This window comes from Mus caroli, unplaced genomic scaffold (assembly GCF_978045245.1).
Source record: "Mus caroli unplaced genomic scaffold, Mus_caroli_1 scaffold_18, whole genome shotgun sequence".
NCBI classification, from domain to species: Eukaryota; Metazoa; Chordata; class Mammalia; order Rodentia; family Muridae; genus Mus; species Mus caroli.
This window is the reverse complement of record NW_028227273.1, coordinates 88,242,718-88,819,433: the sequence shown is the minus strand read 5'-3', so window position 1 is coordinate 88,819,433 and position 576,716 is coordinate 88,242,718. Positions and strand designations below refer to the sequence as shown.

The 576,716-nt window shown below is 46.5% G+C and overlaps 3 protein-coding genes, 1 long non-coding RNA gene and 1 pseudogene across 9 annotated transcripts in view; 3 read left to right on the top strand and 2 right to left on the bottom strand.

The window, feature by feature from the left end:
• Arid1b (AT-rich interaction domain 1B) overlaps window positions 1-151,197 on the top strand; it is a 354,101-nt gene extending 202,904 nt beyond the window's left edge. Inside the window, exons 5-21 of one of the 3 annotated variants that reach the window (XM_029471378.2) lie at window positions 10,272-10,316; window positions 49,287-49,530; window positions 69,070-69,159; window positions 83,893-84,072; window positions 96,266-96,593; window positions 111,706-111,851; window positions 117,946-118,055; window positions 119,131-119,289; window positions 123,754-123,963; window positions 126,441-126,645; window positions 132,637-132,775; window positions 132,996-133,168; window positions 137,816-137,966; window positions 140,373-140,469; window positions 141,901-142,684; window positions 144,551-144,681; window positions 146,707-151,197. In XM_029471378.2, coding sequence (XP_029327238.2) covers window positions 10,272-10,316; window positions 49,287-49,530; window positions 69,070-69,159; window positions 83,893-84,072; window positions 96,266-96,593; window positions 111,706-111,851; window positions 117,946-118,055; window positions 119,131-119,289; window positions 123,754-123,963; window positions 126,441-126,645; window positions 132,637-132,775; window positions 132,996-133,168; window positions 137,816-137,966; window positions 140,373-140,469; window positions 141,901-142,684; window positions 144,551-144,681; window positions 146,707-148,431 — 4,917 coding nt within the window. In that variant the 3' untranslated portion in view covers window positions 148,432-151,197. The remainder of the gene's footprint in view (window positions 1-10,271; window positions 10,317-49,286; window positions 49,531-69,069; window positions 69,160-83,892; window positions 84,073-96,265; window positions 96,594-111,705; window positions 111,852-117,945; window positions 118,056-119,130; window positions 119,290-123,753; window positions 123,964-126,440; window positions 126,646-132,636; window positions 132,776-132,995; window positions 133,169-137,815; window positions 137,967-140,372; window positions 140,470-141,900; window positions 142,685-144,550; window positions 144,682-146,706) is intronic. The other 2 variants (XM_085832859.1, XM_021186013.3) reach the window with 2 other exon arrangements.
• Window positions 151,198-223,121: 71,924 nt separating this feature from the next.
• On the bottom strand, window positions 223,122-252,198 carry Tmem242 (transmembrane protein 242). 3 transcript variants are annotated; one of them, XM_021149728.3, is made up of 4 exons: window positions 252,058-252,198; window positions 251,463-251,563; window positions 245,424-245,561; window positions 223,122-223,729 (listed from the first exon to the last, which is right to left on the bottom strand). In XM_021149728.3, the coding sequence occupies exons 1-4, from the start codon at window positions 252,140-252,142 to the stop codon at window positions 223,631-223,633; spliced, it is 423 nt and encodes a 140-aa protein (XP_021005387.1). In that variant the 5' UTR covers window positions 252,143-252,198; the 3' UTR covers window positions 223,122-223,630. The 3 variants fall into 3 exon arrangements, 2 of the variants coding, with proteins under 2 accessions (XP_021005387.1, XP_085688665.1); XR_015045809.1 differs by lacking the exons at window positions 245,424-245,561; window positions 251,463-251,563; window positions 252,058-252,198 and adding an exon at window positions 225,621-227,616; XM_085832539.1 differs by lacking the exons at window positions 245,424-245,561; window positions 251,463-251,563; window positions 252,058-252,198 and adding an exon at window positions 229,546-230,743.
• A 79-nt stretch (window positions 252,199-252,277) lies between these two features.
• Window positions 252,278-257,335, top strand: LOC115029742 (uncharacterized). The gene is made up of 3 exons (XR_003835300.1): window positions 252,278-252,385; window positions 254,732-254,870; window positions 256,932-257,335. It is a non-coding gene; the product is annotated as an uncharacterized LOC115029742 (long non-coding RNA).
• Window positions 257,336-292,355: 35,020 nt separating this feature from the next.
• LOC110283897 (condensin-2 complex subunit H2-like) lies at window positions 292,356-294,520 on the bottom strand (annotated as a pseudogene).
• Window positions 294,521-303,627: 9,107 nt separating this feature from the next.
• On the top strand, window positions 303,628-566,119 carry Zdhhc14 (zDHHC palmitoyltransferase 14). 2 transcript variants are annotated; one of them, XM_021186298.3, is made up of 9 exons: window positions 303,628-305,071; window positions 458,767-458,927; window positions 496,542-496,700; window positions 523,703-523,840; window positions 526,297-526,345; window positions 536,195-536,297; window positions 537,765-537,874; window positions 542,515-542,617; window positions 565,044-566,119. In XM_021186298.3, exons 1-9 carry the CDS (start codon window positions 304,827-304,829, stop codon window positions 565,398-565,400), a joined length of 1,425 nt encoding a protein of 474 aa, XP_021041957.1. In that variant the 5' UTR covers window positions 303,628-304,826; the 3' UTR covers window positions 565,401-566,119. The 2 variants fall into 2 exon arrangements, with proteins under 2 accessions (XP_021041957.1, XP_021041955.1); XM_021186296.2 differs by having other exon boundaries at window positions 564,999-566,119.
• Window positions 566,120-576,716: the final 10,597 nt, after the last annotated feature.

Genomic DNA, 576,716 nt, shown 5'->3' with positions numbered 1-576,716 from the left:
TGTTTTGCCTGCCTGCATGTCTGTGCACAGCGGCTGTTCCTGGTACCCATGGAGGCCAGAAGAGGGCATCATCAGATCTCTTGAAACCGGGATTACATATGACCTGGGAGGTGAACCTACAAGCAGCCAGTGTTTGTTAACCACTGAGCCATCTTTCTAGCCTCTACTATGCTATTAAATGCTAAGAGGATTTGGGGGGTAAAGACATTTCTGGAGAATAAGACTAATCTGTCTAGAAGACCTAAGGCCACTGTCTGCTCTCTGTTGCTCACCTTCTATGGTATAGCAGAGTAACCTTAGACCGTTCAAGTAACCTGAATGACACATACAAAGAAGTTAGTCAATGTACATATACCAGACTTAGAGGACTATTCAGCCAGAGCCTCTAGTTGATAAATTATTTCCATTGTGATCTGTAGCCTGAATGGTTTTTAAAGTCAATGCAGTTGGTACTATGAAGTTCAATTTTGAACTTTTCCCCCATTTTTAAATAGTGGCTTTGTATTACTAATAGTTGAGTGCCTCCCCCTCTTAAGTAAATATGGCATCAAGCTCGCATTGCATATGAAATGTCTGTCTGTGCAGGCCTGTCAGTGAACTTGAGAGTACATGTTTAGAAGGTCACACCCCTGACCTGGCCTCCTCAGTACTTACTCCTTTGTGGAGTTTGGGGTTTTTGCCCTCCCTACCCAAAAATCAGTGATGTCTGACTATAGTGTGCCAGGACTTAAGGTAGCTTTCATCAAAACAGTGATGCCTGGTAAGATGTGACACAAATGAACATTAGCGCCAAGTGACCATTTCCTTCTTATGTTTGGTTATATATTGTCTATTTCAGAAATCTGACACAACACAAAGGCTATAAAAATTTGTTTAAATGCAATTGAGTCTACTTAATGTAAAGTGTTGACAGGGCTCCAGGGAGCAGACTCTCTGGTATCCGTGGTAGAAAACCTTTCTCCTGGAGATTGCTTTCTAAATAGAAAGCCACTTGCAGGCACAAGCTTGGTACTCTTGAGTTCTGCATTGCACCTCCCTGATGTACAATAGGGGACTGCCTTTCAAACAGTGTAAATACAGCATTCTTTGAGAGCCTTTCTGTTTTAAGATTTGAACTATAAAACTTGCGCTGTAAACTGTCCGAGTGTGACCTGGTAGACGTAGTATAGATTTGTGCTTTAGACCTGAAGGTAATATAATGTTCTCATGTCTAACCTTGAGCATACTGCTTAGTATGTTAGCTATAGGAGTGTGTGTGTGTGTGTGTGTGTGTGTGTGTGAGTGTGCATGTGTGTGTGTGTTTCCTCATGGTTGACTTACTGTTTTCATGTTAAAATTGCAATCCATGTTTAGCTTTGCTGACTTATGGAGAGGTTTGGAACAGATTAGATTTCTAGTATGCAAGAAGCTCTGAGTTCAGTTCTGGGCACTGGGAAAAAATATTTTGTTAGACAAAAGATTCTTTTCTAGTTGCAGAAAATAACCTATAGGTATTTCTGTCTGAACTGAACCATTTAAAAGCCCCAAAGTGCCCACACCCCCCAAATAAATGTAGAGCAGTTTCTAATTCATAGAAAAATTTGTATAAACTATTAGTCGATTTTTGTTTGTTTGAGAAAGGGTCTCCTTGTGTAGCCTACCCTAACCTGGCCCACGCCTTTTCTCCATATCCAGGTGGCTGCACGCTAGTCCCAGAGTTTTAGGAGTGTCCCTGTCATTTAACGTCAGCCTATACCCTTGATGTGAAGAGCACACACATCAAGAGCCTCTAAGAGCGCAGACACAGATGAAGATATGAGAGTGCCCTGACAGGGGGAGCTGCATGCCTCCTTCTCTGGGCTGGTCCTGTTCCACAGCTGGCCACATGCTGAGCCCCAGGAACCTTCACACTCACCTGAGGTGAATAAATGCCTGATGGCAATTCTATAGAGACAAGATGTTCACGTCTCTTTGTTACAGAATATTAATATTAAATACTTTTGAAGTCTAAAGTGTGGACATAAATAGCAAAGCATTTTTACACAGTTATTACTTTATTTTGGAGGTTTCCTCCTCTCTTGCGTCATCTTTTTTTTTATAATAGATGTGCTTCAGTGAGGAGCAGGCTGGAATGAGGACATACTCTGAGGCAGTCGCCTGGAAAACGTCCCCTCTTGACCTCTGATGCCCTGCAGTGGACTCAGTCTCCTTCACATGTACTTGGGCTTTGCTTTGGGTGCCCGCAGCAAATGAGGCCACATTAAACAGTCTGTGTCAAAGAAGGAAGTGGGTAATATGACTAGTGTGGAGCCCAGGGGGTGGAGCAGGGAACTGTAAAGAGAAGAAAACAAACTATATATATCTCCATCCATCTTTCTCTGGAGAATTCTATCTTAGCTTTGTAGTTATTGGCTTGCCTAATTAAACCGATTCTTCAAAGAAACTCCCCTAAATCAAGAATCCCCTGCCCCGTAAAGGGTAAAGCTTACACAGTTAAATGTAAGTATACCTAATCTTTCCTTTCTCTGCATTGTCTTTCTATACTAATTCTATAACCAAGGCTGTGCTACGTAGTTTAATTTAAACTTCAAAGGGCCTAGAAGATGTTCTGTGATCTGTGGTTGTAACCACTCCCCTGTGTTTAAACCTTATCGATTTTGGTATAATTATTTTATGGTTGGAGGTTTTTTTCCTTTACTGTTCCTCTTACGTCTATGCAGGTTGCAGGACTCGGAGAGGGTGGCAGCTAAGACAGCGATTGTCACTCAGCCACAGCAGCACTTGGAGCAGGCTGAGCGGCACATTGTTAATGTAAAAATGTATCTGTTTTTAAAACATCTCCTGGTCCTCCTGGGATCAGGCCATCTGTCCTTTTGGCCTGGCCCTCATGCTTGGCTTTCATATGGCTGTCTGAGGTCACATGGCTTGTGCTCATAAGTGCCATCTCCTCATGATTTTATAACAGCTTTCAACTTTTGTGCTAGGTACGTAGCACTGGGGGGAACAATTTTAATATATCCACATTTTCATCATATTTTGGTACTTTAGTTAACATATATTTATATATAACATGAAGTTTATAATATAATTATATGTTTTCAAAATATAAAATTGTTTTTATGAAATGTGATTAGAATTTATTTACTGCCTTATGTTTAAAATCCTAACTCCAAACCCTTACCCCTAACATACATAATGTGCATTTGTATGTACATATGTGCACACACATATACAAGGTCAAGTTACAGAATACTGACTAAATTAGCTTTGTACTTGAACCAGTTTGGGCATACACTACATGATAAATATTTAGCAAAACATAGATAGCATTTCCACTCTGTTGCTCATCAGCTGCAGTTGGCTTGGCTTCTTTAGAGTAAGATTTGTGGATAAGTATGAAAAGTTTCCGTCTGATTGGCAGTCACACAGGACACACAGCAGCAGTGTGGATATGATGAACTTGTAAACATGTGGGTTTTTCTTTAAGGTGCAGAATTCATGTGTCTGGGTCCACAAACATATTGTTCACATAACTAGGAAGGTTGCTCTGGGTCAGAGAGAGCCTTTATAGAGGAGGTGTGTTGCACAGCTGGCCAGCTGTGGCCTGTGGTGTGAGCTGAACTGCCTCCCACTTCCCACACTGTAGGCAACCAGCCAAAGTGCAAAGCCCAGGGTCATATTAACAGCTAAGTATGGAAAGGTTGTGGCCTCTGTGTGGCCTTAATAAAGTATCAGCTCTAATCTGACTTGAGTCGCACAGCTCCATCACGGAGAAGAGACAATATCTGCTGTTTCTGTGGTTCATTGCCATCATTTTTCAAGACTTAACACTCTTAAAGAAATTTAAAATCTACTCTCAACTAGAGAGACAAATGCATTAGATATGGACATGCTATCAGTAAATGCAGCCAGACTGGGGTGTGCCTTAGTTTATGCTAGTGTGTAAACCAGGAGTATTTATCACCAGCCAAATCTGCATGACTCTAACCTACATACTTATATTGAATACATTTTCAACCTTGTTCCATATGTGCCTGCATTTTAAGGAGCCACACCAAACTTATGTACACGTGTTTGTATTATAGTCAGTGCATTCATTCACACACATATATTTGCTTGGCACTCCTTCCAGTAACAGTGAGCAAGGTCAGCAAGGCCCTGGCTCTTTTAGAAAGAGATATTTACACAAGTAAATGGAAGGCTTCAGGTAGTAAAAGGAGGAGAGAGTTTGCTAAGAAGTAAGCGACTCATGGGGCAAGCAGTTAGGTGTTCTTTCAGCAGTGTGGAAGAGGCTCTCGTGTGAGGAGCACAGTCTCGGGGGACTGGGAGGAAGCCAAGGCACTAAGCACTGAGATGAAGTCCCACACTCCAGTTTATCCAGGTTCAGCTAGGGGGTTCCTGTTCCTGCTGGGGATTGTCTTCCTTCTTTAACCTGCTAACAGTGAGCAAGACAGGAGCCTTGCTTCTCAGGGCTGACAGGCTATTAGCTCTGTGTGGCAACAGGACTCACACTCCCGCTTAAGTCTGTCCAGACTCACTCACAAGGTGTCACTTGAGTTTCAGGAGAATGATACAGGTCTGCATGGCCTCCTGGTTCTCCATCATACACACAGTGCACTGTTACTGCTCCTGCTCTGGCTTGTTGACCCAGGTACATCCCAAGCCTGGACAGATTGGAAAGGTTGAGAAACCGACTCTCTTTGGTGGAGAAGCCCATCATATTACCTTTGTGCAGTGATGGCATATTCTGCACACTCAGCATGCTGGGTGGGTTCTAGTCTGGCTCTACTTTCCTCTTCCTGCTTCAGGGATCAGAGGGAAAGTATGTTTACTCATGTAGAGAACTAATTGCACAGGAGTGTGAGTGCAGTGCTGACTGCCTCCTTCGATGTCACAGCCAGAAGAGACGGCCGGCATCCTAGGGCTCACTGGCACAAGCATGTTAACTTGTGAACAGGGAAATTCTTACTTTGCCAGTTTGTGGAACATGTTATTCAGTGTCAGCTATAATCAGTGTTTTTTGGCAGCATATAAATATTTATTGTTATCATTATTTGTCCTTTTCCCATTTAAACATATTCAGGGCATAGTAGTTCTGTGTAGCAGCACACAGCATGTGGGCAATTGTGTTTTTCTGTTGCCAGATAACGGAGCCACTAAGCAGTTGTTCTAGAATCATCCTTGAACTGCATGTGAGCTGCACATGTACGCGGAGAGAGAAGAGATTAAAAGTGGAAGAGGAATGCTAGCAAAGATCCCTGTTTCTAATGTGCTTACATTTTTAGTGGCTTATAAAATAAAAGCTAGAAAAGCTCCGAAGCCGATGCAGTAAGAACCAGTTCCATTACTTTTAGCAATGGCTGAAAGGAAAGCATGGCGGCCTGCTCTGAGCTGCTGGTTTTTGCTTGGGGGAGGGGTAAAGAGGGGTGGAAAAGAGACTGAATTGGCCTGCACTGTCTAAAATCATAAGGTGGAGTTGAGAGAGCCGCTTATTGGTTGGGTTTGTTTTGCCTTAATGTAGATAAAAGTGCAGTGGATGGAGTAAGACTTCCCTTCTGGGCCCAGCCAAGTAAGACATAGCAAATACTGTAGGTAGAATCATATTTTTGTTCCTTGGACATGGGTATACACCAAATTTGTCTTTTTATAAAAGTACAAAATTCCTTGTGAGAATACTAAGAACGTGTCTAAGAACTCCCCCAGGCCTGTTTCTCCCATCACATCCTAGAATTGGAGACAAAAATTATATCACTTTAATATTTAATTATGCTAAAGATACAGTATCTCTAATCCTTGGAGAAAATAATGGATTATTCTTCATTATGGTTATTCAAATGGAAAATTAGGCCTGGCTTACTTCTTACCCTGTTATTCTGAAATAAATGCAGGTGCATCAAATATTTAAATGTAAAACAGTAAACATGAACCTATTAAGAGAAAACAGGTGAAAAATTCTAATCCTGGAGGAGGAAAGATTTCTTTTTCTAGTTCTAGCTCTAGGCGATGTAGAGGAGACCTACGATGTCAGGCCTCTGACTTTCAGCTTCTGAATTACTTAGCCCTGCTTCTGAAATGGACTGCAGCGCCTGCACTTCTCCATGTCAGAGCTTTTGAAAACTGAGTTCTTCAGTACTGCCTAGTGTAAACATTCTTTGTATACCTACATCCAACTTAATATACTTTTCTAATTTGACATGATGTTAACTAACGATACAGTTTGCAATCAGTATATAAGGGCTGTGTCACAGATTATTTCCTTAAAACAGATTTCTCTTAGATAGACTTGCGGTGGGCACGGACATGCCTGAGAGTACTCACACCACAGGGACAGCTTCTGGGTGTCTCTGTTCTGTTGTCATTAGGTGGTGGTTGTTCTTTACTTACTGTAAGTGTTCAGGCGTCTGCTGCTGCACTCTGCATCATGACCAACATCAAAGATACCTGCATACAATCATCACATTATTAATGATAGTCAGTGCTGTTTGTGTTACTGTTTTATGTTAACCAGTTACTTTTAATTAGCCAGGATCCTTTGTAGTAAATAAGTAAACCTACATTGTAAGACAATGAACAAGCAGTAAGTTGCTCTGCCTGCAGGCAAGCAATGATTGATGCCTTTCCCATTTCTTGGGCATGTTCTTCAGTGCATTACAGAAGATGAGCCACCCCTGCTTGTATGTGCTACTTTTGTCCTTGATTTTTTAGTGAATAGCATATTTACACAAATAGGTTTTCTTGATCTGTTTTTAGTATTGATTTTTTTTTAACAATTTATTAATGTGTGAGTGGCGAGAGCACCTGTACCAGGGCTTACATTTGCAGGTCAGGAGGCCACCCACAGGAATAGTTCTGTCCTTCCACCACGTCGGGTTGGTTCTGGGGATCAAGTGCAGTCCTGGAGCATGGCTGCCAATTATTAGTATGCTGTGTTCTCTGGGTGCTTTATGTGGGAAACTGGGAAGGAGTTTAAAGTGAGGAAGGGAACTTCTAATCAATTCTGCTTCTCAGTTTGTGTGTTCACACTCTTTCTGGGCGGACAACTGCCTGGACTTGTGTGATTTGGTGGTTTAGGACAGTTCAGAGGGTCAAGGGTTTGGCTCCTGCTATCGCTGACCTTGGTGCTGTGTGTGCTCTGAAGTTCTCTTCAGATGGGATCTTTGTAGGCACACATGCCAGCCAGCATTGTCCATCAACTCCTTAGACATCAGTGTGGCCGGGCCTCAGCCTCGGCTTTGGTATTTATTCATTTGCTCAGTCATTCAGTCTTTTATTGGTTCGTTTGTTTAAATGTGCATGCAGTTTTGCCTACATTTATGTCTGTGTATAATGTGTGTGCCTAGTGGCTTCCGAGGGTGTCAGGTTCTCCTGAAGCTGGACTTGGGGAGTCGTGAGCCTTTAGGTGTATGCTGGGACGCGTGCAAGAGCAGCTTGGGCTGACCTCCAGCCTGTTTTGTTCTCTTAAGCTTCTGTCCTCACACTTGTGTCCTGGAGGAGCCCTTGAGAGTTTTCTGCCTTCTGCAGGTCAGCTGCACTGCACCCTAACTGCACTTTGTGTACGCCTGCAGCAGTTTTTTGGTTTTCTGTTTTTGTTTTGTTTGTTTGTTTTTCGAGACAGGGTTTCTCTGTGTAGCCCTGGCTGTCCTGGAACTCACTCTGTAGACCAGGCTGGCCTCAAACTCAGAAATCCGCCTGCCTCTGCCTCCCGAGTGCTGGCATTAAAGGCGTGCGCCACCACGCCCAGCACCTGCAGCGTTCTTTTGGTGATTAGTTCACCAGTCTAAACTCTCCACAGAAGAAATCGGAACAAATGCGTAAGGATGCTTACGTACATTCACTTGGGTGTTTACGGGGAAGCTCCCCTCCTTGTTTGGAGACCTTAAGCAGAGCCGTGTATGGATCAGGTATGCAGAATGTCTTTCTTGATGAATGTTGGAAGGTGCTTCTTTTCAGGAGTTTGTAATGCAGATTACAGCAGACATGAAGAGTCAACACTTTAATACCAATGCACACCTTACGGTTCCTGGCAAGTCTTTCTACTGATAACTCTATTTTTTCCCGTCACGCATTTTTTTCCCCTTTAACTTAAAGTTAGTGTTGCTTCATAGCCAAATTAAATACATTGGCAAATAGCTAAAAATTAATCATGTATCAGATCAATACAAGCATACTTCAGTTTTATATAGATAGTTTCTGGCTGATGAGACACAAAATGGTTATCAACTTTTCTCTGAACATTTATTTTAGAGTTTATGACAGGAGTAACAGAGGAGATGGGCTCCCGGTAAGTCTACTGGTCTGAAGGGATCCTTGAGACTTGACATACTCCACTGCTCCACTAGAGGGGTTCCTTCCAGCAGAGACAGATGCTCTGAGAGCAGCAGGAAATCCTGCCTAGGACATTGCTAGTCCCTTGAGAGGAAATTGAAACTAACCTCCTAGATTTTAGGTAGGATTTTTTTTCTTCTATAGGTGCTAACATTAAAGCCTCATAGAACAGAGAATGTTAGACAGTAAACCAGGGTGTGTATGTTTTAAACCCATAGTATTTGAAGGAAACGGGTTTGTGAAGTTGCTTAGGTGAAATGAGTTTTTAAAAGCCTGGTAAGGGGTTTTGAAATACCCTTTAGCTTGGCTAGGGAGAGAAGCAGGACTGGAGGCTGAAGCGAGCGGCCTTGCGCACAGTCACATGGGGGCTCTAAATTCCACAGAAAGCAAAGCGCTGCTCTCACCTCCCGTTGTCAAATATAGTAAAGCCTTATCTTTAAATAGATATTCTATTTGCTACTGATTTTTTTTTCTACTTGACTTTTAAAATCTGTTAAAATATGCAGAACTCACTCTGGATACTAGTCTCGGCTTTACTGTGCTCAGCAGTAATTGTATGTATGTGGAAATACCCACATCAGGGTTTAGTGTCCTTGAGGGACAGAGGCCGGGCAAGATAGGATCTGTGTGTGCAGCTCACAAGCAGACGTCCTAGAATGCCCACAGTAGTTACCTCGGCAGGGCTTCCCCCAAAGGCTTTTAGCTAAGTCTTCAGTGCTCATTTGGAATTGGAATCTTAAAAATATTTGAGGTCAGCAGCTTGGTGTTGTAGAAGGCAGGGCTCAGGAAATTCAAAGATGAAGCTCTAGTGCATGTGTGGGAGGGGAAACCTAAGCTAAAATCTATGCTATGGCTTGTTTCTAAATCTAACAGTTAGCGTTGAAAATTGGAGTGTAAACAGAAATGGTGTTAGTGGATCTTCCCATGATTTTCCACTCTAGTTGAGCCAACATCTCAGTCTTTAGCCCAAAATCATATTTGATATCAGCAACATATGGTTTCCATCACAAAGTAGCTGCTCATCTTGTCAGCCCAGCACCCGGTCTGCCATCTTTCTGGCGGGGCGGGGCGGGGCGGGGCGGGGTGGGGTGGGGTGGGGTGAGATTGGCCAGGCTCTGTGATCTTCCTCAGTGGTTCCTCTTTAACCCTTTCATTTTCATGCTGCAGTCAGTCTGCTGCGATAGTCTTCCTTGGCACTGTTGTCATTAGCAGTACACATTGGCATGGCCTGTGTACACTTGTGTTCCAGGCCAGTAACAGGTTCATCCTGATTCCACCCCCACAGCCCCACCTCCCAGATGCTGAGCACCCAGACTTTCTCTTCCTTTCCTTGTTCTTTTCCTTCATATTGGCTCTTTTTAGTAGCCAAACTTAAGAGTTTTATACACCAGACTGAATAATTACACTTTTTAAAAAAACAGTAATTATCAATACACATCTCATTCCATGCCACTTTTAAATTCATGTTAATGAGCTCTGTCGTCTCCTGCACAAGACTGACAGCCAGTTTTGAAGTTCTGCCATCTTTTTACAACTTGCTGCCTAGACTCTGCCTGCCTCTCCCAGAGCACTGTTCTCAAGACCTCTTGCTCTGTAGCATTCCAGAGCCTGGCTCTGCCCACTCTGCTGTGAGCAAGGATAAGAAGCTCCCAGCAGCAGCAGGGTGGCCAGCATGGTGGTTGGTTTTCTGAGTACAACTTTCCCCCTTGCTATCCTGTCTCTCAGTAACAAGTTAAAGAGCCTGTGCAGCATCTTGGCATGTGAGCAGGATGGCCCTGCTGAGGATTGGCACCCACACACATTGAGGGGGGTGGGTCCTCTCAGTGCAGAGCACTAGCCCCGAGAGAACTCAGCAAACCCCTCTTGACCTCCTCCCAGGAGCTGGCTCACCTGGCTCACCTGGCTCAGGGCTGTCCTCAGAGGGGGTCTTGATCGTACCTAAATCATTTCTTTCATTACCACTGCAGGTTGACGTCTTGGCCTCAGAGGATGAATCGGCCTTTGGACTCAAGGTGTGTGGCCTGGTGTGGTTTATCACGCAGGACTTTGCTGCTCTAATCAGACACCAGTGGTTAGCAAAAACACCTGTTTAAATTATCATTTAGGCTGTGATTAAGATTAAACTTTGGGTATAAGAAACTACAGAACCCAGAGTTTTGTGTAGTGGTGATTGGCTTCAACCTTTGCCCTGGAGCAAGGTTTCCTGACATCCTGCCTCGTTGCCAAAACCCATTTTGGGAACTGACTAGATGCAACCACTGACTGCTAGCTACCACACTGCATGGCTGATGGCTCCTGCTTTGCAGACTTATTGATTCCTCGTTCTCACTTGGTCTCTCCACTACTGAACTAAAACCCGGCTTCTTCCCGGGAGCCCACGCCTGGCAAAGGCCTGTGAACAGGCGCAGTCCATGCTAGATGCCTGCTGTTAGCGATGCATTGGGAGGGCAGAGTGCACAGGCGCAGAGCAAAGGGAAGTCTTTCTAGATGGCTGGACCCTGAGCTGGGTTCTGAAGGTCTGGATTATACAGAGACCTCACAGGAGAAAGGAAGGAAGGACTGCTACTTTGGGTCAGGAGGGCTGTGGAAAGCCTTTTCATCTCATATATGTACATGAGGAGCCACACTGGAGCAGCCTGAGTTCGTTGCCAGGGGTCTGAGGTGTAGAGTAGGTGCCATTGAGGTGGGTGGGAACCTGCAAGCATGTGCTGGGCTATGCTTACCTGACTCTTTCCTGCTCTGCACCTTCACAATCACATTCAAAGCTGGTGTATTTGTGTGACCTGCCAGTCGGTGTACTTACGGGCTTATGGTTATGCTAATAAGGTGAGGTGACTACCCCATCACACTATTCAGGGCGATAAACTCACTAAGATTGTGCATCACAATGAAAAAGAAAATACAAATTTATACCTAATACATATATATGCTATAAGTTTATGTGTTAAAAGCTTAATGTGTTTTTATATTTCATGTTATAAATTACTAAATATTATAATTCTGAGCACAATTAATTCAGTATTTATAATATTTAACACAAGACCGTCGTCTTCTGAATCTTTGGTTTTGTATTTAATTCCCAGCACGCATGCAGAATATTCACTGCATAGTTAATAAACTTGTGATCTTATCTCTAGAACCCACTGTATTTTTAACTGCAGTAAAAGGATGGGGGATTAGTGAGCCAGCATCTCTGGTACACCACCCACTGGCTGGTCGCTTGCAGTCTGGAGTGTGTGGAACTAGTCCAGTCACATTACGTTTATAGCCCTAAATTTCATTTATAAGAACCTTTTCCTAATAAACTGTCCAGATCTGCAGAGTGTTTTAGACGCTTTGTATTTTTGCAGATCTATAGGACTTGTAAAAGTTTTAAAAGACTTTTGTTTTTTAAAAAAAAAAAATGTTTTCTGGAGTTCCGCTTGAAACTGTGCCTCACTGTTTAGGAAATGTAGATACTCAGCGTCAGTCACAATCGACAGGCCTTCCTGTTATAATGGCTGAGAAGAGTGAAGACGACTGCCTCACTTGTAGGTAGCTCGTTTGTACTGTCTCTGCGAGGACATAGCCCCCTCCGAGTCCACAGCAGTGTCTGACCCACATACATCTGGTTTTTCTTTTCTTTTTCTTTCTTTGTTACTTTATTTCATTTTTTTTAAGTATTCACCACTTATTGTATTATTCCCTTAGTGTAGGCCAAACTAAAACCTGTAAGCTTCATATTAGTTCAGATGACTTACAGTCAGTGTCACTGGACAAGGTCTCAACTGTGTGGACACCCAGAGATAAGAAATGTTTGCGTCTGAATATGATGACTAATACCTGGGAAAACCATATAAAACTAACCCGATTGTTAGGACTGACTGGAAATTCATATCTTCAGGTCTTCTTGTGGCACACAGCTTACTTGTGCTTACGTGTTACCATCACATGAATGCTGCTATATTGCTTACCAAGGCTCATCTCAAAGAGAACTCAAAGGCTCGAGACACTTTGGGGGTGGGGAGTGTCACAGAGTTCCAAACTTTTAAGTAATTTCAGATTTCTTAAGGTTTTCATTTTTATTTGTATAATTAAGATGGTTAATTAATTTTTAATTGTGGGTATTTTTGCAAACAAGCTTCACAGTGAATAGAAATGCCTTACTAATAAGTCATGGGCCACACCTGTCTTCACTAGTGGAGGGAAACTGTGATGTGACCTAGGGACAGCTTTGATCAAACTGACTTAATCATAGTAACCAACGTATAGTTGTACAGGATCCCAGTCCCAGGGCAGCCGACGCGGCTGGCTACTGTTTCACATGGCTACTGTGTCTTCTGTGTCATCGACGAATAAAGTAAAGTGGCCAGTAATACTGAATTGATGGGTCAGCTGACCACATATCCACAGACACAGACACACCACACACCTCTCTCTAAATAACCAATAAATAAATTAGTATCAATGCATACTAATACAAGAGTAAGCTTATTGTGCAGATGGTGAAATGAACAGGAAACAGGAAGCAGTGTGATTGAGGCTGTCATGGTACCTCACATGGTGTTTGGCTACTTTACTCCATCTCGTTATAGCTATGGCTTTCCTCTGACTTGCCCTCCTTGGGGGAGAGGTTTGCACAGTCTTCTGTGAAGCTTGGAGTGTGTTTCAGGATGCATCCTACATGATGTACACCTGCCTGCGCTCTCTGGATTTCCCACCCCCCCGCTCTTCCAGGACCGACCTTCTGTAGTCTCCAGTGTTAATACTGCTGCCCATGCAGGATACTGTTTTCTGATCTCCCTGCATCACATAAGCCTTTCCTGGAAAGTGAACAAGACTCGAGGAGTCTGTGCTATCATTAATTTCTTCTCGGTTCTCTATCGTTCCTAGTACTTGATGTGTGCGTGCACACACAAACACTGTTCCTCCTTACCACTTTGCTTTTTATATTATTTTGGCAGTAATTTTTAGTACTTGTTTGGGGCACCTAAAATTGATTGCTATGAAATACAAAAGGCCAAGTAAGTTAAAGTAATAGGGTTTTCGAGTAAATCCTGAGTGTGATTAGTTCCATGTGTGGCTCTTTATGCACATCTGGTTGAATAGATGTGAGAAAAGACGATGGCCTCTAAGGTCAAAGTGGCTATCTTACATCCACTTAAGAGACCCAAAGCATGCCATCCCCTCTGTCTCCTTCTGAGCCCCCTCCTTCCTAAATTCTTCTAGACTCTGTGTTCCTTCCCTGTACCTCAGTCACGTCTGAGGCCCAGCCCCCTCCTCCTGTCCTCTCTTCCATGCGCTACTGTGGTATTTGCTTCCTGTGGGTCTGCACCGTTACCGCCTTCAGCACTCATCTGGAATTTCTTCCTTTCACTGTCGTTTGTGCAGAAGAGCCGGCATGATGAGGGAGGCCTGGCCCAGTTAGGTCGTGTGGCCTTTTGTTCCCAGCAAGAGTGTTCACTTAGAGACTTCATTTTCTCTGTTCATTGGCTCGCATGGGTAACAGTAAATGTGTGTTAATGATTGCTCAAGAGGTCCGATTGTGTAATGGTTGTGATTTTCAGTCTCAGGACTGAAAGCCTTGTCAGGGTTGGCCTAGCGCTGATTCATTCCTGTCTCACTGCCTGCCCGTTCTGTGGGTCAGTATGGAGTGTGGTGGTTTTCACTTGCGCCTCAGAGCCACTAAAGCGAAGACTGCCCACTGGGTGTTTGCTGGGTGAGGATAGTAGACCTGAGCGCTGGCTGCTTGTGGTTTGTCTTCATTTAAATAAATACATGTGTTAGTCAAGTTCTGCAGTATTATTCATTGACCTCGCAGGGCTGCGTTCTCCTGCCCTCCATTCACAGAGCTATCTGTGTCTCTGCATCTTTTGTGTTTCTGTGGGGATGCAGGGAACAACCTCAATGGAATCTGCTCCCCGAATTCTGCAAAACAGAATGGGGTTCCACCTTTATCTAAAAGTTACAAAGAACAAAGAGATTAATCTGTAAAATGTCACCAAACAGAAGTGAACTTTAGCTTGTTTTTCAAAATAAGGTATGTTTAATTGTGAAAATCTGTGTAGGCTAGCGATTATATTTGTCCACAATTTAAGTCATATTTGGGTTTATCTCAGCCTGGTCATTATAAACTATTCTGAAATAATCTATATTTCACATCCTTCATATACAAGCAGATGTTATGACAGAATACATAAATGTCACAGGTGAGGATAAAACAGCAATGACACCAGCAACCAATGAGAATAGGGTGAAGTTATTGTGCCAATTCACATCAAAGGCATCTGGCTAGAACTCACGAGACGTCCTTTGCTTTCCAGTCTTTCTGGGTTTTAAGCATCTTAGAAGGACTTGTCTGCACTCAGTGTACAAGTTGGACATTAGATCTATGAATTAATCACATATGTAGCCATGCAAATTCAAATTAATACAATTTAACTAAAATTAAATATCCCTTGAGTTTGGCCAGCAACACTTCAGTAGCTCGCCTGCTAATGGTGGCCATAGAGAGCACAGCCATGCTCAGTGAGTGCTATGAGCCAACTTACTCCCAAAGTAAAGGACACAGTTCACTTCTGTGACACTTTGCCATAATGTATTTCACAGAAGTAGCTAATGGCTGGCCGTGAGGAGGTAAGTAGAGGATAACAGACTCCACAGTCGGCGCGTGATGCAGGCAAGTAGAGTGGATGTTGCATCAGCCATGAAACACAAGCATGTCCATGCCAGCTGGACAAACATTGTGTCTCATGGGCCACCCTCACAGTGTTGCTGGTTTAGAGTAAAATTCTGGGTATTGTTGCATCTAATTGCAAAGTGTACCAGCTTGTTAAAGACAGATGTCCATTCACCTTTCTTTGAAGTTACTTTAGTACCGATTCTTCCACACCCTTGCTGTCCTCCCAAGATGAGCTTTGTAATGAGTTTCCTGAATAACTCTGTGTATGTGACGGTAGCTCCGACAGAGGAGCGTTTAAAGTAACAGTGCCCTTGAAATCAAGCCATAAGCTCTTTTACATGTCTTACACGTTCACAGGACTCAGTAGGAGGGGATGGCTTTGGTGTTTTTAATTTAACTGAAATGCTGACATCTGTTAGAAATTCTTACGGATACAGAGGACCAAGTTTCCTCCCTGTTGCTTGGCCATTGAGCTTAATTTAAAGTGATAAATGTATGAGTCCTTTCTTCTGCCATCTGCTGGTGGCTGAGACACTCACAGCTTGAGTCTCGGCTAAAGCTGCATTCCTGGTTTGGAGGGTGGTTTGTTTACACTCCCCTGCAGGGTTTGATGCAGTGCTGCTCACTGGGCTTCATCTCTTGTTAGGGGCTATCTCACTTTTCAACTCTGCCTTTATAGGAAGGCATGAATGTAAAATGTAGAAAAAACACAAATTCTGAAAGCCAACTTATTTGAAATTCAGAGGGTAAGAGACATACTTGTTAGAAAATGTTAGAAAGTGGACCAAGGGCAACTTATCCCCACTTGAACATTGCCAATACATCAGCTGAGAAAACAACTAAAAAAAATACCATAGGGCTAGAGAGATGGCTCAGCAGTTAAGCTCACTGACTGCTCTTCCAAAGGTCCTGAGTTCAAATCCCAGCAACCACATGGTGGCTCACAACCATTTGTAATGAAATCTGAATTCCTATTCTGGAGTGTCTGAAGATAACTACAGTGTACTCACATATAATAAATAAATAAACCTTCAGAAAATAAATAAATAAATACCATTAAAAAAAAAAAACTAAGTCTCAGCTAAGTGACATAAGATGTTTTGATTTTAATTTTTGAAACAAGGTCTCACAAGGTAGCCCTGGCTATGTAGACCAAGCTAGCCTTGACCTTTCCCTGGCTGTGTAGACCAGGCTGGCCTTGATTGCAGGCCTTCTTTCTGCCTCTGCCTCCCAAGTGCTGGGATGACACTGTCTGGTAAGTCTTGAGGGACACCATGAGGGAATGTCTGAAAGACCTTAGACCTAATTTCGGGATTTGTATTACGTACGGAGTAAAGAGTTTTGCCTGCTAACTCACAATAAAGACTACTTGTCTAGGAGTTCAGCTCTCTCTGTCTGTCTCTGTCTATTTCTCCTCACCCCAAAGACATCTTATTCAATAAAGTCAGGCAAGGCATTTTAAGAGAGAACAGTATAGGAATTTCATTTTCTGCCACCCCTGTCTACTTTCCAAATTTCTTAAAAGCTGCCTTGACTGATTCTAGAGTCTTGCTCAGTTATTTTTTCCCTCTCAGAGAAGAGTAACCGAAAATATTATTCTGAATTTTTCCACCATGAAGGCCGAGAGGTCAAGCCTCTGACCTGTGCCCTCTCTAGTAACAAAGGCAGGCAAGAACCCACATCCCTAATCCCAAGTTCTTAGCTCTTGGTTCTCCAAATTGAGAATCTTTACATTAAACTGCACCTTAGAATTGTCAGTTGTCCGGTGTTGGTAATTTGGCATGCTACACCTAGTGTATTAAGCCTCCCTCCCATCTACGGTTTCGAGCCAGCAAACAGTGGAATGATTCTTAAATTGTTCATCCCAGATGTGTGTGCAGTTTTGAAGTACTGGGGCGTCACCAGTTGTGTGCAGGGTTGGAATGGCAGGAAACTACCCAGTAGATGGCTCGGGTTAGTAAAGGTGTATGCTGTTTCTAGACTATCTATCCACAACATGCAAGAAGTCAGAGCTAGCTTGACCAAGTGGTTCTTGTGTGTTGTAAATTCCCTTTCTCAGAGGATTTTCTTTCCCGGTCCGGTAGGTGGCAGGCATTTGATATACCTATCCTGAGTCTCCTGGGTACCATGATGCAAGTGCGCCTTTGACCAATGATGCTGACACACAGAGTAAGCAGAGGCCGCCATGGCACAGAGCAGTTCATGCCTAGGAATTCTATGTGCTTTCAGGCACTGAGGCTCTCAAAGGAGGTCTTTTCATGGGGGGCGGGGGGGGGGGGGCAGTGGTGGAGGTAGGCCTATCCCTCATGTAGTTAGAGGCAGCAAACAGTGGACCGACTCTGGCTTTCCCTGGGGACATGATCTTGGCAGTATGTTTTGAGGGCTTGATTTTCTAGTAACAATAAAAACATGTATCTTCTGTCACACTTATTCGTTGGTCTTATACAATTGGGGGTGGGTTTCAGTGGAGAGGTGTCTAATAGCATTGCTATAACCATGTCAGTTATATCACCAGGCTGCTTACTGTGTTGCTAGGCAGAAGAAAGGGACGATCCTGGAGAAGATGGGAGCCAATATTGTGCATCTTTGAGCTTCTCTCCAGTACCAAGCTGAAACCAGCTGTTTTCTATGGTGAAGGCCGTTCTCCTCCCTTCCCCGTGACTGCAGTTTGGCTTCTTCCCAAGCTGTGTCAGTTTTTCAAGTCAGTTGAGAATGTCAAAGTGGCTGGTGTTGAAAGAGCCAATATGTTGGAAAATCCTTGAAGCCAAGTTGAACAGTAACATGAATTAAAGACTATATTAGTGGACGGTTTTAAAGTCAAATTTGAGCAGGGTTAGGAATGACTTATTGAATTAATAATGTGCCTCTGATCAATCCTTATAAAAATTATTCCCAAATATGAAAAAATTAGCATTTTAAGTATTGCATCCTATGGGGGTCCACTTCGAACATAGGCCAGTAAAGTTCTTGAAGCAATAATACAGAGAAAGCATTTTATAATGAACATAAAAGTATTTGAGAAAGTGAGAAAAGGTCTGGGGACTATCTCTTTACCTGAGTCTGCTTTAATGCTTTTTAGCAGTTGGCTTTTCCGTCTTGTGCGATTACTGTGGTGTGTTCATGCTGGACTGTGTCACAGACTGGTGTTTGGAAACTGGCAACTCTGAAACAGAAGTGACGAGTGAGCCCTGCTCACCTTGTTGTCATCTGTGTGCATTTCACTGAGATCTGGTACATCTCGGCCACCATTGTTAGAATTGTTATGAAAGCCAGGGTATATCTCCTTGTGGGCCAAGACACAACATTACACTCCGTACCCGCCATGTACTGCCAGCTCAGGTGTGGTCTTCCTGTGTGCTGTTCACTTTGCTGTTGGCTGTGTGAGAGTTTAGATCTGGACTGTGAATGAGGAACGTGTTGAAGGGCAGAGACATCCTGACATGGCTGGGCTTGGCATCCTTGTGGCTCAGTTCATTAAACTGTATGGAAACTCTGTCTTGTCCCTGAAGCTACGTTCTGCTGTTTAAATCAATGGCCTGAGTGCTCCCTAGCAAGAGTGCTCCCTAGCAAGTCATGTCCTTTCTTTAAAAGCTCAAGTTCCCCCACCTCTCCTGCAAGGGAATGTCCATTCCAGAATTGCTTCTGCTGCTTGTCATGGGGAAGGGGAGAGAAATGAAATAGTGAACACATACACATTATTAAATGAGAATTAAATATAGCTTTGCCTGAGTAGTCTGTACGAGACATGGTATATTTTGGCAAGTGTTCTGAAGACAGTGAAACTTCTCAGAGCTTGTATGGATGGGTTGTATGACTGTGTTTACTGTGCCTTCGTTTGTTCCTTTCCACCAAGCATCCTCGTGGCTTCCCTCTCCCAAGTTCAACCCCTAACAGAGGTAGAGCTTCTTTACTCGTCTGAGTGTGTGAGCAGTGGCTAATGGTGAGAATCTTAGGGAGTTATTTCCTATGCCCCTGCAAGAATAACAGCAGTCGTCAGACTTAAGGCATATCTACCCATCATAAATCAGCCGTCTGGGAAGAAACTGAGGAATCCTGATACTCAGAGGCCTGTGGTTCTGACAACAATAACCTTTATAGAAATTAGGCTCAGCCGGAACCCAAAACACCTGCTGACATCACTCTCTCGACGTAGGTTTTGCTTTCTGATCAGCTATGGAAACGTTTCCCGTATGCAGTGTAACGCACACGCATTTTCTTGTGTACAGAGGATGCATTGGAGAACTTGACCTCCCCAAAGGGTAAGCGCTGAAAGGAAGGAAATGGAGAGCTGCCAGGCTTGTTGGCTGGAGTCACGGACAAGAGCAAGGCCTGTCTGAACTGCCACTCAGTTTTTATTCTGAGCATTTGCAGGGCTGGTGATTAGAGTGGCTTTCGCCCAATTATGCTGTGATTATTCTGCTGCACTGTAATTGACTGGGGAGATATGCTAATACCTGTCATTTGGGATGATAAAAGATGAGCGGAGGACGCAATGCATTATTTAGCTGGCTGTGTGATAGATGAGGGATGCGCAGAGTGCTTTAATTGCTGAGAAGAGAGGTTAAGCTGAACGAACGGATGAATTAGAAATGAGTTTTTTTATGGCTTGTGGAAAAGTGAAATAAAGGAAATTGTGCCTTAAACTAAGGCAGCAACTAGAAATGAACACAGGCGCTGGGGTCTTCCAGCATCTTGCTTTATCAATTCAAACGCAAATAAAAGTGTAGTTTAGAGCTCAGTAAATAATCAGCAGAGTGAGGGTAGACAAGCCATTCTGTTAAGCAGAGACAATTGTAGAATCATCTTTACCTTAGATGGTGACATTGGTGATTTGTGAACCCTTAAATCTACAGTTTCAGCTCCTGCTAAGGGAATATGCAGGGTTTCTGGATTCAAATCTTTCGACGCGAATGTATAAGGCTCAAAGCACATACATTCTATATGCCTATTTCTGAATTGATGCAGGCCAGGAGACACGAAGAATGAATGTCTATAATGCCAAGAGAACGTAATAATATAATTAGTGAGAGTGTACAGACAGAGTCGGGGCACTCGGTGGTGTGTCTCATGAGCCAGTTAGGTATTGGCATTTTCTGGAAACACAGGAAAGAGCGTAATTTCCTTTTTCATGCTGTTTCCCATTGTCACATCCACGGTAGTCTTCTGCCCACATTTCTCAACAGTATTTAAACGTATTATCTTGGTGCCTTCATGGTTATTCATACAATGTTGGTGTTTGCTTTGTTATAGTCATGTTCAGTTAATAGAAAATGATGTGGCAGACGCAGCCTGAGCAGCAGTTTGCAGAAGAGGGTGGTTCACAATGAAGACAGGCCTTGCACACGCTGGCTTCCAGGCAAATCGTGTAACACACCAAACAACAGTGTATGAAAATGTCCCCACCCCACACGAAACTGCAGTTTGAACTTGTGGATGAGTCAGAGGGAATATGGGACGGGAGGGTGGGGGCACACTCTGGTTTTCTGTGAAATGAAGGTGGTGAAGGTTTGTCCATGGTTGAATTCTCTCCAGCCAGCCAAGCATCACTGTGTGCCGACTCAGCAGCACTGAGCGAGAGCTCGCTTTAAACCCAGCTCCGAGGTGTGCATGGGCTTCTGTATGGGAACATCCGAAAGACAGTGCTGCATTCTGCAGACAGATTGAAGGTTTCTGGGTGGTTACCTGCCTCCCATGTAGTTGGCACCCCTCTCCCTCCCCCTCCCTCCCTCCCTTCCTTCCCCTCTCCCTCCCCCTCCCTCCCTCCCTCCCTCCCTTGTTATTGTCACTTGCTTGTTTGTTTTGTTTTTCACATTTGATCAGGAACAACGTAAAACTTCAACCTGGATACTTTCTATCTGTCGATTCTACAGTGGACTCTTGTAGCTCCAGAACAGAGCATTGTGAGCATAGAAGACATAAAGGAAATCAACATTTGCATAGCCTCAGGGAATTTAGGATTAAATGAACAGAGCTGCAGTGAACAGCAATTTATACCAAAAAATGAAAACTTGACTTGTACCTAATGAAAGTGCCACATTTCAGAAAGCAAGCATCACAGCTGCCCTGGGAATCGGGACGAGTGTTCCAAATTGACTGTTCTTCCCAGTCAGTAACCTGCTTCCTGTTGTACTCAAAAGAAATCCAAGCTGCTCAGGTGGCCTCCCCTCCTTCCTCTCCCCACTCAGGAACTATCAAAGGCTGCAACCTTGTGCCTGGATCTTTCCCAGTTTTTCTCTTTAAATTTGGACTTTTTTGAGTTCTCTCCCAAACAATTTACTTTGTTTTATGGTGGGGGAAAAATAAAAAAAACCTCATGTTCTCTGGCTTTTGTTGTTTTGTTTTATTTTGTTTTGTTTTTGTTTTTCGAGACAGGGTTTCTCTGTGTAGCCCTGGCTGTCCTGGAACTCACTCTGTAGACCAGGCTGGCCTCGAACTCAGAAATCTGCCTGTCTCTGCCTCCCAAGTGCTGGGATTAAAGGTGTACACCACCACCGCTTGCTTGTTGGCTTGTTGGTTGTTAGATGTAGCATGTCTCACTATAAATTTGGTTTATGGTTAAAGAACTGTATGTCAGAAACTGCACATTGTTGCCATTCCTTGTGTCAGACTAAGTTCTGTCCTTTCAGAAATGCTGGGCCACGATACAGGTGTGTAACCAGAAGCATCCTAAGCCCAGTGTTGTCCTTCTCTTCAGCATCACTGACGAGCTGATCAGTTAGAGGTGATTGCTGTTCAGTTGGGCTTGTTTTTAGCAGTTCTAGGCTAAGAGAAATAGTTGATTCTTAATATGTGGATATATTACTCTGTACAATCTCATGTTAATATTTGAAGCTAGCTAGCGTCAGTGACCATGAGGAGTTAAGCAGCCCATTTTGGCCGTGTCACAAACTGGGAACTGGGTCTCATGGAGATGATGCTAACCAGGGAGCGCGGCTCAGCTGAGGCTGCTGCCTCTCCTGAGTAAGTGGTCCCTGCTGAATGGAGAACGGGCTGGAGTAGAGTGGACCACGGAAAGAGGAAGAAGCACCCGGCCTGTGCCTCCCTGCAGGAGACCCCAGGTGTGGTGCTGTGTGGCCAGGTGCCTAAAGCAATTCTAACAAGGCATTGCTGCTTTGTGGCAGCATCAGACACATTAGCACAGTACCTGCATCCTCTGCTCAGGGTCTCGAAAAGAAGCTCTAATAGGACTTGAGGTTGGCAGAATTCACCTGCGCATGGCTGTCATTCTGAAGCTCTCAATTTCTTGTGGGAGGTCAGGTACAGTTCGTACTCAGTTCTTGGAGGAGATCTGCAGGTCTCTGCCACTTGGCAGCATTTCCTGGTCCACAAGATTTGCTTCATGTCCCACCCATATCGTATAAAGCTTTCCCTTGATCAACCAGGCCCACCCTGGACAATATGCTATTGTTAATTAAGAATAAACTGATTAGTGCCTTAGTTACATAAGTTCTACCCAGCTCTGTCCATGTAAGCCTCTGGAAGGGAAGTTTTTACACAGACCTCTGTGTAGTGCTTCTGCTGGCCCATGGTGCTCCGAGGTTCTGCTCTCAGTGCTGCCATCCACAGGCACTGATGACTTCGGTCTCTTCTTACAGTGCCTATGTTTGCTGAGCTCTGGACTCTGCATTTCTGGCCAGGGGTAAAAAAAAAAAAAGTCTGCTTAGCCCTAGAGCAATGGCTCACACCCTGTGGGTCTTGACCCCTTTGGGGGATGCACATCAGATATTTACATTACAATTCATAACAGTAATAAAACTACAGCTGTGAAGTAGCAATGATAGAATGTTATGACATAGCACTGAGGATCTGTAGTAAAGGGTCGCAACATCAGGAAGGTTGAGAACCACTGCCAGGGAGACTTGAGATGCTGTGGAGGAAAAAAAAAAACTATTTATTTATTTATTATATGTAAGTACACTGTAGCTGTCTTCAGACACACCAGAAGAGGGTGTCAGATCTCATTATTGTGAGCCACCATGTGGTTGCTGGGAATTGAACTCAGGACCTCTGAAAAAGCAGTCAGTGCTCCTAACCCCTGAGCCATCCATCTCACCAGCCCAAGAAAACCTTCTTCCTTTCTTTCCTCTCTCTCTCTCTTCCCCTCTCCCCTTCTCTCCCCCCACCCCTTTAAATCATTATTTTGATTTTTGGTTTTGATTACTCATTTTGGGGGTGTAAAAAGAGAAACTTAATAAAATTTACTTTTTAAAACATTCTATGTGATTAGTAATATAATCTATAAGTTTTGTGACTAGACCCCCACATATAGTACTATATATACATTTTATATGTATATAATTTGAACTATGTTTTTGTGTTCTTAAAGCCCAAGGTTACTGTTCCTCATAAGATTCTGGGCTGAGATGTGACAAATTTACTTCAGCTAGCGTTTGGTTCCTTCCACAGTACCCTCCAGGAAAACTGTATATTTTAAATAGGATTTCTATGTACTTGATTTTAGTCCTTCTGAAGAATCCACAGAGCCGAAGGGGTAACTAGGAAGACTGGAGACTGGTCTAATGATATTTTTTAATTACTCATATTTGGAAGAATGTATCAAAATGTAAATGTAGTAGTTACTACACGTGACTCTCAAATCAAAAGAAAAGCTTAGAGCCAGGGATGGTGGCACACGCCTTTAATCCCAGCACTCGGGAGGCAGGGACAGGCGGATTTCTGAGTTCGAGGCCAGCCTGGTCTACAGAGTGAGTTTCAGGACAGCCAGGGCTACACAAAGAAACCCTGTCTCGAAAAAAACAAAGAAAAGAAAGGAAAAGCTTAGGGGGTTGGCTGCAGACAGGGCCCAGACACAAATGGCCGACTCATACTGGACTCGCATGGATGGGCTTTGACTTCTAAATGAACTTCTAATGTCAGCATATACTGTTTTTCTTTTATTCCCCCACCCCCGCCCCAGAACTTTTTGAGCTTTGATGGTACATTTTATAGATCTAACCCTCTCTGTGAGTCTGCAGTTATAAGATGAGGACTGTGGTCTGGCCAGCTGGCTGCTAGTTCCCCTGAAGACCGAGTCCCTGCTTCCCAAACTCACCATCCTCACCCTGGGCTCTCGCCTGCTCAGTCACACATCTGCTCAGTTCAGATGGCTTACCTCTGCAGCAGCGTGGTCATCAGACACTCCCTCAGCCAACCGTGCTCGGCTTTCTACTGCCTGTGCCTTCTAAGGTGACCCTAGGTGATGCTCAGAAAGAGCAAGCACCATGCTCAAGGGGCACAGCCTGTTGCTGGGGTGCCATGCTTTCACTGCTGGGAACACTAGGGCAAGGTGTGGCTTGAGCTGATTGCAGTGCAGTTCCAACAGTGGCACCAGGCCAGCTGTTACAGAGTCCCTGTGATTCTGAACGTGCTAGGAGAATACACAGTGTGGCCCAGGCAGGGAGGCATTGAAGGGCTCTGACCTTTGACCTTTGAGGCCAAAGTCTCACCAGCAGGAGGAATGAAGATAGAAACTCTATGGCAGACCAAGAGGATGGGCGTGTGGCTTTGGTGTTTCAGTAAGATGCTGACCAAAGGTGCCTCGGTGATGAAATGAGTCTCAAAAGTCTAGCCGTTTTTTCCTCTGTCTGTCCTGTGTGCTGTGTACAGGACACAGGCGACTGTGCAGGTGATCAGCCTTTTAGGAACAAAGGAGAAACCTGGCAGCTGTATTTAGCTTTGGATGAAGAATCAACTAAGCTGGGTCATTGCTTTTTTTCCTACAGGGCTGATGTAGAAACACATTTGTGCACCTAGTGAATTCATCTATAAATCTCTGTGGGCTGTAGAGAGTATGAGGTTTCTTAAGGATGGAGTTAACTTCTTAATGGGAACAGGTTAAAGAATGGTTTTGTCTGTTGCAGACATTTTCTGGGACTAGCTGATGCGATATTTAATTTCCGTCAGTGAAACAGGCCCTTTGAACAGGGATGGGCTTTGGATGACCAGCAAGACTCCTAGTGTCCCTTTATTCCTTAACCTCCCAGTTCTGCTGCAGGCTTGAGCAGCAGCCGGAAGCCCCTGCTGGAGACAGATGGCTACAGCAGTACGGGGTGGTGTGCCCATGGCTGCAGTGGTAGAGGTCTTATGCCCAGGGGCTGTTGAAGACCAGCAATCCTGCTTCTGTCCTCATGGCTCCAGGCTCACAGAACATGTTCTAGTTCAAATGAGATAGCCTTGGCTTGAGGGAGAGAGGCTGCCACCGTTCACTTGGGTATGGTGCTTAATCAACATCTGCACCACTGATCACACCAGAGTCCGTCCTTTCCAAGAGAGTTAGTTCTGTGGGCAGCGCATCAAGAGGAAGTGTATTCCTGGCAGGGCACTTGAGCTCCTAATTACCAGATTCCTGGCTTAATTGCAATTACCTGGACACCCATACAGGGTGAACTTTTGGGAAAGAATATAATTAGTGAAGCAAGAACTTTGCTGCCAGCTCCCTGTCTAGATACCAACACTAAACAGCCTGATATGTCTGTCTGTGCCTGTGCAGACTGCCTGTCAGCACTAGAGCCCTTCCTTAAAATAAAGCCTGGGAGCACATCACAAACAACGATACTACTGCAGGGTGCTTAGGTTTTGTGTACAGGGGTGTGTGTGTGTGTGTGTTAGGAATTAGTAATTATCTAGAAGAAAAATAATTGCCAAATAGTGTATTTTCTGGGCACAAACATTCAATGTCCTTGGATGAGTAACTGTAAAATCCCAAGGTCTGCATGCAGAAGAAAATGGCTACAGTGCTCAGCTTTCCCCATTCGATACTTTAAAGATAAAATCAACCCCCCAAAACCTTTAACCTAATTTACAAATGCAGATTTAGATTTTTCTTAAAATAATTTTGAAGTCTGGGAGCTGAAGAGATGGGTCACTGGTTAAAGAGCACTCACTATTTTTCCAGAAGACCCAGGTTCACTCCCCATACTCAATCATCTGTAATCCCAGTTTCCAGGGATCCAGTGTCCTCCTCTGACCTCAGTGTGTACTGCATACCTGTGGCGTAGGCACATACGTGTAGTCACATCAAGTCTGTTTAAGACAAGGTTTTTAGCTGTATAGTTCTAACTGTCCTGGAGCATGGTGAATAGACAAGGCTGGCCTCGAACTCAGACATCTGCCTTCCTTGGTCGTCCAGAGCTGGGATTGAAGGTTTACACTGCTGCCACCACCACCCCAGCCTAAAACTTTAAGAGGCTTTTTTTTAGGTCCATGAGGAGCAAATGTGAAATATCCCTGTTCCCTGACCGTCACGTTCGCGAGGCCCAGCATGCAGTTTCAGTGCAGCCTCAGCACGTGGAGGGCCTGAGCGTCTGCTTGTGGTTTGTCTTACATGGCTTTGATTTGGTCCTTGGTCCCCTGCCACTTTCCTTGCTTTTTAGCTCCTCTGAGCTCTGTCCTTCCTTTCCATCTCAGTAAATTCCTTGTCCACCCCAAGGTTAATTTTGTCAGTCTATGGTTAGTTAACTCACAAATGATCTTTGATAGCTTCTTCCCTGTGGAGTTTCTGGTCCTTTCCTTGCACCCTTCTTAAGACATTGGGGTGGCGGTCTCTGCGCCCACTTTCACCCCATATGCATAGGCTCTGTGTGGACTGGCTGCCTGTGAAACTACTCACACCATTCCCTCAAGTGGGACATCTTGTCATTCCTTCCTGTCCTTTGATAGTAATAAGAACATCTAGTTGAGTGACTTTCCTGCATTTAATTGGTTTTTTATTTAAACTATAGTAAGTTAGAAAGGATGCTGTCTAGAGCCTGGGTCCACCTGAATGCATCTTTGTCAGCTGTTGGATAGTTGCCGCTCACAGCTGTAGAATTGCACATGGCATCAATAGCATGCAATACTGCACAGCCCAGTGAAGATGGCCTGCCTCGCTCAGAGAGCACCTCTAAGGGCCTTGCTGCTACGGTTGTATTACGGTTGCTTCCCTCTTTGTCAGATCTGCAAGGTAACTGTGGCAGGTGATAATCTCACACCTTGCAGGCAAAAGACATCTGAGGCGAGTGGATCCTGGTGCTCACGGGTGGTGAGAGGAGGCCTAGTTCTTTTTTTTTTTTTTTAATTATTTGACAGAACATTTTATCTATTTATTTATTTATTTATTTATTTATTATATGTAAGTACACTGTAGCTGTCTTCAGACACTCCAGAAGAGGGCGCCAGATCTCGTTACGGATGGTTGTGAGCCACCATGTGGTTGCTGGGATTTGAACTCTGGACCTTCGGAAGAGCAGTCGGGTGCTCTTACCCACTGAGCCATCTCACCAGCCCGGCCTAGTTCTTAATGACTTTGCCCATCAGAACATTACCAGATTTGGGGCAAATTGACTTTCAGAGAAATACTGAGTAGAATTTTAACGTGATTCCAAGTACCACATAGCACATACTTCCACTAAAAATTATTTTTTGTCAGGCCAAAGAGGTGGCTTTCAGTTCAGAACCCTAGCACTCGCTTCTCTTGCAGAGGCCCGGCCTCAGTTCCTAGTATGCACGTGCTCTCCACAGCCACTTGTGACGCCAGGACTAGGGATCTGCACCCTTCTTACTTTGTGACCTCTAGGCACACAAGTGACACATCAGACATACATGCCAGCCAGATACCCATGCACATAGAATAAGTTTAGAAGATTGTCTTTTTCTCTGAAATACAGATTTAATGGGATCCAGTATCTTACTGGATTATCCCAATCTATATACAGTTTATACTCAGGGTCAGTCCTTAAATGGTGGGCAGATGGGCTCTAGCTCAGCCCTGCAGGACTTACCACAGCTTTTGGGTTTATGAGGTCTAATTAAGGGTAACTTAGGGGTGTGTCTCTGTCTGCTGCAGTCTTCCTGTCCCGTGGTATAGTGGGGAAGTGCTGGTTATGGAAGGGACAGCATGGTAAGTTTTGGCAGCAGCTAGTATGCAGGCTTGTCAGAGGAAAAGTGAAATAATAAATGCTGAAGAGAGCTCAGGTGAGCTGCCACGTGGGGAGATCTGCAGTATTCAGCAAAGCCCCAGTGCCAAATCTGGATCCCCACAAACAAAGATTTCACACCTGAGGCCTTGCTGTCAGCTGCTGTGAGCCACTTGGTTTCCGCCTCTAACTGCCGTTCTCCTGGGTTTACTTGGGAACTTGTGTGTTTGTAGAATGAGAAATGACTGTGCCAGGCATCTGTTAACCAAACGGTGTAGTGTAGAGTATGCTTTAAAGATCTGAATGAGCCTGGGATGTGTCCAGATGGACGGCTCTGACCCTGTGCTTTGAGGAATATTTGGAGTATCTCACATGCTGGCTTTTTTCCTCCCTTAAAAGTATTCTTAGACTCTAACAAGTGCCGAGACAGGTCAGCTCTGGTTCAGGTTGAACGAGCTGCCAGTCATCCTCTTTATGCCCTTGTGAAATATGTGGTGCTGGGGAAAGGGAGGGAGGGAATTAGCATTTACTGAACAAGTAAATACTGGACCCTGTGCCAAGTACTTGCCACACACTGTGTGCGTGAGTGCGTGAGTGCAGGCGTGATTGTGCGCGCACCAGAGGTTGGTGACTTATTCTTTTATGACAGGGTTTCTCCCTGAAGCTGAAACTCATCAATTTAGCGAGGCTTGCTGGCCGGTCAGTTCCAGGGGCCATCCTGCCTCTGCACTCCCTTCCCCAGCACTGGGTTCCAGACAGATGCTGCTAGGGTTTTCATGGGTGCTAGAGGCAGAATTGACTTAGCAGACAAGTATCTGAATTGCCAGAGTCAGACCTGAAGCTCCTGTGATGGTACTTTGTTATAAGCCAATCTTCCTGGGTTTGTTTATGATGGTTGTTTACAGATTTACTGCTCGTTTGTACTCCTGATAATCTAGTTCTTGTTACAACTTCCAAATGGCTTGAGTGTTACCTGGGAGGATTTCACTTCTGCGTTGTTTGCCACAGGGTAGCATTACTTTAGCAAATGGCCATAAGCCAGGAGCTGGCTCTCTACGCGGCTCACAAAGTGATTACCAGTAGACTGTGCTGGGGGAGCCCGCTCTGGTGATTAAGTACCTTCAGGTTCTCAAATTGAGTTAACCTCTGGGACAGCCAAGCACCTTTGCTTCATCAGTGGAGTGCCACAAAGCAGGCTCAAAGGTGTTACCATTACCACTGCTGTCCCCAGAACCTTGGGCTTCTTTCTAGGCTAATCAGCCTTTATTGGAATGAAGCAGTTCCCCTTGATAGGCCAGTGAGTTCATTTGTCTGATGGGGAAGCTGGCTTGTCTCCTTAAAGCACCTACACACACGGTAATAATTATTCACCATGGTTGTTTTAGTAATAACAGATGCCCTAAAAGAGACCACTCTCTTTTTTTAAATTTTGTATTGAAAATCAGTTTTTCAGGAGTTGAAAATCACCAAGTATTTTTAATATTGAGAATTCAAAGCTATTTTTCTCAGAAAACTTGTTGAGATCTATCTATTGTGATTTTTTTTAAGTTTATTCATTGTATTTGTATCTTGGGTATTTTATCTGCATTCATATCTGTGCACCAAGTGTGTGCCATGCCATCAGAGGCCGGAAGGAAAGGTGTCAGGTCTCTTGGAGCTGGAGTTTCATGTGAGCTGCCATGTGGGTGCTGGGAATTGAACCTGGGTCCTCTGGAAGAGCAGCCCTGGCTTTTAACCCTCTAGCCCACTGAGCCATGGCTCCAGCTCCCAGATGGACAGCTCCATTTGTAACTTCAAAGAACAAAAGGTAATTTTCAGAGGCTACACTGTTTTGTGTCGATACATAAATGGTTTTCTTGACATTTCTTCTAGTTGTGAATAGATTGTTTGTCACGGTGAACATTGAAGACTTTTGTCTTCCGTTTCATACTTTCAAGCCTTCTCTTTCCCCTGTAGCCTGGGCTAGTGCCTATAAAGTGGGAAATTCACCACGCTCGCTTCTGAAGAGAAAGTAAACTTGACCTGGTTTCTTTGGTTGTTTTTGGTTTTAAAGCTAGAAGTATTCTGGCCCTGAATATTATTGATTCTGTACTTAAGACAGTATCATCCTCTGTGTGTGTTACTGTTAAAGACTTTCATTTTAAATTTTTAAAAGTTCTTTAACAATGTATCAAGCTCAGTTGTGTAACCCTTGATTTAACAAGCATGTTGGTGTTTGAACCAGAACAGGTAAACGAGCCCTGCTGAGAAGTCGTTAGTGGGTTGGAATACTTGTGGCCATGGGGTCAGGGGTCAAGTCATTCTGTGCCCTTAAGGACATCTGTTGGAGTTGGAGTCATTGCTGTTTTGAAAGCAAGGCTTGTGATTTTCAAGTCAATGCTCAGGAGCAGTGTGTTTTAATGCTAGAGTGTAGGGCTGGCAGTCCGTAGGGGGAGGAAGCCACCTGCTTAGTTGTGCTGCCCTTGCCTCCAAGGCTCTGGCAATAGAGCCCAGGCTGGCCTCCCTCCTACAGAGTCATTTCTTTAAATGTAAGTATTATGCAGGCATAACAAATGCAGGCTCTGTACAAATTGTAGTATTTAGCTTGGTACATTGTCTCAAAATGCACACAGTTGTGCAGTCTGTTCAGTCCACCAGCAGCAGCTCAGTGCCTGCCTGACCCATTCTCTGGCGTCCCAGCCAGCCACGCTGGTCCTACCGTGGGAACAGTCGGATTCTGCTCATCAGCATGTTAACAGTTTTTGTGGAAAAAGGCCACAAAACTTGCGGAACTTGTATCAGCATTCATTCAAATGAAATTTTAATGACTCAATAGTTTTTGCATTGAAAACCAATTCTTAATAGTTTAAAAAGAATGCAGAAAGGAGAAATAACATTTTCTTTAATTTTTTGCCTTTCTGTTCTTTTTTAGCATTTATTTATTTACTTATTTATTTAGTTTATATGAGTGCTTTATCTGCATGTACTCCTGCATGCAAGAAGAGGGCATCAGATGGCTGTGAGCCACCATGTGGTTGCTGGGAATTGAACTCAGGACCTCTGGAAGAGCAGCCAGTGCACTTAACCACTGAGCCTTCTTTTTAGCCCTCTATTCGTTTTGTTGTTGTTGTTGTTTTTAATTAGTTTTCATTTTACTTATTTGTGTGATGGAGGCATGTGTGTGACGCTCCAGCGAGCAGTCTCGTAGGGATGAGTAAATCAGTTCTCCTTGTCTCCCATGTAAGTTCCGGGGAGCAGATTGAGATACCACCAAGCCGGCTCACTAGTCCCACTATTCAGAGGACTAGGTACAACCTCTGGATTTTTATTTGTCTCTTGATTATTAAAAATAAGCTAGGATGCCTATTAGTTTTAGCATAACATCTGTTAAATTCCCTAAGGACTCCATGAAGGAAACCTTAGTGAGATGACCTTCTCAACAAAGCCCTGTCTTACTTGGATGCTGTGTTCTTACTAGTTTGCATACTTGAGTCAGGGCTGGCTTTGTTTTTCACACCCGCAGTGCTTTAGTCTCTTTGCTAGGAAGCCAGAGGTGTTGTCTCTCTTGTCTACATCACTGGAGGATGGAGGGTCTCATTACAGTGGAGTCTTGGCTTTTCCAGTGGAGCAGAGCTGAGATCGTCTTTTCCAGTGAGACGAAGACAATGCACTTGGATTATTAGACACAATTTCCATTCCAGGAAGACAGTGGGCTCCTGGATAATGCCAGGATCATTTTTTGTTTGCTTTTGTTTTTATTTTTGTTTTTTTCATGTTCCCCTACCCCCTTTGGTTGTAGAGCTAGACTAAAAGCAACAAAGAGGGAAACAGCCATGAGAGAGTGACCACAAGACCCTGACACCTGGTTCTGCAATAGGCAAGCCAGACTCATCTGACCCTCTACTGGTCTCCCGAATGGTGGAGCATGTTGGTTGTCCCAATTTATCAAGATGACTAGCATATGTGACCCTAAAAATGGTTTGAATACTTGGTATGATGGCTCTCTCCCTCCTCCCACTTCAAAAAATGGAGGGAGGCTATGTGGCTAAAATATGTGTATGAGTATGTGTGTACACACATACATATGTACATGCATACATGAACAGGAGCTGCCGTTTGCTCTATTCTTGGTAGTTTCTAATAGGATTCAGGGACTTTGTCAGTACAAACCAGTTATCAAGGACGAGATGGAAGACAGATAGTTAAGTAATTGTGGTGAAGACTAACTGGTTACAGAGGAGGAAGAAGAGGGGCAGGGGGGAGGGGGGAACTACGTTCAGACCACAAGCCCAGAGCACCAAACCGACAGGCATCATTCTCATCTGGCCCACATACTGGGCAAGTCTAAGAATCTCTAGGCACTTAGCAAGGTCACCATGTTGGGGCCTCTGGTGACAAATTCATGGGGGACAAACTAGGCTTAGAATTGACCTGAGGTTTTCAGATTCTACCTGAAGCAGAGTCACCCTCAACCCCCAGTTCAAAAGAAGGGGTCACAGTTTTCTTTTACAGAGACCTGGTTGCCCCAGGGTTGTGTCTGCCCAGAGGACCTCCTTGTCCAAGGCTCATCATGGCGCCTTCCTGCTTGGCTGTGCATCTGTGTTTAGCTCAGTAGCTTTAAACTGTTCTTAATAATACTTGCTTTTTGAGGCATCTGCCCAAAGCTTTGCCTGCTTTTATTCTTGCTTTTCCCCACACCCATTTTGTCATCAATCTCTTTAGTTCAGCCATCTAGAAAGCATATGTGTGCCACACTGCCCTCACAGTGTGTGCCACAGTGCCTGTGCTGTTGCTGTTTTCTTTTGCCCCTTCCTCAGACCCCATTTGTTCATATTTCTGTGCCCTGTCCTATGTAGTTGTAAGTATTTGTGATCATCTTTGCCATAGGCGTAGCTCTTGGGCATTTAAGTGCAATTTCTGCTGTAGCTCATGTTTGAGATCTGAAACAGTTGTAGATACTTTAGAACTCAGCTCCGAAATAAACAAAACTGTTGATCACATTACATTGCAGCAGGGATCCATTGCATGCTGAGAGCTGTGCTAGATCATGGTAAATGTCACCCTTAGTGTCTCAAAAGGCAGTCTGTCTCCACCACTTGGTTCTCTTGTGTGTCATGTGTCCTTCCTGGGGGTGGTTAGCATACAGAATGGAGGTAGGGGGAAACCTGATGATCAATTCTAGCAAAAACTCTTAGGCATTCAGAATAAACTCATCTAACATTTGCTATCTGATTTCCCTCCCTGTGACTATGACCTCTTTGTTGTGTTTGAGGCATGCTGTCCAGATAAGGTAGGCTGGCTGTACCTGTGAGTTAGCTGTCCTCGGTTGAATCTGTTTATGGTCTCTTGATTTACATGGCTGTGTGTGACCTCTGGGCGACCTACATCCAGGGAGATGGGAGAATGTTTACAAGTCCAAAGAGTTGGAGAACCAGAGAATACATTAAAACACACTCAAAGGAAAAATCAGAATATAGATCTATTTGCAGTCACCAGAGGAGCCGTAAGCCTGTTCTCTGATGCTGGTACAGTACACCATAACTGCTGGGTACATTTGCATGTTGGCTCTTCTGTTTGTCACTTACAAAATTGTTTTGAAACATGCTGTCACTATAGCCAAGGCTGACTTGGAACTCACTCTGAAACCCTAACTGGCCCCAAACACATGGCAGCCCTCTTGCTTTCACCTCCCAGTAATGGGATTACAGGCATGAACCACCATGTTTATCTCAAAGTTTTATGGTTGCTTCCTAAATGAAACAAGATCTTGAGATAGTTGAGTGCTATTTTAGAGCTGGAATTATAAGTCTTCGGGAATACTGCTAGCATTGCATGTTTGCATACAAGTACATGCACACATACATGAACGATCACATACACACCCTTTGCCGTGTTTGATGATGTGCTAGTGGGCTAATGGATATACCTGTCAAACAGAAACCCAGTGTAAGCTGGGTCACGGAACGTGCACATGAATTTATAAATACCTACTTCTCCTTTTAAACACGCTGTGTGGGAGGTAAAGTTTCCGGGCTTGCATCAGTCATGATCGCCCTGCGCGGGTCTTAGCAGCCACTCATGTGCCACTTCCAAGGGGTAAAATGTAATGCTTTTTTTCTCACGTTTATCTGAAATAACATTGGCTAAGTAAATACTCAGTGACATGCTCCAGAAGACTTGTGTGGTCTCGAGTTGTCCACCTTAGACGTTAAAGGCCGGCTAGATAGCCTTAATCACGAATTTCACAAAACAGTTGCAACCCGCTGCAGGGTCACAGCACTGACTTCTCGCAGGGAGTCTGTAAGTTACTTGTTAATGTTCTCTAGCAAAACAGCTTCCCTGCCCCTGGAAAGGCAGGCCTGCAGACCTGGCTGGGTTTCTTCTCACTCCTGAGACATGAACACCCCTTTCATCACTTGGTCATGTTTCCTCTACTAGGAGTGTTGATTTCCAAGAGTGATCCTGTCTGAATGCTAGAGCAAGCATGGAGAGCTTCCGCTGAGAAGAATTCAACCTCAGCTTGATACTGTCCCTGAGCGGTAGGAAATGAGAGGCTGCAGCCTGTGGGAAGGGACTGCACACGAACTCACCTTTCTGTGACAACCTGCATTCAGAGACCCAGCCTCCTTAGTGAGCAGCTCTGAGGCTCAGCACCAACCCAACACACTCCTGCCTCATAGCCTGTGAGACAGACTCCTGTCTCTTGCAAGTACCCATTGTTCTCTTCCGATGGATGATATAATTTATGACTACAATTTTAAAAGATGCACAAATTATGAAATTGTCAGTTTACACATCATCTTGATATAGAACAGCAGGTTGGTCCTTTGACATCTTATATGTATATACGTAATTATAGGCCAAGATACATTTTACTTACTAAAGGAAATGTGGCATAAATTAGAAATTCAACAGTGGGGCTTCCAGTCACTTATTTCATTTTCTGAGTTTGTTGGGTTTTTTTGCTCTTAAGGTTTTTTCTCTCTCTTTTTTTAAAGGTAGTGTATGGTGCCATGAACCTAGTCTTTCATCGTTAACGAAGTTCCTAGAAGGAATTTCCGTGTCCCCTCTTTTCTGTTCCTAGTTAAATAAAGCTAACAGTAAATGTCCCTTCACCATTGCTGCACTGACCACACAACCATGCTCTCCTCAGCCATGCTCTCCTCAGCCATGCTCTCCTCAGCGCTTCAGCCTGCTCCTGTTGTGAGGAAGCCCAGTGACTTGCTGGCCACTGCTAGGACCATCGATCAGGCCAGAGCAGGGCCACACAGGCATGGGGCTGCCACACAGGCTCTGCGGGTCACTTGAGGGCTTCTGTTGGTAGCTTTTGGTGCTTGCCTGTTTTCTTACTTTTCACATCTCTCCCTTGGCTAGATTAAAATTGTTTTATTTATGAATATGTATGTTTCTGAAGAGGAGCCCTTACACTTAAATGAACCTGTAAGGAGCCCGTAGAAAAGCCAGTGCCCGCAGTGCTGATAATGAGAAGGGACAAGGCGGCCCTGCTGGGTTTATTTATGACCTTCTGCCTTTGTTAGCTCTTGTGAGAAATTCCTTTCTAACCATAACAATATTGCCGGAGATTGGCACTGTACAGAGAAATCCTACAGAGCCCCGAGGCCCACAAACTGGCAGCCTTTCAGCTCATAACCGATTGCCGTGCTGCCCGTGGACTGGCGGTCCCCTTGGCTCCTCTTTTCTTCAGTTCTTACGTAGTTCTCCTCAGTCTTTCCATGCTTGGTTTTTAAGAAGAACCCTTTTTTCTCAGAGGCAGACGGAGTGCTACTTTGCACTGTGGAAGAATTCTGAAGAGGGCAGGCCTTAGGAGGACAGGGAGGGGCAAGTCTAGTCTGCGATAGATAGAAGAAAGTCACATAGCACCCCACTGCTCCTGGAGCCGCAGAGTGGTGGACAAGCTGTTCTTGGGTAAACAGTGCACTGGTTATTAGATTAACTCCATGCCAGCCCTTAAAGATGGTTTATCTCCACTAGTTTTGGTCTCCCACTTTCAAGCAAGCCTGGGATTTTAAAAGCATTCACAAAGAATTGCCTTTACAGTTGTGACTATCTTTGGTTGTAAACAAGCATGTGTAACATTAAGCACAGAACTCTGCAGATGAGCGAGATGACAAGCTGCTCCTCGCGGTTTGCTCAGGGAGCAGGGAAGCCAATGCTGACCTCGCCACTCTCTGGTCAGCCTTTGACATAAAGCTTCCAAAAATGACAGAAGAACAGGCTAGTGGCTTCTGCTTGCAGTAGAGATGGACAGATGTGTGTCTCCACGTTCCAGGGGCCAGCTTTTCAGAAGATTGTGTGCCATGGGACCTCACCTTGAGCTGACTTCCACAAGAGCACTGTTGACATTTATGGAACGTCAGCCTGAACTCTTAAGCATTTGTAAAGGGGTGTGTGCACATACAAATGTCTCTGTGAATGTAGGTTTGTATTCTCATATATTTTGTGCTTTCTGAGTTAAACTATTCTCTACGTTTATTTTCTATGGTTCATCGATTTTTTTTCTCCAGTGAAATGATAATTGTTTTTAACGCAAGATACTCTAATAATCCATGTTTTAAGGAACTTACTAGGTTGAGATCTCAGTGATTCCTGGTCCACATTGTACTGTCCAGTTTTGCTATTTTCTGTTTTTAACTTTATCTCCACACTGTAATATGGAGCAATCAAAATGATGGCCAATATTTATCAAACGAATCTCTGCTAACACACAGTTCTCTTGGTGTCTTTGAAACAGGCCAGTTTTGTAGATAGATGAGGAAACTTAAGTGGTACACACTGGGGGGGGGGGGGTGGCACAGCCAAGATTGGAACCCAGGCATCCTAACCCAGGCTTACCTCTTCCAAGTGGCACATCTCTGCTGGGCACTGTAGGCATTAACAGATGTGCCAGAGAACCCTGGTTTCCACATTTCTTTCCATGCTCTGCTACAGGTATACAAAACTGTCTGATAAACATTTTACAGCCACAAATGGGAGCTGTGCTGGTCCCACCTCACAGCGGAGCTGTTAGCATTTGTGCTCATGCCTGATCTTCACATTGGCACAAGTGCCCTGTCCTCCTTCACCTGTGCTCATCTTACACTCAGTGAATAGCCTTTACGTTCGGTTTCAGTGTTACAAAAGGATACATGAAACCAGCACTTGTGTGCTTAATATTCTGTATTTATAGGTTAGCTAATCTTTACTAAGACAGAAGTATTATTCCTCCCACTGTTTGAAGGGTGAAACTGAGGCTGGTTAGCTTAAGAACCCTTTCCAACAATAGCTGAGGATATGTCTGAGCCCTGCTGAGTGCTGTCTGCCCTTGCTGCAGGCTCCTACCTGGAGAGCTCGCTGCCACGCTGGTGTCCCTGAGAATCCACATTACAGAGGACATGAAATGAGCCCTTCTCCTGATGCCAGATATCACAGTGTGTGCTGCGCTGTTTGTAGCTGCGGACGTTAACTCTTCCAGCATCACTGTGAGGTCATTACATGTAGGGATGAGGTCATCGTGCATGGTGGCCTGTGAGCCCTCATCCTGTGCGTGATGTGTCTGAGCCATCTCTTTATCCTTCCAGAGCCCAAGGTTGTTTTCTTTTTTGTTTGTTTTTATTTTGTTTTGTTTTGCTTTGTTTTATGACCACCTCCAGGTACCAGAAAAGGTGACTAGTGTTCTAAAGAAAACTGGGCATCTCCCAAAAACTTGGCAGAAGCTGATATTGATAGTGAGGCCAGAGAAGGGGATTCTGGAAAGGCATCCTTGCCCCTGCCAGGCATTGATAATATATGATTCACGTGGCTACAGAGAGGCTAGGCAACCAGAGGGTTAGTGGCCCCGTGCCTTCCTATATGTATGTTTTGCTGTCTCTTGCACACACCTTGGAGAGTCCCTGAATTCTGTTCCAGTGTGTGGGGGCATGCGCCAAGCAGCTGCTGAGGTGGCTGAGACATGGCTGTGCAGGGCCAGGAGGAGGTGCACACGCAGCAAGCTCACCCTGAGGCCTCTGAGCGCATTATTTTCCTTGTCACGATCACGGCTATGATTTCTAGTACTGAAAGTTTCGATCTGCAACCTTGGCTGGGTTTATGGTCACCTCCTCTCAAGCGGCTTTCTGAAGTAACACAAAGTGGTCATATGCTCTTAGAAAAAAATATTATGCAAAAGTGCACTTGAATGCTAACACTTGAGACGTTAAGTGACCAGCTGGCCTTATAGAGAAATAGAAAACAAGTTGTTTTGGAAATCTCTCATCTAAGTGAGCCTGTGAAGCATAACAAAGAAATAAGGAAAAAGCAGGTTTTCGTTGGGCTGTTAGAAGACTACTGCGTGCATTCAATCTCATTAAAGAAAAAAGTCTCCATAAATCATTTCCAGCTGTACGTAACTAAGCTAATTGCCTTAAACTACCTCTGAGTCCATTTTGTTGTTGTTGTTGTTGTTGAATGTATATGGTTTCAGGGCTGGCCATTTTGTAGGACTGTGTAACAGTAGAAAATAGAAAGAGGCCATCAATTTGAGAGTTGGGGGAACAAACATAGGAGAGTTGGAGGGAGAAAGGGAAAGGAGAGAAATGATATAGTTATATTTTAATTAAACTATTTTTAAAACAAGTACAAATTAAACAGGTGGAAGTAGTTTTTTAATAAATATAGTTAGTAAGCAGGGGCCACTTCACTTTTAGTGCTGCCACTGTTAAGGATGTTTGCTGCCCACCACCATGCCAGTGAGTGGCTGCTCCCTGTCACTTCTCCGGTGTGAGTGACAGAGGCTAGTGTTGCTTTGTCGTCTCTCCATATTGTGGCATTTGTATTCATATTTTCCTAGCTTAAGATCATTTAGCCTCAGTGCTTCATGATATTCCTGAATATGTATGTATCTTTTATAATGTTGGAGATTCAGGCTGTTTGCAGTATGTGTGTGCTCGTGTGGAAGTAGTCCCCTCTGCTTCTAGACATCTCTGTGTACAGAAGTGGAATGGTAAATTTGGGAGTGGAAGGTTGAGTTACATAATTGATGTGCTTTTAGCATTAGCAAGTGCTGACAAATGATTGCCCAGAGTAGTTCTACCGATTTATCTTCCGACCCTGTGTATGCAGCACAGTAAAGGAGGTCTCCCTCCCTCTGTTCCTTTATAACCATGACATCTGCATTTGCTGCATTGGTGTCATTTAGTGTTGATAAGTGTCACCCTGATTACCTTATAAACACAGTGCTGTTCAACTAAGTTCTCACCTTATTAAGGTGATCTGCTACCACCTTGCATATCCGGTACCTCGTGAAAAGAATGGAAAAAGGACAGCTCTTCCCCATACACTCACTCTAGAGGAAGAGCCTGGGAAGACGGCTCAGTTGGGGACATTCTTGCTACACAGCTGTGAGGACCTGAGGACAAATCTCCAATACCATGCAAAAGTCAATGACAGTGTCTGTAACCTCAGGACTGAAGGACACAGGAGGAGCCCTGGAGCTTGCTGCCAGCTCATCTACCTGAATCAGTGTACTCTCATAGCACTGAAGTCAACCTCTGGCCTCCATATGTGTATACACACACACACAGCACTGTGGTAATAATTACTGCAGGAAAAAAAGTCCATGGACAAACATGAAAACTAACAGACAAGGCTGAAAAAAAAGTCCATGGACAAACATGAAAACTAACAGACAAGGCTTGAAAGAGGAAGACCCTCATGCAGCTCCAGACATGTCCTCCAAGGGCCGAGTCCTTTGTGCTGTCAGCAAAAGCCACAGCAGTGTGGTGTCCTAGGAGCGAGAGCTTCACCCCTCCCTTGTGTGTGCAGAGTGTTGGCCACACCACTTACTCAGGTGCATTGTTCATGCTGAGATAAGATGTGAGGGATATGTGTCCCTTCTGTTCGATTCTTGCCCCAAATCAGAAACTCTGGGCTCATGATAAGGAAACAGCAAACAGTAGCAAATAAAAGAGCATTCCACAAAATACCCAACACGAGGTGGAGATCACAGACAGACTCAGAAACTGTCCAGGTACCACGGTACATTGCAAAAGGACACTTTATACATTCTACTCTAAGAGAAGACAGGAATGAGGGAGCCGAGTCTATAGCTCTGTTGAGGGCTTGGCAGCCCTTGCCCCACTGTTAGAGCAGTGGCTTGGACAAAGGTGTGGAGCTAGCAGAGACCTGGTCAGGGTGTGCAGCAAGCCCCCAGCACTGGCCTGGCGGGGCATGCGTGGGCCAAATTACTTTCAAAACAAACTTTTAAAATCCAGGGAAGACTATAAAGCAGGCCGTGTGGCCCAAGTTCATACAAAAATACCTAGACAACCAAGTTTCAGGGCTTTTCTGCTAACAAACTTGTCTTTATTCCACACGGACTCACTACAGTTTGTGACTCTTGTGTTTTTCAGTCATTGCTTTCTTAAGTTGCTAATTTATTTGCAGTTTCTATGGATCTTGCTGTTTTAAAGAATTTCCCTGTTACACTGTTGAAGAAATACGTGTCTCCCGAGGGCTCGTGCCTTTTTGTTTTTAAGTGTTATTTTCAGAGTTTCTGCATGCTTAGCATTGAACTTCTAAGATAAACAGTGACGCTTTGCACCATGAGACATGCAAAAGGTGGTATTGATGGCTTTTCTGTCCTAAAAATTTATAGTATGTTTTCAGTGATAAAAACAGGAATCAGGAGACAGAGTCTAAATCATATATATTTACAGACCTTGTTAGTTTGTCAATTTCCTCTCAGAACACATGGGTCATTAATATTTATAGGTCCATTCCTGGTGGTGATATTTACAGAACACCATACCATAGTCCAGAGCCATCCTCTGCTCCATGGTTGTAGCCAGGTGACCCGGGTAGCCCATGGTTTTAGAGTAGAATATAAAATGTTAAAGGTGTGTGCTGTTCATAGCCAGCATTAGGACAGCATTAGAATACAGCCTGATATTTTGAGACTTCAGACTCATTTGTACGATGATTCTTAGAGCTCTTAACACTCAGGAACTTACCACAGGCCAGAGAGTGCATCCCTCTTTACCTTAGAGCCATAGACATTAGTGAAGTCACCACAGTCTGGAGAGTGTATAACTGTAACTTAGAGCCGTGTACACTCATGAAATCACTGCTGTCCAGGAGCACAGAGCTGTTTAACTAAGTTCTCGCCTCTTCAACCTTACTCTCTTACTGTTTGCCTTAATTTGCGTAATTCTGTAGTAAAACGTATCTGTCTGGGGAAAATGCAGATCTGTTCCCCAGTAGTACCTGGAATTTTAATCTTTAGTTTTTAAAATTTCACACTTGGAACCCCATTTCATCCTCCACCACTCAGTGGTTAAAAAACACTGGCTGCTCTTTCAGAGGTCCTGAGTTCAATCCCAGCAACCACATGGTGGCTCACAACCATGGGATCTGATGTCCTCTTCTGGTGCGCATGAAGACAGCAGCAGTGTACTCATTTTAGATAAATTAACCAGTTGCAGGACTTGTCTTGGTTCCCTGGTTCTGACATCCTAAATTAGAACACAGTTGACACAGTGGAGCCTCAGTCCTTCTCCAGCTGCCTCCCTGACAGCTTCAGCCTTACCCTCTTTGTCCAGCCCCTACCCCTCAGTGAACTTACATCCTAGGCTGCACCCTCCACAATCATGCACTCTACTTTCTGCTCCTAACTCTTCCTACCCCTTGGTGCCCAGCTTTCTACCCTTGAAGAGGCCTACCTTCCCTCCAGAGCTTGCCGCCTCTCACAGTGCTTCCCAAGAAGTGTCCCTTGGGGAAATCAGCCCATTGTGTTTGCTACTGCACATTCTGCCTTACTCCTGCTCAGCCTCAGCCCCACCCCCTTACTCTCCAACAACCTTACCTCCACACTATCTTATCCCCCCACAACCCTAGCCCATACCACCATACCCCACACACACAGCCTTACCCCCTCCACCATAGAACTTGATGCTTTTTCACCATAAGTTATCAGTTTGTCTCGCCATTGAAGGTTGGTGACAGGAACTTCAAGAATGTAAATGCACACAGGACCTGCCCACTATCTAAAAAGATGTGTGTGTGCACACTTCCTTCTGCAAATCTCACTCCTACTCCTGCTGCACCAGCTGCAGCCATCTGTATAGCACGTGCACCCCGGTCTAGCCATTGCCATTTTATTACACAGCTTTGTTTCCTATCCTATACTTTATGTATTTTTCTCACAGTAGTTAAGGGATGGCAGTCAGTCACTGGTGCACGTGAGCCATAGTTTTTCAGTGCTGGCGTAGGCCTTGATTGAAGGACAAGAAGGGTTTTGTCCGCCGTGTTAGGTGAGGAATATTTGGAGGGTAAAACAATGAGCTCATCAGACAATACACCGTGGTTTATTCAGTGAGCAAATAACTGTGATGTCCCAGTGCCAACTCATGGCCGCAGAGTTGAGTCATTTCTAACACTTAAAATTATTTACGAGGCTATTCCCAGGCACTTTAACAAAGGCTAGGGTTACTTCCAGATGCAGGTTAATTCCAAAGTTCATACGACCAAAGTTATAAACTCTTTTACCAAGTTAACTTTTAATTCAAGACTTTGCGTGCTGTGGTAAAAAGGCCTATATGTTGCCAACACATCTGGAGATGGTTATTGGTCACAGAAGAGCAGAAAATCACTCAGGAGGAGTTCAAAACTCAGGAGTATTTTTGTCACACATGCCCCCCACACACAAGGAGCATGCAGTGAGAAACACCCGCTTTTCACGTGGCATGTTTCATGCCCATGCTACCCGCCCCTCCGAATTTGCAATGGCTATATACTTCGTGTTAAAAATGTTCACCTGGGACCAGGAAAATGGCTTAGTGAAGTGCTTGCTGGGTAAACATAAGGACCATTGCGTTTGCTGACCCTGAATTCAGGGTCCATATTCCCAAATAAAAAGCAAAGCACCGTGGAGACAGGAGGACCTGTGGGCCTTGCTGGGTAGCTGGACCATTGGTGAGCTTCAGGGTGAGTAAGACATACTGTCTCAATAAATCAACAGAAATGGAGGAAGACACACAAGCTGACCGTAGGCCTCTGTGTGCGGTTGCATCTGCACATACACTGCACGCAAACAGGTATGCACACGTCTTCTCTCTCTCTCTCTCTCTCTCTCTCTCTCTCTCTCTCTCTCACACACACACACACACACACACACACACACACACACACAGTTTTCACTTCAAAACCTTTAAGACTAGCTGTTACTTTATGTGCTGATTCTTACGTGTTATTTATTATTTCTTTTACAGTTTTATACATTATATACTTTGATCATAATCTCCCTTATTAACTTGCCTTATCCCGCTCCCAGCAAATCCCCCTTTCTTCCCAGAGCAAGATGCCCCTCCTACTTTTATGTCTCTTATTTTGAGGAAATATAAGTGTTACAACATTTTTAACGTTATGCTTAAGACTGAATTCTGCCTGTGTAAAGTGTCAGCTTAGCTCATTATCCCAGAGATGTCCCCTTAAAACGAGAATTGCCCACAATGCAATCATTGCTTGAGTAGAGCTGCAAATGAGTCGGGGGCAAGTTGTTCCCAGAGGGGCTCTTGGCTATCTGCATGGCGTGGAGTCTGACCCACATTTTTCTGTGTAGTTCCCTTGGCTTTGGGGTATGTCCCTGTCATCCACTGGAGTCTGTGACTTTTCTCATCCATGATGAGTATTTTCTCCGGCCAACCTCACTCAGCTGAGTGTTGTAGATATTGTCCTGTAGGATAAAGAGGTAAAGTTTTGAATGTGAAAGCTGAAAGGAGGGTGGTTTTCAGACCTCAGGTCTGAGGATTTGCTCTGTCTTTCTGACATCCTTCATGTTTCATATTAAGACCGGAACTCTGAGCTTTTAAAAACTCAATTGCCATCTAGACAAATGAGCAGGGGGGGAGCCTGGGTAGGCTGCTTGCGATACGGGTTTGTGCTGAGAACCTGGGAAGTCGTGGGAATCTAAGTCACTGAGCATTCTTAGCTTGTGTGCCAATTATTAGCTCAACTTAAATATCAACTTCAAGGTACATTTGTATCAAATGCTTGAAGTTACAATACCAAAATAAGCTGGGAAGGTTTGAAGTGACTTTACTGTACTTTTCACGTAGGCTAGGAAGCTAATGAGGAGGCTGGGTCTTTGACCCCCTGAGGTGGTGCTTCGTAGTCAGGCTGGGAATTCATTCATAAAGTGTAACAGCTGGCTCAGTAGTTTGAGGAGAGCTTTTGTGGTAAATATTTAGAACTGTTTGCATGTGCTGGGTTATGTTGTGCAGTGTTTGCCACGTCACTGTTTATCCGTTCATTTCCATTTGCTCTTGAGCATTGGAATCTACCCTGTCTCTGTCCCGTGCTTAGCATAAGAGTCGGTGTTCTTAAAGTTAGGGGCTAGGTGAAGGAATGCGTGTGTTATCTGCGTGTATGCATGGGTCTGCGTCTGTGTGTGTGTGTGTGTGTGTGTTGAATTGTTTGAGTGTGTTTCTCAGTGTGTGGTGTGAGTTGTCTGAGTGTGTAGGGTGTGTGTTTCTCTGTGTATTTCTCTGTTTCTGTGTGTGTATGTGTGTGTATGGGGTGCATGTGTTTGTTTCTCTGTTTGTGTGTGAGTGTGTGTGTGTGTTGAATTGTTTGAGTGTGTGCGTGTGTGTGTTTCCGTTGGGGGTTGGGGGAGGATGGAAGGAAGGTCTTCGTGCAGCGGAAGATCACTGAGAGCTTTGAGGAGTTGTGATCTGGTGTTTTAACCCATGCCTTAAGCCCCTGGGAAGTCACAGTGAGAAATCATTAGCTGTGTCCTATTAAAACCCTGAAATGAGGCCTGTGCCTGTTGCATTGATTGAAATATCTTCTCTGCTCCTAACTCTGTTTATCCCGTGTCCTCATGTGGCATGCTTAAGCAAGGGATGCCCAAATGTGTGCCGTGTGGGGCAGCTCACCATCAGGGCTGATCTTTCCTCCAGCAGCTAATTGTATTGAGAGCTGTGGCTGGGAGTATTTGGAAGTTCATTTGCTTTTTGAAAACCCACTTATTTAATTAAGCAAGGGAGTACAATATGCTAGCCTATTCCCAGTTCTCTAAATCAGTATCATGTCCCAGTGTTGACTGAACTTATCCTGGGCTAACATGTGCTAAATTGAACGCCATACCAACAGAGCCAAAGAAATTCTGATGTAGTGACTCATAAATATTAAAGTGAGTATTTTCAGGGAGGTTCCTGCAATGCATAGACTTGAGAAAGCTTCTACTTAGTGTTTGTGTGTAACTCTTTAAAGTGACTCCTGTACACTGTCTTCGTACAGTTTGCCATGTGCTCTCCTTCTCTGACTCTTACTGTAACCACAGAAGAAATCTGCCTTATTGTTGAGTTGTAATAATTTATAGAAAAGTCAGATAAGGTTCCTGTTGCTGTTTGTAGTATTTCATCCATTGACCATAGAGTTAGACTGAGATTTGTCCTCGGGACAGTGAGGGGTGTGAGGTTGCAGTGGTAAAGTGTGCAGAGACCTTGCCTTGAAATGACTTTAAAAATTAAAAAGAGAATATTGCAGGTTTTCATGGTGTTTGATACAGGGACATTTTAAAAACTAAATGGACCCTTGTTGATAACAGTGAGCTCACATCAGTTGTGTTGGGTTGAAAAATATTCAGAATTCTGGGTGGCATTAAACAGAGAAAACCCAGTGCGATCGCAGAAACTCAGCTTATCAGGTTATGAAGGCAAAGCAGGAACGTTGCCCTTCTGTCCACTGGGAAAGAGAGGCCATAAGGGGTGCTGTGAGGCAAGGCCTACAGCCTCCACAGAGCCCTCGCTGCCAGCCCTCCAGCAAGATGAATAGAAGCAGTGTAGCTTGAAGGTGCCTTCCTGGGAGGAGGTGCAGGACAGCTTTGCCTGTGCATGCAGGCCTCTCAGATCTGACCAAAGAGGGGAGCTGGTGCCCTGCTGACTAACTGTCCTCTGGGGGAGTGTTACCGAGGCTGAATGCGTAAAGCACTGCTGAAGTTCCTTTATTAGTATGCTTTAAGATAGCTCTACATACAGAGACCACAAGGATCTGCAGGGCAGGAGCGTTTCTGTGTCATTTACATATAAAAGTTCCAAGAGGGTATAGCAGTAATATAAAAATTCTATCTTTTTATTGCTCTTCTGTTGCACCAAGGTCAGCACTGAGCTTCTGATGACATGTGAGCACCAGGGCACCGCCATGTTTATATTTCCCTCTTGATGCTTCCTCTGGCAGCCTGTTGAATAACAGAAGTGGTTTTGATGCCTCTGCAGCGTGCGAGAACGGGGCTCCCTAACACCCCCTCTTGTCGCTTTCTTCAGCAAGGAGGTGGAGTTTTAAGGGAGGATGGGGAAGAAATTTGTAGGTCATGCAGAGAATTACAGAAATTTATGAGTAACATTCCAGTTTTTATGAAGGAAGATTTGCATAAAATTATTTAACTACAATTGAAAGCTGCATTTACATTGTATCTGTTTAACTCTGTTTGGTCTGCAGTAGAAAATGTCTATCTAGCGATTTGCCAAATTATCTTCTCTGTAAAGGTGTGGGCTAAGTGTTTCCTCTCAAGGAGCCTTAACGTGGATGGAGCGTGCCTCACTGGCTGGTATTGGCAAAGCACCAGCTCAAAGGTTCATGATCCAGGGCTTGCTTGTGAACTCGGGGGTCACGGCTCTGTCACAGGCACCGCACCTTATGTGTCATCTCGTCCCAGAAGAGTTTTTCTTTTGTAGCTTTTGCTTTTTTAAGAGAAAACTTGTGCAGTTGTTTAGCTGTTATTTTGATCTGGTTTCTTTTTCTTATCAAAGCTAGTTAGTGAGACAAACTGCACCCTCACTTTGGACAATTAGCCAGTCACATCAAATTGTAAAGTTGAGCTCGGTCCAGTGGAATGAGATACCATCAGTACCCCACTAGTGGTTTAAGAAAACAACAAAAGCCATTTTGGCAAGTGACCTTGCTAGCCCTCTAGCTTTTAGGCTGTCCTTTTGGCAAAAACCTGTTTTGCAAAGCTACTTTAATTTCCTGTGTTTTTGTTCAGTGCTGAGATTATCCATTCACAGCGAAATCTCCATGTCATGTCAGTCTTTCAGGAGGTTTTGGTACTGCTGCTGGTAAGGTGTGCAGGAACTAATGCAGGCAGTAAGGTCCTCTTGTGGGTCACCTGAGACCTGTCTAGCACCAGCACCTAAGTCTTTGCATCAGGAGTCAGACAGTAAACATCCTCAGCCACGTGGTCTGGCCCAGTTGCTCAGTCCCTGCCTCAGCTGTCACAGGAGGAACCAGGGGATGCTGTGTCTTGCTATAGGGAAATACAGGGAGGCCACCATTTGAATTCCATGTTTCTAGTCTGTTAACAAATACTGATTTGGGTGGTTGCTGGCTTTGTATTTTGTTTTGTTTCAAGCACTTAACCATGTGAGCTTATGGGCTGAGTATAGTTAGAACTTACCTGCCACCCAGAGGTCATTGGTTGCAGTCATTTTGCAAGTTCTTGAGTTGGTCACATGGACTAGGAAGGACATACCTGGGAGGCAACCACAGCAAAGGTTAGCCCAAGATGCCTGCTCCTGTCCCGCAGATCCACGCCCGCTCAGTACAGCGAGAAGTGAGCTGGAGGACATGTCAGCCTACGTTTTGTTCCTAGAACTGCACTGATTGTGTGGGTGGCTCGTTTCTGAGTTGTGTGTAGCATATTACTGGATTAATAACCGTCCTTTATTCCTACCTGGCTTTGTAAAAGCAAAATCTAATTTATAAGATCTGAGGGGGCCCATCACTGTGTCAGTGTGTAATCAAGTTTAAATAGAAAGTTCTAGCTACTGTGTGTGTGTGTGTGTGTGTGTGTGTGTGTGTGTGCGCGCGCGCGCAAAGTCAGGTATGCCACTTGCCTACAGCAAAAATGTTTGTTTTATCTCTGAATTCTGAAAATTCTGATTCAATTTACCTCATCTATTTGAGAGTTGATAATAACATTCCCAGAGGTTAGATATTTTCAGTCATCGTGTTATTTTTCATAAGCAGAAATTTGACTTTAAAGATTACTCTTTATTTACTTAAACCAAAGGCATTCTTGTCTTGAAATGTTTTATATAAATGTCCTGGTTTTATGGGTCTGATGAGCTATATTTTATATTTTTATCTTTGATAACATTCTCCTAGAAAGAAAGCTCCTGCTACAACTCACTGTCCAGGGACTAGGGTCTAGTCCACAACTCACTGTCCGGGGCCTAGGGTCTAGTCCACAACTCACTGTCCAGGGACTAGGGTCTAGTCCACAACTCACTGTCCAGGGACTAGGGTCTAGTCCACAACTCACTGTCCGGGGACTAGGGTCTAGTCCACAACTCACTGTCCGGGGCCTAGGGTCTAGTCTACAACTCACTGTCCGGGGACTAGGGTCTATTCTTGCATTTGTCAGCTGTTTACTTTCTGGGCTTTCTCCTGAGCCCCAAGTATCCTCCTGACTCTGTCTTGAAAGCTCTGACTTGAGCTATGCATGGCAGAGCTGCTTGGAGTGCATGCATTCAGAGCAGCATGTCCTGGGGTTTTACATGTTGGTTTAGGCTCTTCCTCTGCCTTTGCCTTCCAGCCTTACTGAGCTGACCACCTAGGAGAACTGTCACACCAGCAGCCTGTCTCTCATTTCTGGGCATCCAGGCCTGTAAGCACAGCCACAAACTCCTTATCCATGACAGTGTCCTCTCCCATCTTGCCTGCCTTCTCTTCAGTTGTCTTGTTCTCTCCTGAGGAGCATGGCCTTAAGCAGTTACTACTCCAGACCTCTGTTCTGTGGGTTTTCAAGTAGAGCTCCTAGTAACTTCCTCTGAGGGTGTTGTAGTCAAATTAGATGGTATTAACAGTGCAGAATTGCTGCATAAGGGCATATCATGTAACATTAGAACTCATTCTGACCTTATAATGTCAATAGGATTGTATTTTCATAATATATTAAAATGCAAATGCACTGTTTTATTATATTGCTTAAAGATGAGAAAATTTTTCATCACAAAATTCAGTTATAATTTTGACCATTATTATATTACAAGATCCCAGCTTGAATTTCCTTATGACAGTTTCCCCAAGCCTATAGTTGCTCAGTTCATTGAAGTCTTCTTATAGGACCACTTCTTATTCCATCCCAGTGATAACTTGTTAAGCAGAGTGCTGCCTGATACAGCACTTACACAGGCATATAGCTGGGTGCTGATGGAGGAAGGGGAACCTTCAAGTCACTTGTGAGTGCAAGGTGCAGCTTGCCTCATATTTAATTGATACCAAGGCCGCCTTTGTGAGTTTGCTGGAGTGTAGTGAGAAGTGGCCACTCTGAGTAGACTCCACTAGTGTGTAAGAATCTTGGTCTTACCCATTCGCACAGTCTCTAAAGGAGTGACACTGTGGCTTTCAAACCATGCTTCCCGTGCTTGCTGCCCACGGTCATGTGTATGAACACCCGCTTTCTCTTTCTTTCTCAGGACCTGTCTGGCTCCATCGATGACCTCCCCACGGGAACAGAAGCCACTCTGAGCTCAGCAGTCAGTGCATCCGGGTCTACAAGCAGCCAGGGAGATCAGAGCAACCCAGCTCAGTCTCCTTTCTCCCCACATGCATCACCTCACCTCTCCAGCATCCCTGGAGGGCCGTCACCTTCTCCTGTCGGCTCTCCTGTGGGAAGCAACCAATCGAGGTCTGGTCCGATCTCCCCTGCGAGTATTCCAGGTACTGCCATCTCTCCTGGTCCCACCCACCCTCATTACCCTCAACCCCATGTGAAGACAGGTCTGGCTTAGCAGCAGCTCTCAAACTCTGCCTTCCTAGGCACTCTGTTTTACTCCTTAAAACCGTGGGCATGTTTACATATTGGGATATAACAGAGTTCCCTGCCAAACATACAAGAGTCCCAGTTTATAAAGAGTCAACCAATGAACGATGGATAAATGCCCAGCTACTTTAGATGAGACAGCCCAGGACTGTCTAACTACTTTTAAAAGTTCAGTTTGCCAGAAACCAACCCCTTCAGTGTCTCCTGTCTTCTAATCCCCCTGTGGTAAGGATCCTTCATCAGTGCGTGTCCTGGAAATGAGGTTGCTGATGAGAATCAACCATGTGTATAACATGGGGATTATTTTCTGACATGTTTTAGAGTTGATGCTCATCTATGATCACAGTCACACACCGATTGTGCCCAACTGCAGTCCAAAGTGCTGTGCTGATACAAGCTCAAACTTTGTTTCTGACAGTTTGTGTTCTTGCTAACTCTTGTGTTCACTAGACATCTGTATCTCTAATGAGTGTGTGTGTATGTGTGTGTGTGTGTGTGTGTGTGTGTGTGTCTTGTCTGTGTATATGCATGTGTGTCTGCGTCTGTTTTCTGGGATTCTTAGTAACCACAAGCATCTTTCTGGTATCGTATCAAGTGTTCAAACCCTCTAGCTCTCCATTGTTACACAGCAAACTAGCTTTCCATTATCACAGAGCTATAGTAATGTTTGCTGATGGGCTACAGGCAGTTGTCAGAAAGCACATTGCGCTTACTTAGTAAGATGAGAACTTAACTGCTAGTAAACTTCTTATTTATCATCTTCTCCCCCAAAATCACAGGAGATAATTATACCTACTTTATGTTTTATTCCTTTTCTGTTTTTATAAAATACACAGTGTGTAGTATTTATAAATAATACTAGCCATCCATGGAAGAGTGTGTACAAGTAGGCAGTGTGCTGTGTGTGCAGCATAATTAGGAAGTGAGCCCCCATGGGCCCATCGCCTGCTCTCAGAATGGGAGTGAGGGGTAAATGGCGTCTCCCTTGCCTGTTCTTTCCCAGTATCATCTCTCTGCTGCCTTCAGCTATTCTCTCTATGTTCTACCATTTTTTAAAAGAATTTTATTATATTTTTAGCATTTATGTTACTAGTTTTATTTACTATGCTTCTATAGAAATGTATCATACTGTAATATTTTATCCAAGCTGACTTACTGTCAGTGAGCTCAGATATACTAGCTCGCAAAACCAAGAAAGGCCCAGGCAAACCCAACAATGCGGTCTCCTCAGCCCCACTCCATGGGATGTAGTCTATCTTGCATATTGGTTGGTTGGATGGTTGGTTTGGTTTTAATTAAAGGCCATGTTTTTATGACTCTATGTTAATTTTTTAGGAGATAGAGCTGAAGTTCCCATGTGTTTCAGCTAAGGCGTTTTGACGTTACTTTCTTTCCAGAGTATTTGTTTGACCCCACGGTGGTTGCAGCAAACCTGCACGGACCTGTCTTTGAAACTGATTTCAGCACTAGGGTTGCTCCAGTCTCCACATTCCCCAAGGCCAATTTGACATTCAGATCCTTTTTCTAATGCGCTGTAGATGGTTGCCAGAGAGCACTACCCCAGTGGAGGGGGTAACACACAGAGCACTGTGTTCTGCAGAGAACTAACTTGTGGTTTCATTCTGAAGTAGATCTAAGCCTTAATATCCTCATGCAGTTTCTGAGGTGTGAGACATTGATTTTTTTTAAAAAACTCTTGGTATAAGCATTGACAATATATTTACCATTCCAAATAGGGATTTTGTTGTGCTGTGTGTTTGAGGCAGTCTTTCTCTGTACTGGAGACTAGCCTGACTCCTGAGTGATTCTCCTGCCTCATCCTTCCAAGTGCAGGGATTGTAATTGGATAGCGTAATGCCCAGCTCTAAATGGAGATTTGAAACTTCCATTTTCATTGATTGGTCTGGGTTGGGCTGTAGAGTAACATGCCATTGGATATGCTTGCTTGGAACACATGACTGGGTGTACCCCACACAGTAGGCTTGTCTCCCCTATGTTAGCTATCAAGGAAATGCCCCAATAGAAATGCCCACAGTCTAATCTGATGGAGGTAAATTCTCAGTGTCGGTGCCTTCTTAGAAGATATGTCAAGTGGACAACAAGATCAACCATCACTATTTCTAATTTTGATTTCTGTGCATTCAGGTCAGGGGTGGGACAAGAACTGATAGAACCTGCCTCAGCAGGTGAAGGGTCTTCTCTCCGTCTTGAGTCCTATTTATGTTCTATTTATTTCTTTATGTATTTATTTTTCTTTTTTCCTTTTTTTAAATTAAATTTATTGATTGACTTGCTTTACAACCCAGTATCAGACCTCCCTCTCTTCCCGGTATCCCCTCACGTAAGTCCTCCCCCCATTTCGATTAGAAGGAGCAGCCTCCTCTCTGGGTCTCAACTCCCCCTGTTTCCCCTATCTCACCCTCCAACCCCACCCCCTAGTTCTCCTTTTTTATAACTAGGAAAGACATGGGTCAGCAGCCAGAGTGAAGAGCAACATTGAGAATGAGACAGGACTGTCCCAAAGACCGACCAACACTTCACTGTTTTCTCTGAACATAGCCATTTAGCCTGACAGGTGGCCCTGCTGCACTCAGAGATCATAGGCACCTGGAGTTTGTTTGATGTGCACACAGGCTAGCAGCTCAAGAGCCTAGATATTGTTCCCATTTGCCAGGATAAAGACAGCATTCCTCAACTGAGTAGTGTGGGCTACATACTGAAATGGGCTGCTGCTGCACAGGACCATGGTTGGGACAGTGCTCACAGCCTTGTAATCTGGCAGGGGTGGTCCTTTCTCACTTGGACAGAAGAGCTAGGAAACTCTGAGCATCTTTGCCTAGTCTGAGAGTGACCCAGTGCATGAACTTCAGTGACCCCTCGTCTTACACACACCCCCTCCCCAGCTAAGTCTAAGGGCATTCATCTTGGAGAGGGATGGGCGCACACGGGGGCGGGGGGGGGGTGCTATCTCAGGGATTGAACCCAGGGCCTTACAAATACTAGACAGGCACCCTACCACAGAGCTATGTAACCAACCATCAAACATACTTTGGTATTTTTCTTTGGTTTGGATTTTGGTTTTGGTTTTAGGGAAACAGGCCCAAGGCTTGGCACATTAGGCAAGGGCTCTGCCAATGAACCAAGTCCTCACCTGGATATAAGGTTTTATGTCATGGCCGTTACATTTTCATGACGGTATTCCCATGAAGTTTATTTTAAAAGCATGGCCTCTTACCTGCCCAGTGTGACCTGTCACCAACCCTCTGTGGTGGCACATGTTTACAACCCTAGTACCCGCTGAGGCAGAGGAATCACAGTACTGAATCCAGCTGGGCTGCATGGTAATACTTGTCTCTAAAAAGCACTCAGTTCCTTAAGTTTTACCAGTTACACTGATTCTGCATATAGATTGAAAATGATCACAGGAGTTGGTTTTTGCTATTTTTACTTTTAATTGAATGCTAATATATCTCTTGTCAGAGACTGATTTAGCCAGATCCCCACCCCCACCCTCATTTCTCATCTTTAGTTTTGTTGGCTGTACACTGCAGGCTGGCACGACACGCTTCCCTGCACTTGATTCTGAATCTATCCCTCCATGTACCCGTGTCCTGTCAAGGTTGCATCATTTCCCAGACCATGACTCTAAGCCACTGCTTCAGGGACGTGGTGTGTGCCGCCTCTGGCTCGCTTTCTCTGCTGCTTGCCCTTGGCCTCAGTAGCAGCTTGTTGGCCCTGACCTTGCCTATGGACTGTCTCTGCAGTGTTGCCTTCCCAGCAGCTCACTGAGCTGCACTCGGCGGCTGTGCAGCCCGTAGCTGGGCTACGGCAGTATCAAAGCTACGCTCCTTCTTCCTGGTGCTGTTGTCCAGAATCTGCTGCAAAGGAGTAACCATTTTCTCCATCCCTGCCCTGATAATGAAGTTGTTAACTACTTAGTGACCTTCTAATGTAGATCGGCACTGCAGTAAAGTGTCCCGAATGCTGATTCAGATTCTTGATGCTCTTGTGCTGCCTGCTGTGGTTGTGTTGGGAGGCCAAGTGAGTGTCCGAGGCTCAGCTCCAGAGTCCTGATGGCCCCGGCACACCTGTCACTCCTAGTGCCTTCACTTCATGTGCTCTTGAAAAGTGGGTGGAGGTTTCCTGTTAGGGACATGAATTGCCTCTTTGCTTAGCACTAACCATGCCCCAGCATCGCAGGTGCCTGTGTGAAACAGCAAAAGTTGGAACAGAATCCAGGAGTGCAGGCTGCTCTGTGTGGCGATCTTCCCCCGGTGCCATTACCAAGTCGGCTTTCTACTTACCTTCTCCCTGTTTCTTATCTTCCATTAAAGGCCAGAGCAGAGAGTGTCCACCCTCCTTGTGGATAGGTTGCCTGGGTATCATTTTGGTTAAGTTGTGGAAGTGTTTGCTGTCGAAGTCCTCTTATAGCCAATTTGGTGATGTTTTTACTGTGACAGTTTCATAAGTTATAGTCTAAGAGCTCCTTGTAGGCGTTTAAGGAGAATGGCTTTTGGATATACAAATATGTGCCATATCTGATCCCCTGGCTCTGCCAAGCTGAGTCCGCACCAGTCCATGCACTGCAGACCCCTGAGAGGCCTGTGTGTTGGCTTCACTGGCCTTGCCTCCTGAGCCTTGCCTCACAGATTACTAACAAAACTCAACTTCCGTTGACCACCAAGGGTTCTGTCAGCTTTTCCTTCCCATGCTGTATGCACAGCCAAGGTTGAAGATGGAGAACGTAGCTGTGCAGGGCAGGTGGCAGGTGGGGGCGGGTCCTGTCCCGATGGACACTTCTGTCCCTTTGATTGCTCGTGCTGCTTCTTTGTCTCTGTTAGTGACATATAAGGGCATGAACTTCAGGGTCCTGCTTATGGCTATTTTTGGTTCTTTGTCACTGGCCTGCTGTGTGTGAAGTTAAGTCGCTCTAATCTGTCTGTAGATGACCACTGATAGGTTAGAACAAATAACATAAACGTAAATATTCACGTGAGTGCCTCACCAAAGGGACATGGCTTCCTGGCCGTTCCTGTGTGGTACTGGTTTTTATTATTGGAAAATTAATCCAAGGTAGATCTTCCTACCCGTGAGAGCAGAAAGAACAGAGTTGTAAGGCCCCTGGTTTTGTTTTCTTTGTGTTGTTTGTTTTTAGGTTGTTATAAGCATTGCTATGTGCTTACCTGATGGAGGTGGCTCACCCATTTTCCCCTCGAACTGCTGGCCAGATGAGAATGAGGGCTTTGTTAGGTAGGTCAGGATCCAATGAGCTTGAAAGAAGAGCCTAGTGAGGAGGATCCTGTGATCACTCCTTGAGAGCTGTCCTCTGCCTCTTTCTCTGTGCATTCCTTTCTCTGCAGTAAGCCCTGCTTCCCTCTGCTGTGCTCCTGCTCTCTCTCTCGCGCTCTCTCTCTCTCTCTCTCTCTCTCACACACACACACACACACACACACACACACACGCACACACCCACACACAGTTCCCGCACACCTGTCCTCTGTCCAGGAGGTGACTGACATACCACTGCCTGACAAAGGCCTCTAGTTTATGTGCTTTGCAAAAGTTTGCCAGGATAGAACTTCCAAAGGAAGCTTGGCCAGTGCTGGCCTGTGCTAGGTAAACTCCAGTTCTCTAGAGTTCAGCTCATTCCAGAGTTTGTCGTCCCAGCTCCTGGAGAATGAGTTGCTCATCTAACGTGCCCTCAGACAACAAATGCACATGCTGTGACAGTTAAACAGCCCCAGCCCCTCCTTAGCACGATATGAAATGGCATCCAGGTGGGCTTCCAGACTGCAGATAAAAACAAGAAAACATTCTGGTCAAAAGACAAGTTTTCTTAATTTGACATTCACACAGCAGATTCAGAAAGGATGCTAACCAGGGGAAGAGAAAGATGGATGGCAGTGAGAAGCTGGTCGTGGGCCAGAGCGAGCAGGAAGGGCGTTAGTGAGAGGAAACGATAAAGGTTCCTGATGTCGTTTGTCAAGATTACTGCCTGTAACATGAACCACAGAGGGTGCAAACATGCCTCTCTTTTGTTTAATCTGTTCTGCCTAGATTTTTAAATCTTTCAAGCCTCAGCCCAAGCCCATCCCAGTAAATATATTTTCCGTGGTTTAATTTACCCTTAATAAGACTCAGGGTATATTACAGGTTTGTTTCTGTGTGTAAACATTTCCTGGCCGGTTTTCTCTGAGCATTGCCAGCAGTAGGCCACGCATGCTGCTGCAGGGACAACACCACTGACCTCCCTGCTGAGCTCACGTCTCAGCATCTATCACGTGGTCCGTTTTGGCTTCTCTGGAGGTAGAAATTCCGTGACAGCTTGTTCCAAGGGGAATGCATGCTGCTTATTGGCAAACTGAGCAAGCAAAGAAAAAAAAAAAAAAGAAACACACAGTGTCATTGATATATCCATGTTTCTAATCTGTGGTTACACAGAAAACATCAATTCAGCATTTCTACAAACTCAGAGAACTTAGCCAGTGTTTCCCCTTACGATGTAAAATATTTGTGTGTTAAACAAAGCAATAATTTCCTATCCTTTCCAAATGATGCTTAGCAGAAGTGAGGGAGACAGGCAGGGCTTCTGGTTTTGAGAGACGGTGTGCAGCTCGAAGAGCTTGGTGAGGGAAAGGGCACTGTTCAGCCTCTCCTTAGCAGCCTGTAACACTTCACGCCAAGGTCCACCCCAGGATGAAAGAGCTCACGAGACCCGGTCTGTCTGGCATTCACCTAGTTGGGAGATGAATGTGGTGTCTTATCTTCCAAAGGAACAAGTCTTCTGTTCTTCTACCACATTTGAATTTAAGCTTTGTTTCTTCCTCTTCCTCCACATTCAGCGACCAGGAAGGCACAGGAGCTTCTGCTCCTTTGCACCTGACCTTTCCCTCTCGGATCCCTCCCAAGCCTCGTGCTTCACCACCCTCCTCCCCCATGTCTGCTCTGTGCCTGTGTCTGTGTGTTCTTCCTCCCTGCAATTATCTGCTGTAGTGAGAGCCACACACCTTGTTCATTTCTGGAGCTCTTGGACTGTCACCACTGCAGCCATGCGCGCAGCAGTGTACTGCCTCTGTGGAAAGGGGGTTGACATTGACCTGCTGTACTGAGGACTGGAAACGTGAGGGGTACAGTGCTTTTATGAGCTAATGGAAGCACAGAAGAGGAGAGTGTCAGAATCCATTTGGCTACATTTCGGGAAATGGTGGCTAAATGAATAGTGCCTAGAGCTGGTGTGTTCTTAGCTCTTCCGTGTGAGTGTTCTAAAGGGGCAGGGCATTGATCCCGACCGAAGGAGCGAGCATTCCTCCTACTTCCTGTCTCCTGCTCTGCTGAAGCTGAGGACTCTGATGTGTTGATTGATTATAGCCGTTAAGCCTATACTAATCAGTTTCATCAGTTCCTCTCATTCACACACGTGCACCTTTGATTTCTCTTCCACAACGGGATGATGTGGGTTGTCAGTGACTAATGAAGAGCAGAATTGATTTCGGCACGAGACAAACGGAATGCCGACACCAATCCTGAAAGGCATTAATCTTTAATAATTCACATCTGCATGTTTATAAATGGTATACCCGGGGATTGTTAGTGTTGACATTCTCTCTTCCAAACAGAAAGTGACACCAGGATTTGTACTTGCAAACTGCTTTAAATGCACATTGCAGAATGCCAGGGTGTGACCTTGTGAAGGCTGCCAGTACAGTGCTGCATGGGGGCTTCTGTTGCCCTTCAGGTGCTGCTGCTTCCGGTGTGGCCTGTGACAGCCCGGCAGCCCGGCTGCCCACGACCTCCCTGCCTTCCTTTATCACCACTTGCCTCATTCATTCCACAAAGCAGACTGTGGACATGTTTCTAGGACCCTAGGGAAGTGCACTGGGCCTGCACGCAGAGAGTATGGGAAAAACATGAAGTTCATAAATAAGTGTGCGCTTGGTCTGGGGAACATTTTGACAGTTAACCATTCGGACTGGAGTTCAGATCCCCAGACCCAGGTACGGGGATCTTCAGAGCAAGCTAGCTATAGACTTTGATTGGAAGGCCCTACCTCAATCAATAAAGCAGGCACATTATAATTATTTTGTTACCTTATTATTGTTGATCCTTTACTATGTCTAATAAATAGGAAATTTTACCAGAGACATTTCTGTATGTAAAAATATGTAGTTAATATATAAGGTTCCGTGTCCTCTTCAGTCTCAAACACGTACTAGAGTTTTTAGAGTGTATCCCCCAAAGGATAGGGGGCTGTTGTCTGGGACATTTGAGATTATGGCATGAGGTGTTAAGTGTTGTGGGAGACCACTAGAAGGTGAGTGGGTAGGAGTGCCATGGGTCAGTTGAGGCTCTAAGGGATCGTTCTGGCTAAGGGCAGCGTCAGAACCACGACAGGATCTTAAGGAAGGGTGGTCGCAGTGGGCACACAGGGTTGTGTGGAGGAGGAGGGGGGATGAAGAAATTAGAGAGCAGTGTCTGTGATTAGAAGAGGAAGGGGCGCAGCGGAGGTGGAAGGGAAGCCTTTGGGCTGACCCTGTTTCTGTGGCCCTCCAGAGTAATCCTGCCTAGCCATTCAGAGGGTTTGTTTTGGTTGATTTGTTTATTTTAGCCAAGTTAGGTGTGAAAGTCTGGATACCAGGGCTGCATTTCACTGCAGATGTAAGAGAGGGTTTGAAGCTAGAGGTGTCTAGGCTTCTGAGCATTGCAGGGGCAGCGTGGATTGCTGGCCCCACCTTCACTCAGGAGGTAGTGGCTCTGGCTACCCAGAGCCTCCGGTCAGCCACAGTGGGCTGTCCTCACTGCCCCGCATGAGGTCCATGGCTTGTGTCTAGCTGACTGTTAGTTATTCATCACGACAAGCATGGGGCAGAGAGCCACTCCAGGCGGCCACTGACAAGCATGGGACAGAGAGCCACTCCAGGCGGCCTTTGTATTTGCCAGGCTTGGATTTGTTTTCCTGACCTTTCTGAGCTAGGTTATGAACTCTGTTGGTAGTGCTGCCACAGTGAGAAAAATACAAGAGGAGTTAGAATCTCGGGCCTGAGGTCACTGGTGCTGAGTCCCCATCTTCACGGCCATCACCGTGAATCCATTACACACACACACACACACACACGATTATGACAATTAAGTTCTTTTGATTTTTTTTTTTTAAACACAAAACTGTCATTTGTAGAGAGCTGCACCTCAGTCTTCAGCGTATTGCTCTGTCTTGTCCCCTCCTCTCCTTTGTTTTTTCCCTTAGAGACGGTCATGGAACAGATCTTCATTTCTGTAGTGTTATGACTCTGGGCAAGCCCTTTGCCCACACAGCTGAATTAAACTACCCTGTGCTTACTCTATTATTATCCATCCTCTCCCTCACGATCCAACTGAGGTGAGGCCTTTTCTTGTTAAGTGCAGCCAGCTTCCCTTTACATCAGGGGTGGAGAACCGTGCCTGGCCAGGAGAGGGCGCCCAGTAGATGTTGACCGAGTGTAAGCGTGCCAATTCTGAAAGGGGACAAAGAGAAAGAAAAAGAAAGAAAAGGAAAGAAAAGGAAAAAGAAAAGGGAGTGTAAGAAAAGAGAACTCTGAGGTTATTCCAGAGCTAGCTTTCATTCTGAGCTGGGGCTTGGTGGGTTGTCTCTCACTGGCCGTTCCCTCCCCTCCTTAGACTCAAAGCGGATAGATCAGTCTGTTATCCTTGTGCTTAAGAACAGCACCTAAAGCCATAGTTCTCAACTTGTAGATATAAGCCAAGTCTTTGAGTCTGAAGGCCTCTGCCTGATTCTGAGCCTTCACAGAGATGCATTAGCATGGATGGTAAAACAGTAGCTGGTGACTAATCCCTATCTCCACAGCGGGTAGTTAATACGCTCTAGATATTTGGGAAAGTGTGCTTGATAACTACGTAGCTAACATCTAAAGTAAGCCTGGTGCATATGTGAAGCTGTGGCTCCTGTCCTCTGTGCCCTATTGGTCTCTGTCACGCAACCTCCAGTTGTCCCTCATATCAGAGGCTCCAGGTAACCTGCACACAGCTCAGAGTTCTGAAGAGCTGTGTGCACAAGAGACACCCCACTGTGCTAGGTGGAACTGGACTGAGCCAGCTCAGCACCTGAAGAACCACCACACACACACACACACACACACACACACACACACACTGAACTGAGCCAGCTCGGCCCCCACTAAATCCCCCTCACTGGACTGTACTGGTTCAGGGTTTAGCTGCACACTGCCCTAGGTTTCACTGTGCATCCTTCTCTTCAAAAAGCCATTGACTGAAGCACTGCATGTGTATATGTGACACTGAATGGAGACCTCCCTCAGACATTATTACATTTAAATGTGAGCAGTGGTAGTAGGTAGACCCCACAGGTCTTGGAGATTTCGGCCTTGCTGTTGAGTTTCCCAAAGCAGTGCAGTGCTTTAGCTTTTACTTTTCAAAGAGGTTTTGGAGCTGGGAATGTAGGTTGGTGTCTTCCTGGAAGGAGTAAGCCCTGGGTTAAGTTTCTGGCACCACACAAGCAAAGTACGAGAACACATGCTTGAAGACCCAGCCCTTGGGATTAAGCCTCAGCTCCATGGGAAGGTGAAGGCCAGCCTGGACCACATGAGACCCTGCACAAAAGGAAAGAAATAGCGTAGTCACCTCAGCATCCCATAACCATGAAGTTTGTATCCATAGCACCCATGTCATAGCCCAAATTTGGTGGCACACATCTGTGATTCCTGCTGAGGAGGCAGAGACCAGCGGAGCCCCGGAGCTGGCTGACCAGCCAACTTAGCCCCATCAGTGTGCTTGACTTCAGTGAAAGACCCTGTCTACAATAATAAGTGGGAAAAGGCCAAGTCAGCCTGTAGTCTGCACATGCACACACATACACATGCACACATACCACAAAATTGGCCTGTTAATCAGTCAATATAGTTTAAAGTCAAACATACAGAAGTTTTAAGTTTTACCACAAGAATAAACAGTGTAGTTTCAAATACAATAAATTTTTAAAACTTTCAGAAACCAGGTTAATTTCACATATAAATTGATTAATCATATATTTAACAGACATTAATTCTATATTTAATAGAATAGAAACTAGTTTTTAATAATTATAATATGTGTATGCAGAGGACCTGTGTAGCACATATGTGGGGGTCAGAGGATAACATATGAAGTCCCTTCTTGCTGAACCCACTCAGGCCACCAGGCTCACATGGCAAGTGCCATCTTTTCCACCCAGATACCAGTGTTTAAATGTTGGTTTCTGAGCTGAAAATCTAGTGCTCTTAAACAGTACAGCTTTTCCTGCCACCTGTCGGATGCATCCAGGAGTAGTGTCACCATGCCTAATGACTGGGCGGGCGTTGTGCTAAAGCATGGCCTCTTGTGCCTGCAGGGCCCCTACACCTCCGTTTACAGTGTATGGGCTTTAAGCCGCAGAGGGCAAGCACAGCCCTCCCACAGGGCATCTTCACAGCTGCTCCTGTTTACCAGGAGCAAGTAGCATTGTCAACCTCTTGGAACCCAGACTGAGGGTGTGACAAGGAAGAGGGGAGTGAGCACAACTCTGATTGAAAAAAGAGGGGACCTGGCCCTACAGCCCTGAAGCCCTACAGCCCTGCCTTTGTCCTGCAGGAGCCCTGCTTTTGCCCTGCATGGGGAAGAGAGGAGCAGGCAGCACTCAACTAATGTTTCCCCTGGGGGTCCAGGTAGACAAATTGGCAACCCCATTCACAGCTTTTTTTTCCCCTTGTCCCCTTTGTATCATAAGAACTGCTAATCGGATCCATGCTGCTGCCTCGTGGTTAGTTATTAGCAGAATAAAGGCAGATTTCTTCAAAAGAACGGGTGGGGGAAATGACTATACGAAATTGCAAGGTTGTTCGAATCTTAAATGCACAGCAGTCGATTTTCCCCCTTATTCTGAATTACGCGATGAATACAAGTCTTTCATCTGTCACTATACCCATTTCTTCACAAGGCAGCCAAATATTAAGCTTCTCAAACAAAAAGAAAGGAATCTTAGGAAGAGGAAAAATATTGAAGAGGAATAAGAATGGGTAAGAGAAGGGGGAAATTAGGTTTTGTTTCATTAATTTGTCCTGGTGAGAGAAATACAAACTGCCTGCTCTGTGTGCCCCCCGCCCCGCCCCATCCTACAGAAAGCAGGGACGTGAGCAGAGTTAGCGCGTGCTACACTTCTGTGTGTCATGGCTGGGGTTGTGTGTGAGTCAGATTCGGAACCTACTACCTCTTAAGTAGACATCAGAATGCTGTCATCCTGGGAGAGAGAACCGCGTTATTTCGTGGTCCCCACCGCTGCCACCAATGCACTTTTTCTCATGCAGACTTTTGAGTCATACCACAGGCCTGAAAGCTGTCGCAAAGGATGTGTTCTGATAGAATGGCACCACAGGCACCACAGGCACCACAGGCTCTGTGGTGGACCTTACCCAGTTGCTCAACACCCAGACTGACTCCCCAAGATAGGCATGGCCCCTGTTGTGCCCTCCTGTCTCACCCACCCACCTCCTGTTGAAGCCATCACACTGGGTGTGAGCTGAGGAAGCCAATAGCCCTGCCTCCATGGTTGCCTTGTCTTCAGTGGCTACCTTTTGCTTTCAGGACACAGTTTTTATTCTTTCACCACTTATCAAGAGGAAGGCACACAGGGACTGAGCAGAGCTGGCATGCAAGTACTCTGCCATTGTGAGCCACAGTGCTTCACCCAGTGCTTCCCACAGTATGGTCAGAGGGCTGACTGAAACCTGGCCTCAGGAGGCACAGAGGCTCTGTCTGCCCTGCAGCCCAGGCTCTGAGGGCAGACTGGAGGCAACTGCTGCTAAGGCCACCTGCCTGAGTTGGTCATTGGGGCCTGCACTGTAGAAGCAGAGAGTTCTACAAATTGTCCTTTGACTTCCATACATGAGTCATGGGGTGGGGGTGGGGGTGTTCACGCACACACTCTCACGCATACACACACACTCACATTCTCACACATACACAAATACACAGTCACTCACACATACAAACACATACATATTCACACACTCACACATACTCACTTATACATGATCACTGACACTCTGACACATACATATGCTCACACACACACACACACACACACGCTCACATTCGTTCACACATATACACACATTCATTCTCATACATTTACACTCACACTCTGACACGTAAAGGGTCTGGAGGGTTGTCTTCCAGAGGCGCTGTACCCAGTTCTTGAGCTTATCTACTGTAGTAACAGAGGGAGGCAGGAGCCCTAGAAGGTTTTACCAGCAGCGGCGTTACCGAGGCAGCCTGCTCACTGTTTCTCTTCCATCCGTCCAACAGCACTGTCAGTATAATCTATGATATCATAGCTCATCCATATAGTTTTTTATTTTCTATTTTGTTTGATCTAAGAGCCAGGAACATAATTTAGCTCTTAGCCCTGCACTTGTTATAATTGGTTGAGGAGGGTAGTGAGTCTGCCCCAGGCCTGGCTTGTAGAGGCCTAAAGCCAAGTTATTGTGTGATTTCTCCTGGAAAAAAAGGAGCAAGTGTGGATTAACGAGAGAGGCCACCACCAACAGAGCAAAGAAATGTGTCCACCCAGTGTAGTTTAGTGAGCTAGGGAGCGTATTCAGGTTACTTGGGAGCACGTCACTGACCCTCTAGGCAGCCACCCCCCTGAAGAGCTCACGCCAGCACGGGCTCAGGAAGGCTGAATCCCTGGAGCCTTGTCTACAGCTTGCCAGCAACCCCATGGGACAGTGCCCCCCCACACACACACATACAACATACATGCACCCTGAAATCCTTTCTGCTTCTATAACCATGGGAAGGGAGGGGCCTTGTAAATCTGAGGAGCTCTGGAGTCTGGGAGGCACATCAGCTTCCCGAGACTTGTTTATGCAAGCCTTGGTGTTGAACATGGGAGTTTGTATCAAGTTGTCTGTCACTGCTGCCCCCCTAAGCACCACCTCATGCTCCCTGGCCTGCATGTTTTCTTACAGAATTGTCTACAAGGGGCCAGTGCCTGTGAGACGGTTCTCAGGCATTCCAGTGTTGTAAATAAAATTCTATTTTTACCATTTCATGTATCATCAGTGGCTGCTTTTAAACTACTCACAATCACTGAGTTAAGTAGTTATGGCAGAGAACATATGGTCTAAAAGCCTAAAATATTTACTATCTGCCAGTTTATTAAAAAGAAAAAAAGAAGTTGTCTAATTCTGATTAGAATAACAAGATAAAATTGCATGATTACTGTTAACTCATAAAAAATCTAATTAGCTATTAGTCCAAGTTTGCTTTCTGGAATAAGCAGTCATTTATTCGTTTGTCAATAAATATATATCGAATGCTTACTGAATATGTCTGGTTCTAGAGATGGAGCAAAAAGTGAAGCACACAGGTCCCTGTTCAGAAGGCAATTGAAATTATGAATGTCAGTCCGAGTGTCCTTCCATGGGAAGTGTGCAGTTGTGGAGCGTCAGGGCCAGCCACCCCATAGCTCGCTGTTACACATGCTGAGCTCTGTCTTAGTTGATTTTCTTACTGCTGGAACAAAACAGTTCACAAAAGCAATGCGCTGGCGCCCACAGTCTGGGTGTGCTCCGTCCTGGCTGGGAAGACACAGTGGCAGGAGCAGCTGCTCACGGCCACAGCCAGGAAGCAGAAGGGGGAATGCTTGGCTCTCCAGCCCTGGAGCCCAGTCCCCTGAATAGTGCCACCCACTTAGGGTGGGTCTTCCCACTTCCTGGGTGTGGTTATACTGGCGATTATCTCCCAAGGCATTGTTATTTAGGACACAAATGAAGCAAGGATGACCACTTCTGTTAATACCAATAATGTATCAAAAATAGCAGCCATACAAGCTAGACAAGAAAAGTCATAAAAACTAGTATGAAAAAATATAGCTGTCCCCCAGTGCAAGTTATGGTAAGATGGTGTCCCATCCCCTAAGACTGAAGCATACAGGCACTGTGAGTAGGAGAGAGGGGCTGTGTGCACATTTTTAACTTTCACTCTTTAAACTACAGAATCATACCCCCAAAGACTCAAGAAGTGCTGCCAAAATGCTACACAGAGCACCTAAAATGGAATAGCAACACTAATAAATTTTTTATATATAATGTGAAATAGCTTAATTGATTTTAGATACAAATTTGGATTTGTTACTGTTGGAGAAGTTATAAGTAAGAAGCCTTAAGTGTGCTCTCGCTTGGGACTGGAATTGGAGATCCTTATATAAACTTGTCTTTAGGCATGTAAATACCAGCATACAGGTCCATGTAATCCATGGGTTAGGATCTGCCTCTGTCCACTGGGAGGACTGGAGACATCAGTATACCAGCAACAGTGAGCCACCCTGACACCCACAGCTAAATCTCAGAGCACTCCAGGAACGAGAACCAGGACTTCTAAGTGATGGATCTCAGGACTGATGTCAAACAGACATGAGATGATCCTACAACCTCTGGTCATTCTAAAAATAAGGACGTACGCAATAAAAAGAGTAGAACCCAGGATGCAGCGGGAAGGAAGGAGTTTCCACTGGCCAGAACCGATGTGGCTTGAACTGACAATGGTGACCTTGGTGTCTTTTTACCCCTGCAAAGCAAGCATCTAGGAATTTTCTACTGTTCCATGACAGATTGCCCCAGACTTAGCAAATAAATATAGGCATGGTGTTTTGGCCAGAAGTCCAGCCTTGGCTTAATTTTGGGGCTCACAAGACTGGGTGTTCTGTCTGTGTTCTCATCTAGAAGCCCAAGTAGGGGAGAATGTATCCAGTTTCTTTCACATCATAGCAGAAATCACTTTGTTTTGGTTGTGGAAACGGTAGCTTTCCATGACTATGAAAACTCCAACATGAAATAATAGGAGAAAGAATTGGTGCTGGACCTGAAGTTGGGAAGTTTAGATCATGTTAAGGTGCCAGCTGCTTTGGACCTAAGTCAGGTATTAGCATTCTAATGGGGGCATTGTCTGTAGTGAGGAAGGAAGCAGAGACTGGATTCCCCAAAGTTCACTGGTCTATCGATGACTCAGTGAGAGACTGACTGCCTCAGGGTGTAGGTGGAGAGCAGTCAAGGAAGACGCCTGTGTCTACCTGTCTTACACACACATGCCAACTTTACAAATCATTTAATAAGGAGTGAAGCCCTCGAGCTCTGAAGCATTCCTTCACTTCCTTAAGTCAGTTCACACCATCAGCTGAGTCTGCCCTTCGAAGCCAGGCATGCAGAGACATCTCCCTTTTGATCCTGTCCAAGTCCACTGCAGAATGTAACATAACACAGATCCATTCCCTTTTGCCACATAAGGCAACTCTGCAGGGGGAGCCATCAGTCACCTTGCTTGCAGCGTTCCTTAGAGGCAAGGTGTGGGGACCATACAAGGATGTAGCTTTCCTCAAATTGAAATCCATTAACACACATGGACGTCAAAGGGGGAGATGGAAAGTCACCATTAGCAGCCACCCTTATGGTGAACCTCACAGGCAGGACTTTCTAATAGATGCTGACATTAGCAGGTGAAAGTTGCAGGAGACATGGGGCTTGGATCAACCTCAAGTGAAATGAGTACCCCAAAAGTGAGCACCAGCCAGATCATGTAATCAGCATGAACACCAGAAATGGAATGTGGGGGTGCTCCAGCGCCATGATAGGATGAACACAGAAGGATGTGCTAGTTCCCACGCGTGTCCTCTTTTTCAGCAATAAAATGCGCTACCCAGATCAGACTGGGCAACATTGTACAAAGTAACGCATTAGTACTCTTCCAGAGAGTCAAGATTATAGGGCATCAGGAAAGACTGGGGGTCTTAAGAAGGCTGTAGGACACGAAGGGGACAAAAGCTAAAAGCAATGTGGGATGAGCCTACAGACAGGACATGTACTGAGAAACCATGCGTATGCTGCAGTTATGTAACAAGCCTCTGTGCGACCCAGTGGTTTTGTAGCCTCTCTCGAGTGTTTCATAAGCAAAGTAGAAACGGTGGCTGCTCCCTGCCACGCCACTCTAGATTGGTACACCCTGTACACAGAAATATTTACACGGATGTTAACAAGTGACTGGTATAAGTGGTGGGGGTCCTTCTTATTCACCACCGGGCTGCTTATGTCATTACAGACACAGATGAAGGTAAACCATGGGGCTTAACAAAGGAGACACCCTCTTGGTTTGAATTATGGCTAACATTGAATTATGGAGGTTAGAGTTCCCCCTACGGTTAACTCCTTTATGTTATGTGGCCATGTCCTCCTTTGAAATGATTACCAAACTCTGAAAGGTATGATTTAAAATCAGCATATATAAACCCCCACAGAATTTAAGGTATTTACCTAATTAATTTCATCCAAAGATTCTGGTTTTCTGACTGTGGACTGTGGATGCAGTGAGTTTGCCTATGTTACGTGTCACACGCATGTTTTCTGGCTCATCTGCCCTAACGGTAGTTATGCCTGCGTGCTCACGGGATGTTATGCCTTAGTTACGGAACTGGCAGAGAGAGAGAGAGCATGAATGGAAGTGGGGGGTCAGGGTACCTTGCACTTATTTTTCTTCAGCCTTAAACAGCTGTCTGTCTTGGTAACAGGGTGAACATGGTGTGAGCACTCCTTTCTTGCTTGGCAGGTACATCACACTTTGCCTTGCACCAGTCAGCCCACAGCAGTGCTTGGCCTTGCCAATGCTTTGTGCAGGGTGGGACGGGTCTCTTGTAGCCTGTTCATTCTTGCTCGGTGCATTAGCTCGGTCTGCCTGCACAGTGGAGGCCATGCTGCCCTGTGTTGACAGAGAAGTGCTGTTTGTTTCCTCTGTGTGAGCGTGTGAGTCCAGCCTGCTGGGAAGAAGCAAGCAAGCGTTATGATGTAAGCACTTGCTGTCTTGGGCCAGCTCGATACTTTAAGAGTCAGGGTTTGGCTGCAGAGTGCTTTAAATTTCTAAATGGAGATTGGGGCCGTGGGGTGTTTCGTTTCATAGGAAACATGTAACCCACAGAGGCTTCAAGGCAGTTTTCGTAGATCTGTAGCCATGTCAGTGACCAGTGTTTGCCCTTGAAGTTGTTTTAGACCAGAATGTTAAATGTTTGTACTGTACAGTTAATTCTTTGGCATTCATATTAGGCTACTACAGATGCGCAAGACGGAGCCCGCTGGCGTGTGCTGTGCTTTGTAAGGCCTCTGCTAGTTGTGAGCACATGCAGGGGCTCTTCATTGCTCAGTGTCCCGAGTGTGGCAGATGCACACTCAGAAATACATACCAAGTTTTGTATTATCTCTAAAGCTGGGGTGCCTAACCCCCAGCCATGCCTTCCCAGCTGTCGCCTGCCAACCGAGGTGGAGTCATCTGCATGCCTTTTGCTGTGCTGTGCAGCTCCCATGACCATGTGACTCCCAGGCGGAGGGATGTAAGGAAGCTGTGTGTATTTGAGGTGTCTCTCTTATATTCGTTGTAACCAAGGGAGAAGGTAGAGCGTAAAGTAGCAATGCCCTCACGCTGTGCTGTGCTGGCTGCTGCAAGGGCTTGGGCCTGGAGGGTGGTGTTAAAGCCAATACTTTTTCATTCCTCCATGTGTTTAGCCTTAGAAATGTGTCTGAAGCTCTGGGCCCAGAAGTGAGTTAATATTGCCAGGTACCTTGTATGATTCTTCGTTTCAGAAATGTGCCTCAAGCCTCCGCATGATTCATGTCTCTCTTATCGATAAAATAAGTGTCTATTCCCTTATTTTGTATTCTTAGATTATGAGTTATTATATATTCTTCATGCTAAGGGAAGCATTCAAGGAATGAAAATATATGATTATCATCTCAAGAAACTTACATTGTATGTGAAAAATTGAGTAAACATTAAACAACTGGGAATTAAATAGATGCTATCGCTGTACCAGCAACAAAACTCAGGACTTGTAACATAACTCCCTCTCTTCAGTGCTAACGTGCCTTATGCTTTGTGCTGCTTGCTGGAGGCCTTCCTTCTGAGTTTAGGCTGAACTCTGCTTATTCGAAATTGGTGTTGCTGTATTGATTAGATATGAATGAATGAATGAATGAATGAATGAACGAACGAACGGGCGGGCGAGTGCCAGCCTTTTTCATTTCTGTCCAGTAGGTATGAGTTCAGAGTCAAGAGGCTAAGCTCTGCTGGCCAGTCTAGGTTCGTGGCTGTGGTGAGGGATGTACGGGCTGCAGCCATTGGTCGCTAGCTCCGTGAGCCTGATAGCCCAATCAGCAGCAGGTTTGCCTTTTTGTTTTTGTTTTTGTTTTGTTCTAAAAGCAGGTCTTTTGGTAAATATCTTTATTTTATCTTCATTTTACAGGGAAGAAGGAAACATACTTTTTAGTTCTCTGTACCTTCTGTGATCATAAAAGTGAAACGTAAGCACTTGGTTCTTGTGGTTACAATATTAATGCAGAGCATATACCCTCCCTTTCCCCTGTGTTCTACAGGTAGCCAGATGCCTCCGCAGCCACCTGGAAGCCAGTCAGAATCCAGTTCCCATCCTGCCTTGAGCCAGTCACCAATGCCACAGGAAAGAGGTGAGTCTCAGGACACACACATCCCTCCCACTATAAAAAGGTTACCTGAGGTTACTCACCCACGTGGCTCTTTATAGTTTTTAAAGGCAGTGTGTCCTACCAAAGAAATACAAGCTTACATGTAACAGCAATTACGAAGAGGACCCTTTCTTGTAGGTTGGGTGGCATTCCTGTGGTACTTACCAGCAAATTTTGAGCACATAACAAAATCTTGTATAAAGTCGTTAGGTCTTCAGACTGGAGTCACCCTGAGAGGCCACATAGTTTGATCCCTGAGGGAGGCCACAGAGTTCATGCTGATTCCTCACTCCTGGCTCCATGGTGTCCCGGTCAGAAAAGGAGCATGCGTTTGTCTGACGCTTTCAAGCAGATGTCTTCCCACACATTCAAGCTCTCCGTGGCTTTACTTGGTACTGACTGTCACTCCATGGTGTTGGCAGTGCCTGGTGTCCCCTAGGCTCATCCCTCGGTCCTTTTGTCCTGGGTGGGGTAGTACACTTGATGCTGGGGCAGGTGTAGGGAACAGTGGTTTTAACCCAGATCTGGACTAGAGAGGAGCTGCACAGCTGGAGCAGGGGTCATTCTAACCTAGTTAGTATGGACCGGCATGCTGTGCTGTGGCTCTCTTGGTTCTGTGCCCGGCCTCTCCAGCTTATGGGTCAGATGCATCCATTTTTCCATGCTGGCAGGCTTGGAGGCAGACGCGTTTGGGTGCTGGGGTTCCCGAGTGTTCCTAGGAGGTTTCCTGGGATGGTTGTGAAACTTAGAGTATGAGAGTCATGTGCACATTGTGAGTCCCATTTCTGCCTAGATTGCTATGGCAAGGTTAGGGTGGCACCCTTGAGTCAGCACTGCTGGCAAACTCCCAGCTTTTGCCAGCGCTGAGGGTGCGAAGGGGCTGTGGCTTCTTGGTCCTGGCTTGTGTCTTGGGTCTGTAGTTAGGCCAGTGAGGCATATGTAAGAGAAAACTTTCAGGCACTCAGTCCAGGCTGAGTGCTAGCAACTCACAGACGGACATCTCTTGTTTGGAGGCCCTAAAATGCTAAGTACAGCATATTGACAGGAGCCCTCACAGCCCCCAAATAGCATTCCTCAACCCTTAAAACTGGTAAAATTAGAAACACGAGTATGAAAGCCTGGTATACCTGTGAAAACCTAGGTAAATTAGTTTGCAAGGCAGAATCTGCCCCCACCCCCACCCCCTGCATAGACATTCCTGTGTCTGTCACTCTTTCTGTTCCCTTTAGTGTGATGGGTATGTGGTGATACCACACTGGCTATGTGGTGATCTCGGTGGCTAGAACAACCATTTCCTTCAAATAGCAAATTAATAATTAATACTGTAAGTTGCTAGATCTAAACGATTTTTATGAACATATTTCCTAACCCTCCTCTGAATGACTTCTGAAAACGTGACTGGACATCTTCCAAAAAAGCAAACCTTCCATTTTTTTAAAAGTAACTATTAAGTTAAATAACGGGCTGACATTTATGAGTCAATTTTCCTTTAAAACTGGGTAAAGGGGATATAAAAATGTAAGTTTAAAAGAAAGTAAGTTTATGATGTTAAAATGTAAGAAGTGTTTGCTCCTGGTAATTGTTGATATAATGCTAATTAAGAAGCCCTTGTCTTGTCACCTGTTTTTGAGTACCAGACTGTACACAAGTGGGGGGGGGGGAATGTGTGTGTGGGGGGGGGCCTTTAGAAAATGCCTGATTGTTCCCTCCTGTATACTGGAGTGAGTCACCACCACTGTGCCCTTACAGTGGAGGCACCACCACTGTGCCCTTACAGTAACAGCTGCCCTCTGGTTTGGTAAGAGCAGAGCAGAGCGCAGCTTCCCAGCGGCTCCGGGTGAAAGAACTGGGTGCTTGCCTTCCTTCCCCATTTGTTGTAATGAGTTGAAGGTGAAATAAGATGTCACAGTCCTCTTCCTTTTATGTATACTCAAGGCATACACGCTCATATCAAAGACTATACAACACTTGCATATAGGCCCACAAAAGGGTATTGTGTCTCCTCCTCTATGGAGGACAGTATTTGGAGCCCTTCCTCAAGTCCCCAATGACACAAGAGGAATGGTACCAGTGTCCTGAAGCCAACTTCCTTCAGGCTCAAGATGCCCAATTCTTTTTAACTTTTGTACTGACATACTGAATGACTTCTGCTTGGTCCTGTGTTCTTCATTATCTTCATAAGCAACATGCCCTATTCAGGAGAGAGCCACAAACATCAGAACAACTCTGGTGTCTCCAGGATTGTATGGTGCCCGGATACCCTGAGGGGTGAGTTTCTGAGCTCTGCAGCCTTCACTCCCCTCTCACACCTGGTGGCTCTGTTGAAGAGCATCATCATCAGGAAGCCCTTTCCCCACGTTATGCTTATATGCAGCTAACCATGACTCAGTGTGGCTTTATGTCTGTCTGCTACAGAAGGAAGGTAGCTCAATCTACACACAGATGTGGCAACATAGGTTATAAAAAGGAGAGAGATTCTTTAATATTGTTTGAACTTGTCATTCTTGTCTATACCAAGGTTCTCAACATGTGGGTCTTGACCTTGGGGGTCAAACGACCCTTTCACAGGGATCAAATATCAGTTATTTACATTACGATTAATAACAGTTACAAAATTACAATTATGAAGTAACAATGAAAATCATTTTATGGTGGGGGTCATCACAGCATGAGGAACTGTGTTACAGGGTTGCAGCATTGGGAAGGTTGAGAATCAATGTGGTCTGGTGTTCTCTCTACAGTTGCACCGATTTCCCAACATACAGCTCTGTCTGATCCTTCACCACTAGAAGTTTTTCTCGCTCAGTCATTTTTCTTGGAAAAGAAGGTCAAATCTTGAGTTTGATAGTCTGTAGTAATATGTACTTGTCAGGTGTTGTCGATGTGACAGAGATCTGATAGAGTAATGTGACAGATGGGAAGTGAGTGTGGGTTTGGGGTTTCGCATGGCTCCACTGGCTGGGGCCTGAGGTAAGGCAGAACATCACAGAGAAGATGCCACAATGGAGCAGTCACTCACCTGACAGCGGAGAAGCAACGGCAAGGTCAGGGCAAGAGATTCATTCACACACAGGCTTCAGGAACGTGCTTCCGCCAAGCAAGTCCTACTCCTGCCTAGCTTCCATCACCTCCTAACACCAGCATCTAACTGTGGATCTGTCAATAATAAGTTAACTCCGAGCCCTCCTGATCCAGTTGTTTAATCTGTGATTGAATGCACCACCTTTGGCGCCAAGACCTCAACACAATTGGTTTTCCTTGCGGGAGATGTGCCATACATAAACTGTAACATAACACATTTGCTACTGGTTCTTGTTTTAAGTCAGATCTCTCTGTAGAACTCATGTGACCGTGGGCAGCATCGCAGTCGTCTCAGCAGAAAGCAAAAAGGATGAGAAAAGTGTTGCAGAGGACTCTTGCTTTCTAAAGAACAATTTTAGAAGGCTGGTTCATGTGTGGCTTGTTATTCAGGCGGCTTGGACAGAAACTGGAATAGTCCTCTGGTTAGATAAATAAGTACTACCACTGGAGTGATGACATTTTTAACCCCTAAAACACGTTAAGCCTGATGAAACCAGCAAACCCTTCTGCTCTGTTGATTAGCAGTTAGGCGGAATCATTGAAGGAAGCCTTATTTATTTGGACAGATGTAGAGAGGTCAGAATTAATTTTTTGCAAGCCTTTTAATTGAATTCCCTTTTAATTTTCGCAGTGGTATCTAGTTAAATATTCATGTTGGTGCTGGTGGCTTTCTGAAGGACTACACTAGAACCGGATTCATAAAACCAACAAGGCTTGTTTAACCCTTTTCATCTAGTGTGCCAGCAGGGACTTCCTGCACGTAATCCCACAGTATTTGAATAATTAGAAGGTAGTAATGAGGATTTAATTAGTCCTTGAGATAGGTTAGAGCAGAACCCCTAAGAACTTTCCCTCTTGGACACGGATCGCAGGCAGAATTGATGGTGCCGCTGGCTGTGATGTGCTGGAAAATGTATTCTGTGGCTTGAGGCAGTCCTTTGGCACCGATGTGTGAGCATCAGATCAACATGGGAGGCGTCCTGGGTGAAGTCTTCCAGAAGCGTTGAACAGCGGCCCCAGCCTTCACTCTCTGTGCCGACCTACATAGAGATCTTGTTCTCTTCTCCACATTGAGGAAAGGATGCCATCGCAGCATGAGGGTCAACCATCCCCTAAGTGAGGACCACTCTTGCTGCAACAGAGACCAAGAGCAGCTGAGTCGGATCTGTCCAACCAAGAGCAAAGCAGTGACAAAGTCTGTGTTCCCGTAACTTCCAAGTTACGCAAAAGCGTTGGCCAGACATCATGGGGTGTATGGCCATTGTCAACAAAATCACACACACAAAAGGAACTTGTCCCTGGAACCTCACCTTCACAGTGGTGTTTCTCAGTAACTGTATTTTATAAATAAAAGAGTCTGGGACCCAGGAAAGCATGTAACAGAACAGGTGTGTGACCTGCGACGCTTTCACACTAACCTTGTCTTAGAGACTCTGTGTACACTGGTTCTGTGAGCTGCTGAGATCCTGCCTGGCTCTCTCATTCATTTTAGGTCCAGATCACTGATCCATTTTAGCTTCAGAGTCAGTGCTTGCCAAGTATGAGGTAAATGGAGAGGCCCTGCACAGTGGGCCCTCCCCCCGGTAGGTTGAGTAACGTTGGAGCATCCTAGGCTATAGCTCCACTGGAGTTCAGGACTGCGGCCGTCTCCACCTCAGAGTCCAGGGCTTCAGCCTCCATATGCAGAGTCCCCTTTTAGCTGCAGATACTGAGGAGGCAGAGGATCCGGGTTTAGTTACAGTCTTTACATTTAATGACTTTATGACCTTGGGTATTTGGTGAAATCTTTCCTTACACATAAAATGAAGCTCGTAATGTCCTTTGGACACCCTGCACATAGAGAAGACCTTGTATCTCAATGAATATGAAGAGCATCATGATCAGGTATGATCAGGAACATTCAGGATCCTGTGGCCACAGCAATACACTCACCCCCTGGCCCTCAACTCCGAAGGCAACTCTTGCGGTAGACATTTGCATAGATAGAGAAAGGCTGGCTGCTTTGCACCCATCTACCATCAGGCAATCAGCTTGAGCCTTCGCTGGCTCTGATTTACCCAGTGATAGATGATGTCCGTTGGGAATGTAAGTCAGCAGCTGAGGGAGTGCAGTGGGCAGGGACAGCCTGGAGGCTGCTGTGAGGCCCATGTGTGGAGCTCTGCAGTAGCAGGGAATGGAGCCATTCTGCTGGTTAACCTAATGGCACAGCTGGCGCAGCACAGGGGCCGGGTGAAAGCCTTGAACGGGTCATTAGCTTCCATCTTCCTTGGAGCAGTTCATGTTGTGAAGAGAAGCAAAGCAGGCAAATAAACACTGATATATTAAAATGTAACGAGGATGTTTCTTACCATCTACTTTCCTCTCCAGATGGGAATGTGACACCTGTTTGTTGAGAGAAATGGCCCTGTCTGCTTTTCTAGTTGAGACACTATGCTGCAGGCGTGTGACCCTCACGTCACACATGTGATGTGACATCTTCTATTGAAGTGGCTTGCAGGAACAAGGCAGTGATCCTGAGTCTTTTTAGCAGATGACAGCATGAAAATAGCTTGTCCGAGTACAAAGGAAGAGCATGCTTTGGTTTCGGTGGCTTTGGGATCCGTCTGTGCCTGGCGAGTGCCTCTGGAGCTCTTGGCAGCTGCTGCCTTTGGCGAATATGAGCGTGGCTCAGGCCGAGCTTGCCTCGCAGCTCCCTTCCTGTAGAACACGCCGTGATTTAGGGTTGGCTTTCATACCTGACCCCTTTTCTCCAACAAGGTTTGCAGAATTTGTCCCACGAATAGGACAGAGACAGTCAAGGGCCAAGACCCTGGTTAAAATTCCTTCCAGTTCAACTTTGGAAAATCCCTGCCTTTCCCTTCATTATTCTTTTCACTTTCCAAGTCTTTTTAGGACTGGAGAGAGATTCCTAGTGTACAGTTCTTTCAATTAGCCCATCACTGACTGCCTGACACAGCCAGGGTGGACTGGGAGCCACCTGAGTGTTTCCCACTGATGTGTGTGCGCGCGCGCGCACACACACACACACATACATACACTTGAGCTCATGCCTGATGGCCTCAGTTTACCTCTTACAGTAGCATAATTTCATTCTACCTCTGACATTTTGCAGACCCTTCAGAGGTCAGCTGTGTCCTTGTCTAGGGGGGATTCTTCCGCCTTCCTCCTGCCCATGGCCCATGCTCATGTGCCATGCTTATAATGGCTGCACGACCTAGGTGCTTTAACCTGCTTTAGTTCACTAAGGTTTGATGTTTTCTTACATTGCTCTTTCACAAATTCAAGAATCTTATTTATCATTTCCTTAAGCTGAGGGAAAAAATGTCCAGTAAACAGATATAGGACCAGAGAAAACACGGCTGTCCTTGGTCTTCTCCTCCAGACATCCTAACGGTGTTAACCCATTACCATTACGGTAAAGGTTGTCACGCTACTGATGCTTGTGGTCCTGAGGTTAGCACAGGTGCAGTCTGTGTTCCTTACCTACTCAGGCTCTTGGCGGGACTTCCTCAGTCTCAGCCTCCCCTCCACCTTTCACCCCTTCTGAACACTTGAGTCACAGGCCACCAGAGCTGGTGAGAGCTGGGGCCTCTGGCCTGACACTGGCAGGCTTAGCTGGTCTAACCCACAGACTGTGGCCCGCCAGTTGTTTCTAGAACCAGCCATTTGGAAGGGGGTTGTTTTTCTGTATAGTGATGTGAATAAGGCAACCCACCCCTAAGCTCTGGCTGACTGTGGAAGGGAGCTCAGCCACATGCAGCATAGGCAAGGGCTCGGACTCCAGGCTAGTTGTGCTTGCCTGGGGGAAGTAACAGTTGCCGGGACTCACACTCGCTAGTCAGTAGTTTGTAGCGGAACCTGGCGAATGTGGAGGTAAATGGTGGGCTATATAGAAATACCTGAATGAGAGCAGCTGTCTCTTACCGAACCTCTAGCGTGTGCATGCATCAGCTCCACCTCTCATGTCAGAATGGCAGCAGACTAACTGCTCTCTGGTAACTCCACATTCTGGCCTGGGATTTCTGACCAGAACCCACAGTCAGGCGCAGTGGAGATGGGCAGGGGCACTTGGCAGATATTTAAATGGAGTAAATAGCCCTGTTTCCTGCCCTGTTTGCTCCAGCCCTACACCAGATAACTGCCTGAACAGATACGGAAAGGTTTAAAATCTCAGGTGCTCGCAGTCATGTCAGCATGCAGGGTGCTGTGCATGCTGCTGGGAAGTGTGGGAAGCTCAGAGGTTGCAGCAAGACCAAGTGTGGTGGCAGGAAGAGCATGCGGGTGGGAGTCCATGACAGTGACAGCACCCAGCAGAGGCCACCACAGAGCAGAGTGTGTCTGTCTCACTGGCCTCCCCTGGTGGGCTTCCCTTCCCATCTGCCCGCAGCTTGCACACAATAGTGATGAAGCCTTTGGGGGCCATAGAGGGCACATGACTAAGTAAAATGTGCACATGCTCCCAAGCATGCATCAGTGAGGGTGTGCAGTGTCTCCCATAGTGTGTGCTGTGTGTTTTAACCCCATGAGTAGCACAGGAACTCTGCAAGCTGCTGTCCTCAGGATGCTTGAAACTTGAGTGGGCTATGGATGAGGCTGTCGCCACAGAAATGGTGCTCAGAGCGTGGCTAGTATTGTACCCCTGGGGGACAGCACCTTACTAGAACATGAGACCTGGTCCCCAGGACTTCGCCAGGTGACAAGATGCACAGATATTTGTGAGTCTCACAAGCTTCCAGCGCCTGAGTGATGGGTGCTGGGGGCTACTGGGGTAGCTAGCAGAGAGTAGGGTCTTAGGTGCAAAGTTGTGTATGCCAGGCTTTCAGGCCTGGTCACTTCTGTCTGTAGAGCAATCAACAGTGAACTAGCAAATAGTCTGTGAACTAACACTGGTGACTGGTCCCCAAAGTTAAGTTCCAGAAGCAATCAGAGTGTACCTGAAGATGCTGGCCGTTTACACAACCAAGTTTCTCTTATTCACAGAAGAAAGCAAGGGTTGTGAAGCTATGGGTTAGAAGCCAGATGGGAAGAAGGCCCTGTGTTTTCCCCTGGTCTCTTGTTGGCATTCAGCAGCTAGGAGAGTTCAACTAACCAAATAAAAGCTCACTGGTGACATCAGTGGCCAGTGGAGGATGCTGAATGCAGGATGTCCCAGCTTTGCCCTTCAGGCCCAGCGAGTGTCAGCAGGACTATGAGGAGAGGCTGCCTCTGCAGGTCCCATAGCAGCTGTCCCGCTCTCCCACTGTGTCATGTTACTTGTCCCATCCTGAGTTGTCTGTGCGTGTCTCTTCCACCAGAGAGACAGTTCCTTCAGTGTGGATACTATATGACCCACTTATCTTCCTAGCACCCCGGACGTTGCCCAGAACCCAGCACTTAATAAAGTCATCATTAGCTGAGATATCCTACTTTTAATTAGATTACATAAAATTAAAGAGGCAGGGGAGATAGGTGGCCAGTGGTTCAGGTGCCTGCTGTGCAAGCATGAGGACCTAAGTTTGGATCCCCAGAACCCCCATATTACCTGGTGAGTGTGGCAGCCTGTCTGTTCTTCCAACCTTTGAATTCAGAAACAGGGAATCCCAGAGAATGCTGGTCAGTGAGGGTAGCCATATTGGCAACCCCCAAGTTTGACTGAGTGGCTTGTATCGATGAATAAGGTGGGAAAGCAATCAGGCTCAGGCCTCCGCACATCCCGTGCCAATATGTACATAGCTCATGCTTGGACACGTGTACATTAAAGTGGCCTTGACAGTTCATCAATTTTCCCTGTGAGGTTTTATTTTCTATTCAATCACATGTCTGAAAGCAGAAGGGTCTCATCTTTTCCTTTTTAAAAAGGTCTTTTTCTCTATAGTTGGTGAAGGCTAGAGTGGTGTGCAGGGAGATTCCTGCACCATTGTCAGGAACGAAGCGGCCAGCTTGCTGTTTAAGTTTGGCACTCGCAGGAGTTAGTTGGCTCACTATAAGGCAATGCCGGTGCCTTGTTCAGCATCCGCAGGGCTCTTCCATACAGAGCCGTACTTTCACATACCATTTGCCTACTTGGCTCAGAAGGATCCAGTAACCCAGGGAAGGAAGGGTCCCCCAGTGCCCCTCTCCTTATGGCAGTTCATGGAGGCAGATCAGGTGTGCATCTCTCCTGGCCTGCTCAGAGAAAATCAATGCTGCTCAGATTTCTCCTTCCTAAAGCGTATGATGTTCATGTCAGAAATCCATCTATCTTCCTTTGCAATGTGAGAAAGCAGGTATTTGTGAGACATAGATGTGGTACAGGACCAGGAGGGGAGGCAGTGCATCTGTCTGTGTGTGCATTTGCATGTGTATAAATGACAGAAAGTTTATCTTCATGCAGTTTATAAGAAATGTTTTATATAATACAAGTAATTCCCTAATCGAGTACTTTGTCCCATGCTTGAACTTTCTCCTGCTAGGTATTTGGTTGAGACATGTGAATTCCCTAATCTAGTACTTTGTCCCATGCTTGAACTTTCTCCTGCTAGGTACTCGGTTGAGACATGTGAGTCTTTCCCACATACAGTGACTCAGTGTGGAGGCAATTCATCGCCTATTCTTTACGCTTCCCTTGCTAGAAAGTTTGGCTTCCAGCTAGTGACACTTCACACCTTGTGCAAGCGCAGCTGCAGTCTCCCAGCTGCCAGGTTCTCTCTTCTCCAGCTGTACAAGCAGCCTTCCATAATAACTTGCTAAAAGCGGAATACAGGCAAATAAATATTAACACCATAAGTAGCCAGGAACAGTTTTATTGAATTTTGATTTTTTTTTTTTTACTTTTGGGGGGGGGCATGAAAAAAAACGCCCATTCTCTTCAATTTTAAAGTGATAACAAAAACAAAGTCTAAGTCCAAAGAAATATTCATGGAAACTATGGACATACTGAATCCACCACCAGCCCACCCTCACCCTACAGGAGAAAAGATGTCTGACTAGAATAATGGCTAACCAGAAGCTGGGTAGTGGTGGCGCATGCCTTTAATCCCAGCACCCAGGAGGCAGAGGCAGGCAGATCTCTAAGTTTGAGGACTGCCTGGGCTACACAGAAAAACCCTGTCTCAAAAAATTGAGGTGGGGGTCATGCTGGTCCACTGTCAAGCTTCAGCCTGTTAAGGTGAGGAGAGGCCAGAGGTTAAGAATCTGATTGCCGTCTACACAGCTGACCTGGCCACCAGAACTAACCCTGAAGCATGCTGCTCTGGCCCAGACCTCCTTCCAGCTAACCCTGACCACTTAGGGACAGGCAAGTTGCCATCAGCAGTCTTTGTTGGGAGCTTACGCTGCTAGGGTGTTTATGATGGTATATTTTTCACTCACAGCACTCCTGTGAGGCAAATAAAACTGTCCCCACTTCACAAATGAGGAAACAAAAATAAACATGTATGTGTTGTTTCTATAGTTAGACAGAGTAGAAACTCCTTTTTCAAGCAGCTTCTGTCTCACTTTTCACCAATGTTTTTACAAGATTATTTTGTTTAAAAATAACTGTTTAAAAATTGGAAGTCTTAGGAACTAGGGCTGGGCGTGATGGTGCATGCCTTTAATCCCAGCACTCAGGCAGATTTCTGAGTTCGAGGCCAGCCTGGTCTACAAAGTGAGTTCCAGAACAGCCAGGGCTATACAGAGAAACCCTGTCTCGAAAAACCAAAAAAAAAAAAAAAAAAAAAAAGGAACTAGGAGTGTAGCTCAATGGTAGTAGATGTCGATCATATCTTAGGTTCTGGGTCCCCATTCCCCACACTGCCAAAAAGAAACAACATTCAATAGGATTCCTGCTGGTGTGTAACAGTGAGTCTAAGATAGACATGGCTGTACAGGCCTCCAGCTGACATATAACTTCAACGCCACTCCCCTTCAGATCTTCCCTTGTGATGCACATCGCAGAAACTGTGCAAAATTCTGTCATTTTGCTGGTGTGGCAGTATCTGGCCAACAAACCAAGAGTCTAACTTTCTGCAGACTGCAGCGAAGGCTGTAAGCCCTTGTCTGTTGGGAGATCACTGCTGTCTGTAGGAGGGATACTGGTCAGGAGACAGTAATAGATGTGTATACAGAAGGATGGTAGACCCAAACTCAAAGGAGCCTTTGAACAGGGCTCATACTCATAAGAAAACAAGGTAGAAAATACAACACACACACACACACACACACACACACACACACACACGCCTCAGAGAGAACACACTCCGCCATAGGCCGGAGACCCTTGGCAAGCAGAATAAGTGGGTTGCTTTCCAGGATGTACCCTACCCAAACCCCTTGGGATGTGTGCACCTAAGTGCCCAGGTGACGCAGAGTCCACATACAAAATAAAGCAGATACGGCAATAAACACTAGCTGGAAACTGTATCTGACTGCATGGACCGTCCAGGAGTCCACAGGCTTCGGTGTTTGTGAGCCAGGAACTCTAAAGTTTCACAGCACCTTCCCATGCAGGCTCTGCTGAGCCTTACAGGAGTCTTCATTTTACAAGACGACAACTGCGGCCTGGGAGAGATTACATAAAGTCACAAGTTACAGTGAACGTGTACTGTATTCATTAAACACCTGACTCTCCAACTAGATTCTGAGTTGCTAACAGCACAGCCCTGGAACAAGACCTTCTGCCCCACCCCACCCCCAGCCCCCACCCAGTACAGCCAGTTGGTGATTGCTGAGACAAGTCAGGGAAGTGTTGGGGACACAGGGAAAGGAAAAGGGGTGAGTCCTACAGAAACAAAGAAGCAAGATTTTGAGAAGTTCTGCTGGGCTTCACTGTGGCTTGGCGATAGAGTGCTTGTCACATTCTGCATGAGGCCATAGAAAGAAAAGGAACTCCTTAGAATTTGAACATTTTAAAGGGCTACAGAGAAATTGGCTTTCTGATCTGAATGTCTGCATGAGAGGTAGAAGCCGCACCCCCGTAGAGCTTTGTCTCTAAGTTAACAGGGTTTTAGTTCCTGTCCCCAGGATTTTTGTTTTGCCCTCAGCCTCCTTTTTGTTTGTTTGTTTGTTTGTTTGTTTTTTGAGACAGGGTTTCTCTGTGTAGCCCTGGCTGTCCTGGAACTCGCTTTGTAGACCAGGCTGGCCTCAAACTCAGAAATCCGCCTGCCTCTGCCTCCAGAGTGCTGGGATTAAAAGTGTGTGTCACCATGCCCGGCTTCAGCCTCCTTTTAAATAAAGCCTTTGTACACATTTTGTTTTCTATACAATGCAAATGGTCATTTGGATTCGTTTGAGTAGAATTGTCAACTGACATCTTTATCTTTAAGGATTGAGTAAATGCCCAGAAATGAAGTGACTTGCTGAGGCAAAACTTCTCAGAGCCTCTGCGATCAACTTACAGCAGCAGGGACTGCGGGGGGGGGGGGGGGGGGGGAGCAGTGCCACCTTCACAGTTGAGGGACAGTCGAATGCTAAAGGGGCTGTCATTGTTGCGCTGACCAGCCAAGAGGGAAGCCATTGCACACAGTCCTCATGGTACTGAGTGCCATTTTTATTAACCAGGACTCTGAAACCCCGGAGAATCCTCCTGTAGAGCTTGGATACTGTGTGACACTGTGTAAGTGTCCCTGAGTTCACTTCAGTGTCCATAGGCACAAGCCGTGTTGAAAGACCTCATCTGTCCTCAGTAAACCATGGTGTCTGTTACCTGGTGGCTTGCTCTCCAGGGTTACACTGCCTTCACACAGCTCTGCCTTTCCACGCAGGTGCAGAGGTGCCACTGAGGCTCTGTGCAGGCGCACCTGCTCCTGCCCAGCCAGCGCCTCCACTGAGAAACACGAGGATTCTCACCCACACACCTGCTATTGAGACTTGTCTATGGCTCCCTTTCTTGGTGCCACTTTGAACACATCTGTTGACCTAGGTGACTCAAGTGGATATTTCTAACTTTGCATTTTTGAATAACTTAAATGTGTGTTTTCTTGGCACGTTTTAAAAACTTTTTATTTATCAAGTCTCTGCTGTGTTATGCTCCACAGAGTCCGGAGTGTCTATGCAGATATTCAAAATGCGGTTTGGGTTGGGTGTGGTGCTGCCTCTGCCCATCCCTGCATGTGGAAACACACGAGGTGCAGGCTGTGTGCCATCCACTTCTGTAAGACGATTAGACTGAAGCACTGAGTGAGGTGTGGTCTTTGCTTTTTGTGAGCTTCTTACTGAGTAAGAGAAGGGATATGCACGCTAAAAATGAGAAGTGGCTCCAAGATGCCTTCATCTGAGCATGAAGGATGCTGGGATGCCAGAGCACACATAGAAGCCAGGTAGATGTGGCAGCTGGATTCCTGAGGCAGGCTGGCAAGCCGAGCAAGCTGGAACTGCCAGGATCTGGGTCAGCAAGACATTCTGCCTCAGTAGATAAAAAGGAAGACAGATACCCAGCGTCAGCTTCAGCCCTTCACATGCATGTGCAGACAGGTACACCACACACGTGAACATGCATACACGTGAACATGCATACACATCTACAAACACCACCAACAATAACGCACCCTGATAGGCTATGAGAAGAACTGTGAAGGCTTCCGAGGAAGATGTAGCAAAGCTGATTCTACCCAAGGTGGGGCAGCAGGAAAAACAATAAAAGCACTGAGCATGTGGAGAGACATCTAAGGAGTAGGGACAGGAGAGCGTCAGGCTTGGTTGAAGGTCAGTGTTTGATACCATCTTCTGGGAAGGACAGGGAGGCCAGTGGAGGAGGAAGAGACACTGTGGTAAAGGGTCGGTGTGAGAGGCCACCAGCGGTCCATGTGTTGTAGGCCCTGGTGCAGTGGAAAGCTGCCAGGGACTTTTATGCAAGTGGAGGCTTTGCTCTGATACCTCCTCTTCGGTCCTGAAAGTTAACTCTTGCAGCTTTGTAGCAAAGAATAAATCAGAGGAAGGGGCCTGTGGGTCCTTAAACCATAGCTGGGAGTGGGCTCTGCAGAGACAGGACAGAAGAGAGGAGCCCTTCAAGGAGTACGGCAGCCATTGAGGCAGGCCAATGACTCGAGTGTGTGACAGAGATGACGAAGGGAACGTCTGACAGAAGCTTCCCGGCCTGTAATGGCATCCATCAGACAAAGGGTGGGAAATACGACTGGCAGAGCAGATTCAGAGGATCAGAGCACAGTCGGCACGGGATCACTCAGGGGCACTGTGAGTTTGCTCCTCACAGGGCCTCAAGCTGCTTAGCAATCCAGGTGAACAGCTGTCCGAGGAGGGCAAGGAGAGCTGAGGGTGCAAGGGAAGAGGGCTGCGTGCCATAGACCTATAGTCCACAGAGAAGGCGCAAGTCCAGCCCAAGCCAGCATGAGTGCAGGCTACCCCACTGTAACTGTTGGATCTGCAGGGAATCTACAAAGGTGATCTCATGCAAACTGTCTCTCCTCCCCATTCCTGTGGAGTGCTTTTGATCAAGGCCACTGACTACTGGTGTTCCAGAAACTCAAGTGAGAGTTCAGGTTTTCAGCCGCAGTTTCCTTATGGCGCCCGCCTACCCTCCTAGGCTCCACCCTTCGATTGAGTTGTCTTGGTATGTTTCTTTATGGGGATCCAGTGGCGTCATGCTTCTTGCCATCTACCCCATACAACCCCAGGGACACTGTGTACACAGAAGTGATAAGACGCCTGCTTTTGTGTGTTCCTTTGTTTCCCGTGTAGGTTTTATGACAGGCACACAGAGAAACCCTCAGATGTCTCAGTACGGACCTCAGCAGACAGGACCATCCATGTCGCCTCACCCATCTCCTGGGGGCCAGATGCATCCTGGGATCAGTAACTTTCAGCAGAGTAACTCAAGTGGCACGTACGGCCCACAGATGAGCCAGTATGCACCCCAAGGTAACAAAGCAAGATGCATGGTGGGAGGGAGCTGGTGGGCTTTTCATAGTGTGCCTGCAGTACACTTTTGTTTGCTATGGCGGATGAGGAGGGTAATGTGAACTTCATGGTGGTTAGTGGTAAGTGCTTGCTCACATGTGAGTGACATTCATTTAGGAGTAGACTGGGTACTGTGATGTAGCTCCAAATGCTGGTAGAGAAAGGCACAGCCATGTACATCCCCAGAACATCTCTAGTTTAAACTTCAGCCCAGTTTTACAGCCCACACACACACACACACACACACACAGGTAGCCCCACTAGGACCACAAGCTTCCTGCTCAGCAAGTGTGTCCAGTCCAGGATCTGGTCTCCCTTAGGTGCTACAGCAGATGTACAGTAGCTCCCACTCCCCTGACCCCTTGCATCCTCACAGAACACACACTGCCAGGACCGCAGGCCTAAGGCAGGAAGTGAGGAGGGAGTGGGAAAATATGCAGAGCCATACCCACGCATGCTGTTTCCATGGTGCCCTTCTGGAAGTGTACATGGGGAGCCCTGCTGTCAGGGCTTTAAAAGTGATAGATATATTTTGAAGTCACTTTGGTAGTGAGACATCTAAATTAATCCTGCCTGCATTATATTATGTGTACTGAAATTAATGGATCATTTGGGAAGACTGATATAACCTGGCACAGTTGCTGAAGTCCTCATATCTGAGAATGCCAGAACATTCAGAGTTAAGACAAACATCCAATTGCTTTGACCTGCAGCCAGAGCTTGACCTACACACAGAAAGCCTGTGTTTTGGTGGGGTCCATGTCTATATAGTAAACAAGCTGAGTCCTAGAGGCTGGCCAGCCAGCCCTTGGGGACTCCTGCGGATCAGCAAGTGTCCTGGAGACCCTGGCTTTCTCAGTAGTTAGTCCTTGTCCATCTGTAAGCAGTGTGTTTGGAAGCAGTCTCTGAGGTGTTCTCAGCGCTATCGGTGTGGCAGTTTCTTTACCTTTTGCTGCTTTATTGTGCTTGCTTTTCCACTGTTTCTGTCGCTAGGAGAACTCCTAGGATACCCAGTAACCCTTTCCAAATGTTCATTCCCTTCCTGCTTTGTTCATTCGCATGTTGGCAACATGGACGGAGACTTAGGGTTTGGCATGACTGAATTTGTAGCATGTCATGAAGTCTTCCGTGCTAATACTGCAAGCCTAGGAGTGGCTAGCAGCAGTTTGTAGCTAAGCTTAGTGGGCTCCAAGCCAGGCCACTGTGGGATCCCAGGTGCCTACCAGGCCTGAGTGGGCTCTTCACAACAACCAAAGCAGGGCTTCTTAGCTATTGTGGAAAGACTCTTGGACAAGTATTTGTAAATTGTGTAGGTACAGAATTGTGAGTCTTTCCTGAGACGTAACTGGACAAGGCTGAGCCCTGCTGTCAGAACCAGGGCTACCATTTGTGCTTGGTGCAGGACCTGCAGGCTTCACCTGAGAGCTTGGTGCTGTGATGAGTCTTTGGATCCTCTGAGTTCTGTGTGCGTAAGCCACCAGCTCTGTTATAGGAGCTGAGGTCAGGGAAGGACACTGCAGAGGGATGGATAGTATTAGTATTATTACTTTGTATTTAGTAAATCCTGTAGATTCTCCAAATGATTGCATTAGACAATCCTTCCTTTAAGAGCACAGGGTCAGGCAAATGCTCATACAAACTGCTCTGCGTCTTAGAAGTCCTGAGCTCCTCGTGCTGTGTCCTCTTCTCCCCAGGAGGACATTGTTTATGTAAATTGCTTCCTGGGCAGGGCCTTTTCTGTAACATCAATGGGGTGTATCTTCAAGAAGGCACACCGTTGTGGGTTTACTGGAACAAGCAGACAGCAGGGACCTTCTGAAGCAAGGCTGGTATTCCCACACCCACTGTGTGCTCCTGTGTAAGGAAGGGCCTTTGCCCAGCTTCTCCAGCTCAGGCCCACTGACCTTGTCTTCCTGTGGGGCATCAACACCACCATTCCTCCCAGAGCAGTGGCACTAGGGAGCTTAAATGTTCAGGCTCGGCCCATGTTCTTATCCCAGGGGCCTATCTTGTCTCGGCAAGCACTTAAGGATATGAAATGACACAGGCCATCTTGAAGCAGGGAATGCCCTGCCTGTGTGTTCCTCCTTGGAATGCCTGTTGAGCAGAGACCCCAGCACCACCACCATGAGGGATTTCTCCCCTCTTCTTCCTCACAAGGACTTACATTATCAGTGAAGCAGTTGGCAGTGTCTTCTTTTCAAAGGTTATAATAAGAAAGGCATGGATCTGAAAGACAGGTCCTCAGTCTCATCCCTCAGTCTGTCAACACAAGTGACTTTCACTTGGGGTTGATTTAAGGCATCTGGGGAAGACATTTTACAGCTTCTTTGGTGATGCCCATTTCAGTGTCAGATGAAGCACTTACCGAACCGATTATCCCAGGACACTGGGGCCAGATGTGGTGCCTCATGCTTACAATCGCAGCACTCAGGAGGCAGAGGCAGAGGCAGCAGAATCTTACTGTAATTTGAGGCCAGCCTAAGCTACATATCAAGATTCTGTCTGGGAAAAAGAAGAACAAAGCAGCACTTACTGTACACACATTTGAGTATGGGGCTATATGCTGAGCCAGGGGAGCAGACAGCTTTTCCCTGCTTCTCTAAGGGAAAGAGCAAGCACAGCCCAGGTACACGCTTCCCCTGATACAGTGACACACTGTTCTGACTGAGCCAAACCAGATGGGACAGGTTGACCCATGTGCTCTCTGTACCCACAGACAGAACCAGGCTTCAAGCCCAAGGTGAGGGATTGCAGAGGCTACTCTGGCCAGAAGCTCCCATCTCCTCCAGGGCTGCAGTTTGGTTCCCTCCCCCTGTGCACTGGGACAGCAAGTGTCAGGAGATGAGAGACTGATGCTTGCCTCCAAGAATAGCATCTTGGAGCTTTAGGAATGGAGAAGTATCAGAAATAGTCAGGAACCTGCCAAGCATGGTGATTCACAGCTGCAATCCCAGTGCTTGGTAGCTGAGGCAGGAGGATTGCTGCAAGTTTCTCAGCCCCAGACTACAAAGTGAATCTCCAACTCAAAAAAAAAAATCAATTAAAATTTAAAATGCACTATGGGATATTAGCCTAGAAACTTAGGATACCCAAGATATAAGATACAATTTGCTAAACGCATGAAACTCAAGAAGAATGAAGACCAAAGTGTGGACACTGTGCCCCTTCTTAGAATTGGGAACAAAACACCCATGGAAGGAGTTACAGAGACAAAGTTTGGAGCTGTGACCAAAGGATAGACCATCTAGAGACTGCCATATCCGGGGATCCATCCCATAATCAGCTTCCAAACGCTGACACCATTGTACACACTAGCAAGATTTTGCTGAAAGGACCCAGATATGGCTCTCTCTTTTGAGACTATGCCGGTGCCTAGCAAACAACAGAAGTGGATGCTCACAGTCAGCTATTGGATGGATCTCGGGGCCCCCAATGGTGGAGCTAGAGAAAGTACCCAAGGAGCTAAAGGGATCTGCAACCCTATAGGTGGAACAACATTATGAACTAACCAGTACCCTGGAGCTCTTGACTCTAGCTGCATATGTATCAAAAGATGGCCCAGTCGGCCATCACTGGAAAGAGAGGCCCATTGGACTTGCAAACTTTATATGCCCCAGTACAGGGGAATGCCAGGGCCAAAAAGTGGGAGTGGGTGGGTAGGAGAGTTGGGGGGGAGGGTATGGGGGACTTTTGGGATAGCATTGGAAATGTAAATGAGGAAAATACCTAATAAAAATATTTTTTAAAAAAAGTAAATAAAATAAAATGCACTATGAAGAAGAAATATGAAGGAGAATAGGAGGATCACTCCTGTGAGGTACAGGAGAAACTGTGTGTTAGAAATATATTGTAGTTGCTATAAAATTGAATTATTAAGTATACAAATAAGATGAAACAAAGCTAAATGTGTAAAAGTGTTTAATTACAGCATATTTTATGAAATAGCACTTTGCTCCCTTCAAGCAAATACATGTAATAACTACCCTTGCAAAGTATTTACAAGGAGAGAAGGCCTCAGGGACTCACTTCTGCAAATAGAAGGGAATTATGTAATTAACATTAATTATTAATGATGAATTTGGGCAAAAGAGGGCAGAAATCCATTTGATCTTCATAGCCTTTTACTTTGCTTGTCTTCCCTAGAAAAGCATCCTGCATTGACCATCCTCAAATGTTGTTTGTTTTCTTGTTTTTCAAAACAAGGTTCCTCTGTGTAGCCCTGACTGTCCTAGAACTCACTCTGTAGACCAGGCTGTCCCAAAACTCACAGAGATCAGCCTGCCTCTGCCTCCTGAGTATAGGCATTAAACTCGTGAGCCACCACTGTATAGCTCTCAAATATTTTTTAACAGCTGTCCCTTACTGGCAGGACCAAGGGTTTAGTCTCGGTTTGCCAGGACCAAGGGTCTAGCCTTGGTTTACTAGAATAAGCGGCTTTAGGCGAGTAACAGTAATTCTGCATCTGGATTCGCAGCAGTTGCCACTCGGGTAAGTACATCTGGACAGCACAGGCTGGCGCTGCTCCTGTAGTTTTATGCTTTTGTCAGTCGGTCTAAGGAGTTTAATCTCTAGTTACTTTGGAAGAGCTATCTTCAGAAAGGTTTAAGGCTTTCTTTAAGGTAACAAGACCCCCCTCTAAGTCTTGGATTTTCCTTCTTTTCTCCCAAATCCAGCCAAAGCAAATTCCAGATGATATTCAGCTAGAGTGTGCGCTGCTCTAAGACTCTGAATTGCATGGTAATTTTACAACTATTTCAGTTCCAGGGACGTGAGGTGTAAATGTCAGAAACTGTCAGGCGGATAGCCATTTGAGAGTCCCACATGGGCGCCCAGTGTCACCGTGACCCAGAGCTTCCAGCTCCATTCTTAAAAGTCCCATCTCTGGCTGAAGACTCGGTGCATTCTGCCCTCCCAGAGAAGGGGTGCACCTTGTCCTGCCAGTAGCCTGGTTAGTCTTCCAGAGGCCCTTCCTTCATACCCCGTCTTCATTTCCTCTTGAAACAGCTGGTAATATGCTTGCTATGCTAATCTTTGATTTTCATCCCTCAGTCTACCCATGTTGTTCTCAATTAAAGGAATGTCCGACCCTCAGTCTTACTAGTACTAAGGAGAAAGCTGAAGAGATCATTGCATTGCCAAAATGGTTAGATAACCGAGCCATATTTGGATGCCCAAATTTAGCTTGCATGTTATAGAACTTAAGCATGAATGTTTCTTAGACTTGATCATCATCGTGATTTGATAAAATTCTATAAACTGGGAATTTGTAGTGCAGATTAACTTAAAATGAAAACTATATAAGGCAACTCTACATTTGACTTCCATGAGGCTCCTGGAAGGAAAGCCAGCAGTGCTGAACTCCACTCCACAGGTTTCTAAGAATGTTCCCCCAGTCTCCTTTCAGGAGGATGTCGTAAGCGTCCAATGGTGTAGGTCGCGTTGCCTCTTGCCTGCCTTCAGCAGGTTCCTCCTGCTGCATCCCCTCTTCCTTGTGCCTGGTGTGGCCCCTCTGGACACAAGGACACAAAGCTCCTGCAGCATGTGGTACGTGAGAGCCTGACTCTCAGAATCCTTGTTTCTTGTTCAGGAAAATGGCGCTTTATACAAGGCAGGCTGTAGTGTGCAGTAGTAGTCTTTACATACACACATACATACATGTCACAGCCTACTGTTATGTCACCCCTCATGAGTACAGTTGGGTCTGTACATCGGGTAGGCACGTAATGCTGTGCCGTTGACTGTTCACTGATTCAGAACTCATAGCCGAGATTTTTGTCTGCTTCACGAACTCACAGTGCCTTGTAGCAGTCACTACTACAAACATTGCCCCCAGCAGCTGCCCTCGAGCGGTGACCGACCATTCATCACCCCATCCATAGTTGAAGCAGAACGCAGATTTCTGAAAGACACGGGCAGACCCAGTCTGCCCACCTGCCTGCCTGCCATCAGACTGGCACCTGGTTGCTGCCAGATGTCCTGGGCTTGGCATTAGCTGTCAGCATTCGTGTTTCCCTGACAGTCCAGCAGAAAGAATGACTCCTCCCCTGTGCTGCTCACCGCTCTGTAGATGTCTCTGTTTCTTCTTCCTGGATCCCATCACCAGGCACATGCTCTGTGTTACTTCATTGGCCCACCGAGGCTCTCTGTTCACTGTTGGATGCCCAGCAGCTGGCTCAGGGCCTGGCATTTAAGAGCCTCCAAAGAACAAGTTTTTGAATGACTGTTGCAAAGGCGAGGAATCCAGCACAGGCGTGGCTCCCTGCCTTGTGGGGGTGGAGAGACGGGGGTGAGGGGACTCCGCAGTGCCTAAGAGGCGAGTTGCATGCTGTGTCCAGTCAGTGAAACTAAGGCTAACTCTTTGCCGTTTCTTTCTTTCTGTATTGAGCTTGCATTATTACTTTGTAATTAGATTGGGGTCTTTGTTTGTTTTTGTTTTGAGAATTGTCAATAACACATGCCGGGAGGGCGGATCTTTTTAAAGTTGAAAGTGATATTGTAGTAACAAGCAAAGTTCAGAATGAGTATAAATTTTATAGTTTAAACAAGTTTTAAATGTATATTGACCTGCTAGGATACCAGTGTAAAGCACACTCCAGCATTGACTCAGTAAGATCAGGTGACTTTAATTTTCCACCTCCATTTGATGTCCTCTTTATTACTTGATCTATGGCCCAAAGATGATTGTGCGTAAATCCCAGTAGAAAGAGGAGTTTCCTGGTTTTGTTTTGGTTTTGGTTTTTTTTTTTTTTTTTTTGGTATCTATTTTTATTGTTGTTGTTATAAATACAGAAAGGTTTTTACCAGAAAAACACTTAAGAAAAATACTTAGTTATCTGTCATGAGCAAAGTGAAAATTAAAGCCATGTAAATTTTGTCCCATGCCTGTTAGAATGGCCAGGACTTTTGAACAGTTGATAATATAAAGCCCTGGCTGTCATTAGTAACTGCCATGCAGTACCTAAGGGCTGTGTGCTCCTGGCGGCTTCCTGTGGAGGTAAAATCCCACTTATGAAGCTTGCTCTTACCTAGGATCTTCCAAAAGAAGCAAAACAAAAATACATCCACACAGAGCTCAGTTCATAACTGCCAAAAAACTGCTAGCAACAGTTCCAGTGGACCTATGATCACAGCCATGAGCTGCTTAACACTGTGGTGAATCTGGGGTACGCTGCTGACTGACTACAGAAGGGAGCTTCCGGTCATGATAGCAAACCCTGCGTCCTGATTGCTCTGGTGGCTGTGGGACTGTATTTGCTTGTTACATGTAAGGTTTATTTCAGTATACAGGCTTCCTGTAAGACTGCTACTGAAATGGGGACAAGGAGCAAGGCAAATGCTTAGCCCTGGTCATAAATAGATGCATGTGAGTGGGCCTGCTGCCCACAGAGGACAGAAGGCAGAGCTACAGGCTGGGACTGTTCGGAGCTGATCCCGGGTCCTCTGCAGGAACAGTGCGCCTCCCTAACCATGAAGACATCTCTCCAGCCTGCGGAGAGATTGTTTATAGCATGTCACTCTCATGAGGGCTGTATAACCCAAGGTCTGGGTTTTGAAGCCTTTTGTCCTCCTCAGTATAGAATAAAACACACCCTTAGCCTGTGTAGCCCAGGCACAAGATCTCATGTGAGAGGAGAAGCAGTAGCTGTGAGAACAGGAACTGGAAGTATCGATTGTGACTACCAAACCCCAGCATGCTTGAGTCGGATACAGAATGATCTGTAGCCCTCCTGAAGTCATGGTGGTGACTTCAGTAGAGTAGCCACTGCTCGCTCTGTCTGGTGCTTGAATGTAACTCCTGCTGGGCTGAAATCTGAATTCATTCGTGACTGATTTTCCAAAGCTGGCGTGCCAAGATGAACCCACTTGAAAACGGTGGGCTCTCGGTCTTGGCTGCAGGAGCCGTCCAGCTGAGGTGGGTTGGCCCGGCATCTGCTGCCTTCATTGTGCCTAATGCTGCATCCATCTGTTTTCTGTCAGAGCCAGTGCCAACAAATTACTAATCTATTAGAGAAACATGGAAAGAAGACTGTGCTTCTCGCTCCTGCCGGTTCCTTTCATATTTTGCTTGGCTTACACATTTGGATTCTGTTTGCTAGAAGAGGAAGATGAGCTATAGACTGTGTAGGATAGGGTGTGGAAGGTGGCACTGGGGTCCCAAGGCCCACAGCAGCAGGCTCTGTGCTGCAACCTTACCTGGTCCCCGTTAGCATCACACCTCCCTAGTGACAGTGCCGCTGTGTGGACAAGTTAAATAACATGTGAAGGTCGTGCTGCCAGGCAGCATCAGAAGCAGAGCCATCAACCCCTGCTTATGCCTGAGCTTTACCTGGGAAACCATCTGGAGTCTTCAGAAAGTGTGCTTATCCCAGCCCACGGGGTCAGAGAGGAGTGGCTTTAAAACTTCACGTTAAAGAAAGAGGACTTCTAGTTCTCCCAAACAGAGGCACGCAATTCTGAGACAGCCCAACTGGCCGAAGGAGATAGATAGACTGAGGACACAGGGGCAGCATCAACACAGACCTAACACATGAGAGTCATGTGGCTGGCCCCACGCTTGCCTCATAGGCCAGAGTGCTTCCTGCCCAAGCTGGAGCCGCACGGCAAGTCAGCCCACAGTCCATAAAGGAAGGAGAGTATGGAGCAGGGCACAGGGCAGTCAGGAAGCTGGGCTTCCCCTCTGGGCTCATGGACATCCAGCCTACAGCAGCTTTTTGGTCCCCACCCCACAACGAGTGAGATCCAGAGTGGGAGAGCTCAGGCAGTGTGTCTGTCTCCCACAGGAAGCAGAGTTCAGCAACAGAACATCCTCCTCTAGTCAAATGGCATTGAGAGTATAGTACAGTTTGCAGTGTCCATGTCTAGATGCTTGTTTTTAAAGTAAGATTCAGTGTCATTTTCAAAATGAAAGACGTTCACTGGAGAAAAGGATTTCTGCCCACAAGTCATTTATAAAAGGTCGGGAAGATATGAAGTAGCCTCTAAGTAACATGTGGGTGCGTGGATCCGTTAGTTAAGTGCTGGCACTAGAAATGAGTTTACGTTTGTTTGGTAAAAATAAAGCTGAAAGGAAACTGAGACATGATGCTGCAGGGGAGGGGAGGAGGGGAGGGAGGGGAGAGGACAGGGCGTCCTGCTCACAGGGAGTGGTTACTGAGCCAGCTTTCCTGAGCATCCATCCAGGAAGGTGCTGCTTCTACAGAGCTAGTTGTCTGCTCCCAGAGGATAGAGACTCAGAAGCTACTTCAGAACTTTCTGGAAGGAGTTTGCATCTGTGGACATTTTTGCAGGTTTTAAGCCTTTTTAAAAGCAGTATTGCTTGATTATCTCTGTGCACTCTAGCTTTGCAAAGGTGCTGCGTTCTGGTGTGAGGGCCCACTGTCAGCCTGCCTCATATTGCAACCTTTATCCTCCTGTCTCCAGGCCCTCAGATTTTCATCTTTATCGAGGTCTTGGAGTCTGCCCTGCTTCTTTAGAATCCTCTCATGTAAACCTTCAGCCTTCATAATGACATTCTACTTAAAGGCAGTACAGTGTGGAGCCAGTGTAACGGGTTACGGACATGTCCCAGAACTGCTCTTTTCCAGGGGTCAGCAAATTATTTCCCTCCTTGTTTTGGCCCTGTTGTAAATATACACTTAGCAGAACTGTGTGTCTCCATGTGGCTACCTTGGAGCTATAGGCTGTATTGGCAGAGCTGAATAGTTGGGCTTGAAGTATTTACTGTCTGGCTCTTGGCAGACACACTGTGCCAGCCTGTGGTCTGCATGACCAGAGACCTCCACCTCATCCATAAAGAAGAAAGCTCACCCGCCATGTACCCAGTGAGCTGAAAGTGTCTTACTGCCTCAGGCCTAGAGGTCATTCTGCTCTGCACGGATTTAAGAAAACCTGTTTGAATGGTGCCATGGTGTGCTTCCACAACTATACTGTTTCTTAAGCATTGAAGAGGCCACATACAGTCCAGGGGGCCTGCACTCCAGGCCGCACTCACAGCCTACCTGGGTCACACCCTGGCTCCCCCAGTTACTTGGAACAGGTAATTTGGCCTCCCCAGGTCTTGAATCCCTCACCTCCAGAGTTAAAGCCTTCTGGCTCAGATACTTTCCCTTGCCCCTCCAGCTCCATGGTGCTCCTCAGTGGCTGCCGAGACCATTTTCCTGCTGCTTGTCACTGTCCTGACTTGCCTGTGCCTGCTTCCCTTTGCCTCTGCCTCATTTGCCAGGAACCCCTCCATCACATTTTGTGTTTGGGAGACTTTATGCCTAAGTGACAACCCCCAAGAGAATGATGTCAGAGGAAGAAACCTGGAGGCAGGTTTCCCAAGAGTCCCCAGTCAATAAGAACAGGATTCACCCCGTCCCCAGAGCCTGTCCTTCATCAGCACCTGAGGTCCCTGCTCCACTGCCTCCTGTGCAGAAAAAGCCCGCGGTGCCTCCGTCCTGGGCAGACTGAGCCTCTGCACATCGTGTGGTTTTGCTTTTGTGTTTTTCCCTTCGTCCTTTGCTGCCACACACCCCAGTGTGCACGGACCTGCATGGAACTTGGGAGCGTCCCAGCTGCGGACATCTAACTTTATCTCCCTGTATCTGGGAGCTGTTTCTGGCATTTTTATGTATTTGTTGTCATTAGATGATGGAAGAATGTTCTAAAATATAGTCAGAACAGTTGAGAAATTCTGTCCATAGTCCACAGACACTTTTTGTTTATTTATTTGTTTGTTTTATTTTACATTTGTATTATTTCAAAACTTTATTACTGGAAGACAGCATGCTTCCTTGGTTAAATACGTGGATTCTGTTTGCATGAGCCTCAATCCTAACCTCCAAACTCAGGTTTTCTTCATTTATAAGCAGTGATTGGGGTTAGGGGGCTGGAGAGATGGCTCAGCGGTTAAGAGCACTGACTGTTCTTCCAGAGGTCCTGAGTTCAATTCCCAGCAACCCCATGGTGGCTCACAACCATCTGTAATGCCCTCTTCTGGTGTGTCTGAAGACAGCTACAGTGTGTACATACACATAAAATTAATTAAATAATTCTTTAAAAGAAAAAGAACAAAGTCATGTGTTTGGTCATTGGGGAACGGGGGTAACTCATGGGGCAGAGGACACTTTAACCACTTGTCTAGTGCACGTTTTGGCTCAGCAGCTAACATGTGCTGTTATTATTGAAGTGGTACCATGCCTTCCCCTAATGTACATGGATGTAATTTATATAGGAGCAGTCTAGAAGAGAGGGGAGGTCTAGCTGCTCTGACAAATGGAGGCCCTGCAGCTGCCTTCCAGAGCCAGGGGTGGGAGGGGTGACAAGGGCTTGTGGCCTTCAGCTGGATTCCCACTTCTCTCCTCACAGCACCGTGCCCTGTGCTCAGCGTTGGGCCTGTACTTAGAGTTATAAGACATAGCACCACGTGTGTAAACCACGTGTGTAAACCAGCCACTCAGTCTGGAGTTGAAAAGGGTTGGACTCAACATCAGAGGAGAGCCATGTTGGACCAGTGAAGATGCATGTGACACCTTCCTGTGAGGTCAGGGAGGGTCAGTTATATGGCCCCAAGGGGCTCAGTGCATTGGCCCCACGGTCAGGTGGAGGTGGGGTATGGCAGGGTAGTCTCAGTGGCCTGTGGAACATACTTCTGGGTGAAGTGTAAGAGTGTATGGTGTCCAGGTCATTTGTGACATTTTGGGCTGGGAACCCTCTCTTTTCTGCAGCACAGGTATCTCCCAAGGCCTTGTGGCTGTTAGAGATGCTCTACTACTTGCTTATGTTCATAGCGCCTTACTTTTTTATTCCAAGACAAAGTCCTACTATGGTAGCTAAGCTGTTCTTGAACTCTCCCAGTGGTCCAAGCAGGGTTAAACATGTGATCCTCCTGCCTCAGCTGCCCATGTAGCTGGGATGACTACAATTGGCCAAGCTCCCAATCCAGCTTGCTGCAGTGTGTTCGAAGCCTAGCCTTTGTATCCCAGTGTTGTGGAGCCTGGGGGACTATCTGTCTTGAGGTGCCTTGGGAATGCAGCCACATCTGCAGGAGAGGGGAGCACAGCTAGGGAGCACCTGGGACGGGCATATGGATGTGTAGAATATATTTGCAGGGAATGTTTTCATGAACATTTAAATAAAAGGTTTTAACTTATCTTTGCTTTTTGTTTAGGCAACTACTCCAGAACCCCAACATATAGCGGGGTACCCAGTGCAAGCTACAGCGGCCCAGGGCCCGGTATGGGCATCAATGCCAACAACCAGATGCATGGACAAGGGCCAGCCCAGCCATGTGGTGCTATGCCCCTGGGACGAATGCCTTCAGCTGGGATGCAGAACAGACCATTTCCTGGAACCATGAGCAGCGTCACCCCCAGTTCTCCTGGCATGTCTCAACAGGGAGGGCCAGGAATGGGCCCACCAATGCCCACTGTGAACCGGAAGGCCCAGGAAGCTGCCGCAGCTGTGATGCAGGCTGCTGCAAACTCAGCACAAAGCAGGTATGCCTCTAACGTGAACGACACTAGCCCATCCTTTCCTCTAGTGTTCAAGGCATCAGTGCTTGGCTTTACATGTGAGTGAGACCAGAGCAGTATGTGTCCTTGTGGGAGACGACTTGAAGTGCCTATGACTGTAGGCAGAAGAACAACCATGCCTTGCATAAAAGGAGATTTCTGCTCAATTCTACTTCAGACAATTTGAGTTTTAAGCCAAAAACACTCCAATTTAACTATTTAACATCTAAAATATTGCGAAGGAAACAACATGCAATCACACACTCAGACAGAATTGCAACTCAGGCGTGAACATTCATTCGCACAGGCACTCACACACACACACACACACACACACACACAGTTATACCATATGATTCTCTGTACAATAGAAACTTTGCTCTGTTGTGGTGATGCGTGTTGTGGGGCTGTAAGAGCTTGAGGCCAGCCGCCAGCCTAGACTGCATAGAAAGTTCTGGACCCATCAGAGCTACACAGTGAGACCCTGCCCCCCACACACACACACACAAATCGAAATTCCATGTGTATACTTGTGTCCTGTGTGTTGGTCTAAATGAGTACACATGGAATTTTGTGTTTTATTGTCTGAACATTTTCTGTCCCAAGCAAAATGTGGTTGTTACAGCAAAAACAATGATATGGTAGAAAGTTGAAGCTGGCTGAGCAAAGCTTTGCCTTCTGTCCTTGATTCCAACCCTAATTCTTTTTTATTATTATTAGACATTTCCTTTATGTATATTTCAAATGCTATCCCGAAAGTTCCCTATACACTGCCCCCCCTGTTCCCCTACCCACCCACTCCTGCTTCTTGGCCCTGGCATTTCCCTGTACTGGGGCATATAAAGTTTGCAAGACCAAGGGGCCTCTCTTCCCAGTGATGGCCGACTAGGCCATCTTCTGCTACATATGCAGCTAGAGACACGAGCTCTGGGGGTACGGGTTAGTTCATATTGTTGTTCCACCTACAGGGTTGCAGACCCCTTCAGCTCCTTGTGTGCTTTCTCTAGCTCCTCCATTGGGGGCCCTGTGTTCCATCCTATAAATGACTGTGAGCAAAAAAAAACTTGTGTGTTTGCCAGGCACTGGCATAGCCTCACAGGAGACAGCTATAACAGGGTCCCTTCAGCAAAATCTTGCTGGCATATGCCTGGGTTTGGTGACTGATTGTGGGATGGATCCCCGGGTAGGGTAGTCTCTGGATAGTCCATCCTTTCGTCTTAGCTCCAAACTTTGTCTCTGTAACTCCTTTCATGGGTATTTTGTTCCCTATTCTAAGGAGGAATGAAGTATCCACCCATTGGTCTTCCCTCCTCTTGATTTTCTTGTGTTTTGCAAATTGTATCTTGTCAACCCTAATTCTTAATAATTCTTAAGTCCTTGAACTGCCACAGAATGGCATAATTTAAAAATATAAGACACAAAGATGAGCATGTTTTAGAAGGAGCAGAAGCAGGTCTGTCCTTTAAAAGGCACATTTGACACTCTGGATCACAGTGGTACTTTCAGAAGTCAAGAAAATTCTGGCTTGTCAGAGACATAAAAGCTAACTGTGCAAGCGTGTATGTGTGTACCTCTGTGTTAGTCTATGAACATACATGTATTCAAATGTGGGGAGATATCTGTGAACATTTGTAAGTTTAGATGTTTCTGAAATGCGTGAGTTCAACTGTGTCTATTGGGGTGTCTTATGTGGTTGCATGTGTTTAGATATGTTTAAGTGTCTGGTGTGGATGACTGTGAACATGTGTGAGTTTAGATGTGTTTATGTATCTGTGAGTATTTGTGAATTTGCATGTGTTTAGGTGTATATCTATGGATGTCTGTGAACATGGGTGTGTTTACATGTCTGTGAATCTGTGGATGTCTGTGAACATGGGTGTGTTTACATGTCTGTGAATCTGTGGATGTCTGTGAACATGGGTGTGTTTACATGTCTGTGAATCTGTGGATGTCTGTGAACATGGGTGTGTTTACATGTCTGTGAATCTGTGGATGTCTGTGAACATGCATGTTTAGGTGTCTGTGTATCTGTGGATGTCTGAACATGCATGTTTAGGTGTCTGTGAATCTGTGGATGTCTGTGAACATGGGTGTGTTTACATGTCTGTGAATCTGTGGATGTCTGTGAACATGCATGTTTAGGTGTCTGTGTATCTGTGGATGTCTGAACATGAATGTTTAGGTGTCTGTGAATCTGTGGATGTCTGTGAACATGGGTGTGTTTACATGTCTGTGAATCTGTGGATGTCTGTGAACATGCATGCTTAGGTGTCTGTGTATCTGTGGATGTCTGAACATGAATGTTTAGGTGTCTGTGAATCTGTGGATGTCTGTGAACATGGGTGTGTTTACATGTCTGTGAATCTGTGGATGTCTGTGAACATGCATGTTTAGGTGTCTGTGTATCTGTGGATGTCTGAACATGAATGTTTAGGTGTCTGTGAATCTGTGGATGTCTGTGAACATGCGTGTGTGTAGAGTTCCCTCTGAAGCTGATGTTCCAGGAATGCAGAGCCCCCAGTCTCATTCTCTGTTCTGAACACTGGCATGTTTCCTTGGAGGAATTAAATGGAGATCCGTCATTCCTTCCCTGTTCTGTCTTAGCCCTTTACATTCACTTCAGATCTCCTGACCCTGAGAGTCCAGCCCACAGCCAGCCCTGCCTGGCCACAGGGAATGTTTGAATAGACAGTCTGCTGGAGGCTGGCACAGCTGCTCCCATGTGAATGGCTGAAATGAACTGCCCATTGTTGCAATTCATAACACCAAGTTACTTCCCTTCTGTTAAGTAGGAAGTATGTGATTGCATCTGACAAGGCCTCTGATGGCACGGAGTGGGTCATGACCTGAGCCAGCAAGGCTGGGCCCCAACCTGATGAAAGTCTTGCCATGCTTCCTGAGTCCGTTTATAATAGAAATGCACGGGTTAATACATAGCCATACATTTGTTCTCTGTTTAATCAGCAGACCAATCCACAGCTTAACCTCACACCCTCCCCCGTTCAGGTGCGGCTGCTTGTATTGATTTCATTTACCTCCAGTTAAAACTATACTGAATTGATAGGTTGAGAATAAACATGAGAATCTTACTTTTCTCTCTCTTTGACCCTTTCCTCCACCTCTGTTGAGTTTTGCAGAGCCGCACCCCAGGTAGCCATATGGTCCAGTGCAGTGTCCTTTATCCCTGTCTGGAACCTTCTCAACTGTGTGTGGAGTAGTCCATGGTCAGGGACTCAGACCTGTGCTTCCGAACAAATCCACAGAACCTGTTCTTGTGTTTACTTTAGGTCACTTTAGGGCACTGCTTACCCCAGCCACAATGAGGCTGGCACACACCCCATGTTTTCTTCCCAGTACCTCAACTGTTGCAACTGCCAGGCTCCTGTGGTAATGAGCCTGACCAGGACTGGGCGGTAGCAGCATGCCCAGGGCTTGCTGTTGGGAGACCTGGGCATTTATGTTGAAGCTGTCATTGGAAGAGCTCTCAGCAGACCCACGTCACAGGGTCATCTTCCTATCTGTTGTATATCCATCCCATGGCAGTGGGATGGAAGCCTGTATACCTCCATCCAAGTCCTGACTGTGTCTGTCCTTCACCTGCCTGTGCTCCTTCTTGCCTGAGAAGAAAAGTGAAACTGTTAACTGCACAGAAGCCGTGAAGTCCCCTCTCTGCTCGAAGCCCATCTGGTGTCGATGTTCTGTGGAGGAACCTGCACTGTGCTGCCACCCTCAAAGCCCCTGCCCAGGAGCCCAGACACTGGAACAGTTGGGCTTGCTGCCTGGGCTGCCCAGGGCAGAGGAGAGACCTCACTGTTTTCCGAGCCTGCCTTGGAGCCAATGAGGCCTGGAATGTTTGGCTAGGGGAATCCAACAAAATACTCAAGAGTTTTCTGCCTACACAGTGGCGTTTTAGTCTTGGTGTCAGTGCAGTATTACAGACAGCAACAGTGCTGCTGTACTCTGCTGTGAAACTGTATAGTTAATAAACTGCATGTGTTACTAGGTGGGTTACTAAACAATAATATTAACAATATTGTTTGTATATATGTTCATTGGATCCTCCCACACCAACTTCCCCGTTCTTGGTAGTAAGGGACAGTGGACCATTCCCCAGCCCTGTGAACAGTAAACCCAGCTCTGCCCTCGGCCCTTGCTAGCCTGACGCCAAGCTTTCTCACAGTCTTCTTCCCCATCACATTGCAGACAGCAAGAGCAGAGGGTCATTTTGTCCTGGAGAGTCGTTAATTCTGTAAACATGGTCCTCCATGCGAAGCAACAAAGAATCCTCTGAGCGTGATCCTCCAAGTAAAAGAGCTATGAAGTGAGACAGACAGACGCATTCCTGGGAACCTGGCTTTTCCTCTCTTGCACTTTAACATGGTTCCTTCAGGGTCAGTTCATGAGTCTAGAGGAGCAGAAAAACACGTGCCATCAGCTGCTGAGCCACAGGCTCTGTCCTTTCCCAACTCAGGAGTGCTGTTTAGACCCACAAAGCTGGTTTGCTGCGCCTTGCCAAGCCACATTAAGCAGCTGTGTAAAATGAATTTAAATGACATGCATCAGAGTAAAATCTCTTCCACTGGGGCAGAAAATCAATGTTAGCTAACCAGCCTGAGAAGATCGACTGTGCTCCAGCCAGCAGCTTCCGGGAGCACTGCCTAGAAGACTGCACCTCCTCCTTAATTAGAATTGAGAGGAGGAGCAAAGCTGGGGCAACTGTGACTGTCTGCACCTGGCAAAGCCCCCGCGCATGAGCGGTGCCCTGCCTATCAACCTGCTGCCTGGGAAGTTACCGTTCATGTTTACAGTATCCTTTCTGAAAAAGAAACCCAAGTATAGTTCCTATTTCAGGCGCCCTCTGTCCCACTTTGCAGCAGACTGGCCTCCTGTGCCTGCTGGAAGAGTGCAGGCTGGGCTGTGGGAACCCAGTGTTTACACGGCTCTGTTCCTGTGGCCGAGAGCCCTGCTCAGTGCACCATAGCTGTCCCAAGCTGGAGCTCAGCGCCTCTTACTCTCTCTGCTTGTTTGGTCATCCACCCCCATGGATGGATGTCAGGTGAAACCAGTTTAGAGCATGCATTTCTTTTGAGGGGAGGGAGTGAACACTTAGCCTTTGGGGCGCCACCGTTTGCTATAATGTTCTCTTCATCACTCCCAAAGAGCCTGGAGCCTGAGAAAGAATTACAAAAAGACAAATTATTGATGAAGGTTGGAAGTGTGTGTCTAATTCAGCTAAGTAGCTAACAAAGAAGAAGGATCGTGTATAGCTGTTATGATGTGGACATTCACAAGTTGATTGTAAAATACAGAAGAAAATAGCAGTTTAGCTGTTTGAAAAGGGTTTCATTAATATCATTTTTTAGGGTGATTTGTAGGTGTATAATCCACCGGAATAAGCTACAAATATATAGGCTGTTTCTGTTGTTGATCTTTTGGATGAAGGAGAGGACCTGTAATAGAAAGTGGTATGGATCTGTTATGTTGAGCACATGATGGTACCCAAACATTCAAAGCTAATGACGTACAAGGAGTGGTTGTACTCAGAAAGGCTCTCACTGTGCATTGTTTTAAAGCATCAATAGTTAATGTGAAGGCATTCTCAGGAGTGCATCATCTGAGTAGAGTCTGCCAGAAGCTTGGGAAGACCTTGGCCCTGCTTCCTGAGGAGGCTTTGCTGTGAATCCTAGACACCTCCATAGCTTATAGGATGTTTTCAGTGACCAAGTCTATTATCTGTAACCTTGACAGCACGCGCAGTCATGTGAGAGAGCTTTCCTCAGCCCTACAATGTGCCCTGCCTCATTCCTTCATTCTAGGAAAAACCTGTGATTCTAAACAGTTAGCCTCTTTGCCAAATTTAGTAGTTGATACATGGAGCTGGGTCCTTAAGAATTACCTAGATGTATCTTTCTTAGAAGGTCTTCCAAGGAATAACCATGACTTTACAAAAGACTGACAAATTCCTGGGTCTTTTGAAACCAGGATGGTTGGAAGGAACTCCATTCCTCAATGACAGTCCCCCAACCCCCAGCACAGTATAAACGTTGCCAGCTTCTTAAGATGATGTCCCAGGTCTGCTGTTGTCTGAGAGATCGTCAGTCTGTTCTCATTGCATTGGCTCCCAAAAGAGCAGAGCTTCAATTACAGGCTCAGAATCTGGAGCAAGAAGGTTTTTGGACACTGTTTAGTCTCTGCCCTTTATTTTATGCTGGAAGGTGCTGATATTACTGGGGTCACTAGAGGTCATTGAATTACTGGCAAGGCATAGCAGATGCAAGGGCTGTCTATCTTGTCCCATGCGGTGCTGTCCCTAAACTTGGTGAAGGGGTGGACTCTTGCTTTGCATACGCCTTAGTCTATAAAAGCTATTCTGCTACTAGAAAATGAGCAAGACCATTCTCTCTGCAGAGGACTGAGCTCCAGTGGCTTGTGCTAAAGAGGATCTGGGCTGTGCACCGGCCTGGGGCCTGGGGCCTGGAGCATGGGCAGCATGGGACCTTGTTGCAGGGCAGGAGTAGGCCCTTACTGGCACAGATGGGTTGGATTCCAGTCTATTTCACCCTGTGGTTGCCCATGCTGGGGCCACTTCTGCCATCATTAAAACGGAGGGAGAAGCTGCTGAGGGGTGCAGGCCACATGCTGGACTTTGTCTGCTGTCCCTGGAGGAGTCACCATGGTCTCAACAAGCATCAGGGGGAGGAGACTCAGACTTAGTTTTTAAAAATAAATGAATGCTAGAATCAGTTTGTTAGAAGTCTCACTCTGCTTGACTAGAAGGCAGTCCCGCTGAGAATCCAGAACGTGAGCAGATAGACCTACAAGCAGGGAGCTGTGACCATGAGCTGACACCTCTGTCATCCTTCTCACCTCTCAGAAGAATAGATGACCTTTGAAATTACATGGTGGTCACTACACTATGGCCAACAACACAAGCATTTAAAGTGTGGAAGGAGCTGAGCTTTGCAAGACTAGGCGACCAGCAGCCTTCCTCTGTGGAGGACGAGCTGGACCTGATCCAGACAGAGAGATGTTAGTCTGTCTTTGCGGCAGAGACCCTTGGGCCTGTACTGGTGTGTACCACACATCTGCTCTCCGAGCAGCTCTTCTTGTTAAGACACACCATTCCTGTATAATTCATAGCCTGTGCTGCTCTTTGCCGGCAAGGTACTTTCTCAGTGTTTTGCTCTGAGGCTAGCCTGATGCCATTCTGCTGATGGACATGAAGCTGCTGATGTGGAAACACATTAATGGAAAGAGTGCATTAAAATGTCAGAGACCAGCTCCCCTCTCCTGCCAACCCCCCAAAAAAAATCCACAGCCCAAGCCCCTGGTTATAGTAAGGTCCCCGTGCTGGAGACAGTGAGTGATTTGAATTAACTAAAATTTAGCCCTTTGGATTTTGGAAAATTAGGTTTCAAAGTAATAGCTATGATTTGAAAAGTCGTGTTATGGAAAGACAAAGTGAACAGATTTCAAGGGCTGAAGTAGAGTCTTTATTTCAGAAATGAGATAGGAGCCTTTGTGTTGTCATCTAAACACTGAGCTTTCCTTCTTTGTCCGTTTTTTTCTATTCCAACCTTAGAATTTGAATGAATATTATGTCATTTTAAGATTATGATTTCAATTAACTCTTTCAGAGTTACAAAATAATTATGGAAGCTATAAAATATAAATCTTCAGATAAAAATATAGTAAAACATAAATTCTAAAAAGACTGCGTTTTCCTTAAAAGGTGAGACCCAGTGAATCAAATCAAAGGCATATCTAACCTTTAATGGACTTCACATCCATAATCTAATGGGTGATTGTCACCCCAGGCAGGCGGACGTGGGGGTGGGGATATGGTTTTGACAGATGTCCTAAGTGGTTCTGTGTACAAAGCCGGTTCAGCTGAGTGGGGGTACCCAGGACCCCCTGACCCCCCAAAGCACTCATGACGAGCAAGGGAGGGAAAGGGGAGAGAGCTGGGCAGGACTGCCTTCCCCATGCTGGGCATCAAGCCAGAGGCTACTGGAGGAGCTGCCCTGGGCAGGATTGGGAGGAGCAAGGTTTCATGAAAACCTGACTGTTACTCAGGCCAGAGCTCCTTTCCACAGATACACCCCCTCACTCTGCCTCTTGGTGTCTCAGACATCGAGGTCCTCCTCGTACTCTCAGTGGACAAAGGACCTGCCCCTTTTGTTGGCCTCTCCCAGCCTTAGTCAATCCTACTCCAACTATCCTTCCACGGAGGGCTCGGCCCTTGCTTGCTGGTGCTAAACAAGCTGGGCCATCCCTCTGGAGTCAGCATCTCCTCAGAGTTGGCACTGCGGCCAAAGCCTGCACTGTCAGCCTGCCAGGCTCTGGGGCAACACTGGGGGTCCTGAGCTGTTCTCACTGGAGACTGGAGGGGAGTCCCAGGAGTGTGCAGAGGGTGTGCTGGGGCTTGGTGTCCTGCAGTTTGGAAGGACCACAGGGAGCAACAGACTCTCGACTGCTCATGTATTATGTACATAGCTTACTATATTAAGGCCCTTAGGGTGTGACACACTGTGAGCCTCCCTTCCTCTGGTTCTTCATACCAGACCTGAACTTCAGTCACCCACCAACCAAGCAAGCCGACAGCTATAAAGCTGTAAGGCCCACACTGGATTACCTTTGGTGAGGCACCTGCAGGCAAGGGCCTAATTGAGTCTTGGGTTCTGTTCTCACTGGGCAGTGTCTTGCTTTTACTAAGTTAAATGACTTTCTGGCCTAGCCTTCTTAAGAAATTTTGAAGTCTATTCTGAAACTCAAAGATGGTAAACTGGGCGTGGTGGCTCATCCCACATAACACTTGGGAAGCTGAGGCTAGAGGATTGCCACAAGTTCAGGAGCAGCCTGGACTGTAGAGGGAAACCCTGTCTTAAAAATAAAAAATCAGAAATGACTCTATGGGTGTTCTCTAGAGAAGTGCAATGCTTGTTTGTGAGTTTGTGAAATCCTGCCAAGACAGAATATAGGATGGGGAACTCAAGGCCCAAATTAATTTTGTAACTTGAGTGACAGGGCTACTAAGGTACTAGAGGTCTCAGTAAATGCCTGCAAGATATATATATTCTTAATTATCTCACTGCTAAACGCTCACTTTGATTACTCCTCGGTGCCTGTTAATTAGCCCCTCGGTGTCTGCCAAGATCACGCATCCTCTGTGTCGGAGGCATCCATAGACCTCCAGAACCCCTTAGCCTCACTCCTCTGTTAAGATGCTTCCCGATTCTGCTCTTCATACTTATTCCTGGAAGCAGGTACTCAGGCAGCATAGGAACACAGCGTGAATATTCCTGAGAGCATAGGGACATACAATGTGGATATTCCTAACACTGCAGAGGAGCAGTCCTCCTTGTGTGTCAATTGAGAATTTTCTTAATGCTATTAGAGCCTCAAGATATCATGCTAGGTTAGCATTGTTAAATACAATGCCGTTAAGAAGGTGTTTTTCCTTTATAGCTAGGCATGTTCTCCAACAAGCTCATGACTTAATATCCCATTTTTCCTAATCCAAGTTCTGCCATGTGGCTGGTTACCTCTGCTCAGGTACCCTGCATCTCCTTCATGTCCAGGACAGATCTTCCTACCCTTGGATCTATCCAGATTCCTTTCTCCCTATCACATGGCCCACCTTCTAGTCTACCCTTTCTATAGGAAATAGGTTTTATAATTGACAAGTGATGGATCTGTACAATAGACAAGATATTCTCTCTACAGAAAGGGGCATTTTAGGTGGGCACATTGGTGACCTTGTCTTAAAGTAGAGGCCTGTGTGATTGTGTCTTTTTTGAGCAGGTAGACTTTCACTCAGTACAGAACCCATAGGGTCCTGGAGTCACCAGCAGCAGGGAAAGTATAGGCTGCGAGAGCCACTGCTGCCCTCTGTGGCTTCATCTGGGCCAAGCTTGCAAGGCAGTGAACGCACTGAGAAACTCCAGGAAAGGACTGGAATGGGAGTCTCTGGAGTAAGTGTGTTCAAAATACCTTAGTTCAGTTCTGTACGTTACTAATAAATGGTGCGTAAAACAGAAGAGGAGGCTCAACAAATCACTCACCTTTGATGGTGAAGAAATTATCCTTAGTCATCAGTAAAATCCAAACTGCCAGACACTGTGCTTACATTGTCTTTGTACTCTGATGTCAAAGCTTTTGAGCTTCATTTCTTTTCATTGGTCTGGGAGCCAGGAAGGATAAGTGAACACAGGTAAAATGAAGAGTTGGATCTGCAAGCCACACGGCAGTGCTGCTGTGGGGTGGTGTGATATCCAGGTGAAGTCGTTGCAGAGGGGAAGATGCTCCTGACATTTGTGGTGGTGTGAGCTTCGTGACACCTTAGTGATGTGCAGAGTCTGAAACGAAGAGCCTCACCAAGCCTCTGAGAGGAAGGGTTCTGTGGACATTTGTCATCCAGGAGGAGGGGCTTCCCAGATCACAGACACTCACTCAAGGCCAAGAAAATTTGCACCTGGAGAGTTAGGCCTCTGTACTGCAGAGATTTAGGCCTCTGTACTGCAGAGAACATTCTGCAGTGTGTGCTGGCAAGGTCGCCACTGTTCCTCTGTTGAAAAAATACTGTTCTCCCATCCTTCAAAGAAAAGTGAAATTCCTTGTTCACAAGTCTTCTTCACTCTGTATCCTCTGAACTACCTCACCTTCTATCTTACTCTCATTTCATCTCGTCTCGCCTAGAGCTGGACAGTGGCCTGCTAAGGCCAACAGAGACACAAAGCAGACCCGAGTGCCCGTGGCTTAAGAACTGTGGATCCCTGTAACAAAAACAAAAACAAAACCAGGGCCTCAGGCTGTTTAAACAGAGTGCAACTGCTCCACACCCTTTGTGCTAGAAGGCACTCTCAGTTACACAGAAATCCCTCCTGTTCTGTCAGACTTTACTCTGCCAGCAGCAGGATGGTGTCTTTAAAACACCAAGTTCAGCATCCTTCCTGCTGCTGAAAAGTGCCCTGGGTATCTATCTATCTATCTATCTATCTATCTATCTATCTATCTATCTCTGTGTGTGTGTGTTGATGAGGACACAGCCACCAAGAGCCAGCTGTGACTAGACTGCTTACACCAGATGCTTCAGCCAGGCTTCTGCGGGTCTTTGCTCCTCCGTGGTTCATTTTCTTTTGGTTCAGATCTAAGGGCTGTGTGGCACTGTCCCCTCCTCGAGGAGTGCTATTCCTTGTTACTGCAAGGTCAGATAGTGTATGGACCTCTCTTGTCTGTGATAAGCAAGCTTGTAGTGGCACGTTGGCTGTTGACTTCTTGTTGGTTGTTTTGGCCACTGCTGTGTTCCTGAGGCCTATTGTCACTAGTTCCGTGTACAGCCCCAACCCTGGGCAGATAACCATGAGTGTAATATCTGGCTGAACAGAAAGGATTTCTGCTTAATTTTTCTTAATCTAGAGTGTCTTCTCACACAGAGTGTGGAACCGTTGTGTTTTGTTTAAACAGACTGTGGTCCTGTGTCTTTACAAGGAACCACGGTTCTTAAAACAAGAAAATGTCTTGAGAAGGGGCTGAGAGATGGTTCAATGGTTAGGACCACTGGATTTTTTTTTTTTTTTGCAAAGAACTAGGGTTCAGTTCCAAGCACCCCCAAAATGTCCTACAACCTTATATAACTCCCAGTTCCAGGGCATCTGATGCCCTCTTTGGACCTCCTCAGGCCCCGGGTACACTGTGGAGCATATACAGACATGCAAGCAAAACACTCATTCATACATACAAAGTAAAAATAAATTTTAAAAAAATGTTAGCGTCTTAAGTGGAAAGTCCCAGAAAAGATCTGATGGTGCAGGCTCACCTTCACAGGTTGTCTTACTAAAGGGTGGCTGTGTTCAGAAAGGCCCTGTGGGAACCAGGAGCTGCAGAGCAGTGCCTTCTAGCCTTATTTAAATTGGGCTCCATCATAAATGGAAATGGCAGGTTACTTCTTCTCCTAGTCCCAGTCCACAGCCTGTTTAACTAAAGCTCTGGTGAGTCTCTGGGGCAGCCCCAGAAGAACCAAACCCCAGCCCAGGTGAGCCCAGGTCACTGTGTCAGCACACCGAGGCATAGCAGGTCATCGCTGTGTACTGTGTCCCAACAGCCTCCCACATTGTGGCATTTAACTGCCACAGCTATCTGCCGAATCTGCAAAACCAGGGCAGCTTCTTCATCGTCTACATCTGTCACACAAGAGTCCTTTCCTTCCTAGACACAAGGGATCCAGAAAGCTGTTAGAGCCATGTTTAACACCAACCATCTCTCCCATGGTGGTGTCTTCAGAACCCAGAGAACTTTTTGTCTTGTTACTTTCTCAGTTAATATCAGCGGCTGTCACCAGTGTCCGTAGTGTTGGGAGCCCTTAGAAAGGAAGTGCCCAGGACTGAGAGCTACAGAGCAGCTAGGAATCCTGCCACTTCCTGTTGTTGTGTGGCCTTGGGCAAGTTACTTAACCTCTGATCCACATCTGCTTAATTTGCATGTGAGCATAATTGTCCTCAGGAGTTTGAAAAACTAAGTGCACATCAGACATCTCAGTCAGTACTGGCTGTGACTAACACACATGCCAGTCATGGCACACACCACATTCAGATAGAAACACTGCCACTCTCGGGACCCAGGTGGTTGGCTCCCAGAGCCCCAGAGGCCATGGGCAGTATGGCTAGTGTCAGAGTCAGGACCCCAGCTCTATAACCACACTGGAAACTCCAGCTGAGGAAACCATGGTAACTTACAACTCACATCCAGCAGGCTGACTTTTAATTTTTTGAGGGGTTTTCTGTCATTTTAAGTCTCTTTATTTTTTAAGTAATGAGCACGTTTGTCTTCTGGTGATTGTGGGCACTGCTAATGCAGAGGAAATCAAAGATTAGGGTCAGGTGACAGTGCACATTGTTACCTGCCTAGTGAGTACCATATTCTCATTTTCCTTCCTGCCTTCACATGAGCAGGTGTGTTAAGGAGCCATGATTTTCATACACACTGTACTATGTTCCTAAGAACACAGTGTCCTAATGAACAGTGTTCCTAAGAACAGCACTGAGACCCAAGCAATATGGGAACATGCTCTGGATTCTTTTTAGGGTTCTCACAAGCACCCAACAACCTACTAAGTAATGGTAGCTCTACCCAAGCCAACTCCAGGAGGCACTCTGATGCTGGTCAGCAACCTGTGGACATTTGCAGTGGCTCCCAGAGCCATGTATGCACATGCTGTCCTGTTGGGAACATCTTCCCAAGTACTGCGTGAGAATAGGTTCAGACATTCCCTGAGTGGTTTGTACTATTTATAAGAAGAAAAAACAAATGCTTAAACCTTTGACACTTTGATTTTTAAAAAAATAGTTCTTAAATTTATTATATAAGCCAGAAAGTTGAATCCACTAGAAATTGATGCCCAAAGAATAATCTTAATGGTTTTGAGCAATATTTTTTTTTAAGATTTATTTATTATATGTAAGTACACTGTAGCTGTCTTCAGACACGCCAGAAGAGGGCGCCAGGTCTCGTTGCGGATGGTTGTGAGCCACCATGTGGTTGCTGGGATTTGAACTCTGGACCTTTGGAGGAGCAGTCGGGTGCTCTTACCCACTGAGCCATCTCACCAGCCCCAAGCAATAATTTATTTGACTCATTTAAGTCTTGTGATACTGTTGACTGCTCAGTGTTAAGAGCCACCAGGGTAGCATAGGCAGTCTGGAGCAGGTAGAGGACGACTGAGCCTGACCCTCTTCTCAGCAGCACTGGGGCAGGCCTTTCAGAGGTACAGCGTTTCCCCAAGGCAAGCTTAGCTTGTACTGGGAGGGTCCCATGAAGGGTCTGCACACGCTAGACAGTCCTCCTGTTGCTGTGAGCTCTCCGTGGGCAGACCAGAGCTCCATGCGCTTAGCACAGCCCCTCCCCCCTCTCACTGCTAGCCTGACAAGAAACTGAGTCCCTAAGAGGTGGCGTCTCGGGAAGTGAGGACTCTTTTAGATCCTCCTTGCCCATGACTCCACTCCTGGAAGTCTGTCGTCTTCCCCACCATTCCTTAAACCACTGGTTTTTATAGGACCCAATATAAAAACTTAAAGAACAGGGCTGAGGTGGAAACAGGACTTTCTCTCGTATCTGTGCTATCAGGAAATATGGGACAAAGGTTTGTCGTAATAGCATTCAACACTGCTCTGTGGCTCTTTTCATTTCTGACTTCTGGTTTTGATGCGGGGATGTTAGCAGTGTGAGTAGTCTGATCTTGTTAACAATTAGAGCTGGAGGGCTCAGTGGTTAAGAACACATTTGCTCTTGCAGAGGACCCGAGTTCAGCTGCCAACACCCATCTCAGGTAGCTCACAGACTCCACAGAGGTCCCACGTCTCAAGTCCAAGTCCCCATGGGCACATGAATATTCATTCTCTCTCTCTCTCTCTCTCTCTCTCTCTCTCTCTCTCTCTCTCTCTCTGACACACACAAACACACACACAAATAATATAAATCTTGGTGCAGCATATTGGTGTGTTTGCATAGTCCCATTGATCAAATCTGTGGGCCTCCACATACTAGGCTAGAACCTTACCTCAGATCTACATCTACTTAAATGCATGTTTTTTAATGAGATCTCTTCCTAGTCATTTTCACATAATATTCTCTCCCTCCCTCCCTCCCTCCTCCCTCCCTCCCTCCCCCCCCCCCCCCCGACACATACAAACGCACACACAAATAATATAAATCTTGGTGCAGCATGAGGCTCTAGCTCAGCCTTAGAATATTGGGCTAGGAAGTGTACAGGTCAGGGATGGAATGGCCCAGATTTGTTCCCTGGTGCCAAAAGGGATAAAGAGGGTGGGGGGAAGCATTTTTTAAAAATTAGAAATTGATTTGGCTTACTTTTGTTATTCCTGCTTTTATTTCCAGTCCGTTACTCCGGCTTGTGTTTATCTTGACATGACTAAGACTTTAACCTGTGCACCTTGTGAGTGGCATTTTGAATATTTACCCACCAGCAGAGTTAAGCCTTTCTGAAGAATACCAGCCCTGCCCCTGCATCCTGCAATGCATGCCAGAGTACCGTGTTGTCGCCGTGGTATTCAGTGTGTGTGCCTGTGCTCTCTCCCTGCAGGCAAGGCAGTTTTCCTGGCATGAACCAGAGTGGCCTTGTGGCCTCCAGCTCTCCCTACAGCCAGTCCATGAACAACAACTCCAGCCTGATGAGCACCCAGGCCCAGCCCTACAGCATGACGCCCACAATGGTGAACAGCTCCACAGGTAACCAGAGCCTCTGCTTCTGAGGGCCATCCTGCCTTCCTCAGCCTCCCCTCAGGTACATGGTGAATGTGCCCCAGTGGCTAGAAAAGGCAGAGCTCCCAGTCCACGTGGGTAAGGCCACTGTTGTGCTTCAGAGACCTTGCTTGTCTGAGGTGAGAGCACACCTGATGTAAATAGCTTTTCACTGCTTAGATGCTGCAGCCACGCTTCAAATGTCTCTGGATGCAAACTACACATTCTACATTCTCATTGTCATTAAGAGAGTTGAAGGCTCCCCAAACAGGAAGTGTCCCTTGGCAGTGGCAGCACAGAGATCGAGGATCTGTGCTGAATAGGAAGGGCTTGCAGGGCCAAGCAGAGAGAAAATTCCCTCTCCCGTCCAGGACGGCCACTTTCCAGGTGTGTGGCATCTGGCAGCTCCTGAGTTCTGTCTACATCTCGTCTCTAAGGAGAGCTGTCCTGGCTATGAATAATCCTCTGTCCCCTTCATAATTTTCATTCTTGCCTTCTTACAGTCAGGCCTGCTTAGTACACTGCAGAGTACCATCCAGTGGGAGCACTGTCTAAGGCCACTTCTCCAACCCAGAGCTTCCCAGAGACGAGTTCCCTCAGAAGTGGGAACCTGGGATTCCGCTGACCGGTAGCACCCCTACAGTAGGTTTCGTCCATTATTTCACACAGGCTTGGTGTAAGCATGGCAAGTCCTCTTAAGCTTTGGGACATGTCAGGGACACATTGTGAGCCCTAGCTCCCTACAGACATCATTCTCCATTCACACAGCTGTGGCCCATGCTCTCTGTGTCTGTAGCCTGGAGAGGCCCACCCTGCTCCCAGAGCTCTCTGTCCACAGCCCAGAGGGGCCAGGCATGAGCCTCAGAGCCAAACAGTGGCCTTCCTGATCAGTGCTCTGTTAAAGCGTGGGTCTGCAGTACCTAAGTATCGCTTCCTAGTATTGAGCAGGCGGTGCTGGTGCCGCAGGGAACTGAAGTATGCAGATTCCGCAGGCTGCTCACTTGGAGCCACCGCCTCCCTGAAGTGCTGCCCAGGCATTAGAGGGTCTGGGTCAGGATGGCCTATGTTCTGTCTAGCTTCCTGAGATAAAATTACTTCTGAAACTGGAATAAATTTTTATCTACTGTTATCGATACTCATTTTTCCTTTTTTCTTTAAACCCCAGAGCTCCCAAAATATTAATAACAAACAGATGGCACACAGCCCTGACTAAGTAGATGTATGGATTTTTAAGCAAGAATCAGTTTTATGGGAACTCACAGAAAGGGCTTCATTTTATTATTCAGATAATTCAGCGTTCATTGCTTCATGCAGAGGAAAGCTTTTCAGTGAGAGGCCATTTATCCTTACAGCTTTCTGTATAACATAGTAATATATTTTTCATGGTATTGTACATTTCAAAATATTGAGTTTTTAATAATTTAAACATTTATCAAATTTTGTTCTCCACATTTATGTGATTTTATTTCCACATTATTAAGTTGGATGCTCCCCGACAGAAAGTATTCACTCAGCATACCTGATTGACCATCTAGTGTTTCTTCTGTCTGTTGACAGGTCTGTGTGAGTCTGTTGTGAGTGTTATTCTCAGAGGAACAAGAATAGCAGGATTGCAACAGTGCTGCTCCCCCGGAGCTCTGTGCTACCCTACACAGTGAGAGTGGCTCCTGGTACCATCCTCCTCCATGGCCTGAGACCATGGAGCAGCAAGTCCCACAGGGAGCAGCAAGGCATTCATTCCTCCATCAGGGTACCCTACAGAGGAAGGCGGCAGCAGAGATGCAGGCACACCAGCAGCAGCGCTTTCTGAGATTCCATTAGCAACCTCTATATATCCCTAGCATCCCAGCATTCCTTTCACTGGGCCAAACAGTAGTGTTGTACAAGGTGAACAGCACCCACCAGAAGAAATCCTCCTGTGTAGTAGTGACATTGTCACCGGCTTCAGCGAGCGAGTAACTACTTAAACAGGATCAGTGTGTGTGTGTGTAAGGGTGGCAGCTGTTTCTTCCTGAAAGCGCCAGTGGATGTGGGGTGGGAAGCAGCAGGGACTTGACCTCTGATGGAGCAGTTGGCTTCCATGGGTTTTGATGGTCTCTTCACATGTGGGATTGAAGTTTGTTCTTAGCAAGTTGGATTTAAAAACTAGAGTCAATACAGCAAGTGTACAGTTAATAAGTAATAAACCAGTCAGTTCCACCATCCGCCAGGCCTGGCCTGAGATAGGACCATTTCTGTGTGTTACGTCTATAGCACTCCTTCTGGGTGCTTATCTGCACACAGGGCATCTCTTTCGAGCGCACGTGTGCATTCCAAAGCCTATCACTTGGAGCTCTAGTTCCCCTCTCTAGAAGTCACTCTGTAGAGACCAGTTTTCCTCTGTACTTCCCTGTGGGATAGAAGAATACCCCACTGGCAGATTTAGCCAGATTCTAATCCCAAAAGTGAAGTGCGCCATCACTTTCCTATCTGGACACTGAGCGCCAGCTCTGTTGTATTACTTTAGAACTACCCAAACCCTGCCTGCTTCAGGGGTCTGGAGTGCCCGTTACAGCTGCAGCTCCTGTCTGAATGCTGCATTAGTAACAACTCCTCGGGGGACTTTCACAGGTGTGCAGCCACAGCTAGGGGATATGTCTTCTCAGTAGTCCCTTATCAGTCACCCTCCATCTTCAAGAAACAAAACAGGCAGGCAAACCTGAGACAAGGAAGGAAGCAGGCAACTCGGGGCCAGGTGAGGGTCTTGATAAGTCATGACGGAAAGGTTTTTTAAGTTCAGAGACATCCATGCTGAAATCTTACCAGAGTACATCAGGATGCCTTGCTTGGTCTCATCCTGGCTGGAGGAGGTCTTACCCCGCTCCCGGAGGAGGCCAGGCTCCAGGGCCAGCTCAGAGACTGCCACCTGTGCACATTATGGAGTTGTGTGCTCCTCCTCGTGTTCACGGGCACTCCCACAGAAGGCTGTGGTGAGAGGAAGGATCTTCTTGTCAGGGTGTGAGGAAGAATGTTTCCCTGAAGATCTTCATGCAGCTCTTGTATGTGCTGTGTTCACCACTCAGTATGTATGGTTACATATCTGCCACTTACCAAATCTGCATGTAGGTGATGCTTGCCATGCTGGATCAAGAGGATCACAGTGAGTTGAGGCTAGCCTGGACAACATAGTTTGCTCTAAGATAGCCTAGGCTGCAGAGAGAGCCAGCTTGTTTCAAAAAATAGTAATGACCAATTCATGAACAATGTAGGCCTTTCTTGTGTTTCGGAAAGACAAAATATCTCTACAATATGGGATGCTACCAAGAAAGGATCAGAACATCGTGTGTCTCCCTGCCTTCCGGGAATGGTTGCAACTTTGTAACGAACAGAGAGAGACTGAGAGGAAGCTTCACAAGTCCTGTGTTCCCTGTGTCCTCGGGAATACCTCTAGTCTCGCTACCTTAGGACCTTGACCCCTAGTGCTTTAAGAAGTCATTTTAGCTCTTAAATTCCAATGGTGGAACAAGAGTCTGTGCTTAGAGTGTGTTTACATCTTATCTCACTCAGGACAGCCCTTGCTGTCTCTGGTCATGCCTGTCTGAACTTCACACCCTGGATCTCTGGGAATTGTAGAAATAGCAGTTCCTTGATATAAAGCACCCTGACCGTGATGTGGTCTCTCTCCTGAAGAAAGAGAAAGAAAACACCGTGTCCCTGAGAGGCCGCTGCCCTGGAGGGTGACAGATATATGGCTCTATACAGTGATTCTTTTGAAATTTTGGTTAAATCAAAGCTAAACATTTCAAGAAAAAGAAAAGCCACAGTAGGAAAGACAGGACGTTGTGCTTCGTGTCAGGCCATTCCCATCTCCCATGATAGGGCTGTGCACGTGAATCTACATAACTAGGATGCCTAGGTTAACGTACATAATAGAGAATGGAGAAACTTAGGAAATTTCAAATGTCATATATGCTTATATTCATCTGAGTCTGATTATGGAATCAGTGTGAATTACTGCTGATTATTGTAATACAATTGGCTTAGCTCTTTCTGCTTAAAATTACTTTTGTGTACATTAATGTGTGAAATGCATAAAACATATTACTATTCCTACTGCCAAAATAATATCCAGATATAGCTTACAAATACTGGCAGAACAGTCCACTGTCACCTCTGGAGCAGCAGGATTTGATAGAAGCCACGTGCTATGACTGTCCCTCTCTCCAAACTGTGCTGCCTGTCATTGCTCTGAGCAACTGCAGAAGAGCAAGAATTCGCAGCCGTTCATGCCCAGGCCCTTCTTGCCCTGTGCTGCTTTCTTTCTTCCTCTTCTCCATCTGGGCTAATTCCTTCCTCGTTGGGGCCTGCAGGAGAGCCGCATATCAGCCACTTCTCTGAGCAAGGCTGTCTCCACTGTAACATCGCCCAGCTGCCCTTTTTTTTTTTTTTTTTTTTTTTTTTTTGAGGTTTCACACATTCACAGAAATAACACATTTTTAGCTGATCCCAATAGATTTTTCTCTGCAGCTGCATCACTTGAAAAAGCTTTTTGTTCCAGTTCTTAAAGTCTAAGTATTAAAAGTAATTTGGAAAAAAAAAAAGGAAAAACATCTCAATTATGTTCTGTGTGTGTCGCGATGCCTTTAAGGACTGACTGAGCTGCAAATGGGCTCTGCAAACCCAGCTAGTGTGCCTGTGGCAACTCAGGCTTTCAGAGCACGGTACTGAGTGTGCCGATGCAAACTTCAGGGCACGTGGCAGGCAGGGTAGGCTTTTTTGGCAGGACCTATGGTCTCAACCTGCAGTGATGCTAACGATATTAACAAATTAGCACCATGGAGCTTGCCAGCTAACTCACCAGAGCCTGCTCATTCTCTCCCTGCTGTAATTAAAACTAATTATTTTCTAAAACATAGTAATACATGAATATATGCAGTAATCGTTTCTGTAGTGGGCGATCTGCAGGGCCTGTTTCAGGCTGGTTTTCGTTTCCTTCTTTCTGGTACATTGTGCTCCTTGCATCCTGCCTGGCTGAGCCCACACTTGCCGTGGCAGCATCTGGAGCAGGTCCTGTTTATGATGCCTCAGGGTTCTGTCATCTTGACAGGGAATGAGTGCAGATAGCTGCCTCAGTTTCCTCTTGTCCTTTACAGTTGTATTTAGCATGTCCTCCAGCTCAGGGGTGTGCAGATGGCTCTCTAGTGGGTTCTCCGGAAATTCAGCTCTGTTCCCTCAATAACTACACTGATTGCCCTCTGTGGTCTGATTCTAACCTTACAAAGAAACCAAACCTTCTCCCAAGTATGTCTGTTGGTATCTACAATGAGTACATATGCGTCAACTGATGTCTAAAACTTTGACAGGGTTTAGAGAAAGCTGGCTGCATTGCTCAGCCAAAGATAGGAAGTATAGGTTGCATCAGGAACTGCTATGGGCACTTCACTCCTATGGAGGGTTGGTGACTGCAGGCTCTGTGCCAGCTGAAGGGACAGCAACCCACTGTAAAGTCATAGGAACTTCCCCTAAGTCCTCTGTGTGGCTCTTGTCCTTTACTGTAGACTAGACCATATGAAGTAGCTAAGATTTTTCGAACAGTGATTACTTGAACTGAGGAAATACAAGGCCAGGCCATCTCGAGCCCAGGTGAGCACTGAGCTGCTTGCCAGCCAGGCCCCATGAGTGATTTATATGACTGCCCATTTCCACTGCTGCCTACCAGCTTAAGCTGCAATAAAGAAAAACTCTTATAAATTTGCCTCCATGTTTGGGACTCTTGCGTATATTGAGTCTGCCTCTTTCTCCCATGGAAAGCAGTTCATACATCATTGTGCTTCAGGGTCCTGTGACTCTTCTGGCCGGCTGGCTGGCTGGCTGGCTGGCTGACCGGCTGGTTGGCCGGCTGGCTGGCTGGATGGATGGATGGATGGCCAGCCGGCTGGCTGGTTGGCTGGCTGGCCGGCTGGCTGGTTGGTTGGTTGGTTTTGCCCCGTTTTTCCTTCAGGAGAAGCTTGGGTGCTGTGGTGCTTTACTTAGTAGCTCATGTAAGCAGGGGTGTCATGGTACATCCCAAGAATAATGCTGACTTTCTCCTATTTTCCATTAGCATCTATGGGTCTTGCAGATATGATGTCTCCCAGTGAGTCCAAATTGTCTGTGCCTCTTAAAGCAGATGGTAAAGAAGAAGGCGTGTCCCAGCCTGAGAGCAAGTCAAAGGTATTTCCTCCCTGCACACTATGGCCCTCCCTCCCTCCCTGCACACTATGGCCCTCCCTCCCTCCCTGCACACTATGGTCCTCCCTCCCAGCACACCATGGTCCTCCCACTCTCCCTGCACACCATGGTCCTTTCTCATGCCACAGGCTCCCAGGCTGCTTGCTCTTCTCAGCCTGGTACTGCGACACTGCCCCATGTCCTTCCTCTCTGCGTGCCTCCATGTGTCACATGTTTGCAGTCTTTTCTCTCCTACTGCACATCCCCCAAGGGCTGGATATGAAAGTTACTGTTTCTTATGGCATTATCACCATGGGGGAGTTGGAGGGGACAAAACCTACCTGAGAGATGCTCTTGAGAGAAGCAAGGGATCTCCGTTGCCTGGCGTGGACACCTGGAGTCATTTCTCTGCTTTTAGTTTAGAGCTTCCTGTTTGGGCCACCTCAGCAGCAGCATCCATATTAGTTTGCTTCCCTACCTTGTTTCATAAATAAGGCTCCTTATCTTTTCTCACGCTTTCCTGCATAATGGGTAATCCATGCTTAGCATTCCATTTAAGCTTAAGCAAGCATGATGGCTTTGGGTCCTTTCCAGCATCCCTCACAGAGACCAGCCATACTAAGAATGTTATGGTGCTTTGCTTTGTTTGGGGTGTGGGGGGAGCATCATGTTCCTATATACAACTGTGTTAGAGAGATACATACACATACACATCATGTTCCTATATACAGCTGTGATAGAGAGATACACACACTTACACATCATGTTCCTATATACAGCTGTGATAGAGAGATACACACACTTACACATCATGTTTTTATATACAGCTGTGCTAGAGAGATACACACATACACATCATGTTTCTATATACAGCTGTGATAGAGATACACACACATACACATCATGTTTCTATATACAGCTGTGTTAGAGAGATACACACACATACACATCATGTTCCTATATACAGCTGTGATAGAGAGATACACACACATACACAATTAGTCTGTTAAACTGGATGTGCCTTTGCTTTACATGAAGTTTGATGTAACTTTGTCTTCCCCTTGTTCCTCTCCCACAGGACAGCTATGGCTCTCAGGGCATTTCCCAGCCTCCAACCCCAGGCAACCTGCCTGTCCCTTCCCCAATGTCTCCCAGCTCTGCCAGCATCTCCTCCTTTCATGGAGATGAGAGTGACAGCATTAGCAGCCCAGGCTGGCCCAAGACACCATCAAGCCCTGTAAGTGATCCTGGCTGTCTTTTTTTTTTGTTATTTTGGGGCTTGGGGGGATAGTTAATAATGTTTTATTGCTCGATGGCTTGCATTGTTGATCCATGAAAAGGCTTGCTTTTTTTTATTTCATTAGTAACAGCACAAAAATGTGTGCCATAGATCTTTCTGGCACTATCAGCAGCTGCTCTGAAGTGAAGGCCTGCCTCCACAAGGAGGTGTGCTGACACTCTGGGGGTCCAGACTCCTCCAGGAGTGCGGACTGTGTGCCATCAAAGGCGTCTCTAAAACCAGCTGCCTCCTTTTACAAGGGAACTAACTAATAGCGGTCATGAGAAAAAATGTCGCATTTAGCTGCGGGTTTAACTTTGTCATGGGCTGTTATATCTAAAACATATTCCGAAGCTTCGTATCTGAAATAAATGAATAAATATTGCAATCTGGCACAGCATACCATAGCGGCAGCCCTGCCTCTATGTCTGAAATTGACAAAGGTATGGAGATGCTAGTTCACGTGGAGTAGACTTAAGAATGTATGTGTGCATCTGAGCCATTGGAGAAACGTGTTTGCATGCCGGGAAATGCTTTTCTGATCACCAAGCTGGGCTTTACTCCTTCTAAAATATTATTCTGTGCCAATAAAAATAAGTAGTGTGTTACAGTAACCTTTTTACTATATACACTCATACAGGGAATCAAAAGATCTTTAAAAGTTGTTTAAAAACCTAACATGCAGTTAGTGGACAAGAAGCATGACAATGTATTAAAGAGCCCAGCTCAGGACAAGTGGGAGGGAGAAGCCCCTGGCTGTGCAGGGTCCACCAATCCAGTCCAAAGCCACAAGGAGCTACTGTGCTGAAGAGCTGGTGGCTGGAGCAAAGGTTAAAGAAGCTCGCCTGTAACCACCCCCTTCCTTTTCAGAGCAGAGACGGGAGGGCGCTGTGGAGCCCCCTTCCAGCAGATGGGGTTCAATTCTGAGATACTCAGGATGAGATGTGAACTCGGGAAAGAGAGCGCACAGACCCTTGTTTTTTGCTGTTGTGCTGTGTGCTCTGAGTCTCCGAAGGCAGGCAATACTGTGTATTTTTTCCTCCTTTCTCTCTCCCTTCCTTTCTTGCTCTTTATAACAGGAAAAAGTATATGCATTAGTAATTCTAAATGAATGGGAAGAATTTAAATACATTTGTAAAACTATTAGCATATTGGCTCAGTGATAGAAAAGGATAATCTTTAAAACTTAAGATAATAATTACAAATAATCACTGAACTTGAAGACCACTTGTGAAGGAATTACAGGTGACCGAGGTCTGCGGTGTTCTAACTTCCCACTCAGTCTGCCTTATCCAGTGAGGCTTGTGCAAAATTCTGATCAAAATTCTACTTTTTAGCTGGATGCAGCACCACAAGCCAGTAGTCCCAGAGGAAAGATGCAGAAGCAGGAAGGCTCCAGCCTGGGCTACATAGCAAGACCCTATCTCAAAAATGTTTTCTTTTTTCAATCTTATTTAAATGTAATAGAAAAGCAAACTAAAGTATTGCCCGTTTTCTGATGATTACACTTGAAACATAATATTTTTCTTTTTTAAAAAATATTGCCACATGTATTATTTCTTTATATACCATAAATTGTTTTGTGTTTAAAAATGTGCAGCAACTCCTGGCTCTAGTACTAAATAAGGGCAGGAGAAGCCATGTTTGTTGTGTGGAAAATGCTAGACTCCTGCTGTGTGCTCTGCTGTGCACTCCTTGCCTGAAGGAGCTAGTTATTCAGGATGGGACTGAAGAGGGCAGAGTGCAGGGCCTCGTGTTATTGTTGCCTCAGACCACGACAGGCATCTGCGAGTCAGGAGGCTCTAGCTGCTCCTTAGAGATACCACTTCATTCTGTGTTTGAATTTGTTCTTAATACTGTCCCCAGTAAAGCTTTCCAAAAGCAAGCGTGAACTGGGCAGAGCTGCCGTGGTTGCTTTGACAGTGGGCTGTGGACCAACACTGCTTTGTTAGGAAACATTGTAAAATATAAATAAACATTTGTCCATACAAATATACATAGAACCAAGCATATGGTAAAGACTGCAGAAATGTAAATCTGCCTCAGAGACTTGAGGAAATGTGCATTTTAGCTTAATTAAACTGTATGTAAGGAAAACATTTGTGGCACTATAAGAATATCTTGCTGTGGATTTTCAAAGCACACGTCCCTTTTTTTCCCCTCCCCAGTGGTTTCAGAACCTGGGAGTGCTCACCGCACAGAAGTAGTTCCAAGTGCCTCTTGGCCACCTGCAAGAGTTACTGGGTCCTCCTGAAGGCCTTTCCTCATAGACACTGTCCTCAGGTGGGGACTGGAGAGATGGCTCAGAGTCGTTAGGGCACTAGCTACTCTTTCGAAGGACCTGGGTTTAGTCCCCAACAGCCAGTGGTGGCTCACAGCCATTGTAACTTCAGTTCCAGAGGATCCAGCCCTCTTCTGGCCTGTATGGCACTGTACACATATAGGGTCAGGACCACAGTCGCCGCCGTCATCACTGTGTGCGCCATGACCAAGTGATACATATACACATGAAATAAAAATAGATCTAAAAGAAAAAACTTCTTTAGAGGGTCCCAACCGCTGGTGTGTAGGAAAGAGGAAGAGATGAGTTTCACAGCAGCAGGAAGCACACATGCTCTCTGTCGGACTCCGCCTCTCTGTTCTTCTTTCTTTAGGACAGTGGGTGGCTCACCAGCAAGCCTTAGGACAGGGAGACAGCCACTGTTGCTCTCTCAGCTGTAGTCTCTCTGTGGTCACCTTCTTCATGTCACACCTTGCTCTTTTGTCCTGTACAGAGAGATTTGAGTTCGTTGTTAATTCTTACCTGAGCACCGTTAGACTTTTCACACATTTTTTACTACATTCAAGCATTTACAGAACACATCTAAGACCATTAGTGTGAAGGACACAGTGCTGAGTGAGTGGAGTCAGAATCAACAAGCTTAACACATGGATGGGAGAGTCGTCAGCAGCAGCCCACTGTAGAACAAAGCTTTACACACTCTGAACAGAATCCTGCAAAGGAGCAGTTCAGCCATGCTCAGGTAGAACTGAGCTCAGGTGTAGATGAGCCAGCAGGCCTCCTGCAAGGTGATCACATGGTCACCTACTTCTGCTCTGTGCTGTGCTCTGTGCTGTGCTCTGTGCAGTGCTCTGTGCAGTGCTCTGTGCAGTGCTCTGTGCAGTGCTCTGTGCAGTGCTCTGTGCAGTGCTCTGTGCAGTGCTCTGTGCTGTGCTCTGTGCAGTGCTCTGTGCAGTGCTCTGTGCAGTGCTCTGTGCAGTGCTCTGTGCAGTGCTCTGTGCTGTGCTCTGTGCAGTGCTCTGTGCAGTGCTCTGTGCAGTGCTCTGTGCAGTGCTCTGTGCAGTGCTCTGTGCAGTGCTGGGGAAGATGTGAAGACTGGCAAGAATGTTATCTTGGAGCTGGAGAGATGGCTTAGATGCTGTACTTGCCAAAGATCCAGTTTCTGTTCCCAGTAGCCACAGCCCCTGTCATGTGGCTCACAACTGCCTGTACCTCCAGTTCCAGGGGATCCATACCCCTCTTTTGGACTCAGTGGACATAAACTCCTTAAGTATAGTAAATTCTTATCTAAAGTAATTTTAAATGACTTGAAGTTTTAAGTTCAACTCTGAAGTTACCCCCTAAAGATCACTTACTGATGGTTTTAACTAGGTCACCTCCCCTCCCCTGCCCTTCAGGGCTGGGGACTGGATTTAGACCTTGTTGTATAGGGACACTGGGCTCTGTCACCCACCCTTTGCCTGCCTTATTTTCTTCCAATTTGAGACAAGGACTCAATAAACTATCCAGTCTAACCTCAAACTTGTAATCCTCCTGCCTCAGCCTTCCAAGTAGCTGGGAGAACAGACTTGCACCACTGGCCCAGGTCACCCATGTTTATATATGTTATGTAGCCATGTTTTTTGCCTCAATAATCAGGAATTAACACTATAGGCAGAATGGCTTTAGAGTGGCCATAGACAGGAAGCTGTCATTTGAGGAGCTGGAGGTGGCTTCCAGAGTAGTAGGCAACCATACTGGGGTACTTGTCTCGTCACGCTGAGAAGCTCAGAGACACTATGTAGGGAGAGCTGGCTGTCTCCTGCCACAATGTCAGCTACCCAGGTGCTTACGAGCACATGAGACTTCACTGGGATCTTGTCTCTCGGGATTCAGTGCATCCATCAACGTGCTTAGTTTAGTTTAGTTGTTTGAGGTGTTAAATTAAGAGTCTGGGCCCTTTTACTTAAAGTCACAGTGTGTTACTTGAGAGAATATGTAGTTTGTTCCTGAACTCGTAGCCATTATTGCTGGCAGCCGTGTGACAGCAACAGTTTCTAATGCATTTTCTTGTGCTTGTCAACTCACTGTTCTTCTCTTGCCTTTCTCCCGTCCACCCCATCCCTGCCCCCATGCCCGCCACCACATACTCCTGACACCAGAAGTCCAGCTCTTCCTCCACTACTGGGGAGAAGATCACGAAGGTCTATGAGCTGGGGAATGAGCCGGAGAGGAAGCTGTGGGTCGACCGTTACCTAACGTTCATGGAAGAGAGGGGCTCCCCGGTATCCAGTCTGCCGGCAGTGGGCAAGAAGCCCCTGGACCTGTTCCGACTCTATGTCTGTGTCAAGGAGATTGGAGGTTTGGCGCAGGTGAGCCTGTCGGGAAGAGTGCTGCAGGCAGGCCTTTGGGTGCACTGCTTGGTTCAGGATGTTGTGTTTGGCTCTGACTTTTCTAAGTCTGTAGGCCGGTCCCCCTCCTAGGACTCTGTAGTGCTCTGAGAGAGCTACAGTTCCTGACTCTGCTACCCACTCCTGTGGCCTCAATTCCCTCATTCGTCCTAGACCAGCAGACCTTTTTCCCAGGCAGCTCTAGGATTCTCTGGTTGCAAATGACTAAATTCGTCATAGATCAGATACAAATAAAATCACAAATCAGATACAATCACTATTTTTCTATATCCAGAGCAACTTATAAATTCAAACTGCATATAATGGGACTTGCCTATAATTCCATTGTTGGGAGGAAGAGACAGAAAGATCAGGAATTCAAAGGCAGCTGCAGCTAAGTGAGACTCTGCCTCAAAAGAAAGCAGAAAGGGAAATCCAGCTGTAAGAATAAAGCCATGCCTGCAGCTCCTGGATAGCTACAGTAACCCCCAGTGCTGACTGGGTGAGCAGGCCACACACCCAGGAATAGAGTTCAAGGTGAGGCTCACCTTGTGTCTGTGCAAAAACCCACCATTGCTTGTTGTCTGTCAGAATGTCCCCTAAACCCCTGTATCCTTGACACTCCACTTTGTTCACCCCATTATTTTTGCTGAGGGGTCTGGTTGAAGTAGGGTTATACCTCGTCTCACCATGGCCTTTATCTAGGTGTACTCACAAGGCACAGGTCACTAACCTTGAGAACTGATGAGGAAACTTGTGTATAACTAAGTAAATTACAATAGTGTCACTACCGGGTGAGTGGCGGATAAGCTCCTGCCATGACTAGGGGTCTCCTGTGGACTCTGTAAAGACTACAGGTCCCCACCCTAGATTAATGCTGTGGAGCTGGCTGGGTCCCCAGAAGCCTAATAGGCAGATGGAATGAGACAACAAACACCTCACCAAAGTAACCTGTCACCCTGTGTCTCTGGGGCTCTGGGGTGCAGGGCTGACCTTCACTAGTGTCTGGACCCTTTAGGTGCCTTCCCCCCACAGGACTGAGGCATATAACTAGATCCTAGAACTCGGGTCTAGCTCTTCGGAATCCCACATCACATGTGCTGGGTAGAGCACCTCTCCCCTATCTCCCTATGCCTCTGCCCCTCCCACTCTGCTTAGCTCTCCTAGGCTGGACTCTAATGCAAATCTCCAAGACTAAAAGCACTAGAATCCAGTCATCAGGTGGTGTGTATGACTCTGGTCTGGCTCCCTGAGCCATGCCAGTGTATTTAAGCAGATTACGGCTGCACACAAGCAACTCTGCAGCTTAACCAGTGCATACCCAGGGGACACCACCAATGTTGTCCCCCACCAACAAGGTCATATCCTAGCACTCTGGTTGGCCATCTCTGAAGCAGCTGTGGCCTGCTGTTTGCACCCACTTTCATTAAGTGCTGAAAGATGTATTTCCCAGAGCAGTCCAGCGGTGTGTTTATTGTTGTGACTATTTAGTACTACGTAAATGGATGTAAAGAGCCTTGTGCCAAAGTTTAGATCTATAAATTCATTAATTCATGACCATTGCAAGCTACTCGACATAGTACCTGCCCAAAGACACAAGCTTCCTTCTCCCCTGAGTTATTTGTGTGTTCATTCATGACTTTAAGTTCTTCCTTCCCATTCCAAGTTGGAATGAGAAAGTTGAAGCAATGCTCCACATCTATGTACCTCTGCCCCTCCACGCACACGCGTGCACACACACACACACACACACCCCTTCTCTTGGAAGGCTGAGGGAAACCCTGTAGGACACACACAAACCTGTGTTCCAGCCACTCAGCTGCTGGCCCACACTCCAGCCAGGGAGAAGTAAGCACTTGTGTGCTCAGCCCACAAGGAGCCTCAGTGAAGCCCGTGGGAGACTGTATCCAGAGGTTCACACTCTGGCTGCTGGGAGGAAACATCACATTTCATGTAAGAATAGTGCCGTTATCATAGTTACGGCACACTTTCCTCTTAAAGATTAGGGGGGAGAGAGAGAGAGACAGAGAGAGAGAGACAGAGAGAGAGAGAGAGGGACAGAGGGAGGGAGAGAGAGAGAGAGAGGGACAGAGAGAGACAGAGAGAGAGAGAGAGAGCAAGAGAGAGGGAGGGAGGGAGAGAGAGGGAGGGAGAGAGAGAGTGAGTTGGGTTCTTCATTCATGGGGGCTCAGAAATCTGGAAGCTCTTAGTCAAGTCTATAGGAGCCGTAGCAGGCAGAGACCCCAGCAAGTGGGCTTTTGTGTAGCCATCAGCAGGTTCCTTAATGGTTTTATGGCTGTAAACGCTGTCTGTGTGCTGCTGAGTGGGCGTGATGAGCATTAGTTAAAAGAAGCAAATGAAAAAAGTAAGCCAAGACATTAAGTGCTTGTTTGTCTCAAGGCTTTAAACAAGCCACTTTGCCATGAACCAACCATCCTGCCCATTTTTTTTTTTGCTAGGTTAATAAAAACAAGAAGTGGCGTGAGCTGGCGACCAACCTGAATGTTGGCACTTCCAGCAGCGCAGCCAGCTCCCTGAAAAAGCAGTATATTCAGTACCTGTTCGCCTTTGAGTGCAAAACTGAGCGTGGGGAGGAGCCCCCACCTGAAGTCTTCAGCACTGGGGATGCGAAGAAGCAGCCAAAGCTCCAGCCGCCATCTCCTGGTAAGAGCACCACTACAGCTGGGCCCAGCAGAGTGGACCTGGGACCAGGCTGAGCCAGAGCTCCAGAGCCAGGAGAGGACCCACCCCCAGCAGAGCTCAGGCCCTCAGAGAAGGACAGAGTGCTACAGGGTGTGGTGCTGCGCTGCCTGTCAGACCGTGCCTCCCATCAACTCATCAGAGTAGACTTAGAGTCCTGAGCCACATACCTTTGTCTGTAACACAAGGATTTAAAAATAGCCATCTCTCTGGATAGAGTAAACACCTTCATGAACCCATTCTGGTATTTTACAGTCTGGGTGGCACCACCTTCAGGCCCAGTGACTGGCTTGCACCACCTCTTCTGTCTGGGCCACTCCAGTTTGTACTTTGAAAAATAAAATAAAATCTGGACTCAGGTTCTGCTGTCACCTGAAGGGAATCCCCGCCAATGCTGTGGCAAAGGCTGTCAGGTGCATCATGGGGACCAGGTGTATAGGCAGCTCCTTCCTGCCCCTCCACCCACACAGTGGATAAGGTTACCCTATCAGCTCTCTTCTGCCATTCCCACCCTACCCCCCACCCCTGCCTTAGACTTTCAAGTGTGAAATTACCATATGCTGTAAACTGGCAAATCCAGTGTTAGAGACAGGGAAATCAGCCCCCTGCCCTGTTCTGCATGGTAGCCTCACTCAGGTAACCCCCCCCCCCCCATTTCTGGTTGCTGGTCACTGGTCATCACAGATCCCACTTAAGGCTAGTTCCCTGCAGCATTGGTGGCACCCTGCCGTTGCTGTATAAGGTGGGGCCTGTGAGCACTCATCAGTCACAGGTCTTGTTCTGAGGCTAACTGAAAGCCCATGTTTGTTGAGCAAGTGCAGTATGCTAGGAGTCTCCTGTTTACTGCACTATTCCAACGTAGCCCATATCCTATCGCACCTCCAGCAACACTTTAAAAAAATGAAGTTTAAAACCAGCGCTGGCATAAATACCTGTTGCTCACTGTGCCCGATACGATCGTCTGATTCTTCCCTTCTCGTGGAGCTCCACACAAGACAGGGGTCCCTCAGTGTTTTCCCGCCCTTTTCAGGTCCCTGTTTGAGCGCCAATCTGTAGTAGTAGGCCGGCCCACAGCCTACAAGAACCGGGTATTCCTGGAAGGCAGGGTGGGGCTGAAAGAGAGAGAGACTAGAGAAAAGAATGAAGCCAAGACAAGTTTTACTAAGAGAATGTGCTTATAAAAGGGGGGGGGCATCCCATCCCCCCCCCCCCCCCCCCCCCCCCCCCCCCCCCCCCCCCCGCCAATCCATTCTTGGTGCCTGAAGGCACCAGCCTGTAGGCAATGTGCAGAATAGGATGTGTCTCCGGAATGTCTCAAGGGTCTCTCAGCAGGTAGCAGAGTCTCAGAGGGGGGCAGCGGTAGTTGACTTAACAATATAGCTATCAAAGTCGGAAGGCTACACCCCAGGTGATCGCATATTCAGTGGCAGCAAAGTCTGAATCAGCCTGCTTCAAGGCTGGGGGCGGCTACATTTACTTCTCAGTCCCTATGGTTCCCATGAGCCCTGGTGCAGGTGTAGTTTAGATGTCCCCAAGACAGTGATGGTAGATAAGCTCTTAGGACCCCAAAGCTACCCCATGGTACTACACGAGCCCTGTTTGGGGCTTTTTGGTCATATGTTGGACACAAACTCACTCGATGCCTTAGCCTAGAAGGAAATGCCTTTGAAGCAGGCCCAGTGTTTACATCAGAATCCAGAGAAAGAACTCTGTTCACTTGTAATTGATTCTCTGGTGCCAGTCAGCATCGAAAAGCAGCCAGCCATGCACTGCCCTGCCCATCCTTAGACAGAGGTCCAGTTCTATGAAGGAAACCCTCCTCGGCAGCCTCACCCTTAATGATCCCAAACATTGACCACTCAGGACATACCTGAGCACGGGACAGGCTGATATTTAAAACCACACATTGCATTCAGTTCACAGACTTAAAGAATTGGTCTGTGAACAGCCCTGAACTGTTCTTCCAAAATAACACCCCAGTGGGGTACAGGGTCCAAAGCAGTGATGTCTGCAAAGATCTAAAGACACGTTTATTTGTCAGGAAAGAACCTGTGTCCCTGAATGGCTTGCACTTGTGTGTGGAGACTAGCTCTCCCAGCATGCCTGAGGCTCAGAACAGGAAGCCCTGCTGGGGGACAGGTCCTGCAGAAAGCGGAGGCCTGCAGGCCTCCGAGCAGCCAGCACTTTCCTTTCCCCAGTTTAGGACAGCTACCCTTATAGTGCAACATTATCATTTCAACTGCACAGAGGAGCTGGACTTGATCCACCCATCTTGGTCCAGATGTAGCTATGGTCCTGCTGTGACCTGGGGACAGTAGGAGCAAAGCTTCCTGATGCTGCCTGGGCAGCCAGTGTCCACTCCAGAGACACCATGTGGTGTACGCTGAGCCACACAGCCCATCCACGGGGCAGCAAGCAGCAGCAGCCTGCAGCCCATAGCCAGGCTTATGCATCAGAGTCTCCCTGGCTCCTTGCCCTTTGCAATTGTTGAAAAGAGCTATTCCTGTGCCAAGATGTTTTCTTGGTCTCTTTTAACATACAACTTGTAAAGCTAACTTTCAGTTAAACTTTTTTCTTTTTTTTTTTTGTTTGTTTGTTTGTTTGTTTTTCGAGACAGGGTTTCTCTGTGTAGCCCTGGCTGTCCTGGAACTCACTTTGTAGACCAGGCTGGCCTCGAACTCAGAAATCCGCCTGCCTCTGCCTCCCGAGTGCTGGGATTAAAGGGGTGCGCCACCACGCCCGGCTCAGTTAAACTTTTCTTAACAAGGCAAACTAAACCAAAAGATTTCCAATGAATGTATTCCTATATCTTGTGTCTTTGTTCTGAGAGAGTTTTTTGTTTTTTTGGGTTTTTGTTTGTTTTGTATCTCCAGCCAGTCTGGGTTTGCTGTGACTTTATGAATCTAAAGTTGAGGAGTTCAGTCAGGCCTTGGAGGTTTGTCTCGCTTCATCTCTACCACTACGCCATAGAGACGGGCACTCTGCAGACAGCTGCATCTCATGACCTCTGCCAGGGTGTTAACACGCAGTCTGCGTCCCTAGGTTCCATGCGACTCTAACCCTCAACCTCCCCAAGTTAATGGAGAAGTCTAGTCAACAGCACTTGTCCCCAGCAGACTTGGGGAAATGGCACCGAGGAGTGGGGCAGGCACAGACAAGGGAACTCCATTCAGCTTGTAAGTTTGTAACCTAAAACCCATCCATCTTTGCTGGCAGGTGGCTGACTGCATTTTTATTATTAGCTGACAAGTGATGTCACAAAAACCTGTCGTGCTTCCAACTAGGGAATCCTCAGAGGAAGATAAATGAGAACGGGCTGCGGTATAAGCAAAGCTGCCCTCCGGTTGACCTGGGTCACATGGGCTGTTCTTCCCCCCCCCCCCCCACATACACACACACACACACACACACACACTTGCTCGCGCGCCCCTCCCTTTGGCACTAGGGCACCAAGTTCATGCTGTGTAAATTATCTTCCCAGCCAGGAGCCCTGGCTGTTCCTGTCTGAAGTGTGTGAATGTGCTTAACCTCCAGTAACCTTTCTATTGTTTACTTTAGAGTATACATTCATAGCTTCTGGCAAAAGGTAGGGATCTCCTAGAGAGTAAGTCAGCCTCCTCTGCTAATGGAGTGGCAAGAAGGTGGATTCAGGCTTTTTTTTTTTTCCTAAAAGGAAAGGAAAAACACTAACAAGAAAGGAGTTTTCCTTTTTTTTTTTTTTTTATTATCTATAACTGTGAATTCTATTATAAGTGAGGGTCATTCTAAAACCACAGCAGCCTGCTAGCCATATTTCCAAGGAAAGTCAACCTGACACAGAAACGGGTTCTTTCTCCTCCTCTGCAGTCGGGGTTGATGGGGTTGATGGATTAGAGTGCTACAGAAGGCAGCCCCTTCCTCCCTCACTGTGGTTTTCCTTCTTCGTGCACATTTCCAGAGTTCTAAGTGTCTGTTAGCTGCCTGAAACCATCCCTAAGTCTCCCTGAGCTCCATGAACACAGTGGGCCACCACTCAGGCCACAGGGCCCCTGTCTGACAGACAACACTTGTACATAGCTGGTGCTTTCTAAGGACAAGTTGTCAAGTCCAAAGAAAAAAGCCCCAGTTCCCTGCACTCCAAAAGGCATCCATATATCCAGAAATGAGCTCAAGCTAGACTGTATGATGTCTGGCGGTTATATAAAAGCCAGCCTTCTGCAAGAACTTATGAAACTAGTCCCCATCTAACAGAAAGAACCATTTCCCTTAGCTGTAAGCAGAAGGACAAATGGCTACCTTTGTTACATATCAAAGCACAGACAGGCCTCTGGCTTCCTCAATATCCCAACTACCTGTTCTACATTTCAAAGTCCACACTAGCATGCTGCTAGCGTGCTGTCTTCCCAGGTTCCCTCTGCCTACACAGTTGTTCTTTCTATAATGGCAAGGTTTTCTCTGCCCTGGCTAGTCTCACCTTGCTCGCTCTAGTCTCTATCTCTTGCTGTTCTCCTTTCTCACAGATAGCCCTGGCCACGTCCGCTCTGCTGGCCATGCTCAGTCTCCTTTCTCTCCCTGCTCTCCAGATGCCTCTGGCTGCACTCTTATATCTACAATAAAAACTTGAACCATATCACAGAGTTCCTGTGGATAGTTTCTTTATTGTGCCCCTCAAATACATAGGTGACAACCACCTTTCCCATTTCTGATCCCTTCATTAAGTAATGTTTTGGAATGTGCTTAACCAACGTATTCTCTGATGTAAAAAAGACGTAGGGGTGAGGAGGGACCGACCACACACACACACACACACACACACACACACACACACACAGGAAAGCAAGAGATGTTTCCTAAGCTAGCAGTCTGCAGAGTTCACAGTCCCAGATAGTTGTGCAGGTGCCAGCACACGGGGCTGTGTGGGCTGTGTCAGTTTGCTGCTCTAAGTTCACCTGTTGAAAAGAGCCCAGATCGTCGGACACAGATTCATCCAGCATGCTCCTGTCTAATCAATACGTGGAACGAACATCTATCTGTTGAGTATCTAACATGCTAAAGACTGTGATAGATGATAAAGCAGGAGCTCTTGAAATACTTTGGTTTTCCTATAAAGCAAGGTTAATTAATTCCGTGTGAGCTTTGAAAGGGGCTCCTGTCTGAGTGCTATTATTCTGAAGTAATCATGGTTGAACCTGAGTCCCGGAATTCTGACAACAGCACCAGAGACCTGCAAGTCAGTGGGATGTGGATGTGTAATAACAAATCCAAGTCACAGCTCAAATGACAGTGTTTTTAATGATCAAGCATAGATGTCCAGTTGTTGAAGAGATATTAAAATACTGTAAGGTGCCCTGTTAACGGTTGTAAGCACTTTTCAGCTGCAGACATTCCCACCACTGAAGAACCCGAGTTCTGAAGCCCTGAATTACAGCCCACCAACCTGAAACACCAGAATTTTTATTCTGTTTCTTCTGTATTTACATTTAGAGTATATCCAACTACAGTGAGTTAAACAATTTTCTGCCTGAAGCCTTCTTTTTCTTACTCCGTTCCCTGGGATAAATGCCCCAGGAAGCAGTTACCCAGTCATGTGTGTAACCATGTGTTATGGCTCACAGATGAAGAATGTTTCTAAATCAGTTATTCAGAAAATCCCTTCCCTGGGTGGTGAGGACAGAACCCAATGTACAGTGCTTGCCCCGTTCGGGTGAAGCATGGGCATCAGTAACTGGTATAGCATCCCTGTGCTGGTGCATGCTCTCAGCCCTCCCTCTACCCCCTCTCCCATGCTCCCACTCTCTCGGTCTCTCACTCTGTCATTTTCTGAACAAAAACAGTGTATATGTAACTGAATTTACTAAATTATTGCTATGATTCCAGTAATATCTTACTTTTAACCTTTTCATATACATGGTTACCAAAAATTAGCTTACTCAATAACTCTAGCTTTTCTCCTTATTCTCCCTTGACGACTGCTAGCTAACTCAGGATCCTTACAAGGCCCACAGACTCCACAGTCAACTGGGAGCAATTCGATGGCAGAGGTTCCAGGTGACCTGAAGCCACCAACCCCAGCCTCTACCCCTCATGGACAGATGACTCCCATGCAAAGCGGAAGGTATGTTCTGAGGACTCTTGAGATAAAAAGCCTAGTTTTGTTTTGGTTTGGGGGCAAACTTAATAGAAAAAGTTCTTCCCTGGTTATTTTTAAGTGCTCAGTACTGCTCCTTTCAGCGTGTAGTTTACTTTGGGTGGTTTTGCATCCACCAGTCGCAAGTGAGCTCTGTGGGTCTATAGTGTCACAGTATCACTCAGCTCTCACGCTCTGTGTCTCTCAGAAGCAGTACAGTCAGTGTGCATGACCCGTTCTCAGACGTGAGTGACTCAGCGTACCCAAAACGGAACTCCATGACTCCAAATGCCCCGTACCAGCAGGGCATGGGCATGCCAGACATGATGGGCAGGATGCCCTATGAGCCCAACAAGGACCCTTTCAGTGGAATGAGAAAAGGTACGTGGAGGGCCATTGTCCAGGAGACTTCCTTTTCCCCAGCTGCCTAGCAGCCTGTTCACCTCTTCAGTTGGGACAGCTCTAAGCCCCTGCCATGTAGTGACACAGCCTCCTTCCTTGCTTAAGCTAGAGCCTCAGGAGAACTTGGCCACTCTGAGTCTCACTTGCCTCTTTCGGAAATGGTGAAAGCAGCAGATTAAGTCCACATACAGGAAGCCAGTAGAATGATGGACAGTTGTGGTCTGGGAAGCATCCACTGGCTGCCATGATCAACATGGTGTGAATAGAAACAGGGCACAGTGCTGAGAACAAAGTAGTGTTCTTACATTCATGATTCTAAAAGTTAACAGACAGAGGAGGGCAGAAAAGCAAAGACCATGGCGGGTAGGAGAGAGCAAGCAGACAGGAAAGCGTGGAAATAGCAGCGGCTTTGAGTGAATGCACTGGAGGAAGGCAAAAGCCCTGCAGGTTGGTGTATCCGTAGCAATGGGATCTACCTGCCGCTGTCTTCCCAATGCGGGGGCATGAGAGTATCAGGGACAACAGAAACCCAAGGCTGAGTCTCAAACCTGGCCAGCCCCAGGGAGTGTACAACCAACATGGCACACACCAGCATCATGGTGTGTATACGAATAGGTAGCACACACCAGCATCAGGTAGGAACCTGGCAGATTGTATTTTGACATTTACCCAAATGCAGGTAGGTCCTGTCAAATTAAGCCATCATAGGAGCATTTTTTCATATACAGGAAAGATTGTGAAGATGTCTTGTGGCAGTGGTTATTCTGGGATCCCGTAGAGAGTGGTAGCTGTGTCATACTTAGATGTTGAAATACATAAATTTTTTTGAGACTGGGTCTCACTATGTACCCCCGGCTGACCTGAAACTCCATGTCGACCGGGTTGGCCTCAAACTCACAGAGGCCTCTGTCTCCCCAAGTTCTTAGTTAAAGGCATGCACCACCACACCAGCTGTGAATTTTATGATCCCCAGGAGTGGAGAGACACATAAAGCCTAAGCTTGGTTTTGATGAGTATTATGGGCTATAAAAAGGGAAGAATCTCAGAATCTTTAGCATTGGGGTGTATACTAGTATGCGAATGAGATGTATAATATTTTAGATATATTTCAGGTAACAGTTACATAAAGCAAGATGGTCTGTAATTTTTTTCTCAAGAGAGAGTCTCAAAGCTACTTCTAAGTAAAGGTTTTCAGAATGCAGGAGGGTCCAGAAGCCTCCTGGGTGTTAGGAGCAGCTAGCTTTCTGTGGTGGTGAGTGATTTGGGGCCTGTCTCCTACTTGTCTTAGTCAGGGTTTTACTGCTGAGAAAAGACACCATGATCACAGCAAATCTTATAAAAGACAACATTGCATCGGGGCTGGTTTACACTTTCAGAGGTTGAGTCCATTATCATTATTATTATCATGGCAGGAAACATCACAACATGCAGGCAGACATGGGGCTGGAGAAGGAGCTGAGGGTTCTACATCTTGATCCACTGTGTGCCAGGCCATCTGTAACTTTTTCACAGGAGACCTCATAGCCTGCCCCCACAGTAGCATGCTTCCTTCAACAAGACCACACTTCCTGATAGTGGCACTCCCTATGGGCCACGCATTCAAACCCATGAGTCTGTGAGGTCCGCACCACACTACCTTTGGACTCTAAAAATATAACAACATGGAAAAATAATGATTTAATTAATTTCTTTGGGGTGGGACTCTGACTCTCTAGCGTTCTGTTTCTGTGTCCTGCTGTACCAGAGCCACAGGAGCCTCTCGTTCCCTCAGACCTGCAGTCTCTCCTAGGAATGAATTTGAGAGGCTGTGGGGCTTTCTGCACAACCATGAATTGAAATCTCCAGCACCCACATAAAAGCTGGTTTGTGGATATTCCCACAGCTCCAGTGCTATGGTAGCCTAGACAGGAGAATTTTTAGTTTGCTAGATAGCCAGCCTAGCCAAGTATGTGAGCCCCACATTCAATAAGAAAAGCCTCATCTCAAAGTTAAGATGGAGAAGATTCTGACACCGTGTGCACCTGCGCATGCACACACAGCACAAAATGAATTTGGGCAGGCAGGGGACCAAGGAGAGGCTGTGTTGTAAGATGGCAGGTAGAGAGATAATGAGTGGAAGATAAATAGCACAGTCTTTGTATATTTCTGCCCACCTGCTGCCTCATAGCGCTGAGACATTTATGTCCACAGAAAACATTTTCTTACAGCTCTAATTAGTTGTAAATAAAGTTGTTCATTCTTCAAGTTGTTCATTGGTCTGTGAATTTAGACCAATATCCATGGAAACCACTGTTGCCAGGGTAGCACCAGCAGGTGGTCCTGTTGTCACCATCACTGGCCTGTGACTCAGTGGTGCAGCGAGTCAGCCTAGTCTGAGATCCCTTAACCCATGGAGCCGGCCTTGCCTGCTGCTTACTACCTGCCTCACACAGGGCACGTGGTCTTGGACTAGGCTGACTCTATCTGAGGCTCTGACCATGCTACCCAGTGTGTCTGAGGCTCTGTTACTCTCCATGTACATTGCTGTGTGTAAATCTTTTACTAACTCCTGGTACTGTAACACTAGCTGGACTGTCCCTCCCATTTAGCTCTTACACATCTGTGGTGTGTGACTGTTTCCATGAGATGGATTCCTAGGTTTAGTGAGTCAGAGAATGGGAATGAAGTGCCTCTATCATCTTGTCATGTATAGCAGAGCTCCACTATGTCACATGGCTGTGTCATCAGGAGGCCTCTGGGGTGGCTGATGTCAGCAGAGTCTTTACTGAGGACCCAGCTGGAGTCTGGGACCTTTCTGTGGGGTTTCTTGGGTACCCTTGCCACGGAAGGTGAAATCCAAGATAAACCCTGTTGCAAGCTCAGGCAAGTGTTTGCTGGAGTCCATTTTCCTGAGCCGGTTGGTCAACACTGGCCATGTGGCCTATCCCAGCGTCATTATGGGAGGGGACAGCGTGGGCTGTGAATACAAGCAGATGTGTTTCTGTGTGTGCCAGGGGATGGCTGCCCGCAGCAGGTGCGGGCAGCAGTTAAATGCACTGGCAGGAGTATGGGGTGTGTCCCCTGCTTACTAAGCTGACTCTCACAGCCGCCTCAACACCTGCCAATCAGATCGTAACTTAATGTTTTTCTAATTTTCCATAAGGCCTACCACGTGTTGAGTGACCATTTAGTTTCCTTTTCCTGCAAACATGATTTTCATGATTTTGATAAAGTATATACTTTCTGTTAATTTTTTTAAAGGATCTCTGTGGATTAGAGAATTAAACTACTTAACTTTAATTATGCCACTTGACTTCTGTCTATCTCTGTCTTTCCATCTGCAAAATGGAAAGTAATCTCAAAACTGGTTCTACCACAAGTTGACGCGAGATTAGACACAGGGCAAAGGTGGCAAAGTGTGATAGTCCCACACTGGCCTCAACCCTTGTATCCGGTCCACAGTTGGACAGCATTGACTCAGAAGGCTTCAGTGACTTTCCTGCCTCACACAAAAGTAGCTATCATAGAATGAAGACAAGCAGCAGCCATGGAACAAGTATCTGGACTTAATAAATTTTTCTCCAGGCTCTGAGCTGGTGCTCATTTGCATATGCATCCCTTTTGGTGGTCTGCTTTTGGATAGAAATGTCACGGGTCACCCCATCTTCAGCTGTTATTTTAACTATAATCACATATGTATGTGCCTCCAATGGCCAGAAGGGGGCCTCAGAGCCCCTGGAGCTGGAGTTGCAGGCAGCAGTGAAGCACTGAGTGGATGAAAATGCTGCCCTGCAAGTGCCCTTAGTCACTGAGCCATCTCCTCACACCCTGGGCTGTTGCAAATGCACATTTATGTCAAGGTTTTCTGGGTTTCTTTGTAAGGGTGGAGACTAAATTCATATCTCCTGTCTTGTTTACAAACTCTTCCTATGCGGGTGTCACCTCATTCTACAAACAGTAGTTAACACAGACATTAGCTTTCCATGAGTTTGCGAGTTGCTGCATGAGAGGTGACCACACAGCACACCTGTGACAGCAGAGACGTAGGCTCTCTGTGGGCTCAGCAGGCACTGCAGGGCGGTCTGGGCCTCAGGACTTAGCTTCTGAGTTGCAGGTTCATTTAGGTTCATTCAGGTGGTTGGCAGAATGCATTCCCTCATCTCTCGTGGTTATAGGGCCGAGGTGGCCGTCACATTGTTGGCTGTTCTCTGTCCACCCTTCGTAATGTACCTCTTTCCATAACAAAGCTAGTAGGAGAGTGTCAGATAGGCTCCATCTTTAGCCTTCTGCCCAGATTTGAAGGGTTGCTTGGATTTTCCCCTTGGGTGAATGAGTGTACAGTCGTCAAAACCATCACCACATCTGTGACTCTCGTCTGCCGCATAACACACCGTAATCACGGAGATACAGCCCAGCCTGTGTCTAGGTCCTGCCAGATCAGAGGCTCTTGCAGTGCAAACAGTGAGGATGCAGGTGTCTTTGACTGCATCTCAGGATTCTGCTCCCTTGGGCAGATTCTATATCCTTTCATTAGGATTGTGGTGTGCCGTGTGAGATTGGGACCACTGAAGTGTCCCACTGAAGGATATGTGCCCTTTGGCTTTTGGGAAATGCTCAGTCCTGTGCTTTTTATTTCACATATCACAGTGCCTGGAAGTAGTGAGCCCTTTATGACACAAGGGCAGATGCCCAACAGCGGCATGCAGGACATGTACAACCAGAGCCCCTCAGGTGCCATGTCCAATCTGGGCATGGGACAACGGCAGCAGTTTCCCTACGGAACCAGTTATGACCGAAGGTGAGTGGTTGGGTTTTTGTTTTCTTATTTTATGAAGATGGGATAATTTATCGAAAGCTGCTTTGCTCAGATACACGTTTCTGAGCCTTGGTGGCCAAGCTTCCAGTAACAGCACAGTGGGTAACCGTCTTTGTAGCCACCACTGGCGACCAGGCAGTGTCAGTGGCTACTTACACTGGGTGGCCTCAGCCAAACCATGAAGTCCGTGGTCTCAGATGGTCCATGGCTGTTACTTCTAAGCAGGTGTCCAGCGGCATACCTGGGGTCGGATGTCCCGACTGTGGCAGGCCAGTCTTCCCTCAGAACCCAGGAGCCACAACGCACTGTGCCAATTCAGCCAGCATCGGATTCCTAGGCTCTTCGGTGCCAGACCTTCCTCCTCCTCTACGCTCCTTGAGGACGATAGCTAGGATGTCACCCTTGGCTGACAACTCTGAGAAAGCTCACCATTCAGATGCACAGGAGCCTTTCGAAGGGAGCCATTTTGATATCCACATGGCAGGATATCAAATGTCACATGTCAGGCCACAGGATCACTCCTAAACTGTATTTTAGTCAGAAGACAGTTAGATGTCACAAGAAGGCCATCAGAAGCCTCATCTTCACAGGTGACAGGGCTTCCTCTGAGAAGAGATTCCTCACCCATGCCTCTGACTGACACCAAAGGCTCTCTTGTGGTGGTGGATTCTCACTTCTCTAATGAGAGAGATGCTGAGGGCAGGCTTCCAATGTGGTGTTTGTGATTTTTAAAGAAAAAGCATGAAGCATATGAGAAGAAAGCCCTTGTCCTCTCTCTGGTGAAGGGAAAGACTAACTGTGGAGCCCCTCCCTCCATGGTCGTGGTATGCTTGGTGTCTTCCCAGAGCAGCGTAGCCACACCCAGGCCCTCTCACCAGGTAGAGCCAAGGGAGGAGTAGTGAGTGGGGATAACTTGATGTGAGGGGTGGGTGTGAGAGATCATGTCAGGTATCTTCTGGGAGCCAGTGCAGCGTCACTGGTTACCAGGGTGACAGGGTGAGTCTCAGTAGTCAGTGGCTTGGCTATTCCTCATGCCCTGATCACAGTGATGGATATCTGTTGGCATGCCCTGCTTTCAGTGAACCAGCACAGGTGCCTGATGTGTGGGATGAGGGTTAAGTTCAGCCATTGTGGATCCCTAGTGCAAAGGTTAGGGCTTCAGTTGGGTTGGCTTGGGTTGAGTTGGGTTTTAGGATCCAGTAAGAGCTACTGTTTTGTTTTTGTTGTTTTGTTTTCCAATGACCAGGACAGACACCCCTGGGAATCTCCAGTGAGCTTGATGTCCTGCTGTGGGCCAGGTTTTGGCTCACCCATAGCAGAGCATTGTGCTGCATTAGCGGTCTTCTGAGAAGCGCTACTGCCTACCTTACGTTTCATCCTTGTCGGTTAGGTTTCTTTTCTTTAAACTGCCTTCTAGAGTCTTCTGTCTATTTGGATATGGCAATCTATTTTTTTCCTATTTTCATTTCTTGATCACATTAATAATCTATCCAACCCAGTTACTCTCCCCTTTCACCGGATTCAGTATTTCTAACCTAAACCAGTTTATTTTCAAAGTTTAAGATCTATCACCCTTAAGCATGTTAATTTTGTGGCATTTACATTTCACAAATGTGGGAGCAGTTGAAAATGACCATTTATCTGTTTCTGTGCAAGGACTTGATGTTCACATCAGTCAATGTTACTGTTCTCTTCCATACTTTCTGTAATCAGGAACTTAGACATTTTGACCAACCCTCTGCTGAAGGATAACTTTATTTATTTATTTATTTATTTAGTTTTATGTACATTGGTATATGTGAGGGTGTCAGATCTTGGAGTTACAGATGTTGTGAGCTGCCATGTAGGTATTGGGAATTGAACCTGGGTCCTCTGGAAGAGCAGTGCTTTTAACCACTGAGCCATCTCTCCATCTCCCAAGTCGTATACCTTTAAACGCTGTGTCCTCAGTGAGGAAGCAGAAGATGGAAGCATCATCCATGTTCTGATACTTCAGGAAATGCTGCTTCTGAGCCTCTGTCTCTTCTTGCTTCTTGCTCCCATGACAACACCGTGTGGCTCTTGCTGGTGGAAGCTTCAGGGCGTGGGACTTCCACCTCAAAGGAAGCAGCCAAAGCCTGGACAAGCACACACAAGGCTCTGCCTGTCCAACCGGTATCCCTCTGACTCCGGTTAGCAACAGCCTGAACTGGAGTTTGGCTCGCCTCCTGAGATGGGTGTTACCATCTCTGTAAGAAGCTGGGGCACAGCTGTGGCCTCCTGTGCTGTTGAAAGCAGTGTGTGGAGAGAGGCAGAGCCTTGAGTAGAGCTTCTAGAAATGGGCTGTCTGTGTCTGTGTCTGCCTCAAGTTCTGAGGAAACTAAGTTGTCTTTGAATACTTTGCTCTAGGCATGAGGCTTACGGGCAACAGTACCCAGGCCAAGGCCCTCCCACAGGACAGCCGCCGTATGGAGGACACCAGCCTGGCCTGTACCCACAGCAGCCGGTAAGTTGGCCAGGGGGCCTGTATCCCTTTCATTTGCTGGAGACTGAAACCCAAAGTTCTTCTTGTGAAGATTTGGGGAGAGCTCACAAAAGTCACACTCCTTACTGAATCATCTGGGTAGGTCTAGCTAGAAAATACTCCTGGGATTTTGAAGTCAGAAAGTTAAAAACCGCTCTTGACAGGCAGTATCCTGGAATCTGTGCAGCATGCTAGACGCATGTCTGTGCTACCCTCCCTCCTGTGCCCACGGGTTTTACATCCATGAGCCAACCACAGGTCAAAAGGCAAGTGCACAGGGCATGTTCAGTCCCTCACTGCTGTTCAGTCAGCAAGGAGGGCACAGCTCTTGGGTAGCTTTCACTGATATTGTATCTGAAATGACTGAATGGCAAAGAGAGTGTATCTGCTGTAGCAAGCCCCAGCCTTTTTCACTAAGGGACTTGAATGTTCATGGATGTGGCCCACAGGGGTCCTGAAGGTAGATAGTCTCTGCAGATGCCCAAGGACAACTGTGTGCTATTTAGTAAATGGACCGTAGGAAAGAAGTATGCCATACTTCAAATAAAACAATAAAAGAAAGACTGTTGTAGACCAAGACTGAAACTGGCTCTTTAATACTACATATTTTGGTGGGTAGTACTCTAGTTGCTGCATAGCCGACTTCCCCTTAAAGAACTTTCACTAATTTTTTCTTTAAAATGATAAATTAATGGCATATTTTGTAATGGCTAGTTCATGCTGTCATCCTTCACGCTGAGTCTTGTAAAACCTAACCTTGCAGAAGTCACAGTGCATCGGTACAGTTGGTGAGGTAACTCGCCATGAACAGTTTGAAGTAAACTGAAATAACACAGTGCACCCCTTGGCATCTCCCGCCCACCTGTGGGCAGCGGTAAGAGAGGCTCTTGGAGGAGAGCTGAGCAGGAGTGTGTGGAGGCACCAGTAAGGGCTTTGTGGAGAACTGGGCACAAGTCGAGATATGGGCAGCAGGTGCTATCGTCCAGGAGCTGTGTCAGCATAGAGGCTCTGCCAGCTATTGAGATCTAGGGTCCCTTTAGCCCAGAACCTCCCAGAATGGCCCAGTTTGCTTCATGAGTCAGAGCAGCCTGGCTCCTAGGGCGCTCTCAGTCCCATCTGTCCATGTGTGCTGATGTGGTGGACAGCCGTGCTGTACTGTCCCCATGTTTCCCAAGGAGAGGGGTCACAGGAAATTTCTTACACATGAAAACAAGCCTAGGCACCCCTCCTAAGAGTGTGGGGCAATACTGAAATACAAGCCTAAATTGATAGTGCTTGTCAGTACATAGAAGCGTCCCATATCCATTTTGAAATGAACATTCTACCCAGTAATAACTGTTTTGCATAATTTCAGTGTGTGTGATTATACCTCTCAGAGAGCATGAGTACGATTTGTCTTTATATGGATTTCAGAATTACAAACGTCATATGGATGGCATGTACGGGCCTCCAGCCAAGCGGCACGAGGGAGACATGTACAACATGCAGTATGGCAGCCAGCAGCAGGAGATGTATAACCAGTATGGAGGCTCCTACTCTGGCCCGGACAGAAGGCCCATCCAGGGACAATATCCCTACCCCTACAACAGAGAAAGGATGCAGGGCCCAGGCCAGATGCAGCCACACGGAATCCCACCTCAGATGATGGGGGGCCCCATGCAGTCATCTTCCAGCGAGGGGCCTCAGCAGAACATGTGGGCTACACGCAACGATATGCCTTATCCCTATCAGAGCAGGCAAGGCCCGGGCGGCCCTGCACAGGCACCCCCTTACCCAGGCATGAACCGCACAGATGATATGATGGTACCTGATCAGAGGATCAATCATGAGAGCCAGTGGCCTTCTCACGTCAGCCAGCGCCAGCCTTACATGTCATCTTCGGCCTCCATGCAGCCCATCACGCGCCCACCTCAGTCATCCTACCAGACACCACCGTCACTGCCAAACCACATCTCCAGGGCACCCAGCCCCGCCTCCTTCCAGCGCTCCCTGGAGAGTCGCATGTCTCCAAGCAAGTCTCCCTTCCTGCCCACCATGAAGATGCAGAAGGTCATGCCCACAGTCCCCACATCCCAGGTCACCGGCCCACCCCCACAGCCACCGCCAATCAGAAGGGAGATTACCTTTCCTCCTGGCTCCGTAGAAGCATCACAGCCAGTCCTGAAACAAAGGCGAAAGATTACCTCAAAAGATATCGGTAAGAATTTGAAAGGACTGCTCTGGAAATGGATTGTGTTTTGCAATCCGGAACTTTTAATTTAGACATAATTCCCATTTATCTCAATTGGATGAGAATCTCAATAATACAAATTATTAGGCTATCTATATATGGGAGCATTGGTTAGAAGCCACTCATCTGAATAATAGGCCAGAGAATAGACTGAATCTAAATGATAGTCTGAGGTGCAAAGGACAGACTAGCACTCCAGGGACGAGGCCCGGAGCTCCTCAGTGGCACATGCTATGTGCTGGCTTGAACTTCAGGCATAACCAAGCTACTTGACTGCTACAGTGGATGCTTAAGAGATCCACTGGAGGCCAAGGAAACTGAAGGCCATCCACTCTAGTGACAATATAAGATGAATTCCCATGGGGAAAGTAGAAACCTGGCTATGCTTTTTAGAGAGATAGATATGATATATGGATGGTCTCTGCTATGATATATTCAACTGATGTAATCTGCATCACACTGGCAGATACAGGCCAAGGATTTAACCTCAGCTGAATGCTAATATTGCTCGCTTACCCTCTGCGAGGCGATGGGAATACTAATTAATGGTCTGGAATGCCCGGTAGTTAACACAGCTTTTTCTGCATTCATTTTGAAGTTCTTTTAACACAGCAGAGGAAATAATAGCTCTTCGTTGTGTAGGAAAATTTTTTTTCAAAAATTTTGGAATCAGTTGGCTTAAAACCATTTGCAGTGATTAGAAAATGAAAACTATTTAATTAATGATATTAAAGATGTTTATAGTTGTTATACATTAAGATGATACATAATAAGAAAAATATGGTATCTTTTATATATGGGAGCTGTAGAGATGATGGCATATAGATACTGAGCTCTATTTTATAAGCAATGAAAATGAAATAGCTATTTATGTTTTTGTGTTTAAATAGATATACATATCTACTTTTTGAAAGCATATATTTATGTGGTATTTTGCCTGCATGTATATCTGCATTTATCTGCATGCAGTGCCCGAGGAAGCCAGAAATGGGGGTTAAAGCCTCAGGAACTGGGTTGCAGATGATTGTTAGCTACCATTTGGGTGCTGGGACCCTAACCCTGGTCCTGTCCAAGAACCAGTGTGCTTAACCACTGAACCATCTCTCCAGCCCTCTATCTGGTTTTGAACCTTCTTTTGTTTAGTCCAGTTTCTATCCGTGCTTGCCTTCAACCTAGGGAAATTTTCTTTTCAAAGTCTGATTCCTTGTATGACAAAAGTCATGTTTTCCTCTTAAAAGACGTGTAAAACAAAATCACAGTAAAGACGCCCTTGGACACACAGCCCTCCTCACTGCACCATAAGTGGCTGTGGTAAGTAGGTAGATCTGCCACAGGTCACATCGCAAGCCCCTGCAGTTCTGAAAATCTCCCACTACAGACTCAGGATATGAGGAGTCCCCAGTGTACCCCCATCCTCAGCAAAGCTGATGTCATTTAGTCATACTTTTCTAAGGGCAGGAGTAGGAAGAGTGGCAGAGAGCACAGACTTTCAGTCTCCCACTCCTGGGCAGAGCCACAGTAGGGGTAGAGGTGAGAGAACAGAGACCTTCCTCTGACCTTACACTGTTTGGGGGCTCTGTTGGGGTTGGCCCAGTTATGCAAGCCTGGTGCACCCTTACCAAGTGGTAAAAGAAACACCTAAGACGACAAAGGCCATGTGTGCTGCCTGGGTACTTGGGGCTCCTGTCCTACCTACCACCAAGCAGGAAGGATCTTAAAGAACAAAGTAGCGTGTTGAGTTACCATCTCCTGCTAAAGTCAGATGACTGCTGCCGTCAGCACTCTGCTTTCTCCTCCAGAGCCGAAGCTCATAATAGCCATTCTCCTTTTCAGTTACTCCCGAGGCGTGGCGTGTGATGATGTCCCTTAAATCGGGTCTGTTGGCTGAGAGCACGTGGGCTCTGGACACCATCAATATTCTCCTCTATGATGACAGCACCGTCGCCACCTTCAATCTTTCCCAGGTGAGGCAGCTGCACACAGCTGGCAACAAGTTGGCGCGTTATAAAATGAAGTAATGCATAATGCTGTGCTGGTGCCTGCGTTCATGTGCAGTGACCATCCAAGACTTGGAATCTTTGTAGCTAATATAAAGCAGCATTAGTTAATATGTAGTCGCCTGTGTACTCAGTCTGGGATAATAATTCATTTCCATCTTCAGGGTACGTGTGTGTGTGTGAGTGTGAGTGTGTGTGTGCGCGCGCACGTGCACATGCATATGTCAAAGAGAGAGATAGGAACAAAGAAATTGTTTCAGTAGGAATAATTAAACCCTAACCTGAAGTTGGAACTGATATCAGTTACAGAAAGTACTTCTCAGTACAACTTAATATCTTTCTTTTTATGTTACTGAATTTTCATTATTTGTTTGAGGCAGAGTCTCATGTAGTACAGCCTTGACCAACCGTGTGACGTTGAGACCCTGCTCCCGGGTGCTGAGGTTGTAGATGAGGACTGCCACATCCCATGCTGTGTCTTTTCCTCCAATGGAAAGGAACACATTTAAGAAAATTGATCTCAATGGGCCCTAGGTCCCCAGCAGCAGCCATGCCTGCCTCCAGGTCACCTCCCCACAGCTGCCTTTCTCCTCTGGGTTGTCTTGAAGTCCTCACTTGAAACCCTGCTTCATCTGGGAAACATCCTACAACACCCTCACCCAGCCCCCAGTTCAGAGCTGGCCTTAAAGTAGCTTGTAGCAGTTTGACTAACAGCAGGAAGCCTGAGAAAATTGCCAGTCAGTGAGGCTATGGGCTTTAAACTGATGGTTAGGATAAAAATGAGAGAGACTTGTTCTGCCTGTGGGCTGTAAACAGCTCACCACCTGAAGACACTGGGCTCTCTAGTTCTCTGCCCTGCTGTTGAAATAAGACCAGAACTTTCCACCACCCCCTTTCTTTCTACTTCGTCTTCAGTGTAGGCCAGCAGCAATTCTCAGCTGGTGGAGTGTATTAATGTGTCACAAACATCACATGCCCTGATGGTGGTGTTTTGTGTTTAAGATGTGTACTTAAAATAATGTGTTCTTGTCTAGAGCCTCCATCCTCAGGTAGACGAATTCTGCCTGCTTGTACATTTTCATGCCCACAAGTCCTTGATTAACTCGCCCCTTTCCCCAGGGAAACCTGTGACAGGGAGGGAGAACCACCCAGACTTCCCCTAGGGAGAACGCCTTCAGAATCACAAAAGTGACTGCTTGGGACAGCTTATGTCCCCTCGCCTGAGACAGGTGTGCCAAGCCCTGAGAACAGAGAGGAGATGTGACACTGTGGTTGGTTTCCACAGCATCTGTCACACAGAGCCCTCATTGCACGTCCCTACAGCCCGAGTAAGGCAGGCAGGAGAGCTCGGCTTCCCACAGGCAGACTCTGTCAGTGGCTCTTGTCTTTCATTTAGCATTGTGAATAACTGAAATGTAAAATTGCATTTTATAAAGCAGTCTCGTTCATTTATCAGGGACTAAATTGATTTGTTTATAATTTTCACTCTTTATGAAGCTGCTACATTACTGAGATTATAAGTCAGGGCAACCTATGGCACCTGAGATAAAAATAACCATAAAAACCCTAAGAATAATAGCCATAAAAAGCCCAGCAGGCGACTCCCAGATAAATAGTAGAGGAGCAAATAGATTCACTTTGGGTGCAAGCGTCTATAAAAGCCTCGCTCCTGCTCCTCACAATGCACTCCCTAAATCATGCAAGCCACAGAGAGCAGTGGGACTCTCCACACTTTGGAGCCATGGCCAAGGAAGGCTGGTGCAGGTGCTGGCAGTGCCAATTGTCAGAAAAGCAGAGACACGCTCATGCACACTTGGTCCATCATCAGGATGATAGCTCTCAGAAGTGTGGTGTGCCCTCTAGGGTCTGGCCAGAAGGACATTAAACAGTATGGAAGTCTTGACCCAAAGCTGCCCTAGGCTCAGGCTCTTGCCCACACTGTCAAAGCTGAGGTCCTGACCCTGTATCTGCTCTCTTTCCCCTCTTCTCTAGCTGTCTGGATTCCTGGAACTATTAGTAGAGTACTTTCGAAAATGCCTAATTGACATTTTCGGAATTCTTATGGAATATGAAGTGGGTGACCCCAGCCAAAAGGCGCTTGATCACCGTGCAGGGAAGAAAGATGACAGCCAGTCCCTGGAAGATGATTCTGGGAAAGAAGAAGATGATACTGAGTGTCTTGTGGAAGAGGAGGAGGAGGAAGAGGAGGAAGAGGAAGACAGTGAAAAGATCGAGTCAGAGGGGAAGAGCAGCGCTGCCCTAGCTGCTCCAGATGCCTCCGTGGACCCCAAGGAGACGCCAAAGCAGGCCAGTAAGTTTGACAAGCTGCCCATAAAGATTGTCAAAAAGAACAAGCTGTTTGTGGTGGACCGGTCTGACAAGCTGGGCCGAGTGCAGGAGTTCAGCAGCGGGCTCCTCCACTGGCAGCTGGGTGGTGGCGACACTACGGAGCACATCCAGACTCACTTCGAGAGCAAGATGGAAATCCCTCCTCGCAGGCGTCCACCTCCGCCTCTAAGCTCCACGGGTAAGAAGAAAGAGCTGGAAGGTAAAGGTGATTCTGAAGAGCAGCCAGAGAAAAGTATCATAGCCACCATCGATGACGTCTTGTCTGCCCGGCCAGGGGCTCTGCCTGAAGACACCAACCCAGGACCCCAGAGCGACAGCGGCAAGTTTCCCTTTGGAATCCAGCAGGCCAAAAGCCACCGGAACATCAGGCTCCTGGAAGACGAGCCCAGGAGCCGAGATGAGACGCCGCTGTGCACCATCGCGCACTGGCAGGACTCACTGGCGAAGCGCTGCATCTGTGTGTCAAACATCGTGCGGAGCTTGTCTTTCGTGCCTGGCAACGACGCAGAGATGTCCAAACACCCGGGCTTGGTGCTGATCCTAGGAAAGCTGATTCTGCTGCATCACGAGCATCCGGAGAGAAAGCGGGCGCCACAGACCTACGAGAAGGAGGAGGACGAGGACAAGGGGGTGGCCTGCAGCAAAGATGAGTGGTGGTGGGACTGCCTCGAGGTCTTGCGGGATAACACCCTGGTCACATTGGCGAACATTTCCGGGCAGCTAGACTTGTCTGCTTACACAGAGAGCATCTGCTTGCCGATCCTGGACGGCTTGCTACACTGGATGGTGTGCCCGTCCGCAGAGGCTCAGGACCCCTTTCCCACTGTGGGGCCCAACTCAGTCCTGTCGCCGCAGAGACTTGTGCTGGAGACCCTGTGTAAACTCAGTATCCAGGACAACAACGTGGACCTGATCTTGGCCACGCCTCCGTTTAGTCGTCAGGAGAAATTTTATGCTACATTAGTTAGGTACGTTGGGGATCGCAAAAATCCAGTCTGTCGAGAAATGTCCATGGCGCTTTTATCGAACCTTGCCCAGGGGGACACACTGGCGGCGAGGGCAATAGCTGTGCAGAAAGGAAGCATTGGGAACTTGATAAGCTTCCTAGAGGACGGGGTGACGATGGCGCAGTACCAGCAGAGCCAGCATAACCTTATGCACATGCAGCCCCCACCTCTGGAACCCCCTAGTGTAGACATGATGTGCCGGGCGGCCAAAGCTCTGCTGGCCATGGCCAGAGTGGACGAGAACCGCTCGGAGTTCCTTTTGCACGAGGGTCGGTTGCTGGACATCTCGATATCAGCTGTCCTGAACTCTCTGGTTGCATCTGTCATCTGTGATGTACTGTTTCAGATTGGGCAGTTATGACATCCGTGAAGGCACACATGTGTGAGTGAACATTAGAGGGTCACATATAACTGGCTGTTTTCTGTTCTCGTTTATCCAGTGTAAGAAGAAGGAAAAGAAAAATCTTTGCTCCTCTGCCCCGTTTACTATTTACCAATTGGGAATTAAAGAAATCATTAATTTGAACAGTTATAAAATTAATATTTGCTGTCTGTGTGTATAAGTACATCCTCTGGCGGTTTTCTGTTTCTTTTTTTTTTTTTTAACCAAAGTTGCCGTCTAGTGTATTCAAAGGTCACAATTTTTGTTTGTTTGTTTGTTTGTTTTTTCATAATTTTTTTCATGTTGTATTGCAGTCTTTGGGAAGTGAATTGACTTTATAAAGAAAAAAACGTTTTGGCAAAAAATGCTAAGATAGAAAAATTTCACCACACTGAGTCAAAAAAGTGAAAGGAAAAATTGATTCTTAAATTGATTTCCTATGAATTTTATTCTTCACAGAATGAAAAAAGCTAACCTGCATCCCGTCACCCAAAGCTCTGTGCAGTAGAAACTTCTAGAGATACAGTGTAGGGGCTGAAGGAGGTATGGCAGCAGTCGTCAGGTTCAATGATACTGCTTTCTCCACAGGAAAGTGGTTATGTTAGGCTCGAGCAAAAAACAGCGCTCTCAGATAGGTGCAAAAATCCACTCCTAACAGCCAACGGCAGGATCGCTTCCTCACCTCCACCGCCCGCCATGTCTGCTGTGGCTCAGCCTCCACGGGACAAAGCTTCAAGATTTCTTTCATCATTTTTTTAAATATTTTTTTTACTGCCTATGGGCTGTGATGTATATAGAAGTTGTACATTAAACATACCCTCATTTTTTTTCTTCTTTTCTTTTTTTCTTTTTTTCTTTTTCTTTTTTTTTTTTTTTAGTACAAAGTTTTTAGTTTCTTTTTCATGATGTGGTAACTACGAAGTGATGGTAGATTTAAATAATTTTTTATTTTTATTTTATATATTTTTTCATTAGGACCATATCTCCAAAAAACAAGAAAAAGAAACAAAAAATACAAAAAATAAAAACAAACAAAAAAAGAGGGTAATGTACAAGTTTCTGTATGTATAAAGTCATGCTCTGCTGGGAGAGCGGCTGGTCCCAATTTGCTTCATGAATCAAAGTGTGGAAATGGTTGCATACAGATTGATTTAGAAAATGGACACCAGTACATACAAAAAAAGAAAAAAGAAAGAAAACCAACTGAATGGAAGAAACACAACTTCAAAGATTTTTCTGTGACAAGAATCCACATTTGTATTTCAAGATAATGTAGTTTAAGAAAAGAAAAAAAAGAAAAAAAAAAGAAAAAAACTTGATGTAAATTCCTCCTTTTCCTCTGGCTTAATGAATATCATTTATTCAGTATAAAATCTTTATATGTCCCACATGTTAAGAATAAATGTACATTAAATCTTGTTACGCACTGTGATGGGTGTTCTTGAATGCTGTTCTAGTTTGCCTAGCATGGTTGCCATAGTTACCAAGTTATTTACAGGAAATAGGGAAGATGTAACAACTGCTTCCTGGTAATGATGCCCAAAGGCCAGAAGGGACTTTCAGGGTTTCCTACTTGAGAGTGGGAGCAACAATTTGATTTTCTCAGATTGTTTAGCTAATTAGGTCTTCTCTGAAGCGATTAACTCTGGTGACATTGAGAAGAGGTGCTTCCCTCATGGATGGGTGGTGGCTGCCAACCCACTGGGACATGGGGTTAGCCCAGCAAGCTAACTGGCCTGAAACCACGACTTCTGCCTCTCACTACTGATTTAACCCAAGTCTGCACCTGTCATGTTTCTTCTGTGTGCCTCCAAGTTACTCTGCGTTAGTTTACTCCAGCGTGTATAATATTTCTATTGTGCAATGTTAAAGAGAACATGTCATATTGTATGCGGTGTACATAGTGCCAAGTGATGATTCTATTTCAGAGCATACCTTCCTCCCTGCCCAGTCCCTGGCTCTCTAATACCCCACCCTGATGGAAAGTGTTTCTTCCTGGGTGATTGACTGTTACTGTGTAACGCTCACTCTCTTTGAAACTTACATAACCATGCTGCTTCCCATGCCCCTTCCTGCCCTACCTCTCTCAGCGCTCTTCAGTTGGCACTTCCACACCTGTCACTGTGGCCCACCTTGCTCACGCTGACATTTGGAAGACTTAGACAGGAACACACAGTTACAACCCGATGCGATGTTACTCTGGTGTCACGAGAAAGAAATTGGTTTTTCCTGCAAACAGTCCCATCACCAAGCAGCCCCCACATCAGGTCAGCAAAAAGATCTGTGTGGAATCAAAACTCCTTTTATAATTCTGCTAGATGGGAATACATTTGCTTACAAAGGACAGATTTTTGTGTCCCGTGATGAAAATACGGAGAGTGCAAGAGAGTTCAATGGAATCCTAATCTCTCTCTTGCAGACAAAGAATAAAAGGTATAGACAGGCTCAGTGCCCTGTCAGAAGAGTAGTCTCAAAGACAAGTGGCTGTATAGCAGCCAGGCCCAGAGCAGCCTCGCAGCACACACTAACACCAAGCGAGTGTCTGAGCTCCCTCCATTCACCCAGATCCGACTCCTGGAAGCCCACGAAAGAGTCCCGCTCTGCTTCACATTTCCTGACGATACCGAGTTGCTGCTCTGTCCTAAAGATATTAGTTGTTTTCCAGGGCTTTCAGAAATTTACAGGATGCCCATATTCTAAATGTGTACCAAAAAGAGAGAGAAATAAAGGTGCGAAGAAAGTTTACTATTTTGGAATGGTGCGATAAAGTGGAATCTGTTGGTTTTTAATGTAGCATAAGAGATACTATTGGCTGGCACTGGCTAAAAAAAATAGCTGTTGGAGTTGGATGCACAATCAACTTTTACTTAGCTAGTCAAAGGGTAGTTGTGGTGTTTTCCAAGTTAAAACAGTTGTTTTTGACAGGGGCTGTGGGTGGTCTTATACAACGCCAGCTCCTAACTGCAGCTTCTGAGAACTGGATATCGTTTGCCCTGAGAGCTGCCCGTCTCCAACTATGTGCTGCTGGTGCCCTGTGTGCTCAGCCCACAAGGATGTGGAGACTGAGATAGACAACCCCTTGCTTCTTGCTGGGTTGTGCTGAGTTCTTTGCAGTCCAGTCAAGTGCCCAGAGCTACCAGCCTATGTCCCTCATGCACCCAAGAGAAATGATCTTGACTACCATGATCAAAACAGCTGTATAGAGCTCTAGTAAATATTTCTGATGACTCTGTAATCTCCTACGACAGGACACTATTCATTAACTTGACAGAGACATGTGGGTATGTGCTCCGTGCCTGGCCTCCTAGGGTCCTCATGAGTGGGAAGTGGTCCTGGTTTAGTTTAACAGACAAGTCAATCAGTTCTCAGTACTTAGGAAGAGTGAGGCAATGTCTGTTAGAATCCCAATGTGGTGCTTGCCCTCATCCAAAGACAGTCCGGGGGCCCTGTCTGCCTGAACTATGTCTCACTCCCTCTTGGGCTTCCCACTAGGATGTGAAAAGATAGCCAATGGCTCCCAGGTTCCCAGTGCCCCCCAAACCAATAACCAGGTCTGGGACTACAGAACCCGCAAAATCATGCCCAGGCTGATTTAAAGCCAGTACTCTCTTTATACCCCTGCTTCCTCCAGCCCCCATTTCACGCCCCACCCAAATCACAAAGTCCTCTGAAGTCTCAGAACTCCAAATTAACTTTGAGATTTATGATGTGAATGCTGAGGAGAAATTGGGAGTTGGTGGGAGATCACCAAATTGTCAAAACCATGAAACTCATCTGTCTTCCCAAATCTGACCTCAGGGACTTGGGGGGTTCACTCTGGCTTCTCCCACAGTATTTTCTAGGAAACCAAAGGCCTCAGGAATAGAGAAACAGGTTGCCGGATATCCTGGAAGTCTAAGCCATACTGAGCCAGTTTGTCTTGAGTGTTTTCTTTGTGAGCCTAGAACTGTCCCCTGACCCTTTTCTTTTAAACATGGTTCAGGACTTTAAGAAAAAGCACTGTATTTTTTATGTAAGCCAAGATGCCCTCCCTAGCAGAGATAGCGTTGAACTGTCTCTAATTCTGAGAGACTTAAATTGTTTAACTTCATTGTCTTTGTCCACCCTGTTGAACTGCTAAGGATTCTATTGAATGTGTTCTTTGCGGCTTTGGAGGAGTTGCTGGGTGTGTAAGTCCTGAATCCCTTTGCCTGGCTGTGTATCGTTCTTCAGTGTAAGTACGCCCACACTCTGTATTCCTTTGCATGCTCCCTGCCCCCCCCCCCCCCACACACACACGTCCTGCATAGTTTTAAAATAAGGCCTGAGAGACTGTTCTTGCTGTTTCTATTTCCTGTCACAGCTGGTGACTTTTAACAGTTGAGGCGAATGGGCCTGGGTTCCTGTCAGGGGTGGTCCATGAAACTTCTCAGTGGAATAGAATTTAGGACAGAAGACCCCACCTTCCTCCCAGGCCTGGGGAGAATCAGACTGTGGGATAAACCGCAAGGCTGCACAATCCCACTGCCCCACCTTGCTTTGAAGATAAAGTGCCACCTAACATCTCCCGAAGGCCAAATGTGCCAGGTGATCAGTCACAACCTTTGGCTTGATGTTCCTACCATGGGATATACAGAGCAGGGTCCCTAAAGTCACCGGACTCCTTCCCACTTGGCCAAGTGGTTCTGGGTCTCTGCACTAGTGGAAGTTTCTGAACACTCGAGTCTGTGTTCCTAGAAAACAAAGATGAAGAGTGACACTTGGGCATTTCTCTTCTGCCAGAATTTGGCATTCAGATGGCCGAGCATCATGTGCTCTGACTAAACTTTCCCAGAGTAAAGGCACTGACTATGGACACTCCCCCTAGAAGTGACCCCATCAAATGGTCATCCTCTGCTTTCTGGGAAGTGATAACCCTTAGTCTGTTTCAGCGCCTGGAGGGTGGGCTTTCCTAACTCTTAGCTGTTCACGTGATTGTCTCAGTATAGAACACATCCTATCCTGTCTACCCTCCCAAAAGAACAAAGGCCAACACCCTCCACACCTGAAGCTGAGCCACACTGTGTGCCTAGGTTGACTAAACTTGACACAAAATTCAGAAGGGTCCATAAGCTCTGAAAACAGAAGCCATGGTGTATGGTGCCCATGGCTCAGAGGAGAGGGGTCTCATTACTGCTCCAGCACAGAGACAATCTCACATGATGCATGAGGGTTTTTCTTTGCCATGCTGAGGAAGGAGCCTGAGGCCTCAGGCTTGGCTAGCCACCACTGTCAGTTAAAATAATATTAAACCTACCTAAAATCAGGAAGGTTGGCACAAATTATGGGTCCTTTCCAGAGTCTGTCTCTCTGTGTCTCTGTCTCTGTCTCTCTCTCTCTCTCGCCTTCATCTTCATACTCCTTAAACTTCAAGGATGTGTTTAATGTTGAAATGGAAACAATTGTCAGCTCACTGTGGAGCCTTCTGACCTCGATTATGCTCAAAGTCATTCACGAGGAATGCTGGGTAAGTCTGTTTTAACAGGTAGTCTGTCTAGGACCACAGCTCCTAGATACAGCAGACGTGTTCATTTCCCACATAAACCTTCACAGATCCCTTATTGATCAGTATTTCAATTTCTTCAAAAATTATTATCACATAGATAATATATGGAGAAACTAGACTCTTGCATGAATCTGACCCTAAATGCCTTTCTGAAGGTTGAGATACACGATGCCATCCATACACAATGTCCTGATTTTAACACTAGACACTAAGATCGAAACTCCCTTCTGGGGACTCCTAGCGCAATGGCCTGAAAAGTGACTACCAGCCTCTTCTTGGGTGGTGCCTGGTTTTGAGATATTTCTCCAAACTGTTTAGCTCTCCAGCCCTTTATTGTACCTTAAAAGAAGACACCCAAAAGACAAGTGACATCCAGGGCAGGGTTGGGGTATTAGCACCAGTCACCTAAGCTTGGCTCACGGTTTCAATAATGCCAGTCCATCACAGGAGGTGCATTTTATGTGTTTCATATAAATATGCTGCTCAGGGTTTTTCGAATCACAGTGCTATGATCAGCATTTTCTGTTTTCACCACATGCTGTGAGCATGTGGACAGCGCTTCCTGGGCTGCATGATCTTAAAGGAGCAGGCTTCTGGTGGCAGAGAGCCCCAGTGATTTCCGAAGAGGAGCTTGCACTGAAAGCCACCTTCAGCCAACTTCTTCCATGCAATCCCCTCTCCTCACATTGAATGTTCAATGGCTGGCATGATGGTGGCAGGATTGGAATGGAACTGGGGTGGGGAGTCAGCTTTGGTTAAAAAGTGGAAGTTTATATTGGCAAGCCTGTTTTCAAAAATTAGATTTGATATATAAGTCTTGACAGAAGCTAACATCTCCTACTCATCCATAGAATCTGTCTTTAATGGTTGTTGCTTAATAGTTAAACATATCTGTTTCTGCAATCAGGCATCTATGTGGGGAATTGAGGCTATATCTTGCAGAGCCTTACCTTTAACCATCTTGTCTGGCTTGCCTCATGCAGCCAGAAGTAAGGGCTGTGTTCTTTCTAGTTTCTCACAAGCAGTCAGACTTCAGCGCCCTTCTTGGAAAACTCCCCAGGCTTGAGACCAGAGTCACAACTCTGGGCCACACACCAATTTGCCACATCTACCAACTTGAGTCTTCTTGGCCTTCAGGAAGAGCTCCAACCCACCACTGAAGGGCTCACTGGTGAACAAGGACTCCTAAGAGCCCAAAGAGCAGGACCAACTCCAGCTTCCAGGAGGCCAGGGTTCTCCGGATCCTGCATGATCCAATCTTCCTAAGATCCTTGGTGCTATTCCCCACAGCGGAACAGTGGCCAAAGCCTGAGCCAAGGACAGACATGTCACAAGTCACAAACGGCCATGCTTTCTCCTTGAGAAAACAAATACACTGACCATACACTGACCATCGTGTATGTTCTAAGGAGAACTATAGAGGACTGAGCACCTGTGCCATCCTGCCTGACAGCGCTGCACACTGGCGCAGCATGCAGTGACGTAATGCAGACCTGGAACCCAGCCCCACTTGGAGGTACAACCTGGGAAGGTAGTCTTCATGACCAGAGAACTAGGGTTGGCCCTGGGCATCCTGAGGTCTAAAACGGAATGCACAGAGCTCGTCTTCAGGCTTGAGGCAATCTGGAGGAGGAGAAGGGCCAGCATTGGAACCACAGTTGAGTCTGCAGTTGAGAAGATGTTGCTGGGAAAATTGGGGCACGCTCGGCAACCATCAAGGAGTGTGCGGGACTCCATCTAGGTTTCTGAGGGCTGAGGCATAACAGCCCCAGAGGTGTCAGAAAGCAGAAGAGGGCACAAGGGCACAAAACACAAAGAAGAGATAAGGATGAGGCGTGGCCTAGAAGCAGAGGTCTCTCTAAGGGGCCATCACACCAAGGACCTGCTTGTCATGTTCACCTTCTGGTTTTTTTTGGGTTTTTTTTGTTTGTTTGTTTGTTTTGGGTTCTTTTGGAGGGCTCTTAGATAATTGTATGGCTTTCTAGGATACCCAAAACACGGCTCGCTGCTTCTGTAGACCTAAACGAGAGGAGCAATTAATTAATGTTTTACTGCTCAAAATGATTCTTTCCAACTCTCAATGTCTCCTTTTATGGATGACATTTCCCTATTTGGATGGGACTAACTATAGTGGATTTTCTCCTACATCCTGAAAAAAAAAATGACTTCATAGGAAAATATTGTCTGAATTCTCCATTCAAGCCCCTTATTTTACATTTCAGAGTCTTTTAAAGTGTCCGATTGTTTATTTGTTTTCTCTTAATTTGATGGATGTGAGGAGGGATTTTAACACAAAATCAAGTTAACGTATTTCTTTGACATAAGAAAGCCTGCAGGGAAACCTCACAGCTTTGGAGGTCCTAGTGGCCGCAAGCAAGGTTGGAGTCACTGCCCCATGGACCCTCTGCTGTGCAGGCAGTGCTCGGGATGTGCTTCCTGAAACCATGCCTCAGATGGGAAAGGGGGTGCGTGGGGCGGGCAGAAATACAAACAGAGGTTCACAGAGGCCACGAAGGAGCAGAGCAATGCCCTTCAAAATGGAACCTGAATGGCTTCTGGGCCCTCTGCCACTGGGCAGCTGGCATATCCTAGGTCCCTTCATTGGCCCCTGTGTGCTCTGTAGCATCCAGATTGGCATGGAGAGATTCTTCCTTCACAGAGAGACAAGAAGTGAGGGTTCTGGTTAGGATCTCCCATTTGTGACCGGGGACAAGGGCGGGCTTTATTATAAAATGCTTCTTCCATGCCATTTTAAGAAGCACTTTAGAATAATTATGTCTTCCCCGTCAAGTTCACATGTAGAGAGACCCGTGTGCACCTTGCCAGTAGCATAAACTTTGCATCTAGATCAGCAAGATCCAGGGCTGAGAGCAGGGACCTGTCAGGGAGGCACAGGCGTGCATCACCAAGCTCTTACACACGCAGAGGCAGTGGACACACCCCGTGACCAGGTCATTTACCTCACTGTCTCCAAAGCCTGCCTGGCTACCTGATGCCAGCAGCAACTGATCTCTAGACTATGACACTCGCTGGGGCTTCTTCAGGCAAGGCCTCTTCCAGTGGTCGCCATGATAACTGGGCAGTAAATACCACGTGCCTCTCCAAAATATTCTCTCCCTTCTCAAAATCCTGAGACACCCGCTCCCCACCTAGGTCACAGTGTTCACTTGGCGAGGAGTGAGGTCTCATTAGGCCAAGAGCACGCTGAGTGCTCAGTCTAAACATGCTCTGGACTTGGGAGAGACAGGACAAGAGTTAGCACTGCCCTGCAGGAAATAGTTGCTTACCCTATATAGAATATAGAAGCCGGGCGTGGTGGCGCACACCTTTAATCCCAGCACTTGGGAGGCAGAGGCAGGCAGCAGGCGGATTTCTGAGTTCAAGGCCAGCCTGGTCTACAAAGTGAGTTCCAGGACAGCCAGGGCTACACAGAGAAACCCTGTCTCGAAAACCCAAAAAAAAAAAAAAAAAAAAAAAAAAAAAAAAAAAAAAAAAAAAGAATATAGAAATACTCCATTTGAGGAGAAACCAAGTCACGGAGTCCTGAAGAATCCAAAGCTGTCTTGCAACTGAGAAAGACAAACTCGTAAAGAAACATGGGACACACCAGTGCTGGGGTGTAATGGGCGCGGGGGGGGGGATAGGGACAGCGTTATTTTCCACAAAATGAAGGGGTACATTCAAGCAGTTGAGGCACAGTAATAGGTCTGCTCTATGACAGCTCTGCCACCTTCAAATCCTGCACGTCAAATCGTCCTTCTGGAGCGCCTGTGTCCTCCAGCCGAGCCATCCTGGCAGGACAAGAAAATGAAAACCATGACTCCTCCACGTTCCCGCTTCTGGGAGAGAAGATTGATTAAAGCAAAGAGAACTTTCTGGAATTGCCTGGAGAAGAGAAGACAAACTGGGGCTGGAAAGGAAGGAGGGGGAGGGCACAGATGGATGGTTGTGAGTGGGTGAGGGACATTGGGGCCACTGCTGCGTGCCATGCCCCTTAGAGCAGGCACACGGAGTCCGGACAGCAGTGTCAAGGCAGGTAAGGAACAAAAGGCCCCTTTGCCACCAGGACTCTTGGAAGCCCGGCACTGTTCCGCAAGGCAGACACAGGCAGCCCCTTGGGTAGCACCTACTGACAGGTGGCTCTGGGGCTACCCTGAGGACCCCTGGGGCTAATGGCCACTTAAGGTTGAAGTGTCTGGTCTAGCATTAGGTCCTGTCACCCTGTGGCCTTTGGAGTTCTTGCTGTAGCAGGTTGTGCTTTTTGTGCCTAGGTAGAAAACACCCCCACCACTGGGGCAACTGCTGTGGGGGAGATTGACTGAGGGGTCTCATGGCTTGCAGCTGCTGTGAGGGGAAGATTGACTGAGGGGTCTATATGGCTTGCTTGGAGGTATCCTGTGGGATACAGGCTCAGGGCGTGGCTGTAGTCTTCAGAGCTAAAGGTTATGGCCTGGGTCAGCTGGGCCTCGGGCAACCTCAGAGCAGGGCACCACCTTCCTCTGAAGAACACGAGTGATGACCTCACAGGTATGAAGTCAGCAATGAAAACGGTCGCCTAAAGGAGAGAGAGTAAGCAGGAGCTCAGAGCTAACATCCTGAGCTCTGGGGACATATGGCATTTGTCAATTAAATGCAGAGTAACCTTCAAACGCCATTAGAAACCTGCCCCCACGCTGTCCTGGCCATTTGTGCCAACTGATGGTTTCTGTGTCCCACAGGCCCTGCAAATGTGCTGTTCCTGGGACTAATTAGCCTTCCAGAGGGCAGACAAGAGCCCTCTGCTGGGACTTTCTAAGCAACAAAGTCATCAGACGGCTTCCAATAGATACCGCCAGAAATAGGCACCAGTCCAAGAAAGCTGTGGCAGCCTCTCTCCAGGAACAGCCAGGGCTGTTTCCTCTGCTCTCATTTCATTCATGGCTGGGCAGAGGCCACTGGCGTCTCCCTGAAGGCTTCCTCCCTGGACAAGGCCTGCCACTTCCTCCACACACACCATGGCCTGGGCTAATACTGTTAGCCTTCTGCTGAGGTCGGCAAGGGCAAGGTGTGCTTGGCCTTGACTGTGCCCGTTCTCGTCCAAGGAGACCCTCCTAGTTACTACGCCCCATCCAGGACAAGGGTTCTTGGTCTCCCCATTTGCCTGGTATATTAATCAGTTTTCCGTTACTATAACAAAATACTTGAGATAATCAAATTAAAAAGAAGAAAGGTTTACTTGGGCGCATTACTTTGGAAGTCTCAAGCTACGGTCAGTTTCCATGTTGCTGTTCTGTTCTGACAGGGAAGCTCAATGGAGGAAGCTGTTCTCTTCATAGTGAGCTTCAAAGAGATAGAAGGAGCAGGGTCCCACAATACCCTTCGAGGGCACGCCCCAGTGACCTAGCCTCCTCCAACTAGGCCACACCTCCTAAAGGCTTCAACACTTCCCAGTGGCACCCTGGCCTATGGACGCTCTAGACCCAAAGTACAGCAGCTAGGTGTCCCTTGACTTTGGTGTCCACGGGTTAGAGCATTTGACCTTGGTGGCACCGTGAACCAGGTGGCCACTCTCCCCTCACATCTTGCTCATGGTCCCAGTTACTTCTCTATCCCTAAGGATGAGGAACCTGGGTTCAGGGCAGGAAGATGACCTTCTGTGGCTCCAAGAGACAGTGCCTTTCAACTGTATAAAGGCTGGGTGGCTTAACGATCTAGACAATACTTCTTTAAAAAATAGTTATTGCTTTAAATAATTTATTTTTCTCTATTATGTACCTTGGTGTGTTGACTCTATGTATCTGTGTGAGAGTGTCAGATTTCCCAGAACTGGAGTTACAAAGGGTTGTGCGTTGTCATGTGGATGCTAGGAATTGGACCTGGATCCCTGGAAGAACAACCAGTATTCGTAACCACACGTCCGCCTCTCCAGCCGCCAGGAATATATTCCTGAGAAAAATAAAACTGCCTGGAACAAGGAGGCCTTCAGATGGGCCAAGGAAATCTGTCCTGACTCAGATCCACGGAGCCCACATTCAAGGACTTGAACTGAGTACGCGTTGGCCGTTGCAGGTGCCCATTGGCCTAGAACATACTGTCTCCCAGCAAACAGATTGGCAGGCTGAACCCCTGGCCGCTGCCTTTTCCTTAATGGGTGAGTTGATATGTCTGATGCCAGGGGTATAGCTCAGTGAGAGAGTGTGTGTGGCCCTCACTAAAAGGAAAAACAGGTCTGTCCTTGACCTTCTGAAAAGAAGGGGGACCTAGAAACAGGAATGGGAGTGTAAAAGCCACCACCTGCTCATCTGGCATCTAGCAAGGTCCCTGGAATAAAGTTTAATTTTATAAGCAAACTTTAAAATGTATGATGTCGTGAGTCTCTTCGTGTCATTAATTTTTCTGGGATCTGAGCCTTAGTGGTTGTCTGGGGTTCCATTTATCTCCCCGAACGTCGGACTTTTATGTGTCCCCCACATTCTCACCATCGTAAAATATGCCATCATGAACATCCGGGAAGATGAATCTCCGTGACGACGTGGAATTAATTCATTAAGATAAATTCCTGGGAGTAGAAAATGTATCAAATGGAACGAGTGCCTTTTCAGCCTCTTCGGACATGTGGCCAAGGTATATACTCTTGGGGATGCCGTGTCATTGAAAATCTCAAGGAAACGAGTCTTCCCTCTTGAGCCAGTGACCCCTGGGATTCTGCCCCAAAGTGAATGGGTAGAAAGTAGTTTGTTTTCATTTTGTTTGTCAGCAAGCTTGAGATGAGAGAGAGAGAGAGAGAGAGAGAGAGAGAGAGAGAGAGAGAAACAGAGAGAAGCTTTGTTTTTTTGGGGGGAAACTTTCTGCTTGTATTCATATTGATTTTTCCACCAATATATAAATGTTTTATAAAAATTGACCCTGTTTGAGTTTTACATTCCTTTGAAAAGACCAGCTGGCACATACACCTCCACAAAACCTCTCACACACATACACATCACACACACATACCACACATACACGCCTCCACAAAACCCCTCACATACACATACTATACACACACACACCACACATACATATCACATACACACAACACATACACACACATACCACACACACACACACATGTTTTGTGTTTTAAATTCAGACTCTGATAAAGAATGAAATGCTGGACCAAGTGACCCCTGAACCTCAGAGGTCATTTCGAGTGGCTCAGACCCACTGGGTCCTGCCATGGGTGTGCAAGAAGAGCTGGCACTTCACCCTCACCCACAGAAAGCCCCACCTCCTTCTGTTGGCACAGAAAGGATGAATTGGAATTGTGAATGCCATCCCTGGGTGAGTGGCATACCTGAATGATCAAGACAGTAGCATCAACGCAGAGGAAAAGCTGCAGCTGGAGCATCTGCAGGCTGGGAGGGGCAAGAACCGAGTGCTAGAGCCTGCCTTGTCCTCTTGACAGGCTGGTGCTGATGATATAGCAGGAGCGACTTCCTCATCCCTATATCGGAATATTTGATAGGAATGCCTTAGGTGCTCAACAAAGTATAACCATTGTATCTTAGTAATTGTAATTTACAAGCCAGGTGCAATAGGAACCCCAAATTTCACGAATCACGTGTCTTTCCTTGTGTGCATGTGTATGTGTATAGAGTGTGCATGCATACACATGTGTGTACCTGTGTGTGCTCACTTGTGTATCCACATGTGAATAGCAGAGATCATTGTCAAGCGTCTTCTTCCTCAGTTGCTCTCCCCCTTATGTTTTGAGACAGGGTCTCCTACTAAACTGGGAGCTCACCATTTCAGCTAAACTGTCTGGCTGATGAGTTCCCGGCATCCCCCAGTCTCAGCTCTCTCAAGAGCTGGCATTACAGAGCAGCTCCAGCAGCTGGCGTTCACCTGCGTGCTGAGGGTCCAAACTTAGACTCATGCTTACACATGGAGTACTGTGCTATCATGTTTGCAGATGGAGTACTGTGCCATCATGTTTGCACATGGAGTACTGCGCCATCATGCTTGTAAGTACTATGCCACCAAGTCACCCCCATGACCCCGTGGAATGCTCATTTTGTGCGCTGAACTGTCGCATCCTGTGTTCACACTGAAGAGGCCATCTCAGCGTGTATTGCACAGAATAATATATAACCAAGCAGCACACACTGTTTTGCCTGTACCTGTATGTTCTCTTTAGAAAATTAAGATGTGAAATAGTACCTAAATCTCTAATTTCCATTTCAGAAAGTTAGAGTAAGATGAGTCCTTCAGCCCATGAAAGTCCGTAAGGAAGCTGTAACACGGGGCACAGTTCAGCGTGGACACGCAGTTCATCCAGGCCTCACATACCTGGCTCAGGACTTCCTGCTCAGTCCTCTGCATGCCCCACTCCACCCCCAGTTGCCACATGATTTGAGCATGTCAACTCAACTTTTCTGAGAACAGGTATCCTCCTGTGAAATCGAGACCATCACCCCGCTTCAGTGCCAGTCAGGAAAACACCATCTATCAAGATGCTCAAGTGGGAGGGACAGGGGGCGTGACTTTGATGCTCATAGCTGTCTGGCAGCATCTTCCTGGGCAGGCTGTCTGTAGCTCCCTGAGGTGAGGATAAATGGCCTGGCATACTGACATAACACTGGAGTGCAATTTAAGGCCAGGATGTGTGTGTGTGTGTGTGTGTGTGTGTGTGTGTGTGTGTGTGTGTTACAGCTTATGGTTTGAGAGTGAGCCATCAGTAGCTGCTGCTAAAGTGTCTGGGATTTCCTCTCCCTCTCCTCACTTCTGTAACCACTCAGGCTGACCCTTCTTAAGCATGTCACAAATGTAACCGCAGCAGCAGGCCCCAGGAGCTCTGTCTTCCGAGGCCTCTGGCAACATCAGGATGTAGTGGTCAGGCGCCCCATCCTGGCTGCCGAGCTTATCTCCACACAACCCCCCCCCACACACACACACGAGTCCAGGGAGACCCGGGATCCAGCTACCTACTGGGGAGAGGATTTTGGCTCACGTCATCTACATGATGTGCACACAGCTGCACACTCTTGTGCACAGCTCCTCTCCCCAGCACTGTGGATGACCTCAGAACAGGCCTCGCCCTGGGCCACCGTGGGTCTGGGTGCTCTGCTAAGCACACTATACCGGTTACTCTTTATTATAGTCAGTTCAGCAGGATCTGGAACTGCCAAGAAGACAAAACCCTGAAGGTCCTTGTCTGAATAAAAAGCATGGAGTACTGGCATCCCTTTCTCTCTGCTTCCTGATTGTGGACATGTGTCAGCTGTCTCAGACTCCTGTCCTGGTGCCTTCCTTGACATGATGGCCTATACGTTCAAACTAGTAGTCAAAAAACAAACCTTCTTCCCTTAGCTTTCTATTGTCAAAGCATGAACAGAGCCACTGGTACAACCATGGCACAGGCTATCCATACAATCTGGGCCACACCTTGAATCCCAGCACTCGGGAGGCAGATCTGAGTTCGAGAGCAGCCTGGTCTACAGCGCAAGATACAGGACAACCAAGGCTACATAGAAAAACCCTATCTTGAAAAACCTAAATAAATAAATAAGCAAAGAGATCCCCATCTCAAACAAGGTACACACTGAGGACTGATACCCAAAGTCTCCCCATACATGTCTTCACATAAGCTCTCTCTGTCTCTCTCTGTCTCTCTCTGTCTCTCTGTCTCTGTCTCTCTCTCTCTCTCTCTCTCTCTCTCTCTCTCTCTCTCTCTCACGCATACACACAGCCCAAGCTAAGCCACACAACAGCAGTTCTCGGGTCCAAAGGACCCCTATTTCTTTCTTTGCCATTCACTGAGACCTAGAAATCCTGGCATCAGCTCCCACCCTCAATGTCACCCCTATCTATGTCTTCAGCCTGGGAAAGGTATGATCTTCCTGTGGAACTGCATTCTGGGAAAGTTAGGTACAACCTCCAGCCCCCATAGCTCAAAAGAAAACTTTCCCTTTCAAATGAACAGGGTGGCCACTGCCAGTATTTGTGGTTGGTCCCTGGGCTGTAAGTCTCCTTCAGAGCTGTGGCAGGCAGCCATACATAATGAGCCGTCAACATGAACCTGGATTTAACGCACCTCTTCATTAATATAACAAATGAAGTGTACCCAGATTTGAAAGTATATTCCTGAGGGCCTAATTAAAACCCTGAACAAAATGCATGTATATGTATATTTTAAATGGAGACGTTCAGTAGGTAGAATTAGCTACCCAAATTAATTCAAATTGAAAAGTGTATCATGAGTGCATTGTTATTATTAACACGGCCAGGGCTCCTCAGAGATCTCCCTGGTAATATGTTCCTGGTTTAGAGGATGCTTGATGTATGACAGGCAAGCTTCACTTCAGAGGTTTCACCCTCTGACCATGGCATAGCTTGGGCTGTCTGAAAGGTGCTCTCTGGGTTAGAAGGGATGGATTCCCAGGGGCCTTGCAGTCAGCTAGGGTATTCTCCCTGACTGGGGGTTCTACCTCAGTGTCTAAACAAAGGACTTGCTGAGATCAGAAGGGCTAGACCTTGGTCAAGTGGAGAGGTTCCCCCAACCAATCAGACCTGGAGGTATGGCTTCTAGCATCAGGAGGATCGGGTCCCTGTGTACCTCCAGAACGAGCGGAACAGATGGGAAAGGCACGAGATGACAGGAAGCAGACGGACAGTGGTCTTTACAGACAGCCCTTCCTTCTTCCAGGATGGGTTAAAAGGTACAGAGTCAGCATTGCACTTACCTCTGAGAGACTGTGAGGACGCTGCTCTATGTATGTAGGTGGAACACAATGAAGTGACCCCTGGCCATAGACATGACTTGGACTCACAGTAAAGAGATGTGTGGGTGGGCTTCTGGGCATGATTTCGGTCAAAGGTGAAGATGCCCATCTTAGGGGGTTACGGCTATGAACAGACACCATGACCAAGGCAACTCTTATAAGGACAACATTTAATTGGGGCTCACTTACAGGTTAAGAGATTTAGTCCATTATCATCAAGGCAGAAGCATGGCAGCATCCAGGCATGCATGGTGCAGGCTGAGCAGAGAGCTCTACATCTTCATCTAAAGCCTGCTAGCGAATACTGGCTTCCAGGCAGCTAGGATGAGGGTCTTAAAGCCCACACCCACAGTGACACGCCTACTGCAACAAGGCCACACCTTCTAATAGTTCCACTCCCTGGGCCGAGCATACACAAACCGTCACAACCCAAAAGCCTACCTCTGTTACCATCTCCACAGCCATGGAGGGCAAGGCTTGCATATAGGCACTGAGGCAAGGCATTTTGGTATGGTCTTCCGGTCATACCTTGGCATCTACACAGAATGGGAAATGGACCCAGGGAGCAAGAGAGGTAAAGCGAGGAACCAGAGGACTTCTCTGGTCGATGCTGGTCTCCATTGAAGGGCCTGGGCACAGTGCTTTATAGAGAGAATGCTCTTATGAAAAGGTGGACTCTGCCAATCAGAGATGGGATATTTGCATTTACTTATAGGGCAGCCCTCTAGCCTCTCTGGTCTTCACCCATGAGTGGAGATACAATAGTGTCTATGCTGTGGGCATCAATATAACGAGGAGTGAAATCTTTACAGAAAGTATCATTCTTCCTGGGCATATATCCAGAAGATGTTCCAACTGGTAATAAGAACACATGCTCCACTATGTTCATAGCAACCTTATTTATAATAGCCAGAAGCTGGAAAGAACCCAGATGTCCCTCAACAGAGGAATGGATACAGAAAATGTGGTACATTTACACAATGGAGTACTACTCAGCTATTAAAAAGAATGAATTTATGAAATTCCTAGGCAAATGGATGGACCTGGAGGGCATCATCCTGAGTGAGGTAACCCAATCACAAAAGAACTCACACAATATGTACACACTGATAAGTGGATATTAGCCCAGAAACTTAGAATACCCAAGATATAAGATACAATTTGCTAAACGCATGAAACTCAAGAAGAACGAAGACCAAAGTGTGGACACTTTGCCCCTTCTCTTAGAATTGAAAACAAAACACCCATGGAAGGAGTTACAGAGACAAAGTTTGGCGCTGAGATGAAAGGATGGACCCTCTAGAGACTGCCATATCCGGGGACCCATCCCATAATCAGCCTCCAAACACTGACACCATTGCATACACTAGCAAGATTTTGCTGAAAGGACCCAGATATAGCTGTCTCTTGTGAGACTATGCCGGAGCCTAGCAAACACAGAAGTGGGTGCCCACAGTCAGCTATTGGATGGATCACAGGGCCCCCAATGGAGGAGCTAGAGAAAGTAACCAAGGAGCTAAAGGGATCTGCAACCCTATAGGTGGAACAATAATATGAACTAATCAGTACCCCCAGAGCTCGTGTCTCTAGCTGCATATGTAGCAGAAGATGGCCTAGTGGGCCATCAGTGGAAAGAGAGGCCTATTGGTCATGCAAACTTTATCTGCCTCAGTACAGGGGAACGCCTGGGCCAAGAAGTGGGAGTGGGTGGGTGGGGGAGTGGGTGGGGGAGCGGGTGGGGGACTTTTGGGATAGCATTGGAAATGTAAATGAAATAAATACCTAAAAAAAAAAGAAAGAAAGAAAGTATCATTCCTTGGAGTAGGATGCACTGTGTAATTATTACACCCCCTGCCTTCCTTATTTATTTATTTATTTATTTATTTATTTATTATGTATTTTTGCTAAATCATTGGGGACTGGTGGGGACATTAAGAACTCTGGAGTGAATGACACTTATCCAGTGCTTTGTGAGTTCCTAGTCACTCTCCTGGGTCTGATCCCCTTTTGAACAGATGACAAGGTAGCCACATGGTGTTTCTGTCATTCTTACTGTCACCAGGGAAACTGAGGCTTGGCTGGTGTACAATGTGCTCAACTTCTGGTAGCCCCTGAAGGCTGCAATGCAGGTTCCAAGATGGACGTCTTCGTCAGTCCCCACTGTTCCCCACTGAGGTTGTGGGAGGGATGCCCTTGAGAGAACCCAGAGGAAAGTGCATAGAAAAACTCCACAGAACTGGGCATGACCTTTGAAACTTGGCCAACACAAAAGGCAGAATGCCAGATAGAGTCAGCCTGACCAAGCGCCTTCAAGTGTGGTAGACCAGAAATAAGTGTGGTCAACAAGCAGCCTTATTTCCAAGCAGTTACAACCAGTTTCCATGGTGACGAGAAGACCCAAGGTCCAGGGTCAAATCTTTGCAATTCCTGGCAATTGTTTAGAAAGCTGGTATCTGCTACCAAAATCTCTCTCTATAATTGGAAACTATTTACAAACACATAGTAAAGAAATGGGCTGAGGTCTCAAATTGCTACAATGTGACCTTTCACACTTGAGAACGCTGCCCTGTCCATTCCCAGATCACAGATCTAGGTGTCCCCCTGCCAGGCTGATTTCAGGTAGCGGCTTGGCTGAGCGGCCGGCAACATTCACAGCATTAGGACAATAGTGTTTTTCACGTAAATGTCCTCTGCAAATAGACCACATCTATTCTTTCTGCCTGGCCTACATCTCACAGTTTAGGCAGCTGCGGTGACATCCCACTCTGATGGTCTTTGGTGAGCCATTTCCAGAGGCAATGTCAGAGTCGGGGCCAGCAAAGGATGGTAATGGAGGGATTGGACAGCCTGCCTACATGAGGAGATTTTTGGAAAAAAAAATCCAGGGAGGAGGAAGTGGATTAGCCCTCTTTGGTGAGAAAGCCAATGGCCTAGTCTCAATCTTCAAAAGCTAAGAACTGGGCTGTTCACCCTATGACAGACATTCACACAAAGGGCAATTGATGTATGTTCAAGTGTGTGCCCAGTACATCCTGCCCTTGCCTGAGAAATGGATGCTGTGAGCTCAGGGCTCCCCTGAGACATAAGTGATGGATACAGAATATCCCTGGGCTCTAAGAACTCTCCAGTAGAGTTAAGGATTAGTTGGAAAATTGTTGGGAGCCTAAGAAGAGGTGGTAGCCTCTAGACCTTGAAACACTAGAGTGGGGCTCTATAGCAGAGGTCTCCCAAACCCTGGCTGGCACCAGCGTGGGGGTGAGCTAACTGGCCATCTGCCACCATCTTCCTCTAGTCTTCTTTGACCCCATGTGGTTCTGAGAGACACCTCAAGGAGTCACTGATCATGTGGCACCTGATGCACCAAGCTGGTGTGTTACATGACCCTGTGGATGGCTGAAAACTTTAGTGGGAGGGAATCTTACACACACACACACACACACACACACACACACACACCTTCCTTGCCAACATTCCTATGACACAGTGCACGCTATAAATTAGTCACAGTAAGAGTGTTGAACAAGAATAAAATAGAACATTTCCCTGACTGGAGGTAGAGTTCCTTCAGAGTTAAGACGAGCATTGGTATTTTTGGACCACAGTTGACGGGACAGGTAACATCCCCAGAAACTGAAACTCCAAATAAGCCAGGACTTGTACATAAGTAGAGGGGATACTCAGAAGGAAGGCAAAGAACAGGTGACCTCTTGGGGACCTTCAGGTTACCTAGGAAGTCCCCGAGAAGGCTATAAGAGGCATCCAGTCTGCCATCTGAGGAACACAGATATTCTAGCCAATCCAGTCCAGCCTAATCCGTACTCCAGACCCCTGCCTCAGACCATCACTCTTCCTAAACTTGGGTGGGGTTGGAATCCCACCTAAGCCCAGGGAAGGCTGGACAGAGAGTCAGATACCTGGCCTGGGTACAGCAGGACTGGCTGAGGTTCTGTCAGGAACATGTATCTGAGGAGGGCGGCAAGTAGGTGGCCGAGGGGGTAGTCCAGTGTTGGAAATGTCTGAGATCCTGTGTTGCTGGGGCACCGTTCCCTGAGGCCCCTTGTCCTAAGGTCAGGAGGCAGATAGAGGTGATAAGCCCTAGTTCCGAGTACTCCTGAAAGTTAGGACTTCCTCTGTTTTTTTCCATGTCCCCAGTTGGTCATACCTATTGAGCAGCGACCCCACCCCCCAAGGCTCTAATTTAAAATCCCAGGAGAACAGCCTTCCTGGAATCCCAGACCCAGCACAAGGATATGTGCCAAGCTTACCTCCTGATGTCACCTATAAGATCCACTCTCTCTACAGTCCTCAGCCCTTACATGGGTCTGCCCAGGTCAGCAAATGAGGAGGACCTAACCTAGAGCACCTTGTATTGCCTATGAACCTGTGTGTGTGTGTGTGTGTGTGTGTGTGTGTGTGTGTGTGTGTGTGTGTGTAGCTCTCCTAGTCACAAGCAGGACACCCTTTTCAAACCTCCCTGAACATAGATATTTAATAAATTTCTGAGCTCATTTGGCACTTTTGTACAAAAGAAGAAACTTCTTGTCCAGTCCCATCTGGTGGTATGGTCAGCACACCGTAGCTCTGGATTGTGTCCCTGCATAAGGAAGGCTTTAGACCTGTCTGCTGGCTAAGCCAAATTGAGAGGGTCCACGGCAGCCCGTGGTTTAATTGGAAATGGGTGTTAGAGATGAGAAATCCGGTTTCATGCAGTGAAATGTCAGGGAGTGAGCGTCTCAAGCCCACCCCTAGCCCTTTGGTATTTTACTATCTGTCTCCTTGGCAATGAGGACTCCCAAGCTTCAAAGAAGGAACTTTAAAGGTTCAAAAGAGCGCCATGGTTTCAAACAGCACTTTTAACACTGTGATGGTTTAAATGCAGACACATGAATTATGTATCTCTTAAATTACAAGGGACTTTGCTTCTTAGGGAAACATCTTTGAAGAAATGACTTGGGACTTTTGTCTTTCATGAGTAGTGTTTTGTTGATGGTGTTTTAGGAAGTCACTCTATAAAATAGGGTCATTGTGGTCTCTCAGGCACTGAGATTGTGAACACTCATCGAGATATATGACACCTGCTTAGCAAAGAGACTGGCCCACCTGCCCTTCCACAATGTACAGTGATGGTCAAGGTGATGGTGAAAATGGCAATGATGGAGCCAGTGATGATGCTGGTGGTGAAGTCATGGTGAGGCAGATAGTGATGTCATGATAAGGCAGGTGATGAATATCATAGTTAGGCAAATAGTGATGTCAGGATAAGGCAGGTGGTGATGTCATTGAGAGGTAGGTGGTGATGTCATAGTGAGGCAGGTGGTGATGTCATAGTGAGGCAGGTGGTGATGTAATGATTAGGCAGGTGATGATGTCATATTAAGGCAGGTGATGATGTCATAATGAGGCTGGTGGTGATGTCATGGTGAGGCTGGTGGTGGTATCATGATAAGGCAGCTAGTGATGTCATAGTGAAGTAGGTAGTGATGTCATAGTGAGGCAGGGGGTGATATCATAGTAAGGCAGGTGGTGATGTCATGGTGAGGCTGGTGGTGATGGTGGTCACTCCACAAACTCTTTCAGCACCTGAGTCCCAGTGTCATCAGTACAACTACCACTGTGTCTATGGTCTGCAACCATGTCATACCCTGTTGACCACCCCACAAGGACAGATGTCCTGACCTGCTCCTGGGTCAGCTCTATAGGGAAGGAACATAGCCTCGCTCCTCCAGCTCTGGCAGCTGGTAGTCATTCTGGGCATAAGGCCGCCCAAAGCCTGAGGACATGTATCCTGTGGCTGCTGAGACCCTTCTGTTGGTGCACCTATGCATGGGTGCCTTTCTCGCTTGCTCAGGCACTGCATGCTGTGTGGGGTCAAGGTTGGGGGTTCTACTGCTGCCTGGGTCTGAGGACAGACTTAGCCTTGAGCACATACAACAGGCAGGAGAAAGGGAAGAGCGAGGCAGTTCACCTACATTGCTTCCTTTAACAATGAACTTGGGAATATTTACCTAGAAGAGAGGGTTTGGAGGCAACAGATTGTACAATCATGGTCACTTCTGAAGAGGCTGAAACACAGGTGAGCAGGCCCTATGGGTGGGTCATCTCCAGTCACACAGCTTCCCAACTCCCACCTCTCCCCTGGAGCCTTTTGCTGAGACCAAAAATCTCTTGCTGGTGTGAGCCTGTAGCTGTAATTCCCCGAATCCTCTGAGCTCAGTCATTTATTCATCTGACCCTGTGCCCTAATTCCAGTGGGGATTGCAAGGCAGGGTCTAGAGGGCACCAACAGGCTTCCTCCATGCTCTGCAAAGCTCTGAACAAGCAGAAGAGAGAGGGGTGACCCCACTTTCTCCGGATCTCCAGTGTGCTTTATACAGCATGTTGCCAAATGTCTACCAAATAGACAAATGTCCAATGACAGGCAATGAGCACATGATATCTTCTCAAGGAAAGCTGTCCTTGCATTTCCCAATGCAGGGACAGCCCCACCCCACCCCATCCTGTTCTAAGAATCATAGTTTTGCTCTAGACCATGGTGGCTAGGCTCATATGCCTCACATTTCAGCATAGCCAGAGAGGGGCCCTCCCTTCCTTGGAACCGCTTTGCAAGGTTAAGCAATCTTTATTCTCTGAGTCTTGAAAGCTCCGTCCCTGTCCAGTCCATTTCCATTCCAACCTTAGATTCGCTGTAGAATGGAGATGGGTCCCCAGAAGAAAGGCTCATGAAAAGTGCATATTCTTGCTTTTCTGCTTGACTCATTACAGGGTTGGGGGCTGCTGGGGTAGGGACCCAGCTGGCAAAACCCACCAGGCGCTGCCACCATCCTAATCTCTCTCTATTAGGGAAATAGATGGCGAGCGGGGAATCACTGTGGCTATAAATCAGCTTTGTGTTTGGGATAATCTAATACATTTTTCAAGTGTTGTTCTAGCCATTTGGCATGCACGGAGTCACTCAGCACCAAGTTTGCAATCAATCTGCCTTGCTCAGTCCCCACCCGGCCTCGCCACCTCCTTCGAGCCTTCCTAATATTTTATACATAAAGCAGTTTAGATTCGTGGGGGCATTCCAGCTAGTAAACGCTCTGAAGATTCAGCTTTATGGACTAGTAGCCCAACCTTGTAGGCGTCCCAGCTTCTTAAGATTAAAAGGACTTTTATTTGCTGTGTTACCCTAGGAGGGGAGTCAGGGCTTGCTTGGCTACTCCATTCTGTTATTATTAGGTGTGTTCTTCTCCAGGAAGACAGGAGACACAGGAGCATGAAGAGGAGGCTCAAGAGTAGGGCCCTCAGGGGGAAAAATGAGTCTCTATTTTCCTTTTCATCCCTGCCTCTCCTAGCAATGGGTTCTGGGCCCACTGAGGCTCCCCAAGGCCCTTGGGAGGATCAGAAGCAGCCAGAGTTTAACATCCATGTGTTCATCTCTGTAGGATACTTTCTAGTCCCTGCACCCCAGAAGGAGACATCAAATGAGTGAAAACCTCAACTGGGGAGGGGCCTGGCCCCACCAAAGGAAATGGAAACCCGTTTCCTTCACTTTAAAGCATAGCTAGCCCTTGTAATAAACGCACACAGCAAATGTGCTGAGCTAACACCTCCATGCTCATCAGTATGCGGGCCTGTTTATTGCCTCATAAACTTGGAAGCAAGTGATATTGTCTCTTAAATCAATGGCTGCGTGGACAGCCTTGGTGCTCAGGAGAACAGTACATGCAGGCCTCTCTCGGGCTGAGATTGATGGCTGGCGCCGACTGGAAGGTGCTTAGTCACCGCCGGGGGAGTCAGAAGTTCCAGGTAGTGGCAGCCTTGGAAAAAGGCAAGGCCAGGATGACAGGCCTGGACATTGCCACCTATAGCCACACTGTCATGAACAGGTGTCATAGGATAGGAAGGCTGAAGTCCTCATCACTGGGTGGGGATCAGGAGGGGTTTGTCTGAGGGCCCTGCTGGGTGGCTCCACCCAGTGTTCTTAGAACCTGGCAACAGGCATGCTATGGGAGTGATGGAGGAGGGGGAGAGAGAGAAGAGAGTAGGAAGCCTGGCTGGGGGGGGGGCGTTGTCTCCAGTGTGAGCTGGGGACGTGGGGGCGGGGTAGAGACTGCAATGCAGAAAACCCCATAGTGCACTGTGCTAATGACATCTGCCTTTCAGAATCCTGTCCTGTTTAGGAAGTGGTGATCTTTAAGGCCATTAGAAGAGGGCCAAGGCAAGAGACCTTGCTAGGATGAACTGAGCTGTCCTCTTTGGTGCATCAAATGGTGGCCTCCAAAAGGTTACACCCCAACCCCAAAGTCTGTGATGTAACCTTATTGGAGAAGAGAGTCTTTTAAGATGTAATTAAGTTAAGAATTTTGGAGGCTGGGGCAGGGGTGGGCTGGCTCAATCCTCTGACAAATCTCTTCATAAGAGAGACAGAAGGCTGGTAACAGCTGATACAGTACTTGTCAGGCAAGACTGGCAACCCTAGGACCCACATGGTGGAAAGGACCAAACCAACTCCTGCAGGTTGACTTCACACACACACACACACACACACACACACAGAGAGAGAGAGAAAGAGAGACATATACACACAGAGACACAAACACACACACACACACAGAGAGACAGAGAGAAAGAGGAGAGACACACACACAGACACAAACACATACATACACACACACTCAGAGAGAGAGAGAGAGGAGAGACACACAGAGACACAAACACATACACACAGACTCACAGACACACACACACATAGACACAGACACACACATACACAGAAATATATACACAGATACACACAGACTCACACATGCATAGACACATATACAAACACACACACACAAATGAACACCCACATAAATGCACAGACATTCACACAGACATACATACATAGATACATACTGACATACACAGACACACACACACACACACATAGACACACACACACACACATAGACACACACACAGAGACACACACTGGGGTGGGATGGGAGGCAGTGTAAATGTAATAAAAACATTTTAAGAAGCACAGAAGAGATGCAAGATAGACAGGGGACAAAAACACAGTTCCCAGGAAAATGGAGGCCCAAATCACAGCTAGGTGGCCAGGCTACACCCACTGGTTTGGGTAGTTCTAACCAGAGCCAGTTGTCTCAAGAACATGAGCACTGCTGCTGGAAGACTCCAGGTGAGCTCAAATTTGGCCTTCTGTGGCTCTGCTGCCAGAGACCACAACCCTGGTGACAGCAAACAATATAAGCTTCCCTCGTGTGGAGGCCAGAAGCCTAAAACCTAGTGGCTGCTTAGCTTGTGGTGGCCCTGGGTCAGACTGAGGGGTGCCAGGGGAACGATCTGGTGTTTTCTCTAGAGTCATATATTGCCTTTGTAAGACTGAATGGTTTGAAGTTAATGCCTGTCTTACAAAAGTCACATGCTCACACCGTTCACGGCCACGGCGGACCCCTAAGAGACTGTGATGAACATGACATATTAAGCACTAATCAAAAGTACTTTGGCCCAGTTGTGTGAGTTGGGTAAAAGTTGGATGCTTTTGACCTCTAGAAGCGGCAACTTCAAATGGCTTAACATTAACATTGCTGCCGAGGTCCTGGCTATTCAGATGTGTATTGCCAAAACCGTTCCCGCCACATACCCCCATATGTTAGAGCCCAGCTATAATTAACGAAGGACTTGATGAGCCATGAACCAGAACAGAAACTGGGGGCTGGATGGTGAGGATCAAAAGAGTAGCTGGCCAGCTGTCAGCTGGAGGCAGTCTGGTGCTCACAGCTCGGCCATGATGCTCGCCTGTTGAACAAACACAAATTGAGCACCAACTTTAAACAAGGCCACTCTGTGACCAGGATGGAGAGAGGCAAAAACAAGATTATTCCATAATCACATTTGAGCGCAGATTAAAAAAAAACAAAAAAAAAAACCAAGCATGCTGTCCAAACCACAAAAATGACCACAGTCCCTCCCTCCTGTGTAACATAAGTAACAGCCAATTCTTCATGGTGTACAGACATGGTCTCACTCTGTTCCTATGTCCCAAACAAAAGTTAGTGATATCCAGATTGATTTCAATGTCCTGATGTCCAATGCAGAGTGACAACCCCCAAATCTTTCCCAAATTCTGTACGTTCTCAGCTAGCCCTTAACTGAGACATCCCATTCTGGAGTTTTAACTGAGAACTTGGCAGACTCTAGAGTTACCCGGGAAAGAGAGTCTTAATGGGGAATTATCTAGATCAAGATGGCCTGTAAGCATGTTTATTGGATATTATTTTGTCAATTGATATAGGAAGACATGGCTCACTGAGGTGGCACCATCCCCTAGGCTAGGCCTTGAACTACAAGAGTATAGTGGTTTGAAAGAAAATGGCACCTGTAGGCTCATACGGAGTGGAGCTATTGGGCGATGTGACCTTGCCCACATAAGTGTGGCTTCATTGGAGGAAGTGGATTACTTGGGGTGCACTTTGAGGTCTCAGAAGCTCATGCTAGGCCTATTGGCTCAGTCAATTTCTGCTGCCTGCCAATCCAGAAGTAGAACTCTGAGCTCTCTCTCCAGCATCATGTCTGCCTGTGTGCCACCATGATGATAATGGATTAAACCTCTGATCTGTAAGCCAGTCCCAGTTAAATGTTTTCCTTTAAAAGAGTTGCCATGGATGTGGTGTCTTTTCACAGCAATGAACTCTAAGACAATAAGTAAAGAAAGCTAGAAAACAAGCAAGCAGGCAAGCAGACAAGCAGACAGGCAGACAGGCAGGCAGACAGGCAGGCAGCAGGCAGGCAGGCAGGCAGGCAGGCAGGGAAGCAGACTAGCAGGCAGGCAAACAGGCAAGCAGGCAATCAGACAAGCAGACAAGCAGGGAAGCAGGCAGGCAAACAGGCAAACAGGCAAACAGGCAGGCAGGCAGACAAGCAGACAGGCAGGCAGACAAACAGGCAGACAGGCAGGCAGGCAGGCAGACAGACAGACATACAGACAGACAGACAGACAGACAGACAGACAGGCAAACAGGCAGGCAGGGAAGCAGGCTAGCAGGCAGGCAAACAGGCAAGCAGGCAAGCAGACAAGCAGAGAGGCAGGCAGGCAGGCAGGCAGGCAGGCAGGCAGGGAAGCAGGCAAGCAGACAAGCAGACAAACAGGCAAGCAGACAAGCAGACAAGCAAACAGGCAGGCAGGGAAGCAGGTAGGCAGGCAGGCAAACATACAACATGGGTTCATTTGTTTCTCCTCTTGACTGTGGGTTTGGCATGAGCAACTGTCTCTAGCTCCTGCCTCTGAGACTGCCCTGCTATGATGACCTGTAATTAGGAAATGGTAACCCAAGCCATCTTTCCCTCCTTTATGCTGCTGTCTGTCAGGGTATTTGTAAAACCATCAGAAACAAAATTAGAACAGTCTTCTGTGCTGTATCTTCTCCACTGTGACAAAAGTGCCAAGAAGACGGGGAGAAATTCAAGTTAAGCTCTGAGGGAGACTCTGAGAGAGACGCTAGGAAGACTCAAAGGAAAAAGTGGGCTGGGACTGAAGAAGTGGTAACTAACCACATGGAAGACTTTGAATACTTTAAGAGTAAGCTAAAAAAAAAAAAGAGTAAGCTTATAGCATGTAAATTATTAAATATTAGTAAATAATTAGTCACAGAGTTGCCATTCCAAGAGCAGGGGCGAGAAACAGGAACATGGGTTTATATTTTATTAAGGATATAGCTTGTTTCCAGCCTCTCTTTCCCTCTGCCTTTTGTTCGCCATGAGTTGAGTCTCGCCATGAGCAGTGACCACATGTTCCCCAAACGTGATGCCCTATATCACTGCCCATGGGACTAAAAGCATTTGGAGACCACTAGCCACAGCTTGGAACCTCCGAGAGTCTGAACTAGAGTAAATCTCTCCCCCTTTAAGTAGTGTATTGTGAGTATCTCACCACAGCCATGAAATGCTGACATACCCCATGGCTATTACCACCCTGACCACCTGTACTGCCACAGTGGACATAGGTAACAGTGATGGCTATCAGGGAGTATGCTAGTCACTGTTCTCTTTGTTAGGACAAAGTACATGACAACCACAACTTAGGGGCATTGTACCTCCCAGTTGAGGCTACAGTCCATCATGGAGGAGAAGCAGTGACCACAGATACCTTCAGAAGGTTGACTAGGGTAAATGCAGATCCTGCCAAGTTGATAGACAATATTAATGAGCACTTGGCGTGATTTGGCCATGGAAGGTGGGGTCCCCAGGAGTGAAGTGAGTGCCACAACAAAGAGCTGCCATCAGACGCAACTGTCCTTCCTATCATATGGGGACAGGAGGAAGCCAACCTTGCTGGTACCCAGGACTCAGGTTCCCAGCCTCCAGGACTATGAGAATTTAACTTCTGTGGTTTGCAAGCCATGGTAGTACTGACTTCTAGAGCATTAAAAGCTCAAAGACAAGAGATTAGTTAATGGGCTCAACTCACAAACCAGTTACACAGAGCAGGACCCCAGGCCCTGGTCCTCAGTCAGCCAGAGACCTTCTCCTGTGTTGAGGCTCCTAAGGTCCATGGTGAATGTCTTTCTCAACAGACCTCCACCTTAATTTTTTTTCTTTGAGACAGGGTCTCTCACTGCACCTAGAACTTGCCCAGTAGGCTGGTTAGCCAGCCAGCATCAGGGTTGTACTGGCCGCTTCTACTCCCCCAGTACCAAAATTACAAAGGCACACCCCATGCCAGGTCCTATCTAAAGTATATAGCTAGAGCAAACTCCTATCTGAATAATTAGAGAGCAATTTAGCCACTGAACTATCTTCCCAGCCTCAGTTGGCCATTCTCTCCAGTGGTCTTGCACAGGTTTGCTCTGGTACCTGGCCTGTGGATTCCACCATTTCACCTGTGTGAGGCGATCTTGTTTCCTTTCTACCCGAGTTCTTGAGTCTATCTCCCCTGTCCCTGCCAATGCCAAATGCAGCAACGTGTAAATTCTTTCCTGAGCCAAGAATAGAAACGAAGATTTATGACTCTCCATCTATTACTGTAACCAGCAGGCTCACTTACTGCCCCTATCCTTTATTTCATGACATTTTCCTTTATAAATGGCACCTTTTAAAGATGCTACATAAAGAGGCCCAATTCGGAGTTTTAAATTCAAATTATTTAGGTCTTTTGAAAACACATTAGGCATCTGAACTATGGGTGGAAAATACCCTTTTACACGCTTGGGTAAGTCCAAAACAGCTTAAAGGATTTTCTTCAAGTTTTCAAAATACATATAAAGATATATAATTCACTTCTGGGCTGAGGAAAAATATGATAAATTCTTACACAAAAGTAGAGCCTTGAAAAAGAAAAATAGCTTTTGCAGCTGTGAAAATCAAGGGCCTTGTAGCAAAAGCGACCAGCCTACAAGCCAGGCTTCCAGAGCTCACGAGGCTGATGACAAGTCCGTCTCCAGGGAACAGTATGGTGGGGGCGTGTGGTGTGCCTGGATTCTGGGATTGTTAAACGTCCAACCAAAGTCAAAGATTAGAAGCTGTAAGCAAGTTTGCCGTGAAGTATCTAACAACACTGATGCTGTTGGGTTTGAAATGGAGATCTTTTTAGCCAAGGAGAGAAGCTGGTAGCTTAGCCCAGTGCTAAGAAAAAACAGTGACAGTTCCCAAACCAGGGAGACCCCTCTTTCCCTCCTGGGACACTGCACTGTGGTAGGGAAGCAGATTCTCAAATTCCTTAACAGGCACCTGTCACTTGTGGCCACTCCCTCACAAAGCTCTTGGGTGTGAGGTAACAATTCCCACCACAGCTGAGGAAGGAGACTGGAATCTGCAGGCCAGCCTGGGGCTTCTAGCTGCTTCTAGAAGCCCAGGGAGTCTCCAGAACCCTCTTCTCATGCTGTACAGATTAGACCACAAAGAAACCTATCAGCTAAGTTCAAGAGATGGAGGCTGGAGAAGGGTCAGGGAAGGGATCCAATTATTTGCCCCCTACCCGCTCAGTGTCTCGTTTCTTAAATGTTCCATAGAACACTATCTCATTTATTTTACACACACACACACACACATATATATACATGTGTATACACTATAAACACATATATGTGTATACACACGCGCACACACACATATACATATATATACACACATATATACATGTGTATACACATAAACACACATATATACATGTGTATATACACACACATATATACATGTGTATAGACACACACACACACATGGAATCCCACACCAGTTCATCCTGCCTGGTCAACTGTCTGGAGGAGGAAAGGCACTTTCTTACAGATTTAGGGAGCTACATCTGCCTCCCCAAGTGGCCTCCAGTCATCTTCTGGTGAGCATCAGAAGGTACCCTGTCCCCCAAGGTCCCGCTCAGCCCTGTCATCCCTGAGTGGCTGCTGTCCCTGTCATACTTGATACAATGGCAGGGGCCCAATTAGACCTTTGAACTGTCCATGAGCCTTCAGAGCTTCAGAGGCTGGCCCTAGGTGCCAGCACCTGCCTGCCCACTCCTACCCTGCAAGGCTGAGCTCCCTCAAGGCACACATAGCCTCTTGCAAGCCCATCAGCACTGTGGAAACCACTCGACTCCATATCCTGAGAGCTCTCCCCAAGGAGTTCCAACAGGGTTTTGGACACTTAACCCACAGGAGAACCAGGGACACCTGATGCCCTGGTCCCACAGGCCCAGTGGTTGCTCTGAGGCTGCAGAGCCCAGATGCACCGATGCGCTTGCAGCTGCATCAGATATACATTGATTTTTGTTACAACCATGAGGCACATCCAATTAAAAATAATCACCCGCATGTTCCAAGTCGACTTTTTTCTTGCCAAATGCAATGAGTGCCACTCATTCTGAACAATGCTGTTTGTTGAACATGGCCTCATTTTCACAGCTGACCAGAGAAGCTCATGTGTATCTCTCTGCTGGGCCATCTGGAGGGCTCTCCAGGCAGCCTCCACCCACACAGGTCTCCATTCACACTAGGGCGGCTCCTGGTCTGGGGCTAGGGATCCATCGAGGTTTCTTACTAAAATCAGTGAGGCCAGCCAGAAGCAATAGAAGGGGTGGTGGAGAAATTATCTGCCCCTGCTTATAATTCCTGCCTGGGAAGTATTTATAGACCTGGGAGGAGGGGCTGGAGAGAGTCTCTGCAGTTACACATGTTTGTTGCCCTTGTGTAGGACTCAGTTTGGTTCCCAGCACTTACATAGTGGCACACAGCCATCACAACTCAGTTCCATTAATCCAATTTCTTTTCATTTCTGTGGATATGGGGCACACACATGGTACATATACATACACATAGGTAAAACACTCAGTGCACAGAAAATAAAATAAACATATTGTACTGGCTATTTTTGTGTCAACTTGACACAGCTGGAGTTATCACAGAGAAAGGAGCTTCAGTTGAGGAAATGGCTCCATGAGATCCAACTGTAAGGCATTTTCTCAATTAGTGATCAGGAAAGGCCCCTTGTGGGTGGTGCCATCTCTGGGCTGGTAGTCTTGGTTCTATAAGAGAGCAGGCTGAGCAAGCCAGGGGAAGCAAGCCAGTAAAGAACATCCCTCCATGGCCTCTGTATCAGCTCCTGCTCCCTGACCTGTCTGAGTTCCAGTCCTGACTTCCTTTGGTGATGAACAGCAGCATGGAAGTGTAAGCCGAATAAACCCTTTCCTCCCCAACTTGCTTCTTGGTCATGATGTTTGTGCAGGAATAGAAACCCTGACTAAGACAAATTGGTACCAGCAGAGTGGGGTATTCCTGTGACAACCTGACCATGTTTTGGGGAGGACTGTGGAAGGACTTTGGAACTTGGGGCTTGAAGATCCATTTGTTGTTAAGAGCTCTGTCAGATGTTGTGTAGGAGCTTGGAAGATAATGCTGAGAACAGTGCAGAAGATGGAGGCCTGGTTTGTGAAATTTCAGAGGGAAAATTAAAGACTCTCTTCAGGGCCATTGCTGTTTTTATTGTGAAGATTTTGTAGTTCTGGTTAGCTGGGGCTGAAGAATCAGCTGTGATTAACAAGATACAGAACTACTAAAGCAAAAACTTTGCATTACTGGGACTATTGATGCTGGTTAGCTGGAGCTAAGAAATTAGCGGTGATTAAGAAGAGATCAGCATCGTTGAGGTGACATCTTCTGGGAAGCGTTTTCTGAAAGCACAAAGAGGCTGTGTTCCAGAGATAGGCAAGGTTGTACTCCTTCTGCAGTGGGACTTGGTAATGTGTAAGGGTCACCCAGGTGGTACTGGTTTTGAAGGCATGAAGGGGTCACACAGCAGCTCAGGCTCGGCACTGTGAGAGGCCATGGAAGGCCATTGGTGAAGGTGCAGCCCCAGTTGTAATTGAAGGCCCAGGACTGAAGGGGTCATGCAGTGTTTTGGAGATGCCAGTACCACGAGATGACCACCAAGAGCAGCAGCAGCAGTGGAGTGCAGCCATCTGGAGCCCAGAGGACGACGTGTGTGCTACAGAGGGCATGGCTGGAGAAGTGACCCAAGCCCTTGGAGGAGCCCAGAAGATCGTGAGTTGGATCCCAGACATTGGACGGTTGGAGATTGATTTTTGCTTTGATTGTGACTGTGCCCTGATATTTTCCCTCTTGAAGGAAGAAACTGTTTTAGTGGAGCCCACAGTTAAGAGACTTTATATTGTAAAAAGACTTTGGATTTTAAAAGAGATGGATATTTTAAAGAGATGGAAATTTTAAGAATATATAAAGACTGTGGGACTTTTAAAGTTATTTAGATCTTGGGGATGAATAAGAATGTAAGGGTTGAGGCTTACTAGTGATGTGTTTGTGTGTCAAGTTGACAAGGGGTCAATTGTACTGGCTATTTTTGTGTCAACTTGACACAGCTGGAGTTATCACAGAGAAAGGAGCTTCAGTTGAGGAAATGCCTCCATGAGATCCAACTGTAAGGCATTTTCTCAATTAGTGATCAGGGGGAAAGGCCCCTTGTGGGTGGGGCCATCTCTGGGCTGGTAGTCTTGGTTCTATAAGAGAGTAGGCTGAGCAAGCCAGGGGAGGCAAGCCAGTAAAGAACATCCCTCCATGGCCTCTGTATCAGCTCCTGCTCCCTGACCTGTTCGAGTTCCAGTCCTGACTTCCTTTGGTGATGAACAGCAGCATGGAAGTGTAAGCCGAATAAACCCTTTCCTCCCCAACTTGCTTCTTGGTCATGATGTTTGTGCAGGAATAGAAGCCCTGACTAAGACACATATTTAAAATAAAAACCCAAGAGGTGGCTAGCTCCTTGGTATTATAAGGCAAACCATATGCCCATAAAAACTATATATAAAGGATTACATAGGATATATATATACATATATATATATATGTGTGTGTGTGTGTGTGTATCCTATGTGTGTATACATATATATGTACATACACACACAGGGTAGAAATATGACACACACCTGCCCAAATAAAGCCATTTTTATGCTTATTGATCAGAATGGGAAGACAGATGTTGATATCAGACAACGGGTTCAAATCCTGGCTTTGCCACTTCTTACCTGTGCAACCTTAGGCAAGTTACCTCACCTGTCTGGACACCACTTTGGTCATCTCTAAAATTAGCGCTACCATACAGATGGAATGACATCACCACATAAAACCTTTGGAAGAGAATATGGTGGGAGCCATGGCCCATGAACCAAAGCGTGATTCTTCACAATTCTGTGTAACTTACAACATTCATCTTAATTATCTACTTGCCCAAGCCTGCATATAGTATATCTCAGGAGTTTATATTTAATTGGTTTTCCTTGTACATCGTACCCAGAAAATCATTCACTGCCAACTCTCACCCCAGCCTCTGCCCTCTGACACGTTCTTCTCATTAAAAAACAAACCATTACCTTTACTTATGATGGGGGGGGGGGCAAACATGCATGTGAAGGTCAAAGGAGGGCAGCTTGTCAGGGCTGATTTTCTTCTAACATGGGCACCAGAGGCTACTGTGGTACCAAAGACTAAACTAAGGCCACCAGGCTTTGAAGCACATACCTTCATCTGCTGAGCTGTCTCCCTGGTCCCATCTCAGCTTTTAAACGCAGACTCCTGTGAATCTGTGTGCAGCAAGTGCCTCTTTGGATAGACAGATGTGAGCTGTGTATCTAAGGAGCAGAAGTGCCACCCCTTCACCATCCTCACTGATGTGTTGGCTCCTTTTGTGGGTCGCCATATTGTCCAAGTTGATCAAGGCAGTGATTAGGGAGTGGATTGAACTCACATCATTACATTTGGTCGCAAGCACCTTTACCCAGTGAGCCATCTCACTGGCCCAAAAGTAGAAGTCTGAATCTTGATCAAGTGCAATGTGTCACTTTGATTTTTCCTATGGGCCACACTTCTAGTGCTGCTATCGAGAAAGCATCCCTTAATCCAAAGTTGAATTTTTTTTCTGCTGTGTTTTCTTGCAGACTTTTAACAGCTTTAGAATCCACACCAATGCCCATGACCTGCTTTTAGTTAAATTTCGTATATAGCTTAAGGTTTAGGTGAGATTCAACTGGGTGGCAGCGTCTTCTCATATGAATGTCCAGTTATCCCAGAACTGTTTACTGGAGAGATTACCCTTTGCCCATTGAACTGTTCTGCACCATGGCTGAAAATCAGCTGACCATCCTATTCAGTGGGCCCCTCAATCTTCATTTTATAACTGGGCATCAAAATAAATTATTTACCTTGGGGTGGCAGAGCTAGTGGCTCAGTGGCGTCTGATCCCCTGCAGAGAGAGAGGCAGGGAGAGACATTGATTTTTTGATCCAGCCTGTACCCCCTGAGATTCCTCACCATGACCCACAGTCTGGCCATCCTCTCTTGCTTTCCACAAGTGTAGCCTTGCTGACTTTTGGGTCCCACTGTCTCAGGTGCTGGGTGAGGATTGGTGAGTCCTGTGTGGTAAGTGGAACTTTGCAGTAGACGAGTGTAGAGGGGTACAGAAGGCCCCATACTATGTTTCAGAAACAATAACCAGATCTCCAGAGCCTGATGTGCTTCGACATCCTGCTCAGGCTGGTCTGCAGAGCCTCCCACCCCTCCCCCCAGCTTCCCTTACCTCTTTTGAACGCTATTCAAGCTGGGAAGCATAGTGAGTATTGAAATCCTTCTGCTTCATCAAATGACAAGACCAGGAAGTTGATTGTCCCTAACTCACATGGGTGCCCTCCTTGTCCCCTGCAGCTACCTGGGGAGGTGATGCCTTGTATCTTCCCACAAGGAGACCAGCCATAACCTGCTCTGCTAGCAAAGCACCTGATGTGATAGTGTTCTTAATGAGATGGCTAAACATCTACAGTGAAATCGAAGTTTATTTAACTTTAACTGACCTCTCATGATCACCCCACCCCCAAGTTCTAGCACACTGATGGGGAAAATGACTTGGGGGGTCACCAAGGCTAGGTTAGTCTAGCTTTGGGGTCCCCCTTCTTCCTCACTTGGAACAACTCATATCTGTTATGCCCATTGTTTAAGCTACACCCCCTGTAGATAATCAAATTAGTATTGGGCTAGAAAAATCTTGACAAGAGTTTTGGTCTTGGCCAGACAAAAACCTAGAGGGCCTTGCACAACATTGTCCCCTCTCGGAGAGGAAACCCTGGCTTCAGGATAGTCAGTGGGCTGAAATGTGTATGATTGGTCCCTGGGACATTTTCAACCTCTGTATTCGACCCAAGTGTTCCACTAAAAACTATTCATTTGTTTGCTGTTTATTGAGCTGTGGGTAGCACTGAGTTCCACTAGGGCTCTCCCTGCAAAGATATTTAGAAGGGAGAGTTTCAGTGGGAATGTTGCTGCTTTCCTCCCTCTGCAAGACATGTAATGCCTCCTATCACGGTAAAGACAGACTCCTCAAAGAGAACTCACCTGCCTCGCTCATTCCAACCAGGATTTGCCAAACTTATGGTAAGAGCTCTTTTTTAAAATTAGCACCTAATAACCAGGGAACTTGGCTGGAAAACAACCTCTAGAAAGTCCCATAAGAAGTTTCCATAAAAGCAAGGTGTACACTCCAGGCTACCAACCAGAGTCTTAGCCTGGGTGAGACAGGAGGTGGGATTAACAGAGTCCCTTCCCCCTTCTCCCCACAATCCATCCCATAGTCAACTGACCTGGGAGGCTTGAGATATTTTCTACCCACCCTGGAGAAAGAAGGAGCCAAACCCTGGCCAGGACTCTGTGACGATCCAGTTGAGCACCCCAAATTCACATGGCTCCACATCTCCAAAATAGCCAAGGCATACTCTGACCTACACAGCAGTTCCTAGCATGTAGAGGCTTCCCCCGCCCCTTCTTTCTTTCCTGCTCTGCCAGTTTACCAAAGAGATTCTTCATCTCCAAATGTCAGGACAGAATTACAAACATTTTCCCAGCCCACTCCCTTCTGTACCACACCCTCATCCTTCTCCAAACGCCTGCCTGGGATTAGGAATCAATTTAGAACGCTTCCAATCTGTCTTTCAAGAGAGATCAGCCATGGGGGCTGGGGGGGGGGGGGAGGGGAGAAATTGGAATGGCACAGGAAAGCTGCTGGCTTCCCATGGCACAGAAGAGCTTCTATGCTTGCTAATGCAAAATCTGAGTATATGCTGACTGTCCCTAAGAAATAAGCTCTCCCCACAGCCAGGAAGCATATGGAAAGCTCAGAGTCAGCAGATAAGCCCACCTCCCCTCTGTCACCCCCACCTCCCCGAACCAGGCTTCGCTTGTCATTCGCAGCCTGCGCATTTATTCTAATTCTTTATGCCTTGTTATTCTGTCAATTTCTTAATCTATTTATGCTGACTTTATTTTTAGTGTGCCTATTGTGACAGCAAATCCTGAAATTGCCTTGGTTGTTTTCTGAGAATGGCCGTTACTAAACCATCATGCAGACCCCCGAATAAAATAATGTAAGCCCCAGGCAGTTTGTGGGAGACCGCAGCAGCTGTCTGCTATTGGAGCTGAATATCAATTCTGCCCTTGGAGGGCTTGCCTGGGAGAGGCCCGAGGAAAGCAGCGCATGTCCTGTGGAGATGAGGCTCCTGGGGTCTTGTAGAAAAGTATTCCTGCCTCCATTCTCATGGAGACGTTTTGTTTTTTTTTTTTTTTTCCCCAATGCTAATACCTCCTCCCCTCAAGTTTTGTTGCCTTAGCTTTTTTAAAAAATGCAGATTATTAAAAAAAAAACCAATTAATGTTTAGAAGGTCACAGTGGTCTTACTGTATTCACAACACAGGCAGTTGGGGGCGAGGTTCGGGGCGTGGTCCGGGGCGTGGTCTTGACAGTTATATGGAGGTTACTAAGCATTTGAGCTCCTGATTTGCGCTCCCATGCAGCCATTGCCAACACAAACAGATCACTTTCAAATCGCTTTCCACATGCCAAGAACCTCCTAGGAAAGGGTGGCATGAGGAGAGGAGGTGCAAGGTGGATATATTTCCAAGGAAAGTTTCCACACCTGAGGCGACTCCAGCAGCTGCCTCCACAGTGGACCTTGGCCAGGTGTACAGTTTGTGATCACAGATACCAAAATCTTGACTGATCTAGATGTGGTGGTGTATGCCTATAATTCAGGACTTGAGAGGCTGAGGGCTGGGATCTTAAGTTGAAGGCTAGCCCGGGCTACATAATGAGGTTAGCCTGGGCTACTACTTAACAAAACTCTGTCTCAACAAAGTATTTTCTTTCTTTGGTATGTCTCACACTAGTTACAGCTCATCTGGCTGCTGACCCCCTTTCCCCTTTCCCTGCCAATCTCATAATTTTGGCTCTATGGGATACATTTTGCCTGACCTAAGCCAATCACTGTCATCCCATGGTTGACCCAAGACTAGGCGTATGTGACCTACTTGTGACAAATGAGACTTGAGGAGGTCTGTGAAGGGGGCTTCTAAGAAAGTGTTATCCTTTCCTATAGAGAGGGAGAGCAGTGACTCAAGGCCACAACTCTGTACATTGTAACACCTTTCTGCTACAAACACATCTGTGAGACAAGGTAACCCTGGAGGCCAACTATAAGGCGGCAGGTGTGGGACAGAGTGTGAGCCATGAGGAGGGGAGAGTGGATGTCCGAAAGGCTGGCACCTTGCCAGTCAGCTAGCACCCATGCTGGTCCTGGACTGCAGCCTCCAGGCTCACCTGTCCTCGTTCATATGTGACTGTGACCGCAAGCTTTCCTGGCGGATTAAAGGAAACCTTAAAAGTCTTGTTTTCCAGTGTCTCTACCTCTGGATGCTGTCACCCAGACCCTGCCATCTTCCTCAGAAACTGCCAAACTGTGCTTAAACACTAAAGGGAAATAGAGGCACCCCCCCTTCCTCCTGGTGCTGTTTTAAGCAGGGTAGGTCTTCACTAGCTGATGGTGAATTCAGTGATCAGCTTCCCAGAGGGAGGGAGGGAGAATTCGGGGGATGGCAGACTAGGAAGGACATGCCTGTGATGAGGGCCAGACCCTTTGTGGAGAAGGGTATGGCTAGCATGGATGTGAGGAGTGCCCAGGGGTAAATGGATATGGGCATCCATTAACAGCATCTGTTTTAGGGCTATAAAGTCATAAATAAATCCTGTACCTTTAGCTACCTCACCTGTACTGGCTATTTTTGTGTCAACTTGACACAGCTGGAGTTATCACAGAGAAAGGAGCTTCAGTTGAGGAAATGCCTCCATGAGATCCAACTGTAAGGCATTTTCTCAATTAGTGATCAAGGGGGAAAGGCCCCTTGTGGGTGGGACCATCCCTGGGCTGGTAGTCTTGGGTTCTATAAGAGAGTAGGCTGAGGAAGCCAGAAGAGGCAAGCCAGTAAAGAACATCCCTCCATGGCCTCTGTATCAGCTCCTACTCCCTGACCTGTCTGAGTTCCAGTCCTGACTTCCTTTGGTGATGAACAGCAGCATGGAAGTGTAAGCCGAATAAACCCTTTCCTCCCCAAATTGCTTCTTGGTCATGATGTTTGTGCAGGAATAGAAACCCTGACTAAGACAAATTGGTACCAGCAGAGTGGGGTATTCCTGTGACAACCTGGCCATGTTTTGGGGAGGACTGTGGAAGGACTTTGGAACTTTGGGCTTGAATATCCATTCATTGTTAAGAGCTCTGTCAGATGTTTTGTAGGAGCTTGGAAGATAATGTTGAGAATAGTGCAGAAGATGGAGGTCTGGTTTGTGAAATTTCAGAGGGAAAATTAAAGACTCTTTTCAGGGCCATTGCTGTTTTGATTGTGAAGATTTTGTAGTTCTGGTTAGCTGGGGCTGAAGAATCAGCTGTGATTAACAAGATACCAGAACTACTAAAGCAAAAACTTTGCATTACTGGGACTATTGATGCTGGTTAGCTGGAGCTAAGAAATTAGTGGTGATTAAGAAGAGACCAGCATTGTTGAGGTGACATCTTCTGGGAAGTGTTTTCTGAAAGCACAAAGAGGCTGTGTTCCAGAGATAGGCAAGGTTTTACTCCTTCTGCAGCGGGACTTGGTAATGTGTAAGGGTCACCCAGGTGGTACTGGTTTTGAAGGCATGAAGGGGTCATGCAGAGGAGCTGAGGCTCGGCACTGTGAGAGGCCATGGAAGGCCATTGGTGAAGGTGCAGCCTCAGTTGTAATTGAAGGCCCAGGACTGAAGGGGTCATGCAGTGTTTTGGAGATGCCAGTACCACGAGATGACCACCAAGAGCAGCAGCAGCAGTGGAGTACAGGCATCTGGAGCCCAGAGGACGACGTGTGTGCTACAGAGGGCATGGCTGGAGAAGTGACCCAAGCCCTTGGAGGAGCCCAGAAGATCGTGAGTTGGATCCCAGACATTGGACGGTTGGAGAATGATTTTTGCTTTGATTGTGACTGTGCCCTGATATTTTCCCTCTTGAAGGAAGAAACTGTTTTAGTGGAGCCCACAGTTAAGAGACTTTTAATTGTAAAAAGACTTTGGATTTTAAAAGAGATGGATATTTTAAAGAGGTTGAAATTTTAAGAATATGTAAAGACTGTGGGACTTTTAAAGTTATTTAGATCTTGGGGATGAATAAGAATGTAAGGGTTGAGGCTTACTAGTGATGTGTTTGTGTGTCAAGTTGACAAGGGGTCAATTGTACTGGCTATTTTTGTATCAACTTGACACAGCTGGAGTTATCACAGAGAAAGGAGCTTCAGTTGAGGAAATGCCTCCATGAGATCCAACTGTAAGGCATTTTCTCAATTAGTGATCAAGGGGGAAAGGCCCCTTGTGGGTGGGACCATCCCTGGGCTGGTAGTCTTGGTTCTATAAGAGAGTAGGCTGAGCAAGCCAGGGGAGGCAAGCCAGTAAAGAAAATCCCTCCATGGCCTCTGTATCAGCTCCTGCTCCCTGACCTGTCTGAGTTCCAGTCCTGACTTCCTTTGGTGATGAACAGCAGCATGGAAGTGTAAGCCGAATAAACCCTTTCCTCCCCAACTTGCTTCTTGGTCATGATGTTTGTGCAGGAATAGAAACCCTGACTAAGACATCACCCTAACTATCTCCTCTCTCGTCAGCCCTAAGGAGCCCCTAATCCATTTCTTGTAGATTCAAGTTCACACAAACTGAATCATATATTATGTGGGTTTTTGTCACTGTTCCCCCCACACACTTAGTACACACACACACACACACATATATATACATATATCCATCTGTCTAACATCTATATGTCTATCATTCCTGTGGTAAATATAGCACCATTTCCTTTAAAAGTTAACAACAACAACAAAAAAATCCTCCATGAAGACATAGAGTTGCTTCTCCTTATTTCTGTTGAGCTTTATAATGTCACCTTGATCATGAAAATGTGATTCGTTTTCTGTGCCCTCTTCGGATTGTTGATTCATGGACAACGAACTCGTGATCAGTGGCCTTGTAACTCATGGATGACTGAGGGGTTCTAAAGGCTTTACTTAACTCTTACCATGGACATACCTGTATGGACCAAAGTCACCTCAGCTGGGTGACCAGTTGTCCTGGCTTGCCCAAGCCTAAGGGGTCACCCAGGAGGTAGGACTACTGTCTTAGTTAGGGTTTTACTGCTATGAACAGACACCATGACGGGTCAAGTCTTATAAAAAAAAAAAAAAACAATATTTAATTGGGGCTGGCTTACAGGTTCAGAGGTTCAGTCCATTATCATCAAGGTGAGAGAATGGCAGTATCCAGGCAGGCATGGCACAGGCAGAGCTGAGAGTTCTATGTCTTCATCCAAAGGCTGCTAGTGGAAGACTGACTTCCAGGCAACTAGGATTAGAGTCTTAAGCCCACACCCACAGTGACACACCTATTCCAACCAGGTCACACCTATTCCACAAGGCCACGCCTCCAGATGGTGCCACTCCCTGGTCAGAGAATATACAAACCATCACATTCTACTTCTTGGCCTTCATAGACTTGTTCAAAAACATGTGTCTATGGGGGCCATATTTAAACATACCAAAATACAAAATGCACTTAGTCCAACTTTCAAAGTCCTCATAGTCTATAGCAGTCTCAGCAATGTTAAAAGTCCAAAGTTCAAGGTCTCTTCTGAGATTCATCCAACTAATTAACTGTAATCCCCAAAGAAAGGCAGGAAACCAGCTGGGCAAACTCCAAACTCTGCATCTCCATGGCTGATGTCAAAGCAGTCTTCAGATCTCCACTCCTTTCTCATCTTTGTTGATGCAACAAACTGCTTTCTCCTGGTCTAGTTCCACTCCCTATTAGCAGCTTTCCTCAACATGTATCCCATGGCTCTGGCATCTTTAATATCTTTGAGTCTCCAAGGCAATTTCAATGTTACAGCTTCTTGTTTCAGTGTCTGGGATTCCACTTGACCTTTTGGGCTCCTCCTAAGGGCTGACATCACTTCTCCAGCTCTGCCCTCTGTAGCACTCTAAGCTCAGGTTAATCCACTCCACTAAGGCTGCTGTTCTTGGTGATCATCCCATGGTTCTGACATCTCCAATACACTGGGGTGTTCCACTCCAACTAGGCTTCACCAATAGCCTCTCATAGGCTCTCTTCAGGGTGCCAAGCCTCAAATCCTTTGCATGACCCCTTCAGTCCTAGGCCATCAACTACAGGCTATACCTTCTCCAATGGCCTTCCATGACCTCTCACAGTGCCAAGCCTCAGCTGTTCTTCATGACACCTTCATGCCTTCAAAACCAATACCACCTGGGTGATTCTTACACTTTACCAAGTCCAGCTGCAGCATGAGATACAACCTTGGCTATCTCTGGAAAACAGCTTCTTTGTGCTCCCAGGAAATACTTCCCAGAATATTTCACCTCAGTAATGCTGGTCTCTTCACAATCACTGCTAACCAGCATCAAATGTCCCAGTAGTTCCTTCCGTTCTTAACTCTAGAGCCAGAGCCACATGGCTGAAGCTGCAGAGTTCTGCTGCTTGCAGGAATTAGAATACGACCCTCTTGTACTATTACATTGTCAATGGCTTTCTGTTTTCCAAATCCTTCACTGCCTAAGCTTGGCTATCTGGGTCTTGCTCTGTATATTGGCCTTGAACACAGAGATCAGCATGCCTGTCTCCTGGGATTAAAGATGTGTACCACCATGCCTGGATCTAAATTTAGCTGGGTAGGATCTTGCCCCAAGGTCCCACTCCCTTAATCTGTTATCTCCTAGAACACAGGATTTTGCTCCATTTCACTTCCTGGTACCCCTTTAATATGTGAACCATATATTTTATATTTTTCCTTTCTAAGCTTGCTATGCTTGTTCAAACTCCTCTTCATAAGGCTTAACCAGAGAACAAAGTCTCTACTGGGCTTTTTTGAAACTTCCTTTGCCAATGAAATTAATCTGAGTCTCTTTACCTTAGCCTCAAGCAGACTTTTCAGACAAGGGCAAAAAGTAGCCACATTCTTCACCAAAATACCACAAAAACAGTCTTTATGCCACATACTGAAATACTTCTCCTTTGAAATCTCTTGGGCCAGGTCAACACAGTTCAAATTACTCCCAGCAACAAAGTCTTCCATATTCCTACTAGGATGACCATTAAGCCCCATTTAAAGCATTCTACTGCGTTCCAAATCAAAAGTCCCAAAATCCACATTCTTTCAAATAAAAGCATGGTCAGGCCTAGCACAGCAATACCCCACTCCTGGTACCAACTTCTTAGTCAGGGTTTTACTGCTGTGAACAGACACCATGACCAAAGCAAGTCAAAACAACATTTAATTGGGACTGGCTTACAGGTTCAGAGGTTCAGTCCATTATCATCAAGGTGGGAGCATGGCAGTATCCAGGCAGGCATGGCACAGGCAGAGCTGAGAGTTCTATGTCTTCATCCAAAGGCTGCTAGTGGAAGACTGACTTCCAGGCAACTAGGGTGAGGATCTTATACCCACACCCACAGTGATCTTATACACACACCTACTCCAACCAGGCCACACCTCCAGATGGTGCCACTTCCTGGTCCGAGAATATACAAACCATCACAACTACCATCTCTAATGTCAGACAGTGCAGGCGAGCTGTGGTGTTTGCTTGCCCTCCTTTCTTTCTAGATTTCCAATGCAAGGGTTCTAATTCGTCTGCAGAATGAAGGGGACCTCTGTATTACAGAGACTCCGAGGATTTCAGTGCACATTTTGCGTCTAACTCTTCTCAGGTTAGGCATCCATGCCTTAAGGATCTTCTTCAGCCCTTGCAGGGTAGCAGAAGCCAGCGACTGATGACCATTCTCCTTTCTTCTGTGCTCCAGTCTCTTTTCTAGGTGGGCATGGCTTACGAGATCTAGACTATGAGTAGCAAGTATTCTGCTTCTAAGCCTGGTCTGAGCACACCTTCCCCCATCTCCCACGCTAGGGAGTGTTTCCCTTCCTGTGCTGGGGGAGGCTGGAGGAGACTGGAGGAGACTGGAGGAGGCTGGAGGAGGCTGGAGGAGGCTGGAGGAGGCTGGAGGAGGCTGGAGGAGGCTGGAGGAGGCTGGAGGGACCCTGGAAGGTGAGCTAGCAGAGTCCCTCTAGGAGAATCTAATTGCTGTCTCCTCCAGCACTGCCCTGGCTTGGCCCTTGGGCTATCAAGTCTCTCTCTCACTAGCTCCCGTCTGTCTCTGTACTTCCCTTCTGACCTTGTTACCATTGCTAATCTACACCCGGCTAATTGCTCCTCCCTCAGAATCCTTGCCCTTATGAAAGGTGGACAGTTACCTCACACCAGTTACAGTGTCCTGCCTACTGCTGTGACTCTAGCAGCCACTTGGCCCCTTGACCCCTGTTTGTCCTCAAATGACACTGGACGTTTTGGCTAAAGTCAGCATCTACCAGGGAGACCCATGGAAATGCCTTGCCCCTCACTTCTATGTTGCTTCCTCCAGGCAGGGAGTCCCAAAACCTCATCATCACATCACAGTGCCTGCCACCCCCAGAAGCATCTACAGCCCTCGTTCTGTGCCCCAACCCCACATCTACAGCCCTCGTTCTATGCCCCAACCCCACATCTACAGCCCTCGTTCTATGCCCCAACCCCACATCTACAGCCCTCGTTCTATGCCCCAACCCCACATCTACAGCCCTCGTTCTATGCCCCAACCCCATATCTACAGCCCTCGTTCTATGCCCCAACCCCATTTCTCCTCCAACGTTCCGACTCCATGTGGTTGCTGGAACTAACAAGACTACAGCTCACACTGTCTCAGGCTTCCTGAGTCCTTTCCCTGCTTGGGCTCCAGGGTCTGTCAGTGTGTCCTGCCCTGCCCTCCTCTACCAGGCCTGCCAACCCTCACCAGGTCCAACTCCTCACCCACAAGTCAGTGCCTAGCCCCTGGACTAGTGTTGTTAGAACCAGAGCCCCGTGTGGCTCTCCCGGTCGATGTCCTCTGTTTCCCGGCAGCTCACTTTGGTGAGCTCTGTCCCCTTCTAGTCCTTCAGCTTTTGGCACCCTGTTGCCATCCCTCTCTTAACTGAGACCATCTTTCTGTCCTTGGGGAAAATAGGGCCAGAGGGCATGACCTTTTAGCATGTGTTAAGAGACAGCCTTGACAGCCTTGGCTATGTCTTCAGCTCTAGCATGGACAAGGCTCTGGAATGAATCGAGAGAGAGAGAGAGAGGGGGAGAGAGAGAGAGAGAGAGAGAGAGAGAGAGAGAGAGAGAGAGAGAGAGAGAGAGAGAGAGAGAGAGAAAGGAGGGACAGATGGGGGGGAGAGAGTGAGCCACATCTCCAAGTGCAGTCACAGTCTGTCATACTGAGAGGAGACAGGGTTCACCACAAAGTCCATGCTGGCCTCAGACTAGTGACCTTCCTCCTGTCTCAGTCTCCCAGTTGCTGGGATTACATTATGCTCCACCCCACCCCGACACGGTGGCCTTTTTTGCATTTAAGCAGTTAGCATGTAGCCCTCCCGCTTCACTGTGACGTCCATGAGATCAGGGATCCTTCTTTGCCGCTTGCTCACCTGTCTCTCCAGACCTGACCCTGCTGTGGACTGAGTGAGTAGGTCCAGCCCTCCCCAGTCCCTCTGAGGACCCCACTTTCTCTGATGCACCCACAGGCCACCTCCCTATCACCTCAGCCAGGGAAGGGCAGCCTGGCTGCCTAGGGTGGAAGAGAGCCTGAACCTGCCCCCCAAACCTCCGAGGTCGTGGAGGGAACACAGCTTTGTGGCTTGCCTGTCACTGCTTTGTCATTTGTCAGCTCTCAGGCTCCTTCCAGAGACAGAGAGATGGAAATGTCCCTCCTGCCATCGACTCTAACCCACCCTTCTCTGCGATGGCTATTTATATCCCATGATAATCTCATGAATTTTTCTGAAAAGTTATCTTTTGTGTTTATCAGCCAAAATGCCAAGAACAGGTAAACACCATTAGAGAAAGCTGTGAGGGTCTGAGCCAGCTGCTGCCTAATTGGATGGAGATGAAGATTCTGGTTGGAAACCTCAGGCTTTCTATGGCACCATGATTTTTCTGGAAAGAAAGTATTCCTTCCATGGCCAGAGGACTGAGAGGTTAGGTGCGGCCCTGGAGAACCTAGGGTCAATCCAGTGCTCTGAAGAAAAAAAAATGACATTGTCACCATTATCACTCACACTAACATCATGAGAGTTTGTGATCATTACCGTCACCACCACCACCACAGTCACCATCGTCGCACCATTATGATGTCCATTGCCTCCGTCATCATCACCACCATCACTAGTTATCACCGTCATCACTACCATTACCATCAACACCCCTATTATTATCACCAATACTAGTATCACGCCATCATCATGATAACCATTACCACCATTACTACCACCACCACCATCATCACCACCGCCTTCATCATCACCACCACTCCCATGGCCAGCATCATGCTTCCATAACCAGAATTGATATCACTACTGCCATCATGGCTATCACCAAATCTACCAGGTTTTCTCGCCTTCCAACTCTGAGCAATGTCGCATTTATCCCTAGCTTGCTTTGAACTCACTATGTAGCTGAGGATGACTGAAACCTTCTGACTGTGTGAATTACACCAGCGCAGCACCATTCCTGGTTTTATGTGGTACTGGGGCTTGAACCCAGGGCTTTGTGCATGCTAGGCAAGTCCTCTACCAACTAAGCTATAAGCACAGCCCCTATATCTGGCTTTTTACTGTGTTTTACCCACAAGATCCCCCAGAGCTAACATACCACATCCAAACATATCTTTCATCAAAGATGTAACAAACCAATTCATGCGATGGTGGAAGTCCCACCCCTCTGTGCACATGCGCTTCCCTAACTTGCCTTGGCTGGTCATGAACTGCTCATGGCTGAGAGTGGCTTTTCCAGGCTGGGGTAGGGTGAGAAGCTCAGCTGCTCCCCGCTAGGTGCTGGGACAGCTGGAATGGACTCCCCAGCCAGTTGACCTTGTCTGTGTCACCTCAAGCATCTACGAAGGTTGCCTGTGACAATCTTACTTACTTACTTAAATATTTACTTACATGTGCACAACATGTAAGGCAGAAAAGAGCAGTGAGCTTGAGGGAGGGCATTTGTCCTGAAGTATGCCCCCCCAACCTCCCATTCCTATCTTATCAGAAAGAAACCATTTCTCATAAGGCCTCCCCCATCCAGCTTTCTCTTCCATCTCTTTGGCTAGAATGGATCGCATGATCTTCCATGCCAAGTACTAGCTGGAAGAAACAGCTAAGACGGATGGTAATTCATCCCCTTGTGCCAGCCAGATTGCCATAAAGATGAGGTGACAGTAGACAGGAAAGGTGGGCTGGAGGTTAGCGGGCAGCTGCCAGGATCTCAACTGGTGTTTAATTTAGTCATAATTTATCTATATTGAGCCAACCATTTGAGTTCTCTGAGTTCCCTGCTCAGTGTCTGAAAAGTAGAATGAGCAAACATCTCAAGAATTGTTTTCTTGAGAAACAAAGTCATGAACTACACAGGAAGTGTCATATCTTGTTGGTATCCAGTAGCGTGCCAGCATGGGGGTGGATGGGCTCATGAACCCCTCTCCCTAGCCGAGGAGCCATTGACAACTGACTTCTGACTCAGAGAATTTTCCTTAAGGCTGTGACTCCCGGTAGGTTGGACACACTCCAATAGGTGGCTCCCCACACAACAGAAATCGAACTCAGTGGATTAAAAAGAAAAGAATGAGAAAGAGAATACAGAATTGGGAGGGGCAAGAGTGAGGGTAGATCTGAGAGAAGAAGTGGAAAACCAGGGGTGGCTACCATCAAAATATATTGTATGCATGTCTGAAATTCTCCAACAATAAAAATCATTATATTTAAACATTAAAACAGACTAAAGTGAGAACAGGAAAAAAGTAGTGTAAAGTGGAAACAACTGCCCAAACTGGTAGATCCTTCCCTCTACTCTAAAAACAGAACACACCCAGGCTAGCTGCGGATGCTCATATATGTGTGGATGCAGAGTACAGAACACATGTGGTGCACATGCTCGTGTGTGTGTGTGTGTGTGTGTCGCTGTGGAGGGCAGGAGTCACCAGCATGTGTCTGCCTCACTCTTTCACTGCCTTATTTTTGAGTCAGGGTTTTTCACTGAACCTGGAACTCACCTACAGCTAGCCTGGCTGGCCAGAAAGCCCTAGGCATCTTCTTGTCTTTGCCTGTCTAAAAGTGGGGATTGCGGGCACCACTGCCCCCCGTATCATTTTATGTGGGTGCTGGGTATCTGAACTCAGTCCTCATTCTTGTGTGGCTGAGCCACCTTCCCAGTTGAAGGATGCTCGTCTGTGCCGGGATAGGCCATGTCTCCCAGGAGCACTTGCCCTTCACCCTCTACTTCGGATGACACTGGCAAGGACAGCCCTGCAGTCCAGTCTCAATAAACTCTCGCTCCATGACAAGACACGCACAAGCATTGCCAAAGTCAACATGCCTGGCTTCAGCGTTCACGCCACGACACCTGCTGCTCTGACAGGGCTCTGCGTTCGCTGTTCTGTACATATTGGTTTTGGACAGTGACTGCTACAATTCTGTCTTCTGATTTCTTATGGGGGCAGATTTAGCATCTGGCAACATGGCCTCTGACTGTGAGGGGTCTCGAGACAAGCATTAGAGTTGGCCACATGCTGGAGCCGGCTTTGGGAGAAGAGAAGGGCATCTGCTTGGGCAGGCGCTGCTCCCACAGACAGGTGGCAGTTCCGCACACCCGCTGTTCTGTCTGATGGCACCTCAAGCCTGCAAACATCTTCAGAGAAAGAGAGAGCCCTGCGATCTGCTGTTCTCTCTACAGTGATCCATCAGCTCCAGGTCCAGCCTTGGTCCAGCAGCCACAAAGCAGGTCTTAATCAGGGACCAGGAATATCTCAGAAGCCGAGGGTACCTCAGATCTCTCTGCTGTTGTCTGTGCCCTTCATGGGGCCTATGGGCGCATGAGCGGCAAATTGCAGAGCCTTCCCTGAGCCCAGAATCCCACACTATCTGCCTCTGCCTCGCACTCTCGCCCCCAACCTCTCTCGGAGTCAGCTTCTTAGGCATGTGATGACATAGGGAAGCCTGTACTTAGCCTCTACTCTGCTGCTGCCCTGGTCAGGTTTTGAACTAGGGGGGGGTCTTGGAGAGGCTCCGGGATCAGGATCAGAGCCAATGTCACCTCCGTACTCCATCTCTGCCAAATAAGGCCTGCAATAGGGTTCCAGTTTAAGGACAAATTGTTCTTCACCAAAGAGGCCCACACTGGCCCCAAACAACCTGACCTGAACATGGCCCGAGGCAGCTCAAATCTTCAAAGCCAGCGGCTTCCATTCCCACCACGTCAAGAGATGTGGACAAAGTTCTGGTCAACGGGGCCTCTCTGTCGGTGTTCTCGTTCTGGGCAGCAGAATGCATCTTGCCTAGCTTAGGCAGAAAGGGAAATGCTGTGTTAGGTGGTACACAGACTCATGGAGCATGCCTGGGAAACAGGTGAAGGGTAGCCTTCCAGGATCAGTGCCAGAGAGCACATGGGACACTAGGCTTCCAACTCCCCAGCAGTCACGGCTGCATCTCTAAGTCCGTGTGTGGTGAGCTCGCATTTTGGTAAGAACAAAGCCAAAAAAAAAAAAAAAGTGGAGAGAAAAAAGAGAGGAGAAAGATTTACTACTACCCAGTGCAGAGGGGGAGAGTGCAGGAGCATTTCCAAAGCACTGCCCTCTGCTATGAAGGACACCAGTGTTTTAATTGAGGAAGTACTCATAGCCCTAGAGGAGCACTTTAAAGGAAAGTGGTCCTGACCATGCGCAGTAAGGGAACCCACTACTAAGCATGCTGTGTTTAAGAAGCCTTTCTGGACTCTGTGGGGGGGGGGGGCTGGGGGCCGTGGTGATACTCCCTTTTAATCCCAGCGTTTGCTAGCCAGAAGCAGAAGGGTCCCTGAGAATCCAAGGCCAGCCTGGTCTGTATAGCGAGTTCCAGGCCACCATGAGACTCTATCTTAAAGGGAAGAGGGGGCCAGGGGGAGGAGGGGAGAGAGGAAGGAGGGAGGGAGGGAGAGACAGACAGAGACAGAGAAAGAGACAGAACGAGGAGAGAGACAGGATCATGGGGGAGGGAGGGAGACAGAGAATATGGATACGAATATGAGAGACAGGAAGTTTGGAGGGGGTGGGTGGTGAAAAGCCTGGATCTGGGAGGAGTCAGAGCAAGAAGTGGGATGAAGATGATAAAAATATGTTGTATACATGTAAGAAATTTTCAAAGAATTTGCAATTTTTAAAAATTTCACACTTGGGACCTGCTTAGTTCAAGGTCATGGAGCACGTGTTTGAAAGGTTCAAGGGGAAACGGGGAATCTTTTGGGCATGCTCGGATACAACATAATAATGGTATCAAGAACAACCCTGTGCATGCTCAGCTCTCATTATAACATTTTTGTTGAAAAAAAAAGGGGCATTTTGAAGTTGCATTAACATAGGCGTTGGCCTTTGCAGGCGCTTGCCTCAGTGGGCCACACGTTAATTAGGATGCTACGCAAGAAAGAGTACACAAGATGTTCCACAAGATCTACACTGGATGAGGACCTGGCACCTCCCATTCTGTGGCCCCGGTCCCTTTCATCAGCGGAACCCAGGTTTGATTGTCTCCACCCTTCGCCAGCAAAAGGAACCCCTGGGCACCACCTGAGCCGAGGCTTGCACGGTGGTGACTGGGGAGTGGCATCTGAACCCAACCTGTGAAGGGTGTGGGTCCTGCTTTCGTGGTGAGCAAGTTAAGACTCCTAAGGTAGGGATGTCAAAGCCCCCCAGGATGGCAGGGCTCTTTAAGACCAGGTGACAGGTTTCTGGGCAGCGAAGTCTGTGCGTGGGGTTCCGTCTGTATGGTACAGGTCCTGCTCAGCAGGCTTTTGTAGCTCCCACTGGCCTCTGCTTTGAGCCATGATAAAGCATTAGTGGAGTCATTTCTCCAGAAGGCTATTAGGCCACTACTGCCCATGGGAAATAATAATAATAAAAGTGATCATTGTGATCATTTGCAGCATGCCAAGACAAGACAAACACAGCAAACCCTTAATGTTTAAATATTCACAGTAATCCTGCGAGGCAGGTTTAGTCCTGATGGACAAGAGCTTTGGTTTCAGAAAGGCTACACCAGTCCCACAGCCAGGAGGAAAAAGACAGGACTAAGAGGAGGAAGAGAAGGAAGAGCCAGGATTGTATAGGCATCCTGGCTGCAGAACAGGCAGCCTTCTCTAGTATGTAATGTACACGGTCGCTTTGTGATGCACTCTTGCGACCTACAGCAGTCTCCCAGATAGAAAGTAAACATCACATCACTGATGAGACCATGTGATACAACTAGGTTTACAAGGAAGCAATGACCCTCTGAGTGGTCGAGCAGTGCCCTATGTGCCCTGAAGAGAAGAAGCCATTTTCTGAGATCCAGGCTCCTTACACTGTGCAAGAAGGAGCTCCTCTGGTCTGAAAACCACGCAATGGAAGACAGAAGCCCTCTGAGAGCCAATAAGGCCAAAACAGCAACCAAGGCTCTGTGAACATTGGTCAGATCCCTAGGCAGGCCATGTGTGGTGTTTGAGATTTGTTCTAGCTCAACTCCAACTGCAGGTGATTTGCTCCTGGAGGAGGCTTGGAGCAGGAAGCACTGCTGCTGCTGCTGCTGCTGCTGCTGCTGCTGCTGCTGCTGCTGCTGCTGCTGCTGCTGGGTTCATTGGTCTGGTCACTCAACTTCTTGCTGTAGAAAAAGAATATGCAATAGCATCTAAGCAGAACAAACATCAAACATTCAAAATAGATCAGAGAGACTCAGGAGAGCAAGAAGAAGAGGACCCAGAGGAAGAGATAAATTCAGAATGCAGCTAGGGGGGCTGTTGAGGGACCCAGAGGGTGCCAATGTGTTCACATGGGGGTGGGGACCCCTGGCCCCCCTGGCTCCATCCCTAGCCTGGCAATGGTGCCTTTCCAGGCCAGAAGTCTTGTTCTCTGTTCTCCCAGGCCCCTCCCTCCTGCCCTCATTTCCCTTGCCCTTATTTTTAGCTGTCTCCTTTCTGAAGCTGTGGGACCACAGAGAGGCCCCACTCCTGTCCTCCCTTGTCCTCACCTTGCCTCCTGTACACATGGCTGAACTCAGCCTTCCCTGGCTGGCTGTCTCCCACCTCTGGCCGTCAGGTTGCCGTGGAGAGACCCCAGCGCCTGGAAGCAGCTGGAGTCAGGGTTTTCTCCTTCAGAGCTCAGGGACCGCTCCGACCTCCCTAATTACCCCTGGCTCATTTCTAATCAGCTTTTCCATTATCTCGCACCGGAGCCCTCCCAGAATCACATTAATTGCCTATAACTACAGTTGGCTGGTTCATTTAAAAAAAAAAAAAAAAAAAAACAGAAGATCCAAATGGTTTAACCCTATTTTTATTTTAAGACTTTGGGAGTTTTGTAAATTTCAGAGATGTTAAAGACAAAGTGTCTGGATGCGTACTCACCCAGGTCCATATAGACAGGCACCATATGCCAGCAGTACAGACCTTTTGGGGGGAAAGTGGGAAAAGAAGGCATATGATGTGAGAGTCTGGTATGGATGCAGCATAGACATCATTCCTCCTACGACTGAGACCACTGTCAGTCACAACGGTCACCACCACGCCATTACTACTAATACCAACACACTCTTACACCCATCACCACTATCACCACAAACAATAATACTACATCATTATCAACATCACCTCCACTATCGTCATCACTATCACTGAACAATAATATCGCCGGCATCAATAATACCGTCATCACTGTCCCCATGACTGCCCACACGATCCTCGTCCTAACAAGGCCATCACCGCAGGCAACACCATCACCACCAACACCAGGAACACTGTAAACACCACCATACCATCGACACGCAAGCAACCCTACCCACCCCAGCTGATAGCATCAACACCTCACCACCTTCCTGTCCCGCCACCCACACCAACAGCAGATTAGCCACTTTTACAGCTGCTGGGACTAATGCGGAACATAAATCACTTGAAGGAAGAAAAGCTCACAGTTTTGGAGTGGCCAGTCTTGGCTGCTTAGCCCTGTGTTCACGGGCGGCACGCTGCTGTCTTCCTGATCACTTTGTGGCAGGCAGGAAGTACAGAGAGGAAGACAAGACAGGGCCAGAGAGTAAATATTTTCAAGAGCCTGCCCTAAGTAATCCGGTTGTTCCAGCTAAGGCCCACCCATAAAGTCTCCAGAACCTCCCCCAGGGAACTCTACTAGCTGGGAGCCTCCACTTTAACACATGAGCATGTGTAGAACATTTGCTGTTAAAACTGTACCAAGCACCATCCACCCAGCAACAGTACCATTCCTGCCAGCAGTGCCGCCATATCTAGACTACCACTGCCAACACCGTCACGATGCAAACCTCATCATCAACACTTTCCCTCCTACCACTGTCAGCACCACTGTCAGCACCACCACTAATACCTTCACCTTCTTCACCAATGCCATGCCCACCACCATCACCGGTTTACCACCACTGGTCCCTGGTCCTGCTGCCTTCCTTCACCTCCTGTTTACATGACCATCATCTCTCATCCATCCCAGCTTTATTTCTGCAGTTTACTTCTTTTTTTTTCTTCAGCCACTCCTTTTTTCCCCTCTCTTCATATTACTTTAATATGAAATGGTGGGACTCAGGGTTACTTTGCTCAGTGACAAAATATCCCTGGGGATAAAAGCCATACACCAAGAGGACTCTCCAGAGTGAGCTCAGAGTTAGAAAGTATACATCTATGCACACACACATGTACATGCACACACATGCACACACACATGTAAATGCACACACATGCACACATACATGCATGCACACACATACACAGTACATGCATACACACCCACACACACATGCACACACATACACAGTACATGCATACACACCCACACACACATGCACACACATACACAGTACATGCATACACACCCACACACACATGCATAGACATGTACATGCATGCACACACACACACATGCATGCACAACCACCCACACATGCATGCATGTGAGCACACAAACACACACCCACACACACATGCACACACACGCACACACATGCACACCTACGTGCATGCACACTCACATGCACACGTACATGCACACTCACACACACATGCATGCACACTCACACACACGCACACACACACACACATACACACCATTGTTTGCTAAGATAGAAACACGACGTGAAATGTTTCCAAACCTGCCACTACAAGGCTGCTCCGGTATGTGTCTATCCACACAGAAACACACGTTCCCTCAGTTCACTGTGAGGAGTACGTGCTGAGGCCTGGTTCATACCAGAGGTGAGAGATTCTTAGACTTTGCTGTGCAAAAGTGTTAGTGGGGTCTTTGAAGAGAGGTTACTGGTCTGACCCCAGGGCTGCAAGGAATAACTCACATCTCTGCTGGTCCATGGTATGGCTCTGGATGGTCCTTGGGAGTGAGCGCAGCATCTGAGCTCACCCACACATTCATGCAGATACCCTCAGAGCCGCTCACACAGAATGTGTCAAACCCTTTCCATGGAAAAACCTCTGCCAAAGCAGTGGGGGACATGGCCAGATACCGAGGACACATGTGCAATGTCAGCTACGTGGAAGATGAGTGGAGCCCAGGGTTTAAGGCCATCTTGTCTTGGGGAAGAAAGGGGGGTACCCAGTAGATGGCGCTGTTTGGGAAGATGGTGCACCCTTGCTGGAGGAAGTTACATCACTGGGGGTAATGGACCATGAGAGTTTTAGGCCTCATCGGTCATTCAGGGCCCCCTGTCTCTCTCCTTCATGGCTGAAGTCCTCCTCCTGCCTGCCGCACGCTGACACGCTGCCCTCACAAAGATGGGCTCTTACTCCTCTGGATCCACAAACCTAAAATATCCCCACCCCAGTCCCCGACGGTGCTTTTGGTCATGGTGTTGTACCTTAACAATAGAAAAGTCACCAATACCAAAGTTTGTACCAGAGCTTGGCCATGTTGTTGAAAGGAGGGGTGTGGGGAACTTTAGATATTTGAGTTAGAAAAGCAGTTGAATTCTGTAGGCAGAGTTTAATGGGCTGTTTTGGTAGGAGCCTGAAAGCCAGAAGTGCAGGAAGCAATGTTGGTTGTAGAGGCCTGACTTGAGAGGGTTCAGAGGAGAGGGATATTAGCAACTAGGTTAGATGCCATTCTTGAGCTATTTGGAAGAAGAAATACACACACCACCACCACCACCACCACTATCACCACCAGCAACAGCAACCTCAAAAACCTGGCTGCCCTTGCCCAGAGAACTTGCCTGAGTAACAGGCTAATTCTTTGCTAGAGGAAGTTCACAATAGCATCCTGTTGAGTCTGCGACATGATTGTTGTACTGAAATAGGAGCAAGTGAGGCAGACTTTTTCAAATGTACAGTTTGGAGAGAAGCTTTATGCTGCAGCCAAGGAGGAGGGGAGGGGGCTGTGCAGAGGGGAGGGGCTGTGATTGTTAAAGGGATTAGCACCATTAAGGAGAGACCTGCTTGTTACTGGGACAATAAGAAAGGTATCCAGAGAACAAGACCCCACCCTGCCAAATCTCCAACTTGGGAAGTAGAGCTTAAGAGAGGTTTTCTGCTTCTGGAACACAGCTGAAGGCAAAAAAGGAAAGAAAAGGGAAGGGGAGGGGAGGAGAGGGGAAGGGAGGGGAAGGGAGGGGAAGGGAGGGGAAGGGAGGGGAAGGGAGGGGAAGGGAGGGGAAGGGAGGGGAAGGGAGGGGAAGGGAGGGGAAGGGAGGGGAAGGGAGGGGAAGGGAGGGGAAGGGAGGGGAAGGGAGGGGAAGGGAGGGGAAGGGAGGGGAAGGGAGGGGAAGGGAGGGGAAGGGAGGGTAAGGGAGGGGAAGGGAGGGGAAGGGAGGGGAAGGGAGGGGAAGGGAGGGGAAGGGAGGGGAAGGGAGGGGAAGGGAGGGGAAGGGAGGGGAAGGGAGGGGAAGGGAGGGGAAGGGAGGGGAAGGGAGGGGAAGGGAGGGGAAGGGAGGGGAAGGGAAGGGAAGGGAAGGGAAGGGAAGGGAAGGGAAGGGAAGGGAAGGGAAGGGAAGGGAAGGGAAGGGAAGGGAAGGGAAGGGAAGGGAAGGGAAGGGAAGGGAAGAAAGAGAGAGAGAGAGAAAGAAAGAAAGAAAGAAAGAAAGAAAGAAAGAAAGAAAGAAAGAAAGAAAGAAAGAAAAGCAAGCAAGCTGTTTCTAATGTGATTCAAGGTGGGCCAGGGTCCATCTCAGGCTGGTAGCCAAACTTGACAGTGTTGTCCATGTGATGAAGGATTCAGGAGTAAAGGGATCATGGGTTCTTCCTCCAAAGTTTTCAGAGAGATGCCGAGGCCAGCCAGAGGATGGTGTGAAGACCCTTTGAGAGAGCAACAGACCCTGAGAGGCCAGTGAACGGCTCTATGAATGTAAAGGTTGGGCTGTAGTGGAGCCCCCCCACCCCATGATGTTGGAGATGCCACAGCCATTGGACATCTGCCACAGAGAGCTGCATATATGGGATGGAACCAGGCCAAGAGAGATGTATGCCATGGATAGCAAAAACATGGGGGTGGAGACTTTGAAGCCATTTGAAGCCCCAAATACTGTCACACTGCCACTCAGTGACATCCCTCCCTCCCACCGGGATGGGCTTCTATCCCCCTGGAAACACAAGTCTATAAAAGCTCCTTTTCTATAAGTTGTTTGGGGCCGTGATATTTTATCATAGCACCAGAAAGATAGTGGGGTCTCTCTAGTCCAGGCTGTCTCCAAACTCAAGATTCTGGGGCAGCAGAATTACAGGCATCAACCTTTTCTGACTCCCGACCCCACCCCCCGACCCCACCCCCCCGACCCCACCCCACCCGCAAGATCTCAGGTACACAAGGCTGAGGATGCCCTTGAACTCCTGCCTCCTCTCCAGTATCTACCTCCTGAGTATTGCTGTTCCAAGCTGTGTCACCCACCGCACCCAGTTTTGTGCTGTGGCTAGAGACTGAGCCCTAAGGCCTAGTGTGTGATTGCCAGTCACTCTAACTGGGCCTCATGCTAACCCTTTGAACATTTCTTGGAACAGACTCATCCTGAGCCTCGCAAATGGTTGAGAGATGTGTACTCAAGACCAAGGCTCTCAGATTCTGCAGTAGAGAGACCCTCCCTGGTAGTATCTGAGCATCTCAGATGCAAAAAACACTAGAGTTTTAAGGCATCTTGATTTTGCAGGGGGTTATACGTGATTCAATCTGGCAGCAAACCCAAGACCTAGTGGCTGGCACATGCAGCCTGCTCACAGGGTGAGGGAATCCGAGTTATATTGCCTGCCTTCCTCAGAACCTGCTCTGCTGGTCCTGTAGCTTGGGGAAAGGTACCTGAAGTCAGAGCCCAGGTGCCTTCGAGTGGGCGAGCCGCTCTCTTCCCAGGGTGTTGAGAGCTGGAGAGATAATGTGTGTGAAAGTGCCCGAGGCAGACGGCAGATGTTATTACTTGTAATTTACTAACGAAGAAACTGAGGCATTGAGGTCTTGCATGAACCCAGACTGGACTCCTACCTGGGAAAGAAGACGGTTGCAAATGAAAACACCCAAGGCTCCTTTGAGCTCTCAAAGTTGCCGTTTGGGGTAAGGGAGGTTTGCTGGTGCTGCGCTGCGTAGAGCACCTGGGAAGAAAAGACTCCTGGGATGAGGTCCATCTTCCTCCAGTGCCTTAGGAACTGGCCTGAATCCATGCACAATAAAGAGGATGAAACAGGAAGCCAACCCCAGTGACAGTCACCCCGACACCCACACACTGCCTTGCAACCTTTTGCCTGCCTTCATCACCAACTCTTTATGTCCTGGGCCAAGGGACAAGGCCTGGGGGTTCTGGGTCAAGGCCATTGTTACCTGGCGGTACCGAGTTAGCTCAAGGTTCAGGGTCTCTTGGGCCCTAAGGGAGTGTCTAGGAATACCTGGAATAATATTTCTCAATTCGAGACTGTCAACATTTGGAGTGGCCAATTCTCTTTTTGGGGGGCTAGGGGAGTGGGTTCTGTTCTACCCACCAGCAGCCATGGCATTTCCCCAGTCGTGACAACTAAAATGTCTCCAGCCAGGCATCACTGAATGTTGTCTGGGGGAGGCAGTCACCCTCCCACCCCTCCACGGCTCTCTGCCAGCGTGAGGAAAAAGAGGTGTGGAGTTCTCTGTGTGTCAATACAGAGTTCTTTTACATCTTTTCAGATTTAAATTCATACCAGAAAAAGACACCCAGGAGCTGCAGAGGACCAGGCAGGGATAGGAATTGGATTTTTCTCTTTAAAAAAAAAAAAAAGAAAGAAGAAGAAGAAGAAGAAAAGCCCTGCTCTAGGGACAAGCCCTCAGATGACTCAGGGTGACAGGTTCGCAGGGACAGTCCCTGGCCTGCCAGCCAGCCTACTCCCTACTCCCTTTCCTTTCAGAGTGGACAGCTCTTTAAAAAAAAAAAAATTCTTTCTCATTAGTGTGTGTGTGTGTGGTTGTGTGGTTATGTTTCTGCATATGTACCCATATGCCATGTCTCAAGTGAGCAGGTCAGAGTCTGTTCCAGGGGTTCCACATGGATTCCAGGGATCGAACCGAGGACCAGGCTTGGCGGCAAGCACCTTTGCCATATAAGCTACCCCAACAGCTCTATTGGGGACTCTCAAGTGTCCCTTCAGTGCCCTTTGATGGAAAAGCAAATTACAGTGTCAAGGTAAGAGGAAGAGCAGACAGCCACACATGCAAGTGACAGGAGAATGTGGGACACGCATAGCAAAATGTCAGTGTTATTACTGATGGAGTAAAGACGGGGTTTCAGGTGACTGTTAGTTTGGCTTGACATCCCTCCCCACCCCCATTTATTTTGGCTGGAACATGAAGTTGTTTATACCAAGGTGATAGCCATTCACAGAGATCCCGAGGGGAATCACCACTCTGGTGGCCCTACAGATTTGTTACTGACTATGGGAGAGGCTTCTCCTCCATACTGCGGGAGCATGAGATAAGAGGGAACCCAAACTCAGCAGGGTGACGGAGTGTCACCAGAGAGGCTTGTCCTGGGAGGACACAGCCCGCCCTTCTCTCCAGGTCATGGATTCCGGCAGTACCTACACCCACGCTTGGAGTGGCCTGTGCGGAGGGTCTGGGGTGTGGTCAAGAACTGCTCAGCAGTGTGACCACCGGGCCCATAGACGATCAGAGTTAAATGTGTCTTGGGCGACTCTAGAATGCTCTACTGAACTTAATTTTCAGGGTTCACGGAAAGAGCAGAGCACAGCCAGAGCCCCTGGCGTCTGGGCTGGGACAGGGCTGGGACAGCATCCCTTGTCTTAACGCGGTGGTGTCCTGGCCCGAAGCCCCACTTACTATTTCACAGCAGCAGCCGCCGGCCCGCAGCTCGTCCGCCCTCTGCTGGCAGAAAGCCTGAATGACACTTGGCATTTGCAGCTATATCAGGAAGTCCGCGCTGTGCCCTTGAAAACACAGGGAGAAACGTGGGCACAATGATAAAGGGGGACACAACTGAGAGGGAAGGCGTAGCTTACTCGGAATGTCCTCGTGGGGCGTCCGAGGAGCGCGACAGGATGACTGCCTGTCCCAAGGCCCCAGTGGGTCTGTGAGTGACCTGCTCAACAAGCCCAGGCGGTGTGCCAAGCACCCTGCATTGGTGTACAGGAGCAGGGATGCTCTTTTGGGGCAGTTTCGCTGAAGTGCTACAAACTGAGAGGCTTAGAGATCGTGTTATTTTCAGAAATGAATTATTTTCTGTTTCTAGTGGATGCAAATCCAAAGTCAAGGTGTTCATAGAGCACTCTGAAGGCTCCAGGGAGGTTCACTAGAAGACCCTTCACCACAGTCGTCCTATGTCAGTCTCCATGCGGCATTGTCCCTGGGCAGATCTATGCTTCTCTGTTTGTTAGTACAGTAGTTGTTGCACATAATCAAATATAACTTCACCCGAATTTGATTATAGCTAAAATGCCCCTGTTTCTAAAATAGGTTATAAGAAGGAGGGGTGGGACTTTACAACGACTTTCAAAGTCTCACCTCAAACATAGCAGATATGCCCAGCATGCACCCGGGTATGGTGATTGTGGTCTGACCAACACTGAGGGTCTCCGTGACCAGGAAGCCTGAGTGGCCCATGGGCAGGCAATGCTTGAGGTGGGGACCCAGCAAGGAGAATACTTCCCTGTGGTAGGGGGTTGGAACAGGGACTGCTTAAGGATTTTATTTAGATCTCTAGGCAATTGTAGGCAAAGATATTGCTTAAATTCACAAAATTAATAAAGATGGTTATTTTTTTCTAGCTTCCTAGTTCCGTTTCTGTTGCTGTGAAAAAAATATCACCACCCAAAGCGGCATAGTTCAGGAAGGGTTTATTTGGCGTTCGGTGACGGGTTAAAGACTACCATCGAGGGAGGTTAAGGGCAGCTGGTCAGAACCCATCCCTAGTCTAGAGCAGAGATACACAATGGACCCTTACCTCTTTGTGCTCTTTCTTCTTAAGCAGCCCAAGAGGCCCAGTCCATGAGTCTGTCAGGTCTCAGGCCGTGTGTATGTCCAGATGCTGCTAGCTCCCACGCCCTCCCCACTTTTGCCTTGCATTCCAGCTTCCTGGACTACCAGGATGGCCCTCACCAGCCAAGAAGCAGCTGCAGAAGAGACTACATCATCCCTCATCAACAAAAGACTGGGATACCAGGTCTCAGGCTGTGCAAATATTCAGAAATGAGCTCAAACTGGATATGTGGACTGCCTGAGACCCAACAGAGCTGTTCACAATGGGCTGGGTCTTTCTTCGTCAATAAGGAACCTAGACCTTCCTCCACAGACATGCCCACAGCTATGGCTTTGGCTATTGTTTTGAGAATCCATTTTCAAGGCTGTTATTAAGAGAGAGCCATTTCTCATGTGGTGACACATCTCTGCTAATCTCAGCAACGGAGATGCTGAGGTAGGGAGATCTGTTTAAACTGTGACCCACAGTTAGAACTTGGTGCCTCTTTAGGTAGCTGGTCTTCTATTCCTGTGGTTTAAAAGGAAGAAAATTAAATCCACCCAGAGGAGCCCAGGTAAGCTTGGTTTGAAGGGTGGCCCAAGATGAGAGAGGTAGGTGTCTTAGTTAGGGTTTCCATTGCTGTAAAGAGACATCATGACCAAGGCAAGTCTTATAAAGGACAACGTTTAATTGGGGCTGGCTTACTGGTTCAGAGGTTCTGGCCATTATCATCATGGCAGGAGGCATGGCAGCATCCAGGCAGGCATGGTGCTGGAGGAGCTGAGAGCTCTATGTCTTATTCTAAAGGCAACAGGAGAAAACTGCTTCCAGGCAGCGGGGAAGAGGTTCTCAAAGCCCACGCCCATAGTGACAACTTCCTCCAACAAGGACACACCTCCCACCAGCACCACTCCTTGGGCCAAGCATATTCAAACCACCACAATAGATAACTAAGGTCATGGCAGAGGAATGAATGAGCCATGGAGCTCCAGAGAGGGCAGAGGTAGTAACACAGGCCACCTGGCCAGGATCAGGGACAAACTGGATTCAGAGGAGTTGAGGCAGAGGCACCAAAACCTTGTCATTGGAGAAGCTGCAGAGAGAGTGCGGCCGTTAGAAGCTTGTATCGCTCTTGAAGAGGACCAGAGTCCAGTCCACTTGTAACACCAGTTCTAGTGGATCGGACATCCTCTAAGGGCGCTACACTCACGTACACAAATCCACACTCAAACACATGCATATGCACATAATTAAAAATAAAAAAATTAAAAAGAAACTTTATGAACAACTCTTAGGACTGAGCTTGCCTTCTAGATTGTGGTCAGGAAAGCAAGCAGGGCTTCATGGTGGCCTACAGGAGTCGTACCTGATTGGAGGTTGGCCTGTGTGTGCCCCCAAGCACAGGTGAGTATGTGCAGTTTCTTCATGGGAAATAGTGAAATATCTAACCTCATAGGATAATACTTCAAAATAAAATAATAACAGCCCAAGACAAAGACAAAGATGGTTTTTCATATGCTAATTTCCCTAGTTCAGGTGAAATTAATCCTTTGTCTAATCTAGGATTTTAAACAGCGCTTGCTTAAGGAAGAGGTGTGCCCTTGCAGAGGGCTCTGCTTACTGCCTCTGTTTACCGGCTGCTTGGAGAAGTTAGGTGCCTGGGCTTGCAGCAAGCCGAGATCTTTTATAGAAACGAAAACTTAAAAATATGTTGGTGCACAAGATGTTTTGTGTTGAATTTATCTTCAATGCCAAGTCAGGATTTCAGATACCTCCCGAAATAAGAAAGCGGCGACGGGAGGATTTTAGCAGCCGTTATTTTTATTTATAATTTATACCCTGTCGGCTTCTAAAAAGACCAGAGGCAGCTTCCAATAAAAGACGTGTGCACAGTGAAGTTGCTAAAATGGGCCGAGAAAATGGAAAAACTGGCACAGGAGGAGGAGGAAGCGGAGAAAGGGGTAAAGTCTGTGTGAGTCAAGATTCTGTTTAGTTCTGAGCTTTCTGGTGGCTGAAGCACAGAGGGAAGAAAGAAGTCTTGCTGGTCTTTCCTCATCCGAGGAAGGCAAAGGCGGGGCACTCCCTGCCTTGGGTGTCAGGAGCAGGAAAGGGCCTGGGCTTTAAGTCCAGCCCCTTCTCACCAAGGTCACCACTTCTGTGGCTTCTTCGTGACCAAATCTTTAAGGCCAGGGTCCCAGAAATCCACAGGGCCTGAGGTGGGGCAGGGAGGGTGGCTAGGGATACAGGGCACTTTCAGTATGGACTGCTGTCAATAAAGATATGCAGAGGAGGGACAACAGAACAGATGTGGAGCCAGAGCTGAAGGCGAGGAATTGGGGCCTCTGAGAATACTATTTCATTATTATTATTTAACATATTAGCATCTATCTATTATTACATGGTCGGCGGCACTGGCATGGCACCCATACGGAGCTTAGAGACAACTCTCTGGGGTGAGTTCTCACCTATACATGAGTCCTGAGGGTTGAACTCAGGTCAGCACATTTGTATGGCTTTTGTGTCTGCTTTCACCCAGGGCACCCCTCACGCTCCCACCCCCACCCTGAGCCTCAAGATCTTAACTCCGCCCTCTGATCTATGATGCTGTACCAGGCCAGGAATGCAGCGGAGTATATTGTAGTGGCATATTGGTCTCCTGTAGTACAGCAGGAGTCTGTTAGCTGGCCCTGTAAGAGCAGTTAGACAGGCATGCGGTACCTGGTCTTCCGTTCCTGTCTTGCCCTTGGCCGGGAAATACAGAACTTTCCAGTTTGTTTCCCCTCTCACCCACAGTCTTCACAGATGGAGAATGGGCCACTCTGAAGATCAGACGTGGCCTTGAATCTGAGCCACAACGCTTTTTGGGCGTGTGACAGGGATTCTGTTGTTATGTCTGATTTGACTCTCAGCTGTGTCACTCTGGAAGGATGTTCTTTGACTTTTCTAGGCACAGTGTTCCCTGTCCTCACGGTGCTGATGATGACGCCTATGACGATGACAATGATGATAGAGATGATGGTGGTTGTCTTAGTCAGGGTTTCTATTCCTGCACAAACATCATGACCAAGAAGCAAGTTGGGGAGGAAAGGGTTTATTCAGCTTACACTTCCATACTGCTGTTCATCACCAAAGGAAGTCAGGACTGGAACTCAAGCAGGTCAGAAAGCAGGAGCTGATGCAGAGGCCATGGAGGGATGTTCTTTACTGGCTGGCTTCCCCTGGCTTGCTCAGCCTGCTCTCTTAAAGAACCCAAGACTACCAGCCCAGAGATGGCACCACCCACAGGGGCCTTTCCCCTTTGATCACCAATTGAGAAAATGCCTTACAGCTGAATCTCATGGAGGCATTTCCTCAACTGAAGCTGCTTTCTCTGTGATAACTCCAGCTGTGTCAAGTTGACACAAAACCAGCCAGTACAGTGGTGGTGATGATGATGATGACGTTCGCATTGTGAGGCTGTATGTGACAAAGCTTTAATAATAGTTCCTGAATATAGCACCCACCACTAGGGCCAGCCACTGTGCGCCCCCCTCCTATCCCTTGAGTCCTATCTAAGTCCCTCCAGTGGGACTCAGAATCGCTGTGTCTCCCTGAGCTTGGCAACAGAAGTCTCTAGAAGGTCCTCTTGCTCATGAGTGCTTGGAACCCAGCGCCTACAGAGCTTTTCTTGACGTGCCTGGAGCTCTCTGGAGATTGCAAGAGAGGAGCCCTAGTAGATTCTGCGCTCTCAGTCAGAGAGCTGTTCCCCATCTCCACCTGGGGAGACCAAGTAGGGGTCCCGCCCAGCTACAGCATGGCCTCATGTTCCCTTTTGCTCTCCTCTACCAGAAGGAAGGGGGCTCCAGAGGGCTCCAGGGGGTGCAGTACACAGCCCACGCCCTCCTGCTCGCAGCCTTAGAATCACTCCCGCCGGGCTCTGCGCCCCCTCCTGGCTGCTGGGGGTGGTGCCTCGCTCTAGTTCTTTCCACTCTTTCTGGTGTCTTTCCCTTTTCCCTCGCGAGAAACTCCAAGTTTTTAACAGGATGGCTGGCTGTCTAGTTGTGCCATGTCCCTAACTAGTCCAACCATAACAATTGTGCCTCTGAGGAAGGAAGGAAGGAAGGAAGGAAGGAAGGAAGGAAGGAAGGAAGGAAGGAAGGAAGGAAAATACCAACGTCATTTGTCCCAAACTCAGAAAATTTGGTTTCTATTTGCATTGTTTATAAACCAAATCTAAATCTAGTCTTAATCACCAACCCAAAGCCTTTTGTAAACTGGTCCTTTCGGATGGGTTTCCCTCTGCCCGGCCCAAATATTGGTCAGCTAAGAAGGCTGTGCCTGTCCCTTGTCGGCCGGTGCACAGCATGCCCCGCTATTGGTGTGTGTTGCGGGAGGATGCTGCCAGATCCTTTTGCTCTGTCCCACTCCCTTTAACAAAAAGAGAGTAAGACCCACAGGTGCAGGCCACAGCCTATACCCGGAGGCTCCAGCCAGTCAGCCCCACCCTCTCTGGTCACTCTGGCAGGACTCTGCGCCCCCTGCTGGCACTCTGCAGGGCAGATGGTGCCCTTCAGCTGGCTCCCTTGGCCCTAGTGGCTGGGATGAAAGCGACGTTTTGCTATGCAGTCCAGAAGTCCAAGTCTGGAAGTTACCAAGAATGGCGATGGCTTGCTTAGAGGGCACAGTGACACTAGGCTGATTTTTTTTTTTTCAGGCCGGTGAACACAGAGGCTGTGGAGGGGTAGAATTCAAGGGACTGAGGCTGTGGTGACTTAAATTGTTGGTTTAGGAAGGTAACTGCCCGTAGCGAGATAACTTGCGACAAGAATGCATTCCTGGGACGCATGGCAAAACAGAAGAGTGGTCCTTGGCTGGGGCCATTGCATCTGCAGCACCAGTCTCCCACGTTCTGGGCAGAACAAGTGAGCCACCCAGGGTCCCCAAGCACAAGGCTCCAAAGTAGACTGTTGAGTGCAATCAGCCACTGCCCTCGGGGGACTGGCAGGTGCCTATAACATCATACCGAGAGATAACCTGCCAAGAGGTAACAAAAGCAAACTTAGGGGACCCATGAGATACGCATTTGCTCAGACCCTACCCCAGGTAGGCTGCAATTTTGTAATTCTGTAATGGCTGTGGTTGGCTCAGTCAGGACAACAGCTAAGTCTACACTTTCCCTTCCCTCACTTGAGTAAACTGTTGGGTCCTGGTCACCCCAACATGGAGGAATCCCAGCCTTCCTCGTGTCTCTGTAGATGCTCCATGGTCTCTTAAAATGTGTATGTGTGTCTGTGTGTGTGTGTGTGTGTGTGTGTGTGTGTGTGAGAGAGAGAGAGAGAGAGAGAGAGAGAGAGAGAGAGAGAGACAGAGAGAGGAGAGAGAGAGAGAGAGAGAGAGAGGAGAGAGAGAGAGAGAGGAGAGAGAGAGAGAGAGAGGAGAGAGAGAGAGAGAGAGGAGAGAGAGAGAGAGAGAGAGAGAGAGAGAGAGAGAGAGGAGAGAGAGAGAGACAGAGAGAGGAGAGAGAGATGGGGTGACAGACATGTAAGGGACAGGGAACTGGCTGGTGACAGTGCTACCTAACTCACCTCTGCTTCTGTGTGCTAACAGTGCAGGCAGGGGTTAGGAGAGACACAAGGTGTGTGTTGCATTATACACACAGTCTGCTTTACACACCGACCCACTAGCACAGTGACACAGGAGATCTTATACCTATTTCAGAGACACAGACGGTGGGCCTTTGATGGTTAAATTGTTAACCTAGAATCACCTGCGGGCTTCGGAGCGGGGTTGTCTGCATGAGGTTAGCCTGTGGTAGGTTATCCTGATGGCTGTAATTGATGTGGGAAGTCCCACCCTAAATGTGGGTGGTACCTCCTGGGAGCAGCCCAAATAAAAGGACTCCTGAGAAGCACTGACAAATTCATCTGCTGCTGCTGCCCATTCATTCACTGATAGTAGCACCAGCTTTTCAGGTTTGCAATGTGAATTGAAGACCATCAGCTCTCCAAGACTCCTTAGGCCCCCTGCATTACAGTAGGACTCCTGCGGTACCCAGCCTCAAACACTTATCAGCTCCTGAGTTTTCAGCTTCCCCCATAAGAGAGCCATCCTTGGACTACCCTGGCAGTACCACGTAAGCCAATCTAGTAAGTTCTCTTTTGCTATATACTTAATTCTATCAGTTCCGGGTCAACTTGGCTGTGCCTTCAGAGGGAGGGGGCTGTAGCCTTGGGAGGAGAGGTACTAGAGATGAGGGGGATCCAGTGTGTCTCCTCACCAGAGCTGCATGAGTCTGAGGACTCACCTCCATTTGGGATGAAGGAGACTTAGCCACAGAGAATATTCTTGGTGTGTTGCGGCATAGACCAGTCTATCGATAGCTGTTAGGAAATAGATGGGGTTTGGAAATGAGCTATGTGGTCTGTGAAGTTTTCAGATGTTTTCTGAGGTGGGCACTACCTAAGGCTTCCTAAGGAGTTCAGCTGCTGGAAGCAGATTGGACTCCCTGGGCAGGTCTGGGGCTGAATGTCACCACACACTATCAAGTTGCTGGGATCCCAGACCCGGGCATCCACTTGGTTCAGCTACTGAGCCACTGACATTTAACTCTGAGAGGATGATTTAGAAGTTTGGAGCCAACGGGAATAAAGCATTTGCACAGGTCATGATGGCCCAGGGCCTAGAAGACACTTGCCCTGTCCTGTGTTTGAGAATGAGCAGAGAAGCTAGCTGTAATTTGAGCGCTTATTGCCCGAGCACAGAGGGAGGGGACATTAACCTGGCGATTGAACCTCTTCTGATCACTCCCTCCGCCTCTGGGCAGACACAGCTCTGGAAAACAGCTGACCTGGGAGTTTGTCATGGCAGGTAATTCATGTGTGATAGCACGCAGCTTGGGACGATTTAGGGACTTGAGAAAAAGTAAGATGCAGGGTGGCGGCTTACATGGGGGGTGGGGTGGGGGGGGTAGCAAGATGGATGGAATTAGTGGTCTTTCTAGGGCACTGGAGGTTCAAGAGAAGCGAGTGGCTGGCTGGTTTGCCTAATTTATTCCAAGAACAGCTCTGTGACCAGGGCACAGTAGGTGTCAGCAATCCCAGGGTGAAGCCAAAACAGACTCCCCCACCCTGGAGACAAGGGAGGCGCCTGAGGCCTAGCATTCTGCCAATGCTACAAACGGGCAGAGTGAGGCTGCAGAAGTGAAGGGTGAGGCCCCTATGCCAGGGGACATGGCTCTGGGCAAGGTTGCCTCTCATCTGATGGTGACATCAGGTCATTTGGAAGAACACTGGCCAGATAGTCACCTGTCTTATTTCTTCCTGTTCCTTCTAAGTTGGTAAACACCTCAACAGCTTTAAGTTTGAAGCTTGTGTGGTCAGCTGGGAGCTAAAAAAAAAAATCCCACTCCTAGGCCCAGAAAACGAATGCTAAAATACTCATGCAATTTGTTTCCTGGAGATTTTTTTTTTCCTGGCTGAATTTGATCAGTATGGCAGAGAAGGCAGTTTTCTCGTTTACCTGGACCTGGCTATACCCTAAGTACAGACACAAAGATGCTTTTCTCAGTGAAGAATCCCTCTCCCCCAGTACCTCCCTCTGCCCTCTCTTCTCCCTTCTCCTTTTCCCACCTCCCTCTAACCTGTGTTTATCAGGTGCCTAGAGCAGACCTAGCCCTGATTCTGAAGGAAGGGTCTGAGCATGATGAGGTTAACTCACCAGGAGTGGGGGTGCTTCTCTGGGGCCTCCCTGGTCTTGGGCTTTTAAACCCAGCCCTCACTTCCCACCCCTGTGGTAATATTCAGAATACTGAAAAGTTTGCCTAGCCTCATCCTGCCCAGGATATGCATACCACTGCTTTCTGGGTTAGTTTTATTGTTTCTGTAACAAAACCCAGACAGAAACATCTTACAGAAGGGAGGGTTTATTTTGGCTCATGGTTTTAGAGCTCAGTCATCATGGTAGGGATGACAGAGTAACTCACATTGTGACAACCAGGAAGCAGGGAGCTAGGAAGTGCCAAGGCAGCTATACCCACAAAGACCAGAACACTGTGCGGTCACGCCCCACCCCAGGCCCTGCCTCTCACATCTGCAGTATGCTACTGTTGTGAATCCATTAGATTATGCCAGAGCCTTCATGATCTACAGCTACCCTGGTGTATATACACAGAGGCAAGCCTTACCATATCCTACCGGCTTCTCTGTCCAATCAACTTGTCAATCAAGATTAGCCATTGCGATCCCAAACTCATACATTACATTTTGATGGCTCTTGCGGGGTGGGGGTGGGGTGGCCTCGTGTGTGGGGAACATTTGGAAAATATGTGTTGTCAGTGAGGTGCTGGGCAGAGCCACACGTGCCATCAATGTGTTTCGAGTCTCCCTCCAGTTCTGGACAAACATAGGTGGTCACAGTGTGACTCATCCAGGCAAGTCTCCTCCCTGTCCCCCGCCCCACCCCCCCATAATGGTTATGCTGCCTAGAACCACGAGTCAGGAGATGTGAGAATGTGTTCTTTCCACAGATCTCTCACTACAATCATTCATAATAAGAAGTCCACAGGAAGGGCGTGACAGGAAGGGGCGCGGCAATGCTTACAAAGAAGCTGGGGCTCCTGTGAGGGCTTCGCTCCCAACAACAGACCCTCTTTCAGCCACTGTGGAATCTGCAAACCTGGACAAACTACCTCAGCCGCAGTGTCAAGGGCAGCAGGAAGGGTCTCTTTTGTAGCTTTTCAGGTGAGCAGGTGTTATAAACACACCAAGTTTGCTCAGCTTGCCTGAGTTGGCTTCTGTGAGCATCTCTCAAGCGTGGCCTTTACCCTTATGTCTGTGAGCATATTTAGACAGTCACCTGCTTGTAGAAAAATCACATTTATTCATCTTTCTTTCTTACACTGGTGTCACATAGCTCATATGGAGGTCAAAGGACAACATATCGGGATCTGTTCTCTCTTTCCACCATGTGGGTCCCAGGGATTGAACTCAGATCCTAAGGCTTGGGAGCAAGTGGCTTTACCCACTGAGCCATCTTGTTAGCCCTCACTTGCATTTTTTTTTAAAACATTAGTTCTTTTTAGAATGTGACCGTGGTTCATCAGATGACAAAGAGGCAAAGGGCTTGATCCAGCTCACGTAAAAAGACTACGTTAAGGCTCTGAATCACCGCTCATCCCGGAACTATGTTTCTTAGTGATGCACCCTGATTTTCTCCCAGGCTGAGCTCTCTGCCATCCGATGCCCTCTCCTCTGGCTTCGCTGTTACCGACTCTTGCACTGTGGTGAGGGGGGCTTGCCTTCCTTCCTCCTGAGTACTCACAGACCTCAACTCCCAACAATCCTAAGGCCAGCAAGAGACCCCAGAGGCTGCTGTACAGTAGTAGAGCAAATTAGTGAAACAACAAATTAGGCAGACTTTTGGCTGGAAGGAGAAACACCTAAACTGAGCTTGATAAAATATTAAAATACACATTATACTGTCTCTCAGGAAATTTAGTATTTGAAGAATTTTCTCTCTTACTTGTACACCACTCACCACTTCAAAGAAATGCACAAAAATAAGAATATAAACAACATTCTTTCCGATTAAAACCTAGGAGAGATTAAATTTTTGCCCCAAGTGAAATAGCTACATTCAGTGGATTTTAATTATTTTTGTCTCCATCTACCCTCCTTAATTTCTTTGCTTTCCTCTTAGGTTGTAAGGATTAATTTGCAAGTTTAGTCCACACTAATCATGAGGGTAAACGCCCACTAGACAGACTTGGTGTGCCAGGCTCCTGTTGGCAGTGTCGTGAGCCTTGGAGCTGGGATGAGGACGGTGACAGAAGTCACCACAATCCACCTTGACTCTGCTGGGCTTAGGGGCAGATGTACTAAGCCCCGCCCCTACGTTCCCTAAAAGGTCTGGGAAAGCCAACTGTCCAACAGGCAGTGGGAACTTATATGAGTAGGGGTTGTTTTCTCAGAAACTCTCTGCCCACCGTGGTTTTTCACTGTGGCTTTCTCCCAACAGCTGGGGGCTTACAGTTCTAAGAATAAAGCTTACCACGCAGCCAGCGGAAGCCACATCTTACCGACAGCCTCCTTAATGTTGGCTTAGATGGGAAATGGAACTGGCTGCCTTGTCTCCATTTAAAGCATTTCTAGTGCTCAGTCGCCATGAAAAGGATCGCTTATGGGGAGATAATGTCTGCTCTATTCCTTTTTAAGTCTGTGAAAAATGTCATCCTGGCTAATAGGGTGATTAAAACCCTTTCTGCTCCAGGAGATAAATGTGATTATGTTTGTCATACTCTACCCAAGATAAAGACAGCAAAGAAGACGTGAAATTCCACAGCACTTCCTCGCTTCCGTATCCGGGGACATTCAGGACGCATACACAGATGGCTCCTCTCATAAAGCATAACATTATCTCTTAAACATTTTTCCTTCCCATTAACCAATTTAACAATATGCCTCTGGTATGAAAGAAATAGATAAACGGCTAAATGCTCTGGCATCTGAGTCCCGTGGAAAAACACTTTAGTGATATCACTCGCTTGCTCTTTTAGGGTCTCCTCTCCCTTCCTTCCTTTTTGCCTTTAAAAGACAAAAGCCTTCTAGGAAAGCTGTCCCTATCAACAAGGTGATACAGGTTAGGTTACTCCCATGGGGCGGGGAAGTGTCGGGACAGGGCTAATTGAACCCTAGGCATGCCAAAGAAGCAAGTTTCCTTCATCCTTTTGAACGCGTGTACCTTCAACTCCTGTGAAGCTCATCGCATCCTGAGCCTCCCTCACCCTCCCTCAGCACATGGCAGCCATCAGTCCAGCCTATGTGGCCCCTGTGGCAGACACTGCCACACTTACAAGGTAGGACTCTAGCAGAGAGAGTCTGGGTTAACGATGCTCTTTTTATTCCTTCATCGGATACAGGAATTCTTTCTCCTATCCGGTGGAGGTCGTTCCAAATCTGTAGGGCAGAGAGTGCATGAGGTAGGGAGCGCCCACTCTGCACCCATTCAACCTGCCTCTTACCTTTTCTTCTCTGTATTCAAAGGCCGAGATTTTTTTTTTCTCCCCAGAGAACTGGTTAAAAATAAAAGATGGGTAAAGACCCCCGCCCCCCATACACTTCACTCTTGCTGATAAAGCTGAGTCTTTTCTTGGATTGTTAGCAGGTTACATGTGAATCTCAGACACCAATTACACCTGTTTAATTAACAATACAGCAGTTTTAACAGGGCAATGTGGTCTAGAGAAAAATGTTACATTATGCACTTGACATTTCATTTGGAGAGTTCCTTTAGAACTAAAAGGTTTCACTGTAACAGGTTTTGAATGCGCTTTATGGAACACGATTGCTGACTAATTAGGGCCTAGGTGATTCTAAAGGAGCTGTACACCTGACATCCAACCAGAGGGGCTTTTTTTCCCATTTACTTTTTCTTTTCTTTTTTATTTTAATTAATCAATTTGTTTACATCTCAAATGCTGCTCCCCCTCCCCTTCCCTCTCCCCCACCTCCCCTCCCCTTCTCCTCTGAGAAGGTGGGACGCCCCTCCCCCCACACCGACCTTGCACATCAAGTCATTGTCAGATTAGGTGCATCAGAGGTTTTCTTCTTTATGCACTGACAGAGTGGGGCTTTTTCCTTGTTTGTTTTTGCTTTTCAAGGCAGGATTTCTCTGTGTAGCCCTGGCTGTCCTGGAACTCACTCTGTAGACTGAACTGGCTTGAAACTCAGAGGTCTGTCTGCCTCCCAAGTGCTAAGATTAAAGGTGTGCACCACCATCACCCAGATTTTCCTTCTTCAGCTATGTGCAGAGTCACTTCCCATCAGAGGACAATGGAGCACACAAGAGGTTGGGTTCATAAGAATTAACTTCATTAAGAAATGGTACTGGGTTGGAGAGATGGCTCAGTGGTTAGGAGCAGGCTGCTCTTCAAGAAGTCCTGAGTTCAATTTCCAATAACCACATGGTGACTTACAACCATCTGTATTGGGATCTGATTCCTTTTTCTGGTGTATATGAAGACAGAGCACACAGAAATAGAAAATAAATAAATTTTAAAAAGAAGAAATGGTATCAAGCTGGTGGTGGTGGCAGCACACACCTTTAAGCCCAGAACTCAGGAGGCAGAGGCAGTTGGATCTCTGCAAGTTCAAGGACAGCCTGGTCTATAGATTGAGTTCCACAACAGCAGGGGCTGCACAGTAAAACCTCTGTCTTGAAAAGCAAAGCAAAATAAATAAATGCATACATATATACATACATTCATGCATGCATGCATACATACATATATACATACTGAGACCCAGCACTAGGGTGACTCTGGTTAAAAATATTTAGATAGGTAGGTGGCCCCATCTCTCAACTGGGGGCCATGTTTATCTACTGGAGGTGGTCTCTTCAGGTTCCATCTCCCCACTGTTGGGCATTTTGGCTAAGGTCATCCCCATTGGGTCCTGGGAGCCTTTCACATTCCTGGTGTCTGGGACTTTCTAGTGGTTCCCCACCCACACTGCTGTATATTTCTATTCATTCTCTTGGTCCTCTGGGCTTCTCTCCTGTCTTCCCCCATACCTGACCCTGGACTTCCCTCTTCCCCCCCCCCCTCTCCTACCCAGGTCTCTCCCTCTGTCTCATGTGATTATTTTGTTCTTCCTTCTAGGTAGGATTGAAGCATCCACACTTGGGCCTTCCTTCTTGTTGAGCTTCATATGGTCTGTGAGTTGTATCATGGGCATTCTGAACTTTTTGGCTAATATCCACTTATCAGTGAGTACATACCATGTATGTCCTTTTGGGTCTGGGTTACCTCACTCAGAATTGTTCCTGTCTAAAAGAAATACAGGGACAAAAAAATGGAGCAGAGATTGAAGGAAAGGCCATCCAGAGATGGCCCCAACTTAGGATTCATCCCCTGCGCAGACACCAAACCCCAACACGGTGATTGCTGATGCCAACATGTTCTTGCAGACAGAAGCCTGACATGGCTGTCCTCTTAGAGGCTCTACAAGCACCTGAGACAGATGCAGATACTTACAGCCAACCATTGGACTGAGGTCGGGAATCTCAATGAAGGAGTTAGGGGAAGTACTAAGGAGCTGAAGGGGATGGCAACCCCATAGGAAGACAACAATATCAACTAACTGGACCCCTCAGAGCTCCCAGGAACTAAGCCACCAACTAAAGAGCATACATAGGCTGGTCCTTGGTTCCTGCTACATATGTAGGAGAGGATTGCCTTGTCCGGCCTCAGTGGGAGGGGAGGCCCTTGGTCCTGTGAAGGCTTGATGCCCCAGCAAAGGAGGATGCTAGAGGGGTGAGGTGGGAGTGGGTGGGCAGGGGAGCACCCTCTTAGAGGAGAAGGGGAAAGGGGCTTGTGGAAGAGGGTCCAAGAAGGGTGATAATTGAAATGTAAATAAATAATTGATAAAAATATATTTAGATATGTGGCAATTACATTGTATTTACTTTCACTGTGGAGACAAAACTACAAACTCAGATAGGGTACAGGGACTTGGAACCAATCTTTCCCCACAGAGCACATTTTATAGCTAGGATGTCACTGTTGCTATTTCAGCCCACATCTTCTCTTCTGAGTTGGCCCCGACTGTTTCTGGCTTTTTATCCTGTGTGTAGAATTTGCAAGTCCTTTGAGGGAGGCCCTCAGCACATGTGTGCTAGCTTCGAGTCAGACTGTCTAGGACAAGTGGCACCCCTTTCAAGGACTGGGTTCACTTCCTTGGAGGCTGGCCAATAGAAACTACCTTTCAAATTCTTAGTCATATGCAGATAAGATAGGTCTTAAAAATTCATGCAATTAGATAAACTGAGGTATATATGCTGTTAGGAGTCTGCTTATATTTTTTGTTCCTTAAATTTTTTTTTGAGAATTTCACATGTGGGTACTGCATTTCCACTATTTACACACCTTCCTCTCCACACTCCAGCTACCCCAGTGTCTACCCTTACCCACTTTCAAATTCATGAGCTCTTCTCTACTACTGTTACACGCAGAGACATACACCCCCTCCCCCCGACCCCCGCTGGCTTCTCAAAAAAAGATTTTTAGTTTTTAATTGTATATTCTTTTGTGGCTGTAGATACACGTGAGGGCAGGTGTGCACATATTCCAGGCAAGACTTCAGATTCCCCTGGAGTCTCAGGCACAGATGGTGGTGAGGCACCCAAAAGAGGGACGGGGCTGGAAAACGAACTGAGGTCCTCGCGAGAGCAGTGTGAGCTCTTAGCCATGGGGATCTCTCCAGCTCCCCCCCCCCCTTTTTTTGTGACTATGAAACATGGTTTATTGTTCTAAACAAAAACATTTCCTCCCGATCCCTTCTCGAGGAGAACTTCTAGATAATTCAATTGTTGTCTTAACTTTAGAAAAACATTCCGACCGTGTGCCACAGCCACAGCCACGGTGATGCTGTGGCCTGTGGGTTTGCCGGCCATCGGCACGTGTTCCTAGAGAGGAGTCACCCCAGTCTTTCTCAGACATGGTGTTTCCAAAGCTGCCATTCCTGCAGCCGTTGCTCCGGAGTCGCCCGTGCTGTGTCATTTCCACTTTAGGACTTCCTCCCACTCCTCGGCTGACTCTCGGTTCTTGGGAATTGGTGGGAATATGGATTGCATCTTACTTCGAAAGTCCTTCATCTGGAAGAAAAACAAAACAAAACATCAAATGTCAGGAGGAGGGAGGAACAGACGAAGCCCCACAAGGCAGCATCTTCACTGAGTGGAGACACCCCACCCCTCATGAATGCAGAGCAAATGACAGACCAGGGATGCTGAGGACCACATTCAGAAACACACCACCAGTTCTTCCCAGTGTGAATCCAGCAACTACGTAACAGACAACGTTGCCCTTGGTCTAGAAGGCAGCATGTCTAAATCGACATGCCCCAGGACATGTATGGGAAGAATGGGATGCACAGTGGCCTTCATTTATAAAGATGTAGTGGGCAGTAAAATGTCTGTCCATCTAAACACATGATTAAACTCAGGCCATTCAAAGTCAGAGTTTTAGAGCTGGAGGGAGGGACAGGAGAGAGAAAAACCTGATGACAGACATTCTAGAATCTTCTTATGACCCAGGGTGGAAAACCTACACTGAGAGTTTGTCAGTGAAAGGCCATTTGAGCCAGAGTCAAGGAGAAGACAGGGAGGTCACACCATGTAGTGTTGAGCTGCGTGGCATGAATTGCTGACGTGGGAGAGGATTTCTAGGCGCACACTCAGTACGTGATGCTGCCATGCAGAGTTTTCAGTAGCAGGATAATGGTCCAGGCTGACCCCATCACATGCTTCTCTGGACTCAGGTGCTGAGCAGGTTCACAAAGTTCCCAGGACTCTCCAGCAGCACCACCTTTCTGGGAGCGGCTATTGGAGACATGGGTACTTTTTCTTGATATGTATTCACTTCAAATGGAGGCTAAGTCTTTACCCTGTTGCCAAACTCAGGGTTTACATATTTTTCAGTATTTGTAAATTCTAGACTAGTTCCGAGTCTCCAAATCATATATTTGGTGACAGGACTCCAGTGTCAGACAGACCTCTGCTCAAAGCCCCACCCCTGTCCCGTTTCCTCTCTTCCCAGCACCTATACATGCAGGAAGGACAGTAATTACCTTCCTGAAGAGCTGCAGGAACACAGTGAGGCGTGCGCACAAAGTGCAGCCCCTGACGCACGGTGAGTACTCAGTCTGGGAAGGCCGTGACCACTGACTGCAGTGTTATCCAGATGTGTGTGCTGTATTCCAGATGCTAAGCTCGCATGGATGTAAACACCATGGCATGTTTACTAAAAGCGTGGCTTTATAGTTACATGCTATTTGGTGTGATCATTTTCACTATTTTATGGAATCTGTAGGTAAGCTGTCTGGATTCCCTACACCCATTTGCTAATCTTTGCATAGCTAGACAACCACTCTACCATCGAGCCTCAATAACACCCTATTTCCCCGTCTCTTTCTTGTGTTAGACAAACATGATAACCCCTGCTCACAGAAACCTGCCAGCCAGACGCGATCTTGAGTATACACATGGGCATCGTCTCCCGAGCGCTTTGTCTGGACTGGACTTTGATGAGCCTATATGAGACGTTCTCCACTAGCAGTAGTCCCTGGAGAGGGACTAGAACTGGGAGGAGTTTCTTTTGTGGTCACAGTTGCTGTGACTACTGTTTGCCATTGGTGGCAGGCAGGGGTAGCTCAGAAGCTGACTATCCAGGATTCACATAGAGAGCCGTGTCAAGCATTCCATTTACAACCCATTGTATCTATAGATCTATATCTGCATAGGTGTTCAGAGTTGAAACCCAATGCTTGCCTGGGCACGGTGTGCAGTCTGCTGTTCCTTTTGTCTTTCTGGCTTCTGTCATTTACAACTTGTGTTGTATTGGACTGTCTAGCATAAGTAGGAGCATGCTTGTTTCCGTGGTCTACCATCAGTGATACCCCTGGTCAGCTGCTAGGAAGAGAGAGGCTAGAAAGTACCCTGGGAGGTGGGGGGTGGGGAGATGAGAGGTGGGAGCCGCTCTATTCACCTGATTGTCGCCTTCCAATCCTCAAGTATTATATTACTATTTGTTCCTGAGGTCATACATAAGTCACTGGAAGGAATCACAATTGACAAGCAGCCAGTAGCAGTCAGGATACAGACTCAGATGCGGGACGCTCAGGACAGGGCCCTGTGCCCTCACGCTGTGGAGATGGAAACCCAGAGTCCACAATTATGCAATAAACAGGTTCTCAAGCTGCTTCAAACATGGGGCTCCATAGGATTCCCCGCATGAACCATTTCTGTATCGAATATGTATCTATATCGAATATGTGTCAGTGAAGGTCATGCTGCGAAGGTCAATGGGTTATTCCTGTTTAAAGATGCCCTTGAAAGATTTGAAGACTGAGCACATTAACTCTGGACATAAATATACTGAGCATAGCTCACAGCTACCGCACAGCACTTTCCCCTGCCCAGAAGTTGGTGAAGGCTCATTCTGGCCACACTTCCCCAAAGCAAAACCGCATGTCCTCCATGGAGCTCGAGCTTCCCTTGTTCCTTTGACCAGAGAGGAAATTTCCACGCTATGGGTTGCAGGGTGACCCTTCTAGGCAGGGCCTCTGTGTGCAGCTCCAGGCTGTTTCCTGGAGACTTTGGTGTGGGGGGTGCCCTGTATAAACGGTATTCCCTGGAGAAAAGAGTCTACCTCTCCTGGGGCCTTGTCCTGAATTCCTGCTTCTCTCATGTGCAAGCACTGTTGTAATGTTACAATGCTCAAGTGCGGTGCCACAGACAACTGGAAAATTATTACAAGTAATCTATCGGACACTCAGGGAGCTAGGGCTAACTGCTACTTAGATGTTAGACTAGAACTGAGATTGTGCCTCTAATAAAGCTCCCACTAACCTCCCAGTAGCTTCCTCAGGGCTGGGTAGCCAGAACACCAGGGGTGAGAACAGCCAGTGACGTGGCTTAGAGAGCCTGTTCCCGGTGCTGCCATATTTATCATTCGCCCCTCAACACTGAGTGTGACAAGTGCTCTAGTCCCTTCTATAGACAGCTGGGTGCAGGGTCCTCATCCCAGATGTGAGACAGGTCTGACTGCATGGCTGTGTCTGCTCTCTGCACTGTGTACATGGGTGCTGCCCCACACTACCAAGGCATGTCTGTGCTGTGGAAGAAGAAACTGAAAACCATTTTGACTGATAAGATTATCTCTAATCTCATAAATCCTTACAGAACTCTAATAGGCAGTTGTTGGCACTAAAAGCTGAGTTTATTTTATTATTATTATTTTTTATTATTATTGTGCGTTCAGGAGCATCTGCCCTTATTATAGGCTCTACTGAGAAACCCAGAGATGCCTCTGGTAAAGGGGCCAGGGTGGTTTAAGCATCTGGTAATTGGACTTCTGTATACAGTCCCCAGGATGCCAACAGCAGCTGGAAAGCACAGCAAGTTTGTGAACGTGTTATCTGAATGGGAAGAGTGCCGTCCGTTTGCAGTTGGCTATGTGTTAGGTACCAAAGCACTGGGAATAATCTTCACAATGCTACATGGCAGAAATGATGTCCACCACCCAACACAGGAGAAACCAGAGCTGAAGGGGTAACTTGCTAAGTGGCCGGCTGCCTACTGATACCCAGGACTCTCCCATGGCCACTCTGGTTCTGTGAACTACAGTGACTACAATGACAAAGTGCCCCTAAGCCTTTCGAACATGATTTAAATCCAGAACACACACTTGGACATTTTAGCCTGGGTGATCCCAGGACCACATTACTAGTGTTCACCAATGGTCAGTCTCATCCGCTTCTGTAGGTGAGGATTATACTTCGCCTCCTTGAAGTCAGACATCCACGTGACTTATGGGTAGACAGAAGAGGTCATATCCAGGTATTTAATCACACACGTCCGACTCGCTAGGTCAGTCTGTAGGGGAATCTTGGAACCTGTGGCCTCGGTGGTGCCTCAGGGACAAAGCAAGCAGAAGGTGCCATTAGGTCAGGGAGGGGAGCCTCCTGAGAGATCAGCTTCACTCCACGGATTCTGTAGGAGTGAGAACTACATTGTCAAGACACGGAGGTGGAGGATGCTTTTGTGTGTGTATATGTGCATGAGTGTATACATGCATGTGGGTGGAGGCCAGAGGCCAACCTCAGGTATCGTTCGAGAGCTGTCCGCCTTGGTTTTTGGGGCAGGGTCTCTGGCCAGGACCTGAGGATTGCTGGGTACAACAGGTGAATTGCTAGGGAGCCCCAGAGATTTGCTTGCCTCTTCCCAATGTTAGGGACTCTGGGGACTGAGCTCAGGTCTTCATGCTTATACAGTAAAGCACTTCCTGGTATCAACGCCCTTCCCTACCCACCATCCATTTATCCATTTTAAATGGGAAGATTGTTGTCTGCTGTCTACTTGATGATATTCACCAATCAGCTTTGGCTTGGCTCAGCGAGCAGGCACTGACGGCCTGGAGATGAAGGATCCAGGGATGAGGTATCCAGAGTACCGCACTGCTCAGTGGCATTAGGAAAGCTAACCGGAGGCTTCCCGCATTGCTGTTCTTAGTCTTATTTAGGTAAAGGGCAGAGAAGTGTCTTTGTTTTCTCCTAAACCATTTCTGCATCGCACCCATAAAGTCCAGAATCTTCAGTGAAGACAACTGACTTAGAAATAAAAAGTGGGGCTGGCGAGATGGCTCAGTGGTTAAGAGTGCCAACTGCTCTTCCGAAGGTCCCGAGTTCAAATCCCAGCAACCACATGGTGGCTCACAACCATCCGTAACGAAATCTGATGCCCACTTCTGGAGTATCTGAGGACAGCTACAGTGTACTTACATATAATAAATAAATAAATCTTAAAAAAAAAAGAAATAAAAAGTGAACATGTAAGTTTCTGAGAAATACAACCTCCCTGAGGCTTACTGAATGAAATGCCAGGTCTCAGGTCACACTTCAGAAGCTTCCGTCACAGAAGGTAACTGAGCAGCAGGGTGCTGCTAGGACCCGCCCAGCAAGAACCATTTGTAAGAGTATCTCCATTTAACAAGACAACAGGTTCCCAGCAGTTCTCAAAGGCTTTTACTAAGCCGGGCTTCATTTGTATAACTGCAATCCCAGGAATGCTCTGTATCCTTGCCAAGCCAATGGCAGTACCTGTTCTGTGCAGCCAATCAGTCCTTCCTACAGCGAGTACCATGGCGGATGTTAACCTGAGTCTGCTCCACAAGAATAATGGACCAATTCTCCCCCCCCCCCCCCCCCCCCCCCCCGCCCATCTCCTCTCCCTCCTGACTTTTCTCTCCCACTTGCTTTTCAAACAGCTGCAGTCCCCATTTCATGATGTCTTAAAAAAAAGATTTTTAAGTGTGTTGGCTGCACATATGTATTGTACCATGTGGGCTCTGGGAACTTAACCTGGATCCTTGCAAGAACAGTAAGCCCCATCCTTCTTCCTTCCTGTTCCCTTTATCAATGTCTTAATAGTTCAGCTGGCAGTCTGTCCGAGACAATGAAGGCAGTCTCAAAATGTACCACATAAAAATCTGTGTACATTTTTACTTTTAAACGTAGGAGTTACTTTCTAAAATGATATGCATGTGAGCAGCTATGCATGTGAGCGGATGGATTAGGGCAGTACACACACTTATGAAAGTTAGCCGTTTCCTTCATGTCACACCAACAGGCAAAAACCAGTCCTTCTAACACCAAGAATACCTTTAATGCTGGCACCCAGAAACTGTGAAAAAGCAAAGTCACCCAGCCTCTGGATGCTACACAACAGGAGACCTAAACAAGAGACCCTCCAGCTTTCGGAACCCCCACTTCACCCCACACTTGGCCGTGCACTGCGTTTTCTGTCTTCAGTATCTTTAGAAGGGTGACTTAAAACTTAATATCTTTCTGGATTTTCCAAATAGTCTCTGCACTCTTTACCATCTGGGCCTCCTCTGTAGGGCTCAGCTTTACCTTTATGATATCAGATATGCCACTCTCTCCCAGGATACAAGGCACGCTGAGGAACACCTCTTCTTTGATTCCATAGAGACCTTGAATTTTGGTGGTAACTGGATGCGTTTTCCTGAGATTCTTCAGAATACTCTCTGCAATATCAGTTACAGACAGGCCAATGGCCCAGGAAGTATACCCTTTCATTTTGATAATATTATAGGCACTGGCAATGACTTCTTTGTGGACATCGCCCCATTTCTCGGGGTCTTTGTTTGTTCCTATAGCTGAATTCAGCTCTCTCAGCGGCACACCGGCGATGTTCACACCACTCCACACAGGGACACTTGAGTCTCCATGCTCTCCAAGGACCCACCCGTGGCAGCTTTCAGAGTGGATCCCAAGCCTCTGCCCAAGCAAGTAACGGAAACGAGCTGTATCTAGGTTACAGCCGCTTCCAATAATACGGTTTGTGGGAAACCTACTCAACTTCCAGGTTACAAAAGTTAGGATATCCACTGGATTGGAAACAATAATAATTTTGCAGCGAGGGCTGTGCTTGATAATTTCCGCAACCATTGCCTTAAAGATGGTTACGTTTCGCTGGACTAAATTTAGGCGTGTCTCATCTTTCTCTTGCCGTGCACCCGCTGTGATAATCACTATCTCAGAGTTGGCAGTGACACGGAAGTCCTTGCTGCAAACAATATTTGGCATTTTTATGAAGACACTGCCGTGCTGGAGATCCATCGTCTCACCCTTCATTTTTTCTTCATTATTATCAACAAGGGCGAGCTCGTCAGTCAAGCCTTTCGCTATGATGCCGATGGCACAGGCCATGCCGACTGATCCAGTTCCTACAATGGAGATCTTGTTGTGGAGAACGGGCTCTTCGGAGCTGATGTGCTGGATAAGTTCACCCTTCACGGTCGCCATGGAGGACGTGGGGGTGAGGCTCCACCAGGCCCGGTTGGGAGGGACACGCTGTACCTGACTGGGCCATAGAGCTATGCCAAAGTCCTTGAAATCTACCCTGGTTGTACTCACTCTTCTGCTGGCTCTCAAGATGCTTGTAGCCCAGGCCATGGCTGCGCACTCAGGTGGAGGAAGTGAACAGGGTGAGGAAGACAGTTGAGGCCACAACGGCCGGCCGTTGCTAGGCAGTACAGACGCAGCCCTCCCTCCCACTGCGGCTGCGCAGTCCCCCAACTGTGCCGCATGGGCTTAGCGTGCAGACTGGGTCTTCTTGCTCCTACAACTGCAAGCCTGCACCATGGCTTTATACAGCGCTTCCATTTCCAGCAAGGACATACTGTAGTTTGTTTTACAAACCCATATTCTTTACTATTGATATATAAAGCCCAACCCAGAACCCTGGAATTATTTGTTTGCTGTTCTTAGGGTACATAGCAAGAAGATTGGTTTTGGCAACTCGAGATGAAAATGAGGCTAAAACCTTGAACCACAACAAGGAGGGCTGTGCTGTCTGCCAAGAGGCAGTCTGGCTGGAGAAATGGGCTCTTGGTTCGGTGTATCCAGCAGGAGAATCGTTGTAGGAAGGATTTTTATCAGTATCCTAACCGTGGTGCATACCGGTGAAAGGCAGCAGGAAGGAGGGGCAATCTGGTCTACACCGGAAGAGCACGCCCCTTCTTTCTCCTGCCAAAGGAAAGCCTGCGATTGCATGCAAATTAACCAGAGCACCTAGTGCCCTGTAGAGAACCCAGGTTGTTTTCTCAAGACCCCCACATCAGGTGGCTCACAATTGTCTTTAGCTCCAACTTCAGAGACATTGGATAGCCTCTGTGAGCACATAGTCCACATGGTAACATAAATTCCATGGTCTCTCACACACATTCACATAAACAAATTTATATATATACCCACACAAATCAAAACAATAATCTTTCCCTAAGCCCTCCAATTTCTTACGGAAAAAGATGGCCCTTAACCCTCTATAGAGAAACCCTGTCTCGAAAAACCAAAAAAAAAAAAAAAAAAAAAAAAAAGAATGAAGGTGTCTTTGAAATGACGCTTTAACCTTTAGCCGATGGTTAGATTCTTCCTGAAGTAGTGAAACAGTTACCTGGCAAACCTGGCATGGGTGGATCTTATCTCGTCTGTGCGTCGGGACAGTCTTGTGAACTAATTTCAAATTCTGACAAGATGTAAATGTTACACTTTTATGAAAACCTAATAAACTACAAAAGCCCTGGTACACATGATGGCATTTTCTCTCCACTAACAACTCTGCCCACGTGATGAACACTCAGCTCTTCCAAATGATGGGCCCAGGGTCAGGTATCCCTTTTATCGTTTGTAATTTCTCAGTTTTAGGATGTTGAGCCCTGGCAGAAAAAAAAAGTATTTTATAGACCTGAAGAGGAACTTTTTCCTCCGCTGCTGGACTGCAGCCAGGAAAGCAGGTCCCAGCAGGGAAGCGGGGACATTGTCAGCAGGGCCTTTAGCCTTGTGATTTGCTGATGGTGTTCCGTGGTTTCAAGCCAGAAGGGCTGCCTGGAGGAAACAGCCACCATGACACATGGTTTAACACAGTTAAATTCCCTCCACACTGACAATCAGATTTATGGCAGCAAGCTGTCTAAAACCGGAATTTAAAAGGAAAAAATGTACCCCCCACCTGCATTGAATGGTGGGCAGCATTTAGAGGGGCCTTGTAAAATGGCCCACATGGTCCTGCTTCTTTGTTCCACTTCCCACTTGAGAGGTTCAGCCTGACAGCTGTCCCCACCTCCTTTCTGGAATGACTCTCCTGACCAGTCAAGCTGTTTTTCAGGATGAGTGCTCTCCAGTGTGAGATGCAAGGGCACAAAGACTCTCTGCTGGACTGCGGCTTCTGTCCACAGTCATTTTCTTTCTAGAGACCGAGCCTCTTCAGAAACACAATCCCTATGGCAGATGTCTCTTCAGCCTTCCCCTCAGTCACAACTAAATCAATTTGGAGAGTGGAAAATGACAACATTGTAAAATAAAGAAAACCCCAAACAAAGCAGCTTTTTATTTACAGCAAGTCTCCCACTAAGAAGGCAAGCATGGACACAGGGAAATGCCCAGGGCCCTGAGCGGATGCAGGACTACTCAAGGACGCACACAGAAAGATGTTGCCGGTTAGTGCCTACCGGCCTTCCATCTTAGGTGGCTCGTTACTCCTTTCAGGTGAGACCTAATTCAGACTATCTATTAAAAATGAAATGTAATGTTACAGTTGAGTCAGGATGGTTCCTTGGTGCTTTTGTTTACATCTCTTAGGAGACAAAAGTCGGGAATCAGGAGCAGCAGCATGTATCCAGACTGTCCACACTTGCCGCCACGCTGCCGTCTTCACTCACTCCACCTGGACTCTCCCGGCCACCTATGGAACCTTCCTTTTCAATTTCTTCAGAGTCTAGCAACACCATCCTACTGCAGACCTCTCTCAGTCCTTCAAGCCAAGCTAGGTTTTAAAACCCCTGCATAAGCAATGCGCTTTGTAGCCCATTACATGATGTGTTATAAACAGCTAAATGTAAAATACTACAGATATGCCAGAGAGAACTCACTGGATTTATCAGCACACTCCTGTCCTCTAGAGCATATCCGGGGACAGGGACAGGGACAGTAAGTACTTATGGAGGAAAAGGGTCAGTAAGGGACTCCAGACACGAGGTAGGCCAGCCAGGTCCATGGGACATGCTGGGACTCTCAGGGGAGAAGCAAATAGAGTGGGAAGGCTTGGTCCCTTAGGGGCTGTTTGGAAGGCTAATAAAGAAATTTAAAGAAAAGAAAAAGCTACAAAAGGACTAAGGGCATCTTAACTACTTTTCCTAGTTAGGCCTTTCTCGAACCTCAGCCACATTCAACCTGAGACAGCAGCAACACACACACATCACACACATACCACACCCACAGTACTGGACACACAACAGAACAAATACTTGGTGGCAGAGAGAATATTTTAATCCTTCAAAACTATTTAAAATGTGAGAAAACATGACAACAGTCAGCAGAGGAAATCCTCAATGTGGAACCCAGGGTTGCTAAGGGGGCGGGGCCAGCGTCCTTGGAGGCTGGCCTGGAGTGGCTGCTGCTCCCGCAGGGAAGGCTCTCTCTCTAGAACTCAGTCTGAAGCTTGCTTTGTAGTTTGAAATCCATAACATGAAAAGTGTAGGCTTTTTTTTTTTAATTAGTTAAAAATCTAATTGTGTTGTTCACTGACTAAAGTGGTCCTCAAGTGAGGGTCTTTACAAACATTAGCGCCTAGAAGTGTTTCCCTCTGTCAGAGTCAGGCCTTCTAAGTAGAACACAGGTATAGGTAGAGAATTTCCCCAGAAAGCACTCAGAACCAACCTCTCCCCTGGATCCCTCTGTTACAGAATTAAACACTGAAAAACCGAACTGGTCCACTCCTCTGATAAATTCTCCAAATCACATTTTTTTTTGCATCATTATATTCATAATTTTTGATTTAATGTGAAAAAGCAACTCAGATTAACCACGAAACAGAAAAGGCTTTATTAGCAGTCCAACTCTGATTTGCATAACTCTTTTATGTTCCTGTGTAGCCAGGGCCATGTAAACTGTTTCTAGGTGGAAAAGCTAAGAAGCCCGGCAGGCACTGCAGTACCACGTAACCGGGCAGCACTGAGGAGCAGCGGCTGGGGCTGGGCAGCCAACTGTGGTGGGTCTGGGTGTGGTCAGAGAGGTAGCGGGTCTCCATCATTAACCCTTTTAACAGGAAGCCATAGAAGGGTTTTAAATGAAGGAAGGGCATGATCCATCTGACTTACATTTTAAAAAGATCTCTGGCTGCCATGTGGGGGAAATAAAGGCAAGGCCCGGAGACTGGACAGGAAGCTTGTCACTGCACAAGCAGAAGATGACCACGGGTGGAGAGGGGCGGAGAGGGGCGGAGAGGGGCAGGGCCATGCTCGGCAATAGGGCTCATGAGCAGCGCAGGGCAGTTCATGGGTTAGAAGAGACACGGGAAATGAGACAAATCCCTGGGCTTTTGATTTCAACTGGGAGATGAGGCAATGAAGGCATTTCCTAATTGGAGAAGATTAGAGAGAGAGAGCCCAAAAGAACCCAAGCATTCAGGCTGGGGTGTGCTGTCACCAGACACGTTATGAGACAAGGAGGTGAAGGTGGCCAAATATATCGGGGAGGCAAATCTGAGGGTCTGGAGCTATGTTTGGACAGCACTAGATGGCTGAATTGCTTTAAATGCCAGGGTCTAGATGAGGGAGCTGAGCGGATAAGGAGAGACAGGGATGAGACCTGGGTGTCAAGCCATGACAGTACAGGCAAGCCGGAGGAGGGGCCAGCCAAGGGAGGTCCTCCTCAAAGAGGAGGGTCAGTTGTGTCAAATGTCATGGAGGGTGACCTGGATAACTTCAGCGCACTGCTAGGGAAAGAAGCTGGGTGGGGATGGGGACAGTGGGGTGGCAGGAGTGGAGCCAGCAATCACAGGCAGCTTTTTCAGGAATCATTTTGATTGGGGATGCAGTCAATAGGCTGCTAGCTCGAGGAGAAGTGACTACCCAAAGAGTGGATTTCATAGTTGGAGTAACCTGAGCATATCTGCGAGTGCTGCAGCAGAAAGACAGCCAGCAAGAGGAGGGACTGAGATGCCAGCAGCTGAGTCTTTGGGAAGACGACATGGTGGTGGCAGTGGTGGTGGGGAGGGAACAGACACGGGCTGCTCCTCTTAATGTGGTTCAGATACAGACAGAGTGCTCGAGCATCCCAGTAGTAGCACAGAGGGCTGCAGCAAGGGACAGAGAGCACAGCAGCTCTTATGATTGCCCTGTGGGAAGAAGTGGCCTCAGATGGAAAGGCTGCAGAGTGGAGGACAGGTAAGATCCGGGGAAATGACAGAACATGATGAGATGTACTTATGAATGGCAAGCTGGCTTTGTTTCCGGGCAGCTTTGTGGATGCTGCCATTCAGGGGGAGTGTGACCAAAGAGTAGGTTGCAGGTTGGGAATAAATGACAGGTCAGTGAGAAGGAAGCACACAGGACACCTGTGTATATCCGAGTCCAGTGCCCAGTCCACTGGGCCTGAGCCTGCAGCACAAGGTGGGAGTGAGGTCACCTAGCAGCTAGACCCTGAAGAGGAAAAGATGGGGGCCTAGGGAAGGGCCATAGGCAGCACTGGTACCCAGTACTGTGGCACTGGTGCAGAAGTGAACAGAGCTGCTAGGAGCAGCCTGGCGAGAATCAAGGGAAGAGAAACAAACGCACCATCAAAACCCAGACTCTCTCGGACAACTGCAACAGTTCTCACGAGAGGCCAAGTCACACCCAGCCCAATTCTCAGAATGAAAGCAACTGCAGGCCATGAAGAGTTTGTTTATTTTTGAAACAGGGTTTCCTTCTGTAGCTCAGGCTGGCCTTCAGACTAGAGATTTCTCCCAAGTTCTGGGATTATAGATGCGTGCGATGTCACCAGGAATAGCATACACATAAATAAATGAGCATGAACCTAAGCTGATCCCAGCGCCCATTTAAAGGCTGGTGAGGTAGGGTGGACGTGCAGCCCCAGGCTTGGGAGGAGATCTGGGGCTTGCTGGCCACAGTCTAGCCCAATCAGCAAGGCTGAAAGAGAGACCCTGACTCAGAAAGTAAGAAGAAGAAGATGAAGGAGGTTGCCTAACATTGACTTCTAGACACCACACACATCCACACACACAGTTTCTTACATATTCTGGAAGTCTTTTAGTTGGGAGAACTCAATTTCAGAGAACACTTCATTTTCTGTGTACAACTGATGATAATTATATAGAAATCTATCAACATATGTAATGCTCTGGAATGTTACCCATTTGTTAGAGACTAATCAATAAGAGGTGGCTTTGAAAATGCCACTTAAGGGAAGGCAGCGGTGTCAACTCTTTCTGCTCATGTGAGCTGTTAGCTCAGTGACCAGGACAAAGGAAAGACAAAACCCCAAACAGGTGAAGTCAGCGCATGTGGGACTATGGAGGTGACAAAGCCTGGCTTGTGTGGGGCCTCTGAACACCAAGGCTCTTAGGGTACCACTTATCTCTCCCCTCAACTGATGCACACTTCCACTTTATAAAATACTTTGAGAACAAATTTTAGTTATAAAAGGAAATTGGTGGGTTTTTTAAAGAAGTAGTTTGGAAATGTGCCCAAAGAACTGATTCTCCTCTCCCTAGGTTAAAAACGACATATTCAGGTCATTATCTCCTACTTCACACTGAACAAGACCACAGGAACCAGGCCCTCTCTCATCAAATTGCTCTTCCACATTTACATCAAATGTCTCTCCCCAGTGCAAGTTAGGCCATTAGTGCTGCCGCAGTGGAATAGGAAATAAGGGTGACAGAGATGTTCTTGTCACCTCAGACTTGAGCTGACTAGCTGATGCACCGTGCTATTTCCAATTCACTTTTAAATGATTCCAGGAAAATATTCCTCAGTGGGCTAGGCTGACAGAAGAAAGGCTGCCAGGTCATGATGACTCTGCTCTGAGCTCCAGCAAACACTGTCAGGAGGAGGGAGGGAGGAGGAGTGGAAATCAGAACAGGAAACTGGCTCTTTCCTGGGGGCAGAGCATTAGATTAGGCTACTCCAGAATGGCTGCCATTAAACAATCTGCTAGGAAACTCAGACTTGCTTTTAACCTTTAGCTGAACCAGTGAGACAAGCAGCACTTAAAAGCCTACTTCCCTTCCTTGACACCTTCAAAGTTAAAACGTGCAAGCCTTTCCACAGTTTTACTTAAATATGGGTCAGCTGTTTCATTTAGATGCATAAATGAAATAAAGTAGGGATAAATATACTCTAAGAGGCACTGTGAGATGGACCCATGTTCTAATAAGAAACATTGGATAGACACCCCATGTTCTAATAAGAAACACTGGATAGACACCCCATGTTCTAATAAGGGACACTGTGAGATGGACACCCCATGTTCTAATAAGAGGCACTGTGAGATGGACACCCCATGTTTTAATAAGACACACTAGTAAATATTGATGAAAATGAAAATTAGCGAAGAGTACTCTCTGTACTTAGTAAAGGCCCTCACAGTGGCTATCAGGGTTAGAAGTAACCTAACATGCTAACATAAAAAGTATGTCTCAAAAATAAGTAAATAAAGTCAATTATATATGTATGTGTAAACATACAGATATACACAAACAGACAGACAGACAGACACACACACACCCCTACCTAGAAGCAGTTATAAAAAATAACTGCAGAAAATACTTTTTGGTTATTTGTTTTTGGTTGTTTGTTTGGTTTTTGAGACAGTCTTGCTCTATAGCCCACGCTGCTGAAACCTACATAGCCCAGGCTGACCTCAAACTCCCCATCCTTCTGCCCCTGCCTCTCAATATTGCACTAACAGGTGTGTGCCAGCTGGCTAGGCTGGGCCAATCAGTCCTGTAACAGAGTACATCCTCTATATCCTAGCAGAGAAGCACCAGTTCCCAGAGTCTCTCAGGATAGAGTCAAATGCCCACTTCTGAACACAGTTACAATATGCTGCATTCACACACTTAACTTTGACCTTTAAAGAGAAGAGTGCTGGACTCTGGGGAGAGTAACAACCACCATCAGAAAAGGAAACGGGACAGGATCTGGGGAATGTCACAAGATATTAGATACAACTATCTCCAGGTAAACCTTCACAGCCAGAGACATCCAGTTTAACATCCAGCAGACTGGCAAACACTTCAGAGAAACAGAAGCCCCCAGTGGCCAGGGAACTGTGTGCGTCTTTACCTTCTCGACTTTTCTACACAGCTCCCTGGCAACACATATCAAAGAAACATTTTAAAATATCCTTGCTTCAACATTAACATCTTCCATCTCTATGACAGTTTTCTTTCTTTTTAAATTTTATTTATTTTTTATTAGATATTTTCTTTATATACATTTCAAATGCTATCCCAAAAGTTCCCTATACCCTCCCCCCACCCTCCTCCTCTACCCACCCACTTCTTGGCCCTGGTGTTCCCCTGTACTGGGGCATATAAAGTTTGCAATACCAAGGGGCCTCTCTTCCCCGTGATGACCGACTAGGCCATCTTTTGCTACATATGCAGCTAGAGACATGAGTTCTGGGGGTACTGGTTAGTTCATATTGTTGTTCCACCTATAGGGTTGCAGACCCCTTCAGCTCCTTGGGTACTTTCTCTAGCTCCTCCATTGGGGGCCCTATGATCCATCTTATAGATGACTGTGAGCATCCACTTCTGTATTTGCCAGGCACTGGCATAGCCTCATACAAGACAGCTATAACAGGGTCCCATGACAGTTGTCTTAATCAAGAAAAGTGCAATAAGATGTATGCCCAACAGGTTCATTATAATATTTAATAGTGAAAAGTTGGTCCCAATGGCAGGGGCTAATTAAGTAGATTATACTATGTAATGGAGTCGCACGGAGTCATTAAAAGTGATGAAGATTTATGCACTCTGCTGTGGGAAGTTGGCCCCACGACTGTTCAGCGAAAAGACATCCCAGAGTAGTACATCCAAGTTGGAGCACTTCTATATGTGCTCCTCAGACAGAGAGAGTAGGCCTGAAAGAAAAGTCCCTGCTCTGACCAGTGATCAGAACTCAGGGGGAGTTCTGCTGTACTTTTCCATAGGCATCTTTTTAATAATGAGTAGCTAAAGAAAAAATTATAAATTACCTTTTAAAAATTACAGGCTCTACACATTTTAGTATAAACACACACATACATTTATCTGAAATTTGGATTATGACGGTTCCCCAGAGGTCCACATGCTCAAAACTTGGCCTCAGAGTGGTGCTAATCAACGGTGGGAACCTTGGGGAGAGGGCCTTGTGGGGGAGGTCAGGAAGAGGCTGAGAGGGATCATTTGGGACATGGACTGTGCGGGTCTTGCTCTCTGTTCCTTAACTAGTGATGTGAGCCGTCTGCTCCACCCTGACGCCAGCCACTGCTTGCATTCACAGCCCCAGGTCGCTCAGTCAGTCTGTGACTTCCAAAACTGGAGGCTGAAGAATCTTTCCCCGAGGCCATTCATGACCTTAGATACTTCGGTACAGTAACAGGTAGCTGACTGATCGACTGGTAATACAAAGGCAAATTCCTCCTTTTTCAATAGTTAAAAAAGTAACAAAGTTAAATCTCCATTTACCCAGTGATTTAAAATTAAATCTCTAACAGAGAGGTGTTCACTCCTGGATTTTATTACACTCCAGCTCCTACAAAGGCCACAGCTGTAAATGATAAGTTCTCACTCCAGCAGGCATCATGAACATTCTATACACGGCACTAGAGAAGCCTAGCCTCTTTCAAGAGCAGAGACAATGGTGGAGAGGTGAGCCTACGACCTCTGGACTAGGAGGGAGCGCCTGTACAATCCTGTCCGTAGACATGTGATGTAATATAAACGATTCCACACCTTCTCACACTCAGTAATGCTAACTGGTGGTGACTCCAGGCACAACACAGGGCCACACCACAGGTTGAGCATACCCACAGTCCCTTGTAGTTATAACTACAGCAACTAAGAAATAGTGGGATAGCTAACGTTTCACCTTCTGAGAGTGAGAGAGAGAGAGGTCTAGCTGTAAATAAGCTAAACCTCTTCAGAAGTCCTTGGACCCCCAGTTAATCCCAACTAGTAAACAATAAAGGGCACTAGTGACAAATTTAACATGTCACTACATGAGTAACATGCCAATAACAAACAGATTTGCTTTCCTGCACAAACAGGAGGTTTCCACTTAAGATAGTATTTCTCTCAGCTATTTGCTAAGCCACCTGTCCTAGTAACAGTCTAATCACACTGGCCCAGTGTGTACCTGCCAGGGCTGAATGCCCTGTCTCCTGGAATCACGAGCAACAGCTGGTTTAAAGAGGGAACCAGGAACCTACAGGGAAGGCTTTCCCAACTACCCCCGTCCCCGCTAGTAAAGCTTCTGCGATGAAATATTGCCTCGATCATACTCAAACAATAAACTACCACAATTCAACCACAATTCAGAAGGAACCTCGAAGTCATATGGACATCAAGCTGTCCATGCTGGCTCAGCACCGGTCAAGGCATTGGGGTGGATAGATGCTGAACTTCGAGCTGTTTCTAACCATAATTCAGAAGGAACCTCGAAGTCATATGGACATCAAGCTGTCCATGCTGGCTCAGTACCGGTCAAGGCATTGGGGTGGATAGATGCTGAACTTCGAGCTGTTTCTAACCATAATTCAGAAGGAACCTCGAAGTCATATGGACCATCAAGCTGTCCATGCTGGCTCAGCACCGGTCAAGGCATTGGGGTGGATAGATGCTGAACTTCGAGCTGTTTCTAACCATAATTCAGAAGGAACCTCGAAGTCATATGGACCATCAAGCTGTCCATGCTGGCTCAGCACCGGTCAAGGCATTGGGGTGGAGAGATGCTGAACTTCGAGCTGTTTCTAACCATAATTCAGAAGGAACCTCGAAGTCATATGGACCATCAAGCTGTCCATGCTGGCTCAGTACCGGTCAAGGCATTGGGGTGGATAGGTGCTGAACTTCGAGCTGTTTCTAACGGTCTCACCTTTAACCTTGGGTAAGGTCAGTGCTTTTGGCCAACGAATGCAAAAGCTTCTAGCAGCTGTCCTTTTGGTGAACTCTGCTTAAATGCTACACTACTACATACGATACAAATGTATTTTCACACTGGATGCATTCTCTGTGTTCTCTGTGCAATGAAATCTCACAATAACTGTGGGTAATAAGGTAAAGCAAACCACTGTAAGACCCTGAGATCCTGATGTGAGCAGTTTAAACACGTTGCCTCTCCAGCCAGCAGGGGGAGCTGGGAATTAAAACAGGAAATGTTAAGAGCTTCAGGCGAGCTGCTCACAATCAGCCACTAGATGGCAAGCAAGAGGAACTGGATTTACAGCAGAGAGCACAATTCAAAGGTAGCAGTAGCAATTACCAGACAATGGAGCTAGCTTTGCTCTGCCTGCTTTTATCCACCTTCATGCTGCAGAGGTGTGGGTCATCTCAGACTGTCATCTTAAGTTGTAGAAAAGTGGCATTTCCCCAAGTTGGGCTAGACACAGAGATTCAAGTTCTCGGCTCCGAACACTGTTCTAGGAGCCAGGAGCAGGGTTGTGCCCTCTCCTAGTGTGTCAGCACACAGCCAGCTCGGGGTAGCCCCACAAAGGGGTTCTAGAGTACTCACTTGATGAATCCAAACACTCCCACCCTGAAAGACATGCCCTGGCACAGGGTTTAGTCAGAGGGTTTGGTCTTCCGAGGGGTGTCTCTAGAGAGCATAGGGACCAGATGAGCCTAGCGGCCTCTGAAGTGGGAGAAGGGTTTGTCTACGTTCTCTTCCTCGTAGGACATTAAGATGCAGTGTCAGAGTCCACAGATTCAGTAATGCTAACTAGAAAATATTTTTTCTCCCTCAAATATTTTACTTAGGTAAGTATCCTCTTATTGGTGTCATAAAACAAAGTCGTTCATGAACTAGAAACTAAAATAGCAGTCTGGCCCATAAAGCCAAATCCTCGGGAGTATGATAACCTACTTTTGTTGGTCTATGAAAATTTAGATTGATTTCTTATGACTCTTTTATTCTATTGATTTTATTCCCTTTTATTGAAAATAGACCTGCCCTCACATGGGAACACCCGGTTCCCTCCCACTTCCCCACTCATGCAGATCCACCTCCTTTCTGTCTAGAAGCCTGGAGCAGGGTCGTGACCTTTGCTAGGGGAGCCCTGTCTCTGCAGAGGCAGATCTGGGTAGCCCCATGACTCTCATTAGAACACAAACAGGACTCTAAGGGATAGTAATAAAATATGATAAAACAGAACTATCACATCAATATCGGGCAAAACAAACAGGAGGAAAAGAGCCTAAGAAAAGGAGAGAGAGAGACCCACTCAGGGACCTGTACACTCAGGGACCCCATAAAAACACTAAACCGGAAGCCATAACACACACACACACAGAGTACTGGTAGGGTAAAAAGATAAAAAACCCAAAACATAAAATGCTAACATGGAATAGTCCTGATATGACATTGTGAGAGAAGGGACCTCCAAAGATGCTGTGGAGATCGTTTTCTGCTAGCCATCTAGTGCTGGGCATACGGCCTACCCCTAAGAGTACTTTGTTTCCCCGTGAGCCTCCCTTGGAGGAAACACTGGATACAGCTTTGGGCTAGGGATGGGGGTGTGTTCACGTCTCCTTTCAGTTCTAGGGCCCAATCTGGTGCAGGTCCGTGCAGGCCCTTCGCTTGCTGCCTCAGTCTCTGTGTCCATCGCATTGGCTTAGGCTTAGAGAGCATTGTTTTCTTGGTGTCCTCCATCCCTCTGGCTCTTACCCTCTTTCTGCCTCCTCATCCACTTGGTTCCTTGAGCCATCCCTGTGGGGGTATTTGATGGAGATGTCCGATTTATCGTAAGTGGTCTACAGTCTCTCACTCTCTGCAGAGTAACTGGGTCTCCTTATCTGGTCCCATCTGATGCAGGAGGAAGCCTCTCTCGTGATGGCTGACCAAGGCACTAAGCTGCGAGTGTAGCTCAATGCCATTTTATTGCTACCTTTGTTTTATTTTAGAACTACAGTATTTGGTTCTACTCTAGGTCCCTGGGCTATCTAGTCTCGGGTTCTTGGTACTCAAGCAGTGATAGGCATGGGCTCCATCTCACGGGGTGGGCCTCAGGTCACATCAAATATTGGTTGTGACTCCCACAAGCTTCAAGCTTCGTGTCATCCTTGCCCTAGCACTGCCATAGCAGATCAGCACTAACGATCAAAGTGTGGCTGGCTGCCTTGGTGTTTATGTTTCTCCTTTGGTAGCGTACAGAGCACTTTCCTGTACCAAAGATGCTGGAACTTAGGGATGAGCTCTAAGCAGGAGTCAGATGGACTTCTCCGTGTTCACTGAGCTATGCAGGCTTGTCTTCAGCAACGCGGCCTTGCCTGTGATGACTCTGCCTGCGCTCTCCACCTCGCTCAGCTCTCACCCTGCCGACGACCCACTCACAGCACTAAGCACTGGGAAGACAATAGGCTGTCAGCCAGCACCGCATGGCTAATGCAAAAAAAGCACCATCGGCCATCATTTCCACAGGAGCAGAGGTGTCCCCAAACAGACCTCAGCCAGCCATGGCGGTCTCCGGAGCTCCCAGGCAGCTGTGCTTTATTTTGGGTACAATGAATAAAAATGACATCATACATATGGATGGTACATCTGGGTGCTATGAGCATAAGCATCCTGTGCAGTCTTTAAAAAGCAATATTGACATATAGCGATGTTTCTAGGAAAGAAAATCATTTGCCCATAGCCTATTAATTTGTTCACGTACTTCTGTCAACATTCTCTCCCAGGTTTTCAGAGAGCCACTCTCTTGTTCTATACAGCTGTAAATCTTTTGTTCACTTGTACCTATATCCTAAGCATTTTTCTGCTTTAGGGGATGGATGGGTTAAGAAGTCTCCTCTTCTATGAGGAGAGAGAGACCAGCACTGTAAGACACTGACATCCATCGAGGACCAAATGGATCAATCACATCCAACACTCCCTTCCCCTTGCCCTACTTTACTTCCCATTTTAGCTAGTGAAGGGAAAGTTAGAAAACCTAGGCCCTAAACATTCAGAGCTGAGTTCCAAGCTCAAGTCTGCTGGCAGGAAGGCATGCGTGTTAGGCAAGTGACCCAACCTCACCAGCTCCCAATATTACATCTTCTAATTAGCTATGTCTAAATGGCTGGTATAATGCCTCAAGTGGGAGAAATGGAACAAATACCAACAATCACCAACAGCCCTCCGCTGACAGTCACCAACAATCACCAACAGCCCTCCGCTGACAGTCACCAACAATCACCAACAGCCCTCCGCTGACAGTCACCAACAATCACCAACAGCCCTCCGCTGACAGTCACCAACAATCACCAACAGCCCTCCGCTGACAGTCACCAACAATCACCAACAGCCCTCCGGTGACAGGTTTTCTGACCTTTCTAGGGAGTCCCCAGTCCATTGTGAGGAAGATGAACAGGCAACAGTGGCGGTGCAGTAAAGCTGGAGGTGAGCGCAGGCACACCATGTCTTCGCGTACACCGTGAGCGAAGAATACAACGAGAGGTTTCCTTTGTAAGAGGTGCCTTGGTCAGGGGCACGGTGTCTCCTCGCGGCAATCAAACAGTGCCTAGGACAACGAGCCTATCTAACAGATAGCTCAAGCTCACAAGTCATACACTGAGCCCGATTTATCCAACACCTGCTCCTCTCACGCTGTCCCCATCCACCTTCTCGGTGCTCGCCACAGTGCCTGGAGACATCCAGGACTTACACCCCACTCTCCCACCCAATGCTGACTGGGATATGAGGAAGCTGTTTATCTGTGCCATCAATACTACCGACTGCCTGGACAGCCTGGTCCACAGGGCTGCTCACTGATTATTTAAGACAAAGAAACCAGTCATTCGTAGTGCGTAATTTTTAGTTCAAGGTTTCTATTTTACAGACACATGCCCACGTGTGCACATACATTCACACACACATGCATGGGTGCTTAGAACTTTTCTCTGAAACATGTATCTAACACATTAATAATTTGAGTAATTAATTAAAATGTTTTATTATATATACGGATGTCAAGCAATATACAAAGTAGTTTCCAATCACTGACTTTATTAAACAAATAAACCAATGTATACAGAAAAGGCATCAGCTCTGAATCAGTCATTAATTATATTTGAAAAACATATTTATAAGTTACTAGTAACAAGCTGCCTACATATTGGGAAGAATTTAGTCATATTCTGGGTCATTACTTCAGAAGACAGGGACCAAAATATATGCAAATTTGAAAACCAAGAACTTTAGACAACACCAAGTCACCAGGCAGCTATCACAAGGCGAGGTACTTACGCTATGAACTCCTAAGGCTTTCCACACTGCAAAGCTGATCACACCAACTCCACACCAGGCATAAAGAGAACCCCAGCCCAGGGCTCGAAGGGCAAGGGAAGACCCACTCTCTGGTAAGGCAGCCGTGGCCATAGTGCCCTGGAATGAACACAGAAAGCTTGGGTAAAATACTCAGTGAATGTTCTAGAAGTATTAGGAGACAATTACAGTCCTCCCAGGTAAGCAGCGTGGCCCTGGGAGCTAGCGCAGCCCAAGGCTGAGTAGCACCTTCACAACTTAGGTAAGACATGAGGTCTCTGACTACAGACATTTGAATGTGGGCACACCGTGGCCACTTATCCTTCCAGAAAAATCTAGAACATTGCATCAAGATCCACTGGCATTTTCATTAAACAGCATTTGAGGACTTAGCTAATCTGATAGGGGATGATGGCTTTATAACACTCTGTCTTCCACCTGAAAAATTCATCTCAGTTCACTAAAGCTCTTCTCTTTGTTAGAGTAATTTTCTGTACACTGCTTAGCATACTTCTTAGTACAGGCCTTTCCTATGCAAATGTGCAGTGTGACGGTAGGCGCCGTTCCTGGAATGAAGAAAGCCTGTCTGCTAACCTGCATCACAAAGATCATTAAGGACAGACGGCAAATGCTAAATGCTAGCTGACCAACACTTTTGGTAGATATTTTAGACCTCAACAGATTGCTGAAATCTTTCTGTAGCCATTTTCTATTATAAACACATATACTCTAAAATCTTACTCTTTTCCCACATTGTGACAGTTTCTGCTGGTTCTACCAGCACCCTGCCTTTTAACTGGGCCTCGATCTCCACTGAGAAGCAAGACCATCAACCAATATCATTTTGTTGGGACCAGTTCATAGGCCTTGCATCAATTTTATTTTAGAAACAAATGAAGTAGCCATTTGGAGCCTGGTAAAAACAGAAATTTTAGACACACACACACACACCAATACAAATCCATATTTGTTTTACCAGATCAAATAAAAAAGATAGTCATATGAAAATAACTCAAGAGATTTGCAACAGAATCTCAATTTTGCCTCAGATCTTTAGGAACAGGTACAATAATATTTATATATCAGTCACTTAACTTGTGAGGTGAAAACATTAGTTATTGTCTCCATACTTCCAAAATGAATTCTAGTAGATTTTTGATACTGATGATTGATCTCTAAGTTTAAAAAAAAAATCTAGACACGTTTTTTCTTCTATCAAATGATACTCATATCCTCTGTTCAAAATAATGTGGGTGACATTTTGCAGAAAAGATTTTTTTTTTTTTTTGGTGGTTTTTCGAGACAGGGTTTCTCTGTGTAGCCCTGGCTGTCCTGGAACTCACTCTGTAGACCAGGCTGGCCTCGAACTCAGAAATCCGCCTGCCTCTGCCTCCCGAGTGCTGGGATTAAAGGCGTGCGCCACCACGCCCGGCTTTGCAGAAAAGATTTAACTTGCCAAAAACTAATCTTGTTTTATAAGACATTAGATATAGTCATACATACAAGTTGTGTGTATATGTGCACATGTATGTGTGTGCCTCGTGTGTATTGTGTGGAGATTGAGTGTCTGTGTATACATACATGTTTAAAAGCTACATTTCCCTCCGTTGCCCTTCCCACCCCACCTGCTCTTAAAATAAAAATGAAGGCTTCCACATTTGGAAGTTGACTAGAACAATTTATAATGTAGTTATTGTACTCAATATTCTTAAAATCAACAGACAGCTTATTTTCTATTCTGTGTTTGTAATTCTTGAGGCCATGGATATTTCTCCTGGTATGCATCAGAAGCCCGAGAAAGTGGGCAACAAGAATTGACCCATCAATCACATTTGTGGGAAGCATCAATAACAAACTGTCATGCCAACCGTTTAAGCTTCACATCTTAGCCCTTTTCAGTGTCATCCTGGGGTTTGTTCTTTTTTTTTTTTTTTTTTTTTGGTTTTTCGAGACAGGGTTTCTCTGTGTAGACCTGGTGGCTGTCCTGGCACTCACTTTGTAGACCAGGCTGGCCTCGAACTCAGAAATCCGCCTGCCTCTGCCTCCCGAGTGCTGGGATTAAAGGCGTGCGCCACCACACCCGGCCTGGGGTTTGTTCTTAAGGAACTCAGTCTGGGGTGGAGAGACAGCATCGTGCATGAAGTGCTGCAGCACAGCCATGAGGCTCTGAGCTCGGGCCTCCAGGCTCACAGCCAGTCAGGCACAGCAATGCTGACCTGAGAGAATGACAGCACAGGGAGGATGGAGACAGAATGATCCCTGGGCCTCTTGGCCTCCAGTCTCTCCAAATCTGTGAGCTCCAGGATCAGAGAAAGGCCATGTACCCGAAAAAAAAACATAGAGATTGAGCCCCCCCACCAACAGTCAATCTAGTTATTTTCCCTACACACAAATCTGACCAATATATTGATAAAGTTATATCACTAAGGTAGCTCTTATAACCTGTAATGTAATTTTAAACTTTTATTTACTTATTAGAACTTAAAGCTGTATCAAAAGGATGTCTGGTAACCTGCCCATTTTGTTCCACTCACAAAAGAGTTTTGGAATAACTCAGGTATGTGATGAAGTTCTGCCAGGGCACAGCACTAAGACAAGTGGAGCCCTGAATTACTTCAGGGAAACTGCATGTGTACATGCACACCAATTCTGTATTTTCAATGTTCCAACCAAATGGGCACACACTGCGCACATACTTTTCACACATGGTACGTCATTTAGTCTCACAGCAATTTTTAAACTGTATGTAAAAAAGTACTGGTTTAAAAAATAATCTTGGAAAAAGATTAAAAAAAAAGTCTTGGAGGGATGGAGCTATAGTTTGGTGGTAGAATGGCTGTCTAGAGTGTCAGCCCTAGGCCCTCATCCTAGCTCTTAGGCACTCACAGACCCACCTGTGTCTGTGTGTGTTCCCACCCCTTCTCCGTATCTCTTTGCAGTGTGTGTGTACGGACCAAAGAAACTTGAGGGAATAATTTTTTTACTTCAGTTTGCACTTTCCCCTTTCTCTTTATTCAAGGAATTACAAAGAAAAATATAAGTTCACTCGCTCAACACTGTTCTTTTTTGCTAGGAAGCATTCGGCTTCCTAGCAAAAGACTCAGCAGTTACAAAATAAAGGACTGATCATCCCATGAAACAGAAAAAGCACATGGAGTCCCCAGATGAAAGGACGGTCATTTCAAAGTCCTTTGGGGTTGTAATTGGAATTTGTTCCCAGGCTAAAGCACAGTTTATTAAATAAAAGTATTGCTAATAGCAGTGAAAAATGTATTCCTTGGGCAGGAAAGTGGCATGTTGGACAGACTGCTAAATCCATACATGCTTGTGTCCTGCTGTTGGTGGGAACAGCACACAGTGGCTCAGTGGGCTGTGTGTGTCACATGTGCGAGGCCTTAAGAAGAGTGGGTGACAGCGGGTGACAGTGGGTGACAGTGGGGGACAACAGTAGTCGTCAGCTGTCATGACTGTGAGAGAAGTTCCAACAGTGCTCAGTGGTGACTGAGGCTGGCTCCCACATGACATGGCTGAGATCTGCTAAGTGGAGAGGTGCTAACCTCAACATTTCCCACGTGGAGCAAACTTACACAACATTTCTGCCACCTGTGCAGTGGTTCTCAGTTCCTTTACACATAGGCTGCAGAGATGTTTTACTATGTGGGCCTTATCAATATCTAATGTACTAGAAATTAAAACTGAGAAATATACACTTTAGTCATTTAAAAGTACCAAATCATTAATATAAAAATATAAGCTCGTTTTTATATTAAGATAACTATCTTTCCAAACAAAACACCTACAGAGGACCGATGTTTTACATTTTTGTTAACCTCTTAAGTTTCTAGCCTAAAAGCTGGCTTTTCATATCTGTAGTGACTCTGCTGTAAATGCTTTCTTCTATTTTTCACTGATAGCTGAGGTGCATGAATAAAACTCGGGCCTCACACTGACATGGTTAGAACAAGAAGTGTTTTATCAGCTTGTCTTCTTTGTAATACACCAGTACTAAACAAAAAAGTCTTCTGGAGGTCGGCTGCCATGTGGAGTCCTATAAATAAGCATTTCTGCCATCTGTAACATTCAAATCCACCAGCCAGCTTTGCCCGCTGTTGGACACTACCCCATGCAGGTCGCCTACAGAAGGTACTGGTATCTACATATACAGCTCTTTCAGCTGTTGATCCCATGTGTTAAACACTTGTTTAAAATCACCATCAAATCATGACATCTCACCAGCAAAGCTGTTAAGTATGGAGAAGCTGTCAAGTGGACGCTGGTAGTTACGAGTGAGTCTAAGTGTTCTCAATTGAAAGCTTATTAACACTGTCAACAAAGACTGACAACCGCTTTCCTCAAGAGCCAGGCCTACTTTGTGTTTTTAAGAAAATGCCTGCCACAAACAGCCCATCTCTGAGTGACTGACAGTCTGCGGGAACACGTTGATTCAGCTGGTAAGGCAGCTGCTGCTTCTTGAGCAGAAGTGCTTCGTGCACACTCCCACCTCCCACGAACTTTACGAGTCAGGTGTTGCCAGTGTCATTATTAAATAGTTCATAATTTTACCGCTTCAACAACGACGCTTGCCTAATGCCGGTTCCTTTAATTCTTTTAAAAACGACTGGTGCGTCCCACAATGCAATACACAGAGACTGCAAGGACTGTTTATTGCGACCACCACGAGTATGCCACTGCTCTATGCCATCAGTGCGCATCTCTAAACATGAACAGGGAATGAGTTGTCTCAAGGACCATCAGGAGTTTTTGGACCACAGTTTACAAGTGTGTTAGAGCACAAATGGCATGTGTTATGATCCAATCCCAGAACAAAACAAAGAACCAAGCTGTTAGTATGTGGAAACAAGACAATCCCTGGGTTTTTTTCATTATCAGATTCTTAAACAGATTAAACCTTGGTTTCGAAACCAAACACAGCTTGGCTGTAAAGCACCAATATTGGTTAGGTCTTAATGACATCTGCCACAAATTAATTTCTTCTCTAAAAGTATTACATGGTATAGGGAGAAAATGGCCCATCAGAGGAGCCACAGAAGTGATCATAGTAGTTCCATAAACCTTTAGAGTATTGAGAGGGAAAGCATTTTCGATACATTTTAGTCTCCCGTCGTTATAGTATTCAAAGCTTAAGTATGACTATTACAGATAAGTGGAAGGGAATTCAATTGGTTTATGGTTTTTCACATAACATTTGTCTGTAGCACACATCAAGCTAATTACATAGTTATTGGTGTGAATATGTAATTGTGTCTCTCACAGCAGACATTTAAATTCCCGAGGGAAAGACATGTTTATTTTTGTACCCTATCCACCTTAATCATAGAGTGCCTGAAACATAAAGGACCCCAAGTAAACACTTGCTGAAGCGAACAGTAAGTCAGCAGTATGGGTGGGAGGGGAAAAGACAAGACATGATAAGCAACTACAATACATATTAAGAAATTCCCCACCAACCAGGGAAAGCAGGCACACGACAGACAGATCCTGCTAACAGAATAATATTCTTCTGTCTCCAGTGGGTTGTAGTTAGTCACCCAACACTTTATGAGCACCTACTATGTGCCAGGCACTTTATAGCGACTGTGGCTGAATAGCAACTGGCATTAAAACAAAAAACAAAGTTTTCACTCATTCTAAAAAAAAAATTTAACATCTAGGAAATAAATATACTTCTTGCAACCAGCACCAATAGTTTAAGTGATATTGTTTTTCTTTCAAAGCAAGGTCTCCTATTATCAATACTAAATTACTTATTCATGCTGTAGGGGAAACAGTAAGTTTCCAAAGTTTTGCTCAGTTATTCTTCAAAGTCTCATTCTGTTAATTTTAAGGAAGCACACACACACACAAATCAAGACTGACAACTAGTATACTTCTTAAACCCATGAGGGTTTGTGGGTGTATTTTAAAAACCATGTGAATGAAGGTCATTTTTTTTCCTATGCAAAAAGCTGTCCTTTGTTTAAAACAATAGCAATGCTATGAATGGATTTCAGAGTCACAAACCTTATTGAACCACTCAGGGCTTTTCTTTTTAGCTAATGATAATGTTGTAACAAATCCAGCTAGCATTCCCGCTGCGGCTGCAGAACCAAGGAAAATTCCACCTGCCAAGAATTGAGAGAAGGGATTAAAAATAAAGCTTAAAGAGATTTGCACAATGAAGTATCAGAAACTTTCAGGATTACATTCAAAACTCGAAACATCATGGCTAGGCGGCTCTTGTGAAGTGGGTCTGAGAAACCTGCGTGATCTCATGACCTCGGGTTTCTGGTTCAAGTGAACGCTCTGAAGCTCGGTTCTTCAGGGCTGAGAATGGGTGTTTTCCCTTCTCTCTGTCCTCTAGGACAGCAGCGCGAAGTTTATCCACAGGAAGAAGAGATAGTGGCAATCAGAAAAGGGCAGGGCACGAGAAAAACTAGAGATAAGGATGGGTAAATACAGTATGGACTGGAGAGTAGATGGCAGGATTTACCCGCCCCTGCCCAAGGAGACTTCGCCCGGTGAGTGACATATGGGTCCCACTGGCTGAGTTCAGAATAAGGGCTCTTAGAACAGAATGTGTTCCGGAACATCACATCCCAGCTCAGGGCAAGCATACCTTTAACCAGAAACAACCGATCGTCCGGAGACCCTGGAGCTTCTAATGCAGAGGACTCGCCGGGCCCAGAACCCGAGGTCTCCATTTTAAAGTCTCCTCCTCTACTGTTTCCGTCACCAAAGAGGCCCGAGTGGAAGCTCAAAGGAGAGAGAAGAAAGGTTCCGCGGCTGCTTTCCCTGTGCAACCTGAAGAAAGGTCCGGGTTTCCCACTTTCCCCACTTAACACTCTTGCAGTGAGAGAAGACAGGCTGCTCTCTGTCCCAGCCCAGAGCTGAGGGCGGCGCCCCACAAGACGGCCTCCTGGGAGGATCACTCGCCTTCTTGCAAGGTGATGATTTGTTGGACTTTAGTAAGGTTTTGGGTTTTTTGTTTTGTTTTGTTTTGTTTTCCCTACTTGGAAGAATACTCAGTTCCGACTCTAGGAGGCAGTGAGAGGTCGCAGATGGAGCCGGGAGCCCATCTGCCTGGCTTGGATCCTGGAGCTGTTTACCACTCCAGATACACTTGCACTGCTTCAAAGGATTTGGTCCGCACTAACAGGCCACGATTCTAAAAAGCAAGCCTCAATATTTTCCCCGTTTCTTTCTGAGAAATTTCGAAATAGTTGTTATTTCAGGGTTAAGTGACATGCCCAGTCCTGGAAGAGAACCATCTCACCAGCTTCGAAGCACACGCCCTTCCCAAGATCTGATTTGCTTGCCCCCAGTGGACGCGCAGGGCTGGCTAAATGATTGAATGAACTGAGCCAATCTAGAGAGCAGAGTACAGAGGCCCTCTCTCAGAGCTTATTAACACGGGCTCCAAGGCTGCCCCGGGCTTGCTGGGATCCTTAGCAGCCTGCAAGCAAGCCTGGGAGGATGATGTGCCACCGTCGACGGACAGAGTAAATGGCTATTGAGGGAAGAGGCTAGTGGGAAGTAGCCAACGTTTTCAGCCTCTCAAAGGGAGACTTAAGACATATGACATCATCTTTTAAAATGAAGCCAGTTCTTTAGCCTCTAGCTTTTTTCTGAGCACTATAAGGGCATGGGCACCTTGAGGGTAGAGATTGTTATCTACACTCATTTGATATTCCCCAGCTCTCAGTGTATTACCTGGGCATGTATAATAAATGCCTGTCCGAGGGACGGGTAAATGAAAGCATTAGTTTTTGCAGCAGTTAAATGCATTTATTAGCTCAGACCTGTGTTTGGGTCGTAAAGCACTTCTTATTTGTGTGAACTTGGTGTTTGTCATATAGCCTCTCGTTACCTCGTTCCCCTCAATTATTAACTATGGAAACAGTACCTCACAGGATTTCTGTGAAAGTTGAATGAAGAGGTGTGTGTGTGTGTGTGTGTGTGTGTGTTGTACATCCCTCTTGACCAGTTGAAAAGCTGATACAAGAGGATAAGTTCAAATCTAGCCTAGGTAACAAAACGAGACCCAGTTTCAGTTTTTTAAAAGGTGTGTGTGTGTGTGTGTGTGTGTGTGTGTGTGATGGAGTTACCATAGTGTCTGGCACACATAATATGTGTTTTAATTGCTGTTATCGTTGATTCTAGTAGTTTTTAAAGCATTACTCTACAAACGGTTAAAGCTGCTCAATCTCTCCCATTAAAGACTATATCTCTGAAAGTCTGGGGCAGCATGAGATTTCTGATGCTAGGCTTGGTTGAGGGTGACTGCTCTGTTTCTGTCCAGTTCCTTAGAAGCCTAGTTTCAGAGTCTGGGGAGGCCTCTTACAAGTGGGCAAATACTGTGCCCACTTGTAGGCACTTATAAGAAGGACTTATACTTCTCCTTTCCTGTCACATACAATAATAGTGACTATAGCCGCTAACCTATTGGATGCTTCCTATATGCCCTTGCTATATCTTTTTGGGTCACTGAGAGCCCATCAGATGGTACTGTTCAGAGCTGGCAGAATCTTTGAACCATGAGGCCTAGTGGTTCAAAGTCACTGAGAGGTGTGGCCTATAAATCCAGCTTTGGCTAATTCAAGAGGGACTGTGAGACCACAGCCTCTTCCTCTTCCTGTCCTTGCTCTGTTCAAGGCCGGAGTGGGTGCCAGGTGTGGTGGTGCATGTGGGTGTGTTCCAGAGCAGCCTTGTGCACATAGGAAGTTCCAGACCAGCCAGGGCTACATAGAAAGACCCTATTAAAAGAAAAAGACGGCTTTGCTCTGCTGCTGAAAGACCCACAACGTGAGGACTCCCCCACGTTCTAACTCAGGAGAGGTGACACCCCAAAGCACTCACGAGAAACGGTCTTGATGCAAACTGCAAGAGGTTTATTTGGGAAAGACCAGTGCACTGGGGACAACTAGTATCCCATGCAGGGGTAGAGGAGTCAACCATGAGCTCAAGGGGTCGGGAAAACAAAAGTCCAGACACAGACAAACAAGACCAGTGCACTGGGGAGAACTCATATCCTTCCCAAGGGTAGAAGAGTTGACAATGAGCTCAAGGGGTAAGGGGTTTATAAAGACACAAAACCCACAAACACCTGGCATTGGGCTATAGAAAGGCAAAACCCACAAACACCTGGCATTGGGCTATAGAAAGGCAAAACCCACAAACACCTGGCACTGGGCTATAGAAAGGCAAAAATTGCAAACACCTGGCATCCTGGAACAATGGGGCTATTTTTGACACAGATCTAGGGGCTTAAATAATTTTTTACTCTCTGTCAGGATCTTTTACTGCCTCTTCTCATCAGGATGGGGATGCGAAAGGACCCTTGCCTACAACTGTCTTGTTTGTTCATTTGCATGGATGGGACAGAATCTACCTAATCTGGACCAACACATTGTGACTGGAGTCTCCAAAACTGTGAGCAAAGATAGACTCCTCTCCTTTATATGTTAATTATCTCGAGTGCTTTGTCACAGTGATTGATGGGAAGCTGACAAAGTACAGCACCGCACTTAATGTTTCAAATGTTTTATTTCATTTAATCCTCTCTATAAACCCAGAAAGAATAACACATTCAAGTGCACACAGCTGTTGAGGGGCAGGCCTGGCTTTTCAAAGCAGGTTCTTCCTTAACTGATGGGCAGGTATTCTTCATCTGAGCTTAATTTCTGGTGTTACCGAGAAGGGCTTGGTGGTCACAGACTGCTGGCCCCATGCCAGAGCTTCTGAGCCAGGAAAGCTCTAAGAACTTCCATGTCTGCAAATGGAGAGCTTTTAATGATCTCTTTCTTTGCTGCGTCCCACCAAAAGCACAGACACATTTTATTTCAAGGATTATGTTAGTGTTTACCCTAAGGGCTTGAATGGAGACTATGTTTAAATCTAGGGAACTTGCAGAGTCCCTTGCCCCAAAGACTGTCTCATTGTCTGAGTGCCTCCAACCTGTGTGAGCCCTGTCTGGTTTTATAAAGGTGCTGGCACTTTGGCTGGCTCTTCGGTTGTTTTCCAGAGCCTCAGAAGCCCTTAAAGATCAAGGACGGGAATTCCTGGCTCTGTAACTGGGGCCACATTCCAAGTATCCCAGTGAGAACACCAAAAGGAAACATTTCTTAGAGATAGTGTTGTACAAGGTCTTCTGTGTCTACAGTGCTCAAAATCAGGAACTTCATGTTCAAGTTTATTGGGGGGGGGCTGTTTTATGAATCTTTGAAATTATTTTTGTTCTCATTTCATGTGCCTGTATGAAAATATGCTCTCTTTCCTCTCTCTCTCTCTCTCTCTCTCTCTCTCTCTCTCTCTCTCTCTCTCTCTCTCTCTCTGTGTCACACACACACACACAGGTATCCAAGGAGGGTGTGGAATCCCTTGCAGCTGGAGTTACAAGTGGTTGTGAGGCACCTTTCACAAGTGCTAGAACCAAACATGTCTGGAAGAACAGTGAGTGCTCTCAACCCTTGGCACCACTCCAGCTCTAGGACTTTCAACCTTCGGCTTCACCTTGTCTCTGTGGGAAAAAAGAGGCTAGCTTCAGATAGGTGATTTGCAAGCTGCAGAGCAGTCTCCTGCCAGACAGCAGGCTTTTCCTTTACATAGCCAGACAGCGATTCCTCGAGGGGGATGCAGAGATGAGAGCATGGAAGGGTTTGATGCTACTGCAAAGCTAGCACAAGTGTCATCTCAACACATGCACGATTTCCTTTTAGAGAAATGTAACGAGATGTTCTGTGTGTGTGTGTGGGGGGGGGGGGAATGTAACGAGATGTCCTGTGTGTGTGTGTGTGTGGGGAATGTAACGAGATGTCCTGTGTGTGTGTGTGTGTGGGGGAAATGTAACGAGATGTCCTGTGTGTGGGGGGGTGGGGGATGCTGGGAAAGGGAGTTTGTCTAACACAGACATTGTTGCTATTTTGGTGTTTGATTGAGTCAGCTAAAAGTTCACACTAGCAATGAATCTGACCACATTTTTATTTCAAACTCTTTGGCCCCTGTATATTCTGTTTCAAATTTAGACAGCTAGAAGCCTACTTAGCCCTAGCTAGTTTCAACAATTTTTCAGATATTTATTTGGTGTTTCAGTTATTGTGTGTTTAAAATCTGAGGTGAAATTATTTTTAAAATCCAGTAAGGGTCATGTACTGGCCATGTCGGTCTTACTGCCAGTTGATGTGAAATAGTTGTCCCAACCCTAGGGCAAAGCTCTCTACGTTATTGTCTAATGAAGGTCACATACAGAGAAAGACCTGCTGGATCTGAGTCACAACGTTTCCTGTGAGGGAAAGGGGAAATAAGTTTTCTGTCTGCCGTCCTCTGCTCTCTACCATAATAAGCAAAACACTGAACAATGTTCATATATTTATATAACATTGGAAAATATTATACAAGGGACCAAGCACTAATTTAGAGATGAGGGAGAGTAAAGGAGTCGTGTACTTTAGAAACACTCTACCTTATTTAAAAGACATTGTTTTTCCACTTTAGATAGGAATGTTCTACAGGCTTTCAGGATCGCTCATCCATCTGGACCCTGGTGACAACGTTCTTGGAAAACAAAGAGCGGGAAGCATTATGTCATGTGGAGAAAGCCTGGGATGACTGATGAGCCCATGTGGTGCTGGCCTTCACCCATTCAGGTCTCTTGGATTCTTTCCAGCATCTGCACCAGCTCCCCAGGGCTGTATCTACCTTGTAGTGTTCTACAACGATCAACACAGGCAACGTCAAGCATAAGTACAGCTGTAACTCCCCTGAAGTGAGCCCAAGCTGGGGGCTCATCATTCACAGCCAGGATTCTGTTACTCTGTGTTTCAGAACCCGGTTCTGTAAGTGCCCCAGGCTGATGAATGTGTCTTTCTTGAGCACAGTAAAGTTGCCATCTCAGAGTCTTCCTTTCCATTTTTCTTTACTGCAGAGTGTTTTTTTTTTTTTTTAACCCGGCTCTTTCTTTGAGATCAGTTGGATTGTTACTCTTAATGATCATCCAGGAATCCCCTTGACAACTGTTACATTTCATAATTTACTAGATATTTTTCTACAAGAGAGCGATACATATTGTTTCCTTCAACTGCCTTCTTTTCTCTTTTCTCTTTTCTTCTTTTCCATTGTACAGGACTACCATCCAAGCTAAATTGCTACCATCTTTAGGATTTCTACTGAACCCACTCCCAACAGATCCATCAAAGCTGGGCCTGTGGGCTATTTTCATTCCCCATAGTAGGGGTCATAAGATCCTTATCTGAGTGTCCAGGTACCCCTTCCCAACCAGTTGTAAGCTATTTGGCCCTAATTGCATGTGGTCTTGGGGGAAGCGGTAGAGGATATGGATGGGGAAGGGTTGGGGAGGGGCTTCCATCTATGCAGTCCTATGGAAGCTGTCATCCTTGCTGGGTGCAGACTCCAGTGTGGCTATTTTAAGATCCTCTATACTCCTGCTATAACACTTACCCTAAGCTCTGTGACAAGCTCATTGGTCCCCAGAGTGAACTCTGGAGTGGTCAGACATATTTACTGTAAAAAATATTGTCAGACTTTCTTGGACTTGCCAGTGAGTGAATAATAACACAGGGACTTAATGATTTTATTATAGCTTAGGCCTAGCCTAGTCAACTCCCAGCTAGCTCATCTAACTTAATTATTTCGACTAGCCTAGTCCACATCCTGCCACGTGGTCTGCTACCTCTGTGTCTCTTCCTCTGTCTTTCCTGATATGTCCAAATGACAACCTCAACCACCACCACTCTTCTCCCAGCAACCTTCTCTCAGAATGGAAGTCCCCCCCTTCCCTTTCTTGCCCAGCTAAGTCTAATGAACAACCTCAATCACCATTACTACCACTACCATCTCCTCCTCTACTACCTTCTCCTTCCTCTTTCCCTCCCTCCTCCTCTTCTCCTCTTCCTCCTCCTCCTCCTCTTCTTCTTCTTCTCCTTCTCCTCCTCCTCCTCCTCCGCTACAGAATTAACAATTGAACAATACAAGAAGAACCTTCACGTAGTCCACCCCAACAACAACAACAAAAATCCATGATATCAACCACTTATGTCACTAAGTGGTTGTTATATATACTTTATTTATATTAATGACCATATCCTAACACGATGTAATAAAGATTATAATCTACATAAGATACCTGTAATTCAAAGCACTTGGGAGATGGAGACAGAAGGATCAAGAGCCCAAGGTCATCTTTGACTGCTTAGTGAGTTCAAGGCTAGCTTTTAAGACCTTGTGTCAAAACAAAGAAAAGCAAGCTTCAGTCTTACGTGTGACAAATAACTACACACACCAGTAAAATCTTAGCAAAACACTAATGTTGACATTGACGTCACTTTTCCTACCCACGACGCATCTTTCATGGTCCTGGTTCTGGGTTTACTCTGGGGAAGCATGAAAACACAGTGCTTTGCTTATCGGGCCTCACAGAGCCAGGCTTTACTGTTCTAGGCAGCAGAGCTTCCTTAGAATGTCACTGCCATCGTGGAGAAGAGGCTGGTTGCAGAAGTAGGTGTGGCAACCGGAACCTGGGTCAAACACCTAGAAGCAAGTATTCTTTCCCCCGAGATATATAAGCTTATGTTAGGGGTGTGGCAACAGAGGCTGCCAGCCAAAAGTGCTCCTGTAAGATACAGTAGGACTTTTAAACAGATAGCATGGTGTCATGGATTCCAGTGCAGCAGAGAGAGTTCAGAAGCTAAGCAGGAAGGAACACTGGTGTCACATTGGTTCATAGGAAGCAGGTCCCAACCCTAGGCAGAACTAATGACCTACAGACAGTAACCGATAAGTGCAAGACACAAATGAAGCTAAAGTAGCAAAGCACCACCTCAGTTCCAAAGTCCAGATAGGGGCAGCCTTAGCCTTAGGGAAGGAAGGGGCAGCCTTAGCCTTAGGGAAGGAAGGGGCAGCCTTAGAGAAGGAAGGGGCAGCCTTAGCCTTAGGGAAGGGGCAGCCTTAGAGAAGGAAGGGGCAGCCTTAGAGAAGAGAAGGGGCAGCCTTAGAGAAGGAAGGGGCAGCCTTAGAGAAGGAAGGGGCAGCCTTAGAGAAGGAAGGGGCAGCCTTAGAGAAGGAAGGGGCAGCCTTAGAGGAGGGGCAGAGTCAGACAGTCCAGGGCCCCGAGGGGAGCCCAAAAGGAACCGCATCTGACTGAGGTCAGGAAGAAGGCTGGCTCAGCCTTCCAGGTAGAGGGATAGCCAGGGCCTGCACTTGGCTGCTTGATTATCTGTATGAGGGGGTATACAGAGGCCTGAAATCCAGGTTGAATTCTGTTCTCCAAGCCATGTGCTCTGGACAGGGCTGACGTGGAGAAGGGGCACCTTTTCTGATTTACAAGACAGTAACTCCTGGGCAAGTATTGGCTTTGGGGAAGTGATAAATTATAGGGCTAGAAGTCAATTTCAAATTCAACTGTTGGGAATATATCATTATATCCCTTACTTTAAATGTATTTATTCTATCTTTCTTTCTTTCTTTCTTTCTTTCTTTCTTTCTATCTATCTATCTATCTACACACACACACATACACACACACACACATACACACACACACACACACACACACACACACACACACGAAAGATTCCACAGTGTTCCTGCTAAAGGCTCAGAAGCAAATGTTGAGTTAAGGAACCACTGATGTTTGCACAGATTTAAAGTGCCTTTGGAATCCAGAGAAACCTGCCTTTAAAAGGTGTCTTCTCAGACGGCTTGAATTTTTATTATTTGGGTGGGGGACATAATGTAGCCTTTGGACATGTGTTTTATTTGTTGTTTGTTTTATAATTTTGGCTCACCCACTCGTCCTCTCTGCATCACCAAAGAAGTGTCTCCAGCCACTCCTCCCCCAGTAGGAGGATCACTTAAGTGATGCCTCACTGAGTTGGCCTCCTCTGCTTCACTCTTGCTTGTGAAAGTGATATCCACTGCAAATATGATGATACAGCCGATAGACTAGCTCAGTCTGCAGTAAATTGCATGCCGGCTAGACACTGGTATTTTATTTAGGCCAACTGTGCAGTGCCCAATGCCCTTTTTAAAACATTTGACGCATTTCATGGACTGAGTGGGCTATAAATAAAGACAACCTCGAATCCTAGAAAATGTGAAATGTTGTGTGAGGGGCTACACCACGGCCAGCTCCATGGACAGTGACTCTTCCAAAGTGACAACAAAACAAAACAAAACCAACCTGGGTTGGTTGTTGACAATCCTAGGTCAAGTCCCCAGCCCTGCTAGTGACCAGGATCAGCCTGTCTCCATGTCAGTATGGGCCCTGTTTTCTTCCTCTGTAATTTTGAGGAAATCACAGCTCTTTCCAAGTATCTTCTTGGGGCATGCCAGTTTCTGAAGCTGCTGTGTTACCTGGAAACACACTTACTTACCCTCCTCTCTCTGCACCTCTCAATATTTCATAATTAAGTTTGACGAACAGAACGGGATGAAGTTCTTACCCAGGGCTTCTCTAGACCTTCAGCAGGGGAGCACGGGAAGCCACAACTCTGTCAGTGACCAAACGTCCTCTGTTCAGGGGCAGCTCACGGACTCAGGTATCCTTGTGTGTGATCCCAGAAAATACAAAACTAGTTGGTGGCTAGGATTCTTTGAAGTCCCCAAACTCCATAACAGATGTCTCTTTTACATTTTGAGAGAGAGAGAGAGAGAGAGAGAGAGAGAGAGAGAGAGAGAGCGAGAGAGCGCATTTGCTGCCCTGCTGTAGCTTCTGTCACATCTAAAATTCAATGGTGTCACCAACTCTGCAATTTTTCTGGGCCAGAAAGGTTGTGAGGGCAGATTTTATGAAGGGGCTAGGAACTGTCCTTCTAACTTGAAACGAAAATACTGATTCTCTTTCTCACATCAGGTCATTGAGTTTTCAGTTTACTCAGATTCTAAGAGAAGATGAAGTTTTATAGGGGAATGGGCAAGCAAAATAATCTACTTCATTCCGATCAATTAGGAAGAAAAATGTGGTCCCCCAAAGCACATTCTGAATAGTGGTATTGAGAAGCCAAAATAGACTGACGCACGGTAGAATTAGATGCCCTATTTCAAGCCCTGCCGTATGGTTAGCCTTATTTGGCTGCTGCTTCCAGAGCTGCATGACTATGGTAATGGAATGACCTTGAAGCCTGCAGCAGATCAGCTCCAATCCAGAGAAGACTGTGCTTTAAGTCCTTACATTGCAATTGTAGCCACAGGCCCACCATGCTTTGGAGGTTCCTTCTCCCTTGCAACTCTCCTGAATTCATTGGGGATTCTGCTGTGGTGTGAGCACCATGTGGGAAATCCAACCACACCCTCGGCTTCTGAGGAGAACAAGGAGCCACAGTCCCAGTTACAGATCTGCAACCCACTGCCCAGGAAAAAGCAAATCAATCAGAGTCACCCACCAGACCCAAAGGGAGGCACCTGTAACCCAGCAATTTCACCCAATGGACAACCATGTGCTTTGTGTATCCATTAGATCGGTAATGTCTTGGCTGTGCCTTCTGTAGCATAGATCAGCCTGCTCATCTCTCACCGAGTGCTTCAGAAGTCGTCCTGTGTAGGCTCTTACACAGATGCACCTTTTCTGGCTTCCAAACTTGCTATCAGTCTTCTCCAGGAATCTCCCTGGCCCTCATGGGAAACTTTGTTAGAATGGATCGACACACCCTTCCTCATGTAAATCGTTTTCTGTGATTGGCTCCTTGCATACAGGGCAAGGGTAGAGTAGGCCCAGGGCAGCTGGCAGCTCACACGGCCACGTATGCCACCAGCTTCCCCTGTCATACATCACCTTGAAGCCGAGGTCTTCACAAGGCCATTGAATGGTTGGCTCTCGTTCCTCATCTTGCTTGTGGTTAGTTTGGATGTCTTTGCTCTGCTCCTGTTCCTGGTCCTTTGGGAATTCCACTGCAAGAGAATCAGGTCTTCTAGGGCTTTATTTGGCCCAGTGCATGTTGCTTGACTCTGGGCATGACACCTAGGATGGACCATGCAATGGACTGGACAAGTATGACATTACTGGTGCACAAAGGAATGCATGTGCTCTTCACGTAACAGACCTTCCTTGCCACCATTCTTCACATTACTAATAAGGCTGCTCTCAAAGCTAGAAAGCACCAGTTCAGAGGATGACTGGTTCAGATCATGAACAATAGCATCTGAGGCCATACCACAGTGTTTCTCCCTCTCCCTCTCCCTCTCCCTCTCCCTCTCCCTCTCCCTCTCCCTCTCCCTCTCCCTCTCCCTCTCCCTCTCCCTCTCCCTCTCCCTCTCCCTCTCCCTCTATCTCTCCCTCTATCTCTCTCTCTCTCCATTTCAACATGTTTATGGGCACCTAACAGGTAGCAAACTGGATCAGAACAATAACCAAATGGATTCAAGTGCATCTGATAGCAAGGAACAGTTAGACTATTTCAAAGCAGTGAAGGAAATATTTTTAAAAATGTATTGGGCAGTTGTCTAATTATCTAAGGAAAAACTGATTTGTCTCTCATAGGTCAGTTATAGAAACTCATAGAAACTACTAAATAAAGGGAAGAAAGTGGATATGGATCCATTGGAACACATCCTTGGACTGGGAAGCTTTCTAAGCATGAGCTCAAGTAAATAAATATAGATTAACTTGGCTACATAAAAATCTGGAGAGCTCTCTAGGGCAGATGGAATTTGTGTCTTTAATCTTCCCCTTTGCATTGGGAGTGGCAGGTTTGGGCCAGGGGACATAAGCAGGGATTACCTGATGTTATCTCGTCTTCTCTTTTCCTGGATCACAGATGTGATGGCTGCACACTAGAGCAGAAACTTAGGAGTTGCCAAGAGAGGGCAGGGATGTGAGCCTTCACACTGCCAACCGTGTGTGACTCAGTCCCAGCAGCAACTTCTCCACTGGATATTTGACATGTGTGGTAAGAAGTCCCCTCATGTCTGACAGTAGAGTTGGGCTTTCTCTTGCTTGGCATCAAATTCAGTCCTCCCTGATTCCAAATTAATAGAAAAACACCACACTGTAGAAAAATGCAAACAACAGAAAAAAGCGCTTGCAATGTGCATTACCAAAGTGAATTTCCCTCTAAACATGAAAACTTCTACAAGTAACAAGATGTAGTCTAACCCTAAAAGAGTATGAATAGGAACATAAAAAAATAAGTAACTCAAATAGTAAGTTCAGTAAAAACTTCAGCTTCACTAGTAACTAGGAAAATACAAGTTAAAGCAAATTTTAATGATTTGCCACCAACAAACATTGCAAATGCTAGGAGAACTAGACTGTCTTCCAAAAAGCAATCTGCAAAATGTAATGCAAGATTGGGAGTGTGCATCTTCTTTTGTCAGAACACGGTCCAGGGAGATGGTAAGGAGAACTTGAGGGCTTGTGAGAACACTCCAAGAAAACGGTGAGACTCCTGTGACCAAAGTTCAGAATGCAGAATTGTCCTTGGACTGTGTTTCATGCTTTTCCCAGGTGTGGATGCAGTGAGTTCACTTCATTTCAACTGAATATTGTCCTTTGTTTATATGCCTCTATAGAAAAACATGTTTTTGCTACATGGGGATCTCCTTGTGATTATATACGGCTTGAACTCATGAGAACTTTACTCAGGTGACACTTAATCCTCAGAGTATAAACTGTCTGATGCTCTGAATAAAGCTGGCTCTTTCCTGAGTCTGCCTCGCTCATCGGCTCCATCCTCCCAGGTCCCACTGCCTTTGGGAAGCAGTGTGGAGTGGAGTGATGGTCGATGAAATGCAAAGGTTTGCTGTGAGGATTCTGCAGGAGTGCTGTGGGGAATTACAGAACAGTGGGAGATGTGGGCACTAAGAGAACTCTAGTTAGATGGATCGTAGGACTGCCCCAGGTACCCCAAACATGCAGCTGTTAGTCTGCAGTTAGGGTATATTTGGTGACATGCAACAATGTTCATTATTCATGATTAAGTGAACAGCAGGTTGACAGACATCAGTAAGGATAAAATAATTGTTTTCATTACTAAGTGAGTTTACATATTTATGTGTGTCATAAATAGCATGGAGGAATATATGTTAAGGCCTTTCACATTATTCCTGGGCTTGGACCATATTTCCTGCTTACTACTGATATATAAACATGTGTTGCTTATGGGCTGGCAAGATGGCTCAGTGGACAAAGGTGCTCAAAGATGAATACCTAAGTTCAATACCTGAGTTTGACAGGGTGAAAGGAGAGAACCAACTCCCACAGATTGTCCTCTGCCACAGGAGCCCTGTGGCCCCCAAACAAACACACACATGGACGCCCACATGCACACATAAGCACACACATGCGCCCACACATACATGCACACACAAACACACACAAGTGAATCTGATATCAAAAGATTTTAAATGTAATTTGTTTTTGTTTTTGGAGACAGGGTTTCTCTGTATAGCCCTGGCTGTCCTGGAGCTCACTTTGTAGACCAGGCTGGCCTCGAACTCAGAAATCCGCCTGCCTCTGCCTCCCGAGTGCTGGGATTAAAGGTGTGTGCCACCACACCCGGCTTAAAATGTAATTTTTTTTAAGCTAGGAATGATAGCACACCACCACAGTAACAGAAGGTTATTGGAGGTGACACAGGAGGAAGATGAGTTTGAGGTCAATCTTGTCTACACAGAAAGATCTGGGCCAGTTCCACACACATACAGTGAGACTCTCTCTCATTAACAATAAAACATGTATTACTTTTGAATTGGGAAAATCAGATCACTCTAACATGAGTTCTCAGTGAGCAGGGGAATTAGGAGAACTGATTGTTTTGATGGAGTCGAGCTGAGATAAAGTGAGGTGTTTGACCCACAGTGAAGATAGGAGAGTATTCCAAGTTGCCCTGCAGCCAGCTCCCTCCGGTGTGATTGACACAGTCAGCACAGATGGCGTGTGCTCACCATCAGCTTCTGCCAACATGCTCTTTCTGCATGGTGGGCAATGGACAGGGCTGCACGCTCTGTCTACCCAAGGCCCAGGCCTCCCATTCTGGGGGTCTCTGCATTTCTCTGTCATGACCTATAGCCAGTAATTCAAAATTGAAACCTCCAAGGACTAATTTTATTTCTTTTTACTTCCAAGATTTGGGCTAGGGGTCATGAAACTATATATAGCCCCTTAATACTGGTGGAGGCATACATATTGGACTCCCTTGGGCAGGTAATGCGTATTTTGTCTTAAGAGCAGGAGAGGCAGGCGAATTTCTCCACAGCTGGCTTCAGCCGACCTCTGGGCTGACTTTACCACTTTCTAACTTACTGCTTTTTCCTAATGCATCAAACCAGGAACAAGAACTGCATCTCAGTTACTGGATGCTGCATGCAATCTTGCTACTACACAGTACTGAAAGTGACTGTTTCCTTTACGGCGGTCATGAGCTTGACCTTTCAAAAATCACATGTACCAGCTGGAATTTCTCCAGCAATTCTTTTTTAATGAAGCAACATTTTTTTTATTATTAAACTAAGAGCAGGACTGACGTGGGGGAAGTAGGTTGCATGGGAGTGGGTTTGGGATATTGAAATTTATTATAATTACACCTGTTACCAGGGGCCCAGCAGAAAGTGGAAAACCCCTCAGCTAGGCTAGCAGAAGTTTCTCCCATGAAGGGACTCTTTACAGTGTTTTGGCAGGGCTCGGGGAACCCAGGAAAGTGAGGGCAGAAACTCTCAACTGTAGAGGGACTCAAGAGACTGTGACCTTCAGGGAAATGGGTGTGGGTGGGGCTGATCAGTGGCACCAAGTGTGTCCCCTGCTGAAGCAGGGTGCCACCACAGGAAGGGTGGCATCACTCCCAGAGCAGGAGCTAGAGCTTAAAAAGAGCAAGGGGAAGGTTACTCTGCTTCAAGCCGTCCACTATCCCCTGCTGCGTATCATTGGCCGGTTCCTAGCAGGCATCAGCTGGAAGGGAACTTGGAGGGTTCACAAGGGCAGTGAGTGGAAGGCAGGGAAAGCAATGAACAGAGAGGACACAAGGGGGGGTCTCCCCCACACAAGGATTTCAAATACAGGGTTGCCATTGCTCCCGCGTCTCCTCCAGGTTCAGCTATGTAGGTTGTAGTAATTCAGAAGTTTCAAGAGATTACTGAAAAGGCCCAGGAGAATCCCAGGGAAACACACCTTTCGCTGAACATTTGAGCTTCCCTAAAAATCAGGCACTAAAGTCCTTACCTCCCATATGGGAGCAGAAACTCTGGAAGGTTATCAGTTTAAGTGAGATTATGAGGGTGAGCCCCTCCCCCATCTCCCCCCACCCCGGCTCCCCTTCGTGCCCTTGTGAGAAGAGACACCAGAGGAATCTCATTCCCATCACCATGCAGAGACTCATGCGGCTGTTTGCAGCCCAGGAAGTGAGCTCTCACTAGAACCAAAGCATGCTGGTATCCTGAGTTCAGGCCTTTATCTTGTTGAATCATGAGAAATAACTTTCTGTCAAGTCAGTCTACAGTGTTTTGTTATGGCGGGCTGAGCTGAGGACGACCCAGGCACACATGTTCTAAAGATGGTAGCAGCCACCGTTTCTTGTGCACGGCTCTGGGGCCAGTCACAGCATCCAGTGATTATGTGCAGTGGGCTCCTTCAATCCCAGTACCTGCCACAGAGACGCTGCTATCCCTCTTTGACCTAAGAGGACGCTGTTGTCTAAGGTATTATTCCTCCCTCCCCCAAGTCATGTCGCCAGCCAGGTGAAGGTACAATCACTAAGTAGAATGGTCTGGAAACCACAGTTATAAGCAGATGAGGTAGGTGCTATTCTGGAGTTAGCTTAGGGTCTCTTGCAGAAGAAACAACGAGATGAGCTGAGATCCTGGGAACTGAGGTGCTGATTGGTGCTAACAGTCTGACAAATCCAGGGCGTGGAACTTTGCTTTCCGCCCAAGCTGGCCTTCCTGGGACTGACATCAGCATCTCCTTGTTTTAACTGACAAACAATAATTCTATATACACATGGTGAGCAATGTGACGTTTTGAAGTATTAATGTATGTACACTGTGACACGGCTGAATTGAGCTATTTAGTATAAGCACCATCCACGTGCCTTTCACGGTGAGAACCTCTAAGACTTACTCTCCTAAGAGTTTTCAGGTATGCAGCATGTTGATCTCACCAGTCACCACCACCTTGTGCTATCCTTGTTGCGCTCACTCTTCCTGGGTGAATAAGATTTTCTTTCCTTTGACCAACATCTCCTCCAGTCGCCTCTGCTCCTGCTCCTAGTCACTGGAAACCATTCTACTCTTGGCGTCTGGCATCTATGATTTCAGCTCTTTTCAGCTTCCACCTGTGAGGTCATTTGACATTTGTCTTTCTGATTTTTGGGTTTTGAGGCAGGGTCTCTTTATGTAACCTTGACTGTTCTGGAACTCACCGTGTGGGCTGGAATTAAAGGTCTGCATCATCCCACCTGACAGCATTTGTCTTTCTGTGTCTCTCTTGTTTTACATAATGTCATCCAAAGACATCCAGGTTCTGTGAAGAACAGAATTTCTGTCATTTTCAATGCCAAATAATATTCTGGTTTTTTTAAAAGATTTATTTATTTATTTATTTATTTTATATGAGTACACCGTAGCTGTGTTCAGACACACCAGAAGAGGGCATCAGATCCCATTGCAGATGTGAACCACCATGGGGTTACTGAGAATTGTATTCAGGACCTCTGGAGTAGTAGTCAGTGCTCTTAACCTCTGAGCCATCTCTCCAGCTCACCCCAAATAGTATTCTTGTACATATATGCTACTTTTTAAAAATGCCCCTTTATCTTTTGATGGACATTTAGGTTCATTTCTGGTGTTGGCTGTTAAATATAGGGCCACAGTGAACGTAGAAATGCAGACGTCTTTCAGCATCTAGTCATTTCCTTCATGTACATACTTAGCTGCAGGCTTTCTGGGTTGTATGGTAGTTCTGTCTTTAATTTTCCGAATAACCACCATGATGATTTTCAAAGGCTGTGCTAGGATGGCCTGGGACAAATGCTATCTGGCCAATATTTTGACATCTTGGAGAAGGCAACCCAAGTTGTTAGAGAGTGATGATATTGTCTCCTCCATAGATGGGACATATTTCCTATAAGAGTTCAAATTAGAAGTGGGGCCGAGGAGGTCATAATGTTCATGTTATTAACATGAAGCTCTAGAAGACACTTGCAATTACTCAGAGGATTGGACACGCTAGGACAAAGACAGGGCCAGGGAGGTGAGTCAGCCGATAAAGTGCTTATCACACAGGTATAAGGACCTCAGTCACATCCTTAGCACCCATGTTAAAATCTAGGTTCTGGGGCAAGCACCTGCCATCCAAGGTCTGGGAAAACCAGAGACTGGAGGCTATGATGATGATGGTGGTAATACAAGAGCGTGTGTGAGGGCACGGCCAGCCAAGGAAGCTGAAGCAGTGAGCTGTGGGTTCCGTGAGATTCCTTGACTCAAAAAAATAAGGTGGAGAGTCTGTGGGAGGCACCCAATATTTATCTCTGGCATCCATGCTTAGGTACACACACACACTCACACACACACACACACACACACACACACACACACACACACACAGAGAGAGAGAGAGAGAAGAGAGAGAGAGAGAAGAGAGAGAGATAGAAGAGAGAGAGAGAGAGAGGAGAGAGAGAGAGAGAGAGAGAGAGAGAGAGAGAGAGAGAACAAAGACAGCCCACCTTGCAATTCCACTTAAAATGTGTAATTAAGTAATTGATTTTAGATGTGATTTTAAATTAAGTCTAAGACTTGATTAAATGTATAAATAATATTGGAATGTTTAAGCGAACTGAGAGTCAGTATTACTTATAGATTCAGTTTATTAGATTTATTACTATTGCTTAAGTGCTTGGAACGTTTTTGCTCCTTAAGATAGGTATTTGCAGCAGTCCAGAGGAAAATGGAATGTCTTCAATTTATAACTGTAGTATCATATTGTCAAGGGGGGTTTAATTAACTACAACATAAACGGCAATGATCGTTCAAGGGAGTTTGGTCTGCTCAGCTTGAGTCATTAATGAAAGATATCAGAAGCTAATTATTCTTGCTTCACTACACCTTTAAGCTAAGAGTTATGATTTAAATTTACTAAAGGAGTCACTCATGTTTTAAAATACTCCATGCTCTGGTGGTAGCTGTGGCTTGGTGGTAGAATTTTGTTTAGCGTGTGTCAAGTCTCCTGTTTGATTCCTAGCCCTGCGAAATATAAATGAAAAATAAATTGTGGAGCTAGAGGTCTAGCTCAGTTGGTAGAATGCTTGCCTGGAGTAGCATGCATACAGCCCTGGGCTCATCCCCAGCTCTGTACAAACAGGAAGGGATGGAATTCTCTGGAATCCCAGGGCTTCAGAGATCAAGGTGGGGAGATCAGAAAGAAGGCCAAGGCCATCCTGGGCTGTACAGGGAGTCAAAGGCCAATCTAGATACACTGACGTGCCTGTCCCCCAGGGCTCCCGGGGGAAGCTGGGGAGCAGCACTGCCTCATTCCAGGAGGGACAAGGACAGATGTAAAAGGAACATTAGCTTTGTATCTGTGTGCCATTCCCCGTAAGGAATGCACACACACACACACACACACAGAGAGAGACAGAGAGAGAGAGAGAGAGAGACAGAGAGAGACAGAGAGAGAGACAGAGAGACAGAGGGAGAGAGAGAGAGACAGACAGAGACAGAGAGAAACACAGACACAGAGACAGAGACACAGACACAGAGATGACACAGAGACACAGAGACAGAGACAGTGAATATCTCCCTAGCAGCAGGAGTCAGCAGGAAGCTGACCACAGATGACAGGGCCTGAAATACACCTTAAATCTCTTCTATTGTACTACTCTACATTTTTGCCAAATCAACACCTGGTCCTAGAGGAGAACTAGCTATTGCTGTTTGTCCAGTGCTACCTCGACACCAATACCATTTCATGTCAGTCTTATACAAAAGCCTCAAGGAACTCTGGCTCTTATTTAAAGGGCTAACATTTCTGCTTTATAATGTAGCAGTGGTTCTCAACCTGTGGTCAAACGACCCTCTCACAGGGGTCACATGTCAGATATGCTGCCTATCAGACATTTACATTATGATCCATAACAGTGGCAAAACTGCTGATATGAAGTAGCAACAAAAATAATTGTATGGTTGACAGGGGTCGGTCACCGTAACATGAGGAACTATATTAAAAGGCCTCGGCATTAGGAAGGTTGAGACCCACTGGCCTGGAGCCTGATGGGATGTCAGTATCAGAGCAGATGCCATTCCCTGACTGGCAGTCATTAGAAATGGTGAGACATGTGTAAGCCAAGGAGTTAAACATCCCCTGAAGGGAAGAGTCGGGAAAATAACAATGGTAAGCTGGGTATCACTCACGCAGTCACCCACCAGAGTCCTCAGCTACGTGTACCCTGAACACAGAAAACCTGACACAGCATTGTCTGAAGAGATCCACCAGACACAGGAGACAAGCAGTGCCTGCCTGTGACAGTGCCCCAGTGAGAACCTGCAGGCATGCAGGGACACACCTGGGATAGGCCTGTTGTCCCCATGCCAGCCGGTGACAAAGCCAGGCCCAGGACCCCAAGTTATCAACTCTCCAGTTCCTTGTACTCTAAGGCAGTGGTGTCAGTTAATCTGACAAAAGGATAATCGAGCTACAAAGATTCCAACTAAATATGACAGGGCGAATTAAGGGTTATATAGTTTGGGGGAGGGGCTAGAACTATTCAGGTCATTGGCTGAAGGCTAAGGTACCAAGATGCCTCATTAGCATAGGAGGCACACCAGGAATCTCAGGTGCTTGCTGGACAGGGGAAAGGGAGCTGGACCCGTAACATCACCAAGGTTACGTGACATTCCGAGGGTATAGGGTATGCGGGTTTCAAGCTCCCCAGACAAGGTCAGAGGAGAAGCTCTGCTGGTAATGGGAGGCCTCCATTTTGCTGTACACTTAGAAGGCTATCAAGACAATGGTAGACCTTGACCTTAATTAGCAGGGCCCAGCACACTACACAATCAATCAATAAATAAATACTTAAATTGATAAACAAGTAGATAAATTTTACAAAGTTCAAAGAAGGACCAGAGGAAGATGGCAGTGGGGATAAAGACTTGGGGGTAATATTTAGAGGCTTCATAAGATATGGATGTATAGGTAAGGTACCTAAAGATGGTGGAGGCATGAGCTGAGAACCATCTCTTACATGTCCTCTTCAAGTAGAAAATATGGCATTGTGGGAAAGGGTAACTGAGTAACCCCGCCTCCACCCCAGATTCAGCCCTAAAACGTGCCCAGCATTGAGAGACCTACTTAGTGCCTCCATTCCAGTCTGCGCCCTGCTCATAGTAAATGTTTCTGTTCCACCATGACAGAATCTACTTTCCTACTGATAACCAGAGTCACTACTTACTATTCACTGTTTCCTCTGAGCTGTTCTTACGTTAAATAGGCCAGCCCTCAGGGCCATGTTTTTTTATGGCTTACTTAACCCATGGCAGCTTCTCTTTCTTCCTCTTACCCCATGGCAGCTTCTCCTTCCTCCTCCATTCACCTTTCCCTCCTTGTGGTTGGTTCTTCAACCCCAAGCCTGGGAAACCTAAACCCCACCTATGTCTCTTCTGCCCAACTATTGGCTGTTGTCATCTTTATTTACCAATCAGAAATAAACTTGGGGCGAGGGTCACTCACATTCAGACTCTCACCTCTGAGGCAACCAGTCTGGGAGGGGGGTGGTAAAATTAGCATTAGAATAGAAGCAGCATTAGACCAACCACTACATTTGCATGTATATGACTACTGATAGTCTATTCCTCTTTCTTTCTAAGTAGCATCTATTGTGTGACTATAGTTTACTTACTGTACTCTTGATGTATATTTTTGATATTTTCTTTTTAGGACCATCATGAATAGTGCTACAATGAATGTTCTTGTTCACAATGTTGATTGATGATTTCCAGGAGTGGGATTTCTGCTAGAGGGGAAGGATGCAGCAAATGCCAAAAGACAGTTTTGTAAAGTGGTTTTGCTAGCTAGCTTTTTTGATATAACAAAATTCCCAAAATATAGTGGTTTCAAACAGAGACTCATGGTTCTCTGGGTCACCATAGGAGACTGGATTCATCTAGAATGCTTACTCCATGTGTATCAGCTGGTTTGGACCAGCCTTTGCAGTCAGCAGTTAGTGGATGGTCCCATTCATGGGTCTAGCAAGCAGCTGGTTGCCATTAAGAGCAATAGTGGCACAGGTGACTCATTATGGTCTCCTGGCTCACTCATTAGAGTTATTAGAATCCATGGTCATTAGGAGTGGAGGCTTGCTCATTAAGGTCATTAGGATCCCTGGCTCACTCATTGCCTGGCAATGGAATCTGACTCCAGTCACATGGTGGTAGTCACAGAATTCCCAAGACAAGAGAGTGAACTCCAACAGAGCAGCTCTCCCCTAGCTTTTTTTGTGTCACACCTGCATACTTTTCCTGTGTCTTAGTAGTGAAAGAATGTCATGTGACTAAGTCCAGACTCCAGGAATGAAGACATAAACTTTATTTAACTGCAAACTAGATAGGTCAATTGCAACTTGCATATACATGTGTGGATATTTAGTGGCCTTTTAAAAATTAATTTCCCACAACATTTTGCATCAATGTATGTTCCTACTAGCCATGATTAACATCCAGTCTCATCTTTATCAATCCTTGGCATTGCCACGCCTCTCTCATTTTAGCTATTCCTCTGGGTGATAACATCTTCTTTTGCTCTGAATTTTCATTTTCTTCCTGATGACTGGTGCTATCAAACAGCCTTTGTGCTTGTTCCTCTTTGGCTGCACTTTCTTCAAGAGCCTAATCAAGCTCTATCTGTCTCTTTTCTATGAGATATTTTCCTTCTCAATTATTTGTAGAGTGCACAGACATCATATGATGGTCGATCTTGCTTGTCAGCTTGACCAAATCTGAAATCAAACAAAAAGCAGATAGCTGGGTTCTCCTGTGACAAACTTTCTTGATTGCATTATCTGAAGTGGTAAGAGAGTCCCCCCAAATATGGGTGGTACCTTCCCATGACATCCCAGGAAAGGAGGTGGAAGAAGGAAGTTTGTGCTTTTTGCCTGCTTGCCTTCACTCTGCCTGAGAGGCTCACTTGCATCATGGCTGCCAGCACTGAATTCCTTCAATATGAGGTTCCAGGTTTGGACTTCCAATTTGGATAGAAAATCAAGCACTCATTCTTTACGTTAGTAGCCACCCGTCTATTTCTGTGAAGAGACACCATGGCCTAGGCAACTATTATGAGAGAAAGCATTTACTTGGAGTTTGCTTACAGTCTCAGGGGTATCGTCCATTATCACCATGTAGACCAGCACTGGAGCAGTAGCTGAGAACTATATCCTGATTTGTTGTAGGGAGAGAGAAGGTAGAGAGAGCAGATAGGGGGAGGGGGAGGGAGGGGAGGGGGAGGGGTGAGGGGGAGAGGGAGAGGGAGAGGAAGAGGACTTGATATGGGCTTTTAAAACCTCAAAGACCATCCCAATAATACTAGCAAGGCTACACTTGATCCTTCTAATCATTTCAAATGATGTCACTCCCTGGTAAGTAAGCATTCAAATATATGAGTCTATGGGGGCCCTTCCTATTCAAACCACCACAGTAGCTATCCATTTTTCCATCTTCTTTACATTTAGTGCCTTGAATCCCATTTAAATGTGCTACAGTTACATAAAGGTGATGAGGTTCTTATCCTGTGTTACCCTCTGGGCACTGTATTATTTTCTTTCCCACATAGGTATATGGCCCATCTGGAATAGCATTGAGCTGTGAAGTAGGAAATCAAGGCTCACCCTTACATAGACCAACTGTTGTTTATTGGAGGGGTCATTTTTTTTTCAATCTCATCCTAATGTGATACCACAAAGTTCTGTTCACCATAGTCATTTAGTTACACTCAATATTGGGAAATGTAAGTCTTCTGATTACTCATCAATACTGAGACTATTGTCATCCTTTACATTTCATTATAAGCTTTAAACTCACTTTGTTAATTTTTAGCTTGTCAATGACCTATACACATTCACTGTGAGGAGTCATGGAATGTGTTCATTGATGTGAGTGGAGTTATCCTTGGAATGCTGAGGTTGAGGGTTGAGGAGCTGCCTCAGTGGGTAAAGAGCTCAGCAAGAAATGTAAGGACTGCAGTTTCAATCTCAGAGCCCTCATACATGCTGAGTGGGAGTTATGGCTCACCTGTAATGCCAGAGCTTGGAAAGTAGAGACAGGGAGTCCCTGGATCAAGCTTGGTAGCCAGGCAAGCCATATTGGTTAACTCTAGTTCTAACTGAAGACTCTAACTGAGTAAGGTAGAGAGCACACACACACACACACACCACAAACACAGACACACAGACACACACATACACATACACACAGACACATACACACACAGACATACACACAAACACATGCACACACACACACCACAAACACAGACACACAGACACACACATACACATACACACAGACACATACACATACAGACATACACACAAACACATGCACACATGAACCCACCCATGTACTAACACACACGTGTGCACGTGCAGCGGTAAACAACAAAGATACAATGTAGAAGCTAAGGATTGAATTCAGGCCTCCACGTATGTTTTCATGCTAACATACATGAACATGTACAAACATCATATATACACACACATACCAAAAAACAAAGTGGAGAATAACCAAAGGAGCTACCTGATGTCAATTTCTGGGCTGTGCATGCATGTATGTGTCTCATTAAACACATCTGATTGCTTAACTAGAGACTTTACATATTCTATGCAACTTATTGCTATCAGTTTGATGATTTTTGTGTTTCATTGGACACAATGTTGTCTTCAAAGTCCATTTTCTAATTTTTCTCCTGACATGTAGAACCGTGATGCTGGTATCAGGATTAGTTTTCTGTTGCCCTTTGAAGGTGTTCTTTTTTCTCTTTTTGCTATGGCTTTTCACCCACTTAGCCTTGGCTTCCAGCAGTCTTTCAAAGGTGTGCTAACATATGGTTAGGTTTGCATTTGTATACCCAGAAACCCAAGCTTTTTGAGTCTGTGCTTGATGTCATTTGTTCATTTTGGGCATTAGGTTTCTGGCGCATTCTTTGCCCTCTCGTGGAATTTAAACTACAGGTATATCAGAACTTTCTAGAATGTTTCACATGTCTCGTTGTTTTTTTAATTTTAAAACTTTTTTCTCTTCATATTTCAATTTGGATTTAAATTATTTATTTATTTACTTAATGTGTGGGTGTTTTGCATATATGTATTATGTGCACCATATGTATGTTTGGTGCTTGCAGTGGCCAGAAGAGTGCACTGGATCTTCCAGGACTGGAGTACAGATGGTTGTGAGCCACCATGTGGGGGCTGGGAATTGAACCTGGGTCCTCTGGAGGAGCAGACAATGCTCTTAACCACCGAGCCCTCTCTGTACCCATCCATTTGTACTTTTAAATTTTTACTTCTCTTCTAACTAATTATCTCTTCTTTCAATTACTACTAAACCCAGGTTTTGAATTCTCAATTTACTTATAAAAATTGTCACTTAATTTTTTTTTTTGTTTTTTGTTTTTTGTTTTTTGTTTTTTGTTTTTTGTTTTTTTTTGAGACAGGGTTTCTCTGTATATCCCTGGCTGTCCTGGAACTCACTTTGTAAATCAGGCTGGCCTCGAACTCAGAAATCTACCTGCCTCTGCCTCCCAAGTGCTGGGATTAAAGGCGTGCGCCACCACGCCCAGCTAATGTATTCTTTAAATAGGTTCCAGTTCTTGGTGAAAATTTCCATAATTTTATTGCCACTTCAATCATATTTTTATCTAAAATTCTAATCCTCATAAACTTAGTGTCTAGATCATAGGTGTTCTCTTTCCATCATCTTGCCTTTTTGATCACTCTTAGTTTTTGTTCACTGGTCTTTTTTTTTGTGGTACAATTGATAATAATTTGATTAAAAGCTAGACATTTTGTATAAAAACTTATACAAGGTGTAGATCCCCCCTTTCTAAGTTAAGAGGTAAGATGATTGGATTTCAGGTTCAGATTTTGGTTTAGTTTTGAGATAGGGTCTTGCTATGTAGTCCTGGCAGGCCTAGAACTCAGACCAGGCTGGCCTGGCCCTCGGTATGATCGCTCTGCCTCTGCCTCATGCATGCTGAGCTATGTCACTGAGATGGGACACAGACATGCATCACTAACCTTGCTAAGGGCTTCAGATTAAGCCAGGGATACTTAGTTACTCTGCTCCAGACACTAAGCTCTGACGAACTTGGGGCAGGGGATGGCTTGGAGGGAAATTACCTAGTAACCATGGTGCACACTAATCTAGCATGCTGATTCCTCAGACCCTTTCCGTCATGTAGACATGAACTTTGAGTACTGTGTGCTATACCATCTTGGTGGTCATTTGGCCTCTAAGTTTCTGAATAACCCTTGGAGGAAATTGCAGTGGTAGCCATCTGGTTCACCTCAATATATTGTCTTTCTCTCCAGGATGTTGGCCCTTTGACGTTCTTTGGTTACTATCTTTATTGCTTTCCTCAGTGTGTGTGTGTGTGTGTGTGTGTTTATGCCTTTATGGTTATGTTCATTGTGGAACTCTGTCTTCCATGTATGGCATGACAGTGGCCATCTTGAAATGAGAACACCTGTGATGCCCACATGAGCCCCTCCCAAGCCTGGTTTACTAATGGAAGTAGAGGTGGGGACAAAATGAAGTGCATAGACTCTGCCCTTCTGGGGTGAATAAAAATAGAAAAATCCCACAGTATGCTTGTGGGAGAGATAATTGTATGATAAATAGTGTGTGTATGTGTGTGTGTGTGTGTGTGTGTGTGTGTGGTATATGTGTGTGTGTGTGTGGGGGGAGGGTGAACATTGTCTCCTTGACAGGACCTATCCAGTCATCTAGAAGACATGTTGCTGAGCATGCCGTGAAGGATTCTCTAGATTATGTTAGTTGGAATGGGAAGACTCCCATGCATGGTGAAGGATTCTCTAGATGATGTTAGCGGGAATGGGAAGACTCCCATGCATGGTGAAGGATTCTCTAGATGATGTTAGCGGGAATGGGAAGACTCTCCATGTATGGTGAAGGATTCTCTAGATGATGTTAGCGGGAATGGGAAGACTCCCATGCATGGTGAAGGATTCTCTAGATGATGTTAGCGGGAATGGGAAGACTCTCCATGTATGGTACCATGGGATGAGGTCACAGACTGAATAACAAGAAGTGAGACAAGCACCAGCGTTCAGCCCTCTCTGCTTCCGGACCGTGGATGCACGTGACCAGCTGCTTCAGGCTCCAGCGACTTTGGCTTCCCCGTCACAGTGGACTGTGACACCAAGCAACCCCTACCTTCCTTATGCTCCTTTGCCCGATGCTTTGTCACGAGGAGGAGGCAAGTGACTAATAGAGTCTGAACAAGTTCCCCATGCACAGGTGGAAGCAGAAGTCCCCCGCTGTCCCCCTGGAAGAAGCATAATACTTTGTCAGAAACCTGCCTCGTGGGAAGGAAGGGAGCATCTCGTCTCCAGTGTGAGTGAACTTGCTTCTGGGTCTCTTCAGCTCTACTGCTCTATTTGACACAAGGACTTCTGACAACTTGGTCACACATTCTGTAACTTTCCATCAGTCTCTGAAGACCCTGCATTCCTAGCATTGGTCTCTGGGGGGAACAGAATCGTTGTTTTTGGCTGCTGAGCAGCTGGGAGCAAGGCTGTGGCAGCACCAGAGGGTCTGTAGAGTGGTCAGGGATTAGCTTTGACAGACCCGCTGGGATAAAATCTAGGTTCACGTTATTGAAAGCCCAGCGAGAGAAAGAACTCACATAAATAAACCCTCTTAAGCTCTGGCTGTTGTGTGTCTAAGGAAACGGTTTCCATAGGCAACAATAATAAAACAGCGTCGTTTTAAGCTGGAATGAATGACACTTTGGTGTCATCCAGATTTTAAAATAATTTAAAATAGCAGAGGAAATGTTTGGATATTTGGCTATTCACAGCATCCTTTGCGGTCTTGCTTCTCTTGTGACCCATTGGAGAAGAGAGAGCTCCTCAACATGCAACTGGAAGACACAGAGACGCTTCCAGCCGCTCCAGGCCAGCATTGTGAATTCTGACTCTGCAACCAGATGTCTCCTTTTCTTCTTGGTTGAACATTTTCCAACCTTAAGATGCAGAGGTTTGTGCCGGGCGTGGTGGCGCACGCCTTTAATCCCAGCACTCGGGAGGCAGAGGCAGGCGGATTTCTGAGTTCGAGGTCAGCCTGGTCTACAAAGTGAGTGACAGGACAGCCAGGGCTACACAGAGAAACCCTGTCTCGAAAAAACCAAAAAAAAAAAAAAAAAGATGCAGAGGTTTGCAGATTGCTCTTTCTAATTTGTTGAAGGATTGAGTTGGAATTTTGATGGTGATTCATCTGGAATAACAAAAAACCTAGGATAGCAAAAACTCTTCTCAAGGATAAAAGAACCTCTGGTGGAATCACCATGCCTGACCTAAAGCTTTACTACAGAGCATTTGTGATAAAAATTCCATGGTACTGGTATAGCAACAGACAAGTAGACCAATGGAATAGAATTGAAGACCCAGAAATTGACCCACACACCTATGGTCACTTGATCTTTGACAAGGGAGTTAAAACCATCCAGTGGAAAAAAGACAGCATTTTCAACAAATGGTGCTGGCACAACTGGCAGGAAACATGTAGAAGAATGCAAATTGATACATTCCTATCTCCTTGTACTAAGGTCAAATCTAAGTGGATCAAGGAACTCCACATACAACCAGAGACAGTGAAACTTATAGAGGAGAAAGTGGGGAAAAGCCTCGAAGATATGGGCACAGGGGAAAAATTCCTGAATAGAACAGCAATGGCTTGTGCTGTAAGATCGAGAATTGACAAATGGGACCTCATAAAATTGCAAAGCTTCTGTAAGGCAAAGGACACCATCAATAAGACAAAAAGGCCACCAACAGACTGGGAAAGGATCTTTACCTATCCTAAATCAGATAGGGGACTAATATCTAATATATATAAAGAACTGAAGAAGGTGGACTCCAGAAAATCATATAACCCCATTAAAAAATGGGGCTCAGAGCTAAACAAAGAATTCTCACCTGAGGAATACTGAATGGCTGAGAAGCACCTGAAAAAATGTTCAGCATCCTTAATCATCAGGGAAATGCAAATCAAAACAACCCTGAGATTCCATCTCATACCAGTCAGAATGGCTAAGATCAAAAATTCAGGTGACAGCAGATGCTGGCGAGGATGTGGTGAAAGAGGAACACTCCTCCATTGCTGGTTGGATTGCAAGCTTGTACAACCACTCTGGATATTAGTCTGGTGGTTCCTCAGAAAATTGGACATAGTACTACTGGAGGATCCCACAATACCTCTCCTGTGGGCATATATCCAGAAGATGTCCCAACCTGTAAGAAAGAAATATGCTCCACTATGTTCATAGCAGCCTTATTTATAATAGCCAGAAGCTGGAAAGAACCTAGATGCCCCTCAACAGAGGAATGGATACAGAAAATGTGGTACATTTACACAATGGAGTACTACTCAGCCATTAAAAAGAATGAATTTATGAAATTCCTAGGCAAATGTATTGACCTGGAGGGCATCATCCTGAGTGAGGTAACCCAATCACAAAAGAACTCACATGATATATACTCACTGATAAGTGGGTATTAGCCCAGAAACTTAGAAGACCCAAGATACAAGATACAAAGCACAAACTCAAGAAGAACGAAGACCAAATTGTGGACACTTTTCCCCTTCTTAGAATTGGGAACAAAACACCCATGGAAGGAGTTACAGAGACAAAGTTTGGAGCTGAGACAAAAGGATGGACCATCTAGAGACTGCCATATCCTGGGATCCATCCTATAATCAGCTGCCAAATGCAGACACCATTGCATACACTAGCAAGATTTTGCTGAAAGGACCCTGATATAGCTGTCTCCTATGAGACTATGCCGGGGCCTAGCAAACACAGAAGTGGATGCTCACAGCCAGCTATTGGATGGATCACAGGGCCCCCAATGGAGGAGCTAGAGAAAGTATCCAAGGAGCTAAAGGGATCTGCAACCCTATAGGTGGAACAATAATATGAACTAACCAGTACCCCCTGGAGCTCATGTCTCTAGCTGCATATGTATCAGAAGATGGCCTAGTCAGCCATCACTGGAAAGAGAGGCCCATTGGTCGTGCAAACTTTATATGCCTCAGTACAGGGGAATGCCAGGGCCAAGAAGTGGGAGTGGGGTGGGAGGGTATGGGGGACTTTTGGGATAGCATTTGAAATTTACATTTCAGGTGAATGAGGAAAATACCTAATTAAAAAAAAAGATGCGGAGGTTTCCTTTAGTAGATTGCATTAACAAACTAACACCTGGGCTTTATTTTCATATGAAATGATTTGCCTTTAATAAGAACAGTTTGCTCTTTGTGATGCATTTTTACACCTCTCTCTCTCTCTCTCTCTCTCTCTCTATATATATATATATATATATATATATATATATATATAAAATCTATCATCTATCTATGTATACACATACATACAGAGGGAGGGAGAGTTGTATAATTAAAGTCTTACAATGTGGCCCAGGATAGCTTGAAACAATGTTGCTTAAGGGATTCTCCAACTGATGGTGATCCTACTGCCTTGGCCTCAATAGTACTGGGATTATAGTAAATATATACATATATGTATATATATATACATGTGTGTGTATGAAATATGATATATAATATGTATATATATATTATATATATCTGAAAAATTAGTTCTTTTTACCAATTACTTTCTGTTTCAGGTAGAGCTACAAATCCCACAGGAGAAGCACTAGGAGGAAAGGCAGAAGTAGGTCAACGGTCAACTTGGGGTACCGGGCAGTAGGAAAATGTCCAGGCAAATGGGCTTGCCCATCAGTGCTCAGGGAAAGTAGAAGCTGAGCCATTGTTCACAGACATGGTATTGACAGCTCAGTCCCTCTATCCTCCTTTAGGGAGATGTTCTAGTTTGCTTTCTGTTGCTATGCTAAAGTACTCTGACCAAAAGTAACCTGGAAGGAAAAGAGTTTATTTGGCTCGGACTTCCTGGCCCGGCCACAGTCCATCATGGAAGGGAACCAGGGCAGGAGCTGAGGCAGGAACTAAGCCGTGTTTCTACCACAGCACATTGCTGATTACTGGCTCATGCTCAACAGGCTTCTGTATACAGCCCAGGCCCACCTGCCTAGGCATGGTGCCGCCCACAGTGGGTTTGGCCTTCCCACATCAATCATCAGTCAAGACAATCTTTTGCAGACACCACAGGCCAGTCTCATCTGGGAAATCCCTCAGTTAAGGTGCCCTCTTCCCTGGGTGACTTTAGGTTGCATCAAAAAAAAAATGACAATAAAAACTAATCAGGAAAAAGAATTTCCGAGCTTGATATAGTTGACAGTATGTGGAGGAGAACTCTAGTGACATCAGTAGCATGTGACAAAGCTGGGCTCAGAGTCTCCAGGGTGAGTTCTGCTGTCCTAAGATAACACCTCCCTAGCAACTAGTCCACATCAGGTGCAAAAATAGGCACCCAAGGAAGAGTGGGCGCGATAGCCAGGTGGGTCATCCCTGCCAGAGCTGTGGGCACCCAAGGAAGAGTGGGCGCGATAGCCAGGTGGGTCATCCCTGCCAGAGCTGTGGGCACCCAAGGAAGAGTGGGCGCGATAGTCAGGTGGGTCATCCTTGCCAGAGCTGTGGGCACCCAAGGAAGAGTGGGTGCGATAGCCAGGTGGGTCATCCCTGCCAGAGCTGTGGGCACCCAAGGAAGAGTGGGCGCGATAGTCAGGTGGGTCATCCTTGCCAGAGCTGTGGGCACCCAAGGAAGAGTGGGCGCGATAGCCAGGTGGGTCATCCCTGCCAGAGCTGTGGGCACCCAAGGAAGAGTGGGTGCGATAGCCAGGTGGGTCATCCCTGCCAGAGCTGTGGGCACCCAAGGAAGAGTGGGCGCGATAGTCAGGTGGGTCATCCTTGCCAGAGCTGTGGTCACTTAGGGATGCTTTATCATCTGAGGATACCAGGGCTGGCTGTTACTGGGAGTTTTAGTGACCCAAAGGCAGTAAAGGAGAAGATGTTGGAATAAAAATATGGGGTACGATGATGTTTGGAAATAGCTGGGAGGCGTGACAAAGTTTGGATGGAACATGCAGATGTTTTAGTGTTATGTGAAAGGAACCGTCCTACCCTGAATGAGGAACTTTGAATCTACCTCATTTGAGAAATCCTTTGGTTGCCTCAGACCAATGAGAACACTGAGCTAGCTCCATATGTGCCCCAGTATTGCCCTTCAGTAAGCAGTGTGTGGTCTCGAGTGAGTGACAGGCTTCCTAAACCTCGGCTCCCAGATCTATGAACAGATTGTGATCCTCAGCTGCTTGGCTAGGATCAAGAGTAAAAAGAGGGGCTGGAGAGACAGTTAAAAGCATTGCTCTTGCAAAGGACCCAGGTTTGGTTCTCAGAACCCATGTCAGGCAGCTTACAACTGCATGTAGTTCTACCTTTAAGGAATCTATCTGGTGTCTCTGGGGTCCTTGGGCAGTATCATCATCATCAACACACACACACACACACACACACACACACTCATACACACACACACACACACATTCACACATTTAAAAACATAAATATATATATTCTTAAAAAGAGTAAAAGATAAAGGAGAGTAATAACATCTACTTTAAATTATGTAAAGATTTGATGAAATGAGTCAAGTAAACAAAGTGTAGCTATCTATGGAGAAAAGTATGACATGTTTTTCAGAACGACCCAGCTAAAAGAAAGAAGAGAGCGTCCGGCTCGCTCTCCAAGCCCTGGAGCCCACCATGCCTGTTCTGATTAGTTTTTACTGTGTTCTCATCCTAAGGTTGCCCAGCTGGAGATTAGAGAACCAGACAAGAAAGCAAGTTCGGCAATGGTCAAATAGGTTTCTTTCTTGTCACCTTCGAGACGTTTACAGACAGCCAATTGTATCAGCAGCTGCCATCACCTCTGCTATTAGGAAGCAGCCGTTTAAGTGATTTCACTGTCAAGGCTGCGGCTTGGAAAGACAACTTCCGGAGTGAGGAGAAACTACACGCTAATTGGCAGATGAAACTAGGATGGGCCAAGCATGTCTTCAGCACAGCACAGCTCAGCATGCGTTGCTAGGGCACTCCTCCTCGGGTTTCTAGGGTAACCATCATCTCAACATCTCACAGGGCCATTCCTAGCTGGATGAGGACAATCAGCTTCTGTACCGGAAGGTCTCTAATTCTGCTCATTATCTGGCTTTCCAGCCTGCCTTCCTTCCAGTGGCCACAGCGGACCACGTGACTTTCTGGTTGCCGGCCACATGCCTCTTCTCGGCAGCGTTGAGCAGGTGTAACACCCCGTTCCCGTTAAAACTTTGCCCTTTTCCTGCCTCTTTGGAACTGTGCTCCCGCTTTTCTTTGATGAATCTGTGCTCGGTGGGTTTGCTGCCTCCTGCCTTCTGTCCCTTAAATACCAGCATTCCCCGGGGTGCTTCCCTGAGCTCATGCCTTCATTTCTCTACATATTTATTCCTACTGAGTCCATTCATTTGCATATGTGTTAGAGTAACATATGTTATCCAAGCTGGATGTGGTGCTACATGCCTTAAAGGCAGATGAATCTCTGTAAGTTCTAGGCCAGCCTGGTCTACATAGGGGCTGAGTTGGGAGATCCTGTTTTAAAATGAAAGGAAACAAAACAACAACAGAAACAAAGGGTTAATCACAGGAAAACTATATTTTAAAAGGATAAAACATACAGGTACATAATTCTGGACCTAGATATCAGTCACCTATATATGTACAATTGTGCAGTTTTATAAAGATCATATCATTCTGTACACATGTAGCAGCCTGCTTTTTATTTTTATTTATTTAACTTGTTGGTATTTTGAGACTGGGGCTCATTATATAGCCTTCTCTGGTCTAGAGCTCCCTATGTAGACCAGGCTTGACCTCAGCCTTGCAAACATCAACCTGCTTCTGCCTCCTCAGGGCTGGGATTTAAAGTGTGTACCATCATTACACAGCCTGCTTTTTAAAAACCCAATAGTGTAGCTTGAACATTGCTTAAACTGTCCTTTCATTGCTGTGACAAAATCCTGGACATAAAAATCTCAGCAGAAAGAGAGAGTTCATCTGGCTCATGGTTTCAGCCCATGCTGCCAGGCTAGCTCCATGGCTGTGGCCTGAAAGAGGCTGTGGTGTCACTGCAGGAGCCTGTGGGTGGGTGGGGCCTTGGGTGGGTGGAGCCTGTGAGGGGAGCAGAGTTAAGCATCTTGTGGCACTGGAGAAGCAGAGAGAGGCCTGGGACAGGGACAGGGACAGGAACTTGTACTCAGGGATGACTTCTAAACATCCCTAACAGCTCCTAATCTATGGAATTACAACTATAGATACCAATCTGTGGGTTGGTCTATTGATCGCAAGGGAGCCCTCAGGCACCAATCAGCTCTCAGTGATTGGAGGCGCTGGCTGGGGACCGCATCTTCGGCACCCCCTCTTTTGAAGGACATTTCCTAGTCAAGCCATAACTAAAACTCTTAGAGGTCAATGCATCAGCTTTACTATCACTTAGAGCCGTGGTCCTCAGCCTCTCTACCGCTGTGGCCTTTTCATACACCCTCACGCTGTGGAGACCCTGACCATAAGATTAGTCGGGCTGCTGCTTCAGAACTGCAACTTTGCTACTGCTGGGAACAATAACGTAAATGTCTGTGTTTCCCGATGGTCTTAGGTGACCCTTGAAAGGGTCGTTAGATCCCAAAGAGTTTGTGACCGACAGGTTGAGAACCACTGCCTTAGAGCTGTCACCGCATTGTGTTTATTTACTGGAGCTGCCATAACAGAGCCAAGTTCCAGTGACTGGGTAAACTTAAATGAGTCCTTGCTGGCTCACAGGTCTAGATCGTAGAAGTCATAGGCCAAAGTGTCAAAGGGGTTAGCTTTTCAAAGTTCTCTCTTTGGTTTTTGAGTGGATATCTTCTCCCCCCTGTTTCCATGTGGGCTTCTCTCTGTGTGTGTCTGATATGATGAATTAGGGCCCACTGCTTTTAAATGCTTTATATCCAAATGCAGCCACATTCTGCGGTCCTGAGAGCAGAATTCCAATGTATGAATTTAGTGGTGCTGAGCAAAACTTCATCCCATGGCACATACCTACCTTTGTTTAAAGTGAATCTTCATTTATGGTCACTTAAGCCATTCCCCCCAAATGTTTAGACAATATCTTGCCAGTGCCCATCATCCTCAGGGATGGAATTTTCTTGAATGAGGAGTAGAGAGTCAGTAACGGTCTGGGCCAAATGCCAGTTTCCCCTGGGATACTATCAACTCGTGGTCATTCCTTCACCTGTGACTTTCTGCCTTACTATGGCCACCATCACTGTGCCCATTAGTATCCTCTGCCTGTGGCGTGTTTTGGTTACTATACAATGTCAGCTGCTGGGTCTCACCCATTTATGCATCCATAATCCACAGCATATGCTCAGACTCTATGGAGATGGGTGGAGTCCACCAACCCCAGCCCATTGTACCTTTGTACTCAGTGCTTAGAGGTTCAAATTCCTTTGTTTGTGACACTCAGGCTTCTTTTGATTCTTTTACTTCTGGGCTCTCCTCTTCTATACTCTATTTAAGCCATATATGTGTTTATATATATGCATATATATACATATATATTTATATTTAAAGCTTTGCCTTAAACTTTCTGAACACCTGTATTAATCTAGATATTGGATCTATGTCACTCTTAAGATACAACAACTACAAAATGGAATTCTATTATCCACTTTCCCTTTTGTCAGGGAGATCAAGAATATTTACTGGAAGTGATCCTGATGTCGATCAAGGAACACGGTGAAATTTTCTTGTGGTGATGGTCTTACCTACAGGCAGGATGGACCATCTCGGAAGACTTACCGTATTCATGTATAGCTTAGTTCTTTATTCTATCTGTTCCTCCCCTCCTAGGTATTCTTTCTCAGGGATGTTCGACCATCCTGGGCTTGTCCAACCTTATGACACACTCTGCTCTTTCTCAGGGATGTTCGACCATCCTGTGCTTGTCCAACCTTATGACACACTCTGCTTACAAACACCTGCTGGATGTCTGACAGGAGTGCAGACCTCCTTCAGTCTTGAAGAACCAGACCTGAAAGGACTTCATTAGTTTCAAGATAAGAAATGTGAGAAGGGTCCCTGGGGCTGGTGAGATGGCTCAGTGGTTAAGAGAACTGACTGCTCTTCACAGGTCCTGAGTTCACTTCCCAGCAACCACATGGTGGCTCACAACCATCTGCAATGGGATCTGACTGTAGTTGAAGACAACTACAGTGTACTCATATACATTGTCTGAGATAACAATTCTTTGCAAACACTTTTACTGGTTTCAAAAAAAATTGAGTTATGAAAGTAGAGGTAAAATCTTTCTTTAAAAAAATTAAGAAATACTGCTGGGATCTAAAATATAAAAGATAACACTAAAATAAAAATATAACCATTGCCCCTGTACCCACTACGCATCTTAAAAACACCAATAATTATATTCTGTTTAAATCTCAAATTCTTGGTTTCCTCTTCTCCTCTACCCCTCTGTCCCACTACCCAGCCTTGCTGAAATAGCAAATGTCTAGAATTTTATATTTAGCACCTTTTGATTTCTTTTAAATTTCAACATGTATATATTTAGTCATAGGCAATATATCCTGTTAACATATAAATAACATATAAATAATATAAAACATGTAATGTATAACCTGAAATATCCCCTATTTTATTGAGTTATTGTTATTAAAATTTCTATATTAAAAATTATCTTCTTTCACTAATGAACTGTTCTACTATATAAACAACCTCCATTTTCTTGATATGGTCTCCTACTAATGGACATGCAGGCTGTCTTTAGATTTATTTATTACTATTGGAAGTGATGGTCTAGGTAGCCTTAGGCATGTCTTCCTACATAGAGCATTGTAGGAGGAGGTAGTCTGTGAGCACGCCTCTGCTTCACCTCCTTGCCAGCCTCTGCTATTGTTTAGCAGTGTTTTTTTTTCTTTCTCCTCAACCAAGTGCTCTGCTAGGCAGTGGTGAGGGGGTTTGAGGAAATCACTCTCTTAGTCAGTCCAGGCTGCTGTCATGAGATATCATAAACCAAGTGGCTTAAGGAACATCTATTTCTCACTGTTCTAGAATCTAGATGCCCAAGTCCAAGGTAACCTCTTTGGTCTCTGGCAAGGGCCATTGCCCTGGCTCTCTCTGTGGGCATTCATGCACACTCAAGTCGTATTCTCGCTGCATCTCGCTGCACAGGTAAGAGCACACAGGTGGATATAAGTAAACATCACTTATCTCTCTTATTACAAGGTTCTAATCCCATTCACAAGACTCCACTCTATGATCTAATTACTCTACAAAGGCTCCATCACCAAAAGACATTAGATTAGGATGAGGCATCAACATATGTCTTCACAAGGGAGAGACAGAAACGTTCAACTCACAGCACTTAGCCTAAGCTGTGCCAATACCACCCTCAAACATTAAAAAAAAATAGTCAAGTGTTTATTATAAGTTCCCACAAAAAAAGGAATCTTGTCCAGGGATTATATTTAGATGCACATTGAATAAAAATTAGGGAGAGTTAATTTCCTGTTTTAAATTATATAAGTTTTTATTTGTGAAAGGATCAAATATATTCAAGTTGAGTTTTTGTTTGTTTTTGTTTTTGTTTTTTTAAATGGTAGCCTGGGTAAATCTGGTAGCTTGTCCTCTTCCAATTCCAATTTAACCTCTAACTTCCACTCCTGGCCTGTTGTCACAGCTATGCTTTAAGGGCTAGAGTGAGCCTCAGATCCCCTAAGCATCCAAACAGGACGCTGGCAAAAGGCCCCTTCCCTCTGGATAAGGACCAATCAAGAAGGATCTCCTAGAGGGGGCGTGGCCTGAGGAAACCAATGAATCCACCAGGGAGAGTCAATGCAGTAGTTTGCTGGTATGGCTTGGTGAAGTACATTCAAAGGACTTTTATCAAAGTCTGCCACACAATTCCACTTCAAGCCACAACAGTAAGTGTACTTATGTGGCCCCTCTATATAAAAGGTTAGAAAGCAGAATACAATATAAGACCATCAGTGAGGCGAATTTTCTTTGTTTTGGGTGGAGGTAAAGTGGGGTCGGGGTGTGTGGAGGGAGCGGCGTCTGAACCAAGGTACAAGGAAAAGAACCCCATTCTTTCTCTGAGCACTCGAAATGTTCCACATGACAGCAGTCTAGGACTAAATTCCTCTAGCCCCAGAGGGAGGCGACCCTTTCACTCTTAGTCAGGCTGCTGCAATCAAGTCACTGTACCACAGGAAAAGAAATCAGAAACGCAGAGGTGAGATAACCGTGTTCGCGGCTCTTACACGATACTCCAGACAACCAGCTTAAGAGGAAAGGCTGATTTTGACTACAGCCCAGGGGTGGCTGGCATGTTGCTTCGGGACCTGTGATGTAGCAGCATATCAGAAAGGGAGCGCCTGGGAGAGGAAGCTGCTCATCTCTTGTAAGCCTGGAAGCAAAAGGAAAGGAGTGGCCCCAAGTTCCCAGGAGTCCTGTAGTCCTTCAAGGGCACTCCCACCTGTTCTGACTGGCTTGTGTTTTTCTACTGGGCTCCATCTCTCAAAGGTTCTTAACCCTCTCCACAGCACTGCCTCTGGCGGTGACCAGGGCCTGTGTCCTGGGGTCTTTGGGAAATACTTCTTAGAAGTCTTGAGTCTCAATAACTGCGGAAGCTACAGTAATACAAAATTACTGGACATGTGAAGAAGCAAGAGAATGTAACCCCACGAATCAGGAAGCTTCCAAGGACTAGGAACCAGGTGTGAGATGACCCAGATGCTGGAACCAGCAGGCGAGGACCATTACAATGTGCTTATGAGCCAAGTAGGGTGGCACTCATCTGTAATCCTAGCACTCAGGAGGGGAGGGCATCAGGAACGCTACACTGGACTCAGCTATACAGTATGTTTAAGGCCACCCTGAACCACATGAGACCACACATCAACACCTTACCTGCTCCAACTTAGAAAAAGGGAAAACAACAAAAAGGAAGGAAGCCCATAGAAGCAAGTCTGAGGACTTACAGAAACGGTTATAACAACAGAGTAGATGGACAAAACTCAGCAAGAAAATCCCAGAGAAAAACAGAAGGGAAATTTAAGAAACAAACACTAAGCCAGGTGTAGTGGTAGACACCTATAACCACTGCACTGGGGAAGCAGAGGTGGGAAGATCACTACAATTTCTAGGCCAGGCTGGTCTACAAATTGAGTTGTAGGCCAAGCAAAACCTAAATATCCAAAAGAACTTAAAATATCTGCAATGTAAAATGCATTGTTATTATCATTTCTTCTTTTTCATAGTGGTAGTAGTGTGTGTGAGTGTGTGTGCTCACGTACGTACTATGGTGTGCTTGTGGAGGTCAGAGGTCAACTTTCAGGAAGGAGTCTGTTCTCTCCTTTCACCATGGGTTCTGGGATCAAATCTAGGTCATCAGGCTTGTGCAACAAGTGAATTGTTACTCACTGAGCCATCTCGCTGGCCCTTACTCTTTCTTTCCTTGCTTTTATTTTCTCCATTTATTTATTTATTCATTTATTTATTCATTCATTCACTTTCCATCCCAATCGCAGCCCCCCTCCCAGTCCCCCTCCCACTTTTTCTTTTCTTAAGGTCATAAAATAACATGGATATTTAAAGCAAAATTAGTTTATCACATATCACATTTTATAGTCTTGTATGAACGCAATTATGTGATGTCAGGTGCATAAAACAAGAGTGAAGGAATCATATTGTTTTAAGATTCTAACATTTGTGTATTAAACTCTTAAGAACTGTGGTAACTGCATGTTTGAACTCCCAGGGTAACTACCTAAAAGCAAGGCAAGATAAGTAAAGCCAGTAGAGGAATTAACTGGGCTGTTTGAAAATGTTGCTAAAATCAAGAGAAAACAAGAAGGGAATAACAATCCCTCAGAACATCGGACACGACAAACAGAAAGCAAATCACACAGTAAATCATGGTATTGATCACATTAAATGGAAGTACATGACCCACTCATTGAAAACAGGCTGATCAAACTAGAAAAATGATAGTAAGGCCTGCTTACATGCAATGGAAAAGAGTTACCTTCTCAGAGAAGATGGAGATCAAATAGTGGAAAAAGATGTACTATATAGATAATACACATAAGATATAGACAATACACATAAGAACATTGGGGTGGGTGGCACATTGGCTAGTTTTAACTGTCAACTGGATCCAACCTAGAAACTCGGGGGAAGAGGGTTATAATGAGGAATGACAGCATGTCTGTGGGGGATCCGGTTGGCTGTTAATTGACATAGGGAAATTCAGCCTACAGTTGACAGCTGTCTTAGTCAGGGTTTCTATTCCTGCACAAACATCATGACCAAGAAGCAAGTTGGGGAGGAAAGGGTTTATTCAGCTCACACTTCTACATTGCTATTCATCACCAAAGGAAGTCAGGACTGGAACTCAAGCAGGTCAGGAAGCAGGAGCTGATGCAGAGGCCATGTTCATTACTGGCTTGCTTCCCCTGGCTTGCTCATCTTGCTTTCTTATAGAACCCAAGATTACCAGCTCAGGGATGGTACCACCTACAAGGGGCCCTCCCCCTTGATCACTAATTGAGAAAATGCCTTACAGCTGGATCTCATGGAGGCTTTCCTCAACTGAAGCTCTGTTCTCTGTGATTACTCCAGCCTGTGTCAAGTTGACACACCAAACCAGCCAGTACAACAACATTCCCTAGCCTGGACCATAGATGGTATAAGAGTAAAGACATCTAGAAGCAAGCAAGGAAGGATCCAAGTGTTAGTCTGTGTTCTTGACGAGATGTGATACTTTAAGTTCCCCTTTGAAGTAGTTCCTCACAATAGTGGTTTGGAACTGGAAGACAAGCAAACACTTCCCTTCCCTATAATTATTGTTTGTTTGCTCTTTGTCACACTAACAGAAATGAAGCTACAACAGGTAGCTAAATTCATCGGAGGTAAAATAGACTTCAAGACAGGGATGCAAACAAGTTTCAATATGTTCAAAAGGACTGAAAGCTCACGTGTTCCTTGACTACAAATGGTTAACTCAGAAATGCAGAGCTGGGGCCATAGCTCAGAATGAGCCTAGCATACACAGGCCCTGTACTTGATGCTCAGCAAACACACACACACACACACACACACACACCCCACTTAAAATGGATGAGAGAGATCACAAAAAAATTTAGAAAATACTTTGGAGTCTGTAATTGATATGCAATCCAAAATGTGCGAGATGCATATGAGCTGATATTAGAGGGAAATCTATTTTAATTAGATTTAATTAGAGGGGAGTATTTTTAATATTTCAAACAAAATAAATGAAACCCATAGAAAGAGGTACAAAGAAGTCTATTCCACTTCCCCTCTTCTCTCATTGGAATTTGAAAGAAAGACACCAGGCAGGGCAGCCACAAGTCTCAGCACTTGCTCAGTGCAGGGAGATGGAGAATAGAAGAGACAAGGCAGCCATGCAGTTGTGATTCAGGGTCCAGCATGATCAGCAATGGAGGTGGGCAGAGATGCTGGCAACACTGTGGTACATCAGAAGGCAGGGGTGTGAGCAGCCTCAGAGAACACAGAGAAAGCATGCGCATGCTTTGGCCAGAATCTAAAAGGGAAGAGTTAGAGACGAGGAAAGGGAAAAGTCCTACTTTCCTGAGGACTCAGGGCAGGCTCTGTCATGCCATGTGCCACGGCCCCACAGCAAGCCCTGTCTTAAAAGTTAGGCTTCTAAAGAAACATCAATAAAGTTGCCAAACTCTAGTGCGACAGTGTGAAACTGCCAACATTTATAGGCAGCGATCTTACAGATAGCAAACGGAGAGCAGCACAATATTTTGGACAACTGTATAGACATATCGAATAACTTAAACCGAAAAAAAAAAGTGAAAAGCATAATTTACCAAAAGAGACAGAGGAAAAAATATAATACCAGAAGAGTTTGCTTTTTAATTGAATTAAACCTTAACTTGAAATAGAATGTTAGGATCGAACGAATCGATTGAGAATTCTGTCAAATACTTAAAAAAGAGGAAGAAATAACAATCTTACCATAGGTTTTTCAGTAAATAGATGAAGGATTATTCTTTTGGGGGTGGGATGGGGAGGTAGCAACACTTTATTAGGCTAGGCCAGCCAGGAGTGAATAGCCCCATAGGGGCAAAAACTTACAGATATATACTACCTTCCACCCCTGCCTTGGTGCTCTCCACTCAAGGCTGGGCTGGGCCATGGATGGGGCTGTATAGGTCTGGAAGGAGGTATGGGCTTGCTGGTGTGTGAGCCGTCTCAGAGACATTGTGTCCACTGCTGCCTCCAGTCTTGGCTGCTGAGTGATCTGTATAGTCATTAGCCTGTGGAAACAAGGAGTCAGCAGAGTTCAGGGCCGCTGCCCCATCCCTTGTGTCCCAGGCCACTTACCAGTTGCGAGGAGGCCAGCATGGAGCGGCACACCTCAAAAGCAGGCTGCCCTGCTACAAGCTCTGAAAAGGGACACCATTCATTGAGCTGGGGGAACTGGGGAACTTCCGGGAGGTGGCAATGAAGAGTTCCACATTTCTTTTGACCAGCTCCTTGTATCTCAGGGACGTTGGCATGGCCTCTTCATGGTGGTCAGCAGTTTCCCCAGGCATCTCCCTCTCAGGTTCCTCTGCATATTCTTTGGGCTCTAGAAAGTCATCTGCTACCCCTGGGTCTTCTAGGGACTCTTCCAAGCGATCCTCATCTGTAAGCCACAGATCCTTCCATCTCTCCATTGTCTTACATCCCTGCAGCTTCTGAAGGGTCTCCAGCCGTTCCTTTTCATGTTCCCAGTACAGAATATCCATGTCTGCAAATATCCCTTCTGCCAAGCCCTCCTGCCTTCAGTGTGTTTAACATAGACGTTCACGTACCACTGGTGGAAGTCCTGCAACTCGGTGGCATCCTTCCTGGAGCCTCCTCCACACCAGGTGGCACAGAATAGGGTTTACCTTTCTTGAAGGGCTTAGAGTCCAAGGAGTCAAAATGGTCCAGACTCTGCCAGGGGTCTGGGGTCTCGTGGAGCTGGGAAGCAGGTTCCAGTGCCCCTTGTCATTCCCATAGCATGTATCTCCTTGGCAAGATGGCACTCTGCTGTGAGGTTCTGGGCTCTGCAGGCTCTAGAGCAACCTCCAGGAGCTCTGCTTCATCCTCTGCATCCTCATCTCCACCGCTGAGCGCAGGACCATCTGGCTCTTGGGAGACACTGAGTACAGGAGCAGGACTCCCATTCCTAGACACTTCTATTGGCTGCTCCTCAGTGTCCTCAGGATCTTTCTGGCTCCTTGACATGGATATGGCCCCACAGGCCCCTCAGGATCTAACACAGAGGAGCCTCTGGAGTTGAAGATACATGTGTTCATCCTGAAATCCTTCCGGCTGGTCAAGCCCTCACCCTGACAGCTATACAAGGGGCACATGTTCTTTCCCACTTCATCAGGGGCCACCAGGGCCATGATCTCACTGGATGCCTGGTCATTTTTTGGATCCACATTAGCCCAGCAGTCGGAGAAGTGGTCCAGTGGCAAGAACTCACCCTCTGTCTCACAGGGAGTCCCTGAGTTGATAGCCCCGTTGCTCCCAATTTCCTGCATTGAATAGAGTTGCTTGGGTTGCCCTTTGCCAGAAATAAAATCGAGAGCCTGGTAGACCAGCGAGGTACTCCACCTTTTAACTGTAGACACAGACTGAGCCCTGGATCAATAGTGCTGCCTCAATGAAGTTCGCTGTGGTTTTGCCTTCATCAAAAGAAATGCAGATCTGGACCACCTCCTCCAGATACTCACCCAGCTGTGCCGCCATGTCCACCTTCCAGTTCTTAGTGAGATACCCGATGGGCTGCGCAGAGCGTACCGCCACATCCTTCATGTCAGAATGGGACTAGAGGCCCGGACAATGGTTCAACCCGCCCCTGGCTCTGAGGGATTCCCCCTCCCTTTCCCCCTTCCCTCCTCCTCCTCCTCTTCCTCCTCCTTCTCTTCCTCCTCCTCCTCTTCCTCCTTCTCCTTCTTTTCCTCTTTTTAAAAAAATATTATTTATTATTACTTAGATGAGTAAACTGTACCCGTCTTCAGACACACCAGAAGAGAGCATCGGATCCCATGACAGATGGTTGTGAGCCACCATGTGGTTGCTGGGATTTGAACTCAGGACCTCTCTGGAAGAGCAGTCGGTGCTCTTAACCGCTGAGCCATCTCTCCAGCCCTGAGGGATTATTCTTATACTGATTAATGAGATCAATTTCCTGCATTGAAAGTGTAGGAAATCCTGAAACAAGCATTTTATGAGAGATAGCCAACAGCTTCTGGCTGAGCTACACTTGTAACCATGTAAACAGTTTCCCCTCTGCAGGTGTTTTCTGTAAACAAACCTGTCCTTAACCCTGCAGAATCCTCAAAGGATAAACAGGAATAATGATGCAGTCTCTCTGGTCCCTCCCTCCCTCCCTCCCTCCCTCCCTCCCTCCCTCCCTCCCTCCCTCCCTCTCCAGCTGTGTAAACTCCCTGTCTCCCCCAGACTCCTGAGGGACCCTTGGTCTCTCTGGGACCTTTAAGGAATTGGTGATTTCTGTTTCATGAATTTCGGTTTCATTTCCTTGTTGGAACTCACTTGTTTGATGCTCTCGGTTAGACTGTTCTTGATAGTGGCCACCTTGCCAGATGGTCACCGTCAAAAGATGGAGACTGCAAGTCCTAGAAAGAAGCAGGAGAGGAAGAGGCAGGCAGATTTCTGAGTTCGAGGCCAGCCTGGTCTACAGAGTGAGTTTCAGGACAGCCAGGACTACACAGAGAAACCCTGTCTCGAAAAAAAAAAAAAAAGCCAAAAAAAAACCCCAAAACCCAAACAAACCCAAAAAAAAGAAAGAAAGAAAAGAAAAAAAGAAAAAAGGAAGAAGCAGGGACAGAAGCTGTTGAGGTTCAGGGCAGTGAGAGGCCACCTCAGAAAGGTGGGTGGTGCCTAAGGAGCAACACTTAAGGGTGTTTGCTCTGAATGTAAGTGCTCACCTGTGCATTACCACTGAAAACATCTGGACACACACACACACACACACACACACACACACACACACAGAACTTAGGAGACCAGAAACCACAACAGCTGTCTACTATTTTTCATTATTAGTTGTCTGAGTGAGAAAGAATTCTAAATATTTTTTTTTCTGGTTTGTTTATCGTGGTGCTGTGGGTTAGCAATTCTGAAACCCTTAAAATATTTTTTATTAATCAATTTTTAAAACAATTTCCTGCATGTATAAAAATGCATTCTGGTGACTCTCTCCCCCTTCTGTTCTCAGGTCCCTCATCCCTGCCAACCTTTCCCCCTTACAAATCTCTTTCCTGTATTCATTACTTTTGTGTGTTTATCCCACAGAGTTCATCCCATCTGAATAACTCTGGGTTTGGAACTATCCTTTAAAATATGATGAGCTTACCAGTGGGTACACAACTGGGTACTATAACTTTAATTTTTTTCAAACCCTATTTTTAATGATGGTTCTTAAATGCTTTAACCTCCCTTCTAGACCACCACCCACAAGGGATAGTGGAAAAGAAAGGATACAGGTGGTAGGGAGTAAACCTGTTTAGAAAGGTTCTTTGGAGCAACTCCCATCTGTGTTGTCAGGAAATCAGTAGGGTTAGTTTATATGTCAGCAGCGACAGCTTGATCCAGTTGCAAACACTTCACAGATACACCAGCCATCCAGTGCCATAGTGTTGGGATAGCAAAACCCAATCAGCAGTAGTGGCACGGCCTAGCAGAGATATCCAGGCCTCAGCCAAATCAGCACCAGTCAGCAGGAGGGATTCAGACCAGTGAGACACCAGGAGTTCTTGGGCGTGTCTCTTTCAGTGGAGTGAAGATCAGGGAAGACATGAGACCAGCAAGTGTTTCACAACTAGCTCTAAAAGCAAGCCCTTCTCAGTCAATTGAGACTTATTTACACTCCTTCCAAACATCACATGCAGGTCTGCCTTGCCATGTGTCTTATCCCAGTTGCACGTGAGTCTGTCCCAGTTGACATTACTCTGCCAATTGGCCTGAGTCTGTGGAAACAGCAAGAAGCTGCAGCACACCACCAGAAGTTTTCTGCTGCATTTCTCTCTATGGAGTCCCAACAAATGGAGCTCAACCATGCAATGTAAGGCAGACCAATACATGTGCGTCATCACGTGTCCTTTCACATACTTGCTTTAGCCAAACAGTCTTTCACCTGTGTCTGCTTCACCTGTCTGCTTTAGCAAAACATCCTTTCACTTGTGTCCAATTCAGGAAATCACTCCTTCACCTGTTTGCCCCAGCAAAACACCATCTGACACTACTTTCTCAAAGAACTCTTAAGTTTCCACTTCTAGGGACTGTGTGTTATTCTTTCCCCGAATCTGCCAGACACAGATGAGTGGAGGGGTTCTGTGAACTCCTCCCCATCCATGTCTTCCTGTTAGGCAGGCCTAGCTTATATGAGCTCAGCTGTCAGTTCATGGCTTTCATGTGCTTAGAGCATGGCACTTTGCTCTCCTCTCTATATTCCACAGAATTCCCTGAGCCTTAAGGGAGTGGTATAAATCTCTTGTTTAGGGCTTTCAACCATCTACAGTCTCAGTATCCCGCACAGTCATGGATCCCAGCCTTCACCTCCATTAACTGCAAAGAGAGGCTTCTCTAATTTAGGCTGAGAGTAGGCTTTGTCTGTGAGTATAAACAGAAAGATTTAAAAGGTAGCTAAGTAGCAGTAGCAGTAGTAGGTCCCCTACCCTGGGCCTCAAGGTTTTCCTAGTCACAAGCTTTGAGCGGTTTACAGTACTAAACATGTGTTATCCCTTGGGTATCAGGTCTCATATCCAAGCATGGAATGGGTTGGCTATTCCTGCTGCAGCTGCGGTACCATTTCACCAATGGGCACATCTTGCCTGGCAGATTGGTATTGTAGTTCATAGAATTCATTTTTCATTCTAGGCTTAAGGATATTTATTGAGAATTATGAGGAGAGAAAGCTACAAATGTAAAAAGCAAAAAAAAAAAAGCATAGAATATAGGTTGCACTTTGGGATTGGAATTGCATGTATAAGTTCGAGTAAATTGCTTTTAATATTGAAGAAAATAGATGTGTACATATATGTGTGTATGTGCTAATCTTTTTTTTTTTTTTTTTAGAAAAATAGAAACATAGAGAAAATATACATGCAGTTCCTACTAAAAGATACTAGGACCTGTCTGAGAAACATCAGACTGCAGCATGAAGACAGGGAATGTCTGACATTGAACCTGGAAGATTGGATTGAATCAGCATGGAAGCAAGTGTTTAAGGAATACCAAATGACAGGGGATACAGGGGAGGTAGTTGGGGAGCTAGTGCTAGTCAGATCTGGAGTAATTCAAATATCAAAATAACTATTCATGGTAATGAGTTATAACCCATTATATAAAATAAGTATCCCGGGCCATGCTTATACAAACAGAGTAGAAAGTATGGAATATTGCTAATGAAATGGACACAATGTTTCCTTGTGGCAGAATGCCAAGAAAGAGAAAGCGAGAAAGCTGAGAGGGTGAAAGAAGGCAAGGATGGGGGAAGGGAAGGGAGAGAGGAAGAGAGCAGGTAACAGGAAGGAAGCAGACAGGAAAGGAAAGAAGCAGGCTAGGAAATCACCAGTAGGCACCAAAATCAGTTAGAGTCTTCATTGTTGTAGCTGATAATATCAAAGAGAGCTAGCAATTTCAAATTGGAAAAACCTACTTACCCCAGTGCTCAAAATGAGTATCACCTAACCTGATCACTGGATAAGCCAGAATCTTTTTGGCACAATACTGAGAAAGATACACTGTCTCTATCAGAATTCCACCTGACCCTGGCCCTGCCAAGGGAATGGAAATGAATTAAACAGGAAGGCAGGAAGTGACCTGGCTCATTTGAAAAAAAAAATTACATATATGTTATTCAGAAAACTTGTCAGATCTCTGAAGAGGAAGTTACTATGTTACATTCATAAGCAAACCGAGAAATTAGTCTATATTAGAACAGATTAAAAATATATTCTTGGGCTGGAGGGTTGGCTCAGGGTTTGAACACTGGCTGTTCTTCCAGAGTTCCTGAGTTCAATTCCCAGCATCCCCATGGTGGCTCACAACTGTCTATAACTGTAGTTCCAAGAGATCCGATACCCTCCCCTGGTGTGCAAATGTACATGCAGACAGCCCAGCCATATACATAAATACATCTTTAAAATGCATTCTTATAAAGGGGAAACATTATATGAACAACAGAAAGCTACAAAAATGAAAAACTTTAAAAGATATCATTTCTTTTTCTTACTGAATCATCCATAATTATAAAAATCATCATTTTTTCATACCCGAATTAGGAGTGATCATCAGATTTCACTTTCATGCAGTTATCAGACATTTGCAGGGAACAAACGGGTATGGTTTCCCCTTCTGGATTTTAGTGATTGGCTACTGCTAAGAACCCCGCACGATTAAGTAGACATCCTTACACGTGCCTTGTTTTTCTCTTTTTATAATATACATAATAATGCACATAAAACTAGCAAATTGAAAATGACACAACCACAATTCTCTCGCCTCTTCCTTCCATACACTGAGATTCCACCATGACCAGATCCATTCCTTAAAGATGAGAGTGGAAACTTCTGAAATCCACTTTGGGTTCTTCAGGAATTCTCTTTGACGGGGGCCCTGTTTCTAGAAGGGGGAAGTGTTTCTTTGTTTTTCTTCAGCTCTTAGGTTAGCAAGTGGGTGTGCATTGCGCAGAGCAGGGTATGAGGGGCTCCAGCATGGAGCTCCAGTTGGAACCCCAGAGCCTTGCTGTGTGCACGTGTGCATCTGCTGTCTCCCCCTGGCTTGATCTCAGGAAGAGAAGATTCTTTCCTTTACACAGGGCACAAACAGCTGTTACACACACACACACACACACACACACACACACACACACAGAGAGAGAGAGAGAGAGAGAGAGAGAGAGAGAGAGAGAACACATGTTGCTGTTGCACACTTTACAATTCATTACAACACCTGGGGCCTTTGCATCTCTGAAATGCCACAAAAACAGAATTTGTCCTTTTGATTTCTTGGGACCTGCATTTAGGGTCCCAAGCTTAGATGTGCTTGTTCAACATCTGAAATTTACCCAGCTGGGGTAGACAGAGTACACATGGGCTTATTCTGCGACCTGGAGGCCGGGAAGCAGCTGGCCAACTGTGACAGAGCTATGCAGTTTTGGCTGCAGCAGCCAAACGATGCCTGCTGTCTGCCACCATTTCCTGTGTAGCACAGCTGGGACCTTGCAAGAGCCTGCTCCTGAATGTGATTGTGAAGAAACCGTAGGCAAACCCAAATGGATAGCTTACAAAATGCATGGCCTGTATTCTTCCGTGACTCTGAGATGAAGGAACTCAAAGAAAGTGGATGGGTTTGTGTCGAAGGGGACCGAGTCCGAAGACAGTGCAGTGCATGGCTCTGGGTTGGTCTTGAGCTGGCAGAGTGAACACGGGAGGGTATGATCCAGGCAACAAGTGAAAGTATAATACAAACTCTCCTCTCCCTCCCCTCTTTCTTCCCCTTGCTTGCTCTCTGGCTTCCCTGTATATGTAACACACACAAACACACAGCAAAAGAGAGCATACAAGATAAAAAACAGAAGGCAGGCAATGATTCCAATTCTTGTTAAATAGCAAATGTATAAACATTATATGGAATGATCACGATTCTGTGTGGTGATGGGATTTTGAGTAATCTACATTCTTTATACAGTTACGGGTGGTACCACTTTTCAGTATGTGCTATTTTATAAACATTGAAGCAATATTTTTGTGTGAAAGGACAAAAAAATTGCTTGAAAAAATCATAAGAGATTTTCACATTAAAACCCCCCTGCTTTACTTCATTTTTCGGTTTGTGGCATGCTGCGTGCGTTACTTTAAACATTTTGCATTTTGAGGCTAAAATGTTTCCAGGCGCGCTGAGCAGCCACAGGAACATGAGCAGAGTCTCTGGGTTGGGAAGGACAACAGCGTCTGATTTTCTGCAGTATTTCTATTTGGAATGAAGGGTCTTGAGGTCATTCCAAAGTTCTCTAGTTCTCTAGAGTTCCCTTAGGACTCTGCTCCGTTGATCTTATTAACCTGACCACCCTAAGGGCATACCATGCAGGCCCTGAGAGGTGCACCCAGGAACTCACAAGGCCTCCGGGAACTTGAATGTGTTGCCTTGCACAGTGGCTAGGCTCACCCTCCATGCCAGCTGCCTTAAGGTGTTCTGAGAACTAACAAGGAGGCTTCTAGAATGGTTTGAGCTGCTCAGATGAAAGAAACAAACCTCCAGTTTTGTTTATAAAACAACCCCCTTTGCCAGTGGGTCCACCAAGTCAGCCATGATCTGAGAAAGACCAGTGGCATCAAAGATAGCACTAACAATGCAAGAAAGGTAGATGTTGGTGTGAAGTGCCACAGATGGTAACAGCTTGGTGGATTTACTTGAGGTGGATGATAAAACTCTTCAGTTAACAGAAGAGCAGAACCGGCTCTTACCTGCTGAGGCATCTCTCCACCCCACCCCACTAGATACAGTTTACAACAAATGCTTCATTTCTGTTTGTATGGGGTTGTCAAATGTAAAGATAAGCACACATGATGGGTAAGAGGCGGCCCTTACTACTTTGCTGGATAGACTAATCCTAACATCCACACCCACAAATGGTCCCTGCACCTTGCAGCGTATGATTTGCTTTCTGGCTAAATAGAACATGTACATTTTTGACTCTAATGTATAGAGCCTGCTTGCTGGAAGGCTTTTCTTGTTGGCTTAATGAATTCTGGGAAATGCCAAGGTGCTAATGAACTACTGGTGACCTCTAGGAGCTGCAGAGGGTTTCCAGTGGCCAACTGGCAAGAAGCTGGATGCTGTCTTACAAATGCATTAAAATGAATTCATTAGTGACCCAGATGAGCATGGAAATGAATTCTTCTGCAGGTCATGAGAACACAGCCTAGCCTACACCTAGATGGTATGGGCAGAGGTCTCAAAAGACTTCGATACCTGAACCACAAAGGCTGTGAGGTACACCTGTTGTGTTTAAGCCCTCCGGTTTGTGATCATCTGCAACAGTGGATAATTAAACACAATTACATCACATAATGGTGACACTTTCCAAGAGTTCCCAGAGTTGTTCCTTCTGTCTCCTTGTGTGTGGGAGGAGGGTGGGCTGGAGAGTGGAAAAGTACAATCTAGAAGTTCTATCATTTCACTTGCAAATGCTTTTAGTACACATCTCTAGAGGATAAGGACTTTTCAATTGTGCCAGATGCCAGAAAAATCCAGTTTAGTTGAGAATAAGAATGGACAAGTACTTTACCACGGAGCTGCACTCCCAATGCCATGAGAGGGTGCTTTCTAAGGCCACCTAGACAATAGAGTTAACATGTGCTTTTGACAAAATAAAATCTTGATCCTGTCAGCTAAAGGGTGGAAAAGCATAAAAGCTTTTACTTCAAATGCCATAGCTGGTTGTGGTTTTTGTTGCTGTTGTTGTTTAGAGCACACTTACCAAGCACTTAGTTGTCTCTGTAATGCGCTTGTCTGTCATGCAGTATCTCAAGTAATTCAAGATCAATTTCAATTGTCCACTTAAGACCCTTAGCTGGACTTGGTGGAACATATCTGTAATCCCAGCAGGCAAAAGGCAGAGAATCAGGAACTGGACACTACTACAGTAGCCTCAGCTACAGTAGTGTGAACTTATTTTTTAAAATGCACCCATCCACTTACCAAACAAAGAAAAAGCCCCATCCAGCCCCTAAGAATCACACTTACTTTTAACTTCTTGTAATTCCCTGTCCCATCTAATTACCATTTCTATCGCCCCCATTTCCTAGCTGGTTACATCCTTTTTCTCTTTTGGCTAGCCAAGCTTATCTCTCTTTGACACTGAGCACTGAGGCGTGCTCCGTAAGGGAAAGACAGAGCTCTGGGTTCAGTGCCATCTCTATCACTGGGCAGCTCTGTAGTGTTGGGCAGGCAATTCTTTGAGCTTGGTACAATAGTGCATCGCAGGGTTGTGGTGAGGATTACACAGAACGCAGGCAGTGTGCAAATATCCACCCGGCACAGAGAAAGCACCTTTTCCAAAGCTGTCTTTGTGGCTCTCCAAAGGCTGAGTACTACAAAGCCCAGTACCTTGCCTCCCCGCCTTTGTCGCAGGGGTTGCAGGGACTTGTAGTTTTAGATCCTCAAGTCACGTTTCCTCCCTGAGTTGGACAGCGAGAGAAGGAACTACACATCCCAGCGGGCTCTGAAAAGAAAGTAGGACTCAGAAAACCGAGCGCCCGTGCCGGGTGTCCTTTTGCGCTGGATTACCCTAGTGCAAACGCCAGTTACCGCTCCTACCGGGCCCCGAAGCCCAGGGGCGCAGCAGCGCTTAGGCGACTGGAGCTCTCTGGCGCCGGCCTTGCGCTCGCTTGTATACCCAACTGTCAAACTGGGATGTAAAGAAAGGCGCACTCCAAGCATCCGGTAGATGTGCGGTCCCTTTATTGTGTGTGGGCTCCACAGAGGCAAGGAGACAGAAGTAAAATGAGCGAATTGTGAGCATCAGGGGGAAAAAGTAGAGAATGAAAGATGGGGAAGACAGCGACCTTTGCAAACAAAGCCTGCCACTGGGGACTTTTAATCCAAAAGAGGGGGCAGATCGGTCGCTGCTGGAGCTGACACAGACCGCTCTGCTGTCCCCTGCCCTTCGAGGTCCCGAAGTCTGGCCTGTTTCAGGGGGCTGCTCATCACCCTGTCATCAGGCACTCCACCCCCATCCTCTCGGCATCGGTAGTTTCCCTGGCGTCTCAGCCACGCGTGGCGCTGGGGAGGAAGAGGACGAGCCGAGGGCAGGCCAGGAAAGGTCACTTCTTTGCGTGGCGGGTACTCAGGTCCCCCGTAGTAGCAAGAACGGTTTTTCGACTGGTCATGAGAATGCGAGTGTCCAGAGGCGGCAGCTGAGGCCGGGAATAATCCGGTGGAGAACCCCGTAGAGGAACTAAGTCCGCGGGGAGCTCATGGCGCCTCAGCACCGAGGGCAACGACCTGATTTCTCCTAGGGTGAAGGATGTCACCGGGGAGCCAGGAGCCTTCCTCCGGGCGCGCCAGGCCCGCACAGTCCGGGAGCCTTGCGCTCTGGCCCGGGGATACTGGCGCAGGGACCCAAGGGAGCGGGTGCCCAGGCTTCACCGGCAAGGAGGAGGAGCAAGAGGAGGAGCCGGGCTGTGAGGCGCGGGCGTCACCGCCCACCCGGCGGCGAGGAGGCGGACCTGCTCCGAGCGCGGCGCGCGCCGGGGCTGAGCCTTGCAAACAAGTGTCTCTGGCAGTGTCCCCGCGGCCCTCCGGCGGCCCTCGTCGCGCTAGGGCTGTCTTCTCCGGACAGAAGGAACCGAGGAAGCCCCGGGAGCCGCCACCGCCACCGCCGCCACCACTCTCGGCCTTAGCCCCGCGTTAGGGGCCGCGGACTCAGCTCGGCTGCTCGGCTCGTGGATGCGGGGTCGCAGCGCGGGCAGCGCCCCGGCTCCTACAGAGCAGCTCCTGACAGAAGAACGCGCGTGGCTGTCCCCACCCCTGGGAGGGGTTGCCGGTGTCGCGAGCTGCCGCTCAGTTTGCAGCGCTCTCTCCTGGGAGAATCCGTCACCGGGAAAGAGTAGAAACCACCTGGCCGAGGCACAGAAGTGGCTCCGGAGGGAGCCGGCGTAAGGTCCGCTGCCTCGTGTCCGCTAAGGGCGCGGCGATCCGGGATCCGCCGGCCGGAGCCCAGGCGCAGCCGGGAGCTTGCGGGTGGCGAAGCCAGGCGCACCGCCTTCTGGACGTCTGCTGAGCGGTTCCCTGCGTCCCGCGGGGTCCTGCAACCCCGACCCCCCGGCTGGAAGCCACGGAGAACCGCTGCCGCGGACTGCGGACCAACATCGTCCCTCCCGAAAGCGGATTCTGCTATGACAGCTGGGCTCTCCAAGGGGTTAACCTGGGTGTCCTCGGTAAAGTTGTCGCCGAGCCGGGAGCCCGTTTAGGGGTCGCAGCGCCGCGGCTCGGGGGGCGGCCGGGTGGCCGGCGGCGGCCGTGGCTCGGCGGAACCCGCGCGGCCGGGGGGCTTCTGGGGGTGTGCGCCCCCAGCCGGCTGCCCTCGTGGATGCCTCCCGGCGGCGGCGGGCCCATGAAAGACTGCGAGTACAGTCAGATCAGCACCCACAGCTCCTCCCCCATGGAGTCGCCCCACAAGAAGAAGAAAATCGCGGCCCGGAGGAAATGGGAGGTGTTCCCAGGAAGAAACAAGTTCTTTTGCAACGGGAGGATCATGATGGCCCGGCAGACCGGCGTCTTCTACCTGACTCTCATTCTCATCCTGGTCACTAGTGGACTCTTCTTCGCCTTCGAGTAAGTGGCGGCTTCCAGATGCCGTGCTCCCCAACTCCTCCTGCCCCTACTTTGGCGACTTTCGTTTTCTGGTGTATATTGTTATATAATGTCAGCCTGCTTTTCCTTTATGGGATTTTTCAGCCCCCTGGAATAATGCCTTGTTGGGGCTGAATCCTGGAAGTAAGGAAGAGGAGAGAGGGGCGCTTGTAAGGTGTGCCAGGTCACTGGCTCCAGAGCATTGGCTAGAACCAAGCAGGTGGACTCTGAGTTTGGAACTAGCACATCAGCCCAGGTGCAGCCTTCTGGGGTGGGGTGGAGAATTCTAAGAGAGACTTGACTTAGTCCTTATCCCCGCCCCTGTGACCTCCCATCCCACCCCTGCTAAGGAAGTTCGAGGCATCTTTTTAAACCGAGTTGACTGAATCTTAGTTATTTTAGGTTGAAAGTGTTGATTACCCACAGTGTCCTGCATGGGTAATTTCATGTTTCATTTCCTTGTACCCCTGATTAACAGTCTTACCAAGGGTGGAGTGTACCTTCTTTCAAAGAAGTTTCCCCAGGAAATAGCCACAGTTGATCTTTTGGGAACAGGAGAGAGATGTAAGGCCTGGAGAGGAAAACCAGACACCACGTGGCTCCTTCTGATTCCGGAAACAACCCTTTGGGGCTCTATCCTGGGGGCTGCGGGGGTGGGGGACGACCACTACATGGAAGTCTTTAGGAAAATCAGATAGATCTTAACAACTATCCCTCTGCTTGCTGAAGACAGGTCTTCCTTACTAGTAGCCCATAGGTAGAGTTTAGCCATAATCCGGATCAAATGCTCAGACTGAGTTCAACCATCTGCAGCTTCTCACCCCCCCCCCCCAATTCTATGCCCAACAAAAATTAAAGTCTCTATTCAAACTTTTCAAAAGGAGTACGTTTATGGGCAGAATCTCTTTGAGCTGCCCATATTCCATCTGTTAACGGCATTGTATGTGTTTTCAGTCCTTGAGGCAGTGTCTGGCTAGGGTTATCTAAAACCTACTATGTTTGTTCAGTTTTGTCTTTAACAAGTACTGGGCACTGATTTTGACACCCACACCCCTCCCTGATTTTCTTGTTGACCCTCCTACAGACCATACCCCTCCGTTTTTGACTCTGGATTGCCCCGGTGTCTCATAGGTTACCCTTTGTGGGTGTTTGAGACTAAATTGGTGGCATCTATTGGGGGACCCATGGGCTGGAGGGAAGGGATATGGGCTGCATGTAGAATGCCAAAGAGGCATAACCTGTGGGGCTCCTGTTGTTTCTGGGTCCCCAGCCAGGCTGCCAACTGAGTGGACCCGTGGAACCTGGAGGAGGGGGGACAGGGGGTTCGGATGTGTTTGCGTTTAACTTGAGAACCAACACCCAGGTGAGAGTAGAGGTGCCACATGTCTAACGGAAGTGCCATCCCCTCTGCGGTGGCTTTAGTTGCAGGCGGCTTCAGCCTGGAGAGTTGTCACTGCTTCAACTGTCACAAAATGCTTGGAGCAGATTTGTATTTACAATTTATTAGCGGTTCTAAGAGTAGAGAAAAATCAGGTAGTCGTCACGATCTGGTCATACAGAGCTTCTGTTGCTAGTGTCTTGCATGTAGGGTGGTGAGTAAGTCACTCTTGATGTGTATCCAAATCGTCACTGTGTGGTGCGGCCACCCCACTGCCACCCCCATTATTATGTTCTTTTGTTTTCCAGTTCAAATATCACTTCTAACCAAGTCATCATAAATTTGTTTTTATTTCTCAGTCTCTCTCTGAATGTCCTTTTCCAAGAGTTCCCTAAAGCCTTCACTTGCAGCTTATTAAAGATCGCTTGCTGCACCAGTGCTGTGCTAGCGGACGACTGTAGGAATAACCGTGGGCACCCGGGTTTTATTAGATCCTATTTGCAGCATCGTTATTATGTCTGCTCTGTGGGAGTCAGGGTGTGTACGTGCGAGCATGCTCTCTCTCCACCACCTTGGCTTCAGCATGGCCGTTTGAAGTTTCAAGAAAGCAGGAGGCTCATCCTAGTGCTGCGCTTCAGTGGAGAAGCATCATAGGGTTCACTCAAACCTCAGGCCGCTAGGGTTTGGTAAGACATGACTGGTTACCACTGTAGTCACTGTATTCTGTGACTGTATTCCATGGCTTTGTCCTGGGTACTGACGTCATTATAAGTTTTTAATCACAGCTAGTGACAGAATGAAGTCAAATTACTCTAACCAAGTTAATTTGCCGGAGACTCAAAACCCAATTCATCACACGCATAGGAGATGCCGATATTGTCCACTCCTGTCTGTCTGTCTTCCGGTCATTCTTTGGTTACTGAAGTTCTCTATGTGATTGTTTAGTTTTGAGTGTTGGTAGCTTTTCATGTGAACAGATCTGTTAGGCTTGTCATCAGGATCAAACACCCTAAAAAACAATTGAAAGGAAGAAAGATAGATGTATGTTGGCTCACGGTTTGGAAGGCCTCAGCCTCTGTTTGCCTGAGACATTGCTCTCAGGCCTAAGGAGAAGAAAGATAATATGCCAGCAGGGCCACGTGCTTGTGGAAGGCTGCTTACCTCATGGCAGCTAGGAAGGAGAGAGAGAGAGAGAGAGAGAGAGAGAGAGAGAGAGAGAGAGAGAGAAATGGGTGCCAACTGGACCTACTTCTCACCACAAGGCCCAATCTCCTACCACCTCCCACTGATACCATTATATAAACCCACTCTTTGCCTTCCTCATTCTCACTCTGGAACAATGAATGAGGCAGGTGAGTGGAGAGAAGTGAACTCAGCAGAACCCAGCAACAGGTGTTGGTAGTGACTTCAGCCCCTGGAGAATGCAAAGTAGACATGATTATTTCCCACAAGAGAGATGAAGGGAGAGATCACAACTCTAGCTGCAGGAAGGCTGCTGAGCCCACAGCAGTTCTCCTGAGGTTCGCCCATCCTGTTCTCTGCAAAGTATAGAATCTGGTTAGAAATGGAACTTTTGGAAATGTGCATCCTAAACAGTTTTCCAGCAGCATGACCCTCAATAACTGGTCATCTTTTATAAACTTTGTGTTGGTGAGATTTATCATCGTCGTCTTTGTCATCGTCATCAAATTGATACCACTTAGGATCCCCTGGGAAAACAGAACCTCAACTGAAAAGTTGCCCAGATCACATTGGCCTGTGGCCTTGTCTATGAAATATTGTCTTGATTAACGATTGGTGTGGGTGGGCTCAGTCCACTGTGAGTAACACAGTCCCTAGGCTCTGTAACAGACGTAGCTAAGCAAACTAGTGTGCAGTATCCCTCCACGGTTTCTGCATTGGTTCCTGTGTTAACTTCCCTCAGCAGTGGATTGGAACCTGGAAGTATAAGCTGAAATGGACTCTTTCTTCCCAAAGGTGCTTTGGCAGTGGTTCTCAACCTTTGGGTCATGACCCCCAAAGGACCATGGGAAAACATGGGTATTTATTTATATTATGATTCATAACAGTACCAAAATTCCAGCCATGAAGTAGCAAAGAAAGTAGCTTTAGGATTGGGAGAGGGGTTACCACAGCATGAGGAACTTGGCGTTAGAAAAACTGAGAACCACTGGATTCGCGTGTTTTATCACAGCAGTGGACTCTAGGCTACATCAGGCTGAAGATGAAAGCCAGCCTAGTACACCTCACTTCTGAAATCTATAAAGTGGGTCTACCTTTAAATGTTAACCGTCCGTGGGAAACTGTTCTTAGGAAGGTGACCTGCGTGGTGCAGGGGGAACCAATGCTGATTGTGTGGTATGTATTGTTAGAATAAGCCTCCCAAGGGCCCTGCCCTACCCTTTGAGAGCCTTTAGGGAGCATGTAGGTTAATGAGCAAGAGTGTGAAGACAGCATTACTAGTACTGAGAAACGAGGTGCCGTGCAGTCCCTCATGAGAACAGCGACCATTATAAAAGTCCCTCGAGCCTGTGTAAGCCCTGTCCTCGATTTTACCCCTGCAGGGTGGAAGGCCTGCAGGGGCACCCGAGGAAATGTCCCAACGCACGCCCCGATTCTGTCTCCACTTCTGGAACTTTCATCTTCAAACTGTAAACCAGTGAAGAAGCTACCAGAAGCAACCAGATGTAATACTTAACTCTTTCCAAGCAGGTCAGGGCCACTTACCTTTTTGGCAGGCTTTACTGGACATATGGAGCACTGATGGAAAGTGACACCATTTCATAGCTGGCATCTAAGAGGGGAGGAAGGGACGCTGGCGGCAGTGCATCACACTGCTCCCCTGCTTACTGGGGGGTCTCTTCAAAGGCTGCAGTGCCTTCATCCTCACAGCTACAGAATGGGCTTTGAAAAGATCATTGAACATTGCCAACACTTTCCCCTCTGAGTTATGCACACGTGGATATATGCAGCCTATTTTGTCGGGACTAAAAGTCTGAAAGTGACAGACCTTTGCTTCTCACTATTGCGATTCCAGCTGCTTCTCATGGGGGTAGAAAGAAGGACCAGGATGGGGAGGAGCGAGGTTCTTGTTGCAGACCTGTTTCAGACCCAGGTGTGACGGTGTGTCTCCCTGTGACAGGTTGAAAGTGTTGTGTGTGTGGGTCCCAGCATGAGTGAGAAGTTGGGGACATTCTCACACTGGCATTGCTAGAAGTCCCTTGATGTTGGTTTTAAGAAGCAGGGTGGGGCCAGCGATATGGTTCAACAGATAAAGGTGCTTGCAGTCAAGCTTGAGAGCCTGTGTTCCATCCCTGTGACCCACATAGTTGGAGACAACTGACTCCTGCAAGTGGCTCTGCCCTTCAAAATTTATGTGCTGGCATGTGTACAGACACACACACACACACACACACACATTGAATAGACAAATCCCAAAAGGTAGCATTTTTCTTTCTATTCTCTGCCGCCTCCTCTCCCCTCTCTTACTTTCCCCTTCTCTTGTTGACTTCTTTTCTTGTCAATTTAACTAATCCCCTCTGGAATAACTGCAGAGCCACTGGGAGCCAATAGAACTGTGGTCATACTTGCCTTGGTGACATTCTTGGTAAATACAAGTGTCACTTCCCATCATGATGATGTTGTTATAGGTGGAATAATCTTTGTTCTCTTGTGAGGTTGTTACTCTTGTAACACACAAGGTTCCCAGTTTGTGTTACTATGCTCTCCATCACTGTAACAAAGCGCCTGAGGTAACTAACTCAGGAAAAGAGAGGGCTTATTTGGCTGGTGGTTTGAGAGGCTCTAGCCTGTGGTTTGGTAGGCCATTTCATTTCGGACTCAAGTAGGGAGTTCTAGATGACAGTGGTGGGGAACACATAGTGGGACAAAACTCTTCCTAAAAAGTTGGCTAAAAAGCAAAAGAGGAAGACGGCAGAGACCCATAGTCCCTTTGGAGAGGATGCCCCAGTTATCTCAGGACTTGCCTAGGTAGGCCTTACCTCCTGACAATTCTTCCATCTCCCAGCAGTGCAACTCTGGAGACCTAACCTTTAACACATGGGCCTTGGGGAACATCTGCCTCCCGAGATGTAGCTGAGTCTGTCTTCTGTAAATAATGGTCAGTTCCAGTAATGTCTCTGTCATGGATGGGCTAGCTCATTATATAGTGGAGATGTGCTCTCAGGACCCCGAGGGACCTTTTTCTCTAGATGCTCTTGTACAGAGTGTGTCTGGTTTTGTACCATTCTCTGAAGACACCTGTGACATGTTTTATCTTCTTCTGGACAGATGCTAGGTATACTGTGGGTTGCAGAACATCTGGGGGTTGGTAGAAATGGCAGAAGTAACCCTCAGGACCTTATGAGACAATGTTCCCTGTCCTCACAGTGATGGGCAAGGACATTTGTGACTTGTTATGGTTCCCTGGGCGGCGGCTGCTGCTGCTGCTGCTTCTCCTTCTCTTTTTCCTTCTCCTTCTTTCTTTCTTTCTTTCTTTCTTTCTTTCTTTCTTTCTTTCTTTCTTTCTTTCTTTCTTTCTTTCTTTCTTCCTTCCTTCCTTCCTTCCTTCCTTCCTTCCTTCCTTCCTTCCTTCCCTCCTTCTTCTTCTTCTTCTTCTTCTTCTTCTTCTTCTTCTTCTTCTTCTTCTTCTTCTTCTTCTTCTTCTTCTTCTTCTTCTTCCTCTTCTTCTCCTCCTCCTTTCTCTTCCTCCTCCTTCTTCTTCCCCTTCCTCCTCCTCCTCCTCCTCCTCCTTCTTTTGAGACGGGGTTTCTCTGTGTAGCCCTGGCTGTTCTGGAACTCACTTTGTAGACTAGGCTGGCCTCAAACTCAGAAATCCGCCTGCCTCTGCCTCCCAAGTGCTGGGATTAAAGGTGTGCGCCACCACTACCCAGCATTCCCTGGGAATCTTAAGTAACTTCAAATATTCATTATACTCTCTTACAGGACAAATACCCACTTATTTGTGTACATGATTGTCTTAGTTAGGGTTTTATGCTGTGAACAGACACCATGACCAAGGCAACTCTTATAAGGACAGCATTTAATTGGGACTGGCTTACAGTTCAGAGGTTCAGTCCATTATCATCAAGGCAAAAGCATGGCAGTATCTAGGCAGGCATGGTGCAGGAGGAGCTGAGAGTTCTACATCTTCATCTGAAGGCTTCTAGCAGCATACTGCATTCTAGGCAGCTAGGATGAGGGCATTAAAGCCCATGCCCACAGTGACACACCTATCCCAACAATGCCACACCTCCTAATAGTGCCACTCTCTGGACCAAACATATACAAACCATCACAATGATCAACACATACAAGTTCCACGAGGGTCCTGTTTGTTCTGTTCTATGCCTCTCAGTCACAAGAACAGTAACCAGAACACAGCCCACTCAGTAAATTTGTCTTTAATTAACTAGTCATAAATTAAAAACTACTTGAAAACTCCCCTGTGTTTTAGTTTTTGTACATTAGGAGATTGTATGAATTGATAAAATTTACAATTAATAATGCTTTGTAGAACATCTTTAGCTTAACAACTGTATTTGATGTGGTTCTTCTGAATTTAGAATCGAGTGGCATCCTTTTTCAAATGTGTTCAATGAAGCAGGGGAGGTTTTCTAAGCAGCTTTGACAGTTGTAGAATTAGGATGTTCATTGGCTAAGACTTTTTTTGTAGTAGTTTTTTTTTTTTTTTTAATTTCAGCTCCAAATGCTCTAAGCAAATAAAGCACTCGATATCTGATATATCTATATATCTATAATATATACATGCACGCATGTATGTATACAAATGTGTATGTGTGTGTGTATGTTACTGTGTATGTTTCTAAATACCCAGGATTATTATTTAACATTCTATAGATTCTTGACTTGGGACATAAAAATATATCAAAGTCCTCAAGAATGCTATTGCATACCTATGTTTAAAATTTTGTATTTTAAATTGTGTGTGTGTGTATGTATGTATGTATGTATGTATGTGTTTCACATGAATGCAAATTCCCAGGGAGACCAAAAGCTTTGGATGTCCCGGGAGCTGGAGTTGTAGGCAGTTGTGAGCTGCCTGATGTGGGTGCTGGGAACCAAACTTGCATCCTTGCAAGATTAGTATATGCTCTTAAGGGTTAAGCCATCTCTCCAGCTCTAGCCATCCATGTTTTGTTGCTTTCTTTCTGAGCTGGTGGGAAGTGATACAGTGCATTATGCAGAAAAGATTCATGCAGGTTCCTAAAATAGGGTAGTGATGCTTAATTATTTAATGGACCATATCTGCATATCCTGGAGATTTTTCTTTTCTGAAGTATAATCTTGTACATGATTTATTCATGACAGGGTTATTATGTCTGAGCAATAGAATTTAAATTAAGGATTTCAAGGAAGTATGCTATTCTGTAGCTGGGCGTGTTAGCAAATCTGGAGGTGTTCTTATAAATACTTAAAATTAGCTGCATTTAGGAACCGGGGGGTGGGGTGGGGTGGGAATGGAACGTCCTTTGACCGAGTTGCTCAGGTAAAGGCTGGGAACCGTCATATTCTCTATTTATCTGTTCCTTAAATGTAAAAGACAGATCCCATTTCAAATGTTTTGTTCAATTTAAAGCATGGTCTTCTAGGGCAGCATAGGCTGGTCTGGAACGGGAAATCCTCCTGCTTCTACCTCCCAAGTGCTGGGATTATAGGCATGTGCACACACAATAAGTTCTCAGATATATTTTCCAAAAGATGTTTTTACTTCAGTTTTAATTCCATGTGTCCATGTGTGTCTCTGTGTGGGAATGTGCACCTGAGCACAGGTGCCCACGGCATCAGCAGCAGGTGGCAGAGGCTCCAGAGCTGACGTTAGAGCAGTGGGGAGTGCGTTTGAGGTCCCTCATGTGGGCTGTGGGAACTGAACCCAAGTCTTCTGGAAGAGTAGTCGGTGCCCTGAACCACTGTCCCATCTCTCGTCAAACATGTTTTTAAAAAGTTTTAAATTAATTTTTAGTGTATAAAATAATGGATTTCACTGTTACATTTTTGTATGCTTTTCATTGTACTATATAAAAGAGATAGTTTCTAGATAAGGCTCCTTCAGCTCCTTCAGTCCTATGAAGGCTTGAATCCCCAGTATAGAGGAATGCTAGGGTGGTGAGGTGGGAGTGGGTGGGTGGGTAGGTGAGCACCCTCATAGAAGCAGGGTAAGAGGGGCATGGCATACGGGGTTTGCAGAGGGGAAAAAACGGGAAGAGGGATAACATTTGAAATGTAAATAAATAAAATATCCAATTTATAAAAAAGATATTTGATACATTTCATTCAATATGTATTTCAAAAAATAAATAGATTTTGAGAACAATTGAAAAAATAAAAGAGATGGTTTTTTATATTTCTAGTTTTCATCTTTTAAGGCTTATTCACAGAGAAGATTATGCACAAATACATGTACGAGTTTTGAGGTAAAACACCATGAAAACAGTCCAATCACCACCCTGTTCAAGAAGCACATCACTGCCAACGGTTCTTATGTTTTTAATTGAATTTTTAATTGACACATAAATAGAGCTATTTATAGATTATCCTGTAATGTTTTGATTTGTGCTAAAATCTGGGCAGCCACATCAGTTACCTCAAACATTAACCATTTCCTTGCTGTGAAAACACTTCTCTTCTGAATTATTACCTGCACTTTCTAGTTCATGCAGGTCCTGGATCCCTTGGTCCAGTCCTAACCCCCTCCCTCCAGGCCATGGAAACTGAGGAGGCTAGTGATTTTAGTACCTTGCATGGGTACATTCCCAAACAGTGGGATACGTAGTTTCTTGACTCTTCTACTCTTCTGGGCGCCTTGCACCCCTTCCTCCCTGTTCTCTCTTTGTGTAGTTCTCAGGCCTGCCAGACTCTACCAACCAGACTGGAGCCTTAGTCCAAGCTTTTCTTTATCGACATGCTATCAAAGAACAGGTAGTCTTTTTTTTTTTTCTGAGATGATAACATTGAGTTTGTATATTTTTAATATAAGATAGCACCACATTGGATACATTTACTTGTGCAGATGGCACAGGTTTTTCCATTTGAAGTGATTTCAAGCTTCCAGAAGAGTTACAAGAATAATCTATTTAGCCTGTAGACTTTTTAGAGTCCCATCATATGCTGATGGATTTCTTGCTCTCCCCTTCCTTCAGTCTCTCCGTTAGATTTTCCCTCCAAGCCACTGAAGATTAAGTTGACATTGTGTGCCTCCATGTTGGAATGCTCCCGTAGTGGGCTTGCAGTACTTTTGTTTCCTGAGGTAGAGTCTTGCTCTGCAACCGATGTCAGCCTCGGACTGCAGCCATCCAGTCTCAGGCTCTTCATAGCAACTATGTAATCTTGACAGAAAAGATACCTACTTCTGTCAATGTGGTGATGGTTTCAGTTTTCGGAAGCAACACAGCTACATCAACAAACTGCGTTGACTTTACCGATTTTATTTTACCATCCTGTTTTTCTCACATAATTTTGGTTTTTGTTTTCAACCTTCAGCCCTGTGCTATACATTAATTACACATCCTTAGTATTCTATTTTTAATCTTCTTTTTAAAACCTTAGGCTGTATGCTTCTGTGCGACCATTAGTAATTGCTTAAGATACTAGCATATGACCTTTAACCTCTTATAGTGCCCTTCCAAATAGCAGTATTGTGCTTCAAAAATAACATACGAGATTTAACACATTATAGTTTCTTTAATCTTTGTACCCTTTGTATTCTTACTGTCCTATGTTTTAAAACCATACATGGTGTGAAATCAGTGATGCTATTTTTCAGCTATTAATAATATTTAAAAGAAGTATTAAGTCAATGTATAATAAAAATGCCTTAAAGTAGAAGCATTTATATGAAGGTATCTTTACACATACGCAGAATTTAAATTGGGCTCTGTAACTATTTTCATATATTTACCGTCTGGACCACAATCTTTGTCTCTTTCGTCTTCAAGGTCTTGCTATGTAAGTGTATCATCTGTGTTATTTCTGTCGGCTCAAAACCATACCTCTCCCTGGCTGGGTATGGTAGAGACTTAAGCCTAGCACTTGGGAGGCAGAGGCAGAGGCAGAGGCAGTGTAGCTCTCCATGAGTTCAAAGGCAGTCTGGTCTGCATAGGGAAGCTCTGTCTCAGAACAACCACCACTATCACAAAACAAGCAAACCACCACCACCACCCCTTTCCGTGTTTCTCATTCTTATTTTGCCTCCATTTAAAAAGTTGCATAGTTTGGTGGCTAGAATCTTCAATTCTGATGATAGAAGACACACACACACACACACACACACAGTTGTTTCCTTTCGCATATTTTACTGTGTGATAGGTCTCCATCTGATTGCCTTTTTTAGTTTGTTTGGTGGCTGCTGTATGACATGTCTGTGCCTTTCTCTATATTTATCCTGCTTGGGACTTGCTAGGATTCTCAGGGCGGAAAGATTTGATATCTCTCCTCTGACTTGGAAATTTTCCCTTCCTTATCTCTTCAGATACTTGTCTTGCTCTTGCCTCTTTTCTTTCCTGTGAGTGCACTTACTTATCCATCAGAACGTTTTATACAGGGCCACCCACTCACTCCATTGCACGCTTTCCTCTTTCCTTCCTCTTAACGGTTTATGTGGAATAATTCTAACTGATCTGACTTTAAATTGGCCGATTGCATCTATGTTTGGCCACCTTAACATCTTGCTTTTTCTTATTTTGGACACGCCTACATTAATTTTGTTTTGGTTTACAGTCTTCTGCTGAAGAAAACATTTGTCCCAGGACTCAAGTGTCCGAGAGATCTTTGGGCTGGCTATGTCATCTGTGCCTCTGGGTTCTATATCTTCCTTCTATGTGTCCATCAGACTTTTTGATTGTATATAAGACACTATAAAAATAGTGAAAAGAATTAAAGAATAACAGTAATTTATGCAATTCTAGTATCTTTAATGTGTGGGTTGAATCATCCTAATTTGTACAAGTTCAATATCCCTTATCTAAACCGCTCAGACCATTCCATTTTCTTCTCTAATCTTGCCTTTTTTTTTTTTTCCCACACACATACCTGAAGGTAACACTGTAGAACCGTTTTAGAGAGTTCACCTTTAGCCTGGACCCAACTCATGAAGTCAGGTGTGGACTTTCCATGGGTGGACTCGTTGGTGCTTAGAGAGTCTGGGGTTTTGATGCACTCTGAATTGTGGACTTTTGTAGTTGACATGCTTGTTTGAAATAGTTGTAAGTTTGGGAGATGCTTCAGTGAGATTCATTACCTGGCTTTTAAAGGCGTTGAAATCAGACTTTCTACCAGTGTTCGTGATATAAGTCCTGGCCAAACTGACTTTATGTTTTGTAGTCTAGTGCCAGTTTAAAGAAGTGTGGGAAATTCCTCTCAGCCCTTTGTTTTTGTTTTAGATTCTGCCCTCAGCTTTCTGGGCCTCAGTCCATCCCCTCTGTTGGTTATGCTGGCCCAGCTTTTGGGAGGTCTACAGCCATGCCTGGTTAAGTACCTGAGGCCGGCAGACTCCATTTTTAGGCCCATGCTTTAGTTTGAGATGGGTGCCAGGGTCTCTCCACTCTCCTGTTCATCCCCAGTCCTTGGTGTGACCTTGCAGTGTGTTGAGTAGAGACCAACAGGAGAGAGTCGGCTGGTGGTGCACGCTTCCTCTGAGGCTGAGGCTCTTTGGCTTCCCTACGACAATCCAGATGTGGCCATTGATGACAGTTAAAAGCTCAGCTGGTCTCTTCCACCCCTGTCCATGTCCATAGCAGGCTGTTATCCTTCCTCCTGCTTTGCAGTCAGAAGCAGCTGTTGGTCCTTCTTCTCTAGGGAAGGGCGCACAGCAATATCAGCCCCCCCCCCAGAGGTTTGAAAGGCTCTGCTTATATTGCTTCCCCAACTTCCAGCTTTTGAGGATTTTAAACTTACTGTTTTATATTTTGGACTCCTTGCTTGTATATGTAATTCACATTTACTGCTGTAACGGCTGATCTGTAATGGCTGATCTATGTAAGCACGCTTTGATTATTTGTTTTGACCCTTTTAATTATTTTTCTCTGATTCTGATTAACAGAAATTGCTGACATTTTATAGGGTAGAATATGCCAGACTGCCACTTCAGAGATTTCGATCTTAAAAATGTGTCTCGCTAAGGCTGAAATGCTTAGGTCTGAAACACAGACAGACAGACAGACAAACAGACTTACACACAGAGACAGGGAGGGGGAGAGAGAGAGAGAGTGTGTGTGTGAGAAAGTGACTGAGTGAGTTAGTTTAGCATGGATTCAATGGCTTAACTTGATGATAAAGGAAAAAGAAAACTTACCAAATGCTAAACCTGTCAACTTAATAGAGCAGCATGTAATTATCGTCAAGATGAACAGAAATATCCTGTGACAAGCACAGTGCTTTATTGTAAATCTTCACCTTTTACTTTAATGCTGTTTCTTTGCTTTTAAAAATAGCTTTAATAGTAAAGGGACTTTTTGGCCCCTCTACTTATGATACTTTGGCTCTTTATGTCTTCTCTGGTCTCCCACTTTACTTCCACGCTGTCTGTCACTGTATTGAGTCTTCTCTGGTAGCTGATTTTGGCTGAGAGCCAGAGAGGAGGCATGTGCTCCATAGTTACCATTTCCTGGTGCTCGGAAGGAGATGCAGGAGCACACGAGGATTGACAGACAGTATTGTCTGTGTGCGCATGCGCGTGCATGTGTGTGTGTGTGTGTTTCCTTGCTCAGGGCTGCATTCCTCCACTCTGTAGGGTTTGTTTTTTTTAAAAAAAATTATTTTAGAACAGTTCTAAACACTTCTAAACACCCAGTTAAAAGCAGGAATTGATATATAATCATTTCCATAAATCTCCAAACTAGATTTTTTTTAACCAATGACTTCAAAGTGCAAGGGGGTTAGTGTTGCTGCTGCGAATGTGGCACCCTGGGAATGTGGCAAGGGTGCCTGGTGGCTGATAGGGGAGGGTGTGGCTGGGAGCTGTGGGCCTGGGGCTCTTGGCCCTGAGATAGTCTTATCAGCGGAGGGATGGTGGTGGAAACCCCAGGACAGACGTTTAGCTGCGTGAGTGGGCTGTCCTGTGGTAGCTTTCCCACTTTTCTTAAGAATTCAGGGCAATGGTTTGTTTTCACACAAAACGCCGGAGTCCATTAAAGGCATGGGTTCTGTTGCTTGAGAAGGAGTGCCTCTCCTCAGGCTGGTTATAGAAATAAGTCCCAGGAAGGTGTGTCTGTGATGAGGTGCCTGTGTCCCCCTTGGCTTTCACTGTCCACTTCCTTAGAATGAGACACTAGGAGGACTTCCCGTTCTTGGAATTTCCCCTTCCTTTGGCACCTGGGATGCTCATCTCCTCACTGTTAGTCATTTCTCGTCCTCCTGTGTTACATCTGTTCTCTCTTCCCTTACATGAACCTTGCTCGCTCCCTTCCCCGTCTGCCTTTCTCACTTTCTCAAGCAACTTTGCATCCCTCTGATGGGGCTTCTGGTTTTTGCAAATATGATTCCCAGGTCTCTTTCTCCCTCTACTCTGACATCTACCCTATCCAAGAGATGCCAGTTACCAAGACCTGGAAGCTAGAGGTCTCAGGACCTTTTCTTTGCATCAGAATCTGCTGCTCTGTGAGATCACCTCCTGGGCCTCAGACTGTGTGCCTGGAGCTGCGTACACCTCCCACTCCTCCCACCGCCATCTTCAACAGTCTTTTCCTTCATGTCTCTAGACCACTGCTTCTCAACCTGTGGGTCAAGACCCCTTTGGAGATCACATATCATCAGGCATTTACATTACAATTCCTAATAGTAGCAAACTCACAGTTATGAAATAGCCACGAAATAATTGTAGGGTTCCGGGGGGGAGTGTCACTATAGCACGAGGAACTGTATTAAAGGGTCACCGTGTCAGGAAGGTTGAGAACCACTGCTCTGGACTGTATCCTTCCTGTGTCTGAACTTACAGTGTTCTGACTTTTAAACATCTTCACAGTTTCCTTGACATTCTTCCTCTAGCATCACAGGTCCAAATCTCTCTGCTTGAATCTGGATCTCCCGTGGGAAGAACGGCAAATGGCTAAAGGATGCTGTGTGGTTTCCACGGTTAGGTTAGGAAGTGAGAGGAGAGCTTCTGCTTGGCTCTTCCACGTGCCCTTTCTCTTGTTCTTAGGAACATGTCCACTGGAATCCAAGCTTGACATCTAAGGAGTCTGGTACCTAGCAGCCTCCTTAGTCCAGAAACTGTATAGTGTATAGGTCACACGGAGAGGGAGGCCCTAGCTGAGTGAGTGAGACATCCCATGATTCTAATTTCTGCTCTATCTGTTAACTGATCCTCTCACCCCCAAACCCCTGATCTCCCCACCCCATCTTTTGTCTTATGCTTACTAAAAACCAATTGTGGCAGACAGGGGTGATCCCTGCCGAGCTCTGCCAAAGTTGCACCTTTATGAATAGAATAAAGTTGTCATTGTTTTAAGCAGCTATGTTTAGGGAAGTTTAGTATACAGCCATAGTAACTGGGGAGCCATGGCCAGAAGTTCTCAAATGAGATGTTGGGAATGTCTGAGGGGTGTATCTAATTAATATGTGACCACAATAATTTAAAAAAAAAAAAACCTCTCAAACTTCAGCACTATAACTTGTTGCTAGATATTGAGCCAGCTTTCCCGGTTCCCTTCCATTTCAGTGACTGTCTATGAGTGGAAGAGACATGTGAATTCATGTACCAGTAGGCTCATGCACAAGGCTGTTTCTTCACTGGAGATGGTCCTGGTGGGAGAGGTGGGAGAGCTACTTCAGCATCGGTGGCCTCGGCTCTTATACTCCACACTGGGAGGCTGCTCTGCTTTCTTTCCCATTCTAGATATCCTCTTTCCTTGTTCCAGCTGCTAAGCCTCCAAGTTCCCTGCCATCAGGCACATGGATACCTACTGCATGGGAAACTACATTCTTTCATACAAACCTGTTTATACCTGATATTCAAGGCCTTTCTATTACTGTAAGAATTTATCAAGTGTGGTAGGCGAGCATCTCTGTTACTTCAGTTCTGTGGATTCTGGAGGAGGTCGAATGGAGTCGTCACTGTTTTGCGCCATGAGGTCCAGTTTCTCCTGGGTTACATGGGACCAGGGGTCAGGTTCACCTGTCTCTGTGGTTTGTGACACACTAAGGTCTTTCCTGTGATAGCCTGTGATGGCCTCATGTTTAGCAGAATCCCATTTCCCATGCAAGTGTGGGTGACTCCCCAACTAAGGATTCCCAGTGATTTGATCTTTTGAGTGGACCTCAGCTTCATAGAATCAGAGCAGTTTATCATCTTGAATGGCCCTATTTTTGGATCTTTTAATGCCATGAATTTCCCATACAGGCTTGATGGTAGATAAGAGCATTTTTTGAATACATGAGTCAAAGTCCAGTGAAATCCGGCAGCTATATATGGTCTATTTCTCTTTCTAAGAAGGGGGAAGAATTCTTTCCTCTGATTACCTCAACACTCGGGAGCTCCATCTGAGTCTCTCTGCGTCTCCTTAAAAATTGGACCCCATGAAAAATCAACTTTAGACTGCTCTCAACATACATACACAAATGGTGATCGGCACCCTGTTTAGGAGCTGTTCTGCATTGCTGTTTGTGTTCTTAGACCATTAGCTGTAAGTGAATCTCTCAGAAGGCATGCTGCTATCCTTAGAAAGGTAAATAACTCCTGAATATTCAAGAATCCCATTTCTCCAGCCTAAAATTATTAGGCAGGACTAACATGTTTTAAAATTATATCCATTTATTTATGTCTTTGTGTGTGTGTGTGTGTGTGTGTGTAGGTCAGAAGACAACTTACAGGAGTTGGCTCTCTCCTTCTACCATGTTGGGTACAGGGATCAAACTTAGGTACCAGGCAGGCCTGGTGGTAAAGCTATCTACCTGCTGGGCCATCTTGTTGGCCTATGGGTTTTATACTTTATTTTTTACTGAGTTCAAGAAGCTTTAAAAAAAATCACAATCTGGGACGCATGGCTAATTTTGTAAAGAAAGCTTGCCTAACATGCCCAAGGCAATAGGTTTAATTCCCAGCATGGGGAAAACAGATACAAGTTAAGAGTAAGCTTTACTGACCTAAGGAACTATTAAAATTCTGCGTTGTTATTTACAACTTGAAGTAGCAATCTCATGCAGTGCCCACTAACCAAGCTCCCCTGCCTCTTGGCTGTGGATGCTTGTACTGAAAGGAGGGCATCTATGAAGATGCCATCATGTTTCTGAATGTGATGTCGAGGTTCCTACCCATCCTTAGATGAACCATCAGCTGGGGCAAACTGCCTGGGTTTGTATCAGCACCCGAATTGCCCTTGTTGGTTTCTAAAGCTCTCTGGCTTTTCTGAACGGGATCCAAAGCAAGCGTGGAGAGTTAGGCCGTGGGAAGCTTCTCTCCATACCTTCAGGATGCTTTTCTTCTTATTGCTAGGAGAAGTGGCCATAGATTCGGTGGCTCAAAATAATAGCCATCTGTGGTCAGAGCTGCTACTTACTGGTTTAGACAGATACCATGGTCTCCTTGGGCCCGCCGCATTCTTTCCTGGCGATTCTAGGGACAATTTCCTTGCCATCGTTAGCTTCTAGAGCCTGTTGACCCCTTTATCTTCCAAACCAGCACCGTGCCACCTCTCTGTGCCTTTGTTCTATACTAACATGCCCTTGCCTACAGCAGGAGAGGCCCTCCTGTTTTGGCACAAGCAGAGTTAGCCTGTCCTCCATCATCCATGAAGAGCAGGTTCTAAGTTAGCCTGTCCTCCATGAGGTGCAGGTTCTAAGTTAGCCTGTCCTCCATGAGGAGCAGGTTCTAAGTTAGCCTGTCCTCCATCACCCATGCTGAGCAGGTTCTAAGTTAGCCTGTCCTCCATGAGGTGCAGGTTCTAAGTTAGCCTGTCCTCCATGAGGAGCAGGTTCTAAGTTAGCCTGTCCTCCATCACCCATGCTGAGCAGGTTCTAAGTTAGCCTGTCCTCCATCACCCATGCTGAGCAGGTTCTAAGATAGCCTGTCCTCCATCACCCATGAGGAGCAGGTTCTAAGTTAGCCTGTCCTCCATGAGTGTAGGTTCTAAGTTAGTCTGTCCTCCATTACCCATGCTGAGCAGGTTCTAAGTTAGCCTGTCCTCCATCACTCATGAGGAGCAGGTTCTAAGTTAGCCTGTCCTCCATGAGGAGCAGGTTCTAAGTTAGCCTGTCTTCCATCACCCATGCTGAGCAGGTTCTAAGTTAGCCTGTCTTCCATCACCCATGAGGAGCAGGTTCTAAGTTAGCCTGTCCTCCATCATCCATGAGGAGCAGGTTCTAAGTTAGCCTGTCCTCCATCATCCATGAGGAGCAGGTTCTAAGTTAGCCTGTCCTCCATCACCCATGAGGAGCAGGTTCTAAGTTAGCCTGTCCTCCATCATCCATGAGGAGTAGGTTCTAAGTTAGCCTGTCCTCCATCATCCATGAGGAGCAGCTTCTAAGTTAGCCTGTCCCCCATCATCCATGAGGAGCAGGTTCTAAGTTAGCCTGTCCTCCATGAGGAGCAGGTTCTAAGTTAGCCTGTCCCCCATCATCCATGAGGAGCAGGTTCTAAGAGTTGGACGTGAAGATTTTTCAGCTGCTTGTTTCTGTTTTCTATACAGCAGTGCTGTTTTCCCTCCGTGTTTGACTGGCCTTGAATATCTTGCACTACCTCTGGCTGTCTGACATTATCATCCTAGCATGTGGCTCGCTCAGGGAAGGGCAGACCTTGGTGGTGGTAACTGTTCTGTTGCAGTCAGTTTCCTGAGAAGGGCTGGGCAGAGAGCTGGCAGAGACCAGCGGGCGCAGCAGCTGGTGGCATAGAGGCTTCCTTAGTGAGGAAGCCTCAGCACAGGCAGCGAGGTGGGAGAGAGTTATCCATCTGGCTGACCGCTGGGTCCACTACAGAGTGACAGTTGGAGGCCACAGATGGTCAGTTCCCAGTGGGGTGTCATAGGCTTTGGGGAGACAGACCCAGCTGCATGGGGAAGAGAACCATACAGTAGGTGGACCTAGACAGCTCCAAGTGGGTACTCGTCTGTACTGTCCAGGTCTGCCTGGGCAATCAATGACTTGAACTAGTAGAGTTTTGCAATTGATCACTATGTCGAATTAAAGTAGGGCCTCCAGGTTCCAGACTGAGGTTTAGTAAGGACGTCTGTACCCAGGAGGCCAGGAGGGCCCAAGAATGCCAGGTCTGGCTACAGTTCTGGAAGGTGAGGGATGCAGCCTCAAATGCTGAGACAGTGGTGGGAAGGTGGCTTGGAATGGTGTCAGATGAGTCCAGTCCACTGTAAAGAGGTCCTGAGTGTGGGTACACTTAGCAGTGCTCTACTCCCTGGGGTCTAATCAAAGGCTTGCTGGGCCAGCCTTTATTTGTGGAAAGAATAGCCAAGGCTGAGATGGGTCGGAATATGACCCATGATTAAACTCCCTGCTGAGTGTGTGTTAGACCTGTCTTCTCCTGAGAAGATTCTTAAACATTTTCATTGTCTTCCTAGCTTTCTCACTTAAGACAGACCGATGGGAGTAATTTGGGAGTTAATTACCCGTGTTCGAGAGGAAGCTTGAAGAACACTGATCTGAGTCAAAAAAGATGTTTCATGAGCAAGGTAGCAAAGGATCCTTAAGAAGGAAAGCCCTGGCTGTGTACACATGGTCAGTACGGAGTAGAGATTGGGTGAACGGCTTGCTTGGTGTCTGTAGTAATTATGTGAACTTAGCCTCCTAAGAAAAATGGTTTTTCTTGTAGTGGCCAGGATGACAAAGATATTTGTGAAGCCAGGGGAGCTCCTGCACCCCACCAAAACGGGCTGTTCCCAACAGACTTACCAGACCGCTCCTGATTGACAGCTTAGTCCAACAGATGATGTCGCACCCCTGAACAGGAGCCTTGTTTTCATTCCTTTGGGGCCTCTTCTTGTTTGTTTCTATTCAGTTCTCCCCCCCCCCATCTCTTTCTACACAGATCTTTGACCTTTTTTCTCCCCTTTACTTTTAGTTAGGACTTCTTGGTCTTGTGAGTCAAGAAACAGTTACTGAGTACCGTTATGAGCTGAGTGCCAGGATGTGTGTGGTAGAGACAGTATCCGAGTAGACCTGTCAATGCTAGGTAAATGGGGTGGGTACTCTCTGGGCTGAAGGGAGCAGTTCCTGAGTGTGTGCATCAGCACCGCGCCATATAGAGCTGGTGGATGAGCCCTTCCCCTGGGCAGGCTTTGCTGACCTCTCTTAAGTCGTGCCTTCTCTCTCTAAAGAGTTTCTTTTCAAGGCACAAAGGCAGTTGTAATTTGCCTTATATTAAACCCCAGAAAGCTAATGGGGCCATGGAAGAAGTTCTCATGGATTTCCATCCCTAGAGTAAGACCCCTTTGCCAGCCAGGGCTAACCCATATGGCAGCCCTTTTGCACAGATATTCCTTTGCATTTCATGTGGACGGCACTCCCTCCCTGAACACAGACCATATTCACTGTGGACCTCTCTCCATAGACAGGCTGAAGGAAAGCCATGATTCTGATACCACACACCAGTCTGTTGTCTCAAGAGCCAGGGTGGGTCCACAACACCTGCCAATCAAGTTGCTTTGGTAGAGGAGAGGGGGTACCAGTGTCTGAGACAAGGACAGTTTTGCTCAATACCATTTGGGCTGCCACCATAATGGCTGGATTAAAGCCTTTCAAAGCCACAAACACTGAGACATATTAGTGGTCAACTCCTTACCCAGCAAACACCATGTGCAGTTTAACACTGAAGTGTTAAAACTGTTAGCTATAAAACACAGACTTACGTTTTCCTATTACAAATTCTCCAGTATGTTTGTGAATGCTGAGATCTCTGTGCTCTTCAGGTTTCTTTCGTTACCTCTGAGGTCCATCCTGGGGTAACTTGTTAGATACTGTTCTCAGTTCTGTTGAGATGGACTAAGCTCGGCTCAGGCCTGTAGACTTCTGTGTCCCTCTTTGCAAGTGGTACTTCCTGTGTAGGAGTGGGGGCGGGGTGGAGGTGGGGGTGGATGTTGCTGTCACTCACAGGGGTCCTTCTGCTTCTGTGTTCTGGTCCCCAGAAGGAGGCAATGAGGAGGAGGATTGGCTAGCACCCTCTAATTGCCTTTGAATTCTTAGAGGAAGATTCAGTGAGGCTCACCCAGAGTACACATGGAGGCGTGCAAGTTTCCCCAAACCATCCCGACACCAACCTCACCCAAAGGCCTTTAGTTTGTTTTACTGTATTAATTTATTCTAGAATGTTTCACTCAGGTAGTGCTCTTTGACCTGGTAATTTGATTTCACAGTGTCCTTCCCACTCCCTCTGAAGGCAAGCTCTCCTGAGCCCTCTGCCCAGCACTCCCACTGGCCTCCACCTGGGAGTCTACGACGTAAGGACAAAGCAGAGACTTGCTGGTCACGCTCAAGCAGAAACGGCTGAGAGAGAACCTTCTTGGCTCTGCTAGTCATAGCCCAGCCGAGTCTCCCACCTTCTTTTGGTGGCCCTGGCTCTTAGCACAAGTGCCAGGTGTCTGTGTACAGTCTGACCTATGAGCTCACTGAGCCCGCACAACCTCATCCATGGTTCCTGCTCTCGTTGGGTCTATTCTGTGTGTGTGAGTCACAGTGGGTCCAGAATCCGTGACTCTTGAACCATATTTCAATTAAGAATGCCCAAGAGGAGGCACCAACCACAAGTACCCTTTGAGCCCAGGCATGCACAGATCAAGGCTTTCATGCAGGTGGTTTTACGAGGGCCTCATTCATTATGAATGCGTCAGATGTTGAAGGCTCGAAGCATCGAAATGATTCTGTATTCATCTCCCATTGTTTGATGGAGAGTTCAAAGATAAATACAAACCTTCCCCCCGCCCTCTCTGTGTGTGTTGTAATGGACTCCACCAAACTTTGGGAAGCAGAGTCTGTACAAAATAGTTGCTTTTCAAAATGACAGGTTTTTTTTTTTTTTTTTTTTGTCTCTCTCAGTGTGGCCTGTAAACTCTCTCTGTAAACGGTATCCCAGAATATTTCTAGCTATCCACAGCAATCATTTCTTTCACTATAGATTTGTTTTACAAGGGAGGAACCGGAGACCTCAGGGGTTAAGATGAGTGACCAGAGACAACACAGCTGCCTCCCAGTGAAAGCAGGTGACATGTATACCTGGCCGCTGCTGGCCCCATGGTCTCCCTTTTCAAAGGGGGCCACGTGTTACCCCTTTGCGAAGTGAAGAAGAGGATGCCTGGAAGGGAAGCTGGGTGTGCTATCCTGACAGGGCAGCTGTGATCGGCCTGAGATTTTTTCCGACAGTTTCCTGTGTTCAGCTCATGTTTCTTGAGGAAAGCAGTGGGGAGGTCTCTGGTGAGCTCTCATTGAAGCCCTTGATGATTTCAGTCCAGCTGGGTATATACAGTTGCTTCCCGAACCAGACTTGTTTCATGGTACAGTAAACAAACCAGCCAACAACAAACAAAACTGTGCTCACTTCTCACCTGAGCTGCTTCTCTTTGTCTCTTAGAACCCACAGATTTTTTTCCCAGCTCTTTTTAAAGCTCCTAACGAGGAAAAGGGAGGGGAAATATACATCTCAAGAATCGCTCTTGGGTCGGGGAAAAGAGGTTTTAAATGAAATTTGTGTTATCCCAAAATATCAGTAACAATCTTTATTACGTGTGTGTGTGTGTGTGTGTGTGTGTGTGTGTGTGTGTGAGAGAGAGAGAGAGAGAGAGAGAGAGAGAGAGAGAGAATGTAGTATGACCAATTTAAACTTATCCCTGACTAGCTTACAAATAAAGGAGCCTCAGACTAGGTTGATTTTATTTGGTTTTGACAACTACTGGGGGTTAACCCCTATCTCCTCTTCTAACTGTTGCCCTGGCTACCTCCCCAGCAGTGAACCCCAGATCCTTGCTGTTTCTCCTGGCCACGTGCTCATGGTTCCCCTCCCCTCATGGTGGCTTCCTCCTTCTCTTCCTCCTTCTCTTCCTCCTTCTCTTCCTCCTTCTCTTCCTCCTTCTCTTCCTCCTTCTCTTCCTCCTTCTCTTCCTCCTTCTCTTCCTCCTTCTCTCTCTTCCTGGTCTCTCCTCTTCCAATCAGGTTACTCCCAAACCACCCACCTCCAATCCCTCCAGAAATCGACTGTAGCCAATTTTACTTAACCAATAGTTTTAAATCAAGGAACAAGGTTTGCACAATAAAATTTGTAAACATGTGAGGTCATTGGTAGGCCTAGACCTCCTGGTATAGAATTTAGCATTACCATACATAGCCATAGACCAAACCTCAGCAAGGACTTGTGGAGGTCTCAGGAAAACCAGCAGCAGTTGGTCCTCTCCTTCCACTGTGTGGATCCTGGGGACCAAACTCAGGTGGTCAGCCTGGCAGCAGGTGCCTTTGCCATTTCACTGTCCCCCATCCTGCCACCATGTTCACAAGTTGTGAGGCACACACCCAGTCTACTGGTTTATGGACCAAGGCATATCCTGTGGCATGTGTGGTCATTTAGTTGGGTTGGGATGGAATAGTCACCTGTACGCCCCACCCCCCTTTACCCGGATTAACTTCCCCATCTCCAGCTCCTATTGCCGCTCTTTACAGCACTCTTGTGTCCTCCTCAAGAGTAAAAAGCATTTGGGGCCAACCAGACTTTTTGGCCTGATGCTGTTTGTCAGTTGTCATGTTGTTTCTATAGGGAAACATGATCTAGATTTCAAACAGCCAACCTGTAAATGAACCTCAGGATCCCCTTGCTCAGGAAGAAGCCGCTGGTGTCTGCGGAGCTGATAAACTAAGCAGAGCTCATTAGCTTAGCTCAGACTAACAGTCTGATCTCATTAGCTAAGGTGACACTTTAACGTGTGCACCCTCTGCCAGCACATCGACAGAGAGAGGCGGTCTGGAAGGTAGAGCCCTCAGACCATGTAGCCCTTCCCTCTGGGAGGGCTGGTCCTCTCAGATTTCACATGCATTCTCCCATATGTACACATGCTCACACACACACACACACACACACACACACACACACACACACGATTTATTAGTGGAAGAAGGGACTGTGGACATGATTTAATGGGTATAGTGTTTCTTTCACAAGCCTAGGAACCTAAATTCAGATCTCATGCAAAAATCCAGGCCTAGTTACACACATCTGTAATCTAGTACTGGGGAGGCAGAGATAGGCAGATCCCCAGAATATGATGGGCAGCCAGAGTAGATGAACCAGCAAGCTCCAGATTTAGTAAGAGACCATGTCTTAAAAGATAAGGCAGAGAGCAATTGTGGAAGACCCTTTGCATCAACATCCGGTCTCCCCACCCATGTGCACATACATGCACACACAGCATTTCACCAGAACACAGTTTGAGTGGATTCCTTATGCATTTTTGACATTTTAGAAAAAAAAAAAAAGATCTATACGTGAATTAGAACCATGGGTGATAACAAACACAGGTGGGCCAGCCTTGGTAAAGGTTTCAGAAGTGACAGAGTCTGGATGTGGTAGGTTAAAACATGTCTGGCTGCGCGTGCTTTGGTCACATGCCTTTTCAGAAGGGCAGAGGTAGGTGCAGGTATGCCCGTGCCTAATGGGATGGACCCCTCTTGCTGGCCCGTCTCTGCATGTCCTACTCCAGGTTGGTTAGCGTGGAATGCAAGCTTAGAAGTAAATACACGGGCCGGGTGGGCTGCCTGGGGAGAGGGAAAGCCATCGGGAAGCAGGCGTTTTTTAAGAGAGGTCTCCCATGCTCTTGTTCACGGTGCTGTGCTGCTAAGAAATACAAACCTGTTTGCCCTCCAGAAGTGGCATGGGCTGCGCGTAGAAGCAGGCACAAGAAGGCACAGGCTACGCTACTGATGGCCAATCTCGAAGGCTTCACTTTGGAGCAGGATGAGGTAACAAGCTCGCTCTCCACATGCACACCTCTTTCATTGTGAAGTGGGTTTTGCCATACATGGTAAAGAACAGGAAATCCCAGTGGCTTAACCATGATATAGACTTACATTGTGGGGCAGTCCGCAGGGCTTTCAGACACCCAACGTTGCCCTCTTATCTCTTCCTCCTCCCTAAGATGGGATCCTGGTTTTTATGTTCTTAGGTGGTACCCAGAGCTCTGGCTATTGCATTCAGTTCTGGGTACCAGGACGAGCAAGAAGGAGAGGCAGGGGAACCCTCACAATGCTCTATAATGCTCTGTTAGAGCATCACAGTTGCATCTGGGTTTTTTTTTTGGGGGGGGGTTAGACTCCAGTCCCCCAGCGAGCTGCAAGGCTAGCTGAGTCTTTGTTCTGGCCTTCTCTTTGCCGCACGAAAACTGTTATCTCTGAAGATCAGACAGAGGGATAATGAGACTGGCAATCCCAGGGCCAGAGGCTGTAGGCAGGCTGAAAGCACATGCAGAGATGTAGTTGGACATCTAAGACCAGGCTGGGCAGGATGGCGGTGGTCCCCATTGGCCCTTATGTGATAGGATGTTAGGTGTTCTGGTGGGTCCTGACTTCCAGAGGCTGAGGCAGGGCAGCTGACTGACATCAGTGGACTGTTCTTTTAATATCTCTCCTGATTATAGAAACAATGTAGGTATTGCCAGCTTGCTGTGTGGCAGATATGGAATCACTGTTCTCCTGAATTCAGTACTCCATAGACACCCAATGAGCCCTGCCACAAATCAAGCACCTGAGTAGAATGTTGGACAAAACCCACATGCCACGTCTGACAGCTGCCGTCACAGGACTGACTGTCCAGGGGACCAAAGAATAACCTTGCCTCCTCATTCCTTTTCCTCACGGCATCCCATGGAAGTGTTCTGGTATGACCCCTGCTCTGAGGTCATATGAGGGGCTGGTTTCCCATCTTTCCTGCTTCTTAGGCAATGGCCTTCAAACACCCGTCCGTAGTGGAGAGAGGCTGACAGGTTGCTTGTCAGTGTTTATGACCTGGCCTGGCTGTACCCAAAGGCGTTTGCTTCCCCTGGATCCCCTCTCTCTGTCCCAGGTCTACCAAGCTGCAGTTGGGATATAAATTGCTTTTGTTTTGTAATGACTTTCCACCACAGGTGAAAAAATACATGCCAGGTCACTTCTGCTGTGTGGACGCAGCGGGGATACAGCTACAGAAATGGGCCAGGTTTGCTGTTGGGTGTTTCATTTGAGAAGATAACTCTTACTGAAAAATGTTGTAATTTATATACATTAACACGCAGACCTTTAGTTAGAAGTATTTGTGTAGTGTGTGTGTGTGTGTGTGTGTGTGTGTATGTGTGTATAGAGAACACAAAACCAAGTAGCAGGCACTTTCCAAGGAACTGGAAGTGGCACAGAATCGCTTTGTACAGAAATCAGGTCTGAGGAGCCCGGATCTCTCGGAAGCACCGTGGGACGTGACAGATGAAAGCAGGTGACACGTCTAACATTACTTGCCTTTCGCAAGAGACTCTGTCCCGCTTGGATAAAGGAAATTACATCCGTGACGGGGAATAAAGCTCAGGGTGGTGGGACAGTGATGGAATCCAGGAAATGTTCTTTATCCAAAAGTCAGAAAGCTTTTTGGGTTAGAAAAGCCTGCCTCTAAAGGTTACATACTGTAAGATGTCATTTATATAATGTTCTCAGAATAGCTTTACAGATAGAGATACAGAACAGCTACATGGCTTCCAGGGCCAAGGGGAGGGTGAGTGTGAATTGTGTTGGTGGGATGGTCTTAAGTCTGGAATAATCTGTGATGAGAGAATCATACATTTACAGGAGAGAGAGGGGCGGGGGAAACATAAGTGAGTGCATTCTGGGAATGGCGCACCTGGAGACGTCTGCAGTCTCCTTCCTTGAGCTGCACCAGTGTTGGTTTAAGTGAGATTTCACTAGTAAGTGAGGTTAGGTGACAGGCACTTTCTTAGAAAGCAAAGCTGGAGAAGAAAGTTAAGGTCAAGAAAAGAAAAGGAGAAAGAGGGAAATGAGAAGGGTGGGTTGTTTTGTTTTGTTTTGTTTTTAAATTTCCTGTGAGTCTATAATTATTTCAGTATGCAAAGTTAGAAAGAATGTTCCAGGTGCTTCTGATAAGCCACCAGTTCAGACCACACAGCCATTGGTAGCTATTGGTTAGTATGAAAGGGGTGGGAGGGACATATCAGACTTTGCTCTGAGGGTAGCTGATGGCTACTGGTTAGTATGAAAGGGACACATCAGACTTGGTTCTGAGGATCCTTTAATCGACAGCTGGGTAACCAGCGTGTAGCTTGGAGTAGTCATTACCTTCAAGATGCAAGTAGAAGTGATGGTGCTGGTTGTTAAGGACAGAAGGCGATGACAAATGCAGAAGTGGATGCTCACATCCATCCATTGGACTGAACATAGGGTCTCCAATGAAGGAGCTAGAGAAAGGACCTAAGGAGCTGAAGGGGTTTGCAGCCGCATAGGAGGAACAGCATGAACTAGCCAGTACGCCCAGAGCTCCCAGGGACTAAACCACCAACCAAAGAGCACACATGGCCCCAGCTGCATATGCAGCAGAGGATGGCCTAGTCGGTCATCAGTGTGGGGAGAGGCCCTTTGTCCTATGAAGGCTCTATGACCCAGTGTGAGGGAATGCCAGGGCCAGGAAGTGGGAGTGGGTGGGTTGGTGAGCAAGGCGGGGGGAGGGGATAGGAGAGGATGTTTTTCGGAGGGGAAACCAGGAAAGGGGATAACATTTGAAATGTAAATAAAGAAAAAATCCAATAAAAACAAACAAACAGAAAAGGATGGAAGGTGAAATGCCGAAACTCACCTCACAGAGACACGTGACTGACATTTGGTCCCCAGTTGATGGAGTTAGTTTGGATGCTTGTGTAGGCCTTTTGGATATGAACGAGGCCTACCTCTGGAAGACATACTTTGGAGGGTTCTAGCTTGGTGCTGCCATTTGAGTGTATAGCTGCCTTCTCTATACAGAATTCCACCCCAGCTCTCTGCTTCCTGGTCTCCTGTTTCCTGCACCCCCTTCACCCCCTTCTGGTTTTCCTGCTTCCCCCCTCTCTCCTTCCTGGTTTCCTACTTCCTGTTTTCTCTCTACTTCCTGGTTTCCTACTTCCTGGTTTCTACTTCTCTGTTTCCTGATCTCCTGCTTCCTATCCCCCCCCCCCCCCACCTCCTACTTCCAGCTCTCCATTTCCTAGTTGACAAGTGATGGAAGAGCACCAGCCATGCAGTCTTGGCATTATAAATGCTGCCATTTTCTTCCCACTAAGGTGGAGGACATTGAAACCATGAGCCAAAATAAACCCTTTCTTCTCGAGTTGTTCCTGTCAGGCATTAGGAAATGGCAGAAAGAAAGGCCGACTAATACTAAGGGTATCTAGCTCTCCCGGGCCAGGAAAGAGTCCAGGTATGTTTACAGTATGTAATGTAAGAGCTAGCCGCGATATTTTGGGGTTCTAGGAGTGGATGGGCGGGGGGCATGCATGAGCCCCAAAGGTAGGAAAGGAGAATGTAGAAGAGAACAAAGCCTAAAGAATTCATGTTTCTAAAAAAGCCCCAGAGGTATGGTCTGTAACAGCTTCAGGTGGATGTCTGGGAGATGGCAAAAGCAGGTCATCTGTCAGTGCTTCGGGCAATAGAAATGAGCTGAGGAGAACCCTGGCAGCTCGAGGACAGAAGTGCAATTGCTATTTCTAGGGGAGTTCCATGGGCCTGGACAAGCACTGGGATGGAGTGGATAGTCTTTATAGACTGCAGAGACTGGAGGTTTGTGCAGCTTTTCTGGAAGGTGAAGTCCAGCCAATAACCTTTTAGGACAAGACTTCATCTTTCCAACCACAGACGGCTGGGAGGCAGTACTGTGAAGCGCAGGTGTGCTCCAGTGAGAGACACCTCATGAGCAGCTGGTCCTCCCTGCTTGGTGGCCTCTGGGCAGGCCCCACTTCCTGGTTCTGTTTCTCAGTACTGAAGCGATGCGATGTCATGCTTTACTGTAGGAAAGGACTGTTGCACAGTCTTGAATTGACCTGAACTAGCCCAGGCTGCTCTTTCTGATTGATGCCCCCATCCCCTCTAGGTATTTAAGTCAGAAGACATCCAAGCCATTTCTCACATTCAAAAACTCCGTGGGAAGGATGTGTGGGTGCAGAAGAGCTTTCTACAGTGCATTTTCTTAAATGTCTTTTTCCATCTAAAGTGTGTCTCCATGGAGCCTTGAAACCCTTGTCGACCCACAAATTATCTTCTCCCTTCTCTAGCAAAGCTGTGCCTGGGCTTGGTGTTTCGTCAGCAGTGGGTTTGTGAGTGACGAATTTCCTGCCTATTAATTGCGACTGTATTCTTTCTTCCCCAGAAAAGCAAAGACACTCTGGCTCCGTGGGTTGGTAGCACAAAAGTTATCTGAATGCTTCTCTCTGTACTGACTTACTTTTCATAGAAGTTATGCATCACCCAGGTCACCGTGAGACAAAGGTACCCAGGTTCATAGTGATTCTATGCCAGGTCCAGGTGATTGGGAATTTGCGTACTTAGTGACGGCTAGGGGAGTTTTATGCAGATATGCTTAACATTACGGAAAGGACGGAAAGAGCAGTGAAAGATGCTAGATATTCTAGGAGCCTTCCAGAATGATCTGTGCTTTTACTCATTAGTCCCACAAATGCACATGAGTGGTCTCTGAACTTGGCATTAGAAACGGACTGGTAAGAAAGCCAGGCGAGGTCCTTGCGTTCATGCCGAGCAGAGTTGGGAGCATTAGTTTGGGTCCTTGTCAAAGGAAGACAGTGCTAAGGGATTAAACAGACCCAGAATTTTGTTTTTAGGAGAGGTGTCCTGGTAAACCAGAGGACTATGGGAACTGGAGAGCCTTCATTAGTCTGGTATTGGGTCTCAACATGTGGGTTGAGACCCCTTTAGCAATAGCTTCAAAAATATTTACATTAAAATTCATAACAGTAGCAAAATTACAGCTATGAAGTAGCAACGAAAACACTTTTATGTGTGTATTTTGCAAGTGGGGGTGGGGGTAGGGGTGGGTCACCACGACACGAAGGACTGTATTAAAGGGTCACAGCATTAAAAAGGTTGAGAACTACAGCTCTAGACCATCTTGGTGTTGCCCTGGTGATGCATAACTTCTGTGAGAGGAAGGCTATTTCATTGGCTGGGGTTACCCCTGGGAGATGTGGCCTCTCAAACAGCCACAAAGGTACTTCCTGGCCTGAGAGACAGAGTTGCATCCATTAGACTTTTTTAGAATAGGAGGGCTTAGAATTACAGCCCCAAGCTGCCTCACTGCAGGTTGGGCAAAGGTACTGACTCCCAAACCCAGTGAAAGATGTAAAGAGATGGGCTCTGTGAAAGCAGAGTAGCACCCTGTGAGATGTAGTGTAGCTAACCCAGCTGTTAGCACTGCCCACTCTGGGAAGGGCACCCCGTTCTGGACATCTGTGGTTTAAAGATTGCATAGGAGCCAAGTGGGAAGAGGCAGAGCCAGGGAGAGCTTTCTGAGAAGATTTCTTATGCCCATTTGAGGAACAGGAAGAAGATAAGGACCATGTTGTTCTGTTAGGCAAGCGGTTGGGGAGGGTGCAAGAACTACGAGGAAGCACTCTTGAAATGGCAATCCTTAAAGTGTAGGGAGCTGACCAGAGGGGCAGGCATGGATGGGGACACTGTAGGAACACTGTGAGGATGCGGAGATGTGACAAAGGGTAGCTATACAACAGAGCTAGAAGGGACTGTACGTAGACTGAACACGAAGGTTGGGATTGGAGGAGAGGATTTGCAGCATGGGATGGATGGGTGTCGGAGATGGATGAGAGGGATGGGCAGGGAAGAGAGACACAGTGGGGGAGCTTTCTGAGTTTGAGGTGAGCATCTGCATATTACAGACAGTGACTACACATGAAGAAAGTGAGGATGGGATTCTCAGAGGGTCATCAGAGGAGAACGGAGAAGATGAAGAAGACACTGAGAGTAACAGGAGGGGGAAGAAGAGGAGGAAGAGGAAGATGGGTGTGAAGAGGAAGAAGAAGGAAAGGAGGGAGCACAGGAGGGTGGGGAAGCACAGGAGGAGGAAGATGAGTAGGAGGAAGTGCAGCAGGAGGAGGAAGATGGGTGTGAGGAGGAGGAATAGGAGGGGGAGGATTGGACTGATGCAGCTCTAGGAAGGCAAGAGTCTTTGAGGAGGGAGGGGTGGGTGGCCAGTGCTGAACACACAGCCATATTTGGTGGCAGACTAGTCATTGTTGACCTTAACAAGAGCCATTTGGTGGCACAGTGGATGGGAACAACAGATTGGAGCGGTCCGGGGGATGGTGGGAGACAGGAAGCAACAAGCAAGTTTGGCCATGAAGGGGAGAAGGAGAAGGGGAAGGTAGAGAGAGGGAGGGGGAGTTCAGTTAGTGTCTAGAAGAGGGCCTGAGCTGGGAGGGGGTTTGGGGCGGTGTTTGTTTGTTTTTTGTTTTGTTGTCTGGTGGTGGATGGTGTATCACTGACTCCCTTGGGATGGATATGACCAGTGTGGCCACCTGTGTGTGACCCCTATGAGACTGAGCCCGTTAGCCCATGGGTCACTTTTTGTCCTGGAGGTTATGTAGGAGGAAATTGGGAACAGGAGCGCTTAGTGGTGCGGCCTCCGATGAATTGCCCATGTTGTGGGTGGGACTGTTCAGTGGCATCACTGCCACAGTTGTCCAGGGACTTCCTGGTGGTGCGGCTTCCTTTGAGTCGCCCACGTTTCCCTAAGCAACCCTAGTAAATTCCTTGGCCTTCCCAGGTGGGCTTTGGTGTAACCCTTTATTTCATCTGTTGCTCTCCTTCCTATCCTGGGCGATTAACCTCTTTGTGAGCGTGTGTGTGCATTCGTATGCATGTGTGTGTGTGTGTTCATGTGTGTGTGCGTGTGTTCATGTGTGTGTGCGTGTGTTCATGTGTGTGTGTGTGTTCATGTGTGTGTGCGTGTGTTCATGTGTGTGTGCGTGTGTTCATGTGTGTGTGCGTGTGGTGTTCATGTGTGTGTGCGTGTGTTCATGTGTGTGTGTGTGTGTTCATGTGTGTGTGCGTGTGCATTCAGGTGTTGTTCCTTTGGAGCGAGTCACCTTCCTCTTTGAGAGACGATATCTGACTGACCTGAAGCCTGCCAAGTCGGCTAGGCTAGCTGTCCAGCCAGCCCCAGGAATCCTCTTATCTCTGCCTCCCTAGCTCTGGGATCATAGCACACCGTGGCACACTTCACCTTTTAAGACAAGGGTTCAGGGGACTGAACTCAGGTCTCAGGTTTTGCAGAAAGCTCTTTACACACTGAGCTTAGGCAACTTTGAGTTTCACCCTGGATGGGGATAGCATTCCATGTTGGTACCAGCATGCGGATCAATCGTCCTGTGCATTTAGGGGACTTCTTTAAGAAGATAGCTTTTCCTGGAGCAGTTGGCTTAGTGATATAGGGGGACAGCAACAAGCCCTTTTCAGGTGGAAAATTCCAGAACAGAGAGCACACATGGTTTGTCACCCAAGGCCCTTCTTCCCGCTAGCTTAGTTTCAGGGGAGTGGAGCCGGAATCTGAGGGTCACAGTCAGGTTTTAAATGAATATGGGAGCTGGGGTGGGGCTAGAGAGATGGCTCAGTAGTTAAGAGTGCTTGCTGTTCTTGCAGGGGCAGTTTACAGTTGACTGTAACTCTACTTCCAAGGGATCCAAGGCCTTCCTTTGGCTTTCTAGGGCACATGCATACGTAAAAATAAAAAATAATTCTGTAAATGAAGCTGGGGTTTAGAAAATTGCTCAGTGTTTAAAGCAATTGCTGCATATGCATGTGAGGACTGGAGAATTGTTGTGCATGCGACTGCGGACTGGTGTTGGGATCCTTAAAAACCAAATAAAGTTTCAGTGGACATGGGGCAAGGTGGCTAGTGAGGTTAACCATATCAGCGTGCTCTGGGATTGATTGAGAGAGCCTGCCCCAACCAATCAGGTGAAGGAGTGACAGACCACACACACACACCAACACACACACCTGTATGCATTTGTGTGTGCCTGAGTATGCATGTATACGGGGCAGGGTTGGTGTTAAATCTGAGGCTTCTCTCAGGCTCTGCATGTAGAGGACTGTTTATGTCTCATTCCATTTGCAGGGATCTTCCGCTGGGTCACGGTGACATTGGGATGAATAATCTGTGTGTGTGTGTGTGTGTGTGTGTGTGTGCGTGCACACGTGTGCATGTGTACACATATGTATGCATGTGTGCATTTGTATGTGTGTACACATGCCCATGTGTGTGTGCACACGTGTGCACTCTCTACCTGGGCTGACTAGACTCCATGACAAAATGTCACTTCTTCTAGCGCCCTTGCTCTGTCCATTGAGTCCCAACACTCTGAAGACCTAGCACGTTAACATCATATAACTCGGGGTTCCACTTCTTGCTCTTCTTTACAAAGCCAGAGAAGGGTCTTGGAATCACATGGTTAGTTGGCTGTCACGCTTTGTGCATGGGGCTTAGATTTCTTTTTGTTTCTCCGAGAATCAAATCCAAAGCAGCTTTAGCCACCATGTAGTTCCAGTCTGTCTGAGACATAGTAAGTTTGCTGAAAGAGCACTGGGTTCTCATCCGACTGTGACATCATCTGGCTGTGTGTCTGTGGCCAATCCCCTTTGCATCTCTCAAGAAATATATATATTTAATCTTTAAAAATTCTAATGCTCTTGAAGCTTTCCTCCAGTATCAGTGATCTGAGCCAGCTAGAAAAGTAGGCTGGCATCCCTAATTATGAAAAACTCAGAGCTTTTCTTCCCTTCCTGCCTACGAGGGAAACGCCAGAAGGAAGGCTTGCATTTGCTCCTGTCGCTGAGAAGAAGGGAACTTGAGGAGGTGGCTGGAGGTTGGTGCTTCCAGGAGGACAGTGAGTGATAGAAGCAGAATGCCTGGAGTCGGCAGCCTGTGCCGATAGCTGAAGGTCCTTATCCAGGTTGAGACATCCTAGGCTGTCTATTCTGCATCATCCATCAGGGTGCCGATGAGCCACTTTAGGCTCTATGATGTCAGAGAGCACTTAGCATCCATGAGATCTAGGTGGCTGACAGCCTCAGGAAACCCTCCCCAACTTCTCTCCACGATCAATGGCTGTTTGGGTAGACACAATTCCGAACCCTCTAGCACATGTTCATAACTTGTTTTTTTTTTTCCCTTTACTGAATCAATTCACTACCGAGTAAGTTCTTGATTCTATTCTTCCTCCCTGCCTGACTGAGCCACATGCTTTCTGGATATTAAGTACGAGGTAAGACCTCCACACTCCTCCCATACCTTTGCCTGGCGCTATAATCACAACTCCAACTTCATGAACCTTCTGAGGATTCTGAGGGCTTAATGAAGCAAATTTCATGTAGACGGTAATGGAGGATACTGCCAGAGAAATCGGGGTGCTATTAAGCCTCCCTGGATGACGGGGTAACTCCTTCCCCCTCCCGGCTCTTCAGTCAACACTTCACCAATAAGCCAGTGTGGATTTCTGGTTACTTCCTTCAAAGTGATGAGTAATTGTCTTAACAATTTGTCAATTTTATTATTCGTTTATCAAGGGGATTTGCACGAGAGAGGAGATTGGTTGTTGGAGGCAGGACAAGGAGAATGTTTTAAGGACAAACAGGTCCCTCCACAGCGCACATCCCATAAAGGCTGGTAAGTGGGTAATTTCAGGGCTGCCGTAGACCAGGCTCAGCATTCTTCAGGTGAGAAAAGTGTTTTAGACAAAAGCTTGTCAGAGATGAGATGGAACCTCCACCTTCACTCTGGCCCTGCCAAGGGCTTTAGAAGGATGAACTAAAAGTAAGGTAAAAATAACTCAAAGGCAGAAATAAATTCTAATCCGCCTCCAATACGAAATAGTATATTTGTGCCCACAGCCCTTCCCTACCAGGCACTGATGCAGCCCTGACCCCTTTGGAGCTGGCAGTCAGTGAGACACAAAGCTAGCAGCACAGATCTGAAACTGCCGACTTGCCGAAACAGGACTGTAGTTTGGCTTTTTATTTTTTAAAGTACATTTTGAGTACATTTTAAAGTACATTTCAACCGTTCCAGTTCTCCACCTCCTCTTTAGCATTCTGAGCACTGTTGCTTCCAAGGATGCCTCCCCTTCACTATATCTCCTCCCTTTCAATGTATACCTGGACGCACCTCTTGATTAACTTAGCTACCTTCCAAATGTTATTTGACACAGTGAGGCCCATTCACTCAGGGAAGCTTTGTGCTGAACTGTGTGTTAATACAATGTCCCTCTCTTGTGAATCACCCAGCATCTCAGGGAGTCAGGTTGCTGCCTTAACGCTGAGCCTGAATTGCGCCTTCAAGGCAGGCAGTCCCATTTAAAATACCAGGGAGAATTTTGCCTGCCTCTTCTCATCCATGGAAAAAAAGTGGAAGATCAATGTGGCGTTTCAAAGACGGCTCCTTGTTACCAAAGATCCGGTATATTAATAGTTGCATCTCTGTGGGAGGCAGGGGATGATGTGATGGGAAAGGAGAAGGTCCTTTTTAAGGCTTGACATAATTCCCCCACTGATGCTAGTGAGATGAATTTCACCCACCAGGATTCTGGCCTTCAAACCAATGAAAGAGTGGAGTTGGGGAGATACTTAGCATGCAAGCCCGAGGGAGAGAGTTTGGCTCTCCCACCCCCATGCAAAAAGTCAGGTGAGGTGGCCCACACTGTAACCTCGGAGTTCAGGAGAGTTCAGGAAGTGGAGACAAAAGGGTCACTGGGGCTTGCTGGTCAGATAGTCTAGCCAATCAGCAAACTCTAAGTTAAGTGGAAGATGAGAGAGAGAGGGAGAGAGAGAGAGAGAGAGAGAGAGAGAGAGAGAGAGAGAGAGAGAGAGAGAGAGAGAAGATCATGAGCTACATACATGTGGCTGATGACGGAACATCTTTGTGGCAGCTTTTTCTTCCACTCTGCACAGCCTCCAAAGCTCACAGGAGTGATGCTGCTGAGGATGGTGGTCCTGGAGCTATGTCTGCAGGTGCATATGTAAGAGAAAAGGCTGCGCAAACTTGAGAGTCTTCAGTCTCTGTGTCTGTCATCTATTCACCTTCTGTATTTATCTCACACAGCCAGGAACATTTACTTCAGGGATCCTCACGCGTGGTGGCACCTTTTCCTTGAGTGGGACAGTTGAGCCCAGCTGTATTAGATACCCAAACTATCCAGGCCAATTTAGTCACTACACACAATACCTTTATTATCACCAGTCCCTTCAGTTTTATTCATCTGTTTAGGTTTCCATGGATATTTTATCTGCCTGCATATCCGTGTATCACATGGGTGACTGGTGCCCACAGAAGCCAGAAGAAGGGATCAGATTGCCTGGAACCATGTGGGTGCTGGGAATCAAACCCGGGTCCCCTGGAAGGACATTCAGTGCTCTTAACATTGAGCCATCTCTCTCAGCTCCATCATGATTAAAGGCATCTACTGTTCCTTCCGCCACTGTATGCCAGAGACAGCTGACGTTTGCCAATGGCCTGCTGCAGGGTACCATTCATAGCCCACCTCTGGGGCCAAACGTAGACAGTTTGACAGATGAGTACATGGGAACTCGGAGCCAAAGGGACACATATCCTGACAGGCTTGTGATCCTACAAAATGCCACTGTGCCGAATTCTACAGACACCACAGGGAGCCACACAAGTTCTCCTGTGGAGGACTGTGTGGCTACAGAATATGGTGATGCAGACAGTGGAAAACTGTAGGACTGCTCAGTGAAGTGCACATGGGATGGGGCAGGGAGAGGCTCCTGAGAGGAGGTGATGCCCGAGAGAACTGGGGATGCCAAGTATGTGTGAGAATACCTGTTATCTTAGCATTTCAGAGGATGAGGCAAGAGGATCGCCACGAGTTCTAGGCTGCCTATGTGATGAATATCAGGCCAACCTGAACCACACAGCAAAAATAACTGTTTTTTAAAAAAAAGGCTTCATAGAATTGTACCTTTCCTTGAGAAAGTGTTTGTTTGTTTGTTTGTAGCTCAGTAGTAATGAATCAGATTCCAGAAGGAGGTTTTTAATTTGCTGAGCCAATTTGAGTTTCTGGCTCCCCCAAGTGAGCGCTGTGGATTTGCAGGACGGACTCCTCTGGAGTTCATTAGAGAAGCAGAGGACTCACAGAGCCCTCCAGGAGTCTCGGACTGATATGCACAGAACAAAACCACCCAGGGGCTTGTCAGAGCCAAAGCCCCTCCTTACAGCTTTGCATGGTAATATGCCAAGAACACCTCGCCTGGTGGGTGTTTGAAGTGAGTGACGTTTCAACCAACCTAATTCAGAGCCTCTGCATCTTTCACCCACATTTCAGCAGACACATGCTTTGCATAACAGCTTGCTTGCACCCAAAACAAACTTACTTCTTTTTCTGATCAAACACCAGATGCACCGAAGTGACTTCTTTTTGTTTTTTTGTTTTTGTTTTTTTGAGACAGGGTTTCTCTGTATAGCCCTGGCTGTCCTGGAACTCACCCAGTAGACCAGGCTGACCTCGCAGAAATTCACCTGCCTCTGCCTCCCGAGTGCTGGGATTAAAGGCGTGTGCCACCACGCCCGGCTCCCAAAGTGACTTCTTAAGATGTCTGAGGAGTGACTGCAGGTGATAAATTTAAACTAACTTTGTTTTGGTGGGAGGTGTGTTGGGAGGAATGTTGAACAAGTAATGCCGATAGGATGTGGCTTCTGGTGGAACGGTGGACTAATGGCAGTAAGAAGTTTGTATGCCACTTACTAATTGCTTGAAGAATAAAGGCAAGACCGGATGCTTATGTCTTGCCAGTGACAATGGGCATTTGGGCATTGATTCAATGAGGTTGGGCTTAAAGAAAGAAAGAGAGAGAGAGAGAGAGAGGGAGAGAGGGAGGGAAGGAGGGAGGGGGAGGGAAGGAGGGAGGGAGGGAGGGAGGGAGAGAGAGAGAGAGAGAGAGAGAGAGAGAGAGAGAGAGCGCCAAACATCAGGTCGGGAAGGACCAGTGCTCCCAAGGATATGTGGGGAAGGCGGTTCTGATCACACAGACTCTCAAGGACACTAATTAGCAGGGTCAGGATACTGAAGCCATGCTCTACGAGGCTATGAGCAAACACTTAAGAAGCCTTTTCCAACTACCTGTTCCATCTCCACAGGCCCCAAAGACATTGCCACCAGCAGGGTTTAGTTTTAAGAATGTTGGGGAAGGCTTATAGAACCTTTGTTCAATGACTGTACTTTCAAGCCTATATTCAATCTCTCCCTTACCTGATGTGTCTAATCTCCATGGAAATATCACTCAACTTCCTACCGTCTCTAAATTGCCACTGCTACCCAGATCTGAACCCTGAACTCTGACCCAGATTTTCTCCTTGGAGTTATGTCTGGGCCTGCTAGGTTACCCCCACCCTATTCCAATTCTGTGTTCATTTTGTAGCCACTCTGTAGCCAGAGAAAGCATCCCATTAGCTCTAAAATTAGGTGGTTCTGATTTCTTTTTTTTAAAAAATCATTGATTTTTTTTTTAAATTGGAGTTACATCTATAGATTGGTATAGGAATAATTGACATAATTGTGTTGTATCTGCTTGTACAAGAACACACTTCAAGTGTTCATTTGTATCCTCCGGTCTGTTATAAGTTTTCCCCATAAGAAACATGTATAGCCTGTGCTGGTTAGTTGGTCAACTTGACACAAACCTAGACAACTTTGAGAGGGGAAATGCCTCCATCAGATTGATCTGTGTGCATGTCTGTAGGGCATTTTCTTGATCAATGATTGATTTAGTAGGTTCTAGCTCACTACTGACCTCTCTCAGTGATGAAGTATAACCCAGAAGCCTAATAAACTCAAGCTGTTTCTGGCCAGTGTCTTGTCACACAAACAGAAACGAAGCTAGGTCACAGGTCACAGTCCCTGTTACACTGATTGTTAAATACATCCTTCTGGGGGCCAGAAACGTGGCTCAGAGGATAAGGGCTTGCAGCCAAGCCCAGTGGCACATATGCACATTGACACATACACATAGATAAATAAGCGCAAAAGGTAGGAGCTTTGAGAAGAACATTAAAACAAATATCATTTTGCTGTTCCTGTTATAGATGCACAAAGTATTGACTTCTACAAATTAATTTGGAGATTTTTATTGACTTCATTATCTCACTGAGTTTCATAGTGGACTCTTGGGTTTTTAATAGTTAGTTTAGCATTTCATACACAAATAGCTCCAGTTTTGACCTTTTCCTTCTAAGGTTTACATACCTCATTTCTTTTTCTGACTTAAGTGTGTTGGCCAGTTCCCAGGATGAGATGGGACCCTCTGTTCTGCTCCTGAATGGTAAAACTCTTACAGCCGAGTTTCAGAGTAAAGTAGCTGTTTGCCATCCCGTGGGGAAAGTGGCCATCATTACTTTTTCAATTAGGCAGAGTTTCAGAGTAAAGTAGCTGTTTGCCATCCCGTGGGGAAAGTGGCCATCATTACTTTTTCAATTAGGCAGGCTTTTGAGAAATCTCTTTTTAAAAGGCAGGCTTGGAGCTGCAGAGAGCCCAGTGCTTAAAAGCAGTGGTTGCTCTTGCAGAGGATTGGGGTTCAATTCCCAGAGCCCACATGGTACCTCACAACCACCTGTCACTCCTGCTCTGGGGTAGAGGTGGGGGTGGGGTGTCTCTGATACCCTCTTCTGGCCTCTTTGGGCATTGCATACAGGTGGTGCACAGAAATGCAGGCAAAACACCAAATAAAAGAGTATAACCACCCCCCCCCAGCAAATGTTTCAAACGAGCCCGAATCAGGCAACTTTCTTTCTTCTCAGAGCTCTGAAGAGTGAAGCAGAATCTGTGTCTATGTCCCCAGGCTCAGTGCCTCTGGCCCTGGTCTTCCCCAACCTCATGCATCCAATTGTTTCACTTTGCTCCAATTCCAGACAAATTGACTTCCTTGTGGCATCTAAAGCCTGCCATGCCCCTTCTCACCCTAGTATCCCTGAATACCTGTCCACTCCTTTGGTCTAGAATGTTCAGTACGCTCCCACCCACCCCTTCCCAAATGCCCTTGCCTGATCAGGCCTACTGTCTTATGACGGATGTTGCAGGAACAGGGATGCGGGATTCTTCTGCTTCTAGGACTGGGGACTTAGCTCCTTACTTTGTGGTTTTCTCCAGCTGTGTCTGGGACCATGGGGGATGGTTAGCCAGATTGATTCAGAGCTAGGATTTAACAGAGGAAAATGCAGGACCAGGAGAATGGGAGGTCAGCAGCACTGGCAGGAGAGAAACCTTCCCGATGAGATATGGGGTCCTGGCACCTGAGCTCCGCAAAGGTCCCCGAGCCTCATAAGGTGTGTTTGTCAAACTGGAGGAGCCAGGGCTGACCTGGAGTTCACTTCAGAGAGAACAGCTTTGCCAGAGCTCCTGGTCCTATGGGACTCAGAGTCTGAAATATATCAGGATGCTGACCCACCTTCCCTTCATGTATAGCACTATGTTCTTTATGATGTATGTCCCGCCCTCTATGGACACTGAAGTGATGGGGAGTGAAGAGAAGGTAGGTATTGTAAGTGGAGGACCCTGGGGGTCCTTGGTGGCTGCTCTGAATTGCTGAACGCTGTCTTTTGCACCCTATTCAGCCTCCATGACACCCCCCCAACTGTTAGACAGAGAACTTTGCAAAGGCAATGCTCTGTTTTGTCCCAGGTGCTGAGCAGTGGTCCTAGGGTTAGAGTAGGTCATCCTAGCCCAGAGCAAGCAGAGAGGGGAGGGAGGGGAGGGAGGGGAGGGAGGGGAGGGGAGGGGAGGGGAGGGGAGGGGAGGGGAGGGGAGGGGAGGGGAGGGGAGGGGAGGAGAGAGCCAGTGAGTCTGTGCATCCGACCCTGCATTGCATCTGACTGGCCAGCTGTTCTGCCTACGAATCTCTGGGCAGCAAACTGGATTTACAAAGCCAGGCAAGTGTTTTTCTAAACCAGTGATCTGGAATCAGCCAGGAAAAGGGAGGCTTTAATATCTGTCATTATCTAGAATGACAAGTGATTGAAAGTGAAAAATCTCGTGGGGTTTTTTTTTTTTTTTTGACGAGAAATAAGGCCCCCTTATGTAAAAAGGCATCGTGCCTCTCAGCCTCTTTTCACGGTGGTGCCGTCAGAAGCTGGCAGCCTGTGCCATGTGGAGGAGCACCCTGTGGCACGTTTAGACTGAGCATTTCTCCCTAACACAGCCTTGCTCTGGTCTCAAGCAGAGCTTTTCCATACTCAGCCATGTCGGATGATTAATCAAGTCAGTGATAGCACATCTTCAACCATTTGCTGCTCTGCCCACGTGCCCCGCTCACTTCTCCCTACACAAAGCTTGTTCTCAGTGGCCTCTCCTTGGTTCTTTGTGTGGCTCTTTGTCCCTCACTGCTCTGAACCCTCTGCTATGATGTCACCCAAGTGACATTTTTGACAGGAACAGTGAGTCACAGTCTCTGTAGCCCCACCTTTTGTCCCTTCCTTCAAGGCTGATGAACTTGTGTTGTAGTGGACATGGGTTATGGTCACCCCTAAAAAGCCTGGGGTCCTGAGCCTGAGTCAGCTGACCCGGGATGGGTAGTGCTGGGTGTTCCTTTGCTCATCGATATAACCAAATACCTGGCAGGCCAGTAAAGTCTGTTTCCGGGTATGGTTTGAGGGAGGGGCACAATGAGTGTGTCATGGCAGTCCCACGTGGCTCCAGGAGTGGCTCTCGGCTTTGAGGTCAGGGGTGTGAGGTTGTTTGTTTATTTCTGGGTGAAGCAGGAAGCAGAAAGAGGACAGACAGTAGCGCTGGGTTATAAATTCACACTATCACCCTCCTCCCATCGGCCATTTCTTCCAGTTGGGCCCCATCTCCTAAAGATTTCACAGCATTGCTGGATAATACCTTCAGCTGGGGACCAAATGTTCACGCAAAAAAGCCCATGGTGGATAGTGTACACCCAGACCATAACTGTGTGGAAAGGAAGGGGCACACGTTTTGGATGCATATCCTCCCTGGAGCTGACGAAGGGTCATCTCTCTCCCCAGAGGCCGCTCTCAAAGGTTTTGGGTCAGAGTTTTCCCAGCTGAGAGGTTTAATCCGTTACTAGGTCATGAAACCAGTTCGTGTTGTTCCTGTTCAGAATAAAACAGAATAAAACTAAAGCAGGGTAGGAATTCCAGTGAGAACCAAGGATAACCCAGGAAGTGAAATAAGAAAGAGTCACTGTGTTGTTCAGGGTTCTCTAGAGAAACAGAACTGATAGATGGAATATCTAACAATCTATCTATCTATCTATCTATCTATCTATCTATCTATCTATCTATCTATCTATCTATCTATCCATCCATCCATCTATCCATCTATCTATCTATCTATCTATCTATCTATCTATCTATCTATCTATCAATCAATCTATCTATCATCTATCAGTCATCCATTTACCAATCACATTTCTATCTATCTATCCATCCATCCATCTATCTATCTCTCTATCTATACCCAGCCCAACAGTACAAATACAGAACACAAGGTTCATGTTCTGTCGACTCCCAACCATAAAATTACTTTGGTTGCTATTTCATAACTGTAATTTTGCTACTGTTATGAATCACAATGTAAACATCTGATGTGCAGAATGTCTGATATGTAACTTCTGTGAAACGGCTGTTCAACTCCCAAAGGGGTCTCCACCCACAGGTTGAGGAGCACTGCTCTAGAGGGCACTTATGGTGACCCTTTGATGATAGACCAGGCAGGCAGCCTGGTGATCTCCTTCTTGTTACTGTATTTTAATCAATCAAAAGCGCGGGTCTCTGAGGACATTTCCAGGCAGGTATGCAAGGTGCTTTGATCATATTCATCCTCTTTGCCACGCTTCCATAGCATTAACTCTTTCTCCTCTCAGACCCTTGGAAATGCCCAGCCAGCAATAATGTGCTGAAGCCATGGAGCATATAACTCTGCCTTGATGAAGGCTGTGACCAGCAGTTTCTTTGTACTTGCTGAAATTTTTATCTAAGGCACAAGGTGAGGCTCCCTATGTTGTATGATTCTTAATAAATGGAAAACACTTCCGGTAAGAAAAAAGGCATTAACCCCAGCTTACTCATCTTGTGTCTCAGTACATGACAGAGTGGGTGCTTTGACAACTGAGTTGAATGAATAATCAGCTAGGTTGTTTCTTTTATTAGTAAAATGGCATCTGAGTCAGAGACCAGGTGGGACCAAAAGAATCAGGCTAGAACCCTTCAGAGCACTTACCGTCCCTCACAGATATTTGCCCCGTGTCTTTGCAGGGACATCAGTAATTGCATAGAAATTTTATAGGTATGGAGGGCTCAGAGGTTCACTGGGACTTTTCCAAGCAATTGATTTTTTCTTGCTAGTTCACAATAGGAAATGGGGTTTGTTCTTTCTCTCTCTCTCTCTCTCTCTCTTTAAACTTTCCTATTATAATGTAAAGTTTGATTTCCTTTATGAGAAAATTTGAGTGCTTAGAAGCAGGACTGTTTTACACTATTGATCTGAACTTGAGCTGTTTTGTTGTGATTTTTGCTTATTAATGATAAAACGACTCTCCTCATGGGTAAACACTGCCACCAGCCACCTGTTTCAGACAGAGCAGCGATGGCTAACATGCTAGTTAAGCACCACTTAGGAAAGGCAGCTTGTCCATGTCTCTGGGCAGCGCTGCACACTGTTGACGTGTGCGGTTTAGGGGACCAGTTCTATGTTTTGGAATCCAGAGGATGCTTCCTGCTGATGAGGTAAGAGTGCCGGCAGTTCCGTCCATCCCATCATCCCATCAGGGGCTCAGCTTCTTGCCTTGCAAGGGCTAATGAAGGTTTCAAGTGGTCCATGGTCACTTTTCTTTGAAAACCTGTCACGTGCTCTTGCAGATGGCAAGCTTGTGTTGGGCGTGAAATTTAGCAGTGCTGGCACCACTGTGTTTCCTGAGACGCATTTGGGCAATAAGAAATTGTAATTGAATTAGGTCGGCCCTCCTCACTAATTGTCTTAATTCTGCATGTGCAAGCACATATTTGCAAGCTAAATCCAAAATTCTATTGTGTGTCCTCTCTGATATTGGAAGAGGAGAGTTTAAAGAATTGTAGCAACCTCTTAGATAATGTACTGCGTTTGACTAAGGTGGGCATGCACAGGTGTTCACTAAAGAAAGGAAGGAAGAGCTTACAAAAGTAGTGGTCAGAGCCAGGGAGGATGGCTCAGTGGGTAAAGAATTTGCTAAGAGGAGCCCAAGTTAGATGGCCAGAGACCATGGAAAAGCTGAGTAAGTGGTGTGTTATCTGCAACCTCTATGCTCCACACTTCCTGTGAGATAGAGACGGAGACAGGGGCATCTTCAGAACTTCATGGGGCAGCCAGCCTGGCCTATCAGCAGGAGAGACCTTCTTTTCAAACAAAATGGATTGACACTTGAGGTTGTTCTCTGGTCCTTACATGCAAAATGTGGTGTGAGTATACCTGGTACACACATGTGCATGCTCCTGTGAGTGCATGCTTACACACACATACACATACACACATACACAGACACACACAGAGACACAGACAGACATACACACACAGACACAGACATACACACAGACAGACAACACATATACACACAGATACACACACACACAGACACATACACTCATACACAGACACACACAGAGAGGGAGGTATTTTTTAAGCATTGACTATGACAAAGCCAGATGCATAGTACCCTGGGAGGTAAACTTGTAATGTGCTGTTCAGAAACTGCTAGGCAGGTCACATTTTCTCTTGGGTATTGCATTGTCCCCATTACCGTGGTTGCAGTAGACCAGGTGACTTTAGTGCCTCTTCAGCTCTGTTCTTCAGTGTCTCCCATTCTCTGACTATGTGACTGTGATTCTCAGATCAGCTTGGAGGAGGGTACATTGAACAACACACACACACACACACACACACACACGTCTGTTCCTGCATCACAGTTGGGGCTAGTGGCCTTCATTGACTTTGTGAGCCTCCTTCTTAAACGGAGATGTCAACAAACCATGATGTAGAAGGTGCTGTGAACGAGACGTACACTTCCACAGGAAGTCGGTTTTCATCATTCCTAAGGGAACCTGGCCTTCTTGATGGAGAGAATGGAGACATGGAGAAGAGATCAAGCTTTCTAGTGTTTCTAGTAAGTGTATGTGACTCAGCCGAGTGCGCATGTCATAAGGGGCTGCTGACCCCTGAGACCCCAGTGGTAGCACCTCGGAATCCATGGCTTTGATGGCCCTAAGATCTATACTACAGAAGTTAGAAACACACAGATCTAAGATTATACAACCCTCAGCAATCACAGGAGAGCTGGAAGGAAGCACAGTGCTAGGCTTAATGCGGAACTAATCGCTGCTAAGTTTTAAAGTTAATACATAGGACTGCAGAAGGGACTCATTAAGCAGTCTTGGACAGACATTAGGACCATACCAGATGTACTCACGGCCCTCGGAGTCAGAAGCAGGGGATCCCTGGAGCAAACTGTTTGGGCACAAACTGAAATGCTGAGTGTAAGGGAGAGACCCCTAACTCAATGTGTAAGGTAGGGGGTGACTGACTCTATAACTAATTATATGTTAAGTACAGTTATACATTACTTATAATAAGATCGCCATCAGCACCTGGCCTCTACATGTGAGCACACACGTGTACGTGTGCACCTTCAGGCAGACGAGCTTGCATACATACGTGCAGATACTACATGTGCATACAATGCCAAAAATTAACGATAAAATGTGTTTATATAAACATACATACTTAAAAATCTATGTCTACATGTTTGTACACTCTTATATAGTTCATTATGTATTGATTGGACTGTGGCATTAGAGCTTCGCTGGACCCTCTCATTGGGGGTGCAGCCAGGAGCACCCTTGAAGGCTGACACCTATTGGTACCAGGCAGACTCTGCCGCCTCCTGCATTCTGCCCCCAGAAGGCTCATTGGGGACTCTGTCTGGAAAAGCTATTACACTTTCGTGGTCACTTCCCACCATTTGTGGGTCTTATCTAGGTCACTGAAAAACATAATTGAATCATTTAGGCCACAGTAAGAGCTAAGGTGGGTCTCTCTATAATAGTGTCCTCTGGCTACTTTCAAAATGGTTTTTGTTTTGTTTTGTTGTTTTTGTTTTTGTTTTACAGTTTACCAACCTTTTGTCAGTGTGGTTGGTCCCATGTAGGCAACTACTACAGTTATAATAGGTTTTATTTTTAATTTAGGAAAAGTTGCTCTGATCTCCAACCATCATTTTAGTATCCAAAGAGCTATTGACTTAATGAAACTGGACCCACTATATGCTGAAGAATCTTGCATGCTGTGTTTTGTAATTGCCTGGTCATTGGGTGTGGGCATGGAAGGGGGCCTCCTCAGGGCCTCCATACCCCACCCCCACCGATGGATGCCAGCAAGAACTTTAGAGAGTGTGTGTCTTGGACTCATCCTCCCAGGAGACTTCCTAGGTTTGACATTTGCACAGAGGTGACATCAACAGTTGACAGCAACACTGAATTCTGGGAGAAGATTGTCCTTATGGCCAGGGGACTGCGTGACAAATAGTCCGGCCTCAAGGTTTCTTAGCCTGCGTGGAGCCCATTAACTCTCATGGTTACCAAAGAGCTTCACAGATCGGACTTGGTGGCCCTATGCCATCACTGAGTAGGAGGGTAGACTGGGCATAGGGGTGGGCACCGAGTACTCCTGCACTGGGCAAGCCTGTCTACTCTTGGGGGAAGTTGGGAGTGAAAATTGGGAAGAAGGCAAGATGAAAGGAAGGCTTTCGGAGTTTGAATGCCTGTGGATGTGGATGTGGTCTGTGACAGGTTTCTGTAGAGAGTCTCTGTTGGAGCCAGCAGTGGGAGGAAACTTGAACACAGGCACAGATTCTTGAAGGCAGATACTGGCATCTTGATTAATGACTGTCTGTAGCATTGTGTGTAATATCAGTGGGGCAGGGGACCTTGCCTTCCCTGCCATTGCTTTCTTTGCTTGGTTCATCTTTCCTTTCTTATAACACATGGCTGAGATAATTCAACTTATAAAGAGCAAAGGTTTGGAGACTTAGCCTTAGCCACACAGGTTTGGAGATTCTAGTGCACAGTCTGTAGCCCAGCTGCTTTGGGGGCCTGCAATGAAGTAACACATCATGTGGACCTGTGTGAGAGAGCAAAGCTTTTCACCTTGGGACTATGAGAAAAGGAGAGAAAGGGTCTGCAATGAGGTTTCTGTTTACTGCGGTCAAACATCATGACCAAAAGCAACTTGAGGAGGAATGGGTGTGTCTCTGTGTATGCTTCCACAGCACAGGCTGTCAGCACAGGAAGTCAGGGCAGGCACTGAAACAGAGACTGTGCAGGCATCCTGCTTACTGACTCACTCAGAGGACTTTCTTATACCTCCCAGGACCACTGCCCAGGAGCTGCCCTGTCCACAGTGGCACAGACCCTCCTAAATCAAACACCGATTAAGAAAATGCTCTATGGGCTCCCCTGCAGGCCAGCATATGGAGGCCCATTTTCAAGTGTGGTTCCCTCTTTTCAGATGACTCTAACTCTCATGAAGTTGTAAGACACACACACACACACACACACACACAACAACAACAACAAACAGGACACACAGACATGTTCCCACAAAGCCCTTTGAGGGTACAACCCCAATTCCTGATGACCACTCACCAGGCCCCCAATTCTTAAGTTTTCAAAAATTATCTCCCCATAGTCTCATGATGGAAACGAAGCCTCGACCACATGGGAATTTGATGGGCATTCCAGGTCCAAAGGACAGGAGTATTCCTACACCAAGGTGGGCTCATGCCTAGAATGTTCTGTCTCAGCATGTGACTACATGTGGGCACAGAAGATCCCTCAGGCAGAAACAGTGGCAGTGGTGTGAGGAATCTAAGCAGAGCTTTTGTTTTGACTAAAGTACTAAAGTTTTGGCTGTGTACCTGCCAGACAAGAAATGTGGGTTCAAGTCACACTGTGGGAGTCTCTGGGTGCCCAGCACAAGAGTTTCCAGCCAGCTAGTTCTTGTACCCAGTAGCCATTAGTTTGGGGGACTTGAATGGCTTGGGTAATGTTTTGGCAGTATGCACCCTGATTATTTGTGAAGAAGTAAGCAGGTTATGGATGGGGATTGAGGTGTTCTCAGTGAATGACCTGTCAGATGTCTGCCACCTAAGACAAGGTGAGTAAGTGCTGGCATTGCCGGGGTGTGTGTGTGTGTGTGTGTGTTTGATGTATACACATGTGTATGTGTGTAAGTGCTGGCATTGCTGGTCTGTGTGTGTGTATGTGTGTGTGTGAGGTGTATACACGTGTGTGTGTGTGTGTAAGTGCTGGCATTGCTGGTGTGTGTGTGTGAGATGTATACATGTGTGTACATGTGTAAGTGCTGGCATTGCTGGTGTGTCTGTGTGTGTGTTTGATGTATACACGTGTGTATGTGTGTAAGTGCTGGCATTCCTGGTGTGTGTGTGTGAGATGTATACACATGTGTATGTGTGTAAGTGCTGCCATTGGGGTGTGTGTGTGTATGATGTATAACGTGTGTACGTGTGTAAGTGCTGGCATTGCTGGTGTGTGTGTGTGTGTGTGTGTTTGATGTATACACGTGTGTATGTGTGTAAGTGCTGGCATTGCTGGTCTGTGTGTGTGTATGTGTGTGTGTGAGGTGTATACACGTGTGTGTGTGTGTGTGTGTGTAAGTGCCATTGCTGGGGTGTGTGTGAGAGATGTATACACGTGTGTATGTGTGTAAGTGCTGGCATTGCTGGTGTGTGTGTGAGGTGTATACACGTGTGTGTGTGTGTGTAAGTGCTGGCATTGCTGGTGTGTGTGTGTGAGATGTATACACGTGTGTACGTGTGTAAGTGCTGGCATTGCTGGTGTGTCTGTGTGTGTGTGATGTATACACATGTGTATGTGTGTAAGTGCTGGCATTGCTGGTGTGTGTGTGTGAGATGTATACACATGTGTATGTGTGTAAGTGCTGGCATTGCTGGTGTGTCTGTGTGTGTGTGTGATGTATACACATGTGTATGTGTGTAAGTGCTGGCATTGCTGGTGTGTCTGTGTGTGTGTGAGATGTATACACATGTGTACATGTGTAAGTGCTGGCATTGCTGGTGTGTGTGTGTGAGATGTATACATGTGTGTATGTGTGTAAGTGCGCTGGCATTGCTGGTGTGTCTGTGTGTGTGTGTGATGTATACACGTGTGTATGTGTGTAAGTGCTGGCATTGCTGGTGTGTCTGTTTGTGTGTGATGTATACATGTGTGTATGTGTGTAAGTGCTTGCATTGCTGGTGTGTGTGTGTGAGATGTATACACATGTGTATGTGTGTAAGTGCTGGCATTGCTGGTGTGTGTGAGATGTATACACATGTGTATGTGTGTAAGTGCTGGCATTGCTGGTGTGTCTGTGTGTGTGTGTGATGTATACACGTGTGTATGTGTGTAAGTGCTGGCATTGCTGGTGTGTCTGTGTGTGTGTGAGATGTATACACATGTGTACGTGTGTAAGTGCTGGCATTGCTGGTGTGTGTGTGTGAGATGTATACACGTGTGTATGTGTGTAAGTGCGCTGGCATTGCTGGTGTGTCTGTGTGTGTGTGATGTATACATGTGTGTATGTGTGTAAGTGCTTGCATTGCTGGTGTGTGTGTGTGAGATGTATACACATGTGTATGTGTGTAAGTGCTGGCATTGCTGGTGTGTGTGTGTGATGTATACATGTGTATATGTGTGTATGTAGTATTTGTGGTTTATGCACATATGTGTATATGTATGTGTGGTGTATGCACATGTGTGTATATGCATCTCTGTGTGGTTTATGCACATGTATGTGTGGTATGTACATATGTACGGTGTGTGTGTGTATGTTAAGTGTTCAGTAAGTATCCATGTGTGCACTTGTTGGCCAGAGGAGGACTTCTGGCATCCTGCTCTGTCATGCCTCTGTCCTACTTCCTTGAGACAGATTCTCTCACTTAGCCTGTAGTTAGCGGCAGCCAGGCAGCCATAGCGGTTTTTCTTCTGTGGCCTGCTCGGTGGATGCAGAGCCTCCAGGTTCAAGATGGAGGTTAATAAGCTTACACAGTGGGAGGGGTGGGGTTGGGGCTCACTGAAGGCTTTCTGCCAGAGTCTGTGGATTCTCAGGCTGCGTCTGGATTTGACACTTACCCTGCTTCTGCACTCACAGAAAAGATGCAGGACACCACATATGCTCCTGGCTTTCTTTCTGAAGGAGGCCACCTGGATTCTGTACAGCTGGTTGAGATGGATGGCAGGGGCATTGAAGTAGTTTCTTTTCATGGTGACACTTAGGTTTCTAGTCTTATGAAAAGGAACTAATGAGGTCTCTTCCCAGAACCCCTTTTCTGGTGCCAGTATGAAGCCTTTGGACTGATTTATCAGGCTTCGTCACCCTTAAAGATGCTCATGTCAGGACTCCTTACCTGCCTGGGTATTTTATTATTACTAATAAAAATGACCCTCTATGTAAGCAAGAAAAATATATTTTTGAAGGCTACTGTGTTAGTGAGTGTTGTCAACTTGGCAGATCTGAAACCACCAAAGAGGCAAGTCTCCAGCTCATGACTGTGAGGGATTATCTTGATTAGTTTAACTGAAAAGAGAAGGTCCACCCTAAGGGTGGGTGGCACCATTCTCTAGGCTGCAATCCTTGGATGCATAAAACGGAAACCTCTGGGTGGACTTTGTTTCCTGCTTTCTGACGGGATGGGTGGTGACCAGCTGCCTAAGACTCCCATTGTCTGGACTTCCCTGTCATGGTGGACCATATATTTGAACTAAGTCAGAACAAGCTCCTTTCCCTCACTTATGTTGCTTTTATAATGCCATTTTGTCATAGCTACAGGAGAAAATAAAATAAAACAGAGAAAACTAGTCCCATGCATGATTCATTCTTCCCTACATGAACATTTGAGATGGTGTAAGTCATATTTATACCTAAGAAGGGGAGTTCAGGTTGGTTAATTTTATAACTTTAGTATTTCTGTGATATGGTAGGGTTAAAACATTCCATCTGGCTACTTTTTATTTTATAATTTATATTGTTTTTCAAAAAGGCAGTAAGCTAGCTTGAAAAAGGATTAAGCTAGTATCATGTAGTTTTAATTAACCTGATTGTGCAAGTTCCTAAACCTCTCTACCCCCAATACACGAGAAAGTAGAAAAAACTGGTGGAGAGGACAGTGTTTACCCAGGGGGAAAGATACTTGGAAACTGAGCAGTAAGAGGTCACAGTGTGGGGTTTCCTGGGCATGGGGGAGAAAGGAAGCATTGCAGATAAGTGTGCCTCGTGGTGCGTTCCGATAGAGTCTAGAAATAGGGTTGCTTTTGAAAAAACAGCTGATTGTTTTTATCTTGTCAGGTAGTTAGGAAATCTCCTAGGCAAGGTCACAAGAAAAGAGAGTTCTAGAGATGTGCATCTGGACTCCGAGTTGGATTCAGAAGTGTAGAAAATCAGTGAGAATGAAGCACAAATGTCCCCAGTAGGCAAACTTTTCTGTTTTATTTTTTGGGTGTTTGTTTGTTTGTTTTTTGGTTTTTTTCCCCTTGAGCTGATGTTAGGAAATTATCTTCACAGCTACCTCAAAGTATAGCACAATGCTGAAATGCCCGGGGAATCTGCAAATGTGAAGATCACCATAGCAACATCTATATTAGACTTCATATTCCGGCATTGTTAGGAAAGGATGCCTATGTGTTCCTAAGACTTTCTCAGAGAATAAACAGTGTTCTGTCTCCCTCCCACTCCCCCACACGGCGTTCTTGTCCCTCCATATCAGGCTTTGTTTCAGAAATGCAAAGCCCTGGAGTCCTTCCTCTCGAGAGCAGGCAGCAGCACGCCATTGCCCGTGTCAGGATGTTAGGATGCTCTTTCCAGTAGTGATGGGAGCTGGGGCAGTGGAATCTCTGGGTGATTTTGGTGGCACAGGAGTGCTGGGAGAGCACTGGATAAATAGATTTAATAAGTGATAAACCCAAGGCATTGTCCATTGTTTGTGAGTTTGGCTAGAACTGAGCATTTGTGCTGAGTTAGCTGTTCCACTGCTAGGAGCATGTCGCCTCCAAGAACCTTTATCGACCTGAAGACCACTGGATGCCTCCCCTCTCCCCTCATAACACCCTGTCATGTAGGTAGAGTTCCTTATTCAAAGAAATTTCATTTTTTCCCTTTCTCAACCAGTGGATGGAGACCCTGTTGGGGGTGGAACAAGCCTTTCACAGGGGTCACATATCAGACATCCTGCATATCAGATGTTTACATTATGAGTCATAACAGTAGCAAAATTACAGTTATGAGGTAGCAACCAAAATGATTTTATGGTAGGGGGTCAACACAACATGAGGAACTGGATTAAAGGGTCCCAGCCTTAGGAAGGGTGAGAACCACTGGTCTAGATATTAATATATCTTAATTTCCTGCTAAATATCCCTTTTCTCAGTCTCAAGTCCTCTTTGGTTTCCCTAGAAAATGACAACTAAAGCTGCAAAGGGATAGAAATAATTTTAAAGATTTTTGTAGAAGAAATCAGGCAAGACAATATACAGTTACAATTCCAGCACCTGGGAGGTAGAGATAGGAAGATTTGCTTCAAGGCCAGCCTGGTCTACAAAGCAAGTTTCAGGCCAGCCAGGGCTACATAGAGACTATCTCAACAAGCAGCTGCCCAACAAGCAAGCAAACAAACACACACAGAACAAGGAGTGTGTGAAGGTGTGGGAGGTTTCTGAAGACCAAAAGAATTCCCCAGGAAAAAAACGTTCTTATCGTTCTTCATGGCATGACTTTTTATGGTACAGACTGAGCTGAGGCCAGCCATTTACATAGAGGCATTGACAGAAATCAGGACCTGAGAAACTTCATGGGGGAGGGGTACTATCTTAGGGTTTCTATTGCCGTGGCAAGACACCATGACTAGGACAACTTTTATAAAGGACATTATTTAATTGAGGTTAGTGTCTTAGTTAGGGTTTTACTGCTGTAAACAGACACCATGACCAAGGCAACTCTTATAAGGACAACATTGAATTGGGGCTGGCTTATAGTTCAGAGGTTCAGCCCATTACCATCAAGGTGGGAACATGGCAGCATCCAGGCAGGCATGGTGCAAGAGGAGCTGAGAGTCCTACATCTTCATCTGAAAGCTGCTAGCAGAATGCTGGCTTCCAGGCAGCTAGAATGAGGGTCTTAAAGTCCATGCCCACAGTGACACACCTACTTCAACGAGGCTACACCTCCTAATAGTGCCACTCCCTGGGCCAACCATTTACAAACCATCACAGCTAGCTTACAGGTTTAGAGGTTCAGTTTATTATCATCAGGGTAGGAGCATGGCAGTGGCATTCCAAGCAGAAGAGCTCTAGCTCTTGTTCTGAAGGGAACCAGGAGAAGACTATCCTGTAGGCAGCTAGGAGGTGGGTCTCTTATGTATTGGATAGAACCTGAGCATAGGAGGAGACCCTCAAAGCCCACCCCAACAGTAACACACTTCCTCCAACAAGGCCACATCTCCTTACAGTGCCTCTTCCTATGGGTCAAGCATATTCAAACCATCACAGGTACCAAGCTTTGTCTGCAGAAAACCCCTCTTCTGCTAATGTCCAAGAAAGTAGGAGTTAAAAAAAACCATCACTTTCTCCAGTGGCCCCCAGAACCATTCTTAGAAACAAGGTGTTTTTGCCTAAATAGTAAGATAATGAAAATTAACCACAGCCTTTAAATCAGAGCCTTGTTAGGAGGGAAATGTCAATTTAGAACTGGAAGACTTTCCAGTAGGTCCTTTAAAAAAATTTTGTGTGTGTGTGTTTGTGGTGTGTGTGTCTGTCTGTCTGTGTGTGGTATGTGTGTTTGTAGTGTGTGTGTATGTATGGTACATGTATGTGTATGGTACATGTATGGTGTGTGTTTGTGGTATGTGTATGTATGATATGTGTGTAGTATGTGTATGGTGTGTATTTGTGGTGTGTTTGTATGTATGTGTATGGTGTGTGTTTATGGTGTGGTGTGGTGTATGTGTGTGTGTGGTATGTCTATGATTGTGTGTGTTTTTGTGTGTGTGTGTGTGTGTGTGTGTGTATGTAAGTTGCAGTGTCCACAGAGGCCAGAAGAAGGTGTTGGAGCTTGAATTACAGATGTTATAAGCTGCCAGATGTAGCTGATGGTTGAACCAGGTCCTCTGCAATAGTAGTCAGTCAAGTGGTCTTAACCATTGAGCCACCTCTCCGGTATGCACCCTCCATTCCCCACTCACACCCTTCCCAAGTAGGTCCTTTTTAGTCTTCAGAGAGGCAGCGTGAGTGATGGTTAGGAACAGGAACCTCAATGCCAGACTTTCTGTACTCAGGACATGGTTTCTTTACTTCCCTGTGCTTCTGTTAGTTCAGCTTTAGAATGGGCTAATGATACAGATCCTGAAGAATTAAACGAGGACAGCAGTATAAAGCACCCACCTGGCCTGCACAGTTGTCAATGTTATTTTGATTATTGTAGAACCTTATTGTGACTCCCAGGCAATCCTACCTACGCACTTGAGAACTCCTCCTGCTATATGTCAAAGTCTCAAAGTGTAGATTTCCCAGTTCTTCTCTGCACGTGTGGCCCAGGGCAAGTTGGATAGCTTCCTTCTGCAAACCTTACTCTCCTATTTGTAAAATGGAGCAGATAATATTTGTCTCATAAAATGTGATGGTTTTAAAATAGATGAAGCTTAGGTAAGATTTTGCTCTCCGAGGAAACTGGGTGAAGGGTCCATGGAACTTCCTTAAGCTAGTTTTATATCCTTGTGTGAGTCTTTCTATTATTTAAAAGACAACAGCAGGAAACCATGCAAAGAACTTAGCACTGTTCTGGTCTCTCATAAGCTAAGCAGCCTCTGGAGTGTGTTTATACTAACAAGCAAATGTTCACACCCCCGATAAATAGTTATGTGTAAATTACATGTTTGCACAGAACATCACTCATGTTGCCATATTATACAAATAGAGAGCCTGAGTCCAAGGGGGAGGGAGTACCTTATTTGGGGTTACCTGGAGGACATTCCAAAACCTGACATTATGGGATGCCCATGAATAAGTTCTCCGCTATGAGCTTCTTCCTATTAATAAAGTAAAAAAGTAACCAAAAAGATGGGTTGGGGGAGCGTCTTGGTAGACCATAGACTCAGTATGCACAAGGCCCTGGGTTTGCTCCCAGTCACCCAAAGGTCCACAGAAACAGCAGCAAATGTTGGGTTTTCCTGTGGCGGTGGAGCCCTGCATGTCTGAGGAAATAGGTGTCTTGCCACTTTGGCAAATGCCGATTCTTGGTTGTGGTCACCCTGAAGTTTGTGTTCAGACAGAGCACCCATTCTTCTGTCTGTACAGGGAGGCTGAGGTACCTCCCAGGGGTTCTCTGAAGTCCAGGCCTAGTCACCAGGCAGACCCGTGAGGAGGCCGGTCGTGTGGCTGCTGTCCCCGCTCTATAATTCTGGGGTGTCTTTATGAGCAGCTGCACATCTTCATGCTGCCTTTATGAGGGCTGAATATTGCACCACACTCCATTTCCAAAGACAGGAAGTGCTGGCCTTGACAGTCTTCCTTTGTCTATGAGCTATCAAATGTGGATGTGATGTGACAGACTGCCACTCTGTGGCTGCCACCATCCCCATGCCAGTAGCCTCCTGAGGGGCCCCTCCTCTACCTTCTGTGCCCCTTGCCTAGCATTCTCTCAGCCGGACACCAAGAAAGGTCTTATGGAATAGACTCAAAGCCACGCTACCTCCTCGCTCAGAACCTCAAGGATCTTCACCATTGCTGGGAGGCTCTGACACTGCCAGTCTAACGCGGCCAGGTAGCCTCACTTCCCACTTCACCCCTGGGCATCTGGTCCCGGCCATCTCCCTCCACCCTCTCCCTTGGTGTAGACACTACTGTTCCCCTTGCTTATTCTCTGGCCTCATTCAGGGATTTTCCCAAGCATCGCTTTCTCAGCAGAGACTGGGATGCCTGGCCTGTCTACAACATGATCATCATGCCTTTATCCATGTTTTATTTTTATCCTTGGATCTCTATGACATCCAATATAATGCATGCCTTTTAATTTTGCATATTGCTTTCATAGCTATATCCTTAAAGGCACAATTATCAAGTTTTTTTTCCTCTACTAAGTGTTCAGAAATTGGACCCAAGTATGGTGCTGCCCAATCAATACTTGTTAAATGACTCACACTATCATTCACAATTGGTATGAGTTTCCTTGATGACTGTGTCATAAATGATGGATGACAAACATTCATCTGAGTGTCTGTCACCCATGGAGCCTGTCCCAAACATACGGCACACAGTTCATCCTCAGTAGTTATCCAGAGTTCTCAACCTGCCGTCAGCATAGAGAATCTTCTGTCCGGGGAGCCAAACTGCTTGTTGGGAAGATATGAAAATGGAGGGAACTGTTAATGGGAATGCTGGGATCTTTTCTCACTCTAAGGTTATGAGCCTTTTTTGAGTTGCCTAGGGAACCAACCTGTGGTCTGGATTTCGCTTTTTGGTGACCAGGCTTGTTTTGCCTGACTGGAAGAAGGGGGCTTGTATAGCCTCCAGCAGGCAGAGAGAAGGGCATCCTGGGCAGGCAGAGGCAGCAGCCCGTCACACTGGAGCGAGGTGGTGGCGCAGGCCTTTCTGGGCTTTTTTGCAGGTCCTCTCTCCCTGCTCTGTCCCACAGCTTCTGGTCAGGAGATGAAAGACCTATTTAGCTGGAAACGGCTTCCAAGAGAACACCAAATATTTGTCCTTATTTCCAGATTTCTGTTACTTTGGCTATTTGTTCTCAGTTGCTGTAGCCGCTCCACGCTCTACGTCTGCAAGGGTTGGATTGGCAGATGTGCTGCGTGGGAGGGAGGAAGGGAAGTTTCTTATGCTGATTTCTCTCTCAGCAAGTTCATGTGCAAGTGCATCACAGCCTTTTGTGTAAAAGAGAAAAGGAGGGGAGAAAATTTTCTGTTATTGTGTGTGTGCATGTCTGTCTGTCTGTCTCTGTGTGTGTGTGTTTAACTGCATACAGTCAAAGCCACATGTTTCACAGACACTCCTGTGGACTTGATAACCTTCTTCTTCATATGGAGTTCATTGGCAGAGAATGTTGAACGAAGTAAAATTGCTAAATGAAGTGTAATGGAGATCACCTCTGTTCACTCTCCAGTGTGCACCAGTTACTGACACTTCCTAGTTCCTCTCTGGCCAGAGGTAGCAAGGGCATGTTGGATAATAATACAGGTATACCTGAGCCTTTCCAGTGGCTTTCAGCAGATCCACAGTGGTGTACCAGTTAGGAAGATACTAGACCCATTCAGGGAGTCTTGTGATTGGGTCAACTTCAGAAGCATGGCAGTGAGCTTTGCTTCAATCAGGCACAATCCAGTAAGCTCTGTGCCTTAGAACAGTGTGTGTTTACATCAACTTTTGCCACACAGGCCAGCTCTTTTGCTGTGAGCCATTGCCCGTCTTTACTAATCACTGGATTGGCGGGCTGTGGGAGCCGCATTGATAGACTATCCTTCTGGCAGGGACGGGAGCCCTAACACTGGAGAGAGGGATGCTCTGTGGATGCTGCAGATGGTCCATTGTCTGCATCTGTTGGTCAAACCAATCCTTGGGCCAGTGTGGCCAGTGAGCTGCAGGCAGCATGGCAGAGGGCATGGTATAAGTTACCTGTCATCTGCGTTGGTAGGAATAAGTCTGCCCGTATGTCTGTCTGTCTGTGCTGGTACCGCCACCTCTGACTGAGGGCAGGGCTTCTTAAATGTTAGTCACCTGTGACCCTGTTCATCTAAGTGAGATTTGACACCTGAGTATATGGGTGTATAAGACAGGTATATCCTATAATAAATCATGAAGAAAGTATTCTAAAGCAGTTCTTTGCTCTATGTGGAATTCTACTGCTTAGTGTGGAAGCAGATTTGCATGCTAATGAGATGAGTGTGCTTGCTCATTTTTACATAGAGAATTACCTCTTAGCTGGATATTTGATACAGCAGAGTGGGGGGGGGGAGAGGATCCTCAAAGCTTAGACAACTGTTTTGTATAAGTTCACGATACACAGAGTGGCAGACGTATGTTTAGAGACATTTGGGGAGTGATCGGAAATTCCATCCAAATCTCAAGCAGAAATGCATTTAATGACTTAAGAAATGAAACTCAAAATAGCAATTTTTAAAATCAGACATTCTAACATGAAATAATCCACATGCTATGGAGTGGTGGTGGAGAAATATGGGGGGGGGGAATCTATGTTTTTTTACACCATAATGTTTTTTATAAGAGCGGGAAAGTGCGTTCATAGAGGACCCTACAGTTTAGAGTGTGCAGTAGTCAGGTGTCTCTGGAGCATTTGTTGGTGCTGTAGAGCATGAAGGTGTGCACAGGGCAAAGTGCTCAGGCCGGGGTTCAGAAGCAAGGTCACTGCAGCGGAGCTGCCGCGTGCAGCGCAGGCACGTGCTTGCAGAAGCACCTCCTATTGTTTTACAAACTTGATTTTGAATCCATTTTTGGTTTTTGGGTCTTCAGCAACCTTGCATGGTTGCTCAATATTTTACGACACCCCACCTCCCCAGAGTGGTATCTGGGGTCATGATTCACAATTGAAGAAGCTATGGCTTTATTTTTTTTTTTTAATTTGTAAGTTACAATTTAATTGTTTATTTATTTGTGTAGGGGAGGTGGGGACATGAATGTACACAGCCCACACACATGGAGGTCAGAGGACAGACTACAGGGGCCAGTTCCCGCCACAGAGATCCTGGATCAAACCCAAGAGGTTAGATTTGGCAGGAAGCTCCTTTCCACACACAGCTGCCTTACTGGCCTGGTTTAGATGGTTTTTGATAGTTTAGATAGTTTTCACAGTTCCCAAGCCTTAATCTAACCTCCCCTCGGTAAACAGCTTCACGAACCACAGGAAACAGCCAAGGGAGGATCATCTCCACCCTTTACCAGAACCCCTGAGAACTGGCTCACAGGAGAAGCAGAGGGCATATGTGAGATCTAGGACCCTCGGGGGCTGCATTTCACACCTATACAAAGGCAAGAAAGCAATACAACCTCAGAGATGCAAACTGCAGAGATGTATGGAGCAAATGTCTTATTTAAAGTTGTAAATAGCCTTATTTATTCATTTTTTAATGGAACTACATCTAATATTCAGAAAAGAAGAGAGCTATTGGGTAAAAATGTTTCCTGCATCCCTGTCTCCAAACTTCCTTCAGCCCCATTCATAGGGTCACTTTAGCCTCTCTGTGTCCTTCACACAGACGTAAAACACTTCTACCTCACTATAGAAACCTCTTATAAGAACAACCCATTTCAGCCAAAATTAATTCTGCTACAAACTGTATTTTTGACTCTTCTAATGTGCATTACCTTTGAGCCTATCTCTCAGGAAGAAGATATTGTTACTCAACAAGAATATTTTATGTTATATGCTTAAGTATATAGGTATATATAACATATAACATGTATAGCAAGTTTATTCTGTGTTAGTATAAGTCTTCACTCTCTGATGAAATAAGAAGACCAAGTTCATTTAGAAAGGGCGTGTAGGACCGAGCACCTAGTGCTTTAAACTTTAACCTTGACCTTAGCCGACAATGCTGACCCTCTATCTTCTGGGAGCTACTGATGACATCGCTGTGAAATGAGCCTAAAGCTGCTTCTGGGCTCTGCTGCAGTGAGGTAGGAACTGAGCTGAAGACATGTGTGGTCATCCAAGGTGATCTGGAGACCTCCAGGTCTGCGCTTGGAGCATCGTTTTTTGACAGCTATGGAAGACATGAGTGCCCCCCTGGCACGCAAAGCCTCTTCTAGGTTCCTGAGCCCTTTGCTTCTACTGCACCTGTTTGCTGGTGGCAAGGTAAATTTGCCCATGAACCAAAGGGAAACATTGTTCACAGCGCATCATTTCCTTGGCTCTTTGCCCAGGGATGTTTGATCCTGGAGCAGAAAGGCATCCCTGAGGGACACCAGACAATATGCTATTGTTGCTCCTGCCAAGGTGGCTGAGTCTGAACCCCCCACTTCCAGCAGACGCCATGTTCCTTCTCTTTCAGCAGGTGTATTCTTGGGGACCTCCCCACAACACTGGCAGCATGCCTGTGGTTTTTTTAAGTAACAATTTAAAGGTCCCTCCACCCCCCTAAGGAAAATGTATCCAACGAAATGCCTGAAGAAGAATCCTGGGCCAAGGGAGGCAGTTATTCTTTGTTGCTAGCTTGGATCTAACTTACAGAACTGCATCTCTCGCGATTCCAGACTAGGACCCCACTGCCAGGGTAGAGGGCGGCCTTGCAGCCACCAGTGCCCAGCCTACTCTCGTTCTGAAATTCTTCCTTCTGCTCAGCTGCATCCCCATGAGCCTTATGTCCATTTGGGAAAGAGGAGCATGGGGTACAAAGAAACCAGTTCGTGGGCTTTTGCTAAAGCTGTGAATGGGAACCAGGGTACAGCAGAATGGTTCTAACACTGACCACATTGGCCGCCATTGGCAGTGAAAACCTAGCATTGCTGAGTGAAGCAATAGACACTCACTTTCCAGATGAACAGTCACGATTTACAACCAGGACACCCCGTGTAAGATGAGCCTCGAATGGCTGCTCCTGTTGATCTGAGGCCAGTCCGGGACCCAGGCACTAGCATTTAAATTCCAGTTCTGACACTTGCTTGTTGTGTGACTTTGGGTAGTATACTTGGTGGGTCTCCGATTTCCTTCCTTTCTAGAATGGAGATGGCTGCAAGGATTAATCTCGACTATCTGCTTTATAGAATCTAGAAGCATGTAGGAGAAAAATCTTGGGCATGTTTGCGAAGTGGTTTCTAATATTAGGTTAGTTGAGGTGGGAAGACCCTCTCTAAATGTGGGTGGCACCTTTGCATGGGTGTGGTTTTGGATGTGGGTGGCACCTTTGCATGGGTGTGGCCTAGGATGTGGGTGGCACCTTTGCATGGGTGTGGCCTTGGAGTAAAGAAAAAGGAGAGAGCTCCCCCGAGAGCAGCAGACTCAGGTTTATTGCCCTTTGCTTCCTGGGAGCCTTAGGTACTTTTCTATTGCTGTGATAAAACACCATGAACAAAGCAATTCATTCTAAAAGAAAGCATTTAGTTTGGCTTATGGTTTCACAGTCCATGATGGCACAGTGAAAGAACACCTGAGAGTTCACCTCTTGATCCACAACTACAAGGCAGAGAAAGACACACTGGGGATGGAATAAGTCTTTCGAAACTTCAAAGCTGGCCCCCAGTGACACATCTCCTCCAACAAGGCCACATCCCCTAATCCTTCCCAAATAGCTCTACCAGTTGGAGACCAAGTATTTAAATATATCTGTATTTAAATAAACACTACACCACACTGACTGTGGATGTAATGTGGGCAGCTGTCTTACCCTCCCATAGCTATGTCTTCCTTCCCCAGTAAACTGTGTCCTGAACATTGTAGAGTTCAGGGCTGCTGAGCCACAATGGATGGAAGTCTAGCTGCAGCCAATGCATTTTCTACTCACTGTATTTTCAATTTACGCTGGGTTTACTGGGAAGTCAACTCCCTCCCCATTTCATTTATTCCACACCATTTCCTAAACTTTATGAATGAGAATCAAGAGGTTAAGGGACTTGCTTAAAGCCAAACAATATTGAATGGCAGGGCAAAAAGTGTGTGTGTGTGCCTGTGCATGGACATGTGGAGACCAGAGGTCAACCTCAGATGTTGTTCCTCAGGGACCATCCACTTTGGTTTTGGAGACAGGGTCTCTCACTGGCTAGGAGCTTGCCAAGTAGCTGGTGAGCTCCAGGGATCTTCCTAGCTCTCCAGTGCTCCAGGGATCTTCCTAGCTCTCCAGTGCTCCAGGGATCTTCCTAGCTCTCCAGAGCTCCAGGGATCTTCCTAGCTCTCCAGAGCTCCAGGGATCTTCCTAGCTCTCCAGAGCTCCAGGGATCTTCCTAGCTCTCCAGAGCTCCAGGGATCTTCCTAGCTCTCCAGAGCTCCAGGGATCTTCCTAGCTCTCCAGTGCTCCAGGGATCTTCCTAGCTCTCCAGAGCTCCAGGGATCTTCCTAGCTCTCCAGTGCTCCAGGGATCTTCCTAGCTCTCCAGTGCTCCAGGGATCTTCCTAGCTCTCCAGAGCTCCAGGGATCTTCCTAGCTCTCCAGTGCTCCAGGGATCTTCCTAGCTCTCCAGTGCTCCAGGGATCTTCCTAGCTCTCCAGTGCTCCAGGGATCTTCCTAGCTCTCCAGAGCTCCAGGGATCTTCCTAGCTCTCCAGTGCTCCAGGGATCTTCCTAGCTCTCCAGTGCTCCAGGGATCTTCCTAGCTCTCCAGAGCTCCAGGGATCTTCCTAGCTCTCCAGTGCTCCAGGGATCTTCCTAGCTCTCCAGTGCTCCAGGGATCTTCCTAGCTCTCCAGTGCTCCAGGGATCTTCCTAGCTCTCCAGAGCTCCAGGGATCTTCCTAGCTCTCCAGTGCTGTGCTCACAAGCATGCGCTGTCATCACACTTGGCTTTCTCATAGGTCCTGGGGCTGAGACCAGGTCTTCACCCTTAGGCAGCAAGCACTTCACTGCTTGGGCTATCTCTTCAGCCTTCCAAAGGTTCAATTTAAATCAACCTGGCTCCAACTTTTGACAGCTATGTGAAAAGTTACTCTAGATGAACTCAGCATGTACAGTGAAGCCCAAAGCTTAGTGAGCCAACATAGTTACCAGCAGAATTCCAGGACATAAAATTCTGTTTCCTCCTGTTGTGGTCATGTGAGGTGACTGGGAACAGGGGTGGGGCTGGGATTCTGAGGGTAGGTCTGTGAGCACTCAGAAGTGACTCTGAGGCAAGGACAGCCAACAAGTTAGGGGTTTTTTTTGTTTTTTGTTTTTTTTTTTTAATTTTAGTGGCGAGAGACATTTTGTGGGCAGTAAGAATGCATCCATAGACCTTTACTTCCTCTAGAGAGGCTGGACAGAGACTGCACACAGGGGCTGGTCTTTCAAGGATGAAGGCAGAGCAGAGGAGAAAAAGTCATTGGTCAAGGATGGCAGGAAGAATAGTGCAGTGACCAAGGCACAATCTGGAAGTGTGACATTTGTGCTCTCAGTGTGGGCTCCACTAAAGTCTCAGTGGGGATTGTCCTGATGGAAGCTAGAGTGGAGTCTGGGAAGGGACAATAGGGAACCTTCCAGTGACCACTAGCAAAGGGTTTCTCACACACTTATACATATTCATTCATACACACTGTACTGGCTAATTTTGGGTCAACTTGACACAGCTGGAGTTATCACAGAGAAAGGAGCTTCAGTTGAGGAAATGCCTCCATGAGATCCAACTGTAAGGCATTTTCTCAATTAGTGATCAAGGGGGAAAGGCCCCTTGTGGGTGGGACCATCTCTGGGCTGGTAGTCTTGGGTTCTTTAAGAGAGCAGGCTGAGCAAGCCAGAGGAAGCAAGCCAGTAAAGAACATCCCCCCATGGCTTCTGCATCAGCTCCTGCTTTCTGACCTGCTTGAGTTCCAGTTCTGACTTCCTTTGGTGACGAACAGCAGTATGGAAGTGTAAGCCGAATAAACCCTTTCCTCCCCAACTTGCTTCTTGGTCATGATGTTTGTGCAGGAATAGAGACCCTGACTAAGACACACACACATATACACTTAAAGACACACACACATATACATACATACTCATCCACACAGTCACACATACACACACACACACACACACACATACTCATACACACACATACTCACACACACACACACACATGCATTGTCCTGTGAGAGGGTGGGGAAGACTGTAGCTTTGTATCACTGAGACTTATAATTCTGAATTACTCATGATAAACAAATGCTACTAAAAGGTCCTGAGAGTTCACTTCACCTCTGTCTTCTAAAGCCTCTTGTGGCAGCTTTGATAGGATAGGAACCATCGTGGTTTATTCTAACTAAACAGACCCAACTATGTCAGTAATACTGCAGCATGGTTCCTTGGCTTGCCTGCAGCTCCCCACTGCCGCATCCCCATGCCATATGGTTGTCCGTCCGGAACACTTTCTGGTTTTGAAGCAGCAAAGGAGCTTTTCGTGCTGGCTGAGAGAGGCTGGGACACAGCAGCTCCCTTTGGACCAACTGTCCTTCACAGTTAGTTTCCTACCCTCAGCCACCTTGGATGATGAGCAGGCGTGAGCAGTGCTGACACTGTGCTTGAGAGTGAAGAGAGGCTCGGTGAACCCTAGTGATCACAGAGCATTGGGGGAGCTGTGATCCTCTGTGTGTGTGTTTGTGTGTGTGTGTGTGGGGCCTGTGTGTGTGCGTGAAAGAGAAAGTGTGTGTGTGAGTATGTGTGTATGTGTGCGAGTGGTTATGTTTGTGGTGTGTGTATGTGTGACTGTGAGTCTGTGTGAGTGTGTGTGAGAGTGTGTGTGAATGTGTGTATGTATGACTGTGAGTCTGTGTGAGTGTGTGTGAGAGAGTGTGTGTGAATGTGTGTATGTGTGACTGTGAGTCTCTGTGAGTTTGTGTGTGTGAGAGAGAGTATGTGTGTGAATGTGTGTATGTGTGTGTGACTGTGTGTGGTGAGTGTGTATGTGTGTGAGTGTGTATGTGTGTGTAGTATGTGTATGAGTGAGTGTGTGTTTGTGTGCAAGTGTGTATATATATGATATGTGTGAATGGGTGAGTGAGTGTGTATATGTGTGTGTGTGAGTGTGTATGTGTATGTATTTGTGTGTTATATGAACATGTTCCAGCTGGCATGGGTACATGCATGCATGTGTGAACATATGGTGGCCAGAGGTCAACACAGAGTGTATTTTTTGGATTATTATGGAGGATATTTGTCAAGGAAGAAGAAAAAGCCAGACTGTTTCATTTCCTCACTGTTGCTACTGCCTTTATGTGGTAAGGGTTGGGGTATAGGGTCCTTTCCTAAACCCATCGGAAAACACAGATATTTACATTATGATTCCTAACAGTGGCAAAATCACTGTTATGAAATAGCAATGGAAATAATTTTATGATCAGCACCTTATGAGGAACTGTTTAAAGGCTGGCAGCGTCAGGAAGGTTGAGAACTGCATGTCTAAGCTGAACACAGCAATTGTACGGTCACAGACGGCCACTCCGCTCTGTATTCAGTTCACTCCAGTGGTCAGTGTGTCCCACCTGTGCGGAGTTTGTCTCTGCCTTCAGTGCCAGCTCCCCCTTCTCCAGTGTCACCTTCGGTTGCCTGATACCTGACCATCATGAGGGACCTGGGCATGGAGGACAAATTAAGTTCCTACTCAGGATCTGGCTATGTGCTGAGAATAATGAGAGACAAATGGGGAATTTAACGAAGCTTTTCATTTTATGGCTTCAATCGTAGGTGCTACAGCGGACAGCTCCTCACAGAGCCCCTCTTCCAGCCATGTTAGAAGTCATGACCATCTTTAAAAAATGAAAATGTTTTCATGTATATTAGTAGTTCCCATTAACTATTAAAAGGAGACACTACGATCTTCACCTGTGTGTGTGCATTAATCAGAATCAAAACCAGGCAAGATGTCCAATTCCCATTTGCTCATTTTTTATTTTATGTTCATTACTGTTTTGCCTGCCTGTATGTGTGTGTGTGTGTGTGTGAGGGTGTCAGATGCCCTGGAATTGGTGGCACAGAGAGTTGTGAGCCACCATGTGACAGGCCAGCCTGGTCTACAGAGTGAGTTCCAGGACAGCCAGAGCTATACAGAGAAACCCTGTCTCGAAAAAACCAAAATAAATAAATAAAATAAAATCTTTTATTAATAGTAATAATGGTTATTATTACTAATTATTATTATTTGAGACAGGGTCTCATGTATCCTAGCCTGGCCCTGAACTTGCTGTATAGCTGAGAATGAGTGACCTTGAACTTTCACCCCTCCTGCCCCTCCCTTTGGAGTACTGCTATTCCAGGTGTGTGATTCTATTCCTAGTTTATAGTTCTATTCAGTTCTGGAAATCAACGCCCAATCTCTGTGCACGCAAGGTAAGCATTCTACCAATGAGTTCCATCCAGCCCAAGAATTCTCCTCTTAAGCTGCATACTTACTTCTGGTCAAGTATGACATTTGCGGGTACTGCCAGGAAGGGGGATGTCATATCTTCATACCTCATCTCTTGCCCCTTTGAAGTCAGTTCCTTCCCTTCCCTTCCCCTGCTCACAGTGACTGCCAGTGTGCTACTTGTGTCATCTGGACCTTTCTAGAATCCTGTTCAGATGAAGTTTATTGGTGTGTGCTCTCTATTGTGTGTCTACTTCCACTTCTTGGCATGCACTTTGCTTGTTGGATTCAGTGTCTGGGGACATGAACTAGCCTTCCTCTGAGCAGGATCAGATGACGCTATGGACTGGCTGGTTTTGTGTCAACTTGACACAGCTGGAGTTATCACAGAGAAAGGAGCTTCAGTTGAGGCAATGCCTCCATGAGGTCCAGCTGTAAGGCATTTTCTTAATTAGTGATCAAGGGGGAAAGGCCCCTTGTGGGTGGTGCCATCTCTGGGCTGGTAGTCTTGGTTCTATAAGAGAGTAGGCTGAGCAAGCCAGGGGAAGCCAGCCAGTAAAGAACATCCCTCCATGGCCTCTGCATCAGCTGCTGCTTCCTGACCTGTGTGAGTTCCAGTCCTGGCTTCCTTGGTGATGAACAGCAGTATGGAAGTGTAAGCCAAATAAACCCTTTCCTCCCCAACTGCTTCTTGGTCATGATGTCTGTGCAGGAATAGAAACCCTGACTAAGACACGATAATTTCCCTGACTCATCACTGATGGTAAAATTCATTCAAAAAGTCTGGAACCTGAGCAAGCCACTGTGCTGGTCAGCCCACACCCCAGCAGCCAGGGCTTAAAGGCAGCTGGGTTGAGGTTTGTACAGGCACTTCCTGCCTTTTAAGCTTATGACCTTGAACTCTTGTCATTTCTGTGAGTTATGTTCTTACCGTCAAGTGAGGGCCATACTGAGACATAATGACGAAGATGCTTTGAGGACTAACTGAGCTTTGAACAGGTCATGAGAAATTAATGAACACGATGTCGCTATAGACACAGCCCTATTTTCTGTCTGATTAGAAGGCTATGCTAGATACTGAGGTGAGATTAAGTAAGTTATCAATTTACAGTAGTTCTCAAACCAAACTCATTTGCAGATTTTTCCATAAGAGTCTTGGTCTTACCTAATTGTGCTTTGGAGACACATGGTAGCAACTTGGTAAATATTTATAAATGTTAGCAAACATGGTTTGAAGAGGGTCAGTTTGCAATCTATGCAACATGTTGAGCTAGGAATTAATAAAGAACTGTAGGGCTGGTGAGGGGTCTCGGTGATTAAGAACATTTACTGTGCTTGTTGAGGATCTGAGTTTGGTTCCCCACATTCATTCGATGTGTCTGATACCACCTGTAACTCCAGCTCCAAGGAATCTAATGCCCTCTGCTGGGTTCCACAGATACTACACGAGCACACACACACACACACACACACACACACACACAACTTCTAAGAAAACTCACATATTTCCAGCAAGTTTGTTGATGCCTTTTGACAACTGGATTTCAGTGTTTGTTTGTTTGCTTGTTTTTGCTTTTGTTTGTTTGTTTGTTTTTCGAGACAGGGTTTCTCTGTATAGCCCTGACTGTCCTGGAACTCACTTCGTAGACCAAGCTGGCCTCGAACTCAGAACTCCACCTGCCTCTGCCTCCTGAGTGCTGGGATTAAAGGCATGCGCCACCACGCCCGGCTTCAGCGTTCTTCCTTACGTAAGCTGACAAATACGCTCCAGGCAAGACAGATGCACAAAGGGGAACAAGCTGCGAACAGCTTCTGCTTCCCATATACTCTGCCCACAGGAATCTTGACTTAGATCCTTTCAAACCGACGCCTGTAATTGGCATTTTCTTTCCTCTTATTTTTAATTTACTGCATCACTTATCTATTCATAGTAAAACATTTCATTTTTTTTTTTTTGGCTTGTTTTCAAATTTCTTCCCAGTGTGGGAGAACCTTTGATGTGAAAAACCCAACATTGTGTCTGCCTGTGCTGTAGGTGTTGCTGAGCCCCTGTGGACAGGATCCGACCTGATGTCTGGCTTAGGCGAGATATTGAGGCTATGATATGTGTGCCATGCTTTTGACTGCAAAGGCGCCGACTCATCTTTAAAGTGACCTTGCTGGATGCCGACCCTTGGTACACCTCCCTGTGATAAATTTAGCACAAATCCATGTCAGAAATAGTAACAAGGTTTCGAGGTGTGTGAGGTGGTAAATAGAAGATCAGTGACCTTTACCCTTTCCAGGTGCTCGGTTGTTTCCCGAGATGGAGAACAGTGAGATCTGTACCTTATCGTTGACATTGAAAGCAGAGTTCTCCCAGGACCTTGATGGTGGGCAGCTGGCCCCAGTACCAAACACAAGAGACACAGTAGGCCCTCTATTTAATGAATGTTGATATAATTAGTGTTTATTCAGTAAACATAATTTGCCAATAAATGAATGTATGAATCCATTGGATGATACAGGAAATAATTGCGGGATGCAGTAAAAAGAATTATGTAAGAACATTTGGCTTAGGTAATTCATATTAATTTCTTTAGGGTAATAGAAGAAATCATGCAGAAATAAACCGTCATCTCCATTCTTAGAAACAACTATCTTCATTCTTAGGCTTTCTGAAAGGCTTCCTTTCTGAATAATAATTACTGAGGATGACATATACTTTTGAGGGGAGGAAGAAATGAGATCAAAAGACTAGAAGGGCCTGCTGAAGTCTTGAACGAGCACGGAGGCTGGCAAACAATACGAAGTGTTGGGATACCATGTGTTCCGACGAGTCTGCAGGAAATGGCCCCTGTTGGTGCAGGGTCACGTTTGCGTAGCATTGAGATCTTGTGATTGAAATCTGAGACCGAGCTGATGGAGACCCAGAGCTCCTCTCCCAGGCTTGACCTTCAGGCAAAGTTCCACACTTTGACTAAAGCTGCTTACCAGCTGCACTTCTGATTTCTTAATGCATCTAGGATTTTTCCATAAATAGATTCACCTAAGAAGACCCGAGTGTGTCCCTGAGCCACTTAAATCACTGACATTAGGACTCATCCTCTGGGGACACAAGATCACTCCTCTACAAGCCGAGATCTGTCACCTTTATTCAAACATTTTTATCCCCAGTCAATCATGACTGTAAGGTAGACTTCTCTTCCTCTCTGTCTCTTTCTCTGTTTCTCTCTCTTTCTTCCCCTCTCTCCATTTCTCTCTCCCTCTGTGTATGTGTTTGTATGTGTGCACTTTTAATGTATTGATACAAAAATTAACAAAATTACAATTCTTTTATTTTTAAATACTAAGGACCTTAAGCTAATTTTCAAACCCATTTTTGTTTGTCCCTTGAGAATTGTATATATTATGGATACAACATAATTTGATTATATCTACCACCTCTAAGTCCTCTTAGGGCCTCCCACCATACCCCTTTCCAACTATTTCTGCTTTTTCTTCCCTTAACAACCCACTGAGTCCCATACGTGTTGCTTGTATGCACATGGTATAGAACTATCCCCTAGAGCAGAGCATGTGCAACCTACAGGAGCCCATAGCTCTCCCTAGAGGAAAACTGACTCTTTGTCCCTGAAAGCCAGAAGCCACCAAAAGTTCCTCAGCTCAGGGGTGGGAGTTCATCCATCCTGGAGCTTTGATTGGCTTGATCTTGTGCCAGTCTTGTGCAGACAGCCAGAGCTGCTGATGTTTAGACACAGCGGCCCGTATGTTTTGTACAATTCTGTAGTTTTGGTCTGCATTTTGAGAGGACTTGTAATACCTTAATTTCCTGTAGTGTCGAAGAAACTTGGACTTCATCTTTATGACCTAATTTGGGAGGAAAGATGCTTGGTATGTCTCTCAAGATCACAGAATACGGGACATGTCCCTTCTAACAAAGATTCTGTGATGATCCTGCAGAGGAGAGGAATCACAGAGCACCTTTGTCCCGTCTCTCCCCCTGCCCCCACAGAAATCTGCCCAGCAAAGCTGGACTTCTTTGGGATTACAGTAGGTATTATTGATCTGGGTACCTGAAGACTCTTCAGATAGGAGTCCCAAAGGGAGCCCTTCTTCTTGTGTGTTCTCTTTAGATTCAAAAGATTCCCTGTCTATGCATCCCTCATTTATTTTTAAATGGTATGAAGTCTGAATGTCGGGTTATCCATCTGCAGAGAGGTTGGCAGTCTGAAGGTCCCTTCTCCCTCACAGAGTCAAGCTCTCAATTTCTGTAAACTGTTTGCTCTGCGTGTTCTTTTTGAGTTCCCATGCTCATTTCACTTGATGTTGAGGATTTCATGTGTGTGTGTGTTTCTGTGAATGTGGGACATATGGCAGTTAGAGGATATTGGATGTTGTTCTGGAGTTACTGTCCATGTCTGTCTGTCTTCTTCCTTCCTTCCTTCCTTCCTTCCTTCCTTCCTTCCTTCCTTCCTTCCTATGTTGCTGACCATAGCTCAGCTCATCTGCACCCTCAAGATCACCTCGAAGTCCAAGAGAGCCACTAAGCTTCAGCCACTGTAGGGGCTCACCAGCCACCCAACACTGAAAGGGGGCCAAGGAGGAGTGTAAATCTGATGGCCCAGCTGCTCTTTGCACACCGCCTACTTAATTTTGGCTGGCACACTCTGAATCTTTGCTACCCTTGGCTGCACTTTGCTCTCACTTCCAGGAATAATTCTCTGTTACTTCTCTCCAGACTTGACTGAAACATGTCTTGCTCTTTAATTTTGGAAGGCGATTAGCTGCAAAAATGTATCCATAAAAGAAAGAAGAACAACACAGTGAGAGATGAGAGGTTTCTCGAAAGCCTTCTAACGCATCTTTAAACATCTTTAAATGTGAACTAACACAATTAGGAGAGCAGAGATGATGCTCTCTGTTGCTGCTGAAAGCCTCGAAGTTCTTTCCATCTTCTTCACTGATGGAATTGCTTAATGGCACCTGCTGGCCCAGCGTTGTGTATTTTTTTTTAAAAAAATGTATTTATGTACCTATTTTACATATATAAGTGTTTTGTCTGCATGTATGTCTGTGCACCGTATGCATGTCTAGTGTCCGCAGTCAGGCATTGGATCTCTTGGGGCCAGAGATAAAGATGTTTGTAAGCTGCATGTGGGTAGTGGGAATTGAACCCAGGTCCTCTGGAAAAGAGCCTGTGCTCTTAACCATTGAACCATCTCTCTAACCTCCTACTTCCTCTTATTAATGCCATAGGTGATGCTGGTATAATGTCACATGCTATCTTGGCCACAGCACAGGTACAATATTGGTTTTCGTTGGACCAGAAAGTATCCCTCCTGTGAGTGCCTTTGTTGTCTGTAGAAATGGTGTTGTTGATAACTTGGAACCGAAAGAAGCCACAATTTAGGTCTTGCCATTTATTTAGAAAACAATTGTGTGTGTGTGTGTGTTTACATGCATGTGTGCATTTATGGGGATGGGAAGTGTCTGTTGTATGTGGTGTGTGCATGTATGTGTACATTTATGTGGGGGAATGGGGAGTGTGTGTATGTGTGTGTGTGTGTTCTATGTGGTGTGTATGTGTATGTGTGGTACTTGCATGTACACATGGGTATATGGAAGCTAGAGATTGAACTCATGTGTTTCCCTCTAATGATCTCCACTTTATTTTCTGAGATGGGTGTTTCACAGCTAAAAGTCTGCTCTTCATTATTTGAAGTGGCCCTTCAAAGAGCAGCCAGATGTAGTCTTTACATAGTTGTCTCAGGGCATCTGTGGAATGTTCTAGATGTCTGACACTGCCATGGAATAATGTGTCTGGCTAGGATACTGACAGTCTTTTTGGTCAAGAAGCAAATGAGAGTCTAACATCTGCCAATTAGGGAGTCGGCATGCTTGAAATATTAATGTATTTGCTTATTTACAGGCAAATGAGCAGCAGAGGAGGGCGCTGATTCATACAAGCTTTCCAGTTGGCAAACCTAGAATAATCAAAAAGGAGGGTCTTCTTAAGATTTATTTTAATTTTGTGTAAATTTATATTTATTTATATATTTATATATAATCTATATAGTACATAATTACATCTTATATCATTATATATTATAATAATTATATTATAATATTTATTTTATATTAACTGTGCTATAATTATATGTTATACTTGTATTGTCATAACTATATTATAACAATTATTTATTGTATTATATATTAAAATAGCATGTGAGTATGTATATGTATCATATATTTTTTACATATTTATCTATATATGTCTTCGTGTCAGGGTATGTACCAGTGTGTACAGGTGCCCAAGGAAAGCAAAGGTATTGGATCCCCAGGACTGGAGTTCCAGGCAGTTGTGAGTCACCCAGATAGGTGCCAAACTCATGAACTCAGGTCCTTTGCAAGAGCAGTACACATTGGTAACCACTGAGCCAGGTCTCCAGCCTGTGGGTGTGGCTATGGGAACTGGCTTGGTTGTTAGCTGACGTGAGAAGACCAACCCAGAATGTGGGCAGCACCGGTTCATTTTTAGGCCGTGCAGGCGAATATACACATGAAGCAGGGCTCCGGTTAGCGTCTCTGTGCTCTTGACTGTGGATATGACACCTCAGCCACCTTAACTCCCTGCAGGTGACAGACAGCAACCTAGAACTATAAGTCAAATAAACCCCATCTCCCCCAATTTGCATTTTGTCAGGATATCTTATCACAGCAAGAGTGGTGTGTTAATGAGACAAACTTATAAGACTCAGTGTTAACACTAGTAGTGATTTTGACAGGTCCAAATGGCACTTTGTAGTGTACAATACCTGCCCCTGGTGCCCCACCTGCCTCAAACAGCAGTGCATTTACCACAACACCGCTTTCTCCCATGTCCTCAGGGCATTTGCCAGGCTGCACTGACTAGACACAGGAGAAATCACAGTAGATTCCTGACTAAGATCATTGGTCCTCTTGAAGATGCAGGGCCCATGTGCCCAATAGCGGTGTTCAGAAGATGCCACAGTGGGGCAGAGAGCTCAGCCGCTGTGTCTTGGGGTAGAAGGACAGAGAAACAGAAAAGATGACAGAAACAGGGAAGGAAGCGTTCTGGTGCTGAAGTGGCAGAGGCATGGGAGTTCACCTCCCGGGCTGGCATGCCATGTCACCTCTCCTACCCGGATGAACCAGGTAAACCGCGATGCATTTGCTGGCTTTTTGTAGGGTGAATTTTCTCAAGAGTGAATTTTCTCTTTGATATGGTGCCTTTGAGCTTTGTATTTGGTTGGTGGTATTTTCTGGCTCATCAAGATTTAGTATAGTTGAAACCTGCTGCGGGTGTGTATGACCCTCAACCCTTGCATCATCCAAACCACCTCTCCTATCAGCCCCTGGCCATCTCTGGACCATTGCCATTTTTCTTTATCAGGGACAAAATTGTGATTTTTTTTTTCTTACAACACACTAGGAATACAAGTGGCTCTTAATTAAAAAGAAAACGACCTTGGGACTCAGCGTTTGCCCTTAGATAAATCCCTTAGTCTTTGAGAGGAAATTAGGGAGAGAAACATATTGGCCTGTGAGCAGTACCCACATGTATTTATCTCAGTGTTAAATGATATCCTTTGGTTCAGCTGCCACAGACTAGCCCCACCCCCTTAATCTGCCTGGTGGGTAGCGTGGAGAATTAACAGTAGGCTTCAGAGAAAGGAGAGAAGAGACCGGGGGCTGTGCTGCTTTTGCGGGGTGGGTGGAGGGGCAAAGGCTTTGGATTCATCGAAGTGAAGTTGTGTTTGCAGGTTGCTGTTGCTCTCAGGAAAAATACCCTTTGGTTTTTCACTTTAAAAGCTTTCTCATTGCCAGTGACGGCTTCTCCTGAGCTCCACTGCCCAGGAAGCCAAAGGCGTGTATGCCACCCCAGATCCAAGCAAGGAGCTTATTAGGCTGTGAGCAAAGATGGTTCTAGTAATTTCACTTTGGGGACCCAACCTCAAATCCTCTCTGGAGCTTTTCAGTTGATTGGCCTTAGTATTGCAGGTGCCAATGACATGGTTGTGGCACAGCTGGCTCTCTCCCTGCGCATGCAGAGTTGAAAACCAGGGAGCAGAGATGGTAGGCCTGACACTGAGGTTAGCCTCTCCCAAGGCTCTTCACTGTCATCAAGTCACCTTCTACATGGAGCCCTGGGGTCTGCAAAACCAGATGGAAGTTCGCTGTTCACAGAGCTCTGAATAACATCATTTATCTGAAGGTGCTTTGTGGTCTGTCAAGAATTAAACAAAGGCAGAATATTCTCAACCCTCCCCACAGTAATTCACACATCTTCAATGAGGTGTCAGCAGAGAAAGAAACCCAAACGTTACAGCTAAGTTGTTAGTCACCTTTCCCTTGGAACCTTGCCAAGGAAGAGAAGGGCTTAAGGGTTTGTTTAGCCAAATGGTTCATGTCCTCTTCTGCCTTAAATCACAGTGGAGTCCAACTCTCATTAGTCGTTCATGATGCACGCTGACGGGAAGAGTAGGCGTTGGAATGGATACTTGCTTGGTACTTGAGCTGGCTGTGTGCTTATTGGGCCTGAGAGCTTGCTTGCGTTGACTGAGATTCATGTGTTTGGTCACAACAAACGGAGATGGAGCCCAGGGCCATACCAGAGGTCTGGAGCATTAGCCTTAGCTGGTATAAGATCTGTTTTGTACCAGATTGGCCAACATCACCTGGGAATGTGATTTTCCTGGAAGTGGAATGTCAAACTTACTTGTGCTAAGAATAAATGACTACCCTATAATGCTTTAAAATAGATGGACCTAGGCTGCAGAGATGTCTCCACAGTTAAGAGCACTTGCGTCTCCTACGGAGGGACTAGGTTCTGTTCTTGGCACCCACATGCCAACTCACAACCTACTGTAAGTCTAGTGCCAGAGGATCTTATGCCCTCTTCCAGTCTCCATGAGTATTTCACATACATGACACATGCATATAGACAGGCACCTACATATACACATGAAAAGAAAATAAATGCTGAGGTCTGTGCTGCCTTTATTTGTGGGCAAGAATACATGGCTGTTGAGTAACAATTTTATAACATTTCCCAGAATCTTATTGTCTGTCATTTAAATGCTTTATTTTCACTTATTTTATAAATCTGAAATTATACACATGGGATCCCACTGTCAACTGTTGGTAGTGTTCATCTCAGAAGTTATTGCTTTTGGTAGGGACATTGTCATTTCACACATAGCTGTTGCCTTGGTTCTATGTCCTTGGTTTTGGTTACACCCTGGTGGTCTCTTCTGCTTCCATCTGCTCTCCCAGTAAATGCAACACAGAGAGAGTACCTACCCAGACCACTGAATCTCCGTTTTCTCTGAAGTTTCACAACTAAGGTGTCATGGAAATCTGACTCTTGAGACACCAAACAGGGCTGAGAGATCTGGAGAACTGTTTTGTTGATGTCTCACTAGTGGGCAATGAACTGCGTCCAGCCCCATCTTGGAAATTCTTACAGCTTGTAGAGTTTTCGCAAGTGCTGACTTCCATCTACGTGACCATCTGAGGGTGATCTCTGTGCTCCATGACGCTAGAGGGAAGTTTCTGCTGTAGCCTGATCAAGTTTACAGATGTAGAGAACCATAACTATCTGGCCATTCTGTGTTTGGTAAACAGGGTCTTGTTTAACTGGACAGCTGTGTCAACTGTAGTTTTGCAAACATTTGTTTTCTCCAGATAAGGGGATTCAAATGAAACAAGCCAGGGTATAAGAAGGCAGAACTAAGAAACATTTTAACCCGTCCTGACTCTACTCAGTTCTGAAGCTCTGAGGTAGAAATGACTAAGCTGCAGAAACACAAGACAGCAGCTGGACTATGCTGGGTGCATATTAACACACTAAATGTTTAGCATATATTTTTCCTTCCTTCTTCAGTGGTACCGAGTTTCTTTCTATCTCGGGGGCAAAGGAGACAAAGCAAAACCCCAGACTCAACGCGCTGCGTAGTTTACTGTCCATGCTGCAAGCAAGCTTTAAAGGGGCGGTGAGGAAAGAGGTGGTGCTTCATCTCCCTTCCCGAGCCCATACATGCGGGGCTGATGGCTCTCTTCTTTCTGAACCAGTGAACGTAAGAATCTGGTAATTGGCATTCATTTGTTTCCAAGCCTAGACGAATGTTGAGGGTAGGCAGGAGGGAGGATTAGTCCGGGTAATTCTTACATGATTGCTAACATCGTTTTTCCTTCTTCATCGTTCCCATGGTAATATTTTTTTCCCATTTAGCTTTGCATTGATCTTGTGGGTTTTAATTAGACTCTAATAGTCCCCAGGAACAGAGCGTGCTATGATTCGTTAGCATCCGTTTCTTGGTAATGTTCACTGATGGTTAGATTCGGTCAAGCGGTGGAAAACCACTCCTACTGGTATCTATTACTTGTTTGATACAATGACAAGACTTGAAATCATGGGAAGGATTAACAATGCATCACTTGAGTTTTTCCTACTCAAAAGTGTTCATACAAAACTCCTGTGGGACTCTTAAAGTAAAGTGTTATTTTAAGAATTCACAAAAGGCAACAGACTCCCTAGGTCCCTAGGCTGAAGGCCTTCACTCTGGGCAGGAGACCTTTTAAGGTCATTGCAAAGAGACAGGACTCTAGCTTAGTCAGTAAACAATGCACTGTTGACCTCAGATGCACTACTGCTTACACGTGTAGTTTCTAAGTATCTGTGAATCCTCATGTTGCCTTATGACTAGACAAGTGGTTCTCAGCCTGTGGGTTGTGACCCCTTTGGACATCAAGTGACTCTTTTACAGGGATCACTTATAAGATATTTGCATTACAATTCATAACAGCAAAATTAAGTTACAGTTATGAAGTAGCAATGACAATAATTTTATGGTTCGAGGCAGTCTCTACATGAGGAACTGTATTAGGGGGTAGCAGCATTAGGAAGGTTGAGAAGCACTGGACTATAAACAGAAATGCAACCACAGGCCTTTCTGCACGCAATAGATTGTCCTTTCTCCATTTTGAGACAGACTGTTGCTATGTGGTTCAAGCTAGCCTCAAACTTGTGGTGATTCTCCTGCCTCAGCCTCCTGCGTACTGGGATTACAAGTGTTGACCAACTGGGCTCAGCTTCTACATAATAGCTTTCTACAATGGTTTATTCTCTCAGTAGTCAAGATATTTTTTATACTACAGTTACTACTAGAGGGGATGGGTTTAATGATTTATTCTTTAAAAATAGTATTCCCATGCCCGAAAGGGACAGAGCCATTGCTGACTATAAGATACTGTTGATTCACAAGTGAACTGGAGTAAGAAGTTTTTTTCCAAGGAGTAAATTGATATCCATCATGACATAGAAATGGTGTCCTTTGGCTCTTGTCCCTTCATTTAAGCACCAGAAGTCTGCATGGCTGCTTAAGAGAGTACCGAACCCTATCTAACAAAGGTGAGAGTCTCTCTTGGGCCTCCCTGCTGGCCTCTTCCCTGCCATCCTGGAAAGCTATCTTACATGCTGAGAGGACAGTAATCCTTTGTTTCTGTGTTGGTGTGTGTGTTGGGGGAGGGACTGAGACCTGAGACCTTGCTGGAGGACCCAGGTGAGTCATTTAGAGAAAGGCACCCTCTGATACCTGACAGCAGGATGTGGGCGGCTTGGGCTGTGCCCAGGTGCCTCTCACTCATAACCACTGCCCATAAACCAGCATTGGGATCTTAGTATGTTTGCAGCAGAGATACCTAGAGAGTGAGTGTCTCAGGACCAGAGCCCCCAGAATGAGACAATTTGGAGAGCCTGGCAAAGTCTGGTAGCCTGTGTGTGCCTGCGGCCAAAAAGGTAGCTGGGGCCAATCTGTGGGCTTCATTCATTTGAATTGACACACTCTCTCTCTCTCTCCTCATGTTGGGGAATGTGTCAGAAAAACAGACGAGTTCTGAGGAGACTGGTGGAGGTGTCCACCATATTAAACAGTGCTGGTCTTCCTTTGGTCATGGCTGCTATTCAGTTACTGCAGGTCCATAACAGCTGGAGTCTCTGGAATCATTTCCCCCCTTTCCATTGGTTCTAGTTAGAGATAGATCAGTGTCTTATGGTCTAGCACTGACCAGATAAAGAACCCACACAATCAATGTTGGGGCCCATGATGCCCTTGTTGTATGCCCTTGGTTTTACAGTCTGCAATGGCACAAGTGTCCCTGGGGCATGAAAAATTCCCAGGTGGTGTGGTGTGGCCACAAACACTTTCTGCTGGAATCACTAAGCTATGGCCCAAGCCCAGCCTTTTAGCCAAGCAAGGTGTCAGCTATTTATGGGCAATGTCTTGAATACATTTGATATAAATTTCTGCTTCCTATTATGAATAATGATTGATACCAAAAACAGCTTTAAAGGAGACACCAGGTTATAACTGGCAAAACGAAGGAAGCAGGCCAGTCGCTGTGGGCCTTGGAACTTTGTGTTCTTTAATGCCTTGTGTGCGCAGTTTATTGCCAGCCCAGCTCACTGCTTGGATAGTTTTAATGCATTTTGATAGCTCTCTCTCTCTCTCTCTCTCTCTCTCTCTCTCTCTCTCTCTCTCACACACACACACACACACACACACCCCAAAGCCAAGTTCTGAGGAAGATGGCTCAACCAGGAAAGTGCCCCTTCACTAGGTATGGCTGTGTGTGTCCTCCATCCTAGCACTGGGGAGACAGAGCTAGCAAGAAAGATCCCTGGGACTGGATGCCAAGCCACTCTAGCTGAACCAGCAAGCTCTAGGTTCAACATAATGTCCTCTTTCAAAACATAAGATGGAGAACATTGAGGGAGCTACCCAATATTGACTCCTGGAACCAACCAACCTGTGTGTGTGCAGATACACATAGAAATACATGCATGAACACACTCGGGGAAGAAGGAGCATTTTCTTAGGTTCTAGTTAGTTTTCATTTTGGGTTAGCACCCCATAGATTCTCCCACCTCTACCCTCAAGATCATGAGACTGCACATGGTATTTTGGGAATTTGTCTATGTGGCTGCAGAGGTAAAGATGCAGAGGTTATCAGTGGTGGGTAGAGAAAGAGACATGTGACCAGTCTCTGAGTGGCACCTGGTTCTAAATTGCAGGAGGCCCTGGGATCTTCTGGCAGTACTAGCCACAGCACTGTGGTCTAGGCCTCCAGAATTAGCCATCTGTAGCTTTCAGAAGTCGCCCATGAAGCTTGAGATGTTGAGTCTGCCATGAGTTTAGGACCATTGCTTTAGAATAACAGTAGCTCTGTTGGGTCAGCTCTGTCCCACCATGTGACAGTAGCAGCCAGAGAGGGCCTTGTGGGGCCATCTGACAGCTTCATTTCCCTTGGCACAACTCCCTGCTAATCCTTGTCTTCAAAGCATCACGGAGCATATTTATAGCCTCAGCCTTCTGGATGCCCTCTGTGATAAGTATCAGGAATTTTCCACTGCTGTGTCAAGTTAGCACTTCCTCAAACAGGACCCAGAATCTGCTCCCATCAGCCCTGACTGGTCTCCCTGGCTCATGGCTCTCAGAGCAGGTGAGCACGCCCATGTGTTCCTTTCTGAATGTGTTTGCAATCTGATCCACTGGTGGTCTCATCAAGATAGATGACCACTCCTGCCATAGTCTAGGGCAGATCGACTAAGAATTTAAGCAGTAGAGTTCCCTTCAAGACCTAAGTGTGGGTGACATTCTGACATAGCAGGAAAATCCCTTTATCTCCCTGCTGTCGTAGACCTGACTTTGTCCACCTCAGGAGGAAATCACAGCACAGTGCCTGGGATTTCATATGCTACTTACAAGGTGCAGATATGGGAATGCTGTTGTTGTTAAAGAAGAAAGTACATCTTTTGGTCTCTGAAGACCTCCTGAGAGCCTTTCTAGGGGATTCAGCCCATCTTTGCTCTCTTTCTCTTTTTACTTTACAAAAACAGCTCTTTGGAACCTTTCCTTTCAACTTTGTTCCTATTTCATTCCTCACACAGGAGGGGAGAAAACGAGAGTCTGAGTATGAGGTGCCTTGCCTGGTGTCCCAGCCTGGAGGGATCTGTGATGGCTTCTTCCCGCAGTTACCACCATGGGCTGGGTTTTAAGGGGCCCTCTGTAGGGTGCTGGTTGCCGAGTTGCTAGGGTGAATCTGACAAATATCATTTAACTATGACTCTCTAGCTCCTGTCAATATGGCCATCAATATTAGGCCTCACACATGGATGTCTTAGCTCTGTTGTAAATGATACAGGTGGAGGAACTTCCCTTGACCTGTGGGTGTTTTGTTTTGTTTTGAACTCTTCTCTACCTCATTCCACTGTGGTTGAAACTCACGTCATAGTTTATTCAGACCAAGACTGGCTGAATCATTTTGATTAGGTATTTTATTTCTTAGTTCTATCCATAGTGGTGTTCAATAAATATTATTGATTGATTTAGTGATCATGTCTACTCTTTGATTTATACTCAAGGTCGATTTTAGTAGATTATAAGTAAAACCAGCATTTGTCCAAATAGACGGTTTTCACTTCACTGCAATAAAGATTTATGAGAAATGATGAGAGCTCATTTTCTACCTATTTAAATTATCACCATCATTTAACCAATTGACATAAGGTTTAGTGGGTTTATGTATAGCTACATATTATTGTTTTAAAAATGTGTGTGTGTATGTATGTATGTACGTATGAGCATGAGTGTATCACAGCACATATGTGGAGATCATTTCATGAATTGGTTCTTACCTTCTACCCTGTGAGTCACAGGGATTGAACTCAGGTAGTCAACCTTGGTGGCAAGCTCCATTACCTGCTGAGCCATCTTGTTGACCCTCTGTTCTTACTATTAAACCTTTCTAAATGGCTCCAGCTTTTGTCCACCCAGTGCATGGCTCACTTAGTTCAGTGCAGCTGTCTTTCAGACTATTCAGTGTGGTTTCTCTTGGATGCTGTCACCACAGGACTCTTTGGCCTATGGACCCCTCACTCAGTCTCACTCCTCAGATTGTCTGACTAAGCCTCTGGAGGTACCTCTCATGCTGTGACCCTCTCCTAAGCAGTTTCGGTTCCCTTCCAAACTTGAGAACAAGAGGCCCAAAGGCAGGGTGAAGCCTAAGCTAGCGTTGGAGGTGGCAGAACTGCTTTTACCACATTCCCCAAGTCATGTAAGTCACCAAGGTCAGCCCAGGCTCCAAGGGAGGGCAATTAGATCTTTATCTCACGGTGGCAGGAGTCAAGAGTTTGCAGCCATTAATCTATCTTCCAGCATTCTGAAAAAAATTTTTTTTTTCTTTTTCTGGTTGGACCTATGAGGGGAAAAACAAACAAACAAACAGAACCACCTAGCACATTTATCTCTCTCACTAAGCTGTTCATTGTCACATTGTATTGGCTCCAGATTATACTAGTTTAGTCTAAATCTAAAAAAGCCCCTCTCTCTGGGCCTGGAGAGATGGCTCAGTGGTTAAGAACACTTGCTATTCCTTGAAAAGGACTGTTGTTTGGTTCCCAGCACCCACAGGACAGCTCACAACCATCCATAACTCCAGTTCCAAGGGCTCTGATGGCCTCTTCTGAACTCTGCAGATTCCAGCTACAAACATGGCATGTGTCAAACCTTCAGACAAAGTACTCACACATAAAGATAAAGTCCCCTAAAAGTTCACATATTCAAGATTTGGTTCCCAGCCAATGGGAATTGAGCCTCGTGCATAGTTTACTCTATTGATCAGCTCGTGGTTCATTCGAGAATGGAGGGGTCCTGTTTGAAGAAGTCAGTTCATGGGATTAGAGACTTTGAAGAGGGTATCTTGGCTCATCATTCCCTGGCCACATGAGGTGAGCAGCTTGGCTTCATTACATGATCCCTGCCTCGTTACTCTGTGACCTGGAACAACAGAACAAAGCAAGCATGCACAGAACCCTCAGAGACTGTGAGCCAAGATAGGGTTCTCATCGGGTGTCATAAGCCTGAGTACACACACACACACACACACACACATGCCACCACATACCATAAACACTGTACCACACACACATACACCACACACACATACATACACACACATACCACACATACATACACCACACATACCATTAAACACACACACACATACCACATACAACACACACAATACACATACATAACACACAACACACATCAATACAACATACACACACAACATACATATACCACATACCACATACACACACATACTACACACCAAATACCATACACATACCACACACAACACACAGCACATACACAATACACAAGATATAGAACACACATCACACACACACCACATACCACACACACACTAAATACCTCATGCGCATACCACATACACACACCCCATGCTACATTCAACACACATCACACAACACACAGTAATACAACATATACACAAATCACACAACATATCACACACACACCATACATACACACACTACACATACCACATACTACAGACATACCCACCACATAAAACATACACACACACATAACCCCCCCCACACACACACACACACACACACACACTCACACATTTTGAAACTACAGTATGTCAGTTCTGAGGCCTATACTCACTGTTTTTCATAACAGTGATTCTGAAAATCATATCCTAAGAATAAAACTTTTGGGGGATCAGAAAGTCACAGTGAATGCCATAAAAGTTCCCAAGCTCACAAAACGACGTGTCCCCCCTATAGCAAGGTATTTTTCCCCAGGAACTATGCGGGGAGGAATTGAAGAAAATGAGACAGACTCAGTAGAGCCTTTCACTCTTGGAGGAGCTAGTATCGGCCACAGCATCTGGATAGTTCATGAGTGTCTTGTTAGTGAGGGAGAAGAGGAGTCAGAATTCTCCCATGCATGCCCATGCAGCTCTCATTAAGATGGAATGCACAAAGGTACTCTCTCCCTGTGGGCACTTTGGCCTCTGTGCCTCCACCTCTCTCCAGAAGCCTAACTTGGGCATTTTGAGAGAAGTGGGAAGGGAAGCTTCCAGTGGCTTGGCAGGCAGCCTGGGAATCTGTTCTGTCCTCAGCCACCTGAGTGCATTACCATCTACCTGTGTGAATGCACATGCCAGCGGTAGTGTTGGTTCCCATGGCAACCCAGGCCTCAAATAGCACACTCTTGGGACAGCTCAGTGCACACTGGCCATAGCATCTGCTCCATGAGGACTCCAGCTCATTGAAAGAATGTGAGCCCATTTCTTGAAGTCAGTCACTGCTGAATTCCAGGCCTAGGACTGTGGTGGGCACATGGTAAGGCATTCAGGAAGTGTTTGTTGAATGAGCGGTAGATGGAAGAGGTCCCATGTGCTTCTAAGTGGGGAGGGTTGTGGAGTAAGTTATAAAATCTGAAATAGAAAAATTTCAAACAAAGCTAAAGCCAGTGAGGGAATGAACCAGTTACCCGCCTGCAAATGGGATAAATTGGTGGTTAAGTGGCCAAAGACCTTTCAACCCTGTGTATGGCTTTACGCAAGCTTGCGTCCCCTGTTTCAATCTGGGAACTTCAGGAGGTTCATCCCTACCCATGATTTGGAAACAGGGTTCCCATTCATTTTGAGGGAGACCACGGACTTCTCACATGGCTCGATTTTGTTTTAAGGAAGGAGCTTTACTGTTGAGCAACAGTCCACATACAGAGGATTCCGCATACTAAGAATCCACATACATACACACGTTTAAGGTGGCTGCTGGTATATCCTGAGTCATACAATCATTACCACCACCCAGATTAGATCATTTTCATCATTTCTAAAAGAGACCCCATACTACCCATCAATCATAAGCTATGCCGTTCCTTTCAGCCCTAGGCAGCCACAAGTCTATTTTCTGTCTTTATAGATGTGCCCGTTCTAGACATCATCTCACATAAGTGGAGTCTTATACTAAGGTGGTCTTTCCAGCTTCGTTTCTCTTATTATAAGTGTAGTGTTTTCAGGACCACCCATGTGGGGGCACAGATCAATCCTTCCTTTCTTTTTACTGCTGAATCGTATTCTGTCCCGTGCGTATACAATGTTGTGTCCAACCATTTGACACTTGAATCATTCACATTGGTTGGGTTACTATGAACAACTCCTGAAATATTTTTAATTCTATCAGTTAAGAGAATAATCTGCCATATTGCCTTTGAGGACCTTCACATCTAAAAGGCTAGAGAGTAGGTCATTTGGGAAACAGGCTGTTTAGAGGCGCCTAGTGACTTCTGAGTCACAAAACTTGAAGAACTAAGAACCCTGGAGGAGACAGGGGGACAGCTACTGGAACCCTGGAGGAGACAGGGGGACAGCTACTAGAACCCTGGAGGAGACGGGGGACAGCTACTGGAAGCCTGGAGGAGACGGGGGCACAGCTACTGGAACCCTGGAGGAGACGGGGGGACAGCTACTAGAACCCTGGAGGAGACAGGGGAACAGCTACCGGGACCCTGGAGGAGACGGGGGACAGCTACCGGAACCCTGGAGGAGACAGGGGGACAGCTACCTGAAGCCTAGCCAGAGGGACTCTAAGGTACAGTTCTATCTGCATCAGTCTCCCTCAGCCAGCTCATGTAGGAAATTGTAAATCCTAGTGTCTGCTCACATGCATCGGCCCGGTGAGGAAGCAAGACAGTAGTAGCTTTGCACATTCTCAGAAGTCTAGTTGGTGTTGTGCATTGACTCTGTGACTAAATACAAAAGCTCAAAAGGCAGCATTGGCTCTTCCCCTGGCTGCCACTTCCATGGGCCAGCTCTTGGGAGTGGCCCTACCCAATGGAAAAAGGCTGTTTCCCAAGAGTTGATACATGGCATGATACAGCTTCTATAGCCAATGATGCACCTCCAAGGAGCTGTGTGCTAGTGATACCCTGCGCTCGCCTTTGTGGCCCCAAGGACAAACCAGGGTTTTAGATTTATGATCTGATTTTAAAAGTAGCAAAGGGGAGGGTTTTCTCTTTAATTGTAGGTCATAAACTATTGCTGATACCCTACACACACACTTGAACTGTTGTGACATCATCCCACACCTGGACTATTGCTGACACCCCACATGTACACATTTGGACGACTGCTGTTACCACCCTCACACCTGGACTGTTGTTGAGACCACCACCCCATCTTCTTTTTGAGAAGACAATTCTAAGAGTGTGCTTCCTTGAAAGGGTAGATACAGTTTGTTGAGGACCTATGTGTGCCCGGGCCATTCTTACTCTCTCAAGCATCCTGTATATTAGAAAGTTCATGTTTTTATTCCCATCTGGTGGGAGAAAATTTGAAACTCGGCTATGGTGAGAAATCAGGGTCATTCATGCTGATGGGCAGGTCCTGCCTCTGAGCCATAGAAACAGACTCTGAAGTGCAGTATGTTCCCCGAGGCCATCTCTCAGGACCTGGCAAACATGGGAGAGAAGGTAGTGAGGGGGTGAGGGAACGAACTCTTTCTGGCAGAAGGCAGCCGTATGAATTACATATGTTCTCCTTTCTGTGATATGATACCTGAGGAAGGCACTCTGAAGAGGGAAGTGTTTGTTCTGGCTCATAGTTTTGGGTCCACCATGGTAGGGGAGGGATGGCTGCAGGACCTTGAGGCCAAGCTGAGTGTACAATCAAGTATGAATTCTGGTTCTGAGATTTTTCTTTTTTATTCAGCCTAAGATCCCCACCCGTGGGATAGAACCAACCACACTTGATGGCTCTTTCCATCTAAATTAAACCCAGTCTAGAAACTTCCTCACTGACAGGCCCAGGGATGTAGCTCCTAGATGATCCTAGACCCTGTCAATCACCTGCTGTTAATCACCACAGTGACCAAAAGTAAAATGGTTGGGTAGGTAAATGTGGCTGTACCAGGAAGCTGGTTGCACACCCAGCAATGTCCACTCTAGGTCTACATGGGGCTTATAGCAAACACTGGCCCTCGGAGTCCTAAATTTCCTCTCATTCTATCCCCAATTACAGTCTCCATAGCATTGACCTCCCTTCTAAGGAGCTGGGGAGCCCGTAGCTGTAATAGTGTGGCTGACTGGGTTATATAGAATGTCACCCCTCTGCCCCAGAGCCTTTCATCCAAATGATTGTCCTTCCTTAAAACATTCCGGGCAGACTTTCGGAGCAGGTGTGCCTAAAGTGTTCCTCAAATCTCCCTGTGAAGAAAGTTGGTCCTGGGTAGAGGAATCTTAACAACAGCTGTTCTTCAAACCCAAACCCTTAGTGCTTTAAGGGTTCTTCTTGCACAAGTTATGTGAGCAGGGCAGATCTGCGATTGGGACTTTGCAGCTCTTCATTCCAGCACCTGGCTGCTGTAGCAGCTGACCCCTCAAAGGTCTGAGGCCTCTGGGGGCAGAGAGAGGGAGAACGGACGGTGTGACCTCGCGGGAGCCATGAGATGTTCTGACTCAGATGGCTGCCATTCACAGCTCAGGGGCTTGAACTCACCTCATGAATTTGCTTAAGCACAAAAGCTAGAAGCACAGTGCACCAGGTGCCTGGAAGTAAGGCACAGCTAGACTATCAGGCTGATAACTCTGGTATCTACCACCGGCATCTTGAAATGCCTCCCCCTCCTTCTCTTTACTTCTGCTCTTTCTCCTAGTGTAAATAACCAGAGAGTGGGCTCACCTACTGACTGAATCCATGGACACATTACCTTTGCAAAATGGACACAAACTCTCTCTTCTCTCTCTGTGTCTCTGTCTGTCTGTCTGTCTGTCTCTCTCTCTCTCTCTCTCTCTCTCTCTTGTGTGTGTGTGTGTATGTGTGTATAAAATGAATCCTATTAAGGCTCTTAAAGGGAGTCAGTCTTTGATTCTTCTTCCTAGCATAGCTCCCTACAATCCCCCTGTAAAAGAGGGGCTGTAGTATTTCAGTCTGAATCCATGGACTCTGGAGACCAAGTTTCTGGGTTCAGGTTCCAGCTCTGTAAATAGCTAATTGCGTGGTCTTGGATAGGTTATTGAACTTGTCTGTACCTGTTTTCCTCTTGTAGAACTGGGGATACAGTATTTACCATATAAGAGGGCTCTGAGGATTCAGTGAATACAGATAAGCTTGGTGTAGACATTTGCTATATACCTAAGGCTATTGACCAGTTCATATTTCAATTGGGTCTTCCTGCTGTCTTTAGCTCCAATCTGAGCTCACATGAGCTTCTTGAAACCATAAACTGAAGAGGCAAGGTGTTGTTTAGCTTTGAACCTGAGCAAGTTATCTGGTAAACAGGTCAAAGGCAAGAATCATCCATCTCTGATATGCAGGTGTTGGGGTAAAGTGAGAAAGAAGCAACAGATCAGGCCCAGTGTGGGTTTGAGCACACATGTGCATGCATGTGTGTGATGGAGATTCATTCATTCATTCATTCATTCATTCATTGTTTCCTTTCTAGCCAGAGGACAGGAGAGCTGGAAGCTGAAGATGGTTGGATTAACAGAGACTTCTGTGATTTTTATAGAATCCTCCCAAAGTGGGATCGGCCACTTTTGGGAATCCAAGATGGGACTTTAGTGAGTCATAAGTACTTACAGAAAGAGGAGAAAGAAGAAAAAGCTGTACAGTTCATCCTAGGCCTAAGGGATCTTGGTTTGTGGACAGATGTGGGACAGCGGGGGTAGGGGGTCATGCACACCTGTAGTCTCAGCTACTCAGGAAGCTAGGTCAGGAGGATTTTTTGAGTCTAGGAGTTGAGTCTAGGCCAGCCTGGGCAACATGGCAAGACCCACTTAAAGCAAATAAATGAGCAAACAAAACAGCAAATCACCTGCTACTCAAGTTCTGGTTGTCGGACTCTGGAGGGAGCCATAGTGGGGACCAGCAAGGTTGTAAGAAAAAGCCATTTTTATCTGAGATATTTTCTACTCGTTGGCATACAGCAGTGCTGGAAGCTGCTAATGTTTCCAGTGGGGTGACTTTGCTGGGTCAGCTCATCTTGAAGCTGTGTGGGAAATAGTTTAGGAAAAGCCCAGTTTCAGGGCAGGGTTTGGGCACCATTAGGGACTCCTTACCTTCTCAGGGCAGAGCACCTGATTCAGGGTACGTACTCAGATGGTATATTTAAATCAGCTTCCTGTCTGTCTGTCTGTCTGTCTATCCATTTGTTCATTCGTCTGTTTATGTGTTTGTTTTCCAGTCAGTCTTGATGTGTAGCCATGGCTAGCCTCTGACTCACTATGTCACTCAGGCTGGCTTTCAGTTCATGATCATCCTGCGTTCAGGGACTTTAGTCTTATATCACCATGCCAAACTTTTCCTTATATCCCCTCCCCCGTGAGAAAAAATAGACTAAGTTTCTTTTGTATTGAGCAAAGTGTAAACATTATATATTTCTTATTCTCCAGTCTTAAAGATAAAAACATTGTTAGCTTATTTTCCTTGATCTGTATTTTTTTTGTATCAGCCATTGCTACTTTGTTGTGAGAAGTAGAGTCACACAGTTGTCTATGAAAGGTGAGATAGGCTGGGGAAACCCTGGCAATGAGCTTTTCAACCTAAAGCATCATTCTCTTCAACCCAGAGCAAATCTGCTTCATCTGAGGGTCCATCCCTGAAATTCTGTGTGTGCTATTCCAACACACACACACATATACATGCACGCACGCACACACACGCTCACACACGCTCACACACACATCACACACACATGCTCACATGCACACACACATGCTTTCACACACACACTCACATGCTCACATGCATACACATATACAGTGTTCACATTCACACACACACACGTGCACACATACATGCTCACACGTACACGCACACTCACACATGCTTACATGCACACACACATGCTTTCACACACACACTCACATGCTCACATGCACACACATATACAGTGTTCACATTCACACACACACACACAAAATCTCAGCTCTTTGCTACTGTTCCCCTTTGCTTTCTATTACTGTGATACAATGTTGACAGGAAGTAGCCTGGGAGGAAAAGGTTTATCTCATCCTACAGGTTATAATCTGCCATGGAGGGAAACCAAGGCAGGAACTTGAGGCGGGAATTGAAGCAGAGACCATGAAGGAATGCTGCTTACTGGTTTGCTTGCTCCCTTCCTCACTCAGTCCAACTCCTACACAGCCCCAGCCCACTCACCTAGGGAATGACACCACCCACACTGTGCTCATCCCTTCTACATCAGTTAGCAATTAAGAAAATGCCTCACAGAGAAGACCTCCGGCCTGTCTGACCAAGGCAGTCCTTCAGTTGAGGTTCCCTCTTGCCAAGGTGACCTTAGGTGTCTGTCAAGCAGACAGCTGATGCCAACCATGGCAGTTACCTTCTTACCCGCTACAAACGGCTGAATGCCACACACCAGGTAACTTGCCACAGAGTTTACTCGGCTTATGGTTTTAAGACTGGGAAACCCAAGAGCCAGTTACCTTTATCAGCTTGGCACCTGCTGGGAGTCTCCTGACTGCATCTGAACACGGTGGTGAGATGGAACAAGGCAGTCATTCCCCACTCCCTACCTTCATTGCTAGGAGGAGTTGAAGGCTAAGTGAGTCAGAACCAGTCTGCCAGAGGACCATCACTAATGTGTCACACTCTGATCTCCTGCCCCAAAGTTAAGGAGAAGATTTGGGAAGGCTCTCTAAGCCAGAGAACATTTCAGACAGAGGGGCTGAGCAGGGCGTGTCTCAACGTGAGGCTGAACTGGTGTTGGGTAAGGCTGTCCATCTGATGGCAGAGTGTCCAGTACTTTCTGCATTAATACTTAGTGCTAGGACCCTCTGCTCATCACTGGGGCAGCAGTGAACCTGCTGGATATCTCCATATGTGTGGAGGAGGAGGGTGCTGGCCTGTGTGGAAATACTAGGCGAAGGGATCTGGAATCTCTCTCTGTATCCCCCCCCTCTCTCCCTCCCCCCTCCCTCCCTCCCTCCCTTTTTCCCTCCCTCCCTTCCCCACCATAAAGGAACACTTTTGCATCATCCTTTCGTATGGATTGGCACATCCTTAGCAGCACTTCCTCTGAACGCCCAGGATAGGAAACAAGAGGCAGAGGCAGTAGTTGCTCTCGCAGAAAGTATGATTTTCAGTGAGACACAAAATGCTAAAGGCCTTCAACAGACTCAGTGCAGTGTGATGTACCCCAGCCATTGTGACTGGAAGGGTGTCTGGGTCCTACCCCACATGGACATTTTGTTCTGGTCTGCAATGGGTTTCTCAACTACTAAGAAACAAAGTCACTGTGACAGATACCCAAGAGAAGCAACTTAAGGGAGGCAGGATTTATTTTGGAGGTTGCTTTCTGTGGTTGGTCTGCATCATCTCTGTGGTCGAGAGGCTAGGGAGAATCATCAGGGCATGAAGCACACTTGAGAACACAACCATTTCATTTCATGGCAGCCAGGAGAGTCCAGGAACCATTCAGAGGCATGGCCAGCACTCTTACCTCCTTTTTCTACCTACATCCCCACCTCCTAAAGTTTCCACACTACCTCCTATAACAATAGCACCACTGCGAACCAGACCTTTCACCCATGAAACTGTGGGGGATGGTTCACATTCAAGTCATGGCAGCAGTAATTATATCTGGGATAAAGGTTATTAAAGAGTGGAACATGGACCATGAAAGGAAATCGAGGACTGCAGGTTCTAATGTCCCCCGTGTCCCCTCCAAGGAAGTGGTATGTTTCAGACCAGTCTGTGACACAAAGAAGATCCTACTGTTGATAGAGCTGGAGGGCAGGGTGGGGGGCATCCTCATCAGAGGGCTTGGACCAGAGCGAAGAAGGGGACAGCATGCTGCCCCCCCCCAGACCAGGCTGGCTGCTTGAGAATTGGGGCTGCTGTGCAGCCTGTGAGTTGGGGCTTTCGAGTTCTAAGGAGGAGAGAAAGACGTGAGATTGTTCTGGATAGCACGTGTATGTGGAATGCATTAGAAGGGAAACACAGCGTCTCTGTGCCTCTCCAGCTCTGCTGTGCTCCGGTCAGGTCTCTTTCCTTTGGCTTCTAGGTCGAATGCCAAGTACCACAAGTGGGCCGGAGGCAGGCAAAAAGAAAGGTTAGAAAGCTGTTGAGCCACTGCCCTCCCTTCAGGTAGCAGCCGAGCCACAGGTGAAGGTTTGTACTGGGCTCTGGAACACAGGCCCTTCCTGCTCCAGCAGTCTGCAGTACTCCCATTGCTTCCTGTTGCTAGCTCCAGGGTGCTTAATTTTCTCTGCTGGCTTCTCTTGTTTCTGTCTCTCCTCTTTAGACCATGCCTAGACTCCCCTTTTTGAGTGCCAAGTGCTTCTTCCCTTGACTGCTGCAGGTGAGGAGGGTTAGGTAGGAGATTAATGCCATCGTTTGTAGCAGCTCAGGTGAGAGGTGCTGAGGGGCCAGGGACAAGGTAGTGATGCCAGAGATGGAGGCTAAGGATTTGGTGAAGCTTGGGAGTGCCGTTGCGAAGCTGCCTGGACCCACACCCATGTGCCTCCCTGGGTGTTGTGAAGGTTGACCAAACCTCACTGGGTTGTGACAATGGCTACCAGTGCAGAAGACTATCTGACCACTCCAAGCCATGTTTCTCATTTCACTTCCTGACCTTGCCTCCCAGAAGGGCCATCTTCTCTCCCCGTGTGGAGTCCTGTGTACACATTTCTCGGTTGTCACATGACTGTCTTTGACCTTGGTGATAGTGATCTTCAAGCCACTAGCTCCCATGCAGCTTCTGTTATGTCAGTGTACCGCTCCCCACAGCAGCCTTTGAACAGCCATTCAGGTTGCTTATAACATATGTCACTGTTTTATGAGAGGAACCTCACTTCTAAGTCCTGCTAAGCTGTCAGGGGCCAACATCTTCTGCCTCTTTAATTTCGCCTAGTCCCTCTCAATAATTTTCATTGTTGTAATTGAACTAGCTCAATGCATCTGGGTTCATTGCTCATTTGTTGGGGCCCAGTAAGGGCAAGAACTTTATCTGCCTTATTTATTGCTTTACTGCCAGTCCTCAGACCTGTGCCTGGCACCGGGGAGGACTCAATAAATATTAATTGGCTAAATATATAAATGAATTGGCCACAAAGCATCTTTCTACAGAGGGCTGACCTACCATTTGCTGTAATGCTTAGGTCTGTCCCCATAGCCTTCCAACCAAGGGTGCTGGCTGGGTTAGGGTGCATAGCATGGATTGATGTCATGGAAACTGATTTAATAGTGGCTAGCAGTGTTCTAATTGAGTGGCTCTGTAGCCACCATGAGAGCAGGAAGAGAGGATGCAGCTTCAGAGCATGAATCTCTGAGAGCCGATTAAGCAAGACAATTCTGTTGCCGTCATTTTGTTAACTGGATTAGCAAAGACATTTCCATGGACACTGCCTGACATGATGAAGGCTCACAGGCAAGTAAACTGTCTTCTGAGAGCTGAGGTTTCCTGGGAAATTATGTCATAAATGTGGCGGTTCCGAGTACCCAGTTGAAGATGCTGATCCCACAGTGCAGTGATGACTTCCGGCAGGTGCTCCGAGCAACCGTGGGCTCTGGATTTCATTTTCTGTTCTCCCTTCAGACCATGCCCCACAGTCAAGCAAATCAGTGCTCTGGCCACAACCTTTCAGCACCCTGGCTTAATTGGCCTGAGTTGTTGCTTAGTGTGAACATTTCAGTCTGTCCCTGAGCCTGGACTTGGTGAGCAGATCCCTAAGACCCGAGCCTGCAGAGCACGCTGACTGCCATTCTAATCACACTGTCCCTCTCGAGACAGTGTGAAGGGCTTACCAAACAGTGTGGAAGTTGAGAAGGAGAAAAGCAAACCCCAGCCCTTCTTTAATCAACTGATAATTTTAGAATTTTTTTTCTCCCTGCCTTGCATGTAAGTCCACTTCTTTGGTGGGCACATGCCACACCTAGGAGAGCCAGCCTCAGGCGGCACAGTCAGTGTCTGGCTGCGACTCTCAGGCACTGTGGTATCTTTTCATGAAGTTCATCCTCATGAGAGAAATGTCTTTAAGTTGATCTGAAAACTGTTTTCAACTTCATTTCTCATTGCCCAAATGGTGACCTGCTGCCTTTTCTATGAAGCCACAGCAGGATGTGTCAGGTTGGCTGTGAAGCCACGGTGGTGATGATGACGATGGTGATGGTGGTGATGGTGATGGTGATGATGATGGTGATGATGATGATGATGATGGTGATGAGCTTTATCTGAGACAGTGTAACCTTCCAACTATTCCATGCTCATTACCAGTTAATTCCTAAGGTTGCTGCTGTGTGTGCAATTTTTATTGCTTCTTCCAAAATTACATACAATTAAGAGATTTGGGAAATTTGACCCTGGGTAAAACTCTTTAGTTTCTCCTTTAGCTGTTGAGTAGCTTACACATAGCTTTGTGTGCATGTGTGTGTGTGCATGCATGTGTATCTGTGTGTGTGTGTGTGTGTGTTTGTGTGTGTGTGTGTGTTTGTGTGTGTGTGTGAAGAGACCAGATTTATCTATTTTGGAAGATTTAAGATGCGTGTACATTGAGCATTGTCTTCATGTACATTTATATATGTAACCTGCCCAAATCTTTCTGCGTAATGAAAAAAAGACACCTAAGGATTTTGGAAGGCAAACACAATTTGACCAGAGCATGGCCCGAGTCTTTCCTTGGAAATTACTTACTGTACTGTAACTCCTTATTGAGGAGCCGGTGTTATTGGGAAGATCTGGCTCCTATTCAAATAATAGAGATGTTGGATTTGGAGACTCTTGGACCTAAAAGTAAACTTGGGGCTCTAATCTCTGGGGTGGGACATTCTTGTTGTGGGGTCAGTCGGCAGGGAAGGACCCCTGTGCTTCTGCTGTAGCTCAAAGCTCTTGACGCTACTGCTTCAGCCTCAGCAAAGGGTCCTGTCCCCTTAGGGAGGGACCCACAAGAAAGGTGGAACTAAGACAGTTTGGGGTGTAATTTTCTCATCCTGAGGGACCTCCCCTTTTATTTAAAACTTTCTTTTCTGAACGCCGTTTCTTTAGATTTTTATATTTGTTTATTGTGTTCTTGTTTTTGTCATTATCCTGGCTTACGGCTTTCCCTGGATGGTCCTGAAATGCACTCACCTTCCAAACTGATCTGTGTCTCCAGCAGACATACACAAGTCAGCAGGGACTGAATCCAAAAAACCTAAACCTTTGAAAAATTACAGTGAAAAAGCCACACCTGTATCTCCCCGTTCCCTATTTTTGGGTTGTTTTTATTTGTTTTGAATCATTTTGGAAAGGCAAAAAAAAAATCTATGGGCATATTTCTCAAACTGTCTACCTCTGTGGTTCTTCCCTTCCAACTCCTGGGAGACACATTGACTGTGCGTGTCCCAACCACAGTGCCTTCTGTTCCATGTGATCAAGTGGATGAGCAGCCCAGAGACCCTGCATAACTCCTGCCACAGTCTTCTTGGTGAATGCTAAGCAAAACAAGATTCTCACATACATACCCAATCTTGTCAGTAGTTTGTCCCCTGAGCTTGTTCAATGGAGGATGTCTTCCCCTTATCCTAGTGGTACGTGAGACCTCCAGGCAAGGTGTTACCTGCCCACAATATCACAGCCGACCTTTGGGTGATGAGTCTTCACCCAGAATGAAGGAAGTGAGTGAGACCAGTGGGGATATTCCTTCCAGCTCTGAAACATATGCTGATCCTGTTTCCCTGTGCATTCTAGTATTGCAGGTTAGATCTGGAGTCATTTCCGTGCATGTCCATAATCGCCTCAACAGGTATGCAGTGACTGTCTGTGATGTGCTAGGACTTGGGAGATGACACTCACATTCTCTGGAGATGGTCTAGCAGAGGAACCAGGGACAAATTGAACCAGTCGAATGGACTCCCATCCTACACTGGCATTACACAGCTGTTCTGTGGACTCCACCAGAGAAATTCATCTTTGAGGAGAACATGCCAGGAATGGAATCCTGAAGGCAGAGAACAGGGAGGATGGACAAAGCCCAGGGGGCACAGTGTGTGAAGGGTGGAGAACAGGAGGAAGTATGGTGGACAGTAGAACTGGAAATGAGGGTAAGGAAGCCACAGGATGGCAGGGTGGAAGGAGGCACAGCAGCAGCCACAAAGAGCGTGCTTCTGCCCTGTAAATAGTCAGTGTGAGCATCATTTACCATATGAAGATGTGAAGTCTTAAAAAATTGAAACAATTTCCTCCAAGATACCAAAGAGATTATTTAAAGAGTATGGTGGTTTGAATATTTCTTGGCCTAGGAAATGGCCCTATTTGGAAGTGTGGCCTTGTTGGAGGAAGTGTGTCACTGAACACTTGGGCTTCCTGGAAGTCAGTCTTTCACTAGAAGCCTTCAGATGAAGATGCAGAACTCTCAGCTCCTCCTGTACCATGCCTGCCTGGATGCTGCCATGCTCCTGTCTTGATGATACTGGACTGAACCTTTGAACCTGTAAGCCAGCCCCAATTAAATGTTGTTCCTATAAGAGTTGCCTTGGGGGCTGGTGAGATGGCTCAGTGGGTAAGAGCACCCGACTGCTCTTCCGAAGGTCCAGAGTTCAAATCCCAGCAACCACATGGTGGCTCACAACCATCCGTAACAAGATCTGGCGCCCTCTTCTGGAGTGTCTGAAGACAGCTACAGTGTACTTACATATAATAAATAAATAAATCTTTAAAAAAAAAAAAGAGTTGCCTTGGTCATAATATCTGCTCACACCAATACAAACCTAACTAAGACAAAGAGAAGCATTGAACTTGGGTCTTGGTGGCTAAGCCTTAATCTCTTTCTCTGCCCCTCTATGAAGGATTGGGGGGTGCAGAAACTTCCCCTTAGTCCTGCTGCCATGTGTCCAGGAACATGGGATTCATGCTGGAGGTGAGGAGGTGAGGAGATGGCTCTCAGGAGGATTTTAGGCAGGAGGGAGGTACCACTGGGTAGAGAGATTGAAGGGGAAACAGCAAGCAGTCAGCCAGCTGACCAGCTATGCTGCTGTGGACATGCCAGGCAGATTTTGGAGTCCCATGGGTCTGCTCCTGCGTCTCACATTTACCTTGGGTATCAGTTTCTCTGTAAACTCATAAGGATGAGAGAAAATAAAAAGAGGGTGGAGGGAGCTATGGTCATTATCAAATCTATGCTGCGCACTGTTGGCAAGCATGGTGACCTGAGTTTTTATAACATCCCACGAGGCAAAAATAGCATCCCTAAGGTACAGGCACTGACCCATCCAAGATCTCTCAGCTTGCAAAGGGAGATTTGAGACTAATCCCTAGAGTGCAAAATTCACCCTCCATGTTGACTGTGTACCCAGTGTTAGGGCTCAGTGAGAAGTTAGAAATCAGATTTTATTGAAAATGTAACTACCATCATCATCATTGTCATCATCGTCATCCCCATCCTGATCCCCATCATCATCCCATCAGGCAAAGATCCAAGAGCCAGCCAGGAGCCAAGGGAGAAAGCAGCACCCTGACTAGCAGCCTCATGCCTGGTGGCCAAGATGATTGTTCTGCGTGTCCTCTCCCACTAGAGGGATGTCCTCGTGGTTCCTTGGAGGGAGATGTGGAGCTCTCTCTTCTCACTTGCATTCCGTGGGATCTGAGAGTCCACAGAGTCCTGCTTGGAGGACAGGCACAGCCCTGCCTACCCCTTCCCACCTGCATGGCTTCTCTTTGGGACAGAGTGTGGCTGGCAACCGGCACTGTCTTCCCCTTCCAGGGGCCTAAAGGTGTGCAAGGCAGGGTGGTTTAGAAAAGATGTGTGTGGATCTTCTCTGTCCACTGTGGTCAGGCTACAGGCCTGAGATTCTCCACCAGAAAGCTGCAAAGCTGGCTTCCTTCTGGACTTGAGCTCCAGCAAGAATATCAAGACTTACTATTATGGGATTTTTGAATCTGAAGTCCTCTTCCCTGGGGGGGAGCACTCCCCAACTCCAAATTTTCTTTGTTCCTTGGGGAGAGTGCAGGCTTATGCCTGCTTGACAGGTACTACTGTGCCATGAAAAGAGCCAGAAAATTAAGTCTGGGGCTCAAGGTGTCTGAACAACACAGTCGTCCTTAGGGGTGTTTGGAGAGCTTTATTTCAAATCTCAAACAGCCACCAGGTTCCTTTATTACCGTGTGTTGCTCAGCTTCGCAGAAGAAAATTGCATCTTTCTGGGTCCTAAGATGATAACTTGGTCTTTTCTACCAGTTAGTGTTTATCTGTCTTAGGCAGAGAGTGTAGCTATTCACAGAGTGGATGGGAATCTCTTGTCTCATCCATTCTGTGGGCTGCACTTGCAAAAGGACATACAACTACAGGAATGGGGCTGTCTGGCAGTGAGCATCGGGTCTCCCCTTCCCTGTAACTGTAATCTGAGCTTTCGTGTGGAGGAAGCTTAGCATGGCAGGAGCATCTGCAACCATCACGCCACCAATTCAACGTTCATAAATTAATCGAGCCTGTGCGTTTTGTGAGCATAAGAAAGAGTTGTGACTCTGTTTTTCATGGGTTGACAAGATGACCCGATACTTTACTGTGTTTGTTTGCTGTTGCTGCCTTATGGTATTTTGTGCAAGTAAATGGGCTTCCATCAGCAGAGCTTCTGTCTGGAATAGGTAAAATGCCTGTGGTTTTAGATCACAAACCACCTGCCTCATCCGACGAGCACACATTCCTGTGAACCTGGGGAGTCTCCTTGAAGCTGTACTCTCACCTTTTCTTAAAGAAGAATGTTCAGAGATGAAAATTTTAGGTGACACTTCCCCCCCAGGTGGTCTGAGTTGTAGTGCTATCCTACTATGTAAACCGAGAGAGTGTGCAATCTATCACAGAAAGCTGTGCCAAGGGGAAGCCCTGGCAGGAAGTGTTAGGGTTTAAAAGTTGGGGGAAAAAAAGCCACCAGAAAATTTAATTATTTTTCCCTTTCAGTTGCTTCTGTGGATTGGTGTTAAAAGGCTATATTTTTATTTCTAAGGTCTTTTGAATTTTTGTGAGGGCAGGGAGTCTTTGGTTTTAGGTTTTGAAATATGATCTCAGGTAGCACAGGCTAGCCTCAAACATGTTCTGTAATCTAGAATGACCTCTGTCCTCATGATCCTGCCTCTACTCCCCCAGTGTGGAGGTCACTGGCAGACACCATCACACACAGCATGTCTGGACTAGGGGACTTACTGACTATATAGGAGCATGTGTCTGCCAACATTCATTAAGCCCTGCCTTTTAAATTAAAGAAAAAAGTAAAAGCATTAGGTGTTTTAAGAGTGTACTGTAAATGTAGTTAAGGCCATGTAGATTTAATAGTTATTCTTAGGTGGAGGCTGTAGTGGGTATGTCCAGAAGCCATGGCGCTATCTCACTGAGCCACTGTGCTGAGTCTGGGGGCCTGTGCTCTACAGGAAGCAGAGAGAAGCAAGGTGCTTCATTCCCGTGCTAGAGCTCAAGTGTGGAAAAGCAAAATCTAAGGCTGACTCAAATTAAAGGGACAGAGGTACACGGCTTTATAGCATCCACGTGGCAGGCTGGACAGCCCCCTGATGTCATTGCATACAGAGGGCAACCATTAGTTGTGCCTATGAGTCTCTCTATCATGCCTCAACATGGGACAAGTGTCTCATCATGTTGGGGTCTGCTACAGGCATAATGTTACTTTATTTTGACTGTGCCTGTGTGTGCACATGTCTGTCTGTCTGTCTGTCTCGCTCTCTCTCTGTGTGGAGTAGAGGTTACCAAGAGTCTTTTTCAATCACTCTCTAACTCATTTTCTGAGATAGGCTCTCTCACTGAACAGAGAGTTCACTGGATTTGGCTACCATGAGTGGCCAGTAAATACCAGGAATCCTCCTGTCTCTGTCTCCCCAGTGATGGATTCCAGGGCCCACCCTGTCTTTATTTAGGGTCTTGGGGATCTCATCTAACTTGGTGACTGTTTTGTGCATGTCTGTCCTTACTGCCTGGCAGTGATTGCCCTTAATCGTCCGGTTTCTAATTGAGGTTTGGACCAGGGAAGTTCACTCTCTAAGCCTATGCGCTTGACTTTCACTGTTTTGTTTTTTAACCTAAGCCGACCCTTATCTTTGAAGGCTTAACTGGCTGTTTGAGTCCTTGGTGGGTGCCATCTTTATAGCCTTGAAGACCAGTCTACTTCTTAAAGACTCTTGATTTGGAGAGAGAGTGTGTGTTAACCCCATAAGAGCCAATCTGGCCAAGGACTAGCCTATTTGTCTCTATCTGTGTCCCAGAGGGGCTGACTGGCTCTTAAGCCCCAAGAACTGGGAAGTCACAGAGCGCTGCTGTGCTGACGCTCTTCCTGTGCATTCCTGCATTCACTCAGCAAATGCTGACCGAGCATTTTACATGCCAAGACTGGTCTGTAAACAAGTTCTGCCTGTGGCAACTCAAAATGCACAAGGGGTACATTACAAAAGAAGTTTTCATTACTTACGCACATCTGTACAGTCTGAAGACACTTAGTACATGCAGACTAAGGATTTAATAAAGAACAGGACACACAGCATCCCTGCCTTCATGAAGCTCACAGTCCAGGGGGCAATGCAGACTGAGAGCAGATAACCAAGCTCAGCAGTGAGGGTGACCGAGGAAGTGTGTTTGGGGGTGAGATGGGAACTGACCTAAATATAGTTCTGGAACTTGAAGACATTAAGAAGCTGTGCAGGGTGATGGTGGGGAGGCCATACAGGGGTGATGCTGAGCCTGGAATCCACGGAGCTGGGTACCAATGGGAAGAGAGGGTAGGGGATCCTCCAAGTAACAGGATGGCATGAAAGTATCTTTCCCAGAAGAGGCAACCTGGGAGGGTAGAGGACAGCAGAACAGGTAGAACACAGCTAGAGAGAGAGAGAGAGAGAGAGAGAGAGAGAGAGAGAGAGAGAGAGAGAGAGAGAGAGAGAGAGAGAACAGGGGCAGATGTAGGGGTGGGCAAGTCAACAAAGGACCTCTTCTGCTGATGCCATTTGCATGGGATGTCATAGGGAAGAAAGGGAGAGATGAGAGATGGCTCTAGGCTTCTAGACAGAAAGGGGAGGTTGATTGTGTCATAACTGGAAGAAAGCTGTTTGTGACTGGGGAGCTGGTAGGAAGCAGGGAAGCAAGCGATGGGGTCTGTCACCTGTCACATGCAAGGAAGAACAATGAAACCCAAAGGTTAAGTTGGGGTTGGACAAGATGGCGCAGTGAGCAAAGGTGCTGGCCATACAACCCTGGCAGCCTGAGTTCAATACTTGCAATCCATATGAAGATGAAAGAGAGAACCTGCTGGGCAAACGGCCTCTGGCAATGCCACATGAGTGCTGTGCCACACTTGCCACCCTCCCCATAATAATAAATAAAACTTTAAAAACAAAAGTAACTTGAGTGCCTCTAACCACCTCACTCTTCATGGTTCTTCAGCTCTGTGCTAGACACTTGAACTCAAGCCAGAGAAATTATGTAAGCCACACTGTCCATTAAATATTTGAAATGTGGGATAGTGTGGGAGTATAGCATATCTGAGATGCAGGGTCAAGTTGGTGACAGAGAAATAGCCCGTGTGTTCTAGTTTGCTTTCTGCTGTTTTGATAAAGACCATGACCCAGAGCAACTTGTAGAGTTTAGGGTTTATTTGGCTTACATGTGGAGATCACTGTAGCCATTAGGGACAGGAGCTCAAAAAAAGAGCAGAGGCAGGAGACTGCAGGCGGGAACCTGGAGCAGAAGCCATAGAGGAGTGATTCTTACTGTCTTGTCTCTCCACGGCTTGCCCATTGCTTTTTATACAACCCAGGACCACCTGCCCAGGGGTGGCAGACTCCCACATCCATCATTAACCAAGAAAATGCCCCACAGATCCAATAGTGGCATCTCTCAATTAATGCTCCCTCTTCCCAAATGAATCTACTTTGTGTCAAGTTGACACAAAAACTAACCAGTATGTAGTGTGAGTGTCAATCTCAGAAATCGATATACTGATTAGAACGTATATGTTATCTACATGTATATCTACATGAATTGTGCATGTCTACATGAAACACCTGCTAGTTTTCTCTTGACGTCCTTTAGAATAATTTGAAATGAACATGTTGAATTGAGATATATCTGGGATTCTGGGGGCCCATGGCTGAGTTAGGCACATGAGGTCTGTGGGGCTTGGCCTCCTGGACAAGTTATTTGGACTCAGCATCAAAGGAAGTACCCATCGCCTACTCAGAGAGAAGACATGAAGATGAAGCCCTGGTATGAGGGGCAAAGGGCACAGACAGAAGCACAGACAGGGCAGAGGAGAACAGAGAGGCGGCCATCGCTGGATGCTGACAGGAGCAAGCCCTATAGAAACTTTTATTCAAACCTTAAAATAATGTTGCATGTTAAGTACCCCTGTTTTATAGATGAAAAAAGTGGGTATCAGGATTGGAGGGGGAGAGAGAGAGGGACAGAGAGACAGAGAGAGGGAGGGAGGAGGGGTGAGCAGGCTGGGGAAATGAACATGCCCTGAGAGTCTTGGTCATCACCTCTGTTGCTATATTTCATACCAAGCCAGAACACCTCCTATTGCTCCACTTGACAGGGACCCCCATTGTCACCTTGCTGTACACTGCCACCAAGCAAAAGACATATGCATTAGTGGAAGGGGAGATATGTTGAGTGGGTCCAGGTTTGTAATGCTCAAACCACACTCTTGTCTCTCATCTTGTTTTCTTGAGACCAGGTCCTAAGCAGCTCAGGGCAACTTTGAACTCTGTAGCTACAATAACCGTGAGTCCCCGATCCTCCCACCTCTCGCTCCCCAGTGCTGGCATTCTAGGAACGCACTGCCTGGCTCGGCCGCCGCCTTTTCTGGGTGGGTTTTTAATCTTCTGTTGAAAACAGAGTCTGAGTTCAGAGCATTGCCTGGGTTCTTCTTAGAGTCCAGGGTAGGAACTGGATTCACTCCGCTCCCCACAGCCTCTAGCATAAAGCTTGGTGTATAATGGGTAGTCAATAAATTGTTATGGGTTGATTGATTGGCTAAGTCAAGTGTTCCTGGGAGTGGAAAGAAAGGAGTTGACAAGCTCATGGTGGAGAAGCTGCAGTAGCTATGGACGGAGTTCGTTTGTAGAGTGCCTCTTTTCTTTCTTTTTTTAAGTCAACATCTGGGAACGAGCTGAATGTGAATGTCTATATTAAACTTTACTCTGTTAAATTCAGATGTCAGAGGCTCAGGTGGGATGCTTGATGGACAAGCCCCTGGGCCTCCAGCTTCTGCTTGGCTCAAGTCTCCCAGGGTGCTTTATTGACAAAAGGCCTCCGTTGTCATCTGCATGAACAGCTCTGGCTCTGTAAACTGGCGGCTGAGCGGGAATTGGAGCGGTGCTGGGTAGACAGGTGTGATCATAATAGCAGAGCCCGTAAGTGGTTGGGCAGCTTCGCAGTTAATCCTGAGGATTAACTTCTTTGATTATTGGATTAGCTCTTGTGGTGATTGGCCCCTTCAGACATGCTCAGAGCTTACTTACTCAGAAATGAAGCATCTGTCTGGGGGTTCTCCACCACAGTGGGTTCCCAGGGGCCAGAGTTCACCGCACTGTGGGACCCCAGTCTCCTTCACTGTCAAACCAGTGCCAGAGTTGATGGTGTGCCAGCCCAACCTGTACTTTATTTATTCCATATATTTATTCTACTGTCGGTCAATTAGTGTCTGAATTGACCACCAGGACCTTTTTCCTGAATGTGCCACGGCAGCTAGATGATGGTATGTGTGCGTGCATGCGTGTGTGCGTACAGGTGGGAGTCAAAAGACAACCTAAGTCAGTCTTTGCTATCCTCATTTGAAACATGTTCACTCGTTGTTTGCCACTGTGTTGGTTAGGGTTAGGGTTCGGGTTAGGGGTTAGGGTTGGGGTTAGGGGTTAGCTGTTAGGGTTAGCCTCTAAAGAGGCTCCTGTCTCTGCCTCTAATCTTACCATAGGAACACTGAGATCTTAAACCCGAGGCACCTGGTTTTACATGGATTCCAGAAATCTAAGCTGAGGCTCTCCACTTGTTTAGCAAGCCCTTCACCCATGAGTCCATCTTTCTAGAACAAGCCTTTCACTATTAACCCCACTGTCACCCCTGCAGAGAAGCGCTGAGGCCCCTCCCAGTCTTATGCTGCCTCTGTAGCTGAGTTTGACCCCTGCCATCCCTTATTTCTCAGACTCTGATGCTACTCCTTGCCTCTGAGCTTTTGGCCACCAGTTGTCCTGCATGATCTCCTTCCTGGGGGTGGGAGAGGAGAAGGGGAGTGAGCGCTGAGTGGGAGCCCTATGCCCCTTCCTTTCCTGTGTGTGTTTCCCAGTGTCCAACGCAGTGACCAGCACATAGCTGGATGAGCAAGTGAATGAATGAGTCTGAGAAAGATTAAAACACTTGCCCTTGTCACCTGAAGATAGGTGGCTTTTGACCCTTCACAGCCTCAAGCACTTGCACTGGGATAGGGATCAGAGGACCCAGGTTTGTGTTTGTCCCTTATGCGTGGTCTACAAATGTCCCCGTACCCTACACTTTCCTTACTTCCCTCTCTCATGGTCCCCACTTAACCATATTTTTTGGAATATGGAGACTTCCTAATGGAAGCGTTTGTTTTCTTAAGTCACCCTCCTGATGTGTGACTGTGCCTTGCTTTGGAGAATCTGCCTTCTGTCTGGACTGTCTGCATACTGTGCCCTATCAAGGTTATGGGCTAAATTAGCCCTCCCAGCTGTGCTTTGGTTTCAACCCATTCCTGTCCTGCTCTGCTCTCTGCTCTCCTCCCCATGCTCAGAGCAGCTGCAGGAGAGGGGAGGAAGGCCAGCCTCTCTGGCCTCTACTTCTCCTTCCTCTTCCATAGAGGCTGGTTGGCAGCCCTGCAGGAGACAGACGCCAACAGTGAGGCTGTACAGAAGCTGATCAGCAGGCTGGGAGTGGAGTCTCAAGGTGATAGAAACCACAGGCCAGAGTACTGTGACCCCCATGGTGCTATAATCCACAGACAGAAAAACCTCAGTGACCACAAGGGCCAGAAAGGGCAGCTTGATGCCTGGGAGTTCTAGCTTAGACCCTGGGGATCGGTCGGAAGAGAGAAGAGGAGAGACCGGTTAACCTAGGAAGCTCTGCAGAGCCATGCAGATAAGCTGCCCTGCTACCTTTCTGACATCGTTCCATCCTTACGGCTGGTTCTTTGAACCATCCCTGGAGCAAAAACACACATGCACACATAAAGGATACAGATTCCCTGAGAAATGAGCCAACCGTATGACAACCCTAGCCAAGCTGAGGGGGATGACCCAGGAAGGTTTGAACTGTGAACAGGGATGCTGAGCCCAGAGAACTTGCCTTCCAACTTCATGATGCTGGCCCGTGGGCTGTAGGAAGTTGGAAGTAAGAAGCCATTGCTGAGAAGCAGGCACCCGGCATCTGCCCATGCATGCCGGGTCTGTGATCGGCAATGGGAGAGCCAAGGCCAATAGAACAGCGCTATCCTGAGGCTGGTGGGGGTTGGGGAAGAATCCTTGTCTCGTGTATTTGGTCACTTTCCTACCTCAGCTGCTCCTCTTATTCTATCTCAGGCCTTGGTCCTAATTACAAGCCATCTACGAGGCTGTGTCCTGATATCAAAGGTCTAGTACCAGTGAGAGCCAGAGTCAAAGAGTAGCTTTTATGTGGCTTCAGAGAGCCCTGTTGATAGGGAAGCAAAGTCCCTCTCAGCTCTGTCTCTGAGTGGCCCTACATGGTCTGCTTTCTCACCAAACCTCAGTTGCTTAAACCATGCTAAGAATGCATTGGACTTGCTGTTCCAAGATCCTTTTAAAAATCCTTGTGTCTCTGAGAAGCTGAGACCTGACTGTATCTATAGGTCACCTGCATGTATTTATTGTACAGTGGTGGGCCCTGTATGCAACACACGGTAGGAACTCAGCCTCTTGAGACTTGTTCCTTCTTAGAGTTTCCTCTGCCTCTCCTCTTCCACTGAAGTCCTGCAGACCTCCACCATGACTCCACGAGGCAGAGAGGATGCTCTCTGGGTCCAGGGACACTGGGATGTTCTATTTCTACCTGAAAGATGAGGAGCCTGAGGTTTAGAGAGGGCAGCCAGGATGGTAAATAGGCCCTATTCTCCTTCAAAATCCCTGGAAGACACTGAGGGTTATAGGAAGGGTCACGATCGACTTTCTTTATAGATCGCGTTCCCTTGGAGAGCACTCATTCTCGTATAATATTTTTTGTCCAAATGTGGCTCACTTTGTGTCATTGAGGAAGTTTAAACAGAGATAAAAATTTAAGAATCTAATAAATAGAAAAAGAGAAAATGTTAAATCATGCCATACAGGTTTTATGGTCTCCAGGCCATTTCATTTCCTGAATGCATAGCCTCAGATCCATTTCCTATCCTGAATACATATCCTGCATTTAAATAATGCTAGGGATAGCCAAACCAAGGGTCAAGCGATGGAATGTGTATTGGCAACTTGAAAGTCTCCTCTGACTTATTGGCCACAAAAGAAATCTGTGTTTTTCTACCCCTGGTTTCCCTAGAAATAATGCAGTTGAGGATTAGCATATCAGCGTTTCTTTTTAAAAGATATTCTATTATTTTGTGTGTGGTGTGTATGCATGTGTACACATTCGGGAGGAGGGGGGGTCTTTCTTCCTCTAGCCCTCTCCGCGTTAACTAAGATGAGAGATAAACTCTTTATCTGAACCCGAAACTTAAGTTTGGCTTGACTACCAGGGCAGCAAGCATCAGGGACTCTGCCTGTCTCTCCCAGACTGCCCCTCCCAACCCCAGTGCTGGGCTTTCAGAGATCCCTTTAAAGTCAGGCTACTACAGGGATACTAGGGGTTCTGAATACAGGTTCTCATGCTTGGTGGCGAGCATTTTGCCTGCCTACTGAGCCATCTCCCAGTCACCTCATCCTTGCTGTATGGCTGCCTTATTCTGTTAGATGAGACAAGGAGCAATGTCTCTTTCGATTTGTTTTCTCTCTTTTGAAGACGCACATGGGAAAACTATTCCACAAAGCAACATTTAGTTTTCTCAACTAAGCACAGAAGCCAATGCAAACTCGTACATTCTGGAGCATTTGAACCATCTCTAATTTTGTTGTCCCAGATACTAAGAGATTTAAAAAAAAAAAAAAAAAAAGAGGTCTGAAATTGGATACAATATGAGCTTCCCAGGTTTCCTGTTTTTATAATTTATTTAGCAAACATTTTTGATGTACATGCACTGGGCGAGCCCTGCAAGCAATAGAAAATGTTAACTAGGTCTATTTCTGTCCCCACGTTCCTTGCAACCAAAAAGACAGGTCATATGTACATGAATAGCTATGATCCCAGGCAGGGGTGTTGGCTTCCTGGAGGAACAGAATGTTCTCCAGAGCATCAATAGAAGGACAAACCCACAGAGGGGTTCAGGGGAGGCCGTATTGAAAGACACTCTAAAGAGGTCTATTGGGAAAGATGATAGGGAGAAGAGGGGTGTTCAGAATTTGGAGAAATGCCAAGAAGTCTGTGGGTGATTGATTTATCCAGACTATAAAGTTTAATATTAGAAAGCAGGCTGTAGCGCTGTTCCTGGGGGCAGGGGGGGGGGAGGGTTAAGATCACGGGAATCAATGCACGGCTTTTGTGAGATGTGTGTGAACTATATCATGTACATGAGGGCGGTGGTTGTTATCGTTCCCAGGATTAGCCCCATGGAGGCAGAGAAGTTCATAAAAGCTCAGAGGGTAGAACGTCGGGATGCTTGGCAGAACCAGATGTGGGGTGGCTAAGGTTAAAGAGCACATGATGAGCAGAGACAGGATGATGGGTGAAAATGTGGCCAGGTGTGTGATGAGCAACAAGGCTCTAACAACAAGTCCCGGTAGGCACCGCTGTGAGGGATAAGATAGGGTTCAGATTCAAGGCTGCGGGCATCACGTGGGTATTTATTAAACCACCATCCTCCCGGGACATAAATGGCATCTTTAATCCATTAGCCCCTACCTAACCCATTGGCCCCGAAGATAAGGGCTCTAAATGCTGGGTGTACAGAGCCTTCCTTTAACTTCATCCCAATATGTCCATAGTGTGTGATGCAGGCAGCCCATGTTCCTGTCTCATGGGCCCAGATAGGGCATCACCACTTAGCACACCCTTCCTTGTTCACCTAGCACGCCCCTCCTCCTCCACCTAGCACACCCTTCCTCTTCCACCTAGCATGCCCCTCCTCCTCTAGCTAGCATCCCCCTCCTCCATCACCTGGCATGCCCTTCCTGTGGGCAGTAGATGGGCTTCTGGGCTGCTGAACTAAATAAGCTCTTCTGAAAAATAGCATCATATAATTTTAAAACTGTGTTTCCATGGGAGTGGGGATCAAAGGAGACTTCAGTGCAAAGCATAAAAGCCCACATTCTTACTATTCATCATGAGCCAGGTTTTCAGAAAGACATTTGTTCATGACAAGCTAACCTTTTACATTTTCCCATTCTAAACCTCAGAAGCCAATTGGAACTTAGTATACAATGGTCGAATTAACAATACTCACTTTTTTTTTTTTTTTTGTAGATGTGTTCTCAGCGAGTTGACATTTTGTGTGTAGCTTCTGGGGTGGGTTCCAGTAACAGCTTATGCTGGTTTTTATTTAATTTTTCAAAAGAGAGGTTACAGGGAACTTTAAAAAATGCTGAAAGTTCACACTCGTTTTTATGCTTGTGAGGTTAGCCCTTCATTTTAGGTGTGGCACGTTGGTACTTGATAAATGTTTGAAATGTCTTCATATGTTTGTTTTTGAAAACAGGACTCACTTGTCAGCATTGTTTGGCAGACTTGTGTGAACTCAGCAAATAAAATGCCATTCTTAGGGCGTCAAGGTGCGGCTGTCTTCTGGCCCCTCCCCTCCTTATCTCTTCCAGTCAAGGATGAAAGTGTAGAATTCCATTTTGGTGGTTCCCCCTGCAACCAAGCAACTTGCAGGGGGAGGCTGGCACTTCACCTGTCATGGTTGGGACTACGTGTTCTTCATCAAGCACCTCCCCTCTTGCGCCATTTGTTCTTGGAGCCAAGAATCACAGCCTAGTAGCCAGCAAACGGTGGGTGTCTAACTGTATCTTCCTAGTATGGTTCCAAGTTCAGCACGGCCACCATTGGGCTTTACCAGGACTGAGTCTAGGTCTGAGAACGTGGGCTCCAGGGCCCATATGGTATGAGGGTGCAGAAATTCCACTGAAAGCAGGTCCATTCCCACGCTGGCAAGAAAGGTGCCATGTTTGTTACTCTTCTTGATGCTGTGATAAAACACCCAGCCAAAGCAACCCAAGGAGTAAAGAAAGGTTTAGGATTACAGTCCACCGGGGCAGGAAAACGATAGCAACAGAAACTTAGGTGGCGTTTCACATTACATCCTCAGTCAGTGCCTTAGGCTCTCTGTTGCTGTGAAGAGACACCATGACCACGGAAACTCTTATAAAGGAAAACATTTCGTTGGGAACGGCTTATCGCTTCAGAGGTCCATTATCATGGTGAGAAGCACAGTGAGGCAGGCAGGCAGATGTGGTGTGGAGAAGGAGCTGGGAGTTCTACATCTGGATCTGCAGGCAGCAGCAGGAGACTGTATGCCACACTGGGAATAGCTTGAGCATATAAGACCTCAACATCCACCCCCACAGTGGCACACTTTTTCCAACAAGGCCTCACCTACTCCAGCAAGGTCAGACCTCCTAAGAGTGGCCCTTATGGGCCAATCACTCAAACACATGCGTCTGTGAGGGCTACTTCTATTCAAACCACCACAGTCAGGAAGTGGAAAGAGATGCGCTCCGCTGACTTTCTCCTCCTCCAAACCCTGTCCAGGACCTCAGCCCATGAAATGATGTCACCCACTTTAAGGTGGATAGTCCCTCAAGTAACCTAATCTAGAAATTCTTACCCAGTCATGTCCAGAGATTCATCTTCTGTGACTCTAGATCTGTCAAATCACAGCATTAACCATCACTATTACTCTTTCCCATTTGTTGAATTTTGAACCTCCAAAAAATGTTGAAGTTGTGACCTCTAGGACCCTAGAATGTGGCCTTATTTGAAGACAGGGCTTTAACTGAGGCCATAAGTTGCCATATGTAGTCAGCCAGTTAGATGTAACAGGGGCATGCAGAGAAAAGAGCATGAAGAGACATATAGAGAAGGTGGCCACGCGACTTTCACAGGACAAGCCAATCCAGGGGATGCCGGTGTACTCCGGAAGATAGAAGAAGCAAGCATCACCTTATACCCTCAGAGTGTGGCCATGGCAACCCTTAACTTGGACTGCCAGCCTCCAGAGCTCCTAGACAACCTGTTACTGCTGCTTTTGACCACGTGGTTTGTGGTTCTTGGTTGTGGCAGTCATGGGAATCTGCACACAAGCTTGCATGACCTTCAAAGAGCAGCTACAGTGGTCACAGTAACTGGACTCAGTCCTTTTCCACTTCCTTATGAGCTTCCTGTCTGCCCTCCCTGTGAACATGGTGACCTAAAACCTTGTGTGGGGTAGGTGTGCAGTGTAACAAAGCAAAGATCCAGCCTGCATGAACAGAAGTGGGCGATGGTGGTGAAATCATTGATATGAGCCTCAGGTCCCACCCAGCCATGTCTGCCATTTCTGTCACACTTCCAAGGTGAACTTGGGCATGGCCAACCTGAGATCTCTGAAAAGCGTTTGATGCTCACAGAAGCAGTGGAATCGAATAGGCATTGCTGTGTGGGGGTTGTGCTGAGCCAGGGTCTGCTTTCGCCTCAATACGCAGCTTTTCAGTCTTTGAGGATCCTGTAGCCTCGGGATTTGCCCACCGGTCATGCAGCATTGAGTCAGACCAGGATCCAGCTTCCATGGCCCAGTGCTACCAGCCCTGTCAACAAACAGTTTAAAGGAATTACCCCATGGCCAGCACTGGGCACATGGTTTCTCTCATCGCCTAACCTGTAACCTAATCAGAGACAAAACTATCTCCCAGCATGCTTCACAAATGAAGAAGCAGGAGAAGACAGGGGTGGAGGCTTGGGGTGGGTAGTGGGGGGTATAGTGGGGGTGGGAGGAATGGGGTTCTCTAATCCCTTCACCCATGAAGCTCTTTTAAGTCTGTAATTTAGGATAGTAGCTATCTTCACCCTGAACTTGTTATGGGAAAATACTTTGGAAGTTATAAACTGCGTCAAGAGTGTAGAACATTTGTCTGAGCTGTAGAGAATTGACATGAGGTGTGCATCTGGAGCAGTGGCAGCTTGGTGCAGCCCCTGCTGTGAGCATAGTTCCAGCATTGGTGGCTGAAGAGGATGTCCTGAAAAGATACTCACGGGCAGAGGTACGGGGATGTGAACTGAGGAGGGAGAGTGTTGGTCTGATTGGTCAGTCTGGCTATTCTATGGAGATTTCCCATAATCCAACTGAGAATTTGATATCAAAGTCAAAGTTAATCAAGCGGTTGGGTGCAGTAAGTGCTTTAATAGTTTTTAAAAATATATTATCTATAATATAAAATATTTGCACAGCTTGGTGCTTTTTACCTATAGAAAGTATTTAAGGCGCATTACCTCTGGGGTCTCCTAGCAGAAATTTTTCTGGACTCTGGAACCTGCGAGCACACTGTTTAGACTCACCACCTCTTTTTTCTTTCTTCCTGTGTCCAAAAGTTGAGATTAAAAAAAAATGCAAATCCAGGTAAATGTGATCGCACTTCTGCGGAATATCGTGACATGGGTGTCGATCTGAAGTGAGCTTTTAGTTATAGATTATGTGGCTTTTGTCTGTGTGACTTCTGCAGTGAATTCGGGGACTATTCTGTGGGAGTACTGTGCAGGTGTGGACCCCATATGCATCATATTAATTCAGTTCATTTGGTTTCTTTCTAGCTTTGGTAAGGTTGAACTGTGATTGGCCCTGCTTTTGTCTGGTTGGATGATTCCCAGTAGAGGAACTTGTTCTGTTCCTGTAAATAAAGCACCATGGGCTGGGTAGGTGAACAAAAGACACATTAACCTGTCATGTAGTTCTGGAGCTCAGAGGTCTGGGGACAGGCTTCAGCCTCCCATGGGTCAGTGGCTACTGATGGCTGCTTCTGATCTGCTGATGGTATTTACTGTATTGGCACTTGGCCAAGAAGACAACTCTCACCTCTTCTTTGGCTTACAAAAACACTAACCCCCAACTATGACCGTTCCACTCTGGGGGACCTCAGTATACCCTAAAGGCCTCTCCCCCTGGGAGCACTTGTTGGAGTTTCAGTCCATGTACTGTGGAGGTGCAGCAAACATCCAGTTCACAGCAAGCAGTGTTCAGCCTAAGGCCAGCTGTCCAGAACTTTCCTCGCCAAAATATTTCAACCTTTTCCCTTTCCCCAGGGTTTCTTTATAAGGTTCGCTCCCAGGAAGAGGGAAGCTCAAGGCCAGATTCTATGTGCCATCCTGTACTGATGTTTGAGACATGGAGCATCCTCAGATCCAGCCAATCACCTGCTTGGTATGGGAGTCGGGAATGTTGCATTTGAAAAAGAAAGAACTGATTAGACTTTAGTAATTCCTACACCTGTAGCTCTCAGGAGACCAAGAGATTCATTCAGTCCTTCCATAATTCATTCAGCAAATATTTTATGAGGGCTGGGTATTATTCTAGGCACTAAAGAATTTGGCAATTCAGGAGACAAGGTCACTGCTAAGGAGACAGGCAGGTGGTATTATAGAGATTCAGACAGTAAACAAGTCCATAGACACATGAGTGATAGACAATCTGATCACTGTTAATGACAGATGAAAATTAAGAAGGGGAGGCGATGGATAACTCAAGGTGAAGAGATTAGAGTGATTTGGAGAGGGAGTTGGGGAAAAGCCTATTGAAGAGATGACACTGAGAAGAAATCAGAGAGAAGTGAGGGATTGGCTTTTTACCTGAGGAAGAATGTGTCAGAGAGAGAGAGAGAGAGAGAGAGAGAGAGAGAGAGAGAGAGAGAGAGAGAGAGAGAGAGAGAGGAACCTAACGAAAGGGGCGTGCTTACAGTTGAGCTTTCTATCTTCAAGAACACTAACATCACCATCCCTGCCGTACCCAATAGGGTGGGGAGCAGATGGAAATGCTTCCGGGGTGGGGGGAGTGGCAGATCAGCAAAGGCTTTACCCACTCTAGTGAGGACATTTGTTTGGGCTAATTATAATAGAAAGTCATTTTACAAAGGTCTTTTTTACCTGGACGTGGGAAGAGGGAAGTAGAGGAAGAGCGGAGGAAACATGGAAAACCTCTAGTGAGCACGAGCTTGCCTCCCGCTGGTGTTGCAGTGGGAAGCAGGTGGAATCAGGAACTCTGCAATTGTTAGTTGAATTTGCCTGTGGCTGTTTGTGGAGTGTAGTTAAAACTCTGGCCTTATTCTCCAGTTAGTGACACCTGTGCAATACTATCTCCCCCCCCCCCCCCCCACACCACCACCAGAGCAAAGATGACCCTCTCTGGTGGAACCTGCCCTCTCCAGAGATAAAGAACAACAGGCACTTGAAACGCCTTCCACCCTTTAAAACCGCTTCAGTTTTAAGTGCCATACATTTTCCAGGAAGACAAGAATAAAGAACTCGCTTCCTTTTGTCACCTTTCGAAACCCTGTCCTTAGCAAGCTTTCAAAAATCCAAGCAGATGTTCTTTGGTTAGAAATACAGAGTAAATTGCAGCTTCCAGGAAGAGGAAGCCTGTTACCGAGGGCTCATCGCAAGTTTACTATCCAGTGCATTAGAAGGCTCACAGTGCAGTTTCTTGCATGGGGCTGGTGTCCGTCCCGGATAGTGGTGGTGCAGGGCACAGGGAGAAAGAACCATCAATGGAAACTCGGCCTACTCTCCTGGAGCTCACACTTCAAATGACTCTCTTACGGAAGCATACGGACTGCAGGCAGGGCTCCTTTGGACTGCCTGCCTCCTCGCTTTTCATCTGTTCCTCCTCCCACTTCCTCAAAATCTGCTCACGATATTTCCCTCAGCAAACAACAACAACAACAACAAGTTGTAACAATAATTTGGCATACTTTGTATTATCTCCAAGTTTACAGAGACGATAATGCTGCTGCTTTGGGTTGTCTGGAAAATTAAAAAGTACAAATTTGAAATAATGAGGTTGGGACGGAGACATTAATCATTCTTTGTCTCCCTCTGGGGTTAAAAAAAAAAAAAGGATTCCAGGAATCTGTCTTTTTCAAAAGTAGCTGCAGCTTTGGATTTTTCTTTGTTGCTGTTTTTCTAGGTTACATTTATAGCCTGTGATTAGGTGTTCTGCGTTTCAGAGCAATGGAATTTAAGCTTGTATCAAACCGCATGAGCCTTTGTTTTGTGTGTTTGGGCACAATTGTTAACTGAGGGTATTCACACTCAGAGAGCCTCTACCCATCAGCTGTCCCCATCCTGAAAGTCAATATTGTTTGATTTTGGAAAGCACAGGCTGGACTAGCACCAAATGCAGATTCCCTTGTCCAAGACCTTAAGCTGAGCATTTTACTGGCCTGTGGAGCTGGTGGCTTTGTCTGTAGCAGGGGCTCATCTGTTAGGTTTGATTTTACAGTTAGATCACCATTCTTCCTATATAAGTGGGTGGAAAGTCTGCCCTGCTACCAAGCCTCTGCGTGACAGTCCAGAGTCCCGCGTACTGTTCCTGTGGCCTGAGCCCCGCCTCACGTCACTCAGCCACACTGGAGATTGCCATTTAAAAGGCATCTGGGTTTCTCTCCAAGTGTGTACCTTTTGCTATTTGTCAGCTCTGTGTGAGGGTCTAGAAGGCCCTCATGAGTCATGGTTTTGCTATGCTTGTAAGTTGTATAAGGATTTTTTTGGTTGAGGGAAAAGAAAACAAAGTCAGATTCACATGGGTATGTAACAAAGAAATTTATTGCTTGCAATATATTAGATACAGGGGTTTAATGTTTGTCCATTTGGCAGTTCAGTAACATTGTCAAGAACCTGTCTGTCTGCCTGTCTGTCTGTTCTGCTTTCATATAGACAACTACATTGGGTCTGTATACTTTCCTTTCATAGCTACCTAGTGGGGATCTTTACCTAGGGAGGATTTCCCATGGCTCCTTGGGATGATAAACAAGGATTCAGATAAGGAAGGAGTCTTCCTTTCACGTGAGACACACGTGATTACCATCTGCATTCCTAAGCAAGACAAGTAGAAGTCCCTTAGCCTACAGGAGCCACTGTGTGTGTGTGTGTGTGTGTGTGTGTGTGTGTGTGTGTGAAACAAGTGGGAAACTTTATTTAAAGAAGATTGCCTACAGAGCCCAATCAAATACCCTTTCATAATTACTCACAAGGAACTTACTTCAAACGCTAAACACTTCGTCTGATCTAAAGTCTTCATTTTATCAGAAATACAGAAGGAAATATAAATGGTTTTGCATAATAACTGGTATTATAGATTAATTTTTTTAAAAAAAGAGGAAGTCAAAACTAAACAATTTTTTTCTTTCCAACTGAGGCATACTTTCTAAAATCTAGGGGCCACCTTTTAAGTAGAGCTCAACTCCAGGTCCAGCAACAGCAGTGTCTTCAACACAGAAGCAAGAGGGAGGGAACCTGGAGTCACCTGGTGCTTCCTGGTGCACTTTCCATCTTCCAAAGCAAGATTTTGGGGCTGCCAAATAGTCTCGATACACAGTGCTGCACAGTAGATTGCCTAAAATTATCAGGAGCCAGGTGGCAGACACTCTAAAGGCACACAGACATGCGCATCCTCATTAGCAACAGAGAAAGTGTAATTCCGATGGTGACGACACTTATGTGACTCCCACTAAATTGGCAAAATCTAGGAAAGCTGGGTTACCGAGCACCAGCCATAAGCTGTGTGCAGAACAGAGCCTCTCATTCCCTGAGAATGGGATTTGTGCCGTCGCTTTGGGAAGTGAATTTTGCATTGTTTTATAAAGCAGAGTGTCTGTATGTCTTTTGACTCAACAATTCTCTTTCTAGGTACATTCTAGGGGAATCTTTGCCATTTATTCAAGGGACATGCTTGAGAATGTTTATGTCAGTATTGCTCACACAGTTAAAAAAAGATATTTAAGAACAAGAGAACAAATGAATGCATTGTTTGGTGTGTGTTATTATAGTAGAACAGTACCATGCCTACATTCAACAACATGCATACACCTCAAAGTTAAGTTATGTTCCTCAGTTAGTGAGATGCAAAAGGTGACAGACTATAAACAAAACTGGTTGTTTTGTGTGTGGTGTACAAATGTGTATATGCTAATTCATATATGTGCTCATGTGTATGTTGTTGCATGTGCATGAATGTGTGTGTGTGTGTCAGAGGTCAGTGTGGGTGCTGGGTATTTGGACTCAGATCCTCAAGCTTGCCCAGCAGCTACTTTACCGACCAAACCTTCTCTCCAGCCCCAAAATATCATGTTTATGAAATCCAAAGCCAGCACGTGCAAGCCCTGTGTTAGAAGTGGTCAGACTTTCCATGGCTGTAACTAAGTATCCAAGAAAGGTCAACTAAAGGCAGTAAGTTTGGGAGGCTTTAGACTGGAAATGAAGACAGAACATGGTGGAGAAAATATCCTTCCCTCCTGGCAGGTGTGAGCATAGAGAGAAATGGGAAGGAGCTGGGGACATGTGTACCCTACAGAGGCGTGCCTCCAGTTGGGTCCCACCTCCAAACAATGCCATCATATTGTGGATTCGTCAAGGGTTTAATCTGATTATGCCAGAGCACTTGGGATCTGTCCAGGTTCCCAAAGCTATCAGGTAACAGCCTAGCATCTCTCCAAACGAACTCTAAGCCTGTGCTCAGATCATAGCAGAGCAGCTGAGACACCTACACATGAGAAAAAAGGATGGCTGCTTTGGGGAGTGTGGCTTGAGTTATTCCCAGTGGTGTTGGTCAGTGGAATCTAACGTTGGTTTGGTGACAGCATTGCCAGTCATCTTTGACTGAGCTAGATGTTTCCAAGTTCTTGGCATCTCATTCAAAGAGCTGAAGAAGTACACACCAAAGCAACATGAAAGTGCAGGTCAAATGGAGCGTAAAAGATCAGTGGGCTCTGAATATGGTCTACTAGAGAGTCCCTGTGATTGCCTAAGAGCTTCCTTCTGTGGGACTAGGAGAAGTTGCTGGGATTATATGTGCACAAGCCATTTCCCATGGTGCATCTGATTTTACTCCTATGCACAGGCATCAGGTAATAAAGTTTTCACTAAAAGTTTGTTTTGAGGACACAGCATGCCTAATATTCATGAGCCCTGTGGTGGTTTAAATGCGAGATGAAAGGGTTCCCAGGCTTTCATGCATTTGAATAATTGGTCCCTAGTTGGTAACGTTCTGTGGGAAGATAATGCGACTGTTAGGAGATAGACTCTTGCTGGAGGAAGTCTGTGGGGAATTGCAAGCTGATCTCCAGTTGAGCTGAGGTCTGAACTCCAATGGTCATAATTCACCTATGTGAATTATGAATTCCCTCATGCTCCTGGAACTCTGGCTCTTGCCTAAATTACCATCCCCCACAGCCCCCAACAAGAGAAGCATGGTCAGTAGTCATGTAGGCAATGGCCCAAGCTTCTGACCTTCAGGCTAAACTCCTCCCCAGTTACCTAGCAACAGTAAAGACCATAAAAAGGGGTGTTCAGCCCCACCTTGCCCTCTTACTGCTTACTCTCTTGTCTCCCTCTTACCCCTCACTCTCTTCTCCTCCTCTCTCTTCTCTCTCTCTGTCTGTCTGTCTCTCTCTGTCTCCCTCTTTTCTACCTTCTCTCTTTCCCCCTGCCTTTCTATAATAAAGCTCTTTAACCATAGAGAGTCTCTGCTCCATCAAGGTCCGCTGTACACTCTGGTCAGTTGGGAACCTCTTCCCTCATCCCTCTCTCCTATAACCCAGGGGCTTTAGCAAGGTAGCTCCGGGGTCCCCAGGCAGGTCTCCCTCTTGACCACCTCCTGAAGAGTGGGGGGATAGAGGAATGACCACCCAGGGATGAGTGGAAAGGGTAGGCAGCAGCCCTCCCATGCCTGACTGACCAGAAAATAGGTGGAATTCTGGTGAGGTGTGGGCTTTTCCCCCCTCCTCGTCCCCCTGTGCCCCCCCTTTTAGTTCCCAACAGAAGTCCATTGCTGGGAGATGACTCTTGAGTTTTCATGGCCCAGCTGTAATTCTGCTCGTATTGTCTGTCTGTCTGCCTGTCTGTCTTTGTGTGTCTGTTTGTCTGTCCCTCTCTCCTTCCCCTTTTCCTTTCCTCCCTCCCTCCCTATATCTCTCCCTCCTTGTAGATGCCTCTGTACTTCCTGACTGCTATGATAGACTGTAACTGGAATTGAAAGCCGATATAAACCCTTTCTTCCGTGAGTTTCTTTTATTCATAGCATTTCATCATAACAACAGAAGAGTAACTAATAAATACCCCAGGCCAGTCTGGGCTGAATCAGCAGACTGTCCCTAATGCTAGGATATACTTTAGCATGTGTGTGGCCACTCACAGAGAAGTAGTAAGGGCTGCCAGGGAGCCACTGGCTTTAATGACCTTTGCCTGGAAAGAGGTGTGTATAGAGCTCGCTGTGGGAGAGGGTCAAAGTTTGCTAAGTGCTTTGATGAAAGAGCTGTGTGTGTGTGTGTATGTGTGTGTGTGTGTGTGTGTGTGTGTATGAGTGAGTGTGTGTGTGTGTGTATGAGTGAGTGTGTCTGTGTGTATGTGTGTGTATGTGTGTGTGAGTATATGTGTTTATGAGTGACTGTGTGTATGTGTGTGTATGAATGAGTGTATCTCTCTGTGTGTTTGGTTTTTTTTGTTTGTTTGTTTTTTCGAGACAGGGTTTCTCTGTGTAGCCCTGGCTGTCCTGGCACTCACTTTGTAGACCAGGCTGGCCTCGAACTCAGACATCCGCCTGCCTCTGCCTCCCGAGTGCTGGGATTAAAGGCGTGTGCCACCACGCCCGGCCTCTCTGTGTGTTTGTATGTGTGTGTGAGTATGTGTGTTTATGAGTGTGTGTGTGTATGAGTGACTGTGTGTGTGACTGTGTGTGTATATGAATGAGTGTGTATGTGTGTATGAGTGAGTGTGGGTGTGTATGTGTGTGAGTATGTGTTTGGGTATGAGTGAGTATGTATGTATGTGTGTGTGTGTGTATATGTGAATATGTGTGTGGATATGAGTGAGTATGTGTGTGGGTATGTGTGAGTATGTATGTGTGTTGTATGAATGATGAATGAGTGTGTGTGTGTGTGTGTGTGTGTGTGTGTGTGTAGCCAAGCAGAGACCAGAGTTGATAAATTTTCCCTGTTGTTTGCCTGCTTTAATACAGTTAGAGCTGGTTCTTTTATTTGGGGGCTTTATGACTTCTATCTGTAAAATGGTACATAATAATTTTTAAAGTGTAAGTTCACTGAGTTTTTAAGCAAATGTGACTTATTGCACGAGTGCCAAGCAAACTCATTCTTGTAAAAGGAGCCCTTATCTGATTAGTTAATTAATATTCTATGAGGGAACAGTCATTGTATGCTTAGGAGAACATTGGTTACAGTCTAGTTAGGCTTTGAATTCCTGCAATAAAGCTGTATCATAAATTGTTAAAATTGTGGTGTTACTGAGAGTCACAGACAGATTCACCTACAGATAGGAAAGCAGGGATTTTTTTAAAAAAAAGATTTATTTAATTTCATTTATATGCATGTGTATATGGCAGCGGATAGATATATACACCTGCTTGTGGGTGCCTACAGAGAGCAGAAGGGAGCAGAGGTTTCCTCACGAGCTGGACATAGAGGCTGTATAGGTGTGTACTGGCTGGTTCTGTGTGTCAACTTGACACAGGCTGGAGTCATCACAGAGAAAGGAGCTTCAGTTGAAGAAATGTCTCCATGAGATCCATCTGTAAGGCATTTCCTCAATTAGTGATCGGGGGGGGGGGGCCTTGTGGGTGGTGCCATCTTTGGGCTGGTAGTCTTGGGTTCTGTAAGAAAGCAGGCTGAGCAAACCAGGGGAGGCAAGCCAGTAAGTAACATCCCTCCATGGCCTCTGCATCAGCTCCTGCTTCCTTACCTGCTTGAGTTCCAATCCTTCATCCTTTGGTGATCAACAACAATGTGGAAAATATAAGCTGAACAAACCCTTTCCTCCCCAACTTGCTTCTTGGTCATGATGTTTGTGCAGGAATAGAAACCCTGACTATGACAAGGTGCCAGGAACTGAACTCAGTCATCTGCAAGGGCTCCGAGTGCTGTTATCTGATGTGCTATCTTTTCAGTCCCAAAGCTGGGCTTTTGGCTTTTTTTTCATTAAGTTACTTTTTTTTTTTTTTTTTTTTTTTTTGAGACAGGGTTTCTCTTGTGTAGCTCTGGCTGTCCTGGAACTCACTTTGTAGACCAGGCTGGCCTCCAACTCAGGAATCCGCCTGCCTCTGTCTCCTGAGTGCTGGGATTAAAGGTGTGTGCCACCACGCCTGGCTAAGTTACTTTTTAAAACTAGAGTGTAATTAAAGAAACCTTTATCAGTGTAGAGAAACCCTTAGTTTCTGTAGTGACCAGAGTCAGTATTTGGCTTTAGCTCATTTTCGGGCGAATGATTGGAAAGAAGAATTCACAAACAAAACCCTTAATTATAGGTATAGTTAAGAGCTCCAGGTGGTGAAGCATTCATTGAATGAAGTTTAAACACAGATCAAGTCCTGTTTAACTCACAAACACAACAGATGAGTTTTAGTGTAAATAGCACACGTCTGGGAATCTCAACTTCTCATTAAATTATCCATTTCTGGCATCAGTCCTTGGTAGGAAAACACTGTAGCTCACACAGTGATTGGCTTTCCCCACACTTAGCCCGTCATGCTGACTCTTCATGGTTAACTAGCAAATGTGTTTGGCGTCATTTGTCTGACTCAGCACACAGTTAGGTATTTCCATGGTTCACTCATCAAATTCCAGGCTGGGTCCAGTGCTGAAGTCTGTGCCCAACCATAAGTGACTACAAAGGCATTTGTGATTTTTGTTTACCTGTTTTCTTCAGTGATAGGATGAAAGGATTCGATTTGATTATTGCCAATGCCTTGCAGATCCATCCAATGACTCTGTGAGAACTTATTAATAGGGAGCAAGATGTTAGAGGCAAACCCTCTCCTAGCTCAGCAAACTGTACTCGCCCTGCTCACGCTCTGTTGCCTGTGCCTTGAATGCTGTGAGCCTCTCAGGCCCACCATCTTAGTTATTCAAGGTTCCTCTCACTGAACATGTGACTAATAGTCCACTTAACAGCGATGAAAGGAGCTTCCCAGGTCTTATTTGTTTCTGCTGTTGTACATTAGCCCATACAACATAAATGGTGTGCGGGGGAAAAAATCTATTAACCTTAGGAGATTTCATATGCTGAGGAAAGATACTTTTACTTGGGTCCCTGGGGAAATGTTATCGTGAGTGCTCATTTGTATTGAAAGGAAACCGCCCCCAGAATGTTGGGAAGGGACACTTCTGAACTCTCAGGAAACATTGTAATATCTTAGATCCAATGTAAATGGAGGCACTGATCATTGTTATCTAGAAGAGGAGATTCATCCCTTTTTGTTTTATCAGAGCAGCATATGAGAGTTGGCAAGACCAAGGGTAAGGCACTGAATGGCAAACCGGGAATCTTGAGTTCAGTTCCCAGGATCCACGTGGTGGGAGGGAAGAACCCATTCCTGCAAGCTGTCCTCTGGCTGCCTCACATGCTGTGGGGGCATGCCTACACACACACACAGCACATATGCACACACGGGCATACATACACACTAAATAAATAAGTGCACTAAAAATGTAAGAGATGTCATATAAACAGAGTTTTAAAATTGATTGTTTAAAAAGACTCACAGCCCAGATGACTGTCCTTGGCCTGGCTCCCGGTCTTACACATTCTCCATCCTTTGGTGCTGACCTCCACACTTCTGATTAATAATCCAAAGGAACTTTTCCCTGTGTTCATCCTTGAGAACTTGATCTTTCTACTTCTCATTTTCCCCCAACCCTTTTTCCCTTTTCCACTAATAAGGAATAGTGACATCTTTGACTAAATTCCAAGTCATTTAAAAGCATCTTTACCACGTGAGTTATCTTCTGCCTGCACTCTGTCAGATATCACACTATTTCTTGGTAAAAATGTCTTGTGTTTGCTGGTTACTCTTTTATTTTGGCTTTCCTACATATATATGTTGCTGGTTTATGTACGTAGACATGTGTGCTGCACTTTGAGCCTTTTGCCTCATTTTTAGCTGGCCTGGAAAGCTGCTGCAATCTCGAGATCTTGACTGTTATCTGAAGGGTTTGCTCACTTCTGGCCTAGCGCCTACATCCTTGGTTCTCAACCTGTGGGTCTCGACCCTCTCACAGAGTTTGCATCTCAGATAGCCTGGATATCAGATATTTACATCGTGATTCATAACAGTATTGAAGTCACAGTTATGAAGTAGCGATGAAAATAGTTTTATGGTTGGGGTCATCACTACACAAGGAACTCATATATTAAAGTGTCACAATGTTAGGGAGGTTGAGGACCTCTGGCCTAGTAGAGTCTAGTGAATCGGAGGGGTTTTCTTTCCTGTTTTTGTTGATGCACGCCCCATGATAGCTTTAGGAGGTGGTTCCTTACATGTTTACTCTTTCACTTGACTGATATTTGAGTTAAGAATAACATTTTAACCGAGAACCCCATTCAAGCAAAATTATGAAGAAATAATCCTGTTATCTTTTAGCTTCCAGTTTTGCTATTCAGAAGTTCTGGGTCATATCCAGTAAGAGAAAACTGCCCAAACCTAAACTTTTTTTATTATTCTATTTTTCTTTCTTCCAAATCCCTCAGACTTTTTTCTTTATATCTGGCTTTCTGGGGATTTTATTTTCAATTTATTATTTAGTATGCTTTTGTTCCTTTCGTCACATTTCACTGTTACCAGCCCCCCTTTCCTGCTTCTCCCTCACAGACTCCTGCAAAGAATATTCTAGACTCCCATTCTCAACTGCCCCTTAAAGCCACCCTGGTGAATTTATCCATCCTGGGAAAACCCTCTTTGAGCACATTTTACTAAACCCATCAGCCCTGGCCACACAGTCGCTGCATGGTTCCAGAACTTTCTCCCCTTGGCTTCTTTGCTGCTGCTCTTGCAGCGTCTCCTGGCTTAGCCTCTTCTGCTGGCTTTACTTTCTCCACTTGTTTCTTTTGCAGTCTAGAAAAGGGAAGAAAATGCAGTGCTCCAGTGGGCTAAGAAAAAGCTCAGTGAGGTAGAAGAAAGGGCCAGGCACAGTGCCCTTTGCAACACCCTGCCTGCCAGTGGCTTTAGCTACCACACCTGGGCTGCTGGGCTCTTTTCTATGCAACAGATAGTTCTGTTTCCTCTTTATCTCTTATTAGGATAAAAAATAATATGCTATTTTGAATCATAATTTGTCTCTGTGACTTGGACATCAGATGATGGAGAGCAGCTGACTCCAGCCCCAGCCAAGGCCTCCTGCTTCTAATGCAGAATGGAAGTGGGAAACAGGAAGAGGCCCCACCCTGCTCCAGATGTTCCCCTTGCGTAATCCATTTCCTGGATCCATTGTCTATACTCGGTCTGGGTCTGCTCAGAGTGGAGGGTGGGGTGGGTAAGAGGAGGTTAGCGAGGATGGGAGAAAACCATTTATAGAATTGTACTTTCTCCGAGTCTCTGATTCCCACATCTGCTCGTGGCCCTGCTCAGTGCCCCTGAACTCCTCCTCCTCCTCTTCTGTGTGCTGTTAGTTTCTGGAAGACCCCTGGGTGCTTGTTTAGTGTAGCGCGCAGCACAGTGTCATAAACAAATGGGCCCTTGGTGATTGATACCTTGGGGGTTGATCCTGTCTGTGACAGCTGGGAGAGGCACCAGCTGCTGGCAGCAGCCTTAATACCTTAGAAATAGATTCTTAGATGAAACAGTCTGGGCTGGGCACTGATGAACTAAAATGGGGGGAAAATCCTGCATTGAAGAAGGTAGCTTCAGGCATTTTCATAAGCTCCTTCTGGGTATTATCCTACTTTTGTTAGGCCACTTCCGTGGGTCCTTCATTTTCCTCACTGAGAGGGGAAGAAACCTAACAGTAGAGGGTAAGGAAGGAACTTGTGCATGTCCAGGATTTCAGCCGATGGTGTGAGTTGGATGTCCCCTTCCCTGACTTCGGTTGAAATTTAATCGTTACTGTAACTATACTGGGAGGTGACCCATACAGAGGTGGCCTGGGCACCAAAGCCTCTGCCTTTAGGTATGGGACAATGCCATCATCATGGGATTGGCTTTGGTGTAGTAAGCTCTCCCAGAAGGTCCTTGCCAGATGCTCAGTAGACACTATCCAGTGCTTTTAGACATTCCAGCCATTGTGTGAGAAAGATTTCTATCTACACACAGCTCCCAGCCTCAGGTATTCTGTGATAGTAGCAGGAAACAGACCACTCAAGTCCCACTGACATAGGCACCACAGTCCCTGCTGCTCCAGTGGACCTCTTGGCCACATGGCCTCCCCCACAGTCGTCACCTCTAGTTTTGCTCTCCCGTAGAACTTCTGTGAGCCACCCTCCAAAAGTAGAGCCCTGTTCTGTGCCATGCAGACCTGGTGCGTGGCAGGGGCTTGTAGCTCACATAAGCCCATGGTGCTTCCTTTTGGAAAGGAGAATAATAATAATATACATTGTTTCTAAAAACACAATGCATCTGTTGGAGCAGCTCAAAGTGTGTTCACTGTTTGGTTCGTGGGTTTGGTGCAAATCTAATTTGTACACGTGTCAGAGTTCAGGATTAGTGTATATTATGTATTTGGGGGAGGTTGTTTGCTTGTTTTGAAGTTGGGTGTCCCTGTAGCTGGACTTTTTGGCTATTTGTGAATTTGTTTTTCTTCAGCCCATCTCAACCCCTTCACTTCTTCCCTTTCAAGCCCCTAACACAAGGTAGGAGAGAAAGAAGAACAGAGGGGGAAGAGGGCAATGAAATCATTAGACTACTTCCTGCTGATCAGGGGCATCAAGTTCCTTGGGGCAAGTTTGATCTACCCCATCAGGATATTCAATTTCTCCCTTTTTGTCTCTGTGCACAAATTGACAAACTGTAGCCAACAACACCCAGCCACCAACTGGCAAACCCTGTTGGGGCCCTAGCATTTATTTATAGACCCTCTGAAGAGTCCCCAGAATCCCAAATGTCACACACTTGCAGAAGCTATCTGCAGCTGGTAAAAATCACTCCCCTGCTAGAGCACGAGGCAAATCATAGTCAGCTGCTGTGGACACTCTGAAGCAGCCCCATACCCCACACCTGGTATTAAAATGAAAACACATTCTTATAATAATTTTTGTGTTTTTAGAGAGACCAAAATTCTCACTACAGTGTCCTGTTCTGTTTTGTTTGTGTGCAACGCTAGGGATCAGACATTGTAGGCAAGCGCTCTATTGACTGAGCTACATCTTCAGCCCGTATTCTTAAAATGTCTTTATTATCCCTTGACACATGTTTCCGTTTTATATACAGTTAGCATTTCATTATCAATGACAAAACAAAAACAAAAAAACAAGTGAATTAAAACCCCAGTGTTTGGGAACTGGGAACAATAGTCATGATGAAGCAGGCTGTGTCAGCATCGAGAATAAATAGGTTTGTGGGGTTTCATTTAATAGCATGGGTGTTCTAAAGAGAAGGGCAGTCAATGCTGTTGCTTAAGGATGCTCAAAGGCAAGGACTCCTGGGAAGGCACCTGCACCTGGAGCCTGCTGAGCAGCTCACTCTCACCAGGTTGCTCTGCTCCATGAGGTGAGACAGAAGGTGTGAACACACCACTCTCTTAGCACTGGCAGCTTCTGAAAATGCACACTGAAACCCCAGGAGTTGCCATGGCTGTGGCTGTGGGGCATAGAGAAACCTCAGGAGACTGCTAGGTGGCCTTGGTCTGTCACCTGTTACCACAGCCATTGCTGCTTAGGTCCTGGTTCCCTGGCTGCACTCTGTACCCCATATGTGATTTTTGTCACTACCAACAGGTCTCAGAAGTATGGACTGTGGCTCTCTCCTGATCAGTTTTTGCCCTGTGTATATATTTCCTACCTTCAATGTTCTTCATTAGATGATTATAGCATTATATTATTACATACTATTATTCTGTGGTTCTTACTGCCGTTACGTTACCAATCAAGAGAACATACGCTGTAGTTTGAGTGTGAAATCTCTTCCACGGATAGGCTCAGGGGGTTGTATGGTTAGTCCCCAGATGGCATACTGTTTGGGAAGGTTGTGGAACCTTTAACAGCCTTTCTGGAGGAGATGGGTCATTATGGGTGGGGCTTGTGCTTGGGAGCCTGCCCTCACTTCCTATTCACTCTCTACATCCTGGAGATACAAGGCAACTCGCACCTTCCTACTCCCTCTGCCACACTTTCCTTGCTAGGATGGATTGTGAGCCAAACCAAGCCCTTCCTCCCTGGAGTTGCTCCTTTCCAGGTATGTTGTCATAGCAACAGGAAAATTATCTAACACTTCAGGGTGCAGAGAGGGAGTCTTGGGAGTCACAAAACTAATATGGACATTGGAACACAGACCTTCTCTGACTGAAGACACACCCCTTAGCCCCACTCTGGGGAAGAGAAAAAGACTCAGAAGCCATCTGCTTCCAGCCCCTTGTTTTATGAATGAATAGATCCTGGCCCAGAAAGAGAAAGGTGGCTTGGCTGAGTCTCCCATCAGTGGTCCTCAGACTCTGTGCCCAGGCATTCCCATTCATTGATCATTCTGACTACTTCATAGAATCGACATTAGTAGGCACAAAATGGGTTCAGTTTCACTAGCAAGGGTGAAAGATCGAGATTCAGAGTATAAAGGAAGGATGGCTGGGGCACGACAGACTGAAGGTTACGGTCTAAGGGGATTCTTTTTAAGTAGACCATGGTACAAGTGGGACAAGCAACAGACAAGTCTGTGGCTGCTGGGCCAGTGGTGCTGTTCCCTCTCAAGACCCTGCTTGGCAAGCCTGCCACACTTTGGGGATTTTCACCTTCATGCTCGGAGTACTGAGTTTTCTTCTTTCCAAGAGTAAACCTGGATGCCCCCTGTAGCTTCCAGGACAGGCAGGGATGGAAGCCTCTGTCCAGAAGACAAATAGCTTCCTACAAAGCTATCACGATGGAGGAACATTCGGACTTCACTAATGAGACCAGAATGGGCTCCAGGATCCACAAGCTAGTATGTTAGCATCTATGCTTATTAGTGGGACAAGGGAACATGGAGCATCATGGCTAGTGTCCTACAAATCAAAGAAATTCCCGGTGCAAGGGTTTGACCCCTTATGCTGGCTCTTTGAGCTCCTGAACCTCAGTGGCCATGACATTGGACAAGTCCTGCTAGGCACTGTGGTCCGAGGAGTCCATCCCAAGGGGCTTGGGGTGCTGGGATCTGCCACTCACAGAAGCTCAGTCAGGTCTCCTCGCTGTGTATGGTGCTGAGGCTCAATTCTGTCAAATGCTCTTGGGAACATTCACATCAGGGATGCTACAGGGCTCTAAGGTATCAAAGGAGGCCAATTTCTTTTGTGTGACTGTTATTTTATAGAGACCTGTGTACTCTTTTTTTCAACTCTTCAGTATCCCCTGTTCTGGCAAAAATGGAATTGATGGCTGGGAAGTTGCTTGTTGAAGGGGAGTGGAATACAGGAAAGGAGATGACCGCGTGTGGCGCATTGTTCCCACCATCGAGAATCATCCTGCAACTGAGCATCTCTCCAGCATCCCATCTCCCACTGTAGCGTCTCTCCAGCATCCCATCTCCCACTGTAGCATCTCTCCAGCATCCTATCTCCCACCGTAGCGTCTCTCCAGCATCCCATCTCCCACCGTAGCATCTCTCCAGCATCCCATCTCCCACCGTAGCGTCTCTCCGCTGGGCAATGAGGAAGAAACCTTGTGGAATTTTCCTTTCCTAAACCATTTTCTTTCTCCCTGGCTTTTAAGCAGAACACCACAGTATACCAGTGATTCCCCGGCTCATGTGATTACAATGATACGTTCAGTCCTCGACTCTGACCTCGTGTCAAGTCACATGATGGACTGGGAGCAAACCAAGTGTCTTTGTTCCTGATTCTCAGACAGCCCCTTGCACTACCTCTGAGTATGCCTTCTAGCTCCAACGGCAAGTTATCTATGTTCCAGTAAACATCTAATGTTTAATATACATCAAAGTGTGTACATTACAAGGGGACAGCCCGGTAAATGTTGACAAAGTTAACTAACTTTGTGGAATTAATGTCACCAGCACCCTGAGCCAAGAATCCAAGTCTTCTTAGCATCGCATAGGTCTCCTCTGTATCCCAGCACCCTTTCAAGGGCAACCACTGCCCTCCCCTGTGAATCTTACAGGTTGGATGTTTCCTATTTGGGAACTTTAGGTGAAACTCACAATGACTTCTTTTTAAAGATTTGAAAGAATTATGTCTGTGTGTATGTTGCGCTTGTGTGTGCATTCACTCATGTGAGTATGGGTGCTTATGGAGGCCTGAGGCATCAGGTCCCCCAGAGCTGGAGTTGTCCATCTGATGTGGGGGCTGGGAACCAAACTCAGGTCCTGTGGAAAGACAGACTGCACTGCTAAGTACTGAGCCATCTCTCCATTTCCTCTTTGTGTTTATTACATAATAATAATACATGATAATACATGTACCTTGTTAGTACAGTCTCCTGTTCATAGTCACACATGTTGTTTCCAGTTTGGGGTTGTAGTAATAGATGTCCTCTCGGCATCCTGTGAAAGACATAGATCAACAATTGTGTTTTGAACCTGAGCTGCTAGCTCCAACATAATTTTATCTCAAAGCTCCAGGTACCTCTTGGTCACCCTTACGGACAGGTTATAGATCCTTATGTGCCCAATAATATGTTTTTCTGTCATGTAATGGCATTCGTGCCCCTAGCTAATTTTCTGCCAGATTGCAGATCCTGGGAGTCTCTATAGTGTGTAGCAAATAATCCATCATCGTTAACTTCGTGAGTGAATGAAACCCAAAATACTAGGTTGCAGTGGAAAATGAAAGAGAGGAGGTGACTCCATGGCTAAAAGCGCTTGCCACACAAGCATGAGGAACCCAGTGGGAATCCTTGGGCTTCAGGTAAAGCCAGGCACTGTGGTGCAGATCTGTAACCCCAGTGTTTCTATGATACGATGGGAGGCAGAGGCAGGAGAATCTCCAAAAGATAGCAAGCTGGCGAGCCTGGCAGACACCATGGCAAATGGCAAGACTCTGCTTCTAACATGGCGGCAGAAGGCAAGGACACACACCCAAGGCTGTCCTCAGACCTGCAGCTGTGCACCTCAGCATGGGAGCCCATTGCTGTATCCCATGATGTTAAAATGGAAGCAAATGTGTGAGCAAACAGAAGGAATGGAAAGCTAAGGGAAAGAGAATGTAAGGCCAGAGGACTGGGGCAGGGGGAGTGGCTGTAGGGAGCGGGAGCCCCTCCAACCTTCCGGAAGGTACCTTAGTCACTAGGCACACTGGAAAGCACAAGTTAATAAATGCGGAAGCCACTGCAGGAGCCGATGTTATCTCCCAGGTGATCTCTGTTCCTGTTGGCATCTCCCATCTGTGCAATGTGGACATTAAGCCGTGGCAATGCCCTGGTAGGGCAGAAGTCAGCAGTTTTTTGTTTTTTTTTTAATTTTGCTTTGTTTGTATTTAATCTCTAGCAACACAGTGTTGAAGGGGAGGGTAGCAACCCTGGTGTTGAATTCAGAGTAGGGCACAGAGCAGCTATTTTATATCAAGGTTGTGCCTGAGCCACAACCCCTCAGCATGTACAGCACCCCTGGAGAGAAGATCAGCCCAGGAAATCACCCTTCTTCCTGGGGGCCATGCTACCTAAGTGACTGCCACATTGTCCCTTCATCTGCCCCTTCCTCAGGACACTGGGAGAGACCAGCAGCTGCCATAAAATGAGGAGTCACTGTCCTGGTGGGAGTGGCTGTTTTTTGAAGGTGTTTTTGACGGGGGTCCAGAGGTGCTCCAGAGAGCCAACTGCTCTAGAGTTATCTCCCAAGCTGTAGTGTGAGTCTCAAAGTGGGATTCACTTCAAGCAACACTCCTGATCCCAGACCAGTCAGTCACTTGCCAGGCATAGATCTGATCAGGGAGTGGGCGGGGTGGCACCACCCCACTTTGCCTTGTAGCTGTCTGTCATCTGGGCTCCTGTCGCATTGGGAAGCTTGCAGGCTTTTGTTTATCCTTCCATATCTCTCAAGATAACACTGTTACTCAAAAAGGATAGGTGCTGCTCATGTTGCTGCTGTTGTGGGTGATGTCACCTGTGTTTTTAATCAAACCTCTCCAAACCTCTCCGTGTCAACTGCAACCTGTGCTGGAAGGGGAGCTGACTCTTTGTAAAGACAGGCAGGCATGTGTTTGCTGGTGTGTGTGTGTGTGTGTGTGTGTGTGTGTGTGTGTATGGGGTGTGTGTGTATTGAGTGTAGAGCACTCAAGGACCTGATAGCACAAGTTGGCAGAACTGGGTGGTGACCCAGCTTACTGGCTCCTTTCCAAGGGGCAAGCTCGCATGCAGCTTTGTTTACTCTCCAGGAGGATGCCATTCTCAACCCTTCCTGGGCGGCCTGGTAGAACAAAGACCACCCACCTGCCATTGCTTGCTTGAAGTTTTGTCTACACAGAAGCCCCGAGGAAAGCTGAGCTTTGAAAGGCTAATGGCAGATGGCTCTGCCACTAGTTACATTTAAAGGATTTAAGCAAGAGGTCTGGGACAGGCCATCTCTTGCCAGCTTGGGACAAGGTCTCAGAAGGGCCATGTGTGTGGCCACCAAGTTTTCTGGAGTCATAGGTTCCTGGGGGTTGTGTCATGCAACAATCTGAGATGGCATGTTGTTGTGGAATAGGGCAAAGACACACACACACACACACACACACACACACACACACACACACACCCCTGTGTGTAAATAAACAATTAAAGCACCAAAAGCTCCTAAGAGTTACAGTTTACAGAAGACATAAAAGGAATCAAGCACCAGCTTGCATTGTGGAGAAGATGCTCACGTTTTCCAGCCACGTCAAGACAGCCCAGCAGCTCGGCCAGGTCTGTTGTTCTCAGACTCCACTCCCCCATCCCCCGTCCCTCTTCTTACCTCTAGATGTCTTTCTGAAATGCCTGTCCACCCTTCTTCATGTCTCACGACACTCCCCTTTAACCACTCAGATTCCACCGTTGCTTTTCCATCCTAGTACCTGGGCCAGAGCCCTGGCTTTTGTGGTTCCCCTCCACCCTTATACTGGGTCTGGCGACCATTTTCCTGAGGAATCATGGTTTTCAGAGTCACCCTTTAGAAGGGGACACAGAGGGTAAGAGAGAGTGGCTCATACAGTCAGAGATCTGTGGTGACCTTGACAGCAGAGGGGGCTCAGGTCACTCCCGACACCCTCTGTATCCATGCATCAGGCCTTTTGTTGATCATGGTGACACACTACCTCTTTCCTGTGGATGGTTCTCTTAAGCTGTAAATCTCAGAAGTGCCGGGAGCAGGGAATGGTGGAATTTCTGTTTTCTTTTTCATAAATTCAAGTCCTGTTTTTTAACAACATATTTTTTCACAGCCTGATGTTGAAACTAAGCAAGTGGCTTCACAACAAACTAGAAGCAAGGAGATGAACCAAGTTTGATATTTATTTTTATTCTTTTTTTTATTTTTGCTATGAAGCAACCAACTGCAGGAAGCATATCTGCTTTGAATACACATCAGTTCCAGTAGTCCATGGCATAGTAGGAAATAGATGCTTCTCAGAGGAGCAAATTCTACATAGTTGTCCCTAGAGATGAACTCATAGAAGAAGTGAGGTCCTTTGTGGTTCTAGAAACATCCATGTCTTTACATGGATTCTGGAAGCAAGTTTGTTGTTTGATACTGTCTTAGTAAGGGTTTTACTGCTGTGAACAGACACCATGACCAAGGCAAGTCTTATATAAAAAAAAACAACATTTAATTGGGGCTGGCTTACAGGTTCAGAGGTTCAGTCCATTATCATCAAGGTGGGAGCATGGCAGCATCCAGGCAGGCATGGCGCAGGAGGAGCTGAGAGTTCTACATCTTCATCTGAAGGCTGCTAGCAAAGTACTGGCTTCCAGGCAGCTAGGATGAGGGTCTTAAAGCCCACATCCACAGGGACACACCTACTCCAACAGGGTCACACCCTCTAATAGTGCCACAATCTGGGCCGAGCATATACAGACCATCACAGATACTATTCCTAGGGAGTCATAAAGAAATGTCTGCCCACCTCAGGTAGGGAATCAATGATAGACAAAATTATGGATGCCAGCAAAGTCCAACTTGATGAATCAAGAACTTTTGGGGCTGTTTACAGAACCATGGACGAGGAGTTACTTCCAGGAGCAGAAATGACTCAAAGACAACTGCAACACCAAAGCCTACTCCAGCATGGTGATTATTCACAAAAGCTGGAAGCCTGGACAGCTTACAGGTAGTTCAAACAGAGTTTCTTACAAGCAACTCAGCTGGTCTCTGCCTCTTCCAGGAAGCTCAGCTGGGTCTTCTCCTGGGCAGCAGGGCTTGCCTGAGAGTGCCTCTCAGCCATCCCTAATGTTTATGCATGCTTGAGGAAAGAGGGGCTTAGGTGCATCTACCTAAATAGTTTCAGGGACTTCCCTGAAGCCATTGGGTCATTTGCTTCCTGAGCATCAATGAGCTGCCTTGCTGGATGGGATATGTCATTGTGGAGAAAACTACCACACAACAAACTTCAAAGAATCCTCTGAAGGATCCGGACTGTCAATCACCTGATGACAAGCTGCAGGAGCCTGTGAGTCAGGAGACCTTCAGGGCTTCCTTGTGAAAGGTTCCAAATACCAGCCAATGGCCCACTGAGAGTCTGTGGCTTTCTTGGGTCCAGAGGATAAAAAGCTGGCCAAAGGGATGCAGAGACACAAGAAAACCAGTCATTGCGATGACGATGATGTAGAGAGAGTGGAGGTAGTCTGTGGTGTCCTGGTGGCACTTATGAGCCCTGGAATGTCAGTCAGGAAAGGCTTCTTAAGACAAGCGGCACTTCTGCCCAGAAGGGAAGAAAAGGACATTGTTAACCAGAGGATGGTTCCCAGTTACAATTAAGGTGCAGGATTCCCCTACAGGCTGCTCTGGGCCCAGTCTCACTATGTTTTGATCTGGGCCAGTGCCTGGAGATGGCTCCTTCTGGACTCAGGCCTTAGGGGACCTGCAAGGAGGCTTAGCTGTCATGGTCCTGCTCACCGTGGGCTCCTGGCTGTTCCTGTCTCTAGGCCCTGCTTCCCTGCCATCCCCTGCATGTATCCCACTGAGAGGTATTAATTAGAAAATGCCTGGCTGTCACACTCTGTATCAGAGATGGCTTCTGACAGTTTCATGTTATTAATTATTTTAATAATTTTAAACTAGTGTTTTCAAGGCTCTGGAAATGATGTTGTCTTCAAGATTGTAAATCTAAAACACCTAAAGAATATTTTTGCTTGTCTTTGCAAAGTCTTAAAGGCATGCCGTGACACAGGCATGTTTGTCATGTCTTATGACTGGTGACAGGCTGAGGTTGTAGAATATCTGGTGTGTTCTCCAGTGTTAGCCTTAGTCCCTACCTCTTAATGAGTGCAGAAACAGCACCTCCGTGAATTATTCTTATTCATAAGAGATTTTAAATCAAGCAGGGGTATCCTGAGACAGGAAAGTGTTGGGTGTTGGTTGCTGAGTCTAAGGATGGCTGTGGCAGAGGCACTGAGCTCTGGTGTTCATGGGGGAAGGGCGGTAGTGCCACGTGTGTGATGAGTCACTCCATGTGTGACATCACTCCTTGCCAGCTTTGAATGAGATGATTCTTTCTTTCCTTTTTCTGTGGAGTGGTGGGTTTTTTTGGTTTGCTTTGTTGTGTTTTTGTTTTGTTTTGTTTTGTTTTGTTTTGTTTTGTTTGATATAGGGTTTCTCTGTGTAGCCCTGGCTATCCTAGAACTCACCCTGTAGACCAGGCTGCCCTCCAGCTCTCAGAGATCCACCTGCCTCTGCTTCCTGAGTGCTGGGACTAATGACATGTACCACCACCCCCAGCATCAGATTCTTGATAAGTTTTTTTTTTAATCTAGAAGAGATTTGAACGGTTGCACATAAAATGAAGCTACTAGCAATTTTATATGTCAATACCTTGAAACTTGCTTAAATTCAAATCCACATAGTCCCTGTGTTGTTTGCCCAACCTGTTAGTGACTTGTAGGACCAGGGAAGATGACATATATCTAGAAGTGTCTGTCTAGAGCCATAGAGTGTTAGCACTGAGGGACACAGGGAGACAGCTGGAGCAAGGGACAGGAAGCCATGGAGGTAGAGCCCAGAGCCCATACAGTGAGTGGGTCTTTTTCTTGTTTTGTGGTTTGGAATCAGACATTACAACTGTTTGAAGTTAAGATTGCTCAGCACAGAACTGCAGGTGTTACTCCTACTCCAGACTTGGAAAATTCCAGAAGCAGCCCTGACAGAGGGATGCTTGCAGTTTCCCTGAACCTTGGCTTTCCGAGCAGGTGGCTTCTGACTTAGTCCATTTGGGCTGCTGCAACTAAGTAATGTAATAATACAGGCAGCTTGGAAGCACCAGGTACTGGGGTCTCACAGCTCTGTTGAGTCCGAAGTTGAGGAGCACAGAGAGTCTGGTGTCTGTGGAAGTGAAAGTTGGTATCTTATCACTGTGTCCTCTCATGGTAGAAGGAACAAGCTAGCTCTTTGGAGACTCTTTCTTGAGTTCATTAGTCAGGTTCACAGCTTCCGCACCGGTGGAGACTTGCCTCTCGAAGGCAATCCCGTTGATGGTTAGCTTCGAACACAAGCCTGTTGGGTGGGGCACCAACGGTAAGCCCTTAGCCAATTCTCAGACTTAAGGAGAGGCATCAGGGTTTCCTAGAAATGAAAAACTCAGGAGGGAGGAGGGAAGGAAGGCCATTCAGGCTGGTCTCAGGTTGAACTTGGCCTCTGGCCACACCTTTTCTCTGAGGACTCAGAGAGCAGCTCTGGTTCCTGGAGGGAACAGATCAGGTGTCTGAAGTCAGATCAGGAATGCTTGCTGTGAAAATCAGGGCCGTGAGAAAAAGGGAAACCTTTGAGATGCTTGCATCATCCCGAATAGCCTAAAATTGCTGTGTGCCTAACAAAATGCATACTGGGAACCCACAAATCTCAGTGGATTAGTGCGCATTCAGACCGGTCCTTTATACATCCATTTATATGACCTTTGGCAAATGATAATGGGTGTGACAGCATGTCTCCAGTTTCATACCAGTTCTTTTAGAAAGTGTGGGGCAATATGATATTGCTTATAGTTTCCATTGGTCCCCCCACCGCCTGTTTCTCACTTTGGTGGTGGCAAAGACATAACTAAGCTATGTGTGACGCGGCACGCCTGTAATCCTGGCCCTTGGGAGACAAGGAAGGAGAGTATTTTACATCGGAAGTCAACCTGGCCACATATTGAGATGCTTTGAGAGAAATAAAACCAACCTAGCAGAGAGGTGGGGGTGAGGGGTGGAGAGAGAGAGAGAGAGAGAGAGAGAGAGAGAGAGAGAGAGAGAGAGAGAGAGAGAGAGAAGAGGAAGAGTCGGAGGAGGAGGAGGAAGAGAGAAAAGAAGAAGAAGAAGAAGAAGAAGAAGAAGAAGAAGAAGAAGAAGAAGAAGAAGAAATGGCTGACATGGGGAATATGGGAAATGCAGGCTTAAGAAAGGAAATAAGCATTTAATTTCTGTTAGTTTATTTTGTAATATTTTATTTAATATTCATGCATGCACACAAATGTGTTTGGATCCACCCCCCCACACACACACACACACTCCTTCTCCTCCCATTCCTTGCCCAGCAGTTTAATCTTTGATGGCATGAATTTCAAAGAAACTGTGCCTTCTTCAGCCTTAAGAGGCTTACCCAAACCATTCCTTTAAAATAGATTATAAGCTGGAGAGATGGCTCAGCGGTTAAGAGCACTGAATGCTCTTCTAAAGGTCCTGAGTTCAAATCCCAGCAACCACATGGTGGCTAAGAACCATCTGTAATGGGATCCGATACCCTCTTCATACACATATACATGAAATAAAATAGATTATAATTTAAAAATTAATTTAGAAGTAATACCCTGTGGTTTTAAAAACCTACTGCCCTTACAAGCTCCTTTTCTTCCCGATACTTCCCTCTCTTCCCTTTCTGTCCCTCTGTCCCTTTTCTGGCCTTTGTGGCTGGCCAGCTTTCCAAGATGGTAGCCCTGCTCCAGAGCCAGCCCACGGGCAGGAACAGAAGAACCTGCCACGCTCTGCTGCATGAGGTGTTGGTCAGTGTGAATCAACACATGCTGTTTTGATTTGCTGTTGAATTCCTTCCTCAGAACCAAGGCCTTTTCCTGCCCTCTGGGTACCATTTGCTTGCTCTTGTTTATTGTGTATAGAAATGTGCTGTGGACTCCAAAATGGACTTTCTCAGTTCGTCCATGTTATTTCTGTGTGTTGACATAACGGTTCCAGGGGTGCTTAAGGGTGGAGAGACCACAGACATGCTCCTCTAGCTGCTGTGCTAACCCCACTGCAGAGACACCTGACGATTTGTTTTCCCTATGACATCAGCCACTGGCACATAAGAGTCGCAGAGTCAGGACTAGACTGATTGACAAAAAAGTATCTTAAAGCCCATTTAAAACTGCAGACGGACTGCTCACTGTTTATCTCTTACTATTTGCTATAGAATACTGAAAGGTTTTCCTGAGAGAGGTTAGCAACATTAGATGGCTGGTGGGAGCCACTGACAGATCCCCCAGGTGCAGGTGGTTTATGAAAGGAGCCGAAGAAATGAGAGAAGATGCCAGGATGGTTGAATTACGAACTCCACTTAGACTTTCAGCCCATGCGCTTCCCAGGTTTGAAACTCCTCCATGACATGTGGCTATGCATAAACATATCTCTCCTCCACATGGTCCTTCCTCGGGGTGTGTGTTTACATGTATGGAAACGTGAGATCATCTTGCTCATTGTTTCTGTAAAAACAAAATAAACAAACCAAGCCTCCCCGTTGCCGTAAGCTTAACCATTTAAATGGCAGTAGCTCAGGCTTCAGTGAATCCGTGGCAGAGCCTAAAATAGTTATGGGCAAGGTTTCCCTACAGCAGAACTGGCCTTGGCTCATCAGATAAAGTGGCAAATCGAAAGGTTGTTCCACATTCATTCACTGTGGTGCCATCCTCACTACAAGAAAAATATTGCATTTCCTTTCGATAATTTGCATCTGTTAGAACCAACTCTGTAAGTGAGTGCTTGCTATATAACATATAAGCCTGGAAATCGGTGGCTTAAAAGACATATTTCTTATTATTCCTGGGTCAGAAATCTGTTTCCTGTGAATTGAGGTCTTCCATCGGACTGCAGTCAAATATGGCTAAGCTGAAGCTACCCAGGGCACGTAGGGGAGGATCTGTGTGTAAACTCATTCATGAGGCTCTTGCTAAGAGGCCATACTTGCAATACCTGTCACACAATCCTCTGCCCAGGGCAGCTCACGTCATGACAGCTGACTTCCCTTAGAAGGCCCAGAGGGTAGAAAGAAAGTGCATAGGTTGGAAGTGTAGTCAGTCATGGTCACTTCCCATAGAAAGTCATCTTCAACATTCTCTAGAAGCAAATGACCAGACTCACTCTCACCTGGGGTAACTGCAAATTACAGGAGGCAGAAACCATTGAACCATCTGGTAGACCTCCCAGGGCACATGCTATAGTCTGGGTACATCCCCAACCCCGTGTAGTATCTATTGTAAATGATCCCCAGTGTAACAGCATTGGGAAGTAAGGCCTCCCTGGAGTGGGTTAGACCTGAATAGATTAATGGCCATTATAAAAGGGTTTGAGGCTTTGAGTTTGATATTCACTCTCCCTCCCTCTCTCTTTTCTGTCTCTTGCCCCTTCCTTCTTCAGTGGCACAGTGTTCCAAGATGCCAGATGCACCCTTTGGTCTTGAACTTTCCAGTCATGAGTAAACGGTCCTACCCTTAGTGAACTACCTTAGATCCATCAGACACATGGGTTCATACTTAGAATCCCAACACAGGGATGGTGAAGCTGGAGAATCCTGACTTCAAGTCTATAACAAGTGTTCTAAAAGAGTACACCTAGTCCTCAGTATTCTGTTACAGTGCCACAAAACTCAGATATCCTGTCAAGACCTTTACAGTATTCTTCATTTAAAATGGCTCTGGGCATCAGGATGCCTGAACATATCACTCCCTCCAAGACCACTGCTGTTAGGTGACCACGAGGGAGCAAAGTTCCCTGTCCATCATGCCATAGAATCTTCTCTGTGGTTCAGGCTGCTTCCCATCTGCCCCTACACACGTCTCTTTCACACAAATCTTCCTGGACTGGGCTTCTTCACCTGCTCTTCGTGTAGATGTCAATCACTGTCTGCCTGATTCTTCTCTCAGCTTTGAAGCCCCACATCTTTCCAATTCTGTGGCCTCTAAAACATGGAGCAGCTGGGAATTTTAGTTTAAACTGTGGGGGATCCAACTGCCTAACACAAACAAGGGATAGCAGTAATTATGGGAAGGTATCAGAAGTCCACATAAGCACAGGACTGGCTCCCTAGGGGGACGGGAGTCTGTAGAGTATCTGGTGTGTCCTGGGGCTTTGCTAGGATGTTCCTGATGGCCAAGAGATCAGTCCTCAACCTACACGAAGGTGGAGCCAGCATGGCCTGTATTCTGATTTGCCCATGATGAGACAAGACTCCTGGAAGCCTAGCAACCTCTGCAAGGTTACACATTGAGTTACACAGAGTGAGGGTAAAAAGCCAGGGGCTCTCGTTCCAGTGCCTAAGGTCATCCCAGAATACCACAGCGATTTCTAGCTTGTCCTGTGGACCCGCCCTCTGACTTCTGGTATGACCACTGTGAGTCAGGTTTGTAAATATCAGTCTTCTTGGTTCTTCAGACTTGAGGTAAGGCTGGGGTAGGAGGGAACCCTTGTTCTAGAATCTCCTTCTTTCCTCTCATTGTTCTTTCTCTATGGCATAGGAATCACTTCAGGGTTTAGGAGTCTGGCCCAGCCTTTAGCTCATGGATGAAGAGGAAGCCACGCTGTTGCTGCCATGTTACTACACTAGTCTTGAGGTGGCTCTATCTTCTTTCCAACCTCAGTAACTATAAAACCAGAGGGCAGAGTTGGTAGACACAATATTAACTGTTGCAACAAGGATGCCCTGGAGCCCTCCAACATAGGACAGACATTCACCTTCACTGCCTGGACCATTCATTGTCTCTACCACTTTTCTGTTGCTGTGATCAAATGCCTGGCAAAAGCAACTTGAGGAAGGGCTTAATTCTGGTTCTACCATTCAGGTAGAACCCAACATGATGAGAGAGTTAAGATGGCAGGAGCTTGAGGCAGCTGGTCCCATTTCATCTATAGAAAGAAAAGAATAATGAGTGTCTGTGCTCAGCCCACTCTCCCTCTCTATGGCCCACCATCTCAGCACAGGGAATGCCATTCACAATGGGTGCGTCTTCCTCCCTCAGTCAACCCAGCTACTTACCTCTACCAGAGGAATGCTCAGCGCCCATCTTCCAAGTTGACAGCTGAGATTAGCCATCATGGCAATAGGACAGTCCCAAGTAAATAGTTAAAGAGCCCAGGCTTCTAATGATGACTGGAAACACTGGGGAGTGTGGCTGGAGAATATTTCACCAGAGTCTCAGAAATGGACTTCTGTAGATACATGATTACAGACCTCTTTTCTAGAGAATAGTACTTCATAATGCATTGAGGCCAAGGATCTATGGATTTTCTTACAATGTTATATGAAACTCAGCGTCTAGCTCTTATCCCTAGCCTAAAGTAAGGCTCCGGGTTTTTCTCTCATTGGTATGAACCTCCAAGGCCTCAGCTAAAATCTCACCCAGAAACTAAGGAGCCCAGAATCAGGTTACCATCAGCCAAGGACTGAGGGTCTGCCCCCTGCTCCCTCCCACATAAAAGCCCTTCTGTCTCTAACAGCTCTTGGATCTCCTGGGTCCTGGGTCTACCCCAGGAGAGGCTGAGTTCTCAGCTGGTTTGGAAAACACATAACAACTGATACTTCTCAGATCCTCATCTGATATCTCAAGAATTCTCCTTTTCAAGTAACATTTAGGTATAGCATGTGGTATCTAGTTAGACACTATGAAAGTTTATCCTTCCATGCCATGGGCCAGCAAGGACTCTCCGCTGACAGAAGAGGCAAAGTCAGGACCCCAAAGGGGTGTGAAACGTCCATGGAAGAGGTTTTCCAGAACTGTCGAGAGTAAACACACAGTTTCACCACTGAGCAATGTAGGCAGTACCAGAGCATTTACAAATCTGTTTCCATAGCTCTCAACAGTGTTGTCTTTGTCTCTGGTGTGTGTGCTGGGCTTCTGCATTTTTTTAACCATATATAATGATACGTGTGTATGTCAAGTACTTACAACTATTTCTAGCCATGACTTTGTGGCAGCCACAGTGACACTCTTGGGCGGTTATCTCTGAAAAATGTAAAAGACCATCCCCAGAACCAAGTAGCTCTTTGGGCCATCATCCTTGTTCAGACCGTTTGAAGCAACCTCATGCTCGGTGGGGTGGTGCATGTGCAAGAGGAGCAGGGACTCTGTTTGTTGCCTTTCTCGTCTCCCCTGTCTCATTCTCTAGTTCTCCAGCTAATTCTCCAGTGTCTCCTTCTGTTGACACGAGGCATGCAGCAGCCACTTGACTCTCAGTACCATTCCGGGCGGTGTCTTCTTCCCAAGCATTCCATCAGGATGGCCACGGCAACCCCGTGTTCCTGCATCCCTCTCCATGACCTCTACTTAAAGATGCTCCCGAAGCGTCTTCTCCACCACATGCCCTGTGGTCATCCCCATCTCTCTCCTAGAATGAACATTTCTTATTTCATCCTTTGTCCTAACCCCTTTTTAAAAATTAACCTCCACCCATCACTTCAACTTAGCAGGCCTCAGCATTCCTTCTATATCCTATTGACAGTCAAGAGCTGCTGGGGGAGGTAGAATGATTCTTTGAGGCTGTGACCCTGGTAAGCTGTGGCCCCATACCCACAAACATAAGACAGCACTCATTAGACTTGGTGGATTATGTTTGAAAAAAGAAGAGATATAAAGTTGGGAGGACATGTTGTGTGGTGGGACATGAAGGGAGTTAGAGGGGGAGACAGGAGCGAATAGGATCGTGTATTCCATTGTATACATGTATGAAATTTTCAGGGGGTGGTTTTTAACAAACCAAACTAGAGAGATCTCAGAAGTATTAATGTTCAGAGAAAAATCACATGCGGAAATGGTATGCAAATTCAGCAGTGGCCCTGGGAGACTTCTTAATTGAAAACGAAGCATCAGTGGAGGAGACATTAATGTGTCAACTGTGGTGTTCTCAGATCAGCCCTCTCCACGAGCTCAAAGGCTTCGAGAAATGATATAGACTTGCACTTGCCAGTGTGGAGTTAAAGCATTCAGATGCCCAGGATCCCCCCGTGCCTACTCCCTGTGTCATCTTGGGTACTTAAAACTATATCTGGTAGGCGTGGACATCAGAGCAGAATGCAAGGTTCTGTACTGGCTTCTCCCTTATGGGGCCTCTCTACTCTGCTCTCTTCTCACAGGGACACATCACTCTTTGGGTATAATCCGGGGGATTTTGAAAACGTCTTTTTTCACAAGTCAGCCTTTGCTCTGGGTTGTACTGGTCAGCATCCTCTCTCCTAATATTTAAGTAAAGCTTACTGGCGCAATTCTATTGTGGGAGGTAGAATGATTCTTCAGGGCTGTGACCCTCGTAGGCTGTGGCCCCATACCCACAAACATATGACAGTACTCATTAGACTTGGTGGATTATGTTTGAAAAAAGAAAAGAGATATAAAGTCGAGAGGAGATGTTGTGTGGTGGGACATGAAGGGAATTGGAGGGGGTGACATGATTTTTTTAATATGGGAATGATTTTGTTTATTTATGTGGATGAATGTTTTACCTGTATGTATATTTGAGTACCGCATGCATGTCTAGTGCTCACAGAGGATCTCTGGGGTCATATCTGAAGTTACAGACGGCTGTGAGCTGCTGTGTAGGTGCTGAGAAGCAAACCTAGGTCCTCTGCAAAGTAGCAAATGCTCTTAGTGACTGAGCCATCTCTCCAGCCCCATACATCTACCCCTTGGTGTTCAGCTTGTTGGGTGGGGACTCCTCAAACCTAGTTGCTGCTACACAGAAAGATGCAGGGAATTTGTTGCTCGTAGAAGAAACTGGGGGAGCTGAGCCAAGGGCAGTGCCCCTGATCTTGGCTGAGTGGGTGTAACTCCCTCATTAGTCTGAACCACAGCAGCCTAGGTATCCTGGGTGGTTTCACGCCCAGGGTGTCTCTGGAAGTGCAGGAACCAGATTATAATAAGGCCTTTCCCTTGTACCCTACATCCCTCCTCTTAGGGACAGAGCCCCCTCCCTCAAATTTCTCACTGTCCACCCTGCATATTTGTGTTTTGTGTGATGCTGGGTAGATGCCAGTGTCCTCATGCTTAGCTGTCTTTTTGGCAGGTCCACATTAGGCTGCTTATCCTGCCTATTGCTAGCCATCCATCATTAAGAGGTATGTTGCCCGTGACTTCTGGGTTTCATTCTCTGTAGCCTGGCCAGACTCACACACATACACGCACACCTGCATGAACACACACACACACAGCACCATAGAGCCTTTTTGTATATATGCTATATACTATTTGTTGGTTTTAATTTTGGAGTCTGTGGTATTGAATATAACATTGATTTGTACTGATGGCTAAATTGGCAGCCTTGCAAACTCCCATGCACCTATGATAGAAGTGTAGAATGATGGATGTGCCAAGTACCAAATTTTCTAATTCCTTGACAATCTCAGGGAAGGAAGTGGACACTTGGTCCTTCTCCCCTTAGCCAGAAGACAAAAGGGGTTCTCTTTCCCCCCAGGCATAGGGTTAAATGTGGCATTTGAGTCACAGAGCCTTAGGGAGAGGCAAAACCAGCCACAGAATCTACCAGTGTGTGTGTAGCATCTCCCATAGCAATGGCTGCCTGATAAACGTAGTGTGAGAATGCCATTCCCCACCCACAGCAGGGGCCATGGGTTTCAGCACATTCTACCAAGTTCGGTTTGGCCAAGATGTCAGGGTGTCTTCCTGGTGACCAGAGTGTGAGATACCAAGCGCAGGTTGACTCACAGATGTCGTGGACCTGGATCTGCTGTTTTCTCCTTACTAGAATAAAGACTTGTTCTGGCTACAGGCTTGCCTTTCCTGCATGCAGTGCTTCTGCCAAAATTACTCTCCATATAGAAGGCTTCTCTACCATCCTGGGTAGTCTACACAGCATCACCTCAGACCAAGGAAGTCACTTCACAGCCAGAGAACTGTGACAGTAGGCCCTCACTCATGAAACCTGCTGGTCTTACCATGTTGTCAAGCAACCTGAAGCTGCTGGCATGAGAGAATGATAGAATGGCCCTTTGAAGACACAGTGACAGCCAGGGAATACTTGAACTCTGTTCCTTCAGAGAACCCTGACTCACACTGACCTAGCATCCTGCCTTCCTGTGGTATGAGCTGCCTGAGAATGAGAAACACGTGTGGACTCGCCCTGACATGTGGCATGAAATGCGTGCAGTAAACACACATGAAGAGACTATGAAGAGAGGAGCGAGACTCTGTACTGTCTTATGCACAGTGTCTGTATAGAATGACCGTCCTAGAGAGCATGGTAGGACACCGGTGGAGGACAGGGGTGCCATATTCTTTGGCAGAAGCTGCACATGGATGCTAAGCTGTATTTGACACTTTAACCCAGAGGTAAACACGTGGAAGTCCTAGGGTCTAAAAGCCACAGGCTGGGAAATCTGTCTGTGTGGGAGAAGGAAGCAGGCCACGTGAATTACAGCTCCATCCTATGTGGCATCAGCAGCACCCACCCTGGACGCTGAGCCACCTCCCAACACATGGGGACCTGCTGTCCTCAGTGTGCCTTGGGACAGGAGACACTCAGTGATTAGCTTTGTGCAGTCTGACACAAGCCAGGGCTGTTGTCCAAGAATTTTCTAGAACATATAGTAATTAAGTTAATTTGTATTGTACTGCAAATGCCCTGTTGTTGAACAGTTTGCTCCCCAGTGACACTCATCGGTGAGATAGTCAGCTTTCACTAGGATGCAACTCCATCCCTATCAGTGTTGATAGACTTGACTGATGTAACTTCTCATCCCCTCTGTCTCTGGAGGCCTCCTTTCCTACTCGGAAATCCTTGGACCCAGCCCCTCACACCTCCCCCTCCAAGAAGCAGAGAATCTACACCAGGAACCTGAGGCTCTGGGTCTCCTGAGGGCTTTGGGAGGAGTGAGTAATCTGGGTCTATGGGTTTGGGTCTCATCGACCTCTCCTACTTGCTTCCCTCCCTCTCTCCCTCTGTTCCTCACCCCTTTCCCTCCTTGTCCCCTCCCCCTACTTCCTTCCAGGAAATCAGAATGCTACACATAATTGTCCATGTCTCTAATAGCAAAATATAACTGCACCTGCTCAGTTAAATACAGAAACCCACTCGGCCAGCACCTGCCCAGTTTAATACAGAAACCCACTCGGCCAGCAAAAGAAGTACTTCTAGTCGTGTTCTGTAAGGAATAACATACCTGAGATGGGAGCTGGCTTTTGTTTACTTACTCCAAATCCTGGTCCTCCACAGCCCAAGCCACAGGGAAGTCTGCCTAGACCAGCCCTCTTACATAAGTCCTCAGCCCTTGGAGGTGCTGACCCAATTGAGACTGTACATTCTTATTTTCTAATACAAGTTTTATTTATTCTCTGAATATTTCATATCTACATATATTTTGATCATACTCAGCACCAAGAGCATTTTCTTTATTGATGGTTAAGTTCTTAAGAGCCTGAGAATATTTTTAATATTTTGACAATTTCTTTTTTAAATGCAGTTAATAATAAAGCATTATTAAAAAATAATGCTTAGTTTTAATGCTATTTTTCTACTGCAGAAATAAACTGTGATTCAGTTATGCTACCAGAAAGCACAGAGGCACAAAAATCACATACCTTTTAGCCAGTGAGAATGAGGAATTATTTTTAGGGCATGTTCTCCCAGTTAGGAATTAAAAATGTGTTTCTGAGGCAAAATTAAGCATTTTGACCCTACTCTGGATACTGTATTTTTAAAAGTATTTTCCGTATCCTTTACAAATACTTACTGAAGAGTTGCCACGTGCTATGCTAGATTCTAGGCCCAGGGGTTATGTCTACCAAGAACCAAGCAGACACACTGCCCTGAGCGGCTTTCTGGGAAGAGTCCAATAACAAGCAAGTCAGGAGAGATGACAGTGCCATCCAGGGACTAGTACTGTAGGAATTGAAAGCCTGAAAAAGGGTTGCATGTATGTGATCAGAGCAGGGCTGCAGTTTCAGGTTTTATCGTTTTATGGAGCAGTGTGGTCGGAGGAGATTCTAGATGCATGGTTATCTGGGAAAATGGAGGACTAGGCCAAAATGGATGCCCAGAGAAAAGGCTCAAAAATCCAAAGGAGTAATAAAGGACATAGCAATCGGGCAAGGGGGTGGAGGAGAGGATGTGGTCAATGGGATGCTAGGAGTCAGATGGCTTTGTGGCCTCTAAGAGCCCCTGAATCTGAGTTATGAGCCACCTTACAATAGCCCTCCTGGGATTATCTACAGGCAGAAGACGCAGGCCCAGACACCACTGGGGCAGGCAGACTTAGGAGGCCAGGCTCCAAGAATGAGAACATGCAATGTAAAATAAAATCCCCAAGTGATGGCCACATTGTCACATTTTCCCTTGATGAAGCCTTCTTAAAGCTTGCAGGGGACCAGGGTTGATGAGACAGAGAATCAGAGCAGAGCTAAAGCCCCTACAGACTTGCCAAATGAAAGCAGAACAATGCGCTTTTAAATACCAGGTGGGGTTTAGAGACAACCAAACCTGAGAATTTGGTCTAGAGCAAGGAAAAAAAGTCCAAAGGACTACATGGGCTGGGCTGGGCCCTGCATGGGAAGGTCTCCCTAGCACAGGGCACCAGCCTGTTACCATGCTTCATTACACTGCTAGGGCACACTGAGAGGGAGGTGGCAGAGGCTGTGTCCCCAGTTAGTTCAGAACCCCTGTGTGATCTGGAGAGTACAGAACTACAGTAAAGGATGTATGGTGTACAGGGCCTAAGCAGCCCTGTTATGCCATTAAAGGGCCAGCTCAGGACAGACACACGCACACACGCACACACTGGCTTTCAGGCTGGGCTGATGGCTCAGTGGTTAAAGCATTGACCATACAGGTGCGAGGACTAGAGTTCAGACCCCAGCACCTACAGAAACATTGGGTGGACATGGTGGCCTTCCTGTAATGGCCTCAGGAGGCAGAGACCAGGGATTCCCCCTCACAAGCTGGCTAGTGAGGCTAGGCATATGATTCTAGCCATACCAGGAAGCTCTAGGTTTGAGAGACACCACCTGATATCCCGACTCAATAAACAAGGTGGAAGAGTGAGCCAGGATAATTCCAGCATCAGCCTTGGGCCTCCATACGCTTGAGCCCACAAATGCACCCCCCCACACACACACAAGTATGGTGTGCCCATATACAATCATACCTATACATACATGCATACACCACACAGATTAAAAATGCCTTCCGTTCCTGTAGTTCACATACGACTCAGAAGCCTCGGGGTTCCTAGAATTTTAAATGCACGTCAAAATTACTTGACAAAAGTATTTAAATACCACACTTTCCCCTAACAGTCCCTTGCCATTCTTTACAGCAGGTGAGTAAATTGGGCCACCTGCACAGACTATGAGATAGAGGCTTGCTATCTATAAGTAGATCTTTTTGGGTGTTTAGGAGGCCCAAATGAGAAATAACGACCCTTCTCCTGCATGCTTGGAAGGTGTGCAGACACAAGGCTCCGAGAGCACCTCCCTACCTTCCACCCTGCCAGGCATCGCCCAGGAGGAAGGCAACAGGTGCAGGGTTTGAGCTGGCCCCATTTAAACTCTGCATCTCCAGTTGTTTGTGGCTTCCTCTCTTTGATGAGGGCGCCTTGACCTTTCTCCTTTTCTTAGCCTGAAATTGCCAGTTCTCAAAAAATAAAAAATAAAAAAGGACACAGAAGGAGCCTGTGGTTTAGACTGGTGTGCTTTGGGAGGTCTGGGGGAGTCCCTGTGTAGCCCACACAGGGTCGCCAGGGGTTCATCGGCACCCTCCTCTCTGGCTGTGAGCTCTCTCCGTCTCTACCTCTCTGTCTATTCTCATGGTTTTCTCTTTTGTCCCCAGGGTCCACTTATTTAAACATCTCTTTTTGGCAGCCATTCTTCTGGCCATCTAGAGTAGTCAACCTAGCTCCTGAGAATGGATCTGTCCCAGTACTGGCATCGCAGAGAAATGCTGGGAACTTCATAAAATTATCTATTGGGGACTTGGGGAGATGGCTCAGTTTGTAAAGTAGTTCCCTCACAATCATGATTTCCACAATCTACGTAAGAACCAGCCACTCCATACCTGTGTGTTACCCTAGCATTAGGGGTGTGACAGAGATAGAGGACCCCTAGGGCTCACTGGTCAGCCAATTTAACCAATCAGGGAGAATCAAATTCAATAGAAGACCCCATGCCTTAGTTAGTGTTTTACTGCTGTGAAGAGACACCATGACCAAGGCAACTCTTACAAAAGACAACATTTAACTGAGGCTGGCTTACAGTTTCAGAGGTTCAGTCCATTGTCATCATGGTGAAAAGCATGCAGCATCCAGACAGACATAGTGCTGGAGGAGCAGAGTTCAACATCTTGATCAGAAGGCAGCAGGAGAAGACTGAATTCCACACTGGGTGGAGCTAAAGCCTGGCCCAACAGTGACACACTTCCTCCAACAAGGTCCCACCTACTCCAACAAGGCCCCACCTACTCCAGCTAGGCTACACCAACTCCAACAAGGCCACACCTACTCCAACAAGGCCCCACCTACTCCAACTAGGCTACACCAACTCCAACAAGGCCACACCTACTCCAACAAGGCCATATCTCCTAATAGTACATATGTACATATATGTACATGCATGAGCATGCATGTGTGTGCAAACCTACTTGCACATAAAAAAATACAGTACACCCTATACACACACACACACACACACACACACACGCACACGACAGAAACATCTATTTGTTTCTTCTGTTCTAAAGCAGAGCGGATGTTTGTTCTGGATTCTCTTCTCTCTATTTGTCTCTCAGTAATGTGCCTATTAGGCATGATGGTGGTAAATGTATTTCTAAGTATAATGATTAAACAGCAAACCACAAAACAAGCCATGCTTGTGTTCCCTGCCTGTGAGGGGAGGTGGGGGAAAGCCATTTGTTTCACAATGACTCATATGGAGAGGAGAAAAGATCATCTTTATTACATCCCTTCCAACCTCCAACCTCATCTTGATGCCGCTCTGTTATTATTTCAGACATGTGAGTCATTGGCTCGGATTATTGTACTTCATGTATTGTTGGTCGTAACTACTTATTATTGAAATGCATCGTGATCGAAGAGCAGAGGTTTGAAATAATAAGTTACTCTGTGATTTTCAAACCTGGAAGCCCACTCGAGTTCAGAATCAGTGAATCAAGGCCACTTCCTGTCCCTACGTAATAATAAGCACACAGCCCTTGTCTGCACCTAAAAGGCACTTGTTCTTATACTGACGCTTTCTCTGCATAGAACAAAGCAGAGCTAGCAAATGAAGTCCTTTCTTGTTAGTTAGGAGTCGTAAACTCTTAATAGGAACCTTTGGTATGTGTATCTCCAGACAAAAACCTAAAAGGTGAATTATTTTAATATGGAAAAGATCCTCTGTCACGTGGTCGTAATATTTGCTGCACCTTGCTAATATTGTCTTGCTGCATTTGTTTCTCTTAAGCAAAGTTAATCTTCTCTCAAAAACTGACTTGTGGACCAACAGGGACCTCATTGCTCAAGAACGAAATCCAGTTTTTATATTTGAAATGTCGAAGAAATCAGTCTCAAGCTTTTCATTCAAGGAATTATCTTTCTGTCAGATTCTATTCAATTGAGCCAATCTCTAAACAGAAATTAAGAGTCAGTGATGTTAGGATCTCAGTAGCCAATGGCAAAAATACATTTACATCTAGTTATAAAGAGAGTAATTTTATCTCTATGGGAATGATGTGTGTGTGTGCGTGTGTGTATGTGTGTGTATATGTGTGTATGTGTGTGTATGTGTGTGTGCGTGTATGTGTATGCGCGTGTATGTGTATGCACGTGTGTGTATGTGTGTGTATGTGTGTGTGTATGTGTATGTGTGTGTATGTGTATTTGCATGTGTGTATGTGTGTGTATGTGTATGTGTGTGTATGTGTGTGTGCGTGTATGTGTATGCGCGTGTATGTGTATGCACGTGTGTGTATGTGTGTGTATGTGTGTGTATGTGTGTGTGTATGTGTATGTGTGTGTATGTGTATTTGCATGTGTGTATGTGTGTGTATGTGTATGTGTGTGTATGTGTGTGTATGTGTGTGTATGTGTATGTGTGTGTATGTGTATTTGCATGTGTGTATGTGTGTGTATGTGTATGTGTGTGTATGTGTGTGTGCATGTGTGTATGTGTGCGTGTGTGTATGTGTATGTGTGTGTATGTGTGTGTGTTTGTATGTGTGTATGTGTATTTGTATGTGTGTATGTGTGTGTGTGAGTGTGTGTATGTGTGTATGTGTGTGTGTGTGTGCTCGTGTGTGTGTGTGTGTGTATGTGCATGAATATAGGCAATCTGTATAGAATCATTTCGACGTGTGTATAAGATGTGTATATGAATGCAGGCATGCATGCTGTCATGTGAAGCATGTGGATGTCAGAGAGCAATCTCAAGCATTGATTCTTGCCTTCTATCTTGCTTGAGACAGGGTCTCTTACATGCCAGTATAGCTGGTCTGTGAGCCTCAAGGATGGGGGTTCCTTCTTTCTCTACCTCCCTATTACCTTAGGACCACTTGAATTATAGTTGTGTGCTATAGTGACTCAGCTATATCTGGTTTTGAGGGAATCCAACATGAACTATTTCCATAGCCCCTTGCTATGTACTTTTAATGGCAAAAATCCTCTGATTTCATGGTCTCAGATAATAGCACACCCAGAAGATGGTTCCACTTTTCATGTGTAAACATCAAAACATACATAAATATTTCCCCTGAATAGTTATTAAAATTGCTATTAGAGGGTTGGAGAGATGGCTCAGCCATTAAAGGCTAGGCTCACAACCAAAAATTGAAAATCACTGCTAGAACAGAAAAAAGAGCAGTATAATACCATAGCAATGCCACACCCTTCTACCTGTTCCCGGAGGCCTTTCCTTCCCTACAGTGTACAGGGTGACACTTTGTACACAGCTATTTGTGCACCTGTCTCATCATAGCAGGAGTCAGACAGCTCTCGATGCTGTTCATGACTGGAGTGAAGACATCTCATCATTTTAGCATTTGTTTTGTCTGGTGCCAAATTAGCTAATATCTTTTATGTTCCAAAAAACCCCGGATGCTTTCAGAGTCTCATTCCCTGACTCCCCAGCCCGTCTTCTCCTGTCACTTTCCAATTGAGCTTTATGAAGACGAAGATGCCTGTCTCCTGTTCTCTGTGCTGCCCTGGGCTGTATGTAGGTCACAATTCCGGAGACAGAAATAGGACTCCAAATGGTGTTTATGTCTCTGGCAGCTGTATCATCATCTTGTATGAAATCCAGTCCCTCGGAGGCGGAGGCGGCGGCAGAGGTGGAGGCTACACACACCGCAGATGGTGCTCAGTGGAGCTCAGGGCACTGCTTCTCAGAATGTGAAGAGGCTGTTTGTCTCCAAGAGGTCTGAGCTTGGACTGCGAATTTCTAAGCTGCTCATAGTGGTTTGGCTGTTGAACCAGTGCTGCCAGTTGCCATGGGTTGGCAAGCAGCCCATCCAGCCTCATTCCTCCTAGAGTTCCATGTTCACAGTCACAATCAAAGGCAGAGTCTGCTTACTGCTTTTCATCACCAGGACTATAGATGCTCTCAGCTTCTCCTGAACTTTAGTTGAAAGCTGTCTCTCTGGCACAGATGCCATCGTTTAGAAGTAGGGATCCTACAGTTTTGATAAAGAGGTTACGGGGACTTCCCAAGAGAACTTAGCACTGTCCTTGGGAAAGAGGACAGCTGTCACCAGGTGCCCACTATTTCATTAAGCTGAGCTGACTTAAAGACCTGATCCCAAAGTGCCTGGCAAAGGATTACACAGTGTGTACCTGACACACAGTAGTTCAATGAGCTATGGAATTTTCTTTCCTTGTCTTCTCTGAGGAAGCCACACAGAAGGACAGCTTCTCATCTCCCACATAAAGGGGCTTATATGCCTCAGCATAAAAATTGCAATAATAATACATATCCATTTTCACCCAGATTCACCTATAAGTACTCTTTCCATCTTATCTCCCTATGCCATACTTTCCCTAAACTATTTGAAAGAAGACCGCATATCTCATGAGACCTTATTCCCGAATATGCAGTGTGTTTCCTAAGAACAAGAACCTCGGCCGGGCGTGGTGGCCCACGCCTTTAATCCCAGCACTCGGGAGGCAGAGCCAGGCGGATTTCTGAGTTCGAGGCCACCCTGGTCTACAAAGTGAGTGCCAGGACAGCCAGGGCTACACAGAGAAACCCTGTCTCGAAAAACCAAAAAAAAAAAAAAAAAAAAAAAAAGAACAAGAACCTCTCATGGAATGGACACATGCAGTCAGCGTTGGCAAGTTTTAACACAGGTCTGCTCTGGTTGGACTCACCATGGATAGTTTATTTCTGGTGGCCACACACTGGCACATTTTCATGGCTTACCACAACACAAGGTTGCTTTGTAAATGACAGTAAAGGAAATGAAGCCAGCATCTGGATGATGTGAAGGCTATCAAGTCTGAGTCCCTTCCCTGTCACTCCCCGGCTGCAGTCACAGTCCGAGGTCTAGACTTGAAGTAATTGAATTTAGGTGCCTCGTGGACATGCTAAACATGCCCCTGTGGTGGCTGGTTTTGACACAATGTTGGCTCTACTGGGAAGAGAGTCTCCATGAGACATTGTCTAGATTAAGTTGGCCATGGGCCTGCCTGTTGCCTGGAAGAGATTTCTTAATTGGATTAATTGAAGCAAGAAGACCTACCCTAAATGTGGGTGTGCTTCCCCTCAGCAGCATGCATTAATTCGTGTCTGTCTGCTCTTGACTATGAACGTAATATGACTAATTGTTTCAAATTCCTGCTACCTTCTTGTGCCCATCACAATTGACTATAACCTGCAATTGTGAGCCAAATAAACCCTTTCTTGTTTCGGTTGTTTGTGTCAGCGTATTTTTATCACAGCAACACAAACAAAACTAAAACACCCCCCAAAAAATATCATCCACCAGAACCTCTCACACATGTGGGCTCGAATTCTGTTGGTTGTTCATAGTCAATCTCTAACGAGAAAACAGTCATTTCTGATGAGACGTCTTCATGTCTCAACTAGAAATATAAGTTCCATGCTAGACCCTGGACCCCAGGTCCACACACAGAGGAAAGGGTGGGGGCATCTCAGTAGATCTGCATACCAGGAAAAAAATTCTCTCTGCATGCTCAGGATTATAAGAAGACTGCTATTTGCTTGGTTGTAGAGTCCCTCACTCCTTAAACATTTAACTTGAAGCTTTTCACTGCTTACTATCAGGAAATCAAATGTTTTGGGAAAAGTGGAAATTCACTCATAGGTATTGATGATGCCAGTTTTTGCCTGACAATTAGGAGAGAAGCACAGAGCCCTTTCATGCACGGCAACTGAAACGAAAATGCATTTCTTGTGATGCGAATGAATGCTTTTTTCCCAAACGGATATTCTCGTCAAGTTCATGATGCTATTACAGAATGTTGGAGACTGAATAATTTGCAAAGAGCATAGCTTCATTTCTGACGGTTCTGGAGGCCAGAAAAGCCAAGGTCAAGGGGGCCTCCTTGTACTCAATTGTATTGCCTCTTGTATTGAAGAGGCAATCAAAAGAGGCGGAACTCAGTTTTACAGTAAACACATTCTTGAAGCATGGAACTTCTGCTGGCAACATCAATCTGTCTGTAAGCACATTTCCTTGGGCTGACTTGTTAAAGGCAGAGTCTGCTTACTGCTTTTCTCATCATTTTAGCATTTGTTTTTAGCACTTTGGCGATTGTTTCTGACATGCTAACTTTGGGGCACAGTCACCCCACTCAGGAGCTCCTCAAGGTCTGAGTTGCTTAGATTTTTTTTTAAAGCAAAATCCTTTGTATCCTCACACTCTCCCTGCAAGTTACTCTCTGAGGATGCTCATAGCTTGCCTGGAGTTGGTACTACAATAACAATGGTCTGTGTTTTGATTGTTTTGAATCCTGTGAAGAAACATCACGACTGGATGGCAACCGAGCTGGACGTGACATAGCACTGTTTTGGGTTGTGGTTTGCTTTGCTCTGTTTCTGCCTCGGTTGATAGGGGTGGTTACAGAGGTACCAGAAATGGTCCAGGTGTTGTGTCTAGTCAGGTGGCTTTCCTAAAGGCAAGTCCACATGGCCAGCAGGGAATCAGCCCCCATTACTACTACATCTGGGACCGTCCTACCACCTTCTTAAAGCCATGGGGCATCTCTGGGCTTCTTCGGGGCAAAAGATTCAGAAAAGCCTTTGCTCCTTTTGCAAAGGGGTTCTTGTCATGTGGCCCTTAAGAGCCAGCCCTTAGCAGTATCCCTTGGGAATCCCATCAGAGGCCACAGTGGGATGCTAGTACCCAGATGGGCGCCACACCCCCACCCACGTCTTGTTCCCAGCAGAGCTTGCTTCCTTGTTCTCTAGCTAAACAGCCAGACTCTGCTTCTGAGGACCAGCTAGGAGCCATCTCCCACCAGGCACTTCGATCCACAGTGCCATTTGTATTTCTTCCACACCCATGACAACATTTAATGCAGCCACAAGAGACCAGTGGTAGCCATGGAAGACCTTGTCTTTTACCAAATTCCAGGCACTGAGCTAACTCTTTTCTCTTCCACTAGCCACCTCTGTGATGCCAAGGGTCCATGTCAGCAGGCCCAGTGCTTAGACCTACCCAGCCGTACCACACTACACCCAGGAAGAGGACAAGGGTCAGGAGCTAGGTCTCAGGCACAAACTTTAGTCTGCCCAAGTCACTCCTGCTCTGCTGCCACCGTCCCTGTAGCATATGCTCTGCTGTCCAACATCAAGCAGGGCTTCCCAGAACTAAGGGTGGAATAGTGATGAACATCTGGTGTTCGAGCTACCTGGACCAGGAGATGAATGTGATCCAGGGTCTGGAGCCCAGATTGGGGAGCCCTGTCTCTTAAAGACAAACAGAGGTAACAGGAGCTGGGCTATACTCACGAGTTGATCATTCAGATGCTTGCTGGGAAAGCCTGGGATTGGTGTCCCTCAGCCAATGAATCTCCTTCCCTGCCCTCCAGAAACACCCATGCATGTTCATTTCCGTGACGTAGCACCACCCTCTTTTGGACAAACCCCACAATACTGAGAGATGATTCTTTAGTGTTGGCAAGTGAACGCACGCACGTTATGCTGCACAAAGGTTCCTGAGTTGTCTCACCCTGGTGGGTCCAATAGAGGTGTCTCTAAATCTGTATCCTCTCCCGTGGTTCCAGAGAGGGGTGGGGCCGTGGACCATGGGTGTTTATAATGCAAAAGGCTCGTGTATATTTATTCAACTCCAGACATTCTACATCAGTTGTACAAGCAGGATTTTTTTTCCTGTCTGGCTAGCAATCTCTCTTTATGGGGCTGTCATGGTGGATGGGAGGGGGGAGTTGTCACAGACAGCACTACCGACCACCCCAAATCTATACTTTCTTCTTTAAAATTCTAATTCATCTCTTCTGTGGGTATACCTGAGTGCAAGCGTGGATATGCACATGCCATAGTGTATGCGTGGAGACCTCACAGGATGACCTGGGGTTTTGTTTCAAGCTGCTCACTTTATTTGAGACAGGGTTCCTTTATTAGTTCAGGGCTGAATATGCCAGACTCCCTGGCCAGTGAGCTTCTGGGAAGTCTCCTGTCTCAGTCTCCCTTCTCTCTGTAGGAGTTCTGGGATTACAAACACGTGCTACTGCATGCATGCTGAGGCTCTGAACTCCCATTCTCACGCTTGCCAGACAAGCTCCTCACATGAGCCTCATTCCCCTACCCAGACATCCTCGGTACTGATGTGTTTAAGTAGAAATCAGTCTCCCTCATCTAACTGTGGATCCTAACGTTGTGATTCCTTTCTCCTTTCTCTCTGCACCCTGCTGGCAGCTGTCGGTACCTCGCAGAGAAGATCACCCCTGCCATCCCTGTGGTCGGTGGCATCCTGTTCTTCTTTGTGATGGGGACACTGCTTCGGACCAGCTTCAGTGACCCGGGAGTCCTCCCTCGAGCCACTCCTGATGAAGCCGCTGATCTGGAAAGGCAAATAGGTAACATTGAAGCTCTGCTTTTAGCCTTCGGCCACTCCCCATCTGTCCAAGCTCCAAAGCTGGGGACAGGCTGAGGTGCTCGGGCAGCAGGCAGTGGGGCAGGGCTCTGGCTGGTATGAAGAGTGGCGGGGAAGGAAGGAGCCATAAGAGAGGACCTGAGTAGAAGGTTGGGATGACCCAAGATACAATTTGCAAAACACAAGAAAATCAAGAAGAGGGAAGACCAATGGGTGGATACTTCATTCCTCCTTAGAATAAGGAACAAAATACCCATGAAAGGAGTTACAGAGACAAAGTTTGGAGCTAAGACGAAAGGACTACCCCACCTGGGGATCCATCCCATAATCAGCCACCAAACCCAGACACTATTGCATATGCCAGAAAGATTTTGCTGAAGGGACCCTGTTATAGCTGTCTCATATGAGGCTATGCCAGTGCCTGGCAAATATAGAAGTGGATGCTCATAGTCATCTATAAGATGGAACACAGGGCCCCCAATGGAGAAGCTAGAGAAAGAACCCAAGGAGCTGAAGGGGTCTGCAACCCTATAGGTGGAACAACATTATGAACTAACCAGTACTTCCAGAGCTCATGTCTCTAGCTGCATATGTAGCAGAAGATGGCCTAGTTGGCCATCACTGGGAAGAGAGGCCCCTTGGTCTTGCAAACTTTATATGCCCCAGTACAGGGGAATGCCAGGGCCAAGAAGCTGGAGTGGGTGGGTAGGGGAGCAGGGCAGAGGAAGGGTATAGGGAACTTTCGGGATAGCATTTGAAATGTATATAATGAAAATATCTAATTAAAAGAAAGAAAGTGAATAGATATAAATATAAGAAAGAGATGTACAGGGGAGAGAACAGACAAACGTGATTGTCAGGGGAGATTGGAAAGGTGAGTGATGTCAGTCATGTTATATACATATATAAAATTGTCAAGAGGATAAATTAGTATAAATAATTTTTAGTAATAACAAAGTATTTATTAAATTAAAAAAAAAAAGAAGGTTGGGATGAGAACTGGTTGACCCAGGGTGCTGCAGTGCTGAGGCAGGGGCTGTGCCACTTTGCAAGAAGGCGCCCAGCCAGCGAGGTTTCCAGGTGCTTTTCTGAAAGAGGTCTAGTTCTGATCTGCTCCAGAACCTCAGTGGTTATGGCTTCTCTGCGCTCACAGCCACGCCCCTAGTTTCCATCATAAAGGCTAAGTAGTTTGGTTACTTTTCTCCTTGCTGCAACAAAGTATCTGTCAAGGGGCTATAAAGAAGGAGGGGTTGACTTTGACTCACGTTTGAGGGTTGTTACAGAGTTTCTATTGCTGCAGCTGAACACCATGACCAAAAAGCAAGCTGGGGAGGAAAGGGTTTATTCGGCTTACACGTCCACATTGCTTTCTGTTGATCTGCAAAGGAAGCCAGGACAGGAACTCAAACAGAGCAGGAACCTGGAGGCAGGAGCTCATGTGGAAGCCAAGGGGAAGGGTGCTGCTTACTGGCTTGCTCTTCATGGCTTACTCAGCCTGCTTTCTCATAGAACCTAGGAGTACAGCCCAGGTTGGGCTGGGCCCTCCCCCACTGATCACTAATTTTTAAAAAATGCCCTATGGTTGGATCTTAAGGAGGCATTTTCTCAATTAATATTTCCCCCTTTCAGATACCTCTATTTTGTGTGTCAAGTTGGCCTAAGACTAGCCAGCACAAGGGTATATCCATCATAGCGGCAGGAGCCTGAGGCAACTGGGCATAGATCTTATTGAATCAGCTATTGAGAAACAGAGATGAATGCTGGTGTTCACCTTGATTTCCTCAATTCATTCAGTCCAGAGCCCCAGCCCACAGAACAGCACCATATAGTGCTAAGGAGGCGTCTTTCTACCACAATTAATCCACCCAAAGAGATCCCAAAGACTGTCTCCCTAGTGATTCCAGACCCTATCAAGTTGATGATCAATATTAAGCCACCCTACAAGGCAAAGTTATATCATAGACTGTCTTATTTATACAGCCTAGGGTCCAGGGTTTCTTTCGTTTACACACCATAGCAGTATGTACCAGTAGCGTGTGCTAAAATTAATAGCTTTGTTTTCCTTAGAAACTAAAGCCTGAAGTGAGAATTTACAGAAATCTAGTTTGAAAATTTAAAGCAGATCCTGATGTCTTCACACAACAAACTTTAGAAGTATCAGGAACCTTTTCTAGATAGCAAATGCTGGGTGTGTCTTGTGGGTGTACAGCTTTGCTAGAGCGCACCAGGGTGACTCAGAGTGAAGATATCAAATAGGGCTGCAAAAACCGGCAGGGATGTCCCTCTTGGCTCCCCTCACAGCCTCTGCTCAGGCAGCACGGGCTTGCTTTGCTATGGCACAAGCAGGTGCAGGTGTGGCCCGGAAATGGTCTTTCACTTCCCATGGTTGGTGTAGAGCTGTATCTTCTTCTCTGCCTTCGCTCCATCCTTCCTGCCTCCCATCCCTGCCTCTCATCCCTGCCTCTCATCCCTTTGTGGCCCTCACAGGAGGCAGCCTGCTCACTGGGAGGAGGAGTTGCCTCCTGATGCTCTGTGAACATCTTGTTTCCTGAGTAGAGAAGAGAAGAGATGGGGGTTGGGAGTCTCAGGGGAAAGAGCACCTTCTCTGGCCTCTGTGTCTTGGGGCTGCTCCAGGACAAGGAAGTGCTCATTCATTACTGAGAGCCTTTATTTTCTGGTTGGTCATTTTTTAGGCCTGGTAATGGCTTTCATGGAACGTGCTCATATCTACGTAATTCTGTGATGATAAGGTTCTTATTGCTCTCTTTTACAAGTGGGGAGGGCACACCCTTCAAAGAGGAGCTTCAGTAAGAGGAAGTACAGAGCTGAAGCCAGGGCTTCGGGTCCTGCCCCTACCTCCCTACCATTCCTTGTATCCCTGAGGAGAGGATAAAGTAGGCCAATTCTCTTCAGGAGAAGACTGGATTTGTAGTCTGGACCATTCACATCAGCATGCATCTGGAAAATCCTCTGCTTAGTGCAAAGCCACAGAAGGTGACACAGAGTGTCCTGTGATCCCCAGAGGCCACTGCAGGAGTCTCTTCCAGAGCAGTGCTGTTAGGGTTGGGTGTTCTGCCTTCCTTGTAGCTCGGGCTACATTGGGAGTACGGTTGGATTTCTCTGCTATAAGTGCAGACTTTCAGAGGCACGGTATGTTGAGGCTCAAGTATCTTTTAAATGAACTCTGACCCCTGACCCCAAAGGCACAGACTCTATGAGAGGGAGACTGAGGAATAGATAGGCCCCAAGCAAGACTTGATTTCTCCTGGAGGGAAGATAGCCCACTGGAAAGCTGAACACAACTCCAGAAACAGACATTGGAATTCATCAGGCTGGGAGCAGGTTGGGGAAAGCCTGGGTATTTATGGCATTCATGCCACCTGCTTGTGTCTCAGTGCCCCAGTGCTGGAGGTAAAGGTGAGAAAATCCTGCCTGGACCTGCTAAATCAGGAACACCTCCATTTCCCTCATAGGAATGGCCTCAGTTCCAAGTGGAGCACCCAAGATATCAATAAGCAAGTTTTTATCTTAAGAAACTAGAAAGGCAGAGCAAACTAAACTCAAGGCAAGCAGCTTCGGAGCTGGGGGTGGGGATTCGTAAAGTTTAGACAGGAAACCAATAAAGTAGAATAGAGGAAAATGAAATCAACGGGGCTATGCATCAGTTCTTTGAAAAGATCAACAAAATTAGCACATCTTTTCGTTTCCTGGTGAGTCAGACAGACAGACATACAGGCAGGTAGACAGACAAACGAAAAGCACTTGTTAAAATCAGTAGACAGATTTCCACAGATGGTGTATAAGAGCTGGGAATGCGTGAAAAGAATCTTAACACTACCTGTCATTAGTGGGGTGTGACTCAAAATGACAGTGACATTCCCGTAATTCCCAACCCTGGGATGACCTCGGTTAAAACTGTCATTAGGGGGGTGTGACTCAAAATGACAGTGACATTCCCATAATTACCAACCCTGGGATGACCTCGGTTAAAAAAAAAAGTTAAGGCTATGAAAAACCTAAAATGCTTACTCATCACCAGTGGTGATGTTTTGAAATACAACGCCTCAAAAATCTTGAAAAAACTGAACACAGTTACCACATGATCCAGGGATTCCACCCCTCAGTACATAGCCAAGGAAAATAATATATTGAGTCCATTTCCTCACAAAGACTTGTTATACCTGGTGACCAAAAACAGAGCAGAACCCACAGGTCCATCAGTGGGTAACTTGATGACTATCATTTTATATATCTGCACAATAGGATCCTATTAGCAATTTTTTAAAAAGTCACACATTATTATGTGTTACACAGATGAACCAAGAGCACGGCGCTAACCGAAAGAAGCCAGACATACAAGGCTCTGTTTATATCATAACAGCTAAAAGACAAATCTCTAGAAACAGAAAACAGAACAGTAAAGTCCTGGGGTAAGAGTGCAGGTTAATTATACCCTCCATGAGGTGAAGAGCTGAGGTGACAAATTCAGCCTAAAATTAGGCCAAGGTGATGGCTGCACAAGGCAGTAAATCCACTAGGAATTGTGGGTTGCAGACTTCAGTGGGTCACTGTTTAGTTTGTGAATCACACTTTAATTGTGTGATTTTTTTTTTAAGGGAAGGAGAGGGAATGTAGAGAGGGAAGAAGGCGGCCCTGGGGTGTGGGCTGTGCTCTGCCTTACCCATGCCCTGGCTATGGGACTTTAGACCGGAGCATGCTTTCCTCAGCTTGTGCCCCAGGTTTTGACTATATAGTAGGGGCAATGGTGTGCATCTTGTGAGGTACTTGCCAGGACCCTGACCCTCAGCAGATGATGTTACAGTCACCCGTCTTTCTTGAAGTCTCCTCTTTTTTTCACCCAGTAATGTCTTTACCTTCCACCAACTTGAGCTCTCATCAGAGGCTCCCAAAGTGCAAAGGGAAGGAATTCACACACAGGCAGAGCTGGGGACTCCCAAACCTGAAGGGCTTCAGTCATAGTTTTCTTCCCCATCACTGTGACTCTTGCTGAGAACTCCTGTATGCTACTTGGCTTTTGAAGATAAGATTTTTGTTTCAGTGAAACCTTAACATTTGTTTTGCGCTACCTGGCGGGAGAAAGAAAATGAAAATTTTGCTTTAAAAGAAATTATTGTTACTATTAAGGCTATTGATTCTAATTACCTGTTTATAACATGTGCATAGAAAAGCTTGTTAAGAACCATATGAGTAGTTTATTGAGGGTTTACCAAGGATTGGAACAGCCATGCTCCGCTCTCCCAGGGGTGTTTGGGGGGGGGGCTTCAGAGCCTGCTCTGAGGCCCTTGAGAATGCCACAAAGTTCCTTCTTCATAAAAATGTCCCCAACCTTGAGAATGCCACAAAGTTCCTTCTTCATAAAAATGTCCCCAATAACATAGGTCACAATCAAGAGACATTAAGGGGCATCAGGGGTCTGAGGAAAGTCATGTGAAGGTTAACATGGCTTCCCTGGAAACCTCACAGCTTCGGTTCATCCAAGAACAATCAGTACCAAGTGAGCAATTTGGGATTAGAAAACAAAGAAAGCCCTGCAAATCTCAGGATAAAGCAACTCATTTGTACTGGGCACAGACCTTCCTTCCTGGAGTGGAAAGAGAGGCCTGCTCAGGCCCAGGCCTATAGTCCCTAGAGTCATCTCTGCCCTGGAGTGTCTCTGCAATCCCAGGGCTGCCAGGACCAGGAACATCCTGGTGGTAGAGAGCAGGTGAGGGCCAGCCTGTGAACCTGACCTCTTTGACTCCCAAAGCAAGATGAAGATGTTCTTCCTGGGGCACAGTATCCTGAATATTAAATGTGAGGTCAAACCAGTGCTGAATGCCGGGCATGGAGGGTGGATGGAATCTAAGGAAGTCGATGGGCTTTAATGCATCCACAGGACTAGGGATATAGCTCGGCTGTAGAGCCCTTGCTTAGGATATATGATGTCTGGTGGAGGCGAGATGATGCAGGAGGAAGAGGAGAGGTGGGGGATGCTTCACCTGTCCCCTGCTGGGATCCGATCAAGCCTATCCTCCCTCCCCATTTCTCTCTCCTTGCCATTTTTCTTTCTCCATTTTCTCCTCCCAACTCCCTTCACCTTCATTTGACCAAACCATGCATCAAGTTTTATCTCTGTGGGTAAAAATGTTAGGAAGTGCAGTACCACATCCTGAAGCAGGAATCCTCAGCTGGTCAGTAGCCCAGCCCCACACCCTCCTGGGTGAGGTCCCAGAGTCTCCTAGGATCACTGAAAGTACCGGCCACCACTATGGCTGGCTGGAGTTGTTCTCCAATGACATTGTTAGTCTGTGTATAACAGGAACGGTTTCCCTGGAGTTTAATGGCACTAAGGGATTTTGCTAAAGAAAGTCACTTCTGCAGTAGGGATGCAGCTCAGTTGCAGGGTGCACTGCATCGTGTACGTGACTGGGTTCAATCCCCAGTACTGGGGCCGGATGTTTCTGGGAACACTGTCTGCCAATTAAAGACTTCAGCCAATTTTCTCTATTGCCATTGAGCTGATTCCAGGGGTTTTCTTTTCAATTTTATTTTATTAAAGCTATTTTATTGGAGTAATTCCTTTTCTGCCTAAAATTCAAAATGAAATTTTTTATCAAGGCTCTTAAATACTGTGAAACACCCATTATAACTTTCCTTTCAGAATTATTCCTTTTTTAAAAGTGTGCATATGTGTGTGAGTGTGTGTGTGTATATGTGTGTGTGTGTCAGAGCATATATCTCAATCATCCTTTACCTTATTTTTTAAATCAATCTCACTGAATCACTGAACTGGAAACTTGCTAATTTGGCAGGTCTGGCTGGCCAGCAATCTACCTGCTCTGGTTTTTCTGTACACTAACTATAGGCGTGAACCACCATGCACAACCATGCACCACCATGCACCACCATGCACCACCATGCACCATCAGGTACCACCATGCACCACCATGCACCACCATGCACCATCAGGTACCACCATGTACCACCAAGGACCACCATGCACCATGCACCACCATGCTCCACCATGCTCCACCATGCTCCACCATGCTCCACCATGCTCTACCATGCACCACCATGCTCCACCATGCACCACCATGCACCATCATGTACCACCATGCACCACCATGTACCACCATGTACCATGCTCCACCATGCTCCACCATGCTCCACCATGCTCTACCATGCACCACCATGCTCCACCATGCACCACCATGCACCATCATGTACCACCATGCACCACCATGTACCACCATGTACCATGCTCCACCATGCTCCACCATGCATCACCATGCACCACCATGCATCATCATGCACCACCATGCACCACCACATACCACCATGTACCACCACATACCACCATGTACCACCAAGGACCACCATGCACTAGCAGGCTTGGCCTCCCCTCCCTCAGTTTTTCTTTTTGTTTGTTTACCCTTTTTTTAGGAAGTCAGGTGACTAACGTGGGGCTGACAAAATCCTTTTAAAATGACTGACCCATGTGTGCCTCCTGAGAGTAGAAGTCCTCACTCAGCCTATGCCTGTCAGCTTCATGACCTTTCACCTGGGTGCTGGTGATCTGAACTCAGGGCCTTATGCTTATATTGCACTTTAAGCACTGAGCCATCTCCCCAGCCCCAGAGCTGCTATTTCTACAGGGACGAGCTTTATTGATGATTTAATTTGTTTTTGGTTTTTTTTTGTTTTCTTTTCTTTTGTTTGTTTGTTTGTTTGTTTGTTTGTTTTCAAGACAGGAACTCACTCTGTAGACCAGGCTGGCCTCGAACTCAGAAATCCACCTACCTCTGCCTCCCAAGTGCTGGGATTAAAGGCATGCGCCACCACTGTCCGGTGATTTAATTTTTTATCATGTGATTGGAGGGCTTTAGAGTGCTTTTTAGCCACCTTCAGTTTCCTGTGGGGACGATTAGATCTATTGGTGATATCTGTCTAAAACATGCCTGCTTCACTTGTGCTTACTTATTTGCTTAATGACTACTCTATTGGCTGTGATTGATCTGCAGTGAAATCTGCTACTCCGTATGGTGGTACTCTGTGTACTGAGTACCAGTTATTCTTACTGTTACAGAGTCACAGATTGGCAGGCTCCAACTGGCAGGTGTGAGTGTTTTGACAATCTTTCACCAATCTTAGAAGACAAGGGATTTTTTTTTGTTTTTGTCTTCTTTTGTTTTGGTTTGGTTATTATTTTTGTTTTGGTTTGTTTTTTGGCTATCTCTTCAGGTCTTCCTAATGACCCCGTAGGTCCCCACAAACATTTGACAGGTCCCTAAGCTCTTTCCAGAATGAAGTTACGCCTGTCTCCGAGGTTCCTTCTGCCTCCCTCATTCTTTCCAACCTGCTGGTCTCTGCCCAGCTCTTGTCAGGGTCTTTAGGGTACCAGCTGGAAAACTTTCAGACTGTCATCTACATACCAGCTCAAGCACTTACCTGGGCCCAGCAGCTAGAACATCCTTTGTGCTTATCCCGAGTCTTTGTTCAGTTGGCTCCCTGGCCCTGATGACCAGGCGGGTGATGCTCTTGCATCTTTCTCATTACCTGATTGTCTCCTGGAGGCAGCATGCTGGGTTTTCCCACGTAGATCTCCACTCCTACAGCAGCTATCATTTCCAGCTGACACTAACATCCCTGCTTTATGTGTGAGAAAAATAAAGTGATTTGCAGAAGGAGGTCATTTGGCCAGGACCGTGAGACCAGTGCAGGTTCATAAGTCACCCCTCCCCTACACTTTAGCTGCTTCCGAGTCCTGCCACCATCTTGAAGCCAAGCCAGGGCTCAGGTGGGACATTTCTGGACTTACTCAAATACATAACATTTCCCTTTCTCCTGGATTCCATTCTCTCTCTTCCCAGACTGGCACCATCACCCAGCCCTGGCCTTCCTGTCTCCTGAATTGACTTTCTCCATCCTATCTGCCACTCAGACATGGGCACTGGATTGGCATCTCATGCCCTACACTAAGTGGGCAGAGAATGACGTGCTGCAGACAGACTCCAGACATTTCCTATTACCATCTGGGAGCTGCCTAAGAATCCTAGCTGTGTTATGTGGTAGTTATGTCCCTGCTTGTATATGTTTAGTGGTGTTTGTATGGTGCTTAAGCAAGATAGAGCCAGGGAGCCTGCCATATCTGAAAGAGTTTCTGGGAGAGACAAAAGGATGCTTTTGAAGAAAACAGCGTCCTAGGAAGAAAAGAGGGGAAACTACATTCCTTGTTTTAGTGGAAATTGTAGAATAATCTACTAAGTACAGATGCCAGTCTCCTACACGAATGCAGGGCAGAGGCTCAGAATGTCAAAATTCTTGTCTCTCAGCAAATCCCAGAGCTGGGAACCAGATGTCACAGCTCAAGAGTGCAGCGTTTGGGGTAACTACCACAGGATCTTAAGAGTCTAGTTCTAGGGAAGGAAGGGAGGGAGGAAGGGAGGGAGGGAGGGAGGGAGGAAGGAAGGAAGTGAGGGAGGAAGGGAGGGAGGGAGGGAGGAAGGAAGGAAGGAAGGAAGGAAGGAAGGAAGGAAGGAAGGAAGGAAGGAAGGAGTAATAATTTTGTTTTTTCATAGAGTTCGGAAGGATGTGTGGTTTTCATCCAGGGCATTGTAGAAGCCTGCATCATTTCTTCCTCCTATAGACAGTCAACAGCATGGGACAGAGCAAGCACTACCATTGAGCTCTCTTTCTGAAGCACATCCCCTTTGCTGATTTTGAAGGTTGTTCTGTGTAAGGAGCGTGGGGTGGCGACTTCTACTGGTTGCTACAGAAAGCCATCTGCCAGCTCGTCTCTTTTAATGGGGATTTGTTATACAATCATCTTCCTCATCCTCCAGATAGCTTTGTGTGTCAGAAAGCAAGTTGCCATTCCCTCCAAGGAGAGTGTGAGGCAAGGGGCTCTGCTTAAATACATGAGATTTCACTTTGTTTCTCACACTGACCTGAGCTAAGATGTCCAAAGCCCTCAATCTACATCAATATTCCAATAGTTACAATGTCCCTATCCTAAATCAATGGTCTGTCTCTCCCCTCCCCTCCCCTCCCCTCCCCTCCCCTCCCCTCCCCTCCCCTCCCCTCCCCTCCCCTCCCCTCCCCTCCCCTCCCCTCCCCTCCCCTCCCTTCTCTGATTGTAGAACTAGGGCCTCACACAGCTGGCCAGATGTTCAAACACAGAGCTTCATCCCCAGAATGGTTTTTACTTTTTTGAGTCATGGTCTCAACAAAGTCACCCTGGGTAGCTTTGAACTCACTCTGAAGTCCAGGCTGGCCTTGTACTTATCACCTTTCTGCTTGAGCCTCCTTAGCAGCTGGGATTACAAGCCTGAACCACCAATCCTAGATCTGAAATCTCTCAATAGAGATTGAGATTTCTCTCACACACAGGCCCCTGTGTATAGATGGCATTCTTCAGGGTGAATTGCCCAACTCCTCTGTAAAAGCAATATTAGTTCATATTGGGTAAGGCGAAGACTCTCTCGGTCTCACTAAGCCAGATTCACTGTCTTGACAGGTAGTGTCAAGTCAGCTCAGTGTGGTCGCTCAGCAGTGCTTTGCCAAACAACAGAAGCGTGTCATAAACCTAACCAGTTCCCATCCACAGGACCATGAACGAGGGAGAGACTAGTGAAATGGTCAGGGTTGGGAGAGGTCTTCATGGATAGAGAAAGCATCGTGCAGTTGGAGAAAGAGGATGACTGCAGTGGTACGGAAGGGGCAGATGGGACCACCGTGGATCAAGAGTATAGCAGCAAACTGTCTGGAGTGTACCAGTCACGCTGCCAGGGCACTAAGAAGTCTGAGGACCCCAGACTTCCTGTGGTGACCTTACTTGCTATACCCATCTCCCTCCCTGCAGGATGCAATTCAGGCCTGTGCCCTGAGTTGTAGAACAGCTGCACCGGTGGATGTCCTGGACAATTCTTTTAGTGGACGGATGGGTAAACTGAGACCCAGAGACAGAGGATGACTCTTCTCATGCTCACAAAGAGCTCATTGGTTAGGAATCTGGGATCCTTGTGCTAAGGTCTGACGCCAAAGCTAAGTATTGCATTCTTCTTCTTTGAGTCTTTTGGCTCAGAAAGAGAACTAAGCGCTTACTATTATACACAGTAGAGTCAGGGGGGAGGGGAAATACCATCAGTGTCAGCCAGGAGCTATGAGAAACACGGAGTCTCAGGCCTGACCCACTTCTGAGTCAGAATCTTCATAAACTGTACCAAGGTAGCAGGTAAGCTATGAGAACTCAGAAACAGCCCTCAGGCTGTCGCTAAACACCTAGAGACTTTCCTTTTCAGCTGTCAGCCTCTTCCACTCCATCTAAATCCTCAGGTCTAAGGTTTGCAGGAGTCTGGCTAAGCATATTGAACATTTGGCCCTGATAGACCTCCTACCGTGCTATGGGATTGTGGCATGTTCTTCCCTTTGACTGAGATGACTCAATTGGAAAAGTGCTTATAATGTAAGCAAGAAGATCCATGTTCAAATCCCAAGCACCTGTCCAGAAAATCTTGGTATTGGCACAATGCAAGGCTACACCACCAGCGTTGAGCAGGAAGGAGACAGGGCAAGAAGATCCCTGATGCTGATTGGCCAGCATATGTAGCCAATCAGTGAACTCTAGGTTCAGTGGGAGACCCTAACTAAAAAGAAACAAGGTGGAGAGCACATGAGGAAGGCTGCCATCGTGAACTCTGACCTTCATCTCACGCCCAGGAGCACACATCTGCATGAACACATACATATGTCTTACACACGTACCCACAGTAATAAATGCCTACACTTTGCAAATCTGATCATGAACACAAGATCTGTAGACAAGATGACTGGTCCTGCCTCCCAGCCCTGCCGCTTTATAACTTTGAAGAATGTCTTGGCTTCTTTGAACCTCAATTTTGTTGTCTACTAGAGGTGTACCTACTAAGTGCAAGGATCCGTCACGGTGCAGTCATTCTAAAGCAAGCCCTGTCTCCTTGGCTTCACTCTGCAAATCTGGAAGCAAACACTTGAGGTTATTTAGCCTCTTGAGCTGCTCACACGCAGAGAAGTCTGTGTTCTGCTCACTCACTCTGAAACGCAACGCTGCATGCACGCTCACATAAATACAACAAATAAATGATGGCTCCTGCAAAAGAGGTGAGCTATTTAAAAAACTCACTAGTCTTGCTATCATTAGCATTTTAACTGACACATTTCAGAGGAAGAAGCAAGGTAAGAAAGCAATAGCCTTTTTGAGCAGAGAGCTGAGTTGGTCAGGGAGGCTTCCTTGGGAAGCCAAAGATAAGATTCATTCAAAAGTCAGGAAGGTAGCATGCTGGAAAAAGTTGCCCTGGAACAATGATCTGGTTGCTGGTGCACGGTAGCAAGGAGGAGGGAGATGAGGTTGGCTCCCCGGGCACAATGTCCTTCTGGGAGGCTGGTTAGCAGAGTGAGCAGGCTCTTTGTGCTGGGAAGCAATACTCATCTGTCCCAAGTGCAGGGGTGTTGTACCTGGCAGATGAGGGAAACATGGCATTGTGAGGACAGAGGGAGTGGACTAAGGTGAATAGATCTGAGGATAAAGGGGGTGGGGGTGCAGGGGGAGGGGGAGACATGGAGAAGGCAGGTGGGTCCATCACGGTAGAGAGTAACACTAAACACTTGTCTGACCAGAGAAGCATGGGGTCCTGACAGACAGGGAGCTGCCTCCATATAGTGTATCCTGATGAGCACCCATGCTTTGTGGATGAAGGGGAGGCGAACTCAGACCTTAACCAAACAGAATGCTCATCTCTCCCTGATCTTCTCTGTCCAAGCACACACATCAGGGCATCTATAGGAAGTCCGAGGTCGGCTTCGTTCAAAGTGAGGGAAGGGAGACAGGGACTCGGTATGGTTTGCAGTAGGGAGGAGACCTGTGGCTCGGTTACACACACACTGAAGAACTTCCTGTCTGAGGAGCAGAGTTGGATTCATCACATAGGAAAAAGACCAGGGGTGAGAGGGCTTCCTGGTTAAACCAACCCAGGACTCTAGCGCAAGCCGGGCTAGGGTAGTCAGTATTCCCTGGGGTGATCAAGGCCCAGAGACTCCACCAGAGAGTGAATGTCCAGACACTATAGTATTCTGGATTACCTGGCCTAGCAGGATTCCTGTTTGGGGGGCAGGGGGGCAACACAGAAAATGAAGAAGGAGCACAGCTGTGTTGAAGACAAGGCTGGAATGTGGACAAGAAAAGACTCCTTATCACCACAGATGCCCTTAAGTCATCTGAGGGGCTCCGGAGTGACCCCTGAGAACAACTCTGCCTCTCTGAGGTGTTGTCTGTGTGTGTGTGGAGGTTCATCTGCCATACTCAACTCTGAAGCTGTAGGTTGTATGTGCATTAATTAATTTATTGATTGAAATATCTCCAGCCCTGGAATGTGTGCATTTAAAAAAAAAATCTGTTTCTGTTTAAGGATAGAAACCTGAAGTCCAACGGTGCTTAAGTAAATTGGTTTTTACACTCAGTAGAAATCAGCAAACCAGAACAGGCAAATCTGCAGCCTCTCGACACTAAAGCACAGGACACTCTCAGCGTCCAGAGCAGTGTGCACAGCACACTCTCAGCGTACAGCGCAGTGTGCCCTCTAGACATACAGCCAAGTCACAGGCCCAATTGCCTACTTTCTAGTACTTAGATATAAACTTTTAAAGGAGCAAAAATAATTTTACTATTTTATTGCATATCCCAAATATTATCACTCCAATTTGTATTCAATATTAAAAAAAACACTAATATAACACTTTATTCACACTCTTTTTCTTTTTTAAACCGAGTCTTTCAAATCTGGTGCATATTGCATACTTACAAGCCAGACTCAGATCTGGCTAGAAGGACAGAGTTACCAAGCGCAGACACTCTGGTTCACAGGGGGCGTGAGAGCAGATGTCTCTATAGGCCCCATGTTGCTTACTGTGTTTGTTCCTCCAACTTGAAGGCATGTGCAGCATCCCTATTGCTGCTAATGAGGGTCTTTAATTACAGGGGATGATAGCCAATGGTCCACTAGGTTCATTAGCTTCAGGCTTAGCAGGCTGGGGAGGAGAAATGGCTTAGCGGCACTGTTTGTTTTCTTCATTAATGCAGTGACTCAGTCACTCGTCCACCCTATGTTTACTGAGTGCTTGCTGGGCAGTAGGCACCTTGAGAATAGCTGGTTATACTCTTGACAGGCTTCTTTGTTTCCTTTGTGTATTTTCACTGATACAAAGTTGGAAACAATGAGACTGTTTGACTTACCTAAGGAAACTCAGCACTATTGTTCACAAATATGGTTAAAGCCCATGCCATTTGATTAGACCAGTGTGGTTCTTGAACTTGTATGTAAATCAGAATCACAATAGCAAGAGGCCTTGTTAACTGTAGGTCACAGACTGGGCTGTGTCTCTGTGGGTCTCAGCTTGACTTGCAGGCCTGAGCACCCGAGTTTAATCCCTAGTACTCGTGAATAAAAAGCTGGGCATCTGGGGCTGGAAAAGATGGCTCAGCAGTTAGGAATGACTGGCTACTTTTGCAAGAGACCTAGGTTCCATACCCAGAACACAGTAGCCTCTGTAACTCCAGTTCTGGGAGATCTGATCACCTTCTTCTGGCCTCCACAGGTACTTCCTGCATGTGACACACACACACATGCATACACTTACACTTTTTTTTTTTTTCCAAGCTTGGGCTGCTGATACACGCTTGAAATCCCAGAACTGAGAAAACTCAGACAGATGACTCCTTAGGGCTCACTGGCCCACCTGCCCAACCTGCTTGGTAAATTGAAGACCTTCTATAGAAATATGAAGTGATTAGCATCTGAGAAATGATGGCCCAGGTTGTCTTCTGGGCTCTACATGTGTGTGTGAAGAGGGGAGGTGCTGGGTTAGGGAGCAGTCTGCCTTTCTAACAAATCCCATCTCTGGAGGCCAACACTTCCAGAACCTCCATACTGATGTGGTCTCTTTCGGGGTCTTCTTTTGAAGAAATCTACAAGCCTGCAGACAGCCAAGCTGCCCTGTAGAATTAACAACCACAAGAGTCACACACAAAGGGTCCCTTTGAATAGGCAGCTCACCTCCCCAGGGCCTGTTTTATAAGATACAGGTGTAGCAAACCAATACGAAAGTCCTTGAGAAACTTAGAGGGATGAGCCAGGTGGCCCCATCTCTGCCTCAAGGACCAGCCGTGCGGGTCGTGACCTCACCAACCCCTCTGTGATCAATGTCAGTTATGGGCCTAGTTCCCTGTGTTCTATCCACACTCTTTTGTCTGAGCTACAAGTACAACAGGGCCCCTGCCTTGTAAGGCTACCAGCAGCTGAGCACAGTGGCTTTCTTTCATTTCTTGGGTCATCATTGTTTTAAGAGAGCCCTCTCACTGGGCAGGTGGCAGTCACAGGACTGACTCTCCAAAGCCACTGTACCTAAGCCTTAAACAACTCAAAACCAAGTGCAGACAATGGATGTACCTCTCTCCTTCTATTTAAAAAAGAAAGAAAGAAAGAAAGAAAGAAAGAGAAGACTCGTTTTCTTTTACCAGCGCATAACAAGTTTTGGGTGCCTTCTCTGGTAATGACACTGTGATTGCCAATAGAAAGGTTGAGTTCATAGAAAAGGAAAGAGACTAGGTTGGGTGGCTACATGACCTGTATATGTAATCATGGCTAGATGTGAGCAGGAGGTCCTCTGATCGATCCCCTGTCCCTCTTGCAATAATGCCATCTGCCCTGTGCCTGAACACTCTTAAGAACCATAAGGAGACTTCAGAACGAATACAAAATGCTTTTCACTTATGTGGCATTAAAAAAATAACCTCATGATGTTTAATGAATATGGTCCTGCTAGTTACCACCAGTTCACCAGTTTATGCTTGGCCCTATCTTAGGCAAATAAAAGAATAAGGACTGGAAAGATGCCTCATAAGTTAAGGACATTTGAGGCTCTTCCAGAGGACCTGGGTTCGATTCCTAGCGCTGACATGGTGGGTCACAACTGTCTACTTTAGTGCCTGGAGTTCTGACTCCCTCATCTGGGCTTTTACCATATATGTGATATGCAAATATACACACAGACAGAACCCTCATTCACATGGGGGATGGGAGAGTTGCATAGGCAAGGAAGCATATATAGCCTTAAAATAAATGTGGGAAGTGTTCCTGGGGAGAGCGTGTGGCTCAGTTGACCCAAGTGCGGACCTCACCAGCCTGAGCACTTGGGTTCGATCCCTAGCCATCTAAAATGCCTGGCACAGTAGTGCCTTCTTATAACCTCAGGGCTAGGAAGGTGGAGACAGGGCTATCCCTGGGGCATGCTGACAGCCAGCCTAGTCCATAGTGAACTCAAGGTTCATCAAGAGACCCTGTCCTCACACATACTCAGTATCACTCTCTGGTCCCACACCCTTTGTACACATAAACGTGTAAGAACACACATATGCATACACATGTATACACACACACACATGCATAAACATATACACCCATCCATACACACACACATTGGGGGGTGCCAACAAGGACTGCTTGCAGCTTCTACACCATTGCCAAGTAATTCTTCGTGGGGAGGCCAGTCCTAGAAATTTGACCAAAAAAATCATCTTACAATGTTGTTTAATGGGGAAAGCACCCTGGGGGTTGGAGGACCTTGGTAGCAATGTTATATGTGTTGATGAGGGCTGAAAAGCGTGAGACTAAAAGAGGACCAAGAAACATTACACAGGGAGATATCTGGGAAGAACAAAGTGGAGCTAGATATGGGGTGGCAGGAAGGCCATGCATTGCCCCAGGAGATAGAGGGGAAGGGTGAGCTGTTACTTCAGAATGTGAAAATGCCGAGGATGGTAGATACTCTGGAGGTGTCCCCAGGGAGAGGCAATAATGAATGAATCTGAGGAGTGGGTAACAGGATGTAGTCACTCAGGGCAGGTATCAGTAGTCAAGAAGGCAGTACAAGGAAAGAAAGGAAATGGGCAACATATATGTATCGCATGCTGTGTGTCAGGCACTGCTTGAATGTCTTCTTAGAAGACACTATCATATCACGAGACTAAGAGAGCCAGATTATACCCCAGGGACCAGCCTGGTGCTGCTTCTGGTCCCAATCTGTATCAGTAGAGGAAGATTTCTAAGGTATGATCCATTCAGCAGGAAAAGGACAGACTGGAGGCAAACCAAGCAGACAGGAGACCCCAGCAGAGTCCTGGCAAGTTGGGAAAAGGGTTAGTCAACGGCTCTAGAGCGCCGTGTGCTGTCAAGGCTAGCAGAATTGTCTGTTCTTATGGGAAGCAGAGGACATCTGATTTGTGCCCACATGAGGCCGCTCATTTCTAAAGACTCATTCTGTACAGATGCCTGTAGACATACAGACATTGGGAGGGCAGGGCTGGAAAGGATTTGCATACACTCAACAGGGCTGGGGAATTGGATATGTCCAAAGTGATTGGTGTTCGTGTTTAGAATGAGAGAGAAGCTAAATGCTATTTTAGGGGTGGAACATCACTTTTCTCATATGCAAATTTAGTTCTAGAAATATCCTCGATATGGTGTGTGAGGGGTTTGCTGCATTCTTCCTATGGGTGTGTGGTTCATGGCTGCAGTCTTCCTAAGGCCGTTCCCACACTGCAGAGATCAGTAAGTGTGGGAGATCTGGCCCTGGGCTCTGAAGGCAAACAGAAAAGAACCAAGTAGCACTGTAGGGCTTCCTGCTATGCAGACCCTACAGTGCTGGCAACAGTTAGCACCACCTTTCCCTAAAAGCCTACTCAATAATGCATAAATATTGATCTTTGTAAATTTCCAATTAATGCTTCTGATTGCCTGGTAGTGCTAGTCATACAATTGACCTATGAATGCTAGCCATACATGGAACACTAAATTTTGTAGCAGCAACTTGATCATAGCAGAAAGAGGTGAATTCAGTCTTAGTAAAATGTTTTACTTAGTCCATCGACTCAGTGTGTTCTCATGTAAATAACCTAACCCTCTCATGTAACATTTAATCAGTTTTTATCAATATTTATCAATCAGTTTTAATCAATATTTATATTGTTGAAATGCTTTACGTTCTCTTTTGTGCCAAATTTGGGAGATCTTGGATGAATCTTACACGTGACAAGGCACTTTAGTTCAAACAGCCAACATTCAGTGCTCAAGAGCTGCGTGTAGCCAGAAGCCACCTCAGTGGACAGTGACGATCTAAGTGAGCCCTTTGTCTGAGACTCCAGAAGAAATATTGGCTGTTACTCTGAACTTGCGGGTGGGTAGTCACGTGCCCCAGACGGAGGTCATCTGAACAAGATGCTATTTCCTACCTCAGCCTTCTTCCCACCTCAGCCAGGCTTCATTACAAGAGAGAAACTATTTAACAGGCATGTATCACTGAGGGAGGCCACCGATGGGCCGTTTATTGACAACAGCAACCAATCCAAAAGATTTACATCCAGCCATTCCTGAATCTGGATGAAAACAAACAGAAATGGCATCCAAGACTGTGGGGAGGAGGAATTTCTAATAGAAGAAAGGCAACAGACCACCAATCCGGAAGTATTGGGTTTGGTTACAGCCATTAAAAAAAGAAAGAAAGAAACAACCACAACAACAACAACAAAAACAAAAACAACTCAGAACTGACGTTTGGGTTTTTTGGGGTTTTTTCCCTTATGTTTGGGATTCTGGGCTCAGACCCTTCAAGTCCATCTTTGTGCTCAGCAGCAAGTACACAGGCTGGCTGCAGGGTGTCATGACTAAAAGAAAAAGAAAAATTGAGATGATATTTTGCAAAAAAAAAATCACTGGGTTGATTTTGAGGGTCAAAAGGAATATGAGAAAATTCAGGAGCTCGGATCAGTAAAGTGCTTGGCTTGAAAACATGAGAAACTGAGTTAAATCCACAAAGAGTCAGACATGGGCCCACGTGCCTGTGATTGTCCCACAGAGGAGATGCAAGCTGGCAGATTGCTGGGGTTGCTGGCTGACCAGCCACAAGCCCCAGTGAGAGAGCTTGTCTCTCAAAACAAGGCGACTCCTGAAGAAAAGATACTCAAGGTTGCCTTCCGGCCCCTCCACAGTACGTACATGCACACACAAAAGGGGGTTGGAGGGAGAGAAAGAGAGAGCCAGAGAGACAGGTACAGAGAGACACAGAGAAGATTGTTCAGTGCAGAAAGCTGACCTAGCCTAAATGGAGGGACAGAGGGCAGAAAACCCCTGGAACCATGGCCTGCAGGCCTGGCTGTGTTAACTGGTCTCTGGTACCTGAACTTCCCACTACCTCCCGGTACGGATGGCGGGAGCCCTGTCTAAATCAAATACTACTGTAGAACCATCCCAGCTCAAACAGAGCCTCAGATGACGACAGAGGCGTCTCCAGGCTTCTGGATACAGCCCCTCCTTAATAAACAGCATTATCTTAGTCAGGGTTTCTATTCCTGCACAGACATCATGACCAAGAAGCAAGTTGGAGAGGAAAGGGTTTATTCAGCTTACACTTCCATACTGCTGTTCATCACCAAGGAAGTCAGGACTGAAACTCAAGCAGGTCAGGAAGCAGGAGCTGATGCAGAGGCTGTGGAAGGATGTTCCTTACTGGCTTGCTTCCCTTGGCTTGCTCAGCCTGCTCTCTTATAGAACCAAGACTACCAGCCCAGGGATGGCACCACCCTCACTGGGCCTTCCCACTTGATCACCAACTGAGAAAATGCCTTACAGCTGGATCTCATGGAGGCACTTCCTCAACTGAAGCTCCTTTCTCTGTGAAACTCCAGCCTGTGTCAAGTTGACACCCAAAACCAGCCAGTACAAACGTTAAAAGTTCTCTCTGGTGATTAATGGCTGTCAGGTTTTCTCTCATCAATATTTTATGACTCCACGTTTGTGTCAGAACTTACAGTCAGTCCAATAGTAACTGCAGAAGAAGATAGAAGAGGTAATTCATGAGGATGCAGTTGGCCACCAGTGGCAACATGGTCTCATGACAGTGGGTGTCAGCCCTGGCCCTCACTTCCTGGATGTCTTCTGAGAATGTCTGGGCAGAGCAACAGGCAAACCACCTGGCCCTCTGATGCTGTCTTCTCTGAGATAGCTCTGTTTCACAGAAAGTACACTGCAAACCTCAGTGTAATTAGCCACTGAACTTAGAGCTGTGTTACCCACCATTTAATGTCTGCGTTAGTGCAGAGAGCCTGCCCCATGCCCACGGGGGAAAGCTAAGCCAATATGGCACCTTGGGCACCTTCTCAGAAGAATTGCAGGGCATGTTTCATGGGTACTTCCTCATTGTTCCATTTCCCCCTTTTTAAAAGCCCTGGCACCACGATGTTATCTGGAATTATAACAGTTATAAATTTGCTGTCCAGGAAAGAGTCAAAAAGAAAAGTCCTGGGGGAGCCGGGACTCACAGTGGAAGAGTCAGGAGCTGTCTTTCCATGTCAGTGGGCGTCGGATCGAACGTGAGAAATGGAAATGACAGAAAGAGGGGAGGTCATCTGGGAAAGAAAGAAACTGGAAGCAGATGTTTCCAGGGCTTCAAGGAAGCCAAACTGAAACACCCCCCACCCCCACCCAATAACTAAGAATTAGAAGCCGCTTAAATGCGTAGCAATGGGAAAATGGGTCATTACAATGTGGCAGAACTCTGTGACAACCGTTACTAAATATCTCACTACACTAACTACACGGTTTGGCTATGCTAACAAAATGGCTCAGTGGTGGAACGCTTGCCCGGCATGCTCTGGGCTCAGTCTCCAGTGTTGAAAACAAAAAAGATCAACAGCTTATAAATGTTTTCTGGGTATAATTTTGATAGCACATGCAAATACAAAATACAAAATCGTGTCTGCATTGTGATCTTAAGATGATAACATCCAGAAGCCTAGGGAAATGATCAAAACTACAGGAGGTGTCTTTCTCTTTTCTTTTCTTTTCTTTTCTTTTCTTTTCTTTTCTTTTCTTTTCTTTTCTTTTCTTTTCTTTTCTTTTCTTTTCTTAACTGATTAACTGTCTGGTGAGTGATTTCAGTTGTTCCTGTGTTCCTTCTGTTTCTGATCAGTAGACAAACCAATCAATGCGATTGCAGAAGGTTGAGTAGATAGCTGTTTAAAACTCATTGCTCACTGTGTTCCTAGATGGGGTAAGTTCCAGTTTCGCTCAAAAGGATGCCTTCCCTCCAGGACACTGAGATACAGTGAGTCTCCTACTTGACTCTCACAGGCATTCTGGGAGTTAGGGTTAGGGTTAAGGAGGCACTAATGGGAAAAAACTGTGAAAATAGCCAAGGGCTACTGCAAGCAGGACATATGGACGTTGTGAGCCACTGTGATGGCCACTGTGTCTGTTTGCAAACACAATAGAGCATAAGGAATGAGAAAACTGAACACAGATGCCTGTCTTTCTAAGAATCAGAGCCCACTGGGAATGGGAAATTGAGATGTGGCCAGCACTTAGCTACACCCTGCAGGAGGGGTTCATGGAGCTCAGGTTTGGACCATGGCTTTGTTCACTGGAACTAGTCACAGGTTTTCCTTTATGGGAGATACCTCCAAGCATGTGTGAGTCCTGGAGCTGCCCCTGAGACTGATATTCACTCTTGTTCATTCATAGCAGAGTAGGGGAGGGAAGTGCCATATCTGGATGCAGCAAGAAGAGCCAGAGGCTGTTCAGAGTTTTGTCAATCACCTGTGAGCAGCTGTGAAGTGCCAGGGCCTGGGCTGGGGTGAAGATCCCCATCCCTAAGGCGGCCAAGCATTTCCCACGCTACTTTCTCTTTTTTTCTTTAACCCGAGTTTGATGACTTACTTTTGATTGGCATGTTGAGTAGATTAAGAAATATCTATGGAATTAGTGTGCACACCTCTGGGTGCGTCTGTGATTGTGGCTCTGGAGAAAATTAGATGCTGAGGAATTGACCCAATCGATGGATTCATCTTTTATAAGTTCTTTAGTAGGGGAACATCATTGGGAGGTCAAATAAGTAGGAGGTGGAGCTAAGTTGGGAGACATAACACTGAGGAAGTGTACGGGTCGGGGGGGGGGGGATGTGCCTTATCCCTCTCCCTGTGGTCCCCATCTCTCTGCCTTTTTTGTTGGAAAATTTAAAAAACAAACAAACTGTGATTCTTAGGAACTCACAAACCCTCAATTAGTATGAGAAAGCCCCCTGAGTTCACTCTGAACTCAGACTTCCGAGTCTCCTCCTGTCCACCAAGAAGTGACTCGGTCACATGTTCCTGCCACTGTGATGTTCTGCCCAAGCACAGGAGGCCAGGCAAGGCAACTGGGAATGAGCCCTCCGTGACCATGAACCCAATAACAGATATTTCCCTTAAGTTGTTTGTGTCAGGTATTCTGGCCACAGTGACAAAAAGTGACATACCGTACACACTTCATCTCTTACGATGCACATCCTCAGTAAATGAGTTTCCCCAAATCAGCATATGGGGGTGCCTCCAAGCCAGATCATGCCTTAACATTGAAATGTGAGACCCGGCATCCTAACATCACATAAACCTGGCAACACACCTGACAGTGTAGCTGCCTGAGGGTTGTCATGGCAGATGCAAACACAGCTGACTCAGTCAGAGATCCTGTGTTTGGCTGTGAGGGACTGAGTTTAGCTGGAAAGCTAAACACCTATATATATTGCCTTCCCAGAGTCCCAGAAACTGGCTTTTCTTAGTATCTGAAAGTTTGCAGAGACAGTGAGAAACACAGATGTTTGTGAAATACCTAACAAAATATTTCAGTCTCTCAACTCAAAGGGCTGTCCACAGAAAACCAGGAGGCACAGTTGGCAGGTGTCTCATGTGAGGAGTGAGCCTCAGTCAGACCTGGCAGCTGAGGACTGATACCCAGAGCTCCGCAGCCCATCTATGACATGAGACCTAGGGCCTTTGTCACGAAGGAACAGGACAAACTTTGATGCTTCAAAGAGAAAACAGAAACAGAAACTTCACTAGACTCCATGTGGCTGGACTGAAGCGCCGCACTGGCTCGTTGTTCATGCCTGGGGTGCGATTAGAGGCCAGGGTAAGACCAACAGCTGCTGGGATCACCATGCTACACCTCTGAGCACATGTGGGTAAGGGTCTTTCACAAGAGGAGTCAGTCTCACAAGGTACCACATTCCACTTTCTGGCTGCTGTAGGCTTGAGGGCATATCATAATACAAAAATGTATTCCACCCAACTGCAAATATCAGTCTCTAGCTTAGCTGTTTTCCTGTATATTTTATCAGTCCCTGATATGTAGGAGCTGGTAGCCATTTCAACCAATTGCAAGAACTATAAACCCATTTCTCTCCGTTTTCTATCAAACATGACAGATATTTACAGTGATTGGCTGTCTCTGAAAATCAATGCTGAAACATTGAAACTTCAGTAATTCGCGCACACACACACACACACACACACACACACACACACACATATCCTAATAACCACAGAAACTTGATAATAAACCAATCAACCTGATTCTCTCAGCTCTTACAATGTCATTTCACCATGTGGATAGGATACCTTATTAGAGAACCTACAAGCACCAATTTGTTGCCATTCATAAAATCATATTTATATGCATCTGAATTTTGTCTCATTTTTATTCGGGGTCTTAGTGGTGGCATTGGAAGGTGCCATGGGTCAGCAAAGTGTTTATGAGGTGTGGGGTGAAATGGCAGTAATCTACTGATAAGTTCTTCCAGGCTGTCTTTGGAGATTAGGAAAGCAAGACTATTTGGCTTTTCTCATTATCACATTAGAACAAAGGTGTTAAATTGAGAGTATTGGCCCACTGTGGGATTGGATCTAGGCTAAGTATGTTGGGTCTGGGCATGTTGGTTACTTATCTACTTGGTCCTTTTACATGTTGACATCTGTTTATGAGAATAAAAAAACACCATATAAGAAGTAATTTTTCATAACTATAGTTAAATACACAAGATAACTAACTTATTAAAGAAACGTTTCATTTTGGTTCACCGATCCACTCTGGAAGTCCCAGTGGGTGGAACCACTGTTCTGGGCCCCTGGTAAGGCCCTTGATGGCATCTCAGGGAGCATGTGTCGGAACAAACTGTTCATGTTGCAAAGGAGGGCTAGGAAGCCAGTGTCCCACAATCCCTGTTAAGTTAGAGTTTGAGGGGACACATTCCACCACAGCAGTGGGAGCAAGAAACTGGCTAGTCATGTGGCCTCTGTGTCAAGAAGCAGAGAGGAGACAGGAAGTAGATCTGAGCTGTAAAACCTCAAGGCCACACCCCCGAGACCTACTTTCTTCCATGTACTGCCACCAGCTGGGGACCAAGCATTCAAACCCAGGAGCCCAAGGAGGACATTTTACATTTAAACCATAGCAAGGGACAGGCCATCAATGACCTACAGACCGGCCATAGCTCCCTTCGTCTAAGGATTCACAGCACCTCCCAAGAGGGCACCCTGGGAACCTGGCCTTTAACACATAGACTCATCCAACCCACAACAGAGAACACAGGCCAGTCACTCAGTAGTGTCCAGAGTGAAACACACAAATGTTAGAGTCCAAAGCAAAGCCATGGACAGTGGAGTCAGAAGACTGGGTAGCAGGAAAGTCTGGTATAGAATTCTACACCCAAAGATAAGCACCTTCTCCTTTACCTTTGCACAGCCAGAGAGGCTCTGTCACACAGTGGGTACCGATCTCAGACAACATGGCTCTGTGTCTTGACTCTCAGTGAAGTGCCCCTCCTACCCCTCCTTGGTTTCTCCCTGTGCAATGTCGACATAATATCTCTGCAGATCAAAGAATTAATTCCAGTAGCATAAGGTGATTTTCTTAGAGGTAATGTTCTGCAGGGTTGATGTATGTTAAAGGACCTGGGATTCTGACTTAGCCCCACACATTATACATTGCTGTGTGCCTAGGAGACAGCTTGAGAGCCCAAGATCTTGGAGTGGCCCAGCCATGGCTGAAGGAACCTCCTCCTCTGGACTTCAAGAATGATGTGAGTCTCTGAATAATGTCTTACACATAGTCTTCTAGGAAGGCACAGAGGACAGCTTCCAGAAATGATCAATGAAATCTCTGAACTTGTAATTAATTTCCTCCAAACAGCAGAGGCCTTTCCACACCACCTACATTTGTGACTGTCAGGGCATTCAAACAACCTCAGTCTCCTGTGAACGTTTTATGCCCCAACTAAAACTCAGTTTCAAAAAATAACATTTTTTCTCACTATGAAGCAATAGATTTTGCTTATGAAAACTTGAAAAGTATAAAGAAAATTAAAATAGATTTTTAACCTAATAGTGCTTTAAGTCCTAAGTCAAAGGTATCTGCAGTTAACGTCTTGACACATCCTGGTTTTTCTCCGAAAAACATTGTATATTACTATTTTGAAAGCGATTTTCCCCTAATAGGCTGTTCACCCTCCTACCTCATCTTTACTGGGTTTATCATAGTTCAGTGTATGATCAAATCATAGTTTATCTGCCCTCAGGTTAACTCTGCAGCTGTTCCCAGGTTTTAATAATAAGTGGCCATGTTGTCTTCAGTGTTCATGACATTTCCCTTACACCAAATATATAATAAACACCTATTGTGCTATTCCTGGGCCAAGTGATTTATATAGTTACAGATTTGTTGTTATTTTATGTGGGAGCGTTTAGCCTGAATGCATGTATATACAGGTACCGCATGTGTGTGATGCCCACAGAGGCCAGAAGAGGGTGGTGGATCCCTTGTAACTGGAGTTACAGATGCTTGTGAGCCACAGGGTGGGTGCTGAGAACTTGCCAAGTAGCAAGTGCCCTTCATCACTGGGCCATCTCTCCATGCCCAGAGCTTTGTCTTTAAAGTTTTGATGGACAGGACTTCCTTGCCCCCTACAAAGGTTATGCTTGTTTATATCTCTACCAAAAGCATAAAAACTTGTATTTCTGCTCTTAACATCACTGAGAAATGAATCTTAGAATACACTTGTTTCAGTGAGTTGATCAAGACTCACAAACCTTTTTGAAAGTAAACTCCTGGGTTCTTCTCACCTCCTTTGTGTGAGTTGCCTATACAGTTACACACACACACACAGATACAACACACACACACATTCCTCTTAGAATATTTGTCTTTTTTACCTATTGGCAAGCATTTTTTCAGGGTTTCGTGATGCATGCAAAAATTAATTTTCTACTTCATAATTTGCACTTTATGGGAGTTTGACATATAATTTTTCAATTTTATGTGAGAAAGTGTCTATGTGTTCTTTATGCAGGCCGTCTTGCTATATATGCTTAATACCAGGGCCAGTAAGATGGCTCACTTGCCGCTGATGCTGGTGGTCTGAGTTCAATCTCTGGGGCCCACTAGGGATAGGGAAAAGGCTAATCCTAGGAGGTTGTCCTCAGGCCTCCATGCTGGTATACATGTGTGCATATGTGCACACGCACTCATATAGATAAATAAACATAATAAAGCATTTTTTTAAATGACCTCAAATCTGTACTTTTTTAATTATGGGTTTTTGGGGTTTTTTATATTTGAATTTTTGCTATATATCTAAGAGAAATGGCTCTGGTTTTAGATTATTTCTTCCTCTTAAGTTGTTTATCACAAAGCTATCTGTATTTCTTTGCTAATTTGAGTTCTGTTTATCGGGTAATACATCTTGAGAGAATTTGTGTCTATTTAGTAAGCACCGGTTCTTTGTTTCACTGTTCCGTTTATCCCTGGGCCTCTTATTACCCCTTATTATTTCTGTTTGCAAATATCCTCAGCCATTTTTTTTTCAGGTGAAATACGGTTTTATCTTATTAAGTCTGTCAAGGTTTCTTGAATCATCTGTAGAGCTCATGGGCACGGAAATGAAAGCCCAAAGCCATCTGGGTAGAGTAGGTGCGATTCAAACTGCATCTCCCTCCATGCCACTGCGTGCCCCTGGGGCAGGGGGTGTCAAAATCTCCTCAGAGACTCCATATTTTTTTATAGTTTGCTTCATATGGGTCCTACCTGTTATTATTTGTAATGCATTTGTTCCTAGAAGATTCTACTGTACATGGAACAGAGAGAAAGAGGGGGGAGGCTTATAGTAGTAATCCCATTGAGGATTTTTACTCATCCTAATGAGAAGCAAAAAAGAGTAGGACCCCTTCCCCCAGTGGACATTTTTTTATTCTTTAAAGAACTGCATGTTTATAAATAACAGCCCCTGCTTCTGTGCTGCTGACACCCTTAGATCCCTTTCAGGGATGCAGATAGAATCTTATAGTGTGTTCCAAGTGAGATAGAAGCCAGCCCTCACATCCAGGTCCTCACCGAGGCCCTCTTATGGATGCCCCTTGAGCTTCGGTAGAAGCCTGTCAGATTTCCTGGTGGTGACATGGAAGCATGACCTGCGACAGAGTGCTGTCCAGTGCCCACCATTCCCTTTGTTCTCCTCTGCTTATCTTGCACACACTGGCAAGCCAGGCTGATCCCTATCGGCTTACAGTAGCCTTTCGTCTCTGACAGAACAAAATCTGTGCCCCACAGAGTACAAACACATGCAGATATGCAGAACTTTGGCCTTCAGAAGAACTGACTTTCATTTACACAGCACAGCAGTTCTGTGTGTAAGTGTGCAGGGAAGTCTGACAACATTAGAAGAGACTTAAACTCTGCAAGGACAAAGGCACTTTTCTTGCTTTTATACTCAAGGACAAGGCTTTGAATCCAGCTGGAAAAGAGTGCCCCCAAAATAAGATCATCATTAATTTTCATTTGTTATGAGCATAGGTTGGATTAGCTTGGTTAATTAAACTAAGACATCATGGTGACTAAGCGCTTTCTTTTTCCTCCATCTTAAGTTGCACTAGTTAATGATTATATACATATATATAATATATAATATATAATATAATATATAACATATAATATATAACATATAATATATAATATAATATATAATATATAATATGTCCCCTGGGATCTGAGTACTCTCAAAGAGAGGAGCCTTTGATAGATGTAGGCCTTATATCACCTTTCCATGACATGGCTGAACATGGGAATCCAAATTATCTTAAGTACCTTGGTAACTTTTCTATGCTGTGATAAATATCATGACCATGACAACTTATAGAAGAAAGAAGTTTTTGGGCTAACAGTTCCAGAGGGTGAATCCATGACTATTATAGCAGAGAGCATCAAGCAGGCAGGTATGGTGTTAGAGCAGCACTGAAAACTTATATTCTGAGACACAACCAAGAAGCAGAGAGAGCTAACTGGGAATGGTATGGACTTTTGAAACCTCAAAGCCTGCTCCCAGTGACATACCTCCTTCAATAGGGCCACACTTCCTAATTCTTTCCAAACAGTGACAGCATTCTCTGTTTCAGTTTTCTGGTTTTTTTGTTTTGTTTTGTTTTGATTTTTGTTTTTTGAGACAGGGTTTCTCTGTGTACCCCTGGCTGTCCTGGAACTCACTCTGTAGACCAGGCTGGCCTCAAACTCAGAAATCTGCCTGCCTCTGCCTCCCAAGTGCTGGGATTAAAGGCATGTGCCACTATGCCCGGCTGTTTCAGTTTTCTGAAACATGTGTTTCCCATAGAGGAATTTTAAGTCAGCAGCATGGTTGCTCTGGAAAGAGATCACATCCAAAAATCTTCCAGGTCTGTGTGATCTGGTAGGAATGATACGCCTCTGGCTGGCTGGAGTACAGACACTCCCTTAGTGCACACCTTTAATCCTGAACAATGAAGGCGAAGTTAGTTTGCCATGTTTGAAAGTGATGTCAGTGATGTCTAACTGAGGGGCAGACAAAGTGATGAGCTAGAAAGAGATTTGGAAGAATGAGTCGGAGAGAGGACACACCCTGCTCTCACTAGAAAGGACAGGAAAGAGAGGCTGCTTCCAAGAGCAGTGAGGGAGAGAGATGCTCGGACAGTTCATCTGGGTGCAGAGCAGTCCAGTTAAGAGGAGTTCAGTTCAGGTCAGTACAGTTTCCATTCACGGAATCCAGAGGCAGTTTTGCTAAGCAGAGCAATTCAGTAGCAGCTGAGAAAAAACAGTTTGAATCGGTCAGCGTGGAGATGAGTTTGGACCAGAACAGCTTAGTCAAACCAGCCAGCCAGAGTTTAGAAAGAGCTAGAAAGGGTGAGCCTGCTCAGCAGGAAGCCTCCAAGATGGCAATTAATCTGGGAAATACAAGTCACTTTTACACTTCAAGTATTATTTATAGAAATATTTGGGTTTTAAAGTCACTGAATTAATTGTGAACACTGGTATTTCCCACCCTAACACATACAGCCATCTCATTACCTTCACGAGGGCATATATACATGTACAAGATTCCTCTTGGTATCTAATTGAGACCACAGCTCTTGTCTTTTATGGTATTTTTCAAATTGTGTCCCCAGGAGGAAAATACAAAGGACTAACAATTTGGCCCCATCTCAGCCAACCAAGTGCTTTGCTCCTGACTATAATAGATATATTGAGGTGATTTGTAAAAATTTTCCTCTGAAAATATCCCAGATTAAAAATGTTTGAAAACCAGGCTTGGCTCTTTTGGGGGGCGGGGGGTAACTTTCTATAACTAACCGTATTGTATCTACTCTTTGCAAGTGACGTGGCTACCTCTCTGTTCCCTTCATTCTTAGATAACCACTAGGGTCTCCAGCTGGCACGACTAAGAATTAGGGCTTAGTTCTTAGGACCCCAGCTTTGTCAACTGTAAGTGTGAGCTGAGAGCATCTATAAAAATACTGTTCTTAGCTTCTATGTAAGATGAGTATGTTGAAGAGTAGGCGCTCTCTCTCTCTCTCTCTCTCTCTCTCTCTCTCTCTCTCTCTCCCATCCTTTCTCTCTATTACTTCCAGATAAATAAGTTTGCAGGCACGGTATTTGTCTGAGTACCTAAGGAAGATACTGGAACCTCACCAAGCGTAGTTAACATATCATCTGACCTGCCAGCAAGTCTAGCCTACTTACTGAGGAGTGTCCAGCAAGTCTAGCCTACTTACTGAGGAGTGTCCAGCAAGTCTAGCCTACTTACTGAGGAGTGCCATAGCATCAGCAATCATTTCCACGCTTCCACAGGAGCCCAGATCACCTGGGGATCTTTGACAATGCAGATTCTGGACAAGGGGGCTCAGAGTGGGGGCAGCACCAAACTGGTTCATTTCAACCAAGCTTCTTGATGGCTCCGAGACTGCTGGTTCAGGGACCACACTTTGAGTGGCTTCTCCAGCAAAATACTATTCATGTATGGGCTGTAAAATTCCTCTTTGTAAAGGGTTGGCCTGTGCATTATGGGATGTTTGCCAGAATGCCTGGCCTCCACGCCAGGTGCCAGGAGTATTCCCTCCCACTTGTGACAAATAAAGAAATGTTTGCAGACATTTTCACATTTCCCCTGTGGATAGAATCACCCCCAGATGAAAGTGATCCCAGCCACCAGCCAAGTGTGAGGTCTAGTCTGTAGTACAATTTGTTTGTGCATTTGAATTAGCAGAATTCTGTTCACTGAATTTATCAGCTCTCCCTAGAGCCTGTGCCACAAAGTACAAAGGATTTCTCCTGTCCTGCATTCATAACACTTGGAAGACTTTGGGCCTCTAGCGGACATCTGGTAGATATTTATATTTGTTAAATCCATGACTGTGTGTGTAGCAGTGAACAACCATACTCCAAGACTGCAGTAGAGTCTTGTGGACCAGAGTATGAAGTTACATCTGCCCCCTGCCCTATCTTCACGCTGACTAAACTCCTGTTAGCAGAGGTTCCCACCACTTTGGCAGATGCCCTGTCATCTGGTTAATGGTCTGTGAAACCCCAGTACACAAGGGACTGCCATTCCAGATAAAGCCTTCAGCTGGAAGGAGAATCTTAATCCACATCTTCAAAGGTGACATTTTTTTCTCTCTCGTGTTTTAAGAAAGCAGTCTTAGTTATTTGTAGTAGCAGTTTAGAGTGAAAATCAGCTTTGTGATATAAGCACCCTGGTCTCTCAAAAGAAACTAATGGCTTCCCAGAGAAAGAAAGGCCTTGAAAAAGCCGCCATATATTGAGGAACAGTTACCAGAAGTCTCTGGCTAGCCCAAGATTTCTCTTTCCTTGAGATGCCTCCATCACTGCTGGTCTCCCATTCCAGAGCACATGAAGCCAACCACTCCTTCCTGTCCCCTCCGGCCCTTAGTTCTCTGATTGCAAGGTTGGTGCCAGACATAACCAAGCAAGTATACATTATCATTTGCACCTCTCTGCCAACAACTCCCAACCATTATCAGCAGGGAGCTTTATGAATGTAAAAGCCATTTCAGGCTTTTGTGTTTTCCTTCAGAATACTTGTGCAAAATACCCTTGGGAAATAGTAATTCCCAAGCTAACCAATTTTACCCTCTCCCCGAAAATTCTAGTGTTCTTCAACCATTAGCTATTGTAGACTTGATTATTCTTTCTCAAGAGCTGTATTTAAACCACAAAGAGACACTCTATGAAACAGAGGCACAATTGTTGTGTGAGTGCACACATATACACAAAGTCCCACACAGAATAATTGGGGATTAGACCAGAACATTCAGCTATACCCTTTATGCCACATACCTGGGGTTGCAGGCATTGAGGAGCTCAACGGGTGCCAGGCTTTGTGACCAGCCACCAGCTTCAGTCTGAACATTGAAGAAAAACTTTTGCCTTTAGGGTAGTATTTGAAGCCCCAGGTACTGAGGCCGCCACTCAGTAGAGGTGCAGCAGAGCCCAGTTGACAGAATAAATTGATGAATTAAACACAATGTGAGCCCATGGGTGCAAAAGAGCGCCGCTACTCGCTGGCTCTACTATCAGAAGAGAAGCCTGAACTGGGCCTTTATCCACCCCAGCCCCATGCCCCAGTGCAGAGACCACTGTGTAGATCCCCCAGACGTACAGCAGCTGGATTCTCCTGAGAGCACAGGGCTGCTGCAAGGTTTGGGGATACAGGCTCCATGTTTAACTGCTATAGGAAGTGGGAGCTCCGAGGACTCTGTGGACATTTTGAAGGCTGCCTGAGGGTTGTTGGGGGAATGAACGAAGCTGATGCAAAGGCAATGAGTGACTCTGGTCCAGAGGCACAGGAGGGCTAGACAGGAAGGTCAATGGCTGGGCAGGCAGCCACAGATGTCCTAAGCTGCCTGGGAACCACCCAGCACCTGTGCAGCAGGGGCAGCCCTTTGTGAATATTGTCCCATTATTTTGTTTTGTTTTGTTTTGTTTTTGAGACAGGGTTTCTCTGTATAGCTCTGGCTGTCCTGGAACTCACGCTGTAGACCAGGCTGGCCTCGAACTCAGAAATCCACCTGCCTCTGCCTCCCAAGTGCTGGGATTAAAGGTGTGCGCCACCACACCCGGCTGTCCCATTATTTTGTTGTTGTTGTTTGTTTTTCTTTTTATCTCTGATTGTCCCGTCAGTTAATGGCAGACATGGGTCCTGAATCTGGTCTCCTCAACTTTTGTTTTTAATATTAACTTTCCAATTATCTCATTCAAGAGTTTTGGGGGTTGGGGCTAACTTCTTCAGCTACAGTTTGCTCTGTCTGTTAGATCCTAGTTTTCGGCTCACTCTGTGTCCTGAAAACTTAATCTTTCCTAAAGAAGCGCTTTGGAGCTATAAGATCAATAGGGTCTGTTGTGAGGAGTGCCCATGAGCTCACTCTGTCAGACCCTTGCTATGCAAAGGTAGGCTTTGTCCAAGGTGCTGGTGCTGCCTGCTCTGGCATTTCCAAGTATTAGCCATGGGAGTTCAGCTCCAACGCTTTCAGATGCAATTAACACAGGTATTTGATTTTCTTCTTTATAACTGATCTTTTGGTGTTTTAAACCCCTGTTTGGTAGTGCTAAGTATACCTAGTTCATATCACAGATGATGTAAAGCTCCCGAGTTATTATTTTAGGCCTCAAGGCCACCCAGCCGGTGTTCACAGAGATCTTCCCTTGTCATTGATGTGCTCTGAGTCTGTCCTTTCCAGCCTGGTGCTTAGGGAGGCCACCTCATCCAGTTCTCACACCTCCCTTCCCAGCAGGCACACTAGATGCTGCTGGCCTTAGCATCACTTGGTGGGGAGATCACCTGGATGCCATTTTGGGAAAAGATACCAAAAAAAGTATCCAGGTTAAGTAGCCATGGCCCCTAGAGTTGGCTCCATGGCTACTTATGGTTTTAAGCAAGAGGTCTGGTCTCTGATGAGCTGTTGTATAAAATAGATGCTGTGTAGACCTCACCCCACAGTAGTGGTTCCAGCCTTGGCCACCAATTGGAGTATCTGAGCCTTTTAAATCACCAAGCCTCACTCTGCCCACCCCAGTGAGATCAGAATTCTGAGGCTAAGACAAGGACACCCTTTGTTTCAGAGCTCTCCAGATAACTTCTACCTCGGTTGTTTGGAGGGTCTGTGTTGATGACGTCACTAATGCCTGCCATGTTGGGAGTCTGCAGAAGTGTGTCGTGTGTGGTAGTGGGTGAGAGTTAACAGAGCACCTACCTTCAATTTGCCAGCTCCGAAGATCCCTGGAACCACTCCAGAGTCTTAGCAAAAGCCCTTACAGGGTTCTTGCTCTTCTCTTTGACACTGGATGGTCACATTACAGCTGCCTGCCCCAAGCCTTAGAATGGCTGTGGGGAACCAGCGTGTGAGCAAAGCTGGAAGCCATACCTTCCTCTAGAACAGGGGTCTCAATTGTTGTGCACATCAGATCGAGAGTCAGTGTGTGCAGGGGTGGGGATGTAACCAGTTGCCTACTTACTCTCATGGGAGACCAGGGAGAAGAACCAGGCTGTGAGATATAGAATCTTTTAAAAAAAATAGACTTAGGGGCCAGCTATATGGATAAAGGTGCTTGCCACCATATCTGAACACCTGAGTTCTAACCCTGTAACCCACACAGTAGAAAGCAAGCTGAATATCTAGCAGAGAATGGCCATCAATGGTCATCAATGGGAGGAGAGGCCCTTGGTCCTGTGAAGGCTCTATGCCCCAGTGTAGGGGAATGCCAGGGCCAGAATACGGGAGTGGGTGGGCTGGGGAACAGGGAGAAGGGGGACAGGATAGGGGATTTTCAGAGGGGAAACTAGGAAATGGGATAACATTTGAAATGTAAATAAAGAAAATATATAATCAAAAAATCAAAAAAAGGAACTGACTTGCTTAGCTTGTGTATACATACACACACACCTACACACATACACACACTTATATTCACAGATAAACACATACATACATTCATACATACATACACATATATACACACATGCATGCACACATACACACATACATATACATACACACATATATGTGCACACACATACACACACATATACATACACACATACATGTGCACACACACACACACATATACATACACACATACATGTGCACACACATACACACATACATATACATACACACATACATGTGCACACACATACACACATACATATACATACACACATACATGTGCACACACATACACACACACATATACATACACACATACATGTGCACACACATACACACACATATACATACACACATACATGTGCACACACATACACACATACATATACATACACACATACATGTGCACACACATACACACATATACATACACACATACATGTGCACACACATACACACACATATACATACACACATACATGTGCACACACATACACACATACATATACATACACACATACATGTGCACACACATACACACACACACACACACAGATTATGCTCCTCCTTCCCCACACATAAATAAGTATACATTTTTGAAAGAAAAAAATATTTGTATTTTCTTTAACATTTTAAAACAGGCTCTAAAAATAATAAAAAAATTCTAAACAAAACACAGATGTAATTTGATATATATATATATATATATATATATATTAATTGTTCAAGAAAATACCTGTTTTGGGGTTTTTTTCCTTCCATGGGTGAAGGGGCAAAGTGTCCACACTTGGGTCTTCGTTCTTCTTGAGATTCATGTGTTTTGCAAATTGTATCTTGTATCTTGGGTATCCTAAGTTTCTGGGCTAATATCCACTTATCAGTGAGTACATATCATGTGAGTTCTTTTGTGATTGGGTTACCTCACTCAGGATGATGCTCTCCAGGTCCATCCATTTGCCTAGGAATTTCATAAATTCATTCTTTTTAATAGCTGAGTAGTACTCCATTGTGTAAATGTACCATAATTTCTGTATCCATTCCTCTGTTGAGGGGCATCTGGGTTCTTTCCAGCTTCTGGCTATTATAAATAAGGCTGCTATGAACATAGTGGAGCATGTGTCCTTCTTACCAGTTGGAACATCTTCTGGATATATGCCCAGGAGAGGTATTGCGGGATCTTCCAGGAGTACTATGTCCAATTTTCTGAGGAACTGCCAGACTGACTTCCAGAGTGGTTGTACAAGCTTGCAATCCCACCAACAATGGAGGAGTGTTCCTCTTTCTCCACATCCTCGCCAGCATCTGCTGTCACCTGAATTTTTGATCTTAGCCATTCTGACTGGTGTGAGGTGGAATCTCAGGGTTGTTTTGATTTGCATTTCCCTGATGATTAAGGATGCTGAACATTTTTTCAGGTGTTTCTCAGCCATTCGGTATTCCTCAGGTGAGAATTCTTTGTTTAGCTCTGAGCCCCATTTTTTAATGGGGTTATTTGATTTTCTGGAGTCCACCTTCTTGAGTTCTTTATATATATTGGATATTAGTCCCCTATCTGATTTAGAATAGGGAAAGATCCTTTCCCAATCTGTTGGTGGCCTTTTTGTCCTATTGGCGGTGTCTTTTGCCTTACAGAAGCTTTGCAATTTTATGAGGTCCCATTTATCGATTCTCTATCTTACAGCACAAGCCATTGCTGTTCTATTCAGGAATTTTTCCCCTGTGCCCATATCTTCAAGGCTTTCCCCTACTTTCCCCTCTATAAGTTTCAGTGTTTCTGGTTTTATGGGGAGTTCCTTGATCCACTTAGATTTGACCTTAGTACAAGGAGATAGGAATGTATCAATTTGCATTCTTCTACATGATAACTGCCAGTTGTGCCAGCACCATTTGTTGAAAATGCTGTCTTTTTTTTCCACTGGATGGTGTTTGCTCCCTTGTCGAAGATCAAGTGACCATAGGTGTGTGGGTTCATTTCTGGGTCTTCAATTCTGTTCCATTGGTCTACTTGTCTGTCGTTATACCAGTACCATGCAGTTTTTATCACAATTGCTCTGTAGTACAGCTTTAGGTCAGGCATGGTGATTCCACCAGAGGTTCTTTTATCCTTGAAAAGAGTTTTTGCTATCCTAGATTTTTTGTTATTCCAGATGAATTTGCAAATTGCCCTTTCTAATTCGTTGAAGAATTGAGTTGGAATTTTGATGGGGATTGCATTGAATCTGTAGATTGCTTTTGGCAAGATAGCCATTTTTACTATATTGATCCTGCCAATCCATGAGCATGGGAGATCTCTCCATCTTCTGAGACCTTCTTTGATTTCTTTCTTCAGAGACTTGAAGTTCTTATCATGCAGATCTTTCACTTCTTTAGTTAGAGTCACACCAAGGTATTTTATATTATTTGTGACTATTGTGAAGGGTGTTGTTTCCCTAATTTCTTTCTCAGCCTGTTTATCCTTTGTGTAGAGAAAGGCCATTGATTTGTTTGAGTTATTTTTATATCCAGCTACTTCACTGAAGCTGTTTATCAGGTTTATGAGTTCTCTGGTGGAATTTTTAGGGTCACTTTTATATACTATCATATCATCTGCAAAAAGTGATATTTTGACTTCTTCCTTTCCAATTTGTATCCCCTTGATTTCCTTTTGTTGTTGAATTACTCTGGCTAGGACTTCAAGTAGTATGTTGAATAGGTAGGGAGAAAGAGGGCAGCCTTGTCTAGTCCCTGATTTTAGTGGGATTGCTTCCAGCTTCTCACCATTTAGTTTGATGTTGGCTACTGGTTGGCTGTATATTGCTTTTAATATGTTTAGGTATGGGCCTTGAATTCCTGATCTTTCCAAGACTTTTATCATGAAGGGGTGTTGGGGTTGTTTGTAAAGTGGTTCTTCCTTCCTGCCTTCCTATACTGCTATGTTTGAGGCCAGTGGGTAAAGCCGGGAGATGCCGCTGCTAGCTTTAAGAACTCAGTTCAAGGAGGAAAGTGAAAGAGATCATTGAGTTAATTGGGACAAGACTGCTGCTGTAACAAAACCAATACCATTCTAGGGTTTTGACCCAAGTTTAGTGAACTGGTAGCTAGATCAGGGGGAGCCCCACCCCACCTCTTTCAGTCACTGTGTACCTCTTACCAAGTAGCCCTAAGGCTTGTCCCCTATATATGCCCTGCAGAGGAGGGTGTGGGTATAGCCCAGTGTAGATCATCTCTCAAGTAGCTGGGCCATACCCCGTTTCAGCCTTGGAGCAGAGCACCAGCAGGAACAGGCTCAGCTGGACTCTCCATGAAGCAACCTTTGCACGTGCTAACCCAGAGCCGTCAAATGTGGTGGCTGCTGCCCTAGGAACTGACCACAACTAGACCTGGCCCCTGGATCAGGAGACAGGGACCACAGAGCTGACGTAGCGTTCTGAACGTGTGTGCTGTGTTTCCTTCTTCCGGCAGATATAGCCAACGGCACCAGTTCAGGGGGGTATCGCCCGCCTCCCAGAACCAAAGAAGTCGTCATCAATGGCCAGACCGTGAAACTAAAGTACTGTTTTACCTGCAAGATTTTCCGCCCCCCTCGAGCCTCCCACTGCAGCCTGTGTGATAACTGCGTAGGTGAGTAGGACCCGGGATGCTGCAAGAGCAGCAAGCACCTGCTTGGGTGCTAAAATGGTGGGGACCTGTCCTTAATGCATCTACTAAAGGCTAATGTGTCAGTGCTCTTGTGGGTCTCCACTGAACACAGTCACCAGGCCGCCAATGGACTCTGTTTTACTGTGGGTTTTTATTTTTTAAACCTGCCACACCCCAGTTCTTCTTTCCCAGCCACTGGACCTTTGTTCCCCTGGATGCCAGATAAGCAGATATGTGAAATAAATCCATTGCCACCCTGGGCCTTTCCGTTGCCAGACAGCTGGCTGCACACATCAAAGCATGTACTTTGTCATTTCCCTACCCTTCCCCACTGCTTGGAAGTGTCTTGTGGAGACTAGGGAAGCCTTGGGTCTGAAGGAGGGAAAGAGAAACAGCCAACTTCCATGTGGAACTAGACCTTAGAAGGGGGGATGGGCAGAGAGAACGTGCCAGCTTGGAGGTCCCTGGCTATGTATAGCCTACTATGACCCAACTCTGGCTTCTGCAAGTGACCCTAGGGTGTGTGGCAGGGCTTCCTCTTCCTTTAGACTGAGAGCTGGTATCCACAGCCATCCTCTATCCTAAAGATAGAACCTCAGAGAAGAGAGTGACAGCAGGGACAGAGTAAGGCTTGGCCACACTGCAGAAGACCGCAGTTCCTATAGCTGGCCTCCACAGACGTGAGAATAAACATTGCCCCTTCCCTCGTGCCTGGAAGGAGACAGGCACCCTCAGAACCACATCTCCATCAGAAACACATTATTGATTTCCACCACTCTCTTTCAGTCTCAGAATTTTCTAGTCTCAATTCTACCTGAGGAAAAAAAATAAATTTTACAATGTAACTCTTGCCACACCAAGAAATCATATTAATCTTAAATTCACTTTATCCTAACGTTAATAATCTGCAGTTGGATACCACGGCCAGGTTTTCTCTGTCTGTATTTGTCTTGGTTTCTATTAACTTAAATTTCTGTTAGTTTGTGATCCACTGTGGTGAAACTTGGGCTTTTCTTCTCCCTTCCCATGTAGTAAGGAGCCAGGGGTGTGGCATGGGTGGCCAGGCTCCAAATGTTCCCTGTATGACTTAAACAAGCTACTTAGACCTTGCTGTGCTTTCTTCATCTTTGTAGTGGACAGTTGAAAGATGACACAAACAGACGGGCACAAATTAGTCAGAGTAATCCCAGGAAACATTAGCTGCTGCTGCTGCTGCTGCTGCTGCTGCTGCTGCTGCTGCTGCTGCTGCTGCTACTGCTACTGCTGCTGCTGTTACTGTTGTTGTTGCTGTTGCTGCTGCTGCTGCTGCTGCTGTTACTGTTGTTGTTGCTGTTGCTGCTGCTGCTGTTACTGTTGTTGTTGCTGCTGCTGCTGCTGTTACTGTTGTTGTTGTTACTGCTGCTGCTGTTAGTACCTAGATGTTTTTGAGTGGCTTTGTCTAGGCAAGTACTTGATACAATGCCATGCTCTCAATTAGGAAAACAGAATCAGACCCTGCCCTGCATGCAGGGCACATGGGGTCCCTATAAGACCGTATGACAGGCTTAGGTGTGATTGGGTACCCTTTGTGGCAATACCTATCCCAGTGGCTATAACAAACCTTGCAGACATTTGGGGCTAGGCAGCACGGTAGCTTCGGTGTCATCCAGGGAACAGCCTGAGGGGCTGGTGAGCAGCCTCAGGACCTTTTCTTAGGTTTTCATGTCGACCCCTGGGTCTGGTACAGAATCTAGATCTAGACTGTCGTGTCAGCACCCTGGTTATTGTTCATGTTCTCTCCTGTGTGTGCTGGGGGTGGGGGTGGGCGCATTATCTTAGGGTGCATTTTGATTAAATAAGAATATTGTCTACAGATCTAAAATCTTTCCTTCCTTACCATTTGTGAAATCTGTACCCATTTCTAGCCACCTTTGGTCTCCACTTGCTCATTTCTACCCATTAGTCTCAATCCTGTTTCCTGTCTCGGGGCTAGAGCTGTAATCATGCTCAAAAAGGAACCATCTCATAGTTGGTTATGGTATGAAAATTCCTGTTAGAGTCTTGTTACTTCCTACAGATTCATATAGCCCCAATACTGTCCCACATTGCCCACAGGCACACGTGTCTCTTAAAGAATCCAGACAAACAAGGTGTAAATCTCCTTGCCAAAATTACATGTGAATTTTCACAGTTGGTAGCATGTTTTTGCCATAGTAAAACAGTTTGAGACAGTGTCTCCTCTGGTGGGCTCTACTGATTGTGAAAGTGAGAGCCACCAGCTCACGATGACAGGAGTCATCTTTCTAAGGACTTGGTCACAGCAACAGCTCACATGCAAGCTTGGCAGTGTTCCACAAACCAGAGACACCAAATGGAAAAGAGAGAAGGTGACAAGGCCTGGGGACAGGGGGCAGGAAGAGGAAGCCCGGCCTGAGAGGACAGGGCCTGTGAGGTTTGGTCCAGAGGGCTGGGGCTGATCTCAACCAGGTCTCTGACAGGTGAGGTAAGAGGCAGTCAGGTTAAAGTAAAGCTGTTAATTACACTACATGCAGACACACACATACACAGACAGACACACGGAGAGAGGCAGGCAGACAGACAGATGCACACAGAGAGACAGAGAGAGGGAGACAGAGACAGAGGGGCAGACATATGCACAGAGACAGACTCACATACACAGATACACATACACACATATATAGACACACACAGACACACACATAAAGTGTTATCTAAGCCTACATAGCCTTGGGTTTTTCCGGTTAATTGCACAACACCAGCCTTTGGTGTGACAGGCCACAGATTAGACCTCTGCATTCAGGAAATAGAATGGCAGCAGGCAGAAGTTTCCCACAGAGGAGCATAATTGCAAGATTGCTGCTGGTGTATTTTTAGATAAAAGGTTTTTTGTTGTTGTTGTTGTTGTTGTTTTCCAAAACAGCTCTATTTTTACAGGAAGTGAAGAAGACAGTGGTGTGTTGGAAGTCCAGGTTAGAATATGGGCTTCCCTTCCCTTGCAGGAGTGGCTTTGGGTCATCACTTCCAAGTATGGTGGATAATTGCCCTCTTGAGTTATAGCAGAGGAAACAGAAATGTAGATTTCTAGGTTAACTTGGAAAATTCTTTTCTTTGTTAAATAAACTTTAGATGAGAGCCAAGTAATAAGAGCTTTGCATTCTTAGTTGAAGGATGGGGGAAGAGCTTTCTTGAGGGTTAAGTGCTGGCAAAACCACAGAAACAATAGGTAGAACCTAAGGGCTGGGACCTGGCTTTCAACACACAGACCCAGGGCTGTGCTCTGGTTTTATCTCAGCCTGGAAGCTGAGAAAGTTTTTCATTACTCCCTGCTGTTTCCAAGTCTATAAAACAAGGTGAACCTAATCTAGCTTATAAATTTGTCTAAGGATTAAACGAGGTTGTGCCCACTAAAGTGCCCCAGTTAGACATTGCACACACAAAGGGTCTGTCAGTATCGCCACTAACATCCCCACCCCACATCAGCAGTGCTGCACCCAGCTGTCTGATTTAGACAAGATTTGGAGCCTAGGGAGACGGCTAAAGTCAGTGATGTGTTTGAGCTACAAGTGTGAGGACCTAAGTTCAGATCCCAAGCACCCGTGTACAAAGCCAGTTACAACAGCGCATGTCTCTAACCCCAGTGCTGGAGAAGCAGAGGCAGGCAGAGCCTGCAGCTTCCTGGCCAGCCAGCTGATTCAGCAGAATTTGTGAGCCTCGTGTTCAGTGAATGAACTTGTCTCCAAAACTAAGGTATGAGTAGCTTAACAAGACTACAGATACTGACTGGTGGCCTCAACACCTATGTATACACCAGTGCATATATCCATACAAAAAGATACACACACAACACACACACACACAACACACACACATGAACAAAGTTCATTCTGGCAGATAGACAGTACCTTGCTTTACTGGTAGGATTTTGACAACCTTCAATAATGAAAGAGAGCACATTAATATTTTCTCTGTCTCTCTCACATGGTTGTTGTTTAGCTGCATGTCTGCATGTCTGTCTCTTTCCCTGCATCCTCCTCCTCTAACTAGTTCCCTGGGTGTTACCATCAATCACTTAGGTACATCTGGAATAGACAGTTTGAGGCTGTCTGTTCATCCAGGCAATCTTGGCACTTCCAAATATTTTGACATTTATTTGCGTTGGGGAGAGTGCCATAGCCTGTGTACAGAAGTCATGGGATACCTTGCAGGAGTCTTCTCTCTTCCCTCCTCCATTTGTGTTCTACGGATTGAACTCAGTTCATAAAGCCTTGTATCAAACTCACTGAATCATCTATCTATCAGTCCCACAAAATACTTTTAAGCAACTAGTATCCAAGGTCTAGACCTGTCCCTGCTCTCTTAGGACCTCACACTTCTCCAACCGTTAGGGTGGGGATGATAAAAGGAGCTAATAAACAAAACAAAAACACATCAGGTGTTCTCCAAGTGACCCTGAGCAGCCTACACCCCTGCCCCAGAACCTGTTCTCTACCTTTCCCTGACTGGCAGCCCAAGCTGTTAGAAGAGCCAGCAGCTTTTACCACGATGACTGCTGTGCTGTTCTCAGAATTAGATTTTTTCATTTTGATATTGTCTTATGTATATGGATGTCTTGCCTGCATGTATCCTGCACACCTGGGTCCCAGTTCTGTCTCTGGTACCAGCATTGAACCCGGAGCTGGGGTTACAGATGGTTGTGAGCCACCATGTGGGTGCTGGGAATCAATCCCTGTCTTCTGGAAGAGCAACCAGAATTGGGTATTTTTAACATATGATAAATTGCTAATGAGAGCTCCTGGGCATATATCCAGAAGATGTCCCAACCGGTAAAAAGGACACATGCTCCACTATGTTCATAGCAGCCCTATTTATAATAGCCAGAAGCTGGAAAGAACCCAGATGTCCCTCAACAGAGGAATGGATACAGAAATTATGGTACATTTACACAATGGAGTACTACTCAGCTATTAAAAAGAATGAATTTATGAAATTCCTAGCCAAATGGATGGACCTGGAGGGCATCATCTTGAGTGAAATAACACAATCACAAAAGAACTCACACAATATGTATTCACTGATAAGTGGATATTAGCCCAAAACTTAGGATACCCAAGATATAAGATACAATTTGATAAACGCATGAAACTCAAGAAGAATGAAGACCAAAGTGTGGACACTGTGCACCTTCTTAGAATTGGGAACAAAACACCCAGGGAAGGAGTTACAGAGACAAAGTTCGTAGCTGTGATGAAAGGATGGACCTTCTAAAGACTGCCTTATCCAGGGATCCATCCCATAATCAGCTTCTAAACGCTGACACCATTGCATACACTAGCAAGATTTTGCTGAAAGGACCCAAATATAGCTGTCTCTTGTGAGACGATGCCGGGGCCTAGCAAACACAGGAGTGGATGTTCACAGTCAGCTATTGGATGGATCACAGGGCTCCCAATGGAGAAGCTAGAGAAAGTACCCAAGGAGCTAAAGGGATCTGCAACCCTATTGTTGGAACAACATGATGTACTAACCAGAACCCCGGAGCTCTTGTCTCTAGCTGCATATGTATCGAAAGATGGCCTAGTCGGCCATCAATGGAAAGAGAGGCCCATTGGACTTGCAAACTTTATATGCCCCAATATAGGGGAATGCCAGGGCCAAAAGAATGGGAATGGGTGGGTAGGGAAGTGGGGGGCGCTATGGGGGACTTTTGGGATAGCATTGGAAATGTAATTGAGGAAAATATGTAATAAAAATATTAAAAATCAAAAAAAAAAGAGAAGGTGCTCCCTTGATATTAGTCACACACTAGGGATGAATTGATATTTTTCCAACCATGAAGATGGAGATTCATACGCATCTGTAAACTATTGCCTAGATGGAGGCGTCTCAGCTATAAGCTAAGAATGACCCTCTGGAGCCATAGCTGCCTGGTCCTTGACCCACTGTGTTCCCTGGCTAAAGGACCTTCTTTGTACCTACAGTGCTGTAAAACTGCATGGTCTGAAAGAGCAAAAGAGGGAATGCCCAAAGCCCCAGAGCTGTACCAGGCCCCGGAAACACCAGACATTGCTAGCCTCCTTCAACCAAGGCAAACCCCAGGCCATTGTCTTCTGTTCCCTCTGTCATTTCTGATCTGCCTGCCAACAGTGTCCTCTGCAGGGACTCAGTCTCCTGTTGGTGCTGTCTGGAGCAGTACTTTCCCACCCCCGTTGAAGTCCATATAAACCATGCCTCACTTACCATGTGGTCCCCCTGTCCCACAGCACCCCCTCTGTTTGCTTCCTCTGTGATGCTTGCTGAGACTGGTGCTACCCTAGCTGTGTGCTAACCACCAACACTAGACCCGCAATTACTTCTTAGATATTTGAGTCTGGGAAGGGAGCTGGTAATTTTGGCAGAAATTGTATTCTGCAAGGAGAATGGCGAGAGATGGCTTCTGTTGGCTCCTGGGAACCTAAGCACACAGGGATTTACCATGTGCCTCCAGAAGTTTGCATCACCAACATTTGCTGAGCATGTCTGTGTACCCTAGATGCATCAAAGTAAGAGTCAGTCCTCAGAGACAGTGTTTTAAGAGCAGAACATAAAGAACCCAAGACAGATGCATTGTGTCTGTTAAACACTCCGTAGATAGACAGTAATTATCTGGTGGTAAAGAGTATGGTTGAAAATTGTCATCCACATGCATGCATTAAGTAACACTGTATGAAATACAGGAAGCAACCATTATTAGAAAATGTAAGCGTAGTTTGATATAAGATGACGCTAGTGAAAAACAACCTCCCTCCCTCCTTTATTTTAATCATTCAAGTCAACAATACAAAAAATCAAAGATGTTGATAAGAGGTGACTTACGTTGAGATTTATTTGTATGAAGTGTACTTGCCAGTTAGCAGCTGTTTGTGTAGCATGAGCAGAAATGAATCATATTAGGCTTCAAAAAAATCAACCCATCAGGGCGTGGTGGCGCACGCCTTTAATCCTAGCACTCGGGAGGCAGAGGCAGGCAGATTTCTGAGTTCCAGGGAAAAACCAAAAAATTAAAAATAAATAGATAAATAAACCCCAAATTTTAGGAAGCAGACAATGTATAAACTATCATCTCATGACTTGGAGGAGAGTGGGGTCTAGACATCAAGCGCAAAGATGGATATACAAACAACCAAACATAAAGTTCTGAAGAGAGCCTTCTGTCACCGCCTGAGGGGCAGTCTTTAATGCTACAGCTGTGACACGCAGAGAAGCTGACAATAGGAGGAACACAGAAGAAAGCTCCAGCATCCCGAGTTATAAATTATAGTATTTACTCCTCCGGAATTTCAAGCATGTACACCGTGTGCTTTGATTTCACTCGCTCCCCCTTCTCTCCAGCTCATCCTGACTTCATACCTTCTTCTTTGTAACCCACTGGAGCAAGTGCATGTTGCCCATAGACACAAGGATGGGGGCCCAACCGCTGTAGCATTTTCAGGCTACAAGAGGCCACACCACTAAAGACTACTCTCTCTAGCAGACATCAGCTGTCAACAGGTACTCATCCAGGCCTCGGGGCTCATCTGCCCTTCCTGCACCACGCATGAGTGTTGACTGACAGTGGTTCACTGCAGTTCTCCCAACCTCTGGCTCATACAATCGCTCCACTTTCTCTTCTATGATGTCCCTTGCACCTTGGGGATAGCGGGTGTGATATAGAGGTCTCGTTCACAGCAGAGCACTCCACCATGGTCACTTACTCTTTGCACTTTAATGAGGAGTAACTCTCTGTGTTAACTTCCCTCTGCCCCACAAAGATGCTTCTCTGATGAGCTGAAGGCCCAGTCTACAGGGAGAGAGAGAGAGAGAGAGAGAGACAGACAGAGAGAGAGAGAGAGAGAGAGAGAGAGAGAGAGAGAGATGAGGCATTTTGATGTTGTGTTCATTTAGCAAAACAATAGAGCAGGTTGTTGTTCTGTATACACACACACACACACATGCACATGCACACACACTCACACACACACACACACGCATACATTTTTAAAAAGGCATATAACTTGCCAGTCCTGAAATTTCTTCTAAGATTTTCATGGATCCAGCTGTGTTCTGTTGGCTCATGGCCATTCAATATTTCACACCCCCGACACACTGTGGGTGGACTCCGGCAGTGCTGAGCTGAGAAATGCTGGACAATTAGATAATGAGCATCATGTCCCTTAATTCTGAAAGCCTAATACATACTTACAAGCTTTAAAAAAGTGACAAGGCATGAAAACAGTTTGGCTCATTGGAATAAGCTAAATTCTGTTTTCTAAAAGGTTGAAAGTATTTCCAATTGAGAACTAAGTGAAACAGAGTGAGTCTGTTTTAAGGGAGGGAAGGATGTTTATTTTAAAAATCCCATTCCAGACCTGTGGGGATGTAATTATTGTCTTTTCTGGATAAAGACATGATGAGCCTCCACAGAGATCGTCTGTAGGAAGACAAGGCCTGTGCCCTTGGATGGCTGGCCTGTAATTATGTGTGGCCGATTACCTCAGGGGTTGGTCCCTGTGTGCTCCTTGTCCCTCACAGACAAGTAATAGACTTTATGAAACGTTAAGACACTGACCACTGTCACTGGCCTACTGCCAGATTCATTACCATCTTGCAAGGAGAGCTAGCAAGTTGCATTTATTTACATCCTTGCATAAGCTGGCTGGGTTTTGGTAGATGCTGGCTGGGCTTTGGTAGATGCTGGCTGGGTTTCGGTAGATGCTGGCTGGGCTTTGGTAGATGATGGCTGGGCTTTGGTAGATGCTGGCTGGGCTTTGGTAGATGCTGGCTGGGCTTTGGTAGATGCTGGCTGGGCTTTGGTAGATGCTGGCTGGGCTTTGGTAGATGCTGGCTGGGTTTTGGTAGATGCTGGCTGGGCTTTGGTAGATGCTGGCTGAGCTTTGGTAGATGCTGGCTGGGCTTTGGTAGATGCTGGCTGGGCTTTGGTAGATGCTGGCTGGGCTTTGGTAGATGCTGGCTGGGCTTTGGTAGATGCTGGCTGGGCTTTGGTAGATGCTGGCTGGGTTTTGGTAGATGATGGCCAGAGCCTGTCAGACCTCTTGAAGGCTGGTGAGCATGTATGACTCCTTATCCTGCTGTCTCCACCTGCAGCTCATGTTACACTCATTCTCATTCACTGAGGAACCCACAAAAGCCCCTGATGCTAAGCTTAGGAAAAGCCCCTTCTCATGGCTGAAGTCTGCTGGTCCAGAAGGTCCATATCCACTTTCAGAGCCCTAACCAGAGTCTGATCTTTCTTGAGGGGGACCAGGGTCTGCCTTCCACACATACACTGTGGTGTGAATACACCCGCCACCATAAATAAATAAATAAAGTAAAGAAAATATCATTTAAAAATACCTTAAGTTCATTATTTTTTTCCTTTCTTCCTTTCCCATTTCAACCTAAGCACAGAAGAGGAGCACGCAGCTTCTTGAGGGTGGGAGGCTGGTCTCAGTCTCTCCTGCAGTGTCCCTGGGGTGGGCAGATCCTGGTGTCAGTGGCTTGGATTAAGCCTTCATTACAAGAGAGAAGACAGTATGTGCGGCTGCCTTGTGCCTTGTGCGGCATTGGCTCTGATCAGGATCAATGGACCACCATAGCCAAGGGCTAGTGCCAGCGCTGTCGATGCGTCCTGCAATTCCCAATTATCTTTTCTTGTCCCTTTATGTCACTCAGAAATACTGGGAAGAGTGGGCCATGGTGACGCATGCCTTTTATCCCAGCACTCGCAAGGCAGAGGCAGGTCAATCTCTGTGAGTTAAAAAGCCAGCCTGGTCTACAGAGTGAGGTCCAGGACAGTCAAGGCTAAATAGAGAGACCTTGTCTCAAAAAAAAATAAAATAAAATAAAATCGAAGAGTAGAAAAAAAACCAATACACCAGGGAGAGGGGGAGCATAATGTTAGGAAACTAGAACCTTCCCACAGGTGAATATTTGGTGTTGTCACAATTGAAATTGGGACTTCTTTCCAAGCACCAAACACTCTTAGGATGGCTTGTGTTACATGCCTTCCCACGACAAGTTGGCAAAGCTGCTATAGTATTGGAGCATAATCTTGCCTTTGTGGAGTTAAACTCACAGCGTATTTAGCAGAGAGATGTGACCTTTGTCTTATGGTAAAGGTGACCAGTTTCCTAAGGATTTATGTTAGGGAAACCTTACCTCCTACCCTGCCTGATTTATGGGTTGATTTTTCACCAAGGAATTGAATGAAACATGATGCGTCTTCCCATCTCTGGTCACTTTGTAGCAGAATAAAAAGCCACTGGTATACATGCCCCTGGATCCGTGCACACCGAGACAGGCAATGGGTACCAGGGCTAAGGACCCCTTAGGACTATGAGCACAGCCAGTGAGCACCGTGTATACTCACCCAGTTATGAACCGTAGACTGTCAGTTGTGCACCTATGCTAAGTGGATACGGGGAGACAGTTGGTGAATGAGGGTCTCACCCTGTGAGCTTACAGGTAGGGCTGCAGACACAGGACGTAAACGCCACTCTGGAACACACAGGCCATGTGGGAGCATATGAGAAAGACATTCAGCACTTAAGAACAGGCATCCATCCAAGGGGCAGGTCCTGGTTAGAAGACAAAGGGAGGCAGGTGATTTCAAAGACTCCACTAAAAGCTAGGTCAGGCTGTGAAGGAAGACCTGAGACAGGCAAACAGGCAGAGCAAGGAACCAGAGGCTCAAGGCACAACTGGCTGAAACAGGGCAGGGAGGAGGCAGGCTGGGGAGGTTCCATCGTACCTTGAGGACAAATGATCAGTGACCTCATGTGCGTTTCAAAGTGTGCCCTGTGTAGACACTGCAAAGCAAACTGTAGGATAGAGCTGGAGGTGGGACCCTGGTCACTGAGCAAGGATATACTGTAGAAGACCAAGGTAATAGTTGAGGTGTGGGGAGGCCTGGGTGGAGCCCAGAAATTTATCAGAGGCGGATCTACCGGGGCACAAAGGGGATCATTCCTCTGACGCCTAGATTTTAACATTTCCCACATGTAAGCTTAAGGCTTTAAATCCACAGGCGTTGAACCTGCAGCCTCTGGGCCTCCTGTATCCCAGGATAGTCATGAATATGGAGCTTTTATAGGTTACATGGCAGAATCAAAGGCCTGGGTACCTTGGCTTTAAAAAAAAAATAAGGTAAAGTTTCTGTATGTTTAATGTGTACTAATTGCTGGCCTGAGTCTATAAAATACAGATGTCCACCTGGACCCTGGCCTGTGGCAGCGTCAAACTGATGTGAGGTCCCAAAAACAGGATGAGCTTCACAGAGCCAGGAGTATGATACATGCTGGTGCCTGGAAAGTCAGACACTCAGGAGAGGGAGGCAGGGCAAAGAGCTGGATGTGAGATGGGAAGTAAGGGGAGAGGAAGCAGGCAGGCAAGCGTGGGGTGGTGTGTAAGGATGCTGTACGTGCAGTCAGAAGCCAAGGAGCAGAGGCCTCGGGAAAACCCAGAACAATTGAACCAAGAGGAACCCCTATAGACATCAGGGGCCATTTTTAGATGGGGACTCCACAGAGCTATTCAGCAGTTACCCCTAACCAGTTGTCTCTCTGTCTTAGGGTTTCACTGCTGTGAACAGACACCATGACCAAGGAAAGTCTTAAAAAGGACAACATTGAATTGGGGCTGACTTACAGGTTCAGAGATTCAGTCTATTATCATCATGGTGGGAGCATGGCAGCATCCAGGCAAGCATGGCACTGGGGGAGCTTAGAGTTCTACATTTTGTTCCGAAGACAAACAGGAGAAGACTGGCTTCTAGGCAGCTAGGACAGGGGTCTTAAAGCCCGTGCCCACAGTGACATACTTCCTCCAACAAGGCCACACCTATTCCAACAAGGTCAGACCTCCAGATATGTGTGCCACTCCCCGGGCCAAGCATATTCAAACCACCCCACTCCCCATCACCAACACGGTAGCCTTGTCTTTTGCTCAGCTGTGTATAGTTTACCAGGTGGCGTGGTGTCATAAAGAGCATTAACAGGTGTTTGGTGAGCAGGGCAGGCTTCTTGATTGTCTTAAATCAAAAGTGTTACAGATGCCACAGCAGAAGACCTCACTGTGGGCTCTCTCCTGAGCAACAGCTTCCCTTTGCTGGGACCATAGAAGGGAATAGCGGCAGACACATATGAAGTCAGAGGCAGAGCCCACAGAGAAGCTGAGTCCTTCTCAAACACCCAGGGGTGGCGTTAGAGCACAGAAGTTGGACTCTGAGTAGCGCTTCAGCTAGTATGAATGGAAAGGAGAACTGTAGATGCCCTGGCACCATCGTGAAGCCACAGTGGAAGAGCTAGATGGTCTGCGGACTCGTCTCCATGGAGATAAAGAGCATGCTCACACGCTCACATGCTACTTGGAAGTGTTCCCATACCTATGGGGATGGATCGTCATGGTGCTTCACAGAGGAGGCTGCAGACACTCCCACAGATCCCTGGGACCATTGTTGTGGTCCCAGCAATGACCCCATTCATCTTTGCCCCACAGTCAGATAGGCTTAGTGGACCTTAGCTAGGATCAGAGCCAGGAATCTGTACCCTGAGTAGAAGCAAACTGACCCATTGAAGTTTTACTGAGCCTTGTCCCTGAAGGTCTTGTGTTTTAGGTGTCTGACACTCTGAGTCTCTGGGCAGCTCCTGGAGTCAGGGATGTAGCTGAACACCCAATAAGAAGAGGCAGGGCTGACACTATTGTGGATGCCGGGAAGTGCTTGCTGATAGGAGCCTGATATAGCTGTCTCCTGAAAGTCTCTGCCACAACCTGACAAGTACAGAGGTGGATGCTCGCAGCCAACCATTGGACTGAACACAGGGTCCCCAATGGAGGAGTTAGAAAAAGGACCCAAGGAGCTGAAGGGGTTTGCAACCCCATAGGAAAAACAACAATATCACCCAACCAGACCCCTCCTCCCCAAGCTCCCAGGAACTAAACCACCAACCAAAGAGTACACATGGAGGGACCCATGGCTCCAGCCACATATGTAGCAGAGGATGGCCTTGTCAGGCATCAATGGGAGGAAAGGCCCTTGATCCTGTGAAGGCTCGATGCCCCAGTGTAGGGGAATGCCAGGGTGGGGAGGCAGGAGTGGGTGGGTGGGTGGGTGGGTGGTGGGAGCACTCTCATAGAAGAAAGAGGGGGATAGGAAAGGAGGCTTGGGGGGAGAACCTGGAAAGGGTTTAACATTTGAAATGTAAATAAACTATCCAATTAAAAAAAAATAGGCAGGGCTGAGATCACTCACACTAGAAAGGTAGGACCACTCACAAGAAGCTCTAATCTTGGACCCAAGAGCTCAACCTTTGTTGGGGTGCCAAGAATAGAACTGTCCCTTTGGGGATATCTGTACCCCGAATGCACAGTTTGTTCATTTACAGCATGAGACTATCACAGAGGAGGACCAGAGGTCTCCCCATGCAGAGCCAGCTCTCTCTCTGCCCATCATCTAATGATCTGGGAAGCCAACACATTATTAGACACGAATTGTAAGTGTCCAGTGGGAAACCCACCCATCCACAGAACCAGAAGTACTGACCGACCGGCCCTCTGGTCTTTCTAGATACGCCTGTCACATTTTCTCATGTAAGACTTGGACCCTTGTCTATATGCACTTTTAAGACCTGCTTTCTTTTAAAATTTTGTTTGTGTGTATGTGTGTGCCTGCGTCTCTGTGTATCCACATGTATGCAGATGCCCCTGGAGGCCAGAAGAGGGTGTCAGATTCCGTGAAGCTAGAGTTGCAGGTAGTTGTGGGCTGCCCAGTGTGGGTACTGCGAACTGAACCCAAGTCCTCTGCAAGAGCAGCATCTTTGCAGATGCTGGGCCATCTCGCCAGCTCACGTCCTTAGAGGGCCATAATGATTTAGCATGGTACATTTGCATTAAATTTTACACTGTGTGATATCTGCTGTAATCAGTGCGTTTATTTGTTTGTTCATTGAAGTTATTTTAGACAAAAGAACAAGACTAAGGCACAAGGCCCGCATACCTGCAACAGAAATGTCTAAAGCACAGAATTTCTGGAGCTTTGGTTCATCCTATCTGGGGTTAATGTCCACGCACAGTTCAGAAAGCTGCTATGTGCAAGGCTTGTATGTACTGCTGGGTCTGAGCCAACAGTGGGACGACCTCTGGCCAAGTGCTTTCTCACTTTCTCTGAAATTGTCTAAATGCAGTCAGTTTTAAAAATACTTTTCTTCAACACCCAGAAAAAGCCAGAGTAATTACTCTACTGAGGTCTGTTTCTGTTGGCCAGACTCCCCGACCCCCACCTCTCCCTCCCTCCCTCTCTCTCCCTCCTCTCCTGCTGCTATGTCTTTGGACTTGCTCTGTCCCTCTTTCTTTATGTATGCTCTGTGGCTGTGTGTCACAGACTGGACTCAGCTCTGGACACACCCCCTCTGCTCTCTCTGAACACTTTTTAACTCTAGCACAAATCTCTCTCCCAAGCTCCAGACTTGGTAGATGTGGCTGATACCAGATACTTCCACTTGCAGAGACATAGATGCCTCGTATCCGTCTTCCCTGGTGACATACTGAATGTCAGTGTTCCTCAGAAAGTCCCAGGGGACACCTCTCTACTGCACTCTGCTCACCTGACCCCTCTCCACATCTTGGGCTTTCACTTATCAGGTAGACCCCCAATTGCCCATCTCTCTCTCTCCCTCCTTCCCTCCCTCCCTTCCTCCCTGCCTCCCCACCTCCCTGTCCCAGCAGCCCTGGGCTACCAATAGCTCTTACCCACTCTCTCCTAGAGAGCCTCCAACACAAATCCCTGCTCCCCACACATCTCTGCTTCTGTCTGACACTAGAGTAACCACAGCCAAGCAGAATCTAGCCACTAGTCAGGCCTTCCACCTGTCTGAAGGACCGTGAGCCGTATTAGCATCCCACAAGCCCTATGTTCCAGCTGGGTAGGCACCATGTCTAGCCTCAGCTCCTAGCCTCAGCCCCTGGCTCCTTTCTCAGGTCCACATGTTGGTATACATTGCCCCCAGGAGGCCTCCCAGACCTACTCCTCTAGCCCCTTCCTATACTCTTCCTTAATACTGAAGACCTGTGCTGTTGCGGCAGATGTGTGCACGAGCTTATTTGGAGATTGTCTCTGCCCCATCTGCATGTAAGCTCTAAGAAGCAGGTTGTTTCTCTCCAAGGTGGCAATTCCTCAGCAGTAGCACTTATGAACAACACTAGCCCAGGGGGGACTAAATCAAGATTCCTCTTGGAATACTATCACCACCTCTGTCCTCGGCTTCTCTTTGGAGAAGAAGGAAACATTTGTAGACTCTGCTGCTCCTTCAGCTCTATAGTGAGGTCTGTGCTCTATAGTGAGGTCTGTGCTCTATAGTGAGGTCTGTGCTCTATAGTGAGGTCTGTGCTCTATAGTGAGGTCTGTGCTCTATAGTGAGGTCTGTGCTCTATAGTGAGGTCTGTGCTCTATAGTGAGGTCTGTGCTCTATAGTGAGGTCTGTGCTCTATAGTGAGGTCTGTGCTCTATAGTGAGGTCTGTGCTCTATAGTGAGGTCTGTGCTCTATAGTGAGGTCTGTGCTCTATAGTGAGGTCTGTGCTCTATAGTGAGGTCTGTGCTCTATAGTGAGGTCTGTGCTCTATAGTGAGATCTGTGCTCTATAGTGAGGTCTGTGCTCTATAGTGAGGTCTGTGCTCTCAACTGGGAAGAGACAAAATTCCCTTCACCCGTGCTTCCACCATCAAACCTCTGAGAAGGGCAGGTTAGGTTTCAGAACTGGGGAGACAGCTAGCTCACTGGGCCAGGTACTTGCCACATAGGCCTGAGGACATGGGAGTCTGAATTCAATCCCCTTAGGAAATATGTCTTTTAAAAAAGTTAGCATGGTGACACATACTTGTAATTGCCCAGGGCTTAAGAAAGGAGCAGAGAGAAGCCTCGGGCTCACTGGCCTGCCAGCTATGTGTGGCAAATTGTCCAGAGAGAAACCTACCTTAGAAAACAAGACAGAGAATAAAGAAGACCCAAAGCTGACTTCTGAATGTACATGCACATGTACGTGTACACACACACACATCACACACACACACATCACACACACACACATCACACACACACACATCACACACACACACATACACACACATCACACACACACACATCACACACACACACATCACACACACACACATCACACACACACACATACACACACATCACACACACACACACACACACATCACACACACACATACACACACACATCACACACATACACACACACATACACACACACATACACACATACACATACATACACACACATACACACGCACACACATCACAGACACACACACATCACACACATCACACACACATACACACACACACATACACACATACACACACACATACACACGCACACACACACATCACAGACACACACACACATCACACACACACATCACACACACATCACACACACACATACACACACACACACACACACACACACACACACATCACAGACACTCAAAGCATATATGTTTTTAAGTGTTAAGTCTTACCAGTATCCCTGCTCTCCTTGCAGGATGGGAAAGACATGAAGACCACTCACAGACTTAGGCCTGTTCCAGCACAACTTAGCACATCTGTATTTACTCAGCAAATAGTTTAGGGCCTTCCCTGTGCCCTAAAGCAATAGCTTTCATCCCTGTGTTTTCCTGCAGCTCATGGTAAGAAATACAGTTTTCAGTGGGATCTCAGTGAGCCCCGTTCAGAGATGAAGTCTTGAGAAGGACTGCTTACCACGTGCGCTAAGCCCAGTGCAGTTGCTTGGTTCTTTTTGGTGCTGCTCCTGACCCACTAACTTACTGACCCATTCTACTACTTGACCCTGACCTTTGGTTAAAAGAGCCTAGGGTTTAAAGGGCAAGCAAAACCACTTCCCTTCGAAGTAAGCTTCTTAGTTCTACCAGGCAAGCCACAGTGCTTACCCACCCGCAGCTGGGCTTCACAGCTGTTCTCCTGAGACCCAAAGGATGGCATATTAGCATGCCACACTGAAAAAGGCACCTGCTGGCCTGTCTTCTTACAATAAAACAATTTTAAATTAGGTGTTGAAATAAGTCACTTCAATTTCTATGATCTACGCTTCTAGGCCTGTAATTCTTGGCCCTGGTGTCCAGGAGCAGGCTGCAGGAAATGTAGATTCCATTGTAGGGGGCAGGTTGAAACAGGCCAGTAGCTTTCAACAGCTTTTCAAAGTACTAGGAAATGGAAAAAAAAAAAGCTGTTAAGAATCACGGCCATAGAGCTTAAAACAGTTTCCAGTACTATAAAAGAGAGCAGAGGAGAAGCAAGGTGGTCCGGCCTTTTGCTGACTCAATTCTCTGGGTTTCATGGTCTCTCCTGACATCCTATTCTTCTTCCTCTAGCTGGATGGCCTTACTGGCTATGGCAAAGACAGCAGCCAGAAGTCTCCCCATCCCAGGTCCAGGGAGCCTGCGACTCGTAGCTTTGAGAGGCTGGTGGTGAATTCCAGCTGAGCAGGGAGGGCTTTATCCTCCTGCCTCAGACTGCCCCTGTGGACCTGCTGCTGGCTGCTGTTAGGTTTAACTCCTGCTCACAGACTCCTCACTATGCTTTGGCCTAACAAACCCTCCCTGAACCCTTTCAAAAAGCCAGCCGGACCTCTACATGTTCATCTGCCACAGCGCAGAAAGCCATTTCTGGACCGTTAAACTGTGACTGGCTCCAGAGGTGTACAACATGTCCATTCTCGCAGTCCAACCTGGATGTCATGTCCTTCTGGAAGCATCTCAAAGTTCTGAACAGCTTTTATAGAAACTGTCCCATGATTCCATTCCACAGAGGGGCCCCATAAACTACACCACTGCCCTTGACCATGAGAGAGAGCCTTCTGCCTGTTCTTTTGGAAGCCTTAGTTTAGAGAATTAACTGAGCTCTCCTGCCTAGACCACAGTGACTCAGTGGAGTTTTTGCAAGCTTTCTGTGACCAACAGGAGACAAAAACAGTACCCTGTGTTTAGAGTCTAAGACGCCTGCAGAGGCCCAAGGCTGCTGGCAGGACTACTTTATGTGCGCAGTTAACTCTGACTGCTTTTAGAGCCACCGATTAGTTCTGGGCTTCACCTGGGTCTCCTGGAGCTTCAGGAGTTTGGTAGGTTCTTTATAGTTCCGCTGCTGAGGCCCACCAGAACTTCCACGTGTTCTCAGAGCAGTCACAGTTGACTTCAGTTCTTAAAATGGAGTCACAGTATAAGAGCTAGGAAGAATTTTGGGTGACATTTCTCAACAGGCAAAAAGCCAGGACCCGAATTCAGGACACCAAGTTAGAGACCCTTGCCCTTCCAACAGTATAATAATGTCCAATAACAGCGCAGACCACACACATCCTGACCTCGACTTGGAATGTTCAGGGTTATTATGACAAACTTGTACTGCCTAACTACAAATCCACCAGATTTTTGTAATTGTAACTGTTGTTATAAGTTGTTTTTATAAGCAGTGGCCCAAAGTAAGTGAGGAAAGCCAATATACAGCATAGATAAAGGTGGAGCTGTTATGGTTCTATAAGGAAGAGAAAGCAAGATGTGGGGGTTACCCATCTGGAAACCTGGTCATCAGGACTCTGAGCAACACAGACACACAGGAGTGCTATCATCTAGAAGAATCACCCAGGCAACGCAGGCCAAGAAGCTAATGAGATCTCATTTGCATTGAAAGGTTCCCCCTGGCGACAATGTGGAGGCCCACACTGAAGGGGGGTGCTTCCTGGAAGAGGTGACAGTGGTTGTCTTAGTCAGGGTTTGTATTCCTGCACAAGCATCATGACCAAGAAGCAAGTTGGGGAGGAAAGGGTTTATTCAGCTTACACTTCCACATTGCTGTTCATCACCAAAGGAAGTCAGCATAGGAACACAGGGCAGGAACTTGGAGGCTGATGCAGAGGCCATGGAGGGGTGCTGCATACTGGCTTGCTTCTCCTGGCTTGCTCAGCTTGCTTTCTTATAAAACCCAGGACTACCAGCCCAGGGATGACACCTCCCACAATGTCCCTCTCTCCATCCTTGATCACTAATTAAGAAAATGCCTTTCAGCTGGATCTCATGGAGGCATTTCCTCAAGGGAGGCTTTCTCTCTGATAACTCTAGCTTGGGTCAAGTTGACACACAAAACCAGCCAGTATGGTGGTTCATAAAACAAGACACATAGGCTCCGGTGAGCCTCAGAAACAGAAGGCTAGAAAAGATTAGAAGTACATTTAGCAGCTCCTGTTGATAGCCTGGGTATAAGGGATAATCAGGCATAAAAAAATGAATACGTTCCCTCCAGTGGGTACCTGGGTGAATGGGGCACTGCAGGCTATATGGGAAAAAGAACCAAGAAGGTGGGTGTAGGACATAGGGCTTTTCCCCTTCTGGGCAGGAGGAATTTAGACAGTTAGGTAAGGATCAACCAATGTGTAGCAGAACTTCACACTAAGTCCGTCCTTGGGGTATTGGACTGCATTTCAACCTAGGCAGGATTGGGGCCAGGTTAAAGCTCTGCAGGCACATGTGTTGAGAAACTGTGCTCTGGTTGGTCTTTATCTCGGGTCTCTTTCTGCCATGCGGCAGAAGTCTATCACTCAAGGGCATGTGCAATGATTGTTCCTGTTTGAAGGGGGTGGTCCGTGAAGTTCCGATGCTCCCGGGATCTAAGTGGTTTAGGTTTAGGACGGTGACTTTGGGCGCCTGTGGCGGATGTTGTGAGGACGATGACTTTGGGTGCCTGTGGCGGATGTTGTGAGGAACAAGACATTTTGAAAGGCTGACAGTAAGATAACTCGGTCAGCCTTATCTCCATTTCTCAGCCCAGAACAGGATGAAACAGGTGAATGATCACCGAGCTTAGACAGGGTGGTCCTTGACTGATCAACACGCCCACATGTTAGAGTCTGACCTCAGGTTCTAAGGCAGGGGAGACAGATAAAAGATGAAAGCAGAGACCCCAGGCTTTTGTTGTGGGAGTCAAGGGAGGGGGAGGGGGAGCAAAAACAGCTTCTGAACAGCTGTTTCAGTACGAGCTGCATCAAATGCCGGCCTCCCCAGAACCTCCTTGTCCCTTCTAGAGACACACATTTATTACCACTGGAGGACTGGAGTTGAAACAGACAAACCCAGACTGTTTGAAAAGACAAATGGATAAAATTAGGCCTGAGCGATGACTGGAAGGACTGTCACTGTCCATTAGTCAAACTCCTTTAAAACTCATGTGCAGAAGAGACCTAGCAACCTGACTGGTGAGGGGAAAGCTGGCTGGAGCCCGTGAGATTGCAGGGATGGGGAGGAGAGGACCACTTTAGAGCGGTCCACACAGCTGCCCAAGGTGATTCCATAAAGGCAGCAAGTCTACATTTACTAAGTGCTTTATATTGAAGGGGTTCAGTTGTAGTTTGGGGGGTTTTTTGTTTTGTTTCAGTTTTTGTTTTTTAAGAAATGGGTTTAAAAGCCAAAGAATCTTAGTTTATAAGATACTGGAGAGATGCCAAGATGGTAAATCCCATACAGGCAGTGATAAGATGTGGTGACTTTTGGCATTTAAATTTCCATCCCAAAGATATCACTAAATGCCTTTGGAAGTGAAGATGTTGCGTCCCATCAGAAGCCCTGTAATAATTCTGTAAAGCTGTCTATTAATTCATAGGGTTTTATTTTCCAACAAATTAGATAGGATGCATTTGGGGAAGGGGGCTGAGTAAAGGAGGTATGGGAAGAAGCCTCCTTCCCGAGACTTACATGGTTGGCATCAGACCCCACTCCCACTCAAGCTCCACAGACCCAGCTATAATGTGCACCAGCAGCTCTGTCAAATTCCCATGGCTGCATTAGAAGTCTTCACTTTCCCCGTGTTCCCTGGCTGAGAACAAGGCTCCCTTTCTCAATGGAGGGTAGAGGCCTCTAGATATGGGCTAGTGTTTACTGCTGAAAGAATCACGCTGCCCCAGTACAGCAGTGAGCCTTGCATCCTAGCTCCTGGCTCACTGGACCTCCAGCCCTCATGACCCTTTGAACGGCACAGCCAAGCGGCTGCTTCAGAAGACACAAACTAGCTCCTCGACCAGCAGAGAACTGGTATCAGAGACAGCCCCGGAAAGAGGCGCAGAATGTGGATACGCACCGGGTCCTATGGCCGCTTTCCCCAACTGTAAAATGCAACAATAATATTGAGCCCTCAAAGCACTGAGTCTAACAACGTTAGATAGTAAGAGAACTAAACGGTAAGAACCAGACTGGAAAGATGGCTCCGTTGGTAAAGTGCTTGCCTGGTAGGCAGGAGGGCTAAGTTGGGTTCTTGGCATGTATGTAAAAATGGTAGACACGTTGGCTATGTTTGTGTCTCAGTCAGGGTTTATATTCCTGCACAAACATCATGACCAAGAAGCAAGTTGTGGAGGAAAGGGTTTATTTGGCTTCCATTTCCATACTGCTGTTCATCACCAAGGAAGTCAGGACTGGAACTCAAGCAGGTCAGAAAGCAGGAGCCGATGCACAAGCCGCGAAGGGATGTTCTTTACTGGCTTGCTTGCCCTGGCTTACTCAGCCTGCTCTCTTATAAAACCAAGACTACCAGCCCAGAGATGGCACCACCCACAAGGGGCCTTTCCCCCTTGATCACTAATTGAGAAAATGCCTTACAGCTGGATCTTGTGGAGGTGTCTCCCCAACTGAAGCTCCTTTCTCTGTGATAACTCCAGCCTGTGTCAAGTTGACACCCCAATCCAGCCAGTACAGTTTGTAATCCCAGAGCTGGGATTGTGGAGACAGAATTCCCAGGGCTTTCTGGCCAGTCAGCCTAACCTCAGTGGTCAGATCCAGACCTCTGAGAGACCCTGTCTTAAAAGACGGTGAACAGTATCTCTTAGATGACACCCAAGGGTGTTCTCCAACCTCCACATACATGCAAACACGCACACACGTGTGCACATATGCACACAAGCATGCACACATATAGACTAGAAATAAATAGCACAAATCATGCTAAGTGCTTTGCACAGTGCCTGGGCTCTGGCAAGGTGGGGGCCAAAGCTGTGTCAAAGCACGAATGGTCTCAAAGTGACCGGGCAGGGGTAACTTCCCAGCCTTGAGTGCAGGGGGGGACTGTTAACAGCTTAGATCTGGATGGAGATAGAAATCCTTTAGTGATGAAGACTCGGTCCTCGAATCCCTTGCTAAGCTAAATTCTCTTCTGTCCCTATAGGGTTACTTTAGGAGTGCTGCGTTCCCCCTAAGGCCAGGTAATGATGTTTGTCACTGGATCTCAATATTTTCTCTAGAACACAAAGTACATTGCAAAGGGAAAATTCTTCTGATTTTTGGAAATAAAAGAAGCCTGAGGTTTAAAGAAAAGCAATTTTCCACTTCGAATCTTTAAAAACATTTAACTTAATTTGGATGTAATTAACATTTAGATTAGAAGCTTCAAGCCTCCACTGTGGTTTCCCTCTCTTGGGTCTCAGGCTTCTCAAGATGCTCTAGGGGACTAAGACTGCTTGAGCCTGTACCTCAGAGAACGAAGGTTCTTCCTGGGTGTGATGGCAAGGGCCTTTAACTCTAGCACTCTGGGAGGCAGGGGCAGATGGATCTCCATGAGTTCAAGGCCAGTCTGGATTACAGAGTGAGTTCCAGGACAGCCATGCATAATGAGACCTGATCACAAAGAAGGAAGGGAGGGAGGAATGAGGAGAGAAAAGAAAAGAGAAAAAAAGAATGGAAAGGAAAAATAAAAGCTCTGAATTCTAGCTCCAGAGCACCCATGTGGACCAAGGGCCACATCCGTACAGCACTGAGTTCCACGTTGAGGCTTGACAGGTTCTGTTCTGTTCTATTCTATTCTATTCTGTAATGTTCTATTCTGTTCTGTTCTAAGACCAAGTTCCTCCAGGTAGCCATGGCTATCCAGGAACTTGCTCTGTAGACCAGGCTGGCCTCAAACTCACAGAAATCTGCCTGCCTGAGACTCCTGAGTGCTGGGATTAACAGAACTCCAGCACCACCCCAAAACCTTTTTTTTTAATTCACTCTTTTCCCTGGCTTTCTTCAAACACAACTTTTCCAAGCACTTTTTAGTCCTTAATCCAGAGACTTTCCAGTCTCTATCCAGTGTTTCTATTTCTAAGGTGTCTTTCATGCCCTCCAGGTCTTCTTTAAATCACAGAAGAGACTAAGTAAGTGTCTCAGCACCAAGTCTCAGATCCAGCGGGGCCACCATTGGTTTCCAGGCCGCTAGCTTTTCTCAGGGCTTCCTGGTCTATGTCACGGAGAACAGGAGAGATGGCAGAGGTGTTTCATCCATAATAGGAAGTCATGCTTCTAGCTGGACCTAAGTGTCTGGAAGCTTCCTCTAATCATACATAAGGCTGTAAGGTAGGACCCCGCTTCCTTTTCTTGAGTGGTGTCCCCTTGGATAACGTTCTTTCCTTGCTTCGGGAGCTGAGGCAGGTGATGTGGTACCTACCCCTGCCTCCTCCAGATCCCACTCTAAATGGAGCCGCCTGCCCTCCCACAGTCCCTGGGGTTTACCCACAATTACAGCTGGCTACCTGTTTGACCAGTGCACTACCCAGTCCCCTGACCTCTCCGATCATTCCCTTGTGTTTGGCTTTCCTGGCATCTTCCCTTCCAACACCCTTGTTCAAGTCCATCAACTGCCCACCAGGTATGGCCTCACTCCTGAGCCTGCTACAGGCACTGAAAGTCATTTGTTCCTGTAAATAATGCATATGTCATACAAGTCTTCTGAGTGTGAGGGTTATAAAACTGATTAGAAAGACCCCATTCTGTCCTCGGGGATCATGAGGTGGGGGTAGGATAGCAGAATAAGAAAGAAGCAGCAGAAAGCTGTCCAGAGTATGGTCAGGATGGCCCCGGCCAGCTAACATCATTTTATAGAGTGTTCTTGGGTTTCTAACCGCGTCCTGGTGATACATAGATACATTCAGTCACCTGGTAAATATCTGTTGGATTAGAGCCTCGTCAGTATTTTAGCAGATGAGAACACATAAAAACTAACATGGCTTCCAATGAAAGTGGGGCAGCGCCCGTGGGACTTGCTCATTGGTTATGTAGCTGGAGAGGGAAGGATGAGGTCAGCAGTAGAGTACTGGTTTCTGAGTTAGGTAGCTGGCTTGATAGTAGTGGAGAGGGGCTCATACTGGGGAAAGAGCAACAGGAAGTCTAATCGCAGAAGGCATATCTGAGATGCTAGCCAGATCTAGCAGGCATCCATCGCTGAAGGTAGGAAGTGGCCATTTTGGCATTGTCAACATGCCGTTGGCTCTTGAGCCTTCAGATGAAAGATTTTACCCATGCACAGAGTCCACAGTGAAGAGGAAGAAGTATGCCAAGCCTCTCTAGCTCATGGGTGGTGCAGGGGAAAACAGAAGAGATGTAAGCTGTAAGCTCGGTGTTGGGGTAGAGGGGACGGCAGGTTCACAGGCCCATGATACCTGATTTCTTCATCCCCAGAGAGGCCTGGAAGCCTCAGACCCGGTAGCCACTATGAACACTACATCTGCAGAAGACACGAGAGACAGTCCATGGAGAATGGCTCGGTGCGCCTGCAGTTTTAGTGGGACTTTGTCCACCGAGAAAGTTTCAACAAGACACAGTTCTAAGGGAAATGACTTATAGGCCAGGCTTTGGGAGAGCCATGCCCCAAGCCCAACCTGAAAGTGCTAACTTCCCAGAAGCCTTCAGGAGACCACAAGACTCAAAGGGTCATCCTTGGCTGTCTGTCCTGCTGTCAAGAGATCACAGCAGTGTTGTTTGTGGCTAGATTTAAAGATTTCTGAACCAAAATCAAAAGGCCTACCCTGTGGAAATGGGTCACACGGAGTAAAACCTTGTCCTCTGGAGGCTTCTAGATGCCAATGGCTCCTCTGTGCCTTGCATGTGGCTTTTGCTGAGAGCCATTTTCCCTCCCTTCCAAAGGCTCCATCTCTATGCAGGATTTGTAGAACCAGGCATACCACTGAAGGCAGAGTCTGGCCCAGCGTGCTTATCAGCTCCTGGCTTCTGCTCCCACTCCCATTTTCTATACCCAGCTGTCAAGCACCAAGCTTCTGCTCCCACTCCCATTTCTATACCCAGCTGTCAAGCACGAAAGTAGTTGCTTGAAATAATAGCCTTATAGTCTTGGGGAAAATCTGGCTGGTCCAGATATTTCCTCTGTCTTTTGCATCCTTCATCATGCGGACCTGCTGTTGTATAGGTGGTGGACTGATGACTTAGGAAAGATGATGTTTGCTTGTTTAATTTTTTTGAAGATGTTTTTAGGCTCACAGAAAAAAAAATGGAAAGCAGGGTACAGTTTTCATCTACCCGCCACCCCCTATGCACACAGCATCCTTACCAGAGGAAGCATGTCTGCTAGGGCTGACAGCTCTGTGTTGATGTAATGTCAGAGTCTGTGGCTTACATTAGAGATTAGGGGCCCTGTGGTCTTGAACAAATATCCAGTGACATAATAGGTATCTATTAGTACCCAGCACAGACTGCCTGCATAACTCACCGTCCCCTAGCCACAGTGAGGCAATTTTTATTGAAGGGGTTAGGGGACAGTGTGTGTTAATGTGGAAATCCCAGGGACAAACCAGTGGGTCATCAGCTCTGTTCCAGGCCACTGTGCTTAGAATTTGTCCTGCTGTCCCCTCTTCTTATTCATGTTGCTTGCAGTCCAGTGTCCCTTCCATTTCCTAGATCATGAACCTTACCCAGGTGTCCTTGTGCCTTTTCAACAAATGGCACGTAGGGGTTCGAGTCCATGACCAGTGGCTCCTGAAGCTGACCACCTTGCTCACCTCTGTTATATTTTATTTATAAAGTCACACTTGGTAGCACAGTCCCTCTATGTTTTCTGAAGCCCAAACAAATAAAGTATGAAAATTAGGTAGGCAGAAAGCAGGGGAAAGAGCCCGAGTATAAAGCTAAGTTGGATGCTGAACGTCCCCCAGCTCAAAGGTGGTCTAAAGGGAGTGGGTGGTCAGGATCACACAGAACAGTCAGTCTGCATGGGAGATCAGCTGGGTAGTAAGTGGAGGCACTTTGCTCATAAGAGGAAGAACAGACCATAAATGTTTTGCAGACATTGAGTGAATTCCCCCAAAATGAGAAGCCTTGGTCTTCCACTTTGGCACAGTGGAGTAATGGCGCACAGTACCCAAACATAGCTTGCTGCCATTAGGAAAGACCACAGGCAGTGTATATGCTAGATGAAGCATCTCCAAAGGGCTGGTCTCAGGGCTAATTGTTCTGATGCTCAACTGGCTGCCTCTGCACACACTCTCCCATCTATCTCTTCATGCCTCGTTTTGCTTGTCTCTAAGATACCATAGCGACATCATTTCCTGACATCATTTCCTGATAGGAATGTATTAATGTACGTGACTAGGTTTAGTTAAGGGACTATAACTGGAGTGGGAAAACAAAGGGTTGTCCTCCTGTCCTGCCCGAGACCCTTTCAGACTCTTTCTGTGACCATTTACTGTGTCATGGGCCACCCAATGACATAGCCAGCCCCAGCCCCAGCCCCAGCCCCAGCCCCAGCCCCAGCCCTGCCCAGTCCTTGTCATCAGATAGTGTTGGCACCATTTAAGGGAAGATTGTTCTGTGAACACAAAGGTTCTTTGTGAGGAAGAATCAAGTCTTTACTGCTGAGTTTGAGAATATATGCTACTGTTTCTTTCAGTAACCATTTGAGAGGAATTCACATCTGGTGTTTCAAAACACCTGTGTTCTGTTGAAAGAATAATTATCCTCCTGCAATGTCTCAGTGTTAGTAAGGTCCTCTCTGAGTTGTCCATTTGGAAATACATAATCCGATATTGTTCTGCTATATTATTGGAGTATCTTGGGAGGGAGGGGCTCCCTCGAGTAAACAGATATCTTATTAATTAAATTCCATTTTTCTTTTCTCTGCCTCTCATTTCAGAACAGTTTGATCACCACTGTCCCTGGGTAGGCAACTGTGTGGGGAAAAGAAACTACAGATTTTTTTATATGTTTATTTTATCCCTGTCCTTTCTGACAGTCTTTATATTTGCATTCGTTATCACACACGTCATCCATCGTAAGTATGCCTGGCGGAACAGGTGACGTATGTAATCATTTGCCTGACCTTGGCTTTTCTGATGTGATTCTGAGTTACTATTTCTGACCATTCTGGCTTTCTCCCCATCCCCCAGCCCCTCCTCCCTTCCAGTCTACTCACTCTGGGCTTTACTTTCTCCATCCCTCTACATCCCACCCCCCTCCTTCCTAAACCCCGTCCCTCCAATGGCAGTTTCCAGATGATACCTGGACCAGGTCCCACTTATGCTAACAAGGCATCACACTGACATGCCTGCCCTCTCCCACCTCAGTGATGTCTGCTGGGGGTCCCCTGAAAGGTTCACCCCTCCGTTTTGTACAGACATAATGATAACTACCGAATAGCTGAATCTGCTCCCAAATGACCCGTGGTTTAAAAATATACATCCCTAGAGGAAGAATATGTCATGGTGTCGACTGACCCATGGTTTAAAAATATACATCCCTAGAGGAAGAATATGGCTGGGGACAGATACTGGGTTTTCTCCTCCACACATTATATATGTTCAAAATATACATCCAATGAGATCCTCATTTCCTGCCAGAGTATGAACAGTCTCTGATGAATAAAGAATGTGGCTTTTTTTTTTAACTTAGATTTGAGGGTAAGTGATTTTAACCTATTTGCATAAGAATGCAGCTTTTTTTTTCCTCATTCACCATTGTGAAGTTCGTACTGAGCTGCTTTGTCTCCAAGTTATTCCCTTTCCCACAGCTGGGGATGGTGAGAAGGAAGTTAATTGGTATTGAGCTACAAATCTAGACCTTTAAACTTCCATTAGAGTGTCACTGCCCACATTAGCTAGCAGTTCTGCCTCTCAGCCATTCCCAAAGTAAAGAACCCATTAGCAAGCACACAGCCTTGCTCTGGTGTGTTTCTGGAAGTATCTAAACAGAGCGGCTCTATTGTCTTCCCCTGCTGGTGTGGATCTCATGAATGGAGCAGGCTAAGGCTCTGTAGATTCCATTTCCCTCTCCTCCTGTTTGGGTGGAGTCCAGGGATGGACTAGGGAAGTAGGGGGTCCAGAATGGTTCCCAGTGGTCTCTAAGCAGCAGTCAAGTGTAGCCATCAGCTACCCAAAGGACTCACAGCTCTTCTAATCTCCAGGCATTTCTGATGTAATTCTCTTGTCCAGACGGGACACAAACCCGGAACGCATGCCTGAGAGTCTAAGTCAGTGGGTTTGTGGAAGAAGCTTGGTACTCGTCGGAGTCTTCTTCCATGCCTGTTGGAGCTGGTGCCAAGGTGGCTTTGCAGAGAACCCCCCTTTCTTGGGGCTTTTTGAATCCCCAAATGGCAAAAGCAGAGCTGGTCTGTAGGTTCACGCACAAAAGCAGCAGAGAAAAAGCCAAGGGTGTTAGGTTTGTCTTGAAGGAAGTGATTGTTCACCTGGGCAGAATGAGCACCAACACTCCGCACACACATGATACTCAGGAATAGGGTTTTTTTGCCTTACATTCTTTTATAAATTTTATAAACTTTCTTACGAAAAAAAAAAACTTGCAGATAAAAAAAAAAATCATGTGGCAGAATTAACCAGGGTCCAAACTCTGTGCCGCACCATGAATCTCCACATGGTTGAAATAGGCACGACTTACAATCTCACATCCTTCAGGGAAGCCCAGGCAGCTTCCGGTTCACGCTATCAGGTTGCATTCCGAGCCTCACCAGAGCTTTCCGCCTACTTTTCCCTTGCTCAATCTTGTATATAAACACCAGGAAAACATATGCACACTTGTGCAGTTCATCACACACGCACACACACTCATAAACCTCACAAGCTTTCGCACGTACACCTGGTCACATGTCCTCATGCACCTGCACACACACACACACTAAAAACCTTTAAAATTTGTTTAAAGTAGGATGTCATTATATCAAAAACAAAGCCTGATCTCTCTTCTCATCAGATTCAGCTTAACTCAAACTCCCCCAGTGTGTCCTTGCAGGACAAGGGTAACACCATCACCCAAAAGGCGTCAGTCAGTGAACTTTATCTCTGTTTATTCTGGTTAGCAATAACTTCCCAGGAAGACTCACTGGTCGCTAAATTCCTAAGACCTCTACTACCAAGAGTTAACAAATGTAGGCAAAACAGAGGAAACTGTGTAGGATTTTGTTTTCCTGTTAAAATGAGAAGAGCACAAGAGCAATCAAAGATATAATTTATGGGAGAATATACAGATACACATCTGCTTTCATTGAAGAAAAAAAATAATGTCCTGCAGATGTTGGTTCTAATTCTGAATCTGCCGTCTTCTGGAAACCATGCTCTCCGAGCAGTGCACTGGGTGCCTGCCCTAAGGCTTATGAAATACAAAGATTGTTTAGTGGGTGTTGAGACACTTGCTCTTCTTCTGTAGATAAAAGCATTGAGCATGGGGGTGAGGAGGGGCTGAGTGTCTGAAGAGTAAATCTTGGCTTCATTCCCACAGGTTCACAGCAAAAGGGATTCCTCGATGCCCTTAAGGACAGTCCAGCGAGATATCCTTTCCGGTGGCTCAGGGGGGACTTTGCTCGTGGAGTCAGTCTTTCACCAGCCCCTACATTCTTTATTTATTCTTACCTCTTTAGTTCTCTGGATTTGGCTTTTCTTCTCATGCGTCACACCCTCAGTGTGACTTACTGAGGCACTGGGAGCCTCACAGAACATTCCCTTGTCTGAGGAATGGCATCTGAACAGTGAGTCTCCAGGTGGCTCCCGCAGCCCTGTCTAAACTGCAGAGCTCCTTAGCTTGAAGGCTGTGTATGGAGTTTTATCTGCCTCTCCCACCCCAGAAGCCAGCTGAGATTTGTGCTCCAGCAGGTTAGGCTGAAACGGAGCTGTGAGCCTGCCTGATGTCACTGTGGTTAGCAGATGCTTCTCACATTCATGGATGCCCAGGTGTGAGTCTGTCTGGGGCATGGGGCACCAGGTGAGAGTCCTGGGCTACTCGGGAGACTCTGGGGTACTTAACAATGTTCCTCTGCAAGTGCAGGAACCTGTATTGTCTCTAGACAGAACTCTCTTTCACAAACCTGCAAGGTTAAGTCATTTAGATAAACAGGGGCCATTTCCCACCCTCCCAAACAGCGCATATATTCATGCACCCCGGTATTATGAATCTTAAAAGAAAAAAAAAGTTGGTGTATTAAGTGCTGTGTGGCTTCTGCTGAGTGAGCCCAGGCTTATGCTGATTTGCTGTGGAATCACACAGAAGGGCCTGCTGACCTAGCTCCTCAGATTCAGCTCCCCTTCTCCTCACATAACAGGGTAGAGCGCATCTGAACTGCTCATTAATTTCAGGAGTGGTTTTTAAAGGTGGTATGGTAAACATGTGCTTGCTTTCTAAAGTAAAGCCATCTATGCTGCTGAACCCCGGAATATAGAATGAATGAATGTGTGTGTGTGTGTGTGTGTGTGAGAGAGAGAGAGAGAGAGAGAGAGAGAGAGAGAGAGAGTTGGGGGCAGGGCATATTTACACAATAGCATATTATCTCCTCCTGGCCCTGCAGAGCACTGTGGACTGCACAGGTGGCTGGATTACCAGTCATCCTCGGTAGTCAGCTGGTAACTCGTTAATGGTGTCTGTGTGGTGGAAAGAGACTAGGGAATGCTGATAACGAGCAATGGGAGGGGATTGAAGAATAAATTCCACGTGTTCTATCTCCTGTTAATGATCCGAAAAACTGGAGTTAGTTACAGGTTAGCAAGGAGAAAGGATAGTTCATGGGATCAAGTGCTCACTGAGCTGCTAAGAACACGTTCATCAAGGGCTAGCATCCCTTGTTCCTTCCCACAGCACCCAGAGGGTGACCAGCTTCAACGGGTCTTAAAGTGAAGCTTGGCCTGTGTCCCAGGAACAATCACATCTAATAACAATAGTTCTCAACCCTCCTAACGCTGCGACCCTTTAATACCATTCCTTGTGTTGTGGTGACCCCCAACCATAATGTTATTTTGTTGTTATTTCGTAACTGTAGTTTTGCTACTGTTATGAATCATAATGTAAATATTAATCATAATGTGATTAATATCCAATGTGTAGGATGTCTGACCTGAGGCCCCTGTGGGACTTGAGACCCCAGTGGATTGAAAACCACTGTTTTATGAGAACCAACCCCAGGGCTGCTGCCAGTGTGTGGTGGGTGAGTCTGACCTGTAATGCTTCCAGAGCTGTCCCTTGCCTGGTGGTAGTGCTACCTACAGCTCACCCTCTCTAGACCTTCAGGCTTCAGCACAGGCGCCATAATGCTTCCAGAGGAAGGTCTGAGCTGGATTGCCTGAGTGTTGGACCAAGGCTCGTGCATGCTGGCAGGTACTCTAGGAGGAGGGGATAACTTGTCTTTTCAGACTTTTGGTGACTTCAAACCTGGTCTGACCATGGCCTAAACATACCTTGATGAGAAATAAGGGCCCAGGCAGAGGCTTGACATAGCAGACTTATTCTGAAAAACACCCAGCTAAAAACCAGTGTCACTGAGGAAGTGAGAGAGGAGGGAGGCGCATGGACCTCATAGCTAACCACAGCACCTTACCGGAAATGTCAACGTGAATGATGGCAGTGTTGACCAATGACAGGCAGGAATTTAGGAGAAAAGAACCGCCCACCAGCCTCAACAGTGTATAGGACCACTGTAGCCCACTAAGAGTGGACAAGGAGGGAGAAGAGGGGGTCACAGACAGCCTGGAATGGAAGGGACTCGGCAGGCCACATCCCAGTCAGCATCCCCACCTCAGCCCCTCATCCTCCTTTGTCTTTCCCATCTCTTCCTGCCTCCCAAGGCTGCCCACCACTTCAGGGCCTCACTTTGATTTTTACATCAAAGAAGCAGAGGCTTGGGGGGGGGGGGTGTAGAGAGAGAGCGCGAGAGAGAACGCCTCTGGTCAGTAGCCAGCTAGGTAGCTGCTCCTACCCTACTTTTATGAGATCCCCTCCTCCCTCAGAAAGAGATAAGGAGAACCTACTCTAAACACACAGGACCAGGCCTTTGCATGTCCAGCCAGTTGGGTCCAAGCAGAGGAGAACTACAGGGCAGTTTGTCCTGTAAAATTCCTTTGATGAACTCCTACCTTAATGAGCCACACCTGAGGGTCACAGGCTGAGGACGACAGACCCTGGCCTTTGAAGCACATTCACTCCAGAAGGGCCTGGTCTATGGTGACAAGACAGTGCATGCCTCATGCCTGCTTCTTCTCCCTCTGTGACATCAGCAGGCCTGGGTGTGTAACGTCATAGACTGTGCTTAGGTGAGGCAAGGGACAGATTGGAAGCACTGTGGTGATTCCCGTCTCTGAGGCAAAATACCTCATGAAAGTTCTCTGTCTGGAGTGGGGGATGAGGGGGGGGGCACTTTAGCTCACAGCTGTAGGGGTTTGTGGTTGAGGTTCTTCTCATCTTCAAAGAACAGGAAGCAAAATGAGGACCAGAGCAGAGTCTGCCTCTATCCCCGCCTCTATCCCCACCTCTATCCCCGCCTCTATCCCTGCATCAAGTCTGGCCCCCTTCGCCTGTCTCTGACATTTAAGCCCCAGGTTACCAAAACTTCTGCAACCCCCCCCAAAACGTGCCACTAGCTGGAAACTGAGCTATAGGGGACATTTCACATTCAAACTATAACAGGAGGTCATAAGGGGTGCCTTGGAGACAAAGGGTCACAGGAGACAAGGGAGATACTAACATTGAATAGATTGAAGATAAATGGTAAGTTCTGAGATACAAAGAAAACTTCATGGATTGATTTCACGTTTTCTCTCTCTCTCTCTCTCTCACACACACACACACACACTTTATCACCCCACAGTAACTTCAGGGGTTCCCCTTTAGTTACCCACTTGTCAAACAGAAGGAGGAAAACATATGGAAGTCCCATCCCACAGGAAAGGCCACTGGTCAGACATCTCAGGGAGCCATGCAGCGGACACTTCCTCCAGTATCCTCATGTTCCCAAGGGCAGAAACCCTTGGGAGTGTGTGCAGGGAACACCAGCATACCCTGGGCTTCCCTGCAGAATCCCCCAGAGAGGAGACCCCACCATATGCCATCACACCACTGTAGCATGGCATTAACATCTCATTAAAGGGATTACAGTCATTTGTAATCATGACTTATTGTTCGGGGCTCCCCAGATGAAAAGGATTTCCTGCGGTTGGTAAATCAAGTGGCAGTTGATTCTCGAAGGCTTTCTAGAAAGCCTCTTTCTCTCCAATTTGCATTCATTTCAATGCTTGCCCGCCTGAGAGGCCTCCACAGACTAATGGGCACTGGTCTCTTTTAATGGCATTTACTAGAAGGTTGGCAGAAAGAAGGACACCATGTGGCGCAGTGGGAAAATAATGAAGCTTTGGCCCTAGCTGGTGGATGGTAATGTCCAAAAGACTACAAGAAAATCAGCACAGATGCCCTTAGTGTCATACTCAGCCGCACCGACCTGTCCAGCAAAATCCAGGGTCGTGCCTGACACTACCTAAGCAAGAGCCACAATCTCCCCCACGCCAGCCCTGATCCACTCAGAAAAAGAGGCCAGTGCCTTCCCACCACCCCCAACCGATGAGAGGAAGGGAGGCCTGAAGCTTAAGCCTCCGATTACGTTGCATAAGATCGTAGTGTGGATAGGGAGTTGATTACGGTTGAAAGGTCTCTTCTGGGAAGAGTTACAATGAGAAGAAAGGAAGGGTTTTCCTGACCCTTCACTGTGTACACTTCTTGTCAGTCTTTGTCTGTCCTTCCAGAAGGTCTTACGGAAGTTGGAATTCATGCTTGCACGCTCTCACATATACACCTATATGTGGCTAAGAAGTGGCTGGCACATTACAAGGACCCTACTCTTTGTGTTGTCCCACAGTTTGGCTTTGTTTTAAAATATTACAAGGAGATAAATCCACCTTGTTCTTTTTTACCTCCCTTCTAAATCTCCCCGCACAGGCAGCATGTTCTTTGGGTGGATATTCACATGCCTTCCTTTCTGTCCTGTTCTAAAGGCGAGATCGTAGAGCTCAGAGCAGTGGTACTCACTCACCTAGAACCTGAATACTTGGGAAGCTGAGCTTGAGGACAGCACCTTTGGGTGGGCGACCATGGCAGGCAGCACCCACAGACAAGGAGTGGGGAGGGTAGAAGCCGTCCAATAGGGAAATTCTCAGGAACATGTTTTTTACCTGGTGAGATCCCAAAAGCATCTTGGGAATGATACTGGTCCATGGTCGCCTGCCTCAGAATGACACGTCCGTTCTCCCAACTTCGTGCTGTGAGCCATGTTGGGACTTGCCCCGTCTGTCCCAGTGCCATCCCTTACTCTGATGACTGGCAACGTCTCCGTGCCCTCACTCAGTGGTGGTTCTTGCTCGGTTTCCCACTGCTCTTGTACAGCTTGTCACTAAGTGGCCTCCTTGGCAGCCCATTTGTCAGACTCTGCTTCTTAAAAAGCTCCCTTTGGGATGCTGGTGACTCCCGCTCTGAATCTGGAACCTACACACACAGGAGAAGAAGGTCTGAGAGGAGGACTGTGGGTAGATGAACCTGTGAAAGAGCCACTTCCCCTGTTCACGGGGTCACTCGTTCATGCAAATGGCCACCATCATGGGCCGGTGGCCAGGTGACAGCACAGTTGTGGTTTTCCTACCTGCAGGTAGAACCATCCATCTGAAGGAGACCTCGACAGTACCCAGATTATGAAGGAGCCATTCCCGAGAGGTGTGCCTGCTTCAGAGTAGGCTGCCAGGCAGATAACAGCCACAAGCCACCAACACTGTTTCTTATGTTTTAGACAGCAACCCGCCTCCATGTTGAGTTCTCTCTAGTGAGGACTATTGACTTCACATCTGAAGCCCCACCAAGACGTGGCCCAGCACATCGTGGAAATGGCAAAAAGAAGAGGTCCCATGTAGAGCCCTCTAAGTGTGGTCCCTCCCTGGCCATCCAGAGATCCTTGTTACTAAGGAAACCAACATGCATTCCACACTTGGCCAAAGAAGCACCTCCATCGTGGCCTCACCGTCATGAGCACCAAGTCTACAAAGCTGTGGCTGCCACGTGGCACTGCTGCTGTGTGGGGTCTTAGAAAGGGGCATGTGTCTCCTAGACGCCCGCCCAGGGACCGGGTTTGGTCCAATTCTGCCGTGACTATGTGAGCTTTTAAAGGGGACTTGATCTCTGGGCCTCAGCTTCCTGCCTGAAATAAAGAGACTAGGAACACCCTGCTCAGCTTGACTCGAGGCCTCTGTGTCTCTGTGGTGTGGAGGCACTTCAGGGAAGTCTTTTGGATTTTGTTTTTGTTGTATATTTCTGAGATTATATGAAAGCTTGTTTTCCTGTGCATCTTTCTAAGAAAAGAACAAGAACCCCAAGATGCTGAAGATGTAGTATGTGGTCTCTCATTGTCTACGTTTCTCCCCAGCCTGAAGCATCCTTAACTATTTTGCCTGGATCTCCCCCAAGTCTCTGCCTTATTTTTCCCCTTCTCCCTCCACACCCCCTGCAAGCAGAGCCTGTTCCCTGGAGCACTGAGCTGGTGATTGCCCAGCCTGCTCTTTGGGTTCACAGGGAAGGCTCTGGAACCCTCTGTAGGCCAGCACTTTTCTGAGGCTTTGAACATTCTGCCCTTAGTGCAAACTCTCAGGAGTTTCAGAGAATTCATAGCTAGCCCCTGGCTAAAAAGGAGCAGCCTGTCTTATCGGATGGATGCTGAGAGAGATGGAGAGAGTCTGGCAGTCGAAATGATTGTCATCTGAAGCCATCCCTGATTCAGTCAACAAACATCCAACTTCCTATTGAATTGACTCTCAGTGGAATTTGTTTCTTCTCATTTCTATTTTTAAAAATGAGCAGAAGGGTTTTTGCAACTTTTAAGAGGCAAGCACACCCTGATCCTAGTTACAGGACAAGCCGCTGCGGCCAGTGAAATACGTTGTTAGAACATCTGTACCTGAATCTGCGAGCAGATATGAGGAGAGCATATCCAGTTTCCACAGTCACCCAATCTTATAAGAAGGGTCCTTCTGTCCCTTGAACTGGGATGAGGTCAGCCTCGGACCACTGGCCTCCAGCAAGAACTGGAAAAAGAACCAGCTGAAGAGCCCTCTTGTGCTGGCTGTGTAGATTTCTGGCATTCAACACTCAGTTCTGGTCTCTGTTGTTGCTAGAGTCTCGGGTAGCCAAAGCTGGCCTCAAAGTTACCCTGTAGCCAAGGATTACCTTGAACTTGATCCTCCCACATCTGCCTCTGGATGTGCTGGGGTATCATAGGCATGTACCCCATGCCTGGTTTTCTGCAATGCCAGAGAGTGAATGCAGGGAATTGTGCCAGCAAGGTAGGAACTTACCACCTGAGATAGAACTCCCCTCAGCTGTTTCCAAAGCTTCCCACCTCGGTGTCCTCAGTTGTTAGCCAGAGTGGTATTTATGAATGGGCTACCCTCGGGGTACAGTGAGGTCGTTCTTGTGAAGCCTTTAGAACAGTGCTGGCATGCCTCCCGTGATGGCAGCCGTTGTTACCGAAGAGCCTGCCTGTTCCTCAAGACATAGAGTCTTAGACAGCATTATCATCTGGGTGGGATGGCAAAAGTACCTCGCTTTATTCCTGGGCATCATGTCATTGTGTGACAGCTAAAAGCTCACAGTATCACTACATCCTATTCACCAGTGAGGAAATGTTTCCAAGGTATAGAAGACGTTCACATAAAATGTTGTTTTTCCAGACTTGGGAGCTAGCTCAGTTGGCAAAATGTCTGCCTTGCAAGCGTGAGACCCTTGAGTTCAGACCCCATGAATTAAAGCTGGGCATAGTAGTGTATGCTTATAAGCCCAGTACTGTGAAAGTAAAGACAGACTGATTCCTAAGGCTTTCTGGACACCAGCCTAGCATTCTTAGCAAGCTTCGGGTCAGTGAGAGACCCTGTCTCAAACAAATATTTTTTAAAGGTGATGGCACAGAATGGATCTCAGGGTTTGACTCTGACTTAAAAAGGCATACAGGTATGCCCACAGAATCAATCTCAATCTCTCTCTCTCTCTCTCCATTTTTGTTATTTCTATAAACGCTTACAATTCCTCACCCACCAATCACACTGCCTCCTAGTGGAAGCATTTAGTAATTGCAGGTCACATTGCAAATGGAGTAGCCTTTAAGTCCAGAGCCCCAATGATCACCTGCTCCTTATGGTTCATGTTTGAGCCTTCCTTCTGTTTTGCCTTCCCCATTATCCTGTCTGGCAGTAATCGTCTGGTGACACACAGATGTTTCTGAGATTGATGTCCCACTCCCATCTTTATTCTCTTCCTCCCCTGGACCACATCTTTTTCCCCAGCTTCTGTGTCGCCTCATCTCAATATCTGTGACCTTTTCCCTTACTTGCATAGAATTCCTATTAATGTTACTGCCTCTGGCTCAACATCATTTCCCTGGCTTAGCCTGTCCTCTGATCCCTTAATCTTGCCCTCCTGGACTCCACCTCTGCTTTGTAGCCAGTGTGGAGCATGGTATCCTCCTGAGCCACCTCCCAGCCCTGATAGGGAGGAAAAGAAAGGACATATGGGAGCCCTGCCATTGAGGTGCATGAGCCATTGTACACACAAAGCTCCACCATAGCCATTTCCTTTAGGACAGGCCTGGATGACACAGAAAGCTTCTGCATCCCTGCCTGGGCTTCCTTGTGTTTCTCTTGTCCTCTAGGGACCCTCCAACCACCTCTCCAGAACCAACCTCCAAAGGTAGATGTGTCACAGATCAGGGGACTGTTCACCTTTCCCATTTGATGTGAGACACCCTGTCCCTAACAACAGCCTCCATCACCACACTGAGACACTGGGCAATGTATTCAGTTCTGTCATCTAAGGAGAATTATTTCCAGCCTGGAAACGGTGATGACAATGCACAGCCTGTTCTATGTCCCTCCATCCTTGGTCACACGAGGAAAGTTCAGGCTTCTTTACTTTCCCCAGCCTGTAACTCACAGCTAGGAAATGTATATTTAAACCCTGGATCTGCCCCAGGATGAAATGGTTCTTTCCTGAGAAACATCTGTGTCTCGTAAACAGGCTTACAAACATCTGCGGGACAGAAAAATCTCCCATCCTTTCAAATCCCCACATTCTTGGTTGATCAATGCCATCTGGTGAAGGCCATGCTGTTCCTACGTTGGTGGCAGCGCATCACGTTGAATGCCTGGCTTCCTCTCACTGTCCTCTCCCAGCGTCTAAGCTCGGTGTCTGTGCCAGGGTTTGGCTGTGGGGCTGGGCAGGGGTGTAGCCAGTCTTTTGCTACTTTGTGAATTCTTCTCTCTTCCACCCTTGTCCACAACACTAGCTAAGAGAGGAAAAGGGGATACAAAGTGAAGGAAAGAGCTCTGAATAAGGTCAGAGGTCAGAAAGCTGGAGATGTTATTGTTAGACAACTTCCTGCTGATTAGGGGCATTGAGTTCCTTGGGGCAAATTTGCCTTTGCTGTCAGGATGTCTAATTTCTTCTTGTTTCTTCTTGGCGCATGACTACTTAACAAACTTCTACCAACAACAACAACCAAGAGCCCAACAACAATCCACTACTCTGTGCCCCAGAATTTGTATACCCTCTGAAAAGTCCCCAGAATTCCAAATGTCACACAATTGCAGAAACTATCTGCAGCTGACAAAATCACACCCCTGCTAGAGCACGGGTCAAATCATAGTCAGCTGCTGCAGACAATCTAATGTAGCCCCATATCTCACACCTGGGGTTAAAATAAAAACATGTTTTTATAATATTTCTGTGTTTTTTAAAGAAGCCAAAACTCCAAACTCCTCACAACACCAAGGTCTCTAGGAAGGAGCACCCCAGCCTGATTCTACGCTCAGAGTCACCCTGCAGGTCATAGGCATAGTTCTCACTCACCTGATAAACTGAGATCAGACAGTCCACAGAAACTACCCCATGGGAGGGGGAAGCTTGTGGTGAGACAGTCCTCCGCATTCAGAAGCTAAACTCAGAGGTATATTTAATATTTAATCCTTTCATCAAGGGTCTGAGGCACTGCTAGCTTCCAACCATCCTCGGTTGCATGACAAGTCAGAGAAGGTGAAGGTCAAATGGGAAACTGGTCCAGAGGGGAAACGGTCCATCTGAAGAAGTAATTGATGCCCAGGGAGCCTAGCAGAACTGTGAATGTCGCACTGCACTGGGAAAGGAGGTGGCAGAATGTGTGAATGTGGCCCTGGGCTGAAGGAGGAAGGTGTCTGGTTAGAGAACAGGAAAGCATCAGAGATTAGGATGAGCCTAGAACCTGCCTGTGGGGTTTCTGCCCTTCACCTCCTGACATCCAGCCTCTCTGGAAGCCACGAGAAGCCCACGATCCTTCTGTTGGTCTCCTTGACTTACCCACTGTGCTAGAGGCTGTAATATGCTTCTTCTCTGTCTGGTCCATCATTGGCCTTTCAGGTTTCCACACGTACCTGATCAGCTCCAACCAGACCACAAACGAAGACGTAAGTTCCTGACTGTAACATGTGGGTATTTGCTTGGTTAGCCTTGAAGGGGGAAGAGGGACAGAGAGATCAGGGGTCTCCTTCTCCCATACGACCCACTCCAGCTGTGAGACCCTTGAGGACAGAGAATGCAGTGGACAGCCGGGGTCCTGTATGCATGTACAGGGCATCCCTCCATCCTCCTGTATTTTGCCAAGATGTCAGAGCCATCCTAAGATGAGCCAAGTAACGCCCAATTCCGACTTTAAGGAGCCTCTTCAAATCCTCTTAAATAATTTTGGAGGCAGCTGACTTCTTGGAATCTTAACTTTCATCCTTAATAGCTCTGGCTTCTGGAGGAAGTTACCCTAACGTAAAGTTGAACTTTGAGTTCAGGAGCATCTGCCTATGTGTAATTCAGGTAGAAGGGAGAAAAAAACAGAAATCATAATGCTGGAAACGATTTCCCAGCAAGTGTGGTTCTCTCTTGATCTTTATCCTGAGATGTTTTTTCTATGCATGTTAAATGTCTCAGAACGGATCCAGCTCCTGTAAACTAAAGCTAAGGAAAACAAATGGTGGTGAGAGAGATTTAAAAAAAAAAAAAACTGCCAGAACAGCACATTCGCTTTGGTAACTGTGAATATTGGAACCTGCAAAACAAACAATTTTAACAAGAGGCTGAATTCTCAGTCTAAATTGGCCATTAAGGGACCCATGCTAATGGTGTTTCAGGTAGCAGTTGCTTAATTACAACTTAGGGTTTGATAGGAGCCCTTGCTCTGGATTCATGAGGGCCTGAATTTGATTCCCCAACACCCATGTAAAATCTGGACATGACTATACATGCCTGTAACCCCAGCATTGGTAGGGGAAGTGGAAGAGATGGGGCAGAGACAGGCAGAACCTGAGAGCTCACTGTCCAGCCAATCTAGCTGAAGCCACAAGTTTAAGGTTCAATAAGAGCCACTGTCTAGGGCAACAATGTTTCCAGAGAGCAGTAGAGGACACTGGGCATCTTTTTCTGGCTTCCATATACAAGGCACATACCCTTACATGGTCAAGTGTGTGCACCCCAAACCTACTCCACACATCAGAAAACAAAACTTAGGGTGCATGACATGAACATGAAAGAGTTTTCATTTTCCATTAGAGGAATTTCCAGTGCCACGGTGTAATCTTAAATGAGGATATTTTTGTCCCCAGGGATTGTCATTCTCTCCCTAATCTAAGATCCTGTTTGAGGAAATTTCTAACTTTTCCTATAAATGCTTGTTTTCCTAAGAAAAGTGCCTCAGCTTCTCCCAGAACATACTGTTCGAAGAGCCATGGAAGCAGCGTGTGGCATGAGCTTAGCTGGTATTCCCCTGCTGAGCTATATCCCAGTCTTTAGTTGTATCTTTCAAAGGCATCTCTGGGTTCAGTTAGCCCAAACTCTGGTGTTGGTCCTCCAGACATAATGTGTTATTGATGCTCTTTTTCTTTCAGATCAAAGGCTCTTGGTCCAATAAAAGAGGTAAAGAAAATTACAATCCCTACAGCTATGGAAACATCTTCACAAATTGCTGTGTCGCCCTGTGTGGGCCCATCTCTCCCAGGTAAGAGGCAGAGAGTGGTACACTGGTCACAGATCTCAGGAGAGCAGATCCCTTGTCCGACTTAACACAGCTCACAAGTAGATGCCTGGCCCCCACCTGGTGGGGCTGACCACACCCACAGATGACCTCCCCCCCCCCCAGGTCCACTCTCTTCTGTGTGACACTTAGACACACTCAATGGCATAGAAGCCTGGCTTCGTTTGGCGATGCTTCACTTCTTTTTGGTCTTGAGCTTAATTTGTGTCTGACAGGAAAGAAATTTTGTATATTTCAGAATAGAGAAACAGAAGCATGTGACCCTGCCCATTACTGACAGAAACTGAACTCCTGGGATGAACTGGGAGGGAGCCATAGCTAGTGCAGGAAGCAACTAGAAACCATATTGGGATAGATGCTAAAGGCTGAGGCGCAGGCTGTGATGGTTTCATAGTCCCAAGGGAGAGCCAGCCAAGGAGAGTAGGGATGGCACTGAAGATGGCACTATTACCCTTAGCAGTAACTGGCCTGCCCCGCGCCCCTCCCTCCCTCTCTTTCTGTGGAGGGGAGATGTGCACACAAGCATCTGAGTCAGCTTCCTAACTGCTTCCCATGCATCAACTTCTAAGATGTTCATTTCATGCCTGTGAAGTAGATACCATTATTTTCTGTGTTACGGATAGGTAAACTGAGACACAGAATCTAAATATTATGTTCAGGATTACAGCTAGCAGTAGTCAGAGAGGAGGGGCTGGTTTGGTTCTGTTCGGATCGTGGCTGTGCCCTGGATCTCCCCTCTAGAAGTGAGAAGGTATTTCACTTAATTTGTTTATCTTTGCAGGAGCCCACAGCTGAAAGATTTTGAACTTTTCAAAGAGATCTCTAAAATTTTTTTAAGAAATTAGATATTTTTAAAAGGCTGAAGTTTTAATATATTTGAATTTGTAAGGGCTGTGGGACTTTTAAAGTTACTTGGTTTGATCTCGTGATATTGATGTGGGAATTGAGGGGAATGGAAAGGCTCAGACTGAAAGGTGATGCGCTTATGCATCAGGCTGACAGGAAGTCAGTTGTACTGGAGAGCTTTATGTCAGCTTGACTGAAGCTGAAGTCACCAGAGAGGAAGGAGCCCCAACTGAAAAGAAAAATGGCCTCTGTGAGATCTGGGTATAGACAAGCCTGTCCAGATTTTTTGTTTTGTTAGTGACTGGGGGAGGGCCCAGCCCATCCCTGGCTTGTGGTCCTGGATCCTATAAGAAAGCAGGCTGATCAAGCCCTGGGGAACAAGCCAGTAAGCAGTGCCTTTCCATGGCCTCTGCATCAGCTCCTGCATCCAGGTTCCTGCTCCTGCTTGATTTCCTGCCCTGACTTCCTTCAATGATGAACAGTGATGTGGAAGCAGAAGCCAAACAAACCCTTTCCTTCCCAAGTTTCTTTGGCCATGGTGTTGTGTTACAGAAATAGTAACTGCAGCTAAGACCATATTTTGGCTGGACTGGGGCCATTGTCTTTAAGATTCAAGTCCTTTGGAAGGAACACTTCTCCAGAGTGGCCCTCCACTAATTGAAGTGTTGACTGGGGTAAGTCGTGAGTCTTGAATTAGACAGCTCCAGTCTATAAACAGCCCAGGGGTCCACAGAAGGGGAAAGGGACCATGCATAGGATGAGCATAGAGAAGGCAAGTGATGCTCTAGATTGGTGACAGGGACTGCAGCTCTATTTGGGTCATTTAAGTGGGAAGTCCCTGTTACAGATTAGCTCCAGTTTCTGAAGTTGACACACTGAGCTGTATTTCATTTTACTTATGGGGACCCAGGATGCTGGCTGGAATGACCTCTGCCCCCTTACACTCTCATCTCACTGAGTGTAACAGACTCTCAGGAGTCCACAGGGAAGGGCCTGGGCTCCTTTGTCTGTGTTAATGGTCCCCAGGCTTGGCCCCATGCTGATGAGGAGATGTTCATCTCTGCTCTTCTGCCTGGCCTTTCTTGCCTTTCCTTCCCTCTGCTCTTCCCTCCTATCACAGGACCTTCTTATCCCTTCAGCCTGTTAAGCAGCGCTGTCCACTTCAGCCTTGGCTTGAGTTACCTCTCAGGTGTTATGAAATGTGCTGCAGTGTCTTAGTTAGGGTTTCCATTGCTGTGAAGAGACATCATGACCAAGGCAACTCTTGCAGAGGACATTATTAGCATGGCAGCATCCAGGCAGGCATGGTGCTGGAGGAGCTGAGAGTTCTACAGCTTGATCCAAAGAGAGCCAGGAGGAGACTGGGATTCCACCCTGGGAGGAGCTTGAGCATAGGAGACCACAAAGCCCACAGTGACACACTTCTTCCAACAAGGTCACACCTCCTAATAGTGCCTCTCCCCACAGGACAAGCGTTCAAACACGAGTCTATGAGGGCTAAACCTAGCCAACCCAGCACACACAATGTGTTAGTAAGGAAATTTGTCTCTGTGTCCTGGTGAGCACAGAAGCACACATCCTGGTCCCCTTGCGCTGTCAACATCGGTGTAGAGGAGAATGCGAGAGGGTGAGGGCAGGAGTTGGGGCAGGGTGTCATACAGGGCCAGATCCATGGCTTAACCCTGGAGCAAGGAATTCATTTGGACATTACTGAGCGCTTGGTGTGGGGTATGCAAGAGAAAGGTGCCATCTTGAATGCCACATGGCCAGGGACACATGGTACACAGTGACATTTTGATCTCATCTAGAGAATGAGTAGGAGTTAGGAAGGAATTCAGAAAGGACAGCATGGGGCTGGAGCGATGGCTCAGCAGCTAACAGCATTGACTTCTCTTCCCGAGTTCAAATCCCAGCAACCACATGGTGGCTCACAATCATCTCTAATGGGATCCGATGCCCTCTTCTGGTGTGCATGAAGACAGCTACAGTGTACTCCTAAAATAAATAAACAAATCTAAAAAAAAAAAAAAAAAAAAAAAAGAGGACAGCACAGGGGCTAGGATGAAGGGGTGGGAAAGCTGATCAAGAGAAACCAAAAGAGCACATGTTCAGAGCTGAACAAGAGCAAGACTGAGGAAGTGAGAAGAATATGAGGGGGGCTGTCTTAGTTATGGTTCCTATTGCTGCAACAAAACACCATGACCGAAAGCGACGTAGAGATGGAAGGGTTTCAATTTACAGCGTGTAGCCTGTTGTCCAATGTCCATCTAAGAGTCTCCCATTGCAACTTCCCAGTACAGGCAAAGCTGCTCTGTCAGAGGTCAGACATGCCTGTTACTGCAGACCTGAGCTATAGCCATGCACCCTGTTCAGGCCTTGGGGCTCCCTTCAGGGACTCTCGGAAGCTAATTCCTCTTCTACTACCTCTATAGTACTTCCTGGGGTGTTCCAACAAAGTGCCATGATGGGGAGGGCTTAAAGTAACATAGAGTTCTCCCAGTCTGAGATTAGACGTCTGAAACAAAGGTACCAGCGATACAGCCATGCTCTCTCTTACATAGGAAGCTCTTGCTTGCTCTTCCCAGCCCCTGGGGATAGCAATCCTTGGTCTGCAGCTTATGTGTTCTAGTCTGCTTCTTCACGGGCACTGCCGTCTGTCAGTCTTAAGGACATCAGTCACAGTGTGCTGAGACCTCCTCAATCCATTAGGTGCTCATCTTCTCATGCTTGCCTTCGCAAAGTAGCCATAGGTCACAGATAGGGTCCCATCTCCAGGTTGTGGGACTGGCACAATCCAGCCCATCATTTTCCCCCTTCAGCGAGCAGGGGAGTGGGAAAGAATGTGACCCGGGTGAGGATGGTCTGAAAAGAAACACAGGGTCAGAGAGGAAAGAGTGTGTGCAGGTGTAGCTTGCTCTACATAAGGCACTAGCATGGTGCGGCCACTCACAATGTATATCTGAATTAATATGATAAGATGGCATGGGCTTGTCATGAGATGACATTAGCTTGAAGCTGGAGAGGAAAGTTGGGAACAATTATGACAGTGGGAGGTGACTAAGAGGAAGCAGCTGCGGTCTGTACCAGGTGACATCTAGACTAAAAAAGGGAACAACCAGTGCCACAGACCTCTTTTAAAGTAGAAGTGACAGTGAGGCTAGAGCTCCCCATTAGAGCACTCGTCTAATATGCACAAGTTTGAATCACGGTACCCTAAAGGAAGAAGTGATAGAATTTGGTAACTGGTGTCATGTGGAGGATCCATATGGAACAGCCCAAGATGCCATAGTGGATCTAGCACAGAAAGAGCCTGTTTTAATCTCTTTCTGCTACTGTGATAACACACCCTAACAAAGACAACTCACTGGGGGAAGGGTTTATTCTGGCTCACAGTTCATGTAACTTCACAACAGGGAAGTCCAGACAGGAGGTGCTTGATACAACTAGTCACATTGTATCTGCAGGAAACAGAACAATGGATGCTTGTGCTCAGTTCTCTTCTCCTTTTTATATAATCCAGGATCCTAGCCTAGAGAGTGGTACCACCCACAGTGAGAGGATTGCCCCACCTTAGTTAACCTAATCAAGATAATTTCCCACAGATGTGTGGAGGGTCTCATCTCCCATTCTAGAACCCATCAAATTGACAGCTGAGGATAACCATCGAAGAGGAACCCTAGGCCTAGATGTATAAATTATGTTGCTATCATCTTTGAGATTTTTCTCACTCTCTCCTTCCTCTGATTGTTCTCCTGCAGCCTAATTGACAGAAGAGGCTACGTCCAGCCCGACACACCACAGCCAGCAGCACCATCAAATGGGATCACTATGTATGGGGCCACACAGTCGCAGAGTGACATGGTAGGTACTGCCTGCATCAGGGTCGCTATTCCCTGTGATGCCTTTTCTTCTGATATGCCCTCTAACCCAATAATATATGCCTGGGAATTGCTTTAGTAGAAGGGACATCTGGATCATCCTTGTGACTGACATGCTAACATGGGGAAGGAAAATGACCAAGTTGGACAATATTCATGGAGGGATCGTGTCATCTAATCTGGCTGGCTTGTTACTTAACACACACACACACACACACACACACACACTATCTCTTTGTTTCAATAGCATACGTCAAACATATGTCCACAAAGTCAGGGAACAGTTAAAGTCTAGGATCTACCTTCCCACCAGGGCTGGACTTGTTTGATAGTCTCCATATCCTTGCTGTTCCTTGCTCAGTGTGTGCTGCTACCATAATAACGTGCCCTGCTACTAAAGGTGGGCAGTGGACATCGCCACACTTCTCCATACTCCCACCCTGAGTCTTAGACCAGCCTGCAGCCCCTCTATACAATCCTCAGGCCAAGGGCTACTTTATTTACAGTGTAAACCAAACTGCCTGCACACTGGAGCATGCAAGCAGTGTTTAGAACTTTCTGAACTTTCTGAGGTGTTTAGAAGGCAGTTGCCTCTCTGTTTGCATAAAGACATAAACTTCAAGTCCCTACCCACCCTGCTGTTCACCATTTGTACAGCTGAGTCTCCTACATGGAGTTTTCCTGTCATCCAGAGGAGCTGGCTTGGGGCTGGACTTGGGGAAATCTTGCTGATAAGCATAGAGAGCTGTAAAGTCAGCAACCAACCATCTCTAAGACCTGCAGCCAGGAAACCCTCCCCACTCCCTGCTCACCCATGGCACCAGCCTCCTGCAGGAAGATGCTAGCTGTGGGCTCCTAGTTGTGTTGCTTCGCTAGCTAATAGGTCTCCTTTGAGAGCAATATGGATGTAACCCAGTCTTTCCACTCTTCTCCATGAGCATCCTGCATACCCACACAAGAAACCCTGAAAACCGAATTTTCTCGGAGGGAAGCAAGAACAGAGAAAGTAGGCTATGTGCTCACCAAAGGGAAGATACTGAATTTATTAGGCAACAGATGTCCAAAGCATTTAACAGTCTCATTTAATCCTAAACCCACAGTGGAACATTATCTCTCAATTTTATTTTAACCGTAAGGGGGGATATACCAGAATTTCTACCAGCGTCTGTTGATTGTTTCCCTGACTGGTACACATGCTGATATACATGCATTCTCCCACTCACTCACCCAGCACCGTCCCTGAGGTTCTTGCTATGTGCTAAGGGCTAGACTCAAAAGATAGAAGGGCTATGATGCTCTTTCTCTCACACTCAATGTCAGCAAGCAGCACCATGTGGAAGCAAGCCTGTGATGACAGCGTTAGGGACCTTCACCGGACATCAGTGTCCAAGCAACATCAATGGTCTTGGCTTAGACTCTGCAAGACTCCCAAGCACCGACCTCAGAATGCTCTGCACGGTCTCTAGATTTAGAAGCCACCTTAAAGGTGCTGTAAGCCACTCTGGAATCTATAATGGGACATGAGGTGGTTGCTTTTATAGTGCATTGGCCAAACAACGTAAGGGAAGAGAGATTTACTGAGGCTCATGATGATGGCTCTGCTGACAGTTGCTCAGCCCCCTGTGCTTGGACAGGACATGATGGTGGCAGAGGTGTGTGGTGGGATGTAGTGGTGTCAGGAGCAGCTGTAACTGTGTAGCATGTGGTCTTCTCTTCCTGGAGAACAGAAAGCAGAGGGTGGGGGTGGGGTGATGAATGAGGACAGGTAGGAAAAAGATACCCTCTTTGTACAAACACCCAAGTGGCATGCATTATGCTCCCAACAGTCCCAGTACCTCCCTCTACTGGCCATGGACCAGTTGTACAACATGAGCCTTTGAGGGGCACAGAACCCTGCTTTACCAAATCCCTGAGCCAAAGCACCTCTGTCTGTCATAGGAACTATACAGAGGCATCTCTTCCACATGGGGGCGCTGTAGAGCCAGCCAGCAGTGGGCTTCACTGTAGAACCTTTAGGTAGATCCAGAGTAAAACGTCAAGGCCTTTAGATGCCTTGAAGAGGAACAAGGGTGGTGAGGGGAGAGAGAGCTAACTGCAGAGACCAGAGCACCATCATCTACCAGATACCTGAGCTTGAGAGTTGCATAGCCTTCTCCTGCCCCAAGTTTTCATCCATAAGGTGGGAACAGTAATGTGTCACCTGGTAGGGCCTCTCTGAAGATGAAGTGGGATAGTGGACAGCATCTAAATCTTGCCTGACACAAGTCAAGTACCATGCAAGAATCCACTCATATCATTTCCTCCCCGAAGTTCATGAATGGAAAGATCTGGCACACAGTAGCCTTAGAGCATCTGCACAAGAGAGGGCGTGACCGTGTGTGTAAGCGCTGGGTTCCTGCCAGTCAGCCCCGTGACCGTTAGCAGCTCATACTGCCTCGCTAGTCCTCAGTGCCCCTCTTTTGCTTACAAAAGAGGATCTGGGGCTTCCTGTATCTAAAGTCTCTTACAGCTCTGAGCAGCTGAGTCGATCTTTGAGCATCACAGTCCCAACACATAGGATAAGCCCACAGAAGAGGGTGAGCCATGACTCTGAGATCTCTTCTCCAGCCCATCATACCCCACAGTCCCCAAACTGAGTATGTCTATCCTTTCCAGAGGATGGGGCATTCTGAAGTCTGGTCTCTATGCCCCCTTCCCCCCAGAGTCACACTGTACAGTTCTCTCCCCACTTGCCTTGTGTTCCTTACATTTCTGGGGTAAGTCTCACTCAGTCGTGTATGCAATTCTTTTCATGCTGCTGGACTTTACTTTGCTGGCATTCTGCCGAAGCAGTTTTTGTCTCTGTTCATAAGAGCGTTTGGTCAGTAGCTTTCTTTCTCTGTGAACTCATTCAGTGTTGGTATCAGGGTGACACTGGCCTTCTATTATGAGTTCAGGGTTGCATTCTCTAGTCTTTTGCTGAATAAGTTGTGAAAATGGATGTCATCTTTTCTTCAAAGATGTGGGAGAACTCACTGGTGAGGCCTCTAGCCTTGAGTTTTCCTTCACAGACAGGTATTTTGCTCTGTGCTGATGAGTCTGTTCCAAGTTTCTGTTTCTTGGCCAGTGTCAGCCATGGGTGTCTTTGCCTGTGTAGCAATGTGTGCGTCTCATCTGTTCCCGTTGACCCATCTGTCTTACATCAGTACTGGGCTATTCTGGAAATGGATGAAAGATGAGATAACTGGAGGACTGGAACTGTTAAAGCAAATAGAAAGTTACAATGACTTATAAATATGGAAGGAAAGAGATGTAGGCAGAGACTTCAGTGCAGTTAAAAGGCACATGGTGCAGGGCTGGCCCGATGGCTCAGTGGGAAGAGCTGCTTTCCATTCAATTACAACCCTGATGACTTGAATTTGATTCCCAGAGCACACATAGAGCTACAAAGAGAAAACCAACCGTGCTGAGTTTTCCCCTAACCTCTACATATATTCTGTGCCATAAACACACCCACGCATAATAATGAGTAAGATAATAAACTTGAAATAATTTTTAATGCACATGGAATAATCCCTGAGAGACAAGTTGGGATTTTTTTTTTTTTAGACAGGGTTTCTCTGTGTAGCCCTGGCTGGAACTCACTCTGTAGACCATGCTGGCCTCGAACTCAGAAATCCGCCTGCCTCTGCCTCCCAAGTGCTGGGATTAAAGGCGTGCGCCACCACCGCCTGGCAAGTTGGGATCTTTTTAAAGGGTGGTCTTTGTTTTAATCTGTGTGTGAGAGAGAGAGAGAGAGAGACAGAGAGAGAGATACACAGAGAGAGACACAGAGAGACAGAGATAAAGACAGAGACAGAGAGAGTGAGTTTATGTGTGTTCACATATGTGAGTACAGGTGTCCACATACCACAGCACACATGTAGACATCGGAAGACAACCTCAGTTCTCACTCCTTCACTTCCACCTTGTTGGGACTGTGCCTCTCACTGTTCCTTGGTGCGTCTGCAAGGCCAGCTGGCGCATGATCTCCTGGTGATTATCCTAACTCTGACACCCAGCTTGCTCCTACAATTGAATGCCAGGTATGCGCCACCGTGTCTGGCTTTTGTGGGCTCGGAGGATCCAGCTTAGATCCTCACACTTGGGTGGAAAGAGCTTTACCCACCCCACTATTTACCCAGCCCTGATTTTGGTATTTATTTAATTATTTTATAAAATACACCTGACTTTCCTCTCTGAGAGGGCTGGAGCCTCCAGCCAAGGGACTCCACCAGGGGTCCTGCATCTTCTACTGTTTGGTTTGCCTTCTTTCTCTTTGAATAGCATTAGAGGCAAATGTATGTGCCCAGAAGTGTCCTGGAGATGCTAAGGTATGGTGAAATTAGCTATGGTATCTTTGGGGCTATTACAACATTCCTTTCATTAGACTTTCTTAGAATGCCTATAATTGACATCTTAACTACAGCTACCACACACACATGCATGCATGCTCTCGCTCTCTCTCTCTCTCTCTCTCTCTCTCTCTCTCTCTCTCTCTCTCTCTCACGCACATGTACACTACAGCCCAACAGAGCCAGCAGGGCATAGCCAGCAGACATGAATAGCTCCCAAGCTGTCTGGTGCCAGTGCAGCCCGAGAGAGCAGGCCTCTCCTTTGCTCCATCACTGAGAGCAGCTGGCCCAGGGGCTTGACATGGCTTCCCTTTGTGTGTATTTACTTTGTATGGTTAGCACTCACAATCAATTGTGGAAATCTTGTGTCCTAAACCTCCATGTGAAACAAACATACAAATCTTACCATGTGGAGTTAGTCAGTGTCATAAAGTGAAGTTTCAGCCATTTTGAAGCAAAGCCAAGTTTATTTGGTACAGACCCACGCTGTATTAAGTGGGGCTACCTGAGACCCCCCCCTCCCTCTCAGCATTTGTAAGGACCATCTCATTCCATGCTCATTACAACTTAGAAGGTATCCCCGCCTGTGATTTGAATGAGAGTGTTCCCCATAGGACCGTGCATTTGAACACTTGGCCCCAATTGATGGAGCTGTTTAGGGAGGTCTGGGGGAGTGGCCTTGCTGGCGTATGCCATCTGGGATGGGCTTAGGAACTTCAAAAAGTTCTCTCCCCCTCCCCCTGTACTTTCCCCTCCCTCTATACTTCCCCTCTCCCTCCCCTTCCCTTTCTCCTTCTCCCTGCCCCCCTCCCCCTCCTGCTCTAGTCACCATGCCCACCTACTGCCTCTGTCCCTATCATTATGAACCCTAGGCCAACATAGACCCTTCTTTCTATAAATTACTTTGGCCATGGTGTTTTATCACAACAATACAAAGGTCACTAAGGTACCATTTTATAGAGGACTAAACTAGGTTTCAAATCTTGGATAACTTGCTTGTATGTATTACTTTCTGACCCTGTGGCCAAAACAGTTGACAGAAGTCACTTAAGGGAGGAATTGTTTCTTTTGCTCCTGGTGTCAGAGGGTTCATTCCATCCTGGTGGGAAAGGTGTGTGGGACAGGAAGCTCGTACCCTGGGGAATGTTCTCCCTGGGCTGGCTTTCTCTTTCTCTCTTCTGTCCCAACTAGACCTCCCCACAACCCCAAGGCTGTGTTTGGTGCTGCCTGTGTTCCGAGTAGGTCTGTCTCTCTGTCTCTCTCTCTCTCTCTGTCTCTCTCTTGTCTCTCTCTGTCTCTGTCTGTGTGTGTGTGTGTGTGTGTGTGTGTGACTCTCCCTCTCTGTCTCTCTCTCTCTGTCTCTCTGTGTCTCTCTCTCTGTCTCTCTCTGTCTCTGCCTCTCTCTCTCTCTCTTTCTCTGTGTGTGTGTGTGTGTGTGTGTATGTGTGTGTGTCTCTCTCTCTGACTCTGTCTCTCTGTCTCTCTGTCTCTCTGTGTCTCTCTCTGTGTCTCTCTGTCTGTCTGTCTCTCTCTCTGCCTCTCTCTCTCTCTCTGCCTCTCTCTCTCTCTCTGCCTCTCTCTCTCTCTCTCTCTCTCTCTCTCTCTCTCTCTCTCTCTCTCTCTCTCTCTCTCTCTCTCCGTGAATGTTCTGGAAACCTTCACAGACACACGAGTCTCATGGGTGCTTCTACATCCAGTCAGGTTGAAATCACATTGGCCATAACACTGCCCAGAATCACATAGGCAGTGGTGCAAGGCACAGGGCTACTCGCCACACACAAATGCTTGCTGAGAGTCCGTGGGGTCCTGGGATCGGCCCCCACCGCTGAAGTGGGTAGGGGGTGGCTTTGGCTGAGAAAGACTTTGTGGAACATTCCTGCCATCTTGACTCTCAGAAGGCTGGGGCAGTCCATGCCACATTGTATGACTGGTGAGTGAGGGGGATGTCCTCAACTTCCACCAGTGATGCTCCTTTTGTCTGACCCAGTGTCACTCCATCAGCCTGGGAGCTCACCAGACTCCTGGTGAAAGCCAGCCCAGGGGAAGGTCCGCACATGGGAATTGCTTCTTATCTTCAAGTTTTTAATATTTCATACGATTATGTTTATCATACTCTTCTCCCTTCCCTAACTCCTCCCAGATCTTCCCCAACCCCTTACTCACCTCTCTTCATGTTCTTTCTCAAAAAAAAAAGCAAGAAAACCCTACAGAACACACATGCACACGCACATGCATGCACACACAGCATGGAGTCTGTTTTGTGTTGGTTTAACTGCTCCTGAGCATGGGGTCTGTCCCAGGATATGGTTGATATCAGGGTCACTGAAGAGAACCGCTTTTACCTTCTCTAGCAGATAGATTCCTGGCTAGAGATTGGATTGCATCCCCCATCTCCTCCTCTCTGTACTGAGATTTTGTCTGGCAATTGCCTGTGCGTGTCTTGTGCACACTGCCATGGTCTCTGGGACCTCATATGTGCAACAGCCCTCTTGGGCCTGGAAAACACTCGTTTCTCTGAACTCTCCCCTTTGGCTCTCACGATTTTTTTGCCTCCTTTTCTGCATAGACACAGAGCCTTGAGGAAATCTCTCACTCTGCATACTATACAGTTGTGTGTCTTGGTGTTAATTACGCCTACCACAAGAAGAGCTTCTCTGATTAGGGCTTAGTGATGCACTGGTCTACGGACATAGCATGGGGCCATTGGGAGTGGCTTTATGTCTACAGTCATTAAACAACAGCAATAGGTCTTCCCCTAGGCCTCGACCTATCTAGTCCCAGTTGTAGGACTCATTGAGAGTCAGGTATGGGTCTCATCTCATGAAGTCAGCCTACCATACAATCACAAAGGAGTTGCTTACCCACATAACATTTGTGACACTATATGCACCGGTGGCCATATCTGGCAGGCTGTCACTACTGTCACTCACAGAGTTTGAAGCTCGGTGAGATTGGTGGTTACTGTTCTCCTGTATAACACATATCTCTTCTCTAGCAGTGACTTTAAAAAAGCAGCCAAGCTTGAAAGCCATCACCATAGCCTGAAATTCCTCTTAAAACACTCCAAAAATTTGGGTTACATAGAACAATGTGAGGCTGTTTTGTCTGGTTTTGTTATGGAACAAAGACTCTCTTATCTTGAAAATACTTCCAATATTTGGAGGATTTCAGCAGAATAAACCAAGCAAGGGTGGATGGTGGAGGATCTCAAAAAATAATAAAAATAAATAAGTTAAAAATAAATTTAAAAAGCACTGAGGTTTCAGGAAAAGCTTCCTGGAGGAGTGGACGTGTGGGCTAAATGTTAAGACAGATGACAGCAAATTCGAGAAAAAAAAAAGGTTGTCCTGGGTTATGCTTTTAAAGGTTTCAATCTGCAGTCCATGGACATTTTGCTTTTAGGCCTCTGGCAATGTGGCCTGAAGCAATGGAAGGGAGCTAAGTGCTCCCTTCATGGTGGAAGTGCTCCCTCATGGTGGAGAAGCAAAAGAGAAGAGACTGGAATCTCATGGTCCCTTTCTAGGCCATACCCCCAGTGATCTAAAGATGCCCCAGCCCTAAACCCCCACCACTTCCCAGTAATGGAATCCTGGGGACCAGTTCCAACACGTGGGCTTTTGGGGAGGTGTTGGACATTCAGAATACAGTGAGAGGGATGTCCAGAGTTGGGTGACACAGCTGAGTTTGCAGGGAGCAGGGACAATGTAGACACTGAGGCTATAGAGCAGAAAGATGATGTCAGAGTGTGGTGGGAACGGGGAGGGGGGACAGGCAGGAGAGGGAGTGAACAAACCAGCTTAGATTCCGTTCTCGAGATGGCATGGGGCGGTGGGATGCTTCAGAGCCTCAGCTCAGCAAGTGATGCCTTCAGATTTCCATCGGGAGTAAATGAGGGCAGTAGTGTCACAGGAAGCCATGCATTGTACATAGAGGGGAGGGAGGCTGACATTGGGGCCACAGCAAGCAGAAGAGACACTGTACAAGTCCACGGGACCTCAGGGCTGTCCAGACCAGCAGAGGCAGGGCCAGCTAAGAGGCAGAATTTGAGAAGTAAAATGATATTATCTCAGGAGGGGAGCCTGAGGGCAGCCTTGTTGTGCTGAGTGAGTTGGTCATTTGGCTCACTGGTGGCAGCTCAGAGAGGGCTTTGGTGAGGGAGAGCCAGTTTGGACATGGAATTCAGATACCCGTGATATCTGGAGACAGCGGGTACCCAGAGGGAAAGCTCAGGAAAAGTTTCCCCTAGTGCATGAAGAAATGTGGTTGGTAGAAATTCACGCTGAATTAGAGGAAATGTGGATAAACCTTCCCACTTACCCAGGATGTACTCGCTGCTGCAGTATTTAACAATGATGTAAAACTCAAATGTGCTTTTCTCTGTGCTACTGATCCGATCTCATCTCGCACTCTAACAGGTTTTTTAAATTGACTGTTCTCTCAACTGTCTCTCTCTAGCTTCCTTCCCCAACCCTGTCTTCACTAAGTCAGTCCAGTTTCCTGGTCTAAGTGGCTTCTTGTGAGGGCAGCAGGTGAGAGTAATTCTCAAAGATACTCAAAGGGAAAGCCTTTGCAAATAGACAGGTATATATGTGCAGTGTGGCAGCGTGTGGGGTCTAAGAATCAGCTCAGAGCTTTGGGGCTGGGAGGTCTTAGATAGGTCATAGCACCTCCAAGAGTCTTCAGTCCTAAAGCTGTAAAATGGGGAAGTGCCAGTTAGCCAGTTATAGTTACCCCCACCCTGAGACTGTACTGAGGATTGGCAGAGAGCCTGTCTACTTCATCTATCATTTTATAGTAGGCACATAGTAGGTATTGATTACCAGCACATATTAAGTACTATTTACACTTCAGCGTAGGTGAACTTCTCCCTCTCAGTGGTTCACTCATGGGGGAGGGGGATGGATCCTCCATCATATATCAGTCAGCAACTGCCACTGTATCCCAGCCTTTAGCCTTTTCTGCAAGCAAAGAGCTCCGCCCACCTGAATGTGCGACCAGGAGCTAGACAGAAGTCTTCTTTGTGGCAGTAGCTGGCAGTGTTACTCCTTGAAGTAATGACTTTGATAAGGTCAAATTAGTCCATGTGCCAAGAGGGCATTTAATCCACAGGAAGCTATGGATAGTTGCCTGCGTGCTTTCCAGATGACCAAAGAGAAAAAAAAGAAGAAGAACATCAAGACCTGGAAAAAAATATGCAAGTTCTAACTGTGAGAACTTCGGAATCAGAATTAGCAAATGCCTAGTTTCTGTGAGTCCCTGAACATGCCGGCTTCGTTAATCATGAAATTTAGCATTCATGAAATATTAACCACATTTTGTAAATTATTTATATGGGAGCTTTTGCTTATTTCCTGAGAATTCCTGAGCATCCGTCTGATTCCAAAGAAGTCATTTCTGCGTGTAAGCCAAGTGACTCACAGACAGACAAATCTGAAGGTCCGCCTCACGGGAAGGTCCGCCTCACTGGGAAGGTCCGCCTCACGGGAAGGTCCGCCTCACTGGGAAGGTCCGCCTCACGGGAAGGTCCGCCTCACTGGGAAGGTCCGCCTCACGGGAAGGTCCGCCTCACTGGGAAGGTCCGCCTCACGGGAAGGTCCGCCTCACTGGGAAGGTCCGCCTCACTGGGAAGGTCCGCCTCACGGGAAGGTCCGCCTCACTGGGAAGGTCCGCCTCACTGGGAAGGTCCGCCTCACGGGAAGGTCCGCCTCACTGGGAAGGTCCGCCTCACGGGAAGGTCCGCCTCACTGGGAAGGTCCGCCTCACTGGGAGCCCCGTCGTTTCCTCCTCACTAAGCTGCCTCTGCTCTGAGGACCTCAGAGGGGCTCCGTGCTTGAAGCTGCCAGAACTTCACAAGACTCCTGCCCACTAGTGAGAGTGTTAAGAGTCTTTGAGTAAGGCTGGTCTGTGCTGACCCAGAGGTCAGAACTAGACCCTCATGATAGGCTTCGGATTCCCATCCTCCTCCATCCAAGAGAAAAATGCCCAATGCCCAAATTTGTGAAAGATCCGAGCTTGTGGAAGATGAGAGTCCTCACCCTACAGATATTGGGCTGAGTACTCCTAGTAATGACTGACCGAGGATAGCTCAATGCCAGCCTTCCTTCAGAGTCGGTCCCTCCAATACAGATGCTACCTGGCCCCATCCTGTTTTGTCACCATGCCGCCACTGTTCGGTCCTGCAGTCTGCTTATTGGCCATCTGTCTTCTGTTTTTCCTACTGCTGTGATAAAGACCAAAAAAGCAACTTATGGAGGAGAGGGTTCCTTTGCCTTATATACCCTGAGCCACAGTTCATGGAGGGAAACCAAAACAGGAACTTTACACAGGAACTGAAGTGAAAACCTTGGAGGAATAATGCTGGCATCTGGCTTGTGCCCCATGGCTTGCTCAGCCTGCCTGCTTAGAGAACTGAGGACCACCAGTCAAGGGAAGGCACGACCCATGTGTGACAAATCAAAAACACACAAAAGCAAACCAAAAAACTACGCAGCACACGGTCCCAGCAAGCACTTAGAACACATGTTTATGATTTGCATCATCTATGCTCTAAGTACCGGGCTAATTGGACTGCGGCCAGAGCACCCAGCTGTGTGACAAAGTTGCCACTCAGCTGAGCTCTCACCCACTGGCCTCTTTTTTCATTCATGCCTATGTATATCATGTGTGTTTACTATTTGCATGCTGTAGAGCTGTAGCCTGCTGTGACCTGTGCCATGATGACTCCCGAGACCTCACAATGACCACGGGAGATGGGCACTAACATTGCCTCCATTTTATAGATTAAGAAATCTGGGGTGTACAGAGCCTAGGGAAGGCTGCCTAAGGAAAACACAATTTGACCTGAGCCCCTACTCTGAACTCTGTGGTATGTTACACCCCAGTGAAGAAGCATGGAAAGCCAACATGTGTGGGATTTTTTTTCTCTCCCATAACCCTTATAGTTCACACAGCCTGTCATCATGTCTCCTCCCCTTGAAAACCTACTATTGGGGGAGATTTCTCACCAGTCGTTCATACCCTAAGGGGAATTTAAGTCAAATTTCAGGGACATATGAACTTCAATGAATTAATATTCTTCTTGATTAAAAAGGCATTCGGAATTGGTATGGTGGCTCCTGCCTCCAATTTCATCCCTTGGGAAATGAAGGCAGGAGGATTAGGAGTTCAAGGTCATCCTCAGCTATGCAGCAGGTTGGTTAGCTCAGGCTACATGAGATCGTGTCTCAACTGGGAGGGCTAGAAAGACGGCTCAGTGAGTGTGCAAGCATGAAGAGCTGAGTTAGGGTCCCGGCACATATATTTAAAGTCAAGCATGGTGGGCACATGCGTCTGTCACTACAGTGCCGTGTGGTGAAAAGAGGAGGATTGCTAGTCCTTCCTGGCCACTAGCCTGCTTTCAGCTTCAGTGGCAGACCCCGACTCAAAGGGAGAAAGCAGAGAGTGGAAGACCAGGACGCCCAACATCTTCCTCTGCCTTCAGCACTGGCACATATACCCATACACAGAGCACACATACCACACTCACACACACATATGTGAACATACACAGATTTCAACTTTAATAGCAGTAATATAACCACAGGGATAAAAATTGTGTTTCAGTGCTTCGGTGTCCCAGCCCCCGTATTTACAAGTCTCTAATAGTTACCATCAGTTGTCTTGGTTGAGAGAGGGAGAAGGAATGAGGCTGCGATTAATTACCGTGTGTCTGACACGTCACTGGATTCTTTGCATGTGTTTACATCTCCTTTAATCTTGAAGGTGAGGCGTTAATGAGACCCAGTGAAAGCACGCTAATTGTCCCATTGAAGAGACAGATTCCTCAGTATTAAGTATGCAACACAGCTAACTCAGGGCTGAGCTGAGGTTTCTTCCTTGGCAATCTGATTCCATGCAAAATGCTCTCCTTAACCCCTCTACCCCAAGGTGTGTTTACAGAGAGCAGCAGCCTGAAGGCCCCTCCCAGGGCTGAGGTAGTCACAACCCACAACCTTTCTATGCAGAATATGATTCATTTGACACAGTCACAAAACCGAATGTGTGACCTGTCTATGGTCCCTCCCAATTTAATCAATACATCTATCGGCGATGGTTATGTGACTTCAGGTTGACTGCATCCGGAATCCCCTAGGAGACGAGCTTCCAGGCATGAGTGTGTGGTTATGTAGGGGCTATTTAGACTGAGTTAACTGCTGGGCATACTCTTGGGGGTTATCTTCTTGTTGTTGAAGAAAGACCCATGGTGAAGGAGGGCAGCCCATTCTCTGAACTTGGCTCCTGGATGCACAGAAAGGCAGAAGCTAGACTAGCATGAGTGGTATTCTTTCTCTGCCTCCTGATGATGGGCACCTGGTGACCATGCTGCTGTCTACCCTGGCCTAACAGACTGTGTTGGCATCAGGACCTCCGAAATCTGTGACATCACATAGGCACGACCTACACACCTGTTGCCAAGGCAACAGCCACCATATTTCCAGAATCCACTTGGCTCACCTCCCACCTTTACCTATGACTACATCACCATTCATATATAAAGAAAGACCCCTCTGATCTCTCTCGCTCTCACTCTCTCTTCCCGCCCACTTCTCTTTCTGCCACCACCTTGCCCTTCTCTCTCTCAATAAACCTCCCGTGGAACTATTTGACCTGGTGTGGCCTTTCTGAAGCTGCGTGATGATCACAACAGACTGTCCCTTCCAACTGGAAAACAAATCCTTTCTTCCTTCCTTAAGTTACTTTGATGGGGTATTTTGTCCTAGCATCCTAGGTAGGTAGGTAGGTAGATGGATAGATGGATAGATGGATGGATGGATGGATGGATGGATGGATGGATAGATAGATAGATGGATAGATGGATAGATGGGATAGATAGGTAGATAGATAGATAGATAGATAGATAGATAGATAGATAGATAGATAGATAGATAGATAGATAGATAGATAGGTAGATAGGTGGATAGGTGGATAGGTGGATAGGTAGATAGGTAGATAGGTAGATAGATAGACAGACAGATATCCACTATCATGTGCAGGTCAGTGAATGCACTCACTACATGCTCACGCATGCTCTCCATGCTCCCCCGTCCACACCATCACTTTGCATCACTTCGGCTGGTACAGTGGAGATTTCCTGCATAGAACTCACCTGCATGGGCACGGGTCAGGTGAACCAGTTAGCTGGTCCAGAGTGATCCTCACAATGACGCTGCTTGGGGTATGTCTTTAATAATTGTTTTCTTTATCAGTCCTGTTCTGTTTATTCTAGGGCCTCCAATTATACACATATACTCAGAATTTTCAATTTTAATAGTAATAATATAGGTTTCTGCCAGCCTGAACATGATTCTGCCATTTCCCTCGGTTCTTTAGACGGGGTCATTTGTTCTGGTCCGTCTCAGTGTTCGCTGCTCTTTTCTTCTTCTTCCATTTCCTGTTCACTGCTGAGTTCATCACTTGGTCATCATTCTTCTCGATTCTATAACTCCCCTTCCACTCTATCACATTTTCCCTTGTCTTTGTGTGTCTGTTGACACTTTATTAGACAGTGGTGTTTCAGAAGGTCTAGTGTTAACTTTACATTTTGTGTCATCCCCATTTTGGCCAGCAGTTCAGCTGATGGTTAATCACTGTGAATTCCTCTGGGCTCTGATCATGTCTGGTTAGAGTAGGACTGTGGGAAGTCCGTGGGACTTCTCCGGGTCCTGAGAACAATGTCTGCTGTAAAGATCTTGTCAGAGTTTGGTTTTCAGCTCTGCTAACATAGCTAGTCTCTTACCTTAGGACACAGTTCCCCTGCTGGGGTCTCCTCTGGATGCCACGATAGTGAATGGGGGTGGGTGTCAATGAGACCAAATCAGCCACATCTGTCTCATCCTGTCTCCTGTTCAACTCTTGACCTCACTGTGGATGTGAGATCACAGCTGGGTACTAAGAGTTATGGAAGACCCTCTGTGTACCTCCCTGCACAGCATCCTCCAGTGTTCTGACCTCACAGATCCAGCCACTAGCATCCTCACAGTCCCTCCCTGCACAGCATCCCCCTGTGTTCTGACCTCACAGATCCAGCCACTAGCATCCTCACAGTCCCTCCCTGCACAGCATCCCCCTGTGTTCTGACCTCACAGATCCAGCCACTAGCATCCTCACAGTCCCTCCCTGCACAGCATCCTCCAGTGTTCTGACCTCACAGATCCAGCCACTAGCATCCTCACAGTCCCTCCCTGCACAGCATCCTCCTGTGTTCTGACCTCACAGATCCAGCCACTAGCATCCTCACAGTCCCTCCCTGCACAGCATCCTCACACCTGACTTTTCCCACTCAGCAGAGCTGCAATGCTGTGGTCAAATGCTAGAAGTTACCCTGCAAGCCTCTCTTGCTCAGAATTTACCATCAGACGTAGTCTGCTTACTACACATGTCACCAAGTTATTCTAGTCCTTTTCATATTCAAAGTATAGACCCACCCAGTTCTTGTCTACTCCCAAGAGTAGAGTCAAGGGCACGAGACAACAGAGTCTCCCACATGCCCAGAACCATGTTTTCACTGCCTACTCTCCCAGTAATCGGTGCTGAATTTGACCTACGAGGTGATCTCTGTATTGGTTACTTTCCTGTTGCTGTGATAAAATGCCGTGACCAAAACCAACTAACAGAAGGGGGGGTTTATATGGGTTTGTGGTTCCAGAGGGAGAGTCCATATTGTGGGGAGATACAACAGCAGGAAGCCAGAGCAGGAAGCTGAGAGAACAAACTAGAAGCAGAGAGAGGCCACAAACTCTCCTAGCCCACCCCCAGGGGTGCACTTCCTCCAGCAAGCCACCCCTTGCTAAAGGTTCCACAACATTGCCCCCAGCCCGAAACCAAGTGTTCAAATACCCTGGCTCTGGGGGACATGTCCTATTCAAATCACCACAGTCACTGTGACCAAAACCATTGCCAGTGCCTATAACCTTAAAGGAGCCTCCAAGGAAGAAAAGGAGAATGCTTAGTCAAATTTGTTCCTGTAGTTTATTGTAGAACTGGTTTCCTGGTCAAGAGAGCATTTCCTCTGCAGTGAGGAAAGTGCACATAGAGAAACAGGCAGTATTTTAGGGAATAGATACTGTTGGCCTCCGTGAGCACTCAGATACTCTGTATCAGAAAGCCTCACATGGGCACTCAGATACTTTGTATCAGAAGGAATGGGTGGAGAACTGCAGGGGAGTGGTGTCTAAGTACCCAGGAGGTCTGTTTACTTCCAGACGTGGGGAAAGTCACCAATAACTTAGCATCTCCTGTAAGTGCGATGTGACTATTGGATCAGCAAACAACTGATGCTCCGGGTAGCATCAGAAGCAGAATACATATTTATATTTGAAGGCTGTCGCTACAGAGACCTTTTTGGGAACATTTGTTAAAGGTAAAGATGACACAGTGTATATTTGGGGAATTTTTAGAAATAACTTAGTATGACTTAATATTTTATATCCTCCCCCTTAGCGTTCAGATCTGAAATGTCCAAGGCCTGGGTCCCACCTGTTGGGAGGTGGTGAAATCTTAATTGAAGAACAATTATTGAGAGTATGCCTTGGACAGGGATCTTGGGCCCCCAGCCCCCTTTCTCTGTTTGCATGTTGCCTGTCATGAAGTAAATGGGTCTTCTCTGGCTGCTGTCTTCCTCTGCCCCCGCCCATAACATACTGTGTCTCTGCAGTCCCAAAGCCACAGAGCCAAGTGACCATGGGTTGAAGCTGTGAACCCCAATAAATCTTTCCTCTTTTTAAATTGATTCACTCAGGGATTTTTGTCAGAGGAATGGGAACTAATACTGCCTTTAATCTGATATCAAGCAAGGCGGAGGCAACAGTTCCACTGCTAAACTAGGTCTCCTTGTAGAACTTGAAAAGGCCAGACCGATCCTCTTAACCTAAATCTGCATTCCAGGCGGACTCTGGAAGGTGGGGTAGTCTTCTATCAGTTCGTGCCCATAAGTGGCCATAAGGCCGGAGACAGAGCTTTACAGCTGAGCAGAAACAAGCCCCGCCCAGCTTGAGTCCTTTTGACAGAATTAGAGCAAAAGCCATGAGAAATCTAAGCCATTGTAAACATGTCTATAGACCGCATAAAAAACTCATAGCTTTTCAAAACTGCAGACTTTCAGACAAGCCATCAGCCAGAATAGAACCTGTCTCAAGTTTTACCCCCAAATCTGCAGAAAGTGAAAGTAAATGGTCTCTTTGATGTTTTGACGTTTTTATGGCTTTTTAAAAAAGGTTTTCTCTGTTTTGCATTTATTTACTTATAGGGTGTGTGTGTGTGTGTGCGCGCACACGTGTGTGTGCGCACTCATGCATTCAGTGGTACATGCGTGGAAATCCAAGGGTATCTCCAGGAGTCAGCTCGCTCCTTCTATCACGTGAGACTAGAGAGGGAACTCAGGTCTTCAGGCTTGACCGCAAACACCTTCACCCACTGAGCCAACTCCATGGCCCTCCGTGGTTTCAGACTGAAGCACTAAATACTCACCTACTGTGTGGCATTGCAACATCTGAAACCATACATTTCTTTATCATTTAAGCAAGGGCTATGACTCAGAGCAAAAGCCCCGGCACTCAAGCTACAAAAGTCTGCAGGTAGACACGCATACAGAGCCAGCTTCTACTGTGGCCCCATTCAATATCTGATGAATTTTTAATCTAAAACAAAAATAATCAAAAAACAAAAACAACAAAAACCAATTTTATAGATAGAATCAGTGTTCAATTAATGTGGATCCTTTAAAAGGATTGTTTTGAAAATGAAAATGTTGGTTTCTTCCATGTTGTATTATTCATCTATATGAACTATCACCATCATAAATAGGGGCTTAGCCTTTTCCTCTTAAGATTACATAACAAGGGAGATAAATTCAGGTACACTTTAGAAGCAGGGCCACCAAATTCAGAGAAAGAGGAAAGTGGTGTTAGCGCCCTCTACTGGTGGAATGTAAAAAGTCCAATTTAAAAAAGAAAAAGAAAGAAAGAAAGGAAGGAAGGAAGGAAGGAAGGAAGGAAGGAAGGAAGGAAGGAAGGAAGAAAGAAAGAAAGAAAGAAAGAAAGAAAGAAAGAAAGAAAGAAAGAAAGAAAGAAAGAAAGAAAGAAAGAAAGAAAGAAAGAAAGAAAGAAAGAAAACCACCTGAATCGAAAAGCAGAGTGACAGGTGAGAAAGAGGAGACTGGAAGATGAGAAGAAAAAGAGAAAACAACCAGAATGCAAGTAGGAAAGAATGAATCGAAGAGAAATGTGGAGGGGGAGCTCATAGGGTGTGCAGTAACAGACAGAAAGTTAAATAGAAACAGCTTTAAGAATGGGGGCTTAGAGGGGGCTTACGGGTTAAAAACACTTGCAGCCAAGCCCGACAACCTCGAGTTTAAGCCTGAGAATCCACAGGGTGTAAGGGGAGCACCGACTTCTTAACATTATCCTCTTTACTTCCACATGCATGTGCACACGCGCACACACATGCACACACAGGCATGTGCACACGCACACACATGCACACACAGGCATGTGCACACACATGCACACACAGGCATGTGCACACACAGGCATGTGCACACACACGCACACACAGGCATGTGCACACACAGGCATGTGCACACACACGCACACACATGCACACACAGGCATGTGCACACACATGCACACACAGGCATGTGCACACACATGCACACACAGGCATGTGCACACACATGCACACACAGGCATGTGCACACACATGCACACACAGGCATGTGCACACACATGCACACACAGGCATGTGCACACACATGCACACACAGGCATGTGCACACACATGCACACACAGGCATGTGCACACACATGCACACACAGGCATGTGCACACACACGCACACACATGCACACACAGGCATGTGCACACACATGCACACACAGGCATGTGCACACACAGGCATGTGCACACACACGCACACACAGGCATGTGCACACACAGGCATGTGCACACACACGCACACACATGCACACACAGGCATGTGCACACACATGCACACACAGGCATGTGCACACACATGCACACACAGGCATGTGCACACACATGCACACACAGGCATGTGCACACACATGCACACACAGGCATGTGCACACACATGCACATTCACCACAGATAAATAAATGTAACTTTTAAATCCTTTTTTAACCAACAAGAGGTACTAGAAAGTAGAAGCAAAGGTCAAACAAGCAAGAGGGCGCGAGGATATTTGTATTGGGCATCTCCCGAGAACACAGGCTGCTTTCCAAACCATAATGTTCTCAAAGAGGATCCATGACCACGAGAGTTCATCCAGTCATCACCCTTAGAATTTGAACAGTATGACAAATATTTAAAAATTCTGACCTGAAAAAGTGTGTATGTGTGGTGTGTGTGGTGTGTGTGTGTGTGTGTGTGTAAAGTACAATTATAGCCCTGCATAATCCTGATTCATTCGATTCCATTGTTCTAAGGAGATGTTTACTGCAGACACTATTTATATACTTACAGTACGGAATTATAAATTCCAGTGTACAGAGCCTGTGGTTCGAAACTGATAAGATCCCACCCTGCCCCAGTTCCGATCATTAGAGCAGATATGGGCAATACCTCCCAGAAGTCCATTTGCATGAGTCAGGTGGCTTCCCAAGGCTGCAGGATTTCTCAGCCCTTAGGTTCACAGTTTCAAACCTGTGCTCGTCAGAACCTCAGAAACCTAAGAGAGGCAGAGGGGGGGTCACGAGGCGTTTACACATAGGTCCTACAACCAGAGAGTGCCCACAGCTATGCCTACCCAGCCATTAAGGTGTTAAGGTGTTAAGACAAACGTACGTAGAAGTCAGGGTTGAAGTAGACACTTGGAAAGACTTCGGGTGCCTTTATGCAGGTGTGTGTGTGTGTGTGTGTGTGTGTGTGTGTGTGTACACATACCCATGTATATGCAGGTGTGAGTGTAAGGTAGGTTGGAGCAGAGGTGAGTGAGGAGATCGGAGGTCAACGTTGGGTGCTGTTCGGCCAGCGCTGTCTATCTTGTTTTCTGAGAGTCTCTCACTAGCCTGGAACTCAAAAAGTCGCCTGGACTGGCTGGCCAATGAGCCCTAGGGTCCACCCGTGTCTGCCTTCCCAGCTTTGGGCTTGCAGATATCTGCTGCCATGCCTGGCTTTATTTTATTTTATTTTATTTTATTTTATTTTATTTTATTTTATTTTATTTTTTAGCATGGGTTTTGGGAACCATACTCAGGTCCTAGTGTTTGCGCAACAAACACTCACCAGCTGAGCCTTTCCACAGTCCAGATGGCACCCAGTGTCACCACAGAAATCTATAAAATCTATAAAGCGTTTGCAACAGAGTTCCAGCCAGTGACAGTGGCACTGTGCTTGCTCTGCTTTTAGCAAGCCATGAGTCTGCATGGGAAGCCACCAAAGGGTGAACTGCAGGAGGGGACACGGGTGTGGGGGCTGCACTGCTGCAGAGGGCTTCTGGGAGGGGAAACACTCAGCTGCAAAGAGCGAGACCTTGGAAGGGAACAGTGCCAACAAGAGACCTGGCGCTTCATGGTGCCCCTGGGTACATGGTTCCCCACCCCCACCCCTAGCCCAGACCTGGGATAGCTGTTTAAGTCAGCAAAGTGGTGTTTGTTACTACACATCTCAGAAGCCACACCAACGCCCACACTGGCAACCACATTGTTTAAGAAGGTTCTATTGGGTACTCATAAGCTCTGCTGCCTGGCTCAGATGGGGAAATGACTGGGGGCGAGAATGGGCCAGTGATGGGGGGATTCAGAACACTAAGTGACAGGGCATTGTGGCTGCACGTGCGATCCCAGCACTTCTTTTTCCTGGGAGTCTGTAAGAAGCAGTCAGAAGACGTGGGCTGGTCCCTCAGATAGAATTCGCCAGTTACTTTCCAATATGAAGGATTTCCTTCAGTCAGCAGAGACGAGTACTCTGGTCCTTCTTTAGTGATGGCGGATGGTGTGGACATGAGCAAGAGTCCTGACTGTACCTGACGACAGCAAGAATCTGTCATCCAGGAAAGGCCACTGGTTGCCCAGCTGGAGCCTTCTGACCTGCCTTGTGGCCCAGGCTCATTTGCAGGGTACCTGTGGCACTGTGCCTAGCTTTCATAAGCTGGGGTATTTGAGGAGCCAGGATGTCTCTGCCAGCAGGAATCTTAAATGGTGATTGTCACAGAACAGTCTTACAACGTCTCTCTCTGAGCCTGATATCCTGGAAGCATATGTTTAATCAGTGAGGCTGCCCCATCAGGGCCAAGCTCATGTGCTATGAAAAGCAGACGGTAGTGCCTGGGCATTGCCCTGCCTGCTGCCCTGGAAGATGAGCGTGCTTCTCTAATGCTCTGATAGCTCTGGTGTGGGGCAGGGATGCTTTGGAAGACTGGACAATGTATACGTTAGTGGCTCATGGAGTTTAACCAACAGTCGTTCCAGCTTCTTTTCCCAGTCTTCTCATCCCTTTGAATAGCAGCTCCTCATTCAGCCCCCCTCCTCCTTGCTCCCCCCAGTCCTCCTCTCCACCTCCATATTTCCTTGACATTCCATTGGCTGGGTGGACCTGATTCCCCATCCCCAAGGCTGTCATCCTCTGCTGGGGCTTCCCTTTAAGTCTGGCTCCAGCCTGGAGTCAAAGGCTTTAAACTTCTAATAAACTACTAACTCCTTGGGGCCTCAGCCTTCTCTTCTAGGCTCATGGACAGGGCGGGGAACTTACAAAAGGCATGCTCTGGGAAGGGTGCACACACAATGGGGCATGAAATAGAGATCTGCAACCTCAGACGGTTGCTCTCTCTACTCCCACTAGGGCTGCCTTGTATGTGTTCCCATGGGCTGCCAATGATGAGAGGCACCTCTGGTTGTGCCTTTTAGCAATAACAGGGCTATTATTATGTAGTTTGGTAGTGACTTAAAACTCAGGGACTACTAAGCCAAGTAAAGCCAATATTTACCAATATTTACACATCATGTGTGGTAGTGGTTGGTTTGCTTAAACAAACAGCTTCATGCACTTGATCCATCGAGGTATGATGTCTTGAGTAGCCCCACCCCCAGCCCTGTGTGCCTTAGGGTCCTTTCTATGTAAAGAGAAGAAGCATGCTTGTTCCCCCCCGAATAGGGCACCAGTGGGTAGTTTGACCCAGAACCCATACTTGTGACTCCTCCTTGCTCTGTAAAGCTGCTTTGGAGCCTACTGTGGGGCTCTGAGCAAGAAGGAGTTCAGGATTCTCCCATTCTGCACAGTGTCTCTGCTTGTTCTGGAGCTTCTACACACTTCAAAGCCAGGGTTGGCAGAGCAATGGGGATCCCCATCCCACGTAGAAATACAGTATGTCTCACTGCCATGTGACATGACCCACCTGTAGTCACAGCACACAGGAGACACAAAGAGGTCTCAGGAGCAAGCTGGCTAACTAGACTAGCTGCGTTCAAGTGAGATTCCCCCACCTCAGTACATAAGCCATAAAGGAAGACACCTGATTTCAGCCTCCATACATGTAAGTGCATGTACTCGCGGACACACACACACACACTACTTGTACACATGCATACATACTTGCTTGCACATGACAAACAAATACATACACAGAAACTAAAGTTCTCAAACTACAAGAAGCTGAGGTCTCTATTGCTGTGGGTTGGAAATCCTGTGACCCTTTTCTGGGGTTGCCTATAAATGACATCCTTTAAGTTGGAATGAAGGGCATAGAGGTTATAATGTCACTAATATTGCACCCTGGAGGCCCACAGAGGTACCTGCTCACTAGAGTACTTTATTCTGCCACACAAGTGTGTATATGTCATGTGCTGGGGTCTCTCCTAATGTCTGTTCCTTGCCTCTGCCTTACTGACAAGACACTAATGGTTTCTCTTCTCCCTCACCTACCCTCCCCCGTCCCACCCTCTCCTTTTCCATCTCCTTTCTTTCTACCTTTTCTTTGCTGGCTACCGCTGCTGTTCTCCAGTGCGACCAAGACCAGTGCATTCAGAGCACCAAATTCGTTTTGCAGGCCGCAGCCACGCCCCTGCTTCAGAGCGAGCCCAGCCTCACCAGCGAAGAGCTGCATATGCCTGGGAAACCTGGCCTGGGCACCCCATGTGCTAGCCTGACGCTGGGCCAGCCCACACCACCCTCCTCCATGCCCAACCTTGCCACGGAGGCCACACTCTCAGACATTATGCCCCTTAAGGATGAGCATGGGGGCCATCAGTTTCTGACCCCAGATGAGGCACCCTCACCGCCAAGGATGCTGGGGGCAGGCAGCCCTCTAGCACATAGCCGTACCATGCACATGTTGGGTCTGGCCAGCCAGGACTCCCTGCACGAAGACTCCGTGAGGGGCTTGGTAAAGCTCAGCTCCGTGTGACCTGCATGGCCAGCCCTGGGGACCACAGGTGACAAACAAAAACAAATTACTGGACATAGCCAAGAGGACGTTTTGTTTGGAATCTGCAGAGTGGACCAGGGAGGGAAGACTCCCTCAATGGGAGGAGCCTGGAATTGAAAGAGGCAGCGTGGATGCAGCGTGCAGCGCCCTCTGTCGGCTGCTCTTGGGATAGACACGAGGAAAGTTTTCGACACTGGTGGCCAGACTGAAATTGGACTTAATGTTACAGCTACTAATTGAAATCGACCCGCCGTTCCATTTGTTCATTAAAACAGAACGAAACAAAAGTCCCAAAGGGAAAAGCCGGCCAGACATGGGATTGCATGCCACACTATAGTCTGTGTTACAGCAGTGGTATTCCAGAAGAAAAGATGTTTCTCTGTTTTCCTTCTTTTTAATCTTGTGATCCTTTCCAATGTGACAGACTGAACTCGGTGGGTAATGCCATCCTTCGCAACTTACTGGACTTAGCTGTATGAGGATGGGCATTTCCTGATGAAGAGGGTTACTGAGGGGCATCCCCTGTTGCAGAGGGCACCTGGGGTCCATCCTGCCCTGGACAGACATTTTAACCCTCTGTCAATGCTTAGATGGATGTCATATTGTGCCACCATGGGGCAGTCCTCGCCTCCTGTGTGACGATGACCTTCCTGTGGACAGCCAATAAAATGACTCCTCTGTTATTTTCTTGATCTGTATACAGTTGTCAACAGCTTGCATGTAGTTACTTATTTGTTCACATTATCTCTGGTAAGGAATAATTCAGAACAGCCAAAGTTGAAATCTTCATGTTGTGGGTTATGGTTCGGCTTCTTAGATGGGAGCTGAGCTTGCTAACAGTCCTCAGCCCTTAGCACCCACCTTCCTGAGCTGTTTTTAATACAGGCTTATGGGGGTTTGCTATGAACTAAGGGCCACTCACACAGCAATTATGTATAGTAGGTGGAGGGAGGGGTACCCAGGATGTTGTCTGGCTGTCTTCTCGGTTCCATGTAATGTTGGGGTGCTACAGACCTCATAGGCACACCTCATGTTCCTCATGAGGCAACACCAGTCCCACCCTGGAGCTGAGGTCACATAGATCACACATGGAGACAAAAACAAGATGGCGGCTTCACTCCATCTGTCACCTGGCATGTTAGGGAGCCAGACTATCCAGGAGGAACTGCAGGAAACTCACCAGCGCTCTGCAGCCTTCATTCCCAGCCCCACATCCAATGGCAAATCCACAGTGCACTGTGTGACTCCGCACCAGGTGCAGGTCTCATTAGTATAATCGACACAATGTTACTGGGGCTAAAACCAATTCCATTCAAGTCAGACAATTGTCATGCTGAAAAGTGGCTGCTATGTCTTCCTTGTGACATCTCCGAGTCACCTTCACTGTTATGCCCTGTGGCAGTGTAGAAGTTGGAGAAGGTGAATCGTATGTAGCCATTTTTTTTAAGTTTTCTAGACCTAATTATTTGTACTTTAAGACAGAACCACACCCTGTCAAATGCTCCACCTATGAGTAGATGTCCACAAGGCTCCTCCTACACCTTGTCAACCACATCCGGGCCCCCACCTGCTCCTTACCCTGGACCGAGTGCGGTCTGGTCTTTTCCCAGTTTCTACCCTTGGGGTGGGGTAGGGGAGTTAGTCTTTATAGATACCTTGGGGTAGGGTGGGAGAGCTAGTCTTTATAGAGTCCTTTCATTCCCGATACTCCTAATATAGTAGTTGCCCATTTCCTGATACCAGCCTCCCTTTCCAACAGCCCCATTTTAAAGATTCCAAGAAGCAACCATAAGTCACTGAATACAGTTGCCCCTCCATCTTCCCTTTCAACTGTGGATTCAACCAACCATGAAAATATTTGCGGGGAGGGCATCTACACTGACTTGTGTGTCTGTCTTTCCATGTTATTCAATTGCACTGCATTGTGTTAGATATAAATCTCCTAGAGATGAGACAATACCCACAGAAGGAGGTTTGTGTGTTCCATATGCAAACATTGTTCAGTTTTACTAATAGACCTGAGCTCCCATGGGACTCTGGAACCAATCCCCTAAGGACACTGAGGGACAAATATACTTCTTATCACTCACCCTCTTCTAGCCCCATCCTCCATACATATGTGGTGCCATTTTTCGAATAGGGGTTTGGGGACCTTGGTAAAAATGAATCAAGACGGTTCAGGGACAGGTGGTGTGGAACTTGAATAAGACAAGTGGCTAAAATAATTGAAAGTATAAAGCCCACAGAATGCCACAGCCCTTTCTTCCTGTTTGGAAATAAGCAACTGGGCTCTTAGGGCCCCACTTCAGTGGTGGGGGTGAGGGGCACCATCCAGAGAGGTAAGTGGCCTGCATTTCCCATTAACTGGGTCCATCTAGTGTGGCTGAGTGGACCTTGGCATTCTAAATGCTTCGAGAGAGTTAGCAATCGATTGGCTGCTAGCTAGAAAAAATAAGATAAATATTTTACTATGCTATTAAGGTTTGGGCCATTAACACACATAGGAGCCGAGAGCGGGTAAAGTCCATCTGCTTCCCATTCTCCTACCGAGCACTGGGAAATTGGATTTAGCCAGAGCACCCTGGTCCAGATCTGAGAAGGGTGATGATGGCTGAATGCCTGCTTCTGAGCAGACAGGCTGACATGCCACTCTGTGCCAGGGGCAGTCAGCACAGTACCACGCTGTGCCCACTTGAAAAATGTTCATTCCAGCTTTGGATATGATTGTTCAGCCTGGGAGAATGATGTTATATCCCACCCCCAGGCAGCAGAGTGCCAGCTACCTGGTCCCACCCAGTGTGTCTCTCAGAATTACCCATACCACCAAGTCTGTTATGTCCTTGCCTGTGTCAGCCAGGGACACTGACATAAGGTGTGAGGTGCTGCACGAAACTGCAAAACAAGATACAAACTCCGTTGTGCAAGCCATGTGATGCCAAGCCCTGAGTGGGTAAACCTTAGCAGGCTTCACACCCTAGGCCTGGATCTTCTCTAGACTAAAAGCAAGAAATGAATGTATTCAAGTTGTAGTGGGTGTCCTGGGCACAGGGCTTGGTGACATCTCCAGGAATAAGCCAGAATGAAACTTTTCAAGGGCTGCGAAGAACCCGCCCATCCAGCCTCAGCACCTGCCCCATTCAGAGCCGAGCCTACCCAGCATCCTCTTGGGGCCTTGAACCAGCTGCCTCCCAGCCATGGCTTCAGGCTGGAGCTCATTTGGCAGGTGTCAGGGGTCTGCCTGGATATGAATTAGGATCTTTCCTACCAGGGGTTTCTGTTCTTGTCCACACCAGGATATCTTCAGCTCATTGAGTTCTTCAAGTAAGAAGAGCATAAAGAGAAATAACATTGGGTATATTTTCTAATCAATACCTCAAAACTATTCTGAAGGCTGAGACTAAATTAAATTGATGATTATGGTGTTTGTTTGTTTTCACCAAATTCATCAGTTGTGGGAACTTACCACATCCCTCATTCCTCTCCCTCTATCTCTCCTTTTTTCTTAGTTCCCTAGCTTACATGCTCTATACACAAGCCCTTCACCTTCTCAAATGCCTCCCCCAACGCACACACTCCCTCCCCTCCCCTCCCCTCCCCTCCTCTCCCCTTCCCTTCCCTTCTACAGCCCAGTAGATTTTCAAATATAACTGCTTGGCGCAGTTATCTAGCCATTAAAAAAATAATCGAGCAATGGAAAATTAGATTGGTTGACAGCAGCCCTGTTTGCAGTCACGAAACTAGATAAATAGCTTCAACTGGAATAATTATGTATGTGGGGGGCGGGCAGATGTACCCATCTGCTAAGAAATCAGCTTTCTTTAAGCTGTGGGTGTCAGTGTTTCCATTGAAAAACAGCTATAGAACAATGCAGAAAGCCAGCTCCACCCCAGCCCCTCACACGCGCCCACTCGTCCTCATCCACGCCCCTCACACGTGCCCACTCGTCCTCATCCACACCCCTCACAGCGCCCACTCGTCCTCATCCACACCCCTCACAGCGCCCACTCGTCCTCATCCACACCCCTCACAGCGCCCACTCGTCCTCATCCACACCCCTCACAGCGCCCACTTGTCCTCATCCACACCCCTCCCACGCGCCCACTCGTCCTCATCCATAGCCCTCCCACGCGCCCACTTGTCCTCATCCACACCCCTCCCACGCACCCACTCGTCCTCATCCACACCCCTCCCACGCGCCCACTCGTCCTCATCCACACCCCTCCCACGCACCCACTCGTCCTCATCCACACCCCTCCCACGCGCCCACTCGTCCTCATCCACACCCCTCACAGCGCCCACTCGTCCTCATCCACACCCCTCACAGCGCCCACTCGTCCTCATCCACACCCCTCACAGCGCCCACTTGTCCTCATCCACACCCCTCCCACGCGCCCACTCGTCCTCATCCATAGCCCTCACACGCACCCACTCGTCCTCATCCACGCCCCTCACACGTGCCCACTCGTCCTCATCCACACCCCTCACAGCGCCCACTCGTCCTCATCCACACCCCTCCCACGCGCCCGCTTGTCCTCATCCATACCCTCCCACGCGCCCACTCGTCCTCATCCACACCCCTCCCACGCGCCCACTTGTCCTCATCCACACCCCTCACAGCGCCCACTCGTCCTCATCCACACCCCTCCCACGCGCCCACTTGTCCTCATCCACACCCCTCCCACACGCCCACTCGTCCTCATCCACACCCCTCCCACGCGCCCACTTGTCCTCATCCACACCCCTCCCACGCGCCCACTTGTCCTCATCCACACCCCTCACATGCGCCCACTTGTCCTCATTCATACCCTCCCACGCGCCCACTCATCCTCATCCACACCTCTCCCACGTGCCCACTCGTCCTCATCCATACTCCTCCCACGTGCCCACTCGTCCTCATCCATACCCTCAGCCCCCCCAAAAAAGCAGATAGCAATTAGGTTTGGCTACTGGATTTTTTTTAACCCTAATTTATAGTGACTTAGAAAATTAGCTTTTACCAAAAAAAAAAAAAAAAAAAAAATTAGCTATCTTCTCAGGTGTGCAGTGTAAGTACAGAAACAGGCAAATAACGGTCAGTGTGCCCTTGTCAGTGCAGGTACCTGTTGCGGCCTGCCTGCAGTCCACAACACGAACGGTTCAACTGAGAATGGCAGTTCGAGCTGAAAAGAGAGGAATCTAGACAGGGCGGAAGAATGAATGGAGCTAAGACAACATTCTGATCAAAGCTCAATTTTACTATTTCCAGACACTCAGTTATAAAGGAAGGGGGAGGGAACCCAATATCCCGCCAAGTAACTCAGGGTCCAGTAGCAGGACGAACACGTGTGTGCCTCCAGGCAGCAAAGGCAGGGTCCAGCAGTAGGCGTGGCAGAACGAATGAGCAGGAAGCTCCACCCTTGAGCAAGCAGGTTCCAGGCTGGGGGAAGGGAGGCCACATCTCCTCCCATTAGTTAACAAAAAAGAAAGGGCTGGCCTGAGGTAGAAAAATTATCTATGCTAAATAGTTCTGCCTGAGTTCTTAGGGCTAAAGAAAAAACCTGTTTCCATGGGATTCCCTAACTTTTCTAATGGTAAACTGTATTTGGCTAAGACTGTCTTTATTATCCTAGTAAACCACTAACAGAATAGGCTCTGACTTTATAATGCTAATTAGTGCTGAATAGGTAACTACCTGTTTGCATTTTAAGTAGGGCGTTGGAACCCTGGCTGAGTTTAACTAAACAAATTTAGAATAACACTGAGCTGATATTCCTCCGCAATTTTTGATGACAGGCAGGGAAACAGGGAGAAGGGGTAAGACTGGCTGGCTCCTAGTACAAGGCCAGTTGGCTTTTTTTTATTTGGGTGGGAGGCAGTGAAGGGCTTGCCCTTTCGACAGTAAGGTCTCCAACCTCTCTCCCCCCTATTAATTAAGTTTAAATAGGCAATGCTTAACAGAGGTGATCAAATGATTTTCTCATCCGTAGATGAGTGGGCCTTTAACCTTGACTTGGGTGGACATTGACCTGATTCCTCCCGTGAGCGTTATAACAACTCACATCTGTGGCTCTTGGTATCTTTTGGGGAGGGGAGGCAGAGCCTTAGGTATTTTTGGTTTTTAGCTGGAATCAGATACCAACCTCCTTCAAATCAGGTGTGTCGCACAGGGAACTCAGAAACGGTCAAGCTGGACCTTCCCTCCGCAGTAATCTCCTGCGCCAAGCAGTACCCATACTGTATTCATATGATTATGAATCAGTACGCGCAGTTCTGAGCGATGCGCGGTCTCTATATGAGACTTGTCAACCTCAGATTTAGCAAGGCCAAGATAAGAATTATGTCAGTATTAACACCATGGATTGTGGTTAAAATAGGAGCTGGAAGTCTTTTCTCCTCATCCCTGTTATTCCCTAGCCTGAGGAACTAAGGACACCTTGCAGTAACAGCAAGGGTGAAAAGCCAGAGGCCAGCTAAGGGACTAAGCCCATCTCTATCAAAATAAGAACTAATCTCTGTAAATATTTGAAATTTCTACTTCCCTAGCTCTCCTGGTAAATCTAAATCTTATCTCAGACTGAAAGCCACGTGCTGGGATGTCCTTGGAAGGGAGATTAGCAGTACCACCTGTTTGCTCTTAGGGGAGGAGAACCGGAGAATGTGGATTGACCTGCTTGAGAAAAGAAAGAAATCTAAACAATGAGAGAGTAGCAAGGTAAATTTTCTTTTTGGAGAAGTCAAGGTACTTTATTTAGATGCAAATTGTAAAGCTAAAGCTAATCTCCGGCCTCCTGTAGGGGAATTGGCTCAGAGGAAAACAGCGTTTCTGGGAGCTTCCACTCCCAGCTGAATTCTAAGCACAAGAGGAATTTTAGTCTTTAGAATGATACTTACGAGAAGAGACAGAATCTGTGTTTACCTGACGAATTAATCTCTCTGGTAGCCACCGTGCTCCATCTTCATCTCGTGAAAAAACACAAACCGAGCCTCTTCCCCAGATTAGAACTGGATCCGGACCCTTCCATTCATTAGTCAGGGCGTCCTTCCATTTTACCAATGCATAAGAATTAGAAGTAACTGGGTGCCAGTGGCGTTCTGCTGCAGACTGACCTTTAATGTCAGTTTGCAAAAAGTTTAGGACAAATAAGGTGAAGGCAAGATGAGCCTTTGGTGACCTTGGGGGATATAGATGCCCCTCTTTTGTTTTAAAAAGCCAATTCTTTAAGGTGCTATGAGCACGTTCAACTATTCCTTGTCCCATGGGGTTGTAAGGAATTCCAGTTTTATGTTTGATACCGAATTCTTTACAGAATGCAATAAAGTTTTTACTAGAATAAGATGGCCCGTTATCTGTCTTAATAAGCTTAGGCAACCCCATGGTATTAAAGGCTTGTAGGCAATGATCAATTACGTTTTTTGAAGCCTCCGAAGCTTAATCTCAAACTCTAACTTGCTTAGCCGTGTGTCCCTATGAGTAGCACCTCCCGAAGTGGTGACTATAGGTGAAGCGGGAGATTCGCAAGAGGACCAATTCTCATTAAGGTAATGGGCAATTCCTCTATCTGAGTGATTTTTGTTAAAATTCAGTCCATCATCAGAGTTTCCACATTTATCAATTTTTGAGTTAAGAAGATCTTTTTCTGAGGAGGCCTTCTCTGATAGGCACTCCTCCTGAGATACCGCAAGCTCCGCCTGAGGGCAATTTAGCCCTGGAAAAGTTGCATCTTTCATAGCATCATTTACAAGCGCCCAGAGGCCTAGGGTAAAATTATCTGTCTGAGCGATATTCAAGGCCTCACCAACTTTCTCCCAGGTTCCACAATCTATCATTTCTTCTTCCTTGAACCATGGACAACAGCTATCTATCTTATCTAAAAAGTTTCTTACTAATTGTACTTCAAGCCTTACTCCTCTGGCCTGAAACAACTCCTGAAAACTAAAAACAACCGCCTGATCCATGACTTTAAACCCTTCCTTCTTCCACCTAAGCAGCTTTCTAAAAAGCTGCGGCACACCGCCTGTCTCCGTATCTAGTTCCGATTAACGAGCTGCTGACCCAAGCAGAAACAGTGTTGGGTTAGCACTGATTCAAACTTGATTCGTATCCTACCGCATCCTCAGCAACACTTTACAAAACTGAAATTTTAGGCTAGCGCTAGCATGTGTACCTGTCCGTTGCTCCGATGCTCCGATACAAAGATCCTTTCCTTTCTTGTGGAGCTCCACACAGCAGTCGTTTCTCTTAGCATCCCTCTGCCATTCTTCAGGTCCCTGTTCTGGCGCCAACTGTTGCAGCCTGCCCGCAGTCCACAACACGAACGGTTCAACTGAGAATGGCAGTTCGAGCTGAAAAGAGAGGAATCTAGACAGGGCGGAAGAATGAATGGAGCTAAGACAACATTCTGATCAAAGCTCAATTTTACTATTTCCAGACACTCAGTTATAAAGGAAGGGGGAGGGAACCCAATATCCCGCCAAGTAACTCAGGGTCCAGTAGCAGGACGAACACGTGTGTGCCTCCAGGCAGCAAAGGCAGGGTCCAGCAGTAGGCGTGGCAGAACGAATGAGCAGGAAGCTCCACCCTTGAGCAAGCAGGTTCCAGGCTGGGGGAAGGGAGGCCACAGGTACCAAGTTCCATTCTGCTTTTCTTTTATTCCTATAGTCATGGTCACAAGGCAGGCCCTGAAGCTCTAGCATCAAAGCCACATTCCAGGAAGAAGAGCTAAGGCCAGGAGCCTGCTTCCTTGAGAGAGTGCTCCCAGAGTCCCACCCCCACCCCACCCCCCAGCCCCAGCCAGACTGCTCCATGATCAAAGTGAACTTCCACCACCACTCCTGGACAACCATGAAACTGGGGCATATGTTTTCACTGGACACATGACTACCTCAAATCTTGGGGTTCTGTTGGCAAGGGAAAGGGGGAATGAGTACTCAAGAGATCCATAACTTTTCCCCCATATTTAGTAGGGGAAAAACCCTCCAGCATGCACTTAATGTCTGTTAGCAGGCTCTGCATTCGCCCACCTATGCTTCACTCCCTAGAGAACTCCTAAATGCTAACACAGACCCACCCGGCTCCCCTTCTCTCTTACACTCTGGGAAGGAAGAAGACAGCAGACAGAGGCTGTTCTTAATCCTGTTTTGAGAAATCTTGTGGGCAAACATATCTGTTTGTGGCATCTGTGTTTTCTGATTGTGATCTAGTCTGCGGATGGAGATTTAATTAATTTCTTAGGTCAGCCTGGTAGCTGACACCTTCAGGGGCCACCAAAGATTGCTCTAACCTTGTGCTCATTGATATTCCAGGTAGGAGCCTTCATATACCTGTAATATCCTCAGATTGGGTTGAGGCCCCAGCAAGACCCCCTCCATGATACGGGCAATAATATCTAATCCCAAACACACCAGTGTAAATGTGAAGAGTCTCTTTATGACACACATAACCATTCAGGTTCATAGCACACTCGTGTGAATCTCTGTGCCCATCTCCTCTTCCCTCCCCCTGTACTGCACAGGGCACCCTGTAAAAGAAGCCACCTGCCTCCTGGACCAAGCAGCCTAGCTGAGGTTTGGTACTTTCCACTGTCCACTGGACTCTGCATCTTCAGGAACGAGCGTGTGAGCTTCCGCTGCCTGGGCTGGTGAATCTGCCCATCCTCACTGGTGAAAGGCAGGGGCTGGGGCTGCCATTGAGTTTCCTTACTCTTCACCAGGATGACATTTATGACCAAAAGTCTTCCTCGGCCCTTCTCTCCCATCGCTGTTGCCTGTCACTGAGATGCTGAGGAACTCCACAGCAGTGAACCAGGAAGTAGGTAGGTAGCCCATCAGGCTGGGACAAGGCCATGAAGTCACTGCAAGTCCAGGATGCTCATGAGTGAGACTCGGACACAGGTCTGTCACAAACCTGCCACCTCCTGGACACAGAGACAGTGGGGGTTACCAGGGAGCATTCCATGAGTATGTAGGATTTTAAGGATTTTTGAGGCTTCCCTTTAAGAAATAAAAGAAGGGGGTTCCTGTGTAGCCTGCTTATATAAAGAATAATCAGTTATAAATCACGACCAGTCTGGAGGACTTAGCCCCACCCAACTCTTGTAAACTGCTCCTGATTCTTGACTCAGCCTAGCCCCAGCAAAAGACACAGAAATCTTTCCCTCCAAGACCATCTCCAGTCTTCCCACCTAAGCATTCTTACGGGCCAGAACATAATCTTCCTATCAGATGGAATGAATAACACTAGAATTGCAATAGGAAACATGGATTGCTTTGCTTGTGTGAGGAAAAATGATACAATCGGGTTGTAATAAAAAAGATATTTTCTAATCAAGCTCTAAAACAAGCTTTGAAAAAAATATTGATCCAAAATGCCCACCCTGTTCCATCGTACAGAAAGGAATCCTGGAGACCAGAGAGCCCAGCTTTTTTGTTGTAGCAAAGACATGAGATGCCTATGAGAGAAGACTTGTTTAGGCTCATGGTTTCCAAGGCTCGGCCCATGGTCATTTGGCTCTGTCACTTTCAGACCTTCAGCAAAGCAGAACATAATAGCACAGAGTATGGTGGGGCAATGATGCCTACCTCAACATGGCCAGGAAGCAAAGACACAAGGAGGAGCCAGGGTCCCCCCTCCCCGTGTCCTTCAGGGGTGTGCCCCCACCACGGAGCTGCCTTCCGTCCCACCACTTCCCAACAGCTCTATAAGCTTGGGAACAGGCTCTTAGGACACAGCCTTTCAGGACTATCTAAGACCCAAACCACAGCAGAGCTGAAATATCATATCCAGGGCTTCAGAACATCTCAAGACAGTGAACGCAGAGCCACGGCCAGTGATGATCCAACCTCATTAAATAAAAGCAGTTCCCAGCTTTGAAGGCAATACCTTCCATGGCACATGCATATATTTTTATTTTATGTGTATGGGCATTTTGCCTGCGTGTGTGCCTGGTGCCATCGGAGGCCAGAAGAGGGCGCCAGAGCCCCAGGAACTGAAGTTACAGATGTGTTTGAGTTGCTATGTGAGTGCTAGGAATCAAACCAGGTCCCCTGCGAGATCACCCAGTGCTTTTAAACCACTAAACCATGGCTAAGAGAAACTACCCGAAAAAGCAAAACTAGGTGTACGAATGAAAAGTCGTAATCTCCATGATGAGATCAACTGGCGTGTAGTACTCCATCAACAATGCTACAAGGAGTTTCCAGATGTGTCTGCCAGTGTCTTTATTTACCTCGCCCTGGCATAGAAACAGTTCATGTCTGCCAAGGTCCACACAACACACTGTGCCCACTGAAAGATTACCCTTACCAGACAGGGTTCTG

Coding starts and splice junctions, on each gene's coding strand:
- Tmem242 (XM_085832539.1), bottom strand. CDS start 230,610: ATGGCCTGGGCTACAAGCATCTTGAGAGCCAGCAGAAGAGTGAGTACA. Junction 223,730..229,545: donor GCATATCTGATATCATAAAG/GTAAAGCTGAGC, acceptor TTTTTCTTCCAG/ATGAAGGACTTTCGAAGTAA.
- Zdhhc14 (XM_021186296.2), top strand. CDS start 304,827: ATGCCTCCCGGCGGCGGCGGGCCCATGAAAGACTGCGAGTACAGTCAG. Junction 458,928..496,541: donor TGATCTGGAAAGGCAAATAG/GTAACATTGAAG, acceptor TTCTTCCGGCAG/ATATAGCCAACGGCACCAGT. Junction 542,618..564,998: donor CACAGTCGCAGAGTGACATG/GTAGGTACTGCC, acceptor GCTGTTCTCCAG/TGCGACCAAGACCAGTGCAT.